This window comes from Marmota flaviventris, chromosome 12 (assembly GCF_047511675.1).
Source record: "Marmota flaviventris isolate mMarFla1 chromosome 12, mMarFla1.hap1, whole genome shotgun sequence".
Lineage (NCBI taxonomy): Eukaryota > Metazoa > Chordata > Mammalia > Rodentia > Sciuridae > Marmota > Marmota flaviventris.
In genome coordinates, this window is record NC_092509.1 from 28,265,566 (window position 1) to 28,841,610 (window position 576,045).

A 576,045-nucleotide genomic window follows, 5' to 3' on the forward strand; every position below is an offset into this window, starting at 1 on the left:
ACAGATCCACACCTCTGCCCTATGGCACCCTAGTTGCCTTCTCTGACCAAGCACATGTCCATCCAGATTAACAGGGACCCAGGCACACTGAACCCAAAATGGACTGTCTAGGCCTCTCAAGTACATAGCCCCAGGGGGGCTGCCACACAGGTTCCTTCCAAGAGGCAGAGAAGCCCTAATCCATTAACATAGTAATATGGGGACTGTAAATACTTAATATTATTTTAACATGATCCTGTGGACTCTGTTTACTCTGGTGAGGGGACTGGATTGGGTTTTCTGACTTGATTCCTTGGTGGCAGGGGACCGGTCTGGGCTGGGACAGGGAAGAGTGGGCAGCCAATGGACTGGGCCTCTCTAGTCTGAGCTCCCATATGAACATCCTGAAGACCCTTGGGGGATCCTCACTCCTAGGATGAAATTCAGAGCCCCCTAACTCCCAGCCCCAAACTCCAAGAGGACTCACTCTGTACTCTTTACCAGCTGATCCCTAGGAGGTGACACCCATTCAACTCGGCGGATAGAACTTTCTGCTTCATTTCTACCAGGATCTGCTCCTTGGCAGAAATGCTGCTCTCCCTAGACCAAAATAAGTAAGAGGAACTTGAAAACTTAAAATCATTGTAAACTTTTTTCCTGCATTTATAATGTCCTGGTCTTTTTCCCCTTAAAATTAGTAACAACCTATAATGTGATTTCCATCTTAGGTACTGTTAGTTGTGGAGCAGGCTGAACAAATGTTAGCTGCAGGGTAGCCTGGACACGCGACCCTCACCCGTCTGGTTCCTTATCACTTGTGTGCCTCAAGTCTGAACCACTCAAACCCACTCAAGGCTTAACACTCAACCCCACTCAAGGTTGAACACTAGACCCCCATCTGTCTGATTCAACAGAAACCCACATCTAGCCCCTGCCAGGTCTGCCTGAAGGCAGAAGATGACACCCTTAGAAATTACTGTGTGATCCAATCACTGTATGCCAACAAGGCAGCTTGCAGACCCAAAGACCCCATTAGATTTTGGCTATAAAAATTCTCCACTGTCTCCTCTCCCCTCCGTCCTCTCCTCTTCTCTTCTCTTCTCTTCTCTTCTCTCTCTCTCTCCCTCTCTCTCTCTCTCTGTTCACTCCCTCTCCCTTTCCTCTCTCTTCCCCTGCTCTCTCTCTCTCTCTTTTTCTCTTCCTTCTCTGTTAATCAGACACCGCCACAATAAAGATCTCTCGGTCGCTCCGAGTGTCATGGTCACTTTTCTTTCAGGTACAATTTGGGTTAGATCATCATGCAAATATTATTTCTCTGAAATTTATATTTTATGTATGTATACCAACAATTACATTTGTATTTTAATTTTTCTTCTAATAATTATTAACAGTTTTACAGGCAATATCTCAAAAAGCATACAATGCTTCACAAACATTAATAAGAAACACCATTTTATTTTTAGATTTCCTCAAGATATAAATAGGTTTAAACATGAATATCACAGACTCATAATTACATGACAGTTAATAGAGTGTTAGGTTGTATCCCATGCTTAATGGTTAAAGGGAAACCCCTTAGACATGTTAAATTTAGAAGCAAGGAAAAGAAAAGGGAAATAAAATGTTCCACCCATTTGACAATCCCAGGACTGGAATAGCTTCAGAGAACCCAAGCCTCTCATGTGGCAGGGCAGCATTGATGAACTGGAGAGTGAGGCCGAAAGCAGCTTCCCAGGTCACAAAGAGCTCACTCTTAGGACTCGGCAATTGATAGCTCAGCGCCATCATTGTTGAAACTCTGATGTGTAAAGAATGCCCTCTGCACTAAGCTTTCAGGTAGCGTGAGCACTCACCTGGTTGGCAGACCCAGACTCAGACATCCTTAGACCAAACCTAATTTAATATAACATGACAAACAAAATTTTAAGAAATGAGTAGCACATCTTGATTTGCATAAATTGTTTTAGAGAAAAATGTCTTTGGGGACTGTAAATACTTAATACTTAATCCCATCATATTTTTGATTCAAAGGAAAATTAAAGGAGCAATAACTAAAATATTATCAACACTGTTTTGAATACAACAAGTTAAAAAAATATATTTTAAATAAGAGTATTGTGAAAAGTGTGATTAAGGAACTTCCCAATGATGAATAGTTCTTGGACCTGTAGTTTAAGAAAGACCTACGGTGTAAATAGTAATACATAGAAAATTCAGATTGAGGGCTGGGGATGTAGCTCAGCTGTGGATGACTTGCCTAGTGTGCTCAAAGGCCTGGGCTCAATTTCCATCCCCACAGGGGGAAGAAAACATGGATTCAAGTTGAATATTTTAAAAACTCAATATCTGTATCAATATCTATACTTCAGAATGCAAGACATTTTAGTGTAATAATCATTAAAAAAAAAAAAAAAAAAGCTTCATTTGGCCAGGTGCAGTGGCACATACCTGTAATCCCAATGACCCGAGAAGAAGTATGCAGGATTTCAAGTTTGAAGTCAGCCTCAGCAACTGTGTATGGGCCCGAGCAACTTAGCAACAACCTGTCACAAAATTAAAAAAGAAAAAGGGCTGCAGATGAGACTCAGTGGTGAAGCAGCCCTGAGGTCAGTTTTGACACACACATACAATCCTGCAACCCTGGCTAATCTGTATGCTGTGATAGGGGGATGAAAAGTTCAGGGCCAGCCCAGGCAACTTAGCAAGACCCTGTCTCGTAATAAAAATATAGAAGGTCTGGGGATATAGTTCAGTGGTAGAATGCCCCTGGGTTCAATCCCAAATATTGAAAAAAAAAACTTCACATGAGACATTGTTATATGCCATATAAAATTAAAACACCTTAATATGTAAGTCAAGAAAAAAAAGAAATTATGAACATCCCGTCACATAATTGTCTCCAGTTACTGATATTGCAGATGATCTTGCACCTATTTGATCTTAAAAAAAAATCAGTATATTTATTTTATTACATAAGAGACCAAATCAATGAGGATCTTTTAAAATTAATTTTTATTTATTTATTTTAATTAGATATATATGATAGCAGAATGCATTTTGATTCATTGAATACAACTGAAGCACAACTTTACATTTCTATGGTTGTACCCAATTTAGCGGCACACCATATGTGCAGCCATACATGTATCTAGGGTAATGATGTCCATATCATTCTACCATCTTTCCTGCCCCCATGCACCCTCCCTCCCCTTTGCCCAAAGTTCCTCCATTTTTCCAATGCCCACCCTCCATTATGGATCAGCATCCACTATCAGAGAGAACATTCATTCAGCCTTTGATTTTGGGGGATTGGCTTACTTCGCTTAGCATGATATTCTCCATCTATTTACCTGCAAATGCCATAATTTTATTCTCTTTTAATGCTGAGTAATATTCCATTGTGTATACATACCACAGTTTCTTATCCATTAATCCATTGAAGGGCATCTACGTTGTTTCCACAGTTTAGCTATTGTGAATTGAGCTGCTATGAACATTGATGTGGCTGCCTTACTACAGTATGCTGATTTTAAGTCCTTTGGGTATAGACCAAGGAATGGGATAGCTGGGTCAAATGGTGGTTCCATTCTAAGTTTTCTAATGAATCTCCATACTGCTTTTCAGATTGGTTGCACCAATTTGCAGTCTCACCAGCGATGTATGAGTGTACCTTTTCCCCACATCCTTGACAACATTTACTGATGTCTATATTCTTGATAATGGCCATTCTGACTGGCCTGAGATGAAATCTAAGTATTTTTGATTTGCATTTCTCTAATTACTAGAGAGGTTGAACATTTTTTCATATATTTGTTGATTGACTGTATCTCTTTTTCTGAAAAGTGTCTGTTCAGCTCCTTAGCCCATTTATTGATTGGGTTATTTGTTTTTTGTTTTTTTATTTTTTGGTGTTAAGTTTTTTAGTTCTTTATATATTCTGGAGATTAGTGCTCTGACATGCGTGGGGCAAAAATTTGCTCCCAAAATGTAGGCTCTCTGTTTACCTCATTGTTTGTTTCTTTTGCTGAGAAGAAGCTTTTTAGTTTGAGTCCATCCCATGTATTAATTCTTAATTTCATTTCTTGCGCTTTAGAAGTCTTGTTAAGGAAGTTGGGGCCTAATCTGACATGATGAAGACTTGGGGCTACTTTTTTTTCTATTAGGTGCAGGGTATCTGAAATAATTCCTAGGTCCTTGATCCACTTTGAGTTGAATTTTGTGCATGGTGAGAGATAGGGGTTTATTTTCATTTTGCTAAATATGGATTTCCAGTTCTCCCAGCATCATTTGTTCAAGAGGCTAGCTTTTCTCCACTGTATGTTTTTTGCAACTTTGTCTAGTATGAGGCAACTGTATTTATGTGGGTTTGTCTCTGTGTCTTCTATTCTGTATCATTGGTCTATATGTCTATTTTGGTGCCAATACCATGCCATTTTTGTTACTATAGCTTTGTAGTATAGTTTAATGTCTGGTATTGTGAAGCCTCCTGCTTCACTCTTCTTGATAAGGATAACTTTGGATATTCTGGGTCTCTTTTTTTTCCAAGTGAATTTCATGATTGCTTTTTCTATTTCTATAAGGAATGATGTTGGGATTTCAATTGGAATCATTTTGAATCTGTAGAGTGCTTTAGGTAGAATGGACATTTTGACAATATTAATTTTGCCTATCCAAGAGCATGGGAGATCTTTCCATTTTCTAAGGTCTTCTTCAATTTCTTTCTTTAGTGTTCTGTAATTTTCACTGTAGAGGTCTTTCACCTCTTCTGTTAAGTCGATTTCCAAGTATTTTATTTTATTTTATTTGAGGCTATTGTGAATGGGGTAGTTTTCCTAATTTCTCTTTCAGAGAATTCATCACTGATGTATAGAAATGCATTTGATTTATGGGTATTGATTTTATACCTGCTACTTTGCTGAATTCATTAATTAATTCTAGAAGTTTTCTGGTGGAGTTTTTTTGGGTCCTTTAAGTATAGAATCATGTCATCAGCAAATGACTATGAGGATCTCAATATGTACTGAGAATTTAATTTTATATTTATGTTTAATTAACTTTAACAAGATTACGAATACTTCCTAAATTCAGGTCAATACAGTTCAAGAAAAAAGGTTTGGAATGGATGGTAAACTGGCAAGTTTATTTTTCAACAAAACAACTGCTTACCCTTTAAAACTCTGTTGAACAAAACACCATTGTCTTCAAAGCTATATTCTTCTACTCATACTGCATATTGAATAGCACTGAAAATTAGAAATTTTTTCTAGTTGGTGAATTAGCTGTAATGTTGGGTTGTATTGCTGATCATTTTGCATATAGTCACGGTCAAATTGTTGTAATGTGTATCTTCCAGCAAACAGGATTCCTCATCACTGCAATAAAGAATTGTTCTTACATTTGGTGGATAACTATTCAAAACTTGTTTCGGCTTATTCCCCAGAAAACTGTAGAAATATTTTTTAAATACTTTTTAAGTTATAGATGGACATAATATCTTTATTTTATTTTTATGTGGTGCTGAGGATCAAACCCAGTGCCTCACACATGCAAGACAAGCACTTTACCACTGAGCTACAACCCGAGCCCTGTAGAAATATTTTTAAAGGTGATGTAAATAATTTTCCCGCTTTAATTAACAAATATCTGATTCAGCTACAAGACCAAATATTAAGTATTGATAAAATCCATTCATGAATTGATATTTGTAAATAGTTTTAGCTTTCATAAAATATGCCAAGGTGTTCAAAACCATTATCATCAAGTTGACATAGAAAAATGGTGAGATATATATATATATATATAAACTGGGAGTAAAAGTCCTGTTGTGGGGTGGCCCCTACCCCCTCTACATCCACATCCTATGAACAAGGATGGCAAAGAGACTCTCACCCACTCACGGTGCTCACAGGCTGGAAGTCACTGGAATAGTGAGTACTCCCAATTCAGAGCAGTACATTTTTTGGATTATCTATTTCCCATAATAATAATCTGGACCTCATGTTAGGATAAAATATCTTTGTCATACAATAAAGATGATTTTTCATAATGTTTTGTTTTGTTGTTTTGCAGTACTGGGGATTCAAGGGCCTCACACATGCTAGGCAAGTTCTCTACACTAACCTACATCACTAGCCTCCCTTAAATCTTAAGGCAGGGTTTTTCCTAAATTACTCAGGTTGGCCTCAAATTTGTGATTCTCCTGCCTCAACCTCCCATGTCACTGGGATTATAGGTGTGTTCCACCATGCATGATGATCCATATTTTTTATGAAAATCCAATAAAAGACTGGCAGGTTTCTGACCTTTCTGTACTTTACTGAGAGTTGAATGAGATCTATATACATTATAAAACTACCAGCAACATAGTAACAGTACAGATTCAGGGTGTACATGTGAATGTACATGGTGTTTTTAACAACATTATTCTGGCTTTCAATTTGCCAACAGTATCATGGCTGCTTTTTATGTTAGGAACAATGATCTTAATCTGTCAAACATTTCAAAGCTTTTAAAATATTTAGATTGAAGAATAGAGAAAAATCTTTTGGGCATGAAGGAGTGTTTTTTGAACAATCAAAATCATAAGCCACATTAACTATCCAAATGTAAATACTAATCAGATGAGTGTCTCCTTCTAATAATATCAGGTAGTGAACTACTTCATAATACATCTCTACCCTTCAATCCTGCCTCTCCCTTTTTATCAAATTTCTTGCTGCTTGAAAATAATAATGAGGAAGGAATTCATAACTTTGAGCCCATTTTTCAGAGTTAGCAAACAGCTGCATTCACTTCTCTCCTTCAGTGTTAGCTGACATACAGTGGATAATTTTAAGAAGTCAGTATATGTCTCCCTCTGATAACATGGCAGAACACAAATTCAGTTGCATTCAAACTGTTAAAAAGTATTCAAACTGAGAGTGTTTACTTAATGCAAGCTCATACAGTGTTACCTTTTACGAGATGGGGTCTCATTAAGGTTATATATTGTTTAGACTATAATTAATGATTAGGCTTTCATTGTGACATAATGAAATGTGATGTGGGGTTTCATTTCAGGGGCTCATCTGCTGAGCAGGGAGAAAGAAGAGAGGCAAGGCTCCACCAGTCGGTATGAGCTGAAGTTTGCTAAACATTAAAGCTCAATAAAAATTTCTAGCACACTATGAAGTGACTTCAAGGCAGAGACTGATCATCTTTTCTACACACTTATTTCACCATTTTGATCCTGCCTTCCTCTGAGGTGGCCTGGGAGGGGCCATAAAAGGAAGTGCATGAAAAGCTCCTCTCCCCATTGATCACATATTAGATAAAGGAGGAAAAATGAATCCATAATGTGTTAAGTACCCAAGTGAATTGACAAATGAGTATGAGTGACAGTGTAACATTAAAGCCTGACATATGTATGCAGCTGGTAAATTTCACAGGTCAGATCTGATAGACATTAAAGACACTCTCTTTATACAAGATTTTTATAGCATTTCTTTTAGTAATAATATGGAAGCAACAGCAAAAGCAAAAGTGATAGGTGAGAGAGAAAGAGAAGAAAATATGGCCCCCGCCATCCCGGCTCTCCTGGCGGTCCCGCTCGCTCTGTGATCGGCCACCCCGCCCACCTGGCTCTTAGCCACGAGGCCCCTGCCTACCGGGTTCTACAAGCGGCCCCCCGGCAGCCGGCTTGGCGAGAAGGGTCCCCGCCTGGCCCAGCAGACGGCCTGTGCCCTCCCGGCTCTGCTAACGGCCCCGCCCACCCGGCAAACGGCCCCCGCGCCCTCCGGGCTCTGCTGGCGCCCAGCCCACGGCCAGCACCGGCCCAGCTCTGCAGGCGGCCCCCAGCGGCCCACAGCGAGAAGGGTCCCCGCCAGGCAGACGGCCTGTGCCCTCTCGGCTCTGCTAATGGCCCCGCCCAACCGGCAAACGGCTCCCCCCCTGAGACAACGTGAAGGAAATCTAACCAAGCCTTTATGAAATAGCGAACTGGGAACTAAAACCAGAGATTGTGTCAGACCAGAGACAAGCCAGTTCCACCCCTCCCTTCGGACACTCCAGCAAGGAGGCAGGGGCCCGCCATAGCAGAGAGGGGAAGTCACCAAAGTTCAGCCAAAGAGATTCCTTCCCAGCGGAATCTACTTTAGCAGGTGTGTGACTCCCACCGGCATCAGATACAAACAACCGGGAAACTTCAAAATCTCTCTGTGGGCGTGACCATAAGGGCCAAAGGACTCTCGACCCCCAACTCCCAATACTGCCAGTGACGTGGGCGTGACTGTAGGGGCGGAGGGAAGCAGAGAAGACTCCCCACCCCCAACTCCCCCAACCGCCAACTGAGAGGGCATGACGGTAGGGGCGGAGGGAAACAGAGGACACTCCAGACCCCCAACTCCTCCTACCGCCAGCGGAGTGGTCGTGATTGTAGGGGCTGAGGGAAGCAGAGGGGATCCTCGACCCCCAACTCCCATTACCACCAGTGGCGACACCAATGGTCTTAGCCGCCAGACTCCGAAGGTGTGCCCACCAAAGGGGTCCAGAAAAATTAAACTATTGACTCCCAGAACACAGCTCCACAGCACTGGGGCTTAGATGAATGACAGAGAGAGTGCTCAGTCGTTAGGGAAATAGAGCACCCAGAGGGGCTGAAAGTGTAACCAAATCCTTGGAGAACCTCCTCCGGTGCACAGGACCTGGCTGGCTGGCAGGAGGAAGGGGAGGAGGGGCTGTAGAAGTGAAACGGCTCTGGACCAACAGGATTGAGAGACTCCCAGGAGCCGCCTTACAGGGATTGCTGTTGACACATTGAGGGCAAATCTCAGCCCGGAGGGCACAGCTTTGCCTACGGGAAGAGAAGAAAATGGATCTCTAAGACCTAATTTTATTCCTTATTTTATTTTATTTTTTCTCTCCCTTTTTCCCTCTTTCTCTCCCCTTCCAAGTTTTATTGTTCTTTCCATTCTCCTCTAGGCTAGCTAACTCCCCCTCCTCCTTTCTTTTCAAGAGCACCTTCCTTCCCCTTCCCCCCAACTTTCATCCCAAGCATTACGTCCTCCATTTCGTGTAACTGTCTAAATGCAAACAGGTGAATGTTTCGAGGCCGTCTATAGTGCTCCTAAATACCTAGCTACTACCAACACCCTGATCCAATTGACGGTTAGCATCCCCCTTCAGTAGAGCAATCTTCTAAAGTAGCCAAAACATACTAACCCTTATACCTTCATAGCACCTAACCTAAAGTCCTAAGAACAAAAAACAAATCACTATATGCATACAAAATCCGGAAGCCCTTTATAAATTGAATGAATCAGCTCTAAAGTACAATAAAGCCCAACATCTATAGGCATAATCTCCCACCACAAAGGAGAGACAACAGATACAAACAAAGCCAAAACAAATGTATAGGAGAAAGCAGTTACAAAGCAGTCAAACAGAGCTGGAAAGTAACGTGAACAACATGAAAAAACCAGGGAAAAAAGGAGTACAGATAATGCAGGACAACTTAAATCTACAGGAGGACCTAGAAGCATCAGAAATATGGACAGGGAAAGAAATCAAGGCATACCTAACTCAGATGGAACGGAATTTTAGAGAAGACATGAGACAGCAAATCCAAGAATTGAAAGTATATTTCAAAAACCAACTAAACAAACAAATTCAAACTGCAAAGAACGAGCTTTACCAGGAGATAGAGATCTTAAAAAAAAAACCAAACAGTGATTTTAGAAATGAAAGAAACCATAAACCAGATTAAAAATGCTAACGAGAATATTACAAATAGACTAGATCAAGTAGAAGTCAGAACATCAGATAATGAAGACAAAGTTTATCAACTTGAAAAGAATATAGTCAATACTGAAAAGATGCTTAAATCTCACGAGCAATCTATCCAAGAGATATGGGATCTCATCAAAAAACCAAATTTGAGAGTCATTGGGATAGAAGAAGGCACAGAGATTCAAGCCAAAGGAATGGACAACCTATTGAATGAAATAATCCTAGAAAACTTCCCAGAGATGAAAGATGGAATGGATTGCCAAATCCTGGAAGCCTACAGGACCCCAAACATCCAAAACTGTAATAGGCCAACTCCAAGACATATAATTATGAAGATAGCCAACATACAGAACAAGGAGAGAATATTAAAAGCTACGAGGGAAAGGAGGCAGATTACATTCAGGGGTAAACCAATTAGGTTAACGGCTGATTTTTCATCACAGACTTTGAAAGCGAGAAGATCCTGGAACAATGTATTTCAAACGCTGAAAAATAATGGATTCCAACCAAGAATACTGTATCCAGCAAAATTAAGCTTCAGATTTGACAATGAAATTAAAATCTTTCACGATAAACAAAAGCTAAAAGATTTCGCAGCCAGAAAACCAGCACTGCAAAGCATTTTGGGCAAAATTCTACAAGAAGAGGAATGGAAAAACAGTGCCCAAAACCAACAGCGGGAGGTATCTCAGTAAAGGGGGAGGAAAACAACCAAAAAGTAAAAACTAGCCAAACTAAAATAAATAAATAAATAAACATGACTGGAAGTACAAATCATATTTCAATTGTAACCTTAAATGTTAATGGACTAAACTCACCATTCAAGAGACACAGGCTGGTAACCTGGATCAAAAAAACAAATCCAACAATATGCTGCCTTCAGGAGACTCATATGATAGGAAAAGACATACACAGGCTGAAGGTGAAAGGTTGGGAAAAATCATACCACTCACATGGCCCTCGGAAGCAAGCAGGAGTGGCCATACTCATATCGAATAAAATCAACTTCAAACCTAAGTTAATCAAAAGGGATAAAGAAGGACACTATATCCTGTTAAAAGGAACTATTCACCAACAAGACATAACAATTATCAATTTATATGCACCAAATAATGGTGCAGCAACGTTCATAAAACAAACTCTCCTCAAGTTCAAGAGTCAAATTGACCACAACACAATAATTATGGGTGACTTCAACACACCGCTCTCGCCATTAGACAGATCCTCCAGACAAAAGCTGAATAAAGAAACTATAGAACTCAATGACACAATCAATAACCTAGACTTAACCGACATATATAGAATATATCAACCATCATCAAGTGGATACACGTTCTTCTCAGCAGCACATGGATCTTACTCAAAGATAGATCATATATTATGCCATAGGGCAACTCTTAGTAAATATAAAGGAGTGAAGATAATACCATGCACCATATCTGATCATAATGGAATGAAACTGGAAATCAATGAAAAAAGAAGGAAGGAAAATCCTGCATCACATGGAAAATAAACAATATGTTACTGAATGATCAATGGGTTACAGAAGACATAAAGGAGGAAATCAAAAAATTCTTAGAGATAAACGACAATTCAGACACAACATACCGGAATCTATGGGACACAATGAAAGCAGTTTTAAGAGGGAAATTCATTTCCTGGAGTTCATTCCTCAAAAAAAGAAAAAACCAACAAATAAACGAACTCACACTACATCTCAAAACCCTAGAAAAGGAAGAGCAAAACAACAGCAAATATAGCAGAAGACAAGAAATAATTAAAATCAGAGCGGAAATCAACGAAATTGAAACAAAAAAAACCATTGAAAAAATTGATAAAACTAAAAGTTGGTTCTTTGAAAACATAAATAAGATCGACAGACCCTTAGCCATGCTAACGAAAAGAAGAAGAGAGAAAACTCAAATCACTAACATACAGGATGAAAAAGGCAATATCACAACAGACACTACAGAAATACAGAAGATAATTAGAAAGTATTTTGAAACCCTATATTCTAATAAAATAGAAGACAGTGAAGACATCGATAAATTTCTTAAGTCATATGAGCTGCCCAGATTGAGTCAGGAAGACACACACAATTTAAACAGACCAATAACAAAGGAAGAAATAGAAGAAGCCATCAAAAGACTTCCAACCAAAAAAAGCCCTGGTCCAGATGGGTATACAGCGGAGTTTTACAAAACCTTCAAAGAAGAATTAATACCAATACTTTTCAAGCTATTTCAAGAAATAGAAAAAGAAGGAGCTCTTCCAAATTCATTCTATGAGGCCAACATCACCCTGATCCCGAAACCAGACAAAGACACTTCAAAGAAAGAAAACTACAGACCAATATCTCTAATGAACATAGATGCAAAAATTCTCAATAAAATCCTGGCAAATCGAATACAAAAGCATATCAGAAAAATTGTGCACCATGATCAAGTAGGATTCATCCCTGGGATGCAAGGTTGGTTCAATATACGGAAATCAATAAATATTATTCACCACATCAATAGACTTAAAGATAAGAACCATATGATCGTCTCGATAGATGCAAAAAAGCATTCGACAAAGTACAGCATCCTTTTATGTTCAAAACACTAGAAAAACTGGGGATAACAGGAACTTACCTCAACATTGTAAAAGCTATATATGCTAAGCCTCAGGCTAGCATCATTCTAAATGGAGAAAAACTGAAGGCATTCCCGCTAAAATCTGGAACAAGACAGGGATGCCCTCTCTCACCACTTCTATTTAATTTAGTCCTTGAAATACTAGCCAGAGCAATTAGACAGACAAAAGAAATTAAAGGCATAAAAATAGGAAAAGAAGAACTTAAAATATCACTATTTGCAGACGATATGATCCTATACTTAGAAGACCCAAAAGGGTCTACAAAGAAACTACTAGAACTAATAAATGAATTCAGCAAAGTGGCAGGATATAAAATCAACACGCATAAATCAAAGGCATTCCTGTATATCAGTAACAAAACTTCTGAAATGGAAATGAGGAAAACCACCCCATTCACAATATCCTCAAAAAAAATAAAATACTTGGGAATCAACCTAACAAAAGAGGTGAAAGATTTATACAATGAAAACTACAGAACCCTAAAGAGAGAGATAGAAGAAGATCTTAGAAGATGGAAAAATGTACCCTGTTCATGGATAGGCAGAACCAACATCATCAAAATGGCGATATTACCCAAAGTTCTCTACAGGTTCAACGCAATGCCATTCAAAATCCCAACGGCATTTCTGGTAGAAATAGATAAAGCTATCATGAAATTCATATGGAAAAACAAAAGACCCAGAATAGCAAAAGCAATTCTAAGCAGGAAGTGTGAATCGGGAGGTATAGCGATACCAGATTTCAAACTGTACTACAGAGCAATAGTAACAAAAACAGCATGGTACTGGTACCAAAACAGGCAGGTGGACCAATGGTACAGAATAGAGGACACAGAGACCAATCCACAAAATTACAACTTTCTTATATTTGATAAAGGCGCTAAAAGCATGCAATGGAGAAAGGATAGCATCTTCAACAAATGGTGCTGGGAAAACTGGAAATCCATATGCAACAAAATGAAGCTGAACCCCTTTCTCTCGCCATGCACAAAAGTTAATTCAAAATGGATCAAGGAGCTAGATATCAAATCAGAGACTCTGCACCTGATAGAAGAAAAAGTTGGCTCCGATCTACACATTGTGGGGTCGGGCTCCAAATTCCTTAATAGGACGCCCATAGCACAAAAGTTAATAACTAGAATCAACAAATGGGACTTACTCAAACTAAAAAGTTTTTTCTCAGCAAGAGAAACAATAAGAGAGGTAAATAGGGAACCTACATCCTGGGAACAAATCTTTACTCCTCACACTTCAGATAGAGCCCTAATATCCAGAATATACAAAGAACTCAAAAAATTAAACAACAAGATAACAAACAACCCTATCAACAAATGGGCCAAGGACCTGAACAGACACTTCTCAGAGGAGGACATACAATCTATCAATAAGTACATGAAAAAATGCTCACCATCTCTAGCAGTCAGAGAAATGCAAATCAAAACCACCCTAAGAAACCATCTCACTCCAGTAAGATTGGCAGCCATTATGAAGTCAAGCAACAATAAGTGCTGGTGAGGATGTGGGGGAAAGGGTACACTTGTACATTGCTGGTGGAACTGCAAACTGGTGTGGCCAATATGGAAAGCAGTATGGAGATTCCTAGGAAAGCTGGGAATGGAACCACCATTTGACCCAGCTATCGCCCTTCTCGGTCTATTCCCTGAGAACCTTAAAAGAGCATACTATAGGGATACTGCCACATCAATGATCATGGCAGCACAATTCACAATAGCTAGACTTTGGAATCAACCCAGCTGCCCATCAATAGATGAATGGATTAAAAAACTGTGGCATTTATACACAATGGAGTATTATGCAGCACTAAAAAATGACAAAATCATGGATTTTGCAGGGAAATGGATGGCATTAGAGCAGATTATGCTAAGTGAAGCTAGCCAATCCTTAAAAAACAAATGCCAAATGTCTTCTTTGATATAAAGAGAGCAACTAAGATCAGAACAGGGAAGAAGAGCATGAGGAAAAGATTAACATTAAACAGAGACGAGTGGGGGGAGAGAAAGGGAGAGAGAAGGGAAACTATGGAAATGGAAGGAGACCCTCATTGTTACACAAAATTACATATAAGAGTTTGTGAGGGGAAAGGGGGAAAAAAAAACAAGGGAGAGAATTAAACAACAGCAGATGGGGTAGAGAGGGAAGATGAGAGGGAAGGGGAGGGGGGATAGTAGGGGATAGGAAAGGTAGCAGAATACAACAGTCACTAATATGGTATTATGTAAAAAGGTGGATGTGTAACTGATGTGATTCTGCAACTTGTATTTGGGGTAAAAAATGGGAGTTCATAACCCACTTGAATCAAATGTATGGATGATGATATGTCATGAGCTTTGTAATGTTTTGAACAACCAATTAAAAAAAAATAAAAAAAAAATATTAAAAAAAAATTAAAAAAGAAATGGGATAACTGGAATAAGAACAAATCAAAGAACTATCTTTGGACTCTGTCGAGGACCAATGAAAAACAACAGCTCTATGAACTGAGCCCTAGTAACCAATAAAACAGGATTCAGAGATCAAAAAATAATAATAATAATAATAATAAATAAATAAATAAAATAAAATAAAAAAAGAACATCCATTCCCTTTTATCAATTTCTACTCAGGACAGGCAAATATGCTTAGATAGATTGAAAATGCCTTTTAAATAAGTGATTAAATATGAAGAATGAGTCTCTACTTTCCTTGACTAGACATTGTGGCATTGATATTGGCATTTTTGTTTCTTTAAATTGCATTCACTTCCACCACAGCTTCCTTCTCAGAGGACATTGCTGCAGCCCAGACTTTACTTCACTTATCTCCCTTTCTATAGAGTTATTTATTTATTTATCTTTGTAACTTAAAATTTTCAAACTCTACAGTTGGGATTATTTAGATACAATTTACATATGGTGAAGTTTTAGGCTCAAGTCAACAGTTTTTAAAATGTACATAGTCATATAACCTGCACCAGTCACAATGGAAAATATCTCTATTACCCCAAAAGTTTCCTTATGCCTTTTTAGTTCAATTTTTTTCCTCATTCCCAGCCTCTGCAGCCAACCTGATTTCTGTCCCTTTAGTTTTGCCTTTGAAGTACGTCATAAATTGATTCATAAAACAAATGGCTTTTATGTCTGCTATTTTCTGTGGGAGTTCTGTGTTTGGGATTGGGATGTACAAACTTCATGATTGTAACATGCTTGGTGACTAGGAAGTTTCTGTGCAAAGACACAGAATGCCTAGCTGCTAGGAGATGCCTAGCTACTGGGAAACTCCTATGCAAAAGCACAGGATGTCTGGCTGCCATAGCCTTGTCCTTCATAAGTTTACTCTGCTTCCCAGACCTAGAATGCCCGGCCTCCTCTCTCTAAGATAACTATGCAGGTGCACTATCTGGTTTCCTTAGCAATGTCCTTGGAGAGAAAGGGCTCTGGTTGTATTAACCTGGACCTTATCTCAGTTAGCTAGCACTTGGGTTAAAGAAATACTAATTAAAATATAGTCATGGTAACCAGGGGTTCTTTGAGTTAAGAAACTCCCAGGCAGGGAGGAGTGGACACTTCACTCTGCACTTCTTCTTCACCACTTCACTTCACTCCTCTCTGCTCCACCTGTCTGCCTGCTTACAACCTGTGTCTGTGTCTGTTCTTCTGTGCGCCTCCTCACAGGTATTCCTCCACAGTTTTCCTTTAATGTCTTCCATGTTGTTGCATCTATCAATTGCTCTTTCCTCTTTATTTCTAAGTATTATTGTATGAACACTTTGTGATTATGTTGATTCGCTTGTTTTCTTGTCTTTGAGACTTGTGTGTATGAGACAGGTAGGAAGGTATTTTTTTTTTTACCACAGTTGGATTTTTTCATTTTATATTTCATATAAGGTAATATGGTCCTTGGGGAAAACTCAGGCCTACTGAACATATTTACACACATGGCATTGCCCAGACAGAAATGTGCTCCAATCCACTATGCTACACAGATGGCCTATTGCATTTATTGATTCTTCTACCTATAGATTCGAAAGGTGTTATTAGAGATTTCGTATCTGGAAGTATAATTGGCCACAGAACGTAATGGGAAGAGAATGGGTGTCAGGAAGGTTTGGTTTCTCATGCTCAGACATTTTTCTTGAATCTGGCTGTCTAAAAATTAGCTTCCTTACTCACACAATGGAAATATTGATGTGCAACTCATGAAGTTATGAGAAGCCAGAATAAAATAAGTTTAAAAAAAGAAAATATGGGACAAGATTGGGGGAAACACCAATACCTGATCATGTGGCTGGGGAGTTGCAGGCAGCTTTTCAGGTCCTGACTGGGAAGTCCTGCACAGAGTGTCCACTCCATGGGTGAGTCTTATTCCCAGTGGGGCTCCTTATGTACAAGTCAGAACAAAGAAAGCTCTGATCTAACAGCCTGCATGACTTAGTGATCCCCTCAAGGACACTTCATCCTCCCAAAGACTGGCCAGATCCTCAAAGGGAGGGAGGGAGAGCCTTGGGAGAGATAAATGGCTCTGAGTTCCTATAAGTCAGCCAAACCCACTGAGAAGTCAGCCTTCTCTAGATGTTCCTTGAAGGTCAGGGGAGTCCTTTATTATTTTCCTTCGCCCTAGACAGTGATCATGGGAATGAACTCATGCAGCTAAATGCTCCCATATGAAGAGAAACAAGGCTCACACAGAAGAGAATGAAGGCTTCCCCACTGGGCCTGCTTCAAAAGGAGACCTCACTGCCCTAGCAACACACCCCGGTGTCAGTTCTGCCTGGGAGCCACTGCCCATTTCAGCTGCAACAGAAGAAGAGGAGTTGGAAGATGGAGGTGGAGGGGAGCAAGAGGGAGGCAGATGGTAAATGGGCGCAATGAGCCTTCACATCCTCCTTTCCTCCCTCCATTGAGCCTTCCTTAATTTCCGGTTAAGCCCAAGCTTCACTGACCAAGGTGAAAGAGCTGAGGAATCAGAAACAGCTGGCGGGAGGTTTTCAGTAATAGCAGCAGCAGCAGCATTTGGGTACATACAGGAACACAGAGTTTGGGAGATTACTCACAGACACAGCCCAGATCTTCTGCCCTGAGTATCCTTAACAGCCAACTAGGGGGAAGGATCCAGACCCTATTGTCTGATTGGGAACTAAGCTCAGGTCAGGAGCATTCTGGGAGTGTTGGGTTGCTGTCCATGGTGCTGAAGGTCAGAATGAGTTGGAGAGAAATGGGCAAAGACCAGCGACAGCTTATCAGAGCAAAGAGGGTTTGCTATCCCCCAGTGCCCCAACATTGATGAGAAAGCAGAAGCCCAGAGAAGGAAAGGGATTTATGTGTGGTCACACATTAATCTTCAGAATGGGCCTGGAATTAGCCTTCAGCTGCTTGCTCAGACATAACTCAAGTCCTAGAGACTCCCTGGGTGACACATGCTGGCCAGAATCACCATTGGTTCTGAAAATCCAGACAGGCATTTCCAGGGGATGTTGGAACACACGCGGCTCCAGGATGGTACCCAAGGCTGAATGGGTGGCCTCTGTTCCTCTGTCTGATTCTACCTCCAGGTTCTTTCCTCCCTACTGCCCTGCTCCCTCACCAGCTACCTTTCCAAACCTCTGCAAAGAGGAGTGTGCACACTACAGACTTTGGGCCAAATACTCCTTCTGCTGGTATTTTCAGGCCTTTTAGGTAAGTTTTATATGAAGAACAATAAAAAGAAGTATACTGCTTTATGAGAAGTGAAAACATATGAAAGGCAGCAAAGACAGCTGCAGCCAAATGTGAGGACCTTAGTGGACAATCAGGGGACCTCAATGTATTAGTCCTCCTACCTATGATATGATAATGCCTTGGATCCATAAAGGAACCTCAACTGTGGAAGTGGGGGGACACCAGGCAAAGAGACCCAGGCAACAGCAAAGTGAATTCTGAAGTCTGAGCATTGGGGATCAAATCTGGCTCAACCACATGGCAAATGACCAGAAGCAAAATGAGCTTCAGTTTCCTCATCTGTAAATTGGAGTACTGATCTTCTCTCTGAAAGTTGGGAAGAATTAATTAGAATAAAAGAGGTGACACCAGGAAAGTCCTAGAGATGGCTGGCTAGAGATGGGAGTCCCACACAGGGCAAATTATTGCTCCTGTTACCATCACTAATTCTAGGTCAGAGGTCTCACGCTCTTACTGGGAAAGGTCAGAGAAACTATATCAGGCTCTGAGGAACACATAGTCTCTGTCTCCACCACTGTCCTAGGGTGACATGGCCAGGGAACACAGGTACAGGAGTTCACAGGGTGTGTTCCTATCAACCTGCACTTGATATTGGAATGAAAAATGTCCAAAACTGTTCCAGAGGGTGCATGGGTGGAAGAGGTGTGATTTCCCAAAGTCAGAAGGCAGGTGCCCCCTGCTCTGCCATTCATACTTCCCAGCTCAAATGGGATAGAACAGGCTGCACATGCTGCCCCTAGAGGGCTTTGTTGTAAACCCAAGTGAGAAGGTGTTCTTTCCTTGCTGGAAGGATATAGAGGGAATTCCCCCTAGTGTACAGGTGGGAGGTTCTGTAATCTGGGATGGCCACATACCCAGACACAAATAAGCTGGTGGGGACTTGCTGTAGTTTGGATCTGAGATACCCCACAAAGGCCCTGGTGTTCAAGGCATCCTCAGTCAGTGGCGCTATTGGAGAGTGGAACATTGAGGGGATGTGGCCTGGTGGAAGGAAGTGAAGACATTGAGGACATACCTCTGAAGGGGACATGGGACCCTGGTCGTTTTCTGTCTCTCCTTTCCCTAAGCAGCCACCATCAGGTGAGCAGTTGGCTCCAAAAAGTACTCCTGCCACAATGACTGTGCCACCACAGGCCCAAAGCCACAGGACTAAGCCAGGATGAACTAAAACTTCTGAAACCATGAGTCAAAATTAACATGTACTCCTTGCAAATTACCTACCATAATCCAATGAGTATGGCTTCGTAATTTCAAAGGGTGAAAAACTTCACTCTTGGTGTGCCGCAACCACCTGCTTTTTTCTCAATATGTGTCATGTGAAGCACCATGAAGTTTATGAACTCATGGGCGGACCACCAATATGCTGTTCTTTCATTTCCTCCAATCACCATTCCCCACACTCTGATGCTCTATACTTTTCACCCGAAGGGCACCCTTAAACCCTGTCTTTGGAAGACTGGTTGGAGTCCTGAGACTAACCCTCCTCTAATCTGCCTTCCTGGGTAATAAAACTTTCTTTTGCAAAACTCATCACATCAGGGATTGGCATATTGGGCTGTGTGTCAAAAGAGCCTCATTCATTAACAGAGATAATGAGACAATGTGGAGTCAGAGTGCAGATTGGAGGTCAGAATTTGAAGTCAATCTGTGTACATAAAGCAGAGCAATGGAGAAAATATTAACAATTTGGAAGACATCCCTATTATCTAGATAATGACTGGAAATTTTGATTAAATTTATTTGAGAAACAATATAACTATATTGTTCTGTTTTTAGTGATATCTTTCAAGAGGAAGAGTCTATCTTGGGCTGGGGATGTGGCTCAAGCGGTAGTGTGCTCACCTGGCATGCGTGCAGCCCGGGTTCCATCCTCAGCACCACATACAAACAAAGATGTTGTGTCCGCCGAAAACTAAAAAATAGATATTAAAAATTCTCTCTCTCTCTCTCTCTCTCTCTCTCTCTCTCTCTCTCTCTCTCTCTTTAAAAAAAGAGTCTATCTTGTCTGAATTTTATTACTTATTTTTCCATCTGCATCACATACCATTCTTCACTATGAAATATTTCTATTGAAATCTCTACTGTCCAATCTTGCCTCGTTTAAGAACTAGCTAGAAATTGTTGACTCTTTCTTGTTTTTACAAAATTGTGACTTAAAACATTTTCCACTCTAGTTGTAGAATGAATATGCAAATATTAAAACATTCTCTTACAATGTTCATGGGAACAACATGCCAACACAATGAATGAAGAAAATTCCAGTGCTAACTGTACCAAGCAGTGAGCAGAATTTATACAAAACAATTAAGCTTTTCTGGAAACAAACTAGGTTTGTCCATTTAGAGATGTGAATTTAAACTTGATGATGATGTTAGGCTTGGTGAAATAGATGAAGAAAAGTTGATGATACAGTAAACTAAATTCTTTGAATCCAATTTCAATGAAAATCATGTTAAGAGTTCTTTCAGGATTCACATATTGATTCAATCTTCATATCAACCAATGCAGAGGTAAACATTGCCAAGAAATAGTGGGAAAAATGAATGAGAAGGGTCACATTACCATGCTCAGAGTAGTTACAGTAGGGCAGTGCTCATGCAAGCAGCACCCCAGTGAGTGGAAAAGAAGGGAAAATTTGGCTATAGAAAAAATATACTTAATAATTTAAACATAAGATAAAGCAATGTGTTATTTTCTGGTTTTTTTTTTCTTTTGAGAGCTGAAATAAACACTGTTTTTAAGTGCTACTGGAAAGTGTTTTTGAAAGCATAATGGTTTGTGGAGTGTTTTTGGTTTTCTTAGTGGTATACACCAAAGTGTCTCCAAGAGCCAAGTAGTTCTGAAGTGGATTAATGAGGAATTCTCAAGTTCTCTAACCTCTTTCCACTTATTTTTGGTAAGGACCATTCTCTCCTGGCCTTGTTTGTGATGACCTTTAACAACATATATACATTTTAATAACTAGTGAGATCTAATGAGCACAAAGAAATCCCCAGGTCAATGATATAATCATTAAAACATTGAGGTTTTCAACACAACTTGTGAAGATCAATTAAATAGGTATGATAATGTCTAGCATCACCAGCAGAAATAAATCCTTAGGACAATGTAATTTTACTCATGGGTCTCATGCAAGTGGGTAGGGGAGCAACTGAGCTATTCCACTTGGAAATATGCCCATTTAAAACACAAGGCTGACTAGCTTTGAAAGTCTTGTAGCAAGCCTAGCAGTTTCCCTTGCATGTGTCCCCTGGTATCTGGTCCCACTCTGTGAAGAGGCAGTAGCTAGTTTTACAGTGAGAAAAGTGGACTCCAGAGCATGTGCCCAAACTTGGAAACTCCAAATCAGGATAACAACATTTTTTTGCCTTTGTTTTATTTATTTCTATGCTAAGGATCAAACTCAGTGTCTCACACATGCGAAGCAAGCACTCTGCCACTGAGCTACAGCCCCAGCCCCAGTTCTGTTCGTTCTTCCTTTCTTTCTTTCTCTCTTTCTTTCTTTCTTTCTTTTTGTGTGTATGTCTTCATACATGTATTTAGGGCAATGATATCCATCTCATTCCATCATCTTTTTTACCCCCACGCCCCCTCCCTGCCCCTCCCACCCCTCTGCCCTATTTAGAGTTCTTCTAATCCTCCCATGCTCCCCTCCCAACCCCAATATGAATTAGCCCCCTTAAATCAGAGAAAACATATAGCATTTGGCTTTGGGGGATTGGCTAACTTCACTTAGCATTATATTCTCCAACTCCATCCATTTACCTGCAAATGCCATAATTTTATTCTCTTTCAGTGCTGAGTAATTTTCCATTGTGTATGTGTATATATACCACAGTTTCTTTATCCATTCCTCTACTGAAAGATATCTATGTTGCTTCCACAGTTTAGCTATTGTGAATTGTGCTGCTATAAACATTGATGTGGCTGAGTCCCTGTATTATTCTGTTTTTAAGTCCTTTGGGTATAGATTGAGGAGTAGGATAGCTGGGTCAATGGTGGTTCCATTCCCAGTTTTCCAATGAATCTCCATACTGCCTTCTATATTGGTTGTACCAATTTGCAGTTCCACCAGCAATGTATGAGTGTGCCCTTTTCCCCACATCCTTGCCAGCATTTATTGTTGTTTGTGTTCTTAATAGCTGCCATTCTGACTGGAGTGAGATGAAATCTTAGGGTGGTTTTGATTTGCATTTCTCTAATTGCTAGAGATGTTGAACATTTTTTCATATATTTGTTGATTGATTGTATATTATCTTCTGAGAGGTGTCTGTTCAATTCCTTGGTCTGTTTATTGATCAACAGACTTAAAGATAAGAATCATATGATCATCTCAATAAATGCAGAAAAAGCATTTGACAAAATACAGCACCCATTCATGTTCAAAACACTATAAAAACTAGGGATAAAAGGAACATTCTCAACATCATAAAAGCTATTTATGCTAAGCCCCAGGACAACATCATTCTAAATGGAGAAAAATTGAAAAATGTTCCCTCTAAAAGCTGGAACAAGATATGGATGCCCTCTTTAACCACTTCTATTTAACATAGTTCTTGAAACACTGGCCAGAGCAATTAGTGACAGATGAAAGAAATTAAAGGGATACAGACAGGGAAAGAAGAACTCAAATTAACACTGTTTGCCAACAATGATTCTATACCTAGAAGACCCAAAAATTTCCACCAGAAAACTTCTAAAACTGGTAAATGAATTCAGCAAAGAAGCAAGATACAAAATCAACACCCATAAATCAAAGGCATTTCTGTATATCAGTGACAAATCCTCTGAAAGGGAAACAAGAAAAACTACCCCATTTAGAATAGCCTCAAAAAATAAAAAATAAAATACTTGGGAATCAGGATAACAACATTTTTAAAAACAACTCAGGAGATGTGTGGTGCTCATTGCAGCCAAGTAGGTTGGAAAAGCCTGCCCCTAGTGTGGCAAATTGGGCCTGCAAGCAGAACTCTCTCCTCATCAATGAGGCCCACTCTGCAGATCCACGGGGGATTGGGGATGGCCTGGGGAAGGTGATGCATCAAGCATATTCCACACCACCAAGCCTAACATTCAGCCCACAGTTTGTACACTCTGCTGGAGCTTCCAAGGCTTTCTAAGGGCACACTTGGTCAGGAATTTCCACCACTCAGTTTTCATTCCCCAGTTGTGAATATGTCACTAAGACAGACACTCCTGAAAGCTTTATTTGGAGGAATACCCTATGGGAACCGGGATTGCAGAGATAGGACTGTAGAGAACACATATCACTAACGTGCCCTGGGTAATGACTAGGAAGACAGATTTACATAATTGTGGCACAATTCTGGAAATGTGATAATATTTACAAACATACTTTAAAATGCAGTCATTTCAGAGGGGGAAAACGTGGGTATTTTCCAGTAAAATCATTCAGGATCAAGCATGAAAGTTCTGATCTAATTCACTGGAAGAACCTATTTTTCCAGACTGAGAATATTTAGTACAACATGCTCACCTCCTTGGTGTCATTGTTGACTTCTTTTATGCTTTGTTTAAAACTATCTCCAAATTGTAGAACAGTCAGATGATGCATTTACAAACAACATACTATTTATTATAATGATACAGTGTAAAACTGCAAATCATTTATATTATGTGAAATATTTATAATTATTTTTTCTTCAAGAAAAAACAATGTGTGATCACTATCACAATGGCAGCATTGGTTTAAAACAGCAGTCTCCAGTTTAGCAGAAAGTTGGAGATGCATCTCTATCAGGGAAGATCCCATTGGTACCCACAAGATGATGCCAGACATCATCAAACACCAGGAACATAGCAGATCTGAGGGTACATTCAAACTCTGAAACTTCACCTTGGAGGGAGGGAGCCAGTACATGTGGGCATCCAGTGGAGCAGGCTGAAATTAGGAAGAGGTAGTGCAGACAGTAATTTCTCTGGTACAAGAGGGCACCATACCAACACTTGGGGTGCCTGGGCAAAAAAACAGGCACTGTGAGCACTCTGGCAGTGAACTGCAATACAGTGTTGGGCAGAGGAGTACTGGAGTGTGGGGTTCCTTAAGTATGTTCTTGGCCATTTTCATGATCGGCTTAGGAAATTCTAATGGTTTAATGGAATTTCAGGATGGAAGAGGATGCTATTCAGACCACTGTTTGCAGCTCCTAAGCACCTGTCAATACACAGACTACTTAGGCTTGAGCCAATAGAATCTCGCAAGCCTTTAACTGGTGTGAAAAACAGATGGAGCAGCTGAGGTTTGATATTCAGAGGCAGACCACTGACAAGCAGTGTCCAGACCTCCTCCTCTTGAATTTATTAAGGGTGTTCCACTCTTCTAGTTAGCTGCAGTTATTCATCTTCCAGGTGAACATCTTCCTTCACCAGGCAATGATGGTGCCCGCTTCTGCCTTTGCAGACACAGAGCTCCCTTTAGGGCCTGCTGGGGCTGGAGCCTGCGCAGCTGTGCATCAGGCTAGACAGTGTCCTACGGACAGTGACTCTGTTGCTTCCAGTTATTGAAAGGCAGCTGGGTGCTCACACCCAGGATGCAGTCCCAGACAATCAGGAGTAACACCAGGGCTGTAAGGATGGGCAAGGACACATATCCCAGTAGTGAGCCCTGAGAGTTGAGGATGGGGACACGTTGAGGCTCCTGCTGCTACCACAGATGAGTAGCTGCTAGGGATGTGAAGTCCAGAGGGCAGGAGGATGAGAAAGAGCAGGAAGACCATTAGCACAAGACAGAGGAAAGGAGGAGACCTCAGAAAACTGCTCAGGTATCCCAACAACTGCTAAACCTGTCATTTTAACCTAGGGATAACTGTAAGAATATTCAGAAAAGTCAATGACCGTTGAAAAAGTAAAAACAGAAATGTTCTTAAATGCTGCTCCAATCCCCAATTAAATAGCTAATTAATGAATTACGATTTATAGAGGAATATGCTCTTAATTTTCATCAACTAATTGTATAGTAACAGACAAAGAGTTAAATAAGTGGAACAGAAAGTCCACAAGCACCCAACTATCAGTGAAAATTTAGAAGTGTGGTTTGGCTCACATTTCATATTAGTGGTAGTAGTAGTAGTAGAATTATCCATGAGTGAAAAGCCTGTTAAGGGTTTTCAAAATACTAGCCACCATTTTTTTTTTCTGTGTTTGTTGTTTAGAACTCAGGAACTATCAAAAGGGGCCCTTTACCGCTGAGAAACATCCCAGCACTTTTTGAGACAGGGCCTTGGTAATTTGCCCTGGCTGGCCTGGAACATGCCATCCTAACGCATCAGCATCCCAGTGTCTGGGATGATAGACCTGTGCCACCATGCCCACAAGCTCGCTACCTTTTAATGTCACAAACCCAAAGTGCCTGATGAAACATAGATTGAAATTTTTCAATAATGCAAATGAGAAAAGTGCCAGAGACAAATATGAATGCCTCATTCTATATTTTATGTTTGCAAAACCTTTGCTAAAATGATCTGAAAAGCAAGTTGGCTATTGTGTTTTTCTCTTCTTTTTGGAAAGTGGAACATGGAACCCAGGGACTGGCATGGAGCTACACCCCAAGGCTAAGAGCAAGCGTTTTAAAATTCAGTTTATCAAAATAAAAATCAAAACCCCCTGTAAGCCAAAAAAATTTAGCTGAATCAGTGTGCTTTCAAAATATTTACAATATGAATAGGCAATTGAAAAATATAACATCATTTTACAGACATTTCTTTGAAATCAGTAAAGAAAATACTGAACAGTAATTTCTTTATTCTTTTGTGCTGGCTGGAATCAAACCCAGAAGTCTCATGCCTGTTATGCAAGCATCCTTAGCAAAAGTGCTACTTGGCAGATCTCAGTGTGACATATGAAAATAGGAAAAATTATTTAGCATCCCTCATAATATAATGAATTTTAAATGTAAAGAGAGATAAACTACTGTTTTTCAGCTACAGTATCAGTGAAGATGAAAACAGTGGTTCTGACACTGCCACTTTAAAGTATAAGTTGCTTATGTCTTTTCCAACAGTCAGTTTAATGGTAAGTACTGTACTGCATTTAAAAAATGTCTGGGTCCTCAGTCAGCACTTCTATTATGCTAGAAGATCTTTGGGAATTAATTAGAGAAAGATTACATTAAAATATTTGTCTGTCTATACAGCTTCAAAAGCAATATATTATGAAGAAACCATTATACTTAATAAATTGTAGTGCATCCAAAGGATAGAATAACCTGTGACCACTGGAGGTGCTATACATATGGGTTGACGTGGGAAGATGTATTTTGGTGTATCAAATGAGAAAAAGGTCAATTTTTCGTATATACATGCAAATACACTATGGTCTCATCTTAGCAAAACTACATACAAAATGCTTAAAGAATCATCATTTTAGGGTATTTGAATTTTAGGGTATTTGAAATTTTCTTTTCCTTTTTTTTTTTTAACACTGAAAGGTTTCTTGTTTTATTTCCAGTATATGTGGATTTTCAGTATCTATTTGTTTTTAATATAGTTTCCTTGCCTCCAGAACATACGGTGAGTATTGATTCAGCATGTTGACATTTTGGGGTCTTGCTTTTTGGTTTAGCCCATGGTTAATTTCGATCAAAGTTCCCTGGGCACTTCTACTTAGTCCACAAGCTGTAGTAGAAGAATAATATTAATAAAATCACCCTAAGGAAGAAGAGGAATTTGTATCTTTCATATATCAGATTTTCTTCTGAGTGTTGTGTTTTTTTAAGTGTGTGACTGGGTATTGGTATATTCTGCCTACTTTTAAAGTCCTCTGAAATAAAATGAATTTCACCATCCGTACTTTGATATTGTAGTGTGGATATATTTTATCATATATGTGGGGTTTCACTATGTACCAATTTATTGCACATCTACAGACAATAATATATTAATCACTTTACTTTATGTGCATCTTTATGGAAATAGAAGATAACAAATGTAAATGTTCAATAGTATTTCAAGTTTTACTTTAGAAACATTTACCTCAAAAATATTGAGCTATTATATTCTATTTATGATTTCATTCAATCCATTTAGTCATCAGACACAACCTGACCATTTTTTATGTAGTAGATATATTGTCCTGTTTCTCAGGACCATTCTATTATTAACAATTTAATGTTACCTGCCCACTCTAGCAAAGTGAGAGATTTAAAGTTGAAGTATTGAACTGTTGTTTCTACTGGGATTTCTAAATCCTCTTCATAGGTTCACTCTTACGCATCACTGTGGTGTCCTGTTCGGTAACTACTACTTCATTCCCTGTTTATGGGTGAGGAAAAAGACACATAGAAAGGCTAGGCAATAGCTAGTAAGTAATAGAGCTTAAAGTAAGACTCCAACTGGGTTTGTGCTAACTGTGAGGTACCATGCTTGCCTAGCATGAGTGAGGTCCTGGCTTGTACCTCTAGCACAACAGCCCCATCCACCACCCATCCCCCGTCCCTCTAATATGTAATTGATGTTTTGAGTAGTAAGATCTAAGAAATATTACACTTTCTGTGGAAAAGAATTAAATATTTGTTTGGAAAGTTGAAGAAGTACGTGGTATTTAACATTTCCAATGTTATGACTTATTTTGTATTTTGAGAGAGTGTTTTGTAATTTCCTGAAAAGTCTTTTCATGTTCATAGGACTGCTCTGTATTACAACTGTGCCTATGGCCATCCAGAGGTGGTGACACTCCTGATACAGAAGAAATGTGACATTGACCTCTATGACAGTGACAAGAGCACAGCTCTGATTCAGGTAGATAGTAGTAGCTGAAGAAAGATTTTGATTAGAATTCCTAGAATCAAGATGCATTTTTTTTTTCATTCAAGTGTAGCTAGTTGGTGAAACCTGTGGCATATTAATCTTAAATACCTTGAACTGACAGTCCCTTTCTTGGTGCAGCCCTGACAGGTTGCACATGCCAGGAGGAGAAACATGCCATGATTCTGCTGGAATATGGTGCAGATCCAAATGTGATGGACTTCAGTGGCAATACTGCTCTTCACTATGCCGTCCATCATCAGAGCACACGCACAGCCGAGAACCTGCTTTCACACAAGGCAATAATTGAAGAAAAAAACAAGGTATAGTTTGATCAACTTTATTTACAATTATTTGACATCCATTTCTTTTAACAGTGACACATCCAGGGTCACTGTCAATATTGTTCCTTTTAAAGAAGTACTGGAGGGTACTAGTTTTTTTAAGTACTCAATGTAAGTATTTATGAACAGAAGAAAAATTTTAATGGTCAATTTCTTTTTTTTTTTCAAATAATCTTTTCCACCATTTTTTTTTCTAATTAAGAGTAAAACAATGCAAGATAGAAAAATCTGCCTTGGAAATAAGCTTTAACTATTTATGTGTGTGTGTGTGTGTGTGTGTGCTGACACACAATAAGGGAAGGGAGAATAAAAGTTCATTAAATTAGACAAAGGGGAATGAAGGGAGAATGGGAATAGGAAGACAGTAGAATGAATCAGAGTAACTCTGTTCATATATGAATACATGACCAGTGAAACTCCACTTCAGGTACAACTGCAAGAATGGAATTCGGGCTGGGGTTGTGGCTCAGAGGTAAAGTGCTTGCCTAGCACATGTGAGGCACTGGGTTTGATCCTCAGTACCACATAAGTAAAATAAAGACATTGTGTCCACCTGTAACTAAAAAATAAAAATATTAAAAAAGAATAGGATCCATGTATAAATATGTCAAAATATACTCTACTGTCATGAATATGTAAAAAGAACAAATTATTTAAAAGAAATATATAGACCTACATGGATGATTTATAATTGAAGGAAAGTACGAAGAAGAGCCTATTTTGCTTTTGAAAACCATTTTTTTCAATTTGTGTATAGACAGGTTCTCTTTAAAATATGGGAAAATAATAATTCCTTTTCTGTGAACAAAATTTACAGACTTGCAAAATATGCACTGGAATTCATTTCAGGAGGACTCAGATGTCAGCTTGAGAAGGGGCTAACTAAGAGGGTTGAATAGGTAATTCACCAGCAAATTATCCATTTCTGGCACAAGTAACCACCTATATAAGAGTCTAAGCCCTTCTCTAAAATCTTTAATGCCTTGCTGGGAGGTGGGAGAGATATTCTTTTTAACTTTGACAGAATGAAACCTAATTATAGTTTTAATTCACTACTCTCCATTCTTTCCCTATCTAGGAAAATTTTGTGGAGTTTTCTGTACATGACTGTCTTACTCTTTCCTTCTTTTGTACCAATCCCCAGATGATAAAGGGTTGCCTGAGAGTTGACACTGAAGCGCTGGTTTTCTGTTTGTCTAGTTCTCCACTAGAACTCTGCATGAGAATGATCTGAAGTTCTAGAGTCAGTAAATGTAATAAGGTCTGGACCTGCACATTTAAAAGAATTTCTTGGAGATTCTGATAGGAATACTAGCTAAGAGCCACTAAATTCATTCATGTCTTATGTAAATCCCAGATCTCAAAAGCTGAAGAAATCTCTAGAAGAGTTGGAGTTTGGTTAGGTACTTTCAAGCCACTCCTTTCCAAGATTTTAAGCTAACTTTTCCATGTCTTTCAGCATCTCTGAGCCTGAAGATTTAAACAGAGTGTTATAGGCATTATCTATTGACTTATAGAAAAGCACCTTTTTCCTTTTTACCATCTATCATTCACTGAAGTTCAGAAGATCCTTCAAAATCTGCTTATGGGTCCTCTTTTAATAAGGAGAGAATGAAGCTTTAAGTATTTTTATGCCTCCTTGTTGTCTTCGAGGTCATTTTGACAACCAATGCTGTTGGCATGCAGGGTTTTTCCATTAGAATATTAGCAAGTCATGAACCCTGGTTCAGGGGGAGTTGTGCAGTAGACTGTCTCAGGAGGTCTGTTGAGTTCCTAGAGCCCTGGCACAACCAGCCTGGCAGTGTTCAACCTGCAAACCCTGAAGTGAGTGAGAATTCAGATGGGAATCCTTTTAATAATTCATTTTCATCAGTTCTAGGAAACGAATTATTCATGTAATTTACAGTCAGGGAGTATTGAATATGAATGGAACATAAATTAACAATTGAGGAAAAATTCTTAAATCAGGTATTTTCAGTCCTTCTTAGGATAATTTTGGGCCTTATTTTTATGGTAAAACAAGACATGATGACAATAGAGCAGGTTTTATCTGTCAAAACGTGGCTTTGTATACAATCAATTGGATACGAACCCACAGCAAATATACCCTCATTCACACACCAGGGCTATGAACCAAACATGGCCTGTGCCTGTATTTACCTTCCCTCTGTGAATTTAGTCAACATGAAAATTGAGGAGTCTCATGCATAATGTGGCTATTAAGCCCACTGAAAGAATTGATTCTGTTCTCCTCTGAGCCAATACTGCTGTCTAGTGGGCATTGCAGAGTGAGATCCTTTAACTGAGGATTATGAGTTCTCTAGTTTGTTATTGATACACATAGGTATTATTCAAGTAAGTACTCTATCCAGAAGTATTTGAGTTTACAGATCCCATGTTATAATGTATTTTGATTAGGATTTTAGGGTTTTTAACATTGCTCATTTTTTAAATACTTTTTAGTTGTCAATGGACCTTTATTTTATTTATTTATATGTGGTGCTGAGAATCAAACCTAGTGCCTTACACATGCTAGGCAAGTGCTCTACCATGAGCCACAACCCCAGCCCTAACATTGCTTATTTTAGTACATAAAAATATGGTTAAGTTTTTATTAATCTCTTTAAAGTTTTAGAATTCAGAGTTGGTATTTTAAATCTCTTTTCTTCATCCAAAGCATAAATATATGTACTGGCATGTGACTGCATATAAGCCTTAGGAGCTTAATGACGGACATAATTGGATAGGCTATGGATATTGTTAATTATATGATATCTTTCTATTCAGCATTTAAGTGATTTAGTGCCTTTTATATGCTAAAAATAGTCCACATAGATCAGAATTAATATAATTTTATTATATTATTGTATAAATGACCCTGTGAAAATAAAATTATAATAAAGAGAAAAAACACACAGTAGCTCTTCCTGCTTAGACCACTGCACCTGCACCCAGTTATAATTTTATTTCTGATTTATATTTCTACTAATATAAACTGTGGCTTGAAGTGGAAATTAAAGTGGAACCTGTACAAATTATTTTAAAACTAGATATGCATGAGTGTCCCTAGGTTATAATCATAGGTGTGAATATTATTTTGTACCAACTTTTGGAGGAGTTAATGTGAAAATCTTTCCTCTGATAATAGGAGAAAGTCCATGGATCTTTTACTCATAAGCAACCAAAATTCATTTAAGTCTGTCCCTTTAAATGCAGGACCTATTTCTTAATGTGATCCATCTGGGGCAGGAATGCCTGGCAGTAGATTCTGGATCCTGACAACACAAGTAACAGAGAATCAGGTTAATTCCTTCCCTGACCTGGATGAAAGTCCATGTCATTGAAGAGCTCCCTGAAATTAGAGCTCCTTGAAACTCTTAATTCCTGAAATATTAGTGACTGCCACCAAAGAGTGTAGCCCCATAAACATGAAGCAAATTTAAAGAGAGTCCTTTAATACTGGATATAGAGTGCACAGTTTTGTAATATTTCAGAAACCTATGATCAATAAATCTTTCTGTTGGGGGAAAAGTACTTCTGAAAAAGTAAATATGCTTCAGAATATAGAATGAGAGACCTGTCTGTGAAGATGAGCATTTAGCTCATTCAATCAATAGAAATATTTAAAACCTTGATTACTATGTTTTAGGGTTCCTGTCTATCTAAATCAAAGATACAGCCCCTGTCCTCAAGTAGATCTTGCTTTGCGTAGAGAGCAATCATATTACCCTATAGCACCATGAAAAATGCTGTGGTAGAAGACAAGTTTCTTGGAGTGAGTCAGGTTTGGAGTATGTTATGGGGAAGGCTGGAGTTCATGTTGCCACTGAAGGATGCTGTGGTGGTGTGGGGGAGCAGCACTTGTCAAAGTACAGTGCAGGTGCAGTGGTCTAAGCAGGAAGAGCTACTGTGTGTTTTTTCTCTTTATTATAATTTTATTTTCACAGGGTCATTTATACAATTTTCAGTTCTTTGTGAAATATAGAACTGTATGAATCTAAAGTGTTTCTGTTTTCTTACAGGAGAGCCTCACACCGCTCTTAATTGCTCTAAGGGAAAACAAGCAGCATATGGCAGAGTTTTTAATAGACAAGGGATCGGATACACATGCAGTTGGTCATCAGGGAAGGTACAGGCCTTTAATTTTTCTCTTCTCTTTTTGACAAAAGTGATGGTATAAAGTGGTAAGAATCCCTTATATTGCTTGTATTCTTGATAATTGCCATTCTGACTGAAGTGAGATAAAACCTCCATGTAGTTTTTTTTTTTAATATTTTTAGTTCTAGAATGGACACAATACTTTTATTTTATTTATATGGTGCTGAGACTTGAACCCAGTTCCTCACACGTACTAGGCAAGCTCTTTTTCACTGAGCCACAACCCAGCCCTCAGTGTATTTTTAATTTGCATTTTTTCTAATTACTAGAGATGTTGAAAATTTTTTATATATTTGTTGACTAATCATATTTCTTCTATGAAGTGTCTGTTCAGTTCCTTTGCCCATTTATTGATTGGGTTATTTGTTTTGTTGTTGTTTGTTTGTTTGTTTGGTGTTCTTTTAGTCCTTTACATATCCTGGAGATTAGTGATCTAAGGTGTATGTGGTAAAGATTTTCTCCCATTCTATAGGCTCTTTCTTCACATTCTTAATTGTTTTCTTTGCTGTGAAGAAGCTTTTTAGTTTGATTCCATCCCATTTGTTAATTCTTGATTTTACTTCTTGTACTTTAGGAGTCTTGTTAAGGAACTCAGTTCCTAAGATGACATGAGTAGATTTAGGCCTACTTTTTCTTCAATTAGGCACAGGGTCTCTGGTCTAATGCCTAAGTCCCTGATCCACTTTGAGTTTTGTGCAGGGTGAGAGATAGTGGTTTAATTTCATTTTGCTACATATGGATTTCTTCATTTTTCCAGCACTATTTTTTGAAGAGGCTCTCTTTTCTCAAATGTATATTTTTGATGTCTTTGTCTAGCATGAGATAACTGTATTTATGTGGGTTTGTCTCTATGTCTATTCTGTACCATTGATCTTCATGTCTGTTTTGGTGAGAACTTGGTTTCTTTTTAAAAATGTCATGAAATCTATTTAACAATCACATCATCCTTGACTGCAATTTTATACACATCCCTTTTATGCCAAACTGCAAGTTTTTCAAATATTTCTACTCTGCTTTGAGCCTCCAATTTGTACTCTAAATCTGAAGTTAGCAATATCCATGCCTTAACTGAATGCTGTACTACCTTGAAATTTCCTACATCAGATTAATTAGTTCATTGCCTTCGAACTCATACTCCCCAAAAATCTCAGGGCATGGACAAAATGTAGAGGAAAGTCTTCACTAGAATGTAACATAAAGGGCACATAGTCCAATTCCCAATGGAATCCTCATTTCCATCCAAAACCTCATTAGCACAGCATTTATTTTCCACATTACTATAAGCATTCTGATTATTTGAACACCCACCAGAATTTCCCATTAAACTCTGCTTACATCATTCTACAATTTCTCTATCCTGCTTCTCAAAACTTTTCCAAGCTCCTTCTGAAAACCAAAGATTTCTGAATCACATCATCAGGTATACTCACAGTACTAACCTGACTTCTGGGTACCAATTTTCTGTGTTAGTCAGCTTTCTGTTGCTGTGATGAAATGCCTAATAAAATAAATTTAAAAGGAGGAAAAATTATTTGGCTCATGACTGCTGTTCATGGTCACTTGGTCCTGTCACTTTGGCCCTATGGTAAAGCATAATATTAGGGCAAGAAGCACACAGCCGAACAAAGCTGCTCACCTCATGATGCCTGGGAAATGGAGGAGGCAGTGTCCCATTATCCCCTTCAAGGGCATGCTCACAACAAACAGCCTAACTTCCTTCCAATAAGTCTCACTATTAAGGTTCCATTATTCACAATAGTGCCATAGGCTGTCAACCAAGTCTTCAACATGTGCATTTTGGGGGACATTTAAGACCCAAAGAAAAGCATCTTCTTTTGAGAAAGAAGGTCTGTTGCTCAATTTTTTAATTATTTATTTTTTAGGTGTAGATGGACACAACACAATGCCTTTATTTTTATGTGGTGCTGAGAATCGAACTAGGGTTCCGCCCGTGCTAGGCAAGCGTTCTACCGCTGAGCCATAATCCCTGCCCCCTGTTGCCCATTTTTAAATAGCAATATTTTCCTCAAATGGAGTTCTTTATAAATTTAGTAAATTCATCCTCATCAGATATAGTTTGCAAATATTTTTCATTGTGTCAATTTACTGTGTTGTTTCCTTTGCTGTACAGAATCTTGGATATAGTCTCATAATTTATTTTTTCATTGACTGTTTCCTTCTGAGGTCATCCAAAAATTTATTTCCAGGACCGATGTCATGGATCTGTTTTTTTCTAGAGGTTTTGGAACTTTAATTTTTAATCTACTTTTTATTGATTTTTGTATATTATGAAATATTTAATATTGTGAAATAATTTAATTGCATTTTTCTGCATGTATTATTTTCCCAACACCATACACTGAAGATACTATCCTTTCTGTATTGTATGTTCTTCATAATTCTGTTAAAAAACACTTGGCTGTAAATGTATGGATTTATTTCTGTGTTCTCTATTCTTTATTCATCCCATTGTTCTGTTTTATGCCAGCAGCCTGATGTTTTGGTAACTGTAGCAAAGTATGATGCATCCAGTTTAGTTCGGTTTAGCAAAGATTGCTGTGCCCATTTGAGATACTTTCTGGTTCCACACAAATTTTAGGATGGTTTCTTCTAGTCCTCTGAAGAATATCATTCACATTTTGATAGAGTTTGCATTGAATCTGTAGGTCACTTTGAACATTATTGTTATTCTGACAATTTTTAATTGTCTATTCCAGGAACATGCAATGTCTTTCCATTGATTTGTGTCATCTTCAATGTCTTTCATCAATGTTTTATACTTTTCTGTATAGAGATAATTCAGTACTTTAGATTTTTTTGCTCAGTATTTTAAAATTTCGTAGCTATTGCAAATGGGAGTGCTTTATTTCTTTTTCAATCATTTACTCTTGGTGAACATAACACTACTGACTTCCATATGATTGTGTATCCTACAAATTTGCTGAATTCATTTGTTATATCTATAATAGTATCTCAGTGGAGTCTTAAATGTTTTCTATGTGAGCTCATAACCGCTGTCAAATAGAAACAATAAAACTTCCATTCCAATTTAGATGCCTTTTAATTTCATCCTCTTGATTAATTTTTCTACATAGGACTTCCAGTGCTGTTGAATAGAAGTTGTGAAAGTAAGATTTTCAGCCTGCAGTTTTCTTTTTTGGCAGTGTCTTTCTCTGTTTTTGGTATTAGGCTAATGCTAGTCTTGGAAGTATTGTCTGCTCTTCAGTTTTGAAGAATTAGTAGTTGGTTTGTTTGTTTTTAAACAGATTTGATAGATATAGGTGCTGGACTTATTTCTGATTCAGTTTCCTCATTATTGGTTTGTTCAGATTTCCATCATAATTCAACCTTAGTAGGCTACATGTGTCCAGGAATTTATTAATTTCTTCAAAGTTATCCAATTTATTGACATAATATTTCATAATAGTATCTTGTATGTCTACGGTATCAATTATATAATGTCTCCTTTTGCACCTCTGATTTATAAGCCATCTTTTCTTCTTAGTATAAAGATTTTCAAATTTATTTTTCAGAAAACCAACTTTTCTTTTTGTTGATCTTTTGTATTGGTTCTCTATTCTCTCGATATGTTGCTTTAGGCTTGGTCACTGGCACTTTGATGCTACCATATTCCTCTACTTTTATGTACTGGGAATTGAAACCAGGTGTGCTTTACCACTGAGTTACATCCTGAGTCAGCCCCCACCCCCAACACTTTTTTAAAAATTTTGAGACAGTGCCTTGCTAAGTTACTTAGGGCTTCACTAAATTGCTGAGGCTAACTTCAAACTTGGACTCCTCTTGCCTCAGCCTCCGGAGCCACCAGCATTACCGATGTGTCACTGCACCGTCCCAACTGTTCTTGATCCTTGTGGCATACTAGCACCATACAAAATGCTTAGCAGATGCATTTATCCCAGGCTTTGAAACCTACCTTTATCTGGGAAAGTTATTCAACAGTGAGTCTCTCCAGAGATTCCAGGCAGGTCTTCTATTTTGGTCCCTAAGCCCACAACCACAACAGCTGCTACAACACTAGTATTTGCCATAGTAGATGCTGCAATAGGCCAGAATCCAAGCACCTGGTTGCTGAGGTATGCCTGCTGCCATTAGTATTTTTGACCCGACAACCACTATCGTCGATCAACAATAGTATAAGATGGAACCTTACAGCATCTCACTGTGGCTGCAGGTGCCCATCTGACATTAGGATAGCACTAGAGACACAATCCATGTGTGCCAGCCTGCAGTTAGCAGCTATGGGAAGTTACAGGGCAGAGCTTTGGAACTGAGTTTCACTGTGCCAAACCAATGTTGGGCTCCAAGGCAAAGTTCTATGCTTACTTCCCTCTCGTGCACAGGCAGATGATCTCTCTATGCTGTGCTGCTTGGATTGGGGCAATAGTGACCCAGGTAATAGAAAATTGTCCTTCCTACTCTATTCAATGAATTTTTATTTCTATTTATTTTTATTTCTAATTATAAAACAACCTGGTTTATCTGACTCAAGGAATTTTTATGCATGGATATTTGTATATTTTGTTTTTTGTGGTAAATGAGTTCTAACTCAGGACCTCACACATCTCAGAAAGCACTTTACCACTAAACTGTATCCCCAACCCTTTGACTGTTTAAATCCATGTTTCTGCTAGGGGATGATTGTTGGAACCGTGTTCTACCATCTCGCTGTCCCTTTTACAATAATTCAATTATACCATTTTTATGGCTTTGAATGATCAATCCTCCCTGCCCCCTTTTTTATACCTTTATTTATTTATTTGTTTGTTTGTTTATTTATTTATTTGTGGTGCTGAGGATTGGACTAGGGCCTCACACATGCTAGGTGAGCACTCTACTGCTGAGCCACAACCACAGCCCCTCCTTTTTTTGGTGGGGAGGGGGGATTTGTATAGGATATTTTTTTTATTGGTTGTTCAAAACATTACAAAGCTCTTAACATATCGTATTTCATACATTAGATTCAAGTGGGTTATGAACTCCCATTTTTACCCCAAATACAGATTGCAGAATCACATCGGTTACACATCCACATTTTTACATAATGCTATATTAGTAACTGTTGTATTCTGCTACCTTTCCTATCCTCTACTATCCCCCCTCCCCTCCCCTCCCATCTTCTCTCTACCCCATCTACTGTAATTCATTTCTCTCCTTGTTTTTTTTCCCATTCCCCTCACAACCTCTTATATGTAATTTTGTATAACAATGAGGGTCTCCTTCCATTTCCATGCAATTTCCCTTTTCTCTCCCTTTCCCTCCCACCTTATGTCTCTGTTTAATGTTAATCTTTTCCTCCTGCTCTTCCTCCCTGCTCTGTTCTTAGTTGCTCTCATTATATCAAAGAAGACATTTGGCATTTGTTTTTTAGGGATTGGCTAGCTTCACTTAGCATAATCTGCTCTAATGCCATCCATTTCCCTGCAAATTCCATGATTTTGTCATTTTTTAGTGCAGAGTAATACTCCATTGTGTATAAATGCCACTTTTTTTTTTTATCCATTCATCTATTGAAGGGCATCTGGGTTGGTTTCACAGTCTAGCTATTGTGAATTGTGCTGCTATGAACATCGATGTGGCAGTATCCCTGTAGGACGCTCTTTTAAGGTCTTCAGGGAATAGTCCAAGAAGGGCAATAGTTGGGTCAAATGGTGGTTCCATTCCCAGCTTTCCCAGGAATCTCCATACTGCTTTCCAAATTGGCCGCACCAATTTGCAGTCCCACCAGCAATGTACAAGAGTACCCTTTTCCCCACATCCTTGCCAGCACTTGTTGTTGTTTGACTTCATAATGGCTGCCAATCTTACTGGAGATGGTATCTTAGGGTGGTTTTGATTTGCATTTCTCTGACTGCTAGAGATGGTGAGCATTTTTTCATGTACTTGTTGATTAATTGTATGTCCTCCTCTGAGAAGTGTCTGTTCAGGTCCTTGGCCCATTTGTTGATTGGGTTATTTGTTATCTTATTGTTTAATTTTTTGAGTTCTTTGTATACTCTGGATATTAGGGCTCTATCTGAAGTGAGGAGTAAAAATTTGTTCCCAGGATGTAGGCTCCCTATTTACCTCTTTTATTGTTTCTCTTGCTGAGAAAAAACTTTTTAGTTTGAGTAAGTCCCATTTGTTGATTCTATGTGCTATGGGTGTCCTATTAAGGAATTTGGAACCCGACCCCACAATATGTAGGTTGGAGCCAACTTTTTCTTCTATCAGACGCAGAGTCTCTGATTTGATATCAAGCTCCTTGATCCATTTTGAGTTAACTTTTGTGCATGGCGAGAGAAGGGGATTCAGTTTCATTTTGTTGCATATGGATTTCCAGTTTTCCCAGCACCATTTGTTGAAGATGCTATCCTTCCTCCATTGCATGCTTTTAGCCCCTTTATCAAATATAAGATAGTTGTAACTTTGTGGATTAGTCTCTGTGTCCTCTATTCTATACCATTGGTCCACCCGCCTGTTTTGGTACCAGTGCCATGCTGTTTTTGTTACTATTGCTCTGTAGTACAGTTTGAAATCTGGTATCGCTATGCCGCCTGATTCATACTTCCTGCTTAGAGTTCCAGCCCCTCCTTTTAAGAAATCAACTTTCATATAAATCTTTTGACTAAATCATCAAAAATAACCATTTCAGCACTTTGGAATCAACAGAAGACCTACAGCAAAATATGATGTTTATTTATAAAACACTGAAGGTTAGCTAAGAACATATGAATCTGAGATGTTTTGACTGCCTAGGGTTGCTCCTATCCCATGCCAGTTCTTTAAATGTAGTGGTTCATCCAGGGAGAAAGCAGAACCTGTAAATAAGGCCTAGTGCCCCTAACAGAAGGGACTCACTTGATTTTGACTTCAGTGATGACCAGTTCACTAGTCTGATGCTGTAGTCCTTTTTGTGGCAAATGGAGTAGCTAGGTGTAAAGATGGAGTAGCTAGGTATTTAACGGAGATTCATGGGAGGCAAGATAGTCATGGGAGCTTGGTACGCATTTCATATATTCCAGGTATACTATAGGTATGAAGAAAAGAAGACTCTCAAGCTACCTACATACCATTGGTGGGCAAAACCTTTGCATATGCACAAAATAGAAACAAAAAAGCCCAGTAAAAAAACAAAACCCAGGGACAACCTGAATTTAATTGTCAGCCCACATGTTATGAGTCATCAGCAAAAAGCAAACGCTTGACTGAATGGAAAAGTTTAAGTACAACCCTTGATTAATCACTGGCTGGCAAACTGCTAAACTATGCAAACACAGCAGCTAACCCTAAGAAACCAGAATAAGTATAAAATAAGTATAAAATTAGCCAGGGACAGTGGCAAACACTTGTAATCCCAGGAACTTGGGAAGCTGAGGCAAAGGATTGCAAACTCAAAGCTGGTCCAGCAACTTAGCAAGGCTGTGAGCAACTTAGTAAGATTCTGTCTCAAAAAATAAAAACGGCTGGTGATATGGCTCAATGGTTAAGCAATCCTGAGTTCAGTCCCTGGCACCAAATACAAACAAACACAAAACTAAAGGGAAAAAACCTGAGTAGAGACATCAGTAGCTTTGCATACTGCAGTGGAGACAGATTTCATAGATTTAGTGGAGGCCAGTCACTAACCAAAGAACTGGGGGAAAAAAATCAGAAACAATACTTGCTATATTCTATTATTTGAAATCCAACAAAAGATGACAAGGCATACAAAGAAACAAAAAGTTGTGACTCTTAAACAGTCCAGTTCATAAAATTACCAAGATTCTCTGGACAAAGAATTTCAAAGTGAAATAATACATATGAAAGAACCAAACAAAAACCTGGGAAAATGGAAAATAGAATAATGGAAGTAAAAAATTCAGTAGATTTGAGGTGGCATGTGAAAAATCAGTGAATGTGAAGAAAAATTAACTCAGATTGTTCAACTCAAACAGAGGGAGAAAAAAAAAACTTGGAGGCCATGGAAACATCAAGTATACCAACACATATTTCAGGCATACACAGATATACAGAACAAAAAACTCTCAAGTTACTCACATACCCTAGAGAATCACAGAAGAAATATAGAAAAATATATTTGAAGAAATGATGGCCAAAAATCTCTCAAATCTGATGAAAAACATTAATCTACAGATCCAAGAAGCTCAACAAACCAAAAAGGAGGATAACCACAGGTCCATAGCTAAAATCTGAAGGCTATCCAAACTGTTAAAAGATAAGCCCAAGGAAAAAACAAACAAACAAAAAAGCAGAAACAAAAATCTATTGACCAGGGGCTGGGGCTGGGGCTGGGGCTGGGGCTGAGTGGCAGAGCACTTGCCCAGCACATGTAAGGCACTGGGTTCATCCTTAGCACCACATAAAAATAAAACCAAATAAAGCATGATATCGATCTACAACTACCAAAAAAAAAAAAAAAAAAAAAAAGCCAACAACAAAAAAACATTTTTAAAAATATCAATCAACCAGAGGACCAAAAAGTATTACAAATGGTATCTCACCAAAAGTAATACAATTCAGAATATGCTGAGATGACATATTTGAAGATATTCAAAGAAAAAAAATGTCAAGTACACGTATCCTTTCAAAAACAACAACAACAACAACAAAATAGAGGCTGGTGTTATGGCTCAGTGGTAGAGTGCTCGACTAGTTGTGTGAGGCACTGGGTTTGATCCTCAGCACCATATAAAAAATAAAGTATTGTGTCCATCTACAACTAAAAAAAAAAAAAAAAGACATTCCAAGGTGAGGATTTAAGACTGTACAGCGGTAGTTATACCTCTGTACTATTGAACTTGCAACATGCAATACATATGACAATAAAAGCACAGAAAAAACAGGATATTCATTAGAACAAGGTTCCTACATCTTATCTGAATTAAGTATATTAGTTTGAAGTAGACTGGGATAGTATACTGTCATCCCTACTGCAACTATTCAAAAAAGATAGTTTCTCAATATAGCAGGAGAAATAATCAGAGTATAAAATGGTATTGAAAAACTTAGAAAAAAACAGATCAGAGTATCTTTAGATATGAGAAAAGCAAAAAACAAATAGCAAAAGGCAGGTAAAAATTCAACCATATCAGTAATAATAAACATGAATGAAATGAACATTCTACTGAAATGGCAGACACTGTCAGACTGCATAAAAAAGGCAAGATCCATCTGATAAGACTTCCATTCAGATATGATCTTATAACTTACAATAAGATATAAAACTAAAATGAAGCAAATAATTTGAATAAACACTTCTCCAAGATATAAACATGTCCAATTAGCACAAGAGAACATACTAAGAATTATCAGTCACTAGAAAGATGCAAATTAAATCTACAATGACTAATTTGAGATTAGAATTTGGATGTTTATTAATTTGGATATGAACAGTGTGAGATACCACATTATATCCACTAGAATGGTCATACTCAAAACAGTAGACTACTAAGAAGCACTGTAAATGATACAGGGGAAGCCAGACACAGTGGAGCATGCCGGTAATTACAGTGAGTTGGGAGGCTGAGGCTGTAGAATCACAAGCTTCAGACCAGCCTCAATGGTAAAGGGGTCACTGGTTTCAAAACCCAGTACCATAAAAGAAGATGATGTGGAGGAATGTAACCCTCACATACTGCTGGCTAAATAATAAAACGGTCACTTTTTAAAACAGTTCACTTGCTGGGTGTGCTGACTCACATCTATAATCCCTGTGACTCCAGAGGCTGAGGCAGGATGAAGGAATTTACATTTCAGTCCCTCAGGAGACAGTCTCCGACTGGCCTCAGCAATTTAGCAAGGCTCTAAGCAACTCAGAGAGTCCCCCTCTCAAAAAATAAAAAGGACTAGAGATGTGGCTCAGTGGTTAAACGCCCCTGGGTTCAATACCCAGTTCCAAACAAAGAAAAAGAAAAACTGTTCATTCATTTCTTAAAAAGTTATCTACATCTGGCATGATAAAATTCTGGGGAAAGAGGAGTGATGGCAATGTTCTATAATCTGATTGGGGTGGTTATTACATAAAAAGAAATATGTACATTGTAATGAATTTTATAGCAAGTAAGTAAACTCAATTTTTTAGTTAGGTTAAGGCCTACAGATATTCCTAACCTACACAGGTAGGCTTGATGTTGGCTAGTATGACAATCCAGCCCTAAGTAACAGAAATAAAGGATTCTCTATGTAAATAGATTTTACAAGCTCTGATGACATTAAGTAGCTTAACTACATCTTATGGGAATGGGGATTTGTAACATTAAGAGTTAAATGTTGTGGGGCCAGGGCTGTAGCTCAGCAGTAGAGCCCTCACCTAGTAAGTGTGAGGCCTTGGATTCGATCCTCAGCACCACATAAAAATAAATAAAAAGGTATTGTGTCCAACTACAACTAAAAAATAAATATTTAAAAAAAGAAGAGTTAATTGCTGTGTTTACATTCCTGATAACTCTGGGGTTGTTAAAAGATTTACATCCCCAAATAAAAGTCTTGTCTACTCTGGCCTTGTTATGGGGACAACTTCTCAGCCCTCACACCTCCTGGTGAGAGAGTATTAATTGCTATCATCTTCACTGACATGTCCCAGATGCTGCAACATTTACTCAGTACTCATGTTTTTTATTTCTCTCATAGAAGCACCCACCCCCAGATGACTATCTATTCTTCCCCAACCAGACTTCAATCCAACCTGACTTCTAAAAGGGAACTCCAAAATTGCTTGCCCCAAACCACCCCTTTCCAGTTCGCTGTCCTATTTCCTTAGAGGAGTAAGAAGTTCCTAAAATTAGAGGGGTCAATGAAGCCAGAATTAGACAAGTCAGTATAGATAGGTAAATAGAGTCAGGTTAGATCCAGTCAGGCCAATTTTGAGTGAGTCCGGGAAGTCTGAGACTGTCCCCTGAGGGACTGAAATGTAAATTCCTTCAGAGCCCTTCCTCCACTCTTATCAAGAACCTGCCCCTGTTCCAGTCTGTAGCTAAGGTAACCTGTCCCAGGAATTGCAGCTCTCTACAGAGAGCTATAAAGTTGTTAATTAATGTGTCTAGGGCTGCACCATCCTGTTCTCACTCAGCCCACCTGGTTCCCACTCCCACCAAGCATTCCTGGGCCTCAACAGTATGCAGGAAGGAGAGGACTTATAAAAATGCAGTACACAGTGCTTCTTGGGATACCACCTATGGCCCCTCCCGGGAGAAGTCTATGTAACACCTTTTTAAATAAACCCTGCTTTTTATGCTTGCCTCAGGGTGCTTCTCCAATGTTCAAACTTCAACATGTGAAGAAGCAGAACTATTCACTGATAAGCAGTGGTACCATGCCCATGTTCAGATTGGATAAGACAAAGAGAATGTATGTGAAAAAATGTGGAGAATTAAAACAATTGGTATATAGGAGTTCCATATATTATTCTGGCAACAATTCTTGGTTTGAAATTACATCAAAATTTAAGATTATCAAAAAGAAAAGGTCAAGGATATCATGTTACAAGCTCCATCTAACTATATCCGTATTCTTCAATGAAGACCATATACAGCTTAAGTTATTAGAAAACTATAGGTAATTTTAATAAAGTCACTTCAAGAATATATTTTGGTTATAAAACCAATACAATTCATTCTAAAATATTTTCTAAGTTAAAAAAATTATTTGTAAATCCTAATATCTTCATATTTATAAAATTTGAATGAAAAGTAAATACAACCTCCCATTCCTAACACAGGGTAAATCAAAAGCTCACTTTGAAGGGAACTTGAGTTTTTGCTTAATTTTACTTTTGAATTAAGCTTATAATTATGCAGTTATTCATAAAAAAGTCTGTTACTTGTTTATTTAACGAACTACTACTGTTTTGAAATAAATGCCACTGGTTACAGCATAAAAAGAACATGAAAATGCATGCTGCATTTTTAAAAGGTTAAAATCGTTTAAACTGTGAGTGTATCTTTATGTTTATTATTCTCTGAAGATTTTTTTAGAAACCACTTTATATATGGGTCAGTCTGGAACATAATTAAGTGCATCTTAATCATGATGTACATAAAAATGATTACCAACAACCAAACAGTATTATTTATCAAACAGAAATGTAACTATCAAGAGATAATGATAAATCTTCAGTAATTTTACCTTGTAAATTAAAAATACTTACCAAGAGCTAAAGGCACAATTTTTATTCACATGTATTAGCATACCCAACCATAAAACCATTATTATCATCAAAATAATAACTGATTGATATTTATCAAACAAATTGTTTTCAATCCTGATGGTTCTTTATTTTTTTAAATGTATGTGCTATGGGTTACTAATTTGCAACAGATGTCATCATGAGAATAACGAAAATTAGACAAACGTGACAAAAAAAATTGTTTCACACCCTTGAATTATATGAAATCAAGAATGGGAGGGGGAAGCATTGCAAAAGGAGACTACTGCAATGCTATTTATATTTTTTCAATAAAACCAGCAATGCATCCATACAGAGAGTTATCATCTCACTTCCAACTTCTTCCCCTCAAGAACAATTTGAATCTCTTTGGCATCCAAAGTCTCATAGGTCAATAAAGCTTCTGCTAGATTCTTATGTTCTTTTGCATGAGTTTTCAAGATATGTTTTGCTCGTTCATATGACTCCTGAAATAGAAAACAGACACGTAAGAAGCACAAAATATAGGGTAAGCAAAACCACAGGCAATGAGAAAAAAAAAAGTTTATGGAGCTTAAGAAATCTATTGATTTATACTTGTAAAACATTAAAGGATTTAAAAGCTTGGTTCTAGAGTACAGATAATTTGTGCCTAAGAACATGAGAGCCAGGCACAGTAGTGCATGCTTATAATACCAGGGACTCTGGAGATTGAGGCAATAGGATGCCAAGTTTGAGGCCAGTCTAGGCAACTTAGTCTCAACAAACCATGTCTCAAAATAAAAAGTAAAAAGAGCTTAATTAAGGACATGGCTCAGTGGTAGAGCGCCCCTGAGTTGAATCCCCATTACTACATTCCCACAAACCAAAAAAGAAGAAAAAAAGAAAGAAATAGTACATGGAAAAAGTCTCTGCTTTTCCAGAATGTTTATTCTCTTTGATGTAAAATACTCTAAAGCAAGGCTTCTACCTCCTTGAATTAATCAAAACCTGGCTTTCTCTTAAACCTTAAGAATGCGCTCCCTAAGCCCTCCCCAGTGTTATTTATTTGCTCCTATCCTAATTACTTCTTCGTTTCCATTACCACTTTTAGATCATTATTAACCTTTGCTCTTGTAGGAAATATTATTCCTTTGAAGACCAAGCCATTTGACTACCAACCTATCCAATCCCATTCACTGTGCTATCTAATGCCCACCTATATTCTGATTCACTGAAGAGTCTGGCCTTCAGCTCATTCTTTCTCTCCATTCCAAGACCTGCCTCAAGGAATGGATAACTTCAACATCCAAGTGGAACACATAATCATCCTTTTGAGTAACCTCCAGACCCACATCATGTAACTTATTTCTAACTTGAAATCTTCATCAAGATGGCTCAAATTCAACATGTATAAAATGAAGTTATGATCTACCCACAACCAGGCCTTAGTCCAGTACTCTCTAAGTTTCTTCAGTGACTGGCATAATTATATAATTGCATGATTCAAGAAATCTAGAAAACAGTTTTAAATACTCTTATCCTTCATATGGAAAATATCAAAAAGATGTGATGATTCTACTACAGCAGTATCTCTTAAACCTGCTCATGTTTGTTTCTATTTTTACCACTCTAATTCAAGCATCCTTGATAGCATGCCTAGACTACCACAGTACTGAATTTACTTTCACACATTCCTATACGCTAATCTGCATAAGATACTGTAGCCAAAAGGGACTATGTTTCCTTTATTCTGTATTCTCAGCAAATACACATTGCTGGGAATAAAGTGAATAACCAGTAATATTTTTTTAATAAACATATGAGAATAGGAAAACAAGAGACACAGAGATTCAGTAAACAATATCCTACATTCTCTGATTTTTCAGCTAAAGTAGAACTGAATGCTACATAGCCCATGATCAAAATAAAATAAATATCCAGTCCTGGAAAAGATATTTCTTGATAACATAAAAAAAAAAAATTATTGCAAGGCACACCTATTTTTATTTTATAAAGTGAGAGTTCTGGTGAACAGAGTATTTAGCTATCATCACTTTGGTTTGGCTTTGTCTGTGGTACTGGGGATCAAACCAAGAGCCTTGCACATGACAGGCAAGTATTTAACCATGGAGTAACATACCTAGCCATTGTTGTCATTTTTAAAGTACATTCTTAGGCATATAATGTCTAAACAATATAAATAAACAAATACAAATACTATTTTTACCCGTAGGAGAATTCTTATTTCTTGTTCAATGGCAGATTGAGTTTCAGGACTCAGTTTTCCTGTATCACTGTACGTCATAACTCCAAGCTAAAACCAAAGGGAAAAAAATTAATTGAACAAAAGTCTCCAAAAGCCAAGAAATTTACAAAGTACTAGCCTACATATAAGGATATGAACATCATGGGGCAAGAAAAAAGGCACTCTGAAAATGCTCTTATTCCTCTAAAACTATAAAGACTGAGTTCAAAGAAGTAAATGTGAGAGAGAAATTTTTAAATCATTTTAAGTCTGGTTCTAAGTGCCTCCTTAGGAAATCCTGGAAGCTATTCCAAATGCAGCAGTCCACTATTCACAGATGATAGTTCTTCAAGGAGCCACAATGGTAATGTGGGAAAGTGAAATATATGGAAGAGGTAAAGCAGTTAAAAAAGTAGGTTCTTTATGCCAAGAAAAGGCTGAAGAAGTTATCTTGTCACCTGGTTAACTCATGAAATGGCTACTATCTGAATAGCTAATTCTGAGCAATATTATGAAGAAGAATATTTAGAATATGTAGTCTTAAATGCATTTGAAAAAATGCAGGGAAAGTGTATATGTTATCAAGTTAATAATCAGATCTCTCAAAAAGATACTTGGGCCTGACCCATATCACCAGAAAGGAACAATGACCCATAAGGAGAGGACTGTGCTGTGGTTCCCTATTCACCAACGTGGGGCTTCACCAAAACCGCCTCCATTTTGGGACACTGCAGCCACTGCCATAGCCCTCCCCACATGGTAATCGCCAATGTGGGACACTAGACAAGGCCAGGAGGCAACTGCCCATTGCAGCACTGCACACCACACTGTGGCATCACCAAATAGGACACCCAATACCACCATATAGCCCATCCTTCCAGCCCCATCTCTGAAAGTGGCTGCCGCCATAGTGGGACACCTCCACCATCATCTTGGGTTACCTATGCTGCTGCCTCCATTATCTTTAGCTGAGAAAGATTCCACCTTAGGACACTGACTGGGGCCTGGAAGCCCAACATCAAGGTACGTACAGGCTTGATGCTACTGCTACCACCAATATGGTCACTTCCATCTAGGGACAACAACCAGGACCTGGAAAACTGTTACCAAGTTACCTGTGGGTCTGGCTGCACTAGAGGTATCTCTACTAGGTTTGCTAACAGACACCATCCTGTTGCAGAGGTAACAGGGAGCCTTGCATGGGGTTGCCTCTCTCTCTTTTTTCTCCTGCTAACAGCTAAATTCGTTCGATTACCCTTTCACTAGTCCTATAATCTAATGCCTCTATATTCTCACATCCTACCTCATATACATCACAGCCTCACCGACCTCCACCGTTCGAAACTGCAAACCATTATGCAAACCTACTGGCTATATGGTAGAAGAAGATAAACAAACTCATCATTTCTGTTCATAGAGACAAAACTGTAAATGTCAAAATAAAAGCTAATTGGTTTATGGCTGCATATTGGTTGCACTGGATGCTGTAAACATTGATATCCCCCTTAAAGGTGAGGTATTGGTAACCTGCAAGGACACTACAGGAGAGAAGCTGTAAATACCTCAGATCTGTACTGCAAGAGAGGAAGACACATAGACAACATGATTAAAAAAAGGGAGGAAAGTGCCCCAAACAAACCAAGATACTACAACAATAGAAACCATTGACAGGGCAGTAGATGAACTGTCAGAAGGAGTTCAGAATGTACATAATGAAAATGATCTGCGAATTAAAGAATGAAATAAGTGAGCAAACACAGGCAAAAATTGATCACTCCAACAAATAGACACAAGAGCAAATACAGGCAACAAAAGATTACTTCAAGAAAAATAGAAGCTCTGGGGGAAAAAAAAACAATCAGAAATCCTTGAAATAAAAGAAACAAACCAAACAAAAAACACAATAGAAAGCATTACCAACAGACTAGATCACTTGGAAGACAGAACCTCAGACAATGAAGACAAAATATACACAATCTTGAAAATAAAGTTGCCGACACAGTGAAGATGGTAAGAAACCATATAAACCAAGAATTATGGGATAACATCAAAAGACCAAATCTAAGATTTATTGGGATAGAGGAGGGTTCAGAGATTCAAACCAAAGGAATGCCAAATCTCTTTATTGAAATAATATCAGAAAATTTCCAAACATGAAGAATGAATTGGGAAACCAAATACAAGAGGCTTACAGGACACCAAATGTATAAAATTAAACAGATCTACACCAAGATAGGTTGTAATGAAAATGCCTAACATACAGAATAAGGATAGAATTTTAAAGACCACAAGAGAGAGAGGAATCAGATTACGTATAGGGGAAGACCAATTTGGAAATCAGCAGATTTTTCAACCATCAAAGCCAGGAGATCCTGGAACAACATATACCAAGCTTTGAAAGAAAATGGATGCCAACCAAGAATTTTATATCCAGCAAAGTTAAGCTTCGGATTTGATGATGAAATAAAAACCTTCCATGATAAACAAAAGTTAAGTAAATTTACAGCAAGAAAGTCTGCACTAATAGAACATTCCTAGTAAAATAATCCACGAGGAGGAAATTAAAATCTGCAAAGGGAGGAACTACACTAAAGGAAAGGCCAATCAAAGGAGAAACAAAGTCAAAGATGGTTAAAATCAAAAATAAACCAAATGACCAGGAATACAAACCATGTCTCAATAAAAACCCTGAATGTGAATGGCCTATACTCATCAATTAAAAGACAGACTGGCAGATTGGATTTAAAAAACAAAAAGACCCAACAATACGCTGCCTTCAAGAGAATCATCTCACAGGAAAAGATATTCACAGACCTAAGGTGAAAAATGTATCACCAACGTGGACCACGTAAACAAGCAGGGTTTTCCATCCTCATATCAGATAAAGTGGACTTCAAACCAAAGTTAGGGAAGAGGGACAAAGGAGGACATTTCATACTGCTTAAGGGAATCATACATCAACAAGACATAACAATCATAAATATCTATGCCCCAAACAATGGGGCATCTATGTATATCAAACAATCCTTTCTCAAATTCAAGAATCACATACACCCCAACACAATAATATTGGGTGACTTTAACACACTTCTTTCACCACTGGATAGATCTTGCAAACCAAAACTAAAGAAACTACATTACTCAATAAGATAATCAAGAATTTAGACTAAACAGATATATATGGACTATTCCATCCATCAACAAGTGAATACACTTTTTTCTCAACAGCATATGGATCCTTCTCCAAAACACACCGTATGTTATGCCACAAAGCAAGTCTTGGCAAATACAAAAATATACAAATACTACCCTGCATTCTATCTGACCATAATGAAATGAAATGAGAAATTAATGATAAAATAAAAAATAGAAGCTACTCCAACACCTGGAGACTGAATAATATACTATTGAATGACACATGGATAACAGAAGACATCAAGGAAGAGATAAAAATAATTCTTAGAGGTAAATGAGAACTCCAGACAATGTATCAAAATCTCTGGGACACTATGGAGACAGTACTGAGAGGAAAGTTCACTGCATTAAAGGAAGAAAGAGTCAACAAATAAATGACCTGACATTACATTTCAAAGACTAGAAACAGAAGAACAAATCAACACTAAAAGAAGCAGAAGACAGGAAATAATTAAAATTAGGGCTGAAATCAATGAAATTGAAACAACAACAACAAAAAAAAAAAAAAAAAGAAAGAAAGAAAGAAAATTGCCAAAAAGCTGGTTCTTTGAAAAAATAAATAAAATTGACAAACTCTTAGCCACCCTAATGAAAAGAGAGAAAACTCAGATTACTACAATTCATGAGGAAAAAGAAAATATCACAATATACACTACTGAAATTCAGAGGATAATTAGAAACTATTTTGAAAATTCATATTCTAATAGAAACTCTCAAAAAACATCCAAAAATTTCTAGAGGCATATGACTTACCCAAACTGAACCAGGAGGACATATACAACTTAAACAGATAAATTTTAAGGAAATAGAAGACACCATCAAAAGCTTACCAACCAAGAAAAGCCCAGGACCAAACAAATTCGCAGTTGAGTTCTACAAGACCTACAAAAAGAAGTAATACCAACACTCTTCAAATTATTCCATGAAATAGAAAAGGAGGAAACCCTTCCAAACTCATTTTATCACCCTGGTACTAAAACCAGTCAGAGACACATTGAAGAAAGAAAATTTCAGACCACTATCAGTGAATGAACAAAGTTGCAAAAATTCTCAATGAAATTATGGCAAATCGCATACAAAAACATGTTTTTTTTTAAAAATAAACAATGCCCCATGATCAAGTGAGGTTCATTCCAGGGATGCAAGGTTGGCTCAACATACAGAAATCAATAAACATAATCCATTACTTCAAAAGACTTAGAGATAAGAATCATCATTATAACAATTGATGCACAAAAAGCACTGCACAAAATACAGCACACTTTCATGTTCAAAACACTAGGAAAAACTAGGGATAGTAGGAGCATACTCTCAACATTCTAAAAGCCAACTATGCTTAGCCCAAGGCCAACATCATCCTAAATGGAGAAAAATTGGAAGCATTCCCTCTAAAAACAGAAACAAGACAGAAATGTCCTCTTTCACCACTTCTATTCAACACAGTCCTTGAAACTCTAGCCAGAGTAATTAGACGAGAGAAATTAAGGCGATATGATTAGGATAATATGATTCTACACTTAGAAGATCCAAAAAATTCTACCAGAAAACTTCTAGAATTAATAAATGAATTCAGCAAAGTAGCAAGATATAAAATCAATACCCATAAATCAAATGCATTTCTATACATCAGTGATGAATCCTCTGAAAGAGAAATTAGGAAAACTAACCCATTCACAATATCCTCAAAAAAATAAAATACTTGGGAATCAATCTAACAAGAGAGTTTGAAAGACCTCTACAATAAAAAGAATACTAAAGAAAGAAATTGAAGAAGACCTTAGAAAATGAAAAGATCTCCCATGCTATTGGATAGGCAAAATTAATACTGTCAAAATGGCTTTACCCAAAGCACTATACTGATTCAATGTGATACCAATTAAAATCCCACATCTTTCCTTACAGAAATAGAAAAAGCACACGAAATTCATTTAGAAAAATAAGAGACCCAGAATAGCCAAAGCAATCCTTAGCAAGAAGAGTGAAGCAGGAAACATCACAATACCAGACCTTAAACTATATTCCAAAGCTGTATTGGCACCAAAACAGACATGTAGAACAATGATACAGAATAGAAGACACAAAGAAAAACCCACATAAATATAGTTACCTCATACTAGACAAAGGTATCAAAAACATACAGTGGAGAAAAGCTAGCCTCTTCAACATATGATTCTGGGAGAACTGGAAATCCATATTTAACAAAATGAAAATAAACCCCTATCTCTCGCCATGCACAAAACTGAATTCAAAGTGGATCAAGGACCTAGGAATTAGTCCAGAGACTTTGTGCCTAACAGAAGAAAAAGTAGGTCCAAATCTTCATCATGTCAGATTAGGCCCCAACTTCCTTAACAAGACTTCTAAAGCATAAGAAATAAAATCAAGAATCAATAAATGGGATGGATTCAAACTAAAAAGCTTCTTCTCAGCAAAGAAAATAATCATTGAGGTCAAGGAAGAACCTACATTTCGGGAGCATATATTTGCCACATGCTTGTCAGACAGAGCACTAATCTGCAGGATATACAAAGAATTCAAAAAACTTAACACCAAAAAAACAAATAACCCAATCAATAAATGGGCTAAGGACCTGATTGGACACTTCTCAGAAGAAGAGATACAGTCAATCAACAAATATATGAAAAAATATTCAACATCTCTAGTAATTAGAGAAATGCAAATCAAAACTACTCTAAGATTTCATCTCATGCTGGTCAGAATGGCAGTTATCAAGAACAGAAGCAACAATAACTCTTGGCAAGGATGTGGCAGAAAAGACACACTCATACTTTATCAGTGGGACTGCAAATTGGTGCAACCACTCTGGAAAGCAATATGGAGATTTCTTAGAAAATTTGGAATGGAACCACCATTTGACCCAGCTATTCCACTCCTTAGTTTATATTCTAAAGACTTAAAAACAGCATACTATAGTAATGTAGCAACTTCCATGTTTATAGCAGAACAATTCAATTGCTAAACTGTGGAAACAACATAGAAGCACTTCAATAGAAGAATGGATAAAGAAACTGTAGAACATATACACAATGGAATATTACTCAGCATTAAAAGAGAATAAAATCATGCCACTTGCAGGTAAATGGATGGAGTTGAAGAAAATCATGCTAAGTGAAATAAGCCAATCTCAAAATCCCAGGGTCTAAATGTTTTCTCTGATAAGTGATGCTAATCCATATAGAGGGTGGTGCATGGGAAAAGTAGAGGAACTGTGAATGGGACTAAGGAGAGGCAGAGAGGGGGGCAAAGGGTTAGGAAGGACGGTGGAATGAGATGTACACCATTACCCTAGGAATATGTATGACTGAACGAATAGTGTGACTCTACTTTGTGCATGACCAGAAGTTAAAAATTCTGCTCCATTTGTGTACAATGAATCAAAGAATTTCTTTTTTTATTTTTAATTTATTTTTTTAATTTTTTATTTTTTTATTAGCTACATATGACAGTACAATGATCTTGACAATTCATACATTTGAATCAAATGGGGTATAATTTCTCCTTTTTCTGATTGTACAGGTTGCAGAATCACATTAGTCATACAGTCACCTATATATATATAGCAATAATAATGTCTATTTTATTCTGCTGCCCTTCCTATCCCCTCTTCCACTCTCCTCCCCTCACTTCTCTCTACCCAATCTAATGTGACACACTTTTTTTTTTTTCTCCTCACAACATCATACATGTAATTCTGTATAGCGATGAGGGTCTCCTTCCATCTTCCGTGCAACTCCCCTTCTCCCTTCTTTTCCCTCCCACCTCTGTTCTCTATTTAGTGGTAATCTTCTTCTCATGTTCTTCCTCCCTATCCCATTTTGAGTCACCCCCCTTATATCAGAGAAGACATTCGACATTTGTTTTTTAGGGATTGGCTAGCTTCACTTAGCATAATCTGCTCTAATGCCATCCATTTCCCTGCAAATGCCATGATCTTGTTATTTTTTAGTGCTGAGTAATATTCCATTGTGTATAAATGCCACATTTTTTTTTATCCATTCATCTATTGAAGGGCATCTAGGTTGGTTCCACAGTCTAGCTATTGTGAATTGTGCTGCTATAAACATTGATGTGGCTGTGTCCCTGTAGTATGCTCTTTTTAGGTCTTTTGGGTATAGTCTGAGAAGGGGAGTAGCTGGGTCAAATGGTGGTTCCATTCTTAGCTTTCCAAGGAATCTCCATACTGCTTTCTAAATTGGCTGCACCAATTTGCCAAAGTGGCAGGATATAAAATCAACACCCATAAATCAAAGGCATTCCTGTACATCAGTGACAAATTCTCTGAAATGGAAATGAGGACAACTACCCCATTCACAATATCCTCAAAAAAAAAAAAAAAAATACCTGGGAATCAACCTAACAAAAGAGGTGAAAGATCTATACAATGAAAACTACAGAACCCTAAAGAAAGAAATAGAAGAACTTAGAAGATGGAAAGATATACCTTGCTCATGGATAGGCAGAATTAATATTATTAAAATGGCCATATTACCAAAAGCACTTGATAGATTCAATGCAATTCCCATCAAAATCCCAATGGCATTCCTTGCAGGAATCAAAGAATTTCTACTGTCATGTATAACTTATTAGAACAAATAAAATAAATAATTTTTTTTTTAAAAAAGATACTTGGTATCACTTGATACATGAAAAGGATTAAAATTATTACCTTTTCACTCATTCCAAATTTGGTAACCATCCGCTTAGCTATTTTTGTTGCATTATCAAAATCACTGGAAGCACCTAAAATAAACAAACATACAGTTCAAATTTTGAAAAATATCTTTCACTCAACAAACAAAATTTGAAGTTAACCATTATCTAAAACCAACCTGTTGTAATATGGTCAGTTCCAAATATAAGCTCTTCTGCCACTCTTCCTCCCATACTAACATCCATCTGTGCAAGCAACTGGGCTCTAGTTTCATTCCATCTGTCATTCTCAGGCAACAGGGACACCTGGACAGTTGAAAAAGAAAACAGATATTTCAAATACAGTTCTGAAATTGTTACATTAAAAACCAGAACTATCATATAACTCTCACCACAAGAAATATTCATTACAATGATTCTAAAAACTGATAGATACTTAAAAAGATTGTCATCAGGTGACCAATAACAAAATCAGCAATTGAGAAAATAAAAAAATTCTTTATAAATCAAAAGTATATTTTAAAAGCAACAGGTAGGCAGATAATACTGCAAATGAACTATTTTATCCCAGCTGCATAAAAATGTTTGAAAATATACTGGAAAGATATGAGAATGAAACTTATACCAAATGAGACAAATCTTAGGAAAACTATGGAACCAGTCACTGTGACACATCATTGGTCACTTAAAGGATAGAAGGACAATTAGATATTTAAGAACCAGACAGTTATTCACAATTAAAATTTCACAATGTAAAAATACAACATCTGAAATACATTATAAAATATTCTTTATTAACAGAAAAATTTCACAAATGTTGATTTCAAGATGGTTTAGGAAGTAAGATATCCTATCAAAAAAAATTAGGAAGTAGCTCCATTTAAAAGCAAGTAAAAATTGTGAAACTTTACATGTCCAAGTGTTGGCCCTCGTGGCATGATTGTAGCTTTATTAATAGGCATTGCATCTTTTGTGTAATATGCAATAATAGCATGACCAGATTCATGATAGGCTGTGATGGTTTTATTTTTGTTATCAATTTCCACACTTCTTCGTTCAGGCCCTAAGATAAAAATTCAAATAAAACACTTCACTAAAAGGGTATATTTAAATAAGTGAAACCCATTCTATTTTGCAAATCAAATATCTGCTTTGGTATTAATATAAAGTAAACAAAAAATGAAAACAACAAAACATTATCCACAAAGTCATTCTTAGAGTAACAATTTAATATTAACAAATATTTTAGTTGGTTTAAAAAATGAGTAGGTTCAATGTACAACACATAGAACTTAACAATTTGTTAAATACTAACCAAAATCATTAAAACCTATCATCTTAATCCTTATATCTAAAGGGAAAGCCTAATTATTCTATTTCTAGAAAATAAACCTTCAAATTAACCTGAAGGACATATTAATCTGTTTATAAGATAATACAAGTTTTAAAAATCAAAATTAAAAAGAATAAATAAAAATAACATCCTTTTTATCAGCAATATTGGACAAGAGGACATACCTGGGTACCCTACCATAACCACCAGTCCAATCATATAAGCTACTGAAATATATCTGTTCTTTCAGAAGCCAAATTCTATTACTATTTTCAAGTATATATTTTCACGTTCTTATAACCGTTCTTTCTTTCTTTTTTGTGTGCTAGAGATCCAACCCAAGGACTCAAAACATGTGAGGCAAGTGATATACCACTAAGCTACACCCCCAGCCCTACATTTTTTTCCTGAACCTTTCTCTTTCAGTCAGAAAAAAAGGTATTCCAAAAGAAAGACAAAGTAATGAATGTGCTACGCTATCACAACTGAGTTGATATAACTGACAAAACGGATATTAAACTGGAAATATTAAAGAAAAAAGAAAAACCTACCCATTAGAATTTTATCTTTGGAAAACTCTAGTTCCTTCATGGTAACCATATCTTTTCCATCAACAGCTGCCTTTAATGCAGCTTGGTTTACAAGATTCTCCAACTCTGCTCCAGAAAACCCAACAGTACCTCGAGCTATGATTTCTGGATCGACAGCTTTGCAAAAAGAGAACACAATATTAAAAATCTGAAATCGCTAAAGAAAAGTGATTCACAAAAATCTCACATTTTGAGGGAAAAAAGAACACAACTATTCTGAACTACAACAAAATAGTTATCTTAAAACTCAAATTTACTGAAATCTTTGCAAAGTGCAAAATATGTCATTAAAATGCAAATGGGTAAATCACAATAGTTCTAAATTTAACTACCTTTATGGGGGAAAAATGTACATTTGCCTGATGGTAATTACAAACTTTAAATATGACCTATATTACCATCAGTCTAAGCACAAACTGTAAAAGTACACTGACAAAATTCTTTTCCTTGAATTTCATCTTGAAATACCTCAGACACAAAAGCTCTCATTATTAATAGGAAACAAATTTAATTTTATATATTATTTCAGAAACCTTGAGAACACTGCAGCTTTAATAGCTTCCCTTATAATTCAAGAAGATACCTAATATTTCTATGTATCTTGTTTCATATATTGCTTCTCCCCTTGTGGTCCCTTAAACTGATTATTAAGTTACTGTTCCTAGAGTTATTTCTATTATTTTGCATTTTTAATTTGTATTTCAAAAAATCCATCCATACATACATATTTAGATATATCTGTCTGAATATTTCAAAGAAAATTTTCTTTGGAAAAATTTCTTAAAATGACAAAATTCCCTGAATGCATGCATACTAATTAAGGAATGGCTTTTTAAAGGATATATAAGTGGCCATGATCTTGTTATTTTTTAGTGCTGAGTAATATTCCATTGTGTATAAATGACACAATTTTTTTATCCATTCATCTATTGAAGGGCATCTAGGTTGGTTCCACAGTCTAGCTATTGTGAATTGTGCTGCTATGAACATTGATGTAGCTGTGTCCCTGTAGTATGTTCTTTTTAAGTCTTTTGGGTATAGCCCGAGAAGGGGAATACCTGGCTCAAATGGTGGTTCCATTCCCAGCTTTCCAAGGAATCTCCAAACTGCTTTCCAAATTGGCTGCACCGATTTGCAATCCCACCAGCAATGTACAAATGTACCTTTTTCCCCATATCCTCACCAGCACTTGTTATTGTTTGACTTCATAATGGCTGCCATTCTTACTGGAGTGAGATGGTATCTTAGAGTGGTTTTAATTTGCATTTCTCTGATTGCTAGAGATGGTGAGCATTGAGGAGATTATGCTAAGTGAAGTTAGCCAATCCCTAAAAAACAAATGCTGAATGTCTTCTCTGATATAAGGGGGTGACTCAAAACAGAGTAGGGAGGAAGAGCATGAGAAGAAGATTACCACTAAACAGGGAAGAGAGTGGGAGGGAATGGGAGGGAGAAGGGGAATTGCACGGAAGATGGAAGGAGACCCTCATCGTTATACAAAACACATATATGATGTTGTGTGGGGGAAGATAGTAGGTTGGGTAGAGAGAGGTGATAGGAGGGGGCGGGGATAGGGAGGGCAGCAGAATACAAAAGATACTAGTATTGCTGTATGTATATACGTGGCTGTATAACCAATGTGATCCTGCAATCTGTACACGTGGAAAAATGAGAATTCATACACCATTTGAATCAAATGTATGATATGTCAAGATCACTGTATTATCTTGAGCAACTAATAAAAAAAAAAAGGATATATAAGTGGGAATAGAAAAATGAACTGATCTTTCAAGACATTATCAAGTAAGGATCACAAACAGGTTGAGTAGATCTATTACCATCTTATGGAGATGATAATAATGTTTGCAATACAGAATTAGACTTACATTTATCAAACTTTATTTTATTGAGATACCATTTCAAAATTTCTGTTCGACCTTTTACATCTGGCCTTGGAACTGTAACTTGCATGTCAAAGCGACCAGGACGTATTAAGGCGCTAAAGGAAAAATGCAAAAGGTAAATTAATAAGCTGATTATGCTAATGCATGTTAAGAACATGAATCAGGTGACAATCTCAGTGAACAGACGGTAGCTGGGCATGGCAGCACACGCCTATAATCCCAGTTACTTGAGAGGCTGGGCCAGGAATATTCTTAGTTCAAGGCCAGCCTGGACAACACAGTGAGATTCTCAAGAACAAACAAAAACAGAGTATAATGGAGAACAAAGGTTCATTCAGAAATACATGTGGTTTGCAGCTAAGGTAGTATACACCTTCAGAAACAACAATTGCAAGTTGGTCAAAGAACAAATAATTCTATAGCAGACTCTTATGAGAACCACAGACCATCTCAACCACTACACAGAATGTGACACTAGAGTATTAGGCAAAGACAAACTTCTGATCAAATGAAAATAAAAATAATTTCCAAAATAAAATTTAAAAGTTTTAGTAGTAATTTTAATTTAAAGTTAAATATTACAGCAAATTTTATTTTTAAAATGCTATGCACTTAAAATTTTTGTGATATGTAAGAAAAAAGAAATCTTTTCACAGCTTTGTAAATGGATAATTTAGTTGTTTTTAATTATATATTAAAAATTAATCAAACATCACTTCAATCTAATTTTAGAATATTCTCATGCCCACAAAAAGAAATCCCATAACCAATGGCAGTCACCCCATTCTCACAATGCTCTAGCAACCCATAATCTAATTTGTCTCTATGAATTTGCTTATTCTGAACATTTCCAATATATGGAATCATACAATGTAATCTTCTATGATGAGCTTTTGATTTTAGAATTATGTTGTAACATGTAACAGTACTTCACAAAAATTTTCTTTTAATACTTACTTATCTAATGCCTCTGGAAAGTTTGTGGCTCCTATAATGATTACTCCTTCATTGGGTTTAAAACTATTTAGGAAAAGAAAAAAATTATCTTTTCACTAAAAACCGAAGTGTAACACACAAAGAGCAAAATGATCTGCACAAAGCTGTTTATAATTAATCTTAGTAATAACCAAGAAAAGAGACTAATAATAAAACACCAATCAAAGATGATCATATAATTTCATAGTATCTGTTCTGCTTAGGAAAACATGACCTGGTATGAAAAGCTTGGGTGCCTAATTTTTAACAATTACTTTCAAGCATACTAATTCAAATTACTTGCCCCTAGACTTCCTATTTAGTTCCAAAAATGTCTCATATTGAATTTAAGATACTTCTTTCAAAGCTTTCAATCACTTCTTGATTTCTATACTATACACACCGATCTAAGCTTCAAATATACAAAAAAGCTAGTCATAAGTTGTGTAAAAACCAGTGTACCATTTGTTTTTTATTTAATTATTTTTGTGTGCATGGTGCTAGGGATTGAATATAGGGTCTCACACATGCTAGGAAACCACTCTATCAATGAGCTATACTTTTAACTCATTTCTTTACTTTGTGAAATAGACTAGTCTTAACATGAATCATTGCTTTCCTATAATAAAAACAATGCAACAAATTTTTAAAAAGGTATACAATATCATAAATTTAAAAGTAACTGATATTATCAAAATATCCAATCAGTAATGAAAACTATACAAATACAGAGAGAAAAACCTGCCCCTGATTTCTTTGATGAGGAACTACTTTATTGTTTATATGTATAATATCCTTTATACTGTAGAATATTATCAAATGCTCTATGGGAACAATTAAGAACAAGTCCACATAATATCAAGTGCTGGGAGATATCTGTTATCCTACACAATTTTAAAACATATTTTAAAAATATATCACCAAATTTCACAAAGGAAAATTTCATTACCCATCCATTTCAGCAAGCAGTTGATTTATAGTCTGCCTTGAATATGGATGCATGGGAGATTCAATTCTCTTTCCACCAACAGAATCTAATTCATCAATAAATATAACACAAGGAGCATTTGCTTTCGCTTCCCCTAAGAAAACAGAAAAGATTCCAGTAAGATCAAAGAAATGAACATTTTTCAAAGAAAACCTTATAAATATTAAAATCTATAAGGATTGTCAAAGGTCAAAAAATTGAGAGAAAGAGAATACACAAAAGAAGTCACATTTTACCCAAAACAATAACTTTGAGGGTGGAGGAGGACAATGACAAAGAAAACAATATAAAATAAAAACAACTGGCTATTCATTCATCCAAATTGTACAAATACATAGTCAAATTTAAGGCTAATAACTCTTGATTACATACTGCAGACAGATGAATAAAATGAAAACAAACCAAGGGCTTTACTACAGCCTCTAACTTCAGATAGTACTACTGTTAGTTCTTACTATGATTTAGACTATTTAGAAAAAGGGTACAGTTCTGTTTTATCACCTACATTATCTGAAATCAGCATACCACAATGCCTTTTACAGCTTACTATCAATCACAAGCAATTAGCAGAGAAAGGATAAGAAACATCCTTCCCCTAAAATTAACAAAATTTAGTACTATATAAAAGAATCAACAAAACATACTAAAAAGATTTCTGATACGGCTGGCTCCCACACCGACAAACATCTCATCAAATTCTGATCCAGAAGCATAATAAAAAGGAACATCAGCTTCTCCTGCCACAGCACGGGCAAGAAGTGTCTTTCCAGTGCCTGGGGGTCCAACTAAAAGTATACCTAACAGAAAAAGTAAACAAGAATGATTAAAAAAAAATTTAAACCCCTTGATATGAATGAATAAAATAATTATTAATTAACATAATTTTGAGATTGAAGGCACACCAATGACCAATATTTTCAAACAGCAAAATATTTATCTCTGTTAATGATTTACTTCAGGATCATCTCTACAACTAATTTTTTTCGATCCTTTTGAGATTATTTATATCAATATTAAGACAGGAAAATAATCGAAAGGCAAAGGAATATAAACCCATTATAATTAAATGAGTAAGATTGAATTCACAATAAAAAACAACCAAATATAATGCATGAATATTGGTGCTTTTCCATAAAAAACATAAGAGAAAAATTCTAGGAACATTTAGTAAAATTAAAAAAAAAAGATTAGAGAATAAATGACATTAAAGCAATAGTACTAATTTTCTTTGATTAGGATAAATTAGAATGTTGTCCTTGTTCTCAGGTAACATATACAAAAATATTGAAAGGTAAGATAGCTAATATCTAGATCTTCAATTCAAAAGTTCAGGGAGCAAGGTACACACACACAGAAAACAAATACGACAAAATATTAATAACTGTTGAGTCTGGGTAGAAAGAACATATATGCTAACTGTACTACTATTTCAAGCTTTTCCTAATACTTGAAAATTTTTATAACACAAATAAGTTTTTCATAATAAATTGAAAAAAAAAGGATTCTCTGATTAGCATTTGACTTTGTAAATGCAAAGATTAAATTTGAAAAAGGCAATAAAAAGCTATATTAACGTTACATCTTAACATTAAAAAAATCTTTTTTTAAGCAAAGCTCAAAACAGCCTGAAGAATATCCCATGTGGCTGGGACTGTGGCTCAGTGGTAGAGAGCTTACCTGACATGTGTGAGGCACTAGGTTCAATTGTCAGCACCACATATAAATAAAATAAAATAAAGGTCTATCGATAACTAAAAAAATATTTTAAGAAATCCCAGTACTAATGTTTTAGTGACACCTAAATAATTTAAATCTTACATTAATCTCTGTAGATCTTATCTGTACCTGAGGATAAATTTATAAAACATCCCTTGATTTGAAAAAGGAAGACTGCAATTTTTTCAGTGGTTTTAAGCAATCACTCACTCTATGATGTTGTGGCACTGACTCCCTAAATTTACCCTAAATTTTTAGCAAAGGTTCTTGAAAATATTCTCACAACAAATCAATATTAATGGTTAAATAAACATTCTATAAATACTCAGTAATTTTTCCTTCACAACTGTGAAGATCATGAAAGACCTCCTTTCTTCCCCCTACCACCCCTGACTAAAAATGCTAATGAACCGTGTCATATTAAAGAAAATATCTAAATGCTACATGTGATCCTAGATTGAGTCTTGACACTGGAAAATGTGGAGTGGAGACACTACAAAATATTACTGGGAAAAAAATGTGGAAATCTGGGTTTAGACTGTGAATTTGATAAGTTTTGCATCCATGATAAATTTACTGATCTTAATAATTATATACTCATTATACAAAAGAATATCCTATTCTTAGGAAATAGTCAGATTTTTAGAGGTACAGGAGCACTAAGTCTACAAGTTCTTCTTAAATGGTTAAAAAAATACTTGTATGTAAAGAGACAAAGTGAGCAAAATGCCAAAAAATAGTAAGGATTAAGGGTATGAGCAAACATTCTTTTATAGTGTTTTTGCAAACTATACTACAAACTATACTAAAATCTTAAATTTCAAAAAAAGGTTATAGAACTGTTTTGAATAAACACACTTTAAAAAAAAATAGCAATTAAGAACTAAATTTTATCAGTTAAAATCTGATAAAATTAGTAATATATTATTTTTTTGACATCAAATAATGGCAAAGGGAAAATATCTTACCTTTTGGAAGTTTACCTCCAAGCACGGTAAATTTTTGTGGATTTTTCAAGAATTCAACAACTTCTTGTAATTCTTGTTTAGCTTCCTCCACCTAAAGTTACATAGTTTGTCAAATAATTTTAAGTAATGGTTAGATTTGCTTAGATTATTAAGGCCATGTCTTTAAAAATCATAAATTTAATTTGGATATGCAATTAACTTGGCCTTCTCTTGTTTCTCTGAAAATTGTGTGCAAAAGTACCCCCAAACACATATACAAATGACTTTCTCCTTACCCTACTTTCTAATTATGCAAAGTTTCTTCTTTATGCCAACAAAACCATTGAACTTCTTACATTCTTCTCAGTGAGAAAAAATAAGTCAAGTACACTGGCAGGGTTAAAAGAAAACTACCATTCAGAGAACTCAAAAAACCAAATAATCAATAAATGGGCAAAATAACTAAAAAGACATTTTTCAAAAGAAGAAATATAAATGGTCAACAAATATATGAAAAATTTCAACATCTATTTAGCAATCAGGGAAATGCAAATCAAAACTACAGTAAGATTTCATCTCTAGTCAGAATGGCAATTATCAAGAATACAAATAATAATAAATACTGGCAAGGATGAGGGGGAAAAGGTACATTCAAACACTGTTGGTGGGACTGCAAGTTCGTATAACCACTCTGGGAAGAAGTATGGAGATTTCTCAAAAGACTGGGAATAGAACTACCCAGTGACCCAGCTATCCCACTCCTTGGTACTTATCCAAAAGAACTGAAAAGCATACCCTACTAATACAGCCACATCAAGGTTTATAGCAGCACAACTCACAATAGCCAAATTATGGAATTAGTCTAGATGGCCATCGACAGATAGATTAAGAAATGTGGCATATATACACAATATAGTTTTACTCACTCATAAAACAGGATGAAATTATGGCATTTGCAGTTATATGGATGGAAATAGAAAACACAATGCTAAATGAAATAAGCCAGACTCAGAAAGTGAAGGGTCAAATGTTTTCTCTCATAGGCAGAAGCTAGGGAAAAAAGGTGATGGTGAGGGAGAAATGCCATAAAACTTGAAGGGAGATCAGTGGAATGATAGAGTGGGAGGGAGGAGGAATGGGAAAAGGGAGGAACTTCAGAATGCAACCGACCAAATTATGCTATGTACATAAATGATGCATTCTACCTTTATGTATATCTTTAAAGTACCAATTTAAAATATAACAATAAATAAGCTAGGCTCAGTGGCACACGCGTGTAATCCCAGTGGCTCGGGAAGCTAAGACAGGAGTATTTCTCCCTCATCCTTGCCAGTATTTATTATTATTTGTATTCTTGATAATCCCGAAACAACTTAATGAGACCCTATCTCTGAATGAATAAATAAACAAACAAACAATAAATAAATAAGTGGAAGGAATACCAGCACAGAGGAAGCAGAACAGGAGGGAGAAAAGAGAGGAGGGAAAGAGAAACTACTGGGGACTGAAATTATATTCCACACATATATATAATTATTTCAAAATAAACCCCATTATTATGTATAAAAATGATGCACTAAGAAAAGCATTAAAAATAAAATTAACAAAAAGAACTACCTGGAAAGAAGCCTACTGAAATATAAACATATCCTTAGGTCAAATAGCAATCTGAAAATAAAAAATTTTCAGGCCATAACCATTTTCTATTTCTAGGAAATTTCCCATAAAATAATTGCTCAAGAGTTATCAAGTTTTTTGTTTTATTCTGTTAGGTTTGGAATGATCTTTGAAAGTTATTCTAGTAAAATTCATTAAGATTTTAGTAAAATTTTAATGGAATAAAACAAATCTCTAGACAGGTACACTGATGCATGCTTGTAATCCTAGTGACTCTTGAGACTGAAGCAGGAGAATCTCAAGTTCCAGGTTAGCTCAACAACCTAGGGAGACACTCAACAACCTAGGGAGACCCTGTCTCAAAATAAGAAATAAAAAGGACTGAGCTCAGTGGTAAAGCACCCTCAGATTCAATCACCAGTACCAAACAATAAAACCCAAAGTCCTAGGCCCAGAAGAAATGTGAATTTGAAATCGTTCTTTGTCAGTTATACCAATGACCTGCCCATTGCTAAAATAAACAATCAATTCTCACTTCACCCATTAATAGTATTTCACAGAGTTGTTTCCTCTGTTATTATAGAAATTCTATCACGCCAGTTTGTGATTAACTTTTAAAGAAACTAGCATATTTTTTTCAAAGTGACTATATATTTTTATTTTTTAGCCAGCAATGTATGAGGGTTACAGTTCCTCCACATCTTTTTTTTAATTAATTTATTTTTATTCTAATTTGTTTTATATGACATCAGAATGCATTACAATTTATATTACAAATATAGAGCATATGACTGTATATAAAGTATATTTACACCATTCGTGTCTTCACACATGTACTTAGGGTAATGATGTCCATCTCATTTCACCATGCCCCCAAAGCATCTGACAAAATACAGCACCTATACTTGTTCAAAACACTAGAAAAACTAGGAATAACAGGAACATATCTCAACGTAATAAAAGCTATCTATGCTAAGCCCCAGGCCAACATCATTTTCTAAATGGAGAAAAATTGAAAGCGTTCCCTCTAAAATCTGGAATAAGACAAGGATGCCCTCTTTTGCCACTTTTATTTAACATAGTTCCTGAAACAATGGCCAGAGCAATTAGACAGATAAAAAAAATTAAAGGGATATGGATAGGAAAAGAAGAACTCAAATTAGCAGTATTTGCTGACAATGAGATTCTAAACCTCCACATATTTTATAGTGCTTAAGATTCTACCATTTTGATTACACCATTCTAATGAATATGAGAAATATATCTCCCTAGTAACTAATGATGTTGAGCATCTTCTCCTGTGCTTATTGGACATTTTAATATCTTTGAGAAATGCCTATCCAAATCTTTTGTCTCCTTTTTTGAGTTGTATATCTTATTGAGTTATATATAACCTTTATCAGATGGATCTTGCTCTTCTTATATACTATATCATTCTCCAATTCCTACTTTTAAACAGGGCTGGGATTGTGGCTCAGTGGTATAGCGCTTGCCTAGCTTGTATGAGGCACTGGGTTCATTCTCAGCACCGCACAGAAATAAAGAAAGATCCATTGACAACTAAAAAAATATTTTAAAAAAATTTGTTAATCCATCTACAATACACTACCATTAACACATTCTTTTTACAAAAGAAATATACACTAATGTCTTAGATACCAGAACTGCAAAGATCAATGAAAACAGGTGAAGTATCATTTATTGACTGACAACTATAAACCAAGCACATTTTTTATCTTTGATAATCTAAAGTAATTTGTTCAAGGCACATGGCCAGTAAGTATAAAATAAATTTGAAACCTTATTCTTTTTAACTTCAAATTCACATAAATTTCACTACACCATGGTGCTTCTTTACAAATCAACATAAGCCCTATGATGAAACAAGATTATTTTCTGGTACTATAATTTATTCTAGAATATTAAATTTTCTAATATTTTTGGATATGATTTTTACCTACTCCAGAACAACTTTTAGAATCAAATGTTGACCTTACATAGAATCAGTTAGGTAATGTATAAAAAAGGCAAAGAAAACTTACTCCTTTAACATGTTCAAAGGTGACATTTTTCATCTGGACAGGATCTACTGCAGAATCAAGCCCTGTGGTTGTTCGGAAGCGGACTAAAGGAAAGAAAATACGTGTTCATATTTGACAGATTAATTATATTCCAACTACCTTAGTTTATAAATGCAATAATAAAGCAAAAACCTAGAAAAATTTTTGAGACTGAAGATTGTATACATTAAGTCAAAGTGAGGAGCAGGAACTTGGTCTTCTGGATTTCTAGACCATGTTCAAGGACCAAATGATACAATCGAGGAGACATGTTTTTACCTTCTAGTTAAAAACAAGAGTGATTTTTTGCCTCTTCTTCATCAATGGTTATCAAACATCAATGTGAATGAGAATTCACCTGAGAAAAATGTGTTAAAATTCAGGTCCCTAAGCCAGGCAACATTCTTATGGTTTACATTTTAGAAATTGTCCAGGAGTTTGCTTTTGTTTGTTTTTTTTTTGGCCTCACATAGTGCTCTCTACCACTGAAATATATTTCCAACACTTTTTTTAAAATTTTGAGACAGGGTGTCATTAAATTGCCCAGGCTGGCTTTGAACTTGAGGTCCTACCTCGATCCCTCTCAGTATCCCAAGTGGATGAGATTACAGGCATGCACCACCAAGTCCACAAGAGTTTGCATTTTAACATACTTCCTCAGTTAGTCTGATACAACTTGTCACAGATGTACACTTTGAAACACATTGCCTTAAATATAGCATAAAATTGAAACACTAATTTTTAAAAAATCATTTTTTAACATTATTTCATCTTTCAAATATTATTCTTCACTAATGACATCCTTCAGGGATGTCTGGGAAGGTCTGGCTGGGCTTAGTGCTCATGCCTATAATCCTAGCTACTTGAGAGGCTGAGGCAGGAACATACCAAGTTCAAGGCCAATCTGGACAACTTAGTGAGACCCTATCTCAAAATCAAATTTTAAAAAAAGGACTGTGACCATAGCTCAGTGGTAGAGCGCTTGCCTGGCATGAATGAGGCCATGGGTTCCATCCATAACTCTGAAAAAATAAAGGAAAGAGTAAAATACTTGACAACTCTAGAAAACTATTATAAGGCTTTCTTAAATGTTTCCTGTGGGGAGCCACTCTGAATGACTCGCATCTTCCATCCTGGAGCGGAGAGGCTCTGACCGTCACTACATCTCATAGCGACCTGGACATTGCCCTGGTCCTGGAAGTTTGAGGCAAGTCTTTAGACGTGGGCGTGTTGCCCATGGATTGAGCTACATTCACCTATTCCTTTGTTATACTACCCCTCTGTCCTGTTTGGGATAGAATGTTCCATGTCCCCTTCTCTTGCTCTGCCTTTGGGTGTGGCCTCCTAGATGTCAGTTAACCATATCACGAAGCTAGACTCAACCCTCTGAAACCTGACCCCATGCCTCATTTGAATAGCTTCTCCTCAATAAAAGGGTTCAGCATGTGCTTTCTCTTGCGTTCTGTGGACCCTTAGGGTCAGAGGAGCTGTCATAGGACCCCAAGAGAAAGGTATCTCTGTCTCTTGTGTGATTATTTCATGCAGCCCAGTTCCCCTAGAGTGACTCTGAATGTTTTAGTCATGAGGAACGTGACAGTTTCCTTCTTTGTTAAAATTTCCAAACTAGAGCAGTTATAAAGGAGTAAACAGTTATCTCTAATTTCCTCAGGAGTCCAAAAAATAAATAAAAAACACTTTATCAAACCCCAAAGTAATTTCACTGATACTTCTACAGCATTTACAGACGGGAACACAGAAAATTAAGATATCCAAAAGCCACTGACAAAAGTTAAATGCAAACCAGTGGAAAAAAAATCACCTAAAATATACCTAATTTCCAGATCAATTATCATGAAGACCAAAAACAAGGATGTCATGTTAACATTTCTTGGGCACAAAGTATCAACAAGTAGTTAAAGCAAGAATCATGAGTTCTCACAATCTCCTAGAACCTCGTCAACCAAAGAACTCTGCCTCTCTTCTCTGGTATCACCATTTGTACATTTTAAATGGCATATGGTATTGTAATTGTGGGGAGCAGAAACTTGGTCTTCTGGATTTCTAGACCATGTTCAAGGACCAAATGATGCACATTAAGGAGACATGTTTTTTGTGAGGCACTGGATATTAGAAAACCCAAGATCACAATTATATGCTTTGTCGGCCCTTCTGGAACCCTATTAAACACTGTTCCTTCCCAGACCACTCACTTCCCACACACAAGTGCCTTATGTCACTAATTGTACTACAAAATTTATGTATTATTTTAAAGCTCCACATCCCCCCAAAAAAATTACAGAAAAGAAAAAGGGCTGGGGAAGTAGCTTAGTGGTAGAGTGAGTGCCTGCCTCACATACATGAGACCCTGGGTTCAATCCCTAGCACTGCACCCCATCCCCCTCAAAAAAAAAAAAAAAAAAAAAAAGAGAGAGAGAAAAAGGGAAAGAAGAGAAAAATAAGAAGATAGAGTGAAATTTAAAAGCAAAAATTGAGTAGGCAAAAATAAAGGGTTAAGAAGAAATGCTTAACACATCAAGAACATACAAGTGGGCTGAGTTAATAAAAAGACACACTAATAGTTGCACTAGTATAGTGTTTATTAAGGATATTAGATACTTTATCATAGAGTAAAGAATAGGGAAAAAATGAATAGTAACTGAAAAACTAATAAAACCACTTAAGCCTAATAATACTTCATTCTAGACCAACAAACTGAAAACTACTGGGCTCATTTGTAGTTATTTTAAGAAAAAATTCAATTTATTAATTTACCTTAAAAATAGACTAATTTCTTTTTATTGCTGCAAAAATTCTTCATAATTTTAAAATTTGATCACTGGACAGGTATCATTTTCTAAAATGTTGGTAAACTAACCACTACTAAGAATGAAAGGCTTTGCTGTAATTTGAGTATAACTTGAGTTTATCCCCCAGGTGTTCATGTATTGGGAATCTGGTCCTTAGACTGGGAGTGCTGAGCCTTTCAGAGATAGAGCATAATTAGAGGTCATTGGAAATGCTGTCATGACAAGGGATTAAGTAATTCGTAATTCTTGTGGGATCTTAGTTCTCACAAGAGGATGAATATAAAAGAACAAGCCAGGCACACTAATACACACCGGTAATCCCAGCAACTGGGGAGGCTGAGACAGGAGGATCACAAGTTCAAGGCCAGTCTCAGCAACTTAAAGAAGGCCAAATAGCCAGAACCTGTCTTGAAATAAAAAACAAAAAGGGCTTAGAGATGTAGCTCAGTGGTGAAATGCCACTGGATTCCAGGGCCCTAGCTTCCTGTTTCACCACATGATCTCTCCCCTTTACACACACTCCCTTCACTGTGATACAATCCACCAGAAGGTCCCTCACCAAAGCTAGTAGAAGCCATGAAATCTCTACAATGTGAGCTAAATAAACCTTTTTATTATGAAGTACCCAGTATCAGGTGTTTAATTATAGCAGCAGAAAATGGACTAATATAGATCTACCTAGCAAATCCATTAACTTGAATATTTTCTCTAATACTTAAGTAGCCATAAAAAGGAAACAGGTATTTAATAAAAGAAATTTTTAAAAAATAACAAGTAAGATAAAAATCAAAGAGCCTTTACCAGATAAAAATGGGTTCTTTAAAAGTCCATAAATGCCAAACAGTAACAGAACAAAGAGAATCAGACGAGTTCGCCTTAGGGAATCTAGGAGAGAAAGAAAAAGTCTTAAATCAAATGGTCACAATAAGATATGACAGCTCAGTGAAATGCAAATATTCACAGGGTGTGGTGGTATATGACTATAACCCCAGAGCTCTGGAGGCTGAGGCAGGGGTATTGAAAGTTCAAGGCCAGCCTTAGCAACTTAGACCCTCTAAAAATAAAAATATAATAAAAAGGGCTGGGGATGTATCTAGTGGTAAAGTGGCCCTGAGCTCAAACTCTAGTACCTCACCCACCCAATCCACTCCCACAAAACAGCAAATATTAAATTTTTTTTTAATTTTTTTTTGTATTGGGAATTTAACCCAGGATCAGTTTATCACTGAGCTACATTCCCAGTCCTTTTTATTTTTTAATTTGAGACAGTGTCTCACAAAGTTGCTGAGGTTAGGGTTGAACTTGCATTCTTCCTATCTCAGCCTTCCAAGTCACTGGGATTATAGGCTGTGCAACCACGGAAGCCCTTAGGTTATTATAAATAATCACATTTGATCACATGCAACTTTGGAATCTAGTATGTTTTTACACACCTGCCATGATTTCCTTTATGTTCCTGTTCCCAAAAAACTTCATGAAGCTAACTATGCTTCTATCCTTGACTTTCGTTTTTCTCTTGAGAAAATAAAACTGCCAAAGGTAATTCCATGTCCACATAGCTTAAGTTATAAATATAGGAGAACATAACCAATGTAAAGATGTCACTAATAACTTAAATTTAGGACTACAGGATCTCCAATGGCACAACTGGTTAGCATGTGGTACTTATAAATTTGGGACTATAACATCCTTTCAGTTATTCTTCAAAAATCAACTTACCATTTGTTTTTTGTGTTAATGCTTGCGCTTTCAGAAAACCCTCCGCAAAACCAGTTTTAAATGCATCTTGATGAGCTTCAGGTATGTTTTTAGTTTTCATGAGTTTGTCCAAACTCTCAACATCTGATCCTCTGTCCCTCAAAAGAAACCCCTAAATATATAAAATACAACAGTATTGACTGCCTGCATAGATAGTAATAATCCTCCAGAAATACTGTAACTATCCACACAAAATTTCAGTAAAACCTAGAAATTGTATTGCCAATGTGAAAAAACAGTATAAGATTCAACAATGAATTACTTAATCAATGACCAGGATATTAACATTACATTCTGCACCTTCATCAATTAATTAATACTCTAAAGAAACTGACGACACTCTAGATAGAATACTTTTATATAGTGAAAACAGTTAAAAGATCACGTTATCTTAGGGTTTTAATGGCTGATGTTCACACTGCTTTATCTCTGCTAAAGGAAAACGTCATTGACTTACTAAATACTACTGCATAACTTCCAGATAACAGGCCTTGTGTAAGTTCTGAAAATAAATCACAGATCTAACAGTTTTCAGGCTCTTGGAGAAAGATGTATATTTTTGAAATAATTTTGATACTATGTTGGAAAAATTGGGTATGGTAATAAAATACCTGTTATCTATGCAAGACAGGAAAGGCCTTATTAGAGAATGAGACATCAAAATCACATATAGAAAGCAAACACAAACACCATGAATAATCTAATAAGGGCACTGAATAGTGCTCAAGAACTGTTAGTAATCTGACAAGAGTTAAAATATCAAGAGGAAAGGATAGGGACCAAAGTATGTGGCATATTAAAAGATGAAAACAGAATAATAGTCAGTAGAGGCCATGACATGCCCTATATACCAGACTGAGTTGGATAAGAAAGCAGAGTAATCAATTAGGTAATCATTTTAGAAAAATGAGTGAGTGACAATAAGGCAAGACTGAAGACAAAGAGACTAAGTGTTTATATTAGAGTAAGCTATGCAAGAAATTGTTATTGCCTATTGTCTGGCTTTAGAACTGGGGATGAAAATAAAGGATTCAGAAATATTTAGGAGATTGGATCCATAGGACTTAGTGATTAATAGATATGAGAGGTGAGGAAAGACAGATAAATCTAGATTGATTACCAGATTGGTAGCTTGGGTGGATGCTACTCATTCATATATCAGCAGATATAAATTGGTAGAGGTGAAAAAAAAATCAGCATAAGAGATCTAATTAACAAGTAAAAATAAGTCTGCTGTCCAGGAGAGCACCGGCACCAGGTATAATGAATACACATTAATTCCTTATCATCAGTAGAAAGAAGAGAAGGGGAAAAAAAAAAAACCCACCAGCCAACCCAAAAATTAAATACTAAAGATCCTCATTGGTTAAATAATTTGAAAAGTTATTGCTTTCTGGAACATCTAATTACCTTCACGAATGATGGTGCTATATTCTGTGTCTCTGCTAATCTTTCAGAGGTGGACTGTAGACGTCTGGTCCTTGATTTCAAGGTTTTAAAACCCCGAGACTGTATGAAAACTGAACAAAACAGTACCATTTGCTTTGTAAATTGTTAAAAGGAAAGAAAAATGCCTGATTCTAAAGTCTTGACACTATACCTGCACATCCTAATCTTAAGTTTTTGACAGTTCTTTTTTTTTTTTCTTTTTTTAAATACATGACAATGGAGTGTATTACAATTCTTATTACACATATAGAGCACAATTTTTTATATCTTTGTATAAAGTATGTTCACGCCAATTCACGTTATACATGTACTTGTTTTTTTTGCATTACAATTCTTATTACACATATATACCACAATTTTTCATATCTCTGTTTGTATATAAAGTAGGTTGTTCTTTTGCCTGACACTTCAACTTGCTTTACATTATTACTTCTACCATCATGTTTTCAAAAGAACTTTATTTAAATGCTTTATTTCATTTTGATGGGAAGAAAACAGAAAGAAAATCTTACAAAATAATTTAGAAAACAGGACCATAACTGATAAATTGTGACACCCAAAATATCCAAGTCACTAAAGTAGATTGAAAGAGTATCAAATAAAAGCCAGTGACCCCTAATTCCTCAAACCTTAATCCCACTTCCTCAAAATAACCACAGTTAACAATTTCATGACTACTCCTCTATGTACGCACACACATGCACTTCCTATAAAAATTATTCTAGAAACAGAACATAACTTTATACAATTATCTTCTTTTATCCAATAACATATCATGGATATATATCAGAATAGGACAGATATTGTATTCAGTTTAATAGCTGGTTATAGATTTATCAGAGTACAGCAATTTATTCAACTAATATCCCAACTATAGAACTTATTTACATATTCATTTTTTGGTTTTGGTTGTTTTTACTTTGGTGCTGAGGACTGAACACAATACCACTGAACTATAGCTTCAGCCCCCTATTTTAATTGCTAGAAATGATACTGCAGTGAACATTCTTGAATGTATATCCTTCAAAACATGTAGGCCAAATTCCTAAAAGTGAAACTGTGAAGTTTATATTTTATTTGACACTAAGAAACTGCCTTCTAAGAAGGCTGTTGTCAATTTTTGTGACCAACAATGAATGAGTGTTCTTTTCTCCATACTCTTGCCAACTCTAGATAATATAAATATTTTAATCCATACAAATCTGATAGGCAAAACAAACTCTATATCTTGTTTTACTTTGCATTTTCTAGATTACAAATGACGATGAATTTTGAAAAGATTTCTACATTTTTACCTTTTTTCTTAATTGACCATTCATGTCCTTTGCACATTTTCCATTCTTATTACTTTGTAAAATACATGATACATATAAAACCAATGATTACTATCCATAATATCTCCATTTTTATCTATATATACACACATATATAAAGACATTCTAATGTCCTTGTCAATTATATATTATTCAATTATATAATACGGTAATATTAATAATAGCCACACTCTTTCATCTGTAGTGTTTCTGCATTTTGTTTTGATTAGTTCCTTCCCCAAATTAAGATTTTTATTTTGTTTATTCATTCATTCCTCATTTATTTTTGTACAAGTAGGGATTGAAACCAGGGCTTGAACATTGTTGGAGCTACACCCACCAAAACTAAGATTTTTAGACAGTCTGCTTATTTTGAAGACTTTCAGTTTTACACTTTATTTTCAGACCTTTAAAGTATTTGAAACTTATTTTTGGTATAATGTAAAAACAAGAACTTGATTCTCTTTTGTCAAAAATGGATAACCAATTAGCCAAATAACATTTATTGATAATCAATCATTTGTTCATTGACTTGAAAGTCTTAATTTTGTCTTACTAACTTATGCCAGTACCAGTTTAAATTCTGTAGTTTGACAATTATTTGAGATGCTATATACTATTGATACGCATTATTAAAACACATATTTTGGTGTATTTATATAGGATAAATCCCCCTTATTTGTATTGTTTTCCAACCAGTTCTTAGTACAAATAAAGTTTAAAACTAATTTCTCAACTTCTAAAACAAGTCTTAAGAATTTTGATCAGAAAAATAACTAAATTTATAAATTTGGACATACATGGTTATTGTTAAAATATAAAGACCTTTCAAACAGGACTATGGCACTTCCCTATTACTCCACTCAGCTCTTCTATTTCTTTCAGTAATACTTCACATACGTACGTATGAGTATGTATGAGTATGTATGTAACTGGTGCATATTTCTTATAAGGATAAAACATTGAATGGATTTAGAAAAAATTGTAACTAAAATGTTAAGAAAGCTGTTGATTTATTTATCTTATATGCTACCAAAACAAACTCACGACTTGAACTGCTTTTTGGTTGATTCTCTTGAATTTTCTGGTAAATAATCATATCACTTGCAAATTATAACTTTGCCTGTTTGTGTATGACTCATTTCTTTTTCTTTTCAATCATACTGTTCCAAAATTCCAAATTAATGCTATGAAAAAAACAAAAAACAGGGTACTAGATATTTTGTTTCTCGTGATGGTAACATAATAATGTTTTAAGAAATTTTAAAAGTCCCCTTAAAGTTCTAATTTTCTAAGAGTTCTTAGAAAACATAACTTTTAAAACAGATCACATGCCTTTACATCATACACTGAAATAATACTGTTTTTCTTCTCCAGTCAACATGATGAATTAGCAGACTTATTAATGTTACATTATTCTTATATTCCTTAATTATGATAAAATATTTTTAGTGCATTTCTAGGCTTGTTTTCTTCAGAGTTTATTTAGGATTTCTATAATATTTGAATAAGAAGAAGCTGATCTACTGTATTCCTATTTTGCGCTAATGTTGACCAGCTTTGATAATAATACTCTCACAGAATAAATAAGAAGGTCTATTTCATCCTTTACTCTTTCAGGGGGGATGAGATCTCCTATATTACCCATGTTGGTCTTCAATTTACAGGCTCAAGTGCTCTTCCCACCTAACCCTCCTGACCTGCACCATCATGCCACATCCATCCAATTCCATTTGTAAGTAAGAATACAGTGATCAATACTGATGATACTGAGTTTCCTCAATAATACCATGACAGTGTATGTACAGACTACAAATCCTGGAGAACTGACTTCGTTTAAAATAAAACTTTGGGTAACAGGAAACTTATGATTCTGGAGAAAGAATAGAGCCATAAAACCATCTGAGTCTGATGCCCTTGGGGTAAAGAGATTATGTTTTTAAATACTATATTTCAAACAGCATGGTTTTTATTTTCTTCTTGGGTTAATTTTGCTATCTAGCTTACAGAATTGTCAGTTTTATCATTTTATAAAATAAAATTATACATGCCATCTTGTAATTTAAAAAACTTCACCATATTTTTGGCAGTTCTCATTTTTATTTCTGACACTTTATATTTTGTTATTCTTATTTGTTATTTTATTTTGTTCGTTTCTCCAAATTAAACATGTTTCTGGTTTAATTAAATAAAACTATTTCTTATCTGGATACCATAGCACACAGCTAAAATAGCAGTGACTATGGAGGCTGAAGCAAGAGTACTGCAACTTCAAAGCTAGCCTGGGTAACTTAGCAATACCCTGTCTCAAATAAAAAATTAAAAGGTTGTGGATATAGCTCAGTGGCAGAGTACCACTGGGTTCTGTCCCCAGTAATGCAAAAAAAAAACAAAAGCAAGCAAACAAAAAAAACCTCTCTCACTATTTGTATTATTTTCATATCAGGAATTGAACTCAGGTACACTTAACCACTGAGCTACATTTCCAGCTCTTTTTATTTTAAGACAGGGTTTTGCTAGGTTGTTTAGGGTCTCACTAAACTTCTGAGGCTGGCATGCTTTAGCCTCCTAAGTCACTGGGATTACAATTGTGTGCCACTGCACTCAGCTTGATATTATTTTTTAATGCATATTTTTATTTCACATTAATTTGTTTTCAATTTATTTTACATCTTTCTTGTTTTCTATTACATACAATTCCCTTAACACCATTTTGTCCTCAACCAGAAGTTTTTCACATGCAGATTTTCAGTGGTTCCTGCCTATAATTTCAGATTTGATTTCCCTTCGGTCACAGATCAGACCTTCTAAAATTATTAATATTTCAGTATTATTTAGCAGTCCTATTATTACATTCTGTCTGAAGATCAGAGAAACTAATCTCTGAATTACAACCTAAAAATCTAAGATAATTTTATACCCTAATGCACGAACAATTTTTATGTCTTCCCTGTCTCCTGCATTAAACAGAGGATGATTGTTTTTTTTTTTTGGTGTGGCAGGGGTTAACTGGGGATTAAACTGGGGGGGGCATGAACACTCAACCACTGAGCCACTCCTTCAGCCCTATTTTGTATTTATTTAGAGACAGGGTCTCTCTGAGTTGGTTAGCACCTAGCTTTTGCTGAGGCTGGCTTTGAATTCACAATCCTCCTATCTCAGCCTCCCAATCTGCTGGGATTACAGACATATGCCACCTCGCCTGGCTGATTGGTCTCTTTGCTCAAGCTGGTGCCTCTTTTTCATGCTTTTCTCAAAAATGTGGAGATACTTAGCAATCACTTTCTATTTAAAAATAAGAATATAGTGATCAGTACTGACAGCAAATGGATTTCCTCAATAATAACAAGGCAGTGAATGCTTTCAGACTACAAATCAAAAAACTATTTTGAATAAGCAAGACACCGGAAAAGTATGAATGATTCAAGACCAAATTACTCTGGGGTATTTTTTGTTTCTTTCTTTGATATCAATGCTCAAACCAGGAGTCTCTAGAGACAAAAATCCCCTAAAACACCCCCATTGCCCAAATCTTATTAAAAAGTGGTTTTTGCTAATTATATTCTAAAAGTTAACATTATCTCAATTACTGGCCCAGTTTGGGCCATCTTTCAACTATTTACTGTATCAACAATCCTGAAGTCCACTCTTATTATTGACTCTCAGAGCTTGGGGTTTTTCCTAAGTTCTACTAAAAATATTCAAGTCTTTTGTGACAGGTATCACTGTAACCTAACACTTATCGCTAGTGCCTAGTATTCAATAAGCATATTAATGCAAATTTGACTTTGCTATTAACTTGAGGTCACATAGTTTATTACTCAAATTTCAGGTCTAGTAATAAAAACTCTGGTGTTCCCTGTCTCCGTTTTAATACCTTTTTCCTATAATTTCAATGGGTTTTTAAATATGAGGTCAAATAAAAAATGTACTCAAACCTGTTTCAAAACTACCTGTTGTAAAAAAGTTCCCTGGAGTTTGCTTTGCTGTGGCACTTAACACTCATATACAAAGATTAGCTCCTATTATATAGTTCCCAGGTCAAAAGTTAAATAGAATTACTGAAATTAATCAATTCCAAATGCTCTAAGTCCTACTGTACACTGCAAGTGGATGCTCATAATCATTAACATGGCCAAGACCACGCTTAATATGTTCAATAAATCTACTATGGTTTCCAAAATAAAAACATCTGTTGCTTCATACCTGGCCAGTAATGAAGATCTGAACAAATGCTTTGGAGAGTTCTTGGATGTTGTCTGTATAAGCAAGAGGAACGCAAAGTACTGAACATATCTAAGTAACCTGGAGGGAAATTGCAAACAAGTAAATTTCCAAACTGCTAAAACAAAAAGACAAAAACATATGAATGTAAATAATTGTATCAAATATTATATAATATATATGAGTTTCACCTTTTATTTGCCCTTGATTTCACTCCTATAAAATAGCTAAACATTGTTAATCCAATCACTTACTTTACTATCACTTGTCTTTTTATCTGGTGTATGTAACTGCCGATGAAATTAAATTCAAATCCATAGAGGTAAAAGGTATGGACATTTAGGTTAAAACTGCTTTTATTTAAAAGCAAGGAAATGAAGAATTTTTATTTCATAGAAAATTTCAAAAGCTCTAATGATGTGATTAAAAAATGTAAACCAGAGTTACTGCTTTCCATCTCAAAGTTTTTACAGTAACTGGGCATGAAGAAAGTTCTTTCCATATCTGTAAGGCATGAATATTTCCATGCTCATAAACTCCTGCCCTTGTCTAATATGTCCCATCCCACTTTACATCTAAAATCCCAGTGACACGACTGGCAGCAACAACAATAAAAAACAAGTGGTTATTATCCATCTGTGTGTTCTCAGTCAGAATTACGGATTCTTCACAAAAACTCATAGACAAGTTAAGAGATGCCTTCCTAATACTTCTGCCTGCCTAAACAATACAAGCAATTGGTAGTATGAGAAAGAACCTTAAAAATAAATGTAATTAAGCAGATTAGAAGAGCAGTATGAATAATAATACAATAAAGAAAAACTTATCCAATTGAACCTTTACTGTAAGTCAAGTGGAGTTTTGCATAGACAACATAAACACATTGTCAGTCTGAGCCTCCAAACTCAAAAAACATTGCGTTTTTTTCTCATTCTTGCATTTTTAATGTCTTTATATGAAGTAAGGACAAAGGAGTAATAAAGAATTTGTACATGAATTAAGCTAATGAAAAGTACGGCTTGAAATCAAGCCTTCATCATAAACTATTCAAACCTGATCTTTTGAGACTTTCACAACTTGTACTGATTTACAAATCTGTCCTGCCATCAATATGAAACAGGTATTCTGATGGACTGGTAAAGCTTTAACATTCTTCCAAAGAGTAACTCATGAAGCTGACCTGACATCCCTTTCAACAGATTATAGTATACCTATTTATTATAATACCAGAATGTTATAAGCCTCAAATAAGAAAATACATAGACATTCCATAAAAAGGACTTTGTGTCTTCATCAAGGTATTCTCAGAGTATAGTATTTTATACAGAATTTAACAAATGTGTGTCACCTAAAACTAAAACAACAATGATAATAAAACAATCTTCTAAATGTGATGTGGTATGCTGCATTAGATCCTGGAATAGAGAAAGGACACTACTGGAAAAATTAATGATTTAGTTAAATCAAATTTTTGCTGAAATCCAAATACTCTGTATATAATTCAAAATGTTGTAAAGAAAATAAATAAAATAAAATGTCCTGCCAAAAACATATATCATACCAATCTCAATGTCTTGGTTTTGACAAATATACGATGGTTATGTAAGATGTTGACATTAAGTAAAGCAAGGTGAAGCATATATGGAAATTCTCTGTATCATCGTAGAAACTTTTCTGTAAATTTAACATTATTCTAATATAAAAACTTATAGAAAAAAATTCAAAAATAAAGTGATCCATAACAAAAACTAATAAATGGTATCTAATATAATTATCATTACTAATACAAAAATGACTTATTTTAATTCAAACAAAAAATGTATTAACATACCATATTTATTTTCAAAGAAAGAATGTGCAGAGACATGAGATGTATGCCAGTGGGAAGAAATGTTTTTGCCTTTGTAAAATCCAGGAAGTAAATTTTCTACCAGTTGATCAATCTGTCCAATTTTCAATTCAGATAATCCAAGGTCCCTTAAATTAAGTGAAGGCTGTAAAAGATTAAGTCAACCAAATAAATATTAACTATTGAGATATTTAAAGAGATTTATTATTTAAAAAATTATTAAAATCTAACAAATACACTAATTTCTTAATGCTTAAAATATAAATTGATGAAAACATTCTTATAGTTCTAGTTTTACTGAGATTAGTCATGTAAAGTTTGACAATGGTCAAATATGATATCCCTAATGATATCTTTAAATAATAAAATCATATTTCAATACGAATGAGTAAAAACAGTTTTCATTCAAGTTAAAATCACCACTGAACTAAGCATGACGATTCACAAAAATCAAGTAAAATGCTTTCTATATCCTTTCCCTCTCTTCATAAGGGATTCTCATCTAATGCTAGCCTATCAAACATCAGCCAAACACTTATTTAATGACAAAAACAAGAGTAACTACTTGCTCAGTTAGAAAGTGTGTTCTACGGGGCTGGGGCTGTAGCTCAGTGGCAGAGCACTTGCCTAGCATGCACCACATAAAAATAAACAAAGGCCTTCTGTCCATCTACAACTATAAAAAAAATTTAAAAAAAAAGAAAGTGTGTTCTAAAGGTCAGGAGCAGAAGTGATTTGAGGATAATTGTTAAGATGCTTTAACTGAGTAATAATCTTCAATTTCTCTAGTTTCTAAATGCTCACAAATAAAAGCCCACTAAAATAAATGATATCTCTATTATTAGAGGACATCTCATTTCTCTAGCCTGATAGATAAGATCTTTCCTTGAGCTGAGAGTGTTATAAAGTAACCATATCTAACTTTGAATAAGGAGGAACATTCAATAAGGTCAAAACATGTTTAACAATCACAAAAATGTGTAAAAACATGCTCATCTTTAAAGACTTCTAAGGTAAATACAGTGTAGATTTCATTTTTCTTATCCACATGATCCAACAAGTTAACAATCACATATTATTGAGTCTCAAACAGCTAAATCATCAAAGTAAGGAGAGGAAAAACTAAGCAGAACAAGTAAAAGTATCAACTTCTTATGACTGACATAAGGAGAGATCCATGGATTATATAGCTCTGAATCGATGTCTATGGATTTACTGTTTACTAATATGTGACAAATGACTCATATTCTAAGAGTCCATTTCTTCATCACTAATGACTATGAAATATGCCTGATTCTGCAATGGTAAGGATCAAAGGTAGAGATGCTTAACTCATCCATTTATGCTAATATATATCATGGCAACACATAGTAAAACATAAGAATGATGAAATAAAATATTTAAAAGTACTTTTAAACTATTAAAAATGATGGCCAAGAGCAGTGGCACATGCCCAGTGACTTGGGAGGCTGAGGGAGAAGAATTACAAATTCAAGGCCAGAATTGGCAATTGAGTGAAAACTCTGTTTTGAAATATGAAAATAAAAGGGCTGGCAATATAGCTCAGTGGTAGAGTGCCCTGAGGTTCAACCCCAGTATCACAAAATAAACAATTAACAATGATGAAGGAGAAAGGCCTGAGGAATGAAACGAAAATAAGTCCTACCAAAATCTGGAATGTCTCCAAAAGTGAAGGAAGAATTAATTAGAAAGATGGTCTACAGCCAAACTGTGCCTTCTTTGAATTTAATTCCATCAGTAATATGATCAGTTTCATTTTACTTGAAGAAAATCCTCTAGTAAAGAAGACAGAATATGTAAGAGAGAAGGCTGATGAAAAAAGTGAAAGATGGTAAAAGGTAGAATTAAGCCTTGACTAAGAAGGATGTACTTATGCTGAGGTACAGTTCAGTGGCTGAGATCTTATTTAGCATGAAGTGTTCTGGGTTTGATTCCCAGCAAAAGGAAAAAAAAAAAATGAATGTAACAAATCACAGACAACAGATATTTGAAGAAGCCAGTAGGTTGTAGGGATTGAAAAGGAGTTCTAAATGGATGTGATAATCTGTAAAGATTATCAAAATGCTGTCTTAGTTCCTCTTCATCACTTAGCTGGCTCCATGAATATCAATCTGCATCCTTTGAATATTTTTCCTTTGCCAACTGGCACAATGTTAAGCTTTGTCAGTGTGGTCACCAGAGATAAACTGTAGGAGAGAAAGAGTTTGAGTTCCTGGTGTGTTTTCTCAGCAGACTCCAGTCTGCAACACTCACGGTTCCTATATAGTAGGTAGCTACTGGCTCCTGGAATGCACAGTGGCCAGCAACACTCAACATCTTTCCATGTTATTACTTTTCTATTTTTTCTTGCAAGACACATCTTCAGGAATAGCTTTCTCTAGTCTAGAGGACAGATTTCCAGCAAATTCAGCTGACATCATACCACAATGACATCTCTCCCATTCTGTGAGCCAAAGTCATGCTCTCTCCAACAAGGTCATTCCTCAGCCTGGAAGTGGAGCTCTTTTCCAGGGATACTCTATCTCAGCCCTGGAAGTATTAGTTGTTTTAAGTCCACAAATTCTGTATTTTCTTTTAGGATGTTCATTACTTCTTACTAACCAATCCCTATCTACTCCAATTCCCAATAAAAGTAGGTGTTTGAAATATTAAATTAAATTGCATTAAATTCTATACTAAGCCTTTATTGTTTAAGTGACTGTGTAGTTTCTCTCTCCTGATTGGATCCAAACTGATAATAAAGAACTGAAACAACTGTAAGCCAAACATACTGGAATTTGGGGAAATAACTGTTTTGGGTATCTAAGGTCCCTGGATATTATCCAAAGGAATATATATGTCTATCTAATAAGCCACTAAATACTTGAAAACTTTCAAGAGAATTAAGGGTTGGAGACATACTTGAGAGATATCAGCATATAAATACAAATATTTAGATATAGATGTCAATGGAAGATATGAAAATGGATATCAAAACATCAGAGAAGAGGCTAGGTTTATGGCTCAGTTGTAGAGTGCCTGCTTTGCACGTATGAGGCACTAGGTTCAATCCTCAGCACCACATTAAAAAAATAAAATAATTTTTAAAAACCTGGGAGAATGTAAAGAATAAAAATTAAAATAAGGATAATAGGCATAATAAACTCATTTTCCCTTTTACATAAACCTAATATCTAAGAAGTTGGCAATTTTAAAATGCCAGCAAAATATAGATATAATCACAACAATAACATTCAATTAAAGGAATTATTTTGAAAGTAGTAGACACTTGGCCTGGTAAAATACAAATGATAAGTAGTAAGATTCAGATTTTTTTTTTAAGACATGTATTTAGCACTAAGGAAATCACCAATGAGTTTAGCAAAAAATATCTATAAAATAGTAAAAGTAACATCTAAATTATAATGGGAGATGTTACAGTCAGATAGGAAGAGAGACTCAAAAAGTTTTTTAAGAATAGATACAAGCTCAAACTACTCATTTAAAGCAGAGGTTTGGAATATGGCTCCATGATAGAATACCTGTCTAGCATGAGACCCTGGGTTTGGCCCCCAGCATAGGGGGTAGATAGATAGATAAGAGAATAATAATAATAATAATAATGATGATGACGATGATGCAGCAAAAAAAGCCAGTTGCTTGAGGAAAATTCAAAGGAAGGTTTTGTTTTGTTTTCCCCTTGTCTTTTGGAGCAGATGTTTGTTGAGCAAAGAAGTCATCACATTGCCAAGAAAGTTAAGAGGTAGGATACTCAAAAATATGAAAAAGTTCTGATACTGTAAAAGTACTTGCCAAAGACAAAGAGAAGGACTAAGGAGGGTATAACAGAGATTAAGAACACTGATTCTATATTTCACACCATTATTGTCTTAAAAAGAACACTGGCTTCTAGGGTTTAGTTACCTTGTAAGGCTCAAAAACGTCCTTTACCAGCAACTCAGCAATTTCACTTGACAAAATTATCAAAGATTTAACAACAAGCACAACAATAATAGCATTGTTTATGTCAACAAAAAAGAAACTGGAAACAATATCCAACACTGGACATCATACAAAGAACACTAAAAAGTCATTAAGAACAAATAAAATGAGCCAAGTGCCATGGCACACATCTGTAATTCCATCTATTTGGGAGAGGGAGGTAGAGAATCACAAGTTTGAGAACAGTCTACTCAACAAAGCAAATTCACATCAAGGAAAAAAAAAAAAACCCACAGTAGTAATAATAATAATAATAAAATAATTAAAATTGCATAAAAATAAAAAGTTCACTGAATGAAAAAAAAAGTCAGCACATGCAGTATAATGCAATTATTATGTAATATAAAAAGCCCAAAAGAAGGAGACATGAAATATTTTCCAGCTGGGCAAGGGAGTGCACATCTGTAATCCCAGAGACCCAGAGATCGGAAGGCTGAGGTAGGAACTTCCCAAGTACAAATAAAGCCAACCCCAGCAACTTAGTAATATCCTGCCTCAAAAAAAGAAAAAAAAAAGGCTAGGGATGTAGCTCAGGGGTAAAGCACCTTTGATTCTATCCCTAGTACCACCAAACAACAACAAAAAAGAAATATAAATATAAAATATTAACAGCATTGTCTCTGGAAAACATGATCACAGATGAATTATAGCTCTTCCACCTATATTAATATTTTCCAAAGTTACTAAAATGAACATAATTTTGCTGCATGCAGAAATTTTTCAAGATACAGTAATCCCTCACCTGTGGTTTTGCTTTCTGCCGCTGTAGTTACCCATGGTCAACAAGAAGGAGTAGCACAATAGTTATTTTGAGAGAGACCACATTTATGTGATATAAATTTCACTACAGAATATGATTATAACTGTTCTATTTGATTATTACTTTTTGTTAATCTCTTATTGTTTATAATTTAGAGTCTTTTCAGTAGTAAAGTTCTCAAGAACTACAATTTGAGAGGGGGGTGTCAGGACAAAGGATAATGGATTACATATAGAAAGAAACAACAGGAACTGCGCAAACAGAATAAAAGGAAAACATAAAGATGACAAACTTTTCATCTAATTAAACTTTTATCATCTAGACTGACCCCTAATGCACTCCCCCACCCCCGTACTTACTTATATCCAAGGCACTGCTGGTTTTATAATTACATGAATACTAAAAATATGGGTTTCCTAGTTCATACATTTCACTTTCAAGTATCTATATTCTGTTTAATTACATTGAAGGTTTCTATAAGGCAATGAATGATAATGTCTCAGTATACTATCTTCCTTGAGACTTAATTGTGGTCAGTTACCTGTGAGTTCACTGCCACTTGGAGAAACACAAAAGAATATCTTACTGATATCACACAAGCAGTAAGCCTGAAGGTGAATGCCAAATGCAATGCCATGTGAAAAAATTTCTAAATTATATGAATGAAGTAATTTTTCAATATGTACAATAAAATCCAGAATTAGTTATCTTTAATTACAAATTACACTGAACATAAAAGACACCACAATATAAATATCTAAATAAAGATATTTCATCAAACATGTTTATAATTCAGTATATAAAAAATGTTTTCTTATACAACCAGGGTAAAAAAATATTACCTCATTGCTGAGAGCCTCATGCTCAGGAACTACATCTCTATGCTGGTTTTGAGAAACTGATGTACTGACAGAAACAGATATGGTTTTTGGTGAATGGAAGGCACTGATGAGATGACTGAGAGGAACTGTAACCTAGAAAAAGATAAAAGTTCACATTGAGTAATGTGTTTCTTTTTTAAAATAAAACCATCTCCTTTTCCTTGTCAGGATTTAGGCTATGCTAAAAGTTAAACATACAGTGCATAGCAAAACTATATTCTGAGTTGGGGGGTATACAGCTCAGTGTAAGAGCACTTGCCTAGCATGCGTGAGCCCCTGGGTTCCATCCCCAGCAACACACAAACACATGTGCCAGCAAACAAAAATATGTCAAAGACAGTATTATTCATTTATTGCTGGTGGGAAGATAACTGGATCTATTCATTCAGGATACTATTCTTGATATATGAATCAAAAGTGTTTTAAAAACATATATTTTTCTTATTCCAGCAATCTACCTTTTAGGAATTTATTCTAAGGAAAAAAATCCAACAAATGCTTGCACATGCAGAGATAAAAATTTTTATCAACACATTTAAAAATAGCGGCAAACTGGAAAAAAAGGGAGTAGTAAAATAAATGACACTATACCACAAAATAAAATATTTTACTGACATTCCAACCCGGGCCTCACACATGCCAGGCAAGTGCTCTACCACTGAGCCAAAGCTCCAGCCCCTCCAATGGCTTCTTTTCCAACTTACAGAGTTAAAAATAAAAGCCAAAATCCTAACAATTATGACCTATAAAACCTTCCATGGTTTGGCACTTTATTTATTACCTCCTCCCCTGATGCTCCCCGCTTCATTCCTTCTGCTCCAGCTCCACTGGCCTCCTTGCTGTTCCTGGAAGACACCTAGCAGGATCTTATCTCAAGGCCTTTGCACTGTTTTTTATTCCCTCTTGTCCAGTTAGTAATATAGCTTGCTTTCACATTCCTTTCAATTCTTTATTCAAAAGTCATCTTTTCAGGAGTCCTTTCTCTAGTCACCCTAATATTTCAATGACCTTTCCTCAAAAATATGTCTTACACCCATGTTCTCTATTCTATTTTTTCTTCCTGGTACTTTTCACTAACACTTTAAATAGTTACTTAATTATCTGTATAAAAATCTGTCTCTTCTTAGAGAATTCACCACACAATTTCCAACACCAGTTTGCTGCCCAACAATTCAACTTTGACACTATCTACCAGGAGACGTTAAAGAGACGCCACAAGATAAGGACCAGTCCCATGACACTGCCTCCAATTCAGATGCCAGTCACAGGGCGTGATCATTTGCTAGAAAGGCTAACAGAACTCAGAAAAAAAAAATTACTTTATGTTTACCAGTCTCTAAAATAAATGAATAGCCAGATGAGGTACACACAGCAAGGTCTAAAAGGGTCCCTACTATACGGACTCCTGTCCCCAGTCAGGTGAGACACCCCTCTACATGGATTGTATGCACACATTCACCAACCCAAAATAGGGTGACTTTCCTGGTTCAAGAGTTGCTAATGGAGCTCAGTTTCCAGCCTCACCCTTCTTCTCCAGAGATGAGGAAATTCAAGTACACTCTCAAACCACTTGGCCTTTCCATGACTAGTCCCATCCTCAGGCTATTTACAGATTAAAGTCATTTTATTAGCAAAAACGCAGATGTGATAAACAAGTTTCCCTGAATTTTAATAACTCATAAAATCCCAACAATTTTAGAAGCTATGTATCAGGAAGACGACAAAAACCACAAAAGTATTTTTCATTATACCATATTCTATAACCAAAGTAAATTTCACATGGCAAGATTCTTTTCCCTATTCCATTTTTCTATTTTATTCAATACTGTATACCTATGTAACATCAATGCACACAGCGTTAAATAAATGTTTGTTGGGTAAATGAATAAACAAAATGGGTTCTTAGTATATACCAGGTCTTCTAGTTATCTAGTTTAATCCTCCTAAGAGTCATAAAACTTCTTGTTAAGGTTTGAATATTTGTCCCCTCTAAAATTCACACTGAATTCACATTGTCATTTTAACTAGTAAGAGGTGGAATCTTCAAAAGGTGTTAGGTTTTCATAGTAGTGGGTTATCTCCTCTTTCTCTCTTTTACATGATGCCTTTCATCATGTGGTATCTTCTACCATGTTGCCAGATTCTGGCACCTTGAAAATGGATGTCCCAGTCTCTAGAAGTATGAACCAATAAATTTCTATTCTTTATATAAATTACCTAGTTCAAGGTATTCAGTTTTAGCAACAGATTAAGATACCTCCTATTTAATAGATGAAGACAACAAGGATTTAGATAGATCAGTGTCATATCCAAGGTCAAACAATTAGTATAAGAGTCTACCAAAGTATCTGATTCAAAATTCCAGTTAAAAGGCTTCTTATTTCAGAGCTATTGATACAGAAATAAATTTATGTTATGATACTGCATGAATAAAACAAACTGTAAAGCAATATTTTTGAAGTATGCATTCCCTTATTAATAAAGAGGGGGGGAGAAGGGGTGGAATTTATTCTAAAATGTGTATCTTGAAATTATGGATAATCTTTATTTTCTTTCAGCATTTTTGGAAGAATATTATTTTTTGAAGTCAGAAACAGTAAGTTTCTTTTTAACTATAGGAATCAAATACAAAAACATATATTATCTGCCTATTTCTTTGAAAAGGCTTACTTTAGGGATACAGTGTAGACCAGTGATAGAGCACTTGCCTAGCATGTGGGAGCCTTGGGTTCAATCCTCAGCATGGAAAAAAAACGAAAGATTGAGCTCAGCTATATCTTCCCTATTTCTAACATTTAAATTCAAGTGTATTCAACCAACTAAGCAACTAGGAATTCCAAATGTTTATAATCCTACATAGCATAAATACTTCAGGGTCCTATATTTGAGCCCAGTTAAGCCAACACCATACAAAATCCTTTCATCAGCTCTACCTACTTCACATAGCACCGATTCTCCATCCAGCCAATCATAAATTCCCTCAAAACCAGGAGTTCTTGATGTGAACTAAGAGTTTAGTTTCAAAAAGTTTAGCATTGTAGGCCTCGTCTGACCTGTTTTAAAAACAATTGTTAGGACTCCTCCCTAAATTATCATCTTGGCAAATAGGACCTTCCTGTATTCAGTTGATCAAACCAGAAACATCTCTCTCCACCACCTCTCATGAAATTCTACTCTTTGTTCAACATAAATTCATTCTCTACTTTTACAACCACTGCCACAACTTTAGTGGAGCAACACCCCTATCCCAAAGTGGTGCAATATAATTCCACTCCTGCCACTTCATATTCTCCATAAGCAAGACAGCAAAGTGATACATTAAAAAATGAAAATCTAGGCCAGGCACCATGATGCACACCTGTAATCCCAGCAGCTCAGAGGCTAAGACAGGAGGTTGGCAAGTTCAAATCTAGCCTCAGCAACTCAGGCCCTAAGCAACTCAGTGAGACCCTGTGTCTAAATAAAATACAAAACAGGGCTGGGGATGTGGCTTAGAGGTTGAGTGCCCCAGAGTTCAATTCCCGGTACCAAAAAAAAAAAAAAAAGTGTGTATACACACACACACACATATACATATACATATGTGTGTGTGTACATGATTGTTTTAAAACCTTCAATTGTTCCCTTCAACTGTTTTCCCTTAAAATGAAATCCAAACTCCCTAAACTGCCTTAAGGCTTCTCTCCAATCTAATCTCTGGCAATCCTTCCCTTAATCTTTAATGCTCTAGCCACCTAGTCTTATTTTTGTTCCTTCAACCTCGAAATATCTTGTCCACTATTCACCTGGCTAACCCCCTAATCATCTTTACTTCATATCACTAGGAAGATAAAATTCCACATTTGCTTTGTTCTTTTGCTGCCCAATAACTAACCAACCACTTCATTTTCTATTATTCAGCCAGTACTGTACTCACACAAAAAAGGGGGGAAGGAGTTAAACAAAGGAACACAACCATATACTTGAAACAAGAAAGTAAGGGTACCAAAAAAATTTAAATCTGAATGTTCTCAAAAAAAATATTTGTCTGCAAAGCTCTGAGCACTCTCAAAAAAGAAAAGAAAAAGAAAAAAAAAAAGAAAAGGAAAAAGTAAATCTATCAAAATGTGGGGCTGAGGCTGTAGTTCAGTGGCAGAGCACTTTCCTAGCATCTGTGAGGCACTGGGTTTGATCCTCAGCACCACATAAAAATAAACAAAGGCATTCTGTCCATCTATAACTACAAATAAATAAACAAATAAAAGAAATCTATCAAAATATTAGCATTAATGAAGTGTACTGAGAGTACAATTTTATTTAATGATTGCATACAATGGAAAAACTGTTGGTGCTATTATTGGTCTTTTTATATAACTCAAAACATACTACTATCCTTGGTCTTTTTATATAAACATACACATCTCTAAACGTAATTTGAATTTTTGACAACTTTGGAAAAAGTATCCCAGTTCACCTGTTGAATTGGCATTGTTCAGAAATTAACAGTCATGTTGGTCTAGAAATGTTAAGCTTATTTCTTTTCTCTGTAAAGGGGTAAGACACTGTTATTAAATGTATGGTCTCAACTAAGCGAGTGTGATTACAGAAACTAATAAAGTATTCTTTAATGAGAAAAAGTTGCCATCAAAAGAAAAAAAATTTTTTTTGAAGTGAATAAAGGGCAAACATTGTCACAACTGATTATCTTTCAAAGAGGATCAAAACCCTTTAGAATTTTTCTCCCCCCTCTGGCTTAACTTTTGTTTCACAAAAATATGAGGATGAGGCTGAAATCAAAACTTTAACGGCAAATTAACTACACCAAAATACATAAACTGGACATGATGAATCACCTCTGTAATCCCGGCAACTCGGGAGGGTGAAGCAGAGGAGGAACCAAATTCGAGGCCAGCCTCAACAAATTCGCGAAACCCTGAATCAAATAAAAAAGGCTTGGGAAGTAGCTCTTTGGTCAAATGTCTCTGAGTTCAAGCCCAGTACTCAAAGAAAAGAAAGAATACTTATTAGTTCTTTCTGACCAAAAAGAAAAAAAAATGATAGTTATTGAAATTGTTATAGAATGTTTGGGTTAAATTCACTTGCAAGTAGAAAAAAAGAGAGAGCTCGGAAAGGATGGAAAGAACATTACTTTTACATCCAGGAGGAGACATTTCCCCAGGCCCCAGCCCAGAATGTCCGGCCCTGACAATGCCTGACGGGTTCTCTACCAGAAAATTCCACGCAATCAATCCGATAAGCCCCGATCTCCATCACGCTTATACCGCGCCTCTCCCCCCCAAACCCAAATGCTTCGCTGTCAGCCCTTCAAGTCTCCGGTCCTACTCTCTTCGTTATCCCCTGATCCACTTTCAACCTCGGGACTCTGCGTGGGCTAATCGTTTTCCTCCCTTGGTTCGCTTCCCAGAAACCGATTCCACGAAGGCAACTGGAAAACATCCGCGGGCAGGGCCGCAGAAAAACACGCTGAAAGTAGGGCTCACCTGGGGCTGCACCGTGCTCGTCAGGGAAAACATCTCCGGGCCCTCAGCGACCTCCCCCGCCTGCCGAAACTGTCCTCCGTTCTTGGCGCGGCAGGGAGGCGCTGAGCCCCCCTTTTTCCCCCCTCTGTCTCTCCCTTCCTTTGCTCCTTAGGCTTCTCAGAAACGGAAAATGGCCTCCCCTTCCTTCAGCTGCTACAACAGCAATCTGCCCCGGAAGGCAAGGCGTTAACGCAACAGTACTTCCGGGGCAAATCGGTGCCCCGCCTTTTCAGAGACGTGAGGTGCTACCACGTCCGCGGGCACTGAGCTGCTGGATGTTGGCAAGGAACGGAATCCCTTAAGCTGTTTGTAGCGTGGGTTCACCCCACTTTTATAAGGGGGAACAACATGCACCCTGTTGAACCTTTCTCAGGCTTCCTGTAGCTTCCTTATCCAACGTATTGTTCTGAAGGTTGCTAAGAAGGTTTGCGAGGTTTTTTGGCTGCAGTAAATCTAAACTTCTTCCTGTTGGTCTTAGCCTCTTTCCGTAAGGAAGATTACATTTTGTTAATAAGTCAGGTAACAGTGTCAGCTACCCGCTTCCTGCACATCCGGTTTCACACGTTCGGTGGCTTCCCTGGCTTCCGAACGTCATCTCGGGCCACTGCTTTCTTAAACAGACCAAACAGGTCGGGAAGGGAGGGGTAAATTGCAGGTCTGGACTAGACCTGGGCAGGTTCGTAGCAGACTCGTTGGGAGGCGGGGAGACATCTTTTCAAATCCCGCAATTCAGATTCAAGTCCCAGTTGTCCCTCTTCCTGTTGGCCAGAACTATTTGAACCTCCTCCCTCCTAACAAGATGTGTCAGCGGGCCGTGAGTCACCGCCTTCGAAATTTCTGTGCGGAACTCAAGTGTTCCCAGTGCCCAGACCTCACGCCTATTGGGAAACTGTACTTAGTTAAGGGAGGTGACAGAGCGGGGCTGCTTTGGACTCGGCGCGGTGGCGCGGTGACGTCACGGCCAGCGTGCGGTGTGGGCGGAGCCTCACTTTGAACCCAGTTGGCGGGAGTTGCGGCTGGGAAAGGCCGTGGCGCCTGGCCGGCTGTTCTCCTCTATTTGAGCTGTCCAGCGATGGAGTCCACTGCCCGGAGCGAAGAGAACGAAGGAGGCGCGGTGACAGGAGAATGCGTGAATAAGATCCCGGTGCCAAGACCGCCCTCCATTGAGGATTTCACCATAGTGAAGCCCATTAGCCGCGGCGCCTTCGGGAAAGTGTACCTGGGACAGAGAGACGGCAAGTTGTATGCAGTGAAGGTAAGGAAGTCGAGGAGTAAAGAAAGGGAAGGCGTGCAGCCGAGCGGCCCTCTGTTCTGCCTTCTGACTTGGGCAGGCTCCGGGGCTGCTGCAGTAATTAGTCTGGACCGGCTTGCTGAAGCCTGCAGAACCTTGCGAACTGACTTCTGTTTGGATCTGGTCAGGCGGGTGGCCTTTGCCCTACCTTCCCCGCCCTTGTCTCCACATCTTAGTAGATATTGCCCAGTGCAAAACTTGACTCCCTTTGCCCTAGACAGTGTCAACAAATAAGAACACTGAGGCCAGAGGAAAAGGGACTTGATTGAGGTGGTCAGTGGACCTTTAGTACAAGACGGACTTAAAGCTACAGCCATGATTCATGCCTAATCCGAATTTGACTCATGTTTCTAAATCCAAAAAGTTTTAAGTAGCTGCTGATGTTTGCTTTGACATACAGAAACGCTGAAATTTTTCTGTCCCAGTTTAATTAAATTGTAGCCACTGATTTAGAATTTGATCCTAACCAGAAAGAAGCTGCATTGTTTTCAAATCTGTTACGAAATTGTTAAAATTAGTATTATCTATTCATTTTATGTATCTTCTGGATCCTTTTTACTAATGTGGCCTTTACCAGGATGAAGGTTGGAATTTTTATTGTTTGTAATAGTTGCTTTCATTTTATATTTTTTGATATAGATTTTTGACCCGTTTATACAACCAAAAGGTCTCATTAAACAAATCTTATTTTTTTTTTGTTCATACTTTCCATTGGGATGTCTAGGATATATTTCCATCTAAAGAGCAAGCTGAAACGTGTGCTAAGTCGATTCTTTTATTCTTAAAACAGTATATATCATTCTTAAAACCCTCAACATGTATTTGAAGTTATTCTGTCCACTCTTGGTTCTCATCCACTCCCAAGGATTCAGTTTATTCACATTTCAGCACTGAGTGAAGGAGGTAAAGGAACGGAAAATCCAACAGACTGGATGAAATTTGAATTTCCTGATAGATAATGCCAAGTGAATATCTATCACTCATCTACAAATTATACTTGCCAAATCTTAAACAATCCCCTCCACCTACTGTCTAAACTCTGAACTTCCTGTATTCCCTTCTTCATTTAATAACACTTCCATTTCCCCTTTCCTTTGGACTAGAAACCTGAGTCAATTTAACTTTCTTCCACTTCATTTGTGTATCATAACTCCTAATTAGTACTCACAATTCTGCCTTTCATTCTTTTTACTAACCCCTCCTTCCATTCCCAAGTTCTAGCAACACCAATTGGACTATCCCCCCTAACCTGTGTATTTTCTTGCCTTGGAGCTTATGTTTATGTTTGTTCCTCTTTAAGTGCTTTTCTTCCACCCTTCTGACTCTTCACCTATCTTATTCTTGTGTTAAGGTTCATTTTTGCTCTCCTTCAAATCTTTGATCTTTCAGACTCATCATGTTGAAATTTATTGTTACTTGCTTTATATGTTCCCAAGATTTTTGCTTTTCCTTCTACAGTACATAGTAATCAATCATTATCAATTGTTCAAATGGAAGCAGCAATTAATTTGTTAAATAAATATTTGGGGATATGGGATACAGTAATGAACAAAGCAAACATGTCCTCACAGAGTTCCCAACCCAGTAGAATGATAGGTGAAATCATGTTATAAACTTCCTTTATCAATTTCCTTTAGTTTTCTTAAGGAAAGGCAGTAAGGCTAGAATTTATCATGTATTAATGGATGTATTAAATACGAGGTAAATGCATTTTTCCTGGTAATAGTATTGAGAATTGATCCCAGTGTGTCTTACTGTTCAGTTTAGAGCTCCAACTTTAATGTAGATCACACTTTTGTTTCTGTGACAATTACCCTGAAACTCAAAAATATAATTAGTTGTTTTCTGTAAGACGGCATTTGATACTTTCAGTCTCAAATTGCTCAAGTTTGCTCAAGTGAGGCAAACAAACAAACTTCCAACATTTTGATTCAGTTCCTATCTGCCAGAGAATCAGAAGTTTAAAATAAATAAACAAATAAAGACACACACACACACACACACAGAGATGTGTATATATGTATAGTGCTATTATACTGTATCCAAGTTCCTGGTTATCTGGGGAATAATTAGGAACATTACTATCTTTTGACTTTTTTATAATAACAGAACAGAATCTTTTCTGTAAACATGCAGATCAGTCAGGGAACATTTATTTAATTCTTTTTCCTTCTCAAAATGGATGTGATAATTTTGCCATTTAATACCAAGATGAGCAGTTCTATGTTGAAGATAATGGTTTGATGCTGTTTGTTTGACCATCTTACTACTTTTCTGGCACCAATTCCTGGTGGCAGTGTGAGGTCTGAATGATATCTGTTTTTTTGTCTCATTTTTATGATGGCAATGTTGGAACTTGAGGACACTTTGTAATAAAAAATAAAATGTTTTTATTGTCATGTGGTCTATTATAGGTTGTCAAAAAAGCAGATATGATCAATAAAAATATGACTCATCAGGTACAAGCTGAGAGAGATGCACTGGCACTAAGCAAAAGTCCTTTCATTGTCCACTTGTATTATTCACTGCAGTCAGCAAGCAATGTCTATTTGGTGAGTAAATAGCTTTACATTTTTTCTTCATGGACTCAGCCATCCATATATGAATTCTGGCACTCAAGAGCTTTATGATTTTGGCCAGGTTACCAGTTGTATTAGAGTTCTCCAGAGAAAAACACCTAATAGGGTGTGTGTGTGTGTGTGTGCGTGCACGCACGTGTTTGTGTGTACATACATAACAGACACAAAGATTTATTTTAAGCAGTTGGCTCAGAAGACTATGGGGACTTACGAATCCAAAATCTGCAAGGTAGGTTGTTAACCTAAAGACCCAAGGAAGGTTAGAAGTTGTAGCTCTGAAGGCAGAATTCCCTTTCCTCTGGAGATATCATTTTTTTTTTTTTCTCTTAAAGACCTTCAGCTAATAGAGAGCTACTCACATCATGGAGGTAATCTCCTTTATCAGAGTCTACTGATTTAGATGTTAATCCTATCCAAAGAATACTTTAGGTGGGTTTTCAAAATGATGTCTAATTTCAGAACTCTTTTGGTACCTGAGAATTTAATCCATCTCTAATCTTTTAGCAAATCTTCAAGTATATTTAGACTGCTGTCAAATGTGGTATAAAGATTTACTAGGATGGGCAGAAAGTTTGGAAAGTTTTTTTAAAGCTCTTCTGGAGCTGTGGGGAGATCTTTTTTTTTTGCATAAGGACTAATTCAGGAAAAATAACATTTTTTGACAAACCACAACTTTAGTGAATGGTAAAATGTGATCATAGTGTAAATACTATAATTACGCTTTTTCTACTTAATGGTAACCTCATCATTTTCAATGATAACATAGAATTCCATTGATAAAATTATAAATTTCATAATTCCTTTAATAAATATACTATTGATGAATTTGTTTTAGTATTTTCCAACTATTTTATTATTCAAAACTGGAATGAATTGTAAATTACAGTACTTGGTTATAAAGAACTCCTTTGTGTGGGAGATGAGGCCTGGTGATTCAAAGGGAAAGAGTTTGAGTGAGGACACAAATTTGTGTTGGAATTCACCTTCAAAGCCAGGTTAAAGAGAGACCCTTCAGGAAATAAGATTCAAAGAGATCTTTTTAGAGTGGAGATGGAGATCTTTTTAGAATGATTGATTCATTGTCAAGAGTCAAAAAGAAAAAATATATACTATGTGTACTAAGAATAATTTTTGTATTTTTAAAAGGTTGGAAAGAAAATAGCATTTTGCAATATATAAAAATTATATGAAGGGCTGGGGCTGTAGCTCAGTGGTAAAGCACTTGAAGCACACATGAGGCACTGGGTTCGATCCTCAGTAACACAAAAATAAATAAATAAAATAAAGGTATTGTGTCCATCTTAAAAAAAATTATATGAACTTGCCAGGCACAATGACACACGCTTATAATCCCAGGTGGATCTCGAGTTGAAAACAAGCCTCAGCAAAAGCCAAGCACTGAACAACTCAGTGAGACCCTGTCTCTAAATAAAATACAAAATAGGGCTGGGATGTGGCTCAGTGGTCGAGTGCCCCTGAGTTCAATCCCTGCTACCCCCCAAAAAATTATATGAAATTTGAAATTCAGAGAGTAAATAAAGTTTTATTAAAACCTAGCCACATTCTTTTGTTTACATGACATCTATGCCTTCTCTTGCACTACAACAGCAGACTGAAATAGTTGCAATAAAGTCCTGTAAAATCTAAAATATTTACTATTTGGAACTTTACAGACTATAAAGGGAACATTCATTTATGCCGTATCCAAAGAAGGTAAGGGGTTATTTAATCCTTTAGTTCTTCCTGAGACCCTCTAATACCTTTACAAATACTGTTTCATATGCAGTATGTATGACCCCCTTCCCCAAAGCCATGACTACGGCTATAACATCAATTCTAATTTAGCTCTACGTGAAACCAGGAGTTTCCTGAAACCAAATCCAACAGTGAGTGAAAGAGCAGGTCCAAGAATCGCTCAACTTGGTAGATTTTTTTCCAAAGGTTATGTCCTAGAAATAGTAGAAGTAAACGACTATAATATTTTTCTTTCCTTTTTTGAAGGGAGGGGTGGGTGGGGAGTAATTGCTAAAGATGGAACCCAGGGCTTGTACATTCTAGATAATACTCTACCACTAGCTACATCCCCACCACTATTTTTATTTATATTTGAAATTTAATCCTATTTATCTGTAAACCCAATCTTGTCTACCTAACTTCACCATGGGTTTAGATCCTTGATACTCCAAATATAGTCCACAGACAAGCAGCATCAGCATCATCTGGAATCTTATTAGAAATGCAGAGGGCTGGGAATGTAGCTTAGTGGTAAAACACTTGCCTATAGCATGCATTTTTGAGACCCTGCATTCCATCCCAAGTACTACAAAAAAAAAAAAACAAAAACAGGAAGAGAATACAAACCTCTCTCAAATTTGCATTATATGTCTCATCTGGTGGAAATAACTGAGAAAGATTCAGCATACTTTGTAATATTTTTGTCAAAAATACATAACCTGGCTGGGCATGGTGGTATATGCCTGTAATCCCAGTGGCTACAGAGGCTGAGGTAGTTGAATCTTAAGTTCAAAGCCATCCTCAGCAACTTAGTGAGGACCTAAGCAACTTAGCAAGACCCTGCTGAAAAGAATAAAAAGAGCTGGGAATGTGTCTAATTGGTAATGCATCTTTGGGTAAAATTCCTGGTACCAAAAAAAAAAAAAAAAAAATGTATAACCTGAATCAAATCATGAAGAAATAATCAGATAACCCCAAATTCAAGGAGATCTGTATTCTTAAAAAAAAATGTATCATACAAATATTCTTTAAAAATGTTTTTATCCAACAAAATGAAGGCTGAAAAACTGCCAGATTGAATATAAAAACTAAAGCCCTGCATGGTCCTGGCTTGAAAATGGAAGTGAGGAAAGATGCTAATAAAAGACAATATTATAATGGTCAGAGAAATTTCAGTGTGGATTATATGTTAGATAATAGGATTATATTGGTATGAAATTCATTGAATGTATTATACTGTAAACTGGGCATGGTGGCACATGCCTGTAATCCCAGTGGCTCAGGAGGCTGAGGTAGGAGGACCATGAGTTCAAAGCCAGCCTCAGCAAAAAGCAAGGCGCTAAGCAGCTCAGTGAGACCCTATCTCTAAATAAAATACAAAAAAGGGCTGGGCATGTGGCTCAGTGGTTGAGTGCCCCTGAGTTCAATCCCCAGTACCAAAAAAAAAAAAAAAAAAAAAAAGTATTGTACTCTAGTTACATCATGATATCTTACTTAGAGATACATGATAAGAAATTTAATGGTAACAGGTCATGAGCTTTTCAACTTTATTCTTGAATTTTTCAGGAAAAATTTTTAAATTACACATTGGCTGGATGTAGTAGTACATGTGTTTAGTTCCAGCTACTTGGCAGTTTGAGGCAAAAAGATCTCTCTCTTTTTGGTGCTGGGGATTGAATCCAGGGGCACTGAGCTGCATATTCTGTTCTTTTTTATAGATTTTATTTTGATACATAGCCTTGCTAAGTTGCTTAAGGCCTCACTAAATTGATGAGGCTGGCCTCAAACTTGTGATCTTCCTGCCTCAGCCTCCTGAGTTGTTAGATTACAGGCATGTGCCACCACACCCACCTCAGAAGGATCTCTTGAACCTGGAGTTGGAAGACAAACCTGGACAACATAGCAGGATCCTGTCACTAAAAAAAAAAAAAAAATATATATATATATATATATATATATATATATATATATATATATAGGCTGGGGTTGTGGCTCAGCGGTAGAGCACTAGCCTAGCAAGTGTGAGGCCCTAGGTTTGATCTTCAGCACCACATAAAAATAAACAAGTGAGATGGAGATATTGTGTCCAACTATAACTAAAAAAAAAAATGAATAAATATTTTTTAAAAATATATATATATAATACATATTTGGTAATGTTGTCATTGATTTTTTTTAATTAAATGGTTTAGTCTAAACATTTACATGCATGTATAAAAACGCTTATGTTGATTATATTAACTGTTTTTAGTCTATAAAATATTAATATATAATATACTGAAATTTTATTTTATATACATTATGAAGAATATTAGAATATTTTCCATATAAAACTAGATAAATAATATATGAAAATATTCTAATAGTCTTCGAATTTTTCTGTAAGTCTGGATTTTGTTCAAATTAACCAGTTTAGATTTTAATTAAAAATTATATAGTGGGCTGGGGATGTGGCTCAAGCGGTAGCGCGCTCACCTAGCATACGTGCGGCCCCGGTTCGATCCTCAGCACCACATACAAACAAAGATGTTGTGTCCGCCGAAAACAAACTAAAAAATAAATATTAAAAAGTTCTCTCTCTCTCTTTAAAAAAAAAATTATATAGTAACATGTGCAAGCCTGGTGTTAATATATAATGAGTCATAATAGGAAAATGTGTTTTAAGGGCTGGCGTTGTAGCTTAATAGTAGAGCATTTGCCTTTTTGTAGAATGCCCTGACTTCAATCCCCAGCACTGCAAAAAATTTAAAAGGAAAACAAAAAAAGAAAATGTTTTGTTAATAGAATCATGCTTAAAATATATGACTGTAATGCCCAAATACTTTATTTTTAAATTATATTGTTTTTATTCCACAACATTAAATTCCTTTTGATAGGTAATGGAGTATCTTATTGGTGGAGATGTAAAGTCTCTCCTACATATATATGGTTATTTTGATGAAGAGATGGCTGTGAAATATATTTCTGAAGTAGCATTGGCACTAGACTACCTTCATAGACATGGAATCATCCACAGGTAAAGATCACCTTTTCTCTAAACTATTATTAAAAATACAGGTAATCAAATTATGTACCAGAGGTTACAATCTCGAGACTGAGGCAGAAGATTACAAGTTTGAGGCTTGCCTGGGCAACATAATGAAATCTATATTTCAAAAGAAATAAAAAAAGTTTGACTCTCAAATATTTGTAGTAACCACCTGCCCATATTTCCAGGTTATATAAAGTTTAGTAGCATCTCATACGAGTTTACAAATTCCATTAACTCTTGTTTTACCTTCCTATGTTTTTATAGTTTTCAACATGAACATAGATAGCATTTTAATATGAGGAATATTGAATCCTTTTCTGTTCCTACCATAACATGCTATATTGTGATCCTTGCTGTTTTATACTGTTTTCCTCTGTACAAAGAATGATTATGTGACTCTGCTCTGTTAAAGCATAATTTTACCTCATTTAAAGAGAGAGATGTACTTTGAATGACTTGAGGTTGATTTTATTTAATGAGATTATTTGTATTAATTGATAATGACAAAGATAATCTAGTTACAATCACTTAACATTTTTTGTAGATTCAAATATACAAAAAAGGTGTTTTTGCTTTTCAGAGTTGTTTTCTGTACTTTTCAAAACTACCAATGAGTGCCTTTATTGTAAAGGAAATAAATAACACTTGCCTCTTCTTAACAAATACTCTCTTTTTCTCTCTCTCTCTCTCTTTTTACCCTGGACATTCTAACATCAAAACTCTTTCTTTTAAAGTTATCCACTGTGCCTTTTGTATGTGCAGGGATTTGAAACCAGATAATATGCTTATTTCTAATGAGGGTCATATTAAACTGACAGATTTTGGCCTCTCCAAAGTGACTCTGAATAGAGGTAAGAAAAATAACAGGTAAATGTGTCTTTTTAAAAGTCCAATAAAATTTAGAGACATTAACTTACACTGTTTTCTTTGTTCATTTACATCAAATAAAATTGATGGTTATTTTTTCTAAAATAGGCTAGAAAAATGTAATAGTGTTTTGTTTTTTTTTTCCCATAGCAAATGAAAACCTTGGTGGGCAGCTCAGTGGTAGAGTACATGCTAACATGTGTGAAACCCTGGATTCAATTCCAAACACCAAAGAAAAAAAAAATGAAAAATGGGCATGATTCTTCTTCTTTTTTTTTTTTTTTTTCTTTTAGTTATAGATGGACACAATACCTTTAGTTTATTTTTTTATTTTTATGTGGTGTTGAGGGTCAAAGCCAGGGTCTCACACATCCTAGGCAAGTGCTCTACCACTGAACTACAACCCCAGCCCATGTGATTATTAGGTCCTTGAAAAGCCTTTGATGTTCAAAAGGAACTCAGAATTTCTGCTCTTCTGAATTTTCTCCCTGCTGAAACTGGTCCTTACACTTAAGCATCAATAAAATGACTAAACTATTAAAATATAATGACGTATTAATAATAGCTGAAAACTAATTCAAATATTTATGGCCATCACTAAGTGATAAACACAGGAGCAAAGAAAATGAACACATAATTCACACATATTTATGTATATGAAAATATGTTCATTTCAAGTAGTGATTTAATAAATGTTAATTATAAAATTAACCATCAGGGATGGCGTTGTGGCTCAGCAGTAGAGTACTTGCCTAGCATATTTGTTAACATGAGCACGTGCAAGGCCCTGCGTTCTATCCGTGGCACCACATAAAAATAAATAAATAAAATAAAGGTATTGTGTCCAACTACAACTAAAAAAAATGAATGTTTAAAAAAAAAAGGTTTAACCATCTGCTTTGGGGTTGTACCTCATTGGTGGAGCTCTTGCCTAGCATGAGAGAGGCACTGGGTTCGATCCTCAGCACCACATAAAAATAAAATAAATAAAAATAAAGGTATTGTGTCATCTACAACTAAAAATGTTTTTAAAAAATGAACCATCTTACACTATTAAGTATATATCAAAAAGGAATACTGATGATCTAGTTAATGAGACTACAAAAACAGTTTTTTGATGGGCATTATAAATTAGCATAGTGCTTTCTAAAGAAATGCTGTAAATATTTTTTTAAAAATGGTTTTAATTCTTTTTGATCTTATGTTTTAGAATTTATAAGGAAATTATTCAAGAGAACAAAATATATGCAAATAAAATTATTTGTAGCAGCATTGTTTCCAATGGATATAAATAAGAAGTCACTTAATTTCATCACAGAAACATGGATAGATGATAGATTGTCATCTTGGAAACATTGTATTCACTATTAAGAAGCATAAAGTGGGCTGAGGGTATATAGCTCAGTAGTAGAGCATTTTCCTATCATGTATGAGGCTCTGGGTTCAGTCCCCAACAACACACATGCACTGCAGAAGGTTAGAAAGATGGAAAGGCATTTTTTTAAATAAATTAACAGTAACCTAAAATTGAGCTTATGAATTATAAACCCTGGAATTATAACTATTTGAGAATATATGTAGTGCTATAATTCTTTTTATAATTTTCAAACAGTTGTGAATACCTTTCAGTTTTTCCTAAGTTTGGTAAAAACTGACTTCAGCTTATATGAGGCTATTTGTATTCTTTCTTAATTCTGCTTCATGTGATTATTCATACATTTTGCTGCAGAAATGATATTTCATTACAGTTGCTTATATGAGATGTCAATAAGGATATTCCATACTATAAAGTACATTCATCCCATTAGTTTTCTTAAATCTAAACATTTTGAATTGTGAAACAAATCTAACTCCAAGGAATTCAGATAATCATTGGAAAATATGAATGAGGAAAAATTTGTAGTAGGATGATATTATCAGAAATTTAAATTATTTTTATATCATATGACTCTGATTTTTTTAATAAAATATCCTTTAAGATTAATTACTATTACCTATTGGATTTTTTTTTCCCCTTTTTGGTCCTGGGATTAAACTCAGGGTCACTTGACCACTGAGCCACATCCCACATCCCCAGCCCTATTTTGTATTTTATTTAGAGACAGGGACTCACTGAGTTGCTTAGCACCTCACCTTGCTGAGGCTGGGTTTGAACTCAAGATCATCCTGTTGCTGGGATTATAGACATATGCCACCATACCTGACACCTATTGGCTTTTATTACTTCATCAGTGTGAGGTGTAAATTAAATTTTAAGTTCAGAATTTAAGTCTACTTTTTTTAAGTCTTATGCCATATACAGAACGTTAGACTTCTCATACCATTTTTGATATCTAAGAAAATAATATGGTGTTATGTGTCAATGTTCAATTATTTTGAAATAGTATGTATTGAAACACGTTAATAATAGAGATGAATTTCTATCTTGACCTAAGCTTAAGACATATTTGTTAACATGAGAGGCCCATATTTGTATTAATTCCTTACTACCTCCTTTTCCAATATTTGATTTACCAAAAGATCATTTTCTTGCTAGTTGGGTAGCACTCATTTTCAGTCACTGAGTATTCCCTAAAAAGTTAATAGGATTCTGAGTCATTTCTCTATGTTATATTCATTCCTGAGTAAGACAGTATTCTATCAACTTTTTAATGATTTCAGTTAATTAACTAGTATTTCTTATTATCAACTTAGTCGATGACAATGAAGATTTTAAAGAAATTTCATATACTTTCCTTTGCATACATAGATATCAATATGATGGATATCCTTACAACACCTTCAATGGCTAAACCTAAAGAAGATTATTCAAGAACCCCAGGACAAGTATTATCTCTCATCAGTTCTTTGAGATTTGTAAGTACTTGATAAGAAAAAACTCAACATAATATATACACTTCTGTGAAGATGACTCTTTTAGTGTTTCTTTAATTTTCTCTTTTTAATAGTTCACACCAGTTGCAGAAAAAAATCAGGACTCTATAGATACCATTTCAACTCATCTATCTGAAACATCACAATTTTCTCAAGGATTAATTTGTCCTATGTCTATAGATCAAAAGGAGGCTAATCCTTATTCTAGCAAACTACTAAAATCATGTGAGTATAAAAGAAAAGATACTTTACTCCATTCAGTGTCTCTTAAAACACAAAAATATTTTCCAATGTTTCAATTTCTAATATCAATTTAATAATTTAAAATGTAAATATTTGGATTGTCCTGTATTTCATAAATGTCTTTTCTGATAGGGATTGCAATGATTTTTAAGTTGACAATAAAATATCTAGCTAATGAGATATCCTTCAATGACCTATGGTAGTCGTCAATTTCACTAAACTGGGTCTGTGGAAATCTTTTATAAAGAAGATATAGAGGGCTGGGGCTGTAGCTCAGTGGCAGAGCGTTTACCTAGCATGCATGAGGCACTGGGTTCGATCCTCAGCACCACATAAAAATAAACAAAATAAGGGCATTCTGTCCATCTACAACTACCAAAAAAATTTAAAAAAAAAACGAAGATATAGTACCTGCCATGTTGATTATCTCTATAAGCTAATTCCAAAAGATTTTGAAGTAGCTTAAATTTAAAATTTTGAGGATTTTTTTTGCATGACATAAAAGACAAATGTCAAATAATAGAGGAGAATGGGACAGATGTTTGTATAGCACTTGACTTCATCCCTTATTACTTATTGATAGTGGATAATTTACTTCTCTGAACTCATGTTATTTAGGTTATAAATTTGTTGAAGTTATTAGTTATTTTCATAGGTTTTAGCTCATTTTTATTTTGCCCTTTGACTAAACTGTACATATTTAGTATATGTATAGTAATGTCTCCTTTTTTCAAATGAGAAAACTAATATTTGAAAATATTTAGGCTGGGCGTGATGGCACACACAGTAATCCCAGCAACTTGGGAAGCTAAGGCAGGAGAATTGCAAATTTGTGACCATCCACAGCAATTTAATAAGATCTTCTCTCAAAATAAAAAATAAAAAGGACTCAGTGATAGAAAACCCCTGGGTTCAATCTCCAGTACCAAAGAAAGAAAGAAAGAAAAAGATTTAGTTACACAGTAGTAGTAAGTGGAAACTAAATCTGATTACAAATACATTTCTGTCCACTAAATTTGTCCTCCAAATGTAATGAGTCTTATTTCTTCTGCCAAAATTACATGGCTAAATTTAAAAAAAAAAAAATGTATATCTTGACAAACAGAAGACTGTTAAAATATGAAATATACAGATGTAATATCCTTATTCTGCATTTTTCCTAGTCATTCTTTAATCTGTCAAAACTAGGTAGGCACTGTGCTGGTCATTTGAGTGGGTATAAGAATGAGTAAGAGAGGTCCTGGCCTCAGATAATTTGTAGTTTTGTGGTGAGTACAGGTATAAAGGAATAACATGAACAATCCTATAAAATAAATCAGACAAGAAGGGGAAGTAACAAGTGCTAAGTAGAATGAATCTGGAATGGTTCTAAGTGAAGACATAGTAATGGCCAACTTGGATCCAGAAAGAGAAGCAATAACTTCACTCACTACAAGTTTGGTGAAAGGGGGCATTTCAGATAGACGGTACATATGCAAAAGGCATATGCATGTGGAAGTATATTCATCTTCAGACAATAGGGATTAAATATGATATGTGACAAAGAGAACTATGTACAATGGAAAAGAAGCTTGGCAGGTAGATGGGAAAGGATCAAGTGTCATTACAGGAATACTAGGATTTTACCTGTAAAAAACTGGGAGCTATCACAAGTTCCAAAGTAGGCAATGTTCTCATCATAACATTGATGGAGAAATAATGCAGTAGCAATATACAGTATGCACATGGCATTAATTAAATATAATTTCTTATATTATTGGGGGAAGGGTGTTGAGCACTTCAGTCATATATCAGGTTCAGTGTTCAGTGAAATTCAGGAATTCCATTGAGAGGATTTATGTATTGGAAAACAAAGTTGGGGGCTGGGGTTGTGGCCAGTGGTAGAGCACTTGGCTAGTATGTGTGAGGCACTGGGTTCAATTCTCAGCACCACATATAAATAAATGAATGAAATAAAGGTTCATCAACATCTAAAAAAATATTTTTAAAAAATTTGGATTAAATAGACTTTGAAATTCTTCTTCCAGTTTTAAAGTTCTAAGGCTTATTAGATCAAAAAGCTATAAACCTAAGAATTTCCTTGAGATTAAAGTAACGTTCACCTTTTTTTGGGGAAAGAAAACAAGACATATCCATCTTTTTATATATGTATGAAATCCTTTCATCCATATATTCTAATCTTCAGTTAAAACATGATTGTCTTACATCTATTAGTTGAGGAACAAGCATTTTATAGAATTATTTAAATATATTAAAGGAATAGGTGCTATATAGATGATGCTACTTTACTGTGTTGGCTCACTGTTAGCTGCTTTACCATTACTTATTTGCTTTACCAAGTCTTTTTTTTTTTTTCTTGTGGTGCTGGGAATTGAACCCAGGGCCTTGTACATGTAAGGCAAGCTCTTTACCAACTGAGCTATATCCCAGCCCACTTTACCAAGTCATATTAAGAAAACCCCTTATATGGGGGTGGGGATGTAGCTCAGTGGTAAAGTGTTTTTAAAGCATGCTTAAGGCCCTGTGTTTGATCTCCAATGCTGCAAAGAAAAAGAAAAAAAAATCCCTTAGGATGCCTATAATTCATACTCATAAGCACATAAATCTTAACATTACAATAAAGCTATAGTTTTAATTAAGTACACATTAAACTGAGTCACATTCTAACCTTATCATAGCACAGCTGATATAGTATATCAATAATGCTCCTTGGGGCTGGAATTGTGGCTTAATGGTAAAGTGCTTGCCTCCCACACGTGAAGCCCTGGGTTTATTCCTCAGCACCACATTAAATAAATAAATAAACAAACAAACAAATAAATAATAAAGATATTGTGTCCATCTACAACTGAAAAAATACTAAAAAAAATATATAGGCTCCTTTATCCAGAATTATTAGTAACTCAAAATGGATTCCCTTTCTAATTGTAAGAATCCCTTATCTTGATTCTAACTTTACAAATGTTAAGGGGATTTTGTTTTGTATTCTCTTTGTGAGCAGTACTTTGTAACAATTTATGAATCTATAATGAGAATCATGCCCCAACCACCTATAGGCATCCTTGTAGACTTGATAGTATTTACAAAGAAACAGTCCTGATATGCAGTGTCTAATACAGTTGTCTGTAAAGATTCAGGTTCAGTGAGGAATTAAGAAAGCTTTGACATAAGTTTCAATATTTACTTTTTCCTACAGGTCTTGAAACATTTGCCTCCAACCCAGGAGTTCCTGTGAAATGTCTAACTTCAAATCTGCTCCAGTCTAGGAAAAGACTGGCTACATCTAGTGCCAGTAGTCAATCCCACACCTTTGTATCCAGTGTGGAATCAGAGTGTCACAGCAGTCCCAAATGGGAAAAGGATTCCCAGGTTAGGAAAACATTTATTTTACTCAAAACCAAATGTGTATATCAAATGAATGAGAAAGACACCGTAGCTTTTCATATAAACCCTATAAGGAAATGAAATTGTTTCATGAATGGCACTCAAGGTATTATCAAAAATTCTTCATTTGTTACCAATTCTTTTGAAATATTTCATTTCTCATTCTGTTGGGAAACTGCTCTTGCTTAAAATATAGTAATTAAATAATTATAGTAGACTGATAGTAAATGCTTCTAGGAATCTAGATGGACTTTTCTTTTTAATTCCCAACCATGATACACACACCAGCATATTGAGTTTTTTGTTGTGTGTGTTTGCTTCTAATCTTTAGAACTCCATGTACCTCCCTCTATACTTTTTCCCACCAATTTCTCACTTAAAGGAATGGTAACTCTTTAGAAATAGCTTATATACCACAAAGGTAATATGGGTATGCCCTTAAAAGTATCTATTCTGAGGAGACTGCTCGCCAAATGAGTGGATTTTGTTAAAATTAATTTACTTAATCTATGTATTGTTTTTGCCTTTTAAAAAAGTTATTAAGCCAGGCATGGTGGCATATGACTGTAACCCCAGTGGCTTGGGAGGCTGAGACAAGGAGGATTTTGAGTTCAAAGTTCAGCAATTTAGCAAGGCCCTAAGCAACTCAGTGAGACCCTGTCTCTAAATAAAATACAAAATAGGGCTGGGGATGTGGCTATGTGGTCAAGTGTCTCTGAGTTCAATCTCCAGTACCCCTCCCCACCAAAAGAAGGTTATTAAAGCTAGAAACAGTAATAAATATGGAAACAGCATTGTCTCCTTGTCATTCTCTGATTGGAGATGTCCCTGTCTCTCTCTAGAGAGTGCTCTCTGCTTGAGCCTCACTTTGCTCTTATTTTATTAAGTTTTTAAAGCTATAGGTACTAAAAGAGATAGGAACTAAAATGTAAAAGTATAATAATATCTTCATAGAATGCTGATAAATAATGTTAGATTAGAATAAACCTTCCATTTGATAAAATAAATAATTTGGATTTATATGTATTTGCTTTTTATTCTCAGTAAATTTTTTCTCCTCTCTTTATAGGCTGTGCTATAAATAATATATGCTATAGGATACACATATACAGCTTTCCTTTCTTTCCTCCCACTTCTGCATTCCTGAGGAACACAAAGGTTAGATTATAGTAGTGCTTCTCAAGTTGTGATCAGAGGAGTGATAATGGACTGTAAGGAACTCTGATAACCTTGTACTGATCCCTAAATACATCTTTTTCTGTGCTGTGAGATCAGTGAATTATAATTCAGGAATTTCCTTTTTGGTTGGAACTAAATGATCCTCCTTATTAAGTAAGATAATAATAGTTATTAAAGTTTGATATTTGTACTTCAAAAATAGGCAATATAAGAGTTTACTAAAAAATTATTCTAATGGTGGGTTGGGGTTGTGGCTCAGTAGTAGAGCACTTGACTGGCACATGTGAGGCACTGGGTTCAATCCTCAGCACCACATATAAATAAATAAATTAAATAAAGGTATTGTGTCCATCTACAACTAAAATAAATAAATAAATAATAAATAAAAAGCATCACTCTAATGGAGTAATCTTATAAAAAAATCCTTGTCACCATGAATTATTTTGCCATATTACATACAAAGCTCTTGAGTATACATGAGCACTTGCAGATAGTTGGAATTCAGTTTTGAGAAAAGCATTTTGTTATCAATTATCATCAATTCCTCATATTGACAGTAGATTTTAATTCCTGCTATTTTTGGCATTATTACTCATGTGAAGTGGTACATGTTTATAGTAACAATGTTTTTGCTATTTAATTTTTTATTGTTTAATTTTCAAGCCCTAGGCATTTTGTACTTTGAAACAGAATCATTCATATACCCCTACTACAAAACATATATACATAATGTCGAAATTTGCCTAAGTATGTTACCCATAATAATATGTAGTATACTATCAACCTATATAATAAAGGATAATTGACTTAGATTTCAGATTATGTTTCATTCAAAATAATGTGCATAAACTTATGCTCTATGTGCTTATATTTCTTTTTAATTCTCTGTGATTATTGTTCTTTTGTTTTAGTGAGAATAGGTAGCATTATATTTTATGGAGTTATCTATCACACCTAGATGGCCAGAAGGTAGAGAGGAGTTCAAAGCCACCCTCAGCAAAAGCAAGGTGCTAAGCAACGCAATGAGACCCCATCTCTAAATAAAATATAAAATAGGGCTGGGGGTGTGGCTCAGTGGTCGAGTGCCCCTGAGTTCAATCCCTGATAGCCTCCCACCCCCCCCAAAAAAAGATTCTCAGCTTTATATAACTAAAAAAAGTATTTCTCTTCCTCTCAGGAAAGTGATGAAGCATCGGGCTCTACAATGATGAGTTGGAGTACAGTTGACAAGTTATGTGCAAAATCTGCAAATGCTGTTGAGACCAAAAGTTTCCATAAAAAGGATCTTGAGTTAGCCCTTTCTCCCATTCACAACCCCAGTGCCATTCCTGCCACTGGAAGCTCTTGTGTAAATCTTGCTAAAAAATGCTTCTCTGGGGAAGTTTCTTGGGAAGCAACAGAACTGGATGTAATTAATGTAAATATGGCCACTGACACAAGACAGTCTAGTTTCCATGAGTCAAAGCAGTGGACTGTAAATTCTAGTGATGTATCTGAAGAGCACCTTGGGAAAAGAAGTTTAAAAAGAAAAATTGAGTTGGTTGACTCTAGTCCTTGTCAGGAAATTATACAAAATAAAAAAAATTGTGGGGAGTATAACCATAGTAATGAAATGATAAATTGTAACACAAATCAAAATTCAGGCTTAACAGCTGAAGTTCAGAATTTGAAGTTATCAGTGCACAGAAGTCAGCAAAATGACTGTGCTAATAAGGAAAACATTGTCGATTATTTTACTGATAAACAACAAACACCAGAAAAATTACCTATACCAACGATAGCAAAAAACCTTATGTGTGAACTAGAGGAAGATTGTGAAAAGACTAATAAGGACTACTTAAATTCTAATTTTCTATGCTCTGATGATGATAGAGCTCCCAAAAGTATTAATATGGACTCAGATTTGTCTTTTCCTGGAAGTTCTATCATGGAAAGTTCATTAGAAAGACAATCCTTAGATCCAGATAAAAGTATTAAGGAATCCTCTTTTGAAGAATCAAATATTGAAGATCTACTTATTGTATCACCAAACTGCCAAGAAAATACCTTGCCAAAAGAAGATGAGAACCCTGTTATCCAAGACAATAACCAAAAAATATTAGCTCCTTCTTCAGATGTGTTGAAGACCTTAACTCTTTGTAAAAGAAATGCCGTAGTTTTTCGAAGTTTTAATAGTCATATTAATGCATCCAATAATTCAGAACCATCCAAGATGAGCATCACTTCTTTAGATGCAATGGATATTTCATGTGGTTATACTGGCTCAGATCCCATGGCTGTCACCCCTACTCAAAAAGGAACATCCTATATGTCATATCAGGTACATTACAGCTTTTTAATAATTTGTTCTTTGAATTTTAGAAAAGTAAATTATTAAGAAAGACATTCACCTCTCAGCTAGACTATAAGATATTAATTAACTGTATAGTTTCATTCTCCTTATTGAGAATCTATGAATTGTTGGAAGTTTTCTTGCAGAATGGTAAAACTGTAGTAACAGTTTATTACTAACAATAGTATCTTTCATTTGTATAGCACAATATACTTTTCTAAGCAAATATAATCACATTTTTACTTGATCTCAGCAATACTATACAATACAAAATTAAAGTCTACTTTCTTCTTTCTTCCTTTATTAATAGAGCTTTGTGGTTTTATATATAGTAGTTGGGTTAATCCTGACAAATTAAAATCTACTGTTAACCTAGTGTCTTCCAAGGACACATTTAGATGATCTCATTATAGAAAAAAAGTTAAAATATATATAATTAAAATAACAATCCAGGTGCTGTGGCTCATGCTTGTAATCCCAGCAGCTCAGGAGGGTGAGGCAGGAGGATCACAAGTTCAAGACCAGCCTTAGCAACTTAGCCAGGCCCTAAGCAACTCAGTGAGATTCTGTCTCTCAATGAAATATAAAAAAGGGCTGGGGAAGTGGCTCAGTGGTTAAATGCCCCTGGGTTCAATCCCTGGAAACAATAAATAAGTAAATAAAAATAACAACAAATTGTGCTTATTTTCTAAACCTTACCTTTTAAACCAAAAGCTTTATATTTTTTCTTCCTTTGGAAGGACATCATAATATAAAAAGCATGAACTCTGAATTTAAGTTATAAAACTAGAACTTACTTAGGACTTAGAAGTGCCTCAACCTCAGAGCCTATTTTTCCAATTGTTTGCAGTACTGGTCCTCCTGGACTCAAAAGATTGTTAGACAATTTTCTTAAAATCTTTTAAATGCCATTGAGTACAGGAATTTGTTTATATTTAGTTTATCACATATTGTCCTAATAATTCAATCATTTGTCAGCAACAACTTTTCTCAGTAAATCTTCCTAAGCAATGTTTATCCATGCTGTCAAAATTTTTTTCTTGCCAGGCACTATGGCGCAAACCTGTAATCCTAGCAGCTCAGGAGACTGAGGCAGGAGGATCAAGAGTTCAAAACCAGCCTCAGCAACTTAGCGAGGCCCTAACCAATTTAGCAAGACCCTATCTCAAAATTAAAAAGGGCTGGGAATATAGCTCAGTGATTAAGTGCCTCTAAGTTCAATCCCTGGTACAAAAAAAAAAGAAGAAGAATTGTGCACTTTTTCATTGTTGCTTGTGTATCCAGATATTAACAAAATAATTGATGTTATCTAAGCTACTGAATTTCATTACATGTAAGGACTTTTTCATAATTACAACTAGTTGTGAATCCATTGAGTGTATCTTATATACCTCCAGTCCATGATCTAGCTTTTTTTAATTTTAGTACTTTACTTTTGGTAAAAAGAATTAAGATTTATTTGTTGTCTCTTAAAATCCTTTTGAATTAGCAGACCCCAAATCAGATCAAATCAGGAACTTCATACCGAACTCCAAAAAGTGTGAGAAGAGGGGCAGCCCCAATGGATGATGGCCGAATTCTAGGAACCCCAGACTACCTGGCACCTGAGCTGTTATTGAGCACAGCCCATGGTAAGACTTGTATGTCTTGGGTTTTGAATCATGATCTATCACTACATTTATCTTTTAAGGTAAAAATTATTTTAAATTTGACACTTACCTTACTAACTTAAAGTAAAAGAAAATATACTCAGCTAATACTTTTTTTTTTTTTTTTTAATTACAGTACTGGGGATTGAACTTGAGCATTCTATGCAAGTGCTTCATCCCCAGCCCTTGTTTATTTTGAGACAGGGTCTCAATAAATTGCGTACACTGGCCTCAAACTTACGATCCTCCTGCCTTAGTCTCCCAAGTAGTGAGAATTATAAGTGTATTCCATCACTCAGCTTGAAATACTCTTTTCACCCATATATTATTGTAGGAAAAAGAAAAAGAAATGGCTGTTATTTTCTGAATGTAGAAGACCAAATACTAAAGGACATGCAACTATTTGTCCTTTGCCCTTTTTGTTTGGTGGGAGGGGAGGTACCAGGGAATAAACTCAGAAGCACTCGGCCACTAAGCCACATTCGCAGCCCTATTTTACATTTTATTTAGAGACAGGGTCTCACAGAGTTGCTTAGCAGCTCACTTTTGCTGAGACTGGCTTTGAACTCATGATCCTCCTGTCTCAGCCTCCTGAGCCACTGGGATTACAGGTGTATACCACTGTGCCTGGCTATCCTTTGCCTTCTTTGATTCAGTCTCATAATATAGAGAAGCCCCACCTCCCACCCCCTACATTATGTTTGCTCTAAATGTTTCATATCTGGTCTACAATGCTTATTACTATAATGTTGGGCCTGAATTTCTATTCAGTATCCAGAATCCTCTTCCTGTTTTAGAACTTATCCTCGCTCACAACTTCACCAGAATAGTCAAACCAGAACTGAACCATCCTTCAAAATGGTACCTAATAATGAAAAGATATTTTCACCTGTCTTCTTTATTTTCTTTCCTTTCTTTCTTTAAAAAATATTCCTCTCCTACATTTTGAAATGAACTATATTCATTTACTAAAACTTCTGTAATAAAGTACCACAAATTTGATGGCTCAAAACAACAAAAATTTATTGTCTGATAGTTCTGGAAGTTAGAAATCCAAATTCAAGGTGATGACAGGGCCATGTTTCTGCTGAAACCTTAGGGAATCCTTCCTTGCCTCTTACAAGCTTCTGGTGGTTTCCTAGCAATCTCTGGTCCTCCTGATGTGGTAGCTGCATCATTACAATTCTACCTCTGCAGATGGTTTGTTTTCTCCCTGTGTCTGTATTATATGCTGACTTCTTAGAAGGACAGCAGTCATATTAAATTAGGGTCCCACCCTATTTCAATCTATCCTTTTAACCTAATTAATTACAACTGCAGTGCCTCTATTTCCTAATAAAGTCATATTCTGAGATCCTTACTAGGAGTTAGGACTGGGTTTTTTGTGTTGTTTTCTTTTGTGATACTGGGGATTGAACCCAGGGCCATAGGCTTGCCAGTCAGGTACTCTAACCCCGAGCTACATCACCAGCCTGGGAGTTTGGACTTTAACATACTTTTTTTTTGGCCAAAGTGACAGTTCAGTCCATAAGATGAATTTCTTCTTCAACATCTTGATGTTAATTACTTCCCTTTTATTTGGGCTCCTTTGGTTATCACCTGTTTCATCCTCCCCATTCGACCTCTCACACCATTTCTATTTTTATTTCTTTGCTTGTTTTTATCCCCAGCCTGAAAGTAAGTTTCTGCTTTTGTCTTGACCTCACTGTGAAATGTCTCAAAGGTTGCCTCTTTTCTTTGCCTGATTATTTTTGTTCTGGTAATGTGTTTGTTATCTTGGCTATTTAACTGAAACTTTTCTTAACCATTACCACCATCCTTATTGTCAAACCCAACAGTTTCTTCTCAGTCTCATTTCCCTTAACCTCTATTACAATTGTCAGGTTTTTTCCCTTATGTCTGTCAAGTATAATTCCCTCAATATCTATGAAGGATTGGTTTCATGATTCCCCAAGGACTGCTAAAATTTGTGAATGCTCAAGTCCCTTGTATTAAATGGCACAGTTAAAAAAAAAAGGTGGTGGTGGTGGGGAAATGGCACAGTATTTGCATATAAACTATGTATATCCTCCTGTATACTTTAAATCACCTCTATATTACTTATAACATCTAATACAGTCTAAAGGCTATTTAAGTAGTTGTACTTACGGAATAATTATAAGACAAAAAAGAAGTCTGTACAAGTTCAATACAGATGCAGTTTTTTTCAAGTATATTCTACCCACAGCACTGGATAGAGGACTGAGTAGTTCTTCAAGATATTGCCCCATGCTTCTGTTCCCTTCCCATGGCCCTTAATCTCATCACTCCAAAGGACTTTAATTGTTACCTCCATTTTGATGATCCCCAAATCTCTATCTCTAATCCTTTCCCTAGGCAGCACACACACAGCCCAACCTGCCTAGTCAGCATTCTACTGATCTTTCAAGTGTTGCATGTAAAAACAGGACTTGTTATCCAGCTCACTCTTTGTTCCCTATTTGTTTCACCATCTCCATGAAGACAATCATTCCTACATTCAGACATTAAATCCATTTAATTAGATCTCTGCAGAGCTTTTTATCTCTGCTACCATTCTAAGAACCTCATCTTTGTCTTTCATTATTTTAATGGCCTTCTATCTATCTGATCTTCTCATTTTCATTCTATTGTCTGTAATCATTGCAACCAGATTTTTCTTCCTAAACTATGGTTCATTCTGGTTTTTTTTTTTTTTGGAGGGAAAAACTATGATGGTTCCCTCTGATCTGCTAAACAAAATCCAAATTCCTGATCATGATGCTCAAGACTCTAAGCTCATCTCAAAGAATCTCTTTATATGCTTTATGCTTTCATTCCTTTTCTTAATGAGATACATTTAATGTCCAACTCTTCCTTATTTTGCACATGTATTTTGTTTTAGTTGACAATCATTATCCAATCAAATTTCTTCTTATCTCATCATCAGTTCAAATGTTTTATCTTTATAAAGTATCCCTTGACCAACTACTAAGAGTTATTTATTTCTGTATCACCTTATTAGAAACTTGGGGACTGAGAATGCAGTTCAGTGGTAGAATACTTGCTTGACATGTGTGAGGCCTGGATTCAATCCCTCACACCATGGAAACAAAACTAAACCAAGCCAGGCACCATGGTACATGCCTGTAATCCTAGCAACTTGGAATGCTGAGGCAGGAAGATTCCGAGTTCAAACCCAGCCTCTTCAACTTAGCAAGGCCCTAAGCAGGGTTCCCAGATGACTTCCATCATCTTGTCCCTGAAACAAGCTGAGTTTCTTGTAACTTCTTGGGTACATTTGTGTTTCAGCTATTTTAACATTGTGTTAAAAATATCTATATCATCTCTTCTTGAGAAGGCCGTTTTCATCTTATATCTGGTACACTACCTAAAAATAGTGAGGGAATTAACTCACAATTTTAACAGAGTGTACCTAACTATTGTTTTCTTACATGCAGGGTTTCTGACTTCAGGTAAGTAAGCTTCTCTATAAAGTAATGTGGCAGAGCACATTAAACTATAGTCAAAGTGTAACTAGATCACATTGCATAATAAAATAATGTTTACTTTATGCTCAATAAAATACTGAACTGTCTCTGTTTTCTGAGCAGAAAGACATCCAGAAATATGATTGTTTGTGAAAAAAAAATGTAGGTAATGACATTTTTTTATAACTTAATGGTATCAAAGAGTAAAGAGATAAGCTTTTTATGACAACAGAAGCAATAGTTTTGATGAAGTTATTAAAATCGAATTTTCTACATTTTAAATTTCTTTACTATTAGAAAATAGAAAGATAACAATATCAATATAGCTCTACAAATTATGAATGGGTTTTGAATTAGAAAGCCAGTTAGTATAAAACAAGCTTGTTCTTTTTCTCCAGCTAATAAAGTGTTGTAATTGCTAAGATTTATCACAATATGTGGTCTTATTAGACTTTGACTTAAGTATATGGTTATCTGTGACATATCTGTGGAGAAATCATGAATGCTTTTAACACAAGTACAATTTCAGCTGAGCTGGGTATGGGTTCTAATGTCTAACTCGAGGTAAATAAAAATACATTTTTTCCTGATTTCTTCCAGCTTTCCTGTTATTTGGTTATATTATCTAATCCATTAGAATAATTCTTTCTCCATGCTGCTTAAAAGATGTACTAACTGAGGTGGTCTGTATGTTTTTATAATGATTTCTATAGAAATAGAAACCTACAGACCATTAGCATCTTATAATCCTCAAAGGGAACAGGGGATTATGGAGTTTGCAGGTAAAAAGGTACTCTAAATGCATGCAGTTTTTTTCTACAATGCTTTCTTACTTCTTTTAAAATGGGATGGTGGCCGTTGCTTAACTACAATAATAAAGTTTGTGAAATTGTCTTTAAAGAAGTTGGGTGCAAGCCAGGCAAATGGCACATGCCTATTATCCCCTTGGCTCTAGAGGCTGAGGTAGGAGGATCACAAGTTCAAGGCTAGCCTCAGAAACTTAGTGAGGCATTCTGCAACTCAGCAAGAAACTGTTTCAAAATTTAAAATGCTGGGATGTGGGTCAGAGGTTAAGAGCTCCTGGGTTCAGAGGAAAAGAGAGGAAGGAAGAGAGGGAGGGGGGAGGAAGGGGAAGGGCAAGAGAGAAAGAAAGGAAAGGAAGGAAGGAAAGAAAAGGAAAAAGAAAGAAGCCGGGTGCAATGGTGTATCTCTCTAATACCAGCTACTTGGGACTCTGAAGCGGGAGGGTCAAAAGTTCAAGACCAGCCTCAATTTATTGAGACCTTGTCTCAAAAAGTGAAATAAAATAAAAGGTGCTAAGATGTAGCTTAGTGGCAAAGTGCCCCTGTGCTTTTAAATCCCCAGTACTAAAGAAAAAAAATAAATGTATAAAAGAATAATTTGTAGCAAACTTAGCTACAAATTCTTAATTTTAAAATTAACCATTTTTATCAAAAATTAATCTTTCTGTAGAAAATACTTTATTCATGAACAGAAATAAAAGTGTAAACCAATTTATATGGTCATGATTAACATAATCATTAAAATCTTTGTATAGCTGGGCATGGCACATGCCTATAATCCTGGGTACTAGGGAGACTGAAGTAGCAGGATTACTTAAGCCCAGGAGTTCAAGGCCAGCCTGGGCAATATAGTGAGACCCTTCTGAAAAATAAAAAACAACTTTGTATACAAATATTGTTTTCAATGTTATTCAGATATTAGTTTTACCTATTTATTATCTCCTAATTTCTTCTTCAAGCCAGAATTTAAATATTTTGTTAAACTAATTTGTCTTAGGTTCTTAAAAAGAATAAAGCCACATTAAAACATTCTATAATTAGGGCCTTCCCTCCTTATCAAGCCATCTTCCAAATTGTATAAATGTTGCTGTCTCATCTCTTCCTTTTGTGAAAACAGTGGAGTACAGATAATCATCTAAATGTACTTACTCCTGACTCGAAATTAAGAAGTAGAATGTCTTAGAGAATATTCTTTACATTAAATGCATCCTTTTGTTGTGCTTTAGGAATTAGAACGCATAAAGTACCCAGGATATCAGAAGTTATTAATAAATGAAAATAAATGGCTTTACTGTTCCTTTAAATAGCTGTGCTAGTTGCCAGTCTAAATTACTTAGAAAATAAAGAGGAAAGTAATATGTTTTTGGATTTTTGTACTGTATGAAGACAGTAGAAAGCCTTAGCCAATGAAAGCCTTGATTACACTCAAATATCTCTACACTGATATTTTAGTTGATCAGATATTTGTGGAAAAATGCTTGCAAATTCAGCTATTTCCTCCTAATTCCAGGTCCTGCAGTAGACTGGTGGGCACTTGGAGTTTGCTTGTTTGAATTTCTAACTGGAATTCCCCCTTTTAATGATGAGACACCACAACAAGTATTCCAGAATATTCTGAAAAGAGGTGATTCATTTTTCTCCTATTTTTCTCATTGAAAGATTAAGATAGATTCATTTATCTGTTAAGCAGCAATTAACAAGTTTATTTGTGTATTTATATTTATAGATATCCCTTGGCCAGAAGGTGACGAAAAGTTATCTAATAATGCTCAAAGTGCAGTAGAAATACTTTTAACTATTGATGATACAAAGAGAGCTGGAATGAAAGGTAAGGTTTTATATTAATAAACTCTCTTATCGTTGGTGATTATTAATGACAATATCAAGTTCTAGTACAATACTACAGATAATCTGACTGCTAAATGGTAAAAAGATGATTTCATTTATTTCTCTCCTCTAGGTATATACATTAATATATTTGTCATACTCCATTAAAATTAAGTACAGTCAAGATAAAATATTCATACACTGAATTTTGTTATTCCCACGGAGGTACCTGAAGCAGTCTTATATGTTGGTATCACACCCTGATAAAAGTTAACCATCAACAAATACAGGAAATTTGTTTCATGAAAACTTCCTGTTTTATCATTTCTTAACTGCTTAACTTCTAATAACATTTCTCATTAGCAAATTTATCAGATTCCAGACAAATTTAGTACATTAAGAACCATTCAATGGTTTTCTCACTGAAGGAGTATATTAAGTAATTTTAAAATTCTAGTAAATCTCATCAACAGCAGCCTTAAAGTAATTTTGTAGGGCTGGGAATGGGAGAGCTCATGCACAAAGCCCTAGGTTCTACCTAAGTACCTAAAAATAAATCCTCTTTGTGATAAGGTATTACCATATCTTTATGGTAATATAGAGACATATAAATATTATGTCCCAAATACATTTTGATATGAATTAAGGTATATTTAGGAAATCAGGCTTTAGAAATAATGTCATTTGCATCAGCTTCTAAGTGTTCCCTCTCTTAAGATCAACAGTATGAATTTCATCTACTCTGGAGGCTGAGGCAGGAGGATCGCAGTTTGATGACAGCCTGGATAATTTAGCAAGACCCTGTCTCAGAATAAGAAAGGTTGAGGATATAGCTCAGTGTAGAACACCCCTGGGTTTGGTCCCTAGTGTTAGGGAAGGAGAAAAAAAAAAAAATACACACACACACACACACAAAAAGTGTGTTTATTGATTTAATTGAACCTATCAAGTGACTTCATGACTTCAAGCCCAGGGCTATACTAAGGATGAACTAGACTGAAGTCACTTTCTTTATGGAACTCACATTCTAGTAGAAAGACAGGTTGTAGGCAAACAGCCATAACATAACATGATGCATGGGTGAGTACTAGGAAGAAAACTAAAGCAAAGTGAGAGGATACAAAGTGATGGCAAGAGATGTTTTTAGATATGGTGATTGGGAATACCTCTATGAAGAGTGAGTTTTGATCAGAAACCTGTAAGAAGTGAAAGAGTGGTCATTTGAAAACTCAGCTTTAGCTTTCTGAAGAAGCCTAGGACTTCATTTATGTTGCTTGAAATACCTCAACACCCACAAATTTCAATTCCAGCAGTGTACATTGGGTTTGGACACATCAGATCCTCACAGTGTTACTTCAGAATAGATGTGGGTATCTTAACACAACATATTGGTCAGATTGCTATTATAAAGCATGGTATCATTCAGGTGGCAGCAGATAACTTTGAAAAAAAAAAAAAAAAAAAACTAAGACCCTAACTCTTATTGATAACATATTATATGCATTGCCTTATGGTTATGTGTTAATCAGTCTCAAGCTGAGTGAAGACTTTATTACTACTAGGACTCTAAACAATCATCTACCTTGTTACACTAGTGGTGCAGAAAGTATTACATCAGCATGGAGCACATTCAAGGCCAAAATAATTGCCAACTTCAAGGAGAAAGAATATTAAGATGAATTTATCTAAAATTCAATATTCTTTCTTGTCACACCCATGGAAATTACAGTTTCAGTCTATTGTGATATTCTAATGGGCTATGATATGGTGCATTGGAATGATTTTCAAATATTTTGCTAGAAGATACATTTAATGAAGCAGAAAATTGATAGTAGTAACTCTTATTCTCTGATATCTGGATATAGTGGGAAGCTTTGTGATCCTTTCATCATAACTACTCATTTTCATTTAAACTTAATTCACAAAGGAATTCTAATTTAGTTTAAGGGTTGAAGTAACTTTTTTTAAAAGAATATTTTTTAGTTATAGATGGACACAATATCTTTATTTTTTTTATGGGGTGCTGAGGATCGAACCCAGTGTCTCATGCATGCTAGGCAAGCACTCTACCTCTAAGCCACAACCCCAGCCCTGAAGTAACTTTTTTAAACTGAAGAATACCCATCCTCCGCTTCACTCTGTAAATTGTTTGTTGAAGAAACAAATATCTGTGGTGTCATTAGTAAGAACATTTTTCTTTTATCCCCACTTATTTTTAGCAACTTATATGATTTTCTGAAGAAGAGTTTCTCTGCTTTATCCAGATAATTGTGGGGCCTGTCCTGTTGACTGTAGAATATTTAACAGAATCCCTGGCCTCTACTTGGTAGATGCTCCCACATTTGTGTCCACCAAAAATGTCTCCAAACATTGCCAAATGTCCTTTAAGGGTAAAATCACCCCAGAACCACCATTCTGATAAGTTATCCATGCTCAGTTATTTTGAACATTAAGAGACAAATTCTTTGTATGTAAACTATTGTTGCTATTTTATTCCTTTTCCTATTAGTCTTTTAGTATAGGGAAAAATCAACTGGTAGACATTAATCTCCCAACTCCTTACCCCCAATACAGACCCATAATTCTTTCCTATCTATGTAGTCCTCTTCCAATATTTTACTTAAGTTGGGTTACTTTTTGTGTTGGTTTAACAACTTACTGCCTTAATTTCTTGTTTGTTAACATCTCTATTGTTGGTTTAAGGATTGAAAGGTTCAGGCTAGGAATGTAGCCTAGTGGTAGAGAGCTTGCCTAATGTGTGCAAGGACCCCAGTTCAATCCACAGCAATGACACATACACAAAAAAGAAGAGTTAAGAAAAGGGAGGGTTATTTCTACCAACTAAATATCACCATGTGGTCAAATAAATGAACATACTTTTATTTTAGTAGGCAGAAAGAAATAGGAAGGATGAATAAGGTATCATCAATGTATATGTTAAAATCACCATGAAGAAGGATGGAGCACAGGGAAGAAAGCAAGGGAGTAAAGGATAAGCTTCATGCTCAAGTTATCTGGGGCAATAGATAGTGCTAAAGATTTTAGTGATATAAATAAGTGGTTAGGCCTTGTAATGAGAACTGAAGCATTAATCATGTGATGTCAGCATTATGGAAGTTGTATTAGGGAGCCAGAAGTAGGCCAAACTCTCTTTCTCTCAGGTCAGGGATTGTGTAAGAAGATGCAGGCAGCAAGAAAAATGCTTCATTTGCTCATTTGGCAAATCTAAACCAGGAACCTATTATATGCCAAGTAATAGACAAAATCAAATGGTATTTGACCTTAACAGGGAGACAGACATTTGTAGAATTGGCATTGTAAGTTCAGGCAAGATACATGTTAGACATCCCCTTTTTAATTCCAAAAGGGAGTACTTACTTAGGTAATTGTGTCATAATATTGTTTTGTTTCATATTTTTCCTAAGAACTGAAACGTCATCCTCTCTTCACTGATGTAGACTGGGAAAATCTGCAGCATCAAACTATGCCTTTCATACCTCAACCAGATAATGAAACAGATACTTCCTATTTTGAAGCCAGGAATAACGCTCAGCATCTGACTGTATCTGGATTTAGTTTATAGCACGTAAATATTTCTTTTATTTAAACTTGTATTATAGAATAAGCTTCATAATTATATACTCCTTAATACTAAACTGATAAAAGAGGGATCAAAATAATTATTCTACCTGGGTTGATGAGCTTTTAATGTATGTGACAGCTTTCACAGAGTTAAAAAGATATAAGAAATGTAATTAGTAATATCTCAACTTGAGAACTGTATATAAATCTTCAAATCTTTTTAAACTTTATTTATTTATTTTCTGCACTTTATGAAAAGTAAAGCATCAATAAAATTAGAATGGCACTACCACTATAATACATAGAGATAGTTAGCCACAAGCTTGATTTTTTTCTTTATGTGTTGATTGTAGTCCACCATTCAATGTGGTAACAACAAAAAAGGTATGGTTTCATTTGAATGCAATTTACTTGCCCATGTTCTAGCGACTTAGGGGTATGAGGTTGGAGGATCGCAAGTTGCAGGCCAGCCTCAGCAACTTAATGAGACCCTGTCTCAAAATAAGAAAATAAAAAGGGTAGGGATGTGGATCAGTGGTAAAGTGCCTCTGGGTTCAATCCCCAGTATGGAAAAACAAAAACAACCCTGTGGTCTCATGGGCAATCATTTAAGGCATCATTTGTAACCTCGAAAATGTAGCTGGAAAATTTCTTCGCTCATTAGTGTAACTCTTTTGGGAAACAAGGACTAAAAAAAAGGACTAGAGTTTTAGTTTATAAGTTACTAATGATACAGTTTTATTGCCTTGACTGCTTTTGGTGCTTGCCTTTAGGATATTTATTTATTTTTTTTAATACTACTGGAAAAGTTAGGTGTGATATACTGTAAACAATTTAAAATAGTAATACAATTTAATTTTGCCTAATAGATATAATTATAAAAGTAAATTATCTGTCAGCATCAACACACACTGTGAGCATTCAGCTCAGTCATATCTTAAATTCATTGAGGTTTTCAGCATACTTAACACCTAGAAGAACAAAGGTCAAATATAAATGAAGCATAAGTCTTCTGCTAATAATCTTTTAAACACTGTTTTCTTTTTGCACATTGGCTTTACTGTTTGCCCTGTTGTAATATAGTTGACAAAGATACAAGTTTAAAACAGAGTGAAAGATATACCATTATAATATTTCTTTCTAATTGAATTCACGGGCTAGAGGTTTTACTGAGCTTGTTTTAGTAATGACTACTTAGATTTAATGCTCCTCATAGTTACCCCTTGTAATAAAATGTTCAAAATACAGTTATTTTAACTTCATTTAGTTTGAGTTATACATTTTTCCCCTAGATGAGAGCATAGAATTACCTATCATCTTTTTATGGTATTGTCAAGTAGTGAAAAGAAAAAAGGCTGTGGAATCAAACGGATCAAACCATCATTCTGCCACATTAAGACACCTTAGCAGATTAATTGGGAGCAGCTCCATGTTGGGGATTATACTGATTACTTTGAAGAGTTGGAATGAGCAGAGCCAGATTAAGAAACAACCAGTTTTGTGGCTTCCTGAGGAAGGTATCAAGGATTTGAAATGTTACTTAATTGGAGAAATGTAAAATTAGCTGATTTTCAACAGAAGACAAAGCCCTTAATTAGAAAGTTGCACAGTTTATTGTTATAAACCTAGCTAGTCATCTGAAATGCTGCCACCAGGAAAGGCATGTTGTCATGGTATTTAGGGGGAATGTGTGATTTATCATCTAAATTTATAACTGTCAATGAGTTGTAAGTTCAGACACTTGTTAAGGAGAAACCCATGAAGGAACAACAATAATGAAATAAAGAACATTGACTATGATGAGTGGAAATCTGTGCATCTTTTACTCTGAAGGCAATCAGAATGTGTCACCCCAAAATATGCCTCTGGCATAAAAAATATTTTTGACCGAAAGGAGACACAGTAAGATTTCTCCCTCTCCTCTTGCTTTTTTGTCTAAAGGTAGGCTATAAATTCAACTTCACAGAAGAGAACTCTAGTCTTAGAGAACAGGTAGCACCAGAGGACTCTATAAACAAACCTTACTCCATTGTTTCCTCCTTTATATTTACCTTCTGAGAGTTTCCCTCTTTGGAAACCTAAAATCACTTTCCTTTGTCCTGTCATTTCCCAGATACTGGCAAAGAATTGTATTTGTTCTTTGTTGAAGATCCTGATTTAGAATGCTAAGCACTACTTGGGTTACTTTACATTGAAGTATCTCCTGCATAACATGCACTGCACACATTAAAAACTTTTTTATTGTTAATGTCTTTTGTTACAGAGAGCCATCCCAACTTAGAGCTCATGATGGTTAAGAAAAAAATTTCTTCACCAAAAACTATTATATAATTTTAATTAACAGAAAATAATTTTCTTCCTAGCCCCATTAAATGTAAAAAAAAAAAAAAATGCAAAAAAAAAAATGTTTGAAAAGCTACCTATTTATCTTGGCTTCTCCATATTAGAATAAAACAAGACAAAGTACTTAGCAAACACACACACAAAAAAAAAGGTTTACTAAATGATAATTATTTGAAAACCTTACCATGTTTTGCCAAAGTCCTTGAAGGACATTTAGGTCAAATAATTATTCCATTTGCCAAAAAGAACTGTCATAATTTTAGCCAATTGCAAACATGTTCAGAGTCCAGAAGATATGTTCAAACATAATGTTTTCACCAGGTTTTTCAATTAATACCAAGGCAACATAGATAGGTTATTCTTTCACTGTTGAAGTATATTGTGTGGGACAGTATTTGAAAGAAGACTAAGTAAAATGTACCAGCCTACCTGGATTCAAGATATATTTAGATATAGAATTATCAAAACTTACTGGAAGGAACCAAGTTTGACACCTAATTCCCAGCTTGAGCAAGTGGGTCAATTGTGGTATTATACCCTAAAATAGAATGAGGAATGGGATGGGTAGAAATGTCTGTGAGACACTCAAAGAATACAAGAAATCAGTTGGAGACTTCGAAAAAAAAAAAAAAAAATGGTGCCTGCAATTTCTTTTACACTATTGCCACAAAAAGTAGAGTCTAATTATTCTTCCTATGAAGATAGGCCAAATGCATTGAATTGCATCCAGTGAGTCAAGTGGCGGAAATGACTCCAGGAAGCTTCCAAGGCCAAGTTTAAGATGGCAAAAAAGCTTCTCCCTGGCTTTCTCCTGGGACATGCACTTTGGGAGCCTGAGCTGGCATATAGGAAGTCTTGCTACCCTAAAGCCACCATACTGGAACGACCATGAGGAAAAGCATAAATAGAGTTACCCACAGACACCCCCACACACTTTGCCAGCTTCCAGTTCTTCTGAGTTTCCTCAGCTATGGAACCCTGCTATGCCTTTCATGGAATCCGTGAGCACATCAAATGGCTGCTTTATGCCACTGAGTTTTCTGGTAATCCCTATCCAGCTATAGTAACTGTAACCCACAGGTACTGACAGAATAGGAAAGCAATTAAAAACAAAAAAAGCAACAAAACAAAAGCAATGACAATTTGGAAGGTGGTAAGTAAGTGGGTAATTAGTTTAAATAATGCAGTAACTAAGTGCATCATTGTGAGTCATGAGAAACAGGCAAAAATTAATTGAACTTACACTACATAAGAGTTGGTACTAGATACATCCCTAAGGGTGAAAGGGAGTAGTTGAATTAATTTGTTGGATTCCACTTAAGCAGATCCTAAGATCCTCTGTCCAACTGCACATACCTTCTATCCCTTATTGACCCTTGCTAAATAGTAGGGGTTGTTTTGTTTTTTCCTCTGTGTGGAGGATGAACAAGAGAGATACCTGGCACATTGAAGAAAGTGCTGTGGTGGAGATCTCCCTTTGTCTTTCCAGATTCACCTCCATACTTCTGAAGTCTGCTTTGTGCCCAAGGAAATTGCTATGCTAACCATGTCAAAAGACTCCTTTGTTCCTCTGGCTTCCAGTAGATTTGGCTAATACAGGGCATCAGCAGTAGATCCCAGAGGAAAAAGAATAAAAGAGGAATGCTGATTCCCTAACTTTCTTTCCTGTAGATCCTGGTAGGCTGGTACTTCCTTTGACCAAATGCTGCAGCTTCTATAAGGTATCTTCATAAGTCCCAATCTGTATCTGACATCCTAAGAGGTATTACACCAATTTTATGAATGAGAAAACTGAAAACACATACTAATTTCCTGTGATTGCACAGCTGGAAAGTGGCAGGCTGGCTCCAGAGCTTGTACTCAGTCCTCAGAATAAAAAACTACCTGTATGGGCTGGGGTTGTGGCTCAGTGGTAGAGTGCTCGCCTAGCATGTACCAGGCCCTGGGTTTGATCCTCAGCACCACATAAAAATAAATAAAATATTGTGTCCAACTACAACTAAAAAATAAATATTTAAAAAAAGAAGCTACCTGTATAGTGGTGGCAAGCATCAGAAACCTTCTCAAGTACTTTAAATAAGAAAGCAAATTTACTAATCAATATAAACAAATTATAGAGAGTTGGTATTATTTACAGAGTTAAATGGATAGAGGGACTTGACCATGTTTTACCGACTCTAAGCTATGTTATAACAGTATTTGCCTTATTATCTAAGGCTCTTCCAAATGACAAGAGACATATTACCCTAGGGTAATATAATCTTAGCAGACTCTAATTCAAAGAGAAAGAATATGCGAAAACAATAAGACCACAACATTCCTATCAGATCGACTAAAATCCAAAACACTGACAACACTAAATGCTGACAGAAATACTCTCATTCATTGCTAGTGTAAAAAAAATGGTACAGCCACTTTAGAAGACTCTTTGGCAGTTTCTTACAAAACTAAATGTACTCTTAACACATGATCCAGCAATCGAACTCCTTGGTATTTATCCAAATGAGTTGAAAATATGCTCACACGGGCTGGGATTGTGGCTCAAGCGGTAGCGCGCTTGCCTGGCATGTGTGCGGCCCGGGTTCGATCCTCAGCACCACATACAAACAAAGATGTTGTGTCCGCCGAAAACTAAAAAAAATAAATAAATATTTTAAAATTCTCTCTCTTAAAAAAAAAGATACATAGCATTGAATTTAAAAAAAATATATGCTCACACAAAAAGCTGCACATTTTTAAAATATATTTTTAGTTGTTGATGGATACAATACCTTTATTTTATTTATTTATATGTGGTGCTGAGGATGGAACCCAGTGCCTCATATGGCCTAGGCAGGTGCTCTACCACTCAGCCACACCAGAGGCCCCACAAACTGTTACATTTCTAACAGCTTTATTCATAAGTTGGAAACAATCAAGATGCCTACAGTAGGTGAATGGATAAATTGTGGCACATAATAATGGAATATTATTCAGTGATACAAAGACATGAGCTATTAAGCCATGAATAAACAAAACAAACATAAGTACATATTACTGAGTAAAACAAAGCCAGCCTGAAAAGTCTACATATGGTGATTCCAAATACATGACATCTAAAATATGCAAGACTATTGAGACAGTAAAAAGATCAATGTTTACCCGGTTAGCAGAGAGGTAGGAATAGGCCTTGCACAGATGATGTTTAGGGTAGTGAAATGACTGTATTCTATTAGAAGGTGGGTTCACATAATTTAAAATTTGTAAAAACCTACTGAATGTACACCAAGAATGAACCCTAATGTAATCATTTGTCCATGTTAATTCATCAATTGTAACAAATATACCACTCTACCTGGGGATGGTGATGGTTGGAAAGGTTGTATGTGGGTGTTGGGAGAATGGTATGGGAACAATGAACTTTTTATTCAGTTTTGTGGTGGACCTGAAAACACTATACCCTATAATTACATCATTAATTTATATACAAGAATTGTGTGCAAAGTGCTTTTTAAACTATAAAATACTTTGGAAGCAGATCTAAAAAATATTGCAAAGAAAAAAAAAAACAGTGTTCATTGGTTGCAAAAAAAAACTGCAAAGAGAAGGGGTGAGAAAGAATACTCTCTCCTAGTTCCACAAATTAAATCCCAAAGATTAACTCCAACTGTCTCACTGATGATCCTGTACCCATTCCTGGAATCATAACTTTTCTTAGAAGAAGGGGATATAAACTGGTAGGTGTGGGTCACATACTCATTACTGTGGCTTGGGTGGGAAGGAGTGGGCATATCTGGGTGTTCCATTTAGCAGCCTCAACATCCCTTAGTAGGAAAGGAAAAGCTTCCAAAGGAAGAAGGAAAGGGACAGAGGATACACTTCTAGCTAATTAGATATGAGAAGTCTCCTACATGAGTCTTTCAATAAAGATAATTGTTTCTTAGATAGAAAAATACAACTGGAAATTGCTTTCTTCCCTTCACTTGTCCTCCTATACTGTAGGTCTGGGAAAGCTACACACTAAATATGGTAGAATAGAAGTCAGGAAGTGAGCCCTATATCCATAATGGCATTGTGGAAGTACCAGCCCCAGAATTTACTACCTCTGAGCTTCTATGAGGAAAACAAAAACAAAAGACATTTGGTCAAGCCACAGTAGAACAATGATATCTTAAGTGGTACAAGTAGTTAACATCACTTTTATACTATCATGAAATTATAAATTATATATGTATTAAAAACACAAACTCACCATGTTCCACCTACAACTAATGGTATATATTCAAGATGGCTATTTTTAGGGGTTCACCGAGTGCTTTGTGAGAAGCTATTTATTTGGTGTTATGAACTAAACTAAGATTTTTGACTGGATCACTGATTCTAATCAACTAGATGATTAAATGAGTTAAATGTTATCCCAGCTTGATTTTTTATAAAATTATATATAAGCATGGCTTTATTTAAAAAGTTAATTTTATGAATTCCTACTATTTATTCTCATTTAATCTTTAGTATATAATCAATACACTAACAGTAACAACATTTCTCATTAACCTTTTATTTTAACTTAATTTACAATAAAGAAACAGAAAATAAGTTGATCATTAAAAAAATACCATAGCTGTCAATTTTAAATGAGATTCTTATTAAACAAAGCAATAACACTATACCCTATAATTACATCATTAATTTATATACAAGAATTGTGTGCAAAGTGCTTTTCATACTATAAAATAAAGACTTTGGAATAAGATACAAATGGTTATCCCTAGCAGTTAATTACCCCTGACTGCTTGTAATGAATCTCAATTTCCTACTTTCTTAATTTGCATTTTATTTATTTAAATACTAAGAGAAAAGCCACCATTTTCTGATTTCATACTTGATATCTAATTTTTTTAAATAATCCCTGATCCACAAGTTTAAACTTTATTTCTACATATAATTCAGTTACTTTCTCCATTTTTTTCTAAATAAGTAGAGGATAGGTTGTTTCTTTTTTGTCGTTTTTAAGCAAAGGTAGATCCTTTTAGACATGTTTAAATCTAGATGGATTAAAAACTAAAAAAACATGAAGTTATATGAAAGAAGAAATAAGAACATGAGTTTGGGAAAAGCAAATTGTATTCTCATACTTTTTCTTCAGGCAAATAAAGAACCACTCTGTATATTAAAGTTGGACTAATTTCTTCCCTCTTATTAAAAACACTCTGAACACATGCTAATCCCAACATCTTGCAATACAGAATTCTTCAAAATTATCTGTTACAAAGTCTCTGATTCATAGAAATCTTTAAAGCACAAAGTACATCTAACTAAATGTAGAGTTTTGTAAGGTATACAGGAAGAATGATTTTCCAAATCTTCAAGGATCTAAATTACAGTCTTCCTTTTAGTCTAAAAGGTGAGATGTGGGATAGAGGGACTTAAATTTTCATTGGTTGAGCATGCCTATTCATATAAAAGCATATGGCCTGTTAGCTTGCAAAACCTTCCAATACCCCTAATGAAGTATGTATATCCAAATATTATACCCCCAAGGAAAAACTGAGGCACTGAGAGGTTAAAGAGTCCAGTCTGTATAGTTTACCAGTTGCAGAAAAGTGATATTAATGTGTTTCCTTTTTTACCTTTGTAAAAACAGTATAAATAAGTTTTCATTTTATATTTCAAAGCACCCTATGAAGCATACACTATATAGCCTCAAAGAAAAATAATTGGAAAGGAATATATGTATAGATTGAATTAAAATCTTATAGGTTATATCTGTAGGCTCAGAATAAACTTTTAAATCTATTACATTAAGCCCATTTTTCATAATTTCCATCATCATGTTATGTCTATCTGTAACTCATTTGTAAAAACTAAGTCTAGTACAAAGGGATATAATTTTTAATAATGATGCCTGACATTAACTCTGAGATGTGACTACTCAAGAAATATGTGCAGCCCACAAAGTGAATGTGGAGAAGATTCTTCCAACAGTTTCTACTACTTGGCATGGCAATTCAATGACTAATATAAAATCCATTTACCCTCATTTGAAACTCATTCTTGGTTTACATTCTTTCTCATATTTAACTTAGAAAATGAAAAATACCCACTTATATAAATCGATCTCATTATCAGACCTGTACCTTGGGAAGCAGCTTATATTTCTCTATGGAAGATAATCAGGTAAATGTTACCAAACAATAATTTAATGTCCTTCAAGTTCAAGAGTAGGGTACAATATATGTTACTTATAACCTAGTTTAGATTGATTATTCAAGTATCAGCACTATTAGTCCTTAAAATGTTATCATTTGTGTAGTACAAAAAATATGTGTGTATATATGTACACAAACCAAACTACTGGACAACAAAAAAGAAATGTAATCATCACAAATTAAGATTTTCTTGTGAACTCCACAATCCATTTCATTCTGAGGTCATCCAGGCCCAGCAGTCTTCTTAAGTAAAATATCATTTTCTTCAGTTCAGTTTTCTTTAAAAAGAAAGTAAAAACCAGATTCCTGTGAGTATAAATGCAACCCAATATGAAACACATCCATACCAAAAATTCTTGGATGATAACATAAAAACATTCAATTTCAAGATAAAACCATAAATTACAAATGATCCTCAGAAAACTACTTCATGTGACTTAGCCCAATAGGAAGGATCTAATTGTAGGCACTGAAAAAAAACCAAAAGTTTTTATTTATTTAATTTTTGGTACTGGGGAGTGAACCCAGAGGTGCTTTACCACTGATTCACATCCCCAGCCCTTTTTATTTTCTATTTTGAGACAGGGTCTCATTAAGTTGCTTAAGGCCTTCCTAAGTTGCTGAGGCTGCACCACCACACCTGGCCCAAACAGTTTTCAATAAATAAATTTACATTCCTTTTTTCTTCCCTTCTAGAATTTCATCCTTTTCCAATTGGCTATACAATCAAGACTTAGGGGAATTATTTCATAATTTTGTGAAAATGGAAAAGCTGTGAAACCAAAAGCTTAATTGACCCAGACTATTCATTTAATCAACACATATTAGTATCTGTTATTTTCCAGACTCTATTTGTGCACCTGAATTCAGACATAAATGAGGCAGGCTCTTTGCGCTCAAAAGGGCTCAGTTTAGTGACAGGGGAGACAGAAACATACAGCCCCCAAACTTGGATAAATATAACACAATGGTTTTAATGACATCAGAGTGAATGAGCTACCGGGAGAGGGTAGGCTTGTTACCACAAGACACAACAATCACATATGACCTAAGTTCTGCAAAATGTTCCACTGCTGTAAAATCTCCATACCCTCCTGAGCACTCAAGATGCCTGTCTAAAACTTTCATATTAGTCATTCCTCTCTGTAGAAATACTCAGATTTGAAATAATCAGATCATTTCTTACGCTCTGTATAAATCCTTTTATCTACACCTCCTTGGCATGAGTGACATTTTCAAGAATCAGATCAGTTTTCACCTAACAGGAGTTCCCTGCAGAAGGAAGAAAATAAGGCCTCTGGAAGAGGATAAATGAAATGATGGACAAAGACAGATGTGGGTGGTTCTAAAGACAAACTGTCTGAGTGAGGTTCTAGCACAAATGTTAGCTGCGGCTGGTTTGAACTCATGATTCTCCTGTCTCAGCCTCCCGAGCCACTGGGATTATAGGTGTGCGCCACTGTGTCGGCATTTTTTTAAACATTTAATGAAGTGGTAAGATAACTATTTTTTTTTAATATTTTTTTTCAGTTGTAGATGGACACAATATATTTATTTATTTGTTTGTTTATTTATTTTTAAATGCGTTGAGGACGGAACCCAGAGCCTCACGCATGCCAGGCAAGCACTCTACCACTGAGCCACAACCCCAGCCCCAAAAGATAACTATTAATCAAATTTTATTTTATTTTGGTCCTATCCCAAATTTCACTGCCCTCCAACTTTCTTCTACAAAGAAAACATGAAAAGGAATTTTGAAGTCCAGGGATGTAGCTCAGTGGTAGAGAGCTTACCCAGCATGTGTGAGGGCCTGGGTTCAATCCCTAACACAGTAAAAAAATAATTTTGAAACAGTACAAAATATGTAAACACCTACCTTTAGTGTCACTGTGCCTACTGTTTAAGTTGAGCATTACTACTTATTGAGAAAAGATTTGGTTCTTTTTTTCTCCTATGTCAAGGAAACTAGAATTTAAAACACTGAACAGGTCTATGCCCAAACATCATAGGAGAAATTTATAATGTGTAAAAGAAAAAACAGATTTAAATTAAAAGTTTATAGTTCTTTTGTTTCCCCTCTATGGTGCTGGGAATCAAACCCGGGTTCTTGCCGACGCTAGGCAAGTGCTCTATCACTGAGCTTTATCCTCAGCCCAACATCTATATCTTTTTGACAATTAAAAAAAAAACAAATATGGGCTGGGGTTGTAGCGCAGTCGCAAAGTGCTTGCCTAGCATGCATGAGGCATTGGGTTCAATCCCTGGCATCAGATAAAAATAAATAAAATAAAGGTATTATATCGATCTACAAACTTAAAAAAAAAAAAGAATCCATTAAACAAACAAACAACAAATATACGAATGGACTTAAAAGGTAAAAGTACTATTGAAAAATCAACTTAGTCTGGGCTTGGTGGTGTACTCCTGTAATCCCAGTGGCTTGGGAGGCTGAGGCAGGAGGATTTCAAGTTCAAAACCAGCCTTAGCAACTTAGTGAGGCCCCGAGCAACTCAACGACACACCGTCTCTAAATAAAATATATTGTTTAAAAAAGGTCTGGTGACGTGGCTCAGTGGTTAAGTGCCCTGGATATAGTGCCAAAAAAAAAAAAAAAAACAGAAAGCAACTTAAGTTTCATATGCATTTCAACCTACCTACTGTGATAGATTATAACTGGATTCTTTGGTAAAGGAAAAACACCCATAAATATTTAAACTCACAGATTTTTTTAAATGTGTGTCAAGTGTGCCCTATTGCTTTTTACCCATCAATTATTACTTAATGAGAGATGATGATGAAACATGGAAGACACAATCAATAAGGCCACCATCAAAGTAATGATGAATTGGTAAGTACCTTGCCAATTCGCTCAAGAAAGTAATTCAGTTCTTGTGTCCAATTTTTGGACTGAAGATTTTCTGGAACACAAGTATTCTCACCTCAGGACAGAGATTCAGGGTACATTCAGGAATTCCAAGCTATTTCTCAGACCTATTTGAGTTATCTTCTATCATCCCAAACTGGAACTCTGGCCTTCATCTTAAACTACTTCCTAATTCTAGATACAGTCAACCAGCAGGCTGAAATTTTTCTGAAATGTTAATGCCCATCTGTCAAAGGTATACAAAGTAAGCAAGTATTATCTGTTTACCTTTCCACTGTCATTTATATTAGCAAAGGGCCCAAAACAAACATCATAAAGCCATAAAACTTAAGAAGCACATAGTCATTTTCTTGTTGAGCAGATCATAGGCATACAAATCTATCAGAAGTTCCCAAGGGAAAACTAGTCTAACAAGTACTGAGCAATCGCCAACATATCATTTCCAAGGTAGCTTTAGTCTCAGGATCAGTATAGAATGTTCAATATGACAATGGACCTATTCTCTTAGTTGTTGGTGAAAACTGTCTACTATCAGTTATAAGAATTTATGCATCATTTCAAATTATAAAACTATAGTATTACCTTCTCCTTCTTTGATAATACAAATGCACCAACCACTGGGCAATAAAAGGCCATATAATAGCAAAAGTTAATGCACCAGGAGACATCTCAAAGGGCCACCAAGATGGTCTCTGGAAAAATAAAATAAACTTGTCAATAATCTATTAAATATTATATTATAAACTTAACAACATGCTTAATTCTTAATTTTGAAAATATAAAAATCCTTGTGAAAGGAAAGTGATATTCTGTATTTCAGGCCATAACTCAGTAAATAAACTTTCAGGAACATTTCAAACTTAAACAGAAAACAAATATTTTTTAACTTCAAAGCTTTAAAGGATAAAATTAATCTTAAATACCATACAGCCCTCAAGATGTAATCTAAATGTACTATAACTCATTTAAAACCCTGCTACTTAGATTTGAAGAAAAAAACATCTTACTTGTGAGGAAGGTTGAGTACTAGTCTGCAATGTTGATGATTTTGCCTGTGAATACAAATGAAAGTGACTCATCTTGACAAAAGAAAAAAATATATGGTAATTTTTCTACTTCCTGTCCTTTAAAAAAAAAAAAAAAGTCTAGGACTAGGAATATAGCTCAGTTGGTAAAGAGCTTGCCTCGCATGCACAAGGCCCTGGATTCAATCCCCAGCACCAAAAAAACAAACAAAAGACCCCAAAACCCTCAAATCAGTTTAAGCACTTGCTTCTTTAAGGGTCTTATTACATTACCTACTTCCTTTGTTTCCATACAAACCAGCAATTTACAAGCACATTTGAGAACTGCAGCCTTGATTATTAATTAAAGTAGACTGTAAACAGTGTCCAAAGACTTGTTTGGGGAATTCCTGACAAGTTATAGCAAAAAAAAAATATATATATATATATGATATATATGAGAAATGAACTGTTAGTATTAAAGATTATTAAGTGAGAAGCAGTATGTGTGTGTGTACAGATATAGATATATAGATATATATTTCTTTTTTTTCCTAGTGCTGGGAAATTCTGTAAAAGAACTCATACATGCTAGGCAAGTGCTCTACCAGTAAGCTACACCCTCAGCCTGAGAAGCAATATGAATTAAACAGAAAATTTTCAATTAATTCAGGAAACTTAATCTAAATCAAGTTTCCTTAGACTTATTAGCAACTTACTGCTCCAGTTTTCTCTATTTATTATAATTTTAGATAAAGGGAATGAAGATTAATGAGATCATCCATTCACTGAATAAATGTTTACTGAGATCTATTATGTACTAGTCAGTATTCTGGGTACTAAAGGTATAGGAAGAAGCAAAATGACAAATATCCCTGCCTTAATGGAACATACCCAGTGTAGGGATACTGATAATAACAAAATAATAAATTTACAGCATGTCCGGGGTGAAAAATGCCATAAGGAAAAAATAAAACAGGGAAGACATATGAGACATATCAGAAGAATTGAAGCCTGCAAGCAATTTTGTTTTTCTTTTTTTGCAGTGAGGAGGATTGCACTGAGTTCTACCCGCAGCATACTTGCAAGCAATTTTAAATAAATTGTTTGAGGTAGGCTCAAAATTGTTGCTAACAGAAGGAACAGCCTTCTGTGTAAAAGTAAAAGTAAGTTCAAAGACCCAGGGTGAGACAGAGACTACTGGAAACTTCAAGGAACAACTAGAAGGCCAACGTGATGAAGTTCTGTGAGATAGAATAGCAGCAAGGTGGGGCAGAAGGAAAGCAGGCTTTTAAAATTCTTATGGGTGGGCTGGGGCTGGGGCTCAGTGGTAGAGGGCTTGCCTAGCACGTGTGAGGCCCTGGGTTTGATTATCAGCACCACATATAAATAAATAAAATAAAGGTCTATTGACAACTAAAAAAATATTAAAACAAAGTTTTTTTAAAAAAAATCTTATGGATAATGTGATTTCAAGTAGCCTAGTATGAATATGGCTTACAGTGCAACTAAATTAGATGCCTCTAGATGTTGCATTAGTCCCTATCGACCATTAAAGTGTTACACTGGTGAGTTAAAGTTGTAGTACACTCAAGCTGAACACTTCAAGTGCTAAAAGAATGAAGAAAAAGTAATGACTCTTACGCATAATAATATTCAACCAAGAAATGTACGTATGGCACTTCTCCAGATTAAATGTAATAAAGGGTAGAATTAAAAAACTGGGCTCCTAGGTATCCAATAACTTATATCCAACATCATTTTAGTCACTATGAATTGGAATGAAACTCATGGTGACCAAATTCCAAAGTGACAGACAGAATAACTACCCTTCCTTACAGTAGAAACTAACCTATCAAACACTAAAGTTGAACTGGAACTGTTGAACAGAACTTGGCTTACAGCTAAGAAGTAACCAGCACTAGCTGGGCACAATGGCACATGTCTGTAATCCTAATGACTCAGAAGGCTGAGGCAGGAGGACAGCAAGTTGAGGCCAGCCATAGCAACTTAGCAAAACCCTATTCAAAATAAAAAAAAAGGAAGGGCTGGGAATATAGCTCAGGGGTAGAACACCCTGGGGTTTAATCCCCAGTACCAAAAAAAAAAAAAAAAGTAATCAGCACTACTTGTTTAATTAAGATCACAGTTTTGGTTTTGCTTTGTATGTGCTTGAGAAATAAAGTATATTTAAAGTCCATGATCCCGGTACACTATTGCTAGGATATTTATCCATATGTACCAAGAAACTTTTATGTAAGTTCTATTTAGAAAGTCACAGTTTAATATTTTATTCTTCTATTGCTAGATGAAAATAGAGGATTACTGAAGGCTTTTCTATTCCCTCTGAGATGTTGGGGATCTGACCCAGGCAAATACTTCACCACTGAGCTACATCCCTAGCCTACCCTTTCCTGATCCCACTCCTTGTTTTGTTTTGAATTGAATTCATGGACACGAGACTGCTGAGCCACATCCCAAGCCCTATTTTGTATTTTATTTGGAGACAGGGTCTCATTCAGTTGCTTAGCGCCTTGATTTTGCTGAGGCTGGCTTCAAACTTGCAATCTTTCTTCCTCAGTCTCACAAACTGCTGGGATTACAGGCATGCACCACTGCGCCCAGCTTCCCACCCCTTGTTTTTTGAAATTCATTTTGAAAGGAAAAACTTCAAACAACATAGGTAGCACTTTGCTAATATGAAAATCTAAAAAAATCCAAAATGCTCAAAAATCCAATACTGGGCTGGGGATGTGGCTCAAGCGGTAGCGCGCTCGCCTGGCATGCGTGCGGCCCGGGTTCGATCCTTAGCACCACATACAAACAAAGATGTTGTGTCCGCCGAAAACTAAAAAATAAATATTAAAATTCTCTCTCTCCTCTCTCTCTCTCTTTAAAAAAAAATATATATATATATATATATATATATATATATATATATAAATATAAAAAAAATCCAATACTTTTTTGAGTACCTTTTGGAATGACAACACAACACTCAAAAAAGTTGTGGATTTTGGAGCATTTCCAATTTTGGATTTCCAAACTATGGATGCTAAACTGATAAAGTCTATGATCATATTCCAAACTACAAAAACTCTGAAATCTGAAATACTTGGGGTCCCAAGCATTTTGAGGAAGGGATACTCTACCTATAGTAACCATTGCAAAGGAAATATGAAAACAGAAAATTACATAAATTAGGTCCTCTTTAAGGTTGTGAGCTTCCTGAGGGGAGGAACCAAGTTATCTTATGATCATCATCTTTATTTTATTATCACCATTATCATTATCATTTCATAATGACAGTAATTACTGCTTACTATGACTTTGCTCTGCCACTAATTAATATAGCCTCCCAACACTTAGTTTCTTTTTCTGTTAACAAGATTGTTAAACTAAGTCTCCTTCAGTTCTACAATCTACTACTATTCTATCTTCAATTTACTACTCATGAGTCATCCAAGTAAATTATACACATTTTTAAAAAGTTCTTTATCATATCAAAATCTTTGTTTTTTTTTCCTCGAAGACGGAGACTGAACCCACGGCTTCCTATATGATAAGTACAAGTTCTACCACTGAGCTACAGTTCCAGGACCCCAAATCTTTTTTTAAAAAAAGGGTTTGTATGAGACAACAATGAAAAAGTAAAACTTATAAATAATATCAAAAGAATTTTAGCAATATTTCAGTATCATTAAAGACATTAAATATATACAAAATATTCTTTTTAAAAATAAAATTGCAAAATGAAAAACAATTTAAAAATAAAATCACAGAATGAGAACAAAACAGATTGGAACAATAATGTTCAGTAATAACTACACAAAAGAGGCTTTTCTGTATGGGTACCTCTTCTTGGTTTCTCTTAAGATAACTCTGTATTATCTATCCTAGGAATAGTGTACCGGGATCATAGACTTTAAATATACTTTATTTCTCAAGCACATACAAAATACTACAATTTCTTACTAATGAAAGATACAAATAAAAGTTTATTTGATAAACAACTTACATATACCTATATAAATAAGAATGTCATGTTATTTATTTAAGGCATTATTCCTTTTTCCTTTTCCAAATTCAATTTTCTTTTTATTTGTTGTATTTTAAAAAATAAACTTAGGCTGGGGTTGTAGCTCAGTGGTAGAGCATTTGTCTAGCATATGTTAGGCATTGGATTCTATTCTCAGCACTGCATATATGTAAATAAATAAAACTAAATGTCCATTGACAACTAAAATAAGTATTTTTAAAAAACAAATAAAAAAAATAAACTGGGTTAATTTTCATTATTATTTTATTTATTTTAATTATTATTATTTTTTAAATTTTTTTTAGTTGTTGATGGACACAGTACCTTTATTTTTATTCATTTATTTTTATGTGGGGCTGAGGATCAAACCCAGTGTCTTACACATGCTAGGCAAGTGCTTTACCACTGAGCTAGAACCCCAGCCCTATTTTTTTTTTTTTTAAATGTGAAAGAGACTCTGAAACACTGGATCATACACATGAGACACTATTTTTAAACCTTTTTATTACAGATCTTGTTGAGAACCTGATAAAGACAAATCTTCCTCCTCAAAAATCAAATAAAATTTGCATAGTATTTTAGCGTGTTCATAGAAAATCTAGGGATTCACAGTCTGATAATAAAACATAATTGAGAATCTTTGGGATACATACCATTGAGAAACCTTATGATACACTGAGTAAATTACTGATTTGGTAAAGGGTAAGATATTCACAATGAGCTGGGCAGGATGGCACAGGCTTATAATCCCAGCAATTTAGGAGGCTATACGAAGCAGGGGCCATCAAAAGCTTGAGGTCAGACTCCATAATTTAGCAGAGAGACTGTCTCAAATTAAAAAAATAAAAAGGGCTGAGGATGTAGCTCAGCAGTAAAGTATCCCTGAGTTCAATACCCAATACCAAAAAAAAAAAAAAAATATATATATATATATATATATATATTCACAATGGTTATTAGAAATCCTGTGGGTATCAGTTTGTTTATGTTTCTACATTCAATGTGTTTATCTTGCAATGGAAGCCTACTGCAATGGAAGTAGCGATTATTCTTCTAATACCAAGTAGTATTCAGTAGATCCTTCTTAGTTTTTAGAAAAATCACTACACTTTGGGTAAATTGTGAAAATGTATGATTTGTATAAATCTGAAAAACAGATTATTCACTGCTTTGCAGGATCCACAAACAGAAGAACACTTCATTTAGTTTTTTATTTGTTGTACTTAAAAGCAATGAAGTGGGCTGGGGTTGTGGCTCAGTGGTAGAGCATTTGCCTAGCATGTGTGAGGCCCTGGGTTCGATCCTCAGCACCACATATAAATAAATAAGATACTGTGTTCAACTTCAACTAAAAAATAAATATTTAAAAAAACCAAAAAGCAATGAAGTAAGTGGGCTGGGGCTGTGGCTGGGTAGTAGTGCACTTACCTGGCATGTGTGAGGCACTGGGTTTGATTCTTAGTACCACATATAAATAAATAAAATAATAAAGGCCTATCAACAACTGAAAAAATACAGTCAGAAGCTTACCTGCGAAGCAGTTAGTGTTTCCAGTTTTTGAAGTCTCTGAAGGACATTCTGCATGTCCTCCTGCAATCTCATGAGCACTAGAGCAATCTGCTCATTGAGGCTGCCTCGTGATCCTCTGTCTGAGCCCCAGCGTTCTCCGTCACCTCCACTTCCCACTTGCCCACCTTTGGTTCCTTCGCTCCAATGTGGCATCCTATGTCCTATTGTAAGAGAGCAAAATAAGTTAGTTTTAAATAAAACTTTTTTAGAATTTTGCTTGTATTTAAATAAAAATAGAATGTTTTATTCATTTTCCTCTGTTATTTAAGATCTAAATCTCTCAAGTAGAATAGAAACAATCAGGAAATAGACAAAATAACTCTTAGGATCAAAGAAATAAACATATAAACATATAAAATAAAAAATATAAAACATAAAATAATATAAAACATTATATGTTTTATATAAAATACAAAATAAACATATTTATTCTGACCTATTTAAAAAAAATTTTGCTAATGTTTTACATATAATATATTAATATGTGACTATATTCATATAATTCACAAACAGATACATGTGCAGAGTCCATTCTAAAAAATTCTTGACCAAAAGGTAAAAAAACTGAAAAAAATTGAAGATTGCTTCTCTAGAGTACTAAAAGTTATATTAAATAAATGTTATGTTTTCCTTTTTGGTCATTTTTGGTTTCATTACATTGTCTCACAAAAGATTTTTAAATGTGTTTTTCTTATTATAAATTGTATACTTTTAATACATATTAAAACCTAATTACTACTGAGATTTTGCTAGCATCTGTTCATTCTTTTTTGGTAAGATTTGTCCTTTCTTGAACTTTGGATTGGGCAAAGGGAAGGGTGGAGAGGGATTATGAGGATAGGAAAGACGGTGGAATGAGATGGACATCATTACCCTAGGTACATGTATGATTGCAGGAATGGTGCATCTCTACACCATTTACAACCATAGAATTGAAATGCTGCACTCCACTTGTGCACGATGAATTAAAATGCATTCTGCTGTCATATACAACTAAGTAGAACAAATAAAATTTTTTTAAAAAAAGATGTCATATATATATATATATATATATATATATATATATATATATATATATATATATTTGATGGACACAATACTTTTATTTATTTATTTATTTTTATGTGGTGCTCAGGATCAAACTCAGTGCCTCATATGTGCTAAGCAAGCATTCTACCACTGAGCTACAACCCCAGCCCCTCCATTCTTTTTCCTACGCAGATATTTACAAAATTGGCATTACCCCTTATACTTGTCTTTTTAAAGCATATTATGAACATATGTCTGTATCATTAAATGTTATTCCAAAGACATTTAAATGAATGCACAAATTTCTTAGTTAAGCCAGGAAGTAATTCACTCATTCTTCACTTTTGGATAGTTAGGATGATTTCAAATTTTTGCTAATACAAATAACACTGCAAGAAATGTCTTTGAATATAAATTCTTATCCAAATTTCCACTGATTCCTTTAGGATAGATTCCAAGAATAATAATTCCTGAATAAAAGGATAACAACTTTGTCAAGGTTTTTAATGAGTATCGCCACACTTCTGTTCAGAAAGACTTGAGTTTTATGCTGCTCTGTTTAACAGTACAAACACATTACCCTACCTTTGCAGAAATGGAGTATGCATTTCAGATCTTTCCTCATACCAGAAGCCTTAAGGGCCTTTGGCAGTCAGAAATAATTATCCCTGAGCAATTATTCCCCCTTGCTTTTACCAAGTCTTCTTGATCAGAAACCAGAAGGGGAAGATCAAATGTGAAAGCAAATCCCAGTTTCTTCAAACTCTGGCTATAGTTATGCTTATCCACCGTGGAAGTAACTGGCTAGATATATGAAGTTCAGTGAACCAGGTGCTAGGTTACCCAATCCCCCTTTCATTTTCTCTCTTATGCCTTCTGTATAACAGATGATTAGTTCTATCAGATTATTCTCCATTCTCCAACCTTCTTCTCAACCACAGGTGTTGGGGGCGAGTCTCAGTTATTCTATTTATTTATCCAAAGAGGTTTTAAGAGGACACTATAAATTCTTTTATTCAAGCCACTATCGTTTACAGTTTATATCCAATATATTGAAGAGATTTTTTTCCCAAATTTCATAACTTGCCTTCATCCTCATTGAACTGCTTTTTTCAGAGGATGGGGTAGAATTTCCCATATATTCCAAATCAGATCCTTCATTTTCTTCCTAATTGTCTGCTGCTCTGCTGATACTTTGCAAAGTTTATGGTATAAGACCAAGTTCCTTAACTAGTTTTAGGGCTGTGTCATATATTTAGATATTTTCATATTCTTTTCATTCATTTAGTCAGAGTGTTATGACCATACATACACTTGCCTAATAATCCTGAGAGCCCACTTTCAACATGTAATGAACAATGAGAAAGAGAATGAGTAAAATGATACAAGGGTAATAAGCTACTTTTTTTTTTTTGGTACTGGAGCTTGAACCCAGGGGCACATAACCATTGAGTTATAACCCCAGGCCTTTTTTAATTTTCTGAGATAGGGTCTCACTAAGTTGTTTAAGGCCTTACTAAGTTGTTGAGCCTGGCTTTGAACTTGCAATCCTCCCGCCTCAGCCTCCCAAGCCATTCAGAGTAGTGTGCCGCTGTGCCTAGTTAATTCCTTTAATTAAAGTTAAATGTACGGCTAGTGATATAGCTCAATGGTTGAGCACTTGCCTAGCATGTATGAGGCCTTGGTATAATACCCAGTACTGCAAAAAAATAAATACATAAATAAATAAAGTTAAATATAAATTATTAGGTACTTATAAAAAGTACCATTTCTTAAATTGAAATATGAGGAAAGGGATAATCAAATATTTAAAAAGAAGAGGCAAAATACCATGATAGGAAAGGCATATAGAAAGATGCAGTGATTGAAGGAGCAAGGTAGACATCAGAGTGGAAACATTTCCTTTGCTTATTCAAAATAGATGCTTAAAAGAAGTAATTCGAAAATAAAAAAAGGAAGAAGGTGATAAAGGCAAGGATTACAAAGAACAGGTTGGAATTAACTTTCATAAGTTTAATTCACAAGCTAAGTTTAGACTTTATAGAAAGATCACAAAATAGTATACTGTACATTCTTGAACAGGAATAATATGCCTTACAAACATACTAAAAGGAAAACAAGGGACAGTGACACAGCTTGTAATCCCAGTTACTCAGGATCTGAGGCAAGAGGATAGTTCAAGGCCAGCATGGGAAATTTAGTGAGATCCTATCTCAAAATAAAATTTGAAAAGGAGCTAAGAGGCCAGGCATGGTGGCACATGCCTATTAATCTCAGTGACTTGGGAGCAGCTACACTGCTCAATAAGTTAAAAATATTAAATGCATATTCAAGTTATAATGCTCTCATAATGGGCTTAGTGGGACGTAGCTCCATTGTAAATTGATGAGCTTTTGTATTTTGTTCAAGTAGTTATTTTAAAACCATTATTTTCCTTTCCTTTTTTTTTTTTTTTTTTTTTTTTGTGTATGTGTGTGTGCGTGTGTGGCCAGGATTAAACACAAGACCTCATGCATGCGAAGTACATGTTTTACCATTGAGCTACAATCCTAGTCCTAAACCATAAGTTTCTATAATATCTTTAATTCTTTTTTCACAACATCTATTTATTTCTTACCAGAAACAATTTTTTTAAAAAAATATTTTTTAGTGGTAGATGGACACGATACCTTTATTCATCTTTATGTAATGCTAAGGATCAAACCCAGGGCCTCACACATGCTAGGTGAGTGCTCTACCACTGAGCCACAATCCCAGCCTTTACCAGAAACAATTATAATGAACACATTTATTTTTCTTCTGCACTCAACTCTATTCTGTTACCTGATGACATCACTATTCTAAAGGTTTATCTTTACAGTGTTAAATGTTCTTTCATATTTGTTACTTGTCAGCTTTAAATGATCTCTTTTGTCCTAAGTGGGGAAATGTGGAAAAGATAAAGAACTCAGATTTCTACCTGGGGATGACAGGAGAAGAGGCATCAGCACAGCTAGAAAAGTGATTGTTCAGGGGGGAAATAGAACATAAATTTGGTTACAAAAAAATTGCATTAAAATTTTAGAAACGGAAATGTTTCCTCTGATGCTTTCAGAGATGACACATTATGCCCAGAGTTAAAGGGGAAAACTAGACAAAGAAAAACTAAAGATGTTATTAACTTTCAGCTTTATGACAACCTTTGCATACTGAACATATTAGTGCTTCTTTTGTTTAGAACTTTCCCATTTTACCAATTAGTTTATAGTGAGGAAGAAGAAAAGGGAATACACACCTCTCCCTCTTCTGACATTAGAGAATTCCTCATTTTCTCCGCCTCGCTTCTCACGGTGTGGTGCTCCACTGTTATTTCTGCCATCTTCTCCTCCATGCTTTACTTCACCTTTTCCTTCAACTGTTACCACCTGCATATTTCCAATGTTGCCACTTCTAGGAGATACTTGGACATCTTCAGGAAAACCAGAATTTTCCAAGGGCTGATTGCAATCACTACCCAAGTAATATTGAAATGGTCCATTGTTTGATGTAAAACTGTCTAAAGACTACAAATTTAAAATGACACTTCATTAAAAACTATAAATTGTTATATACCATAAAGTTTTCATGGCACCAAAATACCATCTAAAATGTTATTTCATGTTTTAATGGAAATATTCCTAATCTAAAAAATTTCTTCAATTCATCACCAACTTCCTATATGCCATTAAAAAAAAAAAAAAAAAAAAAGATAGGAATGATTTTGTCCATGACATTTTCACAGTGCACTGTTCTTATGAGTCAATCACTCATCCAAGAAACATGTAAATTTCTATTCTTACCATAATTATTACCTTTAGGGATACTCTGAAGAAAGAGATAGGATCCCTGCCTGTACGAAGCTTACAATCTTAGGGAATCGGAGAAGGTTATAACAACACTGTTTAATAAGTTTTATGAAAAGACATGCAAAGAATGTTATAGGAGCTCAGAGAACAGGTACCAAACCCACACTGGGGTTGAGTGGAGGCTTAGAACAGACTTCTTGAAAGAAATTAGATCAATTATGACTTGAAGAACAAATAAGAACAAATGATATAAGCCAAGTCAAAGGTGTCACAATAATAACATCATGAACCAATAAATTAGTTGGGATACAGGATGATTTTGAAAACTTTAAAAAAAAATTTTTATTTTTTAATATTTTTTAGTTGGAGATGGACACAATATCTTTATTTTATTTATTTATTTTTATATGGTACTGAGTATCAAACCCAGTGCCTCACATGTGCTAGGCAAGTGCTCTACCACTGAATTACAACCCCAGCCCAGACTTGAGAACATTTAACACTATAGAATCAACAAGACTTGAAAGACTGAATGAGGGGAGTAAGGGAAAGAAAAGTCTCTAGAGACTAGATGATTTGTTGACTCACCAAGGTGAAATACTGAGGATAAAGAGGTTTCAGGAGAACAGAAAGAGAAAATGGTACTATTACAGATAAGAAAAAATTGAGGTCCCCAGGCAAGATATCTAACAGGGCAGTTGGAATTCAGATAAAACATTGGATTTATCACTTGAGAGTAATCAGCCTGTGAAAAACGGTTGATACTGAGGAAGTGGTAACTAGAACTACATGTCTGAGGAACACTAAATTTAAGAGGTCAACAGAAAAAGAAAAACTCAAAAGAAGAAGACTACATGGAACCTAACAGGTAAAAGAGAAACCCTTTTAAAGGAATGGTATAATGAAATATTTTCCAGGAGAGAATAGTTAATATTTTTAAATGATAGTCAAATGACAGGAAATATAAAGCATCCTTTCAAATTAGTGAACAGAGACAAGTTGGCATGTATGACAGAAACCTGACTGAGGTGAATGAATGCAGTTAATGAATACAATCCCAAAAATGTCTGGCCATAAAGTAAAGAAGGGCAATAAGACAATACTTAGAGGGTTTCACAAGATTAAGAAAGCATTTTCTGGGCTCGGGTTGTGGCTCAGTGGTAGAGCGCTTGCCTAGCACGCATGAGGCACTGGGTTCAATCCCCAGCACCATATAAAAAACTTTAAATAAACAAAATAAAGGTATTGCGTCCATCTACAACTAAAAATTTAAAAAAGAAAGCATTTCCTTTCAAAGACAGAAGGGATATGAACATGTGTTTAGCATGAGAAAAAAGAATCAGAAGAGACACAATCATTGGAATAGTCTAGGGAGTAGAAAAAATGGAAGTCTCCAATGTGGGAAAAAAATAAGACACAAGCAAATCAGAGAAACTGGCCTTAAATGGGAAGAACATGTTATCCAGTGAGGTAGGAAGAAAACTGGCAAGAATTAAATAAAATAAGCTAATACTCAGTAAGTTAAATAAGTAAGTGTTAGGTATAAAGAACAATAACCTATTCTTTTATCTTCTTAGTATAACGAGAAACAAAATTATGTGATGAAAACAAGGGGGTAGGAATATCAGTCCCACCCATACTACCAATTCTGGTAGAACTCTAGTATTTTATTTCATGTTTTTGATGCTACTCAGAATATGGTCTGCAGACCAATAGCAGCAGCAGCAGCAGCAAACAGAGCTTGTTAGACATGCAAATTCATGGGTCCCACTAAGACTTACTAAATCAGAGACTCTGGGATTGATAATGACCCAGGAATCTATGCTATAATAGGCTCCCTGTTAAAAAACAGCCAGGCACGGTGGAGCACACCTATAATCCCAGTAGCTCGGGAGCCTGAGTCAGGATAATCGCAAGTTCAAAAGCCAGCCTCAGCAACAGGAGGCACTTAGCAACTCAGTGAGACCCTGTCTCTAAATAAAATACAAAATAGGGCTGGGGATGTGGCTCAGGGGTTAAGTACCCCTGGGTGTAGTCCACAGTACCAAAAACAAAAATTTGAGAAACACAACTTAAGAGAGATATGAAAATGTATAAAGCAAAGTAGAAAAAAATGTCTAATAATTTAATCTATAAAAATTTTTATATTTTAGGAAAGAGATTTATAGCCACACACTGTGGCACATGCCTGTAATCCCAGAGACTCAGAAGGCTGAGGCAGCAGAATTCCAAGTTCCAAGGCCAGCCTTAGCAATTCAGCAAGATCCTTAGCAATTAGTGATACCCTGTTTCAAAATAAAAAATCAAAAGGGTCAGGGCTAGGGATGTATGGCAGTAGTAAAGCACCTCTGGATTTAATCCCCAGTACCAAACAAAACAAAACAAAAAACAGGGATTTATAATGTATTCAACTTAATACAATTTGGATGAAAACAAAAACTACGAAATAGCCAGGCATGGTGTACATGCCTGTAATCCCAGCTGCTCAGGAGGCTGAGGCAGGAGAATCAAAGGTTCAAGGACAGTCTCAGCAACTTGGCAAGGCCCTGAGCAATTTAGTGAGATCCTGTCTCAAAAATATAAAAATGGGCTGGGGAGGTAGCTCAGTGATTAAGCGCCCCTGGGTTCAATTCCTGGTATCAAAAAACAAAACAAAACAAAAACCCTGACTTTTCTTTTTTTTTTTTTTTTTTTTTTTTTTTTTGAGAATTTTAATATTTATTATTTAGTTTTCGGCGGACACAACATCTTTGTTTGTATGTGGTGCTGAGGATCAAACCCAGGCCGCACGCATGCCAGGCGAGCGCGCTACCGCTTGAGCCACATCCCCAGCCCCCCTGACTTTTCTTTAAGCAATAATTTAAGTGAGGTGAGGCCCTAGACAGCACAAGGTTTTCTATCACCTCAGCAATTTAGTAAAATCAGTGGAATACAGTATTTTCAGACCATAAGCCCTATTGAAAGGAAAGAAACCAAAGCAATAAAAATAGTAACAAGGTAAAAAAGATCACTGCAGGTCTGGTGATGCATGAGTGTAATCCCAGCTACTCCAGAGGATGAATCAAGAGGATCACAAATTTGAGGTCAGCCTTGGCAACTGAGTGAGACTCTATCTCAAAATAAAAATTAAAAAAAGCTGGGGATATACAACCATGGTAAAGCACCACTGGGTTCAATCCCTAGCGCCACAGCAAATAAATAATAAATAAATAAGATTGCTGTGTTAAAAAACACTATAAAAATCCTGAAAATAAAATTCCAATACATACATTTTTAAAAAATGATTTATTATAAATCATCTGTCATGAGTAAATAATTTGAAGGTAATGTTATTTAGGATTGAGGTTAGATTAATAATAGGTCAGGCAATAATAAAATAAATGATTTGGGGGGGGGGGCGGGAGGTTAACCAGGGTCCCAGTGGTGCCACATCCCTAGTCTTTTTTAAAATTTCATTTAGAGAGTCTGAGTTGCTTTAAGACCTCACTAAAATTTTGAGATTGAGACAGGCACACGCCTGTAATCTCAGCAGTTTGGGAGGCTGAGACAGGAGGATTGTGAGTTCAAAACCAGCCTAAGCAAAAATCAAAGCATTAAGCAACTCAGTGAGACCCTGTCTCTAAATAAATACAAAATAGGGCTGTGGAGCCTGGCCTTGTGGCTCAGAGGTAGAGCGCTTGTCCAAGCATGTGTGAGACGCTGGGTTCAATCCTCAGCACCACATAAATATAAAATAAAGATATTGTGTCCACCTATAATTAAAAAATAATATTTAAAAAAAATAGGGCTGGGGATGCGGCTCATTGGTTAAGTACCCCTGAGTTCAATCCCCAGTACCAAAAAACAAAAAAGCCCTGGGATTACAGGTGTGTGGCATCGTGCCAGGCTAATAAAACAAGATTTTATTTACCTTAACAGACAGGCTAAATACCTCAATGGAGGAGACTGAATATGAGATGAAGTTTGGGAAGAAAACAAATAATGAATCCTAAGAATAAGTAATACTGAAAATCATAAGGAAGTAGAGCAAAGGAAACTCCTGATGAAGTGATAATGTAGAACACAATCAAATTCAACATTCTAACAGAAGAAGGAAAAACTCTCAAAGGCAAACATCAGGAAAAAAATATTCCAAAATTATTTTAGCCTTTTTATTATGGAAAATGTCAAACAGACTAGAGTACTAATTACCAAATTTCAACAATTACCACTTCAGGGCCAATTTCGTTTCACCTATGACTCCTATTTCCAGTGAATTATTTTTAAACAAATTCTAAATATCATATCAGACTATTTTTTTAAAAATTGTAACAAAATAAATATACCAAAGATTTTTGGTATGTACATTGCTTACTCTGTGTGGTGGTCTGGGAGTTAAACTTAACTGACACATTCAAGAGGCTATTAACAGAGTTTAATAAATACTTTTATAACAGAAATACAGTGAGAAGAGAAAAAGAAAATGTTTAAATTGTAATAGTCAAACAAACAACAATAAAAAAGAAAAACATGATATTAATGGTCCACAAAAATCACTTGAAAAGGGCTGGGGATATAGCTCAGTTGGTAGAGTGCTTGCCTCGAACACACAAGGCCCTGAGTTCAATTCCCAACACCACACACACACACACACACACAAAAAAAAAAAAAAAACCTTAAAAAGGGGCTGGGGTTGTTGCTCAGTGGTAGAGCGCTTGCCTGTCACACATGAGGCCCTACGGTCGATTCCCAGCACCACATTAAAAAAATAAGTAAATAAAAATAAAGATATTGTGTCCATCTATAACTAAAAAAATAATAATAAGTAAATAAAATAAAGGTATAAAAAAACTTAAAAAGACCTGGATTTGTAAGGATTTCAAAATTGATAATAAAGATTACTTAAATATATTTTTAAAAGATTCCATCTAAGTCATTTGTGGATGACAATCTATAATTAAAACAGACTTGGTAAGGATGGTAATGAGATGGAGCTGTACCTATCTAAGAGAATTCCTTTAGGAAGGAACACCTATGTTAGGGTGAAAAGAATGTACAGGAGTTAATCCACTACATGGAAAGTAGGAACTTTCCAGGCCAAATGAATGCACAGTTGCTAATGCTGGATATGAAAAGGAGAAGAGGCTTGACATATTAGAAGAAAAAAGGATATTAAAGAAGGCCAGGATGGATGTGGAGTAAAATCCTGACACAAGAGTGGTATTAACAAAGGCCAGTGAGGTAAGAGATCAGAGAGCCCCAAGAAATAACTCAGTCTACTATGGATTTATAGAGAAAACAGGGGCAAACCTAGAATTTAGTAGTCAGATATTTACTGAGATTCCATCCTATCCAGATCCTTTTCACCAACATTCTCCAAACAATAAAAATTTTAAGAGAAAATAAAAGGGAATCTGGGTTCTTATCACTTACTTTCAAATTCCATTATTAAGCTTATTCTCAGTTTGGGCTCCTTATTATTTTTCCAGTCTGTACTATTCATTTATGTTTAACCTTAGTCAATAAATTCTTTATTCATGTTTAAAAATTTGAGAAAAGGGGCTGGGATTGTGGCTCAGCGGTAGAGTTCTTGCCTAGCAAGGTCGGGACCCAGGTTCGATCCTCAGCACCACATAAAAAAAATAAAGGCATTGTATTGTGTTTATCTATACCTAAAAAAAAAATTTTTTTTTTTAATTTGAGAAAACTAAGAGTAGATTCAATTGCTTTATGAAATGAAAAAAAAGGGGGGTACATAAAAAGTTAAAATTATTATATTAGAGGTAAAAGCTCGATGATTTTCTATACAACACACGGAACTCTATCACAACAGGGTATAAGAGAAGTGGGGAGCGGATGTAAAACTGCCAAACAGAATTCCAGTTGTCGCAAACACCCTCATCATCAACAGAAATAGTTTTCAAAAAGAACAAAACAAAACATGGACTTTGTGGGTTTTGTTTTTTTTCCAAATTTTCTCTTTTAATACAGAATCTTAACTAAAATTTAAAGATGATTTTCACTAAAAATTTTAGTGCAGAATTAGAGTCAATGTGAAGAATAGGCTTATTTGGGGGCTGGGGTTGTGGCTCAGCGGTAGAGAACTTGCCTACCATGTACGAGGCCCTGGGTTCGATCCTCGGCACCACATAAAAATAAACAAACAAAATAAAGGTATTGTGTCCAACTACAACTAAAAAATAAATGTTTGTTTGTTTAAAAAAAAATAGGCTTATTTGATTGAAAACTATTAAATTTTCTTTATTAATCAAATCAATGTTTAAAACATAGTGTCTAGTATAAACAGTTTACTCTCTGGTTCTCCATCCCACCTCTGCCATAATACTTATAAACATACATAAATTATAAGTAATAAATAAAATATTTAAATAGTATGGATTTTCTTTGAATATTCTAGAATCTTATATAGAAAAGTTAACAAAAAGTAAAAATATAAATGCTTTAACATTCTAGAGGTATGTTTTCAAAGTGATGAACAGCATGTACATCTGCTATTAACAGAAGTTATGCATTGAATTCTGATATACCACTTTGAAAACTTACCAATCAGAAAATGTCATTTTTACCTCTTCTTGTCCAAATTGCTCCATAGAATCACAGTAAACTTCACTATCTGAATCACTTGTCAAATGCTGAATTCCTGAAACATCTTCAACATGATCATCATTTATATCTAAATATGAACAATTACAGAAGTAGCATAATTATATTCTAACAGAAGAAAAACACATTCCATTTTCAAACTTCACCAGCTCTATATTATGTGCATACTGAGTGACACACATGATTTACCAAGTCATACGCTTTTTTTTAATTTAAATTTAGTTAACAGTTCTTTTTTTCTGGCTTTCTTTTGTTGTTGTTGTTTAGTACCAGGGATTGAACCCAGGAGAGCTCAATCACTAAACCACACCCCCAGTCCTTTTTATATTTTGAAACAAAGTCTCATTAAATTGCTTAAGACCTCACTAAATTGCTGAGGCTGGCTTTAAACTCGAAATCCTGCTTCAACCTCCAGAGCTGCTGGGATTACAGGTGTGGACCACAGCACTGGGCTTAGTTAACAGTTCTTATTTGAAAAGATTATAAAGTATTTTACCACTGAATTCTAGAAAACACTGTCCTGCTGAAAACTTATAAAACCTAATAACCACCAAGCTCGGTGGCACATGCCTATAATTCCAGTGAATTGGGAAGCTGAGGCAGGAGGATCACAAATTTGAGGCCAGCCTCAGAAACTTAGTGAGATCCTAAGCAACTGAGCAGACCCTAATCTCAAAATAAAAAAATTTTAAAAAGGACTAGGGATATTTTTCATAATAAAGTACTCCTGACTTAAGCCCTAGTACCAAAAAAAAAAAAAAAAAGAAAAGAAAATCTATAAAGTCAGCCTATGAGGCCTAAATGAGAGATGCAACTATGCAAATTTGGTTGTTACACTAAGAAATGATATTTCTTGGTTTCTGGACTAAACTGGACCACTATTAATAATTCACCATATGTATATACAGGCCCACCCGGAGAGTCCTAGGACATGAAAAGACTATAAATTACAGGGCTGGGGATGTGGCTCAAGTGGTAGTGCACTCGCCCAGCATGCATGAGGCACTGGGTTCGATTCTCGGCACCACATAAAAATAAAATAAAGATATTGTGTCCACCTAAAACTGAAAAGTAAGCATTAAAAAAAAAAAAAGACTATAAATTAATCTTATTGACTTCAGAACAAAGGCACCATATAATCAAAGGTAGGAGAAATAATCAGGAAAAAAAAGTAATAATTTGGAAGTTTTAGTTTAAAATATATTCTGAAATATCATATGGTTAACATAAAAAAAGTTTCAATACAAATATAAAATTTCCAGCTCTTACTTCACTGTCTTTCAAAGCTATTAAACCTTGTAACATTAATCAACCCTAAGATATTAATAAATATTTATATTTTAAAATTTGAGACTATTCCTAAATATACTAAAATTATTAAAAGAATATTTTAATAATAAGATAAAGGCTAGACAAAAAAATATTTGGGGACAATACCTTGGTGAATGCAGGCAGCAATTTTTTCAGTTTGCTCCATGTTTTTATCAACAGGTTTTACGTCATCAGCACTTTGGTCACTTGGAGAAGAGTTAGCATGAATGTCATTTTGTATCTCCTGAACAAAGCTGTCTTTATCATAGCCATTCGTGATAATAATCTCCAAATTCTTATAATCTGATTTCTTCATCATCTGCTTAGCTTTTATGAGAAAATGGAGAGATAAATAAAAAGTTCACAGTAGGTCAACTTCTGATATTATGTTCTAATAAGTGCTACTCAATTCCCCACTCTATCATAATCCTTTTGAAGGGTTTCCTACTTGGATCACAGAGATGGGGAACTCCTTGAAAAGGAGCTTATTATATGTTGAGGGCTTACTCAGAAATTGTATTAGCTTCAAAAGTGTTTCAGTTCCCTGTAAGTCTTCTAAAAATAATCTTTCAAAGTCCTTATACTCTACCAGGCATAGACAAACTGCTCTAGAGAAAAGATACCTCAAAGACTGAAAAGTAAAAGCAAAACAAAGTTGTGTGGTTTGTTTTACTATATCTCTATATCCCCCTTCTAAAATAATCTTCCCATGAATCACAAACAAGGCTCCCTGAATGCAGCTCCTGTAATTCTAGTGTTTATCTTCATCAAAACTGATGCCTGGATGGGGGCTGGGGTTGTGGCTCAGTGGCAGAGCATTTGCCTAGCACATGTGAGGCCCTGGGTTTGATCCTCAGCATCACATAAAAATAAATAAGTAAAATAAAGGTATTGTCTCCAACTACAACTAAAAATAAATATATATTTAAAAAAAAAAAAAAAACTGATTCCTGGAGCCAAGCACAATGGTGCACATCTGTAATCCCAGCAACTCAGGAGGCTGAGGCAGGAGGATTCAAAATTCCAGGCCAGCCCCAGCAATTTAGGATTGAACCCAAGGCCTTTGTACCACCAAAAAAAAATTTTTTTTTAATTAAAAACATAAAAATTAAAAGCTAGTCTATTTCTCTGAATTTTTATTTATTTATTTAAAAAATATTTTTAGTTGTAGATGGACACAATATCTTGATTTTGTTTATTTAATTTTTTCATGTAGTGCTGGGAATTGAACTCAGTGTCTCACATGTGCTAGGCAAGGGCTTTACACTGAGCCACAACCCCAGCCCCTCTATTTTATTTTTGATAAGATAGTGAGAGTTTAACTTGTTTCTGGTCCTTGGTAATATAACCATGTCCATGTTGGAAACTTAATACTCTGTAATAGGGCCTTTGGTCCACCACAAACCTGAATATAAGGTCAACAACTCACATCCCACCACATGCACTAATCTTATACAGTACCATATCAGCTCAAGTCTTTGTACCTTTTCATTTTATTAGTGCAAAATTATTGGCCCATTATCCAAAGCTTACCATTATCCATTTGTTCTGCTCCTTTTACTTCTTGGGCCTCTTCTTCCTCAGACTCTGCTCCACTATCACTGCTTTCAGCTTTACCATTAACAGTCTTAGCATTTGGAGTAGAAGTTAGAACATTACCAAGATCTAAAACATGAAATGACCACTTAATCACTAATGTGGTAATATATGATAATTCTGTACTTTATAATAAAATAATTTTGAATTTTAAATATTAGAATTTTATAGATAATTAACAGTATTCTTTGACTCCAAATACATTTATATAGGCAAATTCCTTCCACTGTTAAGTTTAAAACAAAAAAGATAAAGCTATCTTAATTCCTTTATGGACAAGGCAGGTGATAAATTATTTTTAAGTTAACATCAATCAAAACAGTAAAGTTAGAGATGAAACAGTCTTCTTCAAACATATTAAATAAAGAGATATACTGTTAGCACCTGAAAACATAAATATGCTATTTTTGACCCTACCAACAATCTCATCAATATTATAGTTGGAAGCTGGGCACAGTTATAACATAACTATAAGCCCAGTTACTTTGGAGATTAAGGAAGATCGAAAATTTGAGGACAGCCACAGCAACTTAGGGAGACCCTGTCTCGAAATAAAATAAAAAGGGCTGCTGATGTAGCTTAGTGGTGGAGTGTACCTGGGTTCAATCACCAGCACACACACACACAAAAAAAAAAAAAAAACCTGTAATTCAATTCCATTCGAACAATTTTTTTCCCTTATTACCTTGAAGATTTCAGGTACATAACTCACATTCTCATGTCTTTATTATGATACATAAGAATTTCCTTAAAGCATCAATTAATGTAATGTGATCTATCAAAGCAGCAAATTGTTGTCTTAGACAAAGTTAAACCCTCAGGGTAAATATATCAGAACTTCTTCTCAAACTATAACATGCATAATCAACTGAAATCTTCTTAAGATACATATTTTGAATCAGTACGTCTGAGGTACTTCATTTCCATAAAGTTCCCATGTGTTGCCAATTCTACTAGTTTCCGGATCATGTTTTGAGGAACACAGAACACCATTTTCATCAACTCTTTTTAAAGAGATTGAAGTCTTCTTAGAAAGCCAAAAGAAGTAATTTTCCTTCATACACTTTTGGGCTTTATTTTCTGTGAAATGAATGCATTTTAGATGCTTCTCTGCATCCCAAATAATATATTAAATTCCAAAACATCATACACCTTAAATAATCAGGCCTATATTCTTATTTAAGCCTACCTAATTAAAGGAACAACAGAACAAACATTTAACTCTATTTTTACAAAATCAAGGCAGCAGCAGCATATATTTTTTGTTTGTTTCTTTTTATGGTGCCGGGGACCAAACTAGGACCTTGCACATGCTAAGTAAACAGTATTCTACCACTAAGCTGCATCCCAAGCCTAAAGTATTGTATTATGTACTAATTTTTTTTTTTCCAGTGCTGGGAATCAAACCTGGACCTTGTGCATGCTAGGCATACAAGCAGCATAGTTTCTGAATCTCCCTGACAACCAGAAAAAGGAAGAACAACAAATTTAAATAGCCAAGAAACAACCCACCCATGAACATCTTCAATAAAATGTAAACAGGAATCACCTAAACCCCCATTAAATGGATAGTTGTAACAGAAGTACTTCACAACAGAAATAGCAGTCTCATTACAGTTCTGTGATGAATTAGAAAAAGTAAAGGAAATTACTCTTGAGCCCAACTCAACATCCAAAAACCAATTAATGCAATATACCATATTAACAGACTAAAGGACAAAAGTCACATGATTATCACAATACATGAAGAAAAAAACTGAACAAATCCTATACTCTTCATGGTAAAAGTGCTAGAGAAACTAAAAATACAAGGGCATTTCCTCAATCTGATAAAAGACTTTGGAAAAACTAGGATCATATTTAATGTTAGTAAACTCCTAAAATAAGGTACAAGTCAAAAAATTGGAGAACTTATACTTTCACATTTTAAAACTTATCACATATGTATATTCTGAAAAAGACCACATGAAACCGATATATCTGTTCCACTGGGTTTAAATGTCTACTTTTAACAGGATGCTTTGTTTGGGGAAAAAAAAGGAGTCAAGATTGCAATTGGCCTGAAATTTGGCAATTCTTACAAGATTACAAACATTTCTTATTTCACTTCTAATATTATTTCTTACAGACATACTTTCAATATGTAAAATATCATGTACATAGTTAGTTACTCTCAACAGCTTTTGAAGATCAAAAAGAGCAAATCATCTAAATAGCCATCAGAATGGTCTAAGTTAAATAAATTACAGTGTAGGTCATAATTCCTTACTGACAACTCTTGGATTCAGAAATTTTTTAATTTTGCAAATGTACATGACATAGTATGTTATATAATACTTCCTATATGGAATCTCAAACAGCTCACTAAAAATAATAACATAATTATTATTTTTATATAACAATATAATCATTTTTGCAGGAAAATATGTTAGTCACACTGAATCATATAAAGAATCAAAATACCCTCATGTCATTTCAGATAAGGTTCTATTCCACAATAAGTTCATATGAGGTCAGGTTTTTATACCAAATGAGTTACAAAACAATCTTAGGTTTTCAAAGCTTTGGGGATTAATAAATTAAAGGAAAGTAATTAGTCCTGTGCACTTATAACTATCATTTACTCTTCCTTGTTTTGTACTTTATTGTTCAAGAATGCTTCTGGCCAGTAGATTAGACACTACTGAAATAGGTCAAAATTTCCACCTGCATTCTAACAGTATGCTTGATACAGAAAACATTTAAGTTTTTTTCCTCAGCTTAATAAGCATAAAGTATAAAGAGAATTATTAATATTTGGTTCCTCTGCAAAATAATATAGAATGGTGTGATTCAGAATTATGCGCAACAAACAAGCAGACACTGTCAGTTACACATGGTTTACTGCCATGAAAGACACAAACTATAAGGCCTTTTAAGAGCACAGGAAAATTACTGTTCTGAAACACTACAAATCTGTTAATTATTAAAAGATGCGTTATGAACAGGAATCCAGGCTAATTTTTAATTAAAGCATACACAATTTTCATCTAAATTTACTCTTATGGTTTCATATCATTCTGCTTTCTAAAAAAATTTAAAGAGCAAATGGTTAATGCCTGCAGATCTAGCATTTTATTTAACTCCTTCTGGTAGGCAAAACATAATCTATTGATCCTTTACTGAAAAAATGAAAATTTTTTAAAAGAGATATGTGAATTCACTGATGTCTTGTTTTTGCTTGTTTTGCTATAGTTAAGCCACACTGTAAACATGCTCATTTTAAAATTAGATAGAAAATACTTTACTCCATGGAACTGTTATTCTAATTCATACAGTAAAACTGAAAATGATTCATCAAACTTTTGTTCATACTAAGTGAACCACCTAACATGTTTAACAACAGTTAAGGTTAAAAACCTAAGGATTTATAGTATTTTAGAACTTTATACAATGTTTTTTCTTGGAAAAAAATTCCCAACCTACAATAAGTTCTACAAATTTGTGCAGAATGCTCTTGGTTTGTACATATTTTGGTTTGTACATATTAAAAACAAAATTTTTATATGGATTTCATTATTCCTACCTTCTAAATATTTAGAGATTTTCTCCAGTCGGACTGGCATGTGAAAGTAAAAATAAAAATTAGACATATAAATATTAATGCATGTATAATCTATAACTGGCCAAACTTAAAAAATAGGTAAAATAGTCCAACCTGAGGTTAAATCAGAACTCCTTCCACTCTTTTTGTCTTCTACAATTTCATAAAATGGACCTATGACATGTAGCAATTCTTCAACTTTTTCAGTCATTGGCATAGTTTCAAGAATCTGTAATCAAAAGAGACAAATATTGTAAAATTACAAACTATTAATTTGATCTGAATTAATATTAAATATCTTATGGTTTCCAATATTAATAATTTGGAAATCTGAAGTTAATTAATAAATTCTCTTAAGGATCTATATTAATTATATGCCTAATATATACATACTCCTAGAAAAGTTGTAAGTATATTAAAGATCTAAAAAGTGTTCTTATTTATTTATTTTGTTTTTTAGTTGTAGTTGGACACAATACCTTTATTTTAAAATTATGTGGTCCTGAGGATCGAACCCAGTGCCCCACACGTGCTAAGCGAGTGCTCTACTGCTGAACCACAACTCCAGCTTCTTATTTATTTATTTTTATTCGTGCATTACAATTATACATAATAATGGGATTTTGGGGTGTGTTATTGGGAATTGAACCGAGGGGTGATCTACCACTGAGCTAAACTCCCAGACTCTCTTTCCTTTTTTTTTTTTTTTCTAATTTTTATTTTGAGACAGGTCTTGCTAAATTGCTGAAGATGGCCTCAAATTTAACAATCTTCTTGTCTCAGCCTCCCAAATTGCTGAGATTATATATGTCTGCACTACCCCACCTGGCTGTTTACGTGTATTTTTTAAAAAGCATGTATTTATATTTTTTAAACTCACAGCAGGTCTGGACTCATTAGTCACTCTCCTTGCTTTACTGTTCATTTACTGCCTGTCTTTCACAATAGAATATAAGCTCAATGCAAAAGGACCTTCATCTAGTTTTGTTCACTCCCGTTTTTAGTGTCTAGCATATAAAAAGTATTTAAAAAACTGGTTTAAAACTCTAAAATTCTTATTCAAATAACATGCTTTTATTTTTAAACCAGATACAGAGTAGATCATCAGTAATCTATGATTATAAACAAGTCTGATATTATTTTAAGCTGAGATAATACCCATAACATCACCACCCTCAGTGTGTTCCGATATGGAAGATAGGTTTTTGGGAGAGACTATACCAAATGAACAACAGTAACAATAACTGGTTTTAGAGATTATCTTTTGATTTTATAGCTCATAGTAAGTTATCTATGTTCCTATCAGTGTAAAGGAGTAAAAAATTGTTTATTCAGAAAATTTCTTTTTGCTAAGAAAATACTTGTTCTGAGGCTGAGAGCAGTCATGAGGGAAAATTTTATAACTTACTATATATATATTTAGGTTACAGTAATAATTTTAAGAATTAGATTCAAGTTAAAAACTGAAACTATGGGGTAGTGTTTATTTTGAAGTAACCAAAATCACAGCTAATATGCCAGAGATATAACTGAAAACAAGTCAGCACTTTTTTCACTACCCCATATTGCCACAACATGAATATTGATTTAGCAGAATCTGGTAAGGCAACCAGATACCTATCCTGAACCTCATTCAACACCTCCTTTGATCTTCCTCCAGAACAGATCTCTATTAGTTCTCTCATTAAAGCGATTTACAAACCACCAAAACAAAAAAAACCTCCCTCCTTAAACTCTAATTTGTCCTGAGCTACTCAGTTCAGTGTTTAGGTTCCCCCATGCCCCATAAAATAAGAGTGAACTTTGGAGTTGAAATGTCAGAACTAAATAAATGGAGTATGTACCAACACTAAACAAATATAAACAGTATTCTTTCAGTAAGGCAGAACCTTCAGTAGAAATGACACAAGTGGCCACCACAAGACCTATCTAGAATTTAATTTTCTGATGAAGAAACTAGAAATCAACAACCAAAAAAATTCTCTCCCTTTCAACAATGCTGAAATACAAAAAAAGGTACACACATGCATGTGTTCAGGCACACACGAGACGTATAGGAAGAGAGAGGCGTACACATATACATACAAGAGATAAAAACAGAGACACACACCCAAAGTCAAACAAGGAGACACAGGCAAATCTCAGTCTAGAAGAGGTAGTACTCATCCACAGAGAGTTCATTTCAAGTTTTAAGTTAATAAAATTAGTTCAAGCGTAGACTTCTTTTTTTTAATATTTTTTAAGTTGTTGATGGACCTTTATTTTATTTATTTCAATGTGGTGCTGAGAATTGAACCTGGTGCCTCACACATGCTAGGTAAGTGCTCTACCACTGAGCTATACAACCCCAGCTCCCCAAGTGCAGACTTTTAACGGTAAGCTGCATGGACTGTAGAAAAACAGCATTCAAAGCACAGTAATTTTTCTAGATATATCCAGCAGTTTCCTCAAAGAGACACATCATTTTTAGGTGATAAAAATATACTTGGAAAGATACATATATGCTTTATTAAAGCAAAGAAAAAATTCCTCAGGTTTTTGTCTACAATGAACATATCTTTTAAAGTTACCCAAGTCCCAATGCTTAATCTCTGTTCAATAATCTTAGTAATCACAAATTTAGTCTCTCCAGTGCTTCTGACCTTCTGAGGAGACTCACAGATATCAATCCCAAGTATGCCAATGATTAGAAAAGTCTATCGCCCACACAAAGTAAAGAAATTGGCATCCTGCTTTTTCCCTCAGTCTCTAAAAGATATTTATCATGAGTCAAATCTTAAAAATACAAGTCAACTCAAAACTCAGAGAAAGTCAGTGCTCTAGACTTGTGTAGCTCTAAACTAGACCCTCAGCCATGGTAACTTCAGGTTCTATCCTTTATAAGATCCCACTCTAATCCTCCCTCTATTACAGCAGATATCCAATCCTCTTAGAAATCCTGACACAATTAATCTGGAGTCATGCAAGGGCATCTGTACCAGTGAGTCTAATGTGCAGACAGGATTAAGTACACTGATTTCTCTTTAAATTCCACAGACAAAATGTATATTATTCAAGTGTTAAATGAATATTCTGGAAATCCCCATAAGATTTTGTAAAACTGTATAAAAAATAGGATTTTATACTTCCCATTGATTATATATCAAAATAAACTTCAAAGAAATGGATTTTTCCCTAAAACCATCTTACTTACTTTATTCACTCAAAGCTAAAACAATTTTGGATTCCAGCAACTTTTTTGGTGATATTTTACTGGACAATTTTATAAATTATGATAAGCAATATTCTACCAAACAGGATCCATTATAAAACACAAATTAATAAGGCTCCTAAAACCCATGAAATGAGATTTATATTCTAAAGAGTAATGGTACAATGATTTATGAACTATGAAACATGATTTAATGACTGCTTCAATTAGTAAATTATTAGAAAAAGTTACATAGAAACATGCAATTTTTTTATACCTTTATTTTTTTATGTGGTGCTGAGGATCGAACCCAGGGCCTCACACATGCTAGGCGAGCACTCCACTGCTGAGCCACAACCCCAGCCCCTAGAAAGATGCAGTTTTATCTACTGATGTTCATAAGCTGAACTCTGAATGTAATTTAAGACTTATCACATTTTCAATCTATAGGTATTTAATATTTTAGATTTAACTCTAAAAGTTTACTATAAACTTTGTTATTTGTAATAGAAAATGAAAATTTTAAAGCCTATTGAAGATAGTTTGTTTTTTTTAAATAGAGAAATAACTATAAAAACTCATATATGGAAGAAGTATTTTAAGACAGCTAAAAGGCAACACTATAGTTTAAATGAGGGTGGAATGTACATTGTTTTATCCCCTTCTTACTTTAAATTGTGACAACATTAATTAGTAAAACTGGATAGGAAAAATATGTAAATTTTGCTTAATGTGGCAATTCAACCTTATACTATAGAAGTATATCCTCAAAATTATAATGACATTTAAAGTACAGAGAAAGAAATAGGGGGCTGGGGCTATAGCTTCAGTGGCAGAGCGCTTTCCTAGCCTGTGTAAGGCAGTGAGTTCAATCCTTAGCACCACATAAATATAAATAAAATAAAGGCATGCTGTTGATCTAAAAAAAAAAAAAGAGAGAGAGAGAGAGAACAAAAAAAGAGAGAGAAAAGAAAAAGGAATAGTTATCAAACCAAACCAAAAAGGTTTTGAATTTTCTTTCTCTGATTTGAAGGGCTCTTTTTTTATTGTATTAATGATATAGATAACAGCCAAAAGAATTAAACTCTGCCCTCTACCATAAAGTCCACTAAATAAAAATTGTGAAAATGTAACAAAGGGCACCACTTGAGCAGTGCAGAAGAGAAACAACTAGCGATTGATACCATTGAGCCATATGGCAAAAAAAACTATTCCTTTTTTACAGATTTTCTTTATGTTTAAAGATAATTTATTTAAGGTTTTCAAACAGAAATAGATTTCACAACTTCTGACCCATGCCCAATATAAAATTCATGATTTTTTCATAAATGTATTCCTCAAAACAATGCCTTAGTCTCATGTGGTGGCACATGCCTGTAATCCCAGCGACTAAGGAGGCTGAAGCAGGAGGATTCCAAGTTCAAAGCTAGCCTCAGCAACTTAGCAAGGCCTTAAGCAACTTAGTAAGACTCTATCTTAAAATAAAAAAGGTTTGGGAATGTCTCTCAGTGGTAAAGAGTCCCTGAGTCCAATCCCCAGTACCAAAAACAAAACAAAATGCCTTTGATAGACTTAAAAGAGCTAGTTAAAAAGGAATGCCCTCCTCTGTAGTCCACAGGAATCCTAAAAGCATCATTATCCTTTTCTGCCTTTAAAGGAACTATGCATTCACAGAAAAATGCTTGTTACTAGTAAGTCCACTGATGAAAATGCATCAATTTAGCAGTCAAAACTTGTAAGAGAACATTGCTGGGGAGTCTTCGTAACTTTTCCTCCCAAATACAATGTTCCAAACCTGAAATGCTCTTCAGACAGACCAGCACTTACAAGACTCCCAAGTAAGAGACACCAATATTTTCAAAGATTTGTTGGGCAAATATTTATATATATTTTTCCAAGATTCCTATTTCTGTACTTTTTCCAGAAGTTGACTACAGGGAAAGAAAGATGTAAAAAAAAAAAGCTAAAATATCCCTACAATATAGGATCTTAAGGAAAAAAATACTCCTGTTAAGATGAACTTTAACAAAGTACATAAAGTTCAAATAAACTTAATAATCTAGATTCTATAGTAATGTACTACAATCTCCTTGTTCTTGAAAACAAAGCAGCTAATTTGTCTAATAAAAGTAAATTAGAGGGGCTGGGGATGTGGTTCAAGCAGTATCCTGCTCGCCTGGCATGCGCGGCGCTGGGTTCGATCTTCAGCACCACATAAAAAATAAATAAATAAATAAAGATGTTGTGTCCGCCAAAAACTGAAAAATAAATATTAAAAAATTCTCTTTCTCTATCTCTCTCAAAAAAAAAAGTAAATTAGAGCTGCTCTGAATATTGTTATTTTCAACTATAAATTATTTTCCCTACCTTTTTCATTTCTTCAACATATGCAATCATGGCTTCTTCCTTGGTCATATCACCCAAAGAACTCCAAGCATCCCTAGCAATGAAAATACATAAAAACAATAAAAAAAAATAACTGATTTTTCAATTGTAGAGAATACAACTTATAGTTGACACTATATGGTCAATTAATTTAAAATAGGTTCTACTTAAAGCCATATTATGTTTCCAAAAAAAATCTCATTAACAAATATGTCACCTGGAAGAGAACTATCAAAACAAAAAGAACTGGCAAATTAAATAGCATTAAAACAATAAGTAAATAACCTATCCAGACATTAATAGGTCACAGAAACTGTAAGCTACTCATAAATATTGCCCAAGAATTCTTTAAAAGTTTTTACATATAATTATACCAAACAGTAGTGGAAATGAACATTTTAGAAGTCTACTGTCACAGCCATGTTTTAAATGAATAGAAGTTTTGGTTAAAAGTTTCCACTAATTTAAATAAGAGTAATGTATACACTAGAACAAAAACTAAAAATGGTTCCTTATTTCTAAAAGAATGAAAATATGAAGGTAAGAAAATGTTTAAATTCCTTGAAATGTTTGCCTAATATGAAAATCTCTATTTTTATACATTTTTCCCAGAAGGAATTTAACTTCACTGAAGTTCAATTCTAGGGAAAAAATGTTAAGCAAATAAATAAATTTTCTTGAAACAAAGAACATATTGAGATTTCGTTTAACCTATTACTTTATTATAATTCATAAAGATCTTACTGGAAGTACCATATTTAGTACTTTTAGTGGCTCTTAAACATGCTTCATCAATTAACATACTTGGTTATAAGGTACAGTTGAAAATGGACTTTTGTGAGACATTTGTAAAGTGTGCAATGGTATTTTAAAAATATCAAATGTTAGTGGACTGGGAAAATGATAACAACATCAATAACTTATCATTCTTTAATTGTATTAAAAACCAAATTTCTACTCAAATGCAGTGGCTCAGAGGTAATAACTGAGATAAAAAGTTAACATGGCAGTACCTGAGTCATATTTCTAGTTACATATTATCTGAAAGGCTCAAAGCAAACAGTATCAGTTGATGAGCAAAAGTCATTACTTTTCTTGGCAGCCAAAAGAGGCAGGAAAGTTTATCTCTTACTTAGTTCAAGAGTTGCTTTGAGATTTAAAAAAAGAAAAACTATAAGAAGATGAACTGAAAATCCTTTATGTTTTTGATGCACCTATCCTCTTGGTTTTACTGTTTTCTTGTCTTGCCCAAGATTTTCCTATTTGTGTAAGTAAGACTGTGTGAAGAGCACCTAGAGAACAAAAACTGTATGCAGTACACCTAGGATATTTTATGCACTGAATAGTATATAACCACATAAGTAATAGTGTGGGATAATTATTAAAATTGAAATCCTTTCTTGGCTCTATAAATGAAATTACCATTTATATCTTCCAATAGGATCCCAGAATCCAGGTCTTGAAAGCTTACAGGGTCCTTCAGTTGCCTGTTTATAGAAGCTATAGAACTTGAGCATCATTTCATTTGTTGGCTGGAATGAACCTATTGGAAACATACATTAAATACAAATTACTTGGGGAATAACACTGATAACCCATGGTTGTATATTAGCTTAGCCATGCAGTACTATAGTGATCTGATATTTGAATAGTCAGATAATTTTTTCTATCTTAGAAACAAAAGTTATGGCAGTTTTATTAGTTACTCTGCTCCTATGATTAAAAAAAAAAAAAATCTCTGAAACTTTAAACGTAAACAATGTTAAACACAATTCAGAGGCCTGGGAGGCCGAGGCAGAAGGATTTTGAGTTCAAAGCCACCCTCAGCAACTTAGCAAGGCCCTAAGCAACTTAGTGAAACTGTCTCAAAATAAAAATTAAAAAGGGCCGGGGATGTGTCTTCACACAGTCTTACACAAATAGGAAAATCTTGGGCAGGACAAGAAAACAAGATGTTTAAGCATCTCTGGGTTTAATATCTGTACCAAAAATAAATAAGTAAGTAAGCCAGTCAGTCAGTAAGTAAATAAGTAAGTAAATAAATAAAATGAATAAACACTCTAAGGGTATAACCAAAATAACCAAAAATAACCAGAAAACATCACATAAAATATATGGAAGTATAGGGCTGGGGTTGCAGTTCAGTGGTAGAGCGCTTGCCTAGCACATGCAAGACCCTGGGTTCGATCCTCAGCACCACATAAAAATAAATAAATTAAATAAAAGGTTTTATGTCCATCTACAAATAAAAAAAATTAAAATATGGAAGTACAGAATAATGTTATTAAGCAAAATAAAGCTTGTGAAAAATCAAAACTGACTAGCATAAATGAAAAAAAGTTAGAAACATACTTTGGTTAATAAAGTATCAACAGTAAAAAATCAAACTCCTCTTGGCCAAATTTCAATTTCCCACTGGATAAGGAACTTCAGCTAAAGCCAACCAGTGTGTACTTTAGTGGAAAAAGAACTAATGCAATATAAAACAGATTTCTCAATTTTTACCTTTGTAATTTTGGTTATATCAGTTTTTTGAAGATAAGTCTTCATATATGCTTCTAGCATATCTATCAATATTCATAACCTCTTTTATATTTGAAATTTTCAAAGTATAAAATCAAGTACCATGAATTGGAATATAATTTTTTTCCCCACACTGTGACAATTCAGGGGCTCTCTGAGATCCTCAGATCATCCTCAGCCCTTCTTATTTTTTAAAATTTATTCTAATTTTCATATACAACAGCAGAATGCATTACAATTCATGTTATACAAATAGAGCACAATTTTTCATCTCTCGGGTTGTACACAAAGTAGAGTTACACCATCGTGTCTTCATACATGCTTCTTATTTTTTATTTTGAAATGCTGTCTCACTAGGTTGCTGAGGCTGGCCTCAAATTTGTAATTCTCTTGTTTCAGCCTCCAGAGTCAATGGGATTACAGGTGTGTGCCACCACATCCAGCTACAATACTCTTAAAATGAAGAACTGGAATGCTAGTTTTTTTGTTAATAGATAACTGGCTAGATAATTATGATACACACAAGTAACAGAATATTATAATGATAGCCCTAATAATGGCTTGATAAATTTCATGATCTTCTATAAAGTATAGGTTAAAAACGGCATATACAATATGATCTATTTTTACAAAATAAGAATTTACATACATGAAAAATACATCAAAAGGCTATACATAAAAATGTTAAAAGGAGCTATCTCTGGATAGTAGATACACAGATTATTTTATTTTCCTTTTTACTTATCTATGTTAATTTTTTTTTTTTTTTCAGTATTAGGGACTAAACATGCTTAGTAAGCACTCTATCTCTGAGTTACATCCTCAATTTTCTTTTACTTTGAAACAGGGTCTCATTAAGTTGCCCAGGCTGTCCTTGAACTTGAGATCCTCCTGCCTCAGCCTCCTGAATAGGTGGAATTACAGGCATATGCCACCACACCTGGCATTTGTTTAAATTTTTAACATTAGTGCATATTACTTTCAAAGCAAAAATTATTATACAAATAAAAACTGTAAGAAGGTATTTTGAAAACTTCATGACTTCATACTAAACAGATAACATGTGAATCAAAAGCTATTCATTTATAAAAATGGAAATTACAACACTGACAAACTGAGAACTGGTGTTTCAGGTCTAATCAAGAATGAATAATTGGGGCTGGGGTTGTGGCTCAGAGGTGGAGCACTCATCTAGCACATGTGAAGCCCTGGATTCAATCCTCAGCACCACATAAAAATAAGTAAATAAAATAAAGGTATTGTTTCCAACTACTTCCAAAAAAATAAAAAAATGTTTTTAAAAAAAGAATGAATAATTAATTCCCAATCACAATAACAATTATCTATATAATATAGACACATTTGGGAGTATCTACTAGATAAAGTGTTTCAATGATATAGTTGTTTTTTATGCAACAGAGGAAAAAAATGCAGAAAAAATTGTTAAAAATGGTTACCAATGAGTAACACAAATCTACATTTGAAAATTCAAAAACCTCATCTCTTAATGTCTTCAGTAAGCCAACAAAGTAAGATATTTTTTGTGTGTGGTGCTTGAGATTGAATCCAGGGCCTTGTGCATTTGAGGTAAGCATTCTATCAACTGAGCTATACCCCCAGCCCACAAAGTTAAGATTTAAAGGTTTAATAGGCTTGGCTCAATGACACATACTTTATATTAAAAAAAAAAAAAAAAAAATTGCAGGATGCAATGGCACTCTCCTGTAATCCTAGAAACTTGTTAGACTGAAGCAGGAGGGATACAAGTTCAAAGCGAATCTCAGCAATTTAGTGAGGCCCTAAGCAACTTAGCAAGATCCTTAGCTCAAGTGCCCTGGTTTCCATCCCTGGTACCAAAAAAAAAAAAACCCAAACAAAAAAATTATTGAACATATTCTGCGCTGTAAGATTGCAGACAAAGTATGATGTATCTGATCTTTTGTCTTTGAGGCACTCACATGACATACTTAATATATGTGTTTGAAATATTATCTAAGAATTTATATTTCTAAAGATCAAAGTCATTATTGCACTTAGCAAGACCCTAACCAACTTAGCTAAACCCTGTCTCAAAATAAAATTGTTAAAGCTGGGAATGGTGATGCACACCTGTGATCCCAGCAGCTCAGGAAGTAGAGGCAGAAGAATCTCAAGTTCAGGGCCAGTCTCAGCAATTTAGTGAGGCTCTAAGCAACTTAGAAAGACCCTGTTTCAAAATAAAAAATAAAAAGTGCTGGGAATATGGCTCAGTGATTAAGCACCCTTGGGCTCAATCCCCACTACCAAAAAAAAAAAAAAAAGCATTTATTATTAAATATTAAGCAATAAAAACAAAACTATAAGATTTTGCTTTTTGTAAAATAGATCAGACCAGACCAATTTTAAAAAACAGTGTTTTATAAAAATATTTAATAATTCCTGTGAACCAAAATAAACTTTCCCTCCTGAAAAAAATTAATTTAAAATAAAAATATTTAATAATTCATTATAACAAACTTGTGGCTCAATGAATATTACTTCAGTTTCAGAAAAATAACATGATCTTTGTGTGGAGCCAGTGGGGGGACAGATGCTGGAGATCACACTCAGGGTATCCTGCATGCTAAGTCTGAACTTCACCACTAAGCTACACCTCCAGTACTATTGTTAATTTTAACTTTGTAATAATGCCTTCTAAAATGTTAAGTAAATACAAACTCTTTTAATTTACATGAGTTTTTTTAGTAAGTTGACTAAAATGTTAAAAAAAAAAAAAGTAAGCTGAAGACATTAAGTCTAGCTTTTTCAATTTTCAAAAAACTTGTACTACTTATAAAAAAACTCTTGGAATCATACCTTTCTATAAACACTCTTAACCTAACATTAAAATATCAATACTTAAATAAATTCCTATGTTATTTGTATACATTCTGTTTCTTCTAGCTTAACTTTCAATCCTCTCTATGACCTCCTTCAATGGAATGTTTGAAAGTATAAAAGAATCAGGAGACTAAAGCAGAGAATCACAAATTCAGTGCAAAATAAAAAAAGTTTAAAGGGCTGGGGATATACCTCAGAGCCTCCCTAAGTTCAATACAAAGTTGGGGGCGGGGGCCGGATTACAAAAGGGAACATTATTTTTTCTGTACATTTGTTTTCATAACTTTCTTTTATCTTTTTTCCAAGGGTGTCACTAGGATTGAACCCAGGGCATCATTCAGCTTAAGTACCAGCTCTACAAAACTTTCTGAATCTGCACTTAGCAAATTTTTGAGTGAACTGTATTGAAGATTCATTACTTAGCCAAATATGATTAATGAAAACCAAGAAGATGATATTAAATACTCTAGTAATATGTTTATATAGTCAGGTTTCCCACTCTGGTACAGTAATAGTGCTTAAAAGCATTTTTAAAAATTAGTTTATGATTTTAAATAATCCATATGATGCAAAGGACATGAATTGCAAAGTGAAAGTCTCCCTCCCCAAGCCACTCTACTTAGAAAAGGGGGGAAAAAATAATGGCTGAAAACTTTCCAACACTGCCCAAAAATAAAATTACAATTTACAGTTTACAAACTGTAAACAGGATAAATAAGAAGAAAAAAACACATCTAAACACATCATAGTCAAATTACTGAAAACCAAAGATAAACAGAGAAATGACATACTAAAAGAAAGAGAACAATAGATCTGACTTTCCCCACAAGCTGCAAAGAAGGTCCAATATAGGTATATGTTAAACAAAACAAAACAAAACAAAATGCTAATACAACGGAATAGCAGCCAAAAAAAGTATTATATTTATTAAAATAAATCATTTTACAAATGAATATTGCTGTTTTTTCCTTTCCTTTACTTCTTCCTTTCTCTTACTTCATAGCAAAAGTTTTCAAAAGGTTTGAATTGTAGATTTTCGAGTATATGGTACCAGGTATCCCATCCCAGATTTTTTTTTTTAACAAATCCGCAGTCATTAAATGAGAAGACTTTCGTTTTTAACTATCTAAACAACTTAAAATGTGGATAACATTTGTCTGTGGCTTCAAAGATCAGCAGGTCGTTAATTCATATTCAATATCTCCCCTACCAATTACATGCCTTTACAACACAGGAAAAAAGTAGGCTAAATAAGCCAGGCTCGAACCAGAAAGAAGGTTAAAAAAGGTGAGGTTTAGAGACCTTGGGCCTCGTCGGAAGGCTTCTCCAGCGGGGCCCAGTGCACGTACCATTTTTCGGCAAACTCTGGATCACCTTCACGGCCGCCTCAAACCTGGTTTCATGGACCGATCTAGTGTCCGCCATCTCCAGCCGCCAGCGCGGGCCCCGGTCCCAAGATCGGTCGGCAGGAATCAGGCAGCAGCAGCAGCACCAGCTTTCCCAGGAGCCTGCATGAAACTGGAACATGCAGCGCAGCCGCGGATCAACATGCCCCAAAGGGAGGAGGCCTAGGAGCGCAGCTGGTCAGTTCCCTTTTGCCCTGCTCTATCCAGGCCACACAGATCGAGGTGGCCTTGCTCCTTCCTCCCCGGGGCGTGACTAAGAACCAGAACCCTGCCCGCGACGACAGAAAATTAACTCACCGAGAGGAAGAGCATCTCTAGCAGAAGGCAGAGGGGGTCCGGCCACCGGTGGTCGCGGAGCCGCTCTCCCACTCGAAGGACTCTGGCCGAGCAACCACACCCCCCATTCCCGCGGAGTCGGTCTTTCAATCGGCACCCTGCCCACAGCCCCGCCCCGGAGTCACCGCAGGACCCACCAGCTGTCGCAGCCGCCGCTGCCGCCGCTGCCGCCGCGAAGCAAACCCCACCCACCCACCCCGTGCGGCTGACGCTCGCGGCCCGTGCGTCCCCAGAAAAGGACCTGGGAGAGGCGAAAGGAGAGACTGCTGTCCAAGGGATCACCGACCGGGATTGACCAGGGGAAGAACTTGTGCTCGGTTTTGTTCAGGAGGGTGGGAAAAGAGGTCGCTATACTCTGGGATCACGGGGTTGGATTCTGCCCCTGGGCCCTAAGGGCGCGCGAGGGTCCCTCCGGACAAAAAAAGAAAAAGAAAACCAAACGCGACAGACTGTGCAGTCCCCAGCTCCTGCCTTCTCTTAGGATAGGGCTTGAAGAAGGTAATGGGACAGAAGCAAAGAGCTTTAGATCCAGACAGGCTCGGTGCGTACCTTCCATTCTGCCACTTGGATTCTGTGACCTAGCGCAAGTCTCTTAGCCTCACCAACGGCACCGTGATACCACTCCAAAGGGTAGAGGATTGGGGACTTTGGATGGAGATGCTTGGCCCCCAAGTTTATGACAACTTTCACAGCCCCAGCCAAGATGTCCGAGCAGCAATCAAAGGAGGTCGCCCGCTACTCAACTGGGTCGGAAGGGGGACACCTTCTCCTACACGACCCCTTTCTATGAGCCCCAGGAAGCCCAGCACATCCCTTCTCTAGCCCGACTTAAAAGGGGATTGGGCTTGGGGAAGGGGCGTTAGAGGGCCCTATACAGACCGTCAAACCTACAAAGGGATACCCTGGGCCTTCAACGAGCGAGCACAGCTCCCCCGCTTCCTTGGGCATTGAGAAAGCGCCCCCAGACCCGTAAGGGGTGTTGTCTTGGGTTGCCGGGTCGGAGGGGTGCGACCCGGAAATCTCAAAGTCGCCCCACTAGGAGCATCGTTTTTGTCGGTTCAGGATGGGTTAGAGGGGTTACTAGCACAAATCTAGTCGCGGATCCTAAGACTTTTCTCTTCGAGCCGCGGTGCCGGCATTTACCTTCGTACTGCCGGCAAGGCCTGTCCGGTAATGTCCCCGACGCCCGGCCCTGCCGACTTATGGGAAATGTAGTCCTCCCTCTGCGGCGCTTCCGGGCGCCTCCCTCCCGGCGCCGGCGTTCCTCCCGCCTGTTCCGGTGGGCGTCTGGGTATAGCCCACCCTCCCGGCGTCTGGCGGAAATCCCTCCTCACCGCTGGGTCGCGCTTTGTGATCCTTCGTGGGGCCACATCCGCTTCCAGCAAAAGGGACTCTCAGTGGCCTGTTGGAGAGGTATCCTGATGTGACTGCACGTGGTCGGGAGACGGGTTTAATTTCTTGCTCTTGGTGCTCATTAACATTGAGTTCATATATGAAAGCCAAAGAGTACCGTAATAAAGACTTCCGTTTAGTGAGTGGCTAGTGTTTTGACAATCTCCAGACACTCCGAAAATGCTGTAGGGTATTTACGAATGAGGAAATGGAGGCTTACAGTAACGAAACTGCCCAAGGCCCTAAGATTTAATAAGCACCGGAGCCAAGATTCACATAATCCCAAAATTTGGCCTTTTCCCAGCACAACAAAGGAAGATGTTAGCAACTTAATCAAACTGGAATGATTTTATGTGTTTAATATGATAATATATGTGTTGCTAGTTATGCATATTAATTAAAATATTTTGGACGTTTACTTCTAAGACTTCATTTTGACAACTGGTCATTGGGATTTTGTAATGAGCCACTCATTGTTGCTCTTTAGGTAATTATGAATGTGCGAGCTGTGTCAGTGATACACTGAATTTCCATTTCCTAGTTGTATAGATTTCCAGTTACAAACAATAGCGAAGAATAAAGGAAATTGAAGTTATTCAGGTAATGATTTTTTTCAAGTAGGGTTTTTGTTGTTGTTGTTTGTTAGTTTATTTTCTTGTTTTTGTTTTTGCCAAGAAGTGGAAACTACCTAAGTACCCATCAAATAAATAGATAAAGGAAATATGGTACATGTACACCACAGAGTACTTTAGCCTTAAAGAACAAAATCCTGTTGTTCATGACAACATGGAGATTGTTATGTTAAGTAAAATAAACCAGACCCAGAAAAACAAGTACCATATGATCTCACTCATGTGGAATACAAAAAAAAAAAAAAGATCTCAGAAGTTAAGAGTAGAATTATGGTTACCAGATCTTGGAAGGTAGAGAAAAGAGATTTATGGGCTGGGATTGTGGCTCAGTGGTAGAACACTTGCTTGGCATGCATGAGGCACTCGGTTTGATCCTCAGCACCATAAAGATTGTGTCTACCTAAAACTAAAAACTAAATATTTTTTTTAAAAAAAATTTAAAAAAGAGATTTGAGTTTGCTCATAGTTAGATAGGAGTAAGTAGTTTTAATACTGCCCAGTAGAATGACTATGGATAATGATAATGTACTGTATATTTCAAAAAGCTAAAAGTTTGAATGCTTTCAGTATAAAGAAATGATCAATGTTCAAGGAGATAGATGTTTGAACATTACAGTGTATACATGTATCAAAAAAAATCAGGTAGTACCCCATAATTACATACAATTATGTTTTTTGTATCAGTTAAAAATAAAATTTTTAATTTTAATATTTAGCTCAATATATCTTAAACATGATCATTTCGATATAAAAACAATTATTAAGATGTTTTACATTTTTTCATTCACAGTTTTTGAAATCCAGTGTATATTTTGCATTTACTGCATATTTTAATTCAGATCTACATTCAAACTAAACTGTAGATTACTACTGTCTCAAGTGGTCAGCAGGCACATTTGGCCACCATGTTGATCAGCATAGTTCTTTAGTTCACGTGTACATGTTGATGTTTTCCACCTGCTTAGCTTTCAATCCCTGCTGTTACAATATCTGCTGAGGTTTGGAAACAACCCCATCCTTTTGATACACATGTAAGCTGGGGTGAACAACCATCTTGATTTACCTGGGACTGAGAGGTTTACTGTAAAACAGGACTTCACAGGCAAAACCAGGAAGTCCCAAGAAAACCAGGATGCTCATCTTACATGTTATATATACTTATTCAATTACTATATTGTATTATCCTGGCTACTGTAATGTGTTCAGCTGTAGAATGTATTAACCTGGCTGCAATCGTGAGGTTTTATGGAAACCAGTGGGAAAAAGAACCTTATTTTCTGTGGTGGTCATTATCTATAAAGCTTCATCTAATCACCTTTACATTAAAAAGGGAACACCTGGTTGAAAATATCACCTATTGTGCAGGAAACCACAGCTAGAGAAAAACTGAATTTGGGGAAGTTTTTTTTTTGAGTCCTAGATCTAGCCCTTCCTGAACCTATGTTATTCTTGACTTTTTAGCAAGCCAGTAATTTTTTTTTTTTTTTTACTGGGCATTAAACTCAAGGGCACTCGACCACTGAGCCACATCCCTAGCCCTATTTTGAATTTTATTTAGAGACAGGATCTCACTGAGTTGTGTAGTGCCTCATTTTTGCTGAGGCTGGCTTTAAACCTGCAATCCTCCTGCTTCAACCTCCTGAGCCACTGGGATTATAGGTGTGTGCCACTGCACCCTGCAGTAAATTCTTTATACATATTTCTGTTTTGTTTTTTAAACCATTCAGGTTGAATTCACATTATATAAAACTAGAACAGTCCTCACTGATAAAATAAGGAAGAAAAAATATGGAATCCAAGAAGTTTAGCTGCAATATGTCAGGCTCATGAGAAATGCACTGTGGAGTGTGTGTGTGTGTCTAATGAGGATTGGAAACTTAGTACCTTAGTGAGGTAGGGAATTGAAGGCACTGAAATGCATGCTGGAAATAACCTACAAATTTGTAGGGGATTTTATTTACTTCATTATTTATTTTAATTAGTTCATTATATTGTACATAATAGTGGAATTTGTTGGTATGTATGTGTATATGCACACAATATAATAATATAATTTGGTTAATATCATTCCTTAGAACCCCCCTTCCCTCCTCAACTGCCTCCTTCTATTTTCCTTCCTCTTTTCTACTAATTTTCTTTTTATTTTCAAGAGATCCCCTTCCAACATTTTTCTCTCCTTTTTTCTTTCTGCCTTTGTGTATGAGAAAAAACTTATGACCTTGACTTTCTGAGTCTTGTTTATTTCATTTAACATAACTCTATCAAGTTCCAACCATTTTCCTTCTGTGACACAATTTCATTCTTCTTTATGGCTGAATAAAATTCCATTGTGTATATATACATTTTCTTTATCCATACATCCATCAACAGACACCTAGGCTGGTTCCATAATTTGGCTATTGTGAATTGTGCTTATATAAACATGGGTATGCATGAATCACTATAGTATAATGACTTTGATTCTTTAGGATAACTCTAGTTATCCTAAAGTCATGGTATAGCTGGAAAATATGATGGTCTATTCCTAGTCTTTTGAGGAATCTTTATATTGATTTCCATAGTGGTTATACTAATTTACAGCCCCAAAAATACTGTAAAAATGTTCCTTTTCCCCTCAATCTGCTCCAGCATTTTTTTTTTCTCTCTCTATGGTATTGGGAATTGAACTCAGGGACACTGTACCACTGAATCACATCTCCAGTCATTTTTGAAATTTTTATATTTTGAGACAGGGTCTTACCAAGTTGCTGAGGCTGGCCTTAAACTTGCAGTTTTCCTGCCTCAGCCTACTAAGTCACTGGGATTACAGATATGTGGGACAGCACCCAGCCTATCTGTATATTCTCTCTCTCTCTCTCTCTCTCTCTCTCTCTCTCTCTCTCTCTCTCTCTCTCCCTCCCTCTCTCCTCTCTCCTCTCTCCTCTCTCCCTCTCTCTCTCTCTCTCTTTTGAGAATGACAATATACATAACTGTTTAATGATCATTATCATCCTTGCCATTCACAGTAAAACATGAAAACTCAAGATTTGAGATGGGGTCAGAGTGGTTAATAGAGGAAAATGAACTTTGGGGAGAAAATAAATTAACTTGATTTTTCCTCATGTCATTGTTTATCAATTCTAAGTAATGAGGGAAACAAGAAAAACCAAAACGTAACGATTAAATAACCAAACAGGAACAGAGAAGAGAGTCTGGAAGTAGCAATACTAGCCTTACTTGATTCATAAAAATCTTGACCCCTTGAACCTCAAGTGTATTTGAAGCAGTAGAGAAGCTGTTTGGAAAGCCAGGTCTGTCTTCCAGATGCTGTCTTGTTGTAACATGCCTAAAGCTTTCAGAGAAAGTCCATCCTGTGCAGAGATCTGGAACATTGGGGAATGCAATCCAGGGAGGCCTGTTCCATTTCCCCCTACTGGGAAGGGAGGCAGCTCCTCTCTGGTTTGTGTTGTTTCCACTCTGACTCAACAAGGAAGGACCTCAGCAAAGAATGTAACTGATACCTTTTGCCTCCAAAGGTGCAACACTCCTGGAGCAAACCCTGGCCTTTCTACTTTAATCATCTCCATGGTACCTAGAGGACCTTTGGCTATCTTTTGCTGATATGAATGCACAAACTGATATGATATAAAGGGTGTGACATTAAAGTAAGTCCTCAAAACACATAAAGTTTGACCCATATTTTAGAAAAGCTTAAACACAAACTTTTCAAACTGTCTCAAAGTGGCATGACTAACAGATATTGTCTAAAAGCCACAACTAAACACTAGACAGGACCCCTGGTTGTGCTTCCATCATAGGATTTTCATCCTCCAACTACAAATAAATGTTAAGACCAGTTGAGTCTTTGGACTTAAAGGCCATAGCTACTGGAAACACTAGAAGGTCTGCTACTGTCTCCAAAAGGTTACCATATTTAAATGATGATGATAGGAATGTTTTTGAAATCTCCCAAATGTAAATGGCCCTGAAAGAATGTACAAAAACAGCAAGACAATTTATACATAAGTAGAATCATACCATCTTCCCTTCATGCAACACTGGCTTCACATCAGGAAGATTAAATACATACCTTCATTCACATCTTTTTCTCGCTCTGTGCTTACTCAGGTGCTTGTCCTTGCCAGAGTCCCTAAGGCCATACATGGCTATGGGCTATATTTTGTGTACAAGAGTTTATTTTGGATTTGTTTCTTGCTTAGGATATGTTCTGGGTCTTAATTTTTCAGTATGTTCAGGTCCACCACAGACTCTGACGTATTCATCTTGTCACTGTGTTTGCCTCTGGAGTGGTCTAACTGTGCGTATATGAGTGGGCCCTGGTGGGATCTAGAAGGCAGACTCTTTATTAGACCTTCTGTGTTGAAGAGGGACTTCCCTGGAGCCTGCTTAACTGGTGACAGAAACTCTGATGTGCAGCAGCCAGTGTAATCCCACTTAGGAGTTTTTCCTTCTATAGAGAACTTCCAGGATCATGCTGACCAGCAGAGTTAGACTTATGACCACAGCAGTAACTATACCCACCACAACCCACACTAGAAAAAGGACAGACTGGCTTTTTCAAACATAGAGAGCCTAATGTGCCAACCGAGGGAGTGTTCTTGATGTCACTGGTATAGGTGCCATTGTGTATAAACTGTATACTATGTTGATTGACACACTTTTCTTATGGAGGTCTCCAGTCCTTAAATGGTAGATAGTTCCCAAGGTACACTTCACCTTGAGAGTAGCAGAAAAACAACATAGTAGTGTAGGCCCCCTAGGGCTGGAAACTTCAGGAGACAAAGATCAACCCAACGCTGGTGTTAGCAGACTTGAAATTGCACATCAGCTTCCCTTGTGTCCTGTTTGACACAAAGATTTCTTTTGGTATGTATGCTGCCAAATCTGACACTCCTGCAGTTGATAGCACAAATATCAGGGTCAGCAGTAGCCATGGTCAAGGCTTGAAGCTGCATTCCTGCGCCAGCTCCTGGTGGCACTGCTATGGTCTTGCCACTGCTGCAGCTGCTCCTATGGGCACTAGACCAGCTCCCCACTACAGCTGGCTCACTGCTGCTGCTCTGTACTTCCACCTTGTTTGTATTCTTGATGGCCATCATTCTAACAGAAGTGTGATGAAATCTCATGGTAGTTTTTTTTAATATTTGTTTTTTAGTTATAGATAGACACAATATCTTTATTTTATTTTTATGTGGTGCTGAGGATTGAACCCAGTGCCTCACACATGCTAGGCAAGCGCTCTACCTCTGAGCCATAACCCCAGCTCTCATGGCAGTTTTGAGTTGCATTTCCCTAAATGATAAAGTTGTTGAAAATGTTTTTTTCATATATTTGTTAGTCATTTGTATTTCTTCTTTTGAAAAGTGTCTGTTGTTCATGTGCCCATATGTTGATTGGGTTACTTGGTTTTTTGGAGGCATTTTTTTTTTTTTTGAGCTCTTTTTGTATTGTGGATATTAATCCTATGTCAGAGTAGTAGCTAGGAAAGATTTTCTTCTATTGTGTAGGTACTCTCTTCCCACTCTTAATTGTTTCCTTTTATGCATAGAAGATTTTTTGTATGTCTGCTCATTTATTAATTCCTGGTTTTATTTCTTGAACTTTAGGAATCTTACTGAGGAAGTCATTGCCAACATCTACCAATATCTTGGAATGTTGACCCTACATTTTCTCCTAGCAGTTACAGAGTTTCTGGTCTAATTCCTAGGTTGTCTTTAATCCATTTTGAGTTGACTTTAGTGCAGTATGAGAGATAGAGGTCTAGTTTCATTATTCTACATGTGGGTATACAGTGTTCTCAGCAACATGTTAAAAAGATTGGCTCTTCTTCAACATATGTTTTTAGTGTCTTTGTCAAGGATCAAATGATTGTATCTTTGTGATTTGTCTCTGGGACTTCTACTCTTAACTCTTGATCTATCTTTATGTTTTTATGCCAGAACCATGCAGTTTTTGTTACTATAGTTCTGTAGTATATTTTGAAATCCAGTATTGTGATGTCTTCCAGTATTGCTTTTTTGTAGGCTTGGAATTGCAGGGCTATTCTGTGTCTTTTATTCTTCCATATGAATTTTAGGACTTATAAAAAATCTAACTCTGTGTAGACTGTCTGATATTTTGATAGGGATTATGTTAAATACTTAGATCATTTTGGGTAATATGATAATTTTAACAATATTAATCTGCCTATTCATGAACATTGGAGGTTTTAGATACTGTAGACATCATCGTCGTCATCATCGTCGTCGTCTTCTAGTTTCTGCTTATCTTGGAAGGTTTTTATTTCTTCTTCTATGTTTAAGAATAGCTTTGCTGGATATAAGCAATCTTGATTGACAATTATTTTTTCATGGCTTGGAACCCATCCTATCAAGCCCTTCTTGATTTTAGAATTTTCACTCACAAATCCAAAGTAATACTGATTGGCTTGTCTCTAATATTTTGTTTTTCTCTTAAGGCTTTTAAAATTCTATTTGAACCTGCTTGTGTTTTGTTTTTTTTTTTTCATAATTTCTATCTCCCTATTCAACTTCTCATCAATAGCCTATACTGAAATCTTTAAATCATTCAGTTGTGTTTCTGTTTCTCTTGTATTTCATTAATCGTTTTTTATAATTCTGTATAATGATAACATGTTGTGGAGAGGATCTTTTTGATCTTGTCGCTTTGGAGTTTTGAATGCATCCTGTGTGTGCACGTCCATCTCATGGCTAAAGTTTGGAAAATTTTACTATTTCCATAAAGAGGTTATTCATACCATTAGAAGGCATATGACAACCCTCTTCAATTCCAATTATTCTTAAATTTGTTCTTTTAATTGTAAGAATTCTTGTATATTCTGATCATGTTTACTTATTTTCTTTTCTTTAATACAGTGTTACTATTCCAGGCTGGCCACTTTGTTTTCCAGCTTTGAGCTGCTGTCTTCTCATGGTCTGCTCAATTGGAAAAACTTTCAACTGATTTTTATTTGATTTATTAAGCTCTTCATTTTCAAGATTTCTGTTTGGTTCTTTGTCAGTATTTTTTATCTCTCTATTGAATTTCTTGTTTAAATCCTGAACTACCATGCTTAAGTCATGTTGTTTTCTTGGAATTCATTAATCATTTTTATAATCAGTCTTTTAAATTCTTCATCTGATATTTCATCCACTTCAATGTCTTTGGAGTCAGGTGCTGGTGAATTATAAACCTTAGTAGGTATCATGTTATCTTGTTTTTTTCATTCTTGTATTCCTGTGTTGAAATTTGTGTACGTTGGAATGGATTGCATGGGCCTTTTGAGGTCACAGCTTCCTCTTGGTGAAATTTTCTGGGATAGCAGATTGTTGTGAATTATTCAATATATTCCCAAGTGTGTTTTGTAGTATACTTTCACTGCTAGTTCTTTGGTGATGATGAGTGTACTTTGATACAGTGTGTATTGTGTCAGAGCTTGATGATCTCACTTTCTCTTTAGGTCTTACAAGAGTAGGTTTCTTCTTATAGGTCTGGCTGTTGTATTGTATATAGCAGAATGTATGGGATGCATCCTCTATGATTGTTCTTCTAGCCTTAACAACTGAATATTCTAAAAGGATATGGGTTGAGATCCCTCATAGGAGTGATATCAAAAATCTTTGTGTTATTTCTTTTTGTTTGTTTTGGTTTGGTTTTTTGGAGCACTGGCAATTAAACCCAGAGGTGCTCTATTATTGAGCTTTATCCTCATCCAGGATGGCCTCACAATCCTCTTGCCTCAGCCTTCCAAGTCACTGGAATTACAGGCATGCACCACTACACCTGGGTTCTCTGTTTTTGCAGTAGGTGTGGATGTCCATGAGTGAGACCCGAGGTCTACCCTTTAGCTGTTCGTGCTTGGGACTGATCATTGGTTTAGGTTTTTGTTTTTTTGTTTTCTTTGCTCCCCTAATCTTTTTTATTTTGTGGGGGGCAGGAACCAGGTATTGAATTCAGGGGCACTTGACCACTGAACCACATCCCCTGCCCTATTTTGAATTTTATATAGAGATGGGGTCTCACTGAGTTTTTTAGTGCCTCGCTATTGCTGAGGTTGGCTTTGAACTCTAGTCCTCTTCCTCAGCCTCACAGGCTGCTAGGATTACAGGTGTGTGCCACCGTGCCTGGCTCTCCCCTATTCTTTATGTTAAAGTGTTGCTGAAGGGACTGGAGATGTGGCTCAAGTGGTAGCGCACTGGCCTGGCATGCATGAGGCCTGGGTTCCATCCTCAGAACCACATACAAACAAAGATGTTGTGTCCACCGAGTACTAAAAAATAAATATTAAAAAATTTAAAAAAATAAAGTGTTGCTGAAGTTTGATCAAGGTTAGTTTGTATGTGGAGCAGGGTATGCTATGTCTTGGCTGGGTTGTGGATGTAGCTCAGATTCCCAGTATCTCATAGAAAAGGGGAAGATAAACAATAGCAGTGAAAAATATACAGCATTAAAATAAATACCCTCTGTGACATTTACCACACTAATTACCACTAAAACAGGAATGGCAGGTCAACAATTGACAATAGCAACAACAGTAAACAACCATAAACTAGATCTGGCCTTAAAGTAAACATGTCAACTACCCCATCCGCACTACTGATAACCACAACAACATGAATGACTGGAGCAGGGATTATATAAACTATATTTTTCTAAAAGATGGTAAAAATGCAATTCATTAAGAGAAAAGAAAGTGACTCATGAAGACAAAACAAAGTTTCAGAATATTCAAAATGTGAACAGAAAGCAGAAGTACCAAGTGATGTTTATAAAGAAGAAGGAGAAAAAGAAACAAAATAGAGATCAAGAGAATCTGGCTATTAGAAGGAGAAGAAAAAGTAAGAAGAGAAACAAAGAGAACACAGCAGCATAAAAACTAAACCAAACAAATACCCCTACCCCTCAAAAGATAAAACAAAATAACTAATGAATTAAAAAGTGATAAAAATGAAACATATTTGAATGCATATAGAGTCACATATGTATGTAGTATATATGTATATGTATGTTTGTATGTATATCCACAAACTAAGAAGAGCACAGCAAGAACACCAAAGGAAAAAAGTTCTTAAGGAAAATGAAAGAATTGTCACCACCCAGGTGGTCAAAATTGTTGATGAGGAGAATGTTCTCTGCCTATGTTGAACTATCCTTCTTTCCATTTCTTCTTGAGCTATGTACCCCTTTGATACAGCAAATGCTGAAAATTGTTAAACTCGTCCTCTTTTTGTGTTGCTCATTAAGCTCCAACTGCAATGACCTGGAACCAAAGGTGGTTGAAATAGCTCTCAGCTTCCATTCTTACCAGAGTAAAAAGGATGGAATATGAAGTCTTGTCAGTTGCAGTTTCTCCTGAACAGACTAGTTCAATGCCCTCCCAAGCAGGGCTGATGGAGAGTTCTATGTGGGAAGTTACAGCAGCTGGGGTTTAGCTCTCACTGAACCTTTGGAGCTTTGTCAAGCAGTATCTGCTCCAGGTGGTATCTGCTCAGGAGAGTTTAGATCAGTCAACCCCTAGGGCCCAGCAGATGCCAATCTGTGTTGGGTATTTGGATCTTAGGGCTGCTAAAGAATTCTGTTCATGGAGTGGGGTAATCTACCCTCCACAGATCTTGCACACTCTATTGCCCACAAATATGGTCTTCCTAAGCTCAGTTCCCAAGTATAATCACACCTATTTACTCAGTTTCCTGACCCTCTTCTGTTCACAAGAACAAGTTGCACTCAGCTCTATACCTCTGACCTGGAACCCCTGAGTACAATAGTCTCTGTGTTTATTTCAGTCACATTCTGCCACACGTAGGTGCATTTCCTGGACTATATGGCAATATTTGCAGTGATCTTCTGGGCTCCCACAGCAGCAGACTACAGCCTGTCCTTCTCTAGATGACTCCCTGCCTCAGCTCTCCACTTAACAGTTAGAAACCCAGAGCACTCATCAAACACCAGCTCATTGTGCAGCCTCTGGTTCAGCTAATTTCAGACTGCCTTATTGTTCAGGCAGCTATGTTCCTCTCTTTCTGTTTTTTACCACTCTCCTCTATGGTGAACTGGTGCTGCTGCCACCATTGGCTAGGTGCCAATGTACTCATTTTCCTCCTCTGTTCCAGGTACCCAAATTTGGGGGTCTTTATGAGTCTGTGATTATCCAATATTGAGTCTCACTATACTAACTCCCTCTGTTACATACATTGCTGAGAAGGAGTATTCCTGCGGCGTGAATCTGGAGCTACAGAGCAACAGGAAAGTACCCTTCTTCTAATCCACCATCTTTGATCAGGAATATATATATACACACACACACACACACACATATATATATATACATACATATACATATATTTAGTATGTCTTTATATATATATATTTATACTAAATATATGTATATGTGTATATATATATATATATCTCCAGAGCTCATGCATGGCTCATGTTTGTAGTCTCAGCTACTGAGGAGACTGAGGCCAGAAGGATCCCTTGAGCCCAGGAGTTCAAGGCCAGCTGGGCAACATAATGAAAGCTTACCTCAAAAAAAAAAAAAAAAAAAAGCAGCTTTTTTTTTTTTTTTCATGGCTGTGCTGGTTTAAATGTGATAATTCCTGCTGATATATATTAATGATGTGATAGACTAAATCACTTCCCAAAGTGCCTTCCAATTATGTGAACCTGTAATTCTACCTAAAATATGATATCTTGAGACACTAATTAATGCCTTTCAATATTTTCAGTATAGTGCCTACTGTGAGGCATTCTTAATCATATATTTCTAGGGGCTGGGGTTGTGGCTTAGCAGTAGAGCACTTGTCTCTTACATGCGAGGCCCTGGGTTTGATCCTCAGCACCACATAAAAATAAATAAAATAAAGATATTGTGCCCATGTATAACTAAAAATATATTTTTAAAAAAATCATATTTCTGGAAACATTTTAATTAAAAATAGATATAGGTAAGATAAAGCATTTATAGATTTTAAGAAACACAAAGGAATAAGCATTAAAATACCATTTTAAAAGGATTCATGTAGATGTTCCTTCCTTTACAAAGATTTCTTTAACTCCTAGTATGTCCCAAGTGATGTGCTTGGCACTGAGATTAAAAATCCCCTCAGAATTCTGACACACACAGGGTGAGGTAGCATATATCTATAGTCTCAGTTACTCAGGAGGCTGAGGCAAGAAGATGACAAGTTGAGGCCAGCCTGGGGCAATTTAGCAAGACCCTGCCTCAAGGAGAAAAAAAAATACAGTACTTGTGCAGTCAAGACAAACTGGGTTTAAACAAGCTGGCTACAACATTAAGCTAAGGAGAAGGTGGCGAAAAATCACACAACACGAGAGTAGTTTTTAAAATCGCGGACGGGATGGCCCTGCGAACTTAAGGGTCCTGCTTCCACACTGGAAGGAGAGAGGGCTGAGCTTGGTTTACTTTATAAAGGGGACATCAAAGGAGGAATAAGGTTTCAAGGGCGGAGTCTTGCTTTAAGATGTCTCCCGTGTTCAGCAGATTGACTGACATCTTGGCAGGTCACACCCATCCCAGGTGCTGTGTTAGATCTTAGGCAGAGCTTGCCAGGAGGCTCACCTGCATCATGCAATTAATCCTTTTTTTTTTTTTTTTTTTGCAGGGCCAGACCTATCCCCTCCTTTGGCTACTAAGCACTCTAGTCCACACGCACAGCCCATAGACTGCTCATGACACAATACTGGGGATATAGTCATGGTATAGCATTTTGCCCTGGCCCAACATGTAAAGCCTTGAGTTCAGTTCTCAATACTGGAAAAAAGAAACAGTGAGAGACCACTCCACATCCATTATAAAATCTATCATTTTTTTTAAAACACAAAATAACAAGTGTTGATGAGGATGTAGAGAAATTAAAACCTTTGTACATTGCTTGTAGCAACATCAAATAGTGTAGTCACTATGAAAAAGAATACGATGGTTCCTTAAAAAAACTAAAATAGAATTTCCATATAATCTAGAAGTTCTATTTCTGGGTATTTTCAAAAAGAATAAAAAGCAGGGATTACAAGAAATACTTGTTCAGTGATGTTCACAAGCAGCATTGTTCATAATAACCAAAATGTAGAGTGACCCAAAAGTCCAATAATAGATAAATGAATAAAGAAAATATAGCATAAATATACAATGGAATATTATTCAGCCTTGAAAGGAAAGAAAATTCTGATATGTGCTCCAACATGATGAACCTTGAAGACATTATTCTAAGTGGAATAAGCCAGTCACAAAGCCAGACTCACGATTCCATTTACATGAGGTGGAGTAGTTGGACTCATGAGGACAGAAGGAAGAATAGAGGTTGTCTGGAGTTGAGGGAAGCAGAGTAAAGGAAGTTTTTTTTTTTTTTTAGGGATGAAAATTCACTTTGAGAAAATGAAAATTTTCTAGAGATGAATGGTGGTGATGGTTGCACAACAATGTGAACAAAGTCACTGCCACTGAAGAGGACACTAATATTGGTTAAAATCATCAATTCTGGGCTGGTAGCTCAGCGATAGAGTGCTTGCCTAACACATGCAAGGCACTGGGTTCCATCCTCAGTACCACATAAATAAAATAAAGGTATTTTATCCAACAACTAAAAAAAAAAATGAAAAAAAAATTATCAATCCTATGTTATGTATATTTTATAATAATAGCAAAAGTCAACTTTATAAAGTTACATGCCTTTGGAAAGACTGAAAACAGTGGGAAAGGGAAGAAATCCTATTACATAAAAATTAATTTTGTAATTCAAGTCATATTTTCATGGATAACTCAAGCCTTTATATTTATTTCAATGAAGCCAAATCCAGTGAACTATTTTCAGCCAGGATTAGTCAGAACTAAAAGGCTGAACTGTTTTTCTTCAGAGACTGAATGTTGTCCCTCCCTGCAATAGACCAGTGTGTTCCAAACAGAGTAAATAGAATTGCCCTAAAAAAAAAAAAAAAAAAAAAAACTGGTTTCAGTATATTTGGAGGCCTGTTTCTGGATTTCATATTCTTTTTTTCTTTTATCTATCTATTTGCCTGCCCTTATGAAGTCAATTTAATTATAGTTGCTTTTAAATATGTTTTAATAACATACAGGCTAGATTCCTTATGGAAAAGTAATAATTGTTCATTGTAGTATTGTGGTAATAGCCAAAGACTGAAATCAATTTACATGTCCCTCCAAATGGGATCAGTTATTTATGACCCATCCATTCAGTGGAATGCTGTAAAGAATAATGGGGAAGGATTTAATAGATGATATGGAATGACCTCCAAGACATATGATTAAATAAAGAAGCAAGAAGGCACAAGACTTAGAAGTTAATAAAAAAGTTGTTATATATGTTCATGGAATTAATCATGAATCCTGTTAAGATAGCAATAACATTTGTTGCCTCTCTGGTATTGTTGGAGACCAAGTCTTTTTTTTTTTTTTTTTTTTTTTTTTAGAGAAAGAGAGAGAATTTTTTTAATATTTATTTTTTAGTTTTCAGCGGACACAATATCTTTGTTTGTATGTGGTGCCGAGGATCAAACCCGGGTCTCTCGCATGCCAGGCGAGAGCGCTACAGCTTGAACCACATCCCCAGCCCCAAGACTAAGTCTTTTCAATGCATACTTTTTTTACCCTTTTGAAAACTGAATTACACATTTGACTAAATAAATAAGATCTGTGAAAAGATCAGGGAATCAAAATACATTCACTGCTTGCTTAAAGTGGGTATATTATCTATAAAGAGTAATATACATAAAAAAGTGTTGGGGATCAAATCCAGGGTTTTTGGCATGCTAGGCAAGTGATCTAACACTGACCTAAACTCTCAGCTCAACTACATTGACCTGACCCTTGAGATGATGTCACAGTGACCATCATATATGAACATTTGTATCGACTTAACAGTGTGTGGTCCAGGTGTTTTAGAAATTTTTGCACTGTTTCAGAGTAAAAATATGTTTTCTATCACCATCAAATACTCATATACATGTTTTATTTAAAATTAATAATTAAATAATATCATAATAATTTTAGCTTTGTTAAGTCAGTTTTAATATGTTTTATTTTAAATAATATGTATTATGCACTCTAATACTATCTCTTATAAATCCTAATCATGACCTATTTTATTGATTTTTTTTTAACTTTTAAACTTTATTTATTTCTGTGGAGCTGGGGAATGAACTCAGGACCTTGGACATTGCCAAGCATACACTTTTTTTTTTTAAGAGAGAGAGAGAGAGAGAATTTTTTCATGTTTATTTTTTAGTTTTCGGCGGACACAACATCTTTGTTTGTATGTGGTGCTGAGGATCGAACCTGGGCCGCACGCATGCCAGGCGAGCGCGCTACCGCTTGAGCCACATCCCCAGCCCAAGCATACACTCTTAACACTCCCAACCTCCATTTTATCGATTTTATGATTATTATTAGAGAGAGTCACATTTGAAAAATACTGGTATTCTTTATGGTTATAATTGAATCCTTTCAAATATGTCATGTTATTTCTCATTGGTATCTCTGAAAATCAACAAGTATATAAAACTGGTAAAGAGTGGAAAAGCTGAGTCTAAAATTCTTATTTATTTATTTATTGGTACTCAAATTGAACCCAAGTGTGCTTTACCACTGAGTTACATTCCCAGTCCTTTTTTTTTTTTTTTTTTTTGAGTCAGGACCTCAATAAGTTGCTGAATGTATAAACAAATCATAGTACATTCATGCAATGAAAAACTACTCAGCAAGAAAAAATAATTGATAATGTACACAATAACATTATTAATCAAACTTGTGATCTTTCCGTCTACACCTCCTGAGTCACTGGTATTACAGGCATGTGCTTCTGTATCACTTGTAGAGTTTAAGGTAGTACACTACTGGTAGAATCAGTAGGGAGGAAGAGCTTTGTGGAAAAGACCACAGTTTCCAGCAGAAGTGCTTATATTTGGTGAAAACTCATTTTAAACTAGTACTGCTAAGTATTATATGATATTATCTGAAGTACATCATTTATTACTCCCAAGACAAAGAAGTAGGAAGGTTATATAAGTAAAGCCTCGGGTCACATAACTGGTTGATAGTCAAGCTTAGATTTAAAACAAATGAGAGGGGCTGGGGATGTGGCTCAAGCGGTAACGCGCTTGCCTGGCATGCGTCCGGCCCGGGTTCGAGAGTTCGATCCTCAGCACCACATACAAACAAAGATGTTGTGTCCGCAGAAAAGTAAAAAATAATTATATAAAAAAAATTGAAAAAATAAAACAAATGAGAGGAGGCACTTCCAGAGGAGAGAAAACCTTCAAAGACCTACTGTTCCGTAAAAGTAATAGTAACTTGGCAAATATTGTAAAAAGTCACATTTTTCAAAACTTTGGAATTAATCAAGGTTTATGATACTCTGAGCAGTACTGATTGAAGAAAAACAACCAACTCTCAGTAAGAACAAGTCCTGCAATGTTTTTAACTTGCCTTATTTTGATCCCTCTTTCCCAGCTCTGCAGTACCCCTGACAACAAACTTACAACCATGTTATCTGTGAAAAACAACAGTATAGAGGTCATTTGAGGGGAAAAAACAAGTTTAAAGTACCTCAAAAGCTCCGTCTCAAGAACTATCACTTCTTGTCCTGAATGATAGCTCCCTAGAAACTTTACATTTTCAAGACTTGTCTTCATTTGACCTAAGTTGGAGCTCACTGGGTGCCAGTAGCCCTACTTGTAGCCCTGTCCTCATGGGATTTGACAAAACCAATCAATGACAATTATAGTCATGTTTCATTCTATAAGAAGAATGAATTCTGAGCAATGTGACATTTGGCAATTTTGTCATGTGAACATCATCACAGAGTGTATTTACACAAACCTAGATGGCATAACTAGATTCCATACATAGATAGTATAAACAGTATGCATTTCTAACTTTTTTCTTCTATAATTATTTAAAGGACACCTACCAAGAGATTATAAAGCTGCACGATGAGCTTATAATGCTTACAAATATAATTTGTGATAATAATAACACAAAGTGGAAGAGGGAATGGAATTATATTAGAGCAAATTTTTTGTATGATATTGAAGGTTATTTGGTATTCATTGGAACGAGTTTGTTTTAAATGTTAATTGTAACGAGTTTGTTTTAAATGTTAATTGTAATTCTCAGGGCAACCACAAATAAATAAATAAATAAATATACAGAAAAAGACATGTTAAGGGAAGTAAAATGTTATAATAGAAACTATCTATTTAACCCAAAAAAGGTCAGTAATAGTGGAATTTAAAAAATAAAATTAAAAAGACATACGCTATGTAGAAAAAAAAAAGATGGCAAAAATAAATTTTATTTTATCTATACTTAAAAGTAACTGTATCAAACATGTTACTTAGGAGGCATAGATTAGCAAATGGTTAAAAGAAAAAGATATGCTCTAACTATACGCTAAACTACAAGAGATACATTAGGATCGAATTCAGGGTCTCACATATGCTAGGCAAACACTCTACCACTAAGCCACAACCCCAGCCCCAGACAAAATCAGTCTTTTAAAAAATTGTTACCAGAGATAAGAAAGAAAATTTTATAGTGATAAAAGAACAACCCACTAGGGAGTCATACTGATTATTAGTATGTGAGTGTGTATAATATATATCTATCAGCAGAACCCCTAAATACATAAGACAAAAACTTACAGATTTGATAGAAGAAATAGAGAATTTAAAAATAATAGCTGGAAACTTCAATATACATTTTCGATAGTGAATAAAAAAGACAAAAAGTATAAAAAGACTTTAACAATGCTATAAACCACTAGACCTAACAGATATCTAAAGAACATGCCACCAAACAACAACAGAATACACATCTATTCAAGTTCACTTGAAACATTCTCTGTGATAGAGTATGGCAGGCTGTAAAAAAACTCAAGAAATTTAAAAGAATTGAAATTATTTTTAAAAATCTCCAATCCAGTGGGATGAAAGTAGAAATTAAGCCAAGTGTGGTGATATGTACCTGTGGTCCCAGATGCTTGAAGGCTGAAGCAGGAGGATCACTTGAGCCCAGGAGTTTGTAACCGGCATGTGCAAAACAGTGAGGCCTCATCTCAAAATAAATAAATAAATAATAAAATTAAATGTGGAAAATTCACAAACATGCAGAACTTAAACAACACACTTTTAGGGCTGAGGATGTGGCTCAAGCGGTAGCGTGCTCGCCTGGCATGTGTGCAGCCCGGGTTCCATCCTCAGCACCACATACAAACAAAGATATTGTGTCAGGCAGAAAGGTAGCAGAATACAACAGTTACTAATAGGGCATTATGTAAAAATGTGGATGTGTAACCGATGTGATTCTGAAATCTGTATTTGGGGTAAAATTGGGAGTTCATAACCCACTTGAATCAAATGTATGAAATATGATATGTCAAGAGCTTTGTAATGTTTTGAACAACCAATAAAAAAAATAAAAGTTAAATTAAAAAACAAACTAAAATAAATAAATAAATATTAAAAGTTCTCTCTCTCTCTCTCTCTCCTCTATCTTTAAAAAAAAAAAAAACACACACTTTTAAATGACCAATGGGTAGAAGAAAAAAAAATCACAGCAGAAATTTAAAAATACTTGGATACAAATGTAAATGAAAACAAAAAATGTACCAAAACTATGGGATGCCAATTGTGCTCAGATGCAAATTTATAACACCAAATAACTATATTAAGAGAGATGATCTGGGCGTGGTGATCCATGCCTATAATGCCAGCAACTCTGGATGCTGAGGCAGGAAGATCACGGGTTCAAAGACAGCTGCCGCAGCAGATTAGGACACACTTAGCAACTCAGCGAGACCCTGTCTCTTACTAAAATATTAAATAGAGCTGGGGATGTGGCTCAGTGGTTAAGCACCCTTGGGTTCATTCCCTGGTACCAAAAAAAAAAAAAAAAAGATGAAAGAAGACTAACTATTCTTTCTAATCTACTGAAGAATTGAAACAATAGGAAAAATTAATAAAAACTAAGTTGGTTTTTTGAAAAACGGAATTGACAAACCTTTAGCTAGAGTAAGCAAGAAAAAATAAGACTCAAATTACTAAACTCAGGAATAAAACTGTTGGCATTACTAATAACATTACAGAAATAAAAATAACAGAACTCTATGAACAACAAAAAGCCAACAAATCAGATAACCTGCATGAAATGGACAGATTGCTAAAAAGACAAAAACTACCAACACTGACTTAAGAGGAAATGGAAAATCTGGATAGATTTTTAACAAGAAATCGAATTAGGGGGCTGGGGATGTGGCTCAAGCAGTAGCGCGCTCGCCTGGCATGCGCGGGGCGCTGGGTTCGATCCTCAGCACCACATACAAATAGAATAAAGATGTTGTGTCCACCGATAACTGAAAAATAAATATTAAAAAAATTCTCTCTCTCTCTCTCTCTCTCTCTCTCTCTCTCTCTCTCTCTCTCTCTCTCTCTCAAAAGAAAGTGACTTAAAAAAAAAAAAAAAAAAAGGGCTGGGGATGTGGCTCAAGCAGTAGCATGCTCGCCTGGCATGCGTGCGGCCCAGGTTCCATCCTCAGCACCACATATAAACAAAGATGTTGTGTCCACCGAAAACTAAAAAATAAATATTAAAAAAAAGAAAAAGAAATCGAATTAGAAGTCAAAAACCTCCTCATCAAGAGGAGTCCAGGCTTAGATGGCTTCAGTGGTGAATTCTACTGAACATTTAAAACAGAGGTGTTTGTTTGTTTGTTTTCTTTCCTGGATTGGGCCCAGGACCTTGCACATGCTAGGCAAACACTTTACCACTGAGCTATATCCCCAAATGAAAATTTGAAGAACTAACACCAATTCTTCACAAACTCACCAAAAAACAGAATAGAAGGGGACATGTTTCCACTCATTCTGTAAAGCCAGTGTTACCCTGATAAGAAAAACAGACAAAGATATCACAAGAAAAATATAGAGCTATATTGTATACATGTGCAAAAATCCTCAATAAGGTACTAGCAAATCTAGCAGTATATTAAAAAGAATTGTAAAACATGATCAAGTTTGATTTACCCCAGAAATGTAAAGTTGGGTCAACATATGAAAATTAATCAATGTGATGTATTATATTAATACAGGATAGAAAAGTATTTTTGTCTTAATTGAAGATTAAAAGAAAAAAATTGACCAAATCTAACATGCTTTTATGATAAAAGCATTCAACAAACTAGGTATAGAAGAGAACTTCCTCAAGCCAATAAAAGACATCTGTGAAAAACCCACATCCAGTAACATAGATAACAGCAAAAGATTGAACGCTTTCTTCTAAATCAGAAACATGAGGATGATATTTGCTCCTGCCATCTTTCTCAACATTCATTCTACACATGGGAATTGGGGGGAAAAAAACTGGAAGACATCCAAATTGAAAAGAAAGAAGTAAAACTATGTTCATATATGACATAGTTTTGTATATTTAAAAATCCCAAGTGTATACACACACACACACACACACACAAACTATTGGAGTTAATATGTCAGCTTAGCAAGGCTTAAGAATACAAGATCAATATTAAAGAATCAATGATGTTTCTATGTTCTTGCAATGAAAACATCTGAAAATAAAATTAAGAAAACAATTACTTTTATAATAGCATCAAAAAGGATAAGGTACTTGGGGGTAAATTTAACAAAAGAATCATAAATCTTAACGCTGAAAGTGACAAAACATTGCTAAGTGAAATAAAAGGACTAAATAAATAGATATTCTGTGTTCATCAACCAGAAGATAATATTGTTAATATGGCAATAATCCTCAAATTGATTTACAGATCAGTGCAATCACATACAAGAGACCACTAATAAGATTAACAAAGTACCAGATGGCTTTCTGCAGAACTTGTCAAGCCAATGCTAATGTTGGTTTGGAAATGAATGGGAAGAACAGTGAAAACAATCTTGACCTAGAAGAACAAAATTCAAACTTAATGACTCAGAGCTATCTACAAGCCAGATGTGGTGGTACACGGCTGTAATCCTAGTGGCTTGAGAAGCTGAGGCAGGAGGATCAAGTTCAAGTCCGGCCACTGCAACTAAGTGAAGCTCTAATCAATTTAGCAAGACCTTGTTTCCAAAAATAAATAAATAAATAAAAAGGGCTTGGAATGTGGCTTAGTGGTTAAGTGCCCCTGGGTTCAATCTCTAGTACCAAAATAAATAAATAATAAAAATTAGAAGCATTGGGATGTGGCTTAATGGTACAGTGCTTGCCTAGCACACATGAGACCCTGGGTTCAGTTTCCAATAATGAGTAAAAAATAAATAAATAAAGAGGATTACAAGAGCTGCTTCCTAAAAGCCAATAAAGCACTTTTGTGTTGTTTATTTACTTTCCATTATAACTGCATTCTCCACCCCTTACTCTCCCAAAGGAGGAAAAGAACAGTTGTCAATGGCAAATGGCAGTTGTAGGGAAACTACACCAATAGCTGGCTTCACATTCAGGAGAGAACATTGTGGCTTCTCCTGGTGGCTTCCAGTGATGTACCTGTTCAGAGAAACTTCTCTAGTAATTAAGAATAGAAATGACCTCTGAAAGTCTTTTTGCTAACTTTATTTTTAAATTTTTCTTTGTAGTGCTGGGGATCAAACCCAGGGCCTCCCATATGGAAGGCAAGCGTTCTATCACAGAGCATACCCTCAGTGGTAGAGCGCTTGCCTTGCATGTGTGAGGAACTGGGTTCAATCTCCAGCACCACATAAGAACGAATAAAATAAAGGTATTGTTCCCATGTATAACTAAAAAATAATTTTTTTTAATTAAAAAAAAGGGGCTGCGATTGTGGCTCAGTAGAGCGTGCCTACTATGCGTGAGGCACTGTGTTCTATCCCTGGCACCACATAAAAATAAAAACAAAAAAAGCACCTCTTCCTCTGAATGAATGCAGTCCACATTAGGACTTGCTGTTTGGGACACAGTTTAGATCCTACAGCAAAGTGTTCTGTGTGTATGTAATCTGTGCAGTTGTAAAAATTCCCCCAGTTGGACTGCATACCTGACACTGTTTTCTTTTGATTATCTACTTTCTGAAACTTCCCACGCAAACCTCAGGGTGATTCACATAGCCTCCTGATTCTGTTGTTTGAACATGCCTCTACTGCTGAAGGTGAAGAGTGGAAAGAAAATGAAATTCAAGATAGACTAGACAGATTCTCCTTTTGAGCATGGGTGTGGAACTGAGGAATTTCAATCTCAGATTGAGTTTCTTGAATAGAGCCAATGAAAAACATGGGAACCAAGTTTGTCATGCTCTCTACCATTTAGAATGAGTAGCAGAGCACTTTTAGCATAGAAACAGCATTAAATAAGAATACTGCCTGAGTGTCCACTCACCTTCCAAATTATTTGCTCTAGAATTTTCTTAGTGATTAGAGATTTCTTAGTGATTGTGGGTTCTATGCATAAGTAAGACTGAATATTTATAACAAAATTCTTTTTAAAATAATCTTTCCCCTTGCCCCTTATACTCGTTTGAGTTGTTTTTTATAAGAAACTTCCAGCTAACTACATGGATTGTCATTTATCCTTGGAACTTTTTTTTTAGTACTTTAAATTAAACCTAGGACCTTGTGCATGCTAGGCAGTTGCTCTACCAGTGATCTATGCCCTATCCTATTATTATTATTATTATTAAAATTATTATTTGTGGTACTGGAGATTGAACCAACGGCCTTGAACATGCTAGGCAAATGTTTTGCCACTGAGTTATACCCTTAGTTCTTATTTATGTTTATTTTGAGACAGGGTCTCTCTAAATTGCTGAAGCTGCTTTCAAACTTGCAATCCTCCTACCTCATCCTCCCAAATCCCAGGGATTACAGGCATGCAGCACAATGCCTGTGCCCTTAGAACTTTTAAGTATGTTTTATTCAATGTATTAGTCAAAGTTCAGTCAGGGAAGGAGAAATAACTCTAGATATTTCAAACAGTAAAGGATTTGTAAAGCCTCTGAAAGGTTATCTGTCAAAGTTCAGGGAAGGCCATTACACTAGTTCCAGGTTCAGAGAACAAGGTACTTGTTATTGCTGTCAGGTCAACTGCTCCAGAAACTGCTTTGATTGTTTCCAATTAGCCTGCAGTATTTTATTAAGAAGTGAAGGGCTGGGGATGTGGCTCAAGCGGTAGCGTGCTCGCCTGGCATGCGTGCGGCCCAGGTTCGATCCTCAGCACCACATACAAACGAAGATGTTGTGTCCGCCGAGAACTAAAATAAATAAATATTAAAAAAAAAAGAAGTGAAGAAAGAGGAGGGCAAGTTGATTCTGCAGTCCAAGATCAACAAGAGGTTAATTCATCCAATCCATATTTCAAATACTGCAACTTCTAGAGAAAAAAATCTGCAAAGACTTTTTATTTGTGGGGGTGGGGGAAGGGTGGGGTACAACTCCAGGCATTTTGCATCCCCCCCCTTTTTTTTTCTTGGTACTGAGATTGAACACTCTGTACAGGGACACCCTATTGCTGAACTACACTCCCCAGGCCTTTTCAATCTTTTATTTTGAGACAGGGTCTCACTAAGTTGTTGAGGCTGGCCTTGAATTTAGGATCCTCCTGTCTCAGCCTCCTGAGTCCCTGGGATTATCAACACACCTAGAGATAAGGCCAAAGTTCTCTAAGTATGCAGTTTCACTCCTGGTGTGCCAGATAACAGGATCAACAATTACATATTAAGATAATCTAAATTATTATTTTGACTTGAATATCTCCTAGTCTTTCTGAAGTATGGTTTCTATAATTGTCTGCAGTCTGATTTTTAGAGTACAGTACATACAATTTCAATTTCTTCCCATATGTATATCCAGAATTTGTGGTTACAAACTGTTTTTCATAACCAAATTGATTAGCCTGAGCAGATGTCCATGAAATGAAAGTAAAAGTTCTGATTTACAGTTTGAGCTCTAGAAATAGATCATTTTGGCTATTTTTTTGTGTGTGTGTGTGTGTGTGTGTGTATGTGTACCAGGGATTGAACCCAGGGGCACTTAACCACTGAGCTACATCCCCAGCCCTTTTTTAAATATTTTATTTAGAGACAGGATCTTGCTGAGTCACTTAGCACTTCACTAAATTGCTGAGGCTGGCTTTGAACTCAAGATCATTCTGTCAAGCCTCCAGGGCCACTGGGATTACAGCCTTCGCTACCACTTCCAGCCTGGATCATTTTGTTTAAAGTGAACACTATTATTCTTTGTTCTGTTGAAATTTTTTTGAATGCCATTTCATTGTAATTCATTTAAATAAAAGCCACAGAAAGAGCATGAAAGTACACAGTATGGAGGATGCTGGAAAAAAGGTACACAGGGGAGAAACTGATTTTTGAAAGTTAGCATGATGTTCTTAATTTAATGTCACAATGTCTACCTACAATTCTTTTTCTTTTTAGGGGGTGGTACTGAGGATTGAACCTAAGGATGCATCACCACTGAATTTATTGCAGTTAGTTTATAGACATATGGTTTGAGGTTTTGGCTATTTTGAATAATGCTGCTATGAATATTTGCTTGTAAGTCTTCATGTGAATATGTTTTAGGTTTTCTTAAGTAAATACATAGGAGTAGAATTGCAGGATCAAAGGATAAGTGTGAGTTTTCCTTTTCAAATAACAACATAACCACTTTTCCATAGTGATCTTACATTTTGAGCTCTCAGTGGCAGTGTATGAGAGTCATGGTTGCTCCACACACAGTTGCTTAACACTGGAGTTATCAATTTTGTTTTTTGTTTGTTTTGGGGGGATACTGGGGATTGAACTCAGGGGCATTCGGCCACTGAGCCACATCCCCAGCCCTATTTTGTATTTTATTTAGAGACAGGTTCTCACTAAGTTGCTTAGTGCCTCACTTTTATTGAGGCTGGCTTTAAACTCGCAATCTTCCTGATTTAGCCTCCTGAACTGCTGGGATTACAGGCCAGCATGCCTGGCATCAATTTTGGTTTTAGCTACCCAACTGTGTGTGTAATGATATTTTGTGGTTTTATGTGTACTTAATTAATGACAAATAATTAGCATTGAGCATCCTTTTAGGTATTTGTTCACATCTTTTGGCTTGTTTTAATAAACCATTTTATTTGTCATCTTATTGAGTTAGGAGTTCTTTATGTACTATGAACACAACTCTATCAAGATACTTGTTTTGCACCCTCCTCCTCCTGCTCTTCCTCCACTTCGTCCTCCCACCCCTGTGGCATCACTAGGATTTATTAGGAGATGCCTTAGTGCTCTCAGTTTATAAAGCATGCATGTGCTGCCAATTTTTGAGCAATGATACGAGGCAATTAACAGCCAAATGGATATTAACATAGCTCTTTAAAGCTTATTTTCACATGGCCAGTGGTAACTTCTTCATCTGGAACTTGATTGTGGGCTTCTCTTCATTGACTTTGGTCACTGTGTTCTTGTTATGGGTCAATAGAGAAGGAATCTGACCAGCCCTAGTGGAGCCTGGGTCTACAATTCATGTAATCTCCTTGATGAGAGTCTCTGTAGTTGAAAAGGCATCAAACTTCTTGGTCAGTTTCTTATTATTGTTGAGTTTCTTCAGTACCTTGATGTCCACATGAACACATGCAACAGCCTTGGCCTTCTCACAGTGCTGTTGTTCTCCTGGGACATACACAGAGAACTTGGGGTAGAGAGTAAACTTAAGTTTATAGGTGCATAGGAAGCAATTGTCTCTCTAAGGGTCAAGATCTTCAAGGAGATCTGCAGCTGACTGCAGAAAATTCTGGCCCCTTTCCTGATTCTAGTGCAGGATTTGCTACACCATTTCATAGAGTATTGATAGAGACTTTGTTTTGCTGATCGTGGTGCCTAATGCTTCAGTAACTGGAAAAGAAAGCTGCCATTTCATTTTCAATTTCCTTTCCTTTCCTTTTTTTTGTTTCCTTTTTCATTCAGTGCTGGGGATCAATCCTGGGACCAGGTACATGCTAGACAAATGCTGTACCAGTGAGCAAAAGCTATTTCTTTTCCCTAACAGTATCTTTTAAAGAAGAAATTCTTTAATTTTTGCAGAAATCCAATTAATCATTTTTATTTTACATTTTGTGTTTTCATAACCTATTTAACTGTTGCTTAACCCAATTGTATTCAGGTTTTCTCCCAGGTTTTAGTTTAGAAATTTTATAGTTTTGTCTCTTTCATTTGGTCTTGACCCATTTTAAAGAGGCAAGGGATTTTGAATCTCAAACTAAAATGTTTCTTAGCGGTGTCACACTCCTGTAATCCCAGCTACTTGGGGGTTGGGGGAGACTGAAGCAGGAGAATCACAAATTTGAGGCCAAATTTGAGCAACTTAGTGAGACCCTGTTCCAAAATAAATAAATTAATTAAAGGGCTGGGGATGTAGCTAAGTGATAGAGCACCATTGGTTTTAATCCCCAGTACATTAAAAAAAAAAAAAAAAAAAAAAACCTAAAATGTGCTTTAGAAGATAGTTTGAAACCCACATCATTGCACAAATTTGTAGAGGAACAAAATTTCTCTGTATCCTCTTCCTCCCAACCAGTTAAACCAAGGGAGATACAGGTAGAATTACTAATTATCATTTCAATGCAGTTGCTGCTAGAAGCCTGAAAATCTCTTCCTTTTCATCATTGTAATTTATATTATGTTCCCTTTTTCATTATTTTCTTTTCTTTTTTTTTTTTTTTTAAAGAGAGAGAGAGAATTAAAAAAAAAATTATTCTTTAGTTTTTGGCGGACACAACATCTTTGTTTGTATGTGGTGCTAAGGATCGAACCTGGGCCGCATGCATACCAGGCAAGCACACTACCGCTTGAGCCACATCCCCTGCCCTCATTATTTTCTTTCTTTATTCTTTCCTTCCTTCCCTTCTTTCTTTTTTTGATGGGGAAAAGGGACTGGAGATTGAACTCAAGGATGCTGAGCTACATCTCCAGTCCTTTTCAGTTTTTGAGACAGGATCTTAATACATTGTACAGACTGATATTGAACTTGTTATCCTCCTGTGTCAGCCTCCAGAGTAGCTACCTAGTTACTTATTTCATTTCTAAAATCGATTTCTTGTGTCTGTTAATTTTAAGGCTCAAACATTTTATATCTTAACTTTTCTGCTTGCGTCACTGTTCTCTGATAGGGATGTATTAAAAACCTTCCTTTTATGACATGATGTATTAATTTTTTTAAAGTTTTTATTTACATATTGAGATACTCTGATGTTTACTGCTAAGAAGTTATGATAAGTATATTTTATTTAGAAATTCTTCCTTTATCGTAACTGAATGTCCCTCTTTATATTTTGAGGCATTGATTCTAAATAGCTTGATGTTATTGCAATGGCAGTTTTTTAAGGTTAATATTAGATTGGTAAATATTTTTGCACCATTATACGTGTCTCTTCTAAGCAATATATAGTTGGATATTTTCTCCTAAAATGCCACACATAAACTAGGCATGGTGACACAAGCCTGTAATCCCAATAGCACCGGAGGCTGAAGAATCACAAGTTCAAAGCCAGCCTAACTAATCAAAGCATTAAGCAATTTAGCTAGACCCTGTCTCAAAATAAAAAAAATAAAAAAGGACTGCAGATGTGGCTCAGTGATTAAGCACTCCTGGTTTTAATCCCTAGTACAAAACCAAACTAAACCAAACCAAACTAACCAACCAACCAAACAAACAAAAAAACCATATAAGCCAGGCAGGTGGCATAGCCTGTATCCTGGTGACTCAGGAGGCTGAGACAGGAGGATGGTGAGTTAAAGGCCAACTTCAACAACCTCTCCCTTGAAATAAAACATAAAAAAGGCTGGGTATGTAGCTCAGTGGCAAAGTGCTCTTGGGATCAATCCCCAGTACCTAAATAAATAAATAAATAAAATTAACAAAATAAATACCACATGAAAAATCTCAGATTTTTACTTAAAAAAACTGTTAAATAACAGGTAATCTGTGTTAGCTTTTTATTGCTGTGATAAAATTGCTGAGAAAAACAACTTAGAGGAGAGATGATTTATTTAGCTCATGGTTTCAGAGGTTTTAGTTCATGGTTGATTGGCTTCTTGATTTGGGCCTGAGACAAGGCAGAACATTATGGCAGAATGAACTGGCAAACGGAAAGGAACTCACCTCATGGCAGCCAGGAGCACAAAGTGAGTGGGAGAAAGGGGCCTGGGAAAAGAAATACCCTTCCAGGGCACGTCCCCAGTGACCTACTTCTTTTAATGCAGCCCCCTCCTACAATTTCTACCACTTCCCCATAATGCCATCAAAATTTGAATTCATCAATGCATTAATCCATTGAGGTTAGAACCCTCACAATGCAATCACTTCCCAAGAGCCCCATGTTTGAATGTTGCTGTACTGGGGAATAGTTGTCAACACCTGAGCCTTTGGAAGACACTCCAGATCCAAACCATAACAAACTCAAATTCGCCATTGTATTTCATTTTCATCGTCTTGTATTCCACTTTCTATGTACTTAAAAAAATCAGTATAATCATGGTCCAAGCATTTGAACTATGATCATCCTTTTTTTGTACTGGGGATTGAACTCAGGGACACTCAACCACTGAGCCACTAAAATTTTGTATTTTATTTAGAGACAGGGTCTCACTGACTTGCTTAGCATTGCTGAGACTGACTTTGAACTTGAGATCCTCCTGTCTCAGCCTTCTGAGCTGGTGGGATTACAGGTATGCCCCACTGCTCCTGGCTATGATCATTCTTTCAATGATATTTAGTTAAGTTTAAATTCTAGGTTGAGAGTTATTTTTCCTCAGTGCTCTGATGATATAGCTCCCTAATATTTTTCACCATGAAATCAATTTAATGGTCCTTTTTAGTATTAAAAAATAAATACCATTTACCAGAATTAAGCCTGCCTTTCTGCCCTCCAGGGATGGTGGGGGAGATGCTGCTGAAAAACTGAGCCTCTCTTACAGAAGTAGACTCAAGAAAAGAAAGAGAAAATAGGGTAACAAATGAGATTGTATCTCTGATTTTTTTACTTTCTCCTCACTAGCTTTTTAGAGATAGGTCTATCATGTGAACTCTATGTGCATCTACGTATGTGAGCTTTTCTTGTCCAGGAGGAAGTGATGTCAGGGGCTGTCATCATCAATATTAATGCTTTATTTGGGCACAAGTATTATTTTTTTTTAATGAAAAAGTGGGTGGGGGCTTTGGTTACAGTCAAGGGAAAAAACATTCATGGATCATGCAAATTGTTTCATTTACTCACCACTAAGGACTTCGATATGAAGAGCCAAGTCTATGAAGTGAAGGATTCCCAAGAGATTTACAATTTGGGTGAGACTCACAAGCATCTATAGGCTGACTAGTTTTTTTGAAGTGTCTAAAAGCAGAATGAAGTCTGTATGTTCTTATATGACTGAGTTTTGATCATCTTTCTTTTATAATAACTTCCATGATCTGGCTGACCTTCTGAATGTAGCCAATACTGCCTGGCTTCACATCTATGATGTGAGCTTTCTTTCTTTTCTTATTTATTTTTATTTTTTATTTTTTTGGTACTGGGGATTGAACTCAGGTACACTCAACCACTGAGCCACATTCCCAGCCCTATTTTGTATTTTATTTAGAGACAGGGTCTCACTGAGTTGCTAAATGCCTGTTGCTAGATCCTACCTCATGCCCACCGCCCCCTGCCCCTCCCCCTCCCCCTCAGCTGCTGGGATTATAGGCATTTTTTTAAAAAACTTGTTTATCTTCTTTTATATCAATGTTTGGAACACAAAATGAAATTTCTTTTTCCTCATTAGGTATTCAAATTTCTGTTAAAAAATGAAATAGAGTAGAAATGTTAAGAGCATATATCTAGTTTTGGAAACTTTTATCTGAATTTATATATATGTGTCTTGGGTCATAGCATAATATTGTAGTGGCACCCCCTCCTCCACAAAAAAATCTTAACTAAGCTTCTCCAGAAATCTTCACCATAATTGATTTTAAGACTATAAACAAAAAAAAAAAAGTCTCTACAAAAAAGTTAAATGTAGTTAAATTTTCTGTTTTCCTGTTGCTCTATTTCACTTGACCACTGGCCAGGAAGAAATCAGCACTCCAGGTGCTGAACACCCCTTCACTTGTTTTTCACAAACATGTATCCAGTATAGTAGTTTGTAAAAATGTGTAAACAAGGCCTCTGGCCTTGAGCTGGAGCTTCATAGAGATGTCTACATTTCTAAGTTAAGAGAAGTTATCAAGTGGGCTCCATGGTAACAGCTGGCAGTGGGAGGAAAGAAAGGGAAGAAGAAGCTCTCCCTTCTCAGGTGTTGTCCTTGAAGGGTTAACTTGTCCAGAACAGTGAAAGAAAAAGCTGTTTTTATGTGAACTTCTGCAGACTGTGAACTTCTGAGCCCTTCCCTTTACATGCTGGGTATAAAATTCTGAAACTACCTGAACTTACGGTTCAGGGGATTAATTGATTACAGCAAAAGCTGTGCCCTCTGAACCTGGCTGTAGCAAAACAAAACAAAACAAAACTGTTTCCTGCTATCTTTGGTGCCATGCCTCATCTGTCCATACAACAATATTTTTTATTGTGAATTGTGTTAAAAAAAAAAAAAACTGTTGAAAGACATTTGTTAGTATGGTGCTGTGTTTTATGGTTTTATCTCTACAAACACTGTGTGTGTGTGTGTGTGTGTGTGTGTGTGTGTGTTCATTTTCTTCATTGTATTGTCCAGGCTGGCCTTGAATTTCTGGGCTCAAGTACACTAACAGTTGGGACTATAGGTGTGCGCCACTGTAACAAGCCTAAAATCAATTTGGTTTTAAATAAATACTGCCTGATTACAGACTATAATTATCAAGGAAACCAGTTTTTAAAAAATAAAAATACAAGGATTAGCATACTTAATCACTTTAAAGATATGAATGATTGCTTCTTCGAAATTGACTTTGAATCACAAATTTTTATACATATCTGTGTTACACTGTGGATAGGTAAAAGACTTAGCAAACTCAATTACTGTTTTTAGTGCTCTTAGTTAAGTCTCTTAAGCTAAGTTTAAATTTCCCTGTAAGAAAATTATATTTAAATTATCTCTCAAAGGTGTGAACATTAAAGAAATCTAACAGTACTTTGAAAATAGTACAGCAGTATCATTTCCTAATTTCTCTCCCATTGTTGTTGAAATGTATTGATATATGGATATTTGCAAGCTTAGTGATTTCCACTGTTAAATTTGACCCATGTAGAAATCAAGAACATATCAAATTATAATAACTTGGATAAAATCATGTTTGGATTAATGACAAATACTAAAGAAAGACTATTATGCCTCTTCCAGATATTATGGAAAGTAATCCAGTTTTGATTTATGAACCATTTAATTCTTGATATAGAATCTGTTGGCTAGGGTAAGCTATCAATAGATATGGAGTTATGGGAGATCTAAGTTTTTCCTTCTAGAGGTGATATATTTTATGGTCTCTAGTAAAGGCAATATTCTCGAAATATTTGTCGATGGCAATGTTTAAAATTTGGTGGAGTAATACTGTTACTACTATAGTTGTGATTCTAAGTGACTTCATGGAGAGAAATGAAAACATGGGTTTTTAAGTGACATTTAAGTGTTCTTTCCATCTTTGAAGAACACTTCTCATAGCCAATTATATCAAAAGAATTTAATGTTCCCATGGAAATGAAAGCTTGCAATAAAGGACCTTTTGAGCCTCTTCCAAAGCAAGTGATGATATCAAACAAAAACAAAAACTATTATGCACACCTTAGAGAAAATGTATACGTGCCTTTAAAAAGTAGGAATATATATGAAAAGGAAGGTCAGAGATAAAAAAAACATAAGAAAATAATAAAGAATATATTAGGACAGGAAAATACTGAAAATTATGTGTTTTATTTTGTAAATGTGCGTTTATTTTTAAAATTGTCTTTAAGGGTACAGAGTATCCTTGTTTAACTTCTACCCCCATTGTCTAGCACATTGGTACACAGCTGGCAATCTTCAGATGTTTCCTAAATGAACTGATGGGGGCATAAGTTTAGAAAGGAAAACCTAAGGCACATCTCTCTCAGAAGACAAAGATTTTGAATTTCTCTTTTCAATCCTTATCTGAATGGATATCTCTGATTCACTGACATTTATTAGCTGACCAAGTTCTTCCAAGTTTCAAAGCCCTCTAGAATCACCCTGTGGCGCCACCATCCGGAGCTGCAAGGAATCTCCGGACTTAAAACCACCGCCCCAGGTCCACGTTCTTTACGCTCCTCCGCGTTCGTTTTCGGAGGTCCCCTGAACGCACGCGCTTGTGATGGGACGCTAGCCTACAAGAGACTACAATTCCCAGAAGGCCGTGCCACAAGAAAAAAAAGTCCCGCTTTTAAGAGGGGGGCGGGAGGAAGGAAAGCTCGCGAGAGAACAAGGTTCAGGCGGCTGCGCGAAGTGAGTGGAGGGGGGTGGAGAGAGTGAGGAGGAAGAGGAGGAGGTCCCGTCCCACAATACCAGGCGGGAGGGCGGGTAGGCGGTTTGTATCCGGGCTGTGAGGTGCTCCGAGCCTCGGCGGACCTTGCTGCCTCTGTCTCTTTAACGTGAGAGGAAGCGATGCAGAGGGGTGGAAAATGGCAGAGCTGCAGATGTTACTAGAGGAGGAAATTCCATCTGGCAAGAGGGCGCTGATAGAGAGTTACCAAAACCTGACCCGGGTGGCGGACTACTGTGAAAACAACTACATACAGGTGAGGAGCGCGGACGAGCGAACAGCGGGCGCTGGCCCTGCCGACGACCCGCCGCCGGCCGCCCGAGTGACCAGCCCACTGGGCGGGGTGGGGAGCTGCCCTAACCTCAGCCGCTGCCTCAACCTCAGCCGCTGCCTCAACTCCAGCCCTAGCCCCAGCCCCAGCCCCGCTGGGCAGAGGGCAAGTGGCCGGGCTGAGGGAGCGGCTGCGATACAGGAAGTGGCTGTGGTGATGGAAGCCGACCCGAGGGGTGGGAGAAAATGGGCGAGGGAGCCGGGAACCCGCCGGCGGCGCAGTCCGGCGCCCCCCTGGCGTCCGCCTCCCTGAGGGATTGGCCCCCGGCCGCATCCCGTCCGTCGGGCGTGCGTCCCGGAGACCCCAGCTGCCGCCCTCCGCCTCTGCGCCCCGAGACGGTTCTGGGACCCGGAGAGGGGAGAGGAAAGGGCAGGGAGAAGCGGCCGAAGACAGAGGAAAAGCGGGGTGTGTATCCGCCGAGGGTGCGGTGGGGGCGATTATGTCAGTTCAGCCCAGAGGGTGTGTCTTTTATTTATTTATTTTTTTTTAAAGAAAATTTGTCATGAGTCACATTACACGGACCTCCCCGAGGAGAGAAGGAAGCGGGTGTGGGGAGTGAGGGAGGGCGTTTGCGAGAAGTTAAATCTTAAAATTCCTTTAATTGAAGGTTAGTGAATCTGCCTGTTGGTCCTTTTGCACGTCGGGTTTTTCCCCCCTTCTCATCATTTTCACTTCCGCCTTACGATGATGTATTCTCGTTATAAAGCATCAAGTATTCTTAACTATTTGAATAAATGACTTAAATCTTGTGTCTTCCTCCCCAAAGTTCTTGAGCTGTTAGCTTCGTGAGTAACTTAAAATAGAGACATGTCCTCTCCGGCTGCTTATTTTCTGAGGTTTCTCTTTCTGATCAAAGTAAATGTATAGAATTATGAATCCAAATAGATTTCCAAACATATTTAGTTGTTCTTGGAACCACAACGCAAAACACCTGTTATTGTTACTTTATCAGAAAATTCTTGGAACCTTAACTATGACAGATGCTTGTTTTTATTTTGGTGATTGGAAGTGAATTGTGTGGTAGTTTGATTTGTAGATCTTTATGTAAACTAACAGTTTGCAGTAGAAGCAAATAAAGTAGCAGAGTCCTTTGTGTCATTATAATGGCACCAAAAATTCGTTTTTTAAGGAAAGACCAACCGTGGTTTGAAAGGTTGGGATTATTGCAGTTGAGATCTAAAGTGTTTATAGAAGTGCCTCCCATGTGATTATCATTTTTAAGAACCAGTAGTTTCTGTTGGCGAATGTATTTCCTCTTTATATTTAGAGGAAGGTAACTGTTTTCAGAATATTTTGAATATTTCTGTTTCCATATTAGTGACATTGTATCTTCAGTAACACTACTAGGAATTTCTCTTCATGGCTTTTTTCAAGCTTTTACTTTAGGAATTTTACTGATAAGTAAACTTGTTGAATGCTTGCTATGCCTACTATATTACTTGTTTTTGCAAACTTTATATTTGGCCTTTTCAATCTTATACAAATGTGGATGTAGTTTGCAAATAGAAGAGTGATCTTTTAGTTTATTGGTATTAGAAATGTGCCATTCTCCATTCAATTTAACTTGAAAAGCCTTGAAGTTGAGGCGAACCTTAATTTGCTGAAAGTTTGTTCTGAAAGTGCAAACATGGGAAGTTAAATTGCATTCATTTTAGAAAAGTCATTTCTTTATAGAAGTCAGCAGATAAGTATTTCATTAAGGGTGGCTCCTTGATTTGCATATTGGGAAATCTGACAAGTATATGGTGTGGTAATGCTGCATGTTGGCAACTGTTGGTAACTATAACATGTTTTAACTTGTCTGTTGACTGTTTATTTTTCAAGTAGTTGTAAGCTGCAGTACTTTTTTCCCACTCACTCAGGCCCCTTTCCTTTTCTCCTCCTGCTGTTAACATGTAACTTAGAAGCACTTTAAAACTTAATTGATAATATCCTTGATTAATAGAAGTTATTTCTCATGTGTCACGAAAAATGTTGACATGGTGCCAAGAATTACTGTCAGTGGCCTCAGACTTTTTTTTGGTGATCCTGGACCTGAATTATTCTGATCTGACTGGGGAGTAAGGAAATTAAATTCACACACAGCAATGATTATTGACTACTTGAATTTAGTATCCTTTAAACTTTGTGCTTTATGATCCATGTCACTAGTTGCTTTCCTAAGGGGCTTGGACAGGGTCAGGTTCAGACAAGCTCAGAAAATGATGTGGATGTTCTTGTGGTATGTGGTGCTGCTGACACTGGTACTATGAATGAGGAACAAATAGTATTAGAAATATCCATTTGGATGTCTACTGAGATCTTTCTATATCCTTTCTATGATTCTGATTGGGTTGTAAATAAATATAGATAAATATACCTCCTCTTAGAGAAAGTATATAATCACTTATGTTTTGAGAATTAAAAAAAAAATACTCAGTTAAATTATTGGTTGGATGATTTTTGTCTTGAGAATTCATTTTAATTTTTCTTGTATTTTGAAAGTTCAGTCTTGTTCCATTGATAATTTCTTTGGGTGTAGTATAGTTGAGTCCTTTGAGCAGTTTGAGTCTTTGGGGTTTCATTGACTCTTAATTATTAAATTGTAATACTAATAGCAGAATTTCTCAAAATATTCCACTGTTCTTAAAAAGGAAAGGGATTTAAAGTTATGAGGAAAATAGTATTAAAAGTAGAAGGTTTTTATGTAGACAAGTAGAGAAGTCTTTGCCATTTACATATATTTTTTCAACATATATATTTTTTGGTTGTAGATGGACACACAGTACCTTTATTTTATTGTTTATTTTTATGTGGTGCTGAGGATCAAACCCAGTGCCTCACACCTGCAAGGTAAGTACTCCCCCCCACTGAGCTATAACCCCAGCCACCACTTACATCTTTTTTTTTTTTTTTTAAGAGAGAGAGGGAGGGAGAGAGAGAATTTTTTATTTTAAACAGAGAGAGAGAGAGAGAGGAGAGAGAGAATTTTAGTATTTACTTTTTAGTTTTCGGTGGACACAACATGTTTATTTGTATGTGGCGCTGAGGATCAAACCCGGGCCGCATGCATGCCAGGCGAGCGCTACTGCTTGAGCCACATCCCCAGCCCAACACTTACATCTTTTTGATATCAAATTGATTTTTTTCTGTTAGATTATGTTAAGTACAGTTATTCCTTAACCTGAACACATTTAGATAATTCTCTTTGCTCCACTTTAGAGTTCTTACTCCCTTTGCTGTGAAAACTGTTTTGGGGAATAGGAGGGAAAGAAAGCTAAGTGAAGTGGAATAGAAATTGTTTAAGAAAGGCTTCGCAGGATGCAGATTGGGTAAGAACAAAATGTCTTCCATACAGTTTAACTTTTTAATTTAATTTGTCTGACTGGAATTCCACCAACACGAGCATCATCTGGGTTAACAAGTATGTTCTAATCATTAGTCATATTATTACTGTGAGCTAGGTAGTGTTGATTACTTTACTCAACTCACATGACATTTACTTAGTTATGCACATTTAATTTTGGAAAGCAGGTAATTTTTGAGCAGGACCATTTTGGAGTTGGTAAAAGCTTCCCTTTCTGGTATTGTACAGTGTATGTCAGTTTATAAATTGTCACTTATATGTTTCTCCTTTACCCTTTCTTTTTCTGTTTGGAAACTAAGTCTTTTTTGCCCAGCCTGATCTTTGATCTTTTACTGCATATCCTTTTATATACTTTAAATCATTTCTTGATTACTTATAATACAGAATACAAGTAAATGCTTTGTGATTATACTGTACAGGGAATAATGACAAGAAAAAAAATCTGTACATGTTTGGTACAGATATGGGTCCCCCTCCCTTCCAGATTATTTTGGATCAGGGGTTCGTCTACTCCTTGGTGGCTGGACCCATAGATAAGAAAGGCCAACTGTAATTGATACTATTTATTGAGTACCTAATCTGTCACAGCAGATATTTATACTAATCCTTACAAACTCTCCATGATAGGAGTGCTCTCCCACAGAGGAGGAACTTAGAATTTGGAAAAATGCAATACATTTTGTTTGGTCATACAGTTAGTAACTGGCAGACAGGATTTCTGTCTAATTCTGACAGACTCCATAGATTATGCTTTTTTCATGTCACATTGTTTCCAAACAAATGAGTCTAGAACTCAGATTAGTTCAGCAATGTCATGGAGTAAATAGTTTCTTGGTCAAGTCTGGCAACCTAACAACTTTAAGTTGCAAATATAAGAAAGTTTGTAGTTTGGAGACTTAGCTGTAAAATCTCCAAATGATGAAAGTGTTGACTGTAGGAATTGAAGGCTAGTTTTTCACTGAGCTCCATGGATTTTTTTCTTTCTATACATCTCTTTGCTTATTTTTTCCCTATTCTGATTCATTTGTAATTATGGTGAGAAAATTTGTAGAATTAGAAATTAACAAAAGGTGTGTGTGTGTGGGGCTGGGGATGTGGCTCAAGCGGTAGCACGCTCGCCTGGCATGCGTGCGGCCCGGGTTCGATCCTCAGCACCACATACAAACAAAGATGTTGTGTCCTCCAAATACTAAAAAATAAATATTAAAATTCTCTTTCTCTACCTCTCTCTCACTCTCTCTTTAGAAAAAAAAAAAGGTGTGTGTGTGTATGTGTGTATGTGTATTCATATATATATATATTTGTGTTTGTGTGCACGCGCTAGGGATTGAACCCCAGGGCTATGTGCATGCCAGGCAAGCACTCTACTAACTGAACTATATCCCCAGTCCTTAAAATATTCTTCATAGTTCTGATTTCCATTCACATTGGATTTGAGGAAGGGGGTCAAGATGATTGAGGAGATTAGGACATACAGGCAAGTTAGAATACTTAGGATTGCTCTTTGAAGTTTGAGTAAAGCAGTGAACACCAAAGTCAGAGATGCAATGGGATATGTAAATGAAGTAAACAGGGGTTTAGTTAATTTTATAGAAGATCCTCAGGTAATTGTTAAATTGACACATACCGTGTTTCAACATGTTTATTATAATTTTTTAAACATTTATTTTTTTAGTTGTAGGTGTACATAATACCTTTGTTTTATTTTTATGTGATGCTGAGGATTAAACCCAGTGCCTCACGCATGCTAGGTGAGCGCTCTACCTCTGAGTCACAACCCCAAACCAAATATTGAATAATATTGACTATTATTTGAAGTTTGAATTAAAACTAATATTATCTTTTTCCTTTTATAACTTTAATACCAATAAGAGTTTTACATATGGTACTTTGGTTTGTTTAGGTCTTCCGTTCAGTGTGTTTCATTCTTTTGGAAAGTTTTTAGGAAATTGACACTTCTAATTCCTCTTAGGTGCTTCTGCTTTCTCCTGTTCATTCTGATAGTTGAGATATATTCCTTGTGGTGGAAAAGAGATATTTGGGCAGCTGAAGATCTGACTATTTATATTAAATTATCTTGCAATAATTAGACATTTGTGAGTTAACAGTCAGTGTATTATTCAGAAAGGAAGAGTGTACCCAGGCACTAATGACACATGCCTGTAATCTAAACTGTTTAGGTGGCTGAAACAGGAGGAATATAAGTACAAGGCCAGTCTGGACAACTTAGTGAGACTGTCTTAAAATAAAACAGTAAGAAAGGGCTGGGGATGTGGCTCAAGTGGTAGCGCGCTCGCCTGGCATGCGTGCGGCCTGGGTTTGATCCTCAGCACCACATACAAAAAAACAAAGATGTTGTGTCCGCCGAAAAAAACTAAAAAAAAAAACCAAAAAGCAATAAGAAAGTGCTGGGGAATGTAGCTCAATGGTAAAGCATCCCTGGGTTCAATCTCCAGGACTACACACACCAAAAAAAAAAAAAAAAAAAAAAGGAAGAATGATACTGCTAATATTGGGAGAAAAGATTGAACCAAACAGCTTACGAAAATATAATTCTATATAATCCATGAAAATAATGTTATGAAAAGTAATGTTCACACTTAAGTGCTAATCTGAGAGCATTTAAAAAGTTTTGAAAGAGGCCATATTTTTTTTTAATGTCTTGTGTTGATTGTAATTTTTAAATTTTATTTATTTATTTTTGGGGGTATCGGGATTGAACTTGGGGGCACTCAACCACTGAGCCATATGCCCAGCCCTATTTTGTATTTTATTTAGAGACAAGGTCTCACTGAGTTGCTTAGCACCTTGCTTTTTGCTGAGACTGGCTTTTAACTAGCAATCCTCCTGTCTCAGCCTTCTGGGCCACTGTGCCCAGCTTTGTTGATAGTAATTTTTTGAAGTTATGATCTGATTTTAGAAGAAATAATAGTCAAACCTCCAAACTACAGACTTCTTAAATCTTAATATTATATTAATATGACATCAAGCTATAAAATTAGGGATTTTTTTTTTTAAAAGTACATCACTGAGAAAAGATACTAGGAAAATAGCAATTATTGGATTTTGTTTTAAAAGGAAGTAGTTGAGTTGGGTTTTTTTGGGGGGTGGTGGAAGTCCAGTGGAATTGAACTCAGGGGCACTTGACTACTGAGCCACAGTCCCCAGCCCTATTTTATATTTTATTTAGAGATAGGACCTCACTTAGCACCTCGTGTTTGCTGAGGCTGGCTTTGAACTCACAATCCTCCTGCCTCAGCCTCCCAAGTCACTGGGATTATAGGCGTGCACCACTGCACACCTGTAGTTGGTCCAAGTTGATTATTTTAACAGTAAATATCTATTTAGACATGGAGATTATTTTCTAGTGCTACCAGTGCCTAGACTCAAATAAGTATTTTAATTTTAAATCTTCTAACATTCTCCATTAATAAAATAAAACTTTCTCAGAAATGGTTGGTAATTAATCAGTATTTGTGAAGAAAATCTGAAAGCAAAATAAACAAAACATCCCAAGGAAGATAGTGTGTATTTGTTATTAAATGTATTCTAAATTTTATATGCATCTGTACTTAGCACATTTCTTTTTTTTTTTTTTTTTCCACTGTATAAAATGAATTTTATTTACTTTTTCTAGAGGCTGATGAGAGTACCTCTGAAAATCCATGTTCTTTAATTTCAGCTCTGTGATACAATGTGAGGTTCTAGGACCTTGGTTCAAAAAATTTTCATGTAATTATTTAACAGCATACAAAATTCAGATTCATGATTTTGATATCATCATTAAAATTGGACTTAGCACATTTCTTACACAGCAACTGTTTGTGGAATTGAGTTTTTATATTGACTAAAGAGTATTGGTAGGAACATTTCAAATATAGCTTTAAGTAGAAGGAAACTTTATATCTTATTTTAGTGCCCTTCATTTATATACCATAATTATATATATTCTACCATATAGAAAAAGAAACTTCTTATTTTCTAATATTAGCAGCCTAAGGCTTATAATAAATACTTATTTTAAGATAAAAATAGTAGAGAGTGTGTATGGGTGCCATTTTAACATCTTGGTTGCCACCCAGGAGTGTGCTTTTAGCTGATAGCCTAGTAATGCCATTATTTTTTGTCAGACTATTTTTTCACTTATCATAAACTATTTAAAAATTTTCTTCCCTTTTGATATCTCTTTTCTTTTTTATTTTTTTAGTTGTAGTTGGACAAAATATCTTTATCTTATATATTTATTTTTATGTAGTGCTGAGGATCCAACCCAGGGCCTTGCACATGCCAGGCGAGCTCTCTATTGTTGAGCCACAACCCAGCCCTCTTGTCTTTCATTTTATAGAGAAAACAGACTTTATCATTATAAGACTTATAATTCCCTATCACTAAATCTCCAAACCTATGTAAATAAGGCATTCTTGCTTATCCTATTCTACTTCCTTGTTATAATGGAGAAAAGGTGTCCTTCCTCCTAGCTAGGGTCAGTGTTTTTTTTCTTTGCTCTGGATTCCATCCTTTCTTAACCTTTCCAGAAACCTTATACTTTATTTTTCTTTCTTTTTTTTTAGGGGAGGGGTGCTTTACCACTTAGCTATACCCCCAGTTCTTTTTATTTTTTGTTTTGAGATAGGTTCTAAGTTGTGAGGGTCTTGCTCAGTTGTTGAGACTGGCTTTGAACTTGTGATCCTGCTGCCTCATACTCTCAGATTGCTGGGATTATAGGCACATGCCACTGTGCCCTGTGAGAAACCTTACACTTCTTACATCTTTTCCTACTGAATTTTTGCAGTCCAAATTGAAACGTTTCAAGTCTTTCCCATATTGGGAAACTCTTTTGACTTCATATGCCTATCTAGTGACTTTAATAGTTGTATTAAAACTATTGTCAACATCTTCCCTCCCTCCTTTCCTCATTTTGCTTTCACTCTTTAGCTTGCTTTATTTGGTTTGTCATCTCCACTGCTTCATAAAATTATGCTCAGTATCTTTCGTGTTGCAAAATTCATAGAATACTTTTTTTAATTCTCATCTTGCTTGTCTTCTCAGCATCATTTCACTTAGTTAGGCGTCCAACATTCCTCAGTTATCCTCCTGCCTCAGTCTCACATAACTGAAATTATAGACATGCCCCACGGTGCCATGTTCCCTCTTATTTTGAAAAGTTAATTATTGAGCTTCTTTGATACCTTTATTTCCTTGCCCTTTGTTTTCCTTTAAGTATTAAAGTAGTTTTATATGGGCTTTTTTCTTTACGTGTCACCTTAAATTGTTTTACTTATTCCCATTTGAATCTCTAGGTTATATCTGTCTTCCACTTAAGTTTAGATTTGTATGTCCAAACACCTGCTTATGACACCTTTTTATTTGAATCAGGAGTGCCCTAGACTGAAGATGCTAGAAAGTACTCATCACCTCCCCGCACATCTTTTACTTCCTATCTATCTACTCACTCACCTACTGGAAACTTATGCATCATTCTTGATTCCTCCATTGTATTTTCCTATTTTTTCATCCTTCTCCCCACTAATTTATTACCACTAATTCATGTTGTAGCTCTTGTTGATTTCTTCTTCTTAAATGACTCTAAAATTTGCCTATTCCATTCTACTGTACCACCCATTACAAAGCATTATTTGTTGTTTAGGCAGCTGCTAGAGTTTCCTAACTGTCTTCTTTATATCACCACATCTCCTTCTGATCCATTTCCCACACTGAACTCCTGTGTAGTGCTGAAGTTTTTTTTTTTTTTTTCAAAATAGATATCTATCATGTTACTTCCCTGCTTAAAAAATCTTTCAGTGATTCCCCATAAGTGTAGTGCTCTGAATGATCTTTTGAATGATAGTGTCTCACCACAATTCATGTTGTGCTTTAGTCCTTATGGTAGAGATACTGAGAGGTGGGGCCATTTGAGATGTACTTGTTTTAAGGGTTACCACCTCATTAGTGGATTAAGTGTCCTTATAAAAGAGCTTGAGGGCCTGTTTAACCTTATTGCCCTTCAATTTCTACAGTATATAATACCAAGGAAGAGACCCTCTGTAGACGCCAAATGCCCACACCTTGATCTTGAACCTTTTGGTTTCTAGAACTGTGTGAAATAAATTTCTTTCGTTTACAAATTATCTGTCTGTGGTATTTTGCTATAATAGACTAAGCCATATAAGTCTCTAAGAGGCGTGTGTAATATAGTTTTGTCTGAGACCCTACTAATATAACTTTTGTCTTTTTAGCGTGCATTCATCCCCCTGGCCTCATCTTGCCAGTTTCTTGTTTCTTTTTAAATATTTATTTTTTAGGTGTAGATGGACACAACACAATACTTTTATTTTATTTTTTTTATGTGGTGCTGAGGATCTAACCTGGGCCCTGCCCATGCTAGGCGAGTGCTCCACCACTGACCCACAATCCCAGCCCCGTCATCTTGCCAGTTTCAAAGAAATCTCATTCTTTTCTGCCTTCGCAAATGTTGTTCTTGACTAGAAAACTAAGTCCTCTTGATCTGAATGTTAACTTGTTAGGTTTCTCCTTGTGGTTCAAATGAAAGGTTACTATATTAATAATTCATGCATTAATTCTTCATTTGATTAAAAATCCTCTTCATTACCTGCTATGTATCAGATACTATTCTAGGTTCCAGAGATAAAACAGTGAGCAAGGCAAAGTCCTGCCCCTAGGGTCTTTTCATTACAGAGAGGAAGGAACAGAACAGTATTCACCAAAAAATAATGTTGTTTCAGATTGGGAGAAGTTCTGCCTAGAAAAATAAGTGGGTCAAGATGGGAAGTAGAAAATAGGGGTTCGGAAGGAAGATTTCCTTTAGAGAGGTTAGAAAGTAGTAGTCTGTGGATGTAACTTTTTTTTTAATGAACCTTTATTTTATTCATTAATTTATATTTGGTGCTGAGAATTGAACCCAGTGCCTCACACATGCTAGGCAAGTGCTCTACCACTGAGCCATGACCCAGCCCCTGGATGTAACTTTTGAATTGAGATTTGGAGGGCCGAGAAAGCATCTTCCATGAGAAGATCTTAGGAAAAGGAAGTGTGAAGGCTCTAAGATGGGGGAAAAACTTTTTTAAGGATAAAATGACTAGAGAGTAGTTAATGAGAACAAGAAGAGTAAATGATAGAGTGGAAAGCTTATCAGGGGCCAGTTCACATATGGTGTGGCCATGGAAGGAGTTTGGATTTTGTTCAAGGTGTGATGGGGTTATCATTGGAGTACTTGATGGAGTACTTGATTTTTTTTCCCCCCAAAGATCATTCAGGCTACTGAATGAAAAATAGGTTGAAGAGGAAACAAGAACAGAATCGGGTCAGCAGGGAGGGTATATGTAGAGGGTATAATAATGAAGAATTAGAAAAGGTGTTTTTTTTTTTTGTTAAATATTTATTTAGTTGTAAATGAACACACAGTATCTTTATTTATTTTTATGTGGTGCTGAGGATTGAACCCAGTGCCTCACACATGAGGCAAGCACTTTACCACTGAGCTACAGTCTCAGCCCCAGAGAAGGTGGATTTTTAAAGGCATAGATGAACAGGGCATGATGATGGATTGAACGCGGTATGTGAAGGAAAGAGAAGTCAAAGGATGACTCTTAGTTTAATTTTTTCCCCTAAGCATGTAGGTAGATAATGGCAGATGGTTGGGTAGCAGGTAGGAGGAAGGACATAAAGAGGTCTGTTTTGGACATGTTAACTATGAGATACCCATTAAACAACCAAGTAGATCAGCCAGATAGCCATTCTTGACTCGTTAGTCAAGAATTGGAGATCAACATTTCAGAAAAGAAATAGTGCTATCCTATAGAATATAATGTGAGCTATATACATAATTTAAACTATTTATAGTAGCCACATTCACAAAAAGTAAAAAAGGTTGAAATTAATTTTAATGATTTTATTTGACTCAGTGCATCTAAAAATATCATTTCAATAAGCAACTACTATAAGTTGTTTGTTAATAGATTATTTTACTTTTTTTTTTTTGATGCTGGGATTGCACTCAGGGACACTTAACCATTGAGCCACATCCCCAGCCCTATTTTGTATTTTATTTAGAGACAGGGTCTCACTGAGTTGCTTTGTGCCTCGCTTTTGCTGAGGCTGGCTTTAAACTTGCCATCCTCTTGCCTCAGCCTCCTGGCTACATTCTTTTTTTTTTGTACTCTGTGAAATCTGATATATATTTTATACTGCTAGCACATCTAAATTGGGACATTGATGGTGATAAACTGATAGGATAAATGGGTGGGAAGTCCTGTAGTGCCAAAGGATAGCTGACATTAAGTTGCTAGAATTTGCACAAATAGAAGAGGGGAATCCCCCCCCCCCCCACCTCACCCCCCTCAGTACTGGGGATACGTTGAACTCAAAGGTACTATACTGGCTCTTTTTCATTTTTTATTTTGGGATAGGGTCTCAATAAGTTGCCCAATTTGGCTTAGAACTTGCAGTTCTCTTGCCTCAGCCTCCTAAGTTGATGGGAGTACAGGCATAGGCATGCCTGATTAGAATGGAATTTTTGAAATCAAGATTTTGGAAATGGCGTAATGATTAGGGGAGTTTTTGGCTATGGTGGAGAAAAATATTGTTGGGAGTTAAAAGGAGGTCAAGTGATTGAGGCAAGGGTTATCTGAGTATCTTTTAAAATGTTTTTATTGGTGCATGAGAGGAATAGATGAACTCTAGATAGGGCAGAGGGGTACAGTGGGAGGGGAAGAGAGGGAGCAATGGGGTTAGAAATGATGATGGGATGTGATGTGGTCATTATCCAAAGTGCATATATGAAGACATGAATTGGTGAATATACTTTGTATACAACCAGATATATGAAAATTTGTGCTCTATATGTTTTTAAAGTAATAATGATGTTCAGTGAAAAGTTGTCTTATTCAGCTTGCAAATAAAGTACACCCATGATTTTTCCTGATGGCAACCATCGTATTTATTTATTTATTTATTTATTATTATTATTTTTATTATTAGTTTTTCAAAACATTACAAAGCTCTTGAAAACCATCGTATTTAGTAAGCTTCAAAAGTGGTTTATGTGGGCTGCCCATTTTGTCACAAAGGATATTAAAAGATATCTTTATTTTTTATTTTATTTTATTTTATTTTTTAGAGAGAGAGAGAGAGAGAATTTTAATATTTATTTTTTAGTTTTCAGTGGACATAACATCTTTGTTTGTATGTGGTGCTGAGGATCGAACCCGGGCCGCACGCATGCCAGGTGAGCGTGCTACCGCTTGAGCCACATCCCCAGCCCCTAAAAGATATCTTTTTAAATTTCAAGATTTAATAAAATTTACAAATTTTCCTGCTTCATCAAGAATGTTTTAAGTAAACCTGCTCACCCTCCCTTCTCTTTCTTTTTTTCATATAGTTATTTGACAGTGAAAAACTGACTACTACTATAGTTGGTGATAATGCTTTGATTTATGCTGAGGGATTACAGGTTTTACTCACCTTTGCTTTTGTGCTACCAATACAAATGTCAATACAGAAGATAAGTCAAATAATAATATTATTATGAAAATAGTTTTGACGTTGTGAACACCTCTCCCCCTTCCCAAAGGATCTTAGGGATCCCCTGTTCCCCAGAGCTATGTAGACCATACTACAGAACCTTTGTTATAGCTGATTGGTTTAATAAACTTAAAGCCTTCCTTGTGTGCTAAGGGAAGTCTGAATTTTAAATATTGTTGTATACCATTGTGTATATTGAGCATCTCAACTAAAGTAGACTGAGAAATACCTCATAAAAATTTAAAGTTCTTGAGTAGGAATTTTCTTAGCAAAGCTTATACTATGCTAATTATTTGGGGTGGATTTTTAGATTTTGGGTCTTAGAATTTTTCTTTATATTTCACCTCTGGTAAAACTTGTGTTTAAAAAGTTTCATATATCTAGTTTTCTACAAACTTTACTTATATCAAAATTTTGATAATGTGTTTTTATAAATTTGATTTATAGGCAGTTGTAGAGATTATATGATTTTTAAGAAGCAGTTAAGAAATAGTAGTTTTTTAAAAAATATTTATTTTTTAGTTGTAGTTGGACACCATATCTTTATTTATTTATTTTTATGTGGTGCTGAGGATCAAACCCAGGGCCCCACACATGCTAGGCGAGTGCTCTACCTCTGAGGCACAACCCCATCCCAAGAAATACTAGTTTTAATTTTAAAATGTACCAGTCATTTATTTCTAATTTGAGCACTTTACTTTTTGGATTTAAAAAAATCTGTTGTTGGTATTATTCATGGTACATACATATCTTCCTTTTCAGTACCAACATAATTATATATTTTTAAAAAAAATATTTTTTAGTTGTTGATGTGCCTTTATTTATTTATTTATTTATGTGTGGTGCTGGGGATCAAACCCAGTGCCTCATGCATGCTAGGCAAGTGCTCTGCCACTGAGCTACAACCTCAGCCCCTATATTTATATCTTAAAAAATAAAAGTAAAGCAAGAGAAAAGCACCAAAAAATGGAGAGTACACTTTTGTTTTAGCTGTTTCTCTGGAGTCCCCCCCCCCCCTTTTTTTATTATGTCTGCCTCATATTTTCCATGAAAAAAGACTTTGAATTAATTCTTTTCCTTTGTCAAATCATCTCTCTTTCAAAAAAATTGAGAAATCTTTTGCTTTTTCAGCTCCATGTTCTATTAAAATTTATATTCAGATTTTGCTTTGTAGTAGGAAAACAAACTGGTGATTAATGTTTTAGAGTAATCAGAGAATGCCATAGAGATCCTAAAGAAAACCTGCAGCCAGGTGGGTGGTGCATGCCTGTAATCCTAGCAACTAAGGAAGCTGAAGGAGGAAGTTTGAATTTGAAGCCGACCTTGGTAATTTAGTGAGACTCTTTGTCTCAAAATAAAATGGCTGGGGATGTAGTTTGGTGGTAGAGTGCCCTGGGTTCTATCCCCAGTACTGCTAACAAAACAAAACAAAAAAACAAAAACCCAAATGCAAAATTTTATAGGGTCTTAAGTTGGAGTTACTGGAGTTCCAAAGGAAATGCTTGGTAACATGAAATGTATGTATAATTGTATGTAGTGTGCTCCACAGTATGACAGATGTATTATTTCTAATCAGTTACTCAGCAACTTTTATTTTTGAGATGAGATCTCACTATGCTGACCAGGCTGGCCTTAAACTCTTGGTCAAAGTTTTCTTCTGGGCTCAGCCTTCCGAGTAGCTGGAATTGCAATTGCACTACCATACCTGACTCAGCATCTTATTTTACATCCTATTATGTGTTAGATGTGTTTTGTCAATCGGATTTAATCTTTCTCTCAAGGAGTTTTTGTCTGCCTTCCTCACTAATCAAGTAAATCACCAACTATAATAAATTATCTCTAGGGAAAGTACTTGTTGGCATGAGCGTGTACATCAGGTAAGCCCACATAGCTTGGTGAGTCCAAAAAGTAATGTTGGAGTTCTGAGAGGTGAATATGTGTTGACCAAGAAAATTTTGGAGGAGGGAAAATGGGGTCCATTATAAGGAGAAGAGCATGTGAACAGGTCCAAAGATGAGTGAAAACAGGGTGATTTTGAACAATTTATAGGCTTGTGTGTTTTTAGAATGAAGAAATGGTGCTATGTGAGGATGTAAGTAGGAACCAGATCAAACTCGAAGCCTTATTGACTCTGTTAAGGATTTTGGTCATTTTATTTTTATTTTTTTTCCTGAGGTCGATGAGAAGGCATTCAAAGTTATAAGCAATGGGATAACATTATCATTTTTCCTCTTTAAAAATATTGCTCTTGTTCAGAGTGAAGAACAGATTAGGAGGAGGTTTAAGTTACAGATTGGCAAGAGCTCAAGAAGAGATTGGGGAGCCGAATGTAGTGGTGTAGGCCTGTAATCTCATTGAATTAGGAGGCTAGGGCAGGAGATGGGAAGTTCATGGACAGTCTCAGCAGTTTAGTGGGACCTCATCTCAAGATAAAAAATAAAAAGAACTGGGGATATAGCTTAGTAGTAGAGCACCCTGGGTTCAGAACAAGGGGGAAAAAGAAAGAATAAGGAAAAAAGAAGAAGAGAAGAGAAGAGATGGGGAAGCTCATTAAGTTTATTATCATTCTATGTTACCAAGGGAGAGACTGTATGCATTCTGGATCTATAGAGGACTGTTACATTTGTTCAGAGGTGATGGTAGCAAGTAGTGGTAGATTATGAAATCCCTATTGCCTGGAATCATCATGGTAGGCTGTGACTCCTTATTTTGTTTTAGTTTTTCCTAGAAAGAGAAGTGTTGGGATGGAGGTGCAGTTCAGTGGTAGGGTGCCTTGCCTAGCATGTGTGAGACCTAGAGTTCAGTCTCTAGGACAACCAACCAAACATACATACACCTCAGAGAATCCTGAGCTGGCTTTCATTTTCTTCTCAGAAATGCTACATGGCACTTGGAGTTGTTTAAAAGTTACTCAATTCAACAAGTCTTACAAAAAGAAAAGAAAGAAAAGTGTTCAATTCTTTTGGAATTTGTTGAACTGAGGTAAAGGAGGATTCATTCGACAAATAAGTTTTTAATGGCCTACTCTGTGGAAGGCTCTGCTAGGTATTGTGATGGGATGGTGTAATGTAGATATTATATATGATATAGTTATGCATAAATCATTGTATTATGGATTATAAAGCCTAATCTAAGAAAAAGGAAACTGTTCTGTAGTATTTATATTTGAATGAAGGAATATTCTCTATAGAAGAAAAATAGATATTTTTTAAAGGTTTATAATTTTAGTTTTGGCAGTCAGAATTTTGCTTATGGGAAGAGAAAATGTCAAGCAGCTTTTTAAAAACAATATCTAGATAATTAATATGTTCCTATAAAAGTTTCAAGTAATACATTAAAAACAGATCCTACCAGGTACGTGATGGCACACTATTGTAATCTCAGCAGCTCAATAGGCTAAGGCAAGATTGTCATGAGTTCAAAGTAAGCCCAAGCAACTTACTGAGACCCTGTCTCTAAATAAACTATAAAAAGGACTGGGGATGTGTCTTAAGTGGTTAGGCGCCCCTGGGTTCAATTCTGGGTACCAAAACAGAACAAACCCCTGAAATTCTCCTTTCTTCTCCCTGTACTTTATTCATCCTCTCTCCTTAGAGGTGCTTATTTTATATCCTTGCGGTTTGTGAAGAGAGGATGGGGTGGTTTAGGAAGACCCATCTTGCATTGGGGCATGATAGGTTGGATAAGGGAGAGATTGTATGCATTCTGGACCTATAGAGGACTGTTACATTTGCCCAGATCTGAAGAGTGTTTGTAGCGTTGAGATAGCTGTAGTGAAATTTAAAGGAAAGGTTAAGAGTCTGTTAACTTTGGTGAAAGCTATACGAGTTCTCCACAGACAAACACAAAGATGGCTTATTTTTCATGTGTCTGTTCTCTCACCATAAAGCCTACAGAAGGTAATTTGCAGTCACAGGAGTGAATCTTAGAGACCCTTTCTTTTTCAGCCATTAGTACACAGTTGGTTCCTGACACTTTCCAGCTTTTACTCCTCCACAATGGTATTGATTGGCATAATAGTGGGTTGGAAAATAGGAATAAGACTTGACTGCTAGCTGGCTGTGTGGGCAGAAGTAGGGAGAGGGAGGAAGGAGAAGAAAGAGATTCCAAGGTCTCTGGCTATATACTATTACGACATGAGGTTGAGGTAGAAGTTTCTTTTTCAAATATTTTCATTTCTGTCATAACCTATGTATTGGCATTTTCATACATTTAGACTTAAAAAAATTTATTTTAGTTGTAGGTGGACACAGTAATTTTATTTTATTTATGTGGTGCTGAGGGTTGAACCCAGGGCCTTACACAATTCAAGACGAGCACTCTACTGCTGAGCTACAGCCCCAGCCCCATTTAGACTTTTTTTTAACACATTTTTTTTTTTTTTTTTACAAATAATTTCAAAATATATGATGTATGTGGAATGAAAACGACTGCTCTTTGAAAGGAACTTTTAATTTTTTTTTTTTTTTTATACCAGGGATTAAGTTCAGGGGCACTCAAACCAATGAGCCACACCCCCAGCCCTTTTTGTATTTTATTTAGAGAGAGGGTCTCACTGAGTTGCTTAGTGCCTTGCTATTGCTGAGGCTGGCTTTGAGCTTGCGATCCTCCTGTCTCACCCTTCTGAGCTGCTAGGATTACAGGTGTGCGCCACTGCTCCTGGCTGAATTTTAGAATTCTAAGGAACTTGTGTGTAGTGTTTGGGGATGTCTCAGGAAAACTTCTGAAAGAACAGGTTTAACCAAGTCTTGAATTTAAAGGGTTGCAGGGAAAGGGAGTTTGGGAGGCATGGGGTTTAGGTATTAGGACCAGCAAGACAGCAAGGCATTTTTCACAGAGCTGAGAGTAGAGTCAGATGCAAGGGAAGGTGGTGGAAGAGATGAAGTCTCAATCGAAAATATACCTCACCTGCTATAGAAAATCAGTTCAGTGTTTCTCACATTTAAAAATAGAGAGAAATCATGTTTTAAATTTAACATTAGTAAGATGAAATTGTGTTTTTGCCCTATCCTGACATACTCTGTTCCTTTGTTAAGACATATTTGGCATAGTCAACAGAAACCATGCAATAAGTGGGTAAATACAGGAGAAATGAGTTATAGATCTGAATAAACCACTTTTTGTATGAGCTAATTGTCATAATTTGGGTACTGCTTTGCATTAGTGCATTTGTTGTGTTTATTAATATATCATTGCATAGTAGAGTCACTTGTATCCAATTGAGTTGTGTGTTTTCTTCTATGTATTCTTACTCTTCTAGGCCCCTCATCCCCCAGCCTAAGAAAAAAGAGAAGAAAAGCAGTATGGTACCATCTGTAAAAGTTCCATCTCTCTTGGGGTTTTTTTTGGAGGGGAAGAGGTACAGTGTATTATAGAACAAACATAAGATGCTATTACATCACTGAGAAGAATTGCAATATATTGTTCCTTTTACAGTCAGAAGTCTTAGGAAAAGGTTTGCTTTCTGAAGATGTTTTGATCTCATGGATACTGTGAATCATACAATAATCTTGTTCCTTATTATTTGTGGATTCATAGAGATCAGAGCCAAACTTATGGCTTTACTTTATTAAGTAGTGCTCTTTGGTCTCTGTGGTCTGTGTTAACCTCTCACCTTTGTTTTATTATTTATTTATTTAGTTGTAGTTGGACACAATAATTTATTTATTTTTATGTGGTGCTGAGGATCGAACTCAGGGCCTTGCACATGCTAGGCAAGCGCTTTACTGATGAGCCACGATCCCAGCCCTTTACCTTTGTTTTATACTATTAGATATCTTGATTTTATTTTTTTTCAGTGCTGGGGATTGAACTGGGGCCTTGCATATGCTAGGCAAGTGCTCTACCACTGAGCTATGTCCCTATCCTGGTTATCCTGATTTTTTATCTGTGTTTTTTTTTTTTCTGTTGTGTTTTATATTGTTTATACTAGTATTAGCTAATTGTCCTACCCCAGACAAATGAAATCAGGGGAAGAGTTAGACTGGGTCCCAGGCTCTGGAATTGTTTTCCCTCCCTTCTTCCCGTCTTTCCTTTTGACAGGGTCTTGCCATCTTTTGCCCTGAATTACTAGGCTGAAGCCAAGTCTCTGCCTCCTGATTAGCTAGGACTACAGGTGCATGTAATCATGTCTGCCTAGAATTTTGTTTAGCTGTTGATGGACTTTTATTTTATTCATTTATTTGTGTGTAGTGCTGAGAATTGAACCCAGTGCCTCACACATGTGAGGCAAGCGCTCTACCACTGAGTCACAACCCCAGCCCTTGCCTAGAAGTTTTTGAAAGCTCATCAAGTAGTGCTGATGTCCAGCTGAGTTTTTTTTTTTTTCCTGGTGTGTGTGTGTGTGTGTGTGTGTGTGTGTTTTGTATTTTTAGAATATTGTATTTGTAGAACTCAATAGTAGAAAACAAATAACCTGATTTAGAAGTGGGCAAAGGATCTAAATAGACAAAAGGCATAGATACATAAAAATGGATAACAGGATATGAAAAGGTACTCAACATCATTAATCATCAAGAAAATGCAAATCAAAACTATTACAATATTACCTCACACCCATTAGGACAGCTATTATAAAAAAGTCAAAAGAATATCAAATGGTAGTAAGGATGTGGAAAAAATGAACAAACACCTGCACACTGTGGGCGGGTATGTGTACAGTCATTATAAAAAACTGTATAGAGGTTCTTAAAGAAGGTAAAAATACAACTACTCTATGACCCAATAATACCTCTTCTGGGCATATACTCAAAGGAAATGAAATCACCATCTAATAAAGATTTCTGCACTGTTATATTCATTACAGCTTTATTTCCAATAACCAAAATCTGGAAACAGTTTCTGTCCATGGATGAATCGGAAAAGAAACAGTGGTATATGCATTTGAACATTATTCAAACTTAAACAGGAGGATCCGGAAAGATATACTTAGGGAACTAAGGTGAACAGAGAAATAAAAATATTGCATGAGCTCACAAATTGTTAGTTAGCTTTTTGTCACTAAAAATATCTGAGATAAAGAGAGGAAATGTTAATTTTGGCTCACATTTTAGGAGGTTTCAGTCCATTGTTAGTTGGCCTGTTGCTTTTGTACCTGTGGCGGCAGCATATTGTGGTGGGAGCTTGTGATGGAAGAAGCCCTTCACCTCATGGTAGTTGGCAGGGAGAGGAGAGGTTGGGGTTCCAATATCCCCTTCAAGGGCATGCCTCCAACAACCTAATTTCCTTGTACCAGACTATTGTGGTTTGGATGTGAGGTGTGTCCCCCAAAAGCTCATGTGTGAAGCAGTGCAAGAATAGAGGTAAAATGATTTAGTTATGAGAGCTTTAACTTTAAACAGTCAATGAATTAATCCCCTAAGAAGGATTAACTGAGTGATAACTGAAAGTGGGTAGAGTGTGGCAGGAATAGGCAGGTCATTGGGAAATGTGGCTTTGGGTTATATGTTTGGTGAGCAGAGTTTAGTCTCTGCTTTCTGATCATCTTCATGTGAGCTGCTTCCTTCTGCCACTCTTCCACCATGATGTTCTGCCTCACCTCGAGCCCCAGGGAATAGAGCTGATTGTCTGTGGACTGAGACTTGTGAAATCTTGAGCACTCAATAAACTTTTCCTCCTCTAAAATTGTTCCTGTCAAGTCTTTTAGTCACAGCAGTGACAAATCTTGCTAAAACACAGACCATACCTCTTAAAGGTTCTGCTGGCTTCCAGATAGCTCCACAGGCTGATGACCAAACCTTTAATATATGAGCCTTTAGGGGATGCTTATCCAAACCATTAGCACATGTGGAATTAAAAGAAAAGAAAAGAATCAAATATTCATAGATAGAGAAAAACAGTGATCATCAAGGGCAGGTGGGTGGGTGGAATTAGGGAAATGTTAAGTCAAAGCTTAAAAAGTAGTATCCATTTAAAATGAAAAAGTCCAGAGATCTAATTTATAATACAAGGATTATAGTTAATAAAATAGTACTGTATTTGGGATTCCTATTAAATGAATCATTTTTAACTGCTTTTGCCACAGAAGCAAGCACACAAACAAAAGTATCTGATATTGTTCCAGTCGTTTTGTGTTAACAATAACAAAAAACCTGAGAACTAGGTATAAAGGAAGGTAGTTAGTTTAGCTTGGACTTTTAGAAGTGGCTCTGTCTGGTTGGCCTCTGATGAGGGCCTTCTGACTCTGTCATAACATTGTAGATGACTTCACCTAGTGGTAGTACATGTAAGAGAGAACATAGAGAGAAAGCCAAAGAGTGAAGGATGAAAATACTTGTTTTTTAGTAGTCTGCTCTTATAGAAACCATCCTGTGAGAGTGAGGACCTAATGTTTAAAAAAAAATCCCTCCTAAAGATCTAATTACATCTCTTAAAGGTTCCACCAGCTTTCCACATTACCATATTAAGAGACCAAGCTTCCAGCACATAATAAACCTTTGAAGAACAATTCATAGCAGTGATGGACATGTTACTTTGCTTCACTTGAGTAACCATTTTGGTATTGATATGTATCTCTTAATGTTGTGTCATATACTTTAAATAAATACAATGAGATTTATTTAAGAAATAATACATGTAGTTCATATAAAAATAAACAAAAGCTCACTAGGTGGTGCTGATGTCCACCTAGTTGAGAATCACTATTCTAAGCAGGAGTGGGCAGATAGTAAATATTTTAGGCCTTCCATGCTGAATGGTCTGTCACAACTACTCACTCTGCCATTGTATTATGAAAGCCATAGATGGTAGGTAAACTTTTTTTCTTTCTTGTGGCAGTGGTGTGGATTGAACCCAGGACCTCAGTGCATGGTAGGCAAGCATACTACCACTGATTCTCCAGCCCTCCAAAAGGTAATACAAAATCAAATGGGTGATACTGTATTCTAGTAAAATTTTTTTGCAAAAACAGAAGAGGAAGTATTTGACTTTTTTTTTTTTCAATAGAGCCTGAACTTTAATTCTATGCTACATTATGGTATTGGTCAGTGAAGGAGTATAACTGTATTTGAGCTAACATGTGAGATGAATGTCTTTAATTGGTATTTAGATTTCTAAGTGATTAAATTATGTATGTTTGGGATTCAGTATGTAATAATTTATTTAAAAATTTTTTTAAGACATTGATGGACTTTTATTTTATTCATATGTTTGCATGTGGTGCTGAGAATTGAACCCAGTGCCTCACACATGCTAGGTAAGTGCTCTACCACTGAGGCACAACCCCAGCCCCTGTGATAATTTAATAAAAAGTTTTTCTCTATTTGGTCTCTTTCTTTATTTTGTAATGTACTTGTGTGAATAAAGTGTCCCTGTGTTAATGTCTCAGAGTTTTGGGAATAACTGTATTTTAGTAAATTCAGTTGGGTACAGTAAAGATTTGTTAATTGATTTTTTTTTTTTAAATGGTACTGAGGATTTAACCTAGGGGTTGCTTTACCATTGAGCTACATCTCTAGCTTTTTTGTAATTTTCATTTTGAGGCAGGGTCTTGCCAAGTTCCTGAGAGCCTCAGACTCCCAAGTCTCTGGGATTACAAGAATGTGCTACCATGCCAGGCTGGTTCTTCTAATTTATTTATTTATTTTTACTAACAGGAAAGTTTATTGCATTGAGCTCATTCATTAAAAGAATAAAAAGTCAACAAATAAATGATTTAACATCACATCTCAAAGTCCTAGAAAAAAACAAATCAACACGAAAAGCAGTAGAAGACAAGAAATAATTAAAATCAGAGCTGAAATCAATAAAATTGAAACAAAGGAAACAACTGAAAAAAATTGACCAAACCAAAGGTTGATTCTTTGAAAAAATAAATAAAGTAGATAAACCCTTAGCCATGCTAACAAAGAGAAAAAGAGAGAAAAATTCAAATTACTAAAATATGTGGTGAAAAAGGAAATAACACAATGGCACATCTGAAATACAGAAGATAATTAGAAACTATTTTGAAAATTTTCACTCCAATAAAATAGAAAATATCAAAGATATTGACAAATTTGTAGTGACATATGACCTACCCAAATTGAATGAGGAGGTCATACATGATTTAAACAGATCAATTTTAAGTAATGAAATAGAAAACGCCATCAAAAGCTAACCAATTAAGAAAGTCCAGGACCAGACAGATTCTCAGCCGAGTTCTATGAGACCTTCAAAGAAAAATTAAAGCCAATACTTCTCAAAGTATTGAATGAAATAGAAAAGGAAGGAACCCTTCCAAACTCATTCTATGAGCACCATCAGAACTTGGGCTCATTACACATTATTACTTTTGATTCCTATTTACAAGCTCTAAAGTATTATAAATATGTAATGCAAAAATATTAAGTCATGTAAGTTGTTAACTATTATAAGTTATGAATTAGTGAGGATTCGTGAAAAGGAAAGGGCTTTTTCTTTAGTCCTTAAGCCTATGACACAATTTCCATAGTAGTATTTCCTTTCATCCTCTAAAGATCTCCATTTCATGTTAACATTGTTTCCTTTGAACTTGGAATTTCTCTATGCAGAAGGTCAACTGAGAGTGCTGATAATTTGCACCATTGCCCATAGTATAGCAGTCTCCTATCAGGTAAGAACTGTGGATTGTTCCATGTTACCATTGGTGCCTCCCTGTGATGGCATCCAGCATTTGACTGAGCTGGATGTGGTAACTTGCAATATCTAGACACCTGGCTGACTTGCAATATCTAGAGACAAATTGGAGGACTAGGCAGAAGGCTTTGGGATTATTTAAATGTTGATTGTCCCAAGTTCTTTAGTTTCTTGTTCCTTTGTGTCTTTGGTGAAAAGAAATAAGAAAAGGAAGCTTTGGTGCACTTTAGAGTATGATACATCAAGCAGCTTGTGGCTCAGACATTGTTCTATGGATATGTTGGATCTGATCTTGAAACCTTGACATTTCAGCTTGATGGATCAACCTGAGCTTTTTGGCTTCTTCCAGCAGATAACGTTCCTGCTCCAACTGTTGGTGTGCCAAACAGTTTGCTCTTTCTATCTCTGTTTGTCTTATTTGCTGCTGATGGAGTCTCTCCTTCTCTTTCATCATTTGCTGCATATGCTTACGAATCACCTCCACACTTTCTGCTTCAGCCTTGGCAGCCTCTGTTTTTGCACGTGCCTCTTTCATCTCCTTTTCCTTGGCTGTAAGAGCCTGGTCTGTCTGTAGAACAGTGTTACCGACTCTTTGGACTTTAAATTCTTTTGCAGAACTTCCTCAGCCTGTGTTCCTTTCCTGGCTGCTGATGCTACTTTATCTTCAGCTTCTCTGTCTTCTGAAGGTAGAGATTATGGCCTCCTGGTTTAGAATAAAGCTCTTGCTTCACTGCTTCTTCCAGAGGACCAAAAATATCCTGAAGAAAGCTGAGCAATGATCTGAAGGGGCTTCTTCATTCTGCTTACAAATGTCTTTCTGCTTTGCATCTAGTAGGGTCTGTAATTCCTTCTGGAAACTTTGGTCCTCATCCTGGAACCAGTTCTTTGTGAATATTTCTATGGCCTCTCTCTTACTGGCCCTGAGCATTTCTAGCAGCTCCTGGAGGGTCTCTGTGGGCAGCTATACCTTCTGGCCCATCAGCTGGTCATAGTGGGCAAGTGCCTTTTGTACTGCAGCTGAATTTTCTCCCTGGGCCAGGACTGCGTTCTCCATGCAGGGCAGATCCCCATTGTTGATCCATTGACATAGGTCAGCCCCAGGTTTTCTAGACCTTATCTACCAAAAATCCGGAGCAGAGATCTTTTGGAATGGGCAGAAAAGCTGCTTTAAGGAGGGCTTGGTAAGGGTTAGTACCAATAGTTTTCCTTTAGTTTAGCTGTGATGAGTTCTGATAGGTTCTTCTAATTTTTTATAGAACAGTTCAAGAGATTAGGATAAAAGTAGCTAGAGAGTTTCATGAATTTTTGTCTTGATTTGGAAATGATTAATGAATCACTAGGCTAGAGATAGCCAAGACTGATTCTTTGAAACTATATTGTAAACTGGTTTAAGTGAGGAAATAGGCAGAATCAATGGTCGGACCAAATATTTCTTATTTTTTAGAGCTTCATTGTTACACATAATAGTTGGGTTCATCCCAGCAAATACATACATGAATGGAAATAGATTTGTTCATGATCCCCCTTTTCGCTGTTTTCCTCCCTCCCACTCTCAAATTCTCTTTCCTCTACTTAACTTCCTTTTGTTCATCTATTAATTTATATTTGATTGGTTCTTTATATTATCCTATCCTTCCCTCCCTGTTTTGTTTGTTTTACTCTAGTTTCTGCATGTGAGAGAAAACATTTGACCTTTGAGTTTCTGAGTATGGCTGATTTCACGTAGCATGATTCATTTCCATTTCCATTTGGGGTTCATTTGTTCTTTTTCTAAATCCTTGAGATAGAACGTAGTTTATTTATTTGGGATCTCTAATTTTACTCTTGAACTGCTGCAGTACTATCTTAGAAATTTTGATATGTTTTATTTCTGTTCTCGTTCGTTTCTAAGAACTTCTTGATTTCTAGTCCCATTTATTCTTTGATTTATTCTTTGAGACAGAATGGGGGGGCAGGGGTTGTGGCTCAGTAGTAGAGTGCTTGCCTAGCACGGGTGACGCACTGGGTTCAATCCTCAGGACCATATAAAAATAAGTAAATAAATAAATATAAAGGCAATGTGTCCACCTACAACTAAAAAAATAAAAATAAAAAGAGTATTGTTCAATCTCCATGAGTTTTCTATTTTTCTTGCTGTTGATTTCTAGCTCATGCTATTAAGATCTGATGGAATTATGTCACTTTTTTGGTATTTGTTAAGATTTGCTTTGTGGCCTATAATATGATCTATTTTAGAACAATATCCATGCCCAGTTCAAAAGAAGTTAAATTTAGCTGTTTTGGGGTGGAATATTCTGTAGATGTCCATTTAATTTATAGTGTTGTTTAGGTTGGAGATATCTTTTTTGTAAATTTTTTTTTTTAAGAGAGAAAGAGAGAATGAATTTTAATATTTATTTTTTAGTTATCAGCGGACACAACATCTTTGTTTGTGTGTGGTGCTGAATATCGAACCCGGGTCGCACGCATGCCAGGCGAGCGCGCTAACGCTTGAACCACATCCCCAGCCCTTTTATTGATTTTTTAAAAAATAAATGACAGTGGAATGCATTACAATTTTTATTACACATATACAGCACAACTTTTCATATCTCTGGTTGTATATAAAGTATGTTGACACCAATTTGTGTCGTCATACATGTACTTTGGATAATGATGTTCATCACATTCCACCATCCTTGCTAATCCCGTGCCCCCTCCCTTGCCCTCCTACCCCTCCAACCCATCTAGAATTCATCTATTCCTCCCATGTTTCCCCTCCCTACCCAACTGAGTCAGCCTCCTTATATCAGAGAAAACAGGTTGGAGATATCTTTATTGATTTTATGTTTTGATGACCTGTCTATTGGTGATAAGGGTGTATTAAAACCACCCCATATTATTGTGTTGATGTCTATGTGGTATTTAATGTCATATAGAGTATTTCTACCATGTAATTTGGTGCTTTGACATTTGGAAAATAAATATTTACTATTGTTCTTCTTGTTGAAGTGTTCCTTTTATTAGGATGTAGTGGCCTTCTTTTTCTCTTCTGATTAATTTTTGCTTAAAATCTGCTTTGTCATATATAAAATCTGCTTTTCTTGAACCACATACATGGAATTTTGTTTGCTATCCTTTTACCTTCAGCCTGTGGATCTTTGCCTATGAGTCTCTTATAAACAGCATATAGTTCAGTCTTGTTTTTTGATCTGCTAATCTATATGTTTTAATTAGGGAGTAGAGATTAACATTCAGTGTTAATATATGTATGTGTTTGTGGTTTGTTACCATTTTTTGTGTGTGTGTGTGTGTGTGGTTTTGCTATATTCTGTCTTAATTCTCAGTTAGGGGATTATTCTGCTGAACTTCTTATGTTTGAGAGCTTTCAGAATTGTTTTTTTAGTTTCTTTATGTGAAGTTTATCTTGGAGTATTCTTTGTATTGCTGACTTGGTGCTTATGAATTCTTTTAGCTTATTTAGAAAGGTTTTTTTTTTTTTTAAATTTTGGTGGTGCTGGGGGTTGAATCCAGGACCTTATGCTAGGCAAGCACTCTACCAACTGAGCTGTATTTCCAGACCCTTGGAAAGTTTTTATTTCCTTCTCTAATTTGAAACTGAGCTTTGATGGGTATAGTAACCTTCACTAGTAGTTGTAGTTTTTTTTTTTTGGCTTAGAATATCTCATTTCAGGCTGTCCTTGATTTTAGGGTCTGAGCTAAGAAAAAAAGAAATGAGCCTTATTGGTTTGCCTCTAAGTGTGACCTGGTATTTCTCTTTTGTGTCTTTTAGGATTATTTCCTTATTTTCTATGTTAGGCGTTTTGGTTATGATATATTTTTGTGAGCTGCTTATTTGACTAGGTCTGTTTGCAGCCTGTAAGCTTCCTGTATGTGGATGTCTATCTTATTTTTGAAATGGGAGACATTTTCTTTAACTCAAGGAAAATGTTCTTTGGGCTTCTGTTTGTAACTTCATGTTCTCTTCCATCCCAGTGTTTCTCAAGTTTGGTTTTTTAAAAGTTGCCCCAGAGTTCTTGTATATTCTGGTCATGTTGTATAATTTTTTTTTTTCCTTTATTGCTTTCTGTGTACTCAAGATCATATAGCCTGTCTTCAGTCCCTCTTTAAGGGCTAAGATTCTATTTTCTATACAATCTAATCTGTTAGTGATGCCTTCAGTTGAGTTTTTAATTTGATTGATTGTGTCTTTCATTTCTAGGAATTCTGTTTGGTTTCATTTCATTGTTTCCATTTCTCTATTAAAATGGTCTTTCATCTCCTATAATTGCTCGTTTATAATCTGATTGTAACCTTAATTTTTGTACCAAGGATGGAACCGAGTGGTGCTTAATCACTGAGGCACATTCCCAGCAACCCCTCCTCCCTTTTGTACTGGGGATCGAATTTGGGTGCACTTGACCACTGAGCCACATCCCCAGCCCTATTTTGTATTTTTTAAAATTTATATACAGGGTTTCATTGAGTTACTTAGTGTCTCGCTTTTGCTGAGGCTGGCTTTGAACTCAAAATCCTTTTGCTGTAGCCTCCCGAGTTTTAAGGGTCTTGCTAAGTTCCTTAAGGCCTTGCTAAATTGATGATTTTGGCTTTGAACTTACTATCTTACTGCCTCATCCTCCTGAGTTGCTGGGATTACCAGTGTGCACCACGGTGGTGTGACCATTGTTAACTAACACCCTATCTAATAGTTTGTAAAAAGATATCTTAAGTAATTTTCTAGCAAAGTGCCATTAATTTTGGTATGGATCAAAGGTGTCAATTTACCATTTCAGTGAGGAATGATTTAGAACAGTGTTAAATGTTTCTTCTACTCTCCTGTATAGAACATCAATTGTTTCATGGATCAAAGACATTTTCAGGGGCTGGGGTTGTGGCTCAGCGGTACAGTGCTCGCCTAGCACGTGCAAGGCCCTGGGTTCTATCCTCAGCACCACATAAAAATAAATAAATAAAATAAAGCTATAAAAAATATAGAACAACAAGAATTAAGAAAAAAAAAGACATTTTCAGCAATCCTGAGAAAGTCAACTTCCTCATTCTCTTTAGCCTTCTGGTGAATTAAAATTCATATGGTACATAAACTAGTTAATGATTTGAAGTGGTTTATCTTAAAGGCATACTTTAGTAGTTCACTCTGCTACATTTGAATTATACTTCATTCACTCTTAGAATTACAGATCCTAGAGGAGGCAGGGTGGCCTTTGGAAACAGTCTTTCACTTTAAACTTTCCATATTTTCTTTATTCTCATTATTAAGCTAAGTGGAATATTTAAAATAAAGATGTCTTTCTTATGCCTGGCATAGAGTACTTCTGCAACAGAATCTCTACCTCCATTTTTGTATCCTCTTTGCATTTACCCAGTCCAGTTTACAAAAGCATAGCTGAAAGTAATGTTTCTAAAGCTTAAAACTAGTCTTGTCTTTTCTTCCTGAATTTGTTTCAGTGTTTCCTTATTAACTTCAGGATGAAGTCCAAATTTCTTATGCTTTCAAGAGCAGGATTTCTCTAGCCTTTTGGTGTCTATAAGATGGTTACAGTAAAAATGTTACGTGGTAATTGTTGAACATTTGGAAATGCCACAAAAAGAAAAAGATAAAAACACAAGGGGCTGATGTTATGGCTCTGTGGTGGGGCGTTTGCCTGGCACACGTGAGGCACTGGTGTTCAAACCTTGGCACCACATAAAAATGAAATAAAGATATTGTGTCTACCTACAACTAATAAATAAATCAATAAACAAAAAACCCCACAAGTTACTTGTAATTGAAATGAACATGCCAATGTATCTGCTTTTGTTATTTAGTGTATTAGTTTGTATAGATACTAATCATACCAAACAAAAGATTATACTATGTACAAAAATACCTATTTTGGTGTTCTTTTTCTGTTGAAGAGATTACAAGAAAATTCCCCATGTCATCAAAAATTCTTAGTAAAAATAAATTTTTTTCCGATTCTTGAAGTAATAATCATTGTGAATAATTGGATGCAGAAAAATATAACGAACAATAAAAATTACCATTTCTCATCACCCAGAAATAATGCTAACCAATAAGTATTTCCTTTTAGACTTTTGTTTGTATGCATATATATGTATTTTTTTTTTTTTTTAAATCAAGTATATAATGATTTTTTGTGTGCATACTCCTGGAGATTGAACCCAAAGGCATTCTGTCACCAAGCGCCATCCTCGGTCCTTCCTTTTTTTTTTTTTGGACAAAGGATCTTGCTAAATTGCTGGGTCTGTACTTGAACTTGAAATTCTCTTGCCTCAGCCTCCCAAGTCACTGGCATGTAACATTTACAGGCATGTGCCACTGCACCCAGCAAGTACATAATAATTTTATAACCTACTTTTATTATTAAAATTTACACAATTTATTTGGTTCATACTCTTGTTAATTTGATTCTTCACTTAATGTTACACCTGTGGCCTCATGAAGAGTTCCAGTTGACTGAGGAAGAAAAAATTTAGGCATAACTTAGACATTAAAGCATCATAGTCACTCTCAGGGGTGACTAAAGGACAATGGTGAAGGGAAATTCTTCCAGTCAGTGAAGATTTCATTAGTTCACTCTAGTTATTTATTTTATCTATAAGAGAAAAGGTTAAAGATGTGGGTCTACTGTGATTCATGACAGAAACTAATAGATTGACTGACTTATTATGGACTTGGTAGGAGTATGGTTAGAACTATAGGGATTAGATATGTGAAATATATTCTGAATGGGTGCAGAGTAATATTCAGTTTTTTCCTTCAGTGAATGTCTCCTCACAAGAGGAGCATCTTGATGATCAGTTAGACAAAGTGGTACCTCTGGATTTCAGCTTGTTTCTCAGTCACTTTTCTCTTTGCATAGTGAGTTTATAAAAAAGATGTAATGATTACGGGTATGGAGGTTTTGCATGTGCTTACTAGCAACATGGGATTCCGCTCACCAAGTCTGACCTAGTTACTGTGCTACTGAATGACCAACAAGGAAGATGTATCAACTCAGTATTCAAACTGGGAAGCAGAACCACTGTGACTTATGGAATAAAGAGTTTTTTAGGGGCTGGGATTGTAGCTCAGTGGTGGAGTACTTTAAATAAATAAATAAAGGTATTGTGTTCATCTACAACTAAATATATATGTTGTTTTAAAAAAGAATTTATTATAGTATTTTAACCTTAAAATTATAGGAATAGTTGGTAAAAGTCTAGTAAGGATGACCCCTATAATTTTTATTGTCTGCATGGTATTCTAATATATGCATTTTAAAAATCCTGGTCATTAGTCATTTAGATTGGTTCTAGGTTTTTTTTTTTGTTGTTGTTATAAACAAAGGTGGTTTGAATATACATTGGCCTTATTTCTTTTGGGATAAATTCCTACAAGTGGAAAACCAATGCATTTTTAAAAAATGTGTGAAACTTATTGTTTGCTTGCACTCCCCAATATTATGTGAATGTATTTGCCCAAGATATACTGTTGGTTATCATGGCTCTTGTAGTTTAAATTCCTTTTCAGAAGAAATAAAATGGTGCAAGATAATTAGTTAACATGTAATGAGTAAATGAAAGGAAAGCAAGTCTCTTGTACTAATTATGAGATACATTCGGTCAATAATACTTAAATATGTATTAAACTATGTGTTTAAATGTAGTTGCTCTTTCTAGAGCTGGATTTTTCTGGATTGTGCCTGAAGCCTGTTTTTGAAATATAAGTCTATATGATACAGGGTGATAGACAAATTAGTTTGGGGAAAGTGTCATTTGACTTAGGCTGTAATTCTAGAAAAACTTAAAATTTCAGAGCCAAATTTATCTACTTATTGGAAATGCCCTGAGGATATAAATTAACTGTGAAGGTTTTAAAACTATACCCTACATTATAGTTGAATTTGAAATTTTATATAATAAATGTACTAGCAGTTAATTATTTTTTATTAGCTCTCCAATAACAGAAAAGAGTGTGCTTCAACTCCCATTCCTGTCCATCACACACAGCAGGCAGTAGAGACTTCCTTTAGATGCTGCTGTGAATGAAAGAGCTGCTAGGCAGTTGGCTGTTGCTTAAGTGGAAGGTAGTGGTAATGTGTTGTGTTAAAGTTTATGACACAAGGTCTCAATGTGAATTGTATGCAAGAAATTTATTGTTTTGGTTGGATATTTGCCATAACCTGGTAGGATTTCTTTTTATTTTCACCTTTATTTGAATGAGAATTCTGTTGGAGAAAATTTAGATCCTTTCAGTGGTACTTGAGCATTTGAATTTATGTATACTGAAACCCCTATGATTTGTGCTTAATAGGTTTGTTGTCAGTTAGTGTTCCAGCACGTGGCCTGTATGTTCTTCTGATCCTTCCCCACAAAATTGACCATGAATTTTTCCTGGGAGGTTTTTCAGGTCTGAAACCAACCAAGGCCTTATATTGGTCTTTAGCAAAGTAGATGTTTTTCTGTAATTTATAGTGTTTAAAAATCTTCCTCTTGCAGATACTAATACTTGAAATTTTAATTCTTCTCATTTGTATTAATATACTTTTTTAAAAAGTCTGTTAGGCCAAGAAGTGTGTTTCTTATATACTGTATTTCATCAATTCTAAGAATTTCCTTCTCTTTACCTTATTTAATATCTCTGAAATTGGGATGTATTTTATAATTAATGATAGCCATAAATAAGCTTTTTGTGAGGCAGCGGTTATGACATAGTTACCATGCTTTGTGTTTGTGCAAATTTGCTTGTTTAATTGGTGGCTCAGCTGGATTTTTGGAACCTCTATCAATAAACATTTAAAGACCATTTGAAGAAAAATAGAGTTCTAGTTTTTGTCTTAGATTTTTATTTTTGTTTTTGTTTTACATCTTCTGGCAAATTCAAGAAAGTACAAGCATCAGAATGTGCAGAATTGGTGTTGGCAGCTTGGCAGAGAATAATAAAAATAAGTGTCGGGCTGGGGTTGTGGCTCAGAGGTAAAGTGCTCACCTAGGATAAGTGAGGCACTGGGTTCAATCCTTAGCACCACATAAAAACAAAATAAAGGTATTGTGTCCACCTATAACTAAAAAATAAATGTTTAAAAAAAAATTGTCATTTTAAAAGCTGTATCACCTGTAGTGGGAGTTCATAGTATTATAGTATTCTGGCCACTATGTTTAATCTGAACCTAACCATTAGGAAACATCAGATAAATCCTGTAAGACACCTGACTATATTTCTAAAATAATGTCTGTGTTTTGAAAGGAGGGGTGGGACAGATTGGTTTGAGGATATTCTATATTTAAGGAAATGAAATAGGCAGATCATTAATAGCAGTGAACAATCTTTGGCTCTTGGATCATACAGAATTAAATAAAACAGATATAGTCTTTTGGAATTTGGAGAAACTTGAGTTTAGGTTTGGAATTGAGATGATAAAAGATATGACAGACATGACATTTTTAGAAAAAATAGGAAGTTAAAGACATGGAAACAAGATGGCAAAAACTTTTTTTTTTTCTTTTAAATTTTAAATGTATACTGGGCCCCTGTTTTATTACCTAAGCAGCATCATTAGATAGCTTGTGGTTAGGACAGAAATTATTGTTTCCAAAGAAAGCAAAATATATTCTGGTACCCTTGGTAAGGGTTTAAGGAAGGATTCAAAGTAAGAAAGAAAGAGAAGATTTTAAGTTATACTGTTACTCCAAAATGTTATTATGCAGGCCAATACTATAGTATATGTGTCATAAAGATTTTGTTTTTTTTACATATGACATCTTTTAGTACAATAGGACTCTAACTTAAAAATGATATTTCTTAAAGTTACCTAGTAGGTTATGTTTGAAACTTAAATTATGCAGCTAAAAAACAATGGTAACAAGTTGAAAGAAAATGGTTAGTTTTGTTAAACTTATAAATCAGAAAGTACTTTTAATAAATTGACAGTTCTAATATTTCAAAAAGTAAGATTTAAGATAAGAGCTAGAACAAAATGACTATTGGTATTTTCTGTAATATAAAAATATCTGTATTAAAGTGGAGTTTAAAAGGGATTCTGGGTTCATTAAAAAATAAAAAACTAAAATTTTAATGGCTTTTAGATATAAACCTTTGCAAACATTGTAAAATGTGAATTCATAAAACTAGGATGTTTACTGAAGTTAAAGGACAGCATATAGGGTTATCATTTATACTAGGAGATGTTTATAATTAACTGTATATATTTCCTTCTCAAGTCCTACATCTTGAAATATTGCTATCTCTTGTTTGGTAATTTAGAGGAAGTTGTACTTGAACTTATTTTTAACTGTGCTCAAATCATTGATTATTTAGTTAAAATCAAATGAGAGCTAGTGGGTGTACACCTGTAATCCCACTGGTTCGGAAGGCTGAGGCAGGAGGATTGAGAGTTCAAAGCCAATCTCAGCAAAAGTGAAGTGCTAAGCAATTCACTGAGACCATTTCTCTAAATAAAATACACAGTAGGGCTGGGGATGTGGCTCAGTGTTCAAGTGCTCCTGAGTTCAATGACTAGCAACGTCCCCCACCCCAACCCCCGCCACCACTCCCCAAAATCATCAAATGAGAAATTTGATTAAAAAAGGAACTAAAATGAGGGTAGGCACTTGCTGGTCACCACCATAAATCATGATGTCATTGAAAATTATTTTTTGAAAAAGATGCTAGGGAAGAATATTACGTGGGGAAAGGTTTATGGTATATTGTTAAATGAAAAAAAGCAAGATATATAATTATGTTTTTTTTTATATTCATGCATACATACATGTACTGGAATGAACTTGAAGAAAATTTTAGCTGATATATTTGAGTGATAGGACCATGATAAATATTTCCATTTTCCTTTGTTTTTTCCCCTCTTATTTCTATTGTATCAACAATTAATGCATTCAAAATCAGATACAAGAAAAAATTGAAAAGTATATAGCATTTGTTTTCATTTAAATTTTGTTGCCCCCCCCCCTTTTTTTTTCTGTGCTGGAGATCAAACCCGGGGTCTCATGCACGTCAGGCAAGCACACCAACACTGAGCCTCATCCCTCTCCCTAAATTGACTTTTTAGGGACAGTCATGACAAGGATGTTCTCTTTTTCTTTGGGGGATCAGGCATTTACATATAATAAAGAGAAGGAGGAAGATTTTTAAAGATTTTTCCTTTAGTAATAGGTGAAGGATGAGAAAGTGAGAGGAAAGGCAATTAAATGTGTAGGTGAGAGAGAGATTGATTATAGCTAGTAATTTCTATTTCAGGTAGTGAAAAAGAAGAGATTACTTTGCCTGTGTTACCTTCTGCGGTGAGAAAATGACTTAGAAAAGTAAATTTTACTTTAGAAGATGCTCTACTCCAGCTCAGATTCTCACTTAGTAACTTAATTCTCACAGAGGAGAAAGAAGAGAATAAGTTATGTGTCTGAGATGAGATGTTCATGAAGTTAATTATCTAAGGAATTTCAGGTTTAGCTTTGGTTACGTTGTTTATTTTTTTAAGGTTAGCTATTTAAAACAACTGGCTTTTCTTTTAAAGATGAATTTATTATTATTTATTTATTTTTATATGATAGCAGAATGCATTACAATTCATATTACATATATAGAGCACAATTTTTCATATCTCTGGTTGTATATACGCAGTATATTCATGCCAATTGCCAATTAGTGTCTTCATACCTGTACTTTGGATAATAATGATCATCACATTCCACCATCATTAATTACCCTAAACTTACCCTCTCCCTCCAACCCCTCTGCCCTATCTACAGTTCATCTATTCCTCCCATGCTCCTTCTTCCTATCCCACTATGAATCAGCTTCCTTATATCAAAGAAAACATCCAGCATTTGTTTTTTTGGGATTGGCTAACTTTACTTAACATTATCTTTCCTAACTCCATCCATTTATCTGCAAATGCCATGATTTTATTCTCTTTTATTGCTGAGTAATATTCCATTGTGTATATATGTCCCATTTTTCTTATCCATTTGTTTATTGAAGGGCATCTAGATTAGTTCCACACAGTTAAGCTGTTGTGAATTGTACTGCTATGAACATTGATGTGGCTGGTGCTGGGGATTGAACCCAGTGCCTTGAACATGCGAGGCAAGCACTCTACCAACTGAGCTATATCCCCAGCCCTTGTCTTCTATTTTATAATCAGTTTTTTGTGACCTTTGGAAGATACTAACGTTTGGTATTTATGTAGTAAAAATATCTAGGGGAGGAAGACCAGCTCTTGGATACTAAACTTACAAAATCAAAATAAGTGGCAATGGTAATTTGTGTGTAGATTTAACTTTCAAATCATAGTTCTTAGAGGAAATTAACTGTGACTAGAACTGTATCTCCCAATAAGGTAATTTCAGTCTACACGTGGCTATTTAGCAGTTAAAGTATGGCAAGACTGAGAAAATAAAATTTAAAATTCTGTCTAATTTTAATTACTTCAAATTTAAAAATGGAGGCATTATAAAGTCTTGGTTTCTGCTAAACACAACTTTATTGTTTTGATACAAACATATTTTACTTTATTGCTGTGGAACATGCATGGGAGGTTTTTATGATCAGGCCTTGAAGTGGCATTATTTCCTCTGACATAAATAGCATCATTAGTGCTACTTATTTATATGATCATATAGTAAAGGAAGTGGAGAAATAAAATGTAACTTTATGCCTGAGAGGAAAGGAACAACAGACTTTAGTTTAAAGCAGGCATTGTTTTCCACTCTGAGAGAAAACGATGTGTATAACCTGTACACTGAAAAGTAAAAAATAGGCAGATGAAAGTCTAACAGTGAAAATAACCAAGATTTACTTCCATATTCTCAAAAAGAGCATCTATGGAAAACCTTTGTTCTGTGTTTTAATTGTAAAAGACAATGTGTTTCCTCTGATGTTGGGAGCAGCTACTTTTATTCAATATTATATTAAAGTCCCCAGTCAGTGTAGTAGAGCAAGAAAAAGAAACTGAAGATATACAGATTGAGAATAATAAATAAAATTGTTTTTATTTAAAGACAGCATGATCGTATAGAATATCCTCAGGAATCACAAAAAAAGTGACCAAAGCTAGTAAGTGAATTTAGATTACAAGGTCAGATTTAAAAAAATTAGTTTTCTGTCTTCAGCTTAATTCAGTATCCTAAGACTATAATAATAATGGTGCAATAATTTTTTGATTGAATTATGCTTTTTTAAATTAAAATTATAATTTGTCTTTCTATAGAATGAATGCATGATGAATGTTAATCTAAGTAAATATTGATTGTTTTTGTTCTTGTTTCAGGCTACAGACAAGAGAAAAGCTTTAGAAGAAACCAAAGCATATACAACTCAATCTCTAGCTAGTGTTGCTTATCAAATAAATGCATTGGCCAACAATGTTCTCCAATTATTGGATATCCAGGCCTCTCAGCTTCGGAGAATGGAGTCTTCCATCAATCATATCTCACAGGTAACAGTTTGTAAACACGTTTATATTTACATTTAAATGTAAATTACATTTACATTTAAAATGACAGCTTAAATCTAAGAAGTACCATTGTACATTGCTTAATGACAGTTATGTATTACAAGAAATCTGTCAGTAGGTGATTTACTCTATGAACATTATAGAGTATACCTATACACACCTAGGTGGTCTGAATCAATCAGTTGATGTAGCTTCTTGATGCCATCAAGAGCAGCAAACACAAGTTGTATGAGGCTGTTGCTGGGTATGGCATACTGTTATGCATTAACTTTTTTTTTTTTAAATAAACTAAAGTAATACACTATAACATACTGATAAAGAGTATAGTAAATACACAAACTAGTAACATAGTTGTTACATATCACCATCAAGTATAACATGTACATAAATATATGTGCTGTCCTCTTAGATGACTGGCAGCACAATAAATATGTTTAACATCACCATAGAACACATGATTTATGCATTATGTTAGGATGTTAAGACATCACTAGGTGATAGGAGTCTTTTCAGTTCTACTATGGAACTACTGTTGTAAATTATAGTTCATTACAGACAAAACGTGGTGAAGATGGTAGACAGACTGGAAATATGAATTCTTTGTCTTATTACTGACTATAGGCATTATCGCTTTTAGCGTCAGTTTTAAATTCAGTAACCTTCTGTTTTTATGAGGCCTTTAAAAAATTGTACTAAAATAAACATAAAAATGACCAATTAAATCTTTTTTGTTTTGTTTTTCTGGTACTGAGGATTGAACCCAGGACCTTGCACATGATTGGCAAGTGCCACTGAACTACATCCCCAACCCTTTTTATTTTGAGACAGGGTCTTGCTGAGTTTTCCAGGCTGAACTTGTGATCCTCCTGCCTCAGCCTCCCGAGTAGCTGGAATTATAGGCATGGGCCACCATGCTTGGTATTTAACTCATTTTTAAATGTGCACTTCAGTGGCAACAAGTACATTTACATTGATGTGCAACTGTTACCACTCTTCAAATAGCTAGAGGTAAAATAAATTGTGCACAATTAAAATTTACAGTTTTTGATCTATTTTGACATACACAGATGTCCATGAGACCATCAACACAGTCAAGATAATAAACAGGTGTTCTTTTGTAATTCTTCCCTCCATCCCTCCCTTTACCCTGTCCTCAGACTTTCTGTCAATATAGATTAGTTTACATTTTGTAGAATTTTATATAAACAGAACCATATAATATGAACCACCACCCCCCTTTTTTGCAAAGGGTTTTTTCACATACATGGTTACTTTGAAATTCATCCATGTAGTGTATAAAAAGATTTTGCTTCTTTTTATTGCTCAGTGGTTTCTGTTGCACATTTTCCATATTCACATGTTATTTGAAATCTGGTTTATTTTCATATTTTGGTTTTTACAAATAAAACTTCTGTAAACATTTGTATATAGAGCTCTGTCTGGTCAAGTTTTTTTTTTTTTCCTTTTGAATAAATATTTCTGAATAGAGTTCATGTAGTAGGTATCTGTTTATAAGAAACTGCTAAATTGTTTTGTGGTTATACCATAGAGTCATAGGTTTCTCTTATTAGGAACAGATAATATTCTTATCATAATAGATAATAGATTTTGTCAAATGCTTTTTGGGCATCTGTTGAAATGACCATACTTCTAAAAGGTCTGTTAATATGGTGAATCACATTGTTTTTGTTTTTCATTTTGTTAATTTTAACGTTAAACTGTTGTTTCTTTTCTGGGGTAAAGCCTGTTTGACTATAATGTATTACCAATTTCACAGATTGTTAGGCTTTATTTAATTTGTTAGAAATTTGTTAGGAGTTTTGCTTCTGTGCTCTTGAGGGTTATTTGTTCTGGTTTTGTTTATTTTGTGATGGTTTGGTATTAGCATAATGCTGGTTTTACAGGCTGTGTTGGGCAGTATTCCATGTGGACCTATGGTTTTCTTAGTGGGAAGGTTTTTAAACTATTACATATTTAATTTCTTTAGTAGATTCAGAAAATGTATTTTTAGTACATATATTTTCTAGCTATCTGCTTCTTCTTGAGTAAGCTTTCCATCTTTCCAGGAATTTAGCCATTTTACTTAATTTGTTGGATCTCTAAAGCTATTTATAACAATCTTCTATCCTTTTAATATCTGTAGAATCAGTAGTGATGTACTATTACTCATTCTTGATATTAGTAATCAATGTCTTTTTTTAACTTGTTAATATGAATGGTTTACTAATTTTTTTGTTCTAAAAAACAGCTTTGGTTTTATTAATTTTCTGTATTGTTTTTGCTATAGCATTGATTTTCATTGTTTTTTTTTTTTTGGTGGCGTGGGGATTGAACTCAGGGCCTTCTGCATGCAAGGCAAGCACTCCACCAACTGAGCTTTATCCCCAGCCCCTTCATTCTGATATTTTTTATTTCATTTGTTTACCTTGGGATTAATTCTGCTTTTTGGTTTCTTTCTGTCACAGGGGCTATTTGGAAAGGTGTTATTTAGTTTCCAGATATATAGGGAATTTGCAAGGATATTTCTGCTGTTGGTTTCTAATTTAAATCCATGTGATCAGAAAATTATGCTTTGTATTTTTTTAACATTTCTTTAGTAGATAATTAGTTTTTTTTGCCAACTTTATTAAGGTATAGTAGGGTGTGCAATATCATGTTTTGATATACATACATATTTGATATACATATATATTGCACAATTATTACCACTATCAAGTTAATTAACATATTCATCACCTCACATAGTTTTCCATTTTTTGGTATGGTGAGAGTGTTTAAGATCTACTGCCCTGACCTAGCAAATTTCAGGCAAACAATACTGTAATTTTTTTGGTACAGGGGATTGAACTAAAGGGCACTCAACCACAGAGTCACATCCTCAGCCTTATTTTGTATTTTATTTAGATACAGGGTCTCACTGAGTTGCTTAGTGCCACCTCACTGTTGCTGAGGCTGGGGTAGGCTGGCTTTGAACTCAAGATCCTCCTGCCTAGCCTCCCCAGCTGCTGGCATTATAAGGCGTGTGCCACTGCACCTCAACAATACCATATTTTTGACTATATGGTGTAGATTAGATCTCCAAAATTTATTTGTTCTGCATAACTGAAGCTTTATACCTTTTGATTAAGTTTCTGTTTTTCTTTACCCCTCGTTCTACTTCTGCGAGCTTGACATTTTAAAATTTCATATCTCAAAAAGTAAACTTATTCAGTATTTGTCTTTCTGTGCCTTGCCTATTTTGCTTATCATAATATCCTTTAAGGTTTATCCATTGTATCCTGTTGCAGAGCTCAAGATTTCCTCCTCCTCCTCCTCCTCCTCCTCCTTATTTATTTATTTATTTTTGGTGCACTTAACCACTGAGCCAATCCCCAGCCTGCCCGCCTCCACCATTTTATTTAGAGATAGGGTCTTGATGAGCTGCTAAGTGCCTCGCTAATCTATTGAGGCTGACTTTGATCTTCCTGTGCCTCAGCCTACAGAGTTGCTGGGATTATAGGCATGTGCCACTGCGCCTGGCAAGATTTCCTTCTTTTAAGAGAGAAGAAAAAATATTTCTTTTTTTTTTTTAAGGATGAATAGTATTCAACACGTATTGCATATGTGGAGATATAGTATGTGCGCGTGCGCACACCCATACACCCACACACCCACACACCCTATTTCTTTCTTTATTTTTACAGTATAATGTATTTTGACATATTGTACACAAATGAAGCACAACTGCTCATTCCTCTGACTGTACATGGTGTGGAGTCACTTCAGTAGTATAATCATACATGCATATAGGGTAATAATGTCTGTCTATTTCTCCGACCTTCCCATACCTGCAAACCAACCCCTCTCCTCGCTCCCCTCTGCACAAACCAGAGTTCCTTCATTCTTCCCTATCCCCCTGCATCCACTTACCAGAGAAAACATTCAGCTTTTGGTTTTTTGGGATCGGCTTATTTCACTTAGCATGATATTCTCTAGTCCCCCTATTTTTTTTTATTCATTCATCCATTTGTGGACACTTAACACTGATTCCATATCTTGGCTATTGTGAATAATACTTTATATGATTTTATTCTGTCAATTTACTAAGAATTGTTCTGTACCAAAGAATATGGTCTATCTTGGTAAGTGTTTTGTATGCATTTGAAAATAATGCATATTTTGATGTAATTTTGTGTATTGTTTCTTAACTCTCTTTAGGTCAGTTGGTTGAATGTTGTTCAGTTCTTCTATATATTTATTGCTTCTACTTGTTCTATTAATTATTGAGGAAAGTAGGATGACATTGGCAACTGAAATTTTGGATTGGGGTGTTTCTCTTTGATTTTTATCATTTCTTGTTATATAGATATATATGATTTTATTAGATAACATCCCTAGACTTGTTATATTCTCGTGATGAACTAATCCCTTTATCATTAAGATCCCCTCACCTTGTTTGTTTCTGCTTGCATTTAGTCTTCCTGATAAATATCTTTAACTTACCACATGAAGGTAGACTCTTGAAATAGTCTGTTTAAGACCTTGCAACAGTTTTTCATTCTGCTTCTCTCCTTTGTGCTTTGGTGTCATGCATTTTCCTTCTAGGTATGTCTTAAAACCCCATAATGCTATGTTCTTATTTTTATGCTTTTAAGAAATCAGTTTCAAAGAGATTTAACATTAGGAAAATAATTATATTTAACCATAGATACCATTTCTTAATGAAAAATATATGATTTAAGTCCTTTTAACTATTGGAAGTTATTTTATAGCTCAAAGTTTTGGTGGCCTTTATTCCTCTGTTATCCTTTAAGATGTAGTGTTATTCCAGTCTGGTGGTAGGGAATTATTTTTGTTTTATATGTCTGAAAAAGATTTTTTTGCTGTTTTTTTCCTTTTTCCTTTTATTATTATAGCTAAAATATACAGAACATAAAATTTATCATTTTCACCATTTTTAAGTGCAATAGTTCAGTGGCATTAAGTGCATATACATTGTTGTGCAGCCATCACTACCATCCATCTCCAGAACTATTTTTTATCTCCTCAACTAAAACTCTGTACCTGTATGCCAGCAACCCTTGACAAACACAATTATACTTTTCATCTCTATGAATTTGACTACTCTAGGTACCTCACGTAAGTAGAATCATGGAGTACTTATGACATGCTTGTTTTCACTTAGCATAATGTCCTCAAGGTTCATCATTCATGTTGCAGTGTGTATCAGAATTTCCTTCCTTTTTAAAGATGAATAACATTCCAATCTCTCTCTCTCAATATATCATATATATATCATGATATATATAACATATATCATTATATATATATATATATATATATATATATATATATATATATATATCCCTTTTTGTTTGTTTATGTATCCCTGGACACTTGAATTCTTTCTACCTTTTGACTATTGTGAATAATGCAATTATGAACCAGGGTACAAGTATCTGAAGACTCTGCTTTTAATTCTTTTGGGTGTATACTCAGAAGTGGAATCGCTAGTTCATAAGTAATTCTTTGTTTAATTTTTTCAGCAGCTACTATATTGTTTTCAGGTTTTGTGATATTTTATTTCCTTTGTGGATTTTAGAACAAAATGGATATAGATTGCAATTTTGCTAAAATAATACTCTATATAGAACAGAATCTATTATTATAAAGTGGTCTGTCCTGGATCTTTAGGATGACCACTGGCAAATGATTGGTTTACAGTAAATATTTACTGTATTAAAATAAATCCTTCTGTGAAAGATACTTGGGAAAATTATAGTAGAACCTAATGTTTTTTTTTTTGTTTTGTTACCAGAGATTGAACCCATGGATGTTTATAACCACTGAGTCACATCTCTAGCCCTTTTTATATTTTATTTAGAGACAGGGTCTCAGCTGAGTTGCCTAGGTTTTGCTAAGTTGCTGAGGCTGGTTTGAACTTGTGATCCTTCTATCTCAACTCCCAAACTGTGCAATTACAGGTGGGCGGCACGCATGGCAGTTAATAACTTGTACATTGATTATAAACAGAGAATCACTGTACATTCATTGTACCAGCAGTTGTTAGTTTACATGGTTGTTGGAGATTATAAAAAGTGACCAGGCATGCTACCTTCTAATTGTATAGTTAAGTTTTATTAACTATACAAACATCTTTTCTGTGCCTTGTGAATGATCGTACTACTTTCGAAGTGTGGGTCAGCTCTCAATATTTTGTCCTTTGGTTTTTAAATATTGTGAAGTATCCCTGAGAGTTTCATTAATATGAAATATCACTTCGTCTGTAATAGCATCACCTTTTTTATCTCAACTGCTTTGTTCACTTATGTCATGTTCACCTTCACAATGTTCCTCAGTGTTTATAGAGTGTCTCAAGTGTCTCAAGTGGCAACAATGTCAACATTCTTACATTCAACTACTCTTACAAGCCCATTTACATTCTCTTTTTAAATTTCACTTTGTAGCATTATTACTCTTCATGTTTTTGCTGCAGTTTCATCTTTGTTGGCCAGTTCCTCTTTTTGTAAGATGTCACATAGTGTCTAATCATTGGGGGAATTACATACTTTGCATTATTTGATGAACCAAATAATAAAGGTATAATTTCACTAAATGAACTTCAAAATAGTGACATGATTGGTCACTAGTCATGTTGCTCATCTGATATTTATGTGGTGATTTGTGTGCTGAATAACTACTAGCAACGTTTGTACTTTATGGAATTACAGTTCTTGTGGTAACTGAAATTTGAACTATGTTGTTGGGGAATTGGTGTTATTTAACTAAAATGTGGTTGACTAAAATTCATGTGTATCAGAACTGTGCAAAGTAGGGACTGCCTGTACATGTTTTTAAGTAACAAAACATAAAATTATTTTCTCCCTCTAATTATATGTGTTGTCTGTATTTTGCTGAGTCTATTAAAGCTTACCAAATTTGGGGCTGGGGTTGTGGCTCAGTGGTAAAGTGCTTGCCTCGCACATGTGGGGCACTGGGTTCGATCCTTGGCACCACATAAAAATAAACAAAATAAAGATATTGCGTCCATGTATAATTTTAAAAAAAATTTAAAAAAGCTTAAAAACCAAATTCAATTCTCATAATGTGGAAGCTATTTTAATTCTTATAACTGGAGAGGTTTTCAATAGATTTACTGAGAGTCATGGGAAAAAGTTCAAAGGGAAGACACGAGACATTTCATTTGTAACTTATTTTGAAATACTTGGGACTCTTAAACATAATTTAAATCTAATTGGTTTAATTAGAGATAAGCTTTTGGAGGGGGACAGTATATTCTTTTGTGGTGCTAGGAATTGATTCCTGGGTCTTGTGTATACCAAGCAAGCATTCTCTCATGAGCTACATCCCAGACCTGGGCATATTATTCTTCATTGGAGAAGTAGAAAGAGTATTTTCTTGCTACTCCAAATTATTGTTCTTCAGTTATTACTTGAATGAACTCATTGTAGTGAAAGAAATTTGTTTTGACTCTCAGGGCTTTATGAGAAATTTATTTCTGTCTTGCCTTGCATGCAAGGAGGTATGCTTTTAGTTAAAATTTTGTTTTATAATCTAAAATATAGAAAGTAATATTAAGAGTAAATCTGTCAATATTAAAAATTTTCCAAATCACCCACTTTTTAACTTTATCACAATTAGTCTTTGCTCTGTAGAATGATTATCACTATCCATTTTGATTTCCTTTTCCATTTGGAATTTTGAGTTTTTCACAAATCTTGGGATTTAGAACCATAAAGAATATTAGGTCTTTTTTTTTTTTTTTTTTAAATATTTATTTATTTATTTTAGTTCTCGGCGGACACAACATCTTTGTTTGTATGTGGTGCTGAGGATTGAACCCGGGCCGCACGCATGCCAGGCGAGCGCGCTACCGCTTGAGCCACATCCCCAGCCCCATATTAGGTCTTTTTTGTTTATTTATTTATTTTTTGTTTCTGCCATGTTAGGGATTGAATCCAGGGACACTTGACCATTGAGTTATATTCCCAGCTCTCTCTCTTTTTTTTTTTTTTTGTTTTGCAAGGGTTTCACTAGGTTTCCCAGATTGTCCTTGAACTTGACATCCTTCTGCCTCAACCTTCAGAGTTGCTGGTATTACTGCAGCTGGCAACATTAGGTTATTTTGTTTAGTCTTTAATTTTTTTATGGTTCATAACATTGACACCCAGAAAAATAAAAGATTTACATAAAGTTGTACAGAGCTAGGATGCCTTTCAAAATCAAAAGCTGGGCATCTTAACTTATAGATGACTTACTGGTTTTCTCTTCTGTACTACAGTGCCTTCTAATTGTAACTGCATTCTCCTATATGTAGGAATGCCCAGCCCCTATTTTTGTATGGGTGAGTAAATACCTTACATATTGAGCTCTTGAAGTAAGTGCAACTCTTAGGGGACCATTTAGTTTTATGTAGCAAAACCTATTCATTTATGGGCACTGTGTAGCAAGCTAGGGGCAAGGCTCCTAGATTGAAAGAACTAATTAACTGTATCAATATTCTGGGTTCTCAAATGTTTTTTTCTTAGAATCCTTTTACATGGTACATTTTTGAGCATCTGAAAAGGCTTTGGATTATGTGGGTAGACTGTTTAATACTTATCAAAAATTAACACAAAAATTTGCTAGCTCATTTAACAATAAGATAAGTGCATTAAAAGTTAATACAGTTAATGTTTTAATGAAAAATAACTTATCAAAACCAAAGATTTTCGTGAAGCATTGTTTTATAATTTCTGCATATATCTTTTGTTATTAGAAGAAAACTAGATTCCCAAATCTGTTTCTGTATTCATTCTGTTGTGATTTATTGTTTTGGCTGAACTAGGTGAAGAAAGTTTGGCTTCACACAGATAGTTGGAAAAATTGAGAACTATTTGGGGACTCCAGGAGTCTTTAGACCACAGTTGAGAACCATTGCTATATGTGGTTATTACAGTTTAGTCCTTATGGATATGTATTTCCAATTTCATGTACTGGCCTTAATGTTTGTTTGTTTTGGTGGTGCTGGTGTTTGAACCCAGGGTTTCATGCATACTAAGCATGCACTACTACTGAGTTACACCACAAGTCTACATGTTACCATTAAAACAAACAAACAAACAAAAAAAACTTCCAAATTGTTTCTACTGATAGTTTCATTTGGCTCTTTGTTGAGTTTTTGGTCTTGCCAAATATCTTTGGTCTGTCATAGTTTTGGTGCCCTTGTCTATAAAATCAAGCAAGGCACTTCTCCTTACCCCCAATGGATTGCTGATATTTGTGTTAGGTTTCCTCAACCAATTTACTAAAGGTGTTTCAAGAATTTTAAAATCAAGTATGCTACTCTTCAAGTTGTCCTTTGTCCCTCAAACTCATTTGTTGAAGGCCTAACTCTTAGTATCTCAGAAGTGACTGTGGAAATAGAGTCTTTAAAAGAGACAGGTTAAAGTGAGGTTATTTGGGTGGGAGTCCTAATCCAGTATGACTGGTATCATTATAAAATGAGGAGATTAGTGTATAAACACAGAGGGAAGTCCTTGTAAAGACAAAAAAGAGAAAATGGCCACCTATAAGCCAAGGAGATAGGATGTCAGTCAAATTTAAGCCTGTTGACATGTTGATCTTGGTCTTCAGCCTCTAGAATTCAGAGAAAATAAATCTCTATTCAGTCATCATATCTATCATACTTTGTTATGACTGTGCTGACAAACTCACTCAGCACCTTTATCTTTAGCATCATCACTTTTATACTTTTTGTCAGCTACAATGGATATAAACTTTTTACTAGAACCTTCACTATTGGCAGAAAGATATAATGTGGATTGATGAATGACATCCAACAAAACAAAACAAAAACACGGTATGTTGAATTTATGTCCAATGGCTAGCAGCATTCAATAGTGCTAACTTGATTGGTTAACTTACCATGAGAAAAATACATTAACTGCACTTGTTCAGTACTCTGATTTATGTACACATCTGATCTTTCTACGATGAACCATGCTATGATAGACTGAGTAATAGCCTTCAGAAGTATCCAGGTCCTAATCTTTGGAAATGTGGACGTTACCTTGTATGGCAGAAGGGGTTTTATAGATAAAAATTAAAGATTTTAAAGTGAGGAGATTATCCTGGATTATATAGTGGTCCATAAATGTAATAACAGATGTCCTGATAAAGGGAGGTAAAGGAGGATCCGACATAGAGATCAGAAAGTGATATAAAAACAGTAGTAGAGATGGGAATGATGAGCATCAGTCAAGGATTGATGGTAGTCACTAGAAGCTGGAAGAGATTAGAAAACATTATCCTCTTTGATGGGAAGCAGATGTTAGTTGCTACCCATTTTAGAAGAGAAAGTTTGGAATTTAAATCAATGTAAGTTTACTATACTTTCCAGAAGACTATAACAAGGTATTAAGGTATTACTTACCATATGTAGAATGTAATCTAAAATTACTGTTCCTGTCAAGAAACGGGAAAACATGACAGATACTCAAGTGAAACGTGTTGTGGGGGTTGGGGATATAGCTCAGGTGGAAGAGTGCTTGCCTGTCATGCACAAGGCCCTAGGTTCAGTTCCCAGACACCCCCCGCCCCCGCCCAGATTAGAAAGATATTGAAAATCAAAGTTGAGATGATCTGCATATCAGATAAATAACTATTCCTTTGTTTGACCAGTCCTAGATTCAGGAACTTAAAATGTTTTATGGTCAAAGAAAGATTTCAAGATATTGAATCTAGTCTCATTCTTCATTATTTTCTCACATATCTTAAGGTCTAATCTATATTTCACAGTTGGCTAGTCTTTCTTACACTGGTATTTCTCACTTTCTTTTGTTGTTTCTTTTTTCCCTGTAAGGTGTTACTTAGTGTAGTTAAATGGGTGATTCAAAGTCCCAGAAACAGAAGCCATTCTAGCCATTTAAAGTATGAATTAGGTTTCCATGAATAAATCCTAGAACTCATACTGATCCACTGTGGAAACCATTAGCACTGATGGTGCCACTAGAATTACTGACTTGAAGAACCTGGTTCAGGGCTGGGTTTGTGGCTCAGAGAAAGAGCGCTTGCCTAGCACGTGTGAGGCACTGGGTCAATCCTCAGCACCACATAAAAAAATAAAATAAAGGTGTTGTGTCCACCTCCAACTAAAAAGTAAATGTTTGAAAAAAAAAACTGATTCAGGGATTTCAAACCAAGGCTTCTGCCAGTGTGGGTGCCTGAACTGCCTCTGCCTCTTGATACTTAGAAAGCTTATCTATCGGGGCATTGGAACTTGGAATCCAGTGGTTATATCCAGTGCTGCTGCTTATCCAAAGAATTGAAGAATGCACTTTTGGAGCTATACTTTGGGGGAAAAAAAAATCTTACTTCTCTATTAGTAGCTTACCAGTAGAAAATAATGTGCCAGGGCTGTGGCTGTGGTTGTGGCTCAGCGGTAGAGTGCTCACCTCTCATGTGCGGGGTGCTGGGTTCCATCCTCAGCACCCCATATAAATAAATAAATAAATAAAATAAAGGTATTGTGTCCAACTACAACTAAAAAAATATAGAAAAAAGAAAAAGAAAATAATGTGCAGGGATAGTAATAGATCTACATCTCATTTTCATTTTCTGTATTCCATAAAAGTATTTTATTGCTAGATCAGAAATTATATTCAGAGGCCTAGTGGTAAGAATAATTGGACAATGTTGATTTTAGCTCTTTAACTTGTTAGCTTGTGCACAGCAAAAAGGTATTCTTGGGGAAGACTGTAGGGAGGTTGGAGTGAAGATTGAATGAGCTGGTTTTATAACATGTATTAAAGTTATTTATGTTTTCTTAGCACTTCACACTCATACTAAATGCTACATTTATTGTGTGTTGGTGTTTTTTCCTGTACTTGACAAGCTTTTGAAAAGACAGAGATTGTATCATGCCCCTGCCTTGCCACCAGTACTAGGGATTGAACCTAGGGCCTTGCACACGCTAGGCATATCATTGTTGAATTTTTCAAATTCTAGAACCTAGTACCTTAGCTAGTATAGACTAAGCATTCCATAAGTATTCATTAAAAAGTTACATTTGGGGGTTGGGACCGTAGCTCAGTGGTAGAGCGTTTGCCTAGCATGGGTGAGGCACTGGGTTCCATCTTCAGCACCATGTAAAAAATAAATTAAAAAAATAAAGTTATGGGCTGGGATTGTGGCTCAGCGGTAGAGCGCTCGCCTATCACGGGCGGGACCTGGGTTCGATCCTCAGTACCACATAAAAATAAAGGCATTGTGTTGTGTCCATCTATACCTAAAAAATTAATATATAAAAAAAATAAAGTTATAAAATTATAATTAAAAAGTTACATTTAGGAGAGATTGGTATGTGTATTATTAAATACTATACATGGAAGTAGTTAATAGACACTGTGATAAGAGACAAAAGTGCTGTGGGCATATAGTTTTGGATGGCACTGAAAGAATGACATTTGAATTGACTGTTAAAGCCTGTGCAAATACAGAACATTTTAACTAAAATAATTTTTTTTTTTTTTAAAGACTGTGCATCTGTCATGTTGAGATGGGAGTACAAATTCCAGTCTGAAGTAATGGCATTAGACAAGACATTCCCCACTTTTCCCCCAATGAATAGGGTATAATGTTGGGAATGACATATGTATCTGGAGGCTAGTTTGGAAAAATAAGTCTACAATTCTAAATTATATTTCATGTCCCTGTGATTTTATTTTATTAATGATGAGTGATGGCTTGCATTACATCAAAGGAGCAGATTGTATTCTTTTGCTTCTCAACTGGTTCTTTTATCTGCTTGGTGCTGGAATGACACAGCTCCTGAGTCAGAACAACATGTTTAGCAGAAATAAAGCAAGTATCAGTCTTCCTACAACATTAGATAGCAAACTGATTTGATTGAGCCCTGAGTTAAAGGAAAGATACTATCTTAGAAATTGGAGACTCTGTTCCTTGCATTCAAGGTAAACACCAGGCTATTATACTTCTGTTCAAATGCTTTTTGGAGAGGTGAATCACACAAGTCTACTTTCAATCTTAAGTAACCTATTGTGGAGTTGAGGAAGCAAACCTCCAGTCTCCTCCCTGTTCATTACAAAGTTTGCACTAAACCATTCCTTTGTTGTACTTTAGTTAATAGTATAACAAGGGATTATTCTCATCTCACAATAAAAACTACTTTTTTTTTTTTTTTTAAAGACTGGGTTTTTCTCACAGTTGGGTTTTAAAAGCTAGTTAGGGAGTCTTCTTTCTAAATTTTAGATTCTTTTGGCTGTCCATAAACCATTCACCAGATTGCAGCTCAGACCTCCTAATTTGTTTCTGTGTCTTCACAGTAGTCTAATCTGTATCAAAGTCTGGAAATAGTTCTTTCCCTTTGTATAACTTAAAGTTCAGATTCCTTAGTGTGGTATAAAAGGCTCTTTGAACTGGTTTCTTCAAACTCATCATATTTCTGCTGTGTTCAACATCTTGACATTTTCCATAATGTATGTCTTATCTGGAATTAACTTCATCTCTCTCCTGCTTAACAAAAGTATCATCTGGAGTCTTCACTGGTCAGCTCAGGGTAACTGGCTCTCTCTTTTGGGCTATACCCTTTAACTTAATTTTGGATATAACTGATTCTAATTCTTTATAGGTAAGGGCCATATTTTATTTATCTTTGTATCTTCAGTACATAGTAGCTGGCACTTAAAAAAGTAGTTTAATTAGTATTTGTTAAATGAATAAGGCATTATGGTATGGCATGCTTCAGAGTCAAAAGATTTGTGTTTGGATCTTAGTTCTGCCACTGTGTGATTTGTTCAAATTATATGTGAGTTTGTTAAGTTAGATCTGAGTTTTCTCATATGCAAAATTGGATCAATAATGCTAACCTTGGAATTCAGGGAAGAATTGCATGGAAAACCTTTAGCCTAGCACCTGAAGATAAAGTGCTGGCATTATTATTAAATGTATCATTCCTTCTATCTCTCTCTCTTTTTTTTTTTTTTGAGAGAGAGAATTTTAATATTTATTTTTTAGTTATCGGCAGACACAACATCTTTGTTTGTATGTGGTGCTGAGGATCGAACCCGGGCCGCACGCATGCCAGGCGAGTGCGCTACCACTTGAGCCACATCCCCAGCCCATTCCTTCTATCTCTTATAGTTAGCCTCTCTTAGTTGTACACTGACTTCTGTTTAATCTCTCTTGTGCCCCAGTTGTTGTTTAAACACATTCATGAGCTTTCCTGTCTTTTGAGATACTGCCTTTTCTCTCTTGATTTTGAGATACTATCATTTCTCTCTTGCATTTCTAACCCAAGTTCTACCTCATGGCATCTTCCTCCAAATATGCATGTCTCAGTCCATTGTTTTTTTTTTTTAAGAGAGAGAGAGAAAGAGAGAGAATTTTTTAATATTTATTTTTTAGTTATAGGTGGAGACAACATCTTTGTTTGTATGTGGTGCTGAGGATCGAACCCGGGCTGCACGCATGCCAGGCGAGCACGCTACCGTTTGAGCCACATCCCCAGCCCCAAATGTCTCAGTCCATTGTGATTTGACTTTATTTTCATTCCATTTCTGGGCTTTAATTTTTTTAGAAATCATCAATCATATCTTTGTTCTAAGTCTGATAGTATTTTAAAACCTCATCATGTTGCTTTTGTTTGTTGCACATAACAAATTTCTAATTATGTTTATATGCTTACTTATTTAACTTATGTCCTTCCTTTAGAGGTAAGTTTCATGATGGCAAGTTTAATACTGATTTATTCTTTGTGTACTATCTCCTAGTGCCTTCTGCAGGGTCTCTTAGGGAGTGGATCCTAAGATCTTTAGTCTTTTGCAAATAGGGGATAGGTGTTAATTTTGATTTCTTTTCTTTCTTTTTTTTTTAAATTCTGGGGATTGAACCCAGGAGTACTTTACCACTGAGTTCCAGTTCCAGTTCTTTTCATTTATTTTGAAAAAGAGTTTCACTAAGTTGGTGAGAGCCTTGCTAAGTTGCTGAGGCTGGCCTTGAACTTGTGCTCCTCCCTGCCTTAGTCTCCCAATTCACTGGCATTGAACCTCCATGCCTGGCATTGATTTTGATTTTAGAATGTTATTCATTTCAAAGCAAAATGAGTTTACCCTAGTGTAAAATTTGAATTATCAATTATTTGGTTCAATGTAGATTGCTTAATGTAGTTACAAAAAGTATTCTTGCCTTTCTGTTCCCTGGAAAAGTCAAAGTGTAGGGAATCTAATCAATGGATGAGTCTGGGGATGTAGCTCATGGTATAGTGCTTGCTTATCATATGTAAGGCCCTGGATTAAGTCCCTTGCACCACAAGAAACAAAAACAAAAAGCAAAAACAAACAGTAGATGAAGTAGTTTTAATTTTGTAATTAAGTATTATCAGTGTTTGCATTGTTCTTTACACTCCCATTCTATCTTGCCATTCTTGTGAAATGACCAGTTAAGAACTATTCATCCAAGAAATAGGAGCGTGAATTGACTTCTACCATGTAAAACAAAAACAAAAACGCTGTGTCTGTTATAATTTTAAAAAACCCACATCACTTGTACATTGTGAGGTCATATCAATCCATTTCCCTTTCTGCTTCATAGCCTGTGTTTCAAACATCCTAATATACTGGTTCCAGCAAAGTACCTTTGTGGTGGCTCTTCTCTTTGAAGGCTTGGATTATCTGTCTTCCCTGTTGGCTCTGACTAACTCCTTCACATTCTTTAGGCTTCAGCTTAATCATCTCTGCCACATGGGAACCTTTTCCTAAGTCCCAGAAGGCTGAATCTTTCCTAGTTACTTTTGTGTATACCCTACATGACAGATAACTTCTGTTTGATCATCTTGATCTATTCTTTATTCTCTCTCCCTTGGTCTTTATCATGGGAAGCTTACTTGATGGATTATGTCAGTGAGCATCTGTGATTTTGGGCTTAAGAGTTCAGCCAATGTGTAACACAGGCATATCAGAATCAGTAAGGAAGGAAAGCCTCAGAGTGTTTATATTCTTCATTTCTTCCCTGTGATGTTACCATGAGTTGGCTGTGTCCCAGGAGAGATCACAACTTCCCTCAGAGAGGTGGCCTTCTTGAGATCTGACTTTTTCTTCCAAATTCCAGTAATTTCTCCTACCTCTTATCATTTGGATTTAGATGTTTGGTTCCTGTTGTTAGCACTAGTTCCTCAATCTTCCATTTCATCCCCCCATCTTTCACCAGTCCTTTGTGTTTAGTTCCTTTGTCCAAATGATCTGTGAATGATTCTGATTTGAATATTTTATTACTTTCTTGATTGTAAGTATGGCTGATATATATTCCACCATTTATTATTTGTAATACTACTTTATGTCAAACAAATGCCTGTTTTTTCCCCTTAAGTAAGTAAGAGGTCCAGCTGGTGGAACTGGAAAGTGCTCTTTTTCCACCTTAGGCAGAAAAGTGCTGTTTGTTTCTTATATTATACATTGTAATTCTATGAGGGAGTTGATTTGAAATTAGGGTTATGATCTGACAGAGAAATTATCTTATGTCAGTGTCTTGGCATTTATTGTGAAAGACTTTTTCCACCTAACTTTCACTCATTCCTTAGATTTTAGCCTAACTTTTGTTTAAGAGTGATTTTTCTAATTTCCCTTTGTGCCCTGCCTGCATATTATTAGAGTACTCTTAATTGTTTTTATACATCCTATAATTTTTTTTCATAGCATTTATCATTTGAATTATGTAGTTCTTTGTCCAGTTATTCAATATCTGCCAATTGTAAGGGGTTTGTAACAGACATTGCTATATTCCCAGCATATAGCATATGTGCATAGATACATTTATTCAACCAGTGAAAGGAAATGAAGTTAAAAAAGAAGACCATAACATCTTTTTGGAGAATCAGTTTAGAGTCATAGTTTTGAAAAGGGATATCCCTTACTAATTGCAGTTGATTTATTTAGCAACTCAGGAGACATTCTACAAAATAATTGGCCTATACATTTTCAAAAATAGCCAGGTCAGGTGAAGTAAAAGATGACGTACTGATTTTTAGAGATTTTACTTTATTGTGTTCCTCCTCACATTGAGGTGACATTGTTCACTAAATACTCATGAATTTGTGCTCCGAAAGGTCTAAATTCACTGTCCACGGTGGTGCACACCTATAATCCCAGCGGCTGGGGAGGATGATGAAGGAGAGTAGCTAGTTCAAAGCCAGCCCCAGCAATTTAGCAAGGCCCCAAGCAACTTGCTGAGTTGCTAAATAAAATACAATAAAGGGCTGGGGATGTCGTTCAGTGGTTAAGCATCCCTGAGTTCAGTCCCCGGTACCAAAAAAAAAAAAAAAAAAAGTTCTGGGGCTGGAGTTGTGGCTCAGCAGTAGAGTGGTTGCTTAGCTCGTGTTTGCTTAGCTCGTATGAGGCCTTGGGTGCAATCCTCAGCAACATATAAAAATGAATAAATAAAATAAAGGTATGATGTCTAATTACAACTAAAAAAATAAATAGAAAAAGAAAGCTCTGTACTTATTTTTGTGACTTAATAATAAAAATAATACTTTATGACTTAAAACACTTTCCAGGGGAGCAGTTTTGAGTTTGCATGTTTAGAAGTTGCAAGAACATGCCAAAGCTTTTTGCTTTGAACAGTTTGAGAATAATTTGTTGGTATGATGCTCCCATTAATACCTGAATACTATGATGTGTATTTTTAAAAATTAGATACATTCTGTTCATGTAACCTCAACACAGTGGTCAGAGTTGGTAATGAACATTGATTTTTGCTACCATCTAATACTCAGATTCCTTCAAGTTTGTCAGTTGTTTCAGTACTTTTATAGGAGAAGGATCCAGTTTAGAAGCATTTAGGTATCATGTCTCCTTATTCAGTATGCAACAGTTTTTCAGTCTTCCTTTTACTTCACCTGACCTGGCTATTTCTGAAAATGTATAGGCCAATTATTTTGTAGAATGTCTCCTGATTTGAATATGTTTATTATTTCTTCAGGATTAGATTCAGATGTATGTTAAAGATGACTTTTTAAAGATAATAGTTTCCTGTTTAAAAAAACACTCCCATTGTCAGTTTTTTTTTAAACTTTGTTGCTTAGATTCTAACTCTTTTAACATGTTTTTTTTTTTTTTTGTTTGTTTTTAGGCTTGAATCTATGATGATCTTTAAAGCTAGAGGAGACCTGTTAAAAAAAAGAAAAGAAAAAACTTGACATGCACATCAAGACATAACATCCCTAAAAATATTTTGTTAGAGACCAACAAAATATAATATCATAGGGCTTTTTTCCCAACTAGTCAGGAACAGTTTATTTTGCTATAATTTATCATTAAGATTATTTCTGATTGAAAAATTCTTTGACTTCTGAATTGCCAGCAGTTCTTGAAAATGTCTTAAGGCATAAATAAGTATATTAATTATGACAACTTATTTCTAAAATAATCCTCTTGGTTAAAAACACATTTCATCTTTTGGTTTTTAGCCTTGAAATAATTTGAATATCCAAATGAGGCAGTCAGAATCACTATTCTAAGCCTATTTTTAGATTGTTTCCCTCTTTAGCTGGTTTCCTTTTTAGCCACCTGCAGTTTATGCAATTGCAAGTGTTTTTTTTTTCAACCCTTTCCCCTCAACTAGATGGTTGTTTAAGTAGCTTTTCTAATGCTTTTGATTTGTTCTTTTTGAAGAGTGAATGTAAGTTATAAAGCCTCATTGAGTATTTATATTGATTTAAAATTTTTTGATATAATATCAAATTATTATGGATTAAAGGACCACTTGTCTTTCAGAATTCTTTTTGATTATCATTTATATTGCTATTATTAATGTTAGTATTAATTTATAGAATATATCTATTTCATTCTTGCAGGGTTTTTTTTTTTTTGAGAGTTGTCTGTTCTAATCATATAACTGGATTCAAAAATATTTCTTTTAATGGATATTTCTTATATTTAAATATAAATGAACTGTAGTTTGCATTTTATACTCATGTTATCTATTCTATTTCTTTTTTCTCCTACCTATTTTTGGAGTAACATTCTTTGGAGACCTTATTATGTGTGTGCATGCGTATGTGTGCTTACTCTTGATTATGATTAATTATTTCCTTTTATGTTTTGAGCTCTTTTTAAGTTCTTATCTTTGAGGTCTTTATGCAGACTGTGGGATACACATCATAAACTAAGTTGAAGGTGGTCTTGTGTTACCAAGTGTTCTAAGAATACCATCAGTTCAAGACTATTTAACGCTTTTAAGTCTGAAAACTTAATGTAAACAAGTTACTACTTCATGAGATTAATACCAGCAGTTTCCATGTATGTTTTATTTTTTTAAAATATTTTATTTATTTATTTTTTTTAAGTTTTCGGTGGACACAACATCTTTGTTTGTATGTGGTGCTGAGGAGGATCGAACCTGGGCCGCACGCATGCCAGGCGAGCGCGCTACCGCTTGAGCCACATCCCCAGCCCCTCTTAGGTTTATTTTTTAAAAATAAACTGAATTCTTATTTTATTATTGGATTGTTTTTTTTATTTTTCCAAGTTCTTTTTCTTTTTTAAGGCTGAGACAGGATTGCAAATTCAAGGCTAGCCTGGGCAATTTGGTGAGATCCTGTCTCAAAATAAAACTATCTCACTTCAGTCAGAATGGCAGCTATTATGAAGACAAACAACATTGTGTTGGTGAGGATGTGGGGAAAAAGGTACACTCATACACTGCTGTTGGGACTGCAAATTGGTGCAGCCAGTATGGAAAGCAGTATGGAGATTTCTTGGAAAATTGGGAATGGAACCATTTGACCCAGCTATCCCTCTCCTTGGTCTATACCCAGAGGACTTAAAAACAGCATACTGCAGGGACACAGCCACATCAATATTTATGGCAGCACAATTCACAATAGCTAAACTGTGGAACCAACCTAGATGCCCTTCAGTAGATGAATGGATAAAAATATGGCATATATACACAGTGGAATATTACTCAGCAATAAAAGAGAATAAAATCATGTCATCTGCAGATAAATGGATGGAGTTAGAGAAGATAATGCTAAGTGAAGTTAACCAATCCCAAAAAACCAAATGCTGTATGTTTTCTTTGATATAAGGAGGCTGATTCATAGTGGGATAGGGAGCAGGAACATGGGAGGATTAGACAAACTCTAGATAGGGCAGAGGGGTGGGAGGGGAAGAGAGGGAGCATGACGTTATAAATGATGGTGGAATGTGATGATCATTATTATCTAAAGTACATGTATGAAGACACCAATTGGTGTTAATATACTATGTATACAACCAGAGATATGAAAAATTGTGCTCTATATGTGTAATAAGAATTGTAATGCATTCTGCTGTCATATATAAATAAATAAAAAGCACTGGGGATATAGCTCTGTAGTAAAACACCCTTTGATTTAATCTCAGTACTGCAAAGAAAAAAAAAGAAAGAAAAAACAATACACTCAAGCTTAAGTTGAAATTTTTGAAGTGTATGTCAGAGACTTAATATCTATCAGGGTGATGAGACTAGAGCACCTCCAGTTTTCAGTATATGTTAGTCTCTTGTGCTATTTTATTTCGTTTTTTTCTGATCCCCTTTGAAAAAAATGTAAATCATTTGAACTGGTAAAGAAAACCATAAACATGTACTGTGTCTTGTTTCAATACATACATATTATGTATTGTTGAAATTAGGGTAAACATATCTCCTCCAGCATTTGTAATTTTTTATGGTGAAAACATTCAAAATTCTTTTTTCTAACTTTCTAAAACATACCACACATCAGCATTATCTACAGTCACCCTGCAATAGCATACCAGAACTTCTAACTCCTATCTGTCACTTAGTACCCATTGATCAACCTCTCCATTCCTTGTTCCCTGCTTCTCAGCTCTGGCAATCAACATGTGGTATTTATCTTTCTGTGCCTGCCTTATTTTACTTCACATAATGATCTCCATTCCCATCCATGTTGTTGCAAATGAAGTATTTCATTGTTTATATGTAGATATTGTATTTTTACAGTGGAAAAAAATTTAATTTCCTCCATGAAAGTCACATTTATGAGGGAGTGCTAGCATTCTGTGAACATGGTACAGACTAAGATGGAGTATGTTCAGATACTCAATTTTTCCCCTCCCTCTCCCCTCCCCTCCCCTCCCCCTCCCCTCTCCCCTCCCCTCCCCTCCCCTTCCCCTCTCCCCTCCCCTTCCCCTCCCCCTCCCCTCCCCCTCCCCTCTCCCCTCCCCTCTCCCCTCCCTCTCCCCTCCCCTCCCCTCCCCTCCCCTCCCCTCCCCTCCCCTCCCCTCCCCTCCCCTCCCCCTCCCCTCCCCTCCCCTCTCCCCTCCCCTCCCCTCCCCTCCCCTCCCCTCCCCTCCCCTCCCCTCTCCCCTCCCCCTCCCCTCTCCCCTCCCCTCCCCTCCCCCTCCCCTCCCCCTCCCCTCTCCCCTCCCCTCCCCTCCCCTCCCCTCCCCCCTCCCCTCCCCTCCCCTCCCCCTCTCCCCTCCCCTCCCCTCCCCCCTCCCCTCCCCTCCCCTCCCCCTCTCCCCTCCCCTCCCCCTCTCCCCTACCCTCTCTCCACCCCTCTCACCTTCCCCTCCCCTCCCCTTCCTCCCCCTTCCCTCCCCCCTCCCCCCCTCATGGATTAATTCCTGGGCCTTGTACATGCTAGGCAAATACTTTACTACCATATGCCTTACTTTTAAAGTAAAATTTTATGGAGATATGATTAACATATCATGTAATTTATCCACTTAAAGTATATAGTTCATTATTTTTCAGTATATTCACAGTATATATATTCAGTATATTCAGTGCATTCACCACCAGTCAGTTTTAGAACAATTTTATATATCCCAAAAGATACCCTGTACTCTTAGCTGTCACTCCCAATTCTCTGCATTTCCTTCACTTACCCTATGAAACTGTTAATCTACTTTTTGTCTCTATAAATTTGCCTGTTGTGGATGTTTCATATAAATGGAATCATATACTATATGGTCCTTTGTGATGACTTATGTTTATTTAGTTTAATGTTCTCATGGGCCATTTATGTTAAAAGTTAGTACCTTGTTTCTTTTTTATTGCCAAATTATATTGGTAGACCACATTTTATTTATCTATTCATCAGTAGACATTTGGATTGTTTCTGTTATTTGGCTGTTATGAATGCTGTTATGAACAGATGTGGGCAAATTTTTGTTTTTAGTTATATTGGTTGTATACCTAGACAAGGGATTGATGGATCATATAGTAACTTTGTGAAGAAACTACCAGCTCTTTTCCAAAGTGCCTCTGTATACCATTTTACATTCCTGCAGAACAATATATTAAGGTTACAGGTTTTTTCTATTCTTGCAAACGTGTTTTGCCTTTTTTGGTGTTGGGGATTGAACCCAGAGGTACTTTACCACCCAGCTACATACACAGTCCTTTTTATTTTTTGTTTTAAGGCAGGGTCTCACTAAGTTGGATAGGCCCTTGCTAAATTGCTGAGGATGGTTTGGAACTTGGGATCTTCCTGCCTTAGCCTGCCAAGCCACTGGGATTACAGGTGTGTGCCACTGTGCCCAGCTGTGTTTTATCTTTTTCAAAATTTTTATTATTATAGTCATGCTAGTTAGTATGAAATTGTATGCCATTGTGACTATTTATTTATTTATTTTTTGATGCTAGGGATTGAGCCCAGGTCCTCATACAACTGGGGAAGCACTAAACCACTGAGCTACATCCCCAACCCTGATTATTTTTATTTTGAGAAAGGGTCTCACTTAAGTTGTTGAGGCTGCTTTCTAACTTGCCACCATCTTGCTTCAGCCTCCTGAGTTGCTGGAATTACAGGCGTGCCCCACTGCACCTGGCTTCTCATTGTGGTTTTAACTTTTTCTCAGTTCTAAAGTGTGTAGAACCTGGTACTTTTGAAGTTTGAGTCTCTCGGGGCTTTTCTTTTTTCTTTTAGGGCTAATTGCTTTGTGACATGTAGGTGTTTAAGGAGCTAGTTTTTTTTTTTTGTTGTTGTTGTTCTGATAAGTTACTACAGTCTTGTCTCCATTTGCTTTTTCATATCCAAAGATTTATTGGAAATTCTTGTCCATTGATTATTTCCCTTATTCTTCTGAAAAGGTATATATAAAATATATGAAAGTCTCAGGAAGGAGAGACATCAGTGTGTAATCAATTCTCAAGTTCGTATTTGTGCTTTTTAAATATCCTCAAATATAAATATTCCTAGTTGTGGTCATTATTTCAAAGAATTATAAAACGAGAAATAGTCCTGTGGTGAAGAAAGAACTAAAAAGGCTCAGAGTGGACTACTATTGAGTATAATCCAAATCCTTTCAGTGTTGGATTTGATTCTTCTTTTTTGATAATACCTGCTGTGTTTATAATGTAAGTGGGGCAACTTAATATTTCCTAATTTCTAAAATTGCTACTAGTTTTATTTATTATTAGCTATAGGCTTTTAATGGTTTCATATCAAATATTATCTCAGGTAAGTACTTGAATATGGATTGAGAAACAGAATAATAATAATAAAAGCTAACATTTATTGAGTTCTTTCTACATACAGATATTGTTGCAAATCCCTTAATTACATTAACTCATAATTCTTAAAATACTGGTGTGAGATTGATACAGGTTTTTGTTTGCTTTTTATTTTCCAAATAATCATATATTTCAGCTTGTGTCACTACAGATTTCTTATTCTCTAATCCATTGACTTTAAATAGTAAAAAATATAATGCACTTTGTAGTTCCCACAAATATATCATAAATACACCCAGATAATATTCCAGTGCAAACCATTTCCAACAGCTTACAGGATGGTGGAGTAGAATCTTTTGGACAGGCTTGGATATTCATTTATAACCTGACAGGATCATTGTGGAGCTGGAACACAGGGCATTAGCTAATTTTCATCTTAGTGATAACAATGACTATTCTTTATCAAGCACCTTCTTTTTATTTTCCAAATAATCATACCTTCTGTGGTACTTTATGCAGAGACTTTATTTTATCTTTAGGGCAACTTGGCAGTGTCCTACTGGTGGCTCCCATTTCATAAATGGGAAAGCTGTGTTTTTACTCAGCGTTGTCCAGTTGAGTAAAAGGTAGAGAAAAGGGACTAACAACTTCATCTTATCTGTTCTGAGCTGAAGTCCTGCAGGGTTTCCCTGTAGATGGCTCCCTGGTCTTCTACAAGAAAACTACCTGGAGATATAGGTGGTTTGAGAGTTAAGGAAGGTGTAGTAGAATTAAAGGTGGTAAGCTGGGAGCCTGGCGACCCTGGTTTCAGTCCCTGTCTCTCTAGTCACTGATGAACTTGGGGAAGTCTGAACCCATCATTGTAGGAGAAACCCTCTGGTTTATTGACTCTGGGAGTGTGTTCTCTGACAGGAAGGACCTCTGCCCAGGGCAGAATGGTGAGAGCCAGCAGACCCCATTGTGACCTTTCTTCACAGCCTCACCTCTCTCTTCCCTCTGGCTCACATGCTTCCATCAAGGCCACCATTTTTATTGCCCCATAGCCTGGACCCCTCTTGAAAAGATAGTTTTAGAGCTGGTTCCTCCCCACTCAAATATACCATCCCACCATCCCAGCCCTGTTTTACTTATTCAGGGTCATTAGCTGCCACTAAGTGAAAGGATCTTGTTGTTTGTTCCTCTGTTAAAGCAGGGTCATGTCTGAATTCTTCATCTGTTTCTCCAGCTCCCATACAGTGTCTGACACATACTAGATGCTCAAGAAATATCTGTTGAGGAAAGAACTGGGCACATGGCTTGTCCAGAAGGTAGAGGGAGGGCAGGGTTTGACCAAGGTTCTTCCTCTGCTTCTGAGCAGACTTCCCATTGCCAGAGTGTCTTTGAGCCTGTTTCTAAGGGTGGACAGTCAGCTCTGGCAGAGCCCTGTGTCTATCACCAGCCCCACGTGGCAGATGTGGGAAAGAGCGTGGTTCGGGAAGTCAGTGGGACTGGAAGAGATACCAAGTCCTTGATGCAGGATATGGGTGAGACCCTAGAGTTGGCTGGTCTGGGTTTGAATTCTTATAAATTACTTGATTTCTTTGGGCCTCAATATTCACTTCTGTTCTGCCCCAGGATGATGTTCTGGGTAAATTTTGAGAATTTTCTGTCTCATCCCATGGCTGAGATCCTGCCAGGATGGTACATCCCTTCAGGGTTCTTATCTGTTCTTTCCTCCCTGTTTCTGTGGTCAGACTCCCTCAGGATATGTGTTAAAGGTTTCCTAGGCCCCTCACAGTGGCCCTCACCTCTGAGCATCACAGCTTAGCAGTAGAGTCCGCTGGTGTGTGTAGGTGATCATGTGGCTGACTAGGAGCTGCAGCTTTCTCCTGTGCCCAGCATCATAGAGAGTCCAATACTATATATCACTAGCCTCCTTTGTGCAGGTGAGGTGCTGAGTCTCACAGTGACAGGACCAGAGCTGGGGCTTCATCATCTCTTAGTCTTCAGAGCCCAAGGACACTTTCCACATCACCATAGAAGTTGGGTCTGAGCTTGCCTGGAGGAACACACTTGTTCTCTGTGGAGATACAGCCTAATTCCTGCCATGGTTCACAGGGGCATATGGAAAGGAAAGGGAAGAGGAAGGGGGAAAAAAAAGGAACAGAAAGGAAAAGGGAAAAAATATAAAAAAGAAATAGGAAATGAGGGAAAGGAAAAAGGAGAATGGAAAGAAAAGGACTTTTTGTTTGTTTTAAAATCTCATCTGGGGCTGGGGATGTGGCTCAAGTGATAGCGGGCTTGTCTAGCATGCGTGAGGCACTGGGTTCGATTCTCAGCACCACATAGAAACAAAATAAAGCTATTGTGTTCACCTATAACTAAAAAATAAATATTAAAAAAAAAATCTCATCTGTATGGTGAAGAAACTCCCTCCGCCCCAGATGGCTAACAACTTTTAAATCTGTGCTATTTGGTTCTTGAGCCTATTCATTTAGTTGTTAGAGTATATGCCTGATATTTCTAGAGAAGTTAAAATGAATTACATTTTTAAGAAGAGAGAAACATTCATGAAATATTAAAATAAAAGTTAATTTTTGCACAGTGTGGTGGCTCACACCTGTAATCTCAGCAACTCTGGAGGCTGAGATCGGGTTCCAAGTTTAAAGCCAGCTGTAACAACTTAGTAGGACCTTGTGTCAAAATAACAAATAATAGGACTGGGGTGTATCTCAGAGGTAGAGTGCCTCATCCCTAGTAACACAAACATACATAGAGTTAACTATTAGATAAAGTAATAGGATGAGAAATAACTACAAATTTATGACCTTATATTTAGAAGATAAACTGATTTAATGTTGTCTTAAAAGTTTGTATTTAGCTTATATCCTAGTTTGAATAAAAAATGGTTATCATTGGGGCTGGTGTTGTGGCTCAGTGGCAGAGAGCTTGACATACACATGTGAGGTTACTGGGTTCGATCCTTAGCACCACATAAAAATAAGTAAACAAAATAAAGATATTGTGTCCATGTATAACTAATAAAAGTATTTAAAAAATGGTTATCATTAGATTGGAGGAATATATCAATGGTAGAGTGCCTAGCATGTTCAAGGGCCTGACTTTGATCCCTAGCATTGCAGAAAAGGGATATTTACCATGCAAGTGTTCTATACTTTATTTTGTTTATGTTCTTAAATAGGTGGGGAGCCTAGTGGCTCAGGAGGCTGAGGCAGGAGGATCTCAAGTTTAAAGCCAGTCTCGGCATTGGCAAGGCGCTACACAACTCAGTGAGACCCTGTCTCTAAATGCAAAATAGGGCTGGGGATGTGGCTCAGGGGTGGAGTCCCCCTGAGTTCAATTCCCGGTACCAAAAAAAGGTGGGGAGGAGGCAGAAAATGTTATTGATCAATACTGAAAAATTAGCATGGGCCAAAGTGTCAGATCTTGTTTTTCTAAGGATAAAATATTTCAAAACAATTCTGATTCAAGTGTTTTATAATATGCTTTCCCACCAGTCTGATTTGCAATTCTTCTAAACAAATCTATTTTATAGTATATGTATATAGGTCATTCTGAATCAAGTTAACTTCAGAGTTGATTGGGACCTTGTTTTGAGCTCATTGAACAAAGCTCTGTAACAGAATTTTGGGCATGGGGCCATTTCCAGAGTCTGGTCCAAATAAGCAGTTAACAAAGCTTGTCTTTTTGTTGGCTGAAGGCTTTCTCTGTGTAGCTTATTCAGGACTCTTTTATGCTTTTTCTACTCTTCTTTTTCTATTCAGGGCAAAAGTATTTTAATTTTTTTTCCTGCAGTTTTTTTTTCCCCTTGGCAAACATTTATTGTGTTTTTATTTATATTTAGGTTCTTTACCTGTAGTGGCAGTGACAGTTATTGAGGATAGTAGGCATCCTAATATAATATTGTAGAAAATATGTGAAACATTAAGTAGTGTTGGTGTGCCATACTTCTTTCCTGCCTGCCTTTCCGTCTTTTGGTAAATAGGAAGTTTTTTTCTGGAAGACCTTTAAAAGAAGCGTCTATCTTGTTTTTTCCCCAACAAAGGGACAAGGCAAAGAGAACACAATTAAAACAACATCTCTCTATGTAGTGGTTTTAAATAACCATATCTTAAAATAAAATTTGAAAGTCATCTATTCATTTTATTTCCACATTTGTTTTAGAACATAATGTTTTCTTATCTAAATAGAATTGCTTTTGGAATATTTTCTCACTCCATTAGAACTTCATCACACAATTTATTTTATTTATTCAATTTCTAGTTATCTCATATTTATAAAGGTCCTGCTTGACCCTTTAAAAAAAAAATTGGCAGTTGATCAGTGAATACTAAGTTACAGTTAGGTAGGAGCAACAAGTTCTAGAGTGTTATTGAACAGTAGTGTGTGGATAACAAAAGTGTATTGTACATTTCAAAAAATATATTTTTCCCCAGTTATATACATGAATGGAAACATGAAACTCCGTGAAAACAATTTTTGTTTTCTGTATCAGTTAAAATATCAAGTTTTGTTTCCTAATTTCTAAAGTCTTATCATTAACTTTATTAAAACTTAAAGAACAGATGCCCTTCTTTGTTATCTTCATATTTTCCTCTTTGCTTACGCTGTTAGCTGTGCTTGAATTTTCCTCTTTTCCCTGATCTGCTTCCTTAACCTGCCAAATGTAGCTGGCTAAAATGACATTTTATTAGTGGAGTCTGTGGACGCTGCTCCAGGAATTAATTTTTCTCCTTCTCCCTTTTTCCCTCCCTTTCTTTTGTGCTGGGGATCAAACCAAGGACCTCCTATGTGGTGGGCAAATACTGTACCACTGAGCTGTATTTCCAGCCCTAGCAAAATGAAGTCTTAAAAAGTTAAAACTTGTATAAAATTTCATAACAAGCATAACAAGTAAGTGAAAGAGCCAGTATTCAGTCTTAGGTTTTATGATTTCAAGCTTACATGTTATTTTTGAATTTTTTATTGATGCCAGGGATTGAACCCTGGGTCACTTAACCACTGAGCCACATTACATCACTCCCCCCCCCCAATTTTCTGACAGGGTCTAGCTAAGTTGCTTGGAGCCTTACTAGGTTGCTGAGGCTGGCTTTGAACTTGCAGTCTCAGCCTCCTCTTTCTGGGATTACAGGCATTTGTCACCATGCCTGGTTTACATGCTTTTTTAAAAACCAGTGGGTTGGGCTGGTGTAGAGAGCACTTGATGAACATGTGCAAGGCCCTGGGTTCATAAACCAAACCAAAACAAAACAAAACCCAGTGGATCTACAGACCTCTCTAGGTGCTCATCTTGAGCCTTCTAATTTCTTTCAACTAGGGTTACTGATTTTGTCTCTAGTATAATAAGATTAAAAACTATTTTTCTTTGCATCGAACTGCTTCTTTTGTTATCTAAAGAGAAAAGTGTAAAATTAAGGAAATTCAAATATGAGAAAGAATTAGTTTTACTGTAAAAGCTGTCACTTGGTGAACATATGTATGCTGTTGTTATACAAATGTTCCAGACCTGTTCTCCTCCTACTCACGTTATTTGCTTTCCCTGCCATATGGAGGGTTGTACATTACTGGACGGGCTGTGATTTAGGCTTTTGTGATTCAAAATTGTGAAAATGAGGAGGGAGTGGAACCATAGAAGAATTTTTCAAGCAGTTTGAAACAGTGCACTGAATATTTCTTTAAGTACATGAGGAAAGTAAGAAGGATGAGAAAAGATGTTTTCAGAAGGAGTGTTATGGACTCCATGGTGTTTGAGAAACATAGGAAAAGAACTTGAGCCATTTTGAATTTATTTTTCTCTTGAAGACTGAGGATCATGTGGGAATGCTTTTCAATAGAATTTAAGCAAGTGAGATACAACTTTTTAAAATTTTGCTTTCTTTCTGGTCTTTTTCTTTTGGGAGGTGGGAGTAAAGATCACATAATTATAACAGAGCTGATTGGAAAAAGGCCATATTGGATTCAAGTGGACCAGTTAGAAGGATATTGCAGTAGCCAAGTTGAAAGAGGATAATGGTTTAGGATTAAAGTGTTAAAAACAGAAGGAAACTGATTTCTTCTATTTAAACATAATTAACTTGTAGGAGCCTCACTTCCAATCAAGAATAGCCTCATTTTAGAGAGACCACAGTTGTCTTTGAATTACATTATCCTCTTTATGTTACTTCCTTAAACACTTGAAGGTCAACTGTGACTCTAAGTTGCAAGTCAACACACTTTTGGAAGGAGGCAAGTTCTTGACTTCTACACAAGAAGTACTCTCAAGGCTACATATTCCTCATGAAACTTTTACTTCTATAAAGAATGTGTTGTTTACAATTGTGTGTAGTCGTCCAGGTCAACCCCGCCCTCCCCAACTACTTAAGTCAAGAGTTTCAGGATGATAGTTTCTCCACTGTGGCTTTTAGCCTTAGGCTTCTCAGTACCTGAAAGCAATTGGTCCAGTCTATCCAATCTGTCCCATTTATATGTGTTAATAACCAGGTGGTATTCATCTGCCCCTTGGAATGTCTGAATGATAGTTATAGGAAAGGGGATAGAAAAGGCACCTAGAGGTCTTGACAGGTGCTTTATGTGAGAGACAAAGGATCTTGGACCATCTGCTGCTGCTTCCAACTCTGCTATGAGGTTAAAGAGAATGGTGATCAGAGCATGTTCGACCAGGTATATGTTGGACCTGTAGTTAAATTTAGAATGTTTACACAGTTTGTGGGAACTGTATCAGGAAATTTTCCTTTGTGAAGACAACTCCAGTAGTGATTCTGAAAGACAGAGTTCACAAATATCCCTTCTTTTTCTTTATCTCCTAAGAGCTAACATGTTTCTCCAACAGGTGCCAAGGTTGACATATTCCTTCCACTGCCACAGATATCATTGGTGTCTCATTCCAGTATCTAACTTTACCTTTTTCTCCAGTTATTATGGACATACCCATACTTTTTTTTTTTTTTTACTGGAACAGTCAGGTATAAGAGGGACAGGACATTTTTATTAAATTTATGGAGACCCTCTTCTGTCTTCTACTTTGGCCCACATGGGTCACCATAAGGAGACTTGATGAGCAGTGTACTTAACCAAATGGCCATTATCTTTCCCATTCTTTTTAGAAGGGATGTCTATTTAAGTGTCTACCTTCGCCCCCATTGTGTTCCTGGGAATTCAACCCAATGCTTTGTGCATGCTAAGCATGTGCTCTACCATTGAGCCACACCCCAGCCCTCTTTTGCCCACTTTTTCTTTGGGTTTTTATTTCTTTTGTTGTTGTTGGTGAGGTGTTTTTTTTTTTAACTTTATTTTTGAGGAGGCTGTTTTTTTGCTTAGCAATATAAGATCCTTGTGGGGGCTGGGGATATAGCTCTGTTGGTAAAGTGCTTGCCTTATATGCATAAGGCCCTGGGTTCAGTCCCCAGCACCACTCAAAAAAAAAAAAAAAAAAAAGGAAGATGCTTATGGCTGGTAGAAAATATGGAAGGTATCAGATAACTGTTGAGTAACTTTTGTGATTAAAAGCACACCATATTGTGCATGGTTACACATGCATGCCTGTAATCCCAGTGGCTCCCAGTGGCTTTGGAGGCCTGAGGCAGGAGGATCAAGAGTTCAAAGCCAGCCTCTGCAACAGCTTGGTGCTAAACAACTCAGTGAGACCCTGTCTCTATATGAAATACCAAATAGGTCTAGGAATGTGGCTCAGTGGTCGAGTGCCCCTGAGTTCAATCCCTGGTATCCCCCCACCCTCCCCACCCCCCCAAAATAAACATGCCATTATCAGATAATAAATGACATAAAAAATAAAAATCATGACACAGTCAAGTGTTACATTGTCGTGGCTAGAGTCAACTGATTGGATTGGGATAGCATTACCAGACCCTGCAAATGTCGGCACCACTGATATCCAAAAGAGAAATGTCAAAGATCTGATGTAGGCAATCTGTCAGTAGTATATAAAATGACTCATTTTCTGGGATTCACAAGTCTGAGATTAGATGATAGTTCCAGTATCAGGAATATAGTCTTTTATACTGTTTTCTACTCTATGATGATGTGTCATTGCTTTGGTATGGTGATGAATTGGCAGCAATCAGTGGTGGCATTCTGGACATGCAGACTTAAATCTGGTAGCTTTTTACCAGTTGGTGTTATGAGTCAGTGGTCCTTTACTGTGAGTATTATACTAGTGACCCTTATGGTTCAATCTACAACTAAATTGATCTTCATAGTTTATGGATAATCTTTATCATGTCATTCTATAGTTTTCCAAGTAGCAGACCAAATAGCTTGTCCATTGGTAACAGTCAAGGGGTCAGTAAGAATAAAACAATATTTTCAAAGGAAATATTGGCCAGAAAAGAGAACATCTTTGAGTTTTACCTGCCAAACCAAGCAGCCTCACACATTTTGAGTTCTGCTGGTTGGCACCAATGTTGAACAACACAGAAGCCCACTGGGCACATAGGGTTTCAACATAGTTGAATCATCAGTGACCTTGGCCCAGGCATTTAAAGGAACCTCTGAATCAAAGCCTAATTGAACCAGCAGCTTTGTTTTATGTGGCAGCATAGAATAAATTTCCCAGAAGGGGTACCAGTTACTTTTTCATGTAGAGCTGAGATACTGTAGGGTTAGGTTGATTGCATTCTTGAATATGCTATTTCCATGTAATGAGACTAGCTCCCTGGGCCTTTCTCATCTTGTTGGTCATTGGGTTTGAGTTTACCTACTCCAAATGGTAATCTTTTTGTTAACTGGCAGGGGTCCTGGGAATCTGGGGTTTTCGTCGTGTTTCTTGGCTCTTAGTTTCTTGTAGGAGAAAATTTCAGACAAGACATGAAACATAGTAAAAGCAAGGGGAAAGGAAAAGATGCTCCCAAGGGAGAGGGTGGATCCTCTGGCAGTAGAGCTATATTGTGCCTCTTTGTTCTCTAGTTCTGTTGGGATCTTAGCACAGTTTCAAGAGTCCTACCCAGATATCATCTCTTAATTCTTGACTGACTTTAGGATTGCATCAGATTTTTTTAAAAAAAAATTGTTGTTTTTATACCTTTATTTATTTATATGTAGTGCTGAGAATTGAACCCAGTGCCTGACACATATTAGGCTCTACTACTGAGCCCCAGCCCCAGCCCCAGCCCCAGCCCCAGCCCCAGCCCCTGCATCAGAATTTTTAAATCCCTACTGCATACTGTTTTATCCAAGGTACCCAAGTGAACCCTATGATAGGCTACAGATCTAAGGCACTCTCATTCACCTTGGTCGACTTGGACTGGTTCTAATTGGAACTTGTTATTTTTACAGATGTTATTTTTAATGGACTTCATTTTTAATTGTCCTGTTTTTTTTTTAAAGTATGTATAAAGATCACAAAATTCCCCCTTCAGGGTGATTTGTGTTCTTGTTGGCAGTGGGCTGGGAGGGGTCTTAAAGTCCTCAGCCCAGAGACTAGCCTTAAGGAAAATAAGCATTATATGCCTTACTCTTTTGTCTTCCAAGCATGTTAGCCAAATATTTGACTGGTTCTGTTCACAGAAGCTGCAAATTTTCCTCCTTTACACACTCAGTGCAGATATTCATCTCTAATGGTTGTCTGAAAAGGACAGAACCTTATGCGTTCCCCCCTCACCAGACAGATATTAGTTCTTGTTCATGGGACAGACCTCCTGAGGCTGACTGTCAGCCTGGTGAGAGGAAGCTCTTCCATCTGGAGGAGAGTTGGCAATAACCAGGACATTTTAGGCCTTATCTTTGAATCTACCTACTTTTGATAGTCAGCCTGAAATATCTCTTCAGTTCAGCTTCATTAACAGCAAAGTAAAGGACCATTCACTTCCATTCTCATGGACTTTTCTCAGTTCATGTTAATTGGCCTTACTCCTATTGCTAGAAAAACTTTTTTAATATTCCATATTCATTGCCAGAACAGTTAAAAATTGTGAAAAGTCTATGAGATTTTATCCTTGTAAGCTAATAGCTTCCACAGTTGCATGGATTCTGCTGGAAGACATAGGACTCCTGAATCAGAGACAAAGGACATCAATACTCATGGCAATTGCAGTAGCCAAAGAGTCAGCATTGTGGAGCCCCAGTTTCTTCAGGATATGTCAAAGAGAGACAGGTGATGCTTGCACACAAAGTTGGATGCACTATAGGAAAAGGACTTCCAGTGTAAGGGGCCACGCTGTGTGTGTGTGCCCTTGTGCTGGGGTTGACCCTAGGGCCTTGAGCATGCTAGGCAGGTGCTCTACTACTGAGCCACATTCCTAGCCCAAGGGGCCACTCTGACTGTTGCCTTGAATGCCTATATTATCTTTATTATATTGGACAGTAAACAAACTTGCCTTTTGCTTTCTAAGGAGACACTGTGTGTTATATGTTCTATGTGTAATCAACCAGAACAGAGGGAGGTAGTACATCTTCTTACAGTGTATGGAATTGTTTTGGAGTTGGGCTAGCATTTTTTAAAAAAAATATTTATTTATTTATTTTAGTTTTCGGCAGACACAACATCTTTGTTTGTATGTGGTGTTGAGGATCGAACCCGGGCCGCATGCATGCCAGGCAAGCGCGCTACTGCTTGAGCCACATCCCCAGCCCCATAGCATTTTTGATTACAGGTTCTTTCCCAACCAATTTAAAAATTCTGGTAAAATAAGATAGAATCTTTTTTTCTTTGTTCTTTTTTGGTACCGGGGATTGAACTGAGAAGCACTTGACCACTGAGCTGCATTCTCGAGCCCTATTTTGTATTTTTTATTTAGAAACAGGATCTCACCGAGTTGCTTAGTGCCAAGCTGTTGCTGAGGCTAGCTTTGAAGTCGGGATCCTCCTGCCTCAGCCTTCCAAGCTGCTAGGATTACAGGCATGTGTTAGGGTACCTGGCTAGGAAATAGAATCATAATGGATCTGTTATAGGCATAATATTAAGCTTTCTTTCTCCTGACAGTATCTCTTCTTTCCTCTTTTCCTGCTTTAATTCAGTTCAGAATCCTAGCCTTTTCTCATCTAATCAACTATAGTTACCTCCTAACTTGTCTTTAGTCAACTATAGTTGCCTCCCAACTGGTCTTACTGTCTTATTCTTTCTATCCTCAACATTTGTGTCAGAGGGATCTTTTTTTTAATGTTTATTTTTTAGTTGTAGTTGGACACAATATCTTTATTTTATTTATTTATTTTTTATGTGGTGCTAAGGATTGAACCCAGGGCCTCGCACGTGCTAGGTGAGCGTTACACCGGTGAGCCACAACCTCAGCCCCAGAGGGATCTTTTAAAATGCAGATATGATCATGTTAATTTAAATTTGTCATCAGTACCCCATTATTGTTAGGACAGTGTTTAAATTGTTAAGCAGTTTGCATGATTATTTTTTTGAATCAGTCTGTTATCCAGTTTTTAAATGTGCACAACTAAATAAAAATACATAAAATAACTAAATAAAAATACGTAAAATTTTATTATTATTGTTGTTATTATTACAGTATGGTACAGGGGATGGAACCCAGGCCCTTGCATGTACTAGGCAAGTATTCTACCATTTAGCTATGTTTCCAGACCCCCCAAAATATTTTTTTAATGAGCTACATTTCCAGCTCCCCCAAAATATATATTTTTTAAAACCTTATAGGCCATTAGTAGGTAGTTTGTACTAAGTAGGTAGAAGGCTTTGTGTTAGTAGTTTATAACCTTTGCCTTTTATTTTTTCCTCTCATGTTTTTGTCTGCTGTGTTCAGTCCTTCTGCCTTTTAATAATTTCCATGTTTGCCCCTTACTCCTGGAATTCCTATATTTAAAATATATTTCTCATGTAAAGACTAAGTGAATTTTTTTCACCCTAGTTAAGTATCTTGCTCTGAACACTTTTCTATAATTTCTAGTAATCTGTGCATATGTCACTATAGTGCTTAACTTCATAGTGTTATAATTAGTGATTTCTTTTTCTGGTCTGCATTCCTGCTATATAAAGTGGTAAAGTGTAAGATACTCAGTGCAGAACTCCTTAACACATTGCTTTTCTGACAAGTTGTTTTAGTGTCAAATTCATTAAATTGGTGTTTTAATCACTGTAAGTATACCTTGCTTTGAGACTTGAGGAAATTTATTTGCTTAATTTTGAAGATAAAGATAGTAAAGATAGAAAATAGACATGTGGTACAGTCAGTCCCGTGGTTCGACCTATATGTGGCCCAATATAGATGGACTTTCATGTATGTTATTTACTATGCCAAATAACACTTTCTTGCTTTGTTCAAATTTAAAATACAGACTGTGGATATTCATAAAGAGAAAGTGGCTCGAAGAGAGATCGGTATTTTGACCACAAATAAGAATACATCAAGAACTCACAAAATAATAGCACCTGCAAATATGGAGCGCCCTGTAAGATATATTCGAAAACCTATTGACTACACAGTTCTCGATGATGTTGGCCATGGTGTGAAGGTAAGCATTTTAAAGTACATAATTGTAATTAATTTTGGATAGGATATATGGTGATAATTTTCTTATTTGATAGATTCTCTTTAGTAACTAGCATTATAATTTTATATGTATTTAATATTAATTGTGTATTTTACTAAGCTTGGAACAGAATTTTACCTTTGGAAGAGGCTATATTCAGAAAGATATGAAAACTTGAAAAAGCTGTTCATTAAGTAAATCATTTGAATCCTAGACTACTGTTATAAATTTGTATTGTAAATGCTTTTACTACTGAATAATATTGAAAAATAAAAAATTAAGTGCTTTCCAAAATTGGTTTAGAAAACAAATTATACATAATTTTGTCCTTTTATTCCTAAATATGTATGCATATTTGTGCATGTGTATATGTTGATATAGTTCTAGCAATTTATAAAAAATTGAAAAATTTATGAAATTTTCTTCATTGTATTCTGTTACCCCTTTCCCTCCCTGAAAAAAAAAAAAAACATAGCAGACTTTTAGGAGAGAGAGATTATTTGTTGCTCATGTTCATTGATAAGCATGGCAGAATTAGCTGATCTTGAAGGATACCTATAGTTTGTCAGTTTTGGATATTCATGTGTCATTTTGCAAGCATCTGGAATGACTCAAATTCTTTAGCCATCTCTGCTTAAGATAAATTATTTCTCTGAAATATGATAGTCCCTTTGTTTGAGGACCATTATTTGATTTTGTTTCTGGTCTTCAGAATATTTTATAATAATTTTTAATGAGTGAGCTAGAATCTTGGAACTTTTTCTACCTTGTTGTCCTGGCTATTGCTAGATCTGTTGCATTCCTCAATTTTCTGGGGTTCCTGATCCAGAAAAAACTATAGCCAACAGCATTGATCATATTTTACTCTTATCTAAGACTTTTGAAATCTTCTCTTCATTTTCATTAGTGGGAATTATATATAAAGTTGGAATACTTCCACATGTAGAGGAGACTGCTTGTTCCTTGTACTTTTTTCCAGATATGTGTCTGTGGTTGTAAAAGAGGTAAAATTGCATTTTGAGAGTCTTGGAAAACCTTATTTTGTATTATTACCCATCTTGGGATTAAAATAGACACACACATACCCTATACATAGTTATATGTTTACCTGTATACACACATACACATATTCACTCACTCTGCTTTCTTTTGTCTCATTTTGATTTTTCTTCCTACTAAAACTAAAAAAATTCTGTCTCATTAGAAGTGAATATCCTCCTTTATCTCATCCTTCCACTAATTGTGTGTTTAAAATGCATTACTTAGCAGAATATAAGGTGAGTCTTAATTTTAAAACAAAGTTTTGGGTGAGAAAACTTAACTATGGCATTAGGTGTGCAGGTAGTCAGTGTAAATAGCATAATATGCTGAAATGGCATGGATGTGAATTTTGGCAGAATGTTTTCTAGCTATAAGATGTTTTGGGGGATTTGTTTTACAGTTTATTGTGGTATAAGATATATGTAACACAAAATTTAGCATTAACTATTTTCAAGTGTATAAATCTGTGACATTGAGTACAGTACTTTGTTGGACTATCTACATTTAATATACTTTTGGATACCGGTGGGAGTATGTGAAAATCCTATACCTTAAAAGCTGTTATATTGCGTATTTGCCCATATTTGTTTTTGTGGTATATACACACACACACACTCACACACACACACACACACAATTATTTCCCCTTTTAGACTCATTACTGTTTTATTTTCTTAGTTTTGTGATTTCTGTAAAAGATCATTTTTCTCTTAAAAATTTCTACAGGACTATAGAGGTATATGAAATTAAGAAATTTGGAGAATAGTTAATAAACAAATACAAGGGCCAAAATTATGAGAAGGAGAATTTGAAGCTATCATAAAATTAGTATTTTAAGTATAAGGAAATACTATGAGCTCTAAAACTATTTTATTATTCTTTGCCTATTTTTCTCTTTTAGCAATTTGATTTTGTATTGACTTGTAAAAGTCCTTTTTCTGTTATGGAAATTTGTCCCTCATAAATTGTCAAATATTATTTCTTCATATTGCTGTTTGGCTTTTAACTTTGATGTTTTGGCATTTTTCAAAATATATACAGAATTTAAAAAAATGAATCTAAGTAGATTAATAATCCTATACCAGGTTTTATGCTTGATACTTCCACACTTCAAAATTAATGTTGTATCATATTTTGCTATTTTTTGTTATAAATTTAAGTGTTTGGTATTTGTATTTCATACACTTGGGCTTCATTTAAATAGTGTTTATTTAGTTAATGCATTTTATGTGGCAAAATAGATGGTATACATAAACTTAATAGGAATTTAAAACAAACATATCCTGAGGTAAATCTGGCTTGATTTTGTTTGGAAACCATGTAAGATATGGATAAGAGAATCCCAGTATAGTGAAACTACCAGAATATGTGCATAAAAGGAATGAAAGATGATGAACTATAAGTGAGCACAAAGTTTAGAGTAATAGAGAGGCAAAGGCTGGGACACCTAGCAGAGAAGTTTATGTTATTATTGATAAACAAAATAACAAATTTATGGTCTAGTTCATAGTTTACAAGGACTTTCCATGTACATTAGTATTCCTGTGCTTGCTTGCTTATTTATTTATTTATTGGTTCTAATCACTTGTACACGACGTTAGAAAATTCTTCAATTCATTGTACACAAATGGAGCAAAATTTTTGATTTCTCTGATTGTGCATAAAATAGAGTTACACCCTGTGCTTATTTTTATGCTTCAAAAAGACAATGTGATATAGTAGTTGTTGGATTTTATTGGTGGCATTAAAAGATAAACATTAAAATTTGGTAGCTCCAGACCACAGGGGATGTGAGGAGAAATTCACAGAAGTAAGACAACGAAAATGTTTTGTTAGTTAGAGGTTATTTGGCAATTTCGGATTGGTAAAATCTCTAGAGATTAGTTGTCAATTTTCTGATTATTTTGAATTGGTTTTGGTTTGCTTTGTTGGAACCTAGAACAACAGTTTTTTTTTTTTAAGCATAATGGCCTCCCAGTTCATTTAACAGTGTAATTGCCAAAGCTTTATAATATTTCCATAGGGATATTATTTTTAAAAATGAGTTTAGCTAATTAATCATTTCAAAAAAAGAATTGGCCTTACATACCCTTAATAACTGTCATATGTAAATCTCTGATCTATTTAGGCATAGAAAAAGGAACCAGAGAGTTTTTAACCTGTGATTCCAGGGAAATGGTAAAATTACTTATTCATAAATGTAACTGTTGGGCTGGGGTTGTGGCTCAGTGGTAGAGTACTCGCCCAGCGTGTGTGAGGCCCTGGGTTTGATCCTCAGCACCACATAAAAATAAATAAATAAAATAAAGGTATATAAAAATGTAACTGTTAAGAAAATGAAATAGAAATCTTAGGGAAATAAGAAAGGTCTTAATTTGGATATGTTTTGGTTATATTTAAGTAGATATTTAACTTACATTATTTCAGGTTATTCACAATTAAAATATTTTGAATTAGAAGATGTGAGGCTGTAGGAAATAATCTATCTACTTATAAACACACTTAATAGAGGAGGCTGAGCTTCATAAAATGTTAAAGATTACACCATTGCATAGAAGCAGAGTTCAGTTAGATTTTTCATTCCCAATCCAGTTCTCTTTTTTTTCTTTCCTTTGTGACAAGCTTACCCTTGAATGTTAATGTTTTTGGTTTCCCGTTTAATTGAAACAAATGAGAAGAGATGTGTGATCATATTTAGAATATTTTTGGTTAAATATAATAATTACTGTATTGTATTGCATATGCATTATAAGAGATATATATATATCTGGGTATCTTATCAAGATCTTAATAGTAGTCACATTTATTTTCCTAAATCCGGGTGTGAAATGAAATGGTTAGGTAGGGTTCCAGACATTGTTTTTCAATCATTGTGAGCCCTATTATTTTATGCAAACATTGAAGAATACCAAATTTCTGGCACAGTTTCTATAAATGAGAACATATCTAAGAGAAAGTAAACTTCTATTGGATGATTTCCTTAGAGTCACCTGAAAAGTGGTAGATGTTAAGGACAAAAACTTGAAACCCAAAAAAGTCTATAAAAAGTAAGATTCTAGAAACTGAAGTTTTTTTTTTTTTTTCCTTAATGGCATAGTATAAGTAGTAATGTTTTAGAGCTATACACATTGTTTGATACATGTAAGCTAGTTATCTTTCAAAGAAATAGTCCTTACAATTAAAGCAAACTTTTTTTGCATTTTGAATTCTGGTTAAACTGGTTCAGAAGAAAACTCAGGACTAAGGGCAACATAATAACTTTCTGTTAGTGTTGGCTTGCTCAGGATTTGACTTTATAAGCTAGAAATGAGAGGGTTTTCTAGACCCTGTTTGCTTTACTGAATTAGGTCCATTACTGAATTTGGAAGCAACCCGTGGTTTTGAATTGTAACATTTACTGTCTAGCACCTTTTTAAAAAAAATTGCTTTGATTAGTGCATCATACGTACATATAACAGTCTAGCACTTTTTATAATATTCTACCATTGAAGTAATGCTTACACATGAACACTCACTATCCAATGGTCTTAAGACTTATAGAATGATGTATTAAAATAAGTTTGCATCTAATGTATTATTGTGATTAAACTTCATCCTTGAACTAATCAGTTGAATTAGTTCCATAGCATAAAATTTTGATCTAAGAAATTATTGAGCTCATATGAGCTTGACATAATTAAGTTGTGGTTTCCTTATAGATTTCTTTCTTTTGAAAATTATATGAAATGCATAAGTATTTTCCTAGTAATTATAGATAACTTTTTTAAACAAAATATTTGAAATGTGGCTGGATATAAGCTTATTAACAAAAATTGAATAACTATAAATGTAAACCTGTCCTATCAAATATAACATCTAGAATTAATTTCTACTTTTTCCCCCCTTTTTATGCCAACGTATAGTGGCTAAAAGCCAAGGTAAGAGACATTACTTATCTCTTGATCCACAGTATTTCCTCTATATTGATAGAGACCGCAGAGCCACTAAAATTTGAAAACTCTTCTTATGTCTGTCTGCTTTTCCCTATAGGATTTATGTAGATTAAATATACTCAAACTCAGTTCAAATCAGCAACACTTAGCTTGGCTGTGTTAATATATCAAAGATATGTTGACATTTGCATTTACATAGGAACATTAATTTTGCTAACATTTATTGCTTTGCTCATTTTTTTGATAGCTGCCTTGCTTTCATTGACTTACAATTAGGAGGTTTCCCAGACATCATATGTGACTTTGTTACTGAATTATTAGATAATTTTTCAGATGGGTATCTTAACAAATTGACAGTGAGTTCATGTTTATGCATACATTTCAGAAATTCAAAGCAACTAAGTATTTGAGTGCAGATAAGTTTGATTTCCACAAACATGTTTAACAATAAAATAATATGTAAAATTCAGTAATCATACCTGTATTTTGACATAAATTGATGTGAATGGCATAAAATAATAGGAAAGACTAAGTGCAGGTAGTTCCTGAGTTATTTTAAAATGTACCAAAGTCTTTATTAAATCTGTCTGGGAATCCTTACTTCACATTCTGATATTAAAAAAAAATAATACATGGTGTTAAAACATCAAGAGAACAATTTGATATAAAAATAAATGCCTTTCTTTCCACATTTTAGCATGGAAATAACCAGCCTGCAAGAACTGGCACACTGTCTAGAACAAATCCTCCTACTCAGAAACCACCAAGTCCTCCCATGTCAGGCCGGGGAACATTGGGGTAAGAATTCAACTGCATTTTACAAAAGAATTTCTGTGTTAGAAGATGTTTCTTAAATGTATGGATCTTTGTCTTGGGACACACTTTATGTGACACTATCTTTTATAAATTGCTTTTGATTTTTATTTCCCTGAATAGAATCCAAAATGAATCTTCCTGCTTAATAATATTCCTTGTCTGTACTAGAAAACTTCTTTTGTGAATGTATAAATTTATTTTTTGTTTTTTATTTTTTTAAATTAAATATAAATCTAACTTTAGTTTATTTCAGATAGTGAATTTTGCATATAAATGGTTGTCTTTGCTTATATGTATAGTATTTATTTAACAGAACTAATAAGTGGTCTACGTTATGTAGTTTTACTTAGTAGTCTATAGCTCCTTCCCTTATTACATGGCACCTGAGACTTAGGTACTTTTTACTTGGAGTACTTCTATGTGTGCATTGGCTGGTAATCTTAAGCCCCTTTATACTAGAGTAGCTTTATGGGAAGTCCCATTGGAGAAATAGAAAAGGTAAGGATGGTTTCTTTCTTCCCAGTTCTCAAGGCACTAAATATACAGAATACTTATCAAGACAGTTTTATTTTTTAAATGACTAAGCCACCCACCGCCCTGTGCACTTTTTTTTTTCTTTAAAACTTTTAATTGATTTTTTAAAAATAAATGACAGTGGAATGGCTATGCACCTTTTTAAAATAGTCTTGCTAAGTTGCTTAGTGCCTCACTAAGTTGCTAAGGCTGGCCTCAAACTTATGATGCACCTGCCTCCTCAGTTGCTGGGATTATAGGTGTGTGCCACCACATCTGGCTTTCTAAGACATTTCTGAAAAATTATTGATCTTAATACAGGTGATATTATATTAGATTTTTTGTTTTTGGTAGAGAAGTTGACCAAGAATTGGAGCTTAATTTCTATTTTCATTCTTTACTTGGAGCTTAATTTCTATTTTCATTCTTTAAACTCTTTGTCCCTTAAAAAAAATGAAGTTATTACAAAAGTAAAGATCATTTATTTAGATATCAGTAACTGCAGTTAGAATCAAAATGTACTTCTCCATATACTTCTCATGCTGAGGTTTGGAAACATTACAAAGGAGATATTTTAGCTTCCTATGTAAAGGACAGGACTTGTGGGTGACTGAAGTGGGAAAAAAGTACATTTCAAAGTTTTATATTATTGAGCATAAAAATTATAACCATTATTTTTAGAAATAAAAAACTTTAAATTACCCTTTCCTTTAGTTTTCCTACGTTAAAGTAGCAAATTTTAGTTTTTTTGTAATAGTAACAAAAATTCATATGCCCCAGCTAAGAATTATTTTTTATAAGCTTTATTAATTTTTTTAAAAAAAATCTGTTATACTTATTCACAAAGGGACAGTCACAGATTTGTTAGAGGGAATACTGTTTTATCTCTCTTATTCATTTATTTCTTTTCTTTGTTTTCTTCTTCTTTAGACGAAATACTCCTTATAAAACCCTGGAACCTGTTAAACCTCCAACAGTTCCTAATGATTATATGACCAGTCCTGCAAGACTTGGAAGTCAGCATAGTCCAGGCAGGACAGCTTCTTTAAATCAGAGACCAAGGACACACAGGTAAACCTTCAGGTTCAGCATTTGAACATTTGAGAGTTATTGATAGTGTAAAAGGTGGTAAGGTGAAGTACTACTCTAATGTTAATGTTGAATGTGAAAGTTAAGGGTGATAATAATATATATGCTTCTACAAATTGGTGTTACAATTCCTGAATTTTAGATTTTTAATTTTTTTGTGGTACTGGGGATTGAACCTGATGCTTTGCATATGCTAGGCAAGTACTCTACCACTGAGTTACTCACCTAGGGTGTTTTTCTTTTTTCAGTATATGTTTTTACTATTAACAAATTGTTAGTATTTCTCCCTTTTGACAAAGATACAGTTGCATATTTGAATTAAAGCTAAAGAATGTTTTTTAAAATGGTCTTTCAAAAAAGCATGAGGGAAGGGGCTGGGGTTTTGGCTCAGTGGTGGAGTGTTTGCCTAGCTTGAGTGAGGCACTGGGTTCGATCCTCAGCACTATATAAAAACAAATGAATAAAATAAAGGTATTGTGTTTACTTATAACTTAAAAACAAAACAAAACAAAACAAATTAAAAAATAACAAAACCCAAGGAAGTTACCGAATGGGAGAAAATCTTTGCTACCGGCAGCTCACATAGAGCATTAGTATCTAGGATATACAAAGAACTCAAAAACGTAACAAACAAAACTCAGTCAGTAAATGGTAAAGGAACCAAAGAGGTACTTCACAGAAGAAGAAATAGAAATGGCCAACAAATATATGAAAAAATGTTCAACATCGCTAGCAGTTGGATAAATGCAAATTAAAACTACACCAAGATTCCATCTCACTTCAGTCAGAATGGCAATTATCAAGAATACAAGTAACAATAAATTTTGGTAAGGTACTTGGGAAGGTGAGGTAGGAGGCTTGCTTAACACCAGGAGTTCAGGGCTGTTCTAGGCAATCTAGTGGGACTGTGTCTCAAAAATAAGCAAATAAAATCCAGAGCCAAAGGCTACATGTGTACATAAACATGTTTTCACACATGTATGTCTCACAGCTAAAAGGACAGTATATCCTTAGTAAGTAGAATACTAGGAGATTGATTAGAGTTTACCAACAACAGTTATTCCAGAATATTTATGCTGAACTTTACTATTTTTTTTTCTGTTCATATTATGCTTACTTTCTAATTAAAATTTCTGTTTTATCAGCTTTCTTTCTTTCTTTTTTTTTTTTTTTTTTAAATTAAGGTCAAGTTACCAATTGTTTCTCTAATACCATCTTTTTGAGTCTAGACTAGTAGAGAAGAAGATAGTGGTTTAAAAAGTGAACACAGTGCAGTGGTGCACACCTGTAATCCCAGTGGCTTGGGAGGCCGAGGCAGGAAGATTGCGAGTTCAAAGCCAGCCTCAGAGAGACCCTGTCTCAAAATAAAAAAGAAAAAGGGCTAGAGAAATGGTTCAGTGGTCAATCTCCTCGTTTCAATTCATGGTACCAAAAAAAAAAAAAAAAAAGTGAACACAAAATTGTATCTTTTAGACTTTTCCTGCTATAGAAGCAACTAATTCTTTAGGAGATGAATAGAGTTTTTAATATAAATTTCAGACCATGATTAATTACTCTTATTTGTTTGCTAGTATCTTATACATTCTCTTTGTTAGTGGCCATAATTATTATTATTATTTTTTTCCTTCCCCAGTGCTAGGGATCTGAATCCAAGGCCTCATGCATGTTAGGAAAATGCCCTACCACTAAGCCACATTCCTAACCCTATATTACACTGTTTAAAAAATATGTTTCTTTATGCTTCACTGGGAATTCCATGATAGTGTGGTTCTTTTCTGCATTGCTAACTGCACGTTTTAAATACACTTGTCAACTCCCTGTACTGTGAGATTTTTATTGACCATACCTTTCTTTACAGAAAAGGTTCCAGGTAGTGTGTTACTATATTGGTTTCAGATGTTGAGAACTAGAGTGAAACAAAAGAGCCACTCACTTCAAGTGTAAGAGTGAAGTTTTGTAATAAACAGTTTTAAAGTTTACACACACAGTCATAAAAGGGGCTTTTAGTGGGTTGATGATTACTTTTTTTTTTTAAATGTCTCTCACTCACTATGTTGCCCATGCTGGATTTGAATTCCTATTCTCAAGGTGATACTCCTGCTTTGGCCTTCTGAGTAGCTGGTACTGTAGGCATGCACAGCCACTGCTGGTTAACCTTTTGTTGTTGGGTTTTGGCGGGGGTTGGGGGGGGGCAGGGAGGGGGTTCTTGTTTTTAATCTGTGGAATTGCTTCTTTCATGCTTTTTTCTCTTGTTTGCAGTGGAAGTAGTGGAGGAAGTGGAAGTCGAGAAAATAGTGGAAGCAGTAGTATTGGCATTCCCATTGCTGTGCCTACACCTTCACCACCCACTATTGGACCAGGTGTGTCATTTATTACTCTAATATGTGGTAATATTTCTGAATTTTATTATGAAAGGTTAAAATAAATTAGTCATATTAGAGAGAATTATTTATTACATTCGTGATTATGGAATAACAAATTTAACAATATTTTAGATTCATTTTCTTGTCCTATTTTTTTTTTTTTTTTTTTTCTTTTTGAGTAGTAGGAATTGAACCCAGGGGTTCTTTACCACTGAGCCCCCTCCCCAGCCCTTTTTACTTTTGATTTTAAAGTAGGGTGTTGCTAAATTGCTGAGGCTGGCCTCTGACTTGTGGTCCTCCTACCTCAGCCTCCTGCATTGCTGGGATTACAGGCATGTGCCACCACACCTCGCTTTTAGATTTATTTCCACAAAGTCATTAGGATTTTACCAGCTATTTCTCCATACATATAGTATGTATTAAATAGCTTCATTATATAACTTTTTGACCATTTTGCTTTATAAATACTTGTCTTTGTCAGTAGTCAAGAATGTTATTATTTCAAGAGCAAATCAATATTGTATGATATTTCAGCCAAAGGATCAATATATAAAGGTCACTTGTTTCCAAGAGTTTTTATGTGGCCTTGTGTATTTTAGCTCTGATGCTTGTTCTCTGACTTTACTTTTATTATGAGTTTCACTATATATTTCTGTGAAATGCAGTGACTATATAGTGTGGTTAAAATAGGAAAAGTTCTTTTCCTTTTTAGAAAATATACAAATTTAAGATATCCTTGGGAAACATTAAATCAGCCTCCTGAATTTTAGAAAATGAAATGGAGACTTTTGATAGTGTTAAAAATGTACATTTTTAAAAGTAAATATGATAATGAGAAATATTTGGGGGAAAAAAATCTTAGCTTCCCAAGTATACTTTTGAAGGAGCAAAGGTACTTGTAACAGGCATGTTTTACAGTCAATACAGTTATAAATTCAGTATCCTTTTTACATAGTAAAAGACTTATTTGAACAAACTTATGTATAAGTGTCTCTTTTTTCTTTTCCAATACATTGTGTTTTTCTGCTGTAGAATGTTTAGTTCTCTTTTCATGCACTCTGACCTGAATTATAAACTATTTTATTAGAAAACATTTCTGTCCCTCCTCCTTCTGGAGTTCCACCAGCACCACCTCTGCCACCAGTTCTCCCAGTGAGCACTGTGATAGGTGAGATTGCATAACCACTGAGCCATTGAACTTACTTTGTAAAATTCATAATAAACTCCTTTGTAGCTAATAGACAATAGCTTTTATAGTTAATAGATGATAGTTGATAATACAAAGGCTAAAGTATGAAATCTAATTTACACTAATTTCTTCAGGTAAAAAGGCTCTGAACTTACATAGTAAACAAATATATAGTAACCTTTTCCTAATATTAGACATTTCTGCGTGTGGTTTATAACCAATTTAATTTGGTTTTTATTTGTCATTTAGAGATTTTTGTAGAATTGTAACAATGATCGTTAAAAAGAAATTTCTAAAAGTCCACAATAGAATTCCCGCTCCCCAAGAGTGAAGATTGGTTTGGTATATACACCAAAGGATTGGGGTGAAGGTGGTGACAGGAGGAAGAAAATTGAAAGGAAAATGTTTTGATGTGGGATGCTCTGATGATTTTCTGTGGATTACAGTTTGAAAAACTCTGATATAACCTAGTTTATATGATAGCTAAGAATGCCATGAAATGGTCTTCTCAATAAAATGCATTTAATTGTTCCAGGTTGGGGAGGGATTAGATTGAACATAAAAGTAGTTGCACATATATACTCAGTATAAAAACTGTTCAGCATAGAAATATACATTAGTAGTAATCTTGGTAGAAATGGATAATGAGGTATTTCAAATAATGAGACCTAAGTTTCAGTTTAGGTAAAATATAGCTGTGTGGCAACATCTTTTCAAAACATTTGCACATATATAAAAGGAAAAAGGAAGAAAGTAGGCAATAAAAAAAAAGAGCTTGATAAAAGAAATTGTTGACAGGAATTCTGTGTAAAAATATCTTCAATGTAATTATTAATCAGGAAAAATAAAACCACATTGAGACACTATATTATAACCACTGGATAGGTAAAAAATGACTTGTACATTTTTACTTACTAATGTTGGTAAGGATGTGCCATAATTGAAATGTACATTGCCGGTGGGTATTTTAGTTTATATTTAGTAAATATATTTACTTTATAAAATAATTTTTTGTTAAACCTGGTCAAGTTGAACATGTGGCTACCCTAGATTTATCAATTTCATTTCTAGATATTTACACTGGAGCATTATTTCCCAAAATATGGATAAGTGACCCCTGGGAGTTGCCATGATCCTTTCTTAAGAGTTTTTGAGGTTATTACCATATTCATTGTTTGTCTTTTTCATTAACATTCTCTTGGAAGTATACAGTGGATTTTTCCAGGGGCTACATGAAGTATAATAAAGTCATTGCTATATGATAGAATAAAACAAAATAAGTTAGTCATATTAGATAGAATTATTTATTAAATTCGTGATTATGGAATAACACATTTAACAATATTTTAGATTCATTTTCTTGTCCTTTTTTTTTTTTTTTTTTCTTTTTGAGTACTAGAGATTGAACCCAGGAGTGCTTTACCACTGAGCCCCCTCCCCAGCCCTTTTTACATTTGATTTTGAAGTAGGGTCTTGCTAAATTGCTTAGGCTGTTCATGTGTTTCAAAGATTTATCAGAAAAATTTCTAATATGGTAATTATCTATACTTGTAACCCATATCAACAAAAGCTTTTTGAGGTTCTCTAGTTTTTTAGGGCAACCCTAAGACCAGAAATTGAAAACCACTATCTTAGAGCAGAGTTATATACCCCAATTATCTATATCCAGAAACTAGTTAGAAATGTAAGTTCTTAGATCTCATTCCATTCCATACTTAGTCAAAAACTCTGAAGGTGGGATCTAGCAATCTGTATAACAAGCTCTTAAAATGAAATTCTGATTATTGTTGAAGTTTGAGAACAATTGTCCTAGGGAAATTCAGGAATCATATTTAGGAATTTTTATAGAAGTGGTAATAGTAATGGCACAAATTGTATCGACACATACCTTTATTTTATTATGGCAACAAATGTTTAATAACAGAATCAATCAATAAATAATGTATTCACATACAAATAGAGTAACAGAAATGAATGACATACACATTGGTACGCTTACCTACATGGATGAAAAATAGTATTCAGAGGAAAGAGTACTTCAGTAATATGTATAGATTCATTCCATTGCAAAAAAATTTATAAATTTGTAAAAACTCTTTTATGTTTATTGCTTAAGATTATATATAAATATATAAAACTACATAGAAAAGAAAAGGAATGTTTAACACATGCCTTGTGGGGGTTGGGAATCCAGGAGAGGGGCACACAGAAAGCTTTAGTGATTTTGTTAATATTCTATTTCTTTAGCTAGGTGTTTATCTTATTTAAAAAAAATTCATCTGTACACGTATGTACTCTTTATATACAATTAATATGTGACATACACTCACACATATATCAGTCATACCCTTTGACATAATGATTATTTCACAGTAAAATATTAAATTCTAAAATAGACAGTTGAAACTGCTAAATAATTGTTTTTCAGTTTTGATTCACCAAGAAAAATAGATTAGATATTTTATATTTTTTTATACAAGTCAAACATAGAAATCATTTTATAGAGATTTATGTAGAAATTACTAAAAGTTTACTTCTTAGCTCACTGGAACCACCTGTCTGTTCAATATTACTCATTCACAAAGGCTTCCTAAATAGATTATTATTTTAAAAATGTGTTTCTATTTAGAAAATGCATATGTGGATGATTCAGATAATTAGTGACCACCTATGGCTTGGGAGTTGCAAAAATATCAGCTCTTATGAAATAAACAACCTCTGCTGTGTGCTTCTAATACTTTGTAGGATCTATAAAAGAGATTAAATTAGAGTACTGAATGAAGATAAACTAAGATACTTTTTAATTACTCTGTCATGGTTAATTGAGCATTTGGGTAGGGCAAGGAGGATAATATTTTTCCTGAAGTTGACTTTGAAAAGTGTAGTTAAAATTGCAGGTTGCTTTGGGCATATCGCGGAGGGAAAAGCCTCCTAAGTATGGAAAGTCTGTGATAAGTATGTTAATCTTCCGTAAAAAAATCTGATTTGTTTTTTCCTCCCTTGAATACTTACTGCGGATTGAATCCCAAGGGTGCTTTGCCACAGATCCACATCCTTAGCCCTTTCTTTAATTTTTAAAAAAATACTTATTTATTAGTTGTAATTGGACACATACCTTTATTTTATTTTATTTTTTATGTGGTGCTGAGGATCAATCCCAGGGCCTCATATTTGCTAGGCGAGCACTCTACTGCTGAGCCACATAAAAAATTAAATTCTTTAATTTTTTTATTTAGAGACAGGGTCTCGCTAAGTTCCTTAGGGTTTCAATAACTTGCTGAGGCTGACCTTGAACTTGTAATCCTTCTGTCTCAGCCTCTGGAGCTGCTGGGATTACAGGTGTATACTACTGTGCCTGGCATACAAATCTGATTTTATATGTGTTTTAAAACTAAAAATTGTACTTTTTACAAAAATGAGAGTATGTATTGGTAATATTACTTGCTAGCACAATAATAATTCAAATGAAAATAGTAGTAAATATAGAAGTTATGCTTAGCAGTTTAAATTTTATCATTTAACTTAGACCTGGCCAGATAGATTCTTATATATTGTTTGCCAAAATTTTGAAAATTTTGGCAATGAAAAGGAAGAAGTTTGTAAATCAGATATGAATATACTGACATCTAAAGATTGATGCTTTCTACCTCATAGTATCTTTTGCTATTAATTTTATGGAGAGACAGTTTGTATATAAAAGTTATATCAAGTTGGCCTTTATTTCCATGGATTCCAGGATCTCCCAAAGATACCAGAATCCTCAATGCCCAAGTTCCTTATATAAGATCACATTGTATTTGCATATAACTTTCACACATTCTTAGTATACTTTAAATCATCTCTAGATTACTTATTAGATCTAATGCAATGTTAGTGCTATGAATATTTGTACTGTATTGTCTAGGGAATAATGACAAGAAAAAATGTTTGTACATGCAGGTTTTTCCTGAATATCTTCCATCTGAGGTTGATTGGATCCAGAGATATGGAACTCATACATACAGAAAGCCAACTGTATTCTAAAATGCACCTTATTTGAAAGGTTTAGAATGTTGCATTTTTTACTTTTGTAGCTTTCTACACAGGAACTGTTTTTACTTGTTCTTAACTTCAGAGGTAGTTATTTGATTTTTATCTTTACTTTTCCCTTTACTTTGTGCTTTGGGCTTTACAAAGAAATAACTATTTCTTATTGAGAATTCCCCCTCTTTGTTCTGACATCTGAGGTGATCATAATGCTCAAGTTTCTTTGTTGGTTGCCTTTGACTAATGCTTTTCAGCAGCCCCGGGCTCAGCTCCTGGTTCCCAGTATGGCACAATGACCAGGCAGATTTCTCGACACAACTCTACTACTTCTTCGGCATCTTCTGGTGGATACAGACGGACTCCCTCTGTGACTGCTCAATTTTCTGCTCAGCCTCATGTTAATGGAGGTCCACTTTATTCTCAAAATTCAAGTAAGCTTGTGCTTTGCAGGCATACAGCAACAGTGGAGCTCCTTTTGAAGGAAATTATTTGCAACTTATGCTTTGCCAGTGATAGACAACAATTGAGAAACCATGTTATTTCATGTTTACTTTTGCTTTAGTTAGTCCTTGAATCATACCATTTTAAGAGTAATTACTTATCACTTTCTCCTCCAAAATTCAGACTTAAGTATCGAGTCTGTACTAAAATTGAGTACTTCAGTATTCTGTTTTTATTACTATAGTGTAAATAGAACTGGAGAACAAAAATATCATTGAAATAAATGAATTAATTTTTATTGGCATGCTTGCAGTAGTTCAGAATAGTAAAATTAAAGACACAAACATTGTGAAAAAATGTTTTTTAAAAGAATAAAATTAAATTGCTGGCTATCACTTTTAAGGCCATTAACTTATACTGAAATGAGTTAAAAACATTTGTGATTCCTTCTTAACTACTCCATCTTTGAATAATTCTAACTGTGGGAAGGAAGGGTTTTCTTTTGATTGCCTTTTGTTTGCCTTTGAATTGCACATCTTAATACTAATCACAGACAATATTTAAAGCTGATAAGATTAGGAAATGGTTTTAGGATATGATGATAGAAAGTTTGAATAGCTTAGGGTAGTCATTCAATTCACTTTCCATATTTAGATGCTTAGTTCAAAAAGGAAAAATAGTAAAAATGCAAAGCAAAATCTCAGATGAGCTGGTTGCCCAGTATTTGTTATTGGCTCAAAGTTGTGGTTACCAAGCATAGACTGTAGATTTTGTAGCTACCTTCTAGACCAGCATACTATATTATTTTACTTAAAAAATGTTGAATGCTCCATATTTACATAGAAGCATGGTTTAAGTACTTTTTATTTATAATGCATGTCCTAAATATGTATTTTAAACTGGAGCTAGGGAAAATTTTCTTACTCATTTTTTTTGTTTAAATTTTAGAGATGAAGATTAATTATTTTGTAGCATAAACTCCTAGAAATTGTAAAGAACTTTGGCAGAGATGTTGAAATTCTAAGATAATTTCAAACTTACATAGTCTTTTTCCAGACTAAAGTTTTCATGCAAGCTGCTCCAAAATATTGAACTACCAATCAGAATTTTACCTCACATTTTCCCTCGTTTCCTTTTGTTATTAAAATATATTTAGTGTCTGAATATTTCACAAATTCATAATTCACTTCACTTCTTTCATGAACTTTAATTTTCATGTTCTGCCTTTTTAGGTCCTATCTTTTTTCATTTTCCTTTTTTCCACCTAGACATTTAAGTTACTCTGCAAATAGGTATTTTACCTTATAACATGTTTGTTTAGTTATTTTCGAATAAGACACTTTAATTAGTGATCATCTTCTTTTGAATATTAGCAAGCAAATTTGACCTGAAATTTTAAATATATCATGTTTTGTCTGATTATCCTTCAATATGAGTTACTGTTGGTGTTTTAGTAGTATGTAAATGTTTTTAGTGTTTTGATGTGCATATTTTTCTTTTTGTCTAAATGTGGTGCTAATGATAAGTATCTTCATAGCATAGCTTTTCTTTTTCCTTTACATACTAACCAGCATGGCTAGACACTGAGGGTTGTTTCTAAAAATCATTCAGGCTTGTGGAAGCTTTTTTATTTATTTTTAAATTTTAAACCTCTAACCTTTTATTTATTTAACAGCCTTTTATATACAGAGTATCAGAATGAAAGAGGACCACTTTCTTAGTGAATTGAATGTTATTTTGGGCTATACAATGAATATTACTGTAAATATATTGCTTTGTTAAGTTGTTGCTTCTTTGAACCCTGAACCTCTTTCAAATTTTTATGCTTACCAACAAAATTTATATATTAGATTAATTGAAACAACCTTTTAATGAAATGATCTTGAGAAACCAATAAATTGTTCTTCTTGTCAATTTATTGTCATTTATTGGTAACCACCAATAAATTGAATTTTGCCATCTAGTCTTATTGAATTTTTCTGAGTCATCTTTGGAAGTTACTTTCTTATTAAAATGAGACAAAATAGTAAAAATTTGAATGTTTTTTCCTAACTTATGTTATTACAGTTTTTCATACATTTGCTGTCCACATGAGCAGTTGGTATCAATTTCCCATAAATTATGTCCTTTCTTTGAAAGAAGTTTGAGTATGTTTCAAGCTAGCCAATGATTTGTGAAAAATTCATTTAATGTAAATAGTTGTACATTTTAACTTACTGGAGATGAGGTTTCCTTCTTCAGAATATTGATAAAAAGGTTACCCTTTTGAAATACCTTGTTTCCTGAAACTCTGAATCAACATGGTATATGGAAGACTAATTCCTTAGTAAATTTAGTAGTGATATCTTTAAAAATAAAATCGCCAACTAAAAAAAAAATAACCTTGTTTTTCAAACAAGCGTTTTTCCTGGAGACCTGTGTGTCTATTTAGATGTATAGTAAAAACTATCTTTAAAGAAAATCTAAATTAATATATTTATATATGCAGTCAACAGCTATTACAGAATACATTTATTTTATTTATTTGACTTCTAATTTACAACCTTATCTTAATGTTAGATAGACCTGTTTATAGAGTTATAGGAAAAGCAATATTCTGGAAACTTTTGTAGGTAATCATTATCTATTTTAGAAGTCTTTCCTTAGACTTTGAAAACTTCATTGCATTAAAGTGAATATAATGGTAAATTAAAAATTTCCCCAAACTCTATAACATTAGAATTGAATTAGGTATGTTTGTTCTTTTGTACATTTAACCAATTGGCTAAGCACAACATGGCTTCTTTAGGTTTATTTTTGGGACATGAACTTGAAGAAGGTTCTGCAGGTTTTTGTTTTGCTTTTGTTTTGTTTTGTTTCATTTGCAAACTGTTCTTTGCATACTTATGTTTGTGGTCCTTGTAACTGACTTCTGCTTTTTGTTTGTTTCCTTTTCTTTCCTTTATCTGTTTTACTTCCCCCATATTGTGTTGTTGCTACCAGTTTCTATTGCTCCACCTCCTCCCCCTATGCCTCAATTGACTCCACAGATACCTCTCACAGGCTTCGTGGCCAGGGTGCAGGAAAACAGTAAGTTTGGAAAAAACTGAGCTATCAAAGAATAGAGGCTGTCTCTTTTATAGCATGCATGGCTGATGAGTCATCATTTTCCTTTTATTGAGAAGCTAATCTTATCTTGAAAATAGGTGCAGATATGATCGAAACTGAAGAGCACGGTCTTCAGTTTCTTCTCTTGTGCATGATTACTGACCCATATAAGTTTCAAAACTGCAATTTACTTAAGTTTTTATATGATCTAAAACACGAGATCTAATCTTTGCCTATTCTTAAGGAAAGAGTAATTACACAAAAATGCAAATTGTACAGAAACTTCTAATAGTTACTGAAATTAGAAAGCATTTTGTATTCTAACAGATTTATCACGATATACTGTGAGATTACATCTATTATGAAATTGGGACAAATTATTTTCCTTTTTAATTACTTTTTTTTTTTTTTTTTTTTGGGTGCCAGGGATTGAACCAAAGGGCATTTATCAATTGAGCCACATCCCCAGCCCTTTTAAATTATTTTGAGGTAGGGTCTCACTAATTTGCTTAGGGCCACTTTACTAAGTTGCTGAGGCTGGCTTTGAACTTGTGGTCCTCCTACCTCACCCTCTCAGGCTTCTGGGATACAGGTGTGCCACCACACCTGGTCTAATTACAAAAATATTTTACAGAAAGTTTGGCCTAATATCTTTGTACGTAGAATGATTTTAAACATATATATATATATATATATATATATATATATTTGTTAAAAATGAATCTTCAGGAAAAAGTAAATTATATTCTTGTTATTCATTTAAAGGTGAGTGATAAGGATTATAGAGCCTGCTTTTCATTTGGACTACATGTGGGCTCATGAGGATTATTCCTGAATATGTAAATCTTCCAATTTTTTAGGTCATCACTGAATGAAGATCAGGTTTAATGATTTTTGTTGTTTTTAATATATGGCTCCAATCAGGACACACTAGTTTATATTACTGCCTGATTATTTTTGAATTTGTAGAAGATATATAATCCTAACTACATGAATCACAGTGAATGTTGTATGGCAAAATAAAAAATAACTACTACTATTGAATTACATTATGCCAAAAAGCTGTTGAAAATAAGATGGAAAAGTGATCTACTTCTAATTTACTTCTTTTGGGACTGTCACTATGAAAATATGTTTCAAAATGGTTTAAACAAATGACCAGCCCATCTTTCAGGAGAATATATTGTGGCAAATTCCATTTCAACATTTGCTCACTCTGTTTTATTTTCCTTCCATATTCCCTCCTTTCCACCAGTGAAATATTTGTTTATTCAGTGTTCCATGCTAGGTTATGGGAAGAATACAAATAGTTTAAGACAAAATTCCTTCCTTAAAGAAATATATAATCTACTGGGTTTATTATAAAACATTATAGCCTAAAATGTTAATATTTCTGAGTGTGTGTAAACCGTCTTTATTATTCTGTTGAAAACTCTTAAAAGTTTGACAACTTTTGAAAGTAAGTGAATAGTAAACTGCTGGTCTTTAATGCTACAGCAGTTTAAAAACAGCCTGCAGGAATTTACAAACTAAACCAGTTCATCTTTTTCAGCTGCCATATTTCTAAGAATTAATAGGTGGTAAATAGCCATAGTGAATATCAGTTTTTTGGGTCCAGAGGTCATCGACTCACTCTTTAGTAATTTTTAAAAATAGAAATTTAGCATTAATGTACGTTATATTAAGCATGCATGATCTGCTTAAGAGGCCATTAGTACTACTTTTTTACCAGACGTGAACTTGACTCAGTGAGTTATTCTTGTGTTATAGATTCCCAAATTTCATTTGGTACTTTTTCTATAAAGGCAAGTTTAAAAATGTAAGAATAAACGTGTATCAGTACTTGATGTTTTACGAAATATAGATTTCCTGTTTTCTTAAATACCTGGTTTCTTTGGGACTCAAAAGTGGATGATAATGAATGTATGTAGCTATAAGTGTTGGTTTAAGACATGAATGAGCTCCTAAGTCAGCATTATGTTTATATCTCTTTATGATTAACATCAGAAAGCCTTTTTGCATGTTTAGTATAAAGAATGGTGCAAATTTAGCATAATGCAGAAAATTAAATCGACCAGATTTCTGCCATAATTTGAAGATAAGTCAATATAGATTTAGAGCAGTTCGACTTTTGAGTAAAAACATTATGTTAGTAAGTTGCGTATAAATTAAGAGAGGTGGCTATTTAGAGAGTTTAGGCAAGCATATGTAATTTGCACATTAAGCCAAATTAAGGATATGAACTATGGCTATTTAATGTCAGAATGGGTTCATACCTATTTTCCTCTTCTCAATATTAGAAAGCTTTATGGAGGAGGAATGGGCAAAGAAAATGGATCTATTCATGTGGTGGAAAAATGAATTGTAGACCCTTTTGATAGCTATTAGAGTAAGTATCACCACCCAGGAGTTATTTTTTTAAAACCCTTTTCTTCCTCTAAGAGGATAAAATAGAAATCACAGTTGAAGTGATAATGCAAGTAGAACTATTATCCGCAAATGTTTCAAATATGGACCTTTTGGTTATACTTTCATCACATTTATTACAAATCAGGTAAACTTTAAAACCTGTATTAGTTTTCATAAAAACATTTTAATTTGTCTTTTGGACTTTTATGGAAATTTGTGGGTCAGAAATTTAAGCATTAGTTGTGTTCCAGGTTTGAATTCCTTAATATTGGAAGCATTTGTTACTTGGTATCATATTGGTCCAGTGAATACAGTTCTAATCTGACACTTTTCACTTCACTGTTAACATTTTTGATCATTTAAAGTGCGCGCGCGCGCGCACACACACACACACACACACACACCCCCACCCACCCACCCACCCACCCACTAAGGCCATATAGAATTTGAGGTATGAGTCATTTTTATTGTTTTGTTTGATATTAGTTCCTTTTTTTTTTTTAATTACATCTTCCCACAACACTTTATGTTTAAGTCTTAATTGTGGTTGTATTAGAAAATTGGATCTTTAGGATCTGATCTTTCCCTCATCTCATGCTTATGTTTTATTAGCAGTAATGGAAAATGTCAATTTCCTTTCTACATTAGAAATTGATAATGAATGTAAACATTTTTTAAAAGAATGTCATTATCTACTTGTTGAATTATTTTTAATTTAGTTTTTTTATATTAAAATTTAAATGGTGGAAAACCTAGAAACAGAGCAGATCTGAAACTACCAACTTTTGCGTTTCTCCCCCTTGAAACAAGTAAAATATGCAAATAAATAAAAATATGACTAGTTGAGATTTAACTTCTAGGGCACTGATGTTATTGAAAACCCAAACCAGGGGCACGAATGAGCACAATAAAAAATTATTATTAAGCCACTGTTTTAATGTTATCAGCATTTTACTATAGTCTAAATGATAGAGGTGAATAAACTTAATTTTAGAGCAACATTGGTGTTGATCTAAGCCTTGGAATAAGGAAACTTCTTTACTCCTATAATCTTTATAAAAAGCGACATTGTGATCTAACAACCTCTTGCATTCATTAATTTGCAGTACTTCTTGATACCCTTATAGCTCATTTTAATATTGCAAAATTATTCTTAAGAGTAGCATAAACTTAACATACCAAGCTTTTATTTCTAATCATTGCATGTTACTATAGTGCATGCTATATACGAATGAATAAGCTTTCTTAAATTGTTAATTTATAAATTTCATTTAGACTACTTTCTTCAAATTAATTATCTGAATCTTTTTAGTTGCTGATAGCCCAACTCCACCGCCACCACCTCCACCAGATGACATTCCCATGTTTGATGACTCTCCACCCCCGCCCCCACCGCCTCCAGTGGACTATGAAGATGAAGAAGCTGCAGTAGTTCAGTATAATGATCCATATGCAGATGGGGATCCTGCCTGGGCCCCCAAGAATTATATTGAGAAAGGTATGGTACCATCAATATGGAATTGTTGCACAGGACAATAACCTAATTACAGAATGTTAGAACTTTTTTAATTTTTTTTTTTTGGTACCACCTTGCCCAGTGTTTCTCAATTTGAACCGCATTACTAACCAAGATGGTTTACTTAAACCTTACTGCCTTTACTTTGTGTTATTTCCCAAAATAAAACAAGGGTTCATTCTTCATATTTTAAATTAAAATATGCTTTCAAGGGCCTGGGGTTGTGGCTCAGTGATAGAGCACTTGCCTAGCACGAGTGAGGCACTGGGTTCGATCCTTAGCACCACATTAAAAAAAATAAATAAAAAGTTACAAAAACATGCTTTCATCTGCAAATGAACTAGCCTATAGATAAAACAAATAAGGCACAAAAATGAGCTAATTGACTAACTAAAATCATATATAATTGGTAAAGATTTTAAAAGTTTTGCAAGCTCTTAATTAAAATAGAAGTATTTCACATCTGAATATTTAAAAATTTATTGGCACTATCATGAGGAAAAGCCTAACTTAAGATTCTTTTAGGTGATTTCGTGTAGAAGATAAATCACTAGGATTGTTTTCATGAACTTCTAAAGTCCAGATTAACTTGCTGTGCCTGCCTCATTGTAATTATCTATTAAAGAAATGTGGATGGGAAAGAAAAAAGTCAGGTTTCTAGAGTTTGTTTTTTCAGAGTTTTAAAAATGCTTATAATTTAGTTGATCAATTTTGGTTGCCTTTGAAATATATTGCCTTCCATTTACTTTATTAACTGATTTAAAGCAAATAACTTTAGGTAGCTCTGAGACCAGTGACATTCTTGCTTTCTAGTGTTTAAAACCTATGGCAAAAGCAAAATCTGTTTTCCTTTCTTATATATTTAAACAATAAATAGTTTATATGTTATTAAGGAAGTCTTGAATGTTCTTCATATTTGGAGGTCCATACCTTCAAATAGAGATAGGTTTTTTTTTTTTTTTTTTAATTTTTTATTGTGGGTTGTTCAAAACATTACAAATTTCTTGACATATCATATTCCACACTTTGATTCAAGTGGGTTATGAACTCCCACCTTCACCCCATACACAGATTGCAGAATCACATCAGTTACACATCCATTGATTTACAAATTGCCATACTAGTGTCTGTTGTGCTCCACTGCCTTTCCCGTCCTCCACCCTCCCCCCTCCCCACCTCTCCCCTCCCCTCCCCTCCTCTCTCTCTACCTCCTCCACTGTTTAACCCTGAGGGTCTCCTTCCATTACCATGCAATTTCCCTTCTCTCTCCCTTTCCCTCCCACCTCTCATCCCTGTTAAATGTTAATCTTCTTCTCCTGTTCTTCGTCCCTACACTGTTCTTAGTTACTCTCCTTATATCAAAGAAGACATTTGGCATTTGTTTTTTAGGGATTGGCTAGCTTCACTTAGCATAATCTGCTCTAATGCCATCCATTTCCCTGTAAATTCTATGATTTTGTCATTTTTTAATGCAGAGTAATACTCCATTGTGTATAAATGCCACATTTTTTTTATCCATTCGTCTATTGAAGGGCATAGAGATAGGTTTTTAAATTTTAGGTTTGGATGGTGTTTTTAGTCATATTTTCTTACTTTGGTAAGTAAATTTAACTTTATGTACATGGGACTGTTATATTTACATAAATTGACAAATTTGGGATAATATATTGATTAATATATTTGATAGTAGAGCAGGATTAAAGAATTTCTTCACACATTGAAATAATGAGTCTTAAGCCAGGGGTTACTTTTTTTGTTCTTAAAGCAAGGCCAAATAGTAAATATTTTAATATGCTATACTTAAAAGTCAACCTTGTGGCAGCACAAAAGCAGGCATAGACAATATGTGAGTCGATCTGGCTTTGTTGTGATAAAACTTTATTTACGGAAGGGGCAGGGGCAGTAGCTTGAATTTGTCCATGGGCAAATATTTGTGGACCCCTGGTCTAAATCAGAAATTGAGATTTAGTAGGGTTATACTTAAACCCATCATGTTACCTTTGTTAATTACAAAAATGAAGGAAACCTGAAATTTTCAAAAACAGTTAATTTCATAACTTTCCCAAAAACCCTATTCTTATTAACTTCATCCTAAAATGTACCAGTGTACATGTATATATTGTGTATGTTAGACTAATAGACCTTTGAGTTCCAAAGAACCCTATAGTACATATGGAGGGAAGAATTTGGCCTTTAATATGGATTAGATTCTAGAGCAGAATGGACATCAAATTGGTTTTTTGTTTTTTTGGCACCAGGGATTGTAGGGGCATTTAACCACTGAGCCACATCTCCAGCCCTTTTTTTTAAAAAAATATATTTTATTTAGAGACAGGGTCCTACAGAGTTGCTAGGTTGCTGAGGCTGGCTTTGAACTTAAAATCCTTCTGCCTCAGCCTCCTGGGCCACTGTACCTGGCTAACCAAATTGTTAATGGTTAAATATTTTAGCAGAAAAAAATTATATGAGGGAGTATGCACTGGGGAGGAGGGCTGGGTGGCGCTAGGTTTTATTTAAAAACGGCTCAACCTAGGAAACAGAAATATAAATTAATTTGGTTTATCATCTTTTTGCCTCAGTGGAACTAAGAACACAGTAAAATTTTTGTTCAGGCCTTTGTCATTATCAGGGTAAACATCATCTATACTACTGAGAATCTAAGCCACTTTGGATCTAGATCTAAAGAAAGGAATATTATTAATTTCAAACAATAAATAATTGTATTAATTATTAAATTGATTTTTATTCTGTTTTCTTATGGTTTATCTCTAGCAATTACTTGGTCCTGTTAGGTTGTTATGTAGCCAAAAATAATTCTAAGATAAATAATACTATTTATTTTGTATATTTTTGAAACTTGTATGCCATTAAACTCAAAATCACAATGCTGTGATTCTGTTACAGAATTAAAAGGAGGGAAATGAACTTATTGAGTCTACTTAATACAGTGTTTTGCAAAGTTAAAAGTGCCTGTTTTAACACAGCAAATGATGGCTATGGAACAGTACTTCAGATCTCTTCTATAAAAGTCAGTAATTCAGAATAATTATAGGGAGATGCAGTCTTTCTTAGGGGAAAATGAATTCCAGAGTATATTAAGTATCTGTATTAAAATGCTTACTTTAAGAAAAAAAATGACAGCAAATAAAAATGAGGTAAGTCAATGAAAAAAATACATATTAGATATTATTCATGTTTGAAGATTATGTATAATTTTAGAATTATGTAATAAAGGTGGACTGAAGGTAATATTTAAATTCATAAACCAGTAGTATGGAAAAGTAATATTTTTGTTTGCTATTCATTTGTATAACACTGTTTGCAAAAATAAATTTTTTTTAAACTTGAATAGTTGGGAGTGGACGAGAATATTTTAAACTGAATTCCGGATACCACAAAATTGTTAGATTTTTTTTAAAAAAGTTTTACTTTATTTATTTATTTTTTGAAAAACTACATTTGCCACTTTAATAGTCCTTCTGGTGCATGCCTGTAATCCCAGTGGCTCTGGAGGCTGAGGCCAGTAATCACAAGTTCAAAGCCAGCCTCAGCAACTTAGTGAGACCCTGTCTCAAAATAAAATATTTTTTAAAAGGGCTGGGGATGTGACTCACTGGTTAAGCACACCTGGGTTCAATCCCTGGTACCAAGAAAAAAAGAAAAAAAAATAGTCCTTCTTACCTTTAAGGTAAGTGTAGGTATAATGCATTATTAGAATGCACCAATTAATGAAAAAGTATAGGTATAGTCCCGTAACTTACTGTGGATCCTAGGATGAGATTTAACCTCTCAATAACAATAAATGACAATAATAATGTAGTATTTTTAAATTTAGAAAACTTGGTTTGTTACCTCGTTTACTGAGTGGCTTTGCAGCTTTATCCAGGAATTATTTTGAAAATGGTTCTTTGCATGTGGTGTAGGCACTTGATAGATACTTTGAATGGATGAATTAAAATACTGAATCCTAAAATTCAGAGATTTTCTTCCTTTTTTTTTTTTTGCTCTAGCACTGGGCCTGAACGCAGAGGTGCTTTACCACTTGATTTCCATTCCATTCATTCATTCATTCATTTCTATTTTATTTATATATTTATATTTATTCATTCATTCATACATACATACCAGGGATTGAACTCTGGGGCACTCGACCACTGAACCACATTCCAAGCCCTATTTTATTTATTTATTTATTTATTTTTTAATTTAGTTTTTAGAGACAGGGTCTCATTGAGTTGCTTAGCGCTTTGTTTTTGCTGAGCCTGGCTTTGAACTTGTGATCTTCCTGCCTCAGCCTCCTGAGTGGCTATGATTACAGGCGTGCACCATGGACCCAGCTTTTTTTTAGTTTTTGAGACAAGTCTTACCAAGTTGCTGAGGCTGACCTCGAACTTTTTTGATCCTTCTGCTCAGCCTCCTGAGTAAGACATGGTAGAACCTGTTATCTTCTTTAATCTAATCAGATTGTCAGTTTGGCTTCAAGATGAAGTCATTGATATAGGCACTTGGGTAACTAACCATTGATCTATCTGTACTGATAACATATCACAACTTAAAATCTTCATAAAAATAGTTTGATGCCAATTAAGTCTATAATGTAGCAAACAAAATTCAAGCTAAATGTTGGGTGCAGTATACTTATGTGGTATTGCATCTGTTTTCTCCATAGTTGTTGCAATATATGATTATACAAAAGACAAGGATGATGAGCTGTCATTTATGGAGGGTGCAATCATTTATGTTATAAAGAAGAATGATGATGGCTGGTATGAAGGAGTCTGCAATCGAGTGACTGGTCTCTTCCCTGGGAACTATGTTGAATCAATCATGCACTATGCTGATTAATTATTTCTTTTTTCCTTTTTTTTTTTCTTTTAAAGTAGGTTCTTATTATTCAGTCATACTGTGGGACTCTTATGGTTAACAGAATTGTCTTAATATGTTTTAAAATGTGCCCATATTTTCAGGACATGCTGTTTTATTGGTATATTTGAATGTCTACCTGTAAGCATAAATCTTTGAGGCAGTTTTTGTATTGCTAAACAGCAGTTTATACAAGAGGCTGTCTATAATTGATTATGCTTATGTACTTACTTACATATTGTTAATTTTATGACCAGCGTAAATATTCTGGGGAATCGGGGTATATTTAACAAATCATGATTCAGATTGTATCATTACATGTTTCAGTGCAGCATGGTTACTAATAATAATATGTCAAACTAATATTAAAATCAGAAAACTTAAATGCTGGTGCTGGTCATACTTTTTGTTTAGATTCTCATTTTTAAAAAGTTTAAAGCATGCATAAAATTTATGTATTGAAATGTACTTAAAAATTCCAAGATGCTTCCAATTTGTGTAATACTTACCTAGTACACTTATTCTAGGTGGGTCTCTAAGGTCTATATGTGAAACAAAACAAAAGGGGTTATCTGTAATGTTGTAATTTGTACCTAAGTTTTTTAATGAGTGAATTTGCATTATAAATTTTTTCCATTCATAAATACATAAGTGAACCAAAGGTTTTTGTCCTTTCCTTCACTGGTTTGCTTTAAAAAAAATACAAAACCAATTTATTGCAGAATTATGGTTCTATTTTCTCAACATATTAACTTGGAAAAAAAATTTTTAGCCTTATCTCAGTCTGTCCCAATGGTAATGTGACGGATGTTTGCAGATTTAAAATCTGAGATGATTATTTACAAGTCAATCTACTGAATTACTTTTTTAAAAGTAACTTTTGAATCTAAGAAAATGTGTCAAAGTGTGCACATCCTTCTATAGGTAAAAGTCTTAAAGATTGCCACATTAGTCCTTCAGTTTTACAGTGGACTATTCTAGTACACTGGTTCAATGAAAGGAAATTATAAGTATCTTTTACATATTGTAAAAGTGTATGCGATTAATTTGTGAATAGGCACTATTTAATCCATTACCTAGCACTAGAAGCATAAGATTTTAAAATAATTGGGAAAGAAGATGGGTCATGTATTAATCAGTGAACAGAGATATACTTAACCAACAGATTTGTATTGAAATGCAACACATGCACTTTGTGTGTCTCCTCTTAATTTAAAGGAAGGTTTCTTATCTTGTGTATAATTCTGTATTGCTTAGAATATTAAAGTAGAGCACTCAGTGTGGGTTTCTGTGTATTGAGGATTTATTTGAATTTCAAATTACAGTTATGTACTGGGCGTTACAGACTTAACAGCATAGTGAATGGTGAGACTAGTGCAAAACATTTTATTTCTGAAAATTAAAGACCATTATTACTACCAATTCAATGTGACTCTTTCATATGCATTTTGCCTTTGTTAATTTCAAACAAAGTATCATCAGTGACCAACTAGCTACCTTCTACTTTTCTTTTTTCAAGTGGAATGTTCTCTTAATTTGTATAATACCTGTTGTTTAAATTTTATGTACAGTCTTTTATAATAAACCATTCTCCTATATGAAATTTTGGATACTGTTAAAATATAAATAATGTGGATTTCAGAGCTGACTTCACAATTTTCTGACCTCTACTCCTATGGTGAAACAAGACAAACCGTTTGAATTTTAACATTGATTATTTATTTGTGTAATGGCTTCACATGTGGATAATAACAGTGTAAACAATACCACAAATAACCATCAAGATACCTCAGTTAGAATTTAAAGGACTCTATGACAGATACAGGCAGTTAAATTAATTACATTTAAAAAGATTTCTGAAAAACTTTGCCAATTAAAAAAAATACCCATCAATAAGATCAGAATTATTTTTTAAAATGATTTTTGGTTATTTGCATATGAAGCAAACAAAGTATATTCCACAAAATTCTTTAGGCACAGTCTGGTAAAATAGCTGCCAGGTAGAACAGAAAGAGTTGTCATTTATCTCTTGTAAGTACAATTTCTGAAAGTTGAATGAGGGCATCTCTTTCTGGGGATGGTCGAAGTTTACTGATCTCTCTTACTGCTTCATGGCAGTACCGCTGGGCGAGGTAGGTTGTTTGTTGCACACCATCACTCTACAGATATGGAACAAAACAGAAAAGGAGAACAGATGTCACTGACTGGATCAGGTCTTAGGTTTCTACTATGATAAATTAAAACATACTTTTGAGGTCAGATGAACCAAGGATCAGTCATAGTTAATAGCCAAATTACATTTCTCATTTTTTTCTCTCTCCAACTCATAATTCTAGGTTGCTCTGCTTACTTCTTTTAGATTTTTTTCTCAGATTGGAGCACATTTTTAGTCTATTAGCAAAGTGACTGGCTCATTAATATTAAGTAGCCATTTATTTCTTCCTATTTTTTACTTAATTATTAGAGGTTTTTTAAGTGTCTTACCTATATAAGATACCTACACACAGAATTTTAAATGAAAAAAAGTTTAAGGAGAGATGGGCAGGTGGCACAAGCCTGTAATCCCAGCAGCTTTAGGAGGCTGAGGCAGGAGGATTGCAACTTTAAAGCCAGCCTTAGCAATTTAGCAAACCTTGCCAACTCAGTGAGACCCTGTCTCTATGGCTGGGGATGTGGCTCAGTGGTTAAATCCCCAGTAAGAAAGAAATAATTTTTTAAAAAAATGAGAACGGGGGCAATGTCGAGAGAGATGCCTTTGGGATGAAGCAAGGAATATATATTCAAGTGAGAATTCAGGCACCCTCCAGAGTGAGACATCAATCTGTCAATATTCTCATTTCTTGATTACCAATTTTTGTTGCCTTTCTGTTAACAAAGACAGGCATTTGGCCCACACATACAGTGTCTCCTAATTTGGTCATTATATTGCTGTTTACTTCTGTTGGTCACCTTTGAGGATACCAGTGTTCCTGTCTTCTCTAACTATATTACTGCACTTCAGACAGAGGTTTACTCTTTTTACTGTTGGTGCTTTCTAAAAGCTGGACACAATTAAAATACTATTTCTATGATGCAAAAATATTTACTGTGAAATTAAGTCATGACTAATTTTATTTCCGTCTTCTTAATAATCCCTTTTCCACTTAAGTATTCCTAACATCATGATTGAAAGGCCTGGTTTTTTCTACCAGTTGCTCAAAATATGACACATTTCAGTTTGCTGTGCCTTTCTGTATAGAAGCCTTGCCAGATGCAAATGACCTACCCAGAAAAGTGTGAATGGGAAGTCAACTTTTGCGTCCTTACATGTGATGACTTTAGTTTGCCTTAAGATTTAACAGATGAATTAACTGAGTCTAGGGAGGTGTGAAATGTTTCTTCATCACTTGAAAGGCCTTGTTCCATTGGCTTACATCATCCACTATTTTTTTCTGTTGACTAAGCCAGTTTTGATATCTGTTCCTTTTGTAGTACCCTTCTTTGTTATTTGATTCTCTTCCTGAAATGTTTGCTAGATAATCATATTAATTTTCTTTTCCTGTAACTGTTAGATTTTTGGAAGATTTCCTTAGTATTATACTGCAACCCTTCTTTTGGAGTTTTCCAAAATCATTTTAAATTTCTTAGAGCTTGTTCTAACTCATTTTTAAAATATCTTTTGCTTTTTTTGTTTTATAAATGAGGTACTTTTTGGGTCATCCTATTTATATTTTTCCTGAGTCTTTATTTCTATTCATCTTGGTCTTTCTGGCTTAGCAAAATTTAATCAACTCCTCAGTAATTCTGAGTTGTCTATTCATATTTAATGAAGGAGTGGGTCTAGAAGCTCTCTGAGCGTACAGGGAATTATAATTGAGGCCTTTGGGCAATTTGCTTAGAGAACATTCCTGTGGCGTTTTGTCTAAGTGCATTTCTGGCTAGGAATGTTTCACCAAGAAAAAGCAGGCAGGCTTCTGTATAAAAAGGCACAGCAAGTAGGGCATGGTGGTATACGCATGTAACCCCAGCAGCTTGGGAGGTTGAGGCAGGAGGATTGTGAGTTCAAAGCCAGCCTCAGCAAAAGTAAGGTGCTAAGCAAGTCAGTGAGACCCAGTCTCTGTGGTATAAAAACTATACACATATCATTTACATTATAGAAGTAGGTACTATAAATCATCTAGAGATGACTTAAGTAAGTATATAAAAGAATGTATACGTTATATGTGAAAGCTGCCTTTTTTTTTTTTAATAAGGGGCTTTTGCATATCTGAGATTGGGGCAGGGTGTCTTATATCCAGTGTCCCAGGGAGATAGAGGGGTGACTATAATTATTTCTGAAGCCAGAACCACTCTCAGGTTTCTTTATCAGCTATAGCTCCCTCTTATACTGAGTTTTTATATAACTGCCAAACCACCCTCTTCGCAAATTGTAGAATATAACATTATTATGCATTAGTTAAAGAGAAATATATCCTTTTTGGAAGGGTTTTCTGCTTTTGGACATTTAAAAATCTGAGAGGTAGTAATTTGAACTTCAGACCACTTTTTTTTTAGTAATTGTTTGCTTACTCTACCTCTTTTACTAGGTCTGTGGCCTCCAAATGATTGAATTTGCAAAGCTCATTCTCAAAAGACAGTCATCCAAATTGAAAATATGCAAAAAGATCTGGTTTCTACAGAATAATGCCGAAGCTATATGGCAGTATATTTGAAACAAGCCTCTAGCCCCTGAACACAGTTAAATGTTTCTTACTTTAAAAGAAAACATAAGTCTAAAATTTGCCTGTGTTGATTAAAATTTTTTATTTTTAAAATTAAAAAAAAATTTTTTTTTTTTTTAGTTGTTGATAGTCCTTTATTTATTTTATGTGGTGCTGAGAATCGAACCCAGTGCCTCACACATGCTAGGCAAGTGCGCTACCGCTGAGCCACAGCCCCAGCCCAATTAAAATTTTTTTAAATGACTATTTCTTTAGTCACCTCTCCCCAACAACTATATAGCATGGACCATTTGTGAGTAGACTACTGTAGTCTAGCTGTAGAAGGATGAGGGTTTGGACTAGGTTGGAGGCTAGTCTGGATACCTTGGAGCACAGCAGTGTGACAGGTGTGGGGAAGAGTGGTTTTCAACCAAAAGGGTTCAAACATGATTGCGCAGTAGAATTACTTAGGTAACTTGTAAAAACTTAATGTGCACGCTGAACCTGTGACCAATTACAATATTCGAGCAGTATTATAGGAGAAAGATGAAAATAACGAACAACAAGTGTTTCCTTCCCAGTTTCTATTAAATCAAAACTTAAACTTGGTCTTGTATCTGAAATGTAACTTTTCATTAGTGTTACATGATTTGTTCGGTGCAGAGCTGTGCCACATTGTATTTGATGCTGCCTTTTTCCTTGTAAAAATAATCTTACCTGTAATACGTACTGTCGAGCTCTGTCCACATCTCCTGGCAAACTGAACCGTCTCATTATCATTGCATTCATTTCTGGGAACTAAGCATAAAGAAAGAAAATGTATTTGTTGTTCTTGAACAATCAAGTGTTCTAATACTCGTTTGTAACAACAGGAAATAATAAAAAACAAAGGTGATCAAATTCTGTGATGTAGGGGAGCAGTAAGTTGTAGCATTAAAGAAGCTGAACAAGGGGGGGACATGTCCATGCCCAGGAGCTACGTTGGTACACAGGAGAGGAATAGCCATTGGTCCTTAGTCTACTGTTGAGTGAGAGGCAGAAGCAACAAAGTACATCTCTAAAAATCTCATTGACTTCTCTGATGATTCTGAAACTTCAGACTGCAGCAGAATCACCTGTACTGCCTGTTGTGGCCCCCAGTTTCCAATTCAGTAGCATAGAGCCTGAACATGCATTTCAGACAAATTTCCAGATGATGCTAACTAATGCTGCTGGTTCATGCTGACATTTTGAGAAGCACTGGCCTAGAATGAGAGTAGGAATTAGGCATTCTAGTACTCAACTAAGTGGAAATGAAAGCTGCTGAGGTTTCTGAGCAGAGGGTATCGAGCTCTGCCCTAAGCAGTGTGTGGAGTGGCTCTGAGCAGTGGTGCTCAGTGCTGATTGCATATTGGAATCTTTGGGGGAAGTTAAAATACCATTGCCTGAATCCCACTCCCGAAGATTTTCATTCAGTCTATTGGCTTAGGGTTTAGCTTAGGCCTAGGCATGTTTAATGTGCAGCCCAGGTTGAGAACCTTAATAATTAGATCTTAATCAGGTAACTGTAGTGAACTATGAAAAAGGTCAGAATAAAGCTGATGGTAATTAGAGGAAAAAAGCAGGGAGGCACAAAAGATTCTGAAGATATAAACTGTATTCTATAGTACTTAGCAGTTATTTTGGAGAATTGCCTCCAGGAATAATAAGGAAACCAGGAGAACAAATCACTTCACTTCCTAAACACCAGTCCTGGTCTGCCACCAGGTGCCACAGCTGAATGAGTTCTTTAATCTCCTATCTTGGCTTGCTCATCTGTCTTGTGATCTGAAATCCTTGATTCTAACAGTCTGTCGTTCCATGGAATAAGAGGTAAGGTATGTTTGGTCTTAGACACATCAGTGCTTACAGCAGTTGCCAGTTTTTCCCTGGCAGTGAACCTGAAGGATGAAATAAATTGTCCTGCAACCATCATCCTGGTATTAGTAATCCTAGAAGGAAAAAGGGCACACATAGAAAAAAACTCAACCAAATGATGACACACGAGGAAGATTTAAGTGTTAGAACAAAGTTCTAAACATGTAGAGGCTGCTAATATGCTTCTAGAAAGTAAGGAGCCAGCAACTGGCTAGTTCTTAAAACCAATAATTTGCTTTAGTTATTTATCTTTTAAAAATAATTTAAGCTTTACTGGAAACAATTCAGGAAAGCCCCAATATTAGTTGTAAAAAGCCAAATGAGGCAGGCATTTGTTTACATTCTTTAATAGCACATCCCAAAACAGGGCAGCTAGAATGCTTTATCTTTATAATGTTGATTGTGATGCTGTTCTGGGCTTCCAGTAAATTTACCTTGCTTACAGTGTATAAACTTTATCTGCAACATCAGCAAGTGGTAAAATGTGCTGATTGGTGGTTTCTCTGATGCTTTTTTTTATACTAAAAATATTTGCATTGAGTGTGACTGTACCCTTCCTTTGTTTTAACATGCAAATACCAAACTTCTTTGAGGCACTACTCACCATCCCCCTTAAAGTGTGTGTGTGGAGAAAAAATGAGAAACAGGAAGAAGAGCTGCCTGTCTGCATATTTAATGAAAACATAAGAAAATTTTTGTTTGCTTAGGCTGTTTTTAAGAGTAGGAAAACCTGTGGATGAGTCAAGAGTCCAACTGTGAAATCTGCCCATAAATGAACCTACAAAGGTGATCAGTAAACTGGAGTGCTTAACCAAACAGAACTTGGGTAACTCCAAGGCACCAACTAGTCACCAAAACAGCAAAAGCCTGTGCAGCTGGTGCAGGGGATGGTGGTGCCAGCTGGAAGTACAGCTACATGCTGACATTTAGGTGACATCAAGTAAGAGAAACAGAAGAAAAGAAAGTTTTTAAAAAGATCTTGCAAATTTATGTAGTCTCACTGAAGAAAACACTTCCATTTTATTTCTGAAGATGAGGGTCCAATCAATATATACTTAAGAAATTTAACAAGGTTTTTGTTCTTTTTTAAAATAGTTGTCAATGGACCTTTATTGTATTTATTTATATGTGGTACTGAGAATCAAACCCAATGTCTCACACATGCTACGCAAGCGCTCTACCACTAAGCCACAACCCCAGCCCAAGGTTTTTGTTCTTAAAGACAACATATACACACATAAATAAGGAAGCACACTGTAATCACTGGGACCTGTCCAGTAATACTGAAAGTTTCATTTTTTTTTGTGGTGCTGAAAACTTAGACCAGAGCCTTGCATGTGCCAGAAGAAGGCACTACCACTGAGCTACAACCTTCTAAACTTGTTAAATCCCTTGTATCAACTATTATCAGAAAACACCTTTAGAGATGTCAAGAATATTAGAATCCCAAACTCAGGGATTTTCTGACAACTGCAGAATCCAGCAAATTCTAATTTCAAGATAACCCAGCATGCCTTAAAAAGGCAGTTGCCCAATATTGCTTGTGCTACACCAATGAGACTCGGCAGATGTTTGTAAACGGTTAAGGTCAAAGACTAATCTACAAAAACTCACCTACCTATGGAGAAGGATTACAAACACCTTAGAACTACTCTACTAAATGGGCATGTTAATCACAAATAAGAAAAAGCAGACTGCAGAGCATTGTCACTGCATTTTCAATGCCAGGCACACTGGTTATCTGCTCTGTGGGGAGACTTATTGAGTATTACACAAATTCATTAGGTAATAACTTCTGTCAACATATCAGTGGCAATAATAATTCACAATGTAGTAAAATGAATGCTAGTCCTGGAAAACTTGGCCATGTTCAATTGCCTTTTGTGCCATTGACCAGATGTTTTGATTTTGGCCAGGCTTGAGCGTCAGTTTCTTATTTGTAGAACAGACATCATCATATCTACCACAAAGAGGAGTTGTGAGATTAGATATAATGTATGAAAGAGTCCTTTTATAAACTAAAAAGAATGCATTTTCATTAAATGAAGATACTGTACTTCCTTATGTTATGTTTGAAACTTGTTTTAACCAAAATTTAAAAATGATAAGCCCCATAAATTTGGGGGGAAGGTGGGAGTACTGGGAATTGAACCCAGGAGTGCTTAACCACTGAGCCACTTCCCCAGCCCTTTTAAATTTTGAGACAGGGTCTTACTGAGGCTGGCTTTGAACTTGCGATCCTCCTCGCTTAGCCTCCTAAACCACTGGGATGTGCCACCAGGATGTGCCACTGGGCCTGGCTCCCATAATTTTTCTGACAAACTTCTTGCTAAGAATCCCTTTTTTGACACTGTAATCCATTAGTAGAGCCTAACCTTGCTGTTTTATTTGAAAACAATTACATGTTTAACTAACTATGAATACACATTTGACTAACTTCTGGCCCTTGTATCACCAGACAAAAACCAATCTATTTATGAAATGAGTCTTATGCAGAGTTACTTCCTGCTTGGCTTCATCATGTGTTCCCTTTTCTAAGGCTACAATGTGCCTTTTTAACTCTCTTTCCCCACTGCTGTATGGGCAGATGAGGAAAGTGCTGTCTGGTGACAGTGAGTGGATGCCTCATGACCCTGGGATTTCCCACTGAGACACACATAAAATCACGGTTTGGGGCTTCAAAACTTTTTGTTTGTTCCTTTTCCTCGCCCCTAACCCCCACCAAACCCACTATTTTTTATCACACATTATAGACAGATCAATATGTAGGAGCAGTTCATTCAAACTGCTCCCCACTTTGCACCATTATATCTAAAGGCGAAATTAGCCATTACTCCTTTGTGTAGAGGAAATTAATTTCTTTTGAAATATGTTCACAGTGAAACAATCAGAAAAGGCCAGTCTTTTCTTGAACCAGTCATCTTAAGGTTTAAGTAGAACTCAACTGTTAGTATGATGGGGATTATGAAAAGTATTTGTAATTGTTGAGATTTCTAAAAATACAGCAACCACAATGTAGCAGATTGGAGGCTTTTTTTCAAGGAAAGGCTTGCTCTTAGTTATCTTGATAATCTCAGGGCCCAACTGAATCTTTGCCAAACTAGCTGTGTCAGCCTACTTCTGCCGTGTCCTTCTTCACCCATGTTTACCAGCCACTGTCTGAGGAGACTGTATGTAGTTGTACCAGTCCTGGTAGCCAATGACTAATTTTTTCTAATCTCAGGCATACCCTTACATTTACACGGCTAATGAGTACTTTACTTTTTGTGTGGGATTATGGCAAAACAGGAAATGTTCCTCACTCCTGCTTTAATGTGTCAAAGGGAGCTTTATAAATTTTTGGCAGAATTTGGCATACATATTAATAATCTCCCTGAGTTTGAAGCTGGTTAGTCTCAGTGAGAGAAAGGACCCGTTTATAGCATACTTCTCACTTCAGCCTCAAATTTTTTCAAGAGGATGGAGCCTGGTAATAAAGGTGTTTCTACCAAGTGCCCCAACATCTCTGTTCACAGCCTTTATTCTTTGATTGACTGCTGTTGCCCAAGGCAACCTGATCAGGCACCCAGGATATCAGCCTCCCCTGGGATTGAATTACCCTGGCAGCAGCTCTACTAGATAATAGCTGAAAGATGATCGCTCCTCTCTAGATCAAAATGGAATCAACGAGTTCTACAGAAGACATGATTTACTTTTATAAATTTTAAATCAAAAAGCTAGTATTTAATTTAATGACATGGTGATGAATATCTTATTGCTTTGCTAAATACCCAATGCCTCTAAGTGAAAATCTATTTAAAAAATGGTCCAAGCACTAACCAGTGCCCCACTTATTTCAGTTAACACTTGGCACAGCCAAAAGCAGTGCCACCAGGAACCAGAAAATGGTTCCTGGTGGAAATGTCTTGCCTTGCTAGTCACAGCAGCATCTTTCATCCGTATTAAGGAGAATATGAAGACAGCTTTATTTACTTCCTTGACAGTCCTTCAATCTGGAGAAAGAAGGAACTGTGATTCTAGTGGATTTTATTGACTTCTTGACATTCTGAGACAAAGGCTGAGGCTCTGATGCCTCATAGCAGAGAACAGACCCATTAAACTTCTGGAACTGAAGAATTTCTCAGGCTTACAGGCCCTTGACGTTTCCTGTGCCTTTTTAATGGGCCCTGAGGCACACCCGAAGTCCAGTCTATGATCAAGATGTGGGAACCAGGACCTAGCCAGTGCCCAATATACGAAATAAATCCTAATATTACAATAAATAAAATGCCTATGGTACTTAACAATTTACAAGATAGTAAGCATTCTCTCAGTTAATCCTGGGGAAGAAGTGTGTAATCTTTTATATTTTACAGATAAGGCTTAGAAGTAGAAATGACTGGCTCCAGCATCTCAGTCCCGAAACCAGGATCAAACCCAGATCTGTGGTCCCTTACCTGTCTCCTTAGCTACTCCTTATCTCAGCATTTCCATCAGATGTGACCAGAGACATTGGCTCTGTAAAGCTACATAACAGTGTATCAAAGGGAGTTTGTAAAACTTACCTGCTGACAAGCAAACAAGACTGGGCCAGTGGCCAACCCAAGTTTCAGATCAGCAGATGTTGGTTTGCCCATCTGATCAGAACAAGAGGTGAAATCCAATACATCATCGATGAGCTAGAGAAAAGAAAAAGGCAATGTAAACAGCAACACAGTGCCCACATCACTGCTGCTCTGTAGGGATTTTACACTGGGGGGAGAGTACTAGCTGTCCCCACACACTACCATTCTTTTAAATAAGAAACACACCAACCTGAAAAGCTATTCCCACATTTTTTCCATATTGATAGGCAATCTCATGCACCATTGGGTCAGGGCATCCTAGGACAGAGACCTGAAACAGAGATTCTTAGATAAGCTGCTGCTGGCATCCAGAAACAAGGCCAAACCCTAGATTAAAGAGTCAGATGGAAATTCTCTTAAATAAGAGGTTGTGAGGCTAGATTATGTAGAACCAGGAGATACTGATCCCAAAAGTATACAAAACAGGTACAAAATAAATGTCCTCTTTTTTTCTTATCCCCCCACCCTTTTTTTGATGGTGCTAGGGATAGAACCCTGGACCTTTATGCATGCTAAGCAACTACTCTTATCACTGAGCTAGCCCACCCTCTGTTTACTTAAATACTAAGAAAACAACCTTCCCTTCCCCCCTTCTTTGCAACAGAATAAAGTCTTTCTCATTGCCTGGGAAAAACTGAGCTATTAGGAGACAGTTCTGCCATTAGGCTAAGTAAACCTTTGTGACATGAAAAAGAACAGATTCCATTATGTGAAATACGGGTTTCCAGCACTCAGCACACTGGCCCAATATACTGTTGGCTTTGAGAACCTCTAAGATTACCCTTCATTTTAGGGCGAGATATCTCATCTAATCATACACATGATGTGTATTTCCCCATCTGTACTCTTTTCTTTTAATAAATTTTGGTGATTCCACTTACTTCTGAATGCAGTTGTTTCTTGCTCTGTCTGCAACAGTCTCAAGCCTTGTGCTTCAGACATTCAGATTCTATTCTTTCATTATCAGAAGGATGGTCCTTGGTTCTACTCTTCCTATATTTCTCTTGCAAAAAACTAATATAATTGTGTAACAAGTGTTTTATCCCCTTGTTAGTGGGGGGAGAAAAAGGGCTTCAAAAGTCTTTTTTTAATACTCAAAAGATAACTAGCCGGCCACTTGAGTGCACTTCCCACTGCTCTGCTAATAAGCATGCTAAGCAGGCCTGGCCACATTTTCAGAAAACAAAGACTGGGTAAAAATACAAAGAGGGAAGGGGGTGCCCATTTTGCTTTACTGGAGAGGAAATGTCTACATTGACTCTCAATGAGAAAGTCAGATGGAGGTTTTCATGTAATGATACTGGTGATAAATAATCCTGTCCCCAACCTTTAGTCCCTACCTCTCTGCTTGAGAACCCATTTTGCTCAGGCATCAGCATGGTACAGTGGGGCACTCTCTGCAGTTTGTCAGCAGGGTTCGATTTATGCCCCTTACCGCAAACATGTGACCATGGCATACTATTTAGGCTTTCTGTGTTTCAGTTCCCTTCTCTGTAAAATGTAGGCATTAAAAGCACCCCTCACAGGGGTGCTGAGAAGTAAATGTGATGTTGCACCTAAGCCCTCAGTAATTTTGCCTGGCATCTGGTTAGAACTCAATCTGTGTTTAATCTTCCCCTCATTCCCCTTATCCACTGGATCCAGAACCAGGAGCCTGGGCAGGGTCCACTCACTTCTGCTTTTTAAAGTTAGATCATATAACTTCCTGAGCCTGGAGAATGTTTTTTAACAATGTTAAGTCTGTGACTAGAATGCTTAGCTGAAAGTGCAGGATAAACTGCACACACCATAAAGGGTCAGATGATCATTTATTTGAATGGATAATAAGCTTGTAACTGCTTTCAATAGTAAAGACCTGACCTATCTGGGGCTCTGAGTTTTAATTAAAGACTCTCTATGAGACATAGGGAACAATTTAGAAACTTTGATATCCATCAAATTGGCTCAAAGAATGAGAGCATGGCAAGGTTTGGGCAGCTTAGGATATGCTGAGCTGGGCAGAAATAACTGATAATGAAGCACACTCCTGTAGCTACATTAATGCTGTCTTCTTAACATAAAGCCCCTCAGAAATACAAACTGAAAAAAATGGAAGATTTTTTAAAAAGGTCTTCTACTTCTAATGTTATTGTTAATGGATTAACACTTACGGATATATCGTTAGCACCTTGTATCATCTTGGTTAAAGCTCACAACATCCCATAAATACTATTACGTGGCTGAGGATGAGAAAAACTGATAAATTCTGATCACTTACTCTCACCAGACACCATTCTAAGATTCATTGCATAGGAAGTCACTGTGAGGTCTGAGGAACTGAGATGCCAAGGGAACAGGAGTTACATGTGAAAGACAGGCTGGAATCAGAATCTGAATCCAAGCATCTGGCTTCAGATATCATTTTATTTATCCTTTTGCAATACTGCTTCCAATAGACAGAACAACAAAAGCTCAAAGAGGTCAAGGAACATGCCCCAAGTCAGCATAAAGCCACGAAGTCTGCCTGCCATGTCCCTTCCCCACTCACATCTGCCAAAACAGACATGAGCTTAGTGGGCAGCTTCTACCTCACACACAGTGAAGGGTCAACATTTCTGTTCAGATTTCAGAGTCCTGTTCCCCTAACTAGGTTAAGAACTGTTGGGATCAGTGGCAATCTAACTGAAAACAACCACAAATAGGAAAATCATACAACAAAGTACAACACGTGTGGCAAGGAGGTAAGCTAATGTAAAAGGACACTGCTCAGCATCAGAGATGCTCACATGTTTCTGAAAGTGGGTTGAAAATGGAGAATGAGTAAGTCAAAGAAAGTAGAGCTTCATGGATTGTTTTGGTCAAAGCAGATGTCACAGCCACGTTGTGCTGTGTGTGTATATGTGCTTCTTTCTAGGGAAGGGCCACACCTTGCATCAGATTCTCAGAAAAATTGGGAAATACTATTTGCATTGGAGAGGGCAAAATACTTGATATTTAATAAGAATCTCTTATCTTTTTTTGATGTACTGGGGATTGAACCCAGGGACACTTTACCACTGAGCCATATGCCCAGCCCTTTTTATTTTTTATTTTGACCCAGGTCTTGCTCAATTTGCCAAGTCTGGTCTGGAACTTGCAATCCTCCTTCCTCAGCCTCTTGAGCCCCTGTGATTACAGACATGTGCCACTGCACCTGGCAAGGATTTCTATCTTTGAAGAATCTGTTTCTTCACCATGGATTAAGAGAAATATTTGGATGGGAATGTACACATTGGGTCTTATTTGTTAAAAATAGCAGACAGAACTGGAACTCTACTATCACAGAAAATATCAAAAGAGGATACTGTCAAAAACAACTGAAAATATTCAGAGAAAATACATATAACATCACAGGAAAGTAACTAACAACATATAAAGAGCTCTTAAGAACTGAGGGGATAAAAGATCAAATAGGCAAAAGACAGGGACAGATAATTCCCCAAAATTAAAGAAATAATAATGACCCTTAACCATATGAAAACATGTGCAGCTTCACTTAGAAGAAATAAAAATTAATCACCATGATACCATTTTTCATATATTGGATTGGGAACAAAGTCTAATGCCGTATTCAGTTAGTGAGGCTGTGGGAAAGAAGTAAGACACCCTCATCAACTCTGACAGAAATGCACACTGTTACCCTGTACAGGGAATTTGCTTATGTATCTAACAAAACCACAAATACAACTGCCCCTAAATTTACCCCAAACACATACCTCTCACGATACAAAAATACTCTTACATAAGGTTAGTTATTGTAATGTTATTAGTAATGATAAAATACCAGAGACCTGAATGCCCATACATAGGAAAGTAGCTGAGTAAACTATGCTACATCCACACAATAGATACAGTTGCAGCTGTTTTTAAATAAGGCAGATTCTATAATCATCATGGTATCAGTTCAGAATATATTATTAAGTGAATAAAGCAAGGTGTAAAAGCAAAACAAACACAGAGACCAGTGCATTCTTTGTTGTAAGAAAGAGAAAGAAAAGATAGACACGTGTTTTTTTGGCTTGTGCGAAATGAAACAGGAAGGAAGAATCAGAAAATAATGAGACTAGTCACCCACAAGCTGGGTGCAGCAGATGGGGGAGTGACGATGGCATAAAAGAAAAAGGGGAGCTGACTTTTTGTAAGTTCTGACTTTTGGAGCAATGTTAATGTCTCATATACTCAAAATAACAAGAGTAACAAGACCCTCAACACAAAACAAAATCAGTTAACAATGGGAAGGAACCCCTAACATGGAATTAAAATGATCCAAATTTTCAAATAATAACCACACCAGAAAGGAGAGAGGATTTTTTTTTTTTTGTACCAGGGACTGAACCCAGCGTGCCTAACTACTGAGCCACATCTTCAGCTCCTCTCATTTTTTATTTTTGAGACAGGTCTTGAATTTGTGATCCTCCTGTGTCACCTTCCCGAATCACTGGGATTACAGGCATTACAGGTGCCACCACATGGCTAGGAGAGAGAACTTTTAAACAGTGCTTTGATTTATCCTCAAGCTAAAAACAAAAGGATCTGTAAACAAAATACTAAACCCTAGCCACTGGGCTTGTTTTTCACATTTCAATTTTGAAAGTCCTATGGATATTGTAGGATTGAGCAAATAAGTACATTGTGGAGAATGGGTACCAAGTTTCTCACAGATGGGGAAGAGTTACAAATATGGAAAATGGAATGCTAGAATAAATCATGAATCCTGAGGGGTGAGATGGATTTGAGCCACCAGTAGGATACCTAAAGGTTTCAAAGAAATATGGGTGGATATAGAAATACAGAAATATACATATCCATATGTGTTAGTCAGCTATTCGTCACTATGAAGTAATACCTGAGAAAATCAACTGCAGAGAAAGAAAGATTTATTTTGGCTCACAGTTTCAGAGGTTCCAGTCCATGGTCACTTGGCTCTGTGACTACAGGCCTTTGGTGAGGCAGGACATCATGGTGGGAGAGTACACAGTGGATCAGAAGTGCTCACCTCAGAGCATCCAGGAAGCAGTGAGGCAGAAGAAGGGTCAGGGACAAAGCATACCCTTCAAAGGTATGCCCCCCGTGACCCACCTCTTCCAACCACACCTGATCTCTCAAGGTTTCCACCCAATGATGCCACCACCAAGGGACAAAGCATTCAACACATGAACCTTTGGGGGAGAATCCAGATTTAAACTGTTAACACTACATACATGCAAAACACATACACAGGTATGTCCCAGCTATTCCACCGACAGGGCCTAGAAACAGTGACACACTGTTCAAAATTCTGATTTCTAAACATCATCTCCACCAAAAGGAATTTGGGCTCCATGGATGCCAGGGCTGGAAAGTACGAGATGCGCCTGGAATATCTCCTGCCATAAATTAAGACAGTGCTAAAAGAATGTTGGGGACATGTAAAAAGATGAAGGAGCAAGATTAAAGGGACTCCCCGCATTGGCCAAATATGGGACAATTAAGCTTTAAACCCTGATAAAGGGTTATAATCCCAACAACCTAAGACTCATCCAGACAAGAGCTACCTGTAACAGAAGACTAACACTATTGCGGAAGAGTGACTTGGAAGGAACAACAGGAAAACCACCATTTGGCAACCACCATAGTAATAACTGCCTCAGGAAAGAATCATTAGAAGATGCTAAAACCAGCAGGTGAGAGTTTGATGAGAAACAATATTTACATAATATGAAAATGCCTCCTTAAAAATAGGGCAAAATAGTTAACTTTAAAGTAAAGAAACCTGGCAGACAGCACCCTCTCCAAGTGATCAAAGTGCACCTCAGTAGTTAGGAGCTGGAGACATCAGGCATCTCCCGAGGTGATAAACGGAGAGGACAGCACTGCTTGTTGTACTCCTGCCACATTCACGACCTAAATCTAATCTTGAGAAGTATCAGACAAACACACCTTGAGAGGCTCAACAACATAATTAGCCCGTGTTCTTCAGAACATCAAGGTAATAACACAAGATGAAGCCTAAGGAACTGCTTTAAACAACAGAGACAAGGATCTCATGACAATTGAAGGCAAGGTGAGATCCTGGAATGGATCCTGGGGGAAAAGATTTTTTCCCCTTTGTTATTTTGTATTTGGACAATTTGCAAAATCTGATTAAGGCCTATAGATATATAGTAACAAAAACTCAGCACTCTGCTAATATGATCCATAACACAAAATTCTGTGGTAGCACTCTAGAGCTTTGAAAATAAAGCAAGAAGAAACCCCACTGATTCCAGAACACAGAGAGAAAAGAAACCTAGGAAAAATGGCCAAGGATATAGCTCACTGGTGGAGCACCTGTATGTTCAAGGCCCTAGTTCAATCCCCAGTACTGCAAAGCCAAACCAAACCAAACCAGGGGAAAAAAAAGAAAAAGAAAAAAGAAAAACAACAAAGCAGGATTACCTAGTTCTGGGTTCAAGTCCCAGCTTAGCTACTGTCTAGCTGAAGAAAACTGGCCAGACAACACGACCTGTCAGTTCTCATTCCAAACAATATTCTGGGCAACAAGTCATAATTTTTACTGGTAAGCTACACAATGTATTTTGCATGACTGTCTAAATAAATGCCCAATCATTTTTTGAATATAAGATTAATTCCATTTTTAATATCAGTCACAAAAACAATCTCCCTAGATAGTCCTCTCTTAGATTTCCATATTATTCCCACTTATAATAAAGTGGTTGGTTAAAAAGGGTAAGGTGGCTGGGGGCACGATGGTGGGGGGAAAATGGTATCCTTGGTAGAATGAATTAGAAGCTGGTAAATTTCTTTCCAATTCCTAAAACATTTTGGAAACCCACTAGTTCTTCTATAATAATACCAATCCTTACATTCCTATTCCCTCTTTTGGCCTGTTTAATTTGCTTCATATGCATTTCTTTGGAGCTCACGTCTTTGCATTTTAAATACCAGAGTACATAAAAATAGCAATTTTCAATACATAACACCACTGGAATATTTCCACCCATGGGCACTTAAATATAGAAGCTTTTATTCAGAGAACACACTATGATTTTGTTTTATTATTCTAACAGCTCTGGAGTTTAGAAAAAAAATTACATGGAAAAATAGATGGTTCTGGGGCAATGCCAGCATGCCTCCTAGTGGAGGGCTTAGAGTACTTTGTTTTTAATAAAGGTTGAGCCTTTACGTTCATTATTTACTTGCTAATAATCTTTGAAGAATGTGGTACTATTTATAAAAGAATAATACCTGTGCTTTATCTTTGGCTTCTTAAGCAGAGGATAGTGACCATAATTAAACCTTTCCTTGATAACTTAGATCCATCTCCTTGGATACCGGCAATGAATGAACCAGTCCCAGTTCTGGCCCCAGGCAGTACTGCTCCTTTGTGCCTGCGGTTGTCCACTTTGTGCAATTCTAATTCCAACAGCCCCCCCACCTGCTCATGCCTATAAACTGCAGTCTCAAACTTAGGAATTATCAATGAACTTCTCACTTAACATACTAGAGTGTCTTATGATGGGTCCTGATGCAGATTTTGGTCATCTGGGGTGGAATAATCAATAAAGGATTATTGTAACAGCTTTAAAGCACCCATTTTAAATAGGCCATTATTTTTTTTAACATTTGGTATCTATCATATTTTCATCTCTTAAAAAATAAAAAACTCCACACTTGTAATTTCTTGGAAATAAGAACATAATAGCCCTTTTCAATAAAAAGACAAAAATGGCTGAGATTGTGGCCAGCATGTTCTACATAATTCACATTCCTTAGGGTTTCAATTAGATCTTTTTTAGGAAGAAAGTGTTGTCCTCATTCTTTCCCGGCTCACAATTACACATTTCTTGACACTTATCAAACAGAGATGGTATTAGCAAGGGACTTATTCACTGGAGAACTCTGAGAAAAAGCTCTCTTTAATTGTAGTTATGTTAACAGCATGTCAAGACAGCAATTTCCATTTGACCCTCAGAGGTCTTCTTTTCTTGTTGCTGTAATCACATGGGATGATTACTTATCTCTGTATCCATTAGGCTGAGAGATGCTCAGATGAACAATTGTATGGAGACATTGGTTTTCATTTGTGTGCTTAACAATGAATACTACACCTTTTAGGCTATGGATTAAAGATGTTAACTAATGTTAAAATATCATCAGTGTAGCCAGGTGTGGTGGCACACACATGTAATCCCAGCAGCTTGGGAGGTTGAGGCAGGAGGATCACGAATTCAAAGCCAGCCTCAGTAAAAGGAATGGGGCTAAGCAAGTCAGTGAGACCCTGTCTCTAAATAAAATACAAAATAGGGCTGGGGATGTGGCTCAGTGGTTGAGTGCCCCCAAATTCAATCCCTGGTACCAAACAAAACAAAACAAAAAAGTCATCAATTTATAGTCTGAAGAAATAAGGCTTATTTATATTTCACGTAATAATATTGGGAAGATCTATTATCTATAAAAAAAAGTATGTAGAACATACTTTATAATTTCTAAAGGTAAAAATGTCAGAAATGTGACAACAAATATGAAAAAATTGCCACAAATTGTTCAGAATGTTACAGTTTGAACAATATATTGGGGATATAATATAAAGCTTATTTTGATTTAATTCTTAGGAGGCAAGATAAAAAGAATAGTTAACGGCTGCATACCAAAAGAAGATAGCAATGGGGTTGGGTAGAGCACTTGCTTAGCATATGTGAGGCACTGGGTTCAACTCTCAGCACCAAATGTAAATAAACAAAATAAAGGTGCATTAACAACTAAAAAATATATATATATAAAAAAAAAGATAGCAAAAATAAAAACCATAGCCCATAGTAGAAGTTGCGTGTGTGTGTGTGTAACCCAGGGCATTGTGCATGCTAGGCAAGCACTTTGCCACTGTTTTCCAGTGATATATTTTCTAGAATTAGCTCCAAGAAAGAGCTATGAGACTTTTTTAACTTGAAAAAAGACAGAACGTACATACTGCTTTACAACTGTTGGCTATCAGACTTGCAGTCTTCTTGAAGGTCTTTTCAAGATAGTGGGCAAATCTTTCATTCTCATTTTCTTTTGACCCTAGCTGAAGAAATTCACCTGAAAAGAAGGAAAAAGGTCTCTTGAGATATGGTTTTACTGCCTGCTAAATACCAGGATTGAATAAATAAAAAATAAGAGTTAGAAACAACATACCACGCACCAAATCTTCAATAACTTGGGTTAAAATAGATATAACAGTTGTGTTTCCAATCCGTGCCAGAGCTATAGATGCTGCAGAAAGAATTAAATCTCCAGCAAGAACAGCCTAGAAAAAGAGGAGGAAAAACTCAAATAAAAAGATCAGAGCAATGGAGTCAATGATGAAGCTGACTTGTCAGAGGATGAATGCAGAATAGGAAAGAGTAAGTTTCCTCCTTTCTCAGCAGGATTACATAATAATCAGTTACAGATTTGGGCCACTGTCTGACCTGAGCTGACTCTCAGATATTACCTTAGTCATGGAAAGGGAATGGAATTTACCTTCTTACTTCATTCCCCAGAGGCCACCAAAATGCAGCTGCCTTCATTTTAGCATGATCCAATATTGGATCATTTGCTGTTCCCTCAAACCACGTCACTCTGCCTTTTCACTTACTGTTTCTTTTGCTCAAAAAGTTCTTTGGGGGCTGGGGTGTAACTTGGTGATATAGCACTTGGCTAGCATACCCGAGAACCTGGGTTTGATCCTCAGCGACACACACACACACACACACACACACACACACACACACGTTCTCCTTTTTCACTTTGCAAACTCAATTTGCAAAATAAGCTCAAATAGCACCTCCAAGAAATCTTCTCTGCTACGGCAGTCTGATCAGATCCCTCTGACTAAGCGAGCACAACCAATGAACTCTGCACCCCAAGCAGTTCATTTCTTCACTCTTGGAGGACCCAGACAAGGAACGTTTCTGCTAGTACTTAGCATCCCAGTGCACAGCATGTTTTTTTTTCCCAATGAGAATTTAACTAAGGATACTTTACTCCAGGTTCGATGCTCTTTGCAGTATCTTACACTGCCCTTCATTCGTAGGTCATACCCCAAATTCTTTTAGTGTTGGGCATCTACCACAGGTCCTGGCACCTCTTAGTCAAGTTCTCTGCCACGTAGCTATACTCCCAGCCCAATTAAATATTGTTTTCATTGATTATTAGGTAATTAATACTTTCTCAAACTTTAGATCATGAGATGTCCACAATGTATTAGCAAATAATCAGAATAACATGCTGTAATCATGTACTCACATTAATTTACATATTTAAAGATATGGCTTAAGTGTTATTAAGTCCTATTGGAATTAGTCATAAATGCTAGAGCTCACAGAAATTTTAATTCATAGAATTTTCAACATAACCATTTTAGGTATTTATTGTCTGTTCTCTAGTATCTAAAAGAGACACATGTAACATTCAGGGTATGTTTACCAACTAATCACCATTTTTATTTACTACACATGTTATATAAGCTAGCACCATGTAAGTATACACTTATAAAGTAATCTGACACATCATGACATATATGAACACACTTATACCCACCCATTTACCCCCCAAGTATTAGCAACTTGTCGCCTGAGATTCTTGGGTCTTTACCTCTTTCCTTTCTGGCCCTAAGGATCCTAGAGGCCCAAAAGTTATAGCATATGAATCTAGAACCACAAGGATCTAGATGGCTAGGTTTGAAGAGTTAAAGGGAACCAGAAGTAACAAGGGCTCAGGTGAATGGATTCTTGTAGCAATAACACAGTCATTATGGTTCAGAAGCAGGAAAAAGGTGACTAGCAGGCAGACTCGTGCTGAGCAGGCCACTCTTGTAGCAGAGAGAGGCAGAGGATGGCAGCAAACACCTCCTTTTACCTGCACTCAGAAGCCCCCACCAGGAGAGGCAGACACACAAGGAGAAGAGCATAATTTGTTCCCTTGACGATCCTTCCCTGCCCAACAGCTCCAAACAAATAAGGTTCAGGACTGGCCCTGCCTGAAAACAGACACAGGTGATGGCAGGAATGAGTCATGAAGTTACCCGTGTCCTCTCCAAAACAAAACTCCATCTTCTTTTTGCTAGCATTCTCATGTTTAGATTTCAGTCAACAGGATAAAAAAATCTTTTAATCTAAAATTTGATATAAAAGCCATATACATCGAATTGCAGAGTTCAATTTCACAACAAAGACTTTCTTGTTAAAGCAAAACCACTGCGTGAAGGACAACTGAACAGGAGGGAACCAGGTATTACAACTATGTGAGGGAGAAGGAGAGAGGGCAAGTTATGTTTGTATAAATTCTGCTGTTCAACTGGGCAAGATGGCCCAGGGAGGCATTTGTGTGGGGTGGATGTCTGCTCTTAAAAGGCCTGTGCATCCTTTTTTGTTCCTTTTTAAAACTTTATTCCCATTGTTCAACCTATAATTTATATATCCTCAAACTGAAGTCCCTAATGTGCACACTGCCCTCAAAGAACGCTAATAAACTAATACGGAATTACATTTTAAAAATACATACCCATATGAACCAAACCCTATTATATTGACTGTATTTAAAAAGATTAAGATTTTCATGGTAGAATAGTATCTCTCTAAGATTTTTTTTTCTTTTTTAGTTTTATTTATTTGCCTTGACACTCTTGTATATAGTAGTCAATCAATAAATGTTAAAGAATTGGACAAAGTCTGAGTAATTTGAATCCAAAAGTAAAATGTATGATTCCTGGCCTGGCGTTGTGGCTCAGTGGTAGAGCGTGTGCCTAGCAGATGCGGGGCCCTGGGTTTGATCCTCAGGACCGTGTAAAAATAAATAAAATTAAGGTATTGTGTCCAACTACAACTAAAAAATAAATATTAAAAAAAAAGTATGATTCCTTATGAAATTCACTTTTTGGAAATCCATGAATATCCCTTTCCTTACAACCAAAAGAAATGCTATATGAAATGGAGAGGAACCAGAAACACTAAGTTTATTTTTCTATGGCATTTTCTCTTGTTTACCAAGTATCTATATACAAAAATGACATGAATACTTTTTTGAAATTTATAAGACCATATTTGAACAAGCATGTTTTACTTTGGAATTAGAGACACATCTGAAAAACAAATGTAATCCAAAAAGCACGTGATTTGGTTAGAAGGAATTTTAAAAGCCATACCTTCTTTTCACCCCAGATCTTATTAACTGTGTGTTTTCCTCTTCGAGAACTTGCATCATCAATAACATCGTCGTGAACCAGACTAGCAGTGTGGATCATTTCTGCAATTAAGGCTACGGAGCGCTGGCTGGCTTGCATATCTCTAGTTAACAGAAAGCAATGCTTTTTTTAACAGAGGCGCTGCCTAGAACCTTTTCAGCAATCATCTTGTGAAAACTGGACAACGGATCTAGGATAAAGAATTTTATTTCTCTAAGAGAAACTGTATAAAAAACGATGGCTTCCCTACAGAGCCATTTCCATCACTTGGAGAACATTTTAAAAATGCACAAAAGACCCTGCCAAGACTCTAATTTATGGACTCTATATTAAGGAATAGAATTTGCATAGTTAACAAAAAAAGGATAAACATCTCAAAAGTCTGGTCACTGGGGTGAACAATCATCTTTATGTCCTTTAGTAGTGGACTTAGTTGTCCAAGTTATAATTAGGTTACAATTAAATTTCAGGGCTGCAAGGTGAAAAAACGTAAGAAATATTTTTAAAGTGTCTTAAAGAATCTACTGTCACTATGTTCAAAGCTCTTAAGAGTCTTAAATTAAATGGTCAAATATGACAACATCAATAACCAAGATAGAATGTTTTAGATTGTTTTCTAATTCATTAAATATGAAGTTTTAGCACTTTTGTCTTGCTAGGAGCCCAGGCCTGGGCTGAAGGAAGTGCTTCTCCTGCCTCAGCCTTACCTCAGCCTTGCCTCAGCCTCTAGAGCAGCTGGGACTACAGGCATGTGCTACTGTGCCTGGCTCCCAGAGTAGTCACTATCACTATCTCCATCTATGGGCATTAAAAATAAAAATAAAAAAAAAAATCAAACTAAAGAAATAGCTAACTCATTTTCAATCTCATACATATGCCTGACTTAAACACGCACTAACCACATGTTTCACTTATTCTGTTTACTCGACCTCAGGGGTGGGGAGGTGCTGGGGATTGAACCTACGGTGTTTACCATTGAACTACAGCCCCATTTTGATTTTTTATTTTGAAACAAAGTCTCCTTAAGTTAGTGGGATTATAGGCATTCTCGACCATGCGCAGCTAGGTTATATCTAATGAGGGAAGGAAATGGAATTTCCTACTGAAATGACCCTTTTATTTAGAAATTTAATCTGAACATCTGTATAAGAGAGTGCTCATTCTTTATACCTTGCAGAATGTAATTAAAAATGCAGTGTAACTACAGAAAAGATGCAGTAATCAACTATAGACACTAAGAAAGCATGTGACTATCTTCTGTTCTTTCTTTAAATAGAATTTTAAAATATGACTCCTTGCTGGGTTCTCTTACTAAGGCCTCAGAACTAAGCCTCACAACCTTCCAAATGATTTCAGCTTGAAAATCAATTTTACATGTTGCTCATCATTTATTAATATTTCACAAGCCACAACACAACAGCTCTTAATACTTCCAGATCATGACAGATTCTTCCAAGAAGGAAAAAGTAAAACAAACAAAAAATAAACAACTGAGGGCTGGGGCTGTAGCTCAGTGGTAAAGCACTTGCCTAGCACATGTGAGCACTGGGTTCAATCATCAGCACCACCTAAAAAATAAATAAATTAGAGGTATTGTGTCCATCAACAACTTAGAATAAAAAAAGTAACAGAGGATGGAGACAAATCATCATATAAAGCTATTTCATTGGGCTAGGGGTGTGGCTCAGTAGTGCCTGTGCGAGACCCTAGGTTCGATCCTCCAGCACCGCAACAATAAACCACTTTGGTAAATGACAAAACAGAGGTTCAGATGGCTTTCAGGAGCTTGCACTAAATTCTTCAGTGAGACACTCAGACTTCATATTAGGAACCTATAGTGTTTTTCAGGTAAAGTCACTAGGCCTTGTCTTCTTTGACTTGAAAGCACAGGGAAAGATAGACTCTTATAGTTGGTTTTAAATATAAGGCTATTTTACAAGAATATTTTCTCAACTAGGTTTCAGTCTACTAAAATATACTTTTCTTATCAACTAAGGGTGGAACTTACCTTAAAGAAACTGTCAAGGCCTCTAGCTTTTCTCAGCATTCCTAAGTTGGGCACCACTTCCATTATCACAAGTTCTATCAGCCGACAGGGCTCCCGCTGGGAGGTTACAATGAAATGGAAGGGCTCATTCAGAGGCTAGCTTGTTTTGTTTTGTCATTTGAAGATATTAAAACAAAGACTTATTAATATTCTGAAATTTCATAGACTAGCTATGCATACAAAAATGTCATTTTGCATGGCTTACTTACTGACTAATGAAATCAGAATTCTTGCTTAGAAGGCTATTTGGCACTGCGACACAGCCTCTACACCAGATTTTAGATGCTTTATGAGTCTGATGTATTTTTTTCCTACACAATTAGGCTTTAATGTGTGCCAGCTTGTAACTGCAAAATACTGCCACTGCTTATCCTTAATGCAGCATCCTGTGGGGACAGATGACTGAAATTTACAGATTACAGAAAAAGCTCACACTATCTTTAAGATGAAATCTTTGAAGTGCCAAACCAAGTCATGCCTTTGAAAAGCTGGGCACCATTCCTACTTCCTACTGTGAAATAACTGCCACACTTTCCCAGATCCCTGGAGAGGTGACAGGCAAGGTATCACGAGAAAAAGAGGCCCTTAGTTTTGAAAGCTGGCTTTGTCTTGTGTGCTATGATTGAGCAAGTCCCTCGTCGGAATGCTTTTCCCCTTTATTAGATTAAAATAATTTTCTAAATGAAGAATTTCAAACATACAAAAAATGGATGACTATAACGACCCTCCTCCAATCCTTTATCCAGCTTACATGTGACTTTACTTTTATTTAATTATTTGTGAGATACACGATCTCACTATGTTGCCCAGCATCTTACTATGCTGCTGACCTAGAACTCCTGGGCTCAAACAGTCCTCTTGCTTCAGCCTCTGGAGTGGCAGGGACTACAGGAATCTACCACAGTGACCAGATAGGTATGACTAAAACCACTCCCCATTCATACTATTATATAATGTGAAGTCTTAAATTACAAGCAAGCCTAAAGTATGTGTGTGGAGGGATGTTATTGGCAACAACATCAATAGTACCCATAATCTAAGGGGTGGCACAGGATGTAGGAGGGATGCCTGTGAGCTCACACTTGTGGGCCTTATCCTTAGTCAAACTCATACCCTTCCCTAGGTATTCCTTATGATTAACAGTGGCCTTTACTTTTGAGCGCTGGAAGTTTAACACAGGAATGGATGGTGCCAATGATGGTAGCAGGTCACTTCAACAAGGCTACCAGGAGAGGTTTGGGAGAAAGATATAGACACCATATTGTGCTGTGAATACAGCAGAGCAATTTTAGAGAAATGTATTTAATATAAAGCCCCTCCCCCATCTTTTTTTTTTTGAGGTAGGGGTCTCAGGATGTTGCCCAAATCCCTGATAAAGCTCAAAATTCTTTGATAACCTAAGTGCTGACCTAAGTTTTGTTGAATTCTATTACAAGTTAAATTATCTGGGAAGTATTCTGAGATGGAGCCTAATTTACAGGATGTGGGCTGGGAATGTAGCTCAGAGGTAGAGCGCTTGCCTAGCATGTGTGATGTCCTGGATTTGATCCCCAATACTGCCAAAAAAGCAAAGAAGTTAATGAACTGGTTGTTTACTAGAAGAGCCTTTGGGATCAACACCCAAGGGAAGGAGGGCAGAACAAGAAGCCAAGGCAGACCCAACAGACTTAGCCCAGAAGGAGCTCTGCAACGGGAATGGTCCTTTATCTATCAGTCCCTAGACATGAGCTGCCTCCAGAAAGGACAATAGCACTTCTTGACAAGGCTGAGAAATGAAGGCCAACAGGCATTAACAGCACCTGGTATAACAGCTGGGGCAAAAAGTATTTCAGTGAAGGGCAATAGAGGAGGAACATATCAGAATCCACTGCATCTCTATTTACTGGACATTTCAAACCTGAGTCTGTATTCCCACTTTACCTTCCTTTGTATGGTGATTATCAGGATACAGGGAGAAAAAAACTGGATCTTAAGCTTTTCAGGGCCATATTATCCTTCAAGAGTATACAGTAAGACATGGATACCCTTCCCCAGATAAATGCAACTACACAAAAAATTTTAGCTGGGCATGGTGGCACATGCCTGTAATCCCAGTGGCTTGGGAGGCTGAGGCAGGAGGATGGTGAGTTCAAAGCCAGCTTCAGTAACTTAGTGTGGCTCTAAGCAACTCAGCAAGACCATGTCTCTAAATAAAATATATAAAAGAGCTGGGGGTATTGTTCAATGGTTAAGCGCCCTTGGTCCAATCCTCAGTACCAAAATAAACAGATAGAATTTCAAGGGTTCACAGACCCCCACAACTCCTATAGACCTCAGGTTTAAAACTCCCAGTTAAGTCATCCAGCAGAGAACATTTAATAGCTGAAAAGCTTAATAAAGGCAGAAAAATGAATAGGTGGTTTTCCCTTCCTTCACTATTTCTTAAGATACTTGTTCTGTCTTCTAAAATCCTCACCATATTACTAAGTGATTCAATACACACTTTAGAAATAAGATATCTGATAAGGTTCATAAAGAGCTTTGACTGTCAAACGATAAAGAAGGTCTCTCTCCATTGTGCCATCACCAAGAAGCAAGCATGTGAGACACAAGAATACACAGAGTGTCACTGGGATGAAAGGATATTCTGTTGGCACTGGCTAAAATGGAGGCAGTGTATGGTCCTGCTCCTGAATCTTTTTTTTTTTTTCTTTTAGTTGTACACAATGCCTTTATTTTTATTTATTTATTTTTATGTGGTGCTGAGAATCAAACCCAGGGCCTTACACACACCAGGCAAGCACTCTACCGCTGAGCCACAACACCAGCCCCAGCTCCTGAATTTTAAAATGTTGTTTTTCCATGCTGTTCTGGACCTTTATGAGCAAGTAAAATCACAAATGGCCCAGCTCTTCAGATGTTTGCTGCCCTTTTTTTCTTCAAGTGGCATAGAAACAATAGCCACATATTTAACTCATTAAGGGCCCAATTCAGAAATGTCTCTGGGAAACAAGTATTTTTCAGAAGTAGCAACTTGGAGATTAATACTGGCAGAGTACTAGATCACCCAAATGCAGGCTGGGATTGTGACTTGTCCCCATGCTAGACATTGCCTATGTATTATATATTAGTCTGAGAATTTAAAAATATAAATATACTTTCTCTAGACCAGTGGTTCTCAACCACAGATTTTTGCACCCCATGGGACATTTGGCAATGCTAAAGACATTTTTGGTTACTATCAACTGGGGTGCCTTAGAGGGAGCCTTCAGTAGGTACAGATAGGGATGGTATTAAACATCCTATAATGCACCAGACAGTCTAACTCCCCTCCCACCAACAAAGAATGATTGGCCCCAAGATGTCATGGGGCTGAGAAACTTTGCTCTAAAACCACACGAGATGTGTTTCAAATTTGGTTCAGGGGGATTATTTCTGCTGTTCTGCCTTCCAGGTAAAGTCAAAGTGGTCCAGGTAACGGCTAAAAGGTTTTACTGCATGCTCAAAATACACTGTGAGCTCTTTGAAAATCTTAAGTAGAAGGCGATTCTGAGCACTGTGATTGTGCTGGACATAAAGAGGCACCGCTGTAGGACACAAGGCTGTAGGCAGAGGTGGCACCTGCATTTGTTAAGAAACATCTGGTGCTCATTCTTACAGCATCAGCATTAAAGTCAGTGTTGACAACTCTTAGGAATTCCTTAGAAGTAACTGTTCAACTCTAGGGATGCCTATCAGTACATTATGGTCTATTGGAATTGCCATTGATCGGTTACATGAAGATACTTCAGCAATAAGGTAAAGAGTTTAAAAACAATGACAAGTAAGCAGAGCAGAACACAAAATTATATACGTTGAATAACTGAATGCAAGAGGAAAGGGAAGCAGAATGAGCAAGAGGGCTGCCCAAGGCAATGGGGAAATGGTTTTTCCTTTTATAAGATTTCCTATGATATTAAAATGGTGAAGCTATTTAAAAATAAGTCAATACATCTTCTTTAAAGATTTCTCTTCTGCACGATTCAAAAAGTTACAGGAAGCAGCAATCCTGGGTGTGTGCATCCACTGCCCAGAATAATGGCCTGCTCAACTTCAGAACAATCAACCTTTGGACTAACCGTCCACGTGAATAATGATTAAATATATATCCCGGTATTCCTTACTTCCCAGTGAGAAAAACAAATATGGTTTTGAATTTTTATTTGTAACTTAAGCTATTCTTCAAAGGACATGAAGAAGTCTGCAAAAGGAAGATGTCCAAAGTGACATTAGTGACTCAAAGTCAGAATCTATACATAAAAGAACAAATTCTTAGATATATGCTTTTGTTTGTGGTACTGGGGACAGAACACAGGGGTGCTTTACCACCAAACTACATCTGCGGCCCTTTTTATCTTGAGACAGAGTCTTGCTAAGCTTCTTAGGGCCTTGCTAAATTGCTAAGGCTGGCCTTGCACTTGCAATCCTCCCACTTTAGCCTCCAGAGTCGCTGGGATTATATGTGTACACTACCACATCTAGCTAGATATATGTTACTTTTAAAATGGGAACAAAATGGTAACCTGGGGAATGAAAAATCCCAAATATAACACAATAATAGGGTGTCAAAGTATGGAACTCACCGGGAGTTATTATAATGACTATTACACGCTCGGGCCATTAGCACCACAATAATTGGTCGAAAGGCTTTTCCTTTTCCATCAAAGTAGTACTCAGACATTTCCTTAAGTTCTGTTGTAGATATGAGCAGTTCCTGAAATAAAGATTCTTTGCATCAATAAGACATTTTAATTGTACAATAAAGTCAACAGCATCTATTTTTACAAAACTTTGATTCAATTTCAGTATGTCTCCTTCAATTAAGAAAGTGAACACTCAGCTGGACAAGGCTTTGACACTGTATGGACACAAACCTGGATGCCCTGTGGGCTGGAACGCAAACGATGCCTGGCTCAGCCCCAACTGGTCTCCTGCACTGCTAACTGCCTCAGGGATAATATCAGATACCAGGATGCGGCAGCAGATTACAGGGAGCACTGAGTGGCCCAGGAACTTTGGGCTAGTAACAGCTGGAGAGAGAAAGAAACAGGGGCTGGTAGGTAGCTTGGAAGATGGAGGAAAGAAGAGAATGTCAGGGGAGTGTGGGAGCCTATGAAGCAGGTAAGGGGCATGTGGATGCTGCATATCAAGAAAAGGAAGACAGACAAGATGGTGGGCAAAAAGAAGCAGACGTCAGAAAGTCTGGCTGGGCCTATATTTAGCAGAAGATATTTCAAAGGTTCATAAAGGAAGTATAAGGCATAGTTTGCCTAACTGCAAGCAGCTTCACATTGTGTTAGGGAGACATTTTAAAAATATGAACCATGTAATGGACAATACAGGAGTAACCTCAGCAATGCTGTACATGAAATACATTAAAAGTTCAGAGAAGAAGAGATTAATGAGGGTTAGAAAACCCAAATATTTCATGGAGGAGATAAGCTTTGACTTGGGTTAGGACTAGTAGGGTTTTGATTTGTAAAGAGGGGAGAAGGCCTTCCAGATCTTCCATGGGTGTGTATCTGTCCTGCTCAAGGGTGCATTGGACTGAATCAGAGCTTATCTCCTGGAAACAGTAGGACCCAGGGGAATGCAATACTGTAGGCCTGTCACTAATTCATTAGATTACTGATTCAGTGCCAAACACTGTAATAAAGGCAAAGGTCAGAAAGATAAGCAAGACAGTCCTTGCCAACGAGGAGCCCAGGTTCTATTTATTTATTTATTTATTTATTTATTTATTTATTTTTTAGAGAGAGAGAGAGAGAGAGAGAATTTTAATATTTATTTTTTAGTTTTTGGCGGACACAACATCTTTGTTTGTATGTGGTGCTGAGGATCGAACCCGGGCCGCACACATGCCAGGCGAGCGTGCTACTGCTTGAGCCACATCCCTAGCCTGAGCCCAGGTTCTAGATGGAGAGAAGTAAACCAGTAATAGTCATCAATACCTTACAATGTGATGAGTACTTTCATCAAGGTAAGCACCATCATTCTGGGAAAACACGGGGAGCCTCTGGCTCAGGCTGAGATAGGGAAGACAACAGCAAGAAAGGACATGAGATATGGAGGTGACCTGACCTGAGGGAGTGGGGACTGAAGGTAAGAAACAAACTAGAAGGGCATGTGGGGGAAGGAAAGGAACAACTTGAGAATCTTTCCTGCATTCCTAGGTGGTATTATCAGTGACCAGGGACACAAGGAGACAAAATAGTTTGTGAGGGAAAAGGAGAGTTTAAAAAATGTTAAGTTAGACTCAGTCATGGATACTTTTTTTTTTCTTCCAGCACTGCAAGGGAAAAAAAAGGGAGAACTGCTGGAAGACTGTGAGAACCTGTGGTTGGAAGTTTGGAGGATAAGTGGAGAACTTTGGGCCAGGAAGCTGACAAGGGGTACGTGAAGATTTCTGAGCACCATTTAATTTATTTTATTTTCCTATGGACACAGAGGCCAGGCAATGGTTTGGGCCATGGTTTACTCTGGCATGGGACACTATGAGAGGCCCAGAAGGACAGGCCTACCATAAATTAAAATCCATGCACTGGTCAGAATCTTAGAATTCACCTGAGGTCAGGATCCACTGAAAGTTTATAGGAAAAAGAGTTAAATGAAGAAAGCAATATTTAGGGTAGTTAATGATGATATTCAGAATTAGGAAAGATAGTCATAGGAATCACTGAGAGGTGATAGATATGAAAAGGAAAGGTTAGATAATTTACTACACATCTTTATGCTCCCTGTACCATTTTTTTTTTCAGTTTCTAAACTCTGAACTCTGCAATAATGCCTTTCTGAACAATAACATGTATTGCATCCTCCATATTTTTTTCTTAAAGAGAGAGAGAGTTTTTTTAATATTTATTTTTTTAGTTTTCGGTGGACACAACATCTTTATTTTATTTTTATGTGGTGCTGAGGATGGAACCCAGTGCCCCACGCATGCCAGGCGAGCACGCTACCGCTGAGCCACATCCCCAGCCCCTGCATCCTCCATATTGCCCAGAACTGGGTTGTAATGTGGATTTTGCTCAAGTAATATTTGAAGCCTGATGTATGCAAGTAAAAAGTTTGCAATGGCATTATACATATATGAAGACCTGCACTGTTTTTCAAAATTGTAAAACTACTAAGTTCCAGTAAACTAAAACATACTTCATAGCATAATCAAAAAAACTTACCTTTCTAATGTCCTCATACAGACCTTTCAAGTCCCTCCAACCAAGTTTAAAGGGATCGGTGTATTTCTCACCACTCTGTGTTTTACTACAACAGCACACTGCTGGTGTCATGTGATGAAACCTGGGAAAAGGAAACATGCACGCGACTTCACTTCAAATTAAGTATTATATGCATGTCTAGCAATAGATCATTTTTATAAACAGGACCTTGAGAATTGACAATAACAAAGAATAACTAAGCTATGTTCATTGTGTTCTGGGTTGAGTTAAAATTTTATTATATTTCTATTTTTTGAAAAGGCAGAAATCATGTAAAGCACTTAACTATCATTAAATTTGTTGTCTTAGTCAACCATAATTAAGTACAGAAATTTACTGGCAACATAGTATTTTTAGTAGTTCAATACGAATTATAAACTTACCGTGACATAGTATATACACTTGGAAAGGCAGACGTTAAACTCTTCAGAAGACTAAAACACGGCATCTAGAAAATAAAAGTGTCAAGAAATTTGTAAGAATCATATCCTGGAAAACTTGTTTATAGCACTACTGGATAATAACCGCCCCCAATAATTCATAATAAATATAATCTATATCTTTTTAAAAAATTTTTGTTTGTCAATGGACCCTTATTTTATTTATCTATGTGCGGTGCTGAGATTCGAAACCAATTCCTGACACATGCTAAACAAGTGCTCTACCACTGAGCCATAACCCCAGCCCCAATCTATATCTTTTAATCATCCACTTACAGGTAATTGGAAACTTTAGAAAAAGGACAATTTTAAAAGTTTCCTTTCCTTATTACAAAAGCAGTACTTTTACAAAAAATATAAATAAGAGCAGAAAATTTTTAAAAACCTATAAATTCTTAAAGGTCCCAAAAGTATCACCTGAGATGGCAAAAAGGTAAAAGATTTCAATATTAAGGAAGGTATTTACATTTACATAAATTGTCTATTTTAAGTTATAATGTATTTTGAAAATGATGCTTCTGGATAAAAAATGTTAAAAAAAAGAAACCAAAAAAAACCAACAATGGGTTGCAGGTATAGTTCTGTGGTGGAGTTAACAATCAACCCAAGCAGCACATTCAATATTAACTTAATCAGAGATCTAAAAAAATTCTGAAGTAGTAACAAATATTACTTCTAATAATTACTGAGCACACTGTTATAGGCTAGAAATATTGTGATAGGCACGAGGGACTTAAGATATGGATTTTTTAGTCTTGAATTCAGGGATTTTAGCACTTCGAAGGCAAATGCCAATAATCCCAGTAGAGGCTAAGGCAGGAAGATTTTAAGTTCGAGGTCAATGTGGGCAACTTAGCAAGACCTTCACTCAACTTTTTTGTTCAGTCTTCATGGGTAATTAATTCATAGAATTTCAATTACTTTATTATGATACTTATAAATAGAACTTCTTAAAGAGGAGGATGGGCTAGGTGGCACACACTTGTAATCCCAGCAACTCAGGAGGCTGAGGCAAGAGTATTAAAAGTTTGAGGTCAGTCTCAGGTACTTAGTGAGAACCTGTTTCAAAACATAAAAAGAACTGGGAATTTTTATAGAGGGGAAAAAAAAACCTGGGTTGAATGTTCAGTACCCAAAAGAAAAAAAGAAGAGGAGGAGGAACTACTATTCAGTTTGAGATTAACTTGGAGTTAAGGATTAAAATTACAGTTAATTCCTAACAATTGTTAATAGCATAGTGTTTGGGGGACAGAGCTTGATTCAAATCCCCAAATTTCCTGGCCATGTTACTTTGTGACACTTTTCTAATAAAAACCACCCATGGAGAGATGCTGAGATTAGAGAGTACAGTGTATGGATAGCACTTAGCTCAGAATCTAGTAGATAATATATTTATTTTTAAATGTTTTATGATGCTGGGATGAAACCCAGGGCCTCGTGCATGCTAAGTAAACCCTCTACCATTGAGCTACATCCCTAGCTCCACAAGAAACATTTAATACTGCATTTATTCCATCAAGTTGTGTTCTGCTTTAGGAGTACCTTACAGCAATGTTTTCCAAAGGGAGATTCAAAGTTCTCAGAAGAGCAATAAGGTATTAAAAGGAAGCTGCAAAACTACTGCTGAAGCACACTGCTAGTACTAATGACAGTTCTTTTCCATTCCCTCTCCATCACTTACTCTCCCTGAAAGTCAACCTTTCCTCTCATGAATTCACTTTTCTAAAATAAGAGAAAATGATTGATGAGAATCAAAGACACATTGACAAGTGATTTGGCATGATCAAATGCACACTGGCTTGTATCCCACTGCAAGATTTGTTAATAATATTTGTGGAGAGTAAGGAGAATATACAAACATTAAGAAGTAACAGCACTGTGTTGAAGAGCCAAATGTGGCTTAATTATTGTTGCTCTGTCCCTGAGATCCATTAGGCCCTGAAAGACTTGAAATAACCAAAGTACACATGCCTGAAGTAGACACCTGAATGCTAATCTGTTAATTTATAGTGAGAAATATTATTTTCACATGAACCAGAAATACACAGGTTGGCATCATCGGTACTGTCCCTCCTTGTGGCCCAGGAGGTAAATATGGAAGCCATGAAGCAGATTCTCTTTTTATGGCTAACCCTGCTTAGTGAGCACAAAGTAATAAAAAGGTAAACTTCAAAGAAAGAAGTATTAGCCAGGCATGGTGGCACATGCCTATAATCCCAGCTATTCAGAAGGCTGAGGCAAGGAGATCAAATTCGGGGCTGGCCTCAGCAACTTAGTGAGATCTTGTCTTAAAAAATAAAAAGAAGGGGCTGGGGATGTGGCTCAAGCGGTAGCACGCTCGCCTGGCATGCGTGAGGCCCAGGTTCGATCCTCAGCACCACATACAATCAGTGTCCGCCGAAAACTAAAAAATAAATATTAAAAATTCTCAAAAAAAAAAAAAAAATAAATAAATAAAAAGAAAAAAAATTAAGAAGTATCTAGTGGCATTACATGGTGTATACATCTATCTTCAAACAAGGTCATGGTCTTCAGAGCTAGAAAAATCTGAAGTCCAGGTAAGACAGCACTTACGTTCCCCTAAGAGTCTTCTCCCATTTTCTACACCCCATATATAGTATTCCTTTTTTACCTGTCTAGGTTGTCTTCAAGCCCAGTTGCCTTCCTTTTCCAAACATTTTTTTTAGATAATGTGTGATATGCATCCACTTTGGTACAAAGTAGACATTTGTGAATGCTACATATTTCATGCTAGTAAATAAATGGTGTTTGATGAGTACATGGATAAATGAAATGTACCAAATCTGAATACAAACTGAATCCTAAATTCAAATAAAAAGTGGTGGGGGGACTGGGGACGTGGCTCAAGTGGTAATGCATTGGCCTGGCATGCATGGGGTGCTGGGTTCAATCCTCAGCACCACATAAAAATAAAAAAAATATATGGATGTGTGTTCACTGAAAAGTAAATATTAAAAAGCTCTCTCTTTCTCCCTTCTCTCTCTCTCCTTAAAAAAAAAAAAGTGGTGGGGACTTTGCAAATGCAAGGTGAACACTTGTACAATTACTGGGTGACTGGATAAGTCTTTAAAAAGTCAGTGCCTAGATATGCTTACAGTATGGGCCTAAGTGGTGGCACCCTGAGAATGAGTCACTACAAAGTGATTGACAGAGCCATAAGAACAGGTTTATAACTCCTAAATTGACCAGAATATTAAAAAAAAAAAAAAAAAGAAAGAAAGAAATTGGACCCAACGCAGCAGGAGACAGCCTCAAGGAATCATCTTATTGCTGAGACTCTGGCTTTACTTCAAGAAGCTGCCATGAGATTTCAAAGACTCAAAGTTCTCTCTCCTTCTAAAGTCCTTCTAGCTCCATGCAGATGTGCGCTTCCAGCGAAGCCCTTACCTATGGAACCACTTAAGTTCAGGCCCAGACAGCATCAAACCTGCCTGCTCCCTAAGACCCTTTCCATGCAACTACTCCAAGGTCAATTTGATTCTCTATCTTGGAGAATGAGATAGGAATCCCTTTTGCTTTAAAAAGGTCTGTCCTCCTGGAGCCGGTTCTAAGGCGCAAAGGGATTGATGCCACTGTCCTCCAGGAATTTCCTCTTCGTCCACACCACAGACAATCTGATGGCTCCTGAGTCTCCCGGGGTGGGGGGGCAGGCTCCTCACCACTTGACCCCCACTCCCCAACCAACCGGTTGTCACAGCTCCCGGGTCCCGGGACACCCCTACCTCAAGCGAACACACAGCTCGGTCCCACCAGGGAAGCCCGCTACCCCGGTGTCCCACTCCAGAGCGACCCCGGGCCCCTGGCCTCGGCGCACGTGCTCCTCGTTCCCATTCATTCCGCAGCGCCGCTGTCATTGGCGCCGTGACCTCTGCGCCCGATTGGGACACGCGCCTCCCGGCCTCACCTGCGCGAGGGCGTCGGAAGCGGCGCGCGGCCCGGGCGGCCCAGCGTGGCCGGGGGAGCCGGGCCCGGGGCTCCGCGTCGCCGGCCTCCAGGAGCAGCCGCGCCGCCACCGCCACCAGCGCGAGGCCATGGTCCGAGTCTGAAAGTCGCGGCCGGGCGGCAGCTCCGCCTCTGGCCCCGCGGCCCTCCTCCGGGGACCCGGAGCCGGAAACCTGGCACAGGAAGCGCTTGGGCCCCGCCCGGCCTCCCCCTCCCGCTCCTCGGGGGCTCGTTTTTCCGGCTGTCGGCGGCCGGACAGCCGGCAGGGAAGGCCCGGCGTCCTGGGGAGGAGGCGGCCAGCCCTGGGGCCACCAAGCCTGGCCTCCTGCGGGACGAGCACTCTGTTCCCATCCCTTCCCCGGAGCCGCTCGGGAGACGGCCGGTCACTCCAAAATGTACCTTTGGTGGCCCAGCTGTTGGCAAGAAATAGCACAGTGCTCCGGACTCGGCAGCCACGAAAGTCTCGCTCTGCGTATTTTGGCAGAAATATGATTCAGAGCACAGGGTTCTGGTTCTGTGGCCTACGCCGGAGACCACAGTTCCCCCTTCTGCTTCTCTTGAGGGTGACCTGCCACGCTGTCGTGGGTTGCCTTTTACAATCTGCTGCAGAAGGAAGTGTCGACCTTCTGCCACTTTCCAGTAACAAGTCCAACCACGTTCAGGGCTACTGTGAAACAGAAGCTAAATTGGCCCTCTCTCTCGACTTTTGGACTCTCTCCTCTGAAAATCTAATAGGTATAGTTTGACATCTTGCTCACATCTGGATATATCGAGTCCCGCGCTTGCGGGTACTGAGGCTGCATACTTTTAAAACATATTTGGTAATGTCAAAATTTACTTGTATCCAGCTCAGGAAGTACTGAGAATGCACGGGACTGGGGCCTAAAGATCTACTTTCCTTAGCTCTATTGTCAGATCTGTTCTGCTGTTGAGGCAGCATGTTAATAACAGAAATCTGATACAATTAAACATTCAAACACAGCGTCAAAAGAGAAAGTGTAAGCATCCAGGATACTGAAAAGAAATGCTTTCCTCAGAGTTCACTGTTGGGAAGAAATAGACCAGTAAAATAGGTAATTGCAATTCTCTGATATGTATTTTTTTTTTCTTACTCTGAAAAACACTTGCATGAAAGAGTGTAATAGCCCTAGAGCTGAGCACATTAATTTTATATTTATCTTAAAAGTAAAAAAAAAAAAATTACTGAATAAAAATATTATAGAAAGGAACCTATCAAAATAAACCAATTTTGTCTCATTTTCCCCCAGTCTTGAAGAATAGTATATAAAAACATGTAAAGTGCTTTACAAGTAAAAATTGTTAATATGCACATATGGCTTATCTTGATGGAGATTAAGTTTATGTTAAACATCCGACAGGCATAATTTACCAAAGTCAAGTGTAGTTTCACATGCTTTTATTGTACTTGGAAATCCTTTATTAATATACTATCATTTGCCCTTTTTTACAGATAAGGAAAGTTGCAGAGGAATTAAACTACTGTTGGCAAGTGTAGTACTCCACAATTCTGCCAGGCCATTTGCATTTAGAGATTGCTTGGCCAGATTATAACAAAAGTCCTCGCTATTAAGATGTTGTAATACCGCAAGGCTAAGTAAGGAAAACAGTTATAATTCATTAAGGCTTCCAACATTATTGTATGGCTCAACTCTTGAGGAACAACCACCTACCAATAGGACATGTAGAATTCAAAGGTAGTTCTGGTAGTTCTTTTGGCCCAACTAAGCCAACCATCAGTTTTGGTGGTCAAAAACTGAGCTGTGCAGGTAACTGCTAAAGAACAGACTTACATTGTGCAGAAATAATTTCTGTTTTTTGTTTGTTTTGTTTTTTTTTAACTGAGGCAAATGAAACTACCAGTACTTATGGATAAAAATGGATGAAGTGTTTCGTTGAAAGTATTTTCAAAGTTGTCATTTCAATGTTGGAACATTGGCTACACTTCAAGTCATTTTCTTGCCATATTAATGGCACTGTTCAAAACATTACCTAAGGCAGGTTTTATGACAAGGAGGGATTATAAACATAATACTGTGTGTTACCATTTTTTTTGTTTTGTTTGGTTTGGTACCAGGGATTGAACTCAGGGGGACTTAACCACTGAGCCACATTTCCAGCCCTTTCTTGTATTTTGTTTAGAGACAGGGTCTCCCTGAGTTGCTTCATGCCTCACTAAATTGCTGAGGCTGACTTTGAGATCCTCCTGCCGTAGCGTCCCAAGCTGCTGGGATTATAGGCGGGTACCATGTTGCCCAGCTGTTACCATGTTTTGATATATAGTACTGCATAAAACATCTCTTCCAGATGTTATTAGATAAAAGATCAATGGACTATCAACATGATTCTGGCAAGAGTATTTATTGAGAGAAAAAGTTCAAACAGTTACACTGAAAGATTAGCAGATTGTTTTCCTCTGTGCCAGGTCCAAACCCAGAGCCTCTGCATGCTAGGCAAGTGCTGTACCATCCCCAGCCCTTCTCTGAGATTTTCAGTATGACAGATTATTCTATTTAAGTGTCACAGAGTGAGAGATCAGACTTCACTGTTCTATGGCCAGTGGTCACCTTGTCAAAATGTGCTCTATTTGGTACATATCATAACTGCTAATAGATCATTATATGTTGCTCATGCTTTATTAATATGTTAATGCATCATAAAGGAGAGTGCATTAATTATATGATTTAGTCAATTCACACTCAGGTTCTTCTGAAGGAAGAAAATAGACTGTTGAATTTTCTACTCTTGATTGTCAGGTTTTCTGAGATTATCTGTTTTTTTTTTGTGCGTGTTGGGGATTGAGCTACATCTCAGCTCCAAATCACTACCACTTGCTCCCCCATAAGTCAACATGTACTTAAAGAAAAAATATAAAGAACTAACTCTGGGCCCTATTTTCCTGACTTTATTGCTCATGTGAGGAAGACAGAAACATTATTACTCTTATTGTTGTTACAAGAAGCATGTACTTCAGCTAGGCTTGGATGGAATAAATTGGAGTTATTCCAAACAGTTGAGCAAATTGTTCTTACACCACTCTTCTCTACTGATTTGAAATATCCTTTTCTCTATATAAGAAATCCTTTTTATTCTGTTCACTTTTTTAAAATTTGTATATAGGAAATTCTATTATAACATTTTCTCTATATAGGAAATTCTGTTATAACTTTGGGTTGTTTTTGTGCTTTTTATTTGAGTTCCATTGATCTTTGTTTTTATTTTTTGGACAAAAATACTTTTAGAATTAAAAAAAAATTTTTTTTTTAGTTGTAGATGGACAAAATACCTTTGTGTATTTATTTCTATATGGTGCTGAGGATTGAACTCACATGCAAGGCAAGCGCTCTACCACTGAGCTATGGCCCCAGCCCTAGAATATTTAATATGATAAGCAAACTAATTTCTCTTACTTAAAAACATCTCTCCTGTTTCTTTTTCCAGGTTTGCAATTTATCTGCTTCTTCTTCTTCTTCAAAAAAAAAAACTCCTACTATAATTTTTATTAGATTCCTATTTGTTTATTAAATAATTTGGTGACACATTTTGATTATAAGCTCTATCTGGAAACATTGATTTTTGTGCCCCTTAGTCTGATTGATTAATTGATTGATTGATTGATTTCATTGTGGTACTGGAGATTGAATCCAGGGCCTGGTACATGCTAGACAAGAAATGTACTGCTGAGCTATACCCCCTTTTCTTATGACTTTATTAACATGCTAACTCTCTTCTTCTATTCTTTGTTTTAATTGCTTTGGATTAGGAAAACAGATGAAGAATTTAAGAATTTTTCTAAAACAAGAATAAATACATTCTTGAGTATCCAAAGCAAGTTCAAAGCTCTCTTCCTTCACAGCTTCTTAAGTGTAGTACATGTGCTTTACTGCATGAACTTTATGAAACAGTTTGTCAGTTGCTTTTAGGAGCAATTTTAAACTTTTATCCTTCTGAGCAGGCATGAATCAAATGTTTCAGGGTTTATAGTGGGATCCAGAGCAAGTTTGTACATTTAGTAAACCATGTGTTGCCTGATATATATATATATATATATATATATATATATATATATATATATATATGTGTGTGTGTGTGTGTGTGTGTGTGTGTTTCTTTTGATTATTGTGAGTTTCCTAAGGACAGAATTCATATGATTAAGTGTATAATATATTTTGGTTATTTTGAGTTGACTAATGTAGTAATGCCACTCACCTTCATTTTATTTATTTTTATTACTTATAAACATGTTGTACATCCTTCTTGTCTTCCAAAATGAAAATCTTTATAGACTGTCTAGAATATGTGTCTTGTTTTAAACATTTTCCACTTCCCATCTTCTTGGACAGATCCATATATAGGTTGAGCATCCCTTATCTGAAATGTTTGGGACTAGGAGTAGTTCAGATTTTATAATTTTTTTCAGCTCTTAGAATGTTTGCATGTTCATGATGAAATACCTTTGGGATGGGACCCAAATCTAAATGCAAAATTCATTTATGTTTCATATGCCCTCATACGTGTTGTCTGAGACAATTCTATAAATATTTTTAGTGTGCCTGCATTTTAATTGTGACTGTCACATGAGATCAGATCTGGAATCATCTTGTAGCATCATGTAGGTGCTCAGAAAGTTTAGGATTTTGGATCTTCAGATTAGGGATGCTTACCCTGTACATAACGAGAATATTGGATAATGTTGAAAATGATAAAATAGTCTTCTGAATAAAAATATGAAGAAAATAGTGGTTTAAGTAGGCATTTTGAAGAACCATAGTTTTTCAAAAGAATATTAATGCTGTATATGCAACAAATGAGAACAATAAGAAGGGTTTTGTTTTGTTTTGTTTTGATAGCTGTGTTGCCAGTTGATCCTGTTCAGGAAAATTATGTTCGTAAAGTGAAAAACTGTATTTTTTCAATTGCCTTCCCTACTCCTTTCAAATCAAGAGTACTTCTTGCAGCAGTCTCAAAGGTTAGGCTTTATTTTTGTCTTACCACAAATACTTAGCTCACTAAAACATTTGTCTAAGAAAGTCTAAAAATTGTTCCGAGTTTTTATTGTTAATCTATTGATAACTTTTTATATTTAAAGCTCAGAAACCTGGAAAACATCATTCTTAGAGCTCACTTTTCAATACTTGTTCCTGGAGCATAGTATTCAGCTTCATCCTGAAGTTATCTTACAAGAAAGATATGCGTTTGTGGAAAAGAGGAAAATGAGTTAAATTTTTATTCTACATAACTTTTAGAAATTATCTCTAATAACAAATTCTAAATTGTTCTCTCATGATACAAATGTATTTGATATCAAAATAGGGCATTTACTTTTTTCTAGTTCTTTGAAAGAATACGTGCTAGGAAAAATATTATTTTTTTGATGCATCACAGGAAATCCATGAAAATTTTAGAACTGTCTCATAGAACTAATTTTCTGTAAATAGCATAAATAATCATAGAAAGTCTGGTATATCTCTTATAAAATGTAATGTATTTTTAGAAGAAGTCTATTCTTGTAATTTTCTTCTATTAGGTCTCTTTTCTTAAAAATTATTCAAAGATTACTTAGGTTTGTAAGAAGACTTTTTTTCTCTGCCTCAGGAAGTTCTAGAAGATATTTTGGATCTTGATTTATCTGTATCAGAAACGGATGATTTTATCCAGCTTGTAAGTGGTGGAAAGATAGTATCTGGATCTGTTCCATTGGCTCACCGATATGGTGGCCACCAGGTAAGAATACAACATCATTTCCTGTATGTAAATAGAAACATTTGGTTGAAATGCTATAAGTTATTTTAAATTATTTTCTCTAATATTATGATATTGAGGGTTCAACAAGATGTTTGTAGAAGAATGTCATCATAAGATGTATATGTTGGGGCTGGGGTTGGGCTCAGTGGTAGATCCCTTTCCTAGAACATAGGAGGCACTGGGTTTGATCTTCAGCACCACATAAAAATAAATAAATAAAATAAAGGTGTTGTGTCCACAATTAAAAATTAAAAAATTAGGGCTGGGGTTGTGGCTCAGTGGTAGAGCGCTTGCCTTGCACGTGCGAGATCCTGGGTTCGATCCTCAGCACCACATAAAAATGAATAAATAAATAAACAAATGAAATAAAGCTGTTGTGTCCAACTACAACTAAAAAAAAAATAAAGAAAAATTTAAAAATTAAAAAAGATGCATATGTCATAAGCGAAAAACCTGAATACATAACCAAAGAATATAAAGAGAAAGCAAACAAGTATACGAAAAGATATTCAATGTCATATCATTAGGGACTTGCAAATTGGAACGAGATACCACTCCACACTTATTAGAATGGCAAAAAAAAAAAATGCTAGTGAGGATGTGAAACAATAAAGACTCTCATTCATTGCTGTGGGAATGCAAAATAGTACAGTGACTTTAGAAGATAGCTTAGTAGTTTCTTTAAAAAGCTAAATTTACTTCTACCATACGATACAGCAGTTGTACTCCTTGGCATTTGAGTTGAAATGTGTTTAACTTTAGGTCCACACAAAAACATGCACATAAATTGCATAGTAGCTCTATTCATAATTGCTTAAACTTGGAAGCAACCCAGTTTTCCTTTAATAGATGAATGGATAAATAATCTATATTGCGTCCTCACAATGAAATAGTATTCTCCATTAAAAGGCATGGGGATGGGGATGGGGATGTGGCTCAAGCGGTAACGTGCTTGCCTGGCATGCGCGGGGCACTGGGTTCGATCCTCAGCACCACATAAAATAAAGATGTTGTGTCCACCGAAAACTGAAAAATAAATATTAAAAAATTCTCTCTCTCTCTCTTATCTCTCTCTCTCTCTCTCTTTAAAAAAAATAAGGCATGGGGAAACTTAAATGCATATTACTAAGTGAGCAAAGCCTATCTGAAAAAGTTATGCTCTCTATGATTCCAACTTTATGACACTCTGGAAAAGGCAAAATTATGGAGATAGTAAAAAGATTAGTGGTTGACGGGTTAGGAGGAGGAAGGGATGAATAAGCAGAGCATGAAGGACTATTAAATCAATTGAATTATTATTTGTGATATTATAAATGGTGGCTACACATCATTACAGATTTGTCCAAACCCATGGAAAATATGGCACCAAGAATGAATTCTAAACTATGGACTTTGGACAATAGTGAGATGCCAATGTGTATCATTGTGGTGGAGGATGTTGGTAATAGAGAGGATACACATGGAGTGTGTATGGAAAAGCCCTGTACTTTCCTAATTTTGCTGTCAGACTAAAATTTCTCTGAAAAATAAAGTATTTTAAAAGGGGGATTATGGGAGAGAAGCTAGAGCCTGACCTTTTTAAATAGGGGGTGGAGGATAGTTCAGTGGTAGGTTGCCTAGCATTTGCCAGGACCTGGGTCTGATTCCTAGTATCACAAAAACAAACAAACAGAAAAACTTAAAAAACGAAGCTTTAAAAAATGGAATTGAGAAAACTGGGGCAGCACAAATATAAAATTCACATGAATTTTTGCTAGAGAACTTGGTGCAATATTGGCAAGGGATTTAAGCAAAGCCAAGTAGCACAATGTGTCAGTATAAAAGTCTCAGGAGGACAAACATTATGATTTTGCCAGAGTAGCTGTAAATCAAAGTTGTAGAACTGCTAGAAAGACAATAAATAAGGAAATAAAGATTCATTGGAGGGTGTAATAGATGCTGTAGCAATAAGGAGATAATTAAGGCACACTGTAACAATGAAGCAAGATGTTGAGACAAGTTCAGGGCATGGTGTCTAAATAAGAACAGATAAAAAAATGCAGGACCAGTTGTTGAAATTTCTGTCATTTTCTGCAGGCTAAACAGAATGAAACGCTGCCTGTTTATTTAGGGGCTATTTTTGTAATGATGATTTTAATTAGGGAATAATTTTTAGAATCAGCAGTAACGTATAACAGTAATAGTGTAAGGATTAAATTAGGAAATTATGAAAAGTGCTTACATATGAACTTTTGGTACAGTAGTTATGAGATCAAGCTCTGGTATATTGGGTTAGTGAATTCCTTTCTTCTTCAAAGGCTCAGAAACTAAGAAGCAAGGTAACTGAAACCATTAGGATTGGAAAGGATTTTTTTTAAATTTATATTTTAGTTATAGTTTGACACAATACCTTTATTTTTTAAATTTATTTTTATGCAGTGCTGAGGATCAAACCCAGGACTCACAGGTACTTAGAAAGCACTCTACTGCTGAGCCACAACCCCAGCCCAGAATTGGAGAGGATTTTGAGAGTCATCTGTGATAGACTTGCACCTCAGTTTTTTGATCTTGAAAGATCATTCCAGAAGCTGGGAGAAGTGGGCCAGCAAAGAAATCTGCCAAATTTAGTATGTCTACCATTTTGTAGACATACTACAGGGTTTGTTATTTTGTTTTCAAGGAATAACAGTGTTTTACTAAACTGTGTTTCTCAGTTGAGAAACTTCTGCACTAAATGATCCTTTGGTCTTTTCTAGCACTCAATGCAGAAATGTCAAGGTTCAAAAAGTAATCTTGTACAGATGAAATTTATTTGAAATTGTCTTATACCATTGCTCACATATATTGCCAAAGTACAAAAACAAAACTCAAGTTCTGTGGAGTTTCATTAAAGCATTCTTTTTGTGGGTTTTTCTTTTTTGTAGTATAATAGGTGGACTAGTAAATTAAACTTTTATCAATTTCATGTTAATGTTATAGATATTTGTTTATGTCTTTGCCACTCTGAACTTAGTTCAAATTTATTTCTCTTTTATTGATGGAAAACTAACTTCCTGGTATCCTGATTTCCTTCCTAGCACTGAATTAATAATTTTTTGTCCTTTCCACTCATGGAGTGGAATATACTTAAGTATCGTTCACTTTGGAACCTTTCCAGATAATGGTGAGAGCCTCTCAGACTTATAGTCTTAATGGATACTCAAATTTTGTGGTGGTCTCTTCCTGGTGAGGATGACAAAATACTAGATGGATTTTTCTCAATTCTGGAACTTTAAGTATCATTTAAATATTCCATAGCTGTTTTTAGAACTCCCTGTGTGTGCTGGGAACTGTAATAGTGAATGAAATCTGTCTCTTTCCCTCAAATGGCTAGTAGTTTAGGGAAGATGATAGATAAATAACACACTTCAGGAACATCAAGGTAGTGATTCAGGCGAGTATAGGAGATACGGGAGCTTATAGGACCACTCTCTTAGTCCTGCAAAGTCAGAGATGACTCTGGTGGAGTAACATATATGTTGAAAATGGAATGTTGTCTACATTAGCAAATGATTGTTGGCCATAATAATTATTACTGTCTTATGGACACTGGCAAATGTCAGACATTGTACAAGTTACTTCTCATATATTAGTGTTCATTCTAGCAGCAATATGACAAAGGTTAACCCATTTTATAGAAATGTAAGGTCAGTCTTGGGTTGAACAACCATAAATAAATTTTAACAAAAAAATTTAAGAATCCAAGTTCAGAACAATTTTTTTAGGTACAAGTATAATTATGATTTTGTATTGTAGACATATAATATAGGCATAGTCTGTTAATAAATTGCTCCTAGTTCTCTGTCTCTCTCTCTCTCTCTCTCTCTGTCACACACACACACACACACACACACACACACGCTCAGGTATATATATTTTTGGTCCTGGGGATTGAACCCAGGGCCTTGTACATGCTAGGTAAGGGCTCTACCACTGAGTTACATGTGCAACCCTAGTTTATATTCTCTAACTAAATAAATCAGTTCTAAGTGTTCTACACCTAACAAATTTGATCTGAGTTCTAGATAATAGTAAAATAATCAATTTTTAAATGTTTTTATTAATGTGTTATAGTTTCATATAATAGTGGAGTTCATTTTGACATATTCATACTTGCATATAATATTTTCCCTTTCCCCTTCCCTTCCCTTGATCCCCTTCCTCTACTTTATTGGTCTTCCTTCTATTAATTTATTGTTTTTTAAATTGGTGCTTTATACACATACATAAAAATGAATTGCTTTAAATTTGTATTTTATTAAGTGAATTTCCCTTATTTTATTGATTGAATTTGTTACTTTAAAGTGTTATATTTCTAGAAATAGAATGACTTATTCTCAATTTTGACAAAATGACCTTGACTATAAAAATTACTATCAAAGCTTTAAAGATAATATGCATGAATAATTTTCCTTTCCCCTCTTAGTTTGGGATGTGGGCAGATCAGCTTGGAGATGGAAGAGCTCACCTTATTGGAACTTACATGAACAGGTACCACATATTTTCTTATATAATAGCTTATTTATTACATATTAACCTAAATCTTCTAATATGTAATTTTTTTTGAAGACAGGGTGAAAAATGGGAGCTCCAGTTAAAAGGCTCAGGAAAGACCCCATATTCCCGGTATAGTTTGGTAATATGTTTAGAAATTTAAGTAAGAATTAATGTTGTCTTAATTACAAATGAAACTCATTTAAATTGTATTTCCTATAGAAATGGTGATGGTAGAGCAGTACTTCGTTCCTCGGTGAGAGAATTTCTGTGTAGTGAGGCTATGCACTACCTTGGAATTCCAACTAGTAGGGCTGTAAGGTAATTCCTTTTTCCTTCAAATAACTTTCAGGACTGCATCATATTATCTCCAGAAATGTATTAGGAAAATAGAGCAGATAAATCTCTGAGAATATGATCTCTTATAGTTTTTTGTCATTTAAGGTATTTCTTGATTGCAGATGAATTGTTGGATTCTGTTTGTTTCAGCCTGGTTGTAAGTGATGATGAAGTATGGCGAGATCAGTTCTACAATGGAAATATTATGAAAGAACGAGGTAACTGTTTTTAGAATACTTACAGAAAACTGAACTAAGTTCTTTAAGATCAACAGTTACTGGACATCTTTGTGGTCACCTTAAAAACAACCCATAGTTCTTCAAGATATAATTTTAGCATTGCAGTATCAGAATAGAGTAGCCTTTCCTGTATCCTTATATCACTAACCCATCCATTTCTGAGGCAAACATCTTGGAAGTGAACAAAAAATGTTTAGGAATAGCTGGGAAAAATGTCACAAAGCCAATACAGGAAGGTTCTTACATTTTACTCCCAGGAGAGCCCCACAGATCTTTCCATGGAGCCTGATTTCTCTGATTTTATGTTCTCTACCAATAAGCTGAATTTTCTTTTTGTTTTGCATTTAGTAGTTTAGAAATAAAAACTAGAGAGTGGGTGAGAAAGTATGCTGTAGAGGTATACTGCATATTTAGAGAGGCCAAAGAGACTGAAAGAGATTTGACTGAATCTTTGGGGAAGAGAGGAGACCTGAAAATCAACAATTAACATTTAAGAGCTTAAAAGTGAAGCTGTCAAGAACTACTTACAGTCCGTTGTGCTTTTATGGGTCTTATGGATATCACTGTGTCTGTCATGGACTGCATTCTTTCTGATGTTCATAGTGATTCACTAGGAGTACATTTTATGTACTTTGTACTTAGTGCATGATGCATATTTTGGTCTGTGCTGCTATAACAAAACATTTTAGACTGGGTAATTAAAAAACAATAGAAATTTTATTACACACAGTTCTGGAGGCTGGGAAGTTCAAGATCAATTTGCTGGCAGACTCCATGACTGATGAGGGTTCTCTGCTTCATGGCATTTTCTTACTGTGTCTTCAGATGATAGAAGGGGAAGGCAGACCTCTGGAGCCTCTTTTATAGAGGCATTAATCCCATTCATGAGGACTGAGCCCCCATGACTTAATAGCCTTCCAAAACCCCACCTCCTTTGTGATTAGATTTCACATCTGAATTTTAGTAGGATACGAACTTTCAAACTATTGCAATACATTTTTAAATTATTTTTTAGTTGTGGATGGACATGATATTTTTATTTTTTTTTAAATTTACTTTTTAGTTATTGGTAGACATAATATCTTTTTTATTTTTATTTTTTTTATTAGTTGCACATGACAATACAATGATCTTTTTTTTTTTTAAAGAGAGAGAGAGAGAGAGAGAGAGAATTTTTTTTTAATATTTATTTTTTAGTTTTCTGCGAACACAACATCTTTGTTTGTATGTGGTGCTGAGGATCGAACCCGGGCCGCACGCATGCCAGGCAAGCACGCTACCGCTTGAGCCACATCCCCAGCCCAATACAATGATCTTGACATATCATACATTTGAATCAAATGGGGTATAATTTCTAATTTTTCTGAGTATCTTTATTTTATTTTTATATGGTGCTGAACCCAGTGCCTCATATATGTTAGGCAAGTGTCCTACCACTGAGCTACAACCCCAGCCCCTGCAATACATTTTTATAAGATCTTCCTAAAAAAATAGTCCCATAAAAGTATTCATGCATAAAGGAATTAAGGATTATTTATCTTGCAGCATCTTTCTCTCTCTTTTAATGTCACTGGAACAAAATGATACTATTGCACATAGGCTGCTAGCAAGTATTCTTGTCTTTTTTAAAATATATTTTTAGATGTTGACAGACCTTTATTTTATTCATTTATTTATATAAAGTGCTGAGAATTGAACCCAGTGCCTCACATATACTAGGCAAGTGCTCTACCACTGAGCCATTACTCCAGCCCCCTGTTATTCTTGTTCATGAGGATTGGATATGAAATTCGAACCACAGACTTTTAGAATGATTAGTACAGTGCTATTTACTTTTGTGGCTGTGACTTATATACATTGTTTATTTGAATTTTGAGCCACAATCTTAATGGTTTCAAATGATCCCAAGAATTTCTTCTATTAGTCCATTAAGATAATTTCCATATTTAAGTCTTTACATAAATACAGATTCTTTGCTGGGCGAGGTGGTGCAGGCCTGTGATCCCAGCTGCTCAGGAGGCTGAGGCAGGAGGATTGTGAGTTCAAAGCCAGCCTCAGTAGTAGAGAGCAACTCAGTGAGACCCTTTCTCTAAATAAAATACAAAATAGAGCTGGGGATGTGGCTCAGTGGTTGAGTGTCCTTGAGTTCAATCCCCAGTACCCACACCCCCACCAAATACAGACACTTTGATAGTACTTTTATCCTAATATTTGCCCAGGAACCACTGTTACATAGCAAGATTAGTATACTGGAAAAGAAAAAAGGATATATGAAAACTGGAATGGCTCTACAGAAACTAGCTTTGTGACTTAGGCAAGTTACTTAAACAGTTTGCCCCTTAGTTTTTTCACCTAAAATTAAGAGGTTAGATTTAAAGATACTTCTAGTGCTAAATTCAGTGATTCAGTGACTATTCATTCATTAAGGAGACAGAGTAATTTTTTGAGTTTTTCCTAGATGTTTTTACATAGTTTTTGTTGAAAAAGACATGAAAATAAATATCCAGATTAGTATTGTGAATAAGTGTTGACCCTGGATAAGGCATTCAACCCAGAAAAAAACTACCCTTTCTGTGTTTACCACTGGACTAAACTCTAGTGGGTCCAAAATTAATAAGTATGCCATAGTCTTAAGAAACTTTGTAGAGAAAAGATTCAAACTCATGGAACAAATGAATAATTAAAAAAAAAGAGAGGTCAATAAAAGGGTGATCAGTTGAGCTTTATAGAGGAAGTGGGAATTGATCCTGAGCATAAGGTTAAGTAGGAGTTCAGTAAGGAGAGAAGAAGGAGTGGGGTATGTGGAAGAGGGGAGACCAGCACAGGCAAAGAGGTAGCAGTGAGCCTGGTTGTCTACTGAAGGGAGGACAGCACAACAGAGCAGGGCTTGCTTCACTCTAGCATAGACTTCCCCTTAACATCTAACCATGTAAACTACAGCATTTCTTATAAGAAAGAAACATTGATTCTGTTTACTAATTATATTACTAACATCCATAATCAAAACAGAAGAAGGCAATACAAGGCTAAAAAGACAAAGTGTATAGATTTATTTTATTTCTTCAGTATATTTTTAAGTCAGAACATACACAAGAATCTTTGTTAGAGTTAATTCTCAATTAATTACAGGTCTGGAAGGCACTTATAATGACCTAAAGCAAAATAAATAATGTATTAATTCCTTACTTCAGGATGAGATACAGGGAAAGGGCCACAGTCGATGAGTCAGTGGATAATCTGTAGTTTGCAGATAACAACCACTTCTTAGCCTTTAGCTATTCTGTTTCTAAAAGCTTAGTGGATCTAAGCATTCTGAGAAAAACTGGAGACCATTCATGCAGTAGACATTAGTTTTTTTTTGGTAAATTAAGTGGTTATCTTATTTTTTAAAATTAACTTTTAATTTTCAGGCAAATATTTTGCTATTATTGACATAGCTTAACATAGTTTTTTTAAATGTATATTTTTAAGTTGTAATTGGACACACTATCTTTATTTTATTTATTTATCTTTATGTAGTGCTGAGGATTAAACCTAGGGTCTCACACATGCTAGACAATCACTCTACCACTGAGCTACAACCCCAGCGCTTAACGTAGTTTTCAGCTAAAATAAATATTTTTTTTTTAAGGTGCAGTAGTGCTGCGTGCTGCAAAATCATGGTTTAGAATTGGATCATTAGAAATTTTGGCTCATTATGGTGAACTGGATTTATTGAGGTTAGAAAATTGCTTTTTTAAGTTATTTTTTCCTGCTTTATTGAGCGGTAATTAACTATAAAAATGTACATATATAAGGTATACAGTGTGATGTTTTGACATATGTATACATTGTGAAATGATTACCACAACCAAGCTCATTAATATATTCATCTCCTCACAGTTACTTTGTGTGTATGTGTGTGATGAAAATACTTAAGATCTACTCCAAATTTCAGGTGTACATTATATTATTATTAACCTTTGTCTGTACATGAGGTCCACAGAACTTATTTATGTTATTACAAAAACTCTGTACCCTTTGACTAGCATCTCCCCATTTTCCCCAGTCCCTGCCCCTGGTAACTGCCATTCTGTTCTCTACTTCTATTAAGTCCACTTGTTTAAATTCCACATGAAAATGTGATGATGCTGTATTTGTTTTTCTGTGCCTGCCTTGTTTCCCTTAACATAATGTCTTCCAAGTTTATCCATGTTGTTGCTAAAGCTAAGAAAATTAAATTTTAAAAAATGGTACAAAAATATTGGGGAAATGCTAATTTATGTGCTGAGAAATTAAATATTTTCTTTTCTTATAAGTAAAGCCAAGAACTTCAATTAACAATGTGTGTTTGTGTGTGTGTGTGTGTGTGTGTGTGTGTTGCTGCATGTCAGACTCAGAGCCTCGTTTGTCTGGTAGGCAAACACTACCACTGAGCTACACTCTCAGCCCTCAGTTAATAACTATTTTTAACACTTGCTATGTGTCAAATACCTTGTGAGGTTTCTAGGAAGTTAAAAAATATAAAAAAAGAAGAAGGACAACAACCAGTAGTCACTTTTCTCAAGGGATTTATTATGTAATATACAACCTGGTTATAGCTGAGGGTCTTCATGCCACCTAGAGCCATGGGGTAAGTAACTGAAACTCCCCAATTCTGCAGCCTACAGAAATCCATAGCTCTCCCCCAATGCTAGGATTCCTGGGTGCACCTCTCTCACATCTGTTCCTTTACACAATGAAGTTCAGCCCCTCCAACAGCACAGACAAGCAACAGTCCAGATTTACACAGAGTCTTTAGGACAGGGTGCATCTTTCTGAAGATTTCTGTTGGGGAGCCAGAGGAGAAGTTGTTTCAGCTTCCACCATTCTCTTTTGTCTTGGTGCCTACTGTGATCTGTGCACACAAAACTCCATCTTATTAAGCCAACTTAGCTAGATGTTACTTCAGACAAAAATATTTCCTTCTTTAAGAGGACTTCTGTTTCCATGTTAATACAATACCATTTTAAAAAATCATTATAAATACAGAAGAAAAATTTTGCTAGACCCTTTGTGTCATTTGGAATGTGGATCCTATATTGTAGTTATTGGTGTAGGAAATCCATAAAAAAAAGAAAGAAAAGAGTCATAAGCATTTATTATGATTGTTTTGAGTCTCTCTCTCTCTCTTTTTTAACAAATGTTTACTGAGATCATGGTCGTCCTGCTGTTGAATAGAGTTGTCTATTTTCACTGGGCATTGTTTCTAACTATCTGTTTACTTTTGGGGGTCACTACTGCTTGGATTCTCCATGCTTATCAGCTTTTCATCACTGTGACCAAAATACCTGTCAAGAACAATTTAGAGGAGGAGAAGTTTATTTTGGCTCATGGTTTCAAAGGTTTAGTCCATGGTTGACCAAGTGCATTGCTCTGGGCCCAAGGTGAGGCAGAACATCATGGTGGAAGGAGGAGGTGCAGGAATGCTAAATCTTGAAGAAATATTTTTCTTTTGCCATTTTTGAGTAAAAGCTTAAAGTTTTTAAAATTTAAAGTTGATCTAATGAATTCATAAATGCTGAGAATGGATTTAGGTGCTTGGATATGCAGCACTGTATTATAAGGAAGATTGACACTATATCTTTCTCCCCAGGACACTATTAGACTTCATTATACAGGAACATTTTCCCTCAATAGATGTCAAAGAACCTAATAGATATGTGGTAAGTTTGACTCCTTTTTCCCTTGTTGGCCCACCAATGTTAGATATTATAACTTACAAAAGTAAAGTTGGGAAAGGAAGTATAGATTACTTTGAACATTTTGTTAGAGAAAAAGAAGATGAACCACATTATAGACAAGACAGTTGTTTTGTTTGAAAGCTGCCTAGAAAAGAGCAGGTGTGTCTACATCCTGACTATGTATGTTACTTTTGAGTGGCATTTATAACTTGATCACATATTTTCTTCCCTCACACTTTAGGTGTATAGATATTTCTATAGTAATAGTTAAAAAGCAAATCCAATACATAATAATAAAACATGATTTCCTATTCTTTTGGAAGGTTTTTGATCTTCATATCCCTTTTCATTCTTTCAACAGTTACAGAATAGGGAATTCTGTTATTTTTCTTGGTGACATTGCAAAATTTAGTAACTCGTAATGCTTTAATTGAACTTTCTTATAAATTCTATTTAACTTTTCTTCTTGCTCATGGAGAATATTGACCATAATATCTGAGGCTCTTAAATATATTATTTCTGGATGAATAATTTTACTTTATTCTGTTTTAAATACATGTATGTATTTCTGTTCTCAATGTTTGAATTCTTCCCATGTTCTCCTTGAAGATGTACATTGTCTTAAGTATCATAAAAGATTATGCCATATGCTATAGAAAACCTGGAAAACTCCTGAATTTTATTTTAGGATTTTTTTTCCACTGTGGTATTTGAGACAGCACAACTTATTGCCTTGTGGATGTCTGTTGGCTTTGCTCATGGTAAGTTATCTATTGCATTCTTCTGATGGGAAGTAGAATTAACTTAAAGTAAAAATTTTATTTTTATATAGTTAAAAATATTCCTGTGTTCCAGCAGCTCAGGAGACTGAGGGAGGATAACTGCAAGCTCAAGGCCAGCCTTAGCAACCTAGTAAAGCCCTAAGCAACTTACTGAGATCCTGTCTCAAAATTAAAATTAAAAAAGGCTGGGATGTGGCTCAGTGCTAAGAACCCACTTCTCCCCACTACTCTGGGTTCAATCCCTGGTAACAAAAAACAAACAAACAAATAAATAAATAAAAATAAAGAAGAAGAAGAAAAAATTCTTGTGGATGAGCTTAATGTTTACATGCTTTTAGCAAGGAACAAAGAAAGATTTTTTTCATGTTTAAAATAGTTTTGAATGCAACAGTAATCACAAAATAGGACAAAGTTACTTGTAAAGCTTTCCAACCTCAAGGTCGTAATGTGTATCAGTAAGGATTATGCCTAGAGTTCTTTAAGGCTTTTCTAAAAATTTAAATTGTGATGTGTATCAAATATGTGTGTATTATGTTTAAAGGTCTTTAAGGCTATTTTAAAATTTTAAATTATAAATACTTATGATAAAGTACAGACAAGTAACTGTGAGTTTTATTCTTCAAGGTAATCACTGTTAAACATTCCAAATCAGTTCTTATAGACCTTTTTTCTATGCTATATAGATATCTCCAACAAAAACAAACCAACCAACCCCATAAGCACAACAAAAAAAGGGCAAGGCTCTCCATGCTGCTAATCTTCTGCAGCTCATGACTATTACAGGGGACAGGTCTTAGTTTTCTTTTTGTAACCTTTGAAAACTAATTTATCATATTCCTTTATTAGTCTCATTTCAAATAATATGTGCTTTTAAATAAATGCTAGATATTGAGGATAAATAAAAGATGAAGTTCCATTTCTGGAGTTTTATTCCTATAATATTTGAAGGCTTTTTGGGGGGACTATAAAATAATAGGCTAAATTTAATTTTAAAATATAGGGTTTTTTTAATGTTGTTGTTTGTTTGTTTTGAGGTACTGGAGATTGAATGCAGGGACATTTGACCATCAAACCATATTCCTACATTGTCAGCCTCCCTTTTAAATTATTATTATTTTTTAAAATTTTAAGACAGGGTCTCACTAAGTTGTTGACCTGACCTTGAACTTGTGATTCTCCTGCCCCAGCCTCCTGAGTAGCTGGGATTACAAGCGTACAATACCCAGCGGGTCTAAACATATTAAGTTATTTAATGTTACCAGTTAAACTCAGTTGTAATCTAATTTTATTTCATCTCTGGAAAACATGGCATTCCTGTGACCCTTTATATTCTGGATAATTTGATAGAGTTAAAATAAAAAGGTTATTATTTTAATATTGTTTTTTCAGAATTTTCTGTTGTTGTTTTAGGTGTTTGTAATACTGATAACTTCAGTTTGTTATCCATTACAATTGACTATGGTCCATTTGGTTTTATGGAGGCCTATAATCCAGGTATGTATGATTTATACATGTGTATGTATTTCATTTTTAAAAATGATTGGTTTACTTTAAATGGTTATAAATAATACAATGATGCAGTAGTAGAAAGAATTAGGTTCATTCATAAAATGGTTAGTTTTATGCCTACTAGATCTTTTGGGTACCATAAATGATACAATGAATCCTTTGGTGGTTTCTGTTTCTCTGAATTATATATTAGAGGAGATGATATAAAGTATTTCCGGGAATATGTTGTCAGACAGACCTGGGCTTGAGCTTTGGTGTCTGGATTTTAATGTCTCTGTGCATTTGGAAACTTCTCACTTCACTAATATATAAAATGCAGGTAACAGTAATCCACTAACAACTGGAGGGTTCAGAGAGGGCTTTGTGGAGGAGTGCACCTCCACAACTCCAGCTGGAGTTTGAAATACACACATGGGCTGGGGACGTTGCTCAGTGGTAGAGCACTTGCTGTCTTGAACAAGGCCTGGGTTCTATCCCCAGTACTCTCTCTTCTTATCATCAAAAAAGGAAATAGATATGTGATAAACTATACATTCCTATAGGTTAGAAATGTATTCCTCTATTAGGCAAATATTCATAATTTAAAAACTTTTAGTGTAAATGGGTAATAAATTATTTTGAGTTAAATATCTAATGTCAGAAAAAATTTTATCTAATAAATATAAATTTATTAAGTTTAAATATAACCGTTAAACAGAAAGAAGCTATTTATTTATTATTATCCCCATTGTTAAACTGTGATATTTGTTTTAAACAGATTTTGTACCAAACATATCAGATGATGAAAGAAGATATAAAATAGGAAATCAAGCCAGTATTGGAATGTTTAATTTAGATAAGTTGTTGCAAGCTCTAAACCCATTATTGGATCTTGGGCAAAAGCAGCTGTGAGTAAATCCTAAATCTATTAATTAAATCTATGTGAAAATATATTGTATAATGATAACTTTTTGAAAAACCAGAAACTAACATTTTAAATAAAATTTTATTATTTAATAATAAAGGTGTATACATACCCTATATATGATATTTATGATAAAAATTTGTGTATTTTTGTGGTACTGGGGATTGAACCCAGGGCCTCTACCACTGAGCTATATTCATGGCTTTCTTTATTTTTTTTTTATCTGGAAATAGGCTTTTGCTAAGTTGCTCAGGCTGGCCTCAAAATTGTGATTCTCCTGCTTTAGCCTCTTGAGTATCTGAATTACAGCTGTGTGTGTGCCATGTTGCCTGGATCAAGCTATATAGTTTTCTCTAGGACAATTTGGACTTTTTTCCATAGTTATTAGGATAAAGTTTTTATTGTTTATTGCTTTTGTGATGTTATGAAACCTTAGTTTATTTTCTATTTGATCCAAAGGGTGATTTATCACTATGTTTCTTAATTTCTAATTAGTGGGAATTATTTTGTCAATATTTTTATTTGTGCTTTTTTTTTTTTTTTTTTTTTTTTAAATAGTACTGGGAATTGAACCCAGGGCCTTAAGCATATTAGAAAGTACTCAAGCCCTGAGGTACAACTTCATCCCTTGTTCATATTTTTATGACCAAAGAATGTGTTTGGTAAAATCTCTATTATTTGTGGGCCAACATAAAATATTTTGGGACATGTTTAACAAACACACATAAAAATATATATTCCATAGTCAAAGGTTTTAATATATCAAAATGAGGGTATTAATTGTGTTATTCAAGTCCTTTATGACCCTATTTTTTTGTATTAGAAAAGTTTGATTCTTAAGAGATGCATATTAAGAGCTTCTTCTTTAGGCTGAGAATGTGATTCAGTGGTAGAATGTTTGCCTAGCATGTGTGAGGCTTTGCATTTGGTCCCTAGCACTGCAGCAAAATACAAAACACAATAATAACAACAAAAATCCAGAACAACTACTTTAATTGCAGTTTCTTTCTTTTTTTAGTACCAGGGATTGAACCCAGGAGCGCTTAATCAGTGAGCCACATCCCTAGCCTTTTTTATCGTTTATTTTGAGACAGGGTCTGGCTAAGTTGCTTAGGCCCTTACTATGTTGCTGAGGCTGGCTTTGAACTTGTGATCCTCCTGCCTCAGCCTCCCTAGCCATTGGGATTATAAGCGTGCACTACCATGCCTGGCTAATTGTATTTTTTTAAATCAAGTTTTAAAACATTGTTTGAAATTTGCATATTTATTCTTGTATTATTGGTACATACAGGTTTTTACTTACCTTTATTTTTTCCAAAAAGTATCTTCTACTTTACATTGTACTTCATCATTATTTTACTGTCACAACCCCCCAACCCCTCTTTTTTTTTTTTTTTAATTTGAAATATTCAGTTTTTCCCCTGTTGGTTTGGAAACTCTACTGAAAAAAAAAAAAAAAACAATTTTTTTTTCTCTACTGCTAATTCCTTTCTTTTTCTGCCTCTTTCTCTACTATTATATGAAAACAAGTTTCCAAATATTTTCCAGCATATTTTCTAAGATTCTAAAAGTCTTAAAATACGAAGATTCTATATGCCCATTGCTTTCCTTTCCATCCCAATAGGATGAGACTTATAGAATGTTTTCATGTTTTACCACCAGTTACCTGACTTCTAGAGTTTAATATTTTGATTTTTAGATTATTAGGTTCCTTTAAAGTGTTCCTCATCCCAGTACTGGGAACTGAACGCCAGGGTACTTAAACACCTAGCCACATCCCCAGCCCATTTTATTGTTTATTTTGAGACAGGGTCTCACTAAGTTACTGAGCTAAGTTATTGAGGCTAGCTTTGAACCCATGATCCTCCTGCCTTAGCCTGGGATTCTGTAATCCATTGTACCCCGCAGTACCTCCTCTATTTTTAGCACTCTCTCATCCTCTCATCCCTCCACTTAGAACCATTTCACTACTTACTACCATTTTTTTTTCATGGTTTCTTCTTGAAGTCTCTGCCTCAATTACTTTCCAAGTATTTCACTCATACAGGAAATATAGGCAATACATTCTCTAATTTGCATAACCTTTAGTATCTTAAATTTACTCTGGTAAATGATTGCTATCAGTATATTAATTAGTATGGATTCAGTTATATGTAGCAGTATTTTATCATTCATATTTATCTGCAGACCTAAGCCATGTTCTCCAGACTAGCTTTTTTGGTAATAAAGCTGAAATTTTAATCTCCATCTATCAATTGTGTGGTTTCTCATTCTGAATTTATACTAAAAGGGAACATGTTTATCTGTTTAAAGCAAGAGTAAATAATGATTAGACAGATTTGCAATGTTCACAGTTATTCAAATGGAAATATCATGTATGTATGTGAATATGCATGAATGGTAATCTGAGTACATTAATAAAGGAGAATGTTTAGATATTTATTGATTTATCCACTGGACATTGAGCACCTTAAGAGCAAGGACAATATTTTAATGATTTCTGTGTCTCAAATGTGTTTGCTAGAAGTTAAGATAAGTTAAGTGCAGTACTGGGGATTGAACCCAGAGCCTTGCCCGGGTTAGGAAAGTGCTCTACCACTGAGCTATATTCCCAGCCCTAAAATGTTTTTCTTCCCACCACCTTTATCCCTACAAAATCTAAAATTTACCTTTTCCAATTCATGATCCCAAACAGAAGACAAGGCATATAGTGGTTTTATTAACCATAGGTAGCAGGAATATTACTATAAAGAGGATAAAAGTTTTACAGGTCTTCTATGGTTTCCTTAATTTAATAAAAATATTGGTCATACAGTCATATAGTTAAAAATCGAAGTGGTGTAAAATGATGGTCATTAAGCATTCTTGCTGCCACCCTGTGTCTCATCAATTTTATATCTGATTTTCCCTGCAGTGTTCATTGATTCAACTAATATTTATTGAGTCTTAGGCATTCAAAGTGTTCCTGACACTAAATGCTAAGGCAGATAGAAATGAATAAAACAGCAGGGGAAAAAAGCCCATAGAGCTTACTTTTGGAGGGATAGACAGTCATTAAATAAAATAAGTTAATTATAAAGTATATTAGGAGATGAGCACTATGGAGGAAAATGAAGTGACAGGTGGTGAATACAGAGAAGGAGGCATTTAGAATTTTAGAATAATAGTCAGCACTTGGGCAAAGACTTGAAGGAGTTGTAGGAGCAAACCATGAAAATATCTGGGGGAAGGACACTAAGGGAAAGGGGACAGCCTGTGCAAAGGTCCTGAGGTCGAAGTGTATGTGTGTGTTTAAGGAACAGCAAGAATGCCAATGTGGCTGCACAAAATAAGCAGGTGGAAGTTACAGGAGATGAGGTCAAGGTAAAGGGAGTGGGACTTTAGAATGCATTAAGCTTTTGGATAATGTAAGATACACTTTGGAATGTTAAGAGCCAGTTTATTTAAAGATGAGGTTAAGGTGAAGAACCTTTAAGTTTATATTTCCATAAAATATTGTACTATTATTTCAGACTTTCAGAAAAATAAAATGTTATCAAATTGGGTGAGGTATTTGTAATGCATTAATTTGGTTCTAAGATGATTTTTTAAATTCACCAAAAAAATCTGTTACTCTGTTGGTATTATAGATACATGTCCACATTTATCCTATAAACAAATAGTTTATGACATGATTTGACCTGTACTATATACAAATCTTTGAGACAATATATTTATAGTGATAATTTTCTATGAGCTATGATATATAATTAAACTGCTAAGCTGTAATTAGTAGCATGTAATCTCCATGTTACTGAATATATGTGAAGGTTCTCTTTACTCTTTTAAAATTTTTAAAAATTAATTAATTTATTCTAACTTGGTATATATGACAGCAGAATGCATTTTGATTCATTGTACTCTTTATTCTTATAAAATATAATTTGAGAATGTTAATTTTAAATCAAGATTAACTCTTTCCTTTTTACTCCTCACCCAGTGCTGCTCAGATTCTCCATCAGTACCCTGCTCATTATTATGCAAGGTTTGTGAGTCTTGAATACAGATATTAAAACATCTTGGTTAGTTTGACAGTTGTTAAAATAGCGAGAATTTTAATAACAAATTGAATTGACATTTCTCCTTGTAGGTTTAGAAAATTGTTCAAAGCCAAACTGGGATTACTTGGAGAAAAGGAGGGTGATGATGATTTAATCGCATTTCTCTTACATGTGAGTTTATCACCTTTGTTAACATTTGCATTACTCTGCAGAATATTTTTGAAGTATTGAGATTGCTAAATGTATTAACTTTCATCAGCTCATGGAAAAGACAGAAGCTGACTTTACGATGACATTTCTGCAGCTCAGTGAGATTACCGAGAGCCAGTTACAGGAACTCAACATTCCTCAGGTATTAACTTGTGACAGTGGCTTTTTTCTTCATTCAGTTTTCTTTACCAGGTTTATTGACATACCATTTATATATCACAGAGTCCCACTCATAAACTGTATAATTCAGTTCTTTTTAATAATTAACAGATTTGCGTAATTGTAACAATCCAGTTTTAGAATGGTTTTATCACTCTAGAAAGATCCCTAGTGTTCCTCTGTAGTCAATCCTGTTTCTACTTACCCTGTCTCTAAAGGTGTCTGCTTTCTAGATATTTCATACACCTGGAACCACACAATATGGGATCTTTTGTGTCCAGCTTCTTCACTTAGTGTAGTTTCAAGGTTCATCCATGTCGTAATGTACATCAGTAGTTCTTTTCTCTTTACTGACTGTATGGCTTTATCCATGTGTGGGTAAACCACATTTTTCATATCCATTTACTAGTTGATAGACATTTTTGTTGTTTCCATTTTTTGGCCATTATGAATAAACGCTACTATAAATAATGATATACAAGTTTTTGTAGATATAAGTTTTCATTTCTCTTGGGCAGAATTAGGAGTAGAGTTGCTGGATTGTTTAGTAGATTTAAATTTAACTTTTTAAAAAACTGCTAAATTATTTCCAAAGTGGCTGCACGTAATTCAATGTTAAGAATGTGTTGCCTTTTCATTTCAGTGCTAGTACTGAAATGGAATTATCGAATGGTATGGGTATTACCAGAGGATTCCTATTTGTTGTGGAATTTTAGAACCATAGATCTATTTATAAGTCTCAAGTCTTTTAGATTGTAACCATTTTTTAGATTATTTTTGAGATTAAAGCCCAATTTTATTTTTATAATTTAAATTTTTTTACTTATTTATTTGTTGAAGGGCACCTAGATTGGTTCCATTACATTTTATGACATTCTCTGTATAGTTAATGTTATCTTTTTATAACTTTGTGTTGAAATCAGCCTACTCATGCATTTATTCAGCAAATACTGAGTACCCACTATTGTTGAGAGCTTTAGGGTCAGGCATTACAATAAATACTTTATAAAATAATGAAAAATTATTAATAATAATAGATATCATTTCCTGAGTACTTATTAGGGAGATGAGATACATTGTTACCAATAAGGGGACAAGACACTGCCCCTCCAACGCCAGCAACCCTGGGTGGGGCAGCATCGTGCATCCTTTTGTACTGGCTTCCATGGTCATTTTTGATCTAGGTAGCATGGAGTCAGTAAAGCCCATCATAACTTTTCCTGCTTTCAGTTTTTCTTCATGACATAACTCTTAACTCTTACGGTCTTTTAGAATAATTCAAACATTTTCATGTATCTAGAAAATTTTAGTTGTTACTTCACTTCTTTTAGTAAACCTTCAGTGACAGCCCAGTCTGACTTAGATATCCTTCCTCGCAGCTACCTGAACAGCTTGCTGCCTATTTTGATCTTGGCACTTTTCACACTGGTCTTGTAATGATGCATTTCCACTGGACACTTCTTTGGTTATGAAGGGACCAAAATTTAATCAGCTCTGTCTTTCAAATGTAGGGAAGACTTTAGCAAATAGTATGTACTCACTAAATGATTTTTGCCTGTTGGCAAGGATTGGTGAAAGAAAACAACTTGTGAATACTGTAAATATGCCTATCATTCTTCCAGCTGCGATTCTCTTGGGCTGTGGGTACCTACCACTTTGCCTTTCTGCCCTCTTTATTGGCACATGTCTATATGGCAACAGTACATTTAAGAAATCTGGTTTTAAAGGGATTTTTCAAAAAGACACTTTCAGAAGTTGCTAGATATTGTGGTTTATTAAACCTAGGGTCCAGAAACTACTAATTTTGTATAAGAAGTGAAAATAAAGTCCTGAAGTCCATGTCATTTGAGGGAGTAGCTCAATATAGTAATAATGGTAAAATTTTCATTAGTCTTTAACTTATTTTCTGTTAATAGAAAAACAGCAGGATTGGATCCTCATGCCTGAGGAAGCCCATCTGAAGGCATTTTCATGCTAAGAGCACTTTGTGTGACGTTCTGGCAGCAGAATTTCATGGTGGAGTGTGATCTGAGCAGCGAGTAAGCCCTTACTGGGTCTGCTAGCTCATTTGCACCAGCAGCTCCTTCTCCCATTACTGTGTCTTGAATTAAATGCAGATGTGGAGTCCAGGGAGGAAGCCAAGGGCAGATAACTTCTCTTTGGGGCTCTATGTCCAGTCATAGTCACCAAAAGAAAGGCAGCATAAGTCATAGGATGTAGAATTAGGGTCCTGTGGAATTTGAGTCTAGATGTTTTCACCTAGTAGCTGAATACACTTGAGCATGTCCAGGTCCCAGTGCTTCATCAGTAACACAGGCCATCAGTCCCAATCCCCACCCTCCCCCTCCTCCCCCTTCATGTTTAAATAGGTAGTGTAGTCACCTAATTAAAAGCCCTTGTCTCCACCCACACATTCCCCTCATGCTACTCCTGGGAGAAACCATTTTTATTAATTTCTTATATGTCCTTCTAGCATTTCTTGATGCAAGTGAAAGTATATTGTATTTTTCATATAAAAAAGAGCCTATTTATATAATATAGGTTTTAATAATATAATATATCCTGAAGACCTTTTTACATCAATAAATAGAATAATTCTCATTCTTTTTGTAGTGCAAAAACAATCTGTTGAAGTGTACCATATTTTATCTAACCAGTTCCCTACAGTGGGATTTCGGTTGGTCCCAAACTTCTGCTATTACAGTGAATATAGGGTATTTCATTTGGTACAGATGTAGGGAATTTCCAGGAATGAAGTTCTAGGATAAGGTCATATGCATTCGTAATTTTGCTAGATCTTATCAAATTGTTATAGGCTTTAATATTTTGTATTTTCATCAGAAATATGCCATTATCCCTCTGTAACTGTGGGGGACTAGTTTCAGGACCCCAATGGATACCACAATCTGTGGATACTCAAGTTTGTCATATAAAATGATGCAGCATTTACATATAACCTAGGCACATCCTCACACATAATTAAAAAAAAATTTTTTTTAGTTGTTGATGGACCTTTATTTTATTTATTTATTTTTATGTGGTGCTGAGAATCGAATCCAGTGCCTCATACATGCTCAGCAAGTGTTCTGCCACCGAGTCACAACCCTAGTCCCCTCACACATAATTTTATGTCATCTCTAGGTTGCCTTTCAGTACCTAATATAATGTTAATACTTGCAAATAGTTATGATACTGTGTTGTTTAGGGAATAAAGACAAGAACAGAAAGTTGGCACATGTTGAGTACAGACCTATTTTTTGTCTGAATGTTTTGATTCAGTTGATTGATTCCATGAATATGGAATCTGCAGATAAGGAGGGCCAAGCCAACTGCCTTTTTTATTTTTTTGGTACTAGGGATTGAATTCAGGGGTACTCAACCTCTGAGCCACATCCTCAACCCTATTTTTTTTGTATTTTATTTGGAGACAGCGTCTCACTGAATTGCTCAGTCCTCAGTTTTGCTGAGGCTGGCTTTGAACTTCTGATCCTCCTGCCTCAGCCTCCTGAGCTACTGGGATTACAGGCATGCACCACCATACCCAGTTCAACTGCTTTTATTTTTTTATATCTTTATTTAATTCATTTATTTATTAATTTATTAATGTGGTGCTGAGGATCAAACCCAGTGCCTCTCGCATGTTAGGCAAGCACTCTATTGCTGAGCCACAACCCTAGCCCCAACTGCCTCTATTTTTAAGAGGGAAAAATTTATTAAAGAAAAAGATCAAAATAAATGCTGGAAAAGAAAATATTGTGATTTTCTTCAAGGTGTATTTCCCTGATATTCTTTTTTATTAATTAATTAATTGATTTTAATTAGGTATATATGACAGCAGAATGTATTTTGATTCATTGTTCATAATTGCAGCACAACTTTTCATTTCCTGGTTGTATATGATGTAGTGTTGCACCATATGTGCAGTCATACATGTACCTAGGGTAATGATGTCTATCTCGTTTCACCATCTTTCCTTCCCCCATTCCCCCTCCCCATCTCTCCCTCCCCTTTGTCCCATCAAAATTCCTCCATTTTTCTCATGCCCCCCCCCCCCCCCTTATGGATCAGCATCCACTTATCAGAGAGAACATTTGGCTTTTGGATTTTTGGGATTGGCTTACTTCTCTTTGCAGATATTCTCCAACTCCATTCATTTACCAGCAAATGCCATAATATTATTCTCTTTCAGTGCTGAGTAATATTCCATTGTGTATATATACCACAGTTTCTTTATCCATTCACCTATTGAAGGGCATCTAGGTTGCTTTACAGTTTAGCTATTGTGAATTGAGCTGCTATGAATATCGATGTGGCTGCATTACTATAGTATGCTGATTTTAAGTCCTTTGTGTATAGACCAAGGAATGGGATAGCTGGGTCAAATGGTGGTTCCATTCCAAGTTTAAGTTGCCAAGGCTGACTTGAACTTGCAATCCTCCAGCCTCAGCCTCCTGAGTTGTTAGGATTATAGGGTTGTGCCATGATGCCCAACTATATACTTACTTTCTTAAAGTTAGAAATGGTGTCCTACTAATTTTTGTATCCTGCATGTAACTGTAGTTCCCAGCACATAGCCATCATTTCATAAATATTTGTTAAGTGAATTAATGGATAACTAAATAAAATGCAGTTGCAGATTAAGGTTTTCATATAATAAAAGACTTCCCTATGTAAAAAAATACTTGATAATATAAGTATTCAGTATGTAATCTCTATCTCTATTTATAAGAACTTTGTCCATTTTTAATTTCTCTTAAATCATGCCATTACCTGGATTTCTATGAGGTAGAATTTTAGAGTTAAATTTTTTAAATTTTTTTTGTAGTTGTATATAATAACTTTATTTTATTTATTTACTTATTTTTATGCGGTGCTGGGGATCGAACCCAGGGCCTTGCACATGCAAGGCAAGCGCTCTACCGCTGAGACATAACCCCAGCCCCATAGAATTAAATTTAAATAAGGAAAAAAAAATTTTTTTGTGAGACTTCCACTTGAAATGGCATTCTTTATAAAAATATGGGTGAGTTATTATTAAAGAACATAGACAATGTAAATAAACATGAAATTAAAACAAACTGAGCAAATATTAATATAATAACCAATATATTGACATATTTTCCTTTAGCAATTCTGGGCACTGAAGACAATTTCAAAGCATGAACTCTTTCCTACCTGGGTGTCCAAATACATTTTGAGACTGAAGAGGTAAAGTCATCTAATCACTTCCAATAAAAGTATGTGATATATTATTTTATCATTGTTAACCTATCAGATTCCTCCCTTCAGTTCCATTTTTCAGAGTTACTTTCTTTCTTTTTTTTTTTTAGTTGTAGATGGACACAGTACCTTTATTTTATTTGTTTTATTTATTTATTTATTTTTTTATATGGTGCCAGGGATTGAACCCAGTGCCTCACGCATGCTAGGCAAGCGCTCTACCACTGAGCCACAGCCTCGGCCCTCAGTGTTTCTTTTTATCCTGGATGAAGCACCTAGGGAAACACCTCACCTGAGCAGAGAGCATTCACCTATTCATTCAACTCTGATTACACAGCTCACACCCTGAGCCATGGAGGAAGGTCTGTAGGCTTCTGTCCAGTGTCTATTTACTGTCACATCATGCCTCATAATGAATTAGAAGCAGCCAACATGACAGAGTAAAGGAGCTGAAGGTATTGGCAGGTGAAGGGAGAAGGAAGAGCCAGGAAAACCACAGGATGTTCAGGACAGAATAGGCCTTTGCCACTTAATGGCTCTTGCTAGCTATTTATAAAAGGAACTCTCAAAAGGGAACCCTCAGTAATCAAGAAAAAGTTAAATTATGTTCAGAAAACTTATGTTCAAGACAAGGAAAAGCATCAGTGTAGTTTTTTTTTTAGACAAAATGGTTTTGTTGGTGGGTGGTAGGGGTACCAGGGATTGAATCCAGGGGTACTTAACCACTGAGTCCACATCCCCAGCTCCTTTTTTAATTTTTAATTTTGAGAGAGGGTCTTGCTAAATTGCTCAGGGCCTTGCTAAATTACCGAGGCTGGCATCAAACTTGAGATCTTCTTGCCTCAGCCTGCTGAGTTGCTGGGATTACCGACATGTACCACCACACTTGGCAAAGCATAAGTTTTTCATTGTATAAAATAAAAGTTTTTAGCTACCTGATCTGCAAGGTATTTAACTCTCTAACTCTCAAGGTCTTAACTGTAGTAAAATGGAGGATATTTTATAAGGATGAACAATAATATGTAGAAAGTATCTTGTGCCTGGACATAACACACATCTAATAAATGATAGCTTTAAAAATAGATATCTTTTATGTATTGATTTTCAGTTTACCATGTAACTTCATACCTGGCTTGAGATGGAAAAAAATGAAAGTTAGTTCATTTTGCAGTGCAGGATCTAACAAGATGAAATAAGTCATGACAGAAAAACCTAAGACTTAGCCTTGAGACTTGTATCAGGAGCTAATGTGTGTCATCTGGATTTCGTTGCTAGTCACTTGTTTTTGGCAGCTTTTTCGTTGCTGTGGCCAAAAGACCTTACAAGAATAATTAGAAGAAGAAAAGTTTGTTTGGGGACTCATGGTTTCAGAGGTCTTAGTCCATAAATCGCCAGCTTCATTCTTTGGGACCTGAGGTGAGGCAGAACATCATGGCACAAGTGTGTGGCAGAGGAAAGCAGCTGGGGATACATAACAGGAAGCAGAGAAAAAGAGATCTGGTCAAGAAGGAGAAAATATAAATCCCAAAGGCACACCCCCAGGTACCCACCTCCTGCAGTCACACCCTACCTGCCTATAGTTACCACCAAATTATTCCTTATCAGGAGATTGCTGCACTGATTATGTTAAACCTCTTACATCCCAGTCATTTCACCTCTAAACTTTGTTATATTATCTCACATATGAACTTTTGGGGAACACCTAATATATAAACCATAATATCACTTAGGTCCATTTGGACAATCATTCAGAACTCGTAGACCAGCCCAGAATATCAATAATCTCAGCAGTTAAGAGAAAGAAGAAATTGAAAGAAAAATAATTGGCAGTCTGTCATATTTAGATTTGTTTGGTTATAACAGAGTGGATGAGATGGTAAAATGAAAAGAAATTTTGTGAGCTCAAGGCTGCAGTTTTGCTTCTGTTATTTTGGAGAAATAATAAATGTTAAACAGTATGCTTTCAAGAAAATGAGAAAAATCAATTTCCACAAAAGACAGAGGCATAATGAGCAGTTCATTTATTTTTAAGGTACATTCCCATATATTATATTTAACTGATCTATATATTGAAATATCTAAAAAATTGGTTGCACAAATTTATGTAACAATGTCTACTAGGGATATGGAATTAAAGAATAATATGGGCATGAAGAAATAAACATCTAAAAGGAATGTACAGGTCAGTGAAATCTGAGTCCTCAATTCCCTTCAGGAATCTTTTCACTTCTAAGTACATCTGGCCTGGGTTTACTGTTCTCAGAGGAGTAGTGTATTGTGCGCTCTGGAGACAGGCCCGCTAGATGGTGTCAGCCTGTCACTGGACACTTCACTGCTTTTTCTCTCTTATGTGTAATTATTTCTTATTTATTGGTTCTTTTTAGTTATACATGACAGTAGAATCCATTTTGATATTATTATACAAGCATGGAGTATACCTTATTCTAGTTAGGATTCCATTCTTATGGATGTACGTGGTGGTGGGATTCACTGTGATGTTCTCATATATGTACACATGAAAATTATGTTAGATTCATTCCACTCTTTCCTTTTTCTATTCCCCTCCCTTCCCTCCATTCCCCATTGTCTAATCTACTGAACTTCTCTTCTCCCTACCCCTTACTGTGGGTTAGCTTACACATATCAGAGAAAACATTTGACCTTTGGCTTTTCTAGACTGGATTATTCACTTAGTATAGTAGTTTACAGATCTGTCCATTTACTGACAAATATCATAAAATTCTTCTTCTTTATGGCTGAGTAATAGTACACTATGTATATGTATACCGCAATTTCTTTATGCATTCATCTGTTGAAGGGCACCTAGCTTGGTTCCATAGCTTAGCTCTTGTGAATTGAGCTGCTATAAACATTGATGTGGCTGCCTCACTGTACTAAGCTGATTTTAAAGCCTTTGTATATATTCTGGTATATAATTTTTAACCCCTTTATTCAGTTATAACTTGAATACCATAAAATTTGCCCATTTGAAGTTATAATGATTTTTATCCAAAGTTAAAAAAGTTGTGCTGTCATTATGATCTAGTTTTTAAGCATTTTCCACTTAACCTGACATAACTTTTGTTTCCTCATCTATACAATGCATTTAGATTATTGCAGAAATTAAATTAGTTCCACATAGTAAGTACTCAACTACTGTATTATTACAGAGCACAGTAACTGTCTTTGCAACAGGAGTGTAGGCAACCCTGGGATGAATATAGTGTGTTTCTTGGTTTGTTTATTTGTTTTGGTGTCAGGGATTGAACCTAGGGGCACTTAAGGACTGAGCCACAACCCTGGCCCTTCTAATTTTTTATTTGGAGACAGGGTCTCACTAAGTTGCTTAGGGCCTTGCTCAGTTGCTGAGGCTGGCTTTGAACTTGTGATCCTCCTGCCTCAGCCTCCCACGCCACTGGGATTTCAGGTGTGTGCCACTGTACCTGGTGAGTACAGTGTTTTCTAGAAACCAGAAGACTGAAAATATGTTGCCACTTAAAATAATTTCAAAACATTAAAAAAAAGGTTTTTTTTTTTTTTTTTTTTTTTAGGGTCCTGTGACACTCAGGACAACCACTGGGGTTTTTTTGTTGTTGTTCAAAGGTGATACTTATGATGATGTTTCATTTTATAGGACTATAAGATTGATTAGGAATAGTTTTAGTCTTTTGTGACTGTAAAGATTGATGATGAATAGTCTATTCTACAGTTGTAATGGAAAAAATTAAGATTGTCAGACTTTCAGAGGAAAGTAGTTGATATCCCCAAATGAAATACTTCCATTTATTTAAAATATGTTACCCTAACTAGCTCTGGCATTGTTTGATTTGGTTTATATTGCCAAGAACATTTTTTTAAAGAGAGAGAGAGAGAGAGAGAGAGAGAGAGAGAGAGAGAGAGAGAGAGAGAGGTGTACTACAGTGGCACACACCTGAAATCCCAGTGGCGTGGGAGGCTGAGGCAGGAGGATCACAAGTTCAAAGCCAGCCTTAGCAACTGAGAGAGAGAGAGAGAATTTTTTTTTAATATTTATTTTTTAGTTTTTGGTGGACACAACATCTTTATTTTATTTTTTTATGTGGTGCTGAGGATCAAACCCAGCACCCTGTGCATGCCAGGTGAGCGTGCTACCACGTGAGCCACATCCCTAGCCCAAGAACAATTTTTTAAAGCCATGAAATACCTACATTGGCATTATCTGCATGAAAATTTGTTTGGTTGTAATTTTTGTCCAGCACCAAATGGATTTATCCAGCAAGCATTACTAAGCCCAATTATGTGCCTTTTTGCACTTGTCACATTATTTAAAGCTGAAGTCTCCAAGATGAATTAGATTTCTGCCTTCAAAGAGCCTATGATCTAGTGAATCAGTGCTTATCTCATTATATGAACTCTGGTTGGACTTTGTTGGGATATAATTCTCACAAATCACTGCTTAAAATTTTATTGCCAAAAGAAATAACTTCAAACAGAAGGTTCCAAACCAGATAAGATTGTACAGAATCAAGTAACTACTCAAAGAATCTTATATAGGTGGAATATCCCTTATTCAAAATGCTTTTTTCAGATTTCAGATTTTTTACATTTTGGAATGTTTGCATAGATTTAACTGGGTAAACCTCCCTATCAAAAATCTGACATCTTAAATTTGATCCTGAGTATTTCTGCTTGCAGTTGCAATTCCTAGAGTGTTTTAATAGTACTTTCTTGCTAGGTTCCTATAAAGCTTTTGTCAAATTTGTGACTCTTAACTGGATGACTGTACTCTCACTCTCAGCCTAAGCTGAATGTATCCACAATTCCCTTCACATCTCAGTTACCCATTTGTGTAAAAAATGCAAATACACTATTTGTGTATATGTGTTTTTATTATAAAGGAATTCTGTATGAAAATGAAATCTTTCAGAAGAATTTAAAAGAACCCTATATTCCCTTCATCCAAATACAATTACTACTTAAATTTTGATGTGTTTGCCTCTAATTTCTTTTTTTTATTGCTTTTTTTTTGGTACTGGAGTTTGAATCTGGGGCACTTAACCACTGAGTTCATCCCAGCCCCTTTATTAAATTTTAATAAATTTTGAGATTTTGAGATTTTGAGACAGGGTCTTACTAAAGTTGCTTAGGTCCTCCCTAAATTGCTGAGGCTGCCTTTGAACTTGTGATCTTCATGCCTCAGCCTCCTAAGCCGTTGGGATTGCAGATGTGTGCCATTGCCCCTGGCTCTATGTGTTGTGATTAGGAGAAAATATAGTAGTGTCATACTATTGTGTAATATTCTTTGTCTCTCCCCCCTCTCCTTCCCTTTCTTCCTTCTTTCTATTGAACCAGGGCCTTATACATTCCAAGCATATGCTCTCCCCCTAAGCTATATCCCTGGCCCCTATGGTATAATTTCAGATCTTTTATTTCACTAAAAATAAATTAAGCATATTTTCTTGCTATTTAATTAATTTTTAAATATTTTTATTTGTTCTTATTAGTTAGACATGACAGTAGAATGTATTTTGACATATTACATACACATATGTGGAGTATAACTTCCCATTCTTTTGGTTGTACATGATGTGGATTTACATTGGTTTTGTAGACATGTATCCACATAGGAAATTCATATCTGATTCATTCTACTGTCTTTTCTATTTCCATCTCCCTCCCTTCCCTTTATTCCCCTTTGTCTAATCCAAAGTACTTCTATTCTTCCCTATCCCTCACTTCTTATTATAAGTTAACATCCATATATCAGAGAGAACATTCAGCCTTTGGTTTTTTGCATTTTTATAGTGCTCAAGCTTGAATCCAGGGCCTTGGAAACGCTAAGCAATCACTCTACCACTGAGTTATATTCCCAGCCCTAGACTATATATGTTTTATGACTGCATAATATTTCTTTGAAAATATATGTAATGTTTACTAAACCTATTCCCCTATTATTAAATATTTAAGTTGCTTTTAGTTTTCCTTTAATACAAATAATTCCTTTTATGTTTAAATATGTTTCCTTAGACTGTATTCCTACAGAAGTAGAATTACTGGATCAAAGGATCCTTAATTTTTAGATTATCTATTGTAATGACAGATCTTTAAACCTAAGTTGAAATGGAATAGGTATCTACTCTTCATTCTAGTAACTTGGAAACTGAAGCTGGGAATCATGTAACTGATCTCTTCAGAATTCTCAGACTATCTGTTAGACCAATGGGAAGAGCAAGCTTCCTTTCCACCCAGTTGATAAATCTTTTTAGAAAAGGCTCATCTCAAATAAAGACATGGTTCCTAGAATTTTTCAAAATGTACCATTATTGAAATATTTTTTAAAAGAATATTTGTTTTTTAGTTGTAGTTGGACACAATACCTTTGTTTTTATTTATTTATTTTTATGGGGTGCTGAAGATCAAACCCAGGGTCTTGCATGCACTAGGTGAGCACTCTACCACTGAGCCACAACCCTAGCCCCTGAAATACTTTTTTAATATAAAAAAATGCATGTTATTGTAAAAAAAAATACAGGTATATAAAGGGTTTTATCACGTGACCTTTCCTGTTTGCTCCTGGGCAGAATCGACTCAGTGCAACTGAGTCAGACTGCAGTTCTGTTGTTTGCAGATGCTAAAGGCAGAAACTGTTTTATTATTTCACTCTCCATGTGGGCTGCTAGGCCGAATTCAAATGAACTATCTACTTTCCTTTAGCTTTATGGAATGCTTAATAAGCTTACAGTGGTGGAGAAAAACAAATTAATGATGAAACTAAATAAAACAGGTGTTGATCATGATACTAAAGTGTTTTTATGTATCATAATAAATACTCAACATTATTCAGAAACATTCAATATTGTCTGATACTGACACTTCTCCTTTGAGCCAGCAAACTTTTAAAAGATTAACTAATTTCACTGGTGATTTAACGTGGCCTTTGTTCACTCAGTAATTTATTGTTCTAAGATTACCTTCTCCTCTGGGTTAAGCTGTTAACCCTAGGTATGTGCTGAAGAACTGGATGGCTGAATCTGCAGTACAGAAAGCAGAAAGAAATGATTTTTCAGAGGTAAGATGGTTGACTTCCCTGGTTTATTTTTATTAATTTTAAATGTGATATATTTTAAATATACTTATTGTGTTTATAAACATTCTCAACCATACCATTACCAACACCAGCTTCCCACATTTCACTCTGCCTGTTTTTTCTTGCTTATCAGAGAATCATTTTCTCTTATTTTCTACTTTAATGTGTTCATATTTTAATTATTCATTTTAATTAAAAAAATTCATATGTACAATATTTGAACTTCTGAGGGTCTGATTCTGCTGTTTATTGTTTTTGTTTGGACATTTTTGAGTTTTAATCTCTGAAATGTAGTTGAGGGTGTGTCATTTCAGAGGGCATAGTTAACATTTAACATAATTAGGTCCTATCAGGTTAGAATTATCCTGTGCTTCTACCATGGCACTGCCAACCTGAGTCCATTTTAAATTAATCTTAGCAACAATGAAGATGAATCAATTAGAGCTACGCACATCAGCATGAATGAATCTCACATATAATGTGAAACATAACAAGCAGGAAGCAGAATATTTTTACATTGTGTTACCATTATATATAGTAGAAAAACATACAAAAACATACTAGTATCGTGCAATATGGCTTCAACCATATTGGAAATATTTGGTTTATGAAACTGAATAGAGGATACACAGGTGCTTATTATATTATTCTGTATAGCGTCTCCACTTCAAATCTTTCATAATTAATTGTTTAAAGATACATTACACATAGTATATTCTTTTAGACCAAAAATAGCCCTGGCATTCATGTTGTCAATGACCGGTCCTAATCCTGGAGCAAATAATATTGATGGTCATGGCCCTCTTTCTCTCTAAACTTATCACAGCCTAAGATGTACTCACAACATGCTGTGTAGTCACTATCAACTGATCAGAGTTGGCATGTAAAGGAAACTATTTTTGCTATTTCTAATTCAGAACTTGAACTAACTTTTTATTTCAGTAGTCTAACTAGCCTGACAATTTTAGGTTTTCATTTTGGAAAATGGAATATTTTTAAATGTAATTTTTTATGGCACTAAGGAAAACAAAGAGAAGGAAATAACTCAGCATTTATCACTTGATAAATTTATCTGAGCTGGGGAAACTAAAGTTGTTTTGTTGGCCTGTTTCTCTTCTTTCCCTAGCTTATATTCTTTCTCTTCCTCCAAATTATATTGGAGTAATAATACATTGCTTACTGGGTGGAGTGGAAAGATAGGATTTCTTAAGTTCAATGACTTTTGTTTATTTTCCTGATGTAGGGGATTGAACTCAGGACCTTGTGCATGCTAGGCAAGCACACCATTGAGCTATATCCCCAGAATGATATGACTATTATAGACCACACTTGGCCGCCATCAGCACAGAATGATATAGGACAGGTACATAGCTTCCAAGAGGGCAACATGAGGTTCCTTGTGTTTAGGAGTTTTTGCAGCAGTACACACCAGCAGTAAGGCCCAACTGTGCAGCCTGGGTGCAAGGAGACAAGAGAGCCACAGTGGGAAGATTCAGGGGTATCCCTGGCTTAAAAGATTCATGCTGCACAGAAACCAGTCTCTCATCACAACTTGATAGGCAGAGTTTCCAAAGTCCGCACAACAGACTATACCTACAGGTACCACACTTAGGAAAGCCCAAAGCACTATATCAGGTATTTCCAGTTCTACCAGTCCTTAAGCAATTGTCAATCATAGTCAATATTGTATGGTGATACTATTCATATACCATATATCAGGTTATCAGGGGAACAGACCTAGAAACTAAACTAAAGGTCAAATTCTCATTTCCCTCTCAAGAGAGGGAAAAGATTTTGTTAAACCTTTGTACATGTAGCCCTTTATATCTGCAACTGGTTTTCTTCTTCTTTCATCAAATATTTCTTGAGAATCCACTCAATGCAAGGCACTGGAGAGAAGTGTAAAAATCTAGCTGGGATGTTTTTAAACTAGTAGGTAAGATTGATAGGTATGCAGCTAACTTCAATAAAAGGACATGGCTAGTAAATTCTTGGAGAAAAGTTCCAGGAGGGGCTCTAAGAGCATTATGTTTATCATGATGCAGTCTTCCTATTTAAATAATAATACACATAGCCAAGAAATAAGTGAAAAAATGTTCGACATTCTTAGGCATCAAGGTAATGCAAATCAAAACTACACTGAGATTTTATCTCCAGTAAGAATGGAAATCATCAAGAATATAAATAGTAATAAATGCTGGTGAGGATGTGGGAGAAAAGGAACATTTATACACCGTTGTGGAATTGTGAATTAGTATAACACAATGGAAATCAGTATGGTGGTTCCTCAAAAGACTAGGAACAGAATCACCATGTGACCCAACTATACCACTCCCCGTTATTTATCCCAAAGAATTGAAGTCAGCATAGTATAGCGATGTACACATAACTGTGTTTATAGCAGCATGATTCACAATAGCCAGATTATAGAGCCTGTCAACAGATACTGGATAAAGAAAATATGGTATATGTATGTAATGGAGTTTTATTCAGTCATAAAGAAGAAGGAAATTATGTCATTTGCAGGAAAATGGTTGGAACTTGAGATATTATGTTAAGTGAAATCAGTAAAGTCTCATTAAGTCTTTTCTGTCATATGTGGAAGCTAGAGAGAAAAAAGGAAAACAAAGGTTGGAGGAACTCATGAAATTAGAAGGGAGAACAGTAGAGTAGAGGAAGGGAACTAGGGGGAAAGAGGAGAAGAGGGAAAGGGGAGGTATTGGGAAATGAAACTGACCAAATTATATTGTATACGTGTAATAATATGTCATAGTCAGTCCCACTATTTGTATAATTATAATGCACAATAAAAAATTAATTAAAAAATAAAAACTAGGATAGTGGCACCTGCCTGTAGTCCCAGCATCCAGAAAGCTGAGGCAGGATGGTTGCTTGATCCCAGGGCTTTGAGGCTAGGCTGGCAACATAGCAAGACCCTATCTCAAAACAAACAAACAAACAAACAAACATTAGTGATATACTAATATGGTCTTTTGGCTTTAATGTCTTAGTGTAGATAATCATCCACCTTTTTAGTTAGTTCATTTGTTTAGTTTGAGACAAGTCTCAAGAATTATTTGATGAAAGAAGAAGAAAACCAGTCTCCAGGCTGGCTCAAGCTTATGAGCTCAAGTGACCCTCCCGTCTCAGCCTCCTTAATAGCTAGGACTACAACTGCACACCACCACATTCAGCTTCAGTCACCTTTTTCTATCAGAATGAGGCATTTCCTTCATAATACCTAAGGAAGTCACAAAATCACTGAAAATATACATTGTGGTTTTGGGCTTATTGTTGAAAGAGATGTGTCTTAGATGCCTCCATTTATTTTCATAGGGCAAAATTCCACATGAGGAAGCAATATGAGCTGGAATCCATGCCCTTGATTTGGAAAGCTTGCAAATCATTAACAACCTTTTATTTTTCAAAATATTTTAGAAAATTATAATCCTCAATGCTGTGAAGGAATCTTGAAATTACAGGGATATATTTATAGTCTTCATGGATATATATATATATATGTATGTATATATATATTGGAAGAAAACTACATATATATATGTATATATATGTTTTTTTCTCTCTCATTTTGGTCAAAGTAGTACTTAAAAAATTTCTGTGGAATAATAGACATTCTAAGTAACAATTATAGTTGAGGTTTTGATAAAAGATAAAATGTATAAATATTTGCAAATACATTTAAAATGTACCTTGCCACTTTCAAAATTTAGAAAATTAACAAAGGTCCTGAGTAAGAAAATCTGTTTTACCTACTTGAATTGTTTAACTAGGTCCGTCTTCTCCAGCAAGTACTTCGGAGTCCTTTCCAGAAACATTCTGCCGCTGAGAGAGCAGGCTACGCCTTACCCACTCCTTCTTGGGCTAAAGATCTCAGAGTCAGTTGCTCATCTTAATTTGGGAAAAATCAATTAAAAATACTTCTATTATTGAACTTAACATGGAATAATCTATTTTGTAAATTCTTAATTATCATCTACATTTTGATGACAACCCCATGTTTAATAATAATGATTATATGCAAAAATATTTTTAGCCAAATAAATTGGACCTTATTCTTGAAACATCTCTGTGATTATTTTTGTTCTAATCAATAACTTAATGGAAGAACAAAATGTTTTTAGCAAAACAATGAGTTAACCTCAATGACTAAGAAATCTTCTGACAGTATTTTAATCAAAATGATTTGTAGGTATTCATCTAGTACTTACAAAATATTATGAATTTTGGGGTACATTGATAAGCATGTAGTTTAATTGTACTCCTAGATGATTTTTTTCTGTTATGGAAACATTTACTGAAGTAGAGAAAATATTTTTATGACTCAAATTTATATTTAACCATCTTACTAATTATAAGTGCATGGCCAATCTTCCCTCACCTATATAGCCACTGGGTTCAAGATATATATAAATATATATAAATAGCAGAAAGATCAGTAGAGGAGAGGAAAGGAAACAGGGAGAGGGAGGAGAGGGAAGGGAAGGATAAGTATTGGGGACTTAATTGAACCAAATTATATTCCATGCATTTATAATTATGTCAAAATGAATCCTAACATTATGTATAACTAATATGAATGAATACAAAAATGAAGAAATTTAAAAGTTTCTAAGGCCCAATTATTGAGTTGAATCATCTTAATATTATACCAGCCATTATTTCTGTGATCAAATCAAATATGTGAATCATAATAAAGATCTAAATGTTCTCCCTTTGAGGATTTACGGCAAAATCTTACTTCAGATTCTATCATATGGCAGGTTAAATGTTTCCTATAAACTGTCAAATGCTGTAGTTTTAGTTGCAGTTGACCTATTACATGGGTCTTTGTCCTGATGACATTATATAAGAAATTGTATAGTTTTTATGAACCAAGATATAGGATTATTGTCTTAATCCTTGCACTCTTTGCCACATCCCCCAGCTCTGTCCTGGCTTTTGCACTTGCCCTCATCCAAAGACCTCACTTAGCTTCATGAAAAAAGAACAAATTCTGCTTTGTTTCCAGGACCAATCTAAATAATCACACTTAGGCATAGGAGCTGTCTGTGAAAACCTTCTACTCAGATACCAAAGACTGTTCTACTGAGTGAAAACTGCAGAGTTCATGATCTGGTGCCTGGGTCTGTCAAAAGCAAACTTCTGCCCAGGATTCACTAACTAAAAGCAGCACAGATTTCTAAGACTTCTGACCATAAATACATGGTCAACTCTATGTCAATATTTTGACTACAAAACTAATTCTCTTCAGTATCTTGCCTAAAATACACATTATCAAATGTTAAAATTCATGAACAGTGTAGTTTTAATTTTTAGTTTTCTCCACTATAAGGATATATGGTATAGATGGAAGTTACTGGGATGTGATCCATCTCCGTGGCCTGATTCCTTTCAGAAGTGACACTTCTGGGGTCTTCAATGAAGCCCATTAAACCAAATCCCTCTCTTCTACTCTCCCACGTCTCCACGGCCTACTCTCTGGACCCTTCCTGATCCACAGTGATGCTAAAGATGGTGTGACAAGGAAATGGCCTTTCCTTACCTTGACCGATGCTGTACTTTTTCAGAGAAATTTTCCAGTTAGGATGAAAGATAGCCAGGCTGTCCCGGCCTCTTTAGACAGAGTTGACAGAAATTTGGGAATTGCAGAGTGACTTTTCTCCATCATAGGGACTGAAAAGTACAGTGACAATGCAGAGGGTAACAATGTTTGCAAAGAGGGTAACAATGAGGTAAAAGTATAGAGAAGAAAATTGAGAAATGAACTGTATTTCCAGGAACCTCTTCTAGGACCTGGCTGAGAGTCTAGGCAAATGCTTGGTGTTACTGGGACTGTGCCTCTGATCCACAGAATAAATGCCACCTTTTACTTGAGCTTTTCCAATTGGTTTTATTACTTAAAGTCATAGTCATCATTGATGGAATGGGCTCAATTATATTTTCAGGGTGCCTTCATCCGTAAGATTCTGTGGCTGTCAGATGGAAAGACACTTTTCCTTCCTTCTGCAGATATGACCATGAACTACCTTTGAGGGTTTTAGACTGAAATAAACTCAGTCAAGCACTACTCTTTTGCTTATAATCGTCCTAAATTCTAAGTTATTCTCAAAGATGAATACATTTTCTGATCTGCAAACCAGGTGGTAATTTTGACTCAGATAAGTAAATCCAGATTATAATCCTTTTGAAGATCTTTTGTCCTGAGCCACCGGGTGACTGACCTGGACAACTGTGTGTTTTAATAGATATTTATATCTCTTTGTTGAACTTTAAATCTCCAAATCAGTCTGTGATCAAATTGTGCCATTAATACCTTTCCTGTATTGTCCCAGGATCTGCATAATGGCCAGGCTTTGGTCAGGTATCAGATAAGCTGTATTTTCAGTGCAGTGACATTAAAAAATCACAAACTAAAACAAACAGGAAATAGAACAGAATGAATTATATTATAAAATATTGATTTATCTGCTGTTAAGCATTTTAAGTTCCCTCCTTCTTCTATAAGCCTACCTTACCAGTTTTAATTACTAAATATTTTGGTTTTTAAAACTGAATGTAAGTGTCAATTTAGAGCTTAATTTCCTATAAATACTAAAACTCAAGATTAATCATCTTCCTTAATTCAAAAAACAATGCTTTGTTTAGTTGTAGGTGGACACAATACCTTTTGTTTTATTTTATTTTTTAAATTTTTATGTGATGCTGAAGATCCAACTCAATGCCTCATACTTGTTAGGCAAGTGCCCTACCACTGAGCCACAATGCCAGCCCCAGGAGTTTTAAAATTAAAACAAAACAAAGCAACAACAACAACAACAACAACAAACACCCGCAAAAAGCAAAACAGAAAAATGAAAATAAAACAATCAGGAACTAATTAGAGAGTAGTTTTCAGAAACTAATTAGAGATTTGAGTACCAGGAACCCAAGATGAATTGGTTATTGAGGTTGGGCATTAAATTCCTCTCTGAACAGGACATGTGACACATGCCTGTAATTCCAGCTACTCCTGAGGTTGACACAGGAGGACTGCAAGTTCACGCAAAACTTACAAGACCCTGACTCAAAAACAAAAAAGGGCTGGGATGTAGCAGTGGTATAGCAGTTCTGGAAAAAATAAATAAATAAAAGAAATTATCTCTGAGAGAAAACATTCTAGGTTGATGACAATATATGAAATTGCCTTTTTGTTTTTCTACATTTTTATGGGATATTTATGCATTGGAATATTGGAGAATCCAAAAACCATTTTTGCAATGTGTACTACATTATACATATTAAAAAAGCAAAACCAAAACTGTATGTGTGCAGGATCCTAATTAATCAAGGGAGGGGTCTCACAGAGACTGAATATATTCAACTTGTCATGTTTTTTTTTTCTTTTTCCTCTTTTGACTTTTTGAAAATTCTGAAGGTCACAGACATAGAAATAGAAAATATGTTAAAGATCTATAAGACTTAAAAAGACACAGGATTTGGAAAGCTTTTAGAAAGTCAAATATAGTGTTGATATTGCATTAAATTTATACAATCATTTCTAAAAATACCGTCTTCAGTAAAACTTTCAACTTTTATTAATTTGAGGCTTCAGAGCATAATAAAATAAACGAACCCAAGACATCATTCTAGTTAACTTGAATGGGAAGATAAATTCCATCCAGGTGAAAATACATAGGAGAGAGATGTACTTGAGTCGGATAGTCTAAATCTTGCTATGAACATACTTGAGCACAACAGTGGAACTGGACTACATCATTTCTAGTCTGGAAAACCTCAACAGTGAATCTAACAGGAAGGCGACGTCCTGACAGTGAAGCAGCAGGACGTGCACTGGACACTAGCAATGCTCCTCCTGCAAGCACGTCCCGGGCTGCCCTAGGACAGGTTGCCCCTCTTCTTTTGCAAGGCTTTCATGAGGTCTGACATGAAATCCTGCTCTCCGCCCGCTCCCCCGCCGGGGAGTCCTGGGTTCTCGTGCCTCTTGGGGGGCACGGGAGGCCTTTTGACTGCCATCGGGGGCGGCCCGGCGGGTTCCGGGGCCAGGCAGGGCGGGGGCGGAGGAGGCGGCGGCAAATCGGAGCCCAGGTCGCCTGCAAACGACGGCGGGGGCGGGGGCACGAAGTCCGGGGGCGCTTCGTAGAAATCCGGCGGTGGCGGCAGGACCTCCTCGTCCTCGGGAGGCGGCGGGGGCGGCGGCGGCAGGCAGTCGTCGGGTGGGGACGGGAAGGCGCTGGTGCCCGCGAACTTGGCCTTGGGCAGCGCGGGGCTGCTGCAGGTGTCCGAGGACCGCCGCACTGGAGGCGGGGGTGGCGGCAGGCTGGCCTTCGGGAGGTGCTGGGCCTTGGGCGTTCCTGGGTGGTGGTTACTCATGGCAGGCTTCTGATCCTTCAACAAAGCGACAGCAGCACTCATTATTCTTGACAAAACAGCCACCGTGAAGGTGAAGAGGACAATGACGTTGATATGTTGACCTGTGGGATCTCTGCACCAGGGTAGTCTCAGTTCCTCAGTCCCTGAGACTGCATGTTCATGAGTTTATCTTTGCTCTGGGATACAGGAATGGCTCCAATGGCCTTTAAAATCATAACTCAGGGTGCTCAACTGCTACTTGGCTGTATCGGACTGGGTGTTCACTGTATTTAAATCCCCTATGTGTCTCCCTAGCACTCACTTTATAAAGGAGTTGTCCCCAGTCTCTAAAATGTCTTTCCTAGCATAGATCTTAGCTCCCTGCGGGGTGCCCTCAGTCTTATCTAACAGCTACTCAGCCTGAGGCAACTCAAAATAGAAGCCAGGTTGCTTCCCTGGACTCCTTGCTCACTCCTTAGTACCCAAGACAGGATACCAGGGTCCTCAGAATATTCAGGGACACGGTTTTCCCTTGGGACACGTTTTTTCCTTGCTCTGGACTGAACTGGTTGTGAAGCTCAGCTGTGAGGTGTAGGCATCTATAAAATTATTTTGCTCCTGAATCACCCTCTGGATAGCACAGAAAAAGAGGCTCCCCAAAACCTTCACAAACATCTACTGGCTTAGATTTCCTACTTTGATTAGGACTAAGAACACAGGAGAGAAAATAACAAATGGAAATAGTTCTCCCTGAGCTTCCGCTGATCCAGGCACAAAGGGTCTCTTTCTTAGCTGAGAACTGTTCCATTTGCTCTTGGGTCCCTACTTCTCATTAGGTTCCTAGAACCGAAGTTCCTTTTCCAGACTGTGGACTTCTAGGGAGGTGCTTCTGCCATAACAGCTTCAGAGAAGGCAATGTGTGTCAACAAAGCAGAACACCTGGACCACAATCAGTTAACTTGTCTTAATGGTGTGAAAGTCAAGTATAAAGCAAATGCCACATCCCTGTTAATATTGCTCTCAGGTTATGATGAGATTAAATACAATAAAACCAGTACACCAAATCTGACTAAAGTCCAATGAGAGCATTGCCTTCAACTGCCAATAGTGAACTGGCAAAAATCATGATGTATATTTATATCTTGCAACTCCCCCAGGAATTTTAGGCAACTGAATATTTGAATGCCTTTGTTTTGCTGATAATTATCACTCCAATTTCCATCTTATCGGTTTTTTTTCTTTCTTTGCTAAATAAATTCTTAACACTGCAGAAGTTTTCTAGACTTTAGAATTTTTTTCTTAGCAAAATGCTTTATGATTGAGTATTTATTTATTAACATGATAAGCTAATTAACTGGTGATGTCTTTTTTTTCAATTTCCAAACAGACAGCTTGGGAATAGTCTGTACATCATTAAATGATTTCTATTCTGTGGTTCTTTTATTTCTTTTGTCCTTTTAGAATACTTTCTTTCAGTTGACATTATAGAAATAATGAAAATAATAGCTGAAAGTGCATTGCATGATGAGATTATCAAGCTGGAGAAGACAGCATTAGCTAAACAATTTTTAAAAGCCTACACTGATATTCAAAGATAATAAGACATTCAATTTATAGCAGGATTTAACTGTTTCTACCACTGGACAATGGACAAAAATAAACAAAAGAATGAAGTGAAAAACTAGTGAAGCTAAGCAACTGACTCTAATAGTTGGGTGATGTGCCCTTATCATAATTATTTAAGGCAGCTTTGAATCAGACATGGGAAATATTTAGTGCGATTTATAGTCATTTGAGATGTTATGAACTGGATTAGTAACTAAATTGTAATTGTTATCTGTGATTTTTAGATAGATTTAAATGAATCTTTATTAATCTATTCTGTTTTTTAAAAAGTTATAATGTTTTACCAATCGGGCTACTATTTTGTGTGTGTGTGTGTGTGTGTGTGTGTGTGTGTGTGTGCGCGCGCGCGCCAGGGATTGAACCCAGGGTCTCACATGGTAGGCAAGTCCTGTACCACTAAGCTACATCTCCAAATCTTAGCTATTATTTTTGAATGTATTTTTTCCCAATCATCCTGAGGACGTATGTGGGACATTAATAGGAAAATGTAAAATGTACATTTTGTAGTGTAACCCTTTTAGTAGTCTTCTAATATGGTTTGAGGGTTCACTTAAGACTTCATATAGGGTTGGTTGTTCTAATTTACTCAGGAAAAATAAATAAAAATCCAAAGAGCTTAAAACTCAGGTGTACCACTTTCAGAGAGTACTAAAAATCATTAACCCAAGAAAATCACTTCTTTTAAAATAAATGTAGCTAAATACCTCCAGCATTTAAAATAAATGCTTACATTGTCATGAAACAGTCTGATAATGGTTGGTTTTAACTTTTGATTCTTGCCTCAGTAACTTTAGGATAAAAAATATAAAGCAATATCCTAAATGAATTTATAGTAAAGTGACTTAGTTATTGGAACTATATTTGCTCTTTCAAAAACAGCGGTTAATAGAACAATGCTTATGGTTTAGAAGAGGGGTTTATAGATTCCAGTTTGATTTGTGTTAGTTCCTCTCTAGTCTTACCTTAGTTGTTTCAACATTTCTCTGGGCCTCTTCCAGAACAACCTTGACAGAAGGTGCAGACTGGGGTATCTGACCATTGGGCTGGGCAGTGCCAGTTTTAAGTCCTGAAGGGAGGAAAAAAGAAAAGAATGAGCAAGATGTTTTCAAGATCCTTGAAAGTAAAAAAAAAAAAAAAATCCTTGAAAGTAAATCTGAAAATACAAAGTAGCTCACATCACTAAAGCAAAGAGAGGATTCACAGGTATGATGGTCCCTAGGACCCTATGAAAAATCAGGTTCTGCCTGAGAGTGTAGCTCAGGGGTAGAACCCGTACTTTAGTATGCCTGAGGCCTGGGTTCCATCCCCAGCACAAAAATGCATTAATTTTTAAAAATTAATATGCCAAAACTGTACATGAGATCAGCAGAGTCAGCGGGGGGTGGAAATGTGTTAGTGTACTTTCATAGCATGCACAGGCCCTGTACTTGATCCCCATTGCTGCAATCAATCATCAGTCAATCAATCAATCAATAGATTCTGGAAAGTGAACATACTTGAAAAAGCCTACTGAAGAAAATCTGGATGAACTGGTAATCTAGACGACAGTATGTTCTGCTTTTAAAAACTTTTTTTGGCAAGTAGAGAATAAACCTTGAACATCTATATTTACTTTTGGTAAATAAATTTTGGATTAAACCCAGGAGCATTTCAGCACTGAACGATATCCTCAACCTCTCTTTTATTTTATTTTGAGATAGGGTCTTGCTAAGTTGCCCAGGCTAGCCTAGAATTTACAATCCTGCCTCAGACTTCCAAATTGCTGGGATTTTAGGCGTGAGACACCATGCCTGCTGTAAATCTATTTAAAAATTCTTTTTTTTTCTGTAATGTATTCATCCAGTTTCATATCACGTTGGCTACAGGAATAGAATTTAAAAATTATGCTCAACAAAAGTCCTCTGTACGTAGAAATAAATGAGGGTGAGCAGAGTCAGGGTGGGAGAATTAGGCTCAATGTGCAGACCCCTGATATATCCTGGAATTGATGAGATGTTTTGTTTTCCTCTCAAAAGTCTTGATATGTACTATTTTATTTTCCTGTCTTTTGGTTTGCTCTTTCACCACAAGAATATGACTTTTGAGGGTTTATGATGTTTTTTTGTGCGTGTGGTGGTGGAGATGAGGCCCAGGGCCTTGCACATGCTAAACACACACTCTATGACTGATCTACACCCCTAGCCTGAGTTTTACAGTTTGGAGAAAATCAGATAGAAGACGCTGTGTGTTGATTACTCTGGTTCCTTAACAAGCACCCTAGGGACAGATGTTTTCCACACACTGAGGCCATTTCTTCTAGTACTGTGCTGCCACCCAGCCCATGCCATAAGATCGGCTCTTCATCTGGTGAAGGTGGAGATTGCTTTAGTCAGCCTCAGTGCCAGCAATTCTGTCAAGTAGTTACTTTTTCAAAGGTTTTCCAACAATGTGAGGAACCCATTAATCTACACAACAACTCAAAGAAGCCTTTTAGGATTTCAGGAGATGGGAGCGAAAAAGGCAAAGTTTGGTGAGGAGTAAGATGGTTATAGCCTCAAAGTATCTCCAAACCATTAGGTACAAAGTGAAAAATCCCTTCAGAAAAGAAACTGGACAACAGCTCAACTGTATGCTCAAAGTGAATGCTTCCAACAGGGACCGACAGACAGGACCCTGAGGGACTCACAGCACTCTGCAATATTCCTGCCCAAAGTGCATAAACTGAAACGAATCATGAGGAAACACACATTTAAATCTTGGGACATTCTATAAAGAAATGGCCCTTTTCTTTAAAAAAACAGAATCAAAACCAAAAAACAAACAAACAAACAAAACCAAAAAACAAAAACCTGCAAATGTTTTTTTTTAATATTTATTTTTTAGTTTTAGGTGGACAAAATATCTTTATTTCATTTTTATGTGGTGCTGAGAATCGAACCCAGTGCCTCACACATGCTAGGCGAGCATGCTACCACTTGAACCACATCCCCAGCCCTGCAAATGTTTTGAAATTCACAGAAAGGCTGAGGCACTGTTCCAGATGAATGGGGACATACAGACACAGTGAATAGGAATGATGTCCAATCCTGGACTGAATCTGTGCCATGAGAAATATTCGGCCATTATTGAAGCAATTGGCAAAAGTGAAATATGGACTGTAGTTCAGATGAAAGTATGCCACCAATACTAAATACCAAACTTCTTAAATTTGAGTCTTGTAACTATGGCTAGTAAGAAAAGAGATGTGTTTTTAGGAAGTACAAATTGAAGATTTAAGGAACAGAGGGGCATCTACTCGCAAGTGGTTCAGAAAAATATGTGTGTGTATAAGGTGTAGAAGAGGGAGTTAAGAGAGAAGGATAAACATAGTGAAATACTCAATATTGGTGATCTGGGTAGAGAGTACAGGGGAAAGCTGGGTGCTGTGGTGCACACCTGTAATCCCAGTGGCTCAGGAGGCTGAGGCAGGAGGATGTTCAAAGCCAGCCTCAGCAATTTAATGAGGCCCTTTTCCTCATAAAGTTCATCTACTTTGGGTCTTTGTCATAGTGCCAACAACAACAAAACAAACTGATAGAGACCCCAAGGAACTTTTTTCTTTCAAGGTTATTCTTGATGTTATCCTTGACATTTTTTTTTTTTGAGAGGGGGGAGTTGGAAGGATCATATGCTTTGATTGTACTGTGTTCCTAGGTATCTTCTCACAAGCAGGTTATTGATTAAAAAAAAAAAAAAAGACGAGTTTAACCCCCTTCCCTTCACTCCTGTGAGCTCTTTCTCATGAAATGCTTTCTATCATGTCATAACATAACAAGAAGACTGTCACCAGATAGAGCTCCTAGGTCTTAAACTCCCCAGCCTCCAGAACCATCAGCCCAAACAACTTCTGTTGTTCATACATTACCCAGTTTGTGATATTGTTAGCATGGCACAAAACATGTCATGTCCCTCAAACACTTTCTAAGGACCCTACTACTTTTGTGTGATGTGTTCAGGTGGAGAGAGAGGCTTCAGTAGGACTATTTGGCAAGAGCTAAATTTTAAAAGATGGCATAATTTCACGCAGGTCTTCATTGCTAAGAAGAGGAGTGGTCACCCTGTGAGGGTGTATGGGTGTAACTAGGAAAAGTAAACTTGAGTTTCTTTTGAACTCATTTTCAGTTCTTTCTGAGCTAGTCGCTGATGTTGCCCTTTAGAACTAAAAATCCTATACATGCTAGTGCTGGTGGCAATAAATTCTAAGGCACACAGGAAAGAAAGCTTAAATTGAGGATTTCCCCCTCATTGAAAGGTTTTATTAATAAGATGGCTCCCAGCGATAGGGGACAGACAGATGCAGATGGTGGGAACGTGAAATTAAGGGAATAATCCTGTAAAATGGGCCCACAGTGCTGAACCCCCACATGCTTTCTTTTCCAAGAAGCAATTTACCTGCAGCCCTGCCTGGCCTAAATGAACAGGATATGTCACATTCCTCAGCAAACTACCTGTTATCTGCAAGAGAAATGCAGGCCCCAAATAATGTCAATAAGAGGAACCGAAGGGAAAGAATTTCAAGACCCTTTTCATAGACCAGATCCCAAAACTCAGAGAGATAAGGATAATTCTTCCGAACCAGAATGCCTGTAAGAATTTATGGTTCATTATTCAATTAGAACCAGTTTGCATGGGCCAAAGTGACAGAGTTGCCATGGCAGTGGGGACTTGAAAGTCTGATGGCATCTTGCTGTCAGTTAAAAGTCAAGAGGTGGACCCAAGAGGGCTCTGAAAACTTCTCTGGGATACCTAATATAATTGGAGGGCAGGAGAGGCATGTTGTCCCTCTCCTCTCTGAGAGGACCCACTCTCTCCCTTGAGAGTGTCCCCTTTTCCTTTCCTATCCCTTCAATAAACGCATTCCTGTTATTCTGAGCAGCATGTCTGAAATCTTTCTAACTTGATTGCAAGAATTGGGATTTGAAGGGAGGGGGTCTTCATGCTGCTTCAATTTCCCAAAAGGCCCCAGCTCTGTAATACCAGCAGGGTTTATTTTAAAAATCTCAACACATTTGTTCTTTGTAGGGCCAGTGGCTATGATAGAACCTGAGAATTTTTGGCTAATAAGACTCTACAGCAGCATCTACATGGGTTAATTTGCTTTCCTTTTACTACGGGATATTTAATCACGTGCCAGATCTCTGTTCTTACTCATTGAAAGTCTCATCTGCTGCAATGGTATTCTTAAAAAATGATTTTCTTCAAAAACTGGTTATAAGCAAGTCACTTAGAAGGACTGGAACTACTGAACTCATAGAATTAAGGATATTCACACACACTGCTTTGCTCCAACCTTAGAGGCACTCTGTAGGGTACCAATTCAGTTTTTCACTTGTTATTTCAACCATTTTTGAATTCTACCTGAGTACCTCTGATCAGCCAGCCACTGTTCTCCATGCTGGGGAAACCAAGGTTCACAAACCCAGCCCCTGACCTCCTGAGGTACCGTAAAGTCTAGAGGAGGTCAGAGATTAAGCTAATATTACATAAACTATTAATTTTGACTGACATACAAAGGACAATTAATTTGAGACCTGAGGATAGGTAGAGTGAGCTACGTGGAGGAGTGGACATGTAGACTCATGTGCCTTGCCATGTGTACCTTTGTGCTGCCTCAGGATTCTTCAGTGTCCCCACCATCAAGAAGACTCTCACTGGATGTGGCCCCTTAAACTGGGAGCTTCCTGAACCAGGAGCTCAATAAACCTTTATTCTTCATAAATTACCCAGTGCTTGGATCACAGCTCAGCCATGTAGAAGATACTAGATACTAGCTTCTTCGATCTTCTGTTTTCTCAGCTGTGAGTGGGGATTATAATCTATATTTTGCAGGGCTGTTGTAAGAACCCAAAATAGTACAACCATCCCTCTGTATCCCTGGGTTCCACATCTGTGGACTCAACCAACCACTGATCAAAAGTATTTGAAAAAAAAAAGTATGTCTGTATGAATACAGGGTAATGACTACTTATTTAGCATTTACCTTGCACTGGGTATTATAAGTAATTCAGAAATGATTTAAAGTATGCAGGAGGATGTGCATGTGTCATATGCAAATATCCCACTATTTCATGGATCCCAAGGGACAGTGGTATATGTAAAGTAGCACACAGTATTCACTCCATCCCTCTTTCTTATACATATTAGCAACTTGCTATTATATTTTCATTAAAATGTGATGTCAGGATTGGGTATGAATTTCTAATCACAATGCCACTTAGGCAAAACACCAGGCCACTATCTCATCCTTGGTGTAATAGTATGCTGGGTGCTAAAGAGCTTTGGACAAATATAGTATTTGAACTCTGATGAGACACACCTCCATACTAGCTCACCCTGAACTTGTGATTGGCACCTCATCTACAAGCATATTATGAAAAAAATGGTCAAACCTTTGTTAAAGGTCACTTGGATGTATGCCTGGGGTGGGGTAAGGTGAGGCTGAGCCTCACTGTGGGAAAAGAAATGTATTCCAAGCAATGTCTGTAGAGTTTGCATTTTACAGTGTGTCGGGTAAGTTTTGAACATGTGCTCTGAGCTTGAAATGCACGTTTCTCTTCTGCTTAGTACCTGTGGAAGGCTGATCTGGTGTAGCTGTGTTGACAGTCCCCAAGTTCGTCCACCGAGAGGCAAGTCCAGCCCTTGCCACAGCCCGCTGATAGTTATCATAGAGAGTCTTTCCATACTAGGGAGGGAATACAAAGGAAGAAAGAAAGAAATCCATGAATCTCAAGTTCTGCATTCAGTTGCAATATACACATCGAGGAAAAAAAAATTCCATGACTACTCTTTTCTGTCCTTGCCTAAGTTGTTGTTTTTCATATATTTCAATAAAAATTCACTGACTGTTTTTTCACACATCAAATAAGTTTTCAGATTAACAGAATCAGTTGATATTTCTGTCTATGCATTAGAAGAGAGCTTTAGCCAAGCAATTTTGATTATGTGTCTTTACGTAATGATACTGTAGACTCAATCTAGTGTTTCTGTTCTGTGATGCTGGGGATCAAACCCATGGCCTCACGCATGCCAGGCAAGTGCTCTACCATTGAGCCACACCCCAGGCCAATCTTGTATTTCTTAATTGTACCCTGAAAATCAACTTGCAATCCTCTCCATGAGTAAATGCCTGAAAAGTTTCATTGGAAAGTCAACCCTTGGTTCTCAGGCTGGTGGAGAGATCCATATTTCTATCACTCCCATTACTTAATAAATGCAGTGGGAAAATAAATGAGATGATGTCTGAGGCTGTACCAAGAATGGGTCAGCTGTTTCACAGTAGCACAGAAGCTGGACCTAGGCCAGGAAGCTGACTGAAGAAATTCACAGTAGGGTGAAGCTGGAAGGCGCTCTCACCTTGGCGATCCTTATTCCCATGACCCATTGGTTGAGAGTTCTGGCATCATCACAGCAAAGATACTTGATATACTGAGACTCCTTCTGAATTTGGGGGTGCTAGAAAGAAGCAAATTAGGACAATTTATAAACTTCAATTATTAGGAGCTCAAAGCACCTCTCAAAATAACTTTTAAAAACCACTGGTATATGCGATTTACTGAGGGGTGGCAAAAATTACTGGTAGCCATTTTAGGATTAGGAAATGAAGCATTTTTGAAAAATGACTTTGAAAGAATTTAAGAAATTGGCTATATAAGTTATCAAAAGCACCTCCTACTATAATTATCAATAATAATGTTTGTTTTTGTCTTTTTAACTTCCATTTTTTAATTTCAGCTTGTACTAGTAATTGAACCCAGGGCCTCACTCATGCTAGGCAGGCACTGTACCTCAAAGCTACATCTCCAGTTCTGCCTCTTTTTTTTTTTTTTTTTGGCCGGGGCTGGGGGCAGGTACTGGGGATTGAACTCAGGGACACTCCACCATTGAGCCACATCCCCAGCTCTATTTTGTATTTCATTTAGAGACTGGGTCTCACTGAGTTGCTTAGCATCTCGATAAATTGCTGAGGCTGGCTTTGAACTCACAATCCTCCTGTCTGTGCCTTTTTAACTTTTGATCTTTTGTATCTATTTTGTCTCTATCCCCCAAAGAAATTCAACTTGCTTCTCCATTTGTCAGATAAGGGAACTTAATATATTTCTTATGTTACAAAACTAATCCTACAAGAATGGTGGTTTTGTGACTCCCCAAGCCTAGTCCAAGAATTATTTCTCCTACAAGAATTCAGTTTTGCAATGATATCCCTTTCTTAACTATCATCTAGTACCCAAGTGGGCCAACGGCTTCTGGATGAATGGCCTCAGTAGAAATGTTTCCATCTATTCTCAAGTGGCACAGAGCAGTGGCTTGTGGGGATGATGAGGGGTTATCTAGGCATCCCAGGAGAACAACTTGGCAGACATGAAGGAGAGAGACAGACACCCTGCATTGCTTGTTCTTAGTCCTTATTGCTCCTGTAACCTCTGTTTTATGTTTCTGTCTCTGATAGATTGTGTGTTCCATGACAATAGGAGCTATGTGGGATTTATTGCTTAGCATGTGGCCTGGTGCATGGTTGGTATTCTAGCCCTGGTGTCAAAATAATTGTTTTGTTTTTTTTAAAGAGAGAGAATTTTAATATTTATTTATTTTTTAGTTTTCGGCGGACACAACATCTTTGTTTGTATGTGGTGCTGAGGATCCAACCCCGGTTGCACGCATGCCAGGCGAGCATGCTACTGCTTGAGCCACATCCCCAGTCCCCTAATAATAATTGTTGAAAGAAATAAACAAGCACAATATTTCTTGCTGAGTCAAATATTGCAGCCATAAGGTGACAGGCAGGCAACCAAGCCTAGGTTCTGAAATATGTACCACCTCAATTTTCACAGGTCATTATAACTTTTAATAAACTTTATGGGATAGAAAAGTAATTAACCTCAACCACTCTGTGTGTGTGTGTGTGTGTGCGCGCGCGAGCGCGCTCTCTCTCTCTCGTTCCTCCATTCCTCAGGATAGTTTGTTAATCCTGCTAGGATAAGCATAAATTGAGGATGGTACTGAAAGTGGAATGAGATGCCAAGAGTTCTGGAAGCAGCTGTGAAATTCAGTGATCAGGAAAAGAGCAGAACTGCCCAAATCTTCTGGTAGGTGATTGCACAGACCCCTCCTCTTTTGCTTATAGCATATCACTGACCTCCAAGGAAATGGCTAATTTCCAAAGGTGATCTCAGCAAAGGCCATTGTGCCCTGAACTTCAGTTGGAACCTGAGAGGCAGCATCTAGACCAGTTGCCCTGCTGGTCTTTCCAGTGAGTCATCCTGTGACGTTGTTGTTATTGACCAGAAAGAACAAAAATATACATAATTGTGTGTGTGTGTGTGTGTGTGTGTATTAAGAATTGTAATGCAAAAAAAGTACATGTATAATGGCATAAATTGACATGAACATACTTTATATATAGAGATACGAAAAAGTGTGCTCTATATGTGTAATAAGGATTGTAATGCATTCCACTGTTGTTGTGTATTTAAAAAATAATAAAATCGATTAAAAAAAGAGTTTGGTAAAAGTTTAGCAACTTTTGGTTTTATAAATGATGCTCAGAGAGGTTAGTATATGTCTCTTGATTTACCACCTAGAATTTCTGTATTCATATTAAGCTATTAAGCCAAAATGCCATAATTTAAAGATACGGCACAAAAATTGAGCCGATTGACAAAAATCTACTTTTAGATTTTTAGTATTTAAATATACTGCTTCCTTTATCTAGGTCCTTCAGCCCCCAGAATTTGGATCAGCATCTCTTGTAGAATGGTCAGTTCCTATTTGCTTAGGTATCATGGACTCCCTCTCCTGAGTTATATTTGAATGCTACTGTAGTTTTCCAGTTTGGCCGGCAGATGGCAGCAAAAACCTTGAGATGGCTACTGCTCATTTCATTTTTAAAATTGTGATTCAGAGCTTTCTTGATAATTCTGAATGTTCGATTTTAGTTTTGCAAATCTTACTCCAACATTCATGTTCTTTGGAGGCCTTTAAAACAAAAAATCTATCAATTCGAGTAATGTGGCCCAATAGCAAAAAGGATTTGTTGCATTAATTAACCTGAAGGTCAGACTGATGAAAAATATAACAAGCCAGGCACTTATTAGATGGAACGGTGACATTCCACAAATGCCTGCAGCATTCTCTTCAACAATAAAATCTGCAAAACCAAACAAAGCCCTGTCTTTCAGTACCAGAAACATGGCTTCCTAATCTTCAACAGCATTTATGTTCTGATGTCATGGAAGAGGGGCAAGCCCTGTTCTCTCCAGTAATTTAATGTTTACAACTGTTCTTAGAAAGCAATTTTTTTTTATTCTGAAACATGTTAAATGTTGACACTGTTACCTTGAGTTTAGTGTTTGTTATTTGTTTGTTGTTGTTGTTGTTTTGTTTTGGAGAATGAAATTATCAGAGCAGACTGTAAACTGAGCTTGCAATGAAATGCACAAAGCAATTGTTTGTATAGAAGTATCCATTTAAGCAGCACAAGCAACAGTTTCTTAAGTATGTTATGCATCCAAATATAGCAAAGTGTGGTTATTCCATGAAATACACTGGTTAAACAGAGATCTCCAAGGTCTCTGCAGTGCTCAGATTTTGGGAGTCTAAGATGAGCTCCCTCAAGGACACAAGGCTCCTTTTGTGTTGTCTTTATAATGCAGAAATCTTTCAGGAGTCCAGAACATTATGGAGCCAGTCGAAGCCCTTGTTCTCCAGTCCTGACACCTTACCTAGCAGCTTACTCCCTAATTGAACCTTTGACTAAAAACTTTTTTGCAGAGGGATTTATGGAAAATGCTGGGTCAGTGCACTGACCAGATTCTTCCTCAATGATTTGATTGCTCCTGACCATCAGAAGAGAGAAGCTCTCTTAGGACATGCAGTGTAGCACACAAAGGGCAGGGCTGTTGCTGAATGTTACTGACAAGGGATCTTACAGATCCTCTAAACTTACAAAATGAGGAAATGGAGCATCAGAGAGGTTAAGCAATTTGTTCAAGGCCAAAGGTAGCAGCAGAACTGTAACTACAATAAAAGTCCCATTCATTCAACCAATACCTCTGGGTGTTGAAAAGTACACTGACCCCTAGGTATACAAAGAGAAGAGGAGACAGCTCATCCCATAAATGAGGAACAGGGACTGGGGGAGACATAAGCCAACAAAAACGCGATTGCTCTGTGACATGGTACATTTCATAGTAAGAGTTCAAAAACAGAGTCTGAGAAAGGATTTTTGAAGAGGTGACAAAATGTAGTATATTCAGGGAATGTCAAAAATTTCTGTGTGGCTACAGTCTGGGAGCCATGGAAAGAGACAGAAACTCAGGAGGAGAGAGGAGTTGGAATAAAAGGCCTTGATTCAAGCTAGAATTGTCCTCCAGGCATTGGGGGCCACCAGGCATTTTAAAATAGCGGAGTAAGGCAGGAAGCAACTGGTGGCCATGAGGAAGGTGGACTGGCATGGGGAATATGAGTAGACAGAAGGAGGGCTGAATGAGAGACTCTGATGAAAAATCAGAAGAGCTTTTGCCTCAGGGTTTGAATAACTCTCTGACTCTAGCTTGGTAAAGTAGGTGGCTATGATGGGTTTGTGTCTGCCCTAAAAGAGATCTTGAAATCCCAGCACCCGGCACCTGTATATGTAAATTTATTTGGAAAAGAGTCTTTGCACATGGGATTAAGTGAAGATAAGATCATGATGAATTAGGGTGGCTCTAAATCTAATATGATTGGTGTCCTATTGAACCAAAGGAGTAGAAGAAACAGAGACTAGGACACACAGACAGAAGTAGGCATGTAACAATTCAGACAGAGACTGGCATTTTATAGCTGCAAGCCAAGAAATGCCGAGGATTGCTAGACATTTCCAGAAGCTAGAAAACAGGCACAGAATAGATTCATTCCCCAGTTTTGACTGTGTACTTTTGATTGCCTGAACCATGAGAGTAATAAATTTCTATTGTTTTAAGTCCTACAGCTTGTGGTTGTTTGTTCTGGAAGTCCTAGGAAACTATTACAGTGGGTGATGGCACCATTAATCTTGAGAGGTTCTGAAGAAGAAGGTTGTAAGGATGGAGAGGATGTTGGAATTACTGTCTGGCAGGTCATGGTTGAGGGACAACTGGAAATGTGGTTACTGCAGGTGTGGGCCTAGGAGAGGAGGTGAGTCTACAAGCCACTGATTGGAAATGACTTTCACATTGATGACAGCTGGAGTTCTGGCTGGGAATATGGCCTCCCAGAGAGAGCAGGAGTGTGGTGAGAACCAAATGTAGAAAGAACAATAGAGAATATTCTAGTGTGTGAGGGAGGAGGAGGAACCCGCAGAAGTGGAACAGGGGCAGGTGGATAGAGGGGGGGTCCAGGCTGAAGATGATAAAATGAGGGAGTGGTCACCCGTGCCAAAGACGTCAAGAGGTCCAGAAGCCTGAGGACTGGGGAAAGCACTGTTTGCTGGAAATTTTAACGATGAATTTCAGTAGAACTGGAGGGATAAGCCTGTTAGCGTGCCAACTCCACAAAGCCAGAGGTCTCTTTTGTTCACTGATGTATCTCAGGGCCTTGAATAAAAGTAGATTTGAAAAAAAAATTTTTTGAACAAGTGAATTATCCTCCCAGAGTGAAAGAGGACACAGAGACCATGTGACTCAGTAAATCTGAGTTCCAGGGAAGGAAGAGGCCATCTCCACCCTTTGCTTGAAAGGGTGGGACAGATAAAACTGGGATGATTTGGATTCCCAAACCAAGGAATGCTTGAACATGTTCGTGGCCCAAGGGGGAGAATTCTCTGGCAAAAGGTTGGAGATGCTAAAGCAAAATGATGTCGCTGGTGTCTTGGCCCCAGGGGTGCTATCATAGCCTCTGAGGTAGAAAGAAAGTTGGCAACAGGACAGTTTCTGTGTTCAGTAAGTTTGGGAAGTGACTGGAGCTATTCAGTCCTGTTCACTGTTTTCGTCAGCTAAGTGGGCTGAGTGACATGTTTGTGGGTGAAACCACTGGAGAAGAGTGTTGAAGATGTCTGGGGATGAGGTGGAAGACTAAGAAGAAATCAGGACAAACACTGGTAACATCTGTGAAGGCAAGAATGACCTAGAAGGTCAGCAAAGATCATACTCAAGAATTAGAGTGAGTGACTTCGCTCAAGTGAACAATCTCAAATGTGGCACGACTCTTGAGCAAGCTAGAAAAGGGGTTGAGTAATGGGGAAGCTCAGTTCTAAGAAAGTTAAGATAGGTAGTAAAGAGGGTTTGTTTTCAAGAGAACACATTTCTGTACCTAATGAGCTTGAATAACTTTGGCCAAGTTCATGAACCTTCATTGAGTTTCTGTTTCCATTTTTATGATATAGGGGTGACAGTACCTCTCAAAAGGGGTCAAGAAAAGCTTATATGAAATAATGTGAGAAAAGACTCAGTAACTTGACCCTTGAACTTATTAAGAACTTATTACTTATTAGGAACTTATTACCCTTAATGTTACCAATGCTAGAACCAGGTTTCAAAGATCGCAGTGGGAAAGGGGGCCTATCTGTCCATCCACCCATCCATCCACCCATCCAACCTTTCATCGGATGTGTACCGAGCTCTTGCAATGTGTCAAATACTGACTGAGGCTCTAGAACAAAATGGTGGTGACAATAAAAGAGTCCCTGCTCAGGGAGAAAGCCAATGAAAATGCAAAGCAGTAATATAATTTCACATGATGAAAATCATGTGAAGAAAATCTAGCAGAATGAAGGGTAGGTAACAGGTGAGCCATGTGGCATAATTCCAGTGCTCTTTCCATGGGACTCCACTATCTCTTTAAAGATCTCCATAAAAACATAATTTTTCCCAGAAGACAATGGTGGTTCCTTATATAGGAGAGCTTTTTAAATTCTAGTTCAGAACTGTGATTTTTGGTGCAGCCCTGGAGAACCTGGTTTCCCAGGTCAAAGAATTTAGATGATTTTAGGATTATAGGACCTGCTCACAAACTTGTGAAACAGGATATAAAATACAGTCTCTATCCTGTTGACTGTCTAAATCTCCATCCAGGGACCTCTGGTCTGAGATCTTGTCTTTCTCTTGCTACACATGCCTGCTCTGGTCTCTGGATCCTAGTCCTGGGATTTGGTCCTTGGTCTCTTCTACTAGATATCCCTTCCATCTGCCACTTCAAAGGATATTTCTTCACCAGATAAGCCCTGAATATTGTTATTTAGTATTGAGACACATGTTAATACTACATGCAAAACTTGACTGTGCTTAGGAAAAATGATTGCTGGGCTTCATCCTTAAATATTTTGATTTAGTGGATCTGGAGCCTGGCAACCTGCATATTAACAAGCCTCCAGTGACTTCAGTTCAGCCAATTTACTGGGCAGCATTTCAGAAACTCTTCCTCAAACTTTTTCCCTATTTAAGAAATGTGGACAACAGTTCAGAGATGAACTGTGTTGCAATGTCCCCATGGAATTGAGAACCTCCACTTTGGTAATCACTCAGAGTCTTAGAATTCCAAGCAAGGACCACCAGGTCAGATAGGAAGGCAGAGAAGACATAGTTCAAGGACAGGTGGCATTGTGGACAGAAGGGTGACACACAGTGCTTTGTGTCCAGGTCTATGGTGGCCTAGTGAGCAGTGTCTGAGAGAACTGCCTTGGAGCCACCAATCTGGGTTCTCATAATGACTCATAATGGCCCACTTAGTGGCCAGGGAGTCTCTGTGCTCAGGTTCCACATCTGCAAAGTAAACTAAATGCTACATAAATGTTTCCATTATTCTTATTATCCTTCCTATACAAGGAACAGACAAGAAATGTAAGAACCGGAAGCCACCTTCTTCTTCCTTCTAGCCTAGACTGACCTCTCCTGGGAACTTTGTTCTTACTGGTCTTGTTCCTGGGATGCTCCTCCTCCAGGGGATTCTTGCTGTCTCACTTCATTCACATCTTTTCTCAAATGTCACTGCCTTTCTTTGATCATCCCATCCAAACAAGCCCTCTGTCCTCTACTCTGCCTCATACCGATCCACAGTCTTATTAATTACCTGGACACATTACTTGCGTTTTGTTCATAACCACTTCCCTTACATGGAATACAAACTCCATGAAACTTCTGTGTTCCCAGCACCTGGGACAGTGCCCAGAAGATAGCTGTCATTCAACAAATATTAAATGAGTGAGTGAGTGAGTGAATGGACGCATCCCTTTCCCTTCCTTCAGCCCCTTCACAGCAGTTATTCTGGGGCTGTTCTGTCTAGGGTAGAGGTTCTCAGCAGCAGCACAGTTGACATTTGGAGACAGATAATTCTTTGGCCTGGGCTTGTCTTGCACTTTGAGGGATATTTAGCAGGGACCCTGACCACTCCCAGCAGATGCCAGTAGTACCTGCTCCGTGCCCCAAGTTCTGATAATCAAAAATGTCTCTTGACATGGCTAAATGTCTACCGAGGGGCAAATACCCCAGACTGAGAACTACTGGGGAAGAGTCAGGATGACTAAGCTGGTATAGTGTTTGTTATTATTAATATCATTTATAAATTGCTAAAAGTAGATGTTCCATAATGAGAAGGAGGGCTAAGATGTCTAAATGAAAACTATAAATATGAGTCTATAATGAAGGTGACAATTTCAACCAATTATTATTTGATTACAATAAATGATAGCAAGTTTCCAGAGTCTCAAAATTATTAAATATGATTGAATAATAATAAGATTTGACTAAGAACAACCAGGAACAAAAACTTACCATGGTCCTAACCCCAGAACTCTGTAGGTCTAAAGATCTTCAATATGTCACATGTGTGGTTTATAAGCATAACACATCTACTGACCTAACTGATCTGAGATTCCAATTTAAAAACCTGTAAATGGTGCCAAAACCCTGATAATAGGGTTTTGATAATATACACTACCTTTTGACAATACACACCTTAAAAAGTTTCATAACCTAGTAATAATTAAAAAAATTATATTTGCTATTTGCTATTTTTTTCTAGAAAATCTTGGCAAGTTCCTAATTTCTAAAAACTTCTTACAGTATAAAAAGAGTCCAATAAATAAAGAACTGAAAACTTTTCTGTTTCATCAATTAATTTATAAATTAAAATTTTCAAAATATGGAACTTTTATTTTCAGCAGTGAGGCAGAATCCCAGATAGATTTACTTTGAAGTTTTAGGTCCAGATAGCAGGCTTAGGGGAAATGATTCAAGCTGATAGAAATGTTTTCCCCTGGGGCTGGGGCTGTAGCTCAGTGGTAGAGTGCCCACCTAGCATGTGTGAGGCCCTGGGTTCGATCCTCAGCATCACATAAAAATAAATAAAGATATTAAAAATAAAAGAACAGAAATGTTTTCCCCTTCCCTACTTTGCTTTATTTTATTTATTTATTTTTATGTGGTGCTGAGGATGGAACCCAGTGCCTCACACTTCTAGGCAAGCGCTCCTCCACTGAGCCACAACCTCAGCCCCCCTACTTTGCTTTAATAGTAAAAAATATACTATGTTACATTTATGGTTAACTATACAACATTTTACTTTTTTTTTCCCTGAAAAGAAAATATTAACCAAATCGCTCAGAAATCTAAATGAAGGACTTCTTACCACATACCTTTAAAACAAAGCAGTAGTCAGTGGGTGCTTTATATTTCATTTTACAATGAATCCCATAGTAAATGTTGACGTTTTCAAACTGTATAAAACATGCCAGATCTCGAGATGTCTGAAAGAGAGGGGAAAAAAATCAACTCAATTGAGATAACAGTTAATAATTTTCCAAAGTTATTCTTGGTGGTACAACAAAGGATTTCATTTTAGTAGAGAAAATATTGAATTTTTGATAATTTATATGAACATCTACCACATGCAGTTAGTTTTCTCTAAGTCAAGCTTGCATAAAAGGTAAAGGAGTAAATTCAACAAAGGCAAGACCACATGCCCCCAAATGCAGTAAAGTGACACTGTTGCTATAGCCCAGGGACTCCCAGAGTCAGAACCAGCTGACTTCCAGATGTGGCTTTGGATGAGTCAAGATGGGGAGACCCCTGGTCAGAAATTTCATTTTGGCCTTCGCCATTCTAAATCAGTGAAAGATTTTGTGATTGAGCATTTTAAAATATTCCCCTCTGGATGAACAACGAGAGGGAAATGAGATGCTCAGTAAATTATCATGCACTCCACGCACTTCCTCCTGAGAAAAAGGGTCTCTTTCTTGCTTTCTCTTTACTGCTTTTGGGGTTGCCATGGAAACATGAGGCCTCTCCTCCACTGAAATTCTGCCTTGGTAAGATACAACCTCTAATCTACACATTTGGTTACACTTCAATTACACATTTGTTCCATTATTATTATTATTTTTTGCTTTGCCTTCTATATAGTTCTTAACATTGTCAGTGAATTAAGAACAAAGGGCAAGGTTGCTATACCTTGGTATGCAATTATTCCTGTATGTATAGTAGTGTATTTATTTATTTATTTATTTATTTTTATTTTCTTCTGGATTTCTTGGAGTTTTAATTTTTTTGATGATAAAATAATGCATACTTGTCATAATTTAAAAATATAATAAAATGTACACCTTCTTTCACCACCTCTTTTTCATACTCCTTTCTGAGGTACCACAGTTAAGAGTGTGCAAATGTTCCTCCAAATGTTTTTTGAGTAAACATTTCTCTACTATGTGTGTTTAGATGTACCCACCTACATACATTCATATATATATATATGCAATTTTTTTTCAGCATTGCGTATTGAACCCAGGCCTCCTTGCTTGTTTGGCAAGTGCTTTCCCACTGAGTTACACTCCAGCCTCAAATAGAACAACTTTTGTTCAGTCTTTATTAGTTTTTCTTTTTCTGAGAATTCTCACTTAATAAGCGTTGCCATTTTTCTTTCTTCTCGTATTTTTAACCATGTTGGGGATTGAACCCAGGATCTCAACACATGCGAGGCAAGTGCTTTACCACGGAGCCTCACCGCCAGCTACAAACAACTCTTAATTGTTTAAATTTTTCTTTTTTTTGCCCAGGCTGGTCTCAAACTTGTGAGCTCAAGATCTCCTCTGCCTCAGCTTCCCTAGTAGCTGGGACTATAGATAGTGTCAGCACGCCAATGGTCAATGGCTTTCTTTCTCATTTTTCCACAGCACATTTATGTTTTTCCTGTTGATGTTTTGAAATTTCTTCTTATTATGGATATACGTACTAGGTTATACATGCTGTAAATGTACTCATTGACTCTAGTCTTTTATTGTGTGTGTGGTGCTGGAGATTGAACCCAGGGCCTTGTGCATGCAAGACAAGCACTCTACCAACTGAGCTATATCCCCAACCCTGAGTCTAGTCTTTAATATCTTGTTTGGTATCTTTGACCACAAGAAATTTAAAACAATTCTATATAGTCAAATCTGTCAAGATTCTTTTCTTTATAATTTTGCATTTTTATTTCTTATAAAAAAGCTGTCCTCAGTCCCCAATTATGAAAATAATAACCGTTATTTTCTTCTATGGTTTTATACTATCTTTTTCCTAGGGACATTTTAATCAATCTAGGATTTAACTTGGTACATGAAGTGATGAGGAAAACTATTTTTTCCAAATGGATACACAATTATTTCATCACTATTTACTGAATACCATATTGTTTACCCACTGCTGCAAATGCCAATTTTGACTTCCCTTATGAGAGAGAGTTTTCTGTGATCTATTCCTGTCTACCTGTGTTATTTTTATTTAATGCTTTGAACTTTGGGAGAACAGGTTCTAGCCCAAATTTCATTACAATTTTAGGAGTCTGTTTTGGAAAAGTATCTCTTTCTGATTAATCTTGGAATCAGCTTGTGAATTTTAAGTAAAAATAATCCTACTGAAAATTTGGTAGAGATTACATTGAATTTATAGAAAAAATTGGGGACATGTATCTTTTCTTCTAGTAATATGGTACATTGATATTTATTCAATTCTACTTCACTTCTTTTATTAAATTTTATATTCTATGATAAGCAAATCTTGAACATTTCTTGTTCAGTTTATTGCTAGGTATTTTGTATTCTTCATTCCTACTATGCATGGAATCTTTTGCATTATGTTTAATTTGCATGTTGCTTTTGGAAAAGAAAACAATTTCTTATTTGGTAAATTTATTTGCTCCTAATAGTTTTCAGGTGAATTTCTCATATCATCAAGTAGACAATCATATCAACCAGGAACAATGAGAATTTTTGCTTATTTTTTTTTTCTAAATTATACTTCTTATTCTTTTCCTGGACTTGCTCATTAGTTCCTACATCTCAATGACAATGGCAGCAACGAGAGGGTATCTAATGTGTACTCTTCTAATTTTTATCACAGGAAATAGATTCTAAAGGCTTAATTATAAATACTGCTTATATTTAAATGTTCAAGACAAAAAATTTCTATAATACAAAAGTTATTTTTGGGTTAAATCCTTGGTGTGGGACTGGAATGAAGATGGCACAGAGGGGAAAGTATCGGTTCTAAGATTGAGACCAGAGTACAAGAGGCTAAGGGAGAAGCAGTAGTTTTACTGCACCCCTTCCACAGATTATAAATTTCCTCACTAATGGGGACAGACCTTGACATTCATGGTTGCTTCACCTGCTTGGGAATGTGGATTAAACCTTATCAGAGGAAGCCTGCAATTCATAAATGTGCCATTTGGTGGTACCCTGGATTTGGTTTACCCCAGACACAGATACGTGATATATCCTAAAGGTTTTTAAAGATGAACAAAAGATGGAAATATACCACTAAGAAAGGTCTCAGGAAAAGCTAATGGGCATAATGAATGTTAAGATTTCATTTCAAAGAAGGATTTACTATATGCTTATGGACTGTGGTAATAATCCCAACTCAACAAATAAAAGCTAAACTATATCTAAAGTACTCTGTTAAATTAGGCAGAGATATGCATATACCTCAGAGAACAATTTTAATATTCAGAGTGTAAGGGATAAAATCTCAGTGAAGATCTTATTAAGACTTCCAATACCTCTATGATTCTAGATAAAATAAGTTTTATCACAAGGACTATAGAACAAGAAAGTGAATTCAGGAGGAAAAAGGTCTTCATAAATAGACAGAAAGTAACAAAACAATCTCCAGAAAACTGCTTCTGCCCTAATTTTTGAAACATGACTTACTTTTTATATCACTTTCAAGAGAGAGAGAGTTATGGGAAAACTCAAAAGTATTCCAGTAATTCTGTCTCGTAGGATATGTATTTGTATAAACATTAGTACCACAGATCCCAACAGTAATGGGTATATTCAAATTGCTACCTGAGGCGTTTCTGTAGTTTTACTTCCATGAAATGCTTCTTGCTAAATTGTTCCTTTTGGGTTGCTGTTATTGTGCTATTTTTGTTTCTTTTTGATTGCTACAGTTTGGATATGGAATGTCCCCCAAAGACCCTCATGTTAAAGGTGTGGTTCCAGCCTGTTGCTCTACTGGGAGGGGGTGGAGCCTTCAGGGGGTGGAGCACAGTGGGAGGAAGTTAGGTCATTGGTGGTGTCCCTTCAAATGGATTGTGGTACCCTGGTCTCTCCTCTCCTTTGCTTCTCACTGAGATGAGACCTTCTTCCACCATGCACTCCTGCCATCATGTGCTGTCTCAACACAGGCACAAAACAAAGGCATAATTGGCCATGGACTGAATCCTCCAAAACGGTGAACCAAAATAAACTTTTCTTCTTCTTAAGTTGATTACCTTAGGTAATTTGTCACAGTAATGGAAAACTAACATGCTAACCTTAGTCTTTCCTTTGGGGACATAATAAATTCCAGAAGCCCGTAAAAGAAAATATCGTCTTTTCCAGGATTTCTTTCCATCTTCTTTCAAATAAAGAGCTCCTTCAAGTTCTGGTACAATGATAGATGTTCCACAGAAACTTTCCTGAAATTGAGATTCAAAAGACATAAAACACAAAAGGTAAAACACACATTTATTCACATTTACACAAACTTTCAAGTTAGCCTTTAAAGTGAAAGCCAATTTTGTCTACAACTCTGATTGAATGCAGATGTTTACAGTATATGCTTTTTGCCCAAAGAGAAGAAAGTATAGCACAGAGGTCAAGAGTCTGGGTCTTGGACACCAAAGTTTCTTGACCTTTGAGCTCAGTGACTGTGGACCATTAAACCTCGGTTCCTTTACATGCACCAACGGAATAATAAGCCAATCTTCATAAAGTTGGTTGTTAGTAAAATTTTGGTATAATGTAAAATTAAGCATTCAATAAAGTCTACATATGTTATTATAAATTGAAAAATGATTACTTTCTAGGTAAATAAAAATTACTATTTTGCTGCTCATAAATAGAAAAACTATATAATTCTATGTATAAAATAAGTTAATATTTTGTTCTTGAGACAGTTTTCAAAAAATGGAGATAGAAATTATTAACACTATGATATCAGAAAGGAAAAACAAAGCACATTTTCTAGGTGTATGCTTTAAAATCTCAAAATCTGCATTGGATTAGATAATTCTTAACAAATTTCTTTTTAAAAACAATAGAATAAAATTATATATTATTCTATCTTTTTAGTTCAAAACTCAAACTATCTTTTGCTTTCTGTTTATAACTGTCAATATTCTTTCTTTTGGTCCTATAAATACAAACAACTTAATTTGAATCCCCAAGTAAATTTATATGTAGTAGAGTTGGAGAATGTTTTTGTTACATTTTGCTCTCCCCAATTATTAGTTTAGTTGACCTGTCAATCTGTTAAATTTATTCAGATTTTTTGGCCCAAATTAACCAGGCAGTGTTATTTTTCATCGCATAACATACTTTGTATTTTTTTTCACATCCAACTGTAAAATACTGCTGAATTCCTATAGGAATTCTAACATGCTAACCTTAATCTTTCCTTTGGGGACATAATAAATTCCAGAAGCCCGTAAAAGAAAATATCATCTTTTCCAGGATTTCTTTCCATCTTCTTTCAAATAAAGAGCTCCTTCAAGTTCATAAGGGCTACTCAGGCAATTGTATCAATCATTACATAATCAGTGCCCAATTTACAGATAGCTTGTTTCTAAGCACTGATTAAAAACAAATAGCAGTGTCAGGAAAATATTCCCTTTTCATGTCTGTCAGTCTCCATTTCTGCTAGGTGTGTTCAGAATCCTTTATCTCCTTATTGTCAGGGACACCTGTGCCTAATATCCTCTAACTGAACCCCGAGTCTTGTTTGGTACGTGCAAGAAGAACATCTCTACTTTTACTGTTGGATCTCACTAGGAAATGCCCACTCTGCCCACAGCCCCAGGAACCAGAACTTCAAACGTGTACTCAGGACCTTTAGAGGAATGGCTTGCAAGGTTCTGGAGTCTGGTTCACTTGGTAAGGGCTTGACAGAGCTTGAGAAGAAAGAGAAACATGAATAGGGGCCTGGATAGACTTTGATAGATAGGAGAGAGCTCTCTTCAGTGTTAACAAATTGACCCCAGGAGAAATGTGGGCCAAAGCACCACCAAGTCTTCTGAATTTTCTAGAGATGTCCAAAATCTACTAACTCAAGAAAAGAATCAACCTTCTGTCAGGGGCAAATAAAACCTGTCTGGGGCTCCAGTATACCCATTTGTGACCTGTGTCCTGATACTTTCATCTGCATTGTGGGCTGGGAACACAGCAGAGATTTTTTTTAGCATAGTTACTAAGGAAAAACTCATTAGGAGTCTTCCAAAAAAACAATCATCAAGTGAACTTCTGGAATTTTCCCTAGCAGTGATCACCATCTGGACATCTGAACTTTTCCTATCTTCCTGGGTCTCTGTGACGATCCAATACAATCTAGAAGCCATTGTTCACAGACTTGCCCATTAGCACACTGGGCAGAACCTCATCCTGTATCAGATCTCTAACTGCATACCTCACACTTCCTATCAAATCTGGCTGCTGGAGGATCTTCTCAGAAGATTTAGAAATCCATCTGAGTTCTGTGGATCATTCAAGTAATAAAACACAGATGAGTGAGCAGATGAGTTTATGAAAAGCAAACTATGTTATCTAAAGCCACACTTCATTACAATGGACTCAAAGGAACAGCTTAATTATTTAAAAAAGCTGTTATTTAGTGATAATCTGATTTTAAAATGCCAAGTTAAAATGTCAGGGCATGTCTCAGAATTTCCCATTCTTCTGGGGAGCAAATCATTTAAAAATAGATAGAGCAAATTTTTTTTTTCTTTTCTACCATTCTGCAAAATTAAGCTTACCTCCAGTAAGGATTCCTTGTTCTTAGCATTCATTTTATCATTGGAGTCCTTGCTTTCTTTTTTCCCTTTGTTATCCAAGTAGAAATTCTAAATAAAATATTAAAAGATCAGTTCAGCAAGTGTTCATTCTTAGGCTAGACACTGCAAGGAAGTCAAAGTCGTAGAAGAAGACGTAGGTACACGTAAATAAACAGGGAACCTTGGTGTATACAGCTGACCACTAGTTAACTGGCAGGAGTGACTACTGCATCACCAAGGTAAAAGCTAAACCTTCTCTCCTTCCCTCTTATAGTGCACAATCAATGAGGAAATAAGATAGAAAACACTAGCAAAGGATGTGACATCATTTAATTTTTAAATGTCATAGTCAAGAGCAATGGTTTCAAATGCTGGAAGCTGAGAGACCCTCAAGGGCCAGGAAGAGCCTCCGACTGGAGTGAAGGTTGAGCTCATGTCCCAAGTACAAGAGGGGAACTTCTCTGACTGGTGCATGCCTCACCAGAGCCCAGGGCCCTGCCAATTGGAGATTCTAATTTCTCAAGAGAAGCTTGAATTCTGGATTTCTGTAAGTGTTGCTGACTGCTTTTATTATTTTTTTAAATTGGTGGGTACATCACAATGGAGGGCTACTTGGAAACCACTGAGGGAAGAGGGAGGGCAAAGGACAGTTCTGAAGGGAGCAGCCTAAACAAAGGCGGGGGTGACCATGATCAAAGGCATTCACAAATGGGTGCCTGCGCTCTGAGCATGGTTTGTGTTGATGCATGCATCAAATCTTGTTAATACTGAATATCAATGAGCTAGTTAAAAACAAAGTGTTTGAGTTTCTAAAACATCATCAGCAATCAAGGACTAATTTTTACATAATCAGTACAGCTGAGGTACCCGCACACAGAGCGAATGTTATATGTGACCACTGTCACAATTTAAGTATTGAGGACTTCTATGTGAAAGCATAGAATTTTATAAAATAATACATGAAAAAATGTACTCAGAGTAGAAATTAAACCTCAGGAGCACAGTATCTAAATTAGGGACCCTTCTGAATCTAGATACAAATGTTTACTTACACCATAGAAGTGTTTCTCCAAATGTGACCCCCAGATCACTTTAATATCTAATAAAATGTATGTTCCCGGGCTCCCAACCTACTGGCCTGGAATCTCCAGGGAAAATCCACCTACATTTCAATGTCCTTCCTGGATTATTATGTACACTGTAGTCTAAGAACCAAGTGTACAGGACAGAAAGTTAGGAATCGAACTACAGGCAAACCAGATCTACAGAATTAGCATAAACCCAGAAATGCAATGAGTAAAAACAGTGATTTTCTGACTTAAATAGGGGAAATAGGTCAAGTGTAATTCCTTTGAGAATCCTTTTTTTTTTTTTTTTTGTAGTGCTGGGGATTGAACCCAGGGCCTTGTGCATGCGAGGTAAGCACTCTACCAACTGAGCAATCCCAGCCCGCTTTGAGAATTCTTACTGAAAAGTAGTTTTCTTTTAATGTATTTTTTTCTAGAAAACTTTTTACTTTTACTTATTGTTCCAAAAGACAGTATGTTGTGAATTCCTGTGATTATAATATAAGAATCATGAAACTATTTTAATTTTACATGATTAGCTTGAGGATTATAACTAATCATACTAAATAACATATATTACCTGCGGGAACTCTATGCTAAGGCTTTATGGGTATGCTTTTCATTTCATTTTTACAAGAACTTTGGAACATAGGTACTATTGCTAATGTTGCTTTACAAATAAGGAAACTGAGGATTATGTGATTTACTTAAGGCTAATTAGTTCCAGAGCTTTGGGTTCTTCTTAATTTTTTTCAGCATTAAAATGCTATATATGGGAGGCTGGGGTTGTGGCTCCATGGTGGAGTGCTTGCCTAGTGTGTGTGAGGCACTGGGTTTGATTCTCAGCTTCACATATAAATAAATAAAATAAAGGTCCATTGACAACTAAACATTTTTTAAAAATGCTATATGTGGTAGGAGACAGTTCAGCACAACAATATGAATACACTAAATACCAATGAAGGGTACACTTAAAAAGGATTAAAATTAAAACTCTAGGGAGGGGGAAAGGTTGATAATGGGTAGGAATTAGAGGTTGATAATGGGCACAACATTACAATTAGGTAGAAATAAGAAGTTCTGATGTCTCATTGCACAGTAGGATGACTATAGATAATAAGAACGTACTGGACATTTCAAAAAGCTAAAAGAAAGCATTTTGAATGTTTTAACCTTAAATAAATGATGACTGAAGACATATCCTTGTTTGAACCTTACACAATGTGTACACATAGCAAACATGGGTATTACATGGTACCACATGTATGTGCATGATTTTTATGTTTCTATGTATCAGCTAAAATTTCATGAATTAAAATTCCATTGTGTATATAGAACACATTTTCTCTATTCATTTGTTTGTTGATGTGCTCCTAGGCTGGTCCATAAATTGACTATTGTGAATTGTGCTGCTATAAAAATTGTTATGAATATATCACTTATTTTAGTTCTTTTGGATTAAATACTAAGGAATGGGTTTGCTGGGTCCTATGGTGGTTCCATTCCTAGTCTTCTGAGGAAACTTCGTACTGCTTTCCAGAGTGGTTGTACTAATTTGCAGTCTCACCAACAATGTATAACTAAGTGCATCTTTACCCCCACATCCTTGTCAGCATTTATTGTTATCTGTGTTCTTGATGATTGCCATTCTGACTGGAGTAGGATGAAAGTGTAGTTTTGATTTGCATTTCCCTGATTTCTGAGGACTTTGAACAGTTCTTCATATATTTTGTTTGCCATTTGTATTTCTTTTGAGAAATGCCTCTTTAGTTCACTTGCTATATCTCAGCCATAAAGAAGAGTGAAATTATGTCATTTGCTGGTAAATGGATGGAACTGGAGAACATGATGCTAAGTGAAATAAGCCAGGTTCAGAAAGTCAAGGGTCAAATATTTTCTCTTCTATGTGGAAGCTAGAGAGGAGAGGAAAAAAGGAAATTAAAAAAGGAGGGGGGCTCCCACAAAAATAGAAGAAAGACGGATCAAGTAGAGGAAGTGGATTGAGGCATGGAGGTGTGTTGAGAGCCACAGCCGAAGGGGCTCCAGCAAACTTTCAGACTGCCAGCTGATGATTGGCTCACAGCAGCCCCACCAACATCTAGCTGATTGGCTCCTCTGCGGTGATGCTCATTGGGCTGTTTCCCCGCCCTTTCAGACTACAGAGCTGCTCATTGGGGGACTTTTTTGGCTCCGCCCATGCAACCCAGCCAATTGGCCTCAAGAGCAGGAGGAGTGGGGGAGGTGGAGAGGCTTGTGGGAAGCCGGTGGTGGCAGTTGGGCTCTGAGGGTTTTTCCTGAGGAGCTGTTTTGTTTGGCCTGTGTGGTTCTAAAAATAAAGTTCTTTTCTTTTGACAAGTGGCTCCTGAATTGTGCCCAGCCAGACTGCGGCATAGGTGGGGAGGGTACAGGAAAGTACTGGAGAATGAAATCTACTAAATTATGCTGTGTCCATGTACAGTATACCAAAATGAATCCTGCTTACTTATATCATTATAATGCACTTATTGAAATAATAATAATATGATAATAATAATAACAGAAGGGAGATCAGTAGGGTAGAGTAGAGTAAGAGCATCAGGGGAGAGAGAAGGCGAGTGAAAGGGAGGGTACTAGGGAATAAGATTGATCAAATTATGCTATGTGTGTGTATGAATGTGCTATTATGAACCCCACCACTATGTCTAATTATAATGCACCAATAAGAGTACAAAAAGTGATATGGAGATTGATTGTGGCGATGGTTGCACAGAGGTGTATAAATATTAGGTGTCAATGAACAACCAGCCTGGCGAAAGCGATGGGATTAATGCCATCCACCAGAATGAGGATCAGAGCATTGCTCCCAATTCTTTTCTTTCCTGTGTCAGAATACACCCATGCCTTTCATCCTGTAGAGTGAGTGGAGCTTATTTCCATGTTTCTCTTATGTTGCACTTGGCTGTGGGACTGCTTTGGCCAACAGAATGAGGGTGGAAGAGTCAAATCATCAGCTTGGGGTGGAGGAATTATTTGTCTGTTCTCTTGCTATTGGAAAGAAGAATGTGTCACAGATGTGTGCTGCCCAGCAGAACAAGAGACGTGCAAAACTACCTGAATCTGACTCTCACTCTAGAGCCAAGGACAGGGGACCTATGTACCCCGGAGGAAGTAAGTGTCAGCTGGTTTAAGGCGCTGGGATTCTTAGGTTGTTTTTGTGCACTGCCTAATACACACACCCACACTGTCTGGGGAGAGGACAGGGCACCCAAGTCATGGGTAGACTTTTTCTTAGTGCAGTAGTAGCCCATCACCAGAACCAGTCCTCAGTCCTTACATTTCTCTTTTGGTTTTTCGGGTGATGAGGTTCAGGACACAGTGCCCCCCAGTATAGCACCTAGGCATCTGAGAAAACAGCAGAAAGAAAGAAGATCAGAGAGATCTTTTCTATCCTTCTCCCCTGAAGCAGGCCATAAAATAATTCTCTGACCTTATTCTAAAGTAGATCAGAGATCCTAAAGACCCTCATAAGAGAGCTGCCCTCTCTAACCCCAGAGAAAAAGAAGGTTCTTCATTCTGAAGTCACAGGACACACACACACACACACACACACACACACACACACACCCCTGAACAAACAGGCTTTGCTAAATTCCCCAGTTTATTACCATAAGATCTTCCCTGTCCTACCATCATACTTCTGCTCGACAGTCCATAAAAATACTCTGTTTTTTCTGTGCCTTTGAGTTTTTATTTCAAAGCCTCCACAAAACTTAAATAAATTTGAGTGCTCTTCCTTTTTTAATTTGTCTTTTGTATAGGGGCCTCACCCATAAACCTAGTGACAGCTGAGAAAAGAATCTGTTCTCCCCTATACTAGCAATGTCACTAATCTTTGCACAGTGAGTTTCCAGAAGTTACTTTTACTAAGATAATAATGTTCTCCTGCCTCAATCCACTTTCCCCCAGAGGGACAACACCATGTGGTCAAGAGGACCCTGTAGAGGAGAAAAAATAATACCTTCTCATCACCTATGAAGGGGTCATGGAGGATGCCCCTATACTATAGGACAATAGGTCAACAAGGGAAAAGCTTAACAAATTTAATTAACAAAGTTTTACATAACATGGCAGTCTTCAGAGATGAAAAGCCAAAGATGCAGAGAGAACTGTATTATTATGCTAAGTCCAATGAAAGAAGTGGACAGTGGTGGAGAAACACGACTGGACAGAGTGGGGTGTGATCTAATGGTAATAAACTAGTGTGGTAAGGATGCTCAGCAAAACCTGATTGTTCAGAATCCTTTTCTGTGCCTCTGTATGACATTCCTTCCCTCAGGACATGGGGCAGGACACCTGTCACATGAGGACCTTCAAGCACAGAAGGGAGGAAATCAGAGAGTAATCTTTCTAGACTATGCTTTGTGCTGGGGGGAATAAGTGGTTCTATGACCTGGTTTGGGGGACAAATGGGAAATGGAGGAAAGAGGGAAGAAGACCAGAGAGTACTTCTTGCTTCTGAGGTCTTTCAAATGTCCTTTAGCTCAAATTACTCAGCATGCCAAAGTGCCATATTTTAGGATATCATGTTCTGAGCTCCAATACCTCTGTCCTGACCTCATGCTTTAAAGGATCTCTGCTTTAAAGTGTCTCTCATCATCATCTAGTCAGGGGACCAGAGGGACATGTTCACTTGACACAATAACCCCCTCTACTGTGCAGTACCTGCTCCTTAAACCAAGGGCCTTAACTTCTTGCTCACATGGTTCTGAGTCCCTTCCCTGAATCCTCCCTCCTGAGGGTTAAGTTGTTACTCATGGGGACATCCTAGGACAGAGGGGATGACCAACAGGCAATTGTTTGCCTGGGAGGATGAGGTATTTGGAGCTTGTTGTTTGGGCTGGAGTGTCCATATGTGCTATGGTTTGGATGTGAGGTGTCCTCCAAAAGCTCATGTGTGAGACAATGCAAGAAGGTTTGGAAGAGAAATGTTTGGGTTATGATAGCCTCAACCTAATCATTGAATCAATCTCTGATGGGATTAACTGGTAACTGGAGGCGGGTGGGGTGTGGCTGGAGGAAGTGGTTCTCTGGGGGCGTGTGTTTGGGGTATATATTTGTATCTGGCAAGTGGAGACCTCTCTCTCTGTTTTCTGATAATCATGTGAACTGCTTCTCTCCACCCCACTCTCCTGCCACGATGTCCTGCCTCACCTTGAGCCCCGAGGAATGGAGCCAGCCATTAGGGACTGAGATCTCTGAAACTGTGAGCCCCTAAATAAACCTTTCCTCCTCTACAGTTGTTCTTGTTGGGTCTTTCAGTCACAGCAGCGAAAAAGCTGAATAAAACAACACATGTATCCACAAGGACCCATAGAGCAGGATGGGTGATTCTTGCACAGAGAACATGGCACAGAGAACCATGCCACCATGTTGTCACATGGAACTCAAAGGAATTCATACTTCCAGGGGAGAATGAGGTATGGGATGCAGAACACATTTTATTTAACTGCTTATTAACTTATTTTGTAAGTTTAAACACAGAGATGTATGTTATTTGAACCTTCAGTTGTACTGTTGCCCCAGATCCTGTAAATGTTGGGGCGTGACCTGCTTCGAGGCATGTCCTGTGGGATTCCCTGCTGCTTTTCCCCTATCCGTTTATTCTGCCTTCCCCTAGTAATCACTGAAGTGCAAAATAGAAATACAGAAGAGATTTTCTACGTGTTCTCTCTTTCAGAAGGTACTTAGTGTTTCACAATACCTAGAGCCCTGGGAAGCTTTATCAACGATACAGTGGCCAGAGTTCTCAATGAACAAAACACCTCCCTTCCTCTTCCTGGGTGTCATTGCCCACCAGCCCATAGTTTCTTTCACTGGGTTCCCTCCCTGACGACTCTGTCCTGGTGCTGAGGATAGTGCCCATCACCCATCCTCAGCCCACGGTATCCCTGCTACAATGTGTTACTGTTCCTCAGAAACCCAGCCTGAGTAGAATGTCCCTATATCACTGTACTAATTTTGTCCCCTGCTGGGGCCTCACTTCTGCTACAGTCTCCAGTGCTGGCTTTATTCTAGCACAAAGCAGACACTCATGAAGTATTTGTAGATGATTCTTGAACAAAGGCTGGCATCCTGGAGGAAACCCCAAGATGAAGGGATTTAAGTCCTTATTCCTTAATTTGTCTTGGTCAGCTTCAGGCAGCCCAAGGTTAGCCTCAGATTCGTGCTTCTCCGACATCCTGCCTGAAACGTCAGAGATTGTATAGCACTGTGCTCCAGAACAGTCTGGGTCAGCCGCCTTGTGAAAACCCCTATCCAGCGTTCACTGTTGACATCTTCCTGGATGGTTACTAACATCCCCAGCCTCCTTCCATTCCTTCCTTCTCCACATTATTCTTTACATGGAAGCAGACAACAGTAATAATTATTATCATTATTACTGGTAGATAATGTCCATTGATTCTCATGATATATGCTTTAAAAATAAATTATCTCTATTTTTTTAAAACAAGAATATAAAGCCCTGGTGAAGTTGATAACTTGTTCAAGGGCCCAAAGTTGGTAAAGTGAAAGAGTCAGGATTTCAAACCCAACCCGGCTGACTTTAGGACCCAGCTCAGCAGCTCCACAATACTGCTTTCCAGCAAGAAGCAATTTCTTAAAAGGCAAATGTGAACAGAAAACTTCCCCTTTTGTGAAGCTATGACTTGAAACCCTGGGTGCAGGTCCTCCACATTAGGCGCGGTGCACATCTGTTTTCAGAATGTTCTTCATATCACCCTCACTGGGTCTTTTCTACTCCTTGAACTTGAACTTGACTCTGGTCCTTGATTCAGAATTCTCCCTGTCCTGCCTTGCACACTGGTCTTAACTCCCTTGGCAAACATAAAAGACTTCAGTTCCTCAGGGAGTTCATCCCTCACCCCCAAGACTGAGAGGGACCCTGCCCTGGTTCTTGGAGTTATCTGGTCAGCCCCTGCTACCATATATACTTTTATAAAATTGAGTGATGTTTGGCCTGAAGCTGTCTCTGTATGTATGTGCCTGTAGGCAGGCATACTTATAGATATTTTTCAGTTTTTGTTGGTACTGGGAGTTGAACCCAGGGGCGATCTACCACTGAGCTGCATCCTCAGGACTTTCTGTTTTATTTTGAGATGGGCTTTCACTAAATTGCTGAGGCTCTCGAATTAGCCTACCTCCTGCCTCAGCCTCCTGAGTGTCTGGGATTATAGGTGTGAGTCACTATGCCCTGCCTCTGTACATATTTTAAGTCTGGACTAAAAGTTTCTTGGTCCATAGTGAACTTGATGTGTAAACAGACTGTAACGTGTTCTTGTAACAAGCAGCTGAATCTCAGTCAATCACACATGACCAACCATTTAAACCATGTTTGACTAAAACAGACATGAACTGTAACCAAAGGAGCTGTCCCTAAACCTCACTTCTCTTTCTGTATGTCACTTCCTTTTTTCTGGCTATAAATACCACCCATGCATGTGATGGTGAAGTGTGTGTGGGGGCACAAAAGGCAGTCAATATAGATAATAAATAATTGGGTCCTATGGGAAGATGGGGGCTGGTAGGAAAGAAAAGGAAATCAAATGCTGAATTCTCCTAAAGCACTCCTTCCCCCTCCACCTGTTACCAAGGTTACCTGCCTACAGGGAACTGTTTCTCAAAAGGTTGTTAGTGAAGCACTTCCTGGGCAGCCCCAGTGGGCAGAATGGGAAAGACACCCCTGGAGGGGTTCCTTCTCACCCTCTGGCTTATCTTCTGGCCACTAGTCACATATTTATGCAGGATGGGGAGAGGAGACCCTGAGAACAAAGAAAATCTAAAATGTATAAAAGGGACAGGACATCCCCACTTCTTTGTATATCCAGCTCTGGGGCCCGTCTCTGTGGGGAAGTCTATCCTTGCTTTCTATTCTTGCCTTGGCATTTCAAGGGTGTGTTCTATCCTCACTTCCGGAGGAATGGAATTGGGGAAGGGGGGCACTCCAAACCACTTTTGGTCCAGACTGATAGAATTATCTTCTAATTTGTTCACCCTGATCACACACACAATTTCTTGTAGAAGACTTGACTTGTAACGACTTAAATGTATTTTTATATTCCTTCTCCAACCAATTGTAATTAACCCCTCAACAAGAAATAATTTGTAGATTACCAGCATCTTACAAACTTTTTGTTTTGCATTACTTTGTTTCTTTGGCATTTATTTATACATGTACTTATTTATATTGTAGCCCTAAGAATCCAAACCAGGACATCAGACATTCCAAAGGAAGGCTCTACCACTGTGCTCCATCTCCAGCCTTTGGAGCTTAGCATTACAAGGGAGAGAAGACTCAGTGTTCTCCATCAATGCTAACCCCAGGAAAGACAGCCTGAGGTGCACAGAATTTATCTTGCTTAAAGATCAGCAAAACTAGAGTTGTTGACATCATGTCTTAACAATTCAATAGCTATCACTTGCTAAATGCCTTCACTGGTTGGAAGGAAGATCCAACAGTACCTGACTTCATGGGACTTACCAACTGTTAAAGATGATACCATTATTTCATGATAGGTGCAATATCTCTGTGAAGCAGAGGACAGTTAACTGTGGTGGAACCTAAGTCCTAGGGGCTTAAAAGAGTTTTCTCCCTGAAATACACATGTGATGCCTCTCTAAGGACACACCAGCATCAATTTCTATGTCTTCAACCTTTTCTAAAATAGATCTGCCTGAGAATGGATGGCTTCTTTCACAATTGTCTTCAAACCTGTTAGAAAGGAAAGGCATAGCTCACACCCACAAGAACTTTACTGCCCAGGGGAATGGAGCTCAAAGGCCCTATACAAAGGGGTAGCTTGAGATACTGGTATGAAAAAGAGGAAGACTCATAACAAATCCTTTTGGAAGTCACATGATATCTAGCTCTTTGCTTCCAACACAATGGAAAGTACCTAATTATCTTGCCAGATGATGGATGAAAAGAACCATCATTGATCCTTCTGTGACCTTGAGCAGATAACTTGGAAGGAGTTCAAAGAATGGAATGGCATTCTTCTATTCCCATCTACTTATTAATGTGAACAAAGTTTCTCAATACTTTCATCTATCTTAATACTCAACATCTATAAAAAATGAAAAATAGAATACCAATATCACTTGTGTTCCCCAGAATACAATTGATATGGAACATTCATTCCTTGATTCTAGAATTAATCAGGGGGAAAATGACTCCATTTATTTATATAATTAGAGATATTTGTCCCATTTTTTTTACTTATTATGCTTACCTAATGTCAAAAACTTTAATAAATGTTTTTATGTTGTTTTAATCAACTGTGTTTTTTTAAACACAAGTGGCTTATGGTGAGCAAAAATTAAAGCTTATTTATCAATTTGTAAACATAATTTGTAAAAGGGAAGTATAAGAGGAATCAAGAAAAGACTTGCAAGCATATAAATGGATTATAATATGATAAATATTTGTAGAGCCAATAGAATGGGAATAGTTCAACGAGTGGGGGAAGGAGGAGCAGTATAAATGTCCCCAAAGTTAAAGAAGCTTATTGTATGACACCAAGAGTGAACCCAGTGTCAACTATGGGCTTTGGGTTGTAGTGATAGTGAGTTGTCAATATAGGCTCATCTAGTATAAAAATCTGCCATTCTGGTGGAGAGTATTTATAGTAGAGGAGGCTGAGCTGTGTGGGATCTGAGGTAAAGGGAACTCTCTATACTCTCGGCTCCATTTTACTTTGAACTGACTTCTCTAAAAAAATAAAAGCTTATTCATATGCTTTATATAAAAGATGCTGATGGACCTTTATTTTATTCATTTATTTATATGTGGTGTTGAGGATTGAATCCAATGCCTCACACATGCTAGGCAAGTGCTCTACCACTGAGCCACAACCCTAGCCCTCGTATGTTTCTTAAATGGATGCTGTTAGAAATCAAACTGCCACGGGAATACTCTGTAAGCATTGGATACTTTTTAAACTGCCAGAATTGGATCGGATACCTTTTAAAACTTCCAAAATTTACAATATGCTGGACATTGCATTCTTTACATTTGCTTAAACTTCTGATGAAAAAATTAGAAGTCAACAGGCAAATATCTGAGCGGTGCATGTTTCTACAAACTTTTTAAAGAGGTTATGCAAACATAGAAGTTTGAATTCCATTTATAGATGGAGCTACTGTGTGAGGATCGTCATAAATGGCTGTGTGGGAATGAAGGAGAGAACAGAGGAAGAGGGTCTACAGGGAGAGAAAGGAGTGACATAGCTGTGGACAGGGACAGAGTGTGATAGAGATAGGGTCCACGGGAAGGCTGGGACCAAGATGCTAATCGTGGTCTCAATAACATTATCTCCAGCCCCAGACACTGGGAGGCCTGGCCCTACCTTCTGTCTTTGGCTCCATGATACACTTCTGTATGTTTTCAGTTTCATTTTGGAAAAATTCCAAATAGAGCAGTATCTGTTCTGATCAAATCATCTCCATGACAGCTTATAGCATGGAGCTTGCAGCATCTGTGCACCCAGACTAATTCCTATTCTTCAACAGGATAGTGCATAGCAGCAATCATCAGGAAAATTAAATAGGACTTATTCTGTTTTTCTTCATTTTTATGAGAACTCCCCTACTCTTCTCTAGGAGCAGTGCCCCGATTAACCCAAGGACCTCCCACGAGGTCCTGCCTCTCAAAAGTTCTCTCTTCCAACATCACTGCACTGAAGACCAAGCTTCCCACACCTGGACCCTTGGGCAGCGAGCGGTGGGAACAAGCCATATCCATCAAAAGTACCATGGCTCTATGTGGAGAATATATTTTTTCTTAGGGTTAAGGCTGAGGAGTTACTTAATTGCCTACTTCCTTGTTTTACTGCTTTATTGATCAGATACCTTCCCTAACCTCTTGAGTATTACCAACTAATGCAGTAATTGGAAAACTACACTTCTCATCATAGACCATTACTGAGGATCTTCTGCTCTGTTCACAGAATTTTGTGCACTGGGACTTCATCTGAAGTATATACCATCCTGTAATTTTATCCCATATGGCCCCCATCTTAAACCTAGAAGTTTTGTGTCAAACATTTTTGCACGTCTGTTTCTCCAGCTAGATTATCAATTTCTCAAAGGTAAAGATTATCTTAATCTACATATTCTCCACAAGTAGCACAAGGTTATACCTGTAACATGCTCCATAAATGTTTATGAAAGTCAAACAAATGTCTGTTGGAATAAATTTCATTAAAGTCTCTTCATACAGGTCAACATGGAGAAGATGTTCAATACGTTGGCAACTTCTGTGGAGACTACTAAATAAGTCACTCAGAATCTGTCTTTTCCTTTTATGATTCTGGTTAGATCCAATTCTTCATGTACTGTTTCTTACTAGCTCTTCAAATATGTTCTAGGAGGTGCCACGATTTGGACCAGTTGAGTAGGAAGATCAAGCCTGAATCCTCACTGACATGGCCCTGACCTGGGAGTAGAAGCTCCCTGTTATGCTCCTCCAATCCCAGGACTCATCATTTCATACCAATGTTGGCAATTACACCTAAAAAATAATTAACAGCCTAAATGAAAGACAGGTTTATTTGGACTTTTCAGCTACCAGCTTGAGACAAAGCTTGAGGAGAAAAATCTAAGGCACTTCAATGAAAGAATTTTCTGGTTATATTTGTATTAAAATCTTCCTCTGGAAATATACTTCTCTAGGGCTTTTTATTCTCACCATAAATCTACCATTAAAAAAAGACTTATGTTAAAAATCATCAAAGGGTCTCAACAACAGAACTTACACAAGGAAATTTTAGGTATTTCAAAATCACAAAGCCTCCCTTTTTAAGGGCTGAGACATCAGTATGGGAACCAGCACAATGTACTTCTCTTACTCTGGGGGTCAGCATGCTGAAGCCACTACCTATGCAGGGCACTGATCAGAAGACAGAATTCAGCCAAATACTGAAAAAACCTGACTATTTTAAGAATGCCTATACTTTAGTTTTGGTCTTGGTTTTAATTGGTTGCAGATTAAAAGAATCTAGTTGCTGAATTTTTAAGAACATACCATTATCCAAAAGAATTCATTAAGGAGGATTTCTATTTCCTTCTACGATAGAATAGCTTACAGTAAACCAAAACTCCAAAAAAAAAAAAAAAAAAAAAAAAACCCAGCTAGGCAAGCTGGATTAAAAAAAAAATCAGTATTGGGCCTGGGTTTGTGGCTCAGTGGTAGAGTACTTGTCTAGCATGTGTGAGGCCCTGGGTTGGATCCTCAGCACCACATAAAGATAAATAAATAAAATAAAGGTATTGTGTCCATCTACAACTAAAAATTTTTTTTTAAAATCAGCATGAAGGCTTTGAAGAGCTATTGAGGCAATTAGAGACTCACAGAGTCAAAATCCAAGACAGAAAGAAACCACAAAGAGATATCTAGACCTTCTAAGAGCCATGTTTCCTCTCAGGGTATTTGTTGATACTTAACCCCAGGTGAGAGACTGGCAAAGGACTTGAAGAGACCCTTCACAAAAGTGGGATATTCAAATGGATAATAAACATTTTGAAAGGTACTTGAATCACGGGCATTGAGAAAATCCAACTTAAAAACCAAAGGAGATGCCACTACACACTCACAGCATGGTTAAAGTTAAGAGGAAAAACAAAACACCAAGGGCTGCCAAGTATCTGGAACAACAGGAATTTTCTTTCTTTTTTTTATTCATTTTTTTAAATTGTAGATGGACACATATCTTTATTTTATTTATTTATTTTTATGTGGTGCTGAGGATCGAACGCAGGGCCTCGCACATGCAAGGCGAGTGCTCTACCGCTGAGCCATAACCCCAGCCCCAGGAATTTTCATACAATGTTAAAGGGAGAGCAAATTATAGGATATATTGAAAAACTGCTCAGAGTATCTGCTAAAGTTAAAAAAAGTATAACTTATGATCCAGAAATTCCATACCTATCTATCTGCAAGATAAATGTCCACATGCATTCAATAAAAGACACGTATAAGATATTCTCACTGGCATTACTTGTTTAAGCCATAAACTAGAAACAAGTCAAACTTTCACCAACAACACAATTAATAAACATATACTGATATAGTCACACAATGGAATGAAAACACAACGGTGAAAAAGAGCTACTGTTATAAGCAACAGCATAAATGAAAGTTGAGTGGGAAAAAGCTAAACACAAAAGAGGACTGTGTGATTCCATTTCATATAAATGTCAAAAAGAGGGGGAAAACCAAGATAATAAAGATTGGAATAGTGGTCACCTTGGTAATGGGGAATAAAGACTGGGAAGGGCCATGAGGAGCTCCATTAATGTTCTGTGTCTTGATGTGGGTGGTAGTTACCCAGGTGTGTTCACTTCGTACGATTTCATAGAGTTATGATTATGATAGATGCATTAATTCACTTGACACTTCGGCAGACGGCAGACATCCACTAATACTCATTCTCCCCTTCCTCTGCTTACCTATATAATAGCCATGCTGCACAACTCCTGGGTGCCATTTTTATGGACTCTATTTAAAGGTGCTTTGTGGAAGAGTTATCCAAAATGGTAGTCATGAATTTAATTCCACAAATTTTGCTGTGTGTATAATTATTCATACAAACACCAGATTTCTCTGCATCTCTTGTAGCTCAATATTATCATGTAGCTGTCTTCAGGTTGATGGAATGTTAAGCAGAAGTCTGGTTGTGCATTTCCCTGATTCTCTCCTCTCTTCCTATGGACTAGAAAATGGGAGGTGGAAAAGATGCATTGGGCCCAGAGATGGGAGTCACATATGGAGGACGGAAGAGCCGTTCTACCCACTTATGTCTGGACCAGAATGTGATTGAGAAATAAGCTTCTAGTTTGATTGAGCCACTGTTTTAGGGGGTCTCTTTATCACAGCAGCTTAGATGGTACTCTCATTAATACAGGCAATAAAATCTGGTATTGAAGGTCGTTATAGGCTGAAAACTTGATACTTTTAGTGTTTGATATTTGTCACAAACAATAGTACTTAATGCTTTGTTGTCAGTTGACCACCATATCATCTCAAGAAGACCCCAGAAGAGCACAATAAAGCTTTTTCCCATGAGGGAGCCGCTTTGGAGTCTCTTAATTCTGCCCCTAGCGACAAAGGACTTGTTTATTGTATCTGTAAAAAGGAAAGTGTCTGGATGAATGACCCTGGGAATCTCTTCCATCTCTAACATTCTTAGACTTTTCTAAAACATGTAATGACTTTCATGCCATGATAGTTGCTCAAGGACACAGTGGGAAAAGGTTTAGACTTCTCATACCACATGACCTGAAGGAAGCATTTTCAAGTATGGTGAATAATGTTTTTTTTACTTGTTTGCAGGAGGAAATCACAACAAATTGTACATTTTCTAGGTGTTCCCTTTAGTAATCCCGGCATCAATAAGTAACATATATGAACAACAAAGATATGAGGATATTTTTTTTGGTATGGGGATTGAACCCAGGGCACTTAACTACTGAGCCACATCCCCAGCCCTTCTTAAGGTTTATTTAGAGACAGGGTCTCACTGACTTGCTTAGGCCCTCACTAACTTGCTGAGGCTGGCTTTGAACTCTTTGAACTTGTGATCCTCCTGCTTCAGCCTCCCAAGCTGCTGGGAGATTACAGGCATGCACCACCTCACCTGGCAGGATCTTCAAATAGAAGACATTAGTAGCCAAGTGCCATCAAGATATAGTGGAGCCCAACAGAAATGCTGATAGAAGGGGAGGGTTAGACAACCACAGATAGATATGTTTTGGATTCCGAATGAAAGAAAACAAGTGGATTTCTTTTTCTTTCTAAATCCTTCAAAGGGCTCTTGGTTTATATAGCCAAAGATTGAGTTTGTATTCATTTGAATGTATTTGTGATATTTTGCAAGATAATACTGTGGTCTATACACAGGTGGAAAAAAAATCTCCTTCATGCTTTACATGGTTTAACAACATACAGGCCATCTTACCTGGGGATTTTTAAATACAGCGTATTTTTCCTCTTTCTCCAAAAATAGCACTTTATTTTCGGTGTCTCTTGTCCAGTCTGATAAGACTTCAACAACATTTTCGTGGTCTTCAAACAACCTCTCTGGTGAAATAACAAAACAGCATTCTTTCAGACCTAAGATATTAAGGTTTTTCAACTGAGAAACAAGCTGTTATTGAATCGAATCCAGTGCTTTGTAGTTTTCATCAAGGCTTTCTTAATTCTTTCATGATGTCACACTGTTACAATCCTATTATGTTTATCTTTCAGTGGCATGTTTTCAATTTATCTTCCATTTGTAAAACATGGATGTGTAACCGATGTGATTCTGCAATCTATATACGGGGGAAAATTGGGAGTTCATAACCCACTTGAATCAAATGTATGAAATATGATATGTCAAGAGCTTTGTAATGTTTTGAACAACTAATAATAATAATAAAAAAGAAAAACCCATTACAGGTGACAGTACCTACAATACAATGACAATGGTCAGTTCTCATACTTTTTATGATAGCCTTTTTTTTTTTAACTTTAAATAGCCCTACGAGGAGGCAAACATTCTCTTTTGGAAAGGACAATAGGGCAAAGATTATTCAAGATTTTGAGTGCAATTGTGAGATTCACAATGTGTACCCTAAAGCACCAGCTCCCTGAAACTATAAAAACAATGTATATGAATACCCGAAGCAAACTTAAAACATAAAGGAAGGCTTTCATTCCTCTTCTGGATTCATAAATTGAAGAAACCTTCAAATGACTGTTTAAGTATAGACTATTTCTTGCAAAGAAAAAAAGATTTCATCCAAACTTCTAAAACAGGTAATTTTGGGTTCCACCCAGTTCTGCTGGAAGGCAATGGTAGGTCAGTGCTATTAAGAACAAGAAGTAAAGCAGGCTCCGTGGCACATGCCTGTAATGCCAGTGACTCCACAGGCTTAGGCAGGATGATTGCAAGTTCAAGGCCAACCTCAGCAACGTAGCAAGACCCTAAGAAACTTAGTGAGACCCAATCTGGAATTTAAAAAAAATTAAAATAGGTTGGAGATGTGGCTAAGTGTTTAAGCACCTTGGGTTCAATCCCTGGTATAAAAATAAAAACGAGAAGTAACAGAAAATTTCTTAAATTACTTTTTAAAAAAGAAACGTCATCAATTTCTATCATTGTCCTTTCCTCTCTGGAGCTAAGCTTCTTCCATAGACCAAGTATCAGAGATTAGGCAGGCAGGGAGGGAGGAAGAGGGAAATGAGCACAGATGGGAGGTCTGCAGTTACCAAGGCAGCAACCTCAGCAGGGGCACCAGCTGACAGATACCTAGGCTCTCCCACAAGCTTCTGAGCTTACTAGGCATGCAGCAAGAGGAATCACCCTGCCACATTCTTTCCCTTATGGACCTAAGAGAAAAATGGCAATGATAATGCTTATAACCCTCAAGGTCCAGACACCTGCTACAATCTACGTCTTCTTGCCACAAAGAAATGAAGAGGCAAATTCTAATCTCATATAACGGCTGTGACATATGTGATGTCTTCAAGCCTTGAACCAAACTCTTAAGTTACCAGAGCCCATAAAGCAAACCCACAAGGCTTTTAGAGTGCAGCCCGTTGCCAGGGAGGGACTTACCAATTTGTAATTCTGGGTATATTTCATAAAGACACCAATCCACATTGCAGTCACAATGAGTTTTTTCAAAAAGATTGTCCAGAACATCTCGAGCCAACTGTCGCTCATCCACCATCAGTGACTTTGTGCTGTTATCATTCATGTGCACCTTGACCACTAACTGAGGAGAAAACCACAGAGCAGCCAGTAAATTTCAGCAAATGGAGAAGTCCACAAAGATTAAGTTTTCTGCGTTGCTATTTTTTCTGCCAGTTTAAGGATGTGTCCTGTGAACTCGCTGGTTATGATCTCACCTGCCAGCCACGTGTATACTAGGAACACACAGTTGGGACAACCAACTCACAAAAACAGAAAACAGACAATACACAAAGCCCTTGCCCCACCTTCAGAGACCCTGCATTCTGGTGGGGGAGAGGAGAACAAATAGAACTAAATGCTGACTTCTTGCTTTCCCAGCATCCTTCTGGTCCCTCCCCAAAGCCTGCAGCATTTCTTACTTGAAAGCCACATCTGCATGGTTTTGATAAATTTGCTTAGCTGGAGATGGGTTTTGTTTCATGCAACTCCAGAGTCCGAAGATTCCTCATGGCAAGGACAAGTTTGTTACAGAAGATCAGTGATCAGCGGTAGATGAGGGCAAAAGAATGCAGACTGAAAAACAAGCTGTTCTGGAGGCATGCAGGCAAATGATCTAATTTTCTTTTATTTCATTAAAAAAAGTCTATTGAATGAATTTTGCAACCAAATTGGTAGCAACCAAATCTGGATATTTGGGACATAAAAGATCACTGGCAAGGTGTCAAAATAATCGAAACTGCTGATTTCCCAGAGAGGCTATGGTTTGGGTGTCATGGAACAGAATTCATGAAGGAATGCAGCTAGGATTTGGACATATATATTTGCAGTGTGTTTGCTGTGTGCTGGTGCTGCCTACTTCCCAGTGAGACTCACCATTATTTTTTTTTTTTGAGAGAGAAATTTTTAATATTTATTTTTTAGTTTTCGGCGGACACAACATCTCTGTTTGTATGTGGTGCTGAGGATCGAACCCGGGCCGCTTGCATGCCAGGCGAGCGCGCTACCGCTTGAGCCACATCCCCAGCCCAAGACTCACCATTATTAAAACTGTGATTTGACGGACTGGAAAGCAAAGACAAGCCACAAAAATGTGCAACATTGCTTCTTCTCTAAAAGTTTGGGTTAGATTCTGAGCAGCTTCTTGTCCTACTCCCACCTAATCCGACCTTAACATTCTAGTTTACAGAATGAGCAGTTCCTACAGATTCCTATTCATAGTTACTGATAGCAACCCAGGGATGTAGGAATGAAACACCCACACATATGCAGGTGTTTTCCTTTGTTTTTACAGAGAGGAAAAAAAAAATACAAAACCACATAATTTCATGGTGAAAGAGAATTTTTTTTTTTTTTTTGGCAAAAATTGCAAACTAGATTTAATCCACATGAACTTCAAATGTCCACAACTATGGAATTTAAGAAATACAAAAACCAAGAGGAAGATGGTGACTTTTTTTTATAATACCTTTATTTTATTTTTATGTGGTGCTGAGGATCAAACCCAGTGCCTCACACGTTAGGCAAGCGCTCTACCAACTGAGCTACAGCCCCAGCCCCAGCCCCAGGCTGGTGACTTTTAATGGGAAGAAATTATATTTATTATTCTTCACAGCTTCCATCATATTTGCAAGCTGAAGAGTATCTCTGTACCAACACTATGATTTAGTAAGTTAAGTACTTTCCATATTTATACAATATCATATGGAGCAAAATGATTCAAGTATGAAAAAAAACTTCATCTTTCTAATTCAGTCTAGCAAATATTTTATAGTTTCTATAATTTTTCTTCTTGGTTTTTTCATTTTCAAGATGTTAAACACTAAAATATCCTAGCCCTAAATCATTTACAATACTTTTTTTTGCTTCTATAATAAGATTTACAAATGGAAATGTTCTCCTGTGTCTCAGAGCTTTAGCACAAACAAATAAATTAAGTTAATGAATGAATCTGATTCTGTTTCTAGTTCCAAAAGCTTTGCAGCACAAGCTTGTTCATTACTCATAATTCAAAATGATGTCAATGCCATAGGGAATACTTGGGGGCAAATACTTCAGAGGGACTTGATTTCCATCCTTTAAAAACATGTTGTCACATTCTATGTGAGCACCTCGCAGACACTTTCTTAACGTAGGAGGGACCAAGTTATTTTATTTACCATGGTCAAGATTCAAAAATAAAAGAAAAATTTGCAGTGTCTGAAGTCAGAACAAGTAGGAACTCATTTTTAAGATTTTCTTTTCCTTTCTTGCCAAATGGAGTAACTTCTGTTTTACATCTTCTTTGTTGAATCCAGGCAGACTGGGCTCTATATTTACTGTTATAATTCATCTAATCCAAATATGGCAGAGCGCTCTCATTTTCTGATAGATGGCACCATGTCCTCCTGTTCCCTGAAGGGCCAGCTGGAGTAAACAGACTGCATCTGCTACTTCTCCCACCCTCTCTTTTCACTTCTCTACTGAGAACATAAACAACGTGGCCCTCATTTATAAGTAATCCAGGGGTTTGAAATAGTCTGATTACTAATTTTGTTTCTATTTTTCTTTTGTTTCTGTCTCCACAGGGAAAGGGGGTGACTGACACAGACCATCCTCACTTGCCATTTGCCAATTGTGAGATGTGCTATGTGTAATATTCCATGCTAGAGAGGACACCCCTCTCGGATCTCCTACTTCTATAACTCATTTTCCATGCATTGGTCAGCAAGATCCCAATACTGTGTATTAGTCTCATACTCTCCTATTTAAAAACCTCAAATGAACCCCCATCATGTTTCTGATATGATCCAAACTTCTCCTCCTGCCTATGAGACCCTGTGGCTCCCACCTCCTCTCCAACCTCAATTTCTTCCTTTACTTCAATTTCTTCCTATACTCAATGGCTCATTGAGCAGTGGTACCTGGTTCTTTATTTTCTTCCATCTTGTCACACTCATTCTCATCTGTGCCTCTTTCCCACCTGTCCCCTCTGCTCAGGATGCTCCCCTACCACACCTCCATGTAGCCAGCTGCTTCTTGCCACTGAAAACGTTGCTCAAGAGCTGCCTCCTCCTCCGAGGGGCAGAACCATCTGCAAATCCATCTAAAAGAGTCGCTTGAGCCCTCTCTACAACCTCTTGTTTCATTTTCTTGATAGCACTTATCTCCCTTGCTAGAATTTCAACTCGACACAAGTAATGACCTCACTTGGCTTGTTTACCTCTTGCACCCCTGGCACCTGTCTAAGAGATGGGGCTGTATCAGTAAAGAACACAGATAAAATTCAATGGAGGAGCTCCTATGGGGGAGGGATCCTTCCCTACAGGCAAGAAATCAGAAGACAATAAGTTGGATGGTGACAAGCAGGGAGGAGAAAAATAGGGAAGGGTAGGGAGGATCTGGGGAGGTATGTGTAGTGATAGTGGCAGCCTGGCTAAGGTGGTGACTGAATACTTAAAGGAGGGACAGACAGAATCTGCAGAAAAGGTGGGGGAACTGACAAGTGCAAAGTTTCCAGAGTGAGGTCTTACTGGGAGTGTCCAAATAATAGCCAGGACAACAGGGAAGTAGAATGGGGTGGACAAGGGTAAGAGGTGAGGCCAGCGAGATGGCAGGCAGACAGATCAAATAGGGGCTGGTAGGCCCCTGTAAAAGCTTTGGCTTCCTTGTGCAAGACTGGCAGCCTTTGGAGGCTCTGGAGCAGAGGAAGACAAGAGGAGAGGATGGGAACTGGGGTGAAAGTGGAGAGGCTGATCCTAGCAGCAATCCAGCTCATCCCTAGTCACGGCAAAGAATACGGGATCTATGTGCGCATGTGAGAGAAGGGAAGCCTGTCGGTGGGAACCTGTGGAACTTTTCTTTCTATTTTTGCAAAGTTGGCAGCAAAATCAGAAGCTGAGAGAATGTGGTTGGGGAAAGAAGTTTTGAAGGTTTTACAAAAGAGGACACGGTGTAAATGGTTTTCTAAGTTAGTGTGAGAGTGACTGGACCTGGGGAGCTCGGGAAGCACTGAGTGCCCAGGACTGAGTTGGAGGAGGAATGTGGGAATTAGCCAGGGCTTGAGGAAGGACATATAATTCCAGTCGTGACCATGGGATTCTATCTGCTGTGGTTTGGGTAAGTGGCCCTGTAAGGGTCATGTGTGGAAGGTTTGGTCCTCAGCCCATGGAACTATTGGAAGGTGGTAGAACGTTTAAGAGGTCGGCCTAATATGGAGGAAGTTAGGTCAGTGGATTGTGCCCTTGAGGGGGTCACTGGGACCTTAGCACCTTCCTCTTTCTTTCTGCATCCCAGTCATCATGAAATGAACCACCTCCTCCACTACATGCTCCTGCCATGATGTACTGTGTTGCCACAGCCCAAAGGAATAGGGCCAAGTGACGCTGAAACCTCTGAAACTCTGAGCCCAAACAAACCTTTTTGCTTATGAGTTGATCATCTCAAATATTTACTACAGTAATGTAAAACTGATTAACACACAATCATATGTAGTAGGGGAGAATAATAGTAAAGAAGTTCATACATGTTTGGAAGGAATAAAACCAGACTGATCTGGGAAAAAAAAACAAAAAAAAAACCTCTTCTAGATGAACCTTGTAAGTCTGGATCTAGGGATAGTCAAGGATTATTTGTTGAACAAATCAACATGTACCGAACACCTTCATTCAAAGAACCGTGACAGGTGCTTATATATAAAGTATCTGAAAAGGATTATTCACTTAACTAGGAGTCAAAAGTTCTTAATGAGTTTTAGAGATGTTAGATGCTTCAGGATGGAAATAAACTGAGGGGTGTTTCATTTCCCTTAATTTACCCAATTAACCATTGTTAACAAATTTTATTTTAAAGTATAGGCTTCTAATGAGTCTAGGTGCAGGTGTTTCTGTGATAATACAATGCACCTATTCCTGAAAAACCTATGCTCTGCAAAAAATGCACAAATTACAGGTATACTGAGAAAGTAGGGTTAGGGATATGTTGCTCAAAATCTATGCAACTTGGAAACTTGAGTACCAGCATAAACAACATTTGGTTCTTGGGGAGATGACTTTGACAAGTAGGGCAGCCAGCATGGGGGCTAGAGGTTGCCCCAGGAGAAGTAAAAAAATGCACAATAGCAATTGTGGAATTGTGAGACTCATTGAAGCTGAGCTCTGACCCAATTAAGGCAGCTCCAGAAGGTGGCGCCACCTGCTATGAGAGCAGAGCAAAATCCCAGGGGGCCCTTCAGGGGAAGGAGCCCAAGATGGACAGAATTGTTTAAAACTTTCTCAAAATAGAGCTGAAAGCGCCCTGCCTGTATGGCAGCCAAGTCAGAGCCTTTTCCTTTCTTGTTAAAGGTATTCAACTTCCCATACTCCAGTGAAGAGAGAAAATCATGCATAAATCAACACAAAGATCATGTACAAAGTCAAGGGAACTTCCTCTTTTATACTAAGACAAGTCCCCCATTTATCAGGCAAACTATATACTGTACCTTCATTCTTAATTTTTTAAAGAAAATAACAACTATTTGGAGAATACCACTTGACATTTTAATTTTTATCATTAAGTATAAAAAGTTGTTACTAATTTAATCTCCCCCATGCAAAAAGTGATTCATAGTTTACCTTTTTAACCTTGGCCTCCTTCAGTTTTTCCAATGCCAGTTTAATTTTATCAGCTTTGGCTTGGGCTTCTCTTTCTTCCTGTAAAATGTTGAGATATTCGACATAGTCCATTAAATAATACCAGTGAGTATTTGCTTGTGCTATCACTAGTATCTTCGGGTTTTTTTTTTTTTTTGGTAACAAAAATTACCCAATTTCACATGCTCGATTTCAGAATTTAAATGACTATAACCAAAATTTTCAACCCAAAGATACAGAAAGCAGTCACCATTTATAGCCCAGGTATTTCAACATAAAAGATGAAATGATGATCTTAACAGTTCTTCACATAGTTAGACCACAAAAATTTCTCAAACTGGTGAGACCAACCTAAGTAATCTAAAGTGGATCCATCTCAAGGATTTGAGCACTTTCTGAAATTATATGCACATTCTTGGATTAGCATTTTAAAATTTTCCTAGTTTCTCTTAGATTCTTTAAAAAAGATCCTCAACTCCCCCCAAATTAAGACTTAGACTCAAAGTTTAGCTTATAAATCACCAAGAAAAGCACTGGCAAACACACATGAGCAGACAGAAAAAAGAGCCAAGTATTCTACGAGCCCAAATAAATGAATCCTTTGATTTTCTTAAATTAGTATTGTAAAAATAGAATTGTTAAAGCTCCCCTATCTATTTATGTTGAGGAAATGAGTTTTTCTGGTTACATTTTAATTACTTGAAAGTAGACATGTATCTTTTTATATCAGTGGTTCTTAAAAATATTTTGAGCCCCAAGACCCTTTAAGAATATGCAGAAAGTGAGGAATTCTCTAAAGCTTCCTATGTGAGTTCAACTTTGTATTTGCCTTGGGAAATGTTGCCCACCCCTCCTGAAATTTTCAGGGACCTTATGTTAAGATCCTCTGCTCTATACTGATCACCAATTGTCACATAGTTTTTCTATAGTAAGCACAATGGACAATGAGTGTGATAGAGTATGATTTAATATCTAATTTATATTTAAAATTTGCTGATTCAAAAGACACAACAGGAATTTCCAGGGTCCCAAGGGTCATATTTATGGAGACCAACCAATGTGGAAGCCAAAGGAAATTGAGTTGAGTTCTTCAAAATATTTTTAGTGGCTCACTCTAAGAAAAATCCTTAAAAGTTCTCTTCATATTTTTATGAGAGGCAAATTTGAGGTCACATCCCAAACAATGACAATATGAACTTCCCAGCTGTATGTTTACAAAATTCAGAAATTTATTAATATCAGGCACTCATTACCTTATGTCACCCTTCCCAGTGATGACATTATAAGTGATACTGAAATTTATTTTTGCCCTACTGAACAGGGATACCAATGTCAGCAAAATTCAAATTTAGTTCAATTCAAGAAATTTGTAACAAGTGCCCTATATTCCCTTATGTCCTGGGCTAGGGCTAGGGACATGGAAAAATATAAATCAGTGCTGCAGTTCATACAAAGTTGATAAAACATTTCACCCCAAATTCAGTATTATCAGGAGTGTGTGCATACCAACATAAACTTTTAATCAAATCATCGTAAATATTAAATATGGCCCAAATGTGCTCTTTATACATACGTGATATGGTGTGAATGTCCCAACCCAAACTCATGTTGAAACGTAGTTTCCATCTGAGGTATTAAGATGTGGGGCCAGGTAGGACCTTTAAGAGATGGCTGGGTCATGAGGGCTCTGGATTAATCCACTTATGGATCAATGAATTATCAAGACAGTGGCTTTGTTAGGTATGCTTGCTCTGTCTTGCCAAGTTATGATGCAGCATGAGGTCCTCACCACGGCCGAGCAGGTGCCAGCACCACACTCTTGAACTTCCCAGCCTCCAGAACTGTGAGCTAAATAAGTCTGTGTTCTTCATACATTACCCAGTCTGTGGTATTCAGACAATACCTATGCATCTTGTTTATGGAGGACTCTGGTTTTGCAGTGAACATACTCAGTATCCTCATGTTTTTAGTACTTCAGAGCTTTGAGCATGCAAACCTAGAAATGTAATTATCTCTTCAAAGAAAGTCAAAGATGATGGATGGCAGAAGTCAATGGTTCTGCCATCTTTGGCCCCACACACTTACCTGAGAGAGAGGTTCGGGAGGTGGTGGAGGCGGTGGAAGGTCTAACACAGGATCAGCTGATGGAGGTGGTAAATTATTCTCATATTGGCTAAAACCAGTTGCCGCAACATTTGCTCCATAACCCAGAGAGGCTGCACCACTGTAATTTGACACCTCCACAGCTGCTGAATCCTGTTGCTTTTGAGAGGATTCTTTCTGTGCCTGGATTGTTCTCTGCTCAGCTTCACTGATGTCTGCTACCAGATCCGCCATGAGGGCATCTAAATCTTGGTCTTCTAGTGCATTTAAAGACTCTGACAGAGAAAATCACATTAATGATAAAAACAACTATTTGCACCTGGAAAAAATGAAAGAAAATCTTTAAAAATTTTTTTTTGGTTGTAGATGGACAGAATGCCTTTATTTTATTTGTTTATTTTCATGTGGTGCTGAGGATTGAACCCCATGCCTTATGCATGCTAGGCAAGAGTTCTGCAACACTGAACTACAGACCCAGCCTGAAAGAAGGTATTTTTAAGAGTAATATTTGAGTAATGAAGTCATTCTTTTGACTTGTTATGATATGAGAAAGGGTGGGAATATTTTTATTCAGTAGAACATACAAGTATAAGAATTTCTAAAATGATTATTGTGGCATTTATTGAGTGCAGTATGAGTTTTTAACTGGAAGAAAAGGAGAAACTATTTTCTACTGGGGCATGTCACATATCAGCTATAAAGTCAAATCCAAGCACATAAATAGGAAGGAGCAATTCTTCTGTAGTGCAAGATCTTAGGGTTTTAGAAAGGTAGGGAAGGAAAATAAGAGAAATGGACAGAAAGCGAGTTCTCTCTAAGCATTTGGAGGATAGATAGAATAATGCTGATAAATATATTTGGAATAATGTGAGTTTCAACATGCTAGGTTTAATATGACTTTAGACTTTGTGGTTGAAGATGGAGGTTCTGTAGATTCTCCCCCCAGCTACAGGAGATCTCACATTCAAAGAAAGAGCAGTTAATGATAAATAGCAGGAATTAAAGTAGCAAAGGTCTTAAGGAATAAAAAAAATGTTATGGGATTAAATGGAAAAGACTTATGAAGATAGTGAGCTGGAAGTGCACTTATAAAAGAAAGGGAGGGCATGGATTTTTAGGGTGAAGGGCAAGAAGAAGCATTCACCTTAGAATTTGTTTCAAGTGTGAGATCACTGTGGTAGACCACAAATATGATCCTGAAAGGTATTAGATTGCCAGGCATAGTGGTAGTGGCGTTGGTGGGCAATGTTAGTAGAATATGTTGAAGATGGGTGAATATAATGAATTAAAGACGAGCAGGATAGAAGTGATCCATGAGATAAGAGAATTCTCGTTGCTCCAGACTGAACTGAAATGAAGAAATACCAGCCGAAGAAATAAAGCCTGCTCAGTGGCAAAGCATAAATCTTTGTGAAGTAACTTATTGTCAAATATCATCAACACCATATGGCATATTACATCAGAACTAATAGTTCTAGTGTACAGTACTTCATACTAAATTTCTGATCACCTAAATGTGTAACAGGTTTATTTTATTGTAAACCATTGTTACGGTTTGGATGTGAGGTATCCCTCAAAATCTCATGTGTGAGACACTGTGAGAGGGCTCAGAGGGGAAATGACTGGATTCTGAGAGCCTTAACTCAATCAGTGGATTAATCACCTGATGGGATTAATTGAGTGGTGACTGAAGGCAGGTGGGGTGTGGCTGGAGGAGGTGGGGCACTGGGGGCGTGGCTTTGAGGTATATATGTGTTAGGTTAAGTGAAGTCTCTTTCTCTGCTTTCTGATCATCATGTGAGCTGCTTCCCTCTGCCACACTCTTCTGCCATGATGTTCAGCCTCACCTGGAACCCCTGCGGGAAATGGAGCTGGTTGTATATCATCTCAGAACTCTGAAACCATGAGCCCTCAAATAAACTTTTCTTCCTCTAAAATTGTTCTGGTCAGATCCTTTAGTTACAGAAGTGAAAAAGCTGACCAAAACAATCATTTTTTTTTTTTTTTACATACAATTTCTTTAAAAAATAAAGTTAATTTAAAATATTTTCAGGGTTGGGTATATAATGCTCAGGTGATAGAGTGCTTGCCTCACATGCACAAGGCCCTGGGTTCAATCCCCAGCATCACAAATAAATAAGTAAGTAAATAAATAAATATTTTCAGAGAAATATATATAACTAATAGCCTAACACAATAAATTATATTTTGACTGTTGACATAAAAACTTTTTAATCCATTCTAAATATTTCAGTAACAAAATCCTCATGATGATACTAACATTAATAATTTTCAAATAAAATTTAACATATGAATGAATAACCCTAAATTTATTAATAGATGAGTGATATGATACTGGAGAATGAGATAGAAATGGCTCTAAGTCTGTCACTAACTCTGAATGACTTTGAGCAAAATATTTTGAATTCATTTTAGCAATTTTTTTAATGTGAAGACAGTAAAATTTTTATTGCTAAACTTATCTTAAAAGAATTAAATTTTCCAATCAAAGGGAGATCAGTAGAGGAAAGGGAAAAAGGGGTGAGAGGTGAGGTGGGAGGGGGGAAGATCTGGGGAGTGATATTGGCCAAATTACTTTGTTACATTGTGTGCATGTACGAATATGTAACAACAAAACCCATCATTATGTACAACTATGATGCACCAATAGAAATGTGGAAAATTAAAAAAAATAGTTTGTCACATATATCAGTACATTTAAATGTTCTTGTCCTATTTCCAAATTAAGCAATATGTGTGCATCTTGTCTTCTTAACGAGATGAATTTCTTAGTTTCTTGTTACCACACGGTAACATTGCTGCTTAGAGATTGCTAGGTTTTCTTGTTCCTATCATTTTCCAGGACTTTTTCCATACCAGGCTCTATGTTATTTCCAAGGAAACATTAGTTGAATTGAATACAACTCAATTGAAATGTCAGTTAAAATTTAATTTTAATTAAACTGATGAAAAAGTACTTAGCTGTTGTAAGTGTTGTGAAGCCAAATCTGCACCGCCCATATGTGCAATACTCTATGGCTGTCATAATTTTACAAAAGTGTATTGCTTTTTTGAAAGTTCTGCAAATTTCTACCATCTTGGTGGAAATGACTGGCAGAAATAAGTTTATGTGGAAAATAGAAAAAAGTAGCAAAAAAAGACAAAAATCAGAAGAGGTAATTTATCAAGGAAGAGTCATTGGCACCCCCTAGCTTATCAAAAAACTACTGAAAATGATGGAAACTCAGTGAAGAAAAGAAAGAAAACTTGGAACTCTAGATTCTCTTGTGTTGTTTTTATATTTTTTGTGGTCACTACAAGATTTTGGCAAATCTTTTTCAAGAGTTCCAGTGAATTCTCATTAATTTGGAAGTGACTACTTTAAGATTTATTATAATTTGAATAGCATCTGAGCTAAAGATTTTTTCTGCACTAAATAAGAAGAGAGATTTTTGTTAATAATAGAAAATGTCAACCTCAGGGGTAGTTTAAAAATGTCAAATAGAACAAATTGCATGTAAGCATATATCATATATAAATTACAACATATTTGGAAATATTCATTCATGTATAATCAATCATTATGAGATAGTTCATTTTTAATCCTTGAACAGACATTTCCTTATTAATATTTTCTTATACTACTCCTTAGCAATAAGAAGAAACTCCCCTTCTCCAAAAAAACACAAGATGATTTTGAGACTTTCACAAACGTCTCCTCATGAAGGCTTAAATAATGATATCAAAGAAATATCTAGTCATTTGGAGGAGAAAAGCTATTTTAGGATGCAGTCTGCCATTTTCTAGTAAATATTATTTCTTTTGCATTATAGACAAAAATGTCCAATTGATTTTCTTAATTCAACCTAGGTACAGTAAAACACAATTTGAAATCCAAAACTTTAACCATGACGCTCAGGCTCCTTTAATATTGTTTTCAAATTTATAGTTCCATACAAGTTTTAGTCATCATTATTTCAAATTACTTAAGAAATTGTTATGCTTACCATTTAAATCTTTAAAACCCACACTGTAGTTAAATTCAGCTGTAGGTGGTTTAGGTTCTGGAGGAGGAAGAGTGTCCACTCCTAAACTCTGTGAAAACAGATCCCAGCCCCCTCAGAGTTATTCATGATACCAACATAGCACATTTTAATCAGCAAGTCAAACATCTTTTATTATTTACACATTTTCTCTTTAAATATGTTCTTTAAAGACCACATTCTTACTTGAAAATGTTTTGTGTGAGTTTTCTCCCTATGGAAAATGATGATTTAAAATGTTACTCTTTAAGGAGCATCTTGTAACAGATCAAGTTAATTGAGAATGACACAGTTAATTCCACAAACAAAGAAAAATCTTCCTGTAATGATGAACACACATACTATGTATAAATATATAAAGACTTAAGTAATGACATCAAAAAAGAAAAAATCATTTAGAGGAGAAAAGCTGTTTCAGGATGCAATCTATTATATATAATAAAATATTATGCTGTTGCTCTGAGTAGTAATCTTATTAAAAGGAAATTAAGGGCTCTGAGGTAGAGCCCTTGCCTAGAATATTTGAGGCCCTGGATTTAATTTCCAGCACTACAAAATTAAAAACATACATAGACTAACCTATTAATTGTGTAAATAGTGTTATGTTTTATTTGGAAATAAGTGATTTTTTTGATTTCAAACTATTATATTTACAAATTAATTTTTTAAGAAGTGATTTCACATGTTTTCCAACACGAATATTTTTATGACAGTGAATGCATCCCTTTATGTTAATTTAACTTGGTAAAAGATATCCCTGATCATTTTCTAAAGTTCTGGAGGAAACCAATCAGAAAATAAATTTGTGAAATTCAGCAGTTTTTCAAATGGCTGGGAAAATACGCAGTCGTCTCAAAGGGTAATGGGTAGTGATTAAATTGAAGAACAGATCTTACCTTTTTTCTTGCCCTGAAAGAAAAGGAGAAGGGGCTTACCCCCATGGGAGAGCTGACTAAACCTCTCTGGGCACAACAAAGAGCAAGCAAAAACTCCAAGGTCCTTGAACAAAGGTAGGTTCAATAGTCTTGGAGGCTCCTCTTTCCCATTCTTTTAAAAATTTTATTTGTTGTTTTTAATTACACATGACAGATTATTTTGATATATTTATACAAATATGGACTGTATCTTATTCTAATTAGGATTCCAGTCTTGTGGATGTACACGATGGTGAGATTCACTGTGGTGTATTCATATATGTACATAGGAAAGTTATGTCAGATTCATTCCACTGTCTTTCCTATTTCTATCCCCGATCCCTTCCCTTCATTCCCCTTTGTCTAATCTACTGAATGTCTGTTCTTCCCCTCTTCCCTGTTACTGTGGGTTAGCTTCCACATATCAGCAAAAATGTTTGACCTTTGGTTTTTGGGGACTGGCTTATATCACTTAGCATAACAGTCTCCAGATCCAGCCACTTACTCGCAAATGTCATAAAGTCATTCTTCTTTATGGCTGAGTAATACTCCATTGTGTATGTATACCACAATTTCTTTAGCCATTCTTCTGTTGTAGGAAACCTAGGTTGGCACCATGGCTTAGCTATTGGGAACTGAGCTGCTATAAACATTGATGTGGCTGAATCATTGTAGTATGCTGATTTTAAATCTTTAGATATAAACTGAGGAGTGGGACAGTTGGTTTAAATGGTGGTTCCATTCCTAGTTTTTTTTTGAGAAATCTCCATACTGCTTTCCAGAGTGGTTGTACCAATTTGTAGTCCCACCAGCAATGGATAAGTGCACCTTTCCCCCCACATCCTTGCCAACATTTTCTTCTTACCTGTATCCTTGGTAATTGCCATTCTGACTGGAGTGAGATGAAATCTCAGTGTAGTTTTAATTTTCATTTTGCTAATTGCTACAGATATTGAACATTTTTTTATACACTTCTTGATCATTTGTATTTCTTCTTTCAAGAAGTGTCTATTCAGTTCCTTTGTCCATTTATTGATTGGGTTATTTGTTTTTTGGTGTTTTTTTTTTTTTGAGTTCTTTATATATTCTGGAAATTAATGCTCTATCTGAGGTATAGGTGGCAAAGATTTTCTCCCATTCTGAAGGCTCTCTCTTCACACTCTTGATTTTTTCCTTTTCTGTGAAGAAGCTTTTTAGTTTGATGCCATCCCATTTATTAATTTTTTATTTTACTTCTTGTGCTTTAAGAATCTTGTTAAGGAAGTTGGTTCCTAAGGTGACATGTTGGAGCGTTGGACCTTCATTTTCTTCTAGAAGGTACAGGGTCTCTGGTCTAATATCTAGGTCTTTGATCCACTTTGAGTTAAGTTTTGTGCAAGGTGAGAGATACAGGTTAAATTTCAGTCTACTACATATGGATTTACAGTTTTTCATTTGTTGAAGTGGCTATCTTTTCTCCAATGTGTGTTTTTGATGCCTTTGTCTAGTGTGAGAAAACTGTATTTATATAGGTCTGTCTCTGTGTCTCCTATTACTTTCCATTGGTCTTCATGTCTGTTTTGGTGTCAATAACGTGCTGTTTTTATTACTATAGCTCTGTAGTATAAGTTAAGGTCTGGTATTGTGACGCCTCCTGCTTTACTTTTCTCACTAAGGATTGCATTGGCTATTCTGGGCCGCGTATGTTTCCAAATGAATTTCATGACTGCTTTTTCTATTTCTATGAAGAAGTCACTGGAATTTTAATAGGAATTGCACTAGTGCTTGTGGTAGTATGGCATTTTGACAATATTAATTCTGCCTATCCAAGAATATAGGAAATCTTTCTATCTTCTAAGCTTTCTTTAGTGTTCTGTAGTTTTCATTGTAGAAGTCTTTCACCTTTTTTATTAGATTGTTTCCCAAGCATTTTATTTTATTTTATTTTATTTGGAGGCTATTGTGAATGGGATAGTTTTCCTAATTTCTCTTTCAGCTGATTCTTCATTAGTGTATAGGAACACAATTGACTCATGGGTGTTAATTTTGTATCTTGCTACTTTGCTGAATTCATTTATCTAGAAGTTTTAAGGTGGAATTTTTTTGGTCTTTTAAATACAGGATCATATCATCAGCAGAGATAATTTGATCTCTTCTTTTCCTACTCATATCCCTTTAATTTCTTTCTTTTGCCTAATTGTTCTCACTAGGGTTTTAAGAACGATGTTGAATAAAAGTGGTGAAAGAAGGAATCCCTGTCTTGTCCCAGTTTTTAGAAGGAATGCCTTCAGATTTTCTTGGATTAGACTGATGTTGGCCTTTGGTTTAATGTATATAGCTTTTACAATGTTGAGGTATGTTCCTACTATCCCTGGTTTTTCTAGTGTTCTAAACACAAATGAGTGCTGTATTTTGTCAAATGCTCTCTCTGCATCTATTGAGATAATCCTGTGGTTGTTGTCTGTAAGTTTATTTATGTCCTACTCTTGAATTATAGTAATAATTATCAACCATGGTCCCATGAAAATCCCAGACTCTGCCAGTCAAGAGCAATCACTCCTCCCACTGGCTGAAAAGGGAGCAAATGAACAGAAAAAGGTCATAAATGTTCATTCACACTCTTCCCTCATGAGAGGAAAAATAAAGTCCTCATCTGCAGAAACGTGGCTAGTGCCCTAACCCACCTTCCGAATACCACCCTTCCACGAGGGCCTCACATTTTGTCTCTTCTTTTATAGAATAAAATCTGTCATGAATTTTATAGAGAATGTACATATAACTAAATTTTTTTTCCTAAAAAATGTCTTTGAAAATGCAGACAACTCATTTATGTTGTAGAAAACTCAAGATCCTTGTCTTATTTAGGAATATTGGGTTATTTTTATTTTGACATTTTTTGTCATGACCTGAGTGTCCTCCGAATCAAAGAAGCATTTATGAGCACATTACAAGATGCTCTAAAGCTCACCAGACTTTGAAACCTGGGTCAGTGGCCTTGGGTCTATAGCTGCTGGGCTCCAGTTGACCTGAGCATGGGGTGACCGCTGAGTCAATGTGGTCTTGATGACACCACTTTTCTCAGCCCTGTAGCCTATGACTGAGTGGCCTTCATGCTCCTTTGAGGGAACCAAGTTTTGAAAGTTCTGACAGTCCACTCAGGGACCCATAATTACTCCCACTTAGTCCTTTAAAATGTAACAGTCTCTCAAAGGTTGGTTAAATAAAAAAAAAAAAAAACTTTTACAAAAGATGATGTCATGTTCTCCGCCAGTCTTTATAAAGTTAACCACCAGGGAAACTACTAGGTAATGGTGGTCAGAGGGGGAAAATTCCTCCACTGGACACAGTAAGCATTAGAATTTCCATAACAGACTGTATGAGAATGTATGTATGTATGTGACCAAAATACTAAATAACTGAACTCAGAACGACAGAATCAGGAAGGAGTTTTGCAACCACCCCCCACCACTGTCACAGTTATATCAAGAATATGTAATACAGAATGTTGTCAGTCTCCAGCATTACTTTTACATACAGCACTCTTGTCATATAAAAATCAAATTCTGTGATCCATTTCCCTCCTCAGTTTGCAGGTTAACAGCGGGAGTTTACCTGGGTTAGAAGATCCATTTCTCCCAGCAAAGTGCTGAACATTTGGTCTATGTCGTCGTTTGACTCACCCATCTGAAAAAGGAAGAAATCCACATATTAACAGTCTCATAAAAGCTTATCCTGGGATAATCATCAGGTCGCTTTTTTTTCAAAAGCCCCATTTATGGCAGGCAAGATGGGAAGAGAACTGTATGGAGAGGAAAATTCGTGTTGCCCTGAAGTTCCATGCCTGACCATGATCCCATCTGCATGGTGCAAGATGGAGCCAAGACCTTGAGAACTCCCACAAAGTGAAAACAGAACTTTGCTTTTATAGACTAAGCTAATCTCCTTGGAGCCAAGTGAACAAAGTGGACATCATTTTGGAATTCATGTCACCATAGGATACCTAGATATAAAGGAGAAAGCCTCAGAGCATGGGTATGAGAAGTGTAGACCTTCACCTCATTTAAAATCTTACACAAAAATCTTACGTCAAGAATGATTAAACACATTACCAAGTGATTCCCTGCTTTCCAAAGATATCTCTGAAATAGCAGCTTTTGCTACATTTATTTGGAAACACTGGGTCTTTTAGAGAACTAAAAAGGTCATACAGTCAAGGAAAAATAACATTTTTTTAACGTTATAACATTTCTTTGCCTAAACCAAATGAAGCCATTATCCTACAGAGGAAAGTGTTTTTATAAAATAAGTAGTGGCCTGGTTCCTTGGGGGATGTAACCAGCTATTCTCTTTCCTGACATTTTTGGCAAGACAGGGATGAGAAATCAGAAGATAGTACTATAGCTTAAAGCCACAGCTTAAAAATATTCATATTTTTTTTCTGTACTGAACATATACAGATATTTTTCTTGTTATGATTTTCTGAACAATCCAGCATAACAACTATAGTTACATACTCCCTAATAATATATGATTTCTTTGGTCAAAGACAGACTATCCATACCACCAAGGTCCTGTGATTGTATTGCCTGATGACGTTATAGCCATCTTTGTATGACAGGTGTTCTCATGACAATAAAATTGTCTAAAGACACATTTCTCAGAACTTATCCCTATTGGTTAGGGACGTGTGACTATATTTTCATTTTATATATATTTATATATATATATATATATATCATGGCATATGTGTGTGTGTATGTATGTAATCTAGAGATGATTTAAAGTATAGAGGAAGATTTGGGTAGGTTTTATACAAATATAAGAGACCTGAGAATCCTTGGATTTGAGTATTCACAGGGGTTCCTGGAACCAATCCCCCACAGATGCTTAGGAATAACTATATTTAAACCAAACAATATTTACCTGAATGTGCTTGTGTTTTAATATTTTACATGAAAACTATGAAAACAAACATTATATATATATATGTATATACCCAATGATATAATAATTATCATATATTCACTGTTTGATTTTAATAGTTATCAATTCATGGCAACTTTTAAATATATATACTTATATATGTATATACACACACACTCACACACATGCACATATATATATATATACACATATATATTTTCCCCCCAATAGATTACTTTTAGACAATTTTTTCATAAATATTTAGTATGTAGCTCCATTAATACCATAATCAAAATATTACTGTATCTATAGGGGTATGTGTATTCAAATTAAATTATTTGATGAAATAGGCTAAGCCAAGACAGATTTATTTTTCCTAAAATATATCATCCTAAAACTTATAGTTCACCCTTGTTATGATTTAGATATGAGGTATCCCCCAGAAGTTCATGTGTGGGATAATGCAAGGATTTTCAGAGGTGAAATGATTTGATTATGAGTCTTAACGTAATCAGTGGATTAATCCACTGATGGGGATTAACTGGGCTGTAGGCAAATAGGATGTGGCTGGAGAAAGTAGGTCACTGGGATGTGCCTTTGGGGTTTATATTTGTCCTTGGTGAGCAGACCTCCCTGCTTCCTGGCTGCCATGTCCTGAGTTACTTTCCTCTCTCCTACCCTTCGGGCACGATGTTCCACCTCATTTTGGGCTTAAAGCCGTGGCTGATCATGGACTGAGCCTCTGAAACTGTGAGCAAAAATAAACTCTTCCTCCTCTGAGTTGTTCTTTGTCAGGTGTTTTGGCCACACTGAGGCAAAGCTGACTAAAACGACCCTTTAACCAGACTTCAAGCTAATACTTCAGCTGTACCACATTTTCAATTTTAATAGCACTAACCAATCAGAGCTGCTCTCTCTCTTTATAAAATATTTATATGGAAGCCTTTGTCCTGCTGACTCTGCTTTCTTAAAAATGACACAAATGATTTTTAAAATATCCCAATCTTTGAAAGCAAAATGATGTAATGATGATGATGATGATGATGATGATGATGATGATGGTGATTAAAACTAATCTAGCGTTTACATGTTCCAAGAGCTGTTTCATAAGCCAGAGTTGATGTCAAAACATGTAGGCTCAGTACGTACGGTATGGACACACAGCAATGAGAAGAGATAAGGCTGTAAAAACCATCTGGATGGAGCAGTGTAAATGTGCACCCTGCAGGGTGAGTGCTTAATCATTCCACTTTACCCTTGACAGTAATTTTGGATTTATCACAGAGGAAATCTGACATGATCAAATTTCTTTGCTAAATTTTCCTATCATATATTTTCTTCTTTCCCAATGTTAAGAAGGAAAAGTGATATTCTCTCTCTCTCTCTCTCTCAACACAAAAGCTACTCTGGGCTATAGTTACTGAATACATTCAATAGCAATTTCAAGTTTTAAGTTTGTATGTTTTATATTAAAGGAGGGACATTTGACTTGCTATGAGATATTTTCTAGATTACCCCATGTGGTTTCCAGTGGAGGAAGTATCTTCTAGAAGCCCAGGAGGGCAAAACTGGGTTGTCCAGGAGGGACCGGTGCACTTGGACAGAAAGACATGTGAATCCAAGGAAGCCGCTAGGTGAATGCTCTGAATTAGACCACATCAGGTAGATAGGTGAGCACCCAGGTAGAGAAATGACAGGTAAGGCATAGGCTAAGGTCTATATGTGCAGGTCTGAGAGTCAGGGAGGTTAAAAAAAATTTTTTTAAATGGCTGGGGATGCAGCTCAGTGGTAAAATGCCTTGGGTTCAATCCCCAGTACCAAACAAAAACAGAATCTTAGAAGAAACAAAGATGATTCAGGTAATAAGAAGCCTGATATTGATGTGTTGCTCTCTCAAACTACTAAATTTGGAAAAGCATTAAAATGATGAAGTATAAAATCTTGAAAGAAAATGTCAACAACCATGAGTCAGAAAAACCCACTGAATCCACAGACTTTAGCTTCTGAGCCTATACATACCACACTGATGTATGGTGGGTCAGGGACACGCCAGAGTGAATCATCCACCTAAGATGGAAATAACTGAGGACAACAGCATGTTCTTGTGACATCTCCTGAAACTCTCCTTACATTCATCTGGTAAAAGTACTCCCCTCTGCCCTTTCATTTCTTTCCCTTAGAGTCCGCTACCGAATTATTAGAAGGAGTCAACATCAAAACTGTGCTGTAAATCTATAGGGGTAAGTAAATCTGCTTCTGAATGAGTCACGGTTCAAAAGGTTTGCGTCCTTGGTAAAAACAAGAAGACATTTCAATTAAAGGCTATTTTTAACAAAAATCTGTATTAATCTGCAAAGCCAACCTTCTTACATGATTACCCTCCCTGCATTCCTTATTTTTGGAATGAAAAAACAATATATATATACATAATTTTAAATATATAATGTATAAATGTATAAAATATGAATATGTAAAATATATATTAATTCTCTCTCTCTCTACACACACACACACACACACACTCACACCCAGTATGTGAAAGCAGGGTGTGCATGTTAATATGCATGGTATTTTCTAAAGGTCAAGAGAAAGAGAGAAAACACCCAGCCCTGAGAGCCAAAAGTGTCACACTCGGGTTAGTGCTGGGGTGGGGAGTCCTAATGAAGCACCATATTGCAAAACAAACCCTGTTGACTGGGTGGAGTTAAAATCCTTTCATGGGTATGTCATTTCTGAGTTCATTTTGTGTCTTGGGGAGAACAACAAATTGCTGATTAAAGGAGAATTGGAAAAGTACTTTATCAGATAGATTTTGTTTTTTGTCTTTGGGGAAAGGTGATGGGTGATGGGAGAAGCTGTATATCCAGCCAAAGTCCTGCCTTGATCTACCTGAATAAGGACTAATCACTCCCTTGATGCTCAATAGTTCCCAAAGTCTCAAATGTCTAGGCCTCAAACAGTTTCTCTTGTCTGCATAAATAAACTTTGAAAATATATACTTTGGAAATCTACAGTTTGGAGGCGTGGTTCAGTGGTAAAGCACTTGCCTGTCATGCATGGAGCCTGGTGTTTGATTCCCAGCATCACACACCAAACAAAATCTATCCTAAGTATTCTGATATATGCATTTGATGGGACACCTGTTTATGTTAAACCTCACATAGTTAATTTTAAGTTTGGATGCAGATTTCATTGTCTTTTAGATTAGCAATCTCAGCCATGATTTTGGACCAAGGTCAGGGGTAGCCCTTATCTTATCTGTCAGAGTAGCTGGCCTAAAAGTGTCCAGTTTAAGGTCCCATCGGCATTTCCATCCAAGCAAGTCTAGCTCAGTATTTCCTTCCCATGCACCCTCCTCCCACAAGCCCTAATTGTCATTCATCACTCATTACTTTCATTTAGAAACTCTGGTGTAGTGCTTTGCTCCTCCCATTTTTTTTCCCCATCCCATGAGTCAGGAAATCCTCGTGGTTTTTCCTGTGGAGAGCTTCTCCTTTATTGTCACTGTCAGCCTTAGTTGACCTTCATCAGCTCCTCCAGCCGCCCTGACTCCACATCAATTCTCATCACCATTGCCACAGCTGCCAATTTCCAATAGGAATGTGAACCTCTCCCTCTCCTGTTTGAAAACGCTCCGTGGCTGATCATGAGGAAGTGGAGAGAATTCAGGTGCTCAGCATGTCTTTCAAAATCCTTCACAATTTGCCCATACCTACTTTTCAACTCCAGCCATTTAGGGCCAATGAACTTTTTTTTTTTTTTTTTTAATCATTCTTTGTTTAAAACCTTTGCATCTGCAGAGTGTATGTCTATAATAATCCCAGCAGCTTGGGAGGCTGAGGCAGGAGGATCATGAGTTCAAAGCCAGCCTCAGCAAAAGCAAGGCACTAAGCAACTCAGTGAGACACTGTCTCTAAATAAAATACAAAATAGGGCTGGGGATGTGACTCAGTGGTTGAGGGCCTCTGAGTTCAATCCCAGGCACCTAAATAAATAAATAAATTAATTAATTAAAATCTTTGCATCCTTGAATATGCTGTTCCCTTCATGTAATATCCTCTGTCCATGTTTCCTTCATAAACCCTAGTTATCATTCAAAATTCAGCTTTTATGTCAAGTCTTCAACCGTGTCTTCATATCCAGTAGTGACATTTGCTATCCATTGCTCCTAGCAAACTTATGAGTAACATCTGTCCCCAGAAACAACCTCAAATAAGGCATTAAACCCTTCTTTAACCTGAGTTTCAGTTTGTTTGTCTGTAAAGTGAAAGAATAATAATCCATAATCCGTAGGACTTTTGTATCATTTATATAAAATAGCATACGGTGCTTGGCATAAACACTCAATCATAGCATTTGCCATGTGGAATCATGCTATTTTTGTTACTGTGCTAGAATCTCTTATAAAACTGGAAACTATTACTATGTAAGGATCAGATCTTGTTGATCTTTGTGTTAAAAAATGCTTTGTTGAAAGCCCAGAGAGATTAAGTAACTTCCCAGATTAATGGGAAGAACTGGGGCCAGAGCCCAGGTCACAAACGGCATGGAAATGCTTTCCATTGTTCCACTGGCCATACTCTGCACATGGTTCCTGTTGTACTGCATCAGAGATATGGCGGACAGTCCTTAGAGGCCTCCAAACGCCATGTTTCCTGCTCCTCTTACGACAAGTACTAGAGATTGAACCCAGGCCTCACACATGTCAGGCAAGTGTTCGACCACTGAGCTACATCTCCAGCTCTTTTTATCTTTTATTTGGAGACAGGATCTCACTAAATTGCCTAGACTGACCTTGAACTTTCCCTCCTCCTGTCTCAGCATCCCCAGTAGGAGACTGTCACAGCGCCTGGCTTCAGTAAGGATTTCCCTAAGCTGCCATCATAGCTATCGGTTTGTGAAACGCCTCTCACTCTGTCACCATTATTTCTCTTTATTTGGTGCTTTCCACGTGAGTAAATTCTGACATTTATAAGATACATTTTGTTGGGAAACACAAATGTTTCACTGGGGTTACATCTATTCAGGCCTGAATTGGTTTTCAAACTGAAAGTTTTAGATGTTTTGAGAAAAATTCTAATAGCCACCATGCAACACAAGTGGCATTACCAATGGCTTTTCTTTTCTATACCAATCTGATGTCAATTAATACTTCAAGCAATAAATTAATGAGCCATTATTTAATAAATAAAAACAAGTCACGTTTTCTAAGTTCTTCTTTTAATTCATCATGTGTTTATAAATATATATATATATATATATATATATATATATATATTAGTATTTTTTAGTTGTTAATGGACCTTTATTTATTTGTATGTGGTGCTGAAAATCGAACTCAGTGCCTCATGCATGCTAGGCAAGCACTCTACCAATGACTCACAAACCCAGCCCTCATGTGTTTATATTTAAATTTGCTAATCTGTAAAAATAATAATGAAGACACAAAAATGAATACACACATAAACTTGTTAAAGTACTGCTATGTTATATATGTAATGATTTCTTGCTATGAACTGAATTTTGAGCACAATAGTTTTAGATGAAGGGTCTGAAACTAAATTTTTTTTTTTTTGTAAAAACACTATATTAAATATATGACAAATTTTCTTGTAAGAAGAATTTTTCATAAAGCAGAAATCAATTAAAAAGATGGACTACTTGGGGCTGGGGAGATAGCTCAGTAGGTAGAGTGCTTGCCTTGCATGCACAAGGCCCTGGGTTCAATCCCCAGCAACACACACAAACACACACACACACACAAAAAAAAAAAAAAAAAAAAAGAACTACTTTTCATTTTGGCTTTCTTAAAAAAAAAAGTGGTCCTAACAACTTCTGCAAAAAAAGTCAAAAGCTTGTTAAAACTTTTTTTTTTCCTCTCATGATTGCAAAATTTTGGCTTTATAGAAATTATGTATCTAGTGGCAGCAAACATTGATATAACAAACAAATATTATTTACATTTTTATAATGGAGCTTATCTCAAAATCCTGCTTTCTCCACATCACCAGATTAAGACATTAAACCCAGGGGTGGCATCAGCTCATTTGAAGGGTCGTGAAGCTCATCTTTTTAGCTGTGCTTGCAGTTAGGCGTAGCCTTTTCTTGGGCTGTGGTATGTATTACCAATAATAGGATGAAAATTTTAGAACAATAAGAATTAAAGACAAAATACTTGTGAGTAGAAGTCGGGGATATGGATGTATAAAAATGGCTGGGCACAAGTCACAAGTCACAAAGAAGCACAGGCAGGTTAGATTGGTCACTAATATTTTATTAAGGCAGTTGCTATCTGTCTGCGGAGAAGCCCCCACTCTTGATTCTGTGCATGGCTGTGGGTTGAGGGGAAAGGAATCACCATTCCCTGCATCCATCTGATCTTGATAACAATAATAACTAGTAAGTATTAGCTGTTCTCATTCTTGCCAGGCCATGTCCTGATACTGAATGTGAACTGACTGCTTTTAGTTGTCCTTACTCCCTGGGCAGAACACTTATTTTCCATGTTGTACAGATAAGAAATCTCTAGGCAGCCAGAGGTTAAGTGGCTTGACCAAGGTTTTTAAGTCAGTCAACAATCTATTGAAGGTTTTAGGCTTAAATAAATGTCTGTAAGACTTCCTGTATTTCTCCTTGTCAACATGACAAACATTAAGTATCTAGACTTTATCTGTATACCATATTTCCATTTTGAAGATGGCTAAAGAACCAAGGGTGCATCCTAGCACTGAGACTGGCATTATTTTTAATCCTATAGGTAAGCAGTGTTTTGAGTCTATAATTAGCTCATTAGAGCCAAAATATAACTAGCATTGATGAGAAAGAAGGTTAAAAAATCTGAGGCTCTCTCAGTATCAACTTAATTTGATTCCAAAATTATTTTTAAGTTTTTAAAAAAAACTAGTTGGTAATATTTTTTCAAGTAAAAAATATCAATCCATTACAACAACATATGTCACAGAGAGGAAAACTTTTAAAAAATATGTTCATGAAAGGGATCATATGTACGGTAGAATCCAAACAATCACATGTTGGGTCAAAGTTCTGAAATTGCTAGGGTAAAAAGTGACTGGAAAATAACTTAAAATATTGAATTTTATCTGGTTCCTTCAGTGTAGTATATTTTTTTTTCAAAATGCAATGAAAGCACTTTATCAAGAGGAAGTGGTTCACAGAATAACATGGTTAAGGTTTTGCAATGTTTGGGGGAGGAGGAAAGGGAAGCCTGAGTTCTGTGTAGCAAAGAACAGGAAATAGAAGCATCTCTAAAATTACACATAACATCAAATTAATTCACTGACAAAGAACGAAGATGAATAAATCACTTGGGCCTACTTAACCAGCTTTTCCCATTTCTGAGATCAGCGAAAGAAAATCTTAATAGGTTACCAAGTAGTTACCGAGTTAACAGGAAAACCACAATGGACATATATGATCAGTACAGCCTAACACGACAATCAGTCACAAAGGGAATTAGTGTGGACAGTACACATACGCATGTGCATAGGCATGTAAAAAGATATGCAAGACAAAAGAGTTCTTTTACAGGCAATACTGTTGTGGCAGAATTTAGATGGAAAAAAAAAAGTAAAAGAAAATCTAAAAACAAAAAGCAAAAGCAAAAGTCATCATGAAAAGGACATGATTGCTTTCAATAATTTAAAAACCAGTGAGGTGATGTGGAAGGTCTTAGAATTTGGCACAGGGTAAACACACACACACACACACACACACACACACATACACACACACACACTATGAGCTGGACTGTTCACATTTTTGAACAGGATGACTTTTAGATGTACTTATTTCCAAATTGTTTTGATTTCATCTGAATGCAAAGTGGGGGGCAGAGTGTGGTACTCTGCTAAGTCAAGCTTCTGGGTTGGTAAAAAGTTAGATGACTCAATAAGACCTGGAAATAGCTGGGCACAGTGGTGCAAGCCTAATAAACTCAGCTACTTGGGAGACTGAGGCAGGAGGCCTGCAAGTTCCAGGCCAGCCAGGGCAACTTAGCAAGACCCTGTCTCAAAACAGAAAGGCCTGGAAGTGTGGTTGAGAGTTAGATTGCTTTTCTAGGATGCACTAAGGCCCTGGGCTCAATCCCCAGTTACAGGAGGTGGGGGAGGGGAAGACCCAATAATATTCTAACATAACTCTGAAGTAAAACAGCATGTGACACAGGCAATCTGCGGTCAGGTCATATGAACACCATCTTCTCCCATCCACCAAGGTGGCTTTTCTCTATCTCTGGGAGACAATTGGTAAACTAGTTTCACTTGGATATACAGGAGCTAGAAAGAACCCTCCTCACATCGAAATTTTCTTAAGTTCCCTTTTTAATCTACTTTGTCTCTTTAAGGAATGAGGAACCATTTTTGGATCAACTATGACAAAATCAAAGTGAAAACATAATTTAGGGCCTCTTGAAGAAACAAAAATAGAAAGTATTCCATTCACGCACTTTAAATGAACTTTACAGACATTAGTTTTCATAAACAAAACTCTTGTGAATAATTAAATGCATTCACTGTCTCCTGCTTGTCTCTCTTTTTTTTTTTTTTTGAATCTACTTCAGCTGGACTTTTGTCCCTTCTATGTCACCAAATTGTTTGTGTCAATGGTTAATTCCTAGTCAGCATTTAACAATACTGACGGCTCCCTCCATATCCAGGGCATCCACATTCACAGAGTCAACCAACTGCAGGTCAAAAATGTTTCGGAAAAAAATCACGTCTGTATGTGATTTTTTTTTTTGTCATTATTCCCCAAACAACATAACAACTATTTACGTATACATTTATATTGTATGGGGTATTATAAATAATCTAGAGATAATTTAAAATATACGGGAGGATGTGTGTAGGTTGTGTGCGAATACTATACCATTTTATACAAGGGCCTGAGCATCCTCATTTTTGATGTCCATGGGTGGCCTGGAACCAATCCCCTGTGGATACCAAAGGGGACTGTACTTTCTTCAGTTGACTTTCCTGACAGCTTTCTCTCCTGCTTTTCCTCCTAAAAGAGGCCAATTTACCTTGAAGGCAATAAAGCTTAAATCTCAGGCCTCCTCACATGCAGACCCCTTCTGAGACTGAGTTTCTCTTTTGACATCCAACAACAGCAGGAGACACTGTTATCCTGGTGGTGTCCCAGGGCTTGGGATGGGGCCAGAGGGCTACTAGCACTACCCTCTATAGCAGCTGGGTTCTAGCATGATGAACATTGAACCCCTTCTCTGATTCCAAGGAGAAGATCTGAAGGAGATGCTACATGGGGTCACCTTGAGCCAGGTTTCATGACTACTTTATATAGCTCCTGGGACCCACTGAGCAGATGGGATGAGGTGGGAATGGATGGCTGTGTGGTTCTGGCTGAGCTGGCCAGCGGCTGTCTGGGATACGGCAAGCCACAGGCGCCATGCCACGTTTAGCAGAGCAAAGGCTGTGGTTCTGTGAGGTCTTGCCAGAGCAAGGAACCACAGAGGAAGTTACAGATGAGGCCTCACCATGGAGAGATGCCATGCTAAGGACAACGTCTTTTCTAAACTATAAATCATCAAGACTAATTTTGAGCAACCATGCTGGAGGAATGACTGAATTACTTAATACCTCTACAGAAAACTGTATTTCAAATTCACCCTCATAGGGAAGAATGTGCAGCTAAAAATGTAGAAAACATGTTCGTTCATTAGTAATTATAAATTAAGAACGTTGCTTGATAGATATTTATGGCATTTGTTAGTTATAAAACATTTTAAAAAAATTTATGGTATTTGTTAGTTTGTTGTAATTTCCTTCCTTTTTAAAAAAATATTTTTAGTTGTAGATGGACACGATATCTTTATTTATTTGTTTGTTTGTTTGTTTATGTGGTGCTGGGAATCAACCAGTGCCTCACACATGCTAGGTAAATGTTTTACCACTGAGCCGCAACCCCAGCCCTGTGAATTCCTTTCTTGCTCTAAATATTATTTACTTTTTTGGGGGGAGTACTGGGAAGGAACCCAGGGCCTCATGTATCCTAAGCACATACTCTACCATTGAGCTGTACCATCAGTCCCTAAATATTTAATTTTGTTCTTAATTTTTTTGTTCATCATTTTGTATTCTTTTTCAAAGGGAGTCTCCCCAATTGTGTAGGATTCGGGCCCTGGAGGTCCTGGCTCTGTTCCTGGCAACCTCACCAGCTCTCCTTTCAGTTTCCTTGTTGGTTCCTCCTCATCCTCTCTGACCCCCTAGTTTCTCTCCTGACCCACCTACACTGGGGCCCTAGGAGGTCCCATGCTGACTTGTGGGTGGCTTTACATACCATAAACCTGCGGCCAGCTCCAAGGTATCGTTAGCTTGAACATCTGCTTCATATGCTCAGCCCTCTACTCAACACCACCCTCACCCCCACCCCACCCTTTGCCTCATGGATTTTATCTCCTGTAACACTCTGTTCACATGGGCCTCCTTGAACACAGAAAGCACGCACTCTGCAAACGCTCGCTCTCTGCCTGGAACACCTGTTCCCCACTTAAAGAGCAGCTTTCTCTCTGCCTTCGGGTGGTGCTTACGTGATCCTTCCCTGACCTAGTTCAAAATCAGTCCCCGCCCCCATCTTTCCCTTTCCTGTTTATCTTCTCTTCCTCCTCATCAACTAGACTGGGAGCCTCATGAGGGCAGAGAGTTGGCTGCTTTTGTTTACTGTTGTATCCAGAAAACAGAACAATGTACATATACAATGTAGATATGCGATAGGCACTGAGTGAATATTTGTTAAATGAATTGATAAATTAAAACAAATGATTCACTTAAGGTCCATGCGGGCAGGGGTTGAGGCTCTTACTGACCTTTGTGATCCCATGGTGAAGGGTAGTGCCTACCTGGTCATAGAAGACTTTCAAAAGTATTTGGTGAATAAACAAATAACTTAAGAGAGAGAAATAGAGAAGAAATGAAGAGTGGGAGAGAGATTTAAAAACAGAGAATGGTTGAACAGCCATCATGGTTGGTGGCAGTAACAAGGAACGGATGTCACTACCATTGGGTAGAAGATGCTGGAGACCACGATAGTCATCCATGTGTTTAGTTTACTCTGCTGCAGAGTCAAGCTATAGGATTGGTGGAAAGGAAGATGGCTGAAAAAGACCCCAAATGCTCAACAGACTACACAGTAAAACTGTACAAAACACAATACTTAGCACTCATCAAGGAAATATTTTAAATGAAGAAGTCTGGTAGACACAACTTTAATGAAATGATCAAACTTAGGATCACCACTGGTGGGACAATGTGACACCATGTGCCTCTGATGTGACTGATACCTAGGGCACAGCCCCCCCCCCCCCCATAACACTGCTGTCACAATGGCCAGCCACTCAGTTCCAGTCAAGAGGAATGCAGAGGAAAAATTCAAATGGAAGGACATTCTTCAAAACAAAACAACTGTTCTAGACTCTCCAAATTTAAAAAAAAAAAAAGAAGAAGAAGAAGAAGAAGAAACTCTTGGAATAACTTGGAAAGTTTGAACATAGTCTATGTGTCAGGAAAAAGGATTCAATTTATTTGAATTTCCTGAGTGTGATAATTTTACAACGGTAACGGTATCATGATCATTGTGGTGTGATAATTATACTTCACAAATGTTCATAAAAGGGAAAAAATAGAGTAAATGTGGTTAAATGTGAGTAATGACTGAATCTAGGTGGAAGGCGGGTGGGTATTTGTTGCACTTGTCTTTTTTTTTTTTTTTAGATTAAAAACTTTTCAAAATAAATGGGGAAAAAAGAACCAAGGTAAATAGACCTGAGTTCAAAAAAACCGAGGAGGAGGAAGAGGAAAAAAATGAAAAGTAGAGGCAGGCAAAGAGTATGTAAATGAAAAAAATTAATCTCTTCCATGTATTGTATGTTATCTCATCTAATTCTCATAAAACCATGTGGAAATAGATAATATCACTTCCATTTTTTTTAGATAAGGAGGGCGTGGTCAGGAGTTTGAGTGACATGCCCAAGATCACATAGCTGAGATGTGGTTGGATGGGATTCAAACCCAGGTCTGGGCTCTTTCTTTACACTGCTTCTGCCTTCCTCAGAAAATAAGCCATGTAGATAATGACCACAGCAAGAGAAGTGTGTACAAGAAAAACACAGGTGGGAGGTGTCCTTAGATATGCACAACACTCTGCTGAGACATTGCACATATTCAGACACATACAAAGGCAAAGGAAGGGGCCAAGGCACACAGCCATACAGAAGGTCAAACAGAAACAGAATTTATGGAACCATGTTTCCATCCCAAAGAGGGTCTTTCATATCACTCTTTCTAGAAATTTCTAAAACAACATGTGTCTTTGTAGTCATGATGGTGGATGTTACATACTATTACTTTCCTCTATGAGAGATACACTAACCTCTTTTCTTTATAAGTACTCAGTCTCAAGTATTTTGTTACAGCAACTAAAAAGGGACTACTACAAAGGGGGAGGAGGTTAAAACACTTTGACCTTGATTTTTAGTTTGGCTTTGGCAGAGAAGATGAATGTTTTCTAGTGCAAGAAAGATTTCCCTGTGTGATTAGTAAAATTCTTAAATAGCTGAGCTTGGGAATATTAGTGTCAAATGGCTTTTTTTTTTAACTTCCAGGATTATAGAGGGAGTATTTTCTAAAGATTACTAACAATTGAAAGTCACAGTCTTGTCCATTTCTAGAGTAATGAAAACTAGGCATGTCCATCAAGGCTTGAGAATCAGCACTAAGCACAGTGCATTTTTCAAGCTTTGCTAGAAAGCACTATATAGCCACTGTTAGAGCCAAAATTGTCACTTTTGACAGTTAATGAAGGCCTGAATTTACCATAATACTACTATATGACTGATGGTTAGTTTAATGAGTTGTTTTAAGTTGCAAAAAAATTCACAGGTTGCTACAGAACAGCAAACAAACAAAACCCTCCACTAAAACTAAAAGGAAAACATAAAGACAACATATTTCCTTTATTCAAGATGTGTGTTTTTATATTTTAATGCTTCTGGAATCAGGATAATTCATATTGTAGAAAATTTGTCTACCACCAGCATAAGTAATCTAAGATATAGTTTTTCTCAACTACTTATATAGAAGCTGAGTGGAGCAGAATCAGTATCTATTCTTCTAATTGTAATCCAGATGAGTTATTTGCATTGGTAGTTGTATTAGTCTGCTTCCTGTTATTGTGACAAAATAGCCAAGATAACCAACTTAATAAGGAAGAAGGTTTACTTTGTCTCATGGTTTCAGACCATGGTTGCCTGGCCTTGTTGCTTTTGGCCTGTGATGGTGCAGTATACCATGGTGGGAGCATAGAGCAGCTGAGGCCTATTCATTGCAGGGCAGCTGGGAAGCAAAGAGAGAGACAGGAATGGGCCAGAGTCCCATAATCTCCTTCAAGGGCCTTCCCCCATTAACCCAACTTCCTTCCACTAAACCCCACTTCTGGAAGGTTCTATCACCTCCCGTTAGCACCCAGGCTGGGGACCAAGGCTTTAATATGTGATCCTTGGAGGACACATATAAAAACTAAAGCAGTGGTAAAGAATACACTGTTCAATTATTAATTTAAATTTGATCCCAAACCATCATTTCAAAAGCTTTCAGAAAGATCGACTGGAATGTAAAGTCATTGTTTAAAAAAGACTACTGTTTCCAGGCCAGGCCAGGCCAGGAAGACAGCAGAAATCTCCAAAGCACTCAGAATGTAATTTTCCAAGTCAGAAGAGATTGATGTGGCAAATTTATCCATCAAGAAAGATGATCTGTCAGGTACTAAAGGCCAACCTATCTAATGCTTCTGTTGGAAACTGAGAGAAGTGGTTAAACCTCCAGCAATACATAATTCAGTAGTGAAATAAACCTTTGTGTTTAATCCAACAAGAAGTACAGAAAAATCCATGACATTCTTCGATAGATCTAAGTCATATTGTGGACTTTAAAGATCACAAAGAATAAGACTATGGCTCGGTGGATGAATAGCTGAGTATGCTAGCATGCTCTGCTTGCCTTAGGATTTTTAAATTCTTGATTTGGCATAGTCTATGATACTAAGAAGAAATGATATGTGACTCCCTAATTAACAGTATGCTATTATCTCTGAAAATCTCTCTGAACATTTAATACAGCATCCCTAACCTCTGCAAGAAAGTGTTAATGAATTAATGAAGGAACTATAATAACAGTGGTGAGTGGTTCTCAAGATGAGAACTGAAAAGTGACCTTTGATTTCAAGCACACAGATAACTTCCCTGGTTATCTGTGGAGGAGCGTTGAGGGTAGAACTGAGCACCTTCTGCAGCAGGGGCTGGGGATATAGCTGAGTGGTAGAGCATGTGCTTGGTCTTTGTGAGGTCTTGGATTTGATCCCCAGGACCGCAAATAAAAAAAAAAAAACATGAATGGGAAATAGAGATAATAACAGCGACAGCTTTCTGAGAAGGTGCGGTCCATACCATCCATGGCAATGATAAACCCTCTCCCCTCCTTTCTATCATTTGAGATTCTTCCAGAGTCCCTTTTGTCGCTCCAGCTATCCTTCACGTGGATGCACGACATCATAGTGTAATCAGCTCTCTATTACTGGAGATGTGCAGCTTGCTGTTCTTTCCAAGACTGTGTGGTCTCAGCCAGACGTTTTTAATCTTCAGGACATTTATATGCAGCATGACTTGAGGATAAAACTGAAAATGTCAACCTTCTCTTTTGTTTCTGTTGGGGAGAGGGATTTTCTGTGCTTTTGTTTTGGCCAACATTCTGCACCTGGCACTTGAAAACCCCAAAGGATTGTGGCTGTTGGTAAAGATACCAGTCAAGTATGATAAACTTGGAGTTAATGTTCTGAGCCAGTTATTTCTCTGTATCTGAAAGTCTGTATGTATGGCCACTTCTGTGACTGCTGGTGGCCCAAAATACATTAGGGTGATACATGCCATGGAAAAAGAATTCTAGATAGGGAAGAGGGATGGGAGGGAAACGGAGGGGCAAGGGATTAGCAAAGATGGTGGAATGTGATGGACATCATTATACAAAGCACATGTATGAAGACTTGAATTGGGTGTCAACATACTTTATATACAAACAGAGATGAAAAAATGTGGTATATATGTTATTAAGAATCGTAATGCCAAAAAAACCCCCCAAAACAAAGTATATGTATAAAGGCATAAATTGGCATGAACATACTTTATATACAGAGATATGAAAAATGTGCTCTATATGTATAAGAATTGTAATGCATTCCACTGCTGTAGTGTATTTAAAATAAATCAATAAAGATAAAAATAAATAAATAAAAAGAAAAAAAAACAACCTAGATTTCTCTTCTTCTTTCTTTCTTTAAGTGCTCTACCACCAAGCCACATCCTCTGTTCCCCAGTTTTAATTCCTTTCCTGAGTTTCTTAGTAAATATTCTCTCTTCTTTCTCAAATGTGCTACTGACAATACTTTTATTTTCTTATTTTGAAGGAAGAGAGAACTGCATCTTTACTCCCCATATTTTAGGTGATTCATTCCTTAAAATAAAACAAAATTAATATGCAATATTTTTCTCCTCCATTGCCTTCCATAAGTTTTCCAAGGTACAATGCGAGGACTTTTATTTTAATCACATTTCATTTGTGACGTGTGGACCCATCTAGGTGGGCAGGCCACTCTCTAGGGAACCACTGAGCCACGTGGAGCAGACCCGACCTCTGCCAGAGTCGAGAACAGAGTTCAAAACCCAGTTCTGCCCCTGGTGGGCTGGGTAACTTTGGGCAAGTTACTTAACCTCTCAATGTTTTAGTTTTCTTATCTTCAAGAAAGGTGTGATAATAAATTACTTCGTGGTGTTGAAGTGAGAATTCTACAAATTAACACATCTTTGTGAAGTACTTAAAATAGGACCTGGCTTAGGTCTGAGAGCTCAGGAAATGTTGCTCTTAATGCCATCCAGCCATTGAAGCTGCAGTCATCAATTAGCCCTCCTGGATGCCTGGAAAGCTGAGTGAGGCATACAGACACAGGCTGAGGACAGTGACCCTGGAGAAGAGAAAGACGGTGACCCCAGCACGGCATATGAGATTCCATCTCCTGATGAACAGATCCCTCCTCCCTCCACCAGGGAAATCACCCAGTCCCACAGTTGTAGTTGGTTGTGGTTGGTAGGGTGGGGAGGTCATGGTTAAAAATAAAAGGAGAAGATTGAAAAAAAGAGAGAAACAAACAAAAAGGACTCTGTCTTTTGAGACCCAAAGGAAACCAAGAGCACAGGTCTCTCTGCTCTGTGGTTTATGTTGGAACTATCTAGATTAGCAGCTAGGCCCACACCAGATGCACAACAGTCAGAAGAGGAAGGCAGGGGCTGCCACTTCAGGAAGGGTAAAAGTTAAAAAGCCACAGGAGCAACATGCAGCCTGCGGGGTAGCACCAGCCCTGCAGCTGGGAGCCAGGGCAGGTGCATTAGGAGCCATTACCATCCCTTCTGCACAGGACAGTCACATCGGAGACTCTCATGAGATACACCCAGGACTCTGAGAAGGCGCAGAGAAAGCTTAGGAGCTGGATGTGTGGTGAAGCCTTTGAGGGTGGCTGGAGCAGGGGCTGTTACTTAGTTACTGTTATAATAACAATATTTCCCAGTCATACTTTAGATCCCTATGACCTAGAGATACAGGATGCATAAACACATACATAACGATCACTTGTTTATTTTCACATAAACGAGTTTATCTGTGCAGGGATGGGTCAGAATTTCAGACCGTGTTTTTTTCACTTCTGAATTTACTTATTCATTAGCTCAGGAAGCATTCATGGAGTACAAGCTCTCTGCCAGGAAATTGCTAGACTCCAAAACTTGAATCTGTGTTAAGTGAGTGAAAAAAGTTGAAAGTCTAAAGAGGATCAAAGGCACAAAATAAAAACTTGCACTAAACAAAATAATATAAAAGGCATAAATAAAATAATAAGGGACCAGAGAATAGAGATCATTAATTCTCTTGAGGTGAGGACTTATTCCTGGCAGCCTGAGGAGATGGGTAGATAATAAAGCTGTTAGGATCACATGTAAGGATTTTGGATCCTGAAAGACCTGAGTTCTTTATTGGTTTAATTACTTGAAATATTGGGTAATTTAGACTTAATAAAGCCTCAATGTCTTCATCAATAAAATGAGAATATTTCACTATAAAATGAAGATATTTCCTCCTTAAATGCTCAGAAAGTGGCAATAATGGTTTCTATTATTATTGCTGTTGTTCTACAGTTAGTACATGAATCTTTAAAGACAGTACCAACATTTGAAAGTACATAAAGGTAATTAATCTAGTGAGGCCAAAGCTAAGCTTTGGGCTGGGTTTTGCATATGGCTTCCCTGACCAGCAGCATCAGCCTAATCCACTTACTGAAAATGAAAATTCTTGGCTTCACCTCAAAAGTACTAAATCAGAAACCAAGGGGTGGGGGAACTAAGCATCTGTGTTTTAACAAAACTTCCCTGTGATTCTCTTGCATGCTACAACTTGAGAGTCACTGCTCTACAGTAGATGGCACAATTTAGGGAAAAAGAAAAAAAAAAAAAAAAAGGAAAGCACAGAATGTGAAGGGATTAAGAGAACCAAAAATTTTAGCCAAGACAAAAATTGTTTCTATTTTATGTTACGCACAAGGGAAGAAGGCAGCCCTTGTAATCTCTATTGTTGCAATGTTGAAAACATATTAGAAACCATCATGCATTTTTTTTAAAGAGAGAGAAAGAATTTTTTAATATTTATTTTTTTAGTTTTCGGTGGACACAACATCTTTATTTTATTTTTATGTGGTGCTGAGGATCAAACCCAGCGCTTTGTGCATGCCAGGTGAGCGCCCTACCACTTGAGCCACATCCCCAGCCCCTGCATTTTTTAAAAATATTTTTTTTAGTTGTAGATGGACCGAATATCTTATTTATTTATTTATTTTTATGTGGCGCTGAGTGCTCAACCACTGAGCTACAACCCCAGCCCCCCTCATGCATTTTTATTGTTTATAAGTTCAGAATGAAAAAAGAATCTGGTGTGAGCCTCCATATTGGGAAATCAGGCTCATTTTTACCAATAATATTCCTGCTTTGGGCAACTACATAACCTCTTGAAGCAAGTATTCACTCAATTCCTATCACATGATGAAGCACTTTCTTTATTATTACAGAGGCATATTCGTTATATAATGATGATGGTAGCTGGTGGTTTTAAACTGAACCCTCCATTCTTTAACACTTCTCTCATTAAGAAGTGGGGTCTACATAGACCCTATGCCTAACAGAAGAAAAAGTAGGCCCAAATCTTTATCATGATGGATTAGGCCCTGTCTTCCTTAACAAGAGTCCTAAATCACAAGAAATAAAATCAAGAATCAATAATGGGACGGATTCAAACTAAAAACTTTCTTCTCTGCAAAAGAAACAATCAATGAGGTGAAGAGAGAGCCTACAGAATGGGAGTAAATTTTTACCACACGTACATCAGATACAGCACAGATGCAAATCAAAACTACCTTAAGATTTCATCTCACTCCAGTCAGAGTGGCAGTTATCAAGAATACAAGCAATAATAACTGTTGGCGAGGATGTGGGGAAAAGGCACACTCATACATTGCTGATGGGACTGCAAATGCTGCAACCAATCTGGAAAGTAGTATGGAGATTCCTTAGAAAACTGGAATGGAACTGCCATTTGACCCAGATACCCCACTCTTTGGTCTATACCCAAAGGACCTAAATATAGCATATTACAGTGACACAACCACATCAATGTTTATCGCAGCACAATTCACAATAGCTAAACTGTGGAAGCAACCTAGATGCCCTTCAATAGATGAATGGATAAAAAAAAACTGTGGTAAATATACACAATGGAATACTACTCAGCATTAAAAGAGAATAAAATCATGGCTTTTGCAGGTAAATGAATGGAGTTGCAGAATGTCATGCTAAGCAAAGTAAGCCAGTCCCCCAAAACTAAGGGCCAAATGTTCTCTCTGATAAGTGGATGCTGATCCATAATGGGGGGAGGGCATGGGAAAAATGGAGGAACTTTGATTGGGCAAAGGGGAGGGGGTATGGGGGCAAGAAAGATCGTGGAATGAGATGAACATCATTACCCTAGGTACATGTGTGATTGCACGAATGATATAACCCTACTTCATGTACAACTAGAGAAGTGAAAAATTCTGCTCCATTTATGTACAATGAATCGAAGAACATTCTGCTGTCAAATATAAATGATTAGAGCAAATAAATAAAAATGAATAAGAAGTGGGTCTATGTCCTACTATCTTGAATCTGAGCAGGCTTGTGATTGCTGGGATGGATGCAGAATGACAGCAGTGACATTATGTGACTGTGGAGGTCAAAGATGTCAGAGAGCTAATACGAGCTAGCTCAGCTGTAGCTCATCTGAATTTCTGACCCACAGAATCAGTAACTGTAATAAAATTATCTGTTTCACACCACTGAGTTTAAGGTAGTTTGTTATGCAGCAATAGAGAAATGAAACAAATAATCCTAATACTACTTCCAGAGCATCTGCTATGCATTTGACAGTATGCTATGCTTTATGTGTTGTGCTTCTCATCCTTTCACATCCTTTCCATAGATCTGTGAAATATATTATCCCATTTTGCAAATGAAGAAATGAAGCCTTGGAAAAGATTGGTATTATGCAAGGGCATGTATCTAGTAAATAGACAGTTTATATAAAAATTTAGTGCATAAAATTTTAAAAAAAGTTAGTCTTTAGCAGAATAAAGAAAATTAGGAAATAGCAAATATTACAAATTAATAATGACATTATTATATTGTCTTTGCTTTAAAAATATTCATGCCTAGCTGGGCATGGCTGTGTATACCTCTAATCCAAGTGGCTCAGGAGTCTGAGGCAGGAGGATCACAAGTTCAAATCCAGCCTCAGCAACTTAGCAAGGCCCTAAGCAACTTAACGAGGCCCTGTCTCAAAATTAAAAAAATTTTTTAAAAAGGGCTGGGGATATGGCTCAGTGGTTAACTGCTCCTGGGTTCAATTCCTGGTACTGGAAAACAAACAAACAAACAACTTCATGCCTTTTCTATGGAGAATGGTTATTTACCCATCAGAAGATGTAAAAGCTATTAACTTATTATTAATTACAATTAGTAATTGTATTATTGTAATGTATAATACATAATGTCAACATTAGTGACCGATAAAGATTCAATTTCTTTCACCATAATTATGAGATATTTGTCATGAAAAAAATGCAGAAATTTGTGTCCTTGAATAGGCCATTTGGCTAGCAATTTACTTGCCTGAGTGTCACTAACAGAAAACTAGTTAAGATCTGAGCATGTCTATGAAGCAAAGAAATGTGCTTATCAGTTCAGTGGACATCTGATAATAATTAACAGCTCTAAATGAGCTGCTTCATTTTTTTGGGGAAAGATACTTACAAACAATTTCCCCTGAGTGTCTTTATATATGGAAAACAAGAGCTTTTACACCTGATCTGCATTATAGCATTTTCTACTTCTTAAGGTCTGGAGTGGAAATAATGTGATTGCAAACACCAAAGGCTACATATTTTATTTAGATCACCAAAGCTAATTATCTATTTAATTCATGTGTCAACAAAATAAAAACAGTAAGTGGGGAACTTGGAATTATCCTTGGTCATCGTCCCAGTGGTACCTGTTGGGGACCTGCTTTATCAATCATCAGAAAACACACTACGTGTGAATGTGATCTATAAATTAAAGTAACTTAAAGAGTATGTTAGCACAAGCAGAAGTTAAAATAAATAAAATTCCACTGTGAATGCTAGTCATCAAAATGGGGGGAAAAGACTCTTCTCCACTTTACCTTATGATGGCTCTATTTTCCCCAAAATTGCTGAGGTATCAATTTGAGGAGGACAGTTTGAGCTAAGTGCATTGTAACACTTCCTTCTCTTGATTAGACTCTAAAAATTATAAGTGAAAAGAAGCAGCAAACTAAAATGAATGCTTTGTGTATTGCTTGATGGGCAAATTTTATGATGGTTATTTCTAAGATGGTGTTTTACATGTCTGTTTTTTGTTACATGCTCAGTAACTTTTTACTAGTCTTTTGCTTGTCACCAGTTAATTATTTTATTTAATTCTCTGGAGGCAACAACTGCAATTAAGAACTTAGCATTACTTGTCTTGGTTCAGAATAATTCATCATTAAAATTTTCAGCCAAGAACAATTTGTATTTTGTTTATACGAATTATGGTAAAGACTAAACTAATGTTTTATAGAAACTGATACTAAATAGTTGGCTTACAAACTTATAACTTTAGCAATGATGGCACATTTCCTCTATTTGATTAATTAATAAGCCCTAAAATAAAAATATTACAGAGGATTCAAGTAAAAATAAGGTTTATTTTATTAGATATTTATTAAAAACTATTCATACACATAAAATCTCAATATATTCCCTAAAGGAAAAAATTATACAGATGTGTGGCCTCTGACTAAAATGTAATACAAATTAATAATAAAGGATTAAATAAATAAAAGCTCCTTAAATGAAAGGTGTTTTTCTAGCATCTTCTAGAACAGAAAAGAAAATTTCAAAAGGATAATGTCAAACAGTCTAGAAAATAACCATAGTAAAACACACACACACACACACACACCTTCATAATTTCACCAGAGCAAATTTGGAGGAAATTTTGGAGAAAAAACAATAGTGAAAGCAGACAATAATTGAAGCAGAATAGTAACAGCGAAGGAATGAAATAGATAATGGAATGTAAGAGAATGGAGAAATACATTACGTAATATCGAAGAATTGGATGCTTTATAATTTTACCAAAATATAAAACATAAAATGAAATACAGCTTTAATTTTGAGGGAATAGCATATTCTAGAATTTTGTGGCTACTTTATCACTAATAACATTTTTCAACACTACAACTTCCAACAATACCCTGATATAAGATATAATGTACAATTTAGGTGCAACTTAGGTGTTTGAGGCAGACACTGAAAGAAAAATGTGGTACTGAAAAATGTGCTTGATTAGTGTTCATGAAACTTTCCAGATAAAAATTTCAGTAAAATTTTAAAGTAACCATCTATTAAATCTTGCACCTCTGATTTACAAATTTTCCGTATTGTCCAAGGGGGCTGTCTTGGCCAAAGATAGTTAAAAAAAAACAAAACAAAAAAACCCAGATTTCATAAGTATGAATAAAGATGCAGCTTTACCACTCTCTGGAGTAAAAGTGGCAACAAGTTTTCTCTTCCAAAAAAAAAAATGATTTATTCATCTGAGATTTGATTTAGATTGTTCTTGGGGTTAATCTAATCTTCCCTGATCTTTGTTTTATATTATAATTATTTTTTTAATATTTATTTTTTAGGTTTTTTTTTTAGGTGGACACAATATCTTTATTTCATTTTTGTGTGGTGCTGAGGATAGAACCAGGTGCCTCATGCATGCTAGGTGAGCGCTCTACCAATGAGCCACAACTTATAATTATAAGCCAGCCCTTATAATTATTTCTGTTGTCTGATATTGCTACAGAGTGAAACAGGAAAATCTTACTTATCTTTTTCTCCCTATCTTGTTGCATTTTAAAGCCCTGCAATTTTATTTCCCACTGAATGCAAGGCCTTTGCACCAGGTGGTCCCACAGGGGTTTTATGCAGCCAAGTCCTCTTCCAGCCCCCTCTTCCCTACCTTGTCCAGAAGTTCCCTGGTTTGCCAGAATAGATTATGGTACAGCAAGATTCAAGCCAGAGGTTATCTTGGAAACTGGGGAGAAAGTTAGCCCACACAGGGACTGGATGAAAATCAGCTCCAGGGGTTGGCAGGAGAGGACAGGGCAGTTGGCAGGAGAGGACAGGGCAGGAGAGGACAGGGCAGACTGTGCCTGGGTATCTGGGCAGAGGCATGAAAACCAAATTGAGAGAGTTACCAGAAGTATGGAACTGAAACAGAAACCCACATTAGGATGTGCAGGTGAAACGGAGGGAAGCAAAAGCTTGGAGAAGAGACACAGTTGTGCTGATTCCACAGCTGGGGGCGTCTGCAACATCCAGGCTGATGAGGTTGTCTTGTCAGTTTAGCCTTTCAAATGCCCTTGAACCTGTCTCTTTCTTTTCCTGATTACCCTGAGGGTTCAGGTCCTCCATGTGACTTATAAAGACTCCTTAGCTTATTGTTTGTCTCCCTACCTACAATCTCTCCCTTTTAAACCAGCTTCTAGAATGCCACCAGAGTGTTCTTCCTAAAAGCCAGTTTGGTTCACATTCTTTCAATTAGCAAAGCTTGATGGTGGCTCTCTACTCTGTGTAGGATTCACTCTAAACTCCTTAATGTGACTTTTTAAATTTTTTAGTTGTCAATGGACCTTTATTTTTAATTTATATTCAGTGCTGAGAATCGAACCCAGTGCCCCACACATGCTAGGCAAGTGCTCTGCCACTGAGCCACAACCCCAGCCCACGACTTTTATATTCTTTCACAGTTTCACTCCCATTGTCTTCAACTTCATTTTTCAAATACCCATCCCATTCACCCCATAAAACCTACTCTGTTCCAGTAACTACCATTTTGTTCTTCTCTGGAACAACAAATGCTTTCATTTCAACACACTGAATCCAGAGCAAAGATTGCTTCTATTGCATCTTTTCATCTTAGTGGCTCTTGGAAATGGGATTTTCTTTCTATAAATTTACCTATTCTGGACACTTCATGTAAATGGAATTATATAATATATGGTCTCTGACTTCATTTATTTAGCCTAATATATACAAAGTTCACCTGAACTTTGTGTCATCATTTCAATTATTTTTATCAGTTGATGGACATCTGGGTTGATTCCACTCTTCAGCTAATAGAAAATATGCTGCTGTGAACATTTGTGCACAATTATTTGCATGGACATATGTTTTATTTTCTCTTAGGACTTTCTGGAATGAAATTACTGTGTAAAATGGTAACTCTGCATTTAACTTTTTGAGGAACTACCAGACTGTTTTCCAAAGCTGTGCCATAATTTCACATTCCTCTAGCAGTCTATATAGATTCCAATTTCTCAACAGCCCTGATAACACTTGCTATTTATTATCTGTCTTTTTTGGCGGGGCGGCTGCCAGGGATTTAATTCAGGGGCACTCAACCACCGAGCCACATCCCCAGCCCTATTTTGTATTTTATTTAGAGACAGGGTCTCACTGAGTTGCTTAGTGCCTTGTTTTTGCTGAGGCTGGCTTTGAACTTGTGATCCTCCTGCCTCAGTCTCCCAAGCCACTGAGTTCACAGGTGTGCAGCACCTTGCCTAGCTATTATCTGTCTTTTTGATTATAGCATGAAACAATATCTTGTGTTTTTTATTTCTATTTCCCTTATAGCTGATTATGTTAAGAATATTTTCATATAATTGGTTATTTCTGTACTTTCATTGGAGAGATGGCTAGTCAGATCCTTTGTCCCAGTTTAAAAATAGATAATGTCTTTTTAGATTAACTATTAGACTGTAAGAGATATTTAAATATTCTAGATACAAGTATCTTATCAAATATATGATTTTCAAATATTGTCTCCCATTCTGTGTATTGTCCTTATGGTTTCTGGATACTGTTGCAGCACAGAAGCTTTAAATTTAGATGTAGTAAATCTATCCATTTTCTTTCATTGATTGTGTTTTTAGTATTATATCTAAGAAACCATTACTTCATCCAAGGTCATGGAGATATATTCCTAGTTTTTCTCTAAGGGTTCTGTGATTTTTATTATCTAAGTGCTTATGTTTATGTCTATTAGTTTTTGTGTAGATGTGAGTCATTACTTTTTAATGGATGCTATTGGAAGCAGAGGTTTAATGCTGTTTCTCTTTATGTAATGTGATAACTTAGTTTTTCTGCCCTTTCAATAAAAACATACTCACTGAGTCATTTTTTTGCAAATGTCTATATCAAGGAACCGGTCTCTATGATAACATAACAATAAACTATTGCATTAAGTATGATAGAACTATACTCCGGGAGCAATCTAAATTAATTAGGCTAAGTTTTTTATTTCTCCTTCAGAGAACCCAGATTCCAGGAAACCTGGATTAGACTGAACCCATCCATTGAAAGATTATGGTATGGAAATGAATCCTTGCCTTAAACACACATGCACAACACACTCTCTCTCTCTCATACACACACACAAATTAGAAATCTTTAAGTTGGTCCGGGGATGTAAGGTGAGTAGTAGAGCATTTGTCTAGCATGAGCAAAGCCTTGGGTTCAATCTTCAGCACCACTAAACCAAACCAAAACAAAACAAAACCCACAAGTTCACAGATAAATCAGCAGATGTAGAATGAAATTCAGCTCCTAGAAGTGTATGTATTTTATATGTGATTGACCTAACAGTTCTCATGTAAATTTATTAAGTTAAACTAAAATCCCTAAACATTTATTTCTTTTGTATAATACACTTTTACACGTAACGGCTCATGTTTATATGTCCACTAACAGACTGCTTTCCTCAGCATCTCTCTCATTTGTCTCTTGGTAAAGAATTGGAACACCCAACACTCTTCAACCCAGTGTCCTTCACAGTTTCTTGAGCAGTACAGATAAAGTTCTGTAGTAGAGACACCCAGTCAAAAATGAAATTACTCTTCTCAGCATTTCATAATGTGGAGTCAAATTGTGGAGGGCTAGGCGATCCCTCCAAGGTCAGTGTCCACCAGGGCAAAGTGCCCTCTTAGGCCTTTTTCAGGAGTGATTAGTGTCTATACTCAAGCCTAGAGGAAATTTAATATTCCTCTAGGACAGGTTAGCAGGATATCTGGGCACTTTAGGTCCGACAGGGGCAAACACCGAATCTGGCAAGTCCACATCAACCAGAGAAAGGCAACTCAAGGTGAAGAAGTGAACAATGGAGGGGGCACTCCTTCTAGCTGAGGATCAGGGGCCTGGCAGGAAAGCCCCATCCCGGCCCTCATTGTCACTGGTGTGTACAGGGCATCCTCACATCTCCCCAGCTAGCTAGAAGAATGCTCAGAGCAAACATCTCATAGGCTGGGCTCACCTACAATCCACTCCCGACACACTTCTCCAAGTTCATCTCCACCTCCTTACTCTCACTCAAATTTAGCTCATAGTGAAGGTGTCCAGGGGCATAGATTTCAAGAATCCCAGTGGATGCCTGAAACTGCACTAGTATAGAAACTTAGGTGTGCTGTTTTCTATAGGAACATATCTGTGATAAGGTTTATTTATGAAGTTGGGCACAGTAATAGGTTAACAATAATGACTAATGATAAAACAAAACATTTATAACAATATACTACAGTATAGTTGCCAGCACCATTGTTCTTGAGCTTTAGGGACATTTTTAAGTAAAATAAAGGTTACTTAAACACTGTGATATCATGACTGTTGATCTGATAACCTAGAAGTAGCTATGTGACTAATGAGTGGGTAGTGTATACAGAATGGATACGCTGGACAAAGATATGATTTACATCCCAGGTGGGATAGCCTGAGATTTCATCATGCTATTCCAACTGTGCACAATTTAAAAGTATACAAAGTATACATCATTTCTTTCTGGAATTTTCTATTTAATATATCCAGATGGCTATTGACTATGGGTAACTAAAAGTGTGGAAAGTGAAACTGCTGACAAGGGGGTGATTACTGTAGTTTATTTCTAAACACATCATTTGCATTACCCCTGTGTAAGTCTTATCTCCTACATAATAAAAACAGTTCAAGATCTATGACTCCATTCTAGCAATTTACCCTTGATTGAAATCCTGTAGCAACAGAGTTAGGATCACAAATCTAACAGTTTAAGACATTATTTATGGTTTCTCTCTATATTCCATCTCTCTTTTATATATATTCTGTTACCTGCTGCTCCTTATTTTTATATATATCACATCAACACCTTAGTATTGGCATAGTGTCACCACTGGCATTTAAACCTTGAAATGTGTTAGTTCATATCAATACATGCCAACACTGGCTTTAAGAATAATAGGAGTTGTAGTGGGCACAGGGGCACGCACCTTTAATCCTGACTAGTCAGGAAGCTAAGGAGGAGAATCACAAATTCCAGGCAATTTAGTAAGATCCTATCTCAAAATTAAAAAATAATAAGAGTTAAAGAGGTAGCTCCATGGCACAGTTTCATTGGGTTCAATGCCCAGTATCAATCAATCAACCAATAAAAATTAAAAATTTACTGAGTTATAAATAAATAATTCTTGAAAGTTAAGGCATCTCACTTAATTCCCCAAGCAACCTACAAGTTACTGACATTATTCCAACTTTATAGGTTATAAAAATTAGGCACAGTGAAATGAAGTTGCTAGTGAATGGTGGAGTTTGTATCCAAATCCAATTGTAAAGCTCACATTCACAGTCACTATGTCATGCTGCCTTCTGAACATGGATTGTGTTTATTAAGAGGGGGAAATTGGTGGCTGTCTTTTTAAGATCTCTGTTACCTTGCCTATCTGTCCAGCTCTAATATAATTGATGGCATGTCTATCTGCCATGCCAAACTATGAGTTCAGACATAGACTACTGTAATTTCCTCCAAGTGTGGGACACACACCTTATACTCAGTAAATTTATTTAGCTCCTGGGTGATCTTAGACAAGTTATTTAAATTCTCTGTTGGCTTAGCTTTCTCATCTGTGAAAATGGCAATGAAAACTATTTCTACTTTAGATAATAGTTCAAGATTACAATACCCCTTTAGGACTTTGTTTGTATGTTTTTAAATAGGGAATACATGTATGCATCACTTATTTCTCCAAGAATATGTTTGATATGATTAATAGCCCCTTTAAAAATTGATGGTGGTTATTTTTTAAAAGTTTCTGAAATTGAAATTCATCATTTAAAATCTGATGTTCCACAGTAGCTCACATGTACCACCAAATATATTGTACGTAGCACATTTATTTATTTATGAATTTATATGCCCTAACCATTTTAAAAGCAAATAAATGCTTGTTTTGAGAAGACATATTTACAATTGATACCATCTAATATACTGACTTCACTCAGTAGTTTTAAGTCAAGTTATTTATGCTCTTACATGGGAGCTCTAGGGATATTACCCAGTCTAGATATGATTTAAAGCATATGGGAAAACACTACACCATTTTGTATAAGGAACTTGAACATCTGCGGAAGTGGTTCCTGGAACCAGCTTCCAGTGGACAGCGAGGAATGTACTACCCACAGCTGTGTGACAGAGTGTCCACAGATTGTAGCTGTTAAAAATGGTTAGAGAAGAGAATAATACAGTGAAAGAATAGAATTATGTGTACTCTTATCATTTACCTATGGGTCATCAGACCAAAAGATGGTGGCAGCTATGCTTGATGCCTTCAAAGGCATATGAATAATAAAGGCTTATTTCAAATATGAAAATACAGTAGAAAATATTTATTTTCTAGGGGAATGTATTTTCATTTTGCTTTGTTCAAAATTTTGGAAACAAAATATTTCAACATCCTTTGAACACTTACCATAAGCCAGGCACAATTCTAAGTGCTTCATATATACAGACTCATTTAATAGCTAAGAATTCATAAGGCTTCATCCAATACCCCAGCCAACCTGCTGAAAGTCTGCCCCAAGTTTAATGAAAGCCCTTCTTTGCTCTATCAGATGCTGTCAATTAGTCTTTATATTTTTTCTTTCTTTACTGCTATCTGCACCATTTTTTTTTTTTTTGGACAGAATTTGCCAATTTTTAAGCACCTCTGAGTGAATCCTAATGAGAAAATGTGATAACTACATCAGTGGTGAGGAAATCATATTTGCAGCAATGGTTTGATACCTAGAACTCTCCTATAAATGGCAATTAACATGGTATACCTTTGAAATAAAGACGAATATATCTGTTCTACTGGAATTTAGAAAGAAACAAAGGTCGACACACATATGCGCGCACACACACACACACACACACACACACATGCACAAACAGTTCCTACCTTGCTGGAACGAGGTAGTAGAGGTAGTGTCTATAAAGTGTTTCTTAAAGTGTCTGGTACACATAGAATGCTTATTATTAGATATTATGTTATTACCATCATCAGTATTTATATTAGGGTGTTCTCCTTTTAAAACCACCAGTGGTTTTTCCCCACCCCCCCCCACACACTAGTGTGGGCACTCCTAAATCCACAATGGGATAGCTACTTCTGTCTGTCGCATTTCCAGTACCTACAGAGGCGAACTGCTGCCTATTTGTAGAACAGGTACATCTTTAAAAGACTGCGCCACTGGGAAGAACATCTGAAGTACAGTTTCTGGGACAGACTCTCAACCATTCTCAGCAAGAGAGAAATTGCATTGGAATCTCCCTGAGCCTTTTCAAACCATGCCCTGGGCCCTTTCAGCTCCATATTTCAATTTTACCACAACCATCCTCTCCTGAAAGGGAGGTAGGTGTCTTTTTGGTGTGGGGAACCACAGCAAGGAGAGTTGCTGTTGATGAGAGGGTGTTTTGCTTGTGAACCAGCAGGCGGAAGTAAAAGTGGAAAAAAAAAAGAGTTGACAACATGGTTGCCAAGGGCAACAGATCACATTTTCAGGATGTGGGTTTAGGGTAAACTGATTTGCCATTTACTTCCAGTTCTTTTTCAGTCCTTGTAGCTTTTAGGCCAAATCCAGAAAATAAAAGGAGGAGAGAATGGATAAAAAGCAAAGTAAGCAATAACAATTTGAGGTTTCTTGGTTTGGTTGCTGGAGGGTTAATAAGGCAATCTGGGTACAGATTTAAATATGAATTCAAATCAGATGCTAGAAACAGCATCATACTAGTAGCAAATGCTGTTCCCCTCTTTTTTCCTTTAGCTTACTTCAGAATTCATCTACTGCCCTCCCTTCAGCTGCATAGCTAACATCGAGTGTCAGATGTGATATTTGTGTGTTTATCTCAAGTTGTGCTGTCTATTGCATCAGTCACTGGCCACATTCAGCTATTCAGCACTTGAATGGGACAGGTCTGGATTGAGATATGCTATACATGTGAAAAGATGTTTGATTTGGAAGATTTAGCATAAAAAATAATTCATAATTTTACTGCTACTGGAATTTGATATAATTTCAAATAATTGATATTCATTAAATAACCTTCCTTATCATTAAATGAAATATATCATTAAAATTAACTCTATTGTTTCTTTTTGCCATCTGGCTTCTGGAAAGTCTAAAGCTGCACATGTGGTTTGCATGTTTCTGTTGGATAGCACTGTCTGAAGATTTACTAGACTTACCTCAGCTTTTGACTCAAAAGATGAACAGTTGTAACACATGAATGCAGTCTGAATATTACTCACCAAGGGTTAAATCAGAACCATCTCATTTCCTTTCCCACTGTATTTTATGTTCCAGCATTGCCAAACTGTTTCATGTCTGGTGTCTGGATAGCCTACTTCTGTATGGTTACCTGGAAATGCTTTTATCCTTCAAAGTGCCTCTTGGTCCCCCCACATAATAATGTCTTCTCTACCGTCAATGTCTTTACGGTACTACTTCTGTACCTATCACTGCACGCTATACACTGTGATGTGTTTGTTTATAGGCCAGTTGACTGGAAGCTTCTAGAGATGAGGGGCCATATCTTATTTTATTGTATATTCGTCCATAGTGGCACTTGGTTGGCCCTCAATAGATATGCATTAAAACTGGAAGGAGGGGCTGGGGATGTGGCTCAAGCGGTAGCGTGCTCGCCTGGCATGCGTGCGGCCCAGGTTCGATCCTCAGCACCACATACAAACAAAGATGTTGTGTCTGCCGAAAACTAAATAAAATAAATATTAAAAAAAAAACTGGAAGGAAAAACAACGTTCCATTTGTATTATGATAAGCATTTGATGCAACTAAAGTGAATGTTTAGTTCTGGCCCCTATTCTGGAAACCTGGCTTTGAGGATAGTGAAAGGAGTGAGCTGTCTCAGTTTCAGCTCCTCTATTTGACAGTGGTCTTAAGGCCATTTTCTTAGTACTCTGATCTGCATTTATCCACATTCATGGCCTAGCAACTTCATTTTTGTTTGTGGTTTACAACAAGGAAAATATAAAGTAGCAGAATTCTAAACACATGGACAAATAGTCTTGGCCTGTTAAGCCATACCATTTATGGAGTTGGGTTAGAAGAAGTCATAAAAATGTGGATGGAGATGTAGTTCAGTGATACAGTCCTTCTCCCTCAACAAAGAAGGAAGTTATTCTAAAAAGATAATACTGCATCTCAAACATAATCAGTTCATTGACTCAACTGTCAGTTGTAAATGTTATCAGCAGAGATGAATGAGTTTGTTAATACTATAAGCACAGTAGCCTTAATAAACATATTTAATCATTAACTTAGTTGTGATAACACATTGTAATACAATATAAAATCACCTGAACATATTTTTCAGGATCTCCCACCCCCAGCCACCATGAAGCCTATGCATAAATAATTATTTTATTTTTGAGATGGAATCCTAACAATACACTTAAAAACTGGATTTTTTGCCCTGTTGAAAACATGGTCTAGGAACTGGTCATCGTGTGCTTTTAGCAGCATTCCACAAAATACACTGGTCTTAAGGTCATTAATTGACACTGGCCATTAATATGACATATTATTATGTCCTAATTGTGCTGCCTGGATACCTATTAATGACTAAACTAAGTGCCAGTTACATTGATCTCTCCAAGGAGCTACTTCCTGCCCACTTTTGGCTTTCCAAATATCTTAGCAGGGTCTTCTGACCTCCTTCAGCAGCTCCTAGTAAAGCTTAATATTTTTCTTAACTCTTGAATCCATCTGTATAAAGAGGAAGCTTCCTTTTCTTCCAAGTCCTGTCTTAGGTTTTGAAAACAGAAACATCTTTAACTTCTGGGCACAAAAATCTCCTTTGTGGAAAAGGCTTCTGTCCTTCCTCATTCAGAATCTTGTTTAAAGCCTCCTATTGCACACAACATCCACATCACTGGTTAAAATTTCATGGACAAATTAGGGGCTTTATATTGTTCATTTCTTGCTTTTCCACTTATTAAAAATAATTCTCATGGCCCTAATTATCACAGAAGTGGACTAATACTGATCAGCTATGTTCTTATTTTAGCTACATAGTAAAGATTACTTATCAGCACATTGCCAGGTTTTGGCAGAATGTTTAAGGGCTTTAGGATCCCAGAGATCTGGTTTTATGTTCAATTTCTTACTCGGTGTAATCTTGGACAAATTTTTTAATCTCTCTAAATTGTCATTTCTACTTAGTAAAATAGGAATAATCATGGTATCTTCCTAGTTACTTAGCCTTATTTATAATAAGCACATCATTATTACCAATTGCTACTTTATATTCATAACCAAAACTGAACTTCTGATCTTAGTTGATGATGATTCCTTCCTTCTAGTTGTTTAGATCAAACTCTCTGGACTCATCCCTGACTTGTCTCTCTCTTACACCCCACATCCACTCTCAAGAAACCCTGTTGGTGCCAACTTCAAAATAAGTGTAGAATCCTGAAACTTCCTAATGGGCCTCCTACTTCTGTGTACTCCCTCCAGTGTATTCTCAAAATATCAGCGTGAACTTTTTAAATGGAATCAGCAGAATCATGTTATTTCTCTTCTCAGGATCCTTCGATGGCCCTTCCATCTCACTAAAAGTAAAAGTTTTTACACTGACCAAAGGACCTTATGTGATCAGCAGTCTCTCCGCCTTCCTCATCCCTCTCCAACTACATAGGTTACTGGCTCCCTTGATCATTTGCCTATAGTCACACAGGCCTATGGGTAGTTCACCCATTATCTATGCCCTGGCACTCAGATCACAGTTCCCCTAGAAAACCTTATGGTTCAACTCCATCATCTCCTTCAAATCTTTGCCTAAGTCTTTATCATCTCAACGAGGCCAAGCCTGCACATCTTATTTAAAACACAACTTCACCTTGGTCCACTTAGTCTCTCTCTCTTTTTTTGTACCAGGGATTGAACCCAGGGGTGCTTAGCCACTGAACCACATCCCCAGGCCTTTTCATTTTTTATTTAGAGACAGGGTCTGGTTAAGTTGCTTAGGGCCTCACTAAGTTATTATTACCATTACTATTTTTACATAAAGGGCCTTGCTAAGTCGCTGAGGCTGGCTTTGACCTTGCAATCCTCTTGCCTCAGCCACCCCAGTTGTTGGGATTACAGAAGTGTGCCACTGTGACTCACAACTTAGTCTCTTTTAGAGCTCTTTTCACTTAAAACTATATTAGAATTATTATGTGTATCAATTATTCTTTGTCTCCCCACTAGAACAGAAGCTCCATAAATGCTGAGGCCCTTGTCTCTTCTGTTCACCGATGGATAATAAGAACCTAGAATAGTGCTCAGCTAATATTTATGATTGAAAATGATTGATGTGTGTCTTTAAAGTAGAAATCTAAGTAATATAAAAAATTGGAAGTGTCTAAGTTATTCACTTATTACACTTAAAACCTTGATCACTTCATTAATGACTAAGAAACCACTATGTCTGTCATACTTACTCTTAACCATTTCTAATATTCTTTGCTTTTATGTTATTTAAAATAAATTATTTTTACTTGATGGAACACTCTGATCACTCCTAGAGTCAGTAGGGATCCTAATTTCAGTTTCCTCTAATCCCCGGTTTGACAACATACTTTGTAAATGTAGGTACATGATTCTTAAATACTTTTAACAAATTAGCACAATCAGAATAACATTGCCTTTAGAGCAGAGATAGGGGACTATTACTAGGAGAAAGCCAAGAGATATGCTGGTAATACTGACATCCAGATGTTGGCTTTTTTATTATTTATTATAATGTAGATACGTATTTTGTTCTGCATATGTGCATATATATCATATCATCATTTGTATATATGAAATAATTTATAATAAAAATGGAGGAAAAATATAGTTCACTTGTTCTATTACTTTTTATTTTTCTTCAGTTTGATATGACATAGCTCTCTCTATATAAATCTTCCAGCCAGTTGTGGAAACATAATTGCTGTGTGATTAAGCATTTAACCCCTCTCCCAGCCCACAACCATCTCGCTGATGAATCTGTGATATGAAACCAAATCAGGAAGATTTCCAGCAGAATTTGGAAAAAAAGTCAGACTTACTACTTTGTTGATTTAATCAACATAACAGGCTCTTGTGAGGGATTTGAATATAATAAAGATAAAAATAAAAATATGATGGCTGCTACAGCAGATTATTGTTTTCAAAAGACACATATAAAGAAAACAACTTCAAAATTGATTATAATTCTTGTCTTCCCACTATAACAAGCCAACTTCTTTGCTTGGTTACCTTCTATTCACCCTCCTTCCCTGACCCCAGTCTGGTGTAAGGGCAGGATATATGCTCACATAGCACGTGACTCAGGTCACAGGTAGAATTATAACGGCCTAGTTATGTTTCCTCTTCTAGACTATAAGTTCCTTGAGGAGAGGCCCCATGCATTGCCACCATTTGCACCCTAGTCCTCGATATAGCACCTCAGGCACTAATATCATACTGGCCTGGTTTAAACATCAGCTGTACATCTTATTTCCTGTATAAGTTTCTTACCCTCTCTGTGCTTTCATTTCCTCAACGATAAAAAGTGATAATAGTATAAGCCCAAGGTACAAGGATAAACAAAATGATAGCTCTAAATTAGTTAGCACAGCATCTGGTACATGCGAGAGCATCCCTAATTTAAAAATTAAGATCCAAAATGCTCAAAAATCAGAAACGGTTTTTGAATGCCAACATGGAAAATTCTACACTGACCTCATGTGAAAGGTCACAGTCAAACACGTCATACAACATATAGTTTATTCAAGGGAAAAAATTACTCTGCAGGCCCCATTAGGCTATAATATACAAACTTTTGTTTCATGCACAAAATTATTTTAAAATATTGGATAAAATTATTTTAGGCTACGTGTATAAGGTGTATTGGAAACAAGGGAATTTTGTGTTTAGACATGGGTTTGATCCCCAAGATATCTCATTATGTATATGCAAATATTCCAAAATTTAAAAAAAATCAAAACCCCAAATAATTACAGTCCAAGCATTTTGGATAAGTTGTATTATAAAGAAACATTATAATAAAATGTTATTTACTATTATCATATGGGGATCAAAGAGGAACCTGAATTGACAGAAGAAAAGAGGCCTCATAATATGATTTTAATGATTCAAGTTCATAGTTAATGCTAAGGAAATGTTTGGAAATGCAGTCAAGAATTCGAGCCACAGAATAATGTACTGAGAACGCGTAGTGCCCTGGACTGGAGTTACATTTCTATCTGCTCAAGCCTCACTGTTGACTGGAGGACCAAAATTTGGGACCAAAAGGTCAACTGGGGTTTAGGCAGCTTGCGACAGTTTGATGGTACCAACGATAAGCGAATTGAAGTATTCAGAACATTTAGCAAATACATTTTGCGTCCTAACCCTGGTGATGGAATTGTCTAGATAGTGGGGATGCGGTGGTGGCAGGTGCTGGTTCTCTGAGATGCTGTTCCTAGGCCCTGCCCTGCTGTGCTACTGTACAATCCAGTCTCTTAAATAGGGTGTAGGTGGCTCAGTACCTTTTCTCAGTGCTGTTTTCCCTTCTGTAGAAAAATATAATTGATATTTTTCTAGATACATTCAGTTTCCTTTAAAGTTCATGTTCTCATGATGATTATAACCTACATATAAACATCATCATCATACATATAAACATCAATATTTAACCAGTGTCCTTACCTAAAACCTTTCAATCTTAAAATCTGGTATTTATCATATACCTGAATTTATATAATAAAGGTTTAAAGTTCCTTGCCACTTAAGATGACATTACTACACATAGCTTTTCATATTGAAAATACCAATTATGTTAATAATAATTGTTCTATCTTGAGGTTTTATTTAGTTCAAAATTGTTCTATTTTTCAAACTCCTAAGATCATTCTTTTGCTTACAGAGCAAACTCATGGGGTTCTAGGAAACTGTAAAGACTACTGTCTGTTAGGCTATAGAACATAAATTTAGTTTATTCTAAAATTTGTGGAATCACTTAAAGCCTTTAGGTATAAAAATAAGTAAAATAGAAGGGAATTACAAAGAAATGAAAATAATAATGCTATTTTGAAGAAATTTAAGATGGCATATAAAACACAAACATTTATGACAATAAACTTTTTAAATAGCTCACTTTAGTAATAACATGGAAATATCTAAGTGTCTAAGTTAAAAAGGCAAAAAATGTTGTGGGAAATTGGTATGCAGCTTAGGATATAAATACAAAAAATTTAATGGGTGCTACATAGCCTAGTACTATGTGTAAGATTTAAAGTAACTACACCTTTCAAAGTTGTACTTTTTGAGAAATAGCAATTGAGCACTTTTGAAATATAACATTGACCTGTGGCTATTCTCTGTCTCAGTGTTTTTATTTTATTTTATTTTTTAAATACATGACAGTGAATGCATTACAATTCTTATTACACATATAGAGCACAATTTTTCATATCTTTGTGTCTCAGTTTTTCAATAGAATGGGAAGTTGCTATTTTACATATAGGCTATGTAAACCAACACTGCTTTTTTACTTTTAAGAAACAGAAGACTTCAAATGTGTTCATATTTCAGAATTTAACAAAATCCATCAGCATTCTTCTTCTTCTTCTTCTTTTTTTTTTTTTTTTTGGTAGTGCTGAGGATTGAATCCACAATTCAGCATGCTAGTGCTCTACCACTGAGCTATGTCTCAGCCCCTTACAATCATTATCATTTCCTCCATTCTTACACAATCTAATCATCTCACTTTTCTGGTAAGTTATCTGAGGTCCAGGGAGGTTAAAACAACTTAAAGTCATCTTTGTCTAGCGAGTGGCAGATGTGGAGCTGAAACCCAAGTCTCAAATACCCAGAAAAGACACAAAAAGAAAAAATTATAAAGTATGAATAGTTTGAGGATGACATTAAATTTCACAACACATGGAGCTGACAGGAAATACCGTTGGAAACACTGCGGAGGATTCTTCACAGATTCTCTACTAATCTTGCTAGGCAGCATTTCTGGCCCATGTGCCATCCTGGTATTTCAGTGAGGCCCAGTGAAAACGGCACTATGAGTTTATTTAAAAAGACAAAGTTCTCTTTCTGAAATTTCAGTTTGGAGCCCCTGATTTATAAATGAGTGAAGTACCCTTGCCAGTGTTTAAGCCACATGACACCACCAGAAAGCATATCTGGAGGGGTAATACTTCCTTGTGTCACTCATTTTTCCTTCTCCAACAATCCCATTTAAAGTTCTTTCTGAAGCATTTTGCTGGAGTGGTTCGAGAAAACATGTTTTGCTTTCCATCGTGATACGAATACTAAGAAAGTCCTTTCCAGAAGGAAAAGAAGAGGTACACCAGCCAAAGGGGCAAGGTTTTTTATCCCCGGAGAGCTTGCCCAGGGATAGACAGACATTTTGGTTAGTTTTATTGACGCTACAAAAGGCATCTTTCCTCCAAGCCAAACTATAACTTTTGTCTGGTGTGCAGACTTTCTTCATCGTATTTTAAAATGAAAAGGAGACTATTTCAGGGGGAAAAATGTAATTTTTGATAAAGAAGACGTAGTTGTCTGAGAGTTTTAAAGGAAGGAAACACTTTGAGATGTATCTGACAGCCATTGACAGGACTTGCATTTAAACTAGTGCCCTAAAGCGCCCCGGGAATTCCTCCAGATCCGGTCAGGTTGGGGCTCACTGGACCTGCTGGACCCTCGAGGGTGCGTATCAGTTCCCTGTTCAACCTTGTAGCAATTTCCTGGGCAGGAAATCAGTCAAATCTGATGAAACAGAATGCGGGGAAGCCTAGATGGAGACCCAACCCCTGGCGCGAACTGGGTTGAGTGCGGAGTGTACCCAAGGGACCCGCTACCCTCCAGGGTCCAGCAAGGGGCGCGCGTTCCGGAGGCCAGCGCCGGGAGCCGCCCCCGGCCTCGGACACCACCAGCGTGACACCCGGTCGGGTAATGCCCGAGGGGCTCAAGTTGCCGCTCGCTGGGTTCCCGACCCGGTGGGCGCCGCTTACCTCGACGGCTCTGCTGGGACGCGCGGAGAGGCGGCGGCGGGAGCGCCCGGCGGGCTGGGCAGCTGGGGTTAGGCGGCGGGGCAGGCAGCGCGGTCGCCCTCGGCTCTGAAGTCGGCTGCACCCTGGCTCGAGGTCCGCGCCTAGGGGAGGAAGTGGTGTCAGCCCTCCCCTTCCCACGCAGCGCGCAGACGGGTGGCGCTCGCCACGCTGTTTGCACCGAGGTGCTGGGAGGGCGTCTGGTTAGGAGATGGGGACTTCAAAATAGGCTTAAGGGCTCCTGCAGTTCGCAGGCTGCTTTCCCCAAGTCATCTGGCCTGTGCCTTCTTTCCTTTTGTACCACCCCCACCACCACCTTTGAGTCAAAATGAAAAAAAAAAAAAAAAAAGCCAACAACAACAAAAACAAATAAAGGTGTTTTTTGTTTGTTTGTTTTTGTTTTTTAATTCTGGGAAAAATTGCGCCTTGCTCCTTCAACTTTTTCCCCACGTGCGGGGATCTCAGGAGCGTCCCCTGGCGAACAGACCCATCTTTGATATAGGAGGAACTAAGGAACACAGGGCCAATTAATTAATGGTTCCACAAAAAGCGTAGAACTCAATTTATTTTGCAAGGGTCTTCCTAACTGTCACTTCAGCCTTTTCTGTGCTTCCTCTTTTGGGACAGTTGTGTAAGGCTTCCCGGCTGCGCATTCCGCCCGCAGGGCATGAGGCAAAGGACAGCACAGAAGAGTGACTGGGTGCTGGGGGTGGCCAGGTGACACCTAGGGAGTCTGGGCCCCGGTGGGTGGGGGCAGGGAAGAAGGGTGTGCTCAGCATTTCTCAACCATCCGACTGGCAAACCCCATCAGATATACTGACGAAAATAAGTGATGCAAATGCACAAGGTCCTTTGAGGCCCCACGATTTGTAACAGCAAAGGACTGGAAATGGCCTGTGACTGTTGGGAGTGGGGTCTCCTGAGAGAAAATGGTTGGGGAAGTCTGAAAATACAGAAGTTCAAAATCAGTTACGATTTGTAAATGTGGTTGAATTCATCTCCTCTTCCTTTCTACAGCTGGGTCTTCAAAGGCTCACAGGCAGAGGACTGTGGCAACGACATTAAGACATAAATTAGGCACATAAATTAATAAGAGGATTTCTGATAGATCAGTTATTTATTCAATGAGAAATTACTTATTAAGCACCTACTCTTCTAAGAACAAGAGAAATGGGGAAGAAAACAATTCCTGCTCTGGTAGATGGTGCATTCTAGTTGGCAAAAAACAGACAATTAAAAAAATTTAGTAGCTCACACGTGGAATAATGTGTTTTGAAGGAAATTAAAAGATGAAGTATAGAAAGTGGTAGGCATGGGAATCTGGATTCTGGGTTAATTAGACCCACTGAGGAAGAGCTATCTGATAACCAATTCTTGAGCCAGGCCTGAATTACTTAACATGAGAGATTGATTCATGTTGGAATTTTGGAAGAGAATATTCCAGGCAGAAGGGACAGTACCTTTGAAAGCCCTGAGTTAGGAGGATACTTGAGATATTGGAAAAACATCAAGGAAACTAGGATGGCTGGAGGGGCATGTGAGCGCCAGATAGAAGATGAGATCAAAGAGAAAAAGGTGGCCAGACTGTGTGTGGCCTGGCAGGCTTTTATGTGGATGAGACTTGGATGTGAGATGGAGAGCCATTGGAAGGTTGTGAACAGAACCTTAGATGCCATGTAGAAAGGAAAAGCAAGCAGTGGAGTGGGAGTGACTTTCCTGGGGGAGGGAAAGTGGTCAAGCAACATCTCTTGGTGAAATAGCGAGAAGGGACAGCCATTTGGAGACTTGGAAAAGCATTCCAGAAAAGCAAGAAAAGGTGCTTAGATAGGGACACAGAAGGCTAGAAAGGAGGCACATCAGTGTGGCTGAACCTAGTAAAAGAGTAGGGCAGTGGTAGAGGACAAGGAAAGGTGAGTAGGGACCAGATCAAGCATGGCCTTGAGGTCAGTGTTGAGGATTTTGGGTTATATTCTAATTGCAGTGGGAGCTATTAGAAGGTTTTCTTTTCTTTTTCTTGTTTTTTCTTTTCTTTTTTTTTCCCTCCTTCTTCTCCTTCTCCTTCTCCTTCTCCTTCTTGTATTAAACCTAGGGGCACTTAACCACTGAACCACATCCCCAACCATTTAAAAAAAAAAAATTATGCCTGAGCATCACCAAATTTCTGAGGTTGGTTTTAAACTTGTGATCCTCCTGCCTCAGCCTCTAGAGGCATATGTCACCACATCCGGCCTATTGGAAGGTTTTTAGCATGATATAAATTATGGTATAATCCATCATACTGGCTGGTGGTATTTGGAAAACAATTGAATAGGATAAGAGAAGCAGGAGAGAGAGAGAGAGAGAGAGAGAGAGAGAGAGAGAGATCCCTCAATAGGTTGTGGCAAGAGTCCAGATGAAAATGATTGTAGCTTTGATTAGAATCCTAACAGTGTGAATGGTAAGAAAAGTTTGGATTCAGTATACAGTTTTCAAAGTAGAATCAACAGCGTTTGATGATGAGCCATGATGGTGGTGGAGCTGGGGAGCCACAGAAGGGATTAGGAATTAAATGTAAACCAGCATGATGGCAGTCGTGGAAGCTCTCAATAGAAAAGTCAGTAGGGACAAGCCATGCAGGGTGGTACGGACCACATCAGAGTTGTTTTCTCAGCCTAAGAACAATGAGAATGTGTTAATAATATTTTAAGCTGGCAGGTGAAGAGATTTAAATTTTAGAAAAATCATTCTGGCTATAATTTGGGGAATTGATCAGACGAAGAAAAGAATAGACACTGGAAGCTTCCCAGGCTAAGACAGGGAAGAGATTGTAATGGTTTTGACTCAGTTGGTAACAATAAAGAAATGAAAGAAATGGATGGACCAGAGGGATATTTGTAAGGTTGTTGGTGGGAGACTGTGATGACTGGACACAGGCAGAGTGAGGAAGAGGGAGAAAGAAGTCAAGACTGACTGTAAGAATCAAGCTTGTGTCCTGATGGCTGGAACACAATGAGTTTTATTTCAAACAAACTAAGTTTAATAAGACCTGAGACATCTGAGTGAAGTCTTCTCTGTAATACAAAGAAGAGTATAACTACAACAACATGGATGAGCCCCCAAATAATGCTGAGTACAGAAAGCCAGATTACAGAAGAATATTTATATAATGTTTGTGACAATTCAAACTATTGTGACAAAAAGCACTGGGGAGAGGGGAGAGGAAGAAAAAGGGAAGGAGAGCCAAGTGGCACAAGGACACTTAGAATTGATGAACATGTCCATTATTTGGATTCTGGTGGTGGCTTCGGTGGATGGGTAGCTATGTCAAAAAGGATCAAACTGTATATGTTAAATATGTGTAGTAAACTGTGTCATTTTGTACCTCAATTTGGCTGCAAAAATAAAATCTTTACATCCTATACTGCTATTCAATTCATGATTTCAAAAATAAATTATATTTTGAAATCTAAAATAAATTTTAGTTATAATCTTATATACCAATAAGAGAATATTTAAAAGTGTGCAATACAATATTTTAAGCTAATATTGATAAATAGGGAAGATTTTCTACTTTAGATTTTTCTTAACATTTGTTGTTGGATGACTTAATCTGAAATCTAGGCTTATTTATATTAATAAGAGAGAAAAAGGGAAAAAAGTTCAAAATTGTACAGGAAGAAATATGAAATGAAATAATACTAATTTTCCAGAATCTCTGACCAATACTAGAGGCTGCAAAAAGCTATTGGATATTGCTGATATCCAGGTACCTTTATAGGTACCATATGAAAGTGATAAAATAATAATAACTTGCTATGACAATAAAGAGTGGTATTTTTTGTTTTGGACAGAACATACTAAAACAAAAAAATGAAGAATTTAAACAATGCTAATGTTACTTTTTTTTTTTTTTTTCGTACTAGGGATAGAACTCAGGGCTGTGCATGCTAGGCAAGCATTCTACCATGGAACTCCATCCTTTTGGAAAAAATTTTATCTGAGACAAGGTCTTGCTAAACTTCCCAGGCTGGCCTTGAACTTGTGATCTGCCTACCTCAACCTTCCAAGTAAAAATGTTACATATTAGATATTTTAAAAGTTTAGAACTTAAACTTTAGTAGAGGTTTTTATCAACCAAATTAAAGTATTTTTAATTAATTAATTTATGTATTTTGCCTGATCCATATGCCTTCTGGTAAGAGAGGCCAAAACACACAATCTCCTCAGGCTCTCTGGAGAAACTCTTAACCATTATATAGTTAATTTTTGTATGTGTATATGCATGACAATAGTAGTTAGATTGGTTAAAAAAATCAGAAAATGTGCATGAGAATGTGCAATATTGCCCCGTTAAATATTTTAGAACCTCAAATTAAGATTTGGCAGCTTTAAGTGGGCACAGAGTCATATTTAAATATTGGCCATAAACATTGCCCAGCTGCATATAAGTTTAATACAAATTATTTCCCTGGGGCATTTAGGTTACCAACAAGAACTTATTAAATAGAAACACTGAAGTTATGATTTGCATTACGTTATTTATCTTTCCTAGAGATGAAGGGAAACTAGTGAAACAAAATTTCTGCACTTTAAAATAAAATTTGATTTCATTAAAAGAAGATATTAGCAGGTATTTTATTGTAATTTTATGATTTGATGGTTTTGGCTCTTCATATAATAGTAACTGTTGTTTACCATTATTCACTTTCTGTGAACATTAACTTTTATGCACTATGATTAGTTTTTTAAAGTGAATCTTTTCCTTCATTCAAAATTCTTCATTTCTTAATTTGCATACAGAGAAATGAACAGTTTTTAAGTACACAATTTGATGAAGCTTTCCCTCTCTTGATGGTGTTTTAAATTTTGATAAAGTGCAATGAATCAATTTTTTTCTGTTATGATAAGCAGTTTTATGTGTGTGCATACCCTGTGAAATGTTTGCCTATTCCAAGATAATCAGGATTTTCTCCTCTGTTTTCTTGTAGAAGTTTTATAGTTTTAGCCATAGTTTTAGTTTATGCATGTGACCAATCTTGAATTAACTTTCATGAATGGTAATAGGTAGATGTTGAGATTCAATCTATTTCCATGTATTTATCCTGTTGTCTAAGCAACATTTGATGAAAAGATTTTCTGGTTTAGCAATGCCATTATTTGGGTAGGAGCCTAATTTTGGGGTTTAGTGACAGCCCATGTGGCTCATATTTTAACCTACATTCCCTAGTCTATTTTTTTGTCATTATGAAGTTGGTCTTTTGGTTTCCAATAATTTTTTGCCTCTTATTCAATGTGTTCAAAACTCAGGTTGGAAAAAGAGGTGATATTTATAAGTCCTGTCCAACAAAGGGGTCCAGGTTCAAAGCCAGAGGTTGAGTTGTTCCAAGTCCAGGATCCATGAATGTTTCTGCCTCTTTCTTCCCCAGTAAGTAACCAGTTATGCAGGGACATGTCTTTAGGTAGAGTTCAGTTGAGGAATTTTTTTCTCCTCATCTTATTTTTACTGGACAGTGTCCTTGGCTCCTATTAAATAATCATTTTTTTAAAAAAATATAAAAATTATGATCCACATACAAATATAAAATCTACACTTGTCAAGGATTTTATTTAATTGAGTAATTAATGAGGGAACTTGTAAAATGTTACAACTGTTTCAAAGAAAAACATGTTTACATGCAAGGAAGGAATGCTGAAATTAATTTATAAATAGATAAAAATTTTAGCCTGTCCCCAAGGCAAATCAATTAACATTTCACTAGACAAGAGTAATTTGCATTTTTGTGGTGAGAATCATTTCTAGTATTACCAATTTTCTATGGTTTATACAGTTGCAAAACAGCTCAAAGACAATGAAAGATGAAGATAGCTGGATTTTTTAAGATAGACAGAACACACACTAATAATCTCTGCTCATTTCAGAAAATTTCTGACACTTTTAATCCTCACCCTGTTTCAACTGATGCGTCTGCTTCTGTCTCCCCCACAAGCATCTAACCAGCTTCAATTACCTGGTTTTATCAAATTGTATTCTTGACCTTTGCACTTGGGTATTGTACAGGTACTTTAGCTGAATACATGTAAATAAAAATAACTTCTAATTTTCCCTTAAGCTAATTTTCCTTCTAGTTCTTTTCTTACAAAAAGGGATCCCTTCCTCACAATTGATTTATCAATACAAAACCCAGGAGCTATTGCTGATTCTTTTATTTCTTCCTCCTCATCTAATGCATTAGCATGTCTGCTCCCCAAATATACACCCTTCTCTACCTTCACCTATTATACCAAGCCCCATAGACTATTAGACCAAGCCCCCTAAGACTATTCCTCATGGCCACTTGAATATCTTCTCAACTGGCCTTGATGCTTACCCCATTATCCTCAATCTATTTTTCACCCAGCAGTCAGAAATAATTTTTTTAAACAAAACCAAATAACATTTACAAATCCTTACTGTAGACCAGGCATTATTCTATGTGTTCTATAATACATCATATTATTCTATGTGTTCTATAATACATCGTTTTAAACTGCCCTGTCTTATGTCATTGTTGCTATCTTTGCTTTACAAATGAAGAAACTGACATCTGTAGATATTAAATAACATGCCTTCGTTCACACATTTAATAGCTGGTAGAACTGGTGTTTGAATTCCAGAGCTTGGACTATTAATCACTGTATGTTCAGCTTCCCTGAACATGTAAGATTTGTCTTTGCTTGCTTACATGAAATCTAAACTTGCCCATATACATTTGAGCTCCATGCAATCAACTTCCAAGTGTCTACGAGCCCTTCTTCCAAACTCATCTCATAGCTGTCTTTTCTACAGCAAACCACGTTCAAACCATACTTGTATTTTCTTCATTGTTCCTAAGCATGGAGAGGCTCTTTACTGCTTGGATGCAGATCTCCTGGTGTTTTCCTTAATGAAGTCTCTCATCCTTTCAGTCTCAGCTTAAAGATGACCTCTGTCCCTGCAAGGTGATCTCCATGAAATCAAGGAGGTGTAGCTGTAAGTAGGGGGTGAAGGGGTGTCTGGGAGGCTCAGGGAGCCTTCATTTCCTCAAACACATCATCCTAAATATATGTATTCGAAGAGATGTAGTGTGAAATCTTCTATTTCAGCATCCATAATCAGACTGTGAAAACTAAGGAGGAGATCAGAAGATGACTCTTTATATTCTTGCCCATCCACAACTATAAAATCAGGTCAATAACCATGCCTTCCTGCCCTAATCATGGGGTTGCTGTGTAGATAACATATTCAAGATGGCTTTGAAAGCTGTAAACAGGAACAGATGTTCGTAACTGCGAGCTGATGTGGTCTTCACACTATGGTGGTGTCATCATTTGTGAATCATGCCCAAAACCAGGCAGTGAGGTCAACAAACTCAGGGAAGAGCTCCGAAAGCTTTTCATTGCACTGCTCTGGGGACCTCCATTGCTGCATGAGCACTCAGTTAGCTACACTATGTTTATTTTACTATTTCATTAAACACAGCAAAGACATATACTTTATTTTTTTGGTGGTGCTAGAGATCAAACCCAGGGCTTCACACTGTGCATATTCCACCATTGGTCCTAAGAAATACACTTTAAATGAGAAAATTTTCCCTTGTTCACTTTCCTCCAGTTTTTCCTAATACCATTTATCTTTCACTCATTCTCTCTCTTCTTCCACCCATGCTCACCTGATTTCTTCCTTTCCAACTTGGCTGAGATTGAAGAAACAATCTGGTCAAAGTGAAAATCTCCGTATGACCAGATGAATTTCAGGCATAACGAAACATGTGTTTTCACTGCTAACCATTAGTGATATTAGAGGTTCCTGGGGTAGTCAACTGATCAAACAGCATTGCTAAGACTCCACAAAAGCTGCATCAACTACCTCTACTTTTCTCTGCTTCATTCAGTTTTATATTCTATAGCCTTGGGTAAAAGGACAAAATAATTTATAACTAAAAATTTAAATTTCTAATTAGAGTCAGATAAAATATTTCTTTCCTTTTTCATTTTCATTTATTCTCCACAAGAGACAAAAACCAAATTGTCTTTCCTGAAGTCATGCTTGCAATTAGTCCATGAGATGGTATTCGGTGAAATCATCATTTCTGTTAAAAGAAACTTTTTCAGCTCCCATCCTTATCTCTGTTACTGTTATTTTTATTATTATTTTAAAGGGAATCTTACTCAGTGTTTTCCCTAGACTCTTTCATTGTGGTATGATTCTCTCTTGTGAAATGAATCCCAGGAAACCCCCTACGGGCAGGGTCACAAAGTATGTGTCCCCTCCGTCTCTGTGGACTGTAGGATCTCCTCCAGTCTTAAAGCTGTCAGGATCTTGTCGTCATCATTCTGAGCACACAGGAGAAACATCTGGCTACTTCCCCCATCACCCTGGGGCTCAGGGGTTGTAAGCAGCAGTTTAGAAAACTCTTCAGCAGTTTCCTTTGTTCTCCCATACACTGATCCCCTCAAGGGCAACCAGATCAGAATTAGGGCACATGTCCACTGACTCAGACCCCTTGTCCCAAAAGGCTGGGCAACCCATACCACACCCTTTTCTGTTCTTCTTCTTGAGAACTCTCTCCTCCCACCCCAAGTGCAGATGGGAGAATTAAATTCTGCTCAATTGCACAAGATTTCAAATCTTTTAAAATACTTTGTGCTAGAGACCATCACTCACCTCCACCATTCATTCTTTTCCTCTTTGACACCGAATCCTGGGTAACGTGTCCAGTGAGAGGGTCTGATTCCAGCCTCCCTTGCAGTTACTTATGACCATGGGAATAAATTTTGGTTCATGAGAGATAAATGAAAATATTATTTGGAACTTTAAATAATCGCCCTTAAAATATGCCTTTCTTCATATCCTTCTTCCTGTTACTTGAATGTAAACCCTGTTACTGCCCTCTTGGACGAAGAGATGACTTGAGTTTAGGAGCTCCATGATAAGAAGGCCAGGGCAGTGAAGCAGGAGATGTCTGGGTGTTTGAGAGCTCTGAAATAGCCTCATTAGCCTTGGATTACCTACTTCTTTTTTTTTAAAATTTTTTTAAATATATTTTTTTAGTCATTGATGGACCTTTATTTATTTATTTGTATGTGGTGCTGAGAATTGAACCCAGTGCCTCACACATGCCAGGCAAGCATTCCACCACTGAGCCACAGCCACAGTCCTGGATTGCCTACTTGTACATAGTTTATATGTGAGGGAATAAACCCTTGTGTTAACCAGTCCCTAATTTTAAGATCTCTGTCTCATACAAAAATACTTCCTATCTATTTCCTAAGTACAAAAATACTTTCTATCTATCTAATATGTTCAGGGATCTTTGTTCTTGAAACTTAAGAAACAAGAATTCTCTATTTTCTGGTTTTGAAAGAAAATACAGATAATTTCTATCTGAAATACCTGAATCTTGGCTTCTGAGACTTACAAGCCAAGGACAACACTTGGGTCTCTGGGTTCTGGGTTCTCTGCCCTCGAACCCCTAATGCTTATACTGGCTGACTATGCTGAGGAGTTAGTGAGGTCAGGAAAGAGTCTCTAGATATAAGGAAGTGCATGTGGAGGTGAAAAGATCTGGTTAATTCTGGTGACTACTAGAAGGTATGTTTGCCAGAATCTCCGTACTGTGGTCAGCGTTGCCTCTATAGACAGACTAATCGGCCCATATCACTTCTTTCAAAATTAGGATATGCATAGATTGATCTGTCAAAACAGATCTTTTGGTTTAGGCATATTCTGATGTGGTCTTAAAAAGAAATCATTAAAGTTTCAGTTTTTTGATTGCTAAGAAATATATGAAACAGGAATCCTCACTCTATTTTTGGACTTAATGCCTTTAAGATTCCCCTCCCTAGAGTAGAGGTCGGAGAAGGTAGGGAGAGGAAGAATTGAGAGTAAGTTAGATTATGGTTTAAAAAAAAATAAGGGTGGGTGTGAAAGACCGAGTGAGGATTGGGGCAGGGGGAGTAGGTACCACTTGGAAACACAGAGTCCCAGATCTCCTTCCTTACTCAGTTCTCATACATCAGTCTAATACAGCATTAACTTGATCTGTGAGAATTATATGTTGAGAGGACAACAGACTCTCAGCTTTCCTTGATAATAGGTATAGTCAGTTACTTCTGAGTAATATTATACTTATTTGTTTAATAACAGAATTGTACTGGCTTGAATGATGTCTTAGTCTGTTCAGGGTGCTGTAACAAAATACTGTAGATAGGTGCTTACACAACAGACATTTATTTCTCATGGTTTTAGAGACTGGGAAGTCTAGGATAAAAGTGACAATAGATTCTGTTCTTGACAAGAGCCCTCTTTATGGCTTGTAGACAGCCACTTTCTCAGCATATGATCAAGTGGCAGAGATAAAAAGTTCTGATGTGTCTTCCTCTTCTTATAAGGGAACTAATCCCATCATGAGGATTCTACTCTCATGAGTTTATCTAAGCCTAATCACCTCCCAAAGGTCCTACCTTCTGATACCCTCACATTGAGAATTGAGGTGTCAACAAATGGATTTTGGGAGGACTCATCAACATTTAGTACATCACAAATGATGTCTTCCTCATCCCCAAATTCATGTCTACCCAGAGTCTCAGAATGTGACCCTATTTGGAAATAGGGCCGTTACAGATATAATCAAGTTAAGATGAGTTCATGGTGGATTAGAGTGAACCTTAATCTTTTTTTTTCTTATAAGAAAAGGGAGACCTAGAAACACAGAATTGTTTATGAAATTGTTCTTGTCCTCAGGTTGGTTAAAACATTAGAGAATATTACAGAGAGCACATAATATTAGAATTTGGATAGTAAATACTTTCTCACAGTATATAATTGAATTGATTAGAATATAAACCAAAATATCAAGAACATTGTTCATTTTGGTCTATGTAAACATCAAGTCTGGTCTGGTGGCCCTGCTGTGTGAGGCTATGACAAAACTAGAATCCCTCCATTTTGTTATTCTGCTGTGTTATCTTTTCCTAGATGTCCACAGGAAAGATTTTGTAGAGGCCTATATTGCTGTCCTATGCATTCTGGAATCAGAATGTGTTTCTTTTGAATATGGACTTGTTCTGGGACTGATCATGAAGCAAGAAAAAGAAGCTCCTACGTTGGTAAGTTAGTGGAGTCTTTATGTGTGCGGTGCGTTAGTTCACTTTCCATCACTGTGAAAAAATAGCTGAGGTGACTTAATAATGGAAAAGGTTTATTTTGATTCATGGTTTCAGAGGGTCAAGTCCACGGTTGCTTGTCCTGGTTGCTTTGGGGCCTGTGGCAGTGCAATAAATCATGGTGGGAACATGTGGTAGAATGGGCTGCTCAGATCATGGTGGCTAAGAAGCAAAGAGGGAGTGAGAGAGAAGAACGGGAAAGAGTGTCAGGGTCCTGGGATCGTCCTCAAGGGCGCACCATCAGTCACCTAACTTCAACCCACCAGGCCCAACCTCTTAAGTGTTCCACATGGTGAAGCTACAAGTCTCACTTGTTTGGCTTATTATCCGCTGCATTTACATGTTTATATATGTGCCAGAGAATTTTGATTTATATCTTTAAAATAAGTCTTTTCTCTTTTTTGGTGAATGATTATAGATTGTAACAAAAACAACAACAACAACGAAAAAGATATCCTCTTAAAAAAGAATCATTTTTTGTCAAACTTTTTCTTCTTATGTGGGTAAAAGCTGAAATGAATTTGCTTTTATAGTCTCCTGATATGGTACTGCTTTTTTATCTAGGCAGACATTTAAATCATTTATTACCATAATGTTCTGTTGAAGTAATTTATTTTGAAAACTGAAATTAGATAGAAATAAAGTTTAGCCCATATTAGAGTGTTATGTTTTTATTTACATTTTTACTACATGGTTACTGTGAAGCTAACATAATGTATAATAATGTATAATTATCTGCTAACAGATAATTAGCTCAGATAATGCATATAAAGCACTGAATAGTTACATGAATTGTTGCTAAATAGTATTCTTCTCAACGTGCATTTTTTTTTGTTCAGAAGGAAGTTTTATTTATTTACAAAAGAAAATTTTCTGTCCTTAATTATTTACTACCTCTGTCCCCCAGCGTGCCCTGGGAGTCCCTAGTTTCTCTTGCTCAGTGGTCGTGAAGATCTAGAGACTGAAGCTAACAAGGAGCCATAGCGTGGGATTCTGCAGCTCTTTCTGCAGTGACATGTGTCACTACAGACAAGTGTGCATAGATTCTATGGAGCTGACTTCAGTACAGGTTAGAGCCAGTTAATTTTGACCAACCTATAATATAGGAGTTTAAATTTTTTTTAAGTGTTTTTTTTTTTTGGTAGGGTTTTGTTCAAACATTTTCAGAAGCAATAAATTATTTCCAACAAATACAAATCAATTTCTTTCTTTCTTTAAAAAATATAAGTTGGCAAACAAAAATTGTATGATTATTATGTACAACATGATATCAAATTGCTAATTACAACATGTTGCTAAATTAAGATAACATATGCATTACCTCTCATACATTTTTTTTGATAGAACACTATAAACCTACTCTCTGAGTAGATTTCCAAGTACACGAAACCTTGTTATCAACTCTAGTCACCATGTTGTACAAAGACCTCTTGAACTTATTCCTTCTAACTGACAGTTTGGATCCTTACACCAACATCTCTCCAAACCCTCCAGCTCCTTTATATTATTCACTGTCTTTCCAGTGGTGTCTGTCCTGTGTTTTTGCCGAGGAGGCCACCTATGTTATCACTCGTTTCGTCATTGCCTTGGGTCATCTTTTAGCTGTGTTAGTTTTTTGTCCCTGTGACCAAATATGTGAGGAAAAACAACTTAAAAGGAGGAAAGACTTTTAAATTGTTTTGACTGACAATTTAGAGGTATCAGTCTGTGTTTGGATGCCACCATTGTTTTGGGGCCTGAGACAAGGAAGAACATGGTGCAAGGTTGGTCTCCCACAATGGTGGAAGGTTGTGACAAAAAAAGCTGGTTAACTCGTGGTGTCCAGGAAGCTATGGATCCACCAATAATTAAAGTCCATCAATGAAGCCAGAGCCCTCATGATCTGATCACTTCTCAAAAGCCTCATCTCTGAACACTGCTGCATTGGGGACCAAACCTTCAACACATGAGACTTTGGAGAACACTTCATATCTAAGGCATAACAGTCTGCATTCTGAGGTGATCTTCCTCATTATAAGTTCATTATATTGTGGAGGTGATGGTGGCCAGTCTGAATTTAGCGGTTACATAGCAGCACTTCTTGCTTCTGTCTACTGGAGCTACCCCTGATCTTTCATATTGTTTTACAGCCAATTAGAACCATGGATCTATTGTTGACTTCTTTTTCAGGAAAAGTAGCTAAAACTCAGTGGAGAGGAACGCAAAGCTCGACGATGAATATGAAGACATTCGTGGTCTTTTTACATGGTATATGGGCAAAGAATTTTTACATGGTCTTGAAAGTCTGACATGTACTAATTATAATTTTAACCAAAATAAATGTGTACTGACAGGGACTAAGGGATAAAATGTTGGATAGAATTTAATTCTTCATATAAATATGTCCCAATTAAAAATCTTTAGCCACTGGATAGCTGGGGTTTTCAGGGTTAATAAAGAGCACTCCTCCTTTCTCCTCTGGAATTCTAAGCCAACTAAAAGATGGGAATAGGAATCAGACAGATGGACATTAAAAAAAAAAAAGCAGAAACTCTATAATTGTTAAGTCTGAATTATTTAATTTGGCTTGACCAGGGGCAGATCTAGTTTTCTAATATTGCTCTCAAAATTGAACTTACCTGATACCACGCTAAAGAATTGCTTGTAGTTCCCCATCTTGGTTACACATTAGAATCATCTGAGAATCCTTTTGAAAATAGCTGGTACTCAGACCCCCACCTCCAAACCAGTTGAGTCATAATCTCGGGCATGGAGGGGGAATTACAGTATCTGTTATTTAAAAAATCTACCCAAATGATCTTCAGGGAGCATTGAGAACCTCTGAGGGCGAGGACCACTGAGCCTGATTATTGCAAAGCACAGAAGATGGGAAATGGGAAGTGAGTTAATCCCCCAGTGAGATGAGTGAAAAAAAAAATGAGTCTGTGGTTTGATACTTTCAATTTCATAAAATTTCTTGGCTTTTATTTCATTAAAAATGGCATTTACTCTCTGCTTTCTTTCCTCTCTTTCTGGAACCCTAACTGCAGGTATACTAAATGTTTTTACTGTGTTAAAGATGTCTCTTATGTTCTTTTCTGTAGTTTTGAATCATTTTTTTTCTTTCTGTGCTTCAGTCCTCATCTCCGTAAAGATGCCAGTTTCTCAGCCTCTTACCTGCATTTTATAAATCATCAATATCCTTTAAGGGGACTAAGCTATTCATTTATGAATAAGAAATGAACAGAGGTTGTGTCCTATTAGATGGGTTACTCTCTGGAGAAGAGCCTCAGTCAGAAAACACACACACAAACACACACACACACACAAATGCACACACTGCTGACCACTGGTGGCCACACAAATAAACACTCAAAAAAAGATATGATTCCATTTTCCTCCTATACAGGATGTGAGTAACCAGAAAGTTAGCATTTTCTGCATAATGATATCCTCTTTTGTGGTTAATTCAATTCTGTGGATAGACTTGGGGAACTACAGGCTAAGTGCCATGGTGTTTTGAGATTTGATTGTGTGCGGAATTTAAAAACTGGAGTTTTTAAATCAAAGTTGATTACTTTTGATTTTAAGAGGCATCTATTAAATTTTGATGCTCTAAAGCCTTAAGTACTCTAAAATGTTTGTACATGCAAATAAGGGAAGAGTGTAAAGCTTCATGTTGGAGCATAAGTAAAACATTTGGGTACTTATGATTTCCTTGAAGATTCTGAAATGGCAAGTTATGCTACTAGAAATGTCTATTTTAAACTCAATGTGTAACTTCACAGTGCTGAAGCTGGAATGGAGAACAAAGAACAGTTATGTGGAGATATATTTGTTGTTCCTAGTATATACAGGAAGAGATGAAGTCCCATCTGGAGATACTCTAGTCCTTCAACTGGAGCTTTCAAAGGGCCAGAAAAATTCATTAAGTGGTTAAGTGGTCAGTGTGCAGTTATTGCTGGTTTGCAGCAAAAACTCACAGAACATCAAATATTGATTAACCAGCAACAAGCTATTTTAGATAAACAAAAGAAAATGTATGAGCAAACAAATCTTTGATGCTGGGATGCAATTGTCTTTCCACACTTGCAAGAAGATATTCAGAGTTATTTGTCTTCAGGACCACAGGATCAGTTCAGAAATCATCTCTAGAAGTAGTACTCTGCAGAAATCTGATGCAAAAGTGATGGGGAAATGTTGGGGAAAGCTTCCTAGACTGTGGCCTTTGTGAAACTGAGAGATTTTGCAGTTTCCAAAGGAGAACATCAGTGTGTAAAACATGGTTTATACTCCATTAGGGCTTTTGTTTTTTTCCCTCTCCAAATGCTTGAATGTTCCACAAACTTGAATAGGATTACTCTGGTAAACTATTATAATTGTGTCAATTATAATTAGTGATTTTAAAATACCTCTGTAAGGTGGTGAGCTGTATTTCCTAAAGTTGTTGGAATAATTATAACTTAAATTCATTTTGCCTGGATTTTAAAAAAAGTTCATGAAGCCAAACATGGTAGCACATGCCTATAATCACTGTGACTTGGGAAGCTGAGGCAGAAGATGTCAAGCTTGAGGCCAGCCTGAGCAACTTATTCAGACCCTGTCTCAATAAAAAAATAAAAATAAAAATGGCAGAGGATGTAACTAAGTGGTAGACCTCTCGTGTAGCATGCATTAGGCCCTAGGTTCAATCCCCAGTACTAAAAGAAGGTTCGTATAAAACATTTCAACTTAGTTTGTATATAATGAGCATCCTGAAAATTTTTATTTGCCAAAAATATAATGGTAAATGAGTGCATTGTAAATAACCTCTTCAGATTGGCAAACAAAATGTATCTAATATTCATCGGTATTTCCAATTCTAAGTTTCCTTTAAAAAAAAAAAAGGAAACTTAGAATTTTTTTGGTATCAAGGATTGAACCCAGAAGCTCTTAACCACTGAGACACATCCCCAGTCCATTTTTGTATTTTATTTAGAGACAGAGGCTCACTGTGTTGCTTAGGGCCTCACTCAGTTGCTGAGGCTGGCTTTGATCTCACAATCCTCCTGCCTCATCCTCCTGAACATCTGGGATTACAGGTGTGTGCCACCACGCCCAGCTTAAGTTTCTTTATCTGTCCATAATTGAGTGAGAAAGATACATAATTTCTTCAAAGTGATATGACCAAATGAACATTAATGTCCAAAATTATATTGTCCTTATATAATTTGTATTTATATGACTCACAACATGATTATTATACTTTTCAGGATAGAGATGCAATGTATCAACCATTCAAATATATGTAGTGAGAGGATAAAATATCTGAATACCTCAGGTAATATATTTATGTGCCTATATTTTACAGAAATATGAGAAAGGATACATGCATTAAAATATCACATGGTATCCCATAATATTTATATAATTTTAATACTTTTATGTATTAGTTAAAATAAATTTAAATTAAACAATTTGAGAAAGAATATAAAAAGCCTGCATCTGATTACTTGTGGCCTTTTCAAACACATACATTTGCATGAACTCAATTAAATAGGATGTTAATATTTATTCAGCTACATATGAATTGATTTTTCTGGACTTTCTGGGTATTTTTCTTTGCTCTGAATTGTTTTCCTTTAACTTCTGAGTATTCTCTTGGGAGTTCCCCTATCACTTTCCTGAGACTTCTTGGTAAATATAAAGATATTTTAATAATTATCAAGGCAGAATGCAATTCAAAAGGTTAATTGTATGCAAAGGACACGAACCATGCCTTTGAAAGTCAAAAAGACTTGAGCTTGTTTATGGAGGCCACCCTTGAGCTATCTGAATAGCCTCTACTGGGCCTTGGAGCCAAGGAGAGTTTGGTCTGGCATTGCAAGTCATTTTGTGGCTTATCACATAAAGCATGAGACCTCAGTCTTCCATCAGCTGGAGAGGTTACTCTCTAACTCCAGACTTGGGCATTACTTAGGGGGCTTAACAGCCCACCTCCTACCTTATTTACAAAAGAACATTCCACAGATATCCTTTGAAATCCCCTTGTATAAATAAAGCAAATGCAGGCTCTCTCTCTCTTTCCTTCCAGTGTGGAAGTAGGACCCCTAAGTCTCAGAGCCATCCCACCCTCACTTTTTGAAAATTACCTTCTGTAATTGTTGTGTGATTTTTCGCTATGTTTCTCAACCAGCATACCTCACACAGAGGGAAATTCAAAAATTATACTCTGTACACAAAGATATGAAAAATTGTACTCTATATGTGTAACAAGAACTATAATGCATTCCGCTGTTGTGTATTTTTTAAAAAATCAATAAAACTAAAAAAAAGAAATAAAATGGACTTATAAAACAAAAATAAGATAAAATATCAGAATTTGTTCATGGGGTAAAAAAATATAGATAGATAGAGAGAAGGGGGGGGGGGCTGGAAAGAGAGAGAGAGAGAGAGAGAGAGCATAAGCCGGTAGGACTTGGGCCAGACTTGATTATTTTCCTTGCCTGGCGGTGTCCTTTAATTAATGCAGGTGACTACTGACCCAACCCTAAGAATAGGACTAGTTCTCTGACTTAGCAGGAACTCTCTCCTGGTATACGGCAGAATTCACAATCAGGGTTGAGTTCAGTACCGTTTTCTTCCAGAAGCAGAGTCCATTTCTCAGTGACAGAAATGGGGAGTGAATGGGGGTGATTCCAGAGCACCTCCTATTGTAGGTTGAGCTCACTGAATGGTGGAGCCAACCCTGGGGAAGGGGTGGGGTAGGGGGAGAATCTTACTTCAAGGGCCTATTGCCAATGGCCTTACCTTTCAACATCTGTCCCCACCATTAGTTCCCAGAAAGGAAAGAGATGATTCAGGGTGGAAACCTGTGAATGTGAAGGACAAGTGCATTTTGATTAGAGATGAGAAGGTGGATAGAATTTTCCATCACCCTCTCTAAACTGATGAGAATTTTAAGAAGACATGGAAAAGTTATCAATTAAAGGTAAAAGTATGAAAATATGAGCTAGACTAGTTGATGCCTGGAGGCTCCTGTGATACTTTTTCCCCATTTATCAACAAAGGTCCTCGGTGATACCTGACCTGACAGACCCTCTTTAGAGGATCAGGACAGGTGTTATCATTTCAGCCTGTGGCCTCCTTAGGCTAAGTTGCCCAGTGGTCTGTAGCAGCACATTTTGGAATGCCTGAACTTGGATGTACATTTGTTTGGAATCAGCATGCATTCAGGGTGCCACAGTCTGGCTGGGCACAAAATCACGAGCCGCCACACAGCTTGTAGATTCAAACAGCAACTCTTTATTCCCGAACTCACACCAGCCGTCTACAATCACGTTCTGGGGAAATCCACGTTCTCTGCCCAAATCCACGTTCTCTGCCCAAATCCAAATCCACTGGGCTTCTGTCTCCCAAATATACTGTCTGAATCCCGTGAGAACTCAAGGGGAACTCAGGCAGCAGGATACGCCCTATTCCCAGGAGGAATAATCTTAAACCTTAAACCTGGAACCTAAACTGGGAACACCCTAAACACGATTATCTTAAAACCGGGAACACCCTAATCTGCCTTGGTCCTTGAGCAAGGTCACCTACATTCAATGTCGCTGCAACATGTCAGCAACATGGGGTACGCTGGCAAGGAAATTGTCATACCTACTTGGCTAATGGCTCCCAGCATCAGGGAGCTCTTTGAAATTTACAGTATGGTTAGCTCATAACTTTTTATATAAAAATGATTGGTATTTGTACCTCAGAAATATTGTTTTTGACTTTGCTTTTTGTTTTTGGCTCCCACCTTAAGCTAGTCATCTTTTGGACAATTCATAGCTTTAGAACCATTTTGTTAAAAAATAAACTGGGTACGATGGGGCATGCTGTAATCCCAGTGAGGATCAGTGAGGCATGAGGCTGAGGCAGGAGGATGCCCAGTTCAAAACCAGTCTCAGCAACTTAGTGAGGTCCTAAACAACTTAGCAAGATTCTGTCTCAAAATAAAACATAAAAAAGGCTAGGACTGTGGCTCAATATTTAAGTCCCCTGGGTTCAATCCTGGTACAAAATAATAATAATAATAATAATAATAATAATAATAATAAGAAGAAGAAGAAGAAGAAGAAGAAAGAAAGAAAGGAAGAAAGAAAGAAAGGGTGGATCTTGGTAATTCAGCTATTGTGTTTTCTATAAAGTTTAAAAGGGGTAGATTTTGAAAGTCCTTTTTAAACAAAGGACTTGATCTGCTCAGAAGTGCGGGTCCTAAATTACTGGGGGTCTGTGTAAGGTTAAGTGACATCTGGTGTCTCTCTTGCCAAGCTGTGCTTCCAAATGCCATGTCTTCGCTTTTTTAATGAGCTAGGAGAATTAAATTCTTCACAGTGGTCTGCCCTTGGGGTTATAGTCACACCCAGGACTTATTTTTGAAGTCTCTCAATCTTTGACTTACAATAGAATAAATATGAGTCTCTAACTGAATTTGTGGTATAATTTGCCTAGAAATATAAGAACTGTATTTCTTCCTTCTATAAAATTATGCTGAACTTGGATAGCCTAATAATCAATCCCCTCAGGATAATACAATTTCCCTAGATTTGTGTATTTTTCCAGAAATTGAATTGTAATGGGTTAGATAATGTGTTAGCTTTATGTACATTTAGATAATTTTGTGTCACTTGGGGAATTTTGTTGATATATAATTGATGTCTCTCTTTATCTTATAATATTAGATGTCATTGGGTTATCTCATTTTCTCTTCTCCTCCATGCATGCACACATACTGTACATGTGTGCATAGGTATACTTATGTATGAAGATTCATATGCAGCTTTTAGTCTTTAATAGTGGAGTAATACCTTAAATTTAGAAAGGAATATTGAGTTTTTTTTTCTTAATTTTTACCCTATCTCAGAAATATTTCAAAATATTTTTTTAAACATTTATAGTTTAACTAATGACTGAAAAATTTTAGGGTCAAGAGAGGCATTTCCTTTTAAGGTAGCTGTGAAATTTTCTGGATGGTACATTTGAGAGCTAAACTTGAAATCTACTGTCTTAAGTCTGTTGGGCCACTATAACAAAACACCATAGAATGTACTTACAGACTATTTCTTCGTTTATTTCAAATATTGTATTTCTTCACACATAAATAACAGTAACAGTTTCTTAATCTATGTTTAAACTATTATTCTGAAGTTCATTTAAAAATGTAGATGCTATGCATATATTTTTTTCTTTTTTTTGTACAGGGAATTGAACCCAGGGCTGTTTTACCACTGACTTACGTCCACAGTTCATTTAATTTTTTATTTTGAGACAGGGTCTCACTAAGTTGCTAAGAATCTTGATAAAAGTTGCTGTGGCTGATCTTCAACTTGTAATCCTGCGTCAGCCTCTCAAATTGCTGAGATTACAGGCCTGAGCCACAATGCCCAGCTGCTATGCATATTATTTCTTCTTAAATAGATGACTTCATGTTTCTGAGCATTGCCAAGGATGTCTGAGTGTTGCCAAGAAAGAAGCCATACTGGGATTTTGGTGGTTGCACTTTCTTCAATAAAGAATCACGTGAATGTCAGTCTTGTTTGGTGTGGTTGTTCAGGACCTAGTAGAAAATAGCTTTCCAAGAACTGGACGGCAGATAGTGAGTTCCTGTCTGCCAATTCTTCTGCTTAAGGCTATGTTGGACTGAAACTCAAGGTGAAAAAAAAGTACCCTGTTTCATAACATCCATTGAGGACAGGAAATGATATTTAGGCAACACTATTTGCTGTATTCCCCTCTCATTTCTGGTTTTAATTTCTGCAGTTATAGTTTTCTATGCTCATCTGTGGTCCAAAAATATTGGGTGGAAAATTCCAGAAATAAACAATTCCTAAATTTTAAATTGTGTGCTGTTCTGGGTAGAATGATGAAATTACCCGCTTCCCTGCTTTTTTCCTGCCTAATACATGAATCAGCCCTTTAAGCAGTGTGTCTACACACTGGACTCTACCCACGAGTTAGTTACAGATCCAACGGTGATAGTTACCAAAGTAACTATCATCTCATGTTTGAAATGAGCTCTGATCCACACAAGGCCAGCCCATGCCATGCTGGGGCAGGGGCCATATGGGTCCCTAGAGCTGGCCCATCACATTTGTGTTCCACAGGCCTCATAGTCCCAGTATGTCCATGAAGCTTTCTCCTTGATCTCTTACATCAGCTGGAATGCTTTCAATATGAAACTGATGACTATGTGTTAGTTACTGAGCCATGTCACCCTCTACCTCTGTCACAGCCAGGAACCAGGCTAGAGAGCTGGGGAACTTTGAGATTCTCTGCTCTGCTCAGTGTCCTCCGTGCTATTTCAGTGATAGCTCTACTCTGTTTCCTTTGCATTTGGGCCCTTCCTGAAAGGCAGTACAAAATAGAGAATCACCAAGCTTTTGTCTTTCTACTGAATCTGTCCTAGCAAATTGTATTGCTTTTTTTAAAAAAAAATCATAAAAGTGACAAATCCATCACAAGGGTGGGACTTTGGAGAAAATGCAATATCTAGCTTAGCCATTTATATAATTAGATTGTTTAAAGGTGGTGATTACTTATTACTGATCTCTTCTGCAGTTGTTTGGGAACATTCCTGCTTGCATGTACAAATTCTGACTTGTGTGCTGTTATATGGATATTTTGGAGATAAGAAAAGTGTCTTTCCCCCCATCTTCTCATTCAGTTATTGAGTGAAAGAAGGAAGACTTCATGTTCAGAGAATAATCAAAGAAGCTTTATATGCCAAACTGAATTGTTCAGTACCAAAGCCAGATTAAAAATTCTTAGTTTCAGCCATGAATAAGCAAAATCTCAACACTGTTCAGTAACACTGGGCTAAATAACCAAGGCATATAAAAGGAAGCCTGTTCTTGGTTTGGCAGTGAAATAAAGCTTTGAGATGGGGCTGAAGGCTGATGGGAAGTCGGTCCTGATCTCCGAGGTTGTGATTCTTAAACTGCTACAGCTGATACACTTGGCTCCACGTGTGGTTTATTTTTGGCCACATTAAGTGGCAATGTGCCTGCCAGTCACAGTTGATATCAACTAGCAGTATAGGAACATTCTTAATTCCTGAGCACTAAACCCCCCAAACTGTAAATATTTTAAAATACCAGAAACAGGAATAGGATGGGTCTGCATTCATGGAATTTTCATTCAGAAGACTCATGATCATCATTTTTAAATTGGTATTTAAATCCTGATGTTTAAGTATTTCTTAGTGATGTTAATGCAATATCTCTTCATATATTTGACCCTGTAAAAACTAGTTTGTTATTTAATAGTTTCTGACTGAGTATATTTCAATATTCCTATTCTTATAATACCAAACGTCTTCCATTAGGGATATAGAGTATTACTGATTACATAGTAGTTTATTTATCGCAGTATGGGGGATGCTATGTTGTATATGCTAGCATTTAAATAATCTCAACTTCATAAGAATTAAAGGTGCTCAAAGAATAAATAATTTTTTTCCTGAGGTTTCTGGGTCCTCCAAGTATAATTTAGTAGTTGACTAATGTTTTAATTAACTAAGGCTGCCATAACAAAATACCACAGAGTGGGTATTTTCACCATAGTTCTGGAGCCTTGAAAATCTAAATTAGATTTTTTATTTTTTGGTGATGGCTCTTTTTCTGGCTTGCTGATGGCTGCCTTTTTGCTGTGTCTTCACTTGGCCTTTCCTGGTGTCACTTCTGAGTAGGACACTGATCCTATTAAATCAGGGCCCCAATTATTTGATCTTATTGAGCCATAACTACTTCTTTAAAGGTATATAAAGAATAGGAATATTGAAATATACTCAATCAGAAATGATTCAACAACAAACTAGTTTTTACAGGATTTAATATATGGAGCCTTGTGTGTATATGAACAGTTGTGCTCCATCTGTGTACAATGAATCAGATAGAGCACTAATCTCCAGGATATATAAAGAATTGAAAAAAACTTAACACCAAACAACAACAAAAACAAAACAAACAAATCAATAAAAAAAAATGGGCTAAGGAACTGAACAGATACTTCTCAGAAGATGATATACAATTGATCAACAAATATGTGAAAAATGTTCAACATCTCTAGTAATTAGAGAAATGTAAATCAAAACTACTCTAAGATTTCATCTCACTCCAGTCAGAGTGGCAACTATCAAGAATACCAGCAATAAAGGTGTCGATGAGGATGTGGGGGAAGAGATACATTCACACATTGCTGGTGGGACTGCAAATTGGTGCAGCCAATCTGGAAAGCAGTATGGAGATTCCTTGGAAAACTTGGAATGGAATCACCATTTGACCCAGCTATCCCGTTCTTTGGTCTATACCCAAAGGACTTACCAACAGCATACTACTGAGACATAGTCACATCAATGTTCATAACAGCACAATTCACAGTAGCAAAACTGTAAAACCAAACTAGATGCCCTTCAATAGATGAATGGATAAAAAAACTGTGGTATATACACAATGGAATATTACTCAGTAATAAAAGAGAATAAAATCATGGCATTTGCAGGTAAATGCATGGAGTTGGAGAATATCATGCTAAGTGAAGTTATCCAATCCCCCCAAAACAAAGACCAAATGTTTTCTCTGATCTGTGGATGCTGATTCATAATGGGGTTGTGGGGGGAGCATGGGAGAAATGGAGGAACTTTGGATATGGCAAAGGGGAGAGAAGGGAAGGGAGGGGGCAGGGGAGTAGGAAAGTTGGTGGAATGAGATGGACATCATTACCCTGGGCATATGTGTGATTGCACAAACAGTGTGACTCTAAAAAATGAAAAATTGTGCTCCATCTGTGTACAATGAATTGAAATACATTCTATTATCATGTATAGCTAATTAGAACAAATGAAAAAAAGAAAATGGCTAAGTTCATAGAACTTGTTTGGCTCTCTTGAAGCTTGTGCCCTTTTCTTTCATCTCATAAGAAAGTGTGCTATGTTCACGGATATAATGGGACAAAAGGAGGTCCTGCATTGTGATTTTTGTCATTGAGATTCTGGTCTGCTTAGCCTCCTTCCTATTACCTGGGCATGATAGTCATGCAAGCATTCTGTTCAATATAAGCCCAATCTGAACCCCCGACCTGTTGAAGTTCAGGAGACATCTTAAAAATAAAAAATTTCAAGAAGGCACCTTGAGAACTGTAGTCCATGTACAATTTAAATGATAGTACCAACATAACTCAGGTCAAATTTGTTTCTGTGGGGCAATCCAGCCTGAGCACCTTAGTATAGGTAGACCAGATTATAACATTTGGTGTTTTACTTTTAACTTGTGTGGTTTAGGATAATAGCACCTTAAAATTTAAGTCAGTTCTTTCTGGTATTTAGTAGTGTTTCAGGCTTATGACACTATATATAGTGTGGGGAATCCACATTAAAATTTACCAATAGTTGCCTGTTGAATAGGAGGTGTCAAGTGAACCCCATAAAATCAGGAAGTCAGTAAATGGCAGAAAAAAAGGCTGGCCACCAAGCTTGAATGTGGATTTCTGATATGACTTGGGGCATCTTTAAGGAAGTGGCAAGATAAAAATAAATTAGAGAAGGCCTGAGTTTCATGCAGTTTTTGACCATGCCTGCCCCAGCCTGGCTCTCTATAAGTCTGGCAATACTAACTGATGACAATGCAGGGCTAATTCCTTGGTTTCCATTTAAATCAGCACGGTCAGAGAAGGTTTCTTCAGTCCATTTTCTTTTGTATTGTAATCTTACTTTCATTTCACTGGTTATTTGAAGAGAGGTCATCAGTTTAGACTCAATATGATAGGAAGTAGTGGCTGAAGGGACGCATATATTGCATATGAATGAAGCCTCCAGAGTTCCAACTTTATTTTCAGGCTGAGTTGGATACATGTTTGCATTTATTTCAAATGACAGCAAATTAAAATCTGAAGGTAAAATGTCACCTAAAGTTACAGTTCTATTGAAATAATAGGAATTTGATAGTTTTTTAAAAAAATTTCTCTTTATAGTTTTTCAAAACTTGCTTATTAGATATCTTTACATTGTAATACAAGGTCAAATTTGCAAAAGTGTATTTGGACATCACTGCAATAATAATTTAACATGGTTAAGCTTTTAAAAATAATCAAACTCTCTTTTGGAGTAGCATAGATATGACTAATTAAAAAAGAATGTTCACTACATCTAGTTGTAGTAGAAGAAGATTAATCTTGCATCATCTGGTGTCCAGACAGGTGATAGAAACTGTGCCAGTAATTTAAACAAGGAAAATTTAACATAAGGATTATTAACTAAGAAAACGTAGGCCATTAGCAGGGAGGTGAAAGAAAGCTCCAGACAATACATCAGTAGCCAAGCTGGCCAATAGTTACTAAGGGAGAGAATCCCCAATGGCTTGACTTTGGTTTGTCTCCAAATTCATGTGCTAGAAGTTTGGTCCTCAGTGTGGTGGCCTTGAGGTGGTGAAACCTATAACAACTAGGACCCAGTTGGAAGGTAATGAGTTGATGGAGGCTCCACTCTTATGAATGGATTACTGCTGTCTCTCAGAAGTCGGTTAGGTCATGTGGGGCTAGGTTAGTTACAGAGAGAGCTAGTTGTTTAAAAAGAGTGAGCCTGGCCCGTGCCCAGTCTCATGCATCCTTTCTTGCAATATGACTGCTGTCTGCCTCTTGCACATGCTTCTGCCATGATGCATATGCCATAATTATAATGTAAACAGAAGGCCCTCATCAGGGACTTTCAGCCTCCAAAACCATGAGCTAAATACATTTCTTTCTTTTTTTTTTTATAAAATACCCACTGTCAGGTGTTCTGTGATAGCCACACAAAAAGACAGAATCCAAGAAAGTAAAATGCTTGGAAAAGGTCTCTTCTCCCACCTCCCCCAAGACAAATATTCTGCAATTATCAGAGATGGTACTGCGGTAACCTGTGCCATCAAGGTTCCTGACATGCTTCACTGAGAGCTTGTCTGCAGCTATTGGAATGGGACTAGTAAGAAGGGAGTTGCCTGCCAAGAATTCAGCCAAACTTGAGCACCAGTGGGTATTTGCATGCCACTGGCAGTCTCACCACAGAAGTAAGAAGAAAAGCACATAAGAGTCAGCAAGAGAGCCTCTTCCTCTTTCAGTATCCCTTTCATACTTTCCACAGAAAAGCTTCACCAACAGGTGCCAGCAGGCAAAGAAGAAGCATGTATAAGGTCCAATCTACTGCCACAAATTCAAGAGTGGATTCCACAAGGAGATACCACCTCATATGCACTGGGATGCCTATCGGTGTCCAAAAGATGTTTTTTTTTTTTTTTTTAAAAAAAGACAGATCATAGCAAAGATTGGTGTTTCAGTCAAACTTTTCACCACTGCAACCAAAAGACCTGACAAACTCAGTCTTAGAAGAGGGAAAATTTAATTTGATGCTCATTGTTTTAGTCCATAGAGAGTGGACTCTCTTCCTCTGGTTCCAAGGTGAGCCAGAGTTGATGTGGATGTGTATTTTTATTTCTCCTTTTTCTTTTCATTCCTAGGAATGGAATTGCTAGATCTATGGCAACTCTTATGTTTAACTATTTGAGACACTGCCAGACTGTTTTCCAGTGCACCCCTTCCCATTATTCCCACCAACAGTGTACGAGAGCCTCCCTTGCTCCCCACACTCACTGACTCCTATCGTTTAGATGTGAGGCATCCCCCAAAAGCTAACCTTGGGCCCAGGGCAATGAACATTACCTGCCGCAGTCCGGCTGCAGCAAAATAACCGGGGGGTGACGAACAACTTGTGTATATTGATACAGCAGGAGTGGGAGCCGTTTATTGTAGGACAGGAGGGGTATATATACATTACACACAGCTTATCTTAATTAACATAAACTAGATACAGCAGTCAACCAATAAGGAATCTCCACACTTAATGGCTCGCTGGTGTTACTTCACAAACCACTCCCTCTGGCAAAATGCCAGGCGCCATCTTGACTTGTTTACAGACCCTAACATTTCCCCCTTTTGTTTAATTTAAATAACGACCATAGTGGTTTTTACACAAACACCATAAATAACCTGCTACAAACAGAAAGGGAGGATACAAAATGCCACAATACCAAGCCAATTGATGGTTCCATGCAAGAAGCCCTTGGAAAAATTATACCAGCAATGACACCGTTAGCAAAGATAAAGAGTTACAATTTGTTGTAGATTACAGTTTGTTGTCTCAGTCCAGGTAAAGCAGTGTCTCAATAGATTAACTCACAGTCCAGGTAAATCACAGTCCAGGTAAGTTCTGTAGGCAGCTAGCTTAAATCACAGTCCAGGTAAGTTCTGCAGGCAGCTAGCTTAAGTCACAGTCCAGGTAAGTTCTGCAGGCAGCTAGCTTGATCCAAAGTCTCGTCCAGTTCTCAGCAACACTGGAAATTCTTCCACCCTCATCCTCACCAGCACTGGGATGAAGGCAGGAACTCCAGCAATGATACTAAAGAAAATCCTGTAGCATTCCACTAAGAAAACAACCTTCTGAACAATTTAGTACATTATCTCAAGGTTTTTTTACATTTGAAATAAGCCTTAATAGTGCTCATTACTCATTAGCTTCCAGGTGTGGGAGAACCATTGTAGCTTAGTTATTGGCATTGAAAATGACCAAACATCAGGGATGCTGGTAGCATCTTCTGCCGGCTGTAGCGTCCCGGGCAGCCCCAGATGGCCCTGGGGAGTGTCCCAGACTCAAACTGCTTCCGGGCACAGAGAGCAAGAGCCCGCGAGACTGTGCCTCCGGGTCAGGTTTGGATTTGGGCTCTCGCAGTGGCATCCCACTCCCCAGGCCGGGGGTGGGGAAGAGCCAGCTGCTGCTGCTTGGAAAGTCCTTGCTGCGCCATGACCGGCTCGCGCACGTGGCAGCCGCTGCGCTGATTCTGATTCACACACCCTCCAGTAACGAAAAGTATTTAGCAATAACCTTTTGCTGCAACTTTTTTCCTGATAATCCTTCTTCTTCTGAACTTTCTTTTTCTTTCTGACTAGAGTTCCCAGGCTTCCATCAACACATGCCCTAATTGCTCTTGGTTCCATTGGGGTGCCTCCTTCCCTTAGTAATTTACTTAATACCCCTTCCATATTTTCATCACAAAGACAATACAATACACTGAGACAAAACAAGACACAAACATACTGTATCAATCTTCTCCATTTTCTCAAAATGGCCATTTTTCCTCTCGCCCTATCTGTCTAGGGATGAGCAGATTTGCTCCAGTCCTATCTATGGACGGGCAACTTTTTTTTTTTGTCACTGACCCCCAAGTGTCCCGGGGCTCCCGATACAGGCCACCATATGCCAGAGTCCGGCTGCAGCAAAATAACCGGGGGGTGACGAGCAACTTGTGTACATTGATACAGCAGGAGTGGGAGCCGTTTATTGTAGGACAGGAGGGGTATATATACATTCCACACAGCTTATCTTAATTAACATAAACTAGATACAGCAATCAACCAATAAGGAATCTCCACACTTAATGGCTCGCTGGCGTTACTTCACAAACCACTCCCTCTGGCAAAATGCCAGGCGCCATCCAGACTTGTTTACAGACTCTAACAATTACCTTGGACCGTTAGCAACAAACATGGTAGAAGAGTATAGTGGAAGAAGGCAACTCAGAACATGGCCACCAGGAAGCAGAGATGGAGAGCTTCGCTCACAGAGGACAAATATATATACTCCAAAGGAAAGTCCCCAATAACCCACCTCCTCCAGCCTACACCTACCTGCCTATAGCTATCACCCAGTTAACTCTTATCAGCAGATTCATGCACCGTTTAGGGTAAGGCTCTCATAATCCCAAATTTCACCTCTGAACCTTCTTGCATTGTCTCACACATGAGCTTTTGGGGGACGCCTCACATCTAAACTGTAAGAGTCAAGTGAGTATAATTCAGACTTCCGGGATGGCACCAGAAGATCACAGAAATGACTATCTCCCAAATTAACAAGTGAATTACAAATCCCAACATAAAGAACATGGAATGTAGCTTTGGAATCACCTCTTTAAAACCTCCCTGTTCCTTCTGATGGTCAGAATCACAGCCTCTGGGACAAAATTCCTCTGTGCTTCTCCTTTGCTGGCAAAACAACAAAATTCTTTTTCTTATTTTTCAAAATTGTGTCCTCATTACTGGATTGGCACTGGGGACAAGGACGGAGCTTTCTGTAATAGCCCCAAAGTGGAAACACCTCAAATGCCTATCAACTAATAAAAGTATAAATAAAGTGTGGGATGCCATATGTTATGGTTTTGACATGAGGTGTCCACCAAAAGTTTCTGTGTTTCTGCAGGAATACTCAGAGGTAGAATGATTGGATTGTGAGAGCTGTAACCTAATCCATCCATCCTAGTTTGAATGGACCAGTAATTATAGGCAGGTGGACAATGACTGAGGAGAAGTGTCACTGTGGCATGCTCTCTAAGGGTGCATCTTACCTGTGGTCCCTTTTCCTTTCCATCTCACTCTCTGCCTCCATTACATGAGGCAGGCAGCCTTTCTCCACTGGGTCTTTCCCCCATCATGTGCTGCCTTGTCTTAGGCTCAGAGCAGTGAGGTTGGCCCTCCGTGCACTGAGTCCACTGTAACCCTGAGCCCCAAATAAACTTTTCCTCCTTTAAGTTGTTCTTGTTGGGCATTTTGGTCACAGTGATGAAAAAGCTAACCAAAATGCCATATAGAGGAATGTTGTTTGGTAACAAAAAGGAGCAAAGTACTGCAATGTGTTACAACATAGGTGAAAATTGAAGTCACTGATAATTGAGAGGAGTCAATCACAAACCAAACTCTATAGTGTTCCATTTCTATGAGATGTTCAGAATAAGCCAAACCATAGAGACAGAAAGCAGATTAGGAGTTGCCTGAGCTGGTAGGAAAAGGATGAAGGACTAAAAGATCTGGGGTTTCTTTATGGGGTGATAGCAATGTTCTAAAGTTGATGTGGTGGTGATTGAACATCTCTGTGAATATATTAAAAATCATTGAGTTGTACACATTAAGTGGATGGATTCTATGAGATGTGGATGAATCTTAATAAAGTGACACAGTATTCTAATTAAAAAGAGAAATGTTGAATTGAGAAACAATAAATTGATAAGGGGTGCAAATCTCAAAAAAATGGACAATAATGTAGCCATTTTATTATGCCAACTTCAAAGTATTCTTTTATGGGAAGCTGCTAAAATATATGAAGCCCAGAGAGGTTTGGCGAGTTGCTCAGAATGTAGGTTTCCTAACTCCCAGCCTCTTTTTGTTGTCCAAAAAAACATGACTTCAAGGAAATTTTTTAACCCTTATTCTAAATTCTAGATTGTAGCAGTCTATATCCTTCCCAGAGATAAACACTTCCTGAGAAATGTATAGCAGATTTATATCTATTTATCTTAGAGGTGATAAAGGGAAAAGTATCAAGAAATTTAGTCATGTGGAAAATACATGTCTGGGTGAGAACATGGCCTTAGGCCCAGTTATGAAAAACAGCTGGTTGGGAAATAAAGACTTGAAGACAAAAGAACAAGGAAGTATTTTAAATTGCCAAGCTGTCTTTAAATTGTGATAAACATAGACTTCTTTCTTAAAATAAAGAAAAAATTCCATACTTTACATGCATGCTCTTGTACTGATTTGCATTTTAAACTCCTTAGACATAAACCAGTACAGACACAATTCTAGACCAGACTCCAAATAACATTTCTTTGTTTGCTAATTCACACCCCAAATTGCTTAGTTATAAATTTTTGTTCATCTATGGATGATTTTAAATCATTTTTCTCATTTGAATTTTATCTTCAATAAACTTCTTCTGTCATTTCTATTTTGACAAATCAAGAAATGGAAGCTATATGAAAGACACATACTAATGTTACTTCCAGTTACTTAGAGAAGAAATTATTTTATTTCTTGAGTTATCATAACTAACTGAATTTCAGTTTTATATTGGAGGTTAACCTTTTGAATAGATCAGGAATTCAGAAAACTTCTTTTTCTTTTAAAGGAAGAAAATACATAAATTTCATGTTAACTGAATATAAAGTAATATAAATACACTGAAAGTTTCAGTGCTTCATCCAATGTTATCTTTTTAAACCAATTATAAGTTTCAGAGTTTGGTTATCTTCCTGCAAAGGAAAACTTTCATGTCATAATATTAAGGGATTTAGATATATTAAATCACAAGTTTTGTGTAACATCAGAGATAATAAATTTCATTGAATTGTAAAATTCAATGAAAATATTAGGCTGAAAATATTGGTCTTGTTATGTGAACTGATTTTTTATTGGGAGAGTTATAAAAGGCAAGAAGCTCTTAGTTTTGGCAGAGGGATGATAAAGAGAATGACTGGTATTCATTCATATGATTTGAGGCCACCCTTGTGTGTCCCTTAACCAAGCATAAGCTAGTGCTGAGTCATGATTTTTCAAAATTGAATTGAATAACAAGAACCAGTTGATAATCTAGCATGAGGTGCATGCCTGTAATCCCAGCATCTTAGGAGGCTGAGGTACAAGTTCCAAGCTAGCTCAGCAAACAGCAAAGTGTTAAGCAACTCAGTGAGATCCTGTCTGTAAATAAAATACAAAATAGGGTTGGAGATGTGGCTCAGTGGTTGAGTGCCCCTGAGTGCAAAGCCTGGTACCCTCACCCAAACAAACAAACAAACAGAAACAGTTGATAAATGCTTTCAGATCTTTAGAAAATCTGGCAGAAAGTCTTCCACTGTTTAGAATTTCATCATATACTTCTGAACAAAAATAAAAGACATCAAATAGACTTTATTGCAATAGGATAGATGTAACTGGCAGTTCACGTTACTTATATATGTGGGAGCTTTCAAGTTTCCATGTAACATGATTAGCCCTCACATTTTGATGAGGAATTCTTTCTGCTGCCACTTCTACAAAGACAATCTGAATGGTAAAGTTCACTAAGAGAAAGGGAATTGAAAGATTCTCATTTCCGCTGTGCTGCTGTTGGTATTTCTTTGTTTCCTTAGTTGAAGCAGAGGGAGCTTGTCCTGTGCTTCATGAGCCACCTGGGAATCTAGGTTGCAGATGGGAAGAGGAGGACCCAAAATAATAAATTTACCTGTTCTATCACATCATGAATGGGAGGCCAGAAGATGTCAGAATAAAGATGTAATTCCTGCTGATTTTCAATTCACCCAACTGAAACGGTTGGGTCCATTTCTCATATGAACCAGAGCAGCTGGAGTTCTTTTCCCCCTCCAGATGTTTAATCCCTCCTCTAGGAATACCGCAGCATTGACAGCTTTCTGTAGAATTATTTCATGCCTTTGGAAATCACCTGTGCAAATTGTCTTCCACTCCCAAACACATGCCAAGTCCCCACCCTCGGGTTTCTTACTCTACATTTTTAAGGGTAACATCTTGCACTTTACATTTTTAATAACCTCGGTAGATCATTCTGAGGCACAGCCAGGATTGAGAATCAATGTCTGATGAAGTAATAACAAATAATACTATTTTTTGCTTTCTTGCATGCTTGTTTTATCTAAGTGCCTCCTTGAATTTAACTGTTTTTCTGAAATCCATTTGTTGATCTCTTGAGTCATAAATTCATGTATTTGTTCCATTTGTAATTTATTCAGCCTACATTTCCTATATATGCAGGAATTTTGCCACAGTAGGCTCATTTATGGCTAAGTGAGAGTGAGGAGCTATGGAAGGGGATATAAATAAGAAACAAGTAATTTTGGTAAAAGGGAAAAAAACTACTATAGAGTTAGTCTTAAAAATGAGGTAGGTTCTCAATCCAAGAAGCACAGTAATGGTATCACTAAAATAAGGACAGAGTGGAGAGGGCATGGAAGTAAACCTGGGCAGGTTTGGTTGTCCCTGTCCTTGGTGCTGACCTTTTTTTTTTCCCCCACTTGCGAGGAAAAGGTCATTTCCCCCAATACCTGGCTTCTGGTGATTTCTGTACTACCCTCACTAATTGTGAAACAGGTGAAGAAAGGAATAGAGAAAATGGTGAAACACAGACACAGGCAGATGAACAAGTCATTGAGCTATTAAATCTGTGCTGCTAGAACTTTGGGAGATTGGGGAGAAAAGATTTAAGTAATTAATTTCCAAGAAGTAACTTTTTGTTTTGGAATAAGATGGAATCTCCAATACTTTATACACTGATATTCTTTGGACAGAGGGGATTTCCAGAAGTGTAACCAATCTTCAGTGAGTCCTGAAGTACACCTTTCAGTGAAGGGGAACTGAAAGGCATTCCAAGGAGAGAAAACAGCACTAATAACAAAAAGAAAAGAAAGGACTTACTCAAGTTCAATATGGAAAGAACATAAAATGTGATGGCAGGATAAGATGGTGATGATGTCGCTAAGAATTATATAGTGGAAGTTTTTGTCTCTTGAACTTATAGGAGGGGCTGGCAAGGTCATTCAGATGGAGTCTCAAACTCAATGGAGCCTGAACTTTCTGCTGTTAAGTAGTAAATTTCGGTGGTGGAGCAGAATGAGTTTCTGTTATGTGTAGATTATTGCCTTGAACATGTCATGTGTATGTGACATGTATGAATACAGAGACAGAGAAGAGCTAAATGGCTACAAGGCATAGAGATTGTTAATATGTTTAACTACTGCATATAGAAGTCGAGCTACCATTGCAAGTGAAAAACAATGTTGCCTAGTCCTCACTTTAAGGATATTGAGTATATTATTAACATTTCTATTCAAAGACCTGATATTTAGCCAGTGCAAACTAGTTGGGTTCTTCCACTCATTAAAATATTAAAATAATTCTCTATTGTTTCATTTACAGCTCTTACTCTAAGCACCTAGCTGATGCTTGCTGACATTTTGGTTGCCCTACCCAACCCTGGGAGCTCTTCATGCTCTGTGAATAAAAGGCTCATGATTGACCAATGAGGAGCATCCAGAACCAACTGTAGCTCATGTTCTTCTGATTGGTTGGTCATTGCACCATTGCTAATAACTTCTAATGCTGCCCCTGCCTGCTCATGCTATGCCATTCTCATTCCAGAGGGCACAGTGAGATAGTCTCAAGGAAGGTCAGCTACACTATTACTTCTTATTTGAAAAAAAGTTGTTTATTGTGTGTCAAAAATGCATTCTGCTGTCATGTGTAACTAATTAGAACAAATAAAAATATAATTTTAAAACATTGTTTATTATTTTCTGACATTTCATCAGTGAGCATATTACAAGTGATTCATCACTTTACTTTCTTCATGGTAACTGTGTTAACCAAATTTCAATCCTATAATGGGATAACTGAGGTAATTAACCAACTTACAAAGAGCAAAGGCTTGTTTTGCTCAAAGTTTTGGAGGTTCCAGTGCTTGATCAATTGGCCTGTTGCTTTGAGCCTGTGATGAGGTGACACACCATGTTGAGAGTGTGTGGTGGAGCAAAACCAGGAAGCACAAGTAAGCAAGGAGGGGGCCAGGGGGCCTTAAGTCCCCTTCAAGAACATGTCCTCAATGACCTAAGGACCTTTCACTTGATCCCACCTTTAATGGTTTAACCATTCCCAATTTCATCACCCTGGGGACCTTTAGCCTTTAACACATGGATTTTGGGGGGACATTCAGAATCCAAACTGTAGCAGTAATTCTACATTTCTTCATTTCATCTTTTTTGTAAGTTATCATTAGTCATTTTGATATTTTCTTGTTTGTTTCATTTTTTATTTATTTTATTTTTCAAGACAGTCTCACTAAGTTGCCATCTTCCCATTGAACTTGAATCCTCCTACCTCACCCTCCCAAGCAGTTAGAATTACAGACTCTGCTCTGCCACACCTGGTTTCTTAATTTTGTATTAAAATAATGTGAATTGACATTAGTGAACTTGTAGAAACCCAAAAGTGGCTGGATATTCTTCAGCATTATTGTAACAAAGCAAAAATGAAAGGAAAGCTCTATAAAGAAAACAGACACAAACTAGATAGGGGCTGGTGAAACAATGCTCCGTAAGAATGATAAATGAATTTTATTTAAAAACATCGTCTTCAAAAGTTAAAAAGAGATTTTGCAAAAATAAAGTTTGAAAAACTTTACAGTATTACTAGGACCACTTATTAGGTCACTATCTTTCAAAAATGACATATTAATATTTGGCCATTGGATAATACACACACATGCCTATTATCCTCAATAGTTTTTGACCACTCCCACTTCAAAAATCATTTGTAAATTGTCAACTGTTCCTGTTGCAAATGGTTATTGGTTTCCACATACAATGGAATATTTTTTTTGAGATATCTCAAGTTTTTTAAAAATTATATTTATGTATTTATTTGTTTTAATCAGTTATACATGACAGCAGAATGGTCGTTAATTCATTGTACACAGATAGAGTACAACTTTTCATTTCTCTAGTTGTACATGATATAGAGTCACACCATTCGTGCAATCATACCTGTGCCCAGGGTAATGATGTCCATCTCATTCCAACAACTTTCCTACTCCCCTGTCCCCCCCCTTCCTTCCCCTCCCTACCCTTTCCCTATCCAAAGTTACTCCATTCTTTCCATGCCCCCCAGCCCCAATACGGATCAGCATCCATTTATCAGAGAAAACATTTGGTCTTTAGTTTTTGGGGATTGGCTTATTTCACTTAGCATGATATTCTCCAACTCCATTCATTTACCTGCAAATGCTATGATTTTATTCTCTTTTATTGCTGAGTAATATTTCATTGTGTATACATACCACAGTTGCTTTATCCATTCATCTATTGAGAGAATCTAGTTTGATTTTACAGTTTTGCTACTGTGAATTGTGCTGCTATGAACATTGATATGGCTGTGTCCCTGCAGTATGCTGTTGTTAAGTCCTTTGGGTATAGACCAAGGAGTGGGATAGCTGGGTCAAATAGTGGTTCCATTCCAAGTTTTCCAAGGAATCTCCATACTGCTTTCCAGATTGGCTGCATCAATTTGCAGCCCCACCAGCAATGTATGAATGAATCTCTTCACCCCACATCATAGCCAACACTTATTGTTGTTTGTGTTTTTGATAGTTGCAATTCTGACTGGAGTGACATGAAATCTTAGAGTTTTGATCTGCATTTCTCTGATTATTGGAGATATTGAACATTTTTCATATATTTGTTGATTGATTGTATATCTTCTTCTGAGAAGTGTCTGTTCATCTCCTTAGCCCATTTATTGATTGTGTTGTTTGCTTTTTTTTGGTGTTTTTTCAGTTCTTTGTATATCCTGGAGATTAATGCTCTATCTGATGTGCATGTGGCAGAAATTTGCTCCCAAAATATACGCTCTTTCTTCACCTCATTGATTGTTTCTTTTGCCAAGAAGAAGCTTTTTAGTTGGAATCCATCCCATTTATTAATTCTTGATTTTATTTCTTGCTCTTACAGAAGTCTGCTTAAGGAATTTGGGACCTAATCCAACATGCTGAAGAGTTGGGCCTACTTTTTTTTTCCTATTAGGCACAGGATCTCTGGTCTAACTCTTAGGTTCTTGATCCACTTTGAGTTGAGCTTTGTGCATGGTGAGAAATAGGGGTTTAGTTTTATTTTGCTGAATATGAATTTCTAGCTTTCCCAGCACCATTTGTTGAAGAGGGTATTTTTGACTCCTTTGTCTAGTAAGAGATAACTGTATTTATTTGGGTTTGTTGTCTCTGTGTTTCTATTCTGTACCATTGGTCTACATGTCTATTTTGGTGCCAGTACCATGCCATTTTTGTGACTATACCTTTGTAGTATAGCTTAAGGTCTGGTATTGTGAAGCTCCCTGCTTCACTCTTCTTGCTAAGGATTGCTTTGGTTATTCTGGGTCTCTTATTTTTCCAAATGAATTTCATGACTGCTTTTTCTATTCTATAAGGAATGATGTTGGGATTCTTCTGTCTAATTGCACTAGCTTGAGTTTCAAGGACTATGTTGAGTACAAGTACTGAAAGAGGGAATCCCTGTCTTGTTCCAGTTTTTAGAGAATGCTTCTAATTTTTCTCCATTTAGAATGATGTTGACCTTGGGTTTAGCATAGATAGCTTTTACAATATTGAGGTATGTTCCTACTATCCTTAGTTTTTTTAGTGTTTTGAACATGAAAGGGTGCTGTATTTTGTCAAATGCTTTCTCTGCATCAATTGAAATAATCATATGATTCTTATCTTTAAGTCTATTGATGTGATAGATTACATTTATTGATTTCCGCATGTTGAACCAAAATCCATCCCTGGAATGAACCCCACTTGATCATGGTGCACTATTTTTTAAATATGTTTTGTATGCAATTTGCCAGAATTTTATTGAGAATTTTTGCATCAATGTTCATCAGGGATATTGGTATGAAATTTTCTTTCCTTGATGTGTCTCTGTCTAGTTTTGGTATCAGGATGATACTAGCCTCATAGAATGAGTTTGGAAGGGTTCCCTCCATTTCTATTTCATGGAATAACTTAAGGAGTATTGGTATTAATTCTTCTTTGTAGGACTTATAGAACTCAGCTGAGAATCCATCTGGTCCTGGGCTTTTCTTGGTTGGTAGGCTTTTGATGGTGTCTTCTACTTCCTTGCTTGACATTGATCTGTTTAAATTGTGCTTTTGTTTTAGTTTGGGTAGATAATATGCCTCTAGAAATTTGTGTCTTTGAGGTTTTCTATTTTACTGAAGTATAAATTTTCAAAATAGTTTTTAATTGTCTTTTGTATTTTAATAGTGTCTGTCATGGTGTTTCCTTTTTTATCACGAATTTTAGTAATATTAGTTTTCTCTCTCCTTCTTTTCATTAGAAAAGAATTGACTAAAGGTTTGTCTAAAGGTTTGCAAAATTGACTAAAGATTTGTCAATTTTTTTTAAAGAGAGAAAGAGAGAGAGAGAGAGAGAGAGAGAGAGAGAGAGAGAGTTTAATATTTATTTTTTAGTTTTCAGCGGACACAACATCTTTGTTTGTATGTGGTGCTGAGGATCGAACCCGGGCTGCACGCATGCCAGGCGAGCACGCTACCGCTTGAGCCACATCCCCAGCCCCAAGATTTGTCAATTTTATTTATTTTTTCAAAGAGCCAGCTTTTTGCTTTGTCAATTTTTTGAATTGTTTCTTTCATTTCAATTTTATTGATTTGAGTCCTGATTTTAATTATTTCTTGTCTTCCACTACTTTGGTGTTTTTTTGTTCTTCTTTTTCTAGGTCTTTGAGATGTAATGTCATGTTGAGATGAGTCTCTTGAGATGAGTCTCTGGAAGGTAGCATTTTGTTGGGTCCTTTTTCTTTAATCCAATCTGTCAGTCTAAGTCTTTTAATTGATGAGTTTATACCATTTACATTCAGGGTTATTATTGAAATATATTTTGTATAACTGGTCATTTGGTTTATTTTGGTTTTTCACTTGACTTGGTTTCTCCTTTGAAAGGACTTTCCTTTAGTGTAGTTCTCTCCTTTGCAAATTCTCATTGCTGATTTTCATTTCATCCTCATGGAATATTTTGCCAAGAATGTTCTGTAGTGCAAATTCTTTTAACTTTTGTTTATCATGGAAGGTTTTTACTTGCTCATTAATGCTGAAGCTTAATTTTTCTGGATATAAGATTCTTAGTTGTCATCCATTTTCTTTCAGAGCTTGGTATATGTTGTTCAAGGGTCTTCCTGGCCTTGAGGATCTGGGTTAAAAATCTGCTGAGATACGAATTGGTCTCCCTGAATATGTGATCTGACTTCTCTTTCTTTCGACCTTTAAAATTCTATCCTTATTCTGTATGTTAATCATTTTCATTATAATGTGCCTTGGTGTAGATCTGTTGTCATTTTGTATATTTCATGTTCTGTAAGCCTTTTGTATTTGATTTTCCAATTCATTCTTCATGTTTGGGAGATTTTTCTGATATTATTTCATTGAAGAGATTGTGCATTCCTTTGGTTTGAATCACTGTGCCTTCCTCTATCATGAAAAATCTTATAGTTGGTCTTTTGATGTTATTCCACAATTCTTGGATATTCTGTTCATGGTTTCTTACCATCTTCACTGTGTGTTTGACTTTATTTTCCAGATTATATATTTTGTCTTTATTGTCTAAGGTTTTGTCTTTCAAGTGATCTAGTCTGTTGGTGATGTTTTCTATTGGGTTTTTTTTTACTTGGTTTATTGTTTCCTTCATTTGAAGGATTTCTGCTTTTTTTTTCATAATCTCTATCTCTTTCTTGAATTAATCTTTTGTTACCTGAATTTGCTTTCTTAACTCTTTGTTGGAGTGATCAGTTTTTGCCTGTATTTGCTCACTTAGGTCATTCTTTAATTTGTAGATCATTTAAATTATGTATACTCTGATCTCCTTCTCTGCCATTTCATCTACTGTACTGTCAGTGGATTCTATTGTTATAGTATCTTGGTTTGTTTGGGGCATTTTCCTCCCTTATTTTTTCATGTTGTCTATATGTCTTCTTCTCTTGCAGTGCAGATCTGAGGTATTGCAGTTTCTATCCTATAATCTTGTAGTGTCCCTACAGGTTATGAAAACCTCACCTTTAAGGAAGAGATCAATGTTTACAGTACCCAGTGCAACTAATATATATAGCCATAAATCAATTAGCTTCTATTTAGACAATTACAGTTTTGCTGCTATAAACAGAAATGTATGGTTATCTTCTACCATATAGTCAGTAGGTTTGCATAGGTTTTACAATTTCTATTGGTGGACAGAGAGAGAAGAGGGGGTGGGATGTGATATTTATGAGGTAGGATGTGAGAATATAGAGGTATTAGACCACAGGATGTTTGAAAGGGGAATCAAAAGAAGTTGGATGTTACAGGAGGGAAAAAAGAGGGAGAGGCAACCCCATGCAAGTATCCCTGTTGCCTCTGCAACACTATGGTGACTGTCAGCACACCTCGTATGGATACCTCTGGTGCAACTGGGCCCACAGGAACCTTGGTGATGGTCTTCCAGATCCTGGTTATTTTCCCTAGATGGAAGTGGCCAAGTCCCTAGTTGGTGAGCAGTAGAGTCAAGCCTGTAGGTACCTTTCTTTTGGGCTTCCAGGCCTCAGTCGGTGTCCCCACATGAAATCTGCCCCAACTAATGGTGGCAGAGGTTGCAACAGAGGTAACCCAAGATAGTAGGGGAGGTGTCCCAAGATGGAGGCAGCTGCTTCACAGATGGGGCTGAAAGGATGGACTGTGAGATGGTGTTGGGTAGCCTGTTCAGTGATGGCACACTGTGGTGTGCAGTGCTGCAACGGGCAACTGCTTCCTGGCCCTGTTCGTTGTTCCATGGTGGAGATGATCATGTGGGAAGGGCTATGGTGGTGGTTACAGTGTTCCAAGATGGAGGTGGTTTGAGTGGATAGGGAACCACAGCAGGCACGGGGGTTCCTCCCCATGTGGGCAGGGGAGTTCTGATCCAGACTTCAGGTGAGGCACTATTTTTATATTTTTTGTATTCATAAATTCTACCAATTTCATGTGAAAACAAGCAAGCTGCTTATATTCAAGTATTTAAAAATGTATTGTTTACATTTTAAATCAGATCAAATGATGGTTGTTTTCAGATTAATTCATATTTTTAATAGTCAAAATTTTTTTTCTAGAAACTGTTTCCTGAATTTGGGTCTTGTTTGGAAAATGACTTAGATAACATTATATAATTTTATCCATAAGTATGTGTCTTTAAAAAGCAGTATGATGACAGACTTCTGTCACAGCCAGAAAACAATGTAATTAGCTGTCAAGTTACCACAGCTTTCCCCAGTTGTCTTTACATGTTTTAGTAAGTTCATATGCTGATTTAGTTTAATTGTTTTAGTATCATTATAAATAACTGGGTTTTAATAAGGTTTAAGTATTATTCTTTTTCTTGTTTATTACATTTATCCATCTTTGGCCAGTGGGAGCTCCTTCGAATCGTCTCATGGGTGAATTGATGAATGGTCAAATTCACTGCATTTAAAAAAATCTCTTCAAATAGTTTCTCTTGGTGTAGTTAAGCTACCAATTAGATATACAGATAATTTAAAAAAATATTTACATATTTCAAAGTCAAGTCTACAATAAATGTTATATTCAGAAAAGTCAAGTTTCAATTTCTGGCCCTTCTCTTCTACTACACATAATCTTTAAATTTATTTAATGGCTTATCTTTTAGAAGTGTAAGTGTATATGTGACTGAACGTTATGTGTTTATTTTTATATTTTCTCCTGTTAGATAAATACCACATCGTGTGTGTGTGTATATATAAACTCTTTATTTGTATAAAGTCCTTTATACTCAACATTATATTTTGATGATCACTTTAAGTTGTGTATAGAGATAATCTCCATTCGTTTTTTTATGGCTCTGTGTGTTATAATAAGAAATTTAACTTATAATCTGTTTCTAATTTTGTATTAAATACATTTACATTTAAATTATATAGTCAGTTCTATTTTCCGCAACTCAAGTGCTGGGACAACAAGAATTCACCCTCAGCTTGGAATCATACACATAAAATGTGAATAACAACAGTGTGGTCTGAAAAACTGCTCAATGACTCCAAAAGTTACTCTAGTGATGATGAAGATAATGATGTCAAAGATACATGTAATTTGAAAATATATATATATTTGCAGTTCTAAAGTTTGAACCCAGGGCCTTATACACCCTAGACAAGTACCCTACTATTGAGCCACAGCTCCAGCCAGTGTAATTTTTTGATGGAATATGAAAGTGAAAAAAATTTCCTTTCTTAAATTAAAGGACATTTCAATAATATGTAATTAAAGTATGTATGTAACTAGGTTAAAATGAAATGATATAGGCTGGCAGACATTTGAGTATTTCGTATATATCTTGCAATGTCACACAGTGTTGTGTGGTTTTTAAAAGGACTACTTTTATTCTGAACAACATGAGAAGACACTGAAGGGTTTTCTGACTGTGCTTGATCACTGTAGTTCTTAGTTTCGTGTTCCCAAACTATTGGCTGCCTTCCCATCCTAATGCACTGCATTTTCATAAGATATATTTTTAGGCGACTTCATTTTCTCAGAGCCTTTTTAACTTCCTCTTCTATTTCAACATTCCCATGTTTACTTCCTTTTCTTTGTCTCCTGTCCACTGTATCTTCCACTTTATAGAGTCATCATTTTTCTTTTTCTTATTATCATTTTCTGCAAGTGCTCAACTGAATTTTTTTATGTTCATTAGCCTAATTTTATCATCCAACAATTCATCCATGTGTAATAATACCACATTGTACTCCATACTATAAAATATCAATTAAAAATATAAAATACTTTAAAACAAATAAATAAATGGCTCTTGTCTCCTTGTAGATCCCCTACACAGGAAATAGAATTCAAGGTCCCCCCTTTTGAATCTGAGCCTGAGATTCAGACACTGAGAAAGAAGTGGTCATTGCTGGGGAATGGACACACAGGATTGAAACTACCCAGTCAGGTCTCAAATGAATTTTTTGTATAGTTGGATATTCTCCTGAAGCCTCTGTGTGAGTTGGCTTTCTGTTACCATAACAAACACCTGAGAAAACTTACAAAGAAAACATGTTTATTTTGGCTCAGTTTTGAAGGTGTCCAGCTCATGGTCAGCTGATGCTCTTCCTTTTAGGCCTGTGGCAGCCTCTCATGGAGGAAGCACGGGAAGAGCAAAACCACTTATCTCATGGCCAGGAGCAAAAGAAAGGAAGACACCAGGTTCTCAAAAATATCCTTCAAGGACATGTTTCCAGCGATCTAAATCTCCCCACTTGGGGCCACCTCCTAAAATTTCCAGCCTGTGCTCTATCACTGAACAGTACCACCAGCTCTAAAGTATTGATATTTCTATTTTCTTAGATTCACTGTTCCATAGGTTTCCAAAGCCAGAGCTGATACTAGCAAGTCTGTACCCAAATGACATCTGTTTGGACTGATTTGTTTTCCCTTCTTGAGCAATCAGTACCCATACAGTAGATACATTAAATATTTTATCACTTCTGCCTGTGATACTCAAAATTCCTTCTCCACTGCATTTTATCTAAAAATCAGAACTGAATATGGGACAGTTTAAGCATATTTTCAGGGCAAGTAGTTATCAGAATGAAACGCTCTGGAGCTGACGTCACCTCAGCAGAGGTGAGGGCCACAGCCGCTTGCAGCTTCTTGAATTTCTTTATCGGGTCACTTCTCATGACTGGCCAAAATTCGAGGCGAAAATTGTGAAATAATTTCTCTAAACATATAGGGACACTCATGTATACATTAAGTACCTTAAGACAGCTCTGCTGTAGGGCAGCTAGAACTTTCACACTTAGAAGCATTACCATAAATCATTTTGTTTCCCCAAGGCATTTCAAAACTGAATTATATATTGTAAGATGCTCTTCTTTCAGAATTCTGCTGCCCCCACTAAAGTTCAGCATGGAATTTTCATTTAAGAAATTCTGCAAGCTTTTGAAAAACAGATGTGGCATTAGCTTTTGTGCCAAGGGCAGCACAATCATAAACGTATTAAGTGCCTAAAGGGAAAACAGTCTGCAGAGCTGAGGAGGTGTGACTCCCTTGGTGAATATGTTGCTTGCATGAATTCAGAGCTCTGAGGCCAGGCTCTGTGCAGTTCTGCATGGAAGGTGCCAGCATCAAAGACCATGAAGCTTTGTTTCCTCCCAAAGGAGACTCAGAGCAGAGATGTATAGAAGCTCAGAGACTAGCCCAGGAGGCTGTTGCAAGGTCCTTTCATAATATGTGGTAGCAAACCTCCCTTAATTTGAAACTATTATGAAGGTGGTATTTTTTTAATTTAGTTTCTCAGAGAGAAAGCTCAAATATAGGGGTAGCTGGCTCAAAACCACACATTTGCCAAGAGGGTAGCTCAGTGGTAGAGAGCTTGTCCATCATTCATGAGGCCCTGGGTTTGATCTTCAGCACTACAACAACAAGCAAACAAAAGAGAATTCCTATTTGGCAAGCATTAAGGTAAAAACTTGGGTTGTGGAAGGTAAACAAGTGAAGGGAAAGAGGGTAAAAGAATGGAAGAGCATAGACTGAAATAGAGAGACAAACAGGTTAAAGGAAATATCAGAAGGTCGGAAAGAATCATTGAGAGGAAGGAATAACAACTAACAAGAGCTTTTTTTTTTTTAATGATGAATACAAAGGAATAGTGGGTTAGGAAGAAAACAAGAGTAAAAAGCAATTGCTGCAGGGTGAGCTCAATGAAGCAACTGAGCAGATGTGAGGGAAATGGAACAAAGCTTATAGGAGGGATTTCCCAAAGACAAGCGCCTCGTACTCACTGTTTTAAGCAGGGAGGGTGAACAGAAGCAGGAGACCAGATCAGAAATGGACTAGTGTCAGAAAAATACTCAAGAGGCAATGGCCAAATGATGGGCCTTGAGCAAGATGAAGAGATGGACAGCAAGAAGACACAGAAACCGTTCTGCCCCAGCAGGGAGCCTCTCCTATACTGACCCGCGTGTGAAACCAGCCAGCAAGTGGGAAATACAGAGCCTGGTACTGAGCATATTCAGATAGTCTTTCACTGACGTTCTTCCTCCCGAAAAGTGGGTATTGGTCCCAGTTGAAATGAGTCCATTGGAACCTTTCCACATTAACATGAGATTTTAAAATAGTAGTCTCAATGTAAATTAGTACAGCAGTTATTGAAAACAATATGGGGTTTCCTCACCAAAGCAAAAATAAAACTACCATATGATCTAGCAATCCCGCTACTGAGTATATACTTTTAAAAATAAAATTGTTGTATCAAAGAGATATCTAGATAGGAAAGGAATAGGAAAGGCAGCAGAATACAACAGACACTAGTATGGTAGTATGTATAAACGTGGATGTATAACCAATGTGATCCTGCAATCTGTACACGTGATAAAAATAAGAATTCATACCCCATTTGAATCAAATGTATGATATATGATATGTCAAGATCATTGCAATGTTTTGAGCAACCAATAAAAAAAATGAAAAAAAAAGAGATGTCTATACTCCTATGTTTACTGAGGCACTATTCACAATAGCTCAGATATGGTATCAACCAGGTTGTCCTTTGATGGATTAAGAAAACGTTGTATATATACACAATAAAATACTATTTGGCCTTAAAAAAGGACAATGAAACCCTGTTATTTGTGGCAAGATGGATGGAACTGGAGGGCGTCATGCTAAGTGAAATAAGCCAGGCACGGAAAGACAAATAACAGAGACCATGGTACATATTTATCTGCATCAGCTCTGAATAATTTCTCTTCGTATCACAAGAGTTTCATGGTGGTGTGTTCACATTTTCTCACTTATTTTGTGGAAGCTGAGGCAGTTGGTTGGTAGAAGTGGACCTTAGAACTGTGGTTACAAGAGTCCAAGGTGGAGGGGGAGGGAGAGAGAAAGAGACTAAATAAGGGACTAAATATTGACACCCCAACACAGCCAATAGGAGGAAATTGTTCTTGGGTTCTGCAGCAGAGCAGAGTGAGGATAGACCACAACAATTTATTACATATTTTGAATGATCTAGGAAAGAGTCCAAAGTTCCCCAACTCAGTGAAATGATAAACGTTGGAGGAGATAGACATACTAATTTTGCTGATTTGGTCATTACACATTGGATACCTGTATCACACCTTCATTCTGTACCCTGTAAATGCATATCAATATTAGGTGTCAGTTAAACATAAAAATAAAAATGTCATCTCTGACCATGTAAGTGTAGTAGGGATAGTTTTGAGTGAATTACTCTGATGATTTAACTATATAATTTTAAAATTTATGCTTTAGGAAATTTAGGACTAAGGCATTGAGTTTACGGTAAATATTTAAAATTGTGTGAAGTTTATACCCCTGTTGAACTCATATGGTAAAGAAAATGGGTTATATTTAGAATTCAGGCTGGCATAAGACTTAAGTGCAAGTTTAAGTGAGAAAGTTTTAAATCAGACTGAGATCAGTGTGTCAGAAATGCTTCTGCCAAGCCTTCCAAGAGAAGGAGAGAAGAGGGACTTGTCTGCAGTTGAATGTGGTGTTGAAAGTAAAATGGGGATCAGAGAGACTTGGAGCAAATGAGCAGGGTTAGGCTCCCTCCTGAAGCATCCAGAAAGTAGGGAGGTTTCCCTGAGCCCTTGAGATTTGCCATGGAGGGCCCTGACTCACCTCCCTTACTCCCAATGCTGCACAGTATTCCATTGGATGACATACCACAATTTATTAGACTGATCCCCAAAGGGATTTCATAGTGTTAATAGTGCCTGGTATTTAATACACATTAAATCTTCCCAACAACCAAGGAGGCATTACCATCCTAATTTACAGATGAGAAAACTGAATTTGGACAGCATAAGTGACTGATGGGAAGCCTTACAACTTATAAGGAATAAATCAAACCCAGAAAAAAAAAAAAAAAAGAAATGCTTGTGCCAGTGTATTTTGGGAATTTTACAGAAAGTAGCAGCTGATGATTATCTTCAAAGACCTTGGATACAAATTGAACCAGGGGTTTAAGTCTTCTGAAAAACCTCATAGAAGTGTTTGCAAGTATTTCAAAAGGTGAGATAAAGAGCAAGTGTGCAGGATTTTTTAAATGACCTTTCATCTAATAAATCCTGTGAGAAATATTTCTGATAAATAGGTCTGTCTCACAGAGAGCTCATAAAAATTACAGAATGGTAGAAATGGCGATCATTTCTTTAATTTTCAACATTGACAATGGTGCCATTGACCATTTTTTTTTGTCCATTTGTAGGGCATTTCCTGCTTCCTCATTTAAAGTAGTTTAATGTTATATATGTTATAAACTTGTTATTCGCTAAGGTCTTTCAAAAAGAGAGAATGGATGTTTACGGTTTTTAAGCCCATGCACTCCTCTGTAAATGCAGGTGGGAAGTCCAGGAGTGAGGTTCTGTGAATCAGAAAAGTAAAGATAAGAAAGGAAAAAATTCCTAATTACTGGGGATTTTCCCCAAAAACACCTGGCTGAAGAGCATAGGGCACGTACTCTCAAAGGTCTCCACTCAAACTTGTTCACCAACCACTTGAGAATCTCTCACCTTTCTTTCCCATTTTCCACCATCCTAAACATAGACCCTCTCCCCTGAGACATGCTCTCCCAGAAGCCCTCCGTTATTTGGAAAGAGGCATTTGCGCATAATAGAACTCTTGATTTAGGACTCTTTCTTTCTCTCAAACAGCAAACAAACAACAAGGGTAATGAGAATGAATAAACAAGACTAACATGCTTTTTTCTTTCCCTGAGAGAAAGAGTGCTGAGAGCCACGGCTGAGTCTGTATGGCCCCTGGCATTTTGCCAACAGTATTGATTGACAGGCGAGGCATTACTATCCGCCTCTGCCGCAACTTTTGAGTTCTCCCACTATTTTGGAGTTCTCGTGGGGATTTCCGGGGATTCCCCGAGAGTTCCCATTGGTTGGGGAAGTGCAGGAGGAGGGATTTCCGCGAGAGATATTTCCGGCTGGGGGTTCCTGGACAAGCCTCATGGCTCGTGCGGGAGGATTCCCCGGGAGCTGTGTGAAGTGTTTTCCTGCAGTTTAAAAATAAAGTTTGTTCCTGCTTCAGTGGCTCGTGATTTGTGCCCAGCCAGACTGCGGCAAAAGAGCCCTTTTTCTTCACCAATTCAACATCTCTGGGACTTCTTAGACTCACATGGAGGATTCTGACACTCATTTCTTACACCACAAATATTCCTTTAGGGATGTTCTCCATTTTGTTTTGATAGAAGTATTTTTTGGAGAAAGTTTTAGGTTTACAGAAAATTGAGCAGGAAATAGAGTTCCCATTTATTCCCCTCTCTTTAATCCTCTTTCTATAGTTCCTCCTATTTTAATAGCTTGCATTTGTGGGGTATGCGTGTTACAATTGATGAACCAGTGTTGATACATTATTATTAATTAAACGACATAGTGTTCATTAGGGTTCACTGTACATGTTTATGTTTACAAGTTTTGACAAATCCATAATGTTATGTATCTACCATTATATTTCATACAGAATAGTGTCACTTCTCTAACAGTCTCCTATACTCCACACTCTATACAGTTCTCCACAATGTTGTAGAGTTGGAATCATGCAGGATCAGCCTTTTCAGACTTAGATCTTTCACTCTGCAATATGTACTTAAAGTTTCTGTCTTTTCATATCTTGGTAACATTTCTCTTTATTACTGCATCATGTTCCATTGGACAAGTGCATCTGAGTTTGTTTATTCATTCACTCACCTGCTACTTCTGAGTTTGGGTAATCATGTATAAAACTTCTATCAACGTGTACTTTTTTGTGTGAATATAAGTTTCAACTTGTTTGTGTAAATGCCAAGGAATGTGATTGCTTGATCCTATGGTAAGACTATGTTTACCTTTGTAAAAATTACCAAATGGTCTTTCAAAGTGGCTGTACCATTTTGCAATCTCATCAGCAATCTAATGTCTTTTCCTACCCTTTTCGTCAGTGTGTGGCCACTGACCAAAATTTTAGATGCATATTGAATTGACGTTTGTAAATTCTTGATTTGGGAGCCGCTATGCTGAAAGACCTAATGGAATAGTCGGTGGCTTGTATCTGTATGTAGAATCACTGTCAGTGGCAGCTCAGATTGGTGGAGATGAATTATGTTGGTGATATAAATCCCATGCAGTGTTGCCACTCGTGATATGGTTTTCTCAAATATTGGCCATTTTTGATAAATTTTCAAACTAAAGAACATAATTGACACAGACTGGTATTCCTGGAAAATTCAGTGTATATTAAAAACATGTAAAATTGCTTATGTTTATATATACCTAGACTTTAATTTCAGATAATTATATCCAGGTGTTTTGTCTATTTATATGTCAGAGGGACAGTTTAAAATTGTTTAGCACTGTGCTGTGCAGGAGGATAGTATGCATTTCAGGATGTGTAGAAGTGCTACCACTCTTTTTTAAGAGCTGTGGTCTAATCTGAACTGAATGTAGCATGATGCTAGGGCATCCATCTCTCTTTGAAAAACTGTAAGGAGGGCTTCTTTCTCACTCCATGCTAAGGTGGATATAGCAGTTGACTGCCACAACATGTGACTAAATCAGTCAGGGTCACTCCAGGTGAATTGGGTTGACATGAAATAATCACACCGAGACAGAGAAAATACCTTTTTCTTGGAGTTCCTCAGAAATGGCTCCTCTTCTCCCTCCCACACGGGAGACAGGGAGGCAGACAAAAGAGGGAGGAGCACATTCTGAAGCTCTTTCTATTGAGGGGAAGACACTGGAGAAAGTTCCAACCAAAGGAGGAAAGGGGTCAGGTTTCAGGGGGTTGAGTCTAGCTTTGTGATGTCTTGCAGTCAGCAGATTGACTGACATCTTGGAAGGTTACACGCATCTCAGGTGCTGTGTGGGATCAAAAGGCAGAGCAAGCAAAAAGGACACATACATCACCAGCCCAAACAGAGAGGCAATGTCACTCCAGTCCCCTCAGGTACTCATGCTCATAGTTCACACACACATCCCATGGCCTGTGACAGTTGGCCAGCTGCCACCACCTGCCTCTGGACTGTTCACAGGGATACCTTAGATGCAACCATCATCGCTCCTTGAAATTGTGTTTGCTCCCTTGAGACCCCACCACAACCAGCATTCCCATAATGCATTGTGCCATGTGGGTAGTGCTGTGGCACCCAGAAGCTGACATTACATTCAAGACATTCTGGAATTTTCTATAAGTCTCCTCAAAACTCTTCCAGTCTCTGTCCATTGCCCAATTCCAAAGACACGTCTATATTTTAGGTATTAGTTTAAGCAGTGCCCTGTTCTCAGTATCAAAATTTGTACTAGTTATTTCTATGGTTTCTGTCCTCTCCAAAACTTAAGTGTTGCCAATGTGATAACATTCAGAGGTGGGGCATTTAAGAGGTGATGAGGAGTTAGAGGTGTGGCACTTGCCTAACATGTATTAGGTCCTGGGTGTGATCCTCACACCCACTAAATAAATAAATATGACTAGGCCATGAGGGGTCCTCTCTCATGAATGGGATTAGGTGACCTTATAAAAAGGTTTGATGGATGAAGTTCATAACTTTTTGCCCTCTGCCTTCTGCCATATGATGTTCCTCCCCTATGGAGGATGTCATCTTCAAGGCGCCATCTTGGAAGCAGAGACTGGAGATCTCAACAATCAATGAACCTGCCCAGTGCCTTGATCTTGGACTTCCCAGCTCCCAGGCTTGTGTGAAATAATTTTTCTTCTTTATAAATTACTCAATCTCAGATATACTGTTATGTAGCAGCATAATGGACTGATAGCAGTTTTCTATTGCTGTTATAAACAAGCTAACTTTGTGGCTTAAAATAACACACATTTATTAACCTTTAATTCTGGAGGTCAGGAGTTTGAAGTTGACTTCACTGAGCTAAAATCAAGGTGTTGGCAGGGCTTCCCTCCTCCTGGAGACACTAGGAGAGAATCCGTTTCCTTGCCTTTTCCAGCTTCTAAAGTCTGCTCTGTTCCTGGACTCATGGCTCCTTCTTCCATCTTTAAGCCAGAGGCTGGCATCTTCAGATCTCTGCCTCTGCCTCCTCTTCTGCTTATCTTCTCCATTTAAGGGAATTTGGATTCCATTGGGCCCATTCGGATAATCCAGAACAATTTCCCACATTTAGAGTGAGAACATCAACCTTGATTCTATTTGCATGTATCCTAACATATCTACAGGTTACAGGTAGCAGCATGTAGACATCTTTGGGTATCCTTATTGTGCCTACAACTTTCTATGTCTTCATATTCATTAGATGATAAGAAATTTTAAAGTTTTAAATCTAAATTCCCTGGATATTTTTGATGGAGTGACTTCTCTGAGTATATCCTGAAATACAAGTCCCGAGAGGGGAAAGCCTAAACATAAACTGTTCCTGAGGATAGTACTACCCTGACACTGCACTGTGACGAAAACTGGGAAGCCAACCCCAGATTCTCCAGTTCAGATTTGACTCTCCCAGGACAGCCTCATATCCACTGTTAAAACATCTCTGCTACAATTAGCCAACTGGCAAAAGACTGAGTTGGTCTTATCTTCCTGTGCTTCTTCCCTAAGATTGTTATGAATCACAGCACAACCATTGGTCCTACAATAAGGAGGGGTGGTCAGCATCCTTGGAAGAATAGAATGGATTTTCCTTGTCATTAATGGCATCTGTGGGAGATGGTTTAATTTACATTTTTTCTAAGTTCCCAGGGTCAACAAATCCCCAATTCTGATAGACATAGTTTTTCTTCAGATATTAATATATTCAATACATTCAGTCACGTTACAATTAAATATTTGACACAGAGATCACACTTATTTTATAATAAATAATGCTTTGGCATGCACCCATTTGGTTCTTCTGTGTGTTGATTTTATGTCAAATCCTATTTGACAGCTTTTCATGTTCTTGGTATTCTGATAGGAGTGTCCAACGGCTCAGTCTTCTTGGTGGTGTGTATGACTTTTTTCTGAAATACATCTTGACTTTTAATTAAAATAAGGAAGCACCTGTTGGAATCCTTATCTATATTTCTCCTTTCTGACATGTATTTGCAGAACCATTTGAAGAATTGTATTCGTTTCAACTCTGTAGAACAACAGCATTCAATTCAGGCTGACTGAAGGAAAAAATACAAAGATAGTGGTAGGGGGTTTATTAAGTGGGCACACAGAGTCTCACAGACCCCAGGGGCAGAATGCAGTTGGACTCATATGGAACTGGAGCTAGGAATGCAAAGCTGTCAAGACCCTCTCCGCATATGCACTGCATTCTGCTTTCTCTTGCTTCTTGGTTTCAAAGGGCAGAATGGGCCACCCTCACACTCTCCAATTACATGTCTGAATACCAGACCTTCTCCCCACCCCCCAGTTCTCAAGTTCTCTCTCTCTCTCTCTTTCCCTAGATCCCTAGTTACAAATTGTTGAGAGAAAAAATTTTATGGATCTGGCTTCATTCTTGTACCCAGTTCTAGTTCAAGCCAGGTACTGTACTCAGCATCCATAAATACACATTTGAATCAGATCTATATTGATTTGGAAAATGAAAACATACCATTTTATTAATATTTAACTATGTGTACTGAGACTGACCCAGCTGGCATGGGTGGAAGAAGATGCTTTATCTTTAATCTATTACAAAAACCCTGTATATACACGAAAGGAGCCCAAGAACAAGGGGTGAGTTCTGTGCCTTCTGGAATTGTGAGAAATGTAACTTCTTCATCACAGCAACTTGCACTGAAAATTTGATAGTTAAGTCTCTGAATATCACTGGAAGCAAAATGCTGAATTTATCAAAATGAGCAGAAATAGCATCTCATTCAAATGCAAATAAACAACTTAATTTCAGATGAATTTTTCCAAGAAGTGATGTTTTTGATACTTTCAAGAACCATTTCTCTTTAGAAAGGGTCACATCCTTTCAAAAAATGAAGATACATGTTTTCTTATGTTTAAATCATTTTAAGAGAATCATGTAATTTGCAAAGCGTATGTAGTGAATATGGAAGTGAAATATTAAAAAAACCTGTGCATGTCTACGTTCAAATTTTACCCTTGAGAAAATTAAAACAATATGCAACTCCTGAGCAACAATTAGCATTACCATCTGTTACTGCAGGCAGATGTCGTCAATAAGCTCATGTTTTTGGTTTCCTGATTTTTAAAAATGTTTTTCTTCTAAGTCTATTTTTTTAAGAGCCCTGAGCCTTACCATACTAGGAAGCCAAAATTCTATTTAAAATATTTCTATAAGTGATCTGAATACAGGAAAAAAAAAAACAGGCCTAGAAGATTCACATCTGATATTGAATTGGTTGAAACTGAAAGACCACATTAGTTCATAGTACTGATACTATAATATTAAAATACAATTTAAATAGAAATTGAAAAAATTGAAATATAATCACTCCCCTAAGGGACAAAATTTGGGCTGGAGAAATTAATCACTTCCTTGGTGTCTAGACCTCCTTCTCTGATAATCTGACTGTCCCCATACCCCTGAGGGGGTTTTCCTCCCTTGGTTGCTGGGGACAGATGAGGCAAGGCACCAAAAATAGCAGGAAATAGTTTTATTTGGCTGCATACAGGTTCATAGGATACAGCTTTCCCTGTAATCAATTAATCCCCTGAACCCCAAGTTCAGGTAGTTTCAGAATTTTATATTCAGCATGTAAGGGGAGGGGCTCAGAAGTTCACAGTCAGCAGAAATTTACATAAAATCAGCTTTTTCTTTCACTGTTCTGGGCAAGTTAACCCTTCAAGGACAACACCCGAGAAGGGGAGAGCTACTTCTCCCCTTTTTCTTCCTCCTGCCAGCTGTTACCATGGAGCCCACTTGGTAACTTCTCTTAGAAATGTAGACATCTCTGTGAAGCTCCAGCTCAAGGCCAGAGGACTTGTCTACATATTTCTACAAACTACTACACTGGATACATTTTTGTGGAAAACTAGTAAAGGGGTGTCCAGCATCCTTCCAGGCCAGTGGCCAAGTAAAATAGAGCAACAAGAAAATAGGAAGTTTACCTCCATTGGACCCTTTTGTAGAGACTCTTTTTCTTATAGTCCTAAAGTCAATTATGGTGAAGATTTCTGGAGAAGCTTAGTTAAGATTTTCTGTGGACAAAGAAAATCAATATGACATTGACCCTTGTCTAAGCTGGTTGGAATGAAGGTGGTCATGGGACCCTCATCAGTCACCCAGATTCTCTCCCAGGGGAATCTGGAATTGCAATATAGAGAATAAGAGAATTTTTGCCTTATGTTGTTAAAAAATATTTCTGAGACATGATTTCAGTACTAAAAGTGAATTTTATGAGGAAAAAAAGAGCCACGAACAATAAAAGTTAAAGGATGAAGCAAAAATATGGAGCCCCACAGAGGAAATGGATCTGGAGGGGATTTGATGTGCAGAAAAATAAAAATGAGAGATCATCTCTCCATCCTCTTTATTCCTTTATTCCTCTCATTCATCAGTGGCTATGGATGAGGTTACTGATGAGGTGGAAGGATAACCTAAGGCTTCACTACAAGGGTGGTCTATGGACAAATTAAGGATTTTGAATTTTTTTCTAGTGATGGTAGGAAGATAACTAATTGGAATTGGCCTGAATAGATTTGTTCTAGGAAGGCATCTTTAACTGCAGGATAGAGAATGAGTTGAAGTGAGCAAAGAGTAGGAACAAATGGCCCAGAAAGATAGTAAAGGTGAGGGATGGGTACCAGGGAGAGCCAATTCCTGTTGGATATTACTTCCTGTGTGTGTCAACTTCCGGTGTTCTTAAAATAACCTCCCACTTCTTTGGGAATATTCCAGTTCCTTTTTGTTCAGGCACTAAACAATCCAAGTTTTCCAAACAGAATGCTAGATAAATATTTATACACAGGTGTCCCAAGGTCATTTCAAAGGTAAGATGCAATGTAACTCCAAGCTGACTTCTCCTAGTCCTGGGCTCATTTAGTGATTCTCGTAAAATTGAGATTTATTCTTGGCTCCTTTATCCTCTTTAGCCTATTAGTGTAGTCACTAAGTACTACCGATTTTTCCTTTTAATGCATTTTATTTATTTATTTATTTTTGGTACCAGGGTTTGAACTCAGGCATTCGACCACTGAGCCACATCCCCAGCCCTATTTTGTATTTTATTTAAAGACAGGGTCTCACTGAGTTGTTTAGCACCTTACTTTACTTACTTTTTGAATTCACGATCCTCCTGCCTCAGACTCTCGAGCTGCTGGGATTAGAGGCCTGTGCCCCCATGCCCTGCCTCTTAAGTGCATTTGAAGTCTGTGCTCTCTCCATTTCCTGTATTGTGAGGGCAGTTGCTCTGTCCCTAACCTTTATCATCTCTCTCCTGAACTGCTCTCTGGTCTTGCCACCTCTTGTCTCTTCCACCTTAATCCCCATTTCCTATGGGTAATGACGGAGTTTTTCAAAATGGAAATTCAAGTGTTCATGTAACTTCCTAATGAAAAATATATATGAAATAAAATTAGCCCAGTTTCCCAGCACATTCTGACCCTAATGTATCACCCAACTTTTCCCATTCTCCAAAACAAGTCTTACCCCAATAACTTTTCATTGAACTTGCTTTATGCCTTCTTACTCCCTTCCTTTATTGATTCTATTCATTGGTGAAGCATATTTCCTACCGTGCATGTTTGCTATCCAACTTCTCTCCTCCCTTCAAAGTCAAGAACAAGAAAAATTTACTAACTCTGGAGCATAGAGCAAAAATATTAAAAAATTATAAAATGGTTTTTTGGTTATCAGGTACACTAGAGAGCATTTACAAGGTAGAATCCACCTTCAAGATTGTGATCTGGTAAGTAGATAACTTTCCATGTACTAGAATTTCTTGGAAACTACTTTCTTTATCTTTAAGAAGTAGGTGGGTATGTCCCTTAATACACCTGGGCTGTTCTAAAGGCTCCTGTCAAGAGACTCTGAGGCTTCTAGGAAACTGGCCTTTGTTCTGGTTCCCAGTGCCAAGCTCAGAAATGAGTTTGATCCAAGCTAGCGGAGCCTGGGAGGTGGAGGATGAGGTGCCTGTCCTTGAGGTTGCATTGCTGCTTGTGTAACTGGGATGAATGAGGTGTCCAAGAGCAGGTGAGGTGATCCCTACTACACTCCAGATTAGACCTACATGGAAGGGGACCTTGAGGCTTCTAATGCCACCAGAAGTCATGCATGTCCTACTCAGGGCTTTGGGGGTCCAGAAGCCTGAAATTCTTGTTGCCTGGGTGATGTTGTTAATCTCTTTGTTGTGTGTCCTATCTATACTCTGTCCTTTCTTTTTGATTTACCTAAGTCCAGTCTGTTCCCAAATTATGGAAATCTGTGCCAGTATTGAGATTTGTCAGAATGATATCAGTATTATTTATTGCTCTATCATTATCTATTATGATTCCCATATATATGTGTGTATATGCACATATATGTATGTGTATACATATGTATACAAAATCAGTGATATCTATTATCATGGTACTACATTTCCAGCCCTCCCACTCACCTTTTAAAACAACTGAGACAAGGTCTCACTAAGTTTCTGTGGCTGACTGAGTTTGTGATCCTCCTGCCTTGGCTTCCCGAGTAGCTGGGAGTACAAGCATGTGCCACGGCACTCAGCCTGTTCAGAGTTTCTAAATGCCATAACTACCAGGCACCAATGTTTTCCTGAATGAATACTTTCAAATATTCAAGAAAGAGATAATTATGAGGTCTTTAAAACTATACCAGAGCATAGAGAAAATCTTTTTGCAAAATCAGCATGTAAACTCTGATTAAAATAGCACAAAAAAAGAAAATTATAGACTAATTTCACATGTGAATATCTATGCAAAAATACTAAATGACAAGGCAAATAAGAACCCAGCAATAAATTAAAAGAATGCACAAAACCAAATGGGGTTTATTCAAGAGAGGCTTAGTATTAGGATATTTATTAATATAGCTCCCCAACCAGTTTAGGTGTCCATCAACAGATGAATGGATAAAGAATATGTGTTATAAATACACAATGGAATTTTATTCAGTCATAAAGAAAAACAAAATTATGTCCTTTGAGGGAAAATGGATGGAACTAGAACTATTATATTAAGTGAAATAAGTCAAACTCAGAAGATCAGGGAATATATATTTTCTCTCATATATAGAAGTTAGGAAAAAGGAGAAGAAAAGTAGGAGTAGACCTTATGAAAATCAAGGGAAAATCAGTAGAGGAGAGGGATCAATGGGTGGAAGGTGGGGAGGGAGGGGGAAGTGTTGGGGAGTGATATTGGCCAAATTATATTGTTATATTATATGCATATATAAATATATAACAACAAATCCCATCATTGTGTATAGCTATAATGCACCAATAAAAAGTGTGGAAAGAGAAAAATATAACTCCTTAAATTTATAGTTTAAAAGATAAAAAGATAAGAGTACATTGATAAAAGTCAATGTCTGCTTCTGACTTTAAGGAAGTCATATAAAACAGAACAAATGAATACTCCTTGAATATGATGACAGTACATCTTTCAAACAAAAATGTAGGATTATACTTATAGCCAAACATTGGAAGCAGTCATATTAAAACTATAAATAAGGACTGGGGTTGTGGCTCAGTGACAGAGCACTTGCCTAGCATGTGTGAGGCACTGGATTTGGTTCTCAGCACCACATATAAAATAAATAAAACAAAGTCCATTGACAACTAAATAATATTTTTAAAAACCACAAATAAGACTGAGCTGGTATTATTCCTGTTATTTTACAGTAAAACACAAAAGTGAACAGTTTTCTTGTATCAGCACTAATTAGTTAGGAAATAGAGTGGATAGACAGGTCTTGTTTTCATGAAGGTATTTGTAATCATCCCTACAGAGAGCTTTCAAAGATAGTGTTGTACTTGGGGACAGGAAGGCTCCTTAGACATCAATAATGAATGGGTACATTCAGTAAGAGTCCCCACGCAACATGATATTCAAAGGGAAATTTATAAAAAATAATTCCAAAGTTCATCTAGAAAAATAAGTCTGAAAATATTCTGGAAAATTTGGTAGGGTGTCTATGACCTCAATAGGTGATAGGAATTTTTCAGCTCTATTATAATCTCATGGGACCATCATCAGATATGCAGTCCATTGTTTTCCAAAATGTTAGGCAGAGCACCATCCATTCATACATTCATACAGTCCATTCAGTACAGCACACACATTCACTCAAACACAAATACACCTAAAATATAGCCTTATACGTATATATGTATTTCTCAAAATTTACACAGTGTGTTTGCTTCTATGTTCAGACATGCAAATAAATGCAGAAAACATTTATACTTTTAAATATTTTTTATATATATAAAACATTTTTATGCTTTATAAATCTTTATTTATTTGCGAATGTATAGAAAAATCTCTTCAGAGAGCTTATCCCTAGGGAGTGGCATGTGAAAGGTCTTCCAACTTGCTTTTTACCTTTTTGTATTGGTTGAATTCTCCTTGTCTTATTTTTTTTTAAACTTAGAAATGAAAGCATGTTTGAAAGGACTGTAAAAGGTAAAATGAAGCTTGAAAATATTTCCAGGTTTTCGCCAAAATACTTAAAATGATCTTACCACCATCATATGAATGCTGAATGGCTTCTTGAATTTTGCACTGTCTACTTAAAAATAAACTGTCAAAACAAAAAGACCATTAGACCAGTAAAATTTGACCTAGTTATTTCAGTAATTCTATAATAAACAGAAAAAAGGAAAATAAAACAAAAGTAGGGCAGCCTTCAGAACCAGAACAGGTCCTGAGAATTCACACCAACAATGTGATTGGCAGCGTTTATAGAACATGGAAATGAAGTATAGAGACGACTTAATTGGCCACAGCTTCACTGGTTCATAGTCACAGAGACTCCTGCAATTAACTAAGGCTCAGTGACTGTAATTAAACTCCATGTTTGGTCTGTTGTGCTTAGTGCAGGGGCCTTGTCCAAGTGAATGGCCTCCTCCAAAATTTTATTTAACAGAACAAACAGAAGGGACTGGTGACCCTTTCTCCTTAGCAGTGTGAAACATTCACAGGGCTTGTGTGTCCTATGAAGAAAGACAAAGCCCACATCTTCAATCTCTCGGGAGCCCAGGCTAGAGCTGTGGGTCATGCAGCATATTAACTTTCCTCTCCTTATTCTTGTTGATATTCTTACTATTTCTTATCATTTTGGGAGGATGGAAAGAGAAAAAAAATAAAACCTAATATTCTAATGTGCTCCTTCTGTGTGTGTGTGTGTGTGTGTGTGTACTTCCTAATTTATATTGGTAGGTGTCTATAGTAGACCCCCACAGAAGCAAAAGGTTGCTATTGTAGACTTGGACGCTGGGGAGTAATATAACACTTCATATATAGCATGTAACGACTACAGAGCATTTTGCTTTTCCAAGTACTATCAATTGTGATTTGCCAGCTTCAGTATCATACTCATCAGCGTGCTGGCAATGTGGCTCAGAACACCCTTTCTCTTGATTTAAATGTGCTCCATTCTTGCTCTGCTTGTGAAAGGAAACTGAGGAGTCTAATTATGTATGAAGAATAGATAAATGGCAAAAGAAAAGATTTTCTCTCCCAAGAACCACAATAGAGAATTAGAAATGGAGCAGGAGGAAATGGCAAGCATACCAAATAATAATTTTCAATGTGTCCTTAGAAATTGAGGTGAAAAATGTGCACAAGCCAGAAGTTTGCGGATGCTGAGAGAGCTCACAGAAACTGCCAGAGTCCCAGCTCTGCAGAGAAATATGTCATTGTAATTCTTATTTCCTGCAGTGGGAAAGGAGCTGAAGAAAATAAAAATGAGGACTCAGAAAACAGTTTCTATTACACAGGATGATCCGTGCAAAAGGTCCATTTTTTTGGAAAGTGAACATTGGAGGAAAAGAAAGCAAGTATAAATGCTGTGTGAATTAAAAGGCACATGGGATTCAGCCAGAAGGGCAATTATCAAGAATACAAGCAAAAATAAATGTTGGTGAGGATGTGGGGAGAAAGGTATACTCATACACTTGCATTGCAAATTGGTGCAAGAATTATGGAAATTGGTATGGGATCCCTCAGAGAACTTGGAATGGAACTACCATTTGACCCAGCTATCCCCCTCCTCAGTTTATATTCATAGGACTTAAAATTATCATGCAGCCACATAAAAGTTTATAGCAGCACAATTCACAATAGTTAAACTATGGAACTAACCTAGGTGCCCTTCAACAGATGAAGGGATAAAGAAAATGTGATACACACACACACACACACACACACACACACACACACACACACACTGCAATATTACTCAGCTTTAAAGAAGAATGAAATTATGGCCACAGTTGGGAATATGCATTAATCAGAGAAGATAGCAAATGGATGGAGCTGGAGAATATCATGCTAAGGGAAGTAAGCCAATCCCCCAAAACCAAAGGTCAAATGTTTTCTTTGATTTGCAGATTAATTCACAATGAGGGGTGGCTAGGGAAGAATAGAGTTTGGATTAGGTAGACAGGAGTGAAGGGAGGGGAGGGGGTGGGGGGTAGGAAGGATAGTAGAATGAATCAGACATTATTACATTATGTGCATATATGACTATATGACTGATGTGATTCTACATCAAGTACAACCAGAAGAATGAGAAGTTACACTCCATTTTTGTATGATGTGTCAAAATGCATTCTACTGTCATGTATTTAGAACAAGTTTTAAAAAAGTGAAAAAAAATTAAAATTACAAGATACATTGGGGAAAAAGTATGAATTCCTTGAGGAAGATATTGCTGCTGCCCAGCCCTGCCATTTTAACAGGTTGAAACTATAAAGGTGACAGTGAATACTAGATATGGGAGCAGAGTCCCTGAGATAATAATATTGGTTCCAGCTTCCAAGTATCAACTCAATGCCACACATGAGCCACCAAGATGCTGATGAACAAGACACCATCAGGTGGCTTCACCTGATGTTGAAAAGTGAGCACGTGGGGAGCAATTGGGACTACTGTGTGTGGATGTCAGGTTTTTGAAGCTGTTGAAAGGGTTTAAAGGATTGAGAAGGAAATGCAGATATTCAGGTGACCAGTTCAGCACGGAGTTCATGTATCTCCCCTGAATTTCTGTGGTTGTAGTCCAGGTACGTGGCAAGTTTCCCACTTTTGTTATACTGTTTACTAAGGAAAATAAGTTCACAGGGATGGGCAATGTGATAAATGCACTTTTTTCCTCCTCTCTTTAATTTCTGAGAAAATGTATCCACTTATTCTAAGGACAGCCTTAGTTTATGAACTGTGGTAGCCACGTGGGAAGACACAAGGAAAAAATTAAATTGTTGTTGAAATATGAAAAACCCGGGCTGGGGCTGTAGCTCAGTGGCAAAGCGCTTGCCTAGCATGCATGAGGCACTGGGTTGGATCCTCAGCACATAAAAATTAACAAATAAAATAAAGGCATTCTGTCCATCTACAACTGCAAACAAAAAAAAAAATTAAAAAATGAAGAACCCTAGTGAGAAGCTTTCTATGAGGAAAAAAAAAAAAAATGGTGCTTTTCTGAAGTACCACATCCTGGAAAAAGCTAGTGAGGCTCTTTGAAATTTTCTTGTAGGGCTTTTAAGAGATGTCAGAATTTGGGGCGAGAGAAAAAAATTGATATACGAGGCAAATCTCAAGTTATTAATAAAAATCATTAAAACATTTCAGAAACATCTTAAATATTTGAGGCAAATATCAGTGGCAAAGCGCTTGCCTAGCATGCGTGAGGCACTGCTTTACATAAAATCATGCTGTTTGCTCATTTTAGTGACACCATTAGACACACAGTCTGAGGACAAGTGGAGTGGCAGTTCTTGTTGCAGTTAACATGTTCTGTGGTTTCTCCATGATTCTGAATCTACGTAATGTCTAACAAGTCAGGTTTGGCAAAGCCACAACCTGGGTGCAAGTGGGGGTGGAGAGGGAAGGAAGAGATGACAGGGTGTTATGGTTTGGATGTGAGGTGTCCCCCAAAAGCTCACATGTGAGACAGTGTAAGAGGTTCAGAGGAGAAATGACTGGGTTGAGAGAGCCTTAACTCAATCAGTGAGTTAATCCCCTGATAGGGATTAACTGAGGGACAACTGAAGTGGTGGAGTGTGGCTGGAGGAGGTGGGAATTGGGGCGTAGCTTTGGGGTATATATTTGTACCTATCAAGTGGAGACCTCTCTCTCTGCTTTCTGATCACCATGTGAGCTGCTTCACACTTCTTCCGCCATGTTGATCCTGCCTCACCTGGAAACTTGAGGAATGGAGCCAGCTGTCTATGGATTGAGAACTCTGAAACTGTGAGCCTTTAAATAAAAGTTTCCATCTCTACAATTGTTCTGGTCAGGTCCTTTAGTCACAGCAGTGAAAAAGCTGACTAAAACACAGGGAGAGGGTCAGAACTGCTCTGCACATTGGCAGAGGTAATAGGCCTATTCACTGTTAACTAAGAGACATTTGGGGGGATATAGATTGCTGACTGAAATATCCCTTGGAAAGAGGAAAAGAATTCTAAGTGGTGGCAGAGAATGGACCAGGGAATCTCACTGAGCAAGCAACAGCTTGCAGCAGGGTCCTGAGTTCCCTCTTATTTTATTTTTAAATTTTATTTTTATTTATTTATTTTTTTAGGGAAGTGACTTCTTATTACTGTGTTAGGATGTCAGGTAATCTTAGTGCTACAGATCTTCTATTCCTGTTTCCTTTTGGAATTTGATGAAATTTGGTTGTAGCAATTAAGGCACCTGGTAACAGTTGGCCACAGTTGGGAATATGCATTAATCAGAGAAGACAGCAATTAGAGAAAAAAAATCACATTAATGTGATTTTTTTTTTAATTGTGATGCTGGGGATTGAAATATTATTTCAAAGTGCTTTAAAGTTTAGATTAGCTTGAGCTTACTTTAGTAAACAATAGAAGGTATTTGGGGCAAAATAATATGTTTTTAATTATAAAAAAGATATTTTCAATGAAAGAGCTTGCAAACTGATATAATGATTGCCAAATTGTGCCAATTGCATTTGTTAAAAAACCCAAAAACCTGGGTTACACAGTTGGCACAAGGACTGGAAATTTAGGGTGACTGCTAAGGTGTTGAAGATCCCAGCATTTTCCAGGTGAAGGAGAGTGGCAGACCCAAGCCTGTGACCTCCATTAGGGGAGTTCTGCATCTGACATTTCTATCACAGGAATGCTTTTGCCCAAGTTCCTTCTCCAAATGTTTGATCTTATATTTGGCACAAGTGTTGTGTTTACTTTCATCACCAATTTTGACAGATTCTAAAATGTATTTTGTGACTGTAATAGTTGTCTGTATGAGAGGTGAAATATATTTTAATATAGATTCTCAGTGTAATAAAGAAACTAGAAATTTTCTGTGGCTTTGGATGGAATCCATTAATTGAATGGAATCATTTTATATTGCTTATGTGAGTGGCTTTCTCAGTGGATGCAGAATTCATAGAAAAGTAATTGCAAACAGGCACATAATAAGAAGGAAGGTTAGCTGAATTATAAAAAGCTACTGCTAAATTAATTATCATTCAGAGTATATTATAGGAATTAGGGCAAGGTTTGGAAAGCTGGTTTAAATTGAACTTCTTAGAAATGACAAAAATGTTTGCTGACTTGGTCTACTTGAGGAAGAGTCAAACTATTTTGTGTTAGAATCAGTGAGCAAGGTTTTATACTGGGCACTAATATACATTTTAAAAATGATTAAAACAGAATCACTGCTCTCAAATTAGAAGGAAGAAGTAAAGACAAAAGAACTTTCAAACTTTCCACTTTAGATGATTAACATCGTTCAGAACTAGCTGGGTTTATTGATATTTTACTATAGCAACGTGAAGTCAATTACTGTTCTCTATTCTTTTTTTGGTGTGTGTGGGGTATATTAAAAATTGAACCCAGGGGCACTAAAATGCTGGGCCATATCCCTAGTCCTTTTTTATTTTATTATTTTTAAATATAATTTTTTTTTAGTTCTGGTTGGACACGATACCTTTATTTATTTTATTTTATTTTTTATGTTGTTCTGAGGATTGAACCCAGTGCCTCATATGAGCTAGGCAAGCAATGTACAGATGAGCCACAATCCCAGCACAATTTTTAAATTTTGAGATCTGTCTTGCCCAAATAGGTTGCTGAGGTTGGCTTTGAACTTGGGATCCTCCTGCATCAGCCTCCCAGGCTGCTGGGATTGCAGGCATGCACCACAGCACCTGGCTCTGTTCTACATTCTTTATTCCCTTCCCAACTTCATTTTGTAGTGCCTCCCACTGGATTAAGAGATGTTGAACTTTGTTATGTGATTGCTTTGGCCAACTGAATGTTAACAGACAGGACATACACAGTGGCTTGAAATGTGCTTGTTTGATATAACTTGGCCTTTTGTATTTCTACAATCCATCATAAAAAAAAAAAAAAACAAAAACACTCTAGGTAATTGTCAACCATAGGATCAGAGATATGTGAAAGAGCTGAACCCAACCAGAAGCATAGGGCCAAGCCTAATTAATACCTGTAAGAAAAGTATTTTGGGGCAAAATAATATGTTTTTTAAAATTTTTTTATAATTGATTTTATTTTTTAAATACATGACATCAGAATGCATTATAATTCTGCATACACATATAGAGCACAATTTTTCATCTCTGGTTGTATATAAAGTATGTTGACACCAATTCATGTCTTCATACATGTACTTTGGATAATGATGTCTATCACATTCCACCATCATTGCTAACTCTATGCTCCCTCCTTTCCCCTCCCTTCCTCTGCCCTATCTAGAATTCATCTATTCCTCCTATGCTCCCCCTCCCTACCCCACTATAAGTCAGACTCCTTATATCAGCGAAAACATTCGGCATTTGTTTTTTTTTGGATCAGCTAACTTCACTTAGTATTATCTTCTCCAACTACAACCATTTACCTGCAAATGCCATGTTTTTATTCTCTTTTATTGCTGAGTAATATTCCATTGTGTATATATGCCACATTTTTTAATCCATTCATCTATTGAAGGGCATCTAGGTTAGTTCCACAGTTTAGCTATTGTGAATTGTGCTACTATAAACATTGATGTGGCTGTGTCCCTGTAGTATGCTGTTTTTAAGTTTTTTGGGTATAGACCAAGGAGAGGGATAGCTGGGTCAAATGGTGGTTTCATTCCCAGTTTTCCAAGAAATCTCCATACTGCTTTCCATATTGGTTGCACCAATTTGCAGTCCTACCAGTAGTGTATGAGTGTACCTTTTCCCCCACATCCTTGCCAACACTTATTGTTATTTGTCTTCATAATAGTTGCCATTCTGACTGGAGTGAAAGGATATCTTAGAGTAGTTTTGATTTGCATTTCTCTAATTGCTAGAAATGATGAACATTTTTTCATATATTTGTTGATTGATTGTATATCCTCTTCTGAGAAGTGTCTGTTCATGTCCTTGGCCCATTTATTGATTGGGTTAAACCCTTATCTCTCACCATGCACAAAATTCAACTCAAAGTTGATCAAGGACCTAGGAATTAAACCGGAGAGACTCTGTGTCTATTAGAAGAAAAAATAGGCCCTTATCTTCATCATGTGGGATTAGGGCCCAATTTCCTTAATAAGACTCCTATAGTGCAAGAATTAAAACCAAGAATCAATAAATGGGATGGACTCACACTAAAAAGTTTCTTCTCAGCAAAAGAAACAATCTGTGAGGTGAATAGAGAGCCTACATCTTGGCAGCAAATTTTTACCCCTCACACATCAGATAGAACACTAATCTCTAGGGAATATAAAGAACTCAAAAAGCAAAACATGTTTTAAAAAGTTGTCTTGCATGTCTTACAGATCTGTGAGCAAGAAATCACTTGTCATGCCACATCTAATTTCATGTTCCCAGTTAATGTCTTGGCCATGTTCTATCATATTGAAGCTTTAGCACTTCAACTTTTACATTCTGGCATTAATCCTAATTGTACAATAAATGAAATCCCATTTTTGCCTGCAGGTTTTTCCCTCAACCCACCTTTCTGTAGAAGTAAGGTGATCATCAAGGTGAGAATCTTGATTATCCTTAATGGCCACAAAAAGAAGTCACAGCATACATACTTCATATTAGTCTCTTAATTTGACTATCATGTCAGAATTGCACATGGAACTTCTTAAAAATGTACTTCCCTGGAATCTATCACCAGAAACGAATGATTCAGCCATGGTCAAGTCTGATTCGTTTGACTTCACTCTGGTTATTGTAACATAGGACTCCAATATTTTAATCCAATTGGTACTTAATAAAGTCCAGTTGGGGGAAAGGTTTATGGGGCATTGTCCTGAAGACATATGCACATTTGCCTTTCTGTGTGGTCCAGGATCCATGAATCAAGTTGTACAATCAGGGAAGCAATTTTGAAGATATATTTTTTCTTAGTTCTCCATCAAAATGTTTTCATTAGTTGCATTTTGGATTCTCTTACAAGAACTCTATCACTGTTGTTGAATGTGTTGTCCATGTGTCTTTCTCTCTTGTCTTTATTGCCTATTTGTGGGCCTTTAAGGAAACATTTAACAAGTGCCTGAAGGAGAGAGACCTTATATATAGAAAAAAAAAGTTGTTTCTGTTGAACGTTTAATTTTTAAAAAATACTCTGCCTACATTTTATGCTCTATTTTCAAAAATTCTATGAAACATACAAGCACATAAATGCACACAACTTTCTTAATCGCTCTTATTTTTAAGATGCATGCTTTTATGATTAAAAGCAACATATTATCTTCATAGCAAATTTTAAAAATGTAAAAAAGTATAGGAAAAATCCATTATGTTTAACATATAGATTTAACATTTGGTATATTTTCCTCTAGCCCCTTTCTGCCTGCCTCTGTGTCTCTGTCTCAAATTACAGACACGTACACATATCATTATATATATTATAATGAAACTAATAAAAAACTGGGTTCATACTCATATACGGTTTTGGGTCCTTTTTACATAATACATAATATTACATAATATATACATAATATCACATATTATTTTAATGAAAATGTTGTGGCCTGTTGTATGAAGGTGGCAATTTTTTTAACTCTTGCCTTATTGTTAGATATTTAGACTATTTTCAGTCATTCACTTATAAACCATGCTATTGTGTGTGTGTGTGTGTGTGTGTGTGTGTATACATATAGGTACACATGTATATGTATACCTTTGTGCTTATAAAAAATTGTTTCTGTAAGGCAGATTTAAAGAATTTATATTCTTAAAAATGTTCACATTCCAATTTTCAGTTATACTAAGCCAACTGAAATAGGCTTTCTTTAATGCCCTTTCACTCTGGGCATCCATTTCTTATAAAATCCTATTGAATGAGCACAGGACCCTGAATTTTATTGTAGAACCAATAAGCTGACAGAAGTTTAATGAGCCCATCCATTTGAGGAGGACTTGAGGAAGAAAGTATTCCACTGTTATTCATTGATTGTGCTAGTTATATGGGAAACTTTAACAACGTTTCATCCATTATACTGTTTTCCAATAATTTGATATCTCTATGTATTTACCCTATTCCTTTGAAAAGTACATGACCTAAAAGTAACATTATAAGAATGGAAACCAGTTCATCCTATTAAATGATAGTCTCTATGAGATAAATCCCTAATAACCCATGAGTGATAAAAGGAACAAAAGATGATATTCACCTGCTGAAATAAGGACAGAATGAAATTTAAGAGATGTTCTTAAGATATTTGAATATTAGTTGCTAGTGTGAACCTTAAGTTTTTATGTAATTTGGATCAACTGAAATTTCAGTACCTATTTTGACTACTGTTATCGTACATGAAGTTTATTTTTGTGGATATGTCTATAACCTTGGAAACTGATTCTGATTGTCTTCATCTCCAAAATCTTTGGGTTGACTTGAAGTTTCAGTCAGCTTTTTCACGGCTGTGACCCAAAGACCTGATAAGAACAATTAGAATTTATTTGGGGACTTATGGTTTCAGAGGTCTCAGTCTATAGATGGCTGACTCCATTCATTGGGGCTTGAGGTGAGAGATAACATCATGGAGGAAGAGTGAGGTGGAGGAAAGCAGGTCAGGACATGGCCACCAAAAAAGCAGAGAAAGAGAGACACTCTCCTCATTATGACAGAATATGCAACGCGAAGGCACGCCCCCAATTACCTACCTCCTCTAATCAGGAGGTGAATACACTGAATAGGTAAAATCTCTTAACCCAATCCTTTCACATCTAACCTTTCTTGCATTGTCTCACACATGAGCTTTCGGGGGGACCCCTCATATCTAAATCGTAACACTTGGTGTGTTAGACAGATTTTCATTGCTGTGACCAAAATGCCTGACAAGAACAATTTAGAGGAAGAAAATCTTATTTTGGCTCAGTTTCAGAAGTTCAGTTCATGGTCATCTGACCCCATTGCTCAGGGCCTCAGGTGAGGCAGAACATCATGGGCAGAATGAAGTGGTGGAAGAAAGCTGCTTAGTTCGTGACTGTTGAGAACTGAGAAGTAAGAAGGGAACTGGGATAGATATAGTCCAAGGCCTTTTCCCCAGTTATTTCCACCAGCCTCACCCCACTTGCCTATAATTACCACCCAGTAGTCCATCCAGTTATCAGTGGATTCATCCAGAACAGATTTTAGACTCAATTGCAAATAGAGAAATGTCCAAGGAAAGAATAAAATAATAAAATACTTATTCAATATTTGGAAAATCTTATGGCACATTTTTGCTTCTCCATTCTAGAAAGTTCCATGTAACTCATTGACATCACTTCATTCTGATATTGGCCATGTGGAGTCTTATGATTGTTTCACAATTTCTAAGAAATCGTTTGCTTTGAAAATTTCCTTAGAGAAATGCTTTAAATTTTTGGCAGCAGATTTTGAGCAAGACCAAGGAGAAATGATTGGTGTCACTTTTACAGTTATTAAATTATTCATGGGAAGCTCTTCCAAGTTCTGGTGTTCCCAGAGCTATAATGTTTACATATTAAGGGTTGAATTCTACCAATTTGTGGCAGACAGCTCTAAATAAGATTTATACACAGAAGTTTTTTATTGTAGATGTGTGTGGTTTGGACTATTGTAAAAAGTGTAGACTTAAATAGTCTCTGAGAAGAATTTTTGCTGTCAAAGTGAACCTGCCAACATATATAATACAGCATCCATACAGAGAAAGAGAGAGAGAGAGAGAGAGAGAGAGAGAGAGAGAGAGAGAGAGAGAGAGAGAGAGAGAGAGAGAGAATGTAGAGGTGTCAAGGTTGTGGCAGGACAGAAAATGGGAATCCATGCATATATAGAGTTATTTAAAGAAGAAATATCTGAGCCACCAATATATCTTTCAAGTACCTTTGAGGATAAGAATAGTCAAGGCCTATCTTAGTCTGTTTTCTGTTGCTATGATGAAATACAGGACAATGCGTAATTTATAAAAACTAGGAATGCCATGAACAAGCTATGCCATTAACATAACCAGACATGTTTGTCTTTCCACAGTGTCAGAATTTATTAAATAATAATAAATTCACAAGTTAACTTTTAGCAGTTATGATTCACTGAATATTCATGGGTCACCTGGTAGTCAGAAGCTGGGCAACCAGAAATTCTTTTATCCAGTTTTAATCTTGATTTCTAATATCTCTAAGAAGTCATATATATATACATATATATATATATATATATATATATATATATATATATATATGATTTCTCGCATTTATATATATGTGTATGTATGTATATATGTGTGTGTGTGTATATATATATATCTCACAGAAAGACTCAGAAAAGGTTAAGGTTGCAGCAAGGTTACAGGATGCTGTTCCTAGAGCAGAGAACAGATAGAATTCAGAGTGCAGGAGTCACTGTAGGTGTTCAGATAAGGGTTTTAACAAACTAGTTCCACAGGCTTGTCAAGGCAGAAGGTCTGGACAAATGGAAGATTCAAAATTGCACCTTAAAGTGTCACCTTGAGGTGTCAGCTAATGGTAGAACCAGCACTGGGATGAAGCCCTGGAACAGAACCAAAGGTTCATCACTGTAGTGATTTTCCTGGGTAAATCTCAAGGCAAGAGACCAGGTGACAGGGTCAGGTGCCACATTGTCCAGTCCTTGGGTGGGTTCCTCAGGTGAGGTTGATAAGGTCCTGTGTCTGGTATTCCTGATATGATTATGTCTGGCCATGTGTCCAGGTGCTCCTGGTTTATTTTGATAAGCTGGCATAAATAAGTTATTGATCAGTTTATACCTTATGGTTGTGCTGGCCAGATGATAACTTTTTACATGTATGAACAAGGTATCGAGTTGCTCTGCCTTGGCACTTGTACTGAAAATGGAGTAACCCAATACAAACTGCTGCTGTACAAAAATGGAGTGCCGTAGTCTGGCTGGGCACAAAATAACCAAGCCGCCACACAGCCTTGTAGGTTCAAACAGCAACCTTTATTCCCGAACTCTCACCGGCACTCTACACACACTTCCTGGGAGCACACTGCCTCCACTGGGCTCCACGCGCCAATTCTCCTGGAACCCCGCGAGAACTCAACGGGAACTCCAAAGTAGCGGGCGCCCAAGGCAGCAGGATCCACTCTAATCCCGTAGCCACCCTAATCCCAGAGCAGGGTCACCTTTCAACCATTCCCTCTAGCAAAATGCCAGGCGTCATTCCGACTAAACTGTGGCTCTCAACATCTCCCCCCTTCTGTTTAATTAAACAATAAGCATGTGGCTTAGGAACCGTGCCTGTCTTAGGTTGTCCAATACTACATATGGTCCTTACCCGTCATCTGATGAGCTGACCTCAAGGCGTCAGCCTCCTGTCTTAGGTTGGTACCTTTGTAATTGGATCTTACCTGTCACTGGCTACCGGTCCAGCATACAGCCATACTAGTGGATAGGCCTTTGCACCAGTGGGGGGGGGTCAGGTTCTTTGCCTCACCTCTGTTGGCCCCCAAATTTGGCCTTGGTGCCAGTGGGGGGGGTGAGGTTCTTTGCCTCACCTCTGTTGGCCCCCAAATTTTAGACCATCACAAGCAGAAAGGGAGGAGGATGCAAAATGCCACGGCACCAAGCCAAATGATGGCTCTTTTTGGAAAAATTGTACCACTGATGACACCATCAGCAAAGCCACACCACCCAGCAATACCACAATTCACTGCTCCAACAGATAGTTTACAATGCATGCAAGTGATACATAGTCCATGCAAGTTCTGCAAGCAGTTCAAAGCAGAGGAATCCATTAATATGTCCATTTCCTCCCAAAATAAATTGACTCCTTGATTGAGCATCACTTGCTGAGTTATTATTCATTGATGCATCAGTTTATACAGTTTACTGTGATAGCTATCGAAGAAGCTGTAGTTTAGTTTTATCTTTGTCTTCACTGGTACTGGGATGAAGATAGGAATTCTGGCAATGATGGCTAAAAAAAATTATGTAACATTCAGCAGGCACTAAAAGAAAGCAATTTTCTAAATGATTTACATTATCCTGAACAGAATTATTAAATATAATGAAAAGGAAAGGTAAAAGTAAACAAACAGATCTGTTAACCTCCTTTTTAGTTCACATATTAAAACAATCCTCAACAGCTGTTTACCCAATTTAAATTAAACCATTTAAATCACATGAATAAAAAAAATTCGGATCCATTTTTTCATGAGCGCTCCTCATATATATGGACATACGCACATACAGACATACAACACAAAACACAAGTGTGCACACATAACATATAACACATAAGACAATAGTAAAGGCCTTGTAGCTTTACACAGGTGAAATCTCCATTGCAATGTTTAAAAACTCCACAGTCAAAAAATAGAACTGATCAGAAAAACATTAGCCTAGGTCTGTATGAGCTCAAAAAATAAAATAAAACTTCATGATGTGGGAAAAGGCAATAATAAAATAGATATTGAAAAAAGTATCCTGGTTACCACCTGGGTTTGACTCTTCTTTTGATATTCCATCCTTCTTCCTGTAACTTGCATAATGGGTCTGAAGGTATTCCCACAAGTAAGCTCCAAGGTTTCACATTTGAAATAGGCCTTAATGGTGTTCATTATTCATTAGCCTCCAGGTGTGGGAGAATCACTGTCGTAGATGTAAGAATAGCCAAACTGAGATCTGAATATCAGCTGTTATGGATTTGAGCCAAATCATCTTCTTTTTGGTCTGTAGAAATCGCTTTACTTAATCTCTCTGGAATCCAAATCAGCTGCTGTTCTCCCTGTGGAAACACACAAACAGACCTCCGACTCCAGACAATCACTGGGTCAGGACCTTTCCATTGTCCTGTTAGAATATCCTTCCAAAGTACCTTGGGCTTATGTACATTTTTTGGACACATATGCCTTTCCACAGCACTAAGCCCTGATGAATCCAAATTTAAAAAGTTTAGAGTAAAAAGGGTTATTTTAAGTTTATCTTTGGGGGATATATACCCCTTTGCAATTCCCTCTTTTTTGCTTTAATAAGTACATTTTAATAGTTTGATGAGCTCTTTCAACTATGCCTTGTCCCTGTGGATTGTATGGGATTCCTGTTATATGAGTAATGCCAAATGATGAGCAAAATTGTTTAAAAGAGGTAGAAGTATAACCAGGACCATTATCTCTTTTTAACTGTTTTGGAATGCCCACAGTGGCAAAATTTTGTAAGCAATGAGCTATAATATCTTTAGTTTTTTTCTCCGGCATGAAGGGAGCCCATCAAAAATCCGGAAGAAGTATCAACTGTAACATGCAAATATTTTAATTTTCCAAATTCTGGCAAGTGTGTGACGTCCATCTGCCAACTATGATTAGGTATCAGTCCTCTAGAATTGACTCCAAGATTAACTTGTGGTAAAAAGGTCACACAATTTTGACATTGTTTTATTATTTGTCTAGCTTGTTCCTTAGTTATTTTAAAATGCTTTTGTAAAGTATTAGCATTGACATGGAAACTTCTATGAAAATTTGTAGCTTCTCCTAGTGTAGAGAAAATATGTATGTCATGTGTAGTTTTATCTGCTAAATCATTGCCCAAACTAAGGGCTCCAGGTAATCCTGTATGTGCCCTGATAAGTCCTATAAAGAATGGATTTTTCTGTCCCAGACTAGACTTTGTATAGTGGAAAACAAAGAGAAAACAGTAGAGGAAGGGGAAATCCTACCAGCATCTTCAAGGGATACTATAGCATTAACTATATACTGACTATCAGAAAATAAATTAAATACAGAATCTTTAAACATCACAAAAGCTTGTAATACTGCATTAAGCTCTACCTTTTGAGCTGATTGTTTGGGTAATAAGAATGTAAAAGTTTGATCAGGGGTAACTACTGCTGCTGTACCATTATTTGACCCATCAGTGAATATATTTGGAGCATTCATGATAGGTGTTTTTCTTGTCATTTTTGGAAAAACTACAGGATGCGAAGACCAAAAAGACAACAAAGGATTAGATGGTAAGTGGTTAATCAAATGAAACATTAGATTTACACATTATTATTGCCCAAGTATTTAACTCATTAGCTAACTCATCTATTTGATCCATAGTATATGGAGTAATATTTTTATTGGGAGAAAGTCCAAACACTCCCTTTGCTGCTTTTATTCCTTTGAGTATTAATTGTCCTACAGCCTCAGGATACCTAGTAAGAATAGTGTTAGGAGAATAAGAGAAATGTATCCATAATAATGGACCTTCTTGCCAAAATACTCCTGTAGGAATATTTTTTGTTGGTAGTACAATAAATAATAAAGGCAAACTTATATCAATTCTATCCAAATGCATATTTGCCATATGTGTTTCAATGATTTTTAATGCCTTTCTTGCTTCAGTCGTTAACATTTGGGGTGAATTTGGATCTGATGGACCTTTTAGGATATCAAATAAAGGTCCTAACTCTCCTGTTGGTATGCCTAGATAAGGCCTTATCCAATTTATGTCTCCTAATAACTTTTGAAAGTCATTAAGTGATTTGAGTTGATCTACTTGTATTTGAATTTTTGGTGGATGGACCATGGTTGAGGATAATAGAACTCCTAAATAATTAATTGGAAAATTTAATTGTACTTTATCTATTGCTATCTCTAGATTATAATTTTTTAATAAGTTTGTAAGTGTGGCATAACATTCTAGCAATGTGTTTTTATCTTTGTGTGCTAATAGTACATCATCCATATAGTGCAATATTTGTAGTTCAGGATTTTCATTTCTAAGTGGCTGGATTGCTTTGTTAACATAAATTTGACACATAATTGGGCTGTTAGCCATCCCTTGAGGGAGTACTTTCCATTCATATCTCTGATCAGGACTTTCATGATTCAGTGCAGGGATAGTAAATGCAAAACATGGACTATCCTCAGGATGAATTGGAATTGAGAAAAAACAATCTTTAATATCTATAGCTAAAACATACCAGGTTTTTGGCAAAGCAGACAATTGGGGAATCCCCGATTGAGCAGATCCCATAATAACCATCTCATTATTAATGGCTCTTAAATCTTGCAATAATCTCCATTTACCAGATTTCTTTTTAATGACAAAAATGGGAGTATTATGGGGAGATATGGAAGGTTGTATATGTCCCTCCACTAATTGTTGTTTGACCAGGTCATGGGCTGCTTGTATCTTTTCTTTAGTCAGGGGCCACTGAGGAACCCATACTGGTCTTTCTGATTTCCAAGTAATTTTTATTGTCTCAGTGACCCCTTCTGAAAACCCAATCCATGTCTATCTATTCCTTGATCTATTTGAATTAGTGCTGCTATACCTTGTTCTTGTTCTCTTAATCTTTTTTCTTTCCTAAAACCTTGTCTAGCCCTAATAGTGGGCGCATTTGGATTGATGTTATTTGTTAATGTCAAACCTAATTTATCTAGGACATCTCGTCCCCATAAATTTATAGGAAGATGATCCAATACATATGGCTGTATAGTTCCTTCACATCCTTCAGGATCCTTCCAATCTAATACCATTGCACTTCTATGGGGATTAGTTGCCACTCCTAGGCCTCAAAGCATTTGAGTGGCTTATTGTAACGGCCAATGTTTTGGCTATTCTTGATGAGAGATGATGCTAAGGTCTGCACCTGTATCCAGTAGCCCATTAAATTCATGTCCTTGAATATTTAGTTTTAACTTGGGGCGAGAATCTAAATTTAAAGAAAGCATTGCCCAATCTACACCTGTGTAGCCTAATCCCCTGGAACCTCTTTCTATAGTACGGCTGGAAAATTTATCATGCAGGCTGGGTATTATTAATAACTGTGCTGTTCTATCTCCTGGTGAAATTACTGATATACCCCTTGGAGAACTGGCTATAATTTTTATTTCACCTTCATAATTGGGATCAATTACCCCAGGACTTATCATAAGTCTTTTTAGAGTGGAAGAACTCCGTCCCAATAATAAGCCTACTGTTCCTTGGGGAAGAGGTCCTTTTACCCCTGTGGGAATGATTTGAACTCCCATCTCTGGAGTTAGTACTGCTCTGGCGGAGGCGCAGATGTCCAACCCTGCGCTCCCTCTGGTTTGTCTGATGAGGGATCTAATGGATAATGTGTCCTGGGCACTACCCTGATGGTGTTGCTGGGTTCCTCCATTGCCCCATATATTTGTGGTCGTGGCCCCCGGAGCATTGGGCCCCCCTGTCCGTTTTTTTGGCAATGGAGCCCGATGCTTTTCTCCATGATATCGTGGGTAAACACTTGATCCTTGTCCGTTTTTTGATAATGGAGTACCCTCTATGGTGGTTTGAGAATGGCATTCATTAGCCCAAAGTCTCCCTCTATGGCATCGTGGGCAAATACCCAGTATTCTACCCCTTTGATACCTAGTTTTGTTAAACCCTCCTCCTATGGGGCAATTCCTTTTAAAATGTCCTGTTTGTCCACAATTGTAGCATGTTTTTGGCCTGGCATCTAAAGCCTGTTGTACTGCAGCTGCCAAGACTTCCCCTTGTTCATTAATGTCTCTACATAATTTAATATATGTGTTTAAATCTTCATGTTTCCATGGTCTAATGGCTTCCTTGCACCAACGATTTGCTTGCTCAAAAGCTAGCTATTTAATTAATGGCATTGCTTGTTCTGTATCCCCCAAAACTCTGGTAGCTGTTTGAATAAGCCTATCTACAAATTCAGCATAAGGTTCATTAGCCCCTTGTATAACCTTAGATAATTGTCCTTGTAAATCTCCATGTCCTTGTAAAGTCTTCCATGCCCTAACCACATCTGCAGCAATTTGTGAATATATAGCAGGATCATATTCAATTTGTTGCCACTAACCCTCATAAGGTCCCTGTCCTAACAACATATCTAGATTTCTCTGAGGATAACCAGCTGCTGCATTTCACCTAGCCGTCTCCGTGCAAAATTCCTGATTGGCAACCTTCCATAACAGGTATTGTCCTCCATTTAGCACAGCTTTACACATGCTAGCCCAGTCTGCTGGCATCATGTCCAAGTTGGTAATGGATTCGACCATGCTTACAGTGAAGGGTGCTTGGGGACCATAGGTTGTTACAGCCTCTTTTAGCTGCTTCACTGTTTTGAAATCTAAAGTACGGTGAATTCGCTGCCCTTCTGTCTGCTCAAATACAGGGCATGCTAATCTTTGAGGTCCTGTCTCAGGATCCCATCTATCAACTATGGGGGTTGGGGGCCCCACAGCAAAATTTGTCTCTATAGGTGGAGCTGTTGGTTGGACACTTACACCCTCTGGTGATAGAAATGTGTTAGTAGCAGCCTCCTGTTGTAACTTTTTTTCTGATAGCCCCTTTTCCTTTAAATTTTCTTCTTCTGTCTGACTAACTCGAGAGACCTTCTCTTTTACTTGATCTACCATAGTCTGAACCTCTAACAATTTACTTAACATTCCTTTGGTTTGTTTTTTACTAATTTCTGATCTACTATAAAGATAACGCAACCCAACAAAATAACACAAAACAAAACCAAAACAGAATGAAACAAAAATGGAACAAAAAATCGTTGTATCAGTTTTTCTATTTTCTTGACATGTGCATTTGTGGTCTATCTCTATCTGTTCCTCAGGGGCGAACAACTTCAAACCTTGAGCCAACCATTTTCCCCAGTTTGCCTGAGAAAGTTCTAGGGACAGGCAGCTTGAAATAAAAACAAAATAAATCAAAACAAGAACACATTGTTTTTTGAAATGGTCACCCATTCTTTCACTCTCTTTCAGGGGCGAGCAATTTCACTTACCTCCAAGCTTCAGGCGTCCCCCGTACGGGCCACCAAATGCCGCAGTCTGGCTGGGCACAAAATAACCAAGCCGCCACACAGCCTTGTAGGTTCAAACAGCAACCTTTATTCCCGAACTCTCACCGGCACTCTACACACACTTCCTGGGAGCACACTGCCTCCACTGGGCTCCACGCGCCAATTCTCCTGGAACCCCGCGAGAACTCAAAGGGAACTATAAAGTAGAGGGCGCCCGAGGCAGCAGGATCCAGCCTAATCCCGGAGCTGCCCTAATCCCAGAGCAGGGTCACCTTTCAACCATTCCCTCTAGCAAAATGCCAGGCGTCATTCCAATTAAACTGTGGCTCTCAACAATGGAGTAACTTGGGGTTGGGTGTAGCCTGAACACTCCTGTCCTCACATCAAGAAGTCACTCAGTAGGGCACAGCCTGCTCACAGCATGCCTGGCTTATGATTCTGGAGACTGGGAAGTACAACAGCATGACACTGGCATCTGCTTGGCATGTGCTGAGGGCTTTATTGTGGTATTGTAACATGGCAGAGGGTATCACATGGCAAGATAGAGCAGGTATGTCAGACTAGGTCTCCATTCCTCTTCTAACAAAGATACTAATGCCATCTGGGCAACTCACCTTTATGACCATGTCCTAATAGCCTCCCAAGGGCTAATTCCACATCCATTAATTCATGACTTTGGGGATAAGGTTTCCAGTACATGAGTTCTGGAGGACACACAGTCCACAGTCAGAGCCCTAGCAAATAGCCATGTAGGAAACACAGCTTCTGGAGGTAACCTTCATGTAGACTGGGATATGAGTGATAAAAAATCTTGCAGTTATGCAAAACGTTCACTCTGACACTTTTGAATTCCCAGTGCCTGGCAAGCCAGAGGTAGACAACAAATCTTCTCTGAATCAATCAGGGATTTTGTTTGGCCTTGTAAATTTCCCAACAGTGTTGTTAATGCTTTATCTCATGAACATTTGGGCCACCAGGGAGTTTCTGACAGTGTCATGATTGTAATGGGACATTTTAATATCTCTCTCTCAAAACTTGGCTTAGCGTGCAGAAAGTCTATGGATTTTTATCATTCAGTCAATAAAAATGTTTATTCCGTGTTCCAGAAATTGTTCTTTGTGTTGAGGGTTGTAGCAAGGAAAAAATAAACAAAAACCCAAAGGGTTTTCCATAGGATGGAAACAGAAAAATTTACAGTTAAATTATATCTTTGTATATATATATATAATCTATCTATCTATCTATCTATAGAAAGCTTGGAAATTATATATGTGTATATATATTAAATGGGAATTTTAAAAGTACATATATATGAATGTATGTATATGTGTATACTAACATAGGCACACATAAAAATCTATATTTATATAGAAGTGACCACTAAATATTTACAATAATGAATCATGTTCAGTCAGCCCTGCATATCTACAAAATTCATCCATAGACTTAACCAACCACAGATAAAAAAATTGAAAAAAAGTATCTTTATTGAATATGTACAGGCTTTGTACTTGTCATTATCCCCTAATAATACATTATAACAACTATATACAATGCAAATGATATTAGATATTATAAGTAATCCAGAGACGATTTAAAACATACAGAGGATGTGTGGGTTGTAGGCAAGTACTTTGCCATTTTATATAAGGGATTTGGGCATCCTTGGGTTTTGCTATCATCCAAGGGGTGTCCTGGAACCAATCCCTATGGATACCAAGGGACAATTTTACTTAGCCAGAAATTTAAATAATTATCATCTCACCTAAAAAACTCACTAAGTTCATAGGGAATTCATCATTTCAAGAGAATTGACAGGAATATTATTCTGCTTTTCAGTAACTAGATCACTTGCAAAAACTGTAAGGTAATTTAGGAATCCAACTTACATTTTAGAGTACGATACTATAATTGTCCAGTCTTTTCCTAAAATGATTACATTAAACACATTTCAATTATTCTTTTACTATTCAAAAATCAAATTCTAATTTAGGCCCTATAAATAAAGTATAAATTTGAATTTGAAGAAATGAAATGCACTCTGGAAGAGGAACTAAAATATACACGTCAGGTAGACAATAAGGAAAAAGTAATGACTATGGAGAAGGTGTGCTTGTTTAAGGCACAAGCTTGGAATGAATTCCAGGCAAGAGAGGCACAAATTGATCTTATAGTCTTTTAGTGATTCTGGCAGAATTTCAAGTACTTACACTGTTTCATGTGTGCTTTTCTAACTACCACACTTTCATTCTAAGTGGAGAAATGTTAAATGGAAAGAAAGCAGCAATAAAAAGTAAGGTTTGAGTAAACAGAGCTTGGCTGTGTCCTATATAAAGAAAACCTAAAAGAGGTCTAAATGCAACCACGTGTTCAATTGGATTGGAAATATTGATTCCTACATGGGTGAGGGGCAGGGAGCACTTTTGAAATCAATGGAAGAAAGTGGGCATTTATGCCAACTTATTTTAAAGTGTTTTAGTCACTAGTATATTAAAAAATGGGAGCCTGAGAGATTTGCTGGTATATGGTGCAAGTGGAGAGCTGGAAAAAATGTAAATAGCCATGCACCCAGAATTCACCTCAATTCTCCTGTGCCCAGATCATCCTTCTCTGAATATCAGATCTGATATGCTGACAATCTCAATTTCAAGAGTGGGAGAAAAAACATTTTCTAAGAAATTTGAGTGACAAATGCAAACAGGGAGTAAAAATAAGACATAGGAATGCAATTAATGAAAACACGGATTAATCTGATTAAACAGAAATTTAGTAATTGACCCTTGTTTTATTTCTTACCTCAAAAAGTATCTTAACAGTACCTGGAAGGGTCCTGACTAGCAATACCTAAATTGGTATACACAATGCAATGGTCTGTGGCAATAATTCTAGTATTTTTGAGATACAAATCTCTTATCAAAAGAAGATGGACACATGGTAAAAATAAATGCCATGTATTTGGGCAACAAAGAGTTGCAGTCTGGGCATACTGTATCAGGTTAGCTCTAAATGGTGTCCTCTAAGGCAAATGCAGGAAGGAGTCCACTCCTCCTCCACATAGGAGATTTCCTCAGCAGTTGTGTTTGGAGGCAGTTCAATGGTGAGCAAAAATCCTGAAATGCAAACCTATTCTGGTTGGTTAGTGAATTAGAGTAGTCCTGGAGGAGAGATGTTAAAGACAGATAGACCATGACTTCTTCGATGGTTCATCCAAGTCTGTTGGAACATTCTGTGTTGATTCTTTAAGGGGCCAGCGCAACCCTCTTGCAATTCCCCAACACCACTTTTGAAAGTTTCTGCCTTAATTACTTCCTTTTCTTTCACAAATTCCTTTGTGATTGAGATTACAGCCATGAGACCCCTGCCTAGGAAAATGTATGTAAACAAAAGATTTTGCAAACAAAATATTTTAATGCACTAGATACTCGTTTTCTTAAAAAAAAAAAAAAAAAGTCAGGAATGAAATGAATTGTATTTTGGTACACAGTTCGCAGAGTTCCAGAAACTGAGTCATTAATTCTAGAGGGGTCATTGGACCACAGGTTTAAAACTTTTGATCATGAAATAAATTTTGATTTGAAACTACAAAGAAGCTCAAGTTCAGAGAAAAGGGCCTTTTCCATTCCCAGAGCCACCATATGGTTTTTTAAAGTTAAGAACTTAACAGAGTAGAGGGAGCTCTTTGAAGAATAAATGAGGCACATTCTTAAATTCTATGTGCATCTTAAATTCAGTTGAGCAGTCCTTTTCAATAGTAACTTACACTGCAATGAATATCCTTGCTTACACATGCTTGTACACTGGATTAATTGTTTTCTTAATGTGAACTCTTGAAGCTGACGTTTTTAATTAAACAGTAAGTGCATCTTTAAAGTTTTTAGTATTTACAGCTAAAATTTGCCACAGAAAGTCTCTATCAATCTGTGCTCATGTAAGGAGAGCCTGGAATTGTTCCCACCTTCCAAATTCTCACTAAAGCTTCTTTGACCTTATCCTGTTGTTTTTCTGGTTATTTCATTCATGTACACATCCATTTGTCATTAATTTTAAGAGGTCATGCTGGGAGAACCAAGGTCACAGTGCACTTGACAAGCCAAGGTGGCTGATTGAGGCTATAAACTTCTGAGAAAAATGAATGAGATCATTAGAGAGCTTGGGCATTAGAAAAGAAAGACTAAGTAGGATAATTATACTAGAAAAACGAGAATCAATACCCCAGACAGAATAAGTCTTTAAAATAAGCCTTAGAACTGTCCATAAATATATAAGAAATACTATTAAGAAGAAATAGCCATGAATAAGAAAGCAGCTGGTAACACAGGGTAGTCATAATTATAGTTACAGGAAAGTCTTCAACAGAATGAATTAAAGAATAACTGGATATAGGTGAAGAACCAACCAGGGACCTGGAAGAATTGGTCAAGGCACTGTTCCAGAAACTGTAAGAAAGGAATAAAGACACGAAAATAACAAAAGAAAAGTTAAGTTGCTCCTTTTGCTCTCTTTATAAACACACACACACACACACACACACACACACACATTACATAAATTCATTTTGTGTTTTACTGACTGTTGCTTTAAAAACTAGTTCTAGATGGTGACAAGCAATTCTTAAATATATTTTATTCAATATCCTTTTTTAAAGCGCACCATTTAAGAAAATACAGACCACAGGTTTTTTCTTTAATATGTTACCATGAAATCAAGTGCATTTATAACATTCTCTTAACTTAATTATTTATAAAGACAAAAGGATATAATTTGAATTTTTGGGATAAACTATAATCTCCAAGACAAAGCAAGAGACATTGCTTTATAGTTTAAAAGAAATTTTTAAACAAATAACTTCTGGTTTTGTAGCATTTTAGTACTTCAGTGATTGTAAATATGCTGATTTTTTTCTGTTAAAGAGAAAAAGCCTCTTCAACAAAAAGTTGTTTTTGTTGTTGTTGTCTCTAAGTATAATTGATCTCTGATGTATTTGATCCAGTACTAAACAGTTAAATAAGCACAAAGAAAATTGTTGTTTCCAGAATTTTTTCCCTTAGAACAAAGAAAATATAGGTATTTCTCTCTTTTTAAAAATTTATTTAAATTTTTTTTTAAACCTAACTTTGTGATTTTTCTCCATTTTTATACTCAGGGTTTCACTTTGGAAATTCATGAACCATGATTTGTGGAGACTAAGGAAAATGCCTATCAAAATCAGCCAAATTTTCTCAAAGAGTTATAGGAACATCACGCTAATGAACAGGATACTAGCAGGCCATGTATTTGTGAGGGATTTTCTCCATGTAGCTGTACTGTATGGGAGATAAAGGACATTACCTTCTTCAACTTCCTTATTGATAAATGAGGAAACAAAGACACAGGAAGACAAATCATGTCACCAAGCCAGTGGAGATCCACATATGAACTTGAATCCCGGGCCCCAAATTCCCTGGTCATTTCTTGCACAATTATCCATAAAGCTATAGTTTAAGAAATTGATAAATTATACAGATTTGCAAGAAAACAATTATGAAGTCTGAGAAATTTGCAGGGAAAAGATATGGGTCTGGAAAGGCAGGTGGCCAATATGTATTCAGGTGATGATGGAGACAAAGGGCTGAGAACACAGCTAGAATGAGGGATGCCTTTGCTAAGGTCCAGAAAGTTTCCTCATCCAGAGAAAAATCTATGGAAGATTCACACAAAAAACCACACGAAACCAATAAATACCTCTCAAATGTGTATATCTAAGGATGTATCCAAGGGTAGATTCCCCTGGTTCAGTAGTGGAGAATAGAGAGGGGCTGACTGTATTAGCCCTTCTGATACTGACTTCCCTTCCTCCTATTCCAACAGCCACCCATCACTCCACCCCTGGTTCCTAACTCCCAGCCACGGACACCACTTTGCATCCTGAAAGAAGTAAGTCTGGTTGACTTCAGAATAGGTCTTGTAAGTGGGTATGGAATTATCTCAGGGAGTTTCTGTTCCTCTCCAAAGTCTTACTCATTTTCTTGGCTGACACCTGAAATTCCTTCCTCTAGAAATCTCTTTTGCTTTCCCAATGGGAGTGGATGAGAGCATAAAGTGAAAATGACTGATTTTATTAACATATTGGCTGGAGAATATTTCCTTGAAAAGCTATCAAGCAATGACTAATTCTTTCTCTTTTTCTCACTAACTCATCCAACATGTCAGTAACTCTACTGTCTTAACAAAACATAACCCTTTCCAAAGACTTCTCGGCACCACCGCTGGCAATACACAGGTCTCTCTTCACACAAACCACAACAATTACTTTCTCACTGATCTCTGCTCCATCTCTGAGTCTTTTCCCCTTTCAGTTCATATTTTTAAAATTTGTTTTAAAGTTTTGTACTGAGTGACACTTCCCCCTTTCCCATATGTATTAAAGTATTTTCATTGTCACTGACTTCTTGTCTATCATTTTAGTTTTGATTTTCTCTTGAGGCATACTGAATAGTATTCTTAATTTTCATGGGATGACTTAGTTTTGACTATCTTCTTGTTTTTATTTTCTGATTGTAAACAAATATAGTTGAAAATAGAGCATGTAAAATGGAATTGAGTGAAATTACAGTCGGCTAAGCTTAAGCACACAACTTAAGTTTTATACGTCCCTGTATGTCTGAAGGTATGTAAAGGGAATGGGAAAGTTTGAGGCGAGTATTGTTTTTTAAATCAGTACAGTAACTGTTATCATTCAGACCTGAATGTCACTCCAAAAGCTTATGTGTGGCAAGGTTTGGAGGTGGGGCTTTTAGGAAGTGATTAGATCGTGAGAACTGGAACCTCATTAGTGGATTAGTCTATTTGATGTTTAATAATTTGAACGGACCACTGGGTGGTAACTGTGAGCAGGATGGGTGTGGCTGAAGGAAGTGGGTCACTGGGGGCATGACCTTGGGCATTGTATCTGTCCTAAGCCCCTTCCTCTCGCTCTCTCTCTCTCTCTCTTTAGTTCCCAGCTGCTGTGAGCTGAGCAGCTTCCCTCCTTCATGCCCTCTGCCATGATGTTTGTTCAATGGAGTCAGAGGACCATGGACTCAGACCTCTGGAACCATGGGGCAAAAAGTATTTTGGTCACATAGACAAAAAAAAAAAAAAACCTAACACAGAAATTGGCACTGAGAAGACAAGTGGTTGTTGTTGTAAATATATCTGATGCACTAGTCAGCTTTTTGTTACTGTGACCAAAATGTCAGACAAGAACCACTTAGAGGAGGAAAATTTTATCTTGAGCTTGTGGTTTCAGAAGTTCAGTCTCTGGTCACCTGGCTCCATTGCCTTGGGCATGGGGTGAGGCAGAGTGTCATAGCAGAAGCATGAGGTGGAGGAAAGCTGCTTAGCTCATGGTAGTTAGGAAGCCGTGGAGGGGGCGGGGTCCAGGGACAGATATGGTTCATGCCACACCCTCAGTGACCTACTTCCTCTAGCCCTGCCCCATCTACCTACAGTTTCTGCCCAGTAGTCCATTCAAATTATTAATCCATCAAATGGATTAATCCACTGACTAGGTTATAGCTTTCATATTTTAAACACTTTACCTCAGAATATTCCTACCTTGCCTAACACATGAGCTTTTTGGAAAACATTGAAGAGTCAATCCATTACATTCTGTCCCTGGTCCCAAAAGCTCACGTCCATCTCACAATACAAAATGCATTTAATCTGTCTCCAACCGTCCCATAGTCTCAACAGTTCCAGCATTGCCCAAAGTCCAAACAAAATATCTTTTCTGAGACTCAAGACAAACACCTGGTTGTTAGCCCCTGAAAAAAATCAAAAGCACAGAATAAATGTTCCCCATTGCAAAAGAAGAGAAGTAAGAGCATAGAAAGAAGGGTGGGACCAAAATAAGACCAAAACCCAGCAGGGCAAACAAGTCCTAGAGTTCCATGTCTAGTATCTAGGCACAGGGCGTTGAGATGTGATCTCCAAAGGGCCAGGACAGCCTCGCCCCATGGCCTTGCCAGCTGCAGCCCACATGGCCTCTCTCTGGCTTGGCTCTGCTCACTTCCTGCAGCTTTCCTCAGCGGATGTCTCACTTTCCTGGTGTCTCTTAATTTCTGGGTTCTCTGCTGCAGCTCTGGCTTGATTCTCATAGCTTCATGCATCACCCTCCCAGGGGCTGCCTGCAGGGATTCCAACCCTACTACATTTTGTCTGGCTTTGCACAAATAAAAGCCTGCACTGTGACGAAATGACAACAGGTAGACTCAGGAAAATAACATGCTGTTTAATTTTATTAAAGGCTTATCAGCTTTTGACTATCACAAACTTTTTAGCAAGTTAACAGGACAGTGATGGTGAAGGTCACCTGGATAGCTGTTTGGGGACATGCACTCAGTTAATTACCCTGATTGCTGACCCCTTCTCACTGCTGCTCTCCTGGTTTGCTGAGTTGGGGTTTTAGATGTTGCTGAGATTCTGCCAGGAAGACTGGCTCCTTCCTCTGCTCTAGCTTCTCCTGGGCCAGCTCTCGATTGCTGTTTTCTCTACATTGTTCCAGTTTCTCAGCTTTTCTTCTTTCACAAACCTGTAAATTCTGGTCCATTTGTAATACCCCCTTCTGTCCTTCAGACTGTTGTGACTTAATTCCTTACGTTTCCTCTCCTTTTAATGGAATCTGGCTAAAGCAGAAGAAATGCATGTATTCCATTTACTATCTCATACTAGAATTTGAATAAAAGGTTCTTTTCCATTTTAGAAAAGCAGTGATATTATTCTTCCTCTGTCTTCTTTATATTCTCCCCTTATTTGACACAGGATGTGTGGGTCCGTGGTTGAATGTGTATCCATATAGCACAATATAGTGAAGCATGACGGACTGGGGAGGGAAGAAGATGCTCTGGAGATCTAAGGCTCTAGGAACGGTGGACCCTGGCATTTCCTTGTCAGCGGTCACTTCCCAGGTCCAAGAAGTTGTCATGCTCTTCTGAACCATTGTAGTAGCCTCCCAGTGAGTAATGGCTGAAGGAAGGCTCTCCAGTCATTTCTCCACATTATGAAGAGTGTCCTTTCAATATGCAAATCCACCCCCACCCTGCTTTCTCTTATCACAAAGGTACAACTTCTTAATATGCTCTCCAGTTCCCCTTGGCAAATTCCTTCTGCTCTCCTCTCCTCTTGGAGACCTCACATCAGGTGTCAGTCCCCACTCTAGATGATGGGAGAAAGCAGGAACAAGATAAATAAGGCTATTAATCTCTAGTGGTTAGGACTCCCCAGAATTTTTTTTCAATTTATTTTCTTCCTTTTTCTTTTTTGCTAGTCATGCTCCTGGTCCCCACAGGACATTGACACATGCAGTTCCCTCTTCCTAGAACACCAGTCCTTCCCTTTCTACCTGGGTCATTCTTTTTCATCCTTAAGATCTCAGTTTTCAAGTTAATTTCTTAGGAAAGGGATTTCTTTAGCCTAGGCTCTCATACATCATGTGTATTTCTTTCTGAAGTTGCAATTGTACACTTTTTATTGTCTTCTCTCTACTTAGAAATTTCCTCATAACAACAGATATAATGATATATCTAGGATATATAATGATATATCTAGGCCCAGACATAATGGGCACTGAATAAATATTTGTTGGATGTTGGCTAGATGAATGATTTAGAAGATGAATGGCATCACCTGTGGATAGAGTTGTGGCACATTAAATAACCAATAGCACCTATTGGGATGCCTTCCAAGCCTATGAAGTCCATGAATCAGACCCCTTTTCCTGACATTTGTTCCTGATCTACAAGGGAAGGGCCTGGGGGCCATATTTGTACTATATGACACCATCATTTTGGACATGGCCACCTTGACCAGGGGGGACACTTGTCCCAAAACTCACTCAGATTCTTCCTTAAGAACTGGGGACAGAGACTGGGAACCTGGGGGCAGATGAGGTTACCGATGGCGGGGCTCCAGAGAGTCCAAACATAAGCTCTGTGGCTAAGAGTACTAACATCAGCTCTGTAGCCCCCTGACACTGCCCTTTCCAAGTTCAGAGTTCTTAGGATTCCTTGAATTCTATGAACTTTTTTTTTAACTTTTCTACCAAATTTTCTTTTCCTAAGCTATTTCAAGTTGATTTTTATTGCTTGCAGCCAAAGAACTTAGTATTACAACATTCCAAGTCAGAAATGTGGGCTACAAACTTGGATGAATGGCAGTAGTAATAGAGAAGAAGTGATAGGTTTGAAGAAATACACCTGATTTTGATAGAAGTTGGTGATAAACTGGGCAGGATTCAATGTCTGAAATGGAAACAAATGGTTTTTAGCACACTCTGTTGGGAAACTACCCAGGAAGTAGTTCATGTCCCTGAACAGTCATTGTTTCCAATCAAATAGCTTTAAGCACATGAAAATGATTTCACTAGATTTTTACTTTCTTAGAATATAATAAATTGAGTGTTTTCTTCCCCTCTTTACTAAATGTGCAAGAACGTTTCTTAGAGTTTATGGCACTGATGGATTACTGAGCCTGTGGCTACTTCTAAAACTACTTGTTCTAATATCATCTCTCTGTGGAAAAATATAGTCCCTATAGAAGCAAAAATTTCCACTGCAGACTTCTCTATGTTGATACCCTTGGCACAGAACCACCATTCTAGGCCTCTACTTCCAAAGTCAAGTAGAAGTGATGTGGAAATTCTCTGACACGGATGAGCTGGTCTGAGGGGCCTCACATCATCCCCACACCAAATAAATTTTTGTGTCACTATCCTTGGACCACTTGAACTCCTCTTACAGGCTTCCAGGATAATAGCAATACTAACTTAGATAAGGTTCTTTGGTTGCAAGCAACAAAAACCAACTTGAAATAGTTTAGGAAAAGAAAAATTGATAGAATACTGAAAAAGTTTATAGAACCCAAGGAACCCTAGGAACTCAGAACTTGCAAAGGGCAGTGCTCAGGGTTCAGTATTTTTAGTGTCTATTAGTCAATGATATGTATTTACTGCTGTATGGTCTGTAGTTCCCCATGGGGCAAAATGGAGGTCTGGCCCAAGATGATCTTGGGCTGTGAGTGGCTCTTTCTCCTAGAGCTCTCCTAATTGGACGCTCCATGACTTTCTCATACTCGCTTTAAGACCTGGAATGCCCGTCTCCCTTTGGTCCTCTTGGAAAACTTCCTTCAAGTCCCAGACTTCTTGGTGCTCCCACAAAGGCATCATCACAAAACCGTGAGAATCAATATGATGCTCTGTGTTGATTTACTTCCTGTCTCTCCTGCCACATTGTAAGTTTCCTGAAACATGAGGGTATAATATGTCACCTTTGTCTCCTAGCAGCGAACATTGCAAACACACCGTGTTTATCCTGACTTGCTTTTGACTTACTCTTTCAGTAGCTAAGGCTTGGGGCCTGGGAGGCAGAGGGCTGGAGAGGGAAAGTAAGACCGTGGGCATAGGATGTTTATTATATAGTGTATACAAGTACATGATTGTGTGTGTGTGTGTGTGTCTAACATGGGGAAATATATATATATATATGAATATTTATGTTTCAGTCAGCTTTTTCACTGCTGTGACTAAAAGACCTGACAAGAATAATTAGAGGAGAAAAAGTTTATTTTGGGTTTCACAGTTTCATTAGGCTCAGTCCATAGAGGGCAGACTTCATTCTTTGGGGTCCAAGGTGAGGCAGAACATCATGGTGGAGGAAAACAGTCAAAACATAGATGCAGGAAAGAGAGGGAGAGAGAGGAAAAGAGGGAGAAAGAGGGAGAACTCTGCTCAAGAAGTACAAAATTAATTTTAATTAATTAATTAAAAAATATATCCCTAAGGACCCACTTCCTCCAGGCTCACCCTGTCTACAATTAATACTAAATTTATCCCTATCAGAGGATTAATTCAGTGATTGGGTTAAGGCTCTCACAACCCAATCATTTCACTTCTAAACCTTCTTGAATTGTCTTACACATACGTTTTTTGGGGACACCTCATATCTAAATCATAACTCTCTCTTTCTCTCTCTCTCTTATATATATATATATATATATATATATATGAAATTTATATATATATATGTATATATATATATGAAATATATATACATATATATATATATATATATATATATATATATATATATATATGAAATTTATTTATTTATTTATTCCCCCTTAGGCTTCAATATGTTTTCCTCCAATCCTGGAGTACATTATGTGTTATCTAAACCTTCCTTCTGTTTTTCCCTTGGTTGAGCACAGGGAGAATGAAACAATTATGGTTCCTGTGCCAGACAGAAGCTGAAAGGACATGGTCCCTCCTTAGGTGGTCCTTGGTTGGCATAGGTCCTTGTGTAAGACCTGGAATCTCCTGCAAAAGACCCTTAAAAAAAAAAAAAGACAGGGAGATCAGCCTCCCCTCCTTTGTGTGTGAGGTGAACAAAGGCAGAATAAGATTCCTGCAGAGCAGCAGCCTCACAGTGTGAGATGTGGAGACACCGCATCACTGACTCCATTCCTTCCATGCCAGGCCTTCCATGGCCACATGACCCCGTTTTCTTTGCAGCAAAGACAGCTGCTGTGGCTTCTGTCAGCTTGGGGTCCTCTGTCTCAGGTGGCAGCTATTCAGCCGTTAATGGGTGATTATCTGATCTGCCCCTTGTGGGGCCTGTCTAAATAGAATCCAATAAAGTCCTTACAAATGAGTTACACAGAATACAACCTGATTCCAGGATGCTCAAACGCACTGCTCTTTTTGCGGATATACAGAGCCCCAGTTGATGTTTTGTTTAAACAAAACCCTTAGTTTTCATGAGAAGCTACTCAGGGTAGCAAACAATCCCATTCATAATGAATTGCTGATCCAGTCAAGTCAAGTCACCAGCACTAGTTCATTAGGAGGCAGTTCTAATGCCATAGGAAGAGTGATCCCAGGGCACTGGAGGGGAACAAAGGGAACAATTCACTGGCTGTTTATTATTGCCAAGGACTTTGCTGGCATTTTTTCTTTGAATGTTTATAGCCCTCTCTGATAAGTTTCAATAACCCTGCTTTATAAGTAGAGAAAGGACACTTGGAATTTATAAAAAGAAGGGACAATATATTGTTGGGCAGTAGAAAATTTTGTCATTAATCTAGGAAGTATTGAAGGGGCTTTGGAATTTTGGAGAAGCTGCCTTAGATTTAGGGTGAAGGTAAGGTAAAAAATTAGACCACGACTTTGAGAATTCATCCCTGAATGTCCTTATCAAATGTTGCCATAATTACTAGATTAATTATGTCAATAGGTTGGGGTCCTTCAGGCATTGAATTTACTCATAGACTAAATAATCTCTTATAATAAATGATTATAGGTCATTATGATAGGAGCAAAGATAATCACTCCATGTCAGAATTTAATTTTCCACCCATGCCTAATTGTAGATGGTTGATTTTTGATACACATTTTATCTGAAATCCCACACACCCTTCTAAAAAAGTGAAGTGAGAGCATGTTTTGTCTTTGCAAACTTTAACAAACACATCCACACAATCAATAAATCTTTCTTTACATCATGGCTGTTAAGTAATATTTGGAATCATCTGTTCTTCCTGAACATGTACCAGCTTCAGCTCAGCCGGCTGTGGAGGTACACCATGAGCAATGGTTTTTCCCACTAGAATATATCTCCATAATACACATGGAGTGAAAAACTTATACAACAACTTAAATAAAATAAATAATTGAAAACTTATTCTTTACTATTGAAATCATTATATTCCTAAAATGAACATGTAAGGAAGTAAAAAGAAAGCAAGATTTCCTTTTAACTGACTAAAAATCTGAATTGAGAGAAGTCTCTGATTCTCTCCTTTTTTTTTTTTTAACATTTGTTTTTGTGTTAGTCAACTTTCTGTCAGTGTGACACAATACTTGAGATCATCTGCCTATAAGGAGGAAGGAATTGTTTTTGCTCATGGCTTCAGAGGCTTCAGACCATGGTTGCTTATCCCTGTTGCTTTGAACCTGTGATGCACTTTATATTATGGGGGAAGTAGTTTATTCAACTCATGGCTGCCAGGAAGCAAAGAGGAACAGGAAGAGGCCTGGGTTCTAATTTCCCCTTCCAGGGCACACCCCCAATGACCTAACTTCCTTCTACTAGGTTTGACTCTTAAAAGTTCTACCATGTCCCAACAGCAC

At 36.6% G+C, this 576,045-nt stretch overlaps 7 protein-coding genes, 2 non-coding genes and 2 pseudogenes across 30 annotated transcripts; 3 read left to right on the forward strand and 8 right to left on the reverse strand.

Moving 5' to 3' along the window:
- Window positions 1-44,604: 44,604 nt before the first annotated feature.
- On the reverse strand, window positions 44,605-91,449 carry Yme1l1 (YME1 like 1 ATPase). 2 transcript variants are annotated; one of them, XM_027953094.3, is made up of 19 exons: window positions 91,246-91,449; window positions 85,727-85,858; window positions 80,105-80,267; window positions 78,256-78,354; window positions 72,698-72,807; window positions 71,249-71,399; window positions 70,331-70,414; window positions 66,705-66,787; window positions 63,067-63,157; window positions 61,027-61,179; window positions 60,344-60,476; window positions 59,377-59,439; window positions 58,402-58,514; window positions 56,477-56,632; window positions 55,504-55,655; window positions 54,772-54,898; window positions 54,609-54,682; window positions 46,709-46,795; window positions 44,605-44,987 (listed from the first exon to the last, which is right to left on the reverse strand). In XM_027953094.3, the coding sequence occupies exons 1-19, from the start codon at window positions 91,276-91,278 to the stop codon at window positions 44,844-44,846; spliced, it is 2,148 nt and encodes a 715-aa protein (XP_027808895.1). In that variant the 5' UTR covers window positions 91,279-91,449; the 3' UTR covers window positions 44,605-44,843. The 2 variants fall into 2 exon arrangements, with proteins under 2 accessions (XP_027808895.1, XP_027808896.1); XM_027953095.2 differs by lacking the exon at window positions 70,331-70,414.
- Window positions 91,450-92,299: 850 nt separating this feature from the next.
- Window positions 92,300-123,947, forward strand: Mastl (microtubule associated serine/threonine kinase like). Of its 3 annotated transcripts, XM_071599810.1 has the most exons (13): window positions 92,300-92,539; window positions 94,990-95,127; window positions 99,765-99,904; window positions 100,682-100,770; window positions 103,536-103,642; window positions 103,735-103,885; window positions 107,100-107,272; window positions 109,644-110,786; window positions 112,288-112,429; window positions 118,249-118,362; window positions 118,465-118,566; window positions 121,991-122,151; window positions 123,440-123,947. In XM_071599810.1, exons 1-12 carry the CDS (start codon window positions 92,357-92,359, stop codon window positions 122,146-122,148), a joined length of 2,640 nt encoding a protein of 879 aa, XP_071455911.1. In that variant the 5' UTR covers window positions 92,300-92,356; the 3' UTR covers window positions 122,149-122,151; window positions 123,440-123,947. The 3 variants fall into 3 exon arrangements, with proteins under 3 accessions (XP_071455911.1, XP_027808905.2, XP_027808906.2); XM_027953104.2 differs by having other exon boundaries at window positions 121,991-123,947; XM_027953105.2 differs by having other exon boundaries at window positions 112,291-112,429; window positions 121,991-123,947.
- A 2,907-nt stretch (window positions 123,948-126,854) lies between these two features.
- Window positions 126,855-172,037, reverse strand: Acbd5 (acyl-CoA binding domain containing 5). 5 transcript variants are annotated; one of them, XM_071599813.1, is made up of 13 exons: window positions 171,963-172,037; window positions 170,427-170,595; window positions 165,118-165,238; window positions 163,678-163,750; window positions 158,235-158,349; window positions 154,475-154,606; window positions 153,068-153,268; window positions 151,594-151,700; window positions 144,478-144,745; window positions 140,136-140,335; window positions 134,570-134,614; window positions 134,145-134,254; window positions 126,855-130,956 (listed from the first exon to the last, which is right to left on the reverse strand). In XM_071599813.1, the coding sequence occupies exons 2-13, from the start codon at window positions 170,500-170,502 to the stop codon at window positions 130,944-130,946; spliced, it is 1,461 nt and encodes a 486-aa protein (XP_071455914.1). In that variant the 5' UTR covers window positions 170,503-170,595; window positions 171,963-172,037; the 3' UTR covers window positions 126,855-130,943. The 5 variants fall into 5 exon arrangements, with proteins under 5 accessions (XP_071455914.1, XP_071455915.1, XP_071455916.1 ...); XM_071599814.1 differs by having other exon boundaries at window positions 170,427-170,585; window positions 171,963-172,003; XM_071599815.1 differs by lacking the exon at window positions 171,963-172,037 and adding an exon at window positions 170,781-170,917 and having other exon boundaries at window positions 170,427-170,585.
- Window positions 172,038-177,057: 5,020 nt separating this feature from the next.
- Window positions 177,058-179,913, reverse strand: LOC114106253 (myelin protein zero-like protein 1 pseudogene; annotated as a pseudogene).
- Window positions 179,914-193,217: 13,304 nt separating this feature from the next.
- On the reverse strand, window positions 193,218-193,428 carry LOC114106259 (small nucleolar RNA U3). Its single transcript, XR_003585160.1, has one exon. It is a non-coding gene; the product is annotated as a small nucleolar RNA U3 (small nucleolar RNA).
- Window positions 193,429-204,309: 10,881 nt separating this feature from the next.
- On the forward strand, window positions 204,310-305,436 carry Abi1 (abl interactor 1). Of its 13 annotated transcripts, XM_071599816.1 has the most exons (13): window positions 204,310-204,572; window positions 226,309-226,383; window positions 241,392-241,559; window positions 277,296-277,472; window positions 282,434-282,448; window positions 283,161-283,261; window positions 284,723-284,863; window positions 287,141-287,241; window positions 288,332-288,412; window positions 292,714-292,890; window positions 295,883-295,969; window positions 299,709-299,894; window positions 304,582-305,436. In XM_071599816.1, exons 1-13 carry the CDS (start codon window positions 204,456-204,458, stop codon window positions 304,755-304,757), a joined length of 1,602 nt encoding a protein of 533 aa, XP_071455917.1. In that variant the 5' UTR covers window positions 204,310-204,455; the 3' UTR covers window positions 304,758-305,436. The 13 variants fall into 13 exon arrangements, with proteins under 13 accessions (XP_071455917.1, XP_071455919.1, XP_071455920.1 ...); XM_071599818.1 differs by lacking the exon at window positions 288,332-288,412; XM_071599819.1 differs by lacking the exon at window positions 288,332-288,412 and having other exon boundaries at window positions 292,717-292,890.
- On the reverse strand, window positions 228,368-234,316 carry LOC114106237 (guanylate-binding protein 5 pseudogene; annotated as a pseudogene).
- Window positions 305,437-306,471: 1,035 nt separating the features above from the next.
- Window positions 306,472-341,977, reverse strand: Pdss1 (decaprenyl diphosphate synthase subunit 1). Of its 3 annotated transcripts, XM_027953093.3 has the most exons (11): window positions 341,804-341,977; window positions 337,822-337,886; window positions 337,400-337,520; window positions 334,805-334,935; window positions 328,118-328,259; window positions 325,129-325,240; window positions 324,923-325,032; window positions 316,145-316,225; window positions 315,895-316,008; window positions 310,172-310,252; window positions 306,472-306,934 (listed from the first exon to the last, which is right to left on the reverse strand). In XM_027953093.3, the coding sequence occupies exons 1-11, from the start codon at window positions 341,930-341,932 to the stop codon at window positions 306,794-306,796; spliced, it is 1,227 nt and encodes a 408-aa protein (XP_027808894.1). In that variant the 5' UTR covers window positions 341,933-341,977; the 3' UTR covers window positions 306,472-306,793. The 3 variants fall into 3 exon arrangements, with proteins under 3 accessions (XP_027808894.1, XP_071455923.1, XP_071455924.1); XM_071599822.1 differs by lacking the exon at window positions 306,472-306,934 and having other exon boundaries at window positions 309,941-310,252; XM_071599823.1 differs by lacking the exons at window positions 306,472-306,934; window positions 316,145-316,225 and having other exon boundaries at window positions 309,941-310,252.
- LOC114106260 (small nucleolar RNA SNORA42/SNORA80 family) lies at window positions 336,633-336,761 on the reverse strand. The gene has a single exon (XR_003585161.1). It is a non-coding gene; the product is annotated as a small nucleolar RNA SNORA42/SNORA80 family (small nucleolar RNA).
- LOC114106255 (protein adenylyltransferase SelO-like) lies at window positions 341,931-382,368 on the forward strand. Its single transcript, XM_071619661.1, has 19 exons — window positions 341,931-341,939; window positions 342,024-342,576; window positions 346,710-346,828; window positions 347,455-347,583; window positions 352,049-352,113; window positions 352,192-352,248; window positions 352,339-352,437; window positions 352,561-352,673; window positions 356,326-356,413; window positions 358,309-358,378; window positions 359,085-359,157; window positions 360,589-360,672; window positions 361,445-361,574; window positions 365,571-365,615; window positions 365,721-365,802; window positions 365,891-365,983; window positions 371,129-371,208; window positions 378,189-378,268; window positions 382,078-382,368. Exons 1-18 carry the CDS (start codon window positions 341,931-341,933, stop codon window positions 378,193-378,195), a joined length of 1,896 nt encoding a protein of 631 aa, XP_071475762.1. The 3' UTR covers window positions 378,196-378,268; window positions 382,078-382,368.
- A 3,490-nt stretch (window positions 382,369-385,858) lies between these two features.
- Apbb1ip (amyloid beta precursor protein binding family B member 1 interacting protein) lies at window positions 385,859-485,265 on the reverse strand. The gene is made up of 14 exons (XM_027953069.3): window positions 484,988-485,265; window positions 445,572-445,643; window positions 441,031-441,118; window positions 437,006-437,298; window positions 434,903-434,980; window positions 429,237-429,396; window positions 427,593-427,714; window positions 411,515-411,601; window positions 409,040-409,183; window positions 404,883-404,993; window positions 395,654-395,752; window positions 394,868-394,982; window positions 389,245-389,348; window positions 385,859-386,692 (listed from the first exon to the last, which is right to left on the reverse strand). Exons 2-14 carry the CDS (start codon window positions 445,641-445,643, stop codon window positions 386,183-386,185), a joined length of 1,983 nt encoding a protein of 660 aa, XP_027808870.1. The 5' UTR covers window positions 484,988-485,265; the 3' UTR covers window positions 385,859-386,182.
- Between the last annotated feature and the right edge of the window lie 90,780 nt (window positions 485,266-576,045).

Coding starts and splice junctions, on each gene's coding strand:
- Yme1l1 (XM_027953094.3), bottom strand. CDS start 91,278: ATGTTTTCCCTGACGAGCACGGTGCAGCCCCAG. Junction 85,859..91,245: donor CGAGCACGGTGCAGCCCCAG/GTGAGCCCTACT, acceptor ATCTTTTTCTAG/GTTACAGTTCCTCTCAGTCA. Junction 78,355..80,104: donor TTTCTTTGAAAATAAATATG/GTATGTTAATAC, acceptor ATTTCCCTCCAG/GTTACTTAGATATGTTCAGT.
- Mastl (XM_027953104.2), top strand. CDS start 92,357: ATGGAGTCCACTGCCCGGAGCGAAGAGAACGAAGGAGGCGCGGTGACA. Junction 95,128..99,764: donor CAGCAAGCAATGTCTATTTG/GTGAGTAAATAG, acceptor TCCTTTTGATAG/GTAATGGAGTATCTTATTGG. Junction 110,787..112,287: donor CATCCTATATGTCATATCAG/GTACATTACAGC, acceptor CTTTTGAATTAG/CAGACCCCAAATCAGATCAA.
- Acbd5 (XM_071599811.1), bottom strand. Junction 158,350..163,677: donor ATGTTGAAGAAATGAAAAAG/GTAGGGAAAATA, acceptor TTTTGATTACAG/ATTCTTGAAACTATGCCAAT. Junction 140,336..144,477: donor TAATGTCAGAAGAGGGAGAG/GTGTGTATTCCC, acceptor CTCTTACAATAG/GACATAGGATGCCACATTGG.
- Abi1 (XM_071599816.1), top strand. CDS start 204,456: ATGGCAGAGCTGCAGATGTTACTAGAGGAGGAAATTCCATCTGGCAAG. Junction 241,560..277,295: donor CCATCAATCATATCTCACAG/GTAACAGTTTGT, acceptor TTTAAAATACAG/ACTGTGGATATTCATAAAGA. Junction 288,413..292,713: donor CCCAGTGAGCACTGTGATAG/GTGAGATTGCAT, acceptor AATGCTTTTCAG/CAGCCCCGGGCTCAGCTCCT.
- LOC114106255 (XM_071619661.1), top strand. Junction 347,584..352,048: donor ACCGATATGGTGGCCACCAG/GTAAGAATACAA, acceptor TTCCCCTCTTAG/TTTGGGATGTGGGCAGATCA. Junction 365,616..365,720: donor CCTGCTCATTATTATGCAAG/GTTTGTGAGTCT, acceptor TTCTCCTTGTAG/GTTTAGAAAATTGTTCAAAG.
- Pdss1 (XM_071599822.1), bottom strand. CDS start 341,932: ATGGCCTCGCGCTGGTGGCGGTGGCGGCGCGGCTGCTCCTGGAGGCCG. Junction 328,260..334,804: donor AGTCATTATAATAACTCCCG/GTGAGTTCCATA, acceptor TCTGTTAACTAG/AGATATGCAAGCCAGCCAGC. Junction 316,226..324,922: donor TAGCCAACAGTTGTAAAGCA/GTATGTACGTTC, acceptor TCTCTGTTTCAG/GTCTCTGTCCTAGGATGCCC.
- Apbb1ip (XM_027953069.3), bottom strand. CDS start 445,643: ATGGGTGAGTCAAACGACGACATAGACCAAATGTTCAGCACTTTGCTG. Junction 441,119..445,571: donor AAATGGATCTTCTAACCCAG/GTAAACTCCCGC, acceptor CTGTTTTCACAG/AGTTTAGGAGTGGACACTCT. Junction 437,299..441,030: donor GGGTTTTAAAGATTTAAATG/GTAAGCATAACA, acceptor TTTCTCTGTCAG/AGTCTTTAAATGCACTAGAA.